The 576,716-nt window shown below is 35.3% G+C and overlaps 1 protein-coding gene and 1 pseudogene across 1 annotated transcript; both read right to left on the minus strand.

The window, feature by feature from the left end:
• Window positions 1-206,652: 206,652 nt before the first annotated feature.
• Window positions 206,653-359,636, minus strand: LOC129509737 (uncharacterized). Its single transcript, XM_055325575.1, has 4 exons — window positions 359,553-359,636; window positions 331,170-331,317; window positions 207,852-208,391; window positions 206,653-206,867 (listed from the first exon to the last, which is right to left on the minus strand). Exons 2-4 carry the CDS (start codon window positions 331,192-331,194, stop codon window positions 206,653-206,655), a joined length of 780 nt encoding a protein of 259 aa, XP_055181550.1. The 5' UTR covers window positions 331,195-331,317; window positions 359,553-359,636.
• Window positions 359,637-368,954: 9,318 nt separating this feature from the next.
• LOC129509738 (transmembrane protein 125-like) lies at window positions 368,955-449,844 on the minus strand (annotated as a pseudogene).
• Window positions 449,845-576,716: the final 126,872 nt, after the last annotated feature.

Here is a 576,716-nt window from a genome sequence, read left to right on the forward strand (position 1 = left end):
GAATTTTGAAAAACTTGTGGAAGAATTCTAGAAACCATTAAGAACATTTGTGATCCTGCTTCTCCCTCTGCCTGTGTCTCTGCCTCTCTCTCTTTCTCTCTCTCTCTCTCTCTCTCAATAAATAAATAAATAAAAATCTTAAAAAGAACATTTGTGATTCATGGGAAAAGGTCAAAATACCAATATCAACAGGAGTTTGGAAGAAGTTAATTCCAGCCTTCACGGATGACTTGGAGGGTTCAAGACTTCAGTGGAGAGGTAAGTGCAGATGTGGAGGAAATAGCAAGAGAACTACAGTTAGAAGTGGAGCCTGAAGATGGCATTGAATTGCTGCAATCTCATGATAAAACTTGAATGGATAGGGAGTTGCTTCTTATGGAGTAGTAAAGAAAGTGGAGGGGTTTTTTTTTGTTTGTTTTTGAGATGAAATCTACTATGAAATCATTTGTGTGTGGATGAGTCAATCGATGCTGCAAACTTCATTGTCGTCTCATTCTAAGAAATTGCCCCGGCCACCCCAGCTTTCAGCAACCACCATTCTGATCAGTCAGCAACCACCAACTTTGAGACAAGACTCTCTACCCATGAAAAGATGACAACTCACCGAAAGCTTGGATGATTTCTTAGCAATCAAGTATTTTTAATTATGGGATGTACATTTCTTAAACATACTGCTATTGCACACTTACTAGACTATAGCATAGTGAAGGCATAACTTTTATATGCACTGGGAAACCGAAATATGTATTTGACTTACCTCCTTACAATATATGTTTTATTGTAGTCTGAAATTGAACCCGCAATATCTCTGAGATAGGCCTATAGATGCATTCTCAAATAATATAAATATTCAACAGGAATCAACAAAAACTAAATGATCATAGGGTTTTATCTGCAGAGCAATATGTAGCTATTGTGTATTTTGAGAATTGCATTTCAGCTAATAGAAAGAGGGAAACCAGTCTAAAATCCTCAGATTTCAAGGAAATTGTCTTGTCTAACTAGATCTATTAACAATCCTGCGTCTTTCCCTATCATGCAAGTTATTACTTCTCTCTTCCAGAATGAAAGTATCTTGCTAACATTTTAGTAAGTTTGAAAATTCTCTTCTATATAGCCACAGTGTATTGAAATGGCAGGTTGTTTTATTAAAGAACAACTTCATTTGATTACATTTTTTTCCAATTTGGTACTCCATTATCAGTTTTTTGTTCAGAGAAAAGATTTTTGTTTTCTCTAAATGACAAGAAGGCAGTGGAGGGAGGGTGGGAGGGAAAGAGAGAAGAACATAGGCAGGTTCATTCATGATAACAATTTTTAGATCCATTATTCAGAATTCTTTTCTTGTCTGGATATTGACTAATGAATGAAGTAAGTATATCTTAATTTTCAAGGCAGAAATGTCTCCTCAAACAAATTTCTTGCTTTTCCCTGGAAAAAATGGATTACATTGGCAAATATCTTTTTTATAAAAAAAAAAAAAACTTGGAAAGTATGACCATTGTAATATTAAGACCATGCAAAATAATATTAATCAATCCCATCTAACTATAAAATTCACATGAATAATATTCTATATTTGGCAATAAAGAAAAATTAGAGTTTTCACAATGGTTGCATGGGCCAAATTAGGGTTTTCAATTCTCAGTGTAAGGTTCCTTCTCCTCTGAAAAATAATAGCCTTAAAAAGTCCCTGACCACTGATTTTTAAGTATTTCACAAATAATTCATTGATAACAACAATTGTAGTAACAAAAAGAGGCAGCTGTGGAACACCTGGGTGTCTCAGTGGTTTAGCACATGCTTTTGGCCCAGGGCATGATCCTGGAGTCCCAGGATCAAGTCCCACATGAGGCTTCCTGCATGGAGCCTGCTTCTCCCTCTGTGTCTCTCATGAATAAATAAATAAAATCTTTAAAAAAAGAGGCAATTGTTATTTCTTTTAGTGCATAACAGAGAGCTACGAAAATAAAAATCTTTAACAGAAGAGTTATTAAAATCAAAACTTAATGATTCATTGAAATTCCCTAATATTTTAGCTCAAAATTTATTAACAGTTTCTAAAATAGAGCAAATATTTGAGAGGATTTTGAAAGTATTCTGGTGTTTGAAATAGCAACTCTCAAAGAAATCTCCTATGCCTTTGGGATAATTAGCAGCTTATCTCCATTTTATCTTCATTCTCCTCTCTTTTAGGCTCCAAGTTCACACTTTAATATATTCTAAAAACTTGGGGTTTCACTTCTGGTCCAGAGAAAAAGGTTTGGAAAGGTCTCAGATAAAGTAGTCTTACAATAAAGTGAAAGCCAGCAGTAATAAAAATGTCATCTGTGGTGGCTCCCACAAGGTTCATCCATTGATTCCTAACACAACAGGACCTTCCAGTATTTGGAGGCACTAGCTTTGACTTTGTGGATATTAGAAAATGAATACATCACAGAATCTTCTCTCAATAAGTTTATATTTATTAAGTATGGAAGATATAACTAATTCTGTCAATTTTAAGAAGTTGATAAACCTTCATAGTCTGATATTTTAGAAATTTGCTTAGTTCCTCTTAATTTCAGAAAAGTTGCTGATGTCAAAAGCTGGAGTTTTTTACATGGTTCATCTGTAGCCCTTTGAAATGTCTTTATCATCTTTCACTGAGTGGTTTGTAAGAGTTACATTAATTTACCTTTACTTTCATGAATACACATAAAGTCAAAGAGATGGTATTTTAGGGTTATGGGGGTCTAATATTCTTTATTGCCTTTTATGAAATAAATGAAGTTGTATTAGATTCCTGTGGCTGCCATAATAAATTACCACAAACTTGATAACTTAAAACATGAGAACTTTATTCTCTCAGTTCTGGAAGTCAGAAGTCCAAATTCAAGGTGTTGAGAGAACTCTGTTCCTTCCAAAGATTCTAGGGAAGAAGCCATTTTCTTCCAGCATCTGGTGGCTATTCCTAGTCTTTGGCTTGTGGCTGTACCACTCCCTCAGCCTCCATTTTCACACTGTCTTCTGTCAGAAGACTTGTAAAGAGATTCATTATTGGATATAAGGGCCACTTGTATAATTCAGGGTCATCTCTTCATATCAAGATTCTTAACTTCCAAATAATTTTACATTTACAGGCTTCAGGAATTAGAATGTGGAGATATCTTTTTGGGTGCTACCATTCAATCTACCACATAGGTAAAAAAAAAAAGAGAGAGAGAGAGAGAGAGAGAGAGAGAGAGGCCTTGTTTACAGTATCCATTAGGAAGACAGACATAACAAATGGGTAACTTATGAAATATGACTGTTCTTTCTGAAAATTCTAACAAATTATTTCCTTCAGAAGAAATTTTGACTTGGTGGTGATGAGCATGCATTCTTTTCTCATATGGTAGACTAAGGTGGTTTGTAATAGTTGTCAGAAAGTGAGGAGTAAATGTCCATATTTGATAAACTTACATAGAAAGCCATGCATCATGGGTACACATGTGAGAAAGCAGCAGTCTCAGGTTCAGGCCTAGACTGTATCATCAACAGATTTTTGAAATAATCAATACTTAATCTTATGTGCCTTTTATCCACATTGTAGGATGACTCATTGGTTCGGGTCTTTAGTCAGGGTTTGGCCAAATCCAGCCCCCATGCCAAATCCAGCATATACTCCCCTTTGTATATATACTGCACATGAACAAAGAATGTTCATTCTTACATTTTTAAATCATTAAAAAGAATCAAAAGAAGGATAATCAAATTTGCATTGTCATTAAAACAAAATCTCATTAGAACATAGCCATACTCATTCTTTTACATATTTTCTGTGTCTTCACACTTCAATGGAAGAGCTGAGTAGTTGCAACAGAGATCTACATAACATCATCAATTTTGCCTCTTGGCCTGCAGAGCCTAAAATATTCAGTATCTGGACCTTTGTTTGCTGAAAAAGTTTGCTGAGGCCTGTCCTAGATTTTGAACTATTAGATTATTCTGTGGCAGAATGTAAAGTTTTGAGATTCTTTGCATTTCATGTAATTTATATCAATAAAATAGAACTATCTTCTCTTTCGAATATCAAGCATTATAAATAGTCAGGTTATATCACTTGACTTATAGAAAAGTTCTGACTCTTTCTTTAGAAAAATGCTGGCTAGCTTGCCCCAATTTTTAGAAATGCTGTCATACCTACCATTCAGATTCAAAAACAAATTACAAAATTCTATTCCAACATTTTTGTCAGGTATTTATTTCCACATTTTGGATTCAATGACTAAGAATATTAATCTCAGGACTTCAAAATTGCTTCAGTAAATAATTTGAGTCTCTATGGGTATGTGCACACATGTGTGTGCATGTGCTCCAATTTTTTAAATCCTTAATTTTCTCTGTACCTTTTCTCTTGTTTTTTTTTTTTTTTCCTTTAGGAAGTGATTTTTATTTTTCTGTTTCTGGAATAATTAGAGCTATCAAAAAAAAAAGTGTATTCTGAACCTAGATGTATTTCTCTTCTTCAGTTTGCAAATACAAATCAAGATAGTGTAAAAAATAAGTTTCTCACATCAATAATTTATTTAGCGGTATAGATACCGAATACCATGCTATAAATACAATGTATTAATTTAAAATATTTGGTAATTTTTTTACCAAAGTTTAATTTTAATAACTGTAGACATTTCTAAGACAAAAAAGGAGACAAAACATTTTCAAAATTGTTTTCTGGAATAATTTGCAAAAAGAATTAAGTAGCAAGGTCACACTATAATTGTATAATTTATTAATAATAATTAAGGGCTGCTAGAACAAGTTTAGTATTGAGTTGCTTTGTGCAAATAAGTACATACACACACACACACACACACACACACACACACAATCCAAAGGACAATTTGGACCTCATCTGGCAAAATATAATATAAAATAGTACTACTATAGTGACTTCTATACTTTTTCTTTTTTTTAATTCACATATAAATAGTAAAAAATGTGCAAGTGTACTAAGACGTTTATTTTTTGTACTAAGAGATTTAGTAAGAATATTCATTATTTCATTATTTTAAAAAGGAAAGCAAAAACAAAAAAGTCTTCATCAATAGAGAAACAGATAAATAACTAGAGGCATATTCATACAATGATAAAACATACAGGTGTTAAAATTGAATGAACTCGAGCTGGAGTGGGCAAATGTTTTCTTGAGAACTAAATAATAAATATTTTAGGTTTTGCAGCCCAAGAGACAAAATCAACAGTGCTAGTAGGCATTTACATAAAACAGAAGAAATTTCCACAATATTTTAATTAACAAAATATAAACCAGAGTGATAGTACTTGGGTACAATCATGTGGTAGAGTTGGGCTAGGTGAGGGAGGAAGTGGAGGGCAGATGGCCCACGTGCCACCAACAGAACAACAGTGAAGCAGACGTGACTCTTGGAGAAGAGAAAGGAGAATAAAGCCAGAACAGCTCCCCTCAGGGCTCCATTCCCTGGGGACTTCCAAGGGTGTTTGGACATGGAAGATAAATTGCAAAATGTCAGTAGCCAGCAGGCATGGTAAGGAAGGTCTAGTTAAAGGTAAAACAAATATATTGGAGGCTGGGTTGGCATGGCAGGAAGACGCGTCCTAGCCTTTACTCCTGCAACTATTCTACTCCTTCACTGTAGCATGAAAAGCATCTATAGATAATGCATAATGAGTGTGGCTGGATTCCAGTAAAACTATGATGAACACTTAAATGTGAACTTCACATAATTTTCACATGCCACAAGACATCATTTTCTTTTTGTCCCCAAATACTTAAAAAAAATTTAAAAAGACTGTACAAAAACCTGTAGAGATCAGATTTATATGTGGGGTCTTCATTTGGCAGCCCCTGAACCAAAGCTCTCTGTAGCAACATCAACTGTGGAGTGAAAAGGATGAGTGTATTAGACACCTTCCCCACAGTATGCTGACATAACGAGCTACTGTCACTGTAACAACACAGTTTATTTTTCATGCACATCACGCAAAAGGTGCAGGTCAGCCGCAGCCCCATGGGACATGCCCTCCATCCTGAGATGCTCGCTGAAGGATCAGCCCTTACCTTGATTTGTGACTGAGCAAGAAAAGGAACATGCCATGCCACCTGAAGTTTCAGTATGGAGACAGCAGGTCACATGGCCACATCTGACTTTGGGGTAGTAGAAGAGCGAGGGACATCACCGAAGTCACATGGAGACAGAAGGGGATGCATGATTCAATGAAAGGAAGCACCATGGATCATTAGGAACAATAGTACAATCTTCCACAATTAATATAGTAGACCATTTAAGACAAATAAAAAGAATATATTGAGTTATATATGTATTTAGTGAACAGTATAAAAATATTAACTATAATACAACATGATAAACCGCAGTTTCAGGGGTGGGAAGCAAGGAAATGGACCTGGGAAGAACAACAGAGTAAATCAGTGTTAATAATCACCTAATGCAAGGGTTCCTGGCTGGCTGAGTTGGAAGAGCAGGTGACTCTTGATCTCAGGGTTGTGAGTTTGAGCCCCATACTGGGTAAAGAGATTACTAAAAAATATTAAATAAATGTATAAAGATAATCATCTGATACAAACTTTTTAATACTCATTTGTGGCAAGAGTTCAGAGACATTTGTTAAATCCTTTTCTATTTTCAATATTGATAAATATAGAGTGAGAAAATGTTACTATGGGAATAGAAAAAGCAATAAATGTTTTCTTTAGTTCCACATGGTTTCCTATTAAACCAGTTGCTATATTTACTGATTTTTACTTCTATATTTTCCACAAGTTAAAAAAAATGATCATTTGTATGTCAAAAAAGGAATAATTTACAATGCTCCATAATCATAACTAACTAAATGTTGTGTAGGTGAACTTAAAATATACTGGAATTGAATTACCTTTACTAAATTTTCTGAATAGAAGGATCTCTGAGTTTTATCACCATTACATCCAAGACCAGTTTACAATTTCTAAGGATTAGATATAGAAAAAAAAATAATAGGAGGTATCTTTTGTGATTAGCAAAGAAGATTTCATGACTTCTCATTTGTATTCCCTTTCCATAGCATCCTATCCTCTATGCCATTTCTCTTAACTGGCCATAAAGAGAGCGTGAGTGGACTCTTCCCTATTACCTTGAAATATGTGTCAACAAAGTTGTGATGTCCTACCAATGCTGAGTGTGCATTTCTCTTTTAATAGACAATTTAAAATTCATGATAAAAGCTTGAGGGTTATTATTAGCTATACTACAGCTTAATATTTAAAATATGTAGTATGTTCTATAATCATCGTTCAAAGCAGTATATTCTTCAAAGTTCCTTGAGAAAACTGATTATCCTAGGAGCAAGAAAAAATATGTTTTTAAGATCTTGGAAGGAAATTATCCCTTCTACGATTAAGTCTAGAAATGGCAGTCTGTGGCACTTTCTTCCTCAAAACATTAAATCTGTTTCATAAGGTATCTTGAAAATAAGGATGCTAAGTGTGAATGGGAAGTGGAGGTCTAAAAGCAGACATTTTTTACACTGGTCCAGTTTCACTGCATTCTATACCAACCATTACACTTCTGTCTTATAGCTTTTATATATTGTTTTAAAACTCCTGGGTAATAAGATGCTTTCTTTTTGCTGCTTTCCGATGGAGTACCCAATCCTCCTCCCCGAACTCATCCTATAGGGCAGCTCCTCTATTTCCCTTTAGGAGCACTGGTCTCTTAGGAAGAACCAATCCATAAATCCCACAACATGAATGGTGGGAATCTAGGCCAGGTCTTACATCTCCCAAAGATTCACTCAGGCCTGGCACTCTCTATACCTTGCTCCACTCAGAATCCATTCTTTATCGCCCTGTATGCACTTGGGCTCTTGTCTTTGCATTTGATCTAATTTCACCGCTGTGACAGAAATCAGCATCTTCACTACTGTGCCGGAACTCAGCACAGCAACTGGCATATTCAAGGCACATGGTGCACTATAAATATCTGAGAAATAAAGGTATGGCTGACCCTTCACCTGAATTTACTACTGTCGACACACCAGTGATGAGAAAATTGTTTAGTGCATGATTTCAAATCACCATTTCACTTATCACTAATATTTATTTAAAAATTAGAGTGTGGGGCATGGTTTGAATATTATTTAATTTTAAGATTGCTATCAGCTTCCTAATCACTTCATAAATAATCTTAAGATTTGGAAAGTCTTAATTCTTTTAAAAGCATCAATCAATAAACTATACACATTTTATAAAACCATTGCTTTCTGAAGCAAATATTTAAGAGAATGTTTTCCAAAGAATACTTTCCAAAATCTTATGTTTAATTTATACATAATGTGCAGGGTTCTTACTTGTGTTCAGTAGCAAGGCATTGAAAAGTATGTCTATTCTCTCACTCCAGAATGGAAACTCCCACATATTAAGTCTTTATGCTGCACGTGGAATAATTTTGTTTCTATATGAAAGGGTGTCCTTTGAAACATAACAAACAAATTTAAGATTAGTTCCCTACTTAATTTGGCATGGGATTAAAATATATCTAGAAACTTCATCTATGTATTACTCCATTGGACAAGTGAAATTAGAGTTGTAGTTACAAGAAATGCCTATTTGAAATATGAATACTTTCTTTCCAGAGCTATAATAGTTTCACTGGCAACTCTTGAGCTTAAAAACAATAGAAAGCTTTCTCATAATCTTAAGATTTCATAAACTCTAGGTTTATTGTATATTTCTGAAGCCTTCTGGATAACTTATTTAGCTGAAATATAGAGGAAAATGGTTTTTGCAGCATCAAAGTTATACCAAGAAGTAATGCAGTCTTATGCATCTAACCATTATCTTCTTAATTTTAAGGACATAAGAAATTTAAGAGCAGGTTGTGCTAAAAAACTAGGGTCCCAGGAACAATAATTAAACGATCATCATAAAAATATTCTTTAGAATATCTCCCCAACTAACGTTTCCAACTATTTACATATTTAACAAAGTTGTTCATTATTAAAATAAAATATATAGTACATCATTTGGAATTACTAAATATTCTCTGTAAGTCAATTCAATAAGCAAGCAAATAAAATTAGAAAAATAATTTTCAATGAGAGAAGGGTGTGAATACATGCATAATTCAACAATATATTGATAAATCAAATTTGTGTCTCTCAATAATGAATCGTATAATGTTTCCAATTACTGTTATGTGTTATGTTAATTGCCAAAATTTTTATAATTAGGGTGGTGTAAATGACTGTGTCTCCATTATGTCAAAACAGTTTCCGGCAAAATATTCAGTAATCAGCTTTTTTCTTTCATTATTCACCAATTTGTGTAAATAATCCCCACTCATTTGATACTTAATGAAAAATAATCCTGCTGGTTCTTTATACACTATAATTTTTTAAATATTATTAAAAAAGGAAAATAAACATCTAAATTGTTTTCTATCTTCCCAGTGATTAGTTGTGAACTTTGATGGCATCTATTGGTAGAACATGGCCTATGAATTATATAATTAATTTTACCTGGATTACCTAATAATGTCATTTTGTTTGATGGGGCACATTTTTATTTTCTCTTGTTTCCTAAATGTATTCTGCTTTGATAAATAATTTAATAACAAATAATGTTATAACAACATATTTTCTATATAGTAATATTTTCTATATGTAATATAGAGTATGCAATTATTTTAAAAAACAAAAATATACATAAGATTTATTTCATACACAGCATTTATTTCAAAATAAGACATCGGAGAATTATTGGGAAAGCGAAATAAGTTGCTAAAATAATGAATCACAGTATGAGAATTAGGCTTATTGTTGAAAGCTTAATGACACCTGTAGATTCAGATATTGTATATTTTTATATATAAATAAGGTAGCAAAACCTTGGTAAAAATAACATACGTGTGGGTATGTGTGTATATAAATACTACCATTTAATATGACAATGTGTTATTATCACCTTGGCCCAAGACAATCGGATCAAGACTAATTACACAATATAAGAATCTAGTAATATTAATCCATCATGTATGGAGGACATTAGGAGCAAGAACCTGTAGGAGAGGAAACCTAATTTTCCCTTTATCCTTTCTTGTTCTTGGCTGAGATTCCCCTTAATGAAAGAGATTAGCAGAAGAAAAGCAAAATGAAATTTAATAATCTGTATACTCTCCTGTATATACATCACAGATACCCAAAAAACTGAGTAACTTTCCAGAATGGCTCACCCCATCAATCACCTCCAAAAACCAGCCTTAGCTGACAATGAAATATTTGTGGGGGCAGTTATTGCAGCCCCCATGAAGAGCACAGTAGACAAGATTGTCCTACATTGTCTTCTTCACTGACAAGGGTTTTTAGAGTCAGTCATTTTACTCTTCCTGGCACAGAGAAGAAAACCCTTATAAATGGGGATTTTCCTTATAAATGTAGATGTCTTTTACAAAAGGGTAACTTCTCAGTTTTCAGAATTTTTTTTAAGTCAGCTGCTCCATAAAAATAACCAGCCTAAAATAATCCTTATGCCAAATTCTACTCTTCTCCATACCATTAGGAAAACATTAGAAATTCAAAAACATTTCACTAATAAAACAAAGAAATAATTGTAGTATAATTATAGAAATAATGATTTCTTTACAAATTATTGGCATATCACAAACTTCTGATAAAGTTATTAATATTTAAAAATGAGTATCTGAGAGTGTAACATGACATTAATGTTGAGTCATTTTTTTATAAGACCATTCACTATTGCCTTGATTTAATTTAAAGAATACTGTCTATATTTTTAAAGATATCCAAAGCCCATGGAAAAAATATAGTTCTGATTAAAATGAAAAGTCTTCTTGCTGGGTAGAAGAGTGTCCTCCAAAGACACATATTCACCTGGAAACTAAGATGTGACTTTATTTGGAAATAAGATACTGGCAGGCATAATTAGTTCCTTCGAGTTTATGTCAGATTAAGATGATATGACTAGTGTCCTTATAAGAAGACCACGTGAAGACATGGAGAAGTGCAAAGGTAGAAGGCTACAGTGACAGCAGAGCCAGAAATTGGAATGTTGTGCTTACAAACCAAGGGATGCCAGGAATTGCCAGAAACCACCAAAAGTTAGGAAGAAAGAAGGAATGAGTCTTTCCCAGAGTCTAAGGACTCTGCCACCACCTTGGTTTTATGTTTCTAGCCTCCAGAACTCTAAGATCATAAATTTCCATTAAAAACCACCCAATTTGTGGTCATTTGTTAAGATAACCCTAAGAAAGTAATAAAGTCTGCAAAAAAAATTAAGAAACTATGAATTATCTCTTAAATAAATTGTATTAAAATGGTAATAAAATATATCAACTTTACCACCTATAATAACAGCAATATAACATAACGATGATACTGATTAAACTTAGCAACTTGTTATTTAACAATACTACGTAGTATTGGTTTTGAAAATGAAGATTCATTGCAAAACTGTGATGTTTGTGTGCATCTTACCTCAGAATTCTATCCTGCTATTACCAGCTTGTTAAATGTTTATCATGAGCTACTGTTTGAATGTTGTCAAGTGCTTTGTCTGAATCTATTATTTTATCACCATTTGTTTATTGCCCCTTTATATTAAGGTCATGAATTGCATTGATTGACCTTTAAAATTGATAAATCTCATAAACATTATTCTAAAATAAGCCAGACTCAGTAGGATAGATAATGTTCATTGCATTTATTTATATTCCCCAAACAGGCAGAACTAATGTAAGCTATTACAAGGCCAAGAGGGACATTACCTCTGGAGACAAGGAGACAGTGATTCAGAGAATGCTGGAGAGGCTTCTAGTTCTCACTCATGATTTGTGTTCCTTCCTGTATATATGCCACATTTCAAGAAATAAAATAATGCTTAAGTAAATATGGATTAAATAATTATGGTTTGGGGAAGAGTCAATAAATTTTCACAGAAAATACATAGGTGTTATATTTTAGGATACTCTGCATACATATTTCCTTATTCATTTCCAAACTGAACAAGAAATAAATGTCCTAATTAGTATTTAATTTTTAGAACATGATGAATAAAAATAAAACTGTCACTTCCAAAAATTAAAAAAGATTATTCCTTTACATTACAGATATTACCAATATGATATCTATAGTTCCACTTTTGGGAATATTTGCATGAATTTTAAATCAAACTAAATTAATCAATAATAAGGTGTTTAACCATTCAATGAATAAATGTTCCTAAACTTTTCGAAGTAATAAAATCAATCAAAATGGTTAAAATCACATACTATTAAGAAATGTGAAGTGATTTTATCCTGGCTTCCCCCTCTCCCCCGCCCCGTTCTAGCTGTGTGACGTTAGGAATACTGCATGATTCCTCTGATCTTCTGTTTCCTCATCTTTAAAATTAGGGTAATATTAATGAATATTTCTTTCTGTTATAGTGACAACTCAATGAGATAATCCATGAAAAACAATAACAGCCAGCAGATAGCCTATCTCATCATAAATGTCAAATGGATAAGAAATAAATGGAACATTTATTTTTTGGTTGTATATTTCCTATCCAGATTGTGATATTATAACAATGATAATTTTATAAGGGACCATTGATAAATAAGTATCTCGAATAAAAATTTCTCTCAATCAGTAGTTGATTGTCTTCATCTTAGAGAATATGAAAGGATAAAGACAATCTTAATGAAGAGGAAATAAAAGAAACAGTTATCACTGATTTTTGGTCTCATTTTTATAGATTCTCTTTGATTTCTGAAAAAATCTTTCCATTCTATTAACACCATGGCACCATCAACAAATACTGAAAATACAAATTGAAGAATCATCAGAATCATCACTTTACTTTCATAAATAGGTATAAACCTAATTCTTTAAAATATGAGACTAGCTTAAAACCTTGGTTTGAATATTAGATAGATTTGCATTTTCTTATTTTAATGCCAGTCAAAGGCATCCTTCTAAATGCACATAAAGAGGAAGATAAAATACCAGAGCTTTGCAGTGCTGGTATGATAATAATAGTAAGGAATTTCTTCCAAGGAACAAGGGTCATTATTTGATATACTTTAAAAAAATGTTTCATAATCAAGGTCGCCAAAATATGTCTTAATTTGTCAGAGTAAAAGCTTGGTAGATATGGATTAATGAGCTGAATACAGCATTATTATTTTTGTGGTTGGAAGTAAAAGACTCATACCCATTTCCAAGAGTAGACATGATTCCATTAAAAACAACAATGAGGAATTCTGGTACTTTTTTCTGATGAATTTGCTATACCTATTTAAAACTATGATTTTTTTTTTATTTTAGTTCTAAGGCAAGATCTACTGACAACAATGCATTAGCTTGGATGATTATATAATTAATACTAAATTTCAATGAGTAATTTATCAAATGTGTTTACCTTTGGTCCAATTAGTCTAATTAAGCAGAAGTTGGACAGAATCTCAAAGTTACTGACTTGCTCTAAGTAAGCTAAGAAAAATATATTAAAACAAAATTCCCTTTAATTGATGAATTTGTGACAAAGATCACTAAGAAAGATACACTGACTAGAAATTTTGTTGTAAAGCTGTAAAAAATATACAAACATTTGTAAATATAATGCAAAGATTTTCTCATATCTTTTTTCACTAGTATTTCCCAATTTTTAGCATTTAATGACATTTCTTTCATATACAAACAAACACACACACACATACAATATCACCAGTTGGTCTTTTTCTGAACCATTTGAAAGCAGGCTGTTTCTCCCCAAAGCAGACACTCTCCCACTAATCCCCATATAATCTTCCAATTGGGGAAATCAGTGTTGAAACACACTACCATCCAATCCACAGACCCCATTTATATTTTTCTACTGGTCCCTACAAAGTATTTTTCCTTTATGGTTCAGTATCCCATCCAAATGCACAGGTTACATTTAATTATCTTGTCTCTCATTTTCCTCAAAATAGAATTAGTACTTGGTTTTCCTCTATTTTCACATCTTCCATTATTTTAAAGAATACAGGCTGTACTCTATATCAATTCTTTCAACCTGTGCCCAATGTTTCCTCAAGATAAGAGTCAGATAAAGCCATGATTCTTTTGCAAGAATATCACCAAAATTTTGCTCTTTTTCTTCATGCATCATGTCGGTGAGCACTGTTGACCTGTGTCCATCAGAAGTGGTGCTTACCTTGACACCTCAACATACTGGTGTTCTTCATGTATTTTCACTAAAATGTCACCATTTCTCCTTTTGAAGTTGACTATTGTTATCATGGGGAAATATTCTAATATTAAGCCAATATCCTATTCCTCAGTTCCTCATCAAACCACCACCAACCTTGACCTTTATTGACAACTACGTATAAATCAATAATCACTCTGATAATTTCCAAATATAGTTTTTCTATTTCAATCATTGTTTATACACATTTCTTTTAATTGGTATTTTGCTAAAGAATCTTCCTTTACATTTGTTATGGACTGGATTATGTTATCCTAAAATTTTATGTTGACATCTTCAGCTTCAATATCTCAGAAGGTGACTTTATTTGTAGGATATTTAAAGAAGTAGTTAAAATGAGTTCATAATAGGTGATTCCTAATCCAATGTTACCAGTACACATTAGTAGATGGACACTGCCTATCAGGAAGACCATGTGAAGACTCAAGGAGGAGACTGCCACCTACAAATCAAAGAGAGAAGCCCCAGAGGAAACCAACCCTTCTAATATCTTGATCTTGAACTTCTAGCTTCTAGAATTATGAGAAAATAAATTCATTATTTAAACCACACAGTCTGTATTACTTTATTACAGCAGCCCTGGCCAACTAAGATTTATTTATTTCAGCATGAAACCTTGATTCCTATTTTACCCAATGGAATTAAATCCACCACTATCATTATTTATTTTGATGCTTAAATTACACCAGATGTAGCCAAAGGCAGTTCCTTTTCAAATGAATTTTGACACATCGACACTCTTCTTTAAACATTTCCTTACTTTCGGTCACAATAAGATGTTCCAGATTTATTTCTACCCCAGTCCTGGAATTGGACATTTCTGCAAGAAAACGTGGTTAATTTCACTGGAGAATGGTTAAGTAGAGATTTGGGTCTGGACATTCAGTATAGTCACTTGTTCTAAGTCTTCTCAGCAGGCACAGCCAGGAAGTACAAGTACATTACACACACACACATCAAAATCATAATTACAACCACACTTATTTCTACATCTATTTATGCATGTAAGTTAAAAATAGGATTGTAGAAACTAGAGGCAAGTAGTAACAAGTATAGGCAGTGATGATTCGGAAAGGAAGAGAAAAGAAGGAAAAATAGATACGAGAGAACAACTGTTTGCTTTATTTATTTATTTATTTATTTATTTATTTATTTATTTAATATTTTATTATTTATTCATGAGAGACAGAAAGAGAGAGAGAGAGAGAGAGAGAGAGAGAGGCAGAGACATAGGCAGAGAGAGAAGCAGGCTCCTTTCAGGGAGCCCGATGTGGGAATCGATCCCAGGACTCTGGGATCATGCCCTGAGCTGAAGGCAGACGCTCAACCACTGAGCCACCCAGGTGTCCCATATTTATTTATTTTTAAAGAGAAATAAGCCCACTGAGGTGACAAGTGCATGTTTAAGTAGAGTCCTTTCTCTTCTTATCATACAAAATAGAAAAATCGGCCTGGATAATGGTAGGTTTAAATCCCTCTATGGCCATGAAGTGAAGCGCTGGCTTCCTCCTGCAGCCATCTGCTGTCCCTACTCCATTATTAACACCTTACTTATTACCACCATTAGCTAGAAGTCTAGTTTTTCTATGATTGTATTAGGCAGTCTGAGGAAAGGTTTTTGGTGTGGTAGTAAAATATTTATTTTGCTTTTTAAAAACTTTCTTGACAAGTAACTAAGTAACAATAACAGCACTCATTTAAATTTATTGAGTTTGACATATGTAGTCACTTCTTAACATCACTGCTACAATTATGACAAACTCAGAACCCTCACCATAAACTCTGTTTCCTGTCATTTCTATTTCCTGTGTACTCACTCTCTGAACTTCCGATTAATACAATTATGCCTAGACTGCCCTGTCCTTCGTACTTTCAGAGTTCCTATCCATCCTGGATAGGAATAAGGCTTTCATGAAGCCCGTCCTCAGCATCTTTCCTAACTGGAACCTGTATCTTCAGTATCTTCAACAGTGTAGTCAAAGGGCACGCCCTCCCTTCATTAGAAATATCTTATTAGTACTCTGCCAGAAATAAGAGTGTTGGTAAGCCTTTATTTCTTTACAAAATCTGAGATATAATTTTTCACCAGAGCAGAGATCATATGTACATTGGAAAATGCAACACACACACACACACATACACACACACACTTACTCACATAAACACACATAAAATATAGGCATTTACAGTAAGGATGTATGGAGTAAATTCATCATTTATTATTTTCATTTCATTCACTACAAATTATATTTATTCAAAAATCTATTTCTCATTTTCCTTCTAAAACTAAAACTTTCCCTCCAGGAAAGATGAAATCATATCAGCACCAACTAATAAGCTCCCAGGATTTAGGTATATCAGGAAAAAAAATCAATGATTTATCTATATTGCTGAAGACAAACAATGCACTAGCCTTTTTCCCAATCGGCATGTACTTTATTACCTGATCGAAGAATTTGTTTAGCCAGTGGACCACAACATCTTTTTAATTTGTCCTTTGAGAAATAGACACTATCGATGCTAAAGAGGTTTAAGTGGTATGGCCCCTTCCCTGTAGATTTATTTATAAGTCATAAGTGAGAGATGTCCTTCTTATACCCAATCTCTCAGTTACTTATCTGCTCTAATAATCATTAAACTAATGTTTATTGAGTGCCTACTATGCTAAAGAAATGATGGCAGGAAGACTGAAATATCATTACTTATCCCAAGTTGCTCACAGCTTGGGCAGGGGGGACTGAAATACAGTCCCAAGATTCATGGGAGGAAATAATTATGGGAAAATAAGCAATACTAAATGCTGCAGGGAAAACAAATGATATTAAAAACTTAGACATGTCTGTGAGGACAATTCCCATAGTCTGTCTGTGTTTTTCATATACCTGCTTTCTCCTTCTTCCTGTCCATGCCTTCAGTCTTCCATTGGATTAATCAAGTTTTCTTTGCTCTATTTTATTCCCCTTACTTTGTTTGGCATTGTGGCAAAGAGAGCTGTTGGTTCTGTGATAACCGTTCTTCTCTTCCATAGTAATATGCCCTCTGATTTTTAGTAAACCGTCACCCAAAGACCTTAGTGTACGTCTATGTTGCTGAGACATTGGGCTAGAGTCTTGCCAAGGAGACTGAGCCAAAACATCTTGTGAAAGCTTCATTAAAAGGCAACTGAAGAGTACCCTGTGCCCCACCTTTTTATTTTTCCTTCCTAATTCTTGCTAAGCTGGTTATGGTGGGTATTTGGAACTGGAACCAATACCTTAAGCCATGGGGTAGATGAGAATGTTGTATATGAAGTGAGGACAAGGAAAAAGAAAGCTCCCTTGGGAAGTAGTAGAGCAGACCCATCAAACAGCCCTGAGTTGTGTTACTGTAGATTTTCATGTGAGAAAAAGAAATATAATCCTTGCTTAAACCATTGCTATTTTGAGTTTCTTTTACTCTCAGCCAAAACTCATCATGGTAACACATCTTTAAGAACATATGAACATTATCCTCTCAAGGCAAGCACTTCATCATGATTTTACTTCCTTCTATCACCACCTCCATACTCTTTACATTTTGCTTCTAGATTAGTGTAAAAACACGTATTATTTTAAATGTTTATTTGTACAAAAATGAATTAATTTATTTGCTTAACATTGTGTGTGTGTGTGTGTGTGTGTGTGTGTGTGTGCTTTGTGTTTGGTCTATTTTCTTCTTTCTGGATTCATCTATTCAAATTCAGGGGAGTATGTTTTCTAGAACTTTTGGGGGGAATCTGGTGGAGTTAAATTTGCTAAATAATTTACTGAGTATTTTATTCATCATTCAATTTGTGGGGTACAAAATGATAATGAGACAGAATTCACAAAATCATTTTTCCTGTACTATTTTTTTTTAGACTACCCTCATTGTTTTCTTAATAAAATACTGATGACATGAATTGTGAAGTCAATCTGATTCTTACTGCTGTGTAGGTAATTGATGTCTTCACTCTGCTAGCTTTTAGGATTTTCTGTCTTGAAAAAAGTTATCACAATGTTTTAAAATGTGCAGGTGTTTTTTTAATCTGATTGGTGCTTAATGAGGTTTTGTAATCTGAGGATCCTCTCTTTCATTGTAAGAAACTCCCAGCTTTCACGTCTTCCATAACTACGGTGCTCTCTTTACCTTTATTCTCTGCTCCAAAATTCTGCCAGAGAGACGTTAGCACCTCTCTATCTATTCTTATCTCTTTTCCTGCTTACTTTTCATTTTATTCCAATGTGCTGTATGCTAAGAAAAATTCCTCCCTCTAATTTTCCACATCATTAATTTTTGTTCAGCTATATGCATTCTGCTACTTAAACCACCTATTGATTTTTTTAATTCAGTAATTATATTTTTCATTTCCAAGATCTCCAATAAATTCTTCTCTTAACTGCCAATTCTTTTACCTTGTAGATGTGGCACCCTAATTTAAATCTCCAAGCAAATTCATCAAATTTACTTTCAATATCCATTTTTCCTTGGGCCTAAAAATTTGTTGCCTCTGATGGTCCTGGCACACACCTCAATGATTTGGTAGTTATTTTTGCAGTTGAGAATACCCGCTAGAGTGTGGGCTGTCATTCCTTGTGATTTCCACTTGGTGAAGAGGAATAAATACTTCTGGTTCGTGTGTTCAGTTCTGTGAGAGTAAGAAATGGATACGATGTATGATAGGATTCAATCCCAAAAGCTATTCTTTGGTCTTAATATCTCACAGCATTTTCAACCACCCAAGGACACAGTTCTGCACATAAAACTGAAAAAAAAAAAAAAAAGCAAAACCACTCCTAATATTTGTTGACCATTTATACCCCAGGTGAAAACAGCCACCCTCTCAATCAAATGTATCTTTTTTATATATTTATAAACCACTACTTGTTGGGTAACTTTCAGAACACTCTCACTGAGACCTCACAGAAACGCATAGATTGGATTGTGTGGAGAATGACTACATTTTGAAGAAGGGATGGTTAAATTTCATGACAAATTGATTTATTTTAACAATATAGCTACTGGATGGAAATTAATGCTTTTTCTGAACATACTACATAAAAAAATCTTAGGTAGGGGATCCCTGGGTGGCTCAGTGGTTTAGTGCCTGACTTCGGCCCAGGGCATGATCCTGGAGACGCATATCAAGTCCCACGTCAGGCTCCCTGCTTCTCCCTCTGCCTGGGTCTCTGACTCTCTCTCTCTCTCTCTCTCTGTCTGTGTGTCTCTCATGAATAGATGGATAGAATCTTAAAAAAAAAAAAAGCTTAGGTAAACATTTAAAAAATATCCTAATCACCTAATATTCCCCCAAATGAAATCAAACTCCTACAACATTAGTCCACGAACACCCTGCAAGGTTTAGTCTCACATTGTGAATATGAAGAACCTCAGATGAACTAAAGATTATTTGTTAACATCAACAGCTGTTCTCAGGAAAGAAAACTATTGATACATATTTTGTTTCATCAGTATAAACACTGGCCTTCATGCCTCTGACATGTTTTCATGAGAAGGTAGAACTAGGGCCACATATCTATACAGGAATATCAGAGTTTGTAAACAGTCCTGCCTGATTGTACACAGAGACTTGACACTTCTATTTATGATTATGTCTGTTTCACCTTGTATTCTTTCTCTTTCCATTGAGGTGAAAATAATGAACTTCATTTTTTAAACATTTATGTGAATGTCCACAGAAAGTAAAATGTACAGTCTTACTTTACATATGAGTTTTCATGAATTTGACAAATATATGTCAATGCAAGCAGAACTTCAGTTAATAAATACCACATTTCCTTTACCCCCAAAAGTTCTCTTTTGTCATCAATTGGCCAAACCCCAACATAGTCGCTATTCTAGTTGCTACCACCTGAATGGGTTTGGTCTGTCATAGAACTTCATATAAATGGGATCACAAAGAATGTATTCTTCTGTTCCTAGTTCTTTTGCTAAAAATACTGATTTGAGATTAATTCACTTTTTACATAATATAGTAGTTGATTCTCATTTATTGCTTAGTGGTATAATACAACTTTTTACCCATTCATGTCTTCATGGGCATTTGTTTTGTTTTGTTTTCCCCAATTTTGTCCAATACAAATATAGACTATGAAATTCACATAAGAAAATTTGTGCAGATACATTTTCCTTTCTTTTGGGTAAATATGCAGGAGAATTGTTGAATCAAATAAGTGTATGTAACTTTATAAGAAATTGCCAAACTATTTTCCAAACTGACTATTTCACTTGATTTTTCTTCAAACACCATTTCATTTGCTTGTGGTCCATTTGGACTTCTCTTTTTCTAAGTGATCTATTCAAATATTTTGCCCATGTTTATATTTTAGGTTGTTTTGCATTTTAATTATTGATTTTTAAGAATTCCTTCTAGATTCTGGATTGAAACCCTTGATCAAGATGTATATCTTGTGATATTTCCCCTATGTATGTGGTTTACCTCTTCATATTCCTAATGTTGCCTTCAAGGTATATTTTTTGAATAATGTCTCATTTATATGCCTTTAATACATACAATGTCTGGATTCACATTACTAATATTTTGAGAGTTTTTACCTCAAGATTAGTAAGAAATTTTAGTATGTGTTAGAAAAATTAGGCTGTAACTCGCCCTGTTCTTTTCTTGTAATATTATTGTCAAGTTTTAGTATCGAAGACATGATACCCTCATAAATACTTTTTAAAAAGTGTATCTTTCTTTTCTATTCTGAGTTTATGTTAGATTAGCATTTTTTTCTCCATGAAATGTTTGATAGAGTCAACTAGTAAAATAAAATTTGCAGGTTGGAAGATTTTCGATAATATATTAAATTTCTCTAATAACTATATGGCTCTTCAAATATTATAATTATCCCATCTAAGATTTAGTAAGTTGCACCTTTCAAGTAATTAGTCTATTTTATCTAAGTTGTTGAATTTGTTGTCATTAACTGTACATAATATTTCCTTATTATGTTGCCAAAATCTAAATACTTTCTAATGGTGTCCTTAATATAATCTCTGATTTTGATAATTTGTGTTATCTATTTTATTGGTACATGGTAAAGGTCATTTATTTTTCTTACTCATTTTAAAGACCCACTTTTTACTTGTTTACATTATTTTATTTTTCAAATTATTTTATTTCCTTTTTAAAAATACAGTCTTTAATTTTTGTTGTGTCTGTCCTTTTTTAAAAATTCTATAGGAATATAAATAACCTCTTGAGGTATATAGCTTCTTTAGGTATATAATCTCTAGGTATATAAACTTCTTGAGGTAAATAACCTCAAAACATTAAGTTTTAAATACTTCCTCTTTTCTATTGTAATTATTTAAAGACATACTCTGTTTTAGATACACACCATAAATTTCAATATGTTGTATGTTCATTGTCATGTAGTTAAAAATATTCTCATTTTATCTTTGTATTTTCCACTTACACCCACAGTTCATTTAGAAATGTTTTACTTAATGTCTAAATATTTGGTTATTTTGACATGATATTCATTTCTATTTTAATTCCCTTGTAAACAGAAAATGTATTCTATATGACTTCAATTCTTTTACTTTTATTGAGATCGTTTTATGGCCCAGCACATAGTAAACACTTACAGTTAGAGTTTGCCACATTGCTCTAACTCAGTGGTATTTGAACTCTAAAATTCATTGAAGTGAGCCAGAGTTGAGATTTCTGGTCAACTCTCTCAGCTTTGCAGTGGTTCTTTCTCCCTCTGATTCTTTGAGAACTCGCTCACTCACGCACAATTCTTGGATCAGATACAGATTTGAAAGTTCATATTAAGGTTATGGAGACGGTCTTTCTATGGTTCTCTCATTTCTGGAATATATCTCCCCAATTTCTCTCTAAATTAGCACTCCTAAATACCATCTTCTGACTCCCTACACCAAAGAGATTGCAAATTTCTACCTGATTTCTAGCCACCCTGTACCACAGAAACTGTAGGGTCCCCTCCAAGCAGAGGTTTTACAAACATAAATCTCATCCCATATGATACACTTCTTTCAAGGATCTAATTCCATTCTGCTTGTTTTTAATCTGTTGTTCATTCTAATTAAAGCCTCTGCAAGTCTTTCAATCTATTGTTCATAATTTGTCTGAAGTTTAAAATCGTTATTTGAGGTAAGATTAGTGTCGTAATTGCCACTTGGCTTTTATGGAAACCAAAACTTCCAGACTGAAAGTATCTGCAACCTGTCTAAATAATAATGGATTACAAGTTTTGATCAAGTATAGCCTTCATTTTTATTCACTATAAAATGTTTTTAAACCTACTTGAAAAGTATTTGACCTTTCCAATTCTTACAAGTTTTCCTATATATCACTTCTCATGCCCTAGGTGAAATAAAAAGTCCTCTGAAGTGTGCTTTTTTTTTTAATTTTTTGTGATCCTCATATTTAGTAAGTGTGTAACACCCATGTAGAAATGTTAGTATAACCAGGGAAAATCTTATTAGGCAAATGATATAAATTACATATCCCATGGATAAATAAGGATTTGAAATCTGAAGTCTCTATGCAGTTCTTATGGTAGATGACTGAGAAAATGACAATGTTTTGACAAAACAATTTGCAGGTCAAGAACAGTATTCTACATTGGAAAACAAATAACTAAACTTCACTCATGGGATGTTAATGACATTTTCTTAGGTAAGAAATATCCAAAACAATGCCTTTAAATCAACAGTTAAAAATAACACACACACAAAAAAAAAAACAGTTAAAAATATCTATTTATTATCTATCTATCATCTATCTGATATAATACTAACTATAGTTTCCAAAATTCCTCAATAGGCTTTTAACACAGTATTTTTTAAAGATTTTTTTTTTTTTTGAGAGGAAGTGGAGAACAGGGGCAGAGAGAGAGAGAGAGAGAATCTCAAGCGGAGGCTGTGCTGAGTGCTGAGCCTAATGTGGGTCTCTATCTCACAACCCTGAGATCACTACCTGAACTGAAACCAAGAGTCTGATGCTAACCAACCACCACTCAGTCACCCCAACACAATAATTTGTTTATAGACATACCATGGTCAGTAATATCTGAACAAATGTTTCACTTAATACAAGAGGCTGCCATTGAATAGTCCCAAGATAAAGTATGAAATGGAAAATCTTAACATCTTTGACTAAATTCAATTGCTTAGTATAACGGACATTGGAATGATTTTGTTAAGAAAATTATTCAAATCTTTGCAAAGGCATATACTTTGTTAATATAAGATATAAATATACAAAGCATATGAAGTATATAATCCTTTATAAACAATAAGTGGAACAAGATTAAAAGTATTACCTCAAAGAATATTTTTAAAACAATATAACATTTATTGACATGTATTAATTATAAAATGATGATATTGATTTGCCTCAGTTTCAGAATCCGTTTCAAGGAAACAAAGAACATGAATGACCAAAAAATCAAACCATGGACCACCTAAAATTCCTTAATAGCAAGCATTATTTTCCTTGATATTGCTGTGGTTGTCTTACGCCTCCAAATTAGCAACAGATTTATGCACTTTTTAGATTGTATTAGTTGCCACTCCTACAGACTTAAAATGGAGGCTGAAATGGCTGAAAAATACTACTGATTACTAAAATACTGTTAGAAAACCTAAGATTTTTTTTTTTCAAAATGGGTCAGCAAACACAATTCACCTTTTAGTACAAATGAGTGCTGGAGCTGTTCCCACTTGAGTGACATTAGCATTATCTTTGACTGTGATGATAATTAGTTCTGTGTTCTATCCTGAGGTCCTACATCTGGTAAATTATTTTCTTGACTGAGTTAGATTCCAGTGTCAGCAAGGACAACAGAAGGCATTCCATGCCTCAGGGCATCTCATCTGGCCACTTCTCTTTGACCTGTGAACTCCAACACAGTAGTGTCTTATACTTTCACCAAGCTGCCCAACTGTGTTTTAGATCCATTTGTGACCTTTACTAAGTCATTGAATATGAATAGGCAGTTAACAGGGGCTCTCATATTTATAGATATGTTACCAGCTCATGGCATAAGTGACTGCGATCATTTATGAAAGTGTTCATTAAACCATATTTGAGAATGTCTCACTGCTTGAGGTGGAAAAGGGATAAATTTAAATATGATTATGAAGAGTAAATAATATTTAAAGAAAAATTTCTCTAACTCCACGTTATGTACATAGACTGTCCAAAGAAAATATAAGGTATTGCTATGGCTTCCCTATACCTCCAGAGGTCTGCCAATATTAAAGTGAGATCCCTGGAGAACTGGTTATTATCCTCCACGATGTTGACAACATCCTTGAGAGGGATAAATAACCATTTCCTTTGGATCTCAGTGTCATATTGAGAAACTCTTTTTTTTTTTTAACGAGAATGCATGGCAGATACCTATTTATTATCTATCTATCTATCTATCTATCTATCTATCTAATACAAACTATAGTTTCCAGAATTCCCAATAGGCTTTTAACACAATATTTTTTTAAAGAATTATTCATTTATTTAAGAGAGAGAATCTTCAGTGGACTCTGCACTGAGTGCAGAGCCCAACCCAGAGCTCTATCTCACAACCTGAGATCACAACCTGAACCAAAACCAATAGTCTGATGGTTAACTAATCATTACCCATGCACCCCATTTAATAATTTGTTTAGGGATCCCTGGGTGGCGCAGCGGTTTGGCGCCTGCCTTTGGCCCAGGGCGCGATCCTGTAGACCCGGGATCGAATCCCACGTCAGGCTCCCGGTGCATGGAGCCTGCTTCTCCCTCTGCCTGTGTCTCTGCCTCTCTCTCTCTCTGTATAACTATTGTAAAATAAATTAAAAAAACAAAAACAAAAACAAAACAAAACAAAATAATTTGTTTATAGACATGCAATGTTAAGTAATGTCTGTTAATGAACTTTGGGAATTCAGGTGGGTTGGGATGATGAACAAAATCTTACAAGTATGATTTAATGAATAATAATTTATAATTGGTTGTATCACTTTTTTAGCAATTGATAACATTGACCATAGCACTAGTATTAATATTAGATAACATCCAGAAAGCATCTTTTAACTATTGAAGTTTTTATTCTTCTAGCTTAAATCAACAAGTATAGTCTGAACATTAAATAGTTTTGTTTCTTGGAACACTAGAAGGTAAAATCATAAATATGGCTAAAATATTTTTGGAAACATGACAAGCAAATTATGTTTGGTTGATTCATGTTTTAGTTGTAATCACCAGTTGATTGGGACAGATTACAAACTAGCCAAGTACACAGAGGGATTCTATATACCTTCCACTAAGTCCTTGAATGTCCTTGTACTTTTGGTGAGGCAAACGCAGCCGATTTCTCCTTGAATGGTATTACTCACAAATAATATCTTTAGTCTTGTCTACCTGGATATGACCTTTTATTCTCTTAGAAAGAAAAAAAACATTTTTATTAATATCTTGGCTAAAGTTCACTGAAACCAGGATATATACCTGCGATATGGTAGAATCTAAGTTTGTCTTAATAGTACAGACGAATTATGGGCCACATATACCAACTGGATGGAATTCTAGGTACATAACAACCACCAAATGTGCATGTGCATTAAACTGATGGAAAAATTAGTCAAGGTGATAAGTAACTTTTGACTGGTCAATAATGGCCCTACCCAATAGTGGTATCTCCACAGTTTATCTAATTTAAATAATCCTGTCTTTGTGGCCCAAAGCATGACCCAAGGTTGGAACAAATTTGGAATGACAAGCTGTTTAACCAAGATGTACAATGGAACATACAGAAGAAAATGCTCCATCGGGTACATAACCTATATGGTTCCTCTAGTCCACCACTAAGGGTATGCAATGATTAATTTCTCTGGATTAATCTTTCTTCTATAGACATATAATAAGATCCTGCTTTCTATATAGAAAGTTATAAAATGTGATCTGACCTGAGGCCATAAGTTTCCAGTGAATATAGAACCATAACAACTAGGAATGTGATAACATTGCATTAATCTCTTCTCCCCAGCCAATATCACAAATTCATGGAGTCGGAGGTCCCCTTATACCTGCTAGGAAGAAAATACAGCCCTACTATCTATTTATAGCGCATAACAATTGATCGCTGTCCATTTATAATGGAAGCAAGATAGAAAAATTAATCTCATAAAAGTCAATAACCCTGACAAAATCATTGACATAAGGAGAGAGGATATATCCTGCCTCATGACTCTTCATATAATCTCCCTACATTGAAGATCTCCCATATGTTTGAATATCCATAAGTTGATATAGTTCAATTTACTGTTCGTCATTTACATTATAAAGCAGCATCTAATTTTCTTCTAAATAAATAGATATTCAAGTAGACATTCTGAAAGATAAATGAAATTTGCTTATGAGATGTTGAAAATCTAAACCTATGTGAGTGGTAAATTACAAGCCTTAAACCTCCTTGCTATAGAAGAAAATTATTTTCTATAATTAACCATAGCTTGTCATATACTTGCCCTGAAATGATCAGGCTACCCTGTAGCAGAGAATGAGAACCATTATATCAAAACAGAGGGATTATAGCAGCTGTTTTGTGACCTCTGGGATAATCAGATAATCTGCTCCCATTTAACTCTAGGGGACAAAGAGATGAAGTGTCCTAGAATTAAACTGAAAAGAATCTTAATATCAGGCCTGTCATCTTGGACATAAAACCCACTTTGTTATATGTGATCCTTTTCAGGAGGAAGACAAGTACCGTAAAGTTACATTATTGAAATTTGTATTAAAATAAAAATAAAGGAGAAAAAGTTCAAAATATACAATCTAGTTTTTGGATCCAATATGCTATTAATTATAAGATACAATGAGACTGCCAAGATACCAAAGCAAACCCCATGTCTCTTGAGGGCAATGAACTATGGAAGCCAGAATGACTGTGGATTGCTGGAAATTTGTGGTCGGTTATAATATTCAATTTAAACTTGTGTTCTGCATATCCCCTCTACATACACAAAGACCAAAGAGTGAAATGGTGTCTATTCCCACATTAGATCAAAAAGAGTCTTGAATATAATTATTAAAGGGACTCATTTCACCTGACATCATAGGCCTGACTTTTCTGAAGGAATCTGTTACTGTAGTCCAGTTTGGGTACCCTTTGGACATAATGACTATATCCTCAGGCAATTCTAGCAAATAATGTCTACAGATGTCAGTATATATCCATGTTACCTGAACTGGTATTTCTATTAGTTATTTTATACGCAAATAATCAAGTGAAATGAACAATGGTATTTGATCTGTAAGATAGTCACATTCTGGGCTCTTTTAAGAAACCAATGTGATAAAATGGAAAATTATGAGTAACTATTATTATTTTTTTAAGATTTTATTTATTTATTCATGAGAGACAGAGAGAGAGAGAGAGAGAGAGAGAGAGAGAGAGAGAGAGGCAGAGACATAGGCAGAGGGAGAAGCAAGGCTCCAGGCAGGGAGCCTGATGTGGGACTCGATCCTGTGTCTTCAGGATCAGGCCCTGGGCTGAAGGCGGCACTAAACCACTGAGCCACCAGGGCTGCCCCTATTATTATTTTAAAAAGAAATTATTCTGCTTTCATTCATGCTCTTACCCAACAAATTCAAAAATCTAATGTTCATAAATAACATTATATACCACGCGGTTTATGTAAATTTCCTTTTGGTTATGATAGAAAAACTACAAAGCAGTTGTCTTTTTTGTTGTTATTTTATAAATTAATAAATTAAGGCCCAATTTATCTAAAGTCACACACCAAAAAAGTGACCAATCCTGGACTTCAACACATGTAGTCTAGTTGCTTAGTCTAGATATTTAACACTATACTGTTCAATAGTGAACCTAGGAACAAAATTAACTTTAAAAAAAATGAGAACTTTTGGGATGCCTGGTAGCTCAGCGGTTGAGCATCTGCCTTTGGCTCAGGGCATGATCCTGGAGTCCCAGGATCGAGTCCCACATCGGGCTCCCTGCATGGAGCCTGCTTCTCCTCTGCCTATGTTTCTGCCTCTCTCTGTGTTGCTCATGAATAAATAAATAAAATCTTTAAAAATAAATAAATAAATAAAAATGGGACCTTTCACACGCATCAGCAATATCTAATTGAAAATTTAATAGAAATATCCTATTTGCAAATCAAAGTTATAAATATATAAGAATCAATTAATTGACTAGGCAAGACTTATGTATGAATAAAATGTAAAATGTTGCTCTAGTTCACCAGGAGCTCATTTTTAAAAAATATTTTATTTATGTGAGATAAAGAGTGAGTGAGAGAAAGTAGAGAGAGCAGGGGCGGGGTAGAGAGAGAGAGAGGGAGATGTAGGCTTTCCACTAAGCAGAGAGCCCAATGTGGGACTTGATGCCAGGACCCTATCATGACCTGAGCCAAAGGCAGATGTTTAACCAACTGAGCCATACAGGTACCCTCACCAGAAATTCTTAATCAGTACTAATTCTGTTTATGGATGGGAAATGGTAATTTAAAGTGGTGATTTTATTAATAAATATAATGCACATATATTCAAAAAAATCTGAGAATTTTTAATGAAATATGTTGGTTCTCAATCAGTTTAAAAAATGATGAGAAGAGTCAAAACAATTAACATGACAAGAAGATTAAAGAGTAGAGTAAAACTTATGGGTATTTGCCATTAAAAATGTAAGTAATCCAGAGAGTGAAATGTGGGCTCAAGAATGGACTTTCAGAAAACAATCCAGAAACAGATCCCTGCATAAGTAGCAACTGACTCATATATAAAAAGCATAACATTCAAACTATTTAAGAAAGGATATACTATTCAATAAGTGATATTGATTCTATTGCAATATTTGGAGAAAACAATAGCTCCTCATATGTAAAAATTAGATATTTACTATTGATACAAATAGGAAGCAACGTTATAGACAAAAAATATTAATATTTTTTATATTCTCTTATGGTATAAGGTATAGTACAAATTCATTTTACTATATTCTGTATTTTTTGTTTTATGTTAGTTAAAACAAATGTTTAAAGTAGCAAATTAGTCATCCTTCAGATTTCTATAGCCCCCATACAAAAAAATCATTTTTTTCTTTAATCAAATGAAGAGAAGAATGTAGGAGTATATAAAAAATCTTTTGACTTTCTACCTCTGTATAAAAAAAGATGCTTCATAGTATTTATACATCTGCATGGGTGTCTCTGAGTGAATTTCAAAGCAAAAACTAATGAGTGTTGAATTATCTGTCAGATGGAGAAGATCATACTGATTATTTCATATAACCAAAACTATCAGACTGGAGTTTTTAAAGCTGAAAATAATATAATTGTATAGTTCTCTACTGAAGACTATTCAAAACTTATTTTACATTTCAATCAATTATATGGCTTAAGGAAATCTTTCATTGTTCTTTTACAACAAATTTTTTGACTTAAAAAATAGTATTATATAAAAAAATGGAAGAGTTACTCATATGAATGGGACTCTGGATTATGGCCTATCACTTCTTAGAATGGTCAAGATCTCAATACCTTTGCTACTTATTTTTTCCAAAATACATTTCTAATTATATATTGTGATCATTCCAATTCTTGAACCATTTTTATTTTTATAATAAAAATAATTTTTATAATTAAATGATTTCTAGTAAAAGTATAAAAACAGTTGTTTCATTGATTCATTTTTAATCTAAATAAAATATAAAATACTCTAAAGAAGATGAAAAATATATTCAAAATGATATTTAATTTTCACACTTTCTTCTCTTAGTTTTCCCTAGATGGGTTATTATTTTTATACTAGAAAGGACAAGAGAAGTCTTAGTCACCAGGATATATGTTCTCTAAACTTAGATATATCTATCCCCTGCACTGCTGCAAAAAACATTACATATTTCAGCATAAGGGTGGCTCTTCTTAAAAAGCATACAATCACTCGATAATCTAGATATTAAAGTTTCTTGGAAATTTTTCAATTTAAAGATGGAAAAACATCACTATCTAAACTCCACACTATCGAAGCCTGGACCTGATTACAAATTGTATCTTGAGTCTCTGACCAGTAATTAAATTCCAAGAAGTTTAAAAAAATTACATAATGTTAGAAAAGACTTCAGTAATCAAGCTGAGCTATGTTACAGTACATTTTGAAAATGATGAGACTCCTGCGTGATTCAGTTGGACCTGCCTTCGGCTCAGGTCATGATCCCACGGTCCTGGGAGTTAGCCTTGCATGGGGATCCCTGCTCAACAGGGAACCTACCTCTCCCTTCCATCTGACTCTCCCCAAGCTCATGCTCTCTCTCTCTTTCTCTCTCCAGTAAATAATAAATAAAATCTTAAAAAAAGAAAGAAAATGACAAATTATTTTACTGTTTGCTTATGTGTTTAGAAGTCTTAGACTTCCATTTTCAGTAAAATATAGGCAACATGGCTGTTGATAGCTAATACGTCCTGGGTGCTTGCCATATAAATGATGCTGTTCAAAACTCATTATCTGTCCTCCCCCAAACCCTAGGAGATAGATATCATTATTATGCCCATTTTATCTAACAGAAATGAAGAACACCCCCAAGAGAGCACAGCTGGCTAAGAATCAGAGCCAAGGCAGGGTGGTTGCACTGTAGACACCACGCTCTTAGGCAGTGCACTATGGTGCTGATTTTCCAAGGATGACAGTGAAATAATTTAGGTGAGGCCCAGGAGAATTGGGTTATATCTTCTCTTTGCCTCTAACTGTAATGATTTAAGTTTCAATGTTAAAGAGTATTTGTTAATAAAGTTGTGTCACTTAATGTTACTTAATTCATGTCACAAAATCAGATATTTATTAAAATGTTTCATAGATCAAACTAAATGCCTTTTAAATATAAGTTCTTACGAGAGAAACATTTTGGTTGTTCAATTTACATGTTCCGTTTAGAATTAGACAATGTGTATTTCCTGAGATAAGAAAAGCTTTGTAATTCTCCACCTCAGTAATTTTCTCTTGGGCTGCAACTATGTCCAGTCTAAGAATAGAGTAGTTGAGCCAAATTAGTCATGCTAAGTGTGACTTTTTGTTTCTAGAATCTGAAAGGTGTGTAGAATTAACTGAAAAGAGAGTAATTAGGAGAATTACCAAATTCTCCATCTGCTGTGCTCCTAATGGATTCATACATCTTCTTTCTCCAATGTTCCTTTCAACTCTGACTTTATTTTTCCATATATAAATATTCAGGAACTCTCTCTGTTTAAATTGTTTGGGATAGTTGCTTAGGGGTAAATAATGTCCATACAGTATTGTTTTTTCTCTTGAAATTTTGTCACATGCTGCAGAAGTGATTCTTCCGACACATATTATATCTGAAACTGTTTAGAAGAAAATTGATGTGATGAATCAAATATAATAAGTAGCTTCACACGTTGTGTGGTATAATTATTTCAAATTAGAAGAATTGTAAGTTGGGTACATTGGTTTTCAGTTGAGCAAGAATATTCTTTTATTCTTCAGTCAACCAAGTAATACACTATAATTAAATAATGTAATAACATAAATGTTTCAATTTCCAAGCAGAGAGGAAGAGAATGTAAAATTTGCCTGAAAGCTAAATGGACATTCGGATTCCAAGCAAATGTCAAATACAACCCACTGTATGAGTGGTAGGGAATGATGTCCGGTGTCTTCCCCTCTGAGAAGTAGTTTGGAAGCAAAGAGCTACCACAATTTTGCCACATATTTCCCATCTTTCCATTTTGCTTCTTTAGCTCTTTCCTGTGGAAACCGGGGGTTATATCAATGAAGTCATTCTATTAAATCACATTAAATAGAACAGTGGTTTTACTATCAATAATAGGTACTAATATGTTTGATTCCATGGACCTCATTTCAATAAAACAATGTGTCTCCACTAAAACTAAAGGTAGTGAGTGGTCATTTAAAAATAAAAAAATATATAAATAAAAATGTATACTATATAATTGGTGCACCTGATACATTGTCATACACAAACTATAGGTCTGTTTCTCCTGACAAGACTGCAAGTCTCTTACAAAAGGAATCATGTTTGTGGTCATTACATATTCAATAAATATATTTGATAAATTAATGAATTAGTATTATTAACTTCGATCTCCCATCAGTGTGCATTCTTTCCCCAACTCCTTTTTTCTGGATGAAATACGTATTTTTAAAGGAGGCCTAATACTGAGTAAAAAGACAAGGCCCACGGCACCTGGGTGGCTCACTGGTTGAGCATCTGCCTTTGGCTCAGGTCAGATCCCAGGGTCATTGGATTGAGTCCCACATCAGGCTCCCTGCATGGAGCCTGCTTCTCCTTCCACCTATGTCTCTGCCTCTCTCTCTCTGTCTTTTATGAATAAATAAATAAAATTTTAAAAAGAAAAAAAAAAAAAAACAGGGCCCACAGCAGACAGAACAGTGCTGCTGCCTCTTCCTTGATGTGCTTGTTAAACTGAACAAGTTACTAGACCTCCCTAAGCCTCCCTTTTAATCTAAAACATGGAGAATATAATACTTATTGCATAAGATTGCAAACAGTATTAAAGTAAATAGCCCTGGAAAATCATTTAACAACATAGACATTCAGTGAATTTTAACAGTCTTTTGAAGTATTTCCTCTTTTTGTTTCATTTTTTTTAATTGCTTGAAACATTATTTTTCACCCTACCTTGGTCCCTGATAACATTCCAGATATTCTTACAGGTAGCCTCAATCTTTATAAAGTAAACATGGCCTTTGTCTAGTATTCTGGACATAGTGTGTGGGCTTCCAAAATTCATATGTGGAAATCGTCACCCACCACGTGATGATACATGGAGATAGGCCTTGCAGGACAGTGATGTCATGACGGTGGAGCCTTATGAACTGGATCCCAGCGGCTCCCTCCCCTCTGTCATGTGAAGAGAGTGAGAAGGCGGCCATTCATGAACCAGGGAATGGGCCCTCCCCTGACACAAAACTGCTGGTACCTTGTTCTTGGACTTCCCAGTCTCCAAAATGATAAGAAATAAAAATTTGGGGGCTGCCTGGGCGGCTCAGTGGTTGAGCATCTGCCTTTGGCTCAGGGTGTGATCCCAGGATCCTGGGATCGAGTCCTACATAAGGCTCCCTCTGCCTATGTCTCTGCCTCTCTCTATGTGTCTCTCATGAATGAACAAATAAAATCTTAAAAAAAAAAGAAATGTTTTGTCATAAGCCACCCAGTCCATAGCATTTTTTTTTTGTAGCAGCCCAAACATACTGAGATAATTTAGCTACTGTCCTGTCTTCCAAACAGCCTTACATTCTTTTGTTTTTTTCCAAGATAATAAGAAAATTACTTATTTATCTTAAGTGATTTTTTTTAAGTTCCAGCTAGTTAACATACAGTGCAATATCAGTTTGAGGCACAGAATTTAGTAACTCATTGCTTACATACAACACCCAGGAAACAGTATTGTCTTCCTAGTTAGGAATCATTCTTACTAAGAGACTCCAGATGCCTTTAATATTAAACACTCCCCTTACTAGGTTCATTTACTTACATTCAATATTCCTTTTACACACGCGCCAAGAATATACTGTATTCTGAAATAAACAAACCCTAAATTTAATCACTGTAACAATGTATAATTTCATATTGTTTCTAACCCATTAAGCAATACAGGTGGAATGCTGTATGGTTATGAAAGCTCACTTATACTAAACCCCCTTTGGGGAATCTGAAATGAATAAAAGAGAATGTTAGCATGATTAAAATCTCTGGGGATATACTAGAAAACTTCCTTCTATTACATTCTTTTGTACATTCACACTTACTGAAAAACAAGAATAGCTCCTTGTTGGATTTCTGGGTGTTTTTGATCACATCAGTTTTTTGGCAAAGTGATGATGATACGAAATGTTAACAGTCGCTAAAGCTCGATCATGTATTTGTAGACCTCAGGGTTGTTTGTTTGTTTGTTTGTTTTTTTCAATTTGTAAATAGTCTCTGAAATTTCCAATTTAAATTATATCCAAAGTTACTCTTTTAAACAACATAACCATTTTTGCTGATATTATTAGCAATGACATGTATCAAAAAATAGCCAATGATATCAGCAAAAATAGCTATTTTATATTTGCAGTAAAACTAGTTTTCTATATATAATATAGATGCCTCATTTTGCTATTGGGTGTTTTTTTCCTTTATTTTTTCTTAAACACCAAGAAAGTAAATTAGCAATTGGACATTTATTCTATGTATCATCTGTCTATCACCAGAATATGTAAGGTTTTATAGCAGAGGCCTTGTCTAATCAGAAGTTGATACAGTGCCTAATAATAATCCAACTGACAAGTGGAGCATAGAAGTGAATATAGAGAACCAGTAGAAAGAATAGCTTATTTTACTTCCTCAATCACCTGCTCAAGAGAAAGAACCTTGTCCCCAATCTAGAGTTAAGCCAATCAATACTTCCCATAACAATGTCAGCCAATATTGACAGTATATGGCATATCTTCAACATAGCCAATATCTCTTAAATAGTCTATGCATTAAGAGACCTGTACCTACATTACATCAATGTCTTCCTCTTCTATTCCATGCTCTTGTGGTCCATATCCCCACTAACTTGGATAAGGTTTCCTCTAGCCATTTAAATAATGAACCACTGTGGCCCCACATAAGCCACAAGAAGAAGTAAAAATACACTTTAACTCACTGAATGTATGTGGAACAGAAAATAGCAATAATGGTATGTCACAAAATATTCAGATGTGATACTATTCACAGAGCACAGAAAATTATTTGTCCATTTTAAATGGAGCTCTATTTACTCCAGCATTTTTATTGACAATTTCAAGTTTTAACTGATAAAGTAAAAAAAAAAAAAAAAACTAGCTAAAACTCAAGCCTCTCATTTCAATAAAAACATACTCATACACATTTTTTCATACATATTTTAAATGAATCCAAGTTTATTATTTAAGTTTGGAGTATCTTCTGTCATATTAAACCTTGTATTAATGTAGGAAAAATGCAAAATCCCTAAGATAGTGTAAAGCATTCTCAATGTTTTTCACCATGATGTGTATTACAATACTGACCATATTCCCTCTGCAATACTTTTCATCCTTGAGGACATTCTTAATGTAGCCTTTCTAGTATAATCGAATACATCCTTATCAAAAATAGTCTCACAGCTTAGATCCCAAATCAAGATTATCATGAAAGAGAGCTTTAAGTAGGAATGTGTCTTTTTTCAGAGGGTAGTGGATATTCTAAGAAATCACCTCAGTGGCTAACTATTCCCATGCCCACCAAAAAAAAAAAAAAAAAAAAAGTGAAGATGGGAAAAGTAGTTGACTTGGAAATATTTATCTACTCCTTTAAAAAAATGTACAGAATTTTCTCTGAGAAAATTATCTATTTCAGTGAGGGATTTTGACATAGATCCACACTCAGATTCTCAAAACAACACTTACTCTTTCTGAGTTATATGATTCAATCACTATGAAATTCTTCACCACCATAAAATGGATAAAATAATGCATTCCTTAAAAATACATTGTAGGATAAAATGAGATGGTGAGTTAAGTCCTTAGCACAGGGTCTAGTGCATACTAGAAGCATCCTATTAATATGAAAAGTCTAAAAAGAAGAGTGTTTTTGTTGTTCTTGGGAGGAAGGTTAAGAAACAAATTAACTTTTTCTACATAAATGTAGTCATATATTTTTTCCAATGATTTGAGCAGTGTCTCATGTAAAACCTAACTTAACAAATCCTTATTAATCAGAGAAAATATGAGGGAAAAAGATACAGAGAGAGAGAGAGAATGAGAGAGAAAAAGGGAAAGAGATGAGAGAGAAAAAGGGAAAGAGAAAGAACATGGAGACCAAACTAAAACTCAGTAAGCTATTAATGATAAATGGCTAACAAAAGATCTTCTTGGCTTAGAGATAAGTTCATGGATATTTTCCTGGAAAGACATTTTGTTTGCCAAATAATTATGAATTCATTCTCCCTTTGGATTACAAAATTTGTTAATTTTCTGCTTAAAAGAATCAGAATATTAATATGAAATGCATGCTTTGAGGATTAACTATCAAAGTCGCTACTAATTATTGAAATTAATCAATGGCTAAGGGACTATGAAGATTTCTGTTGCCAGAAAACATTAGCTTTAAAAGCATAAACTGCTAAGAAGTTTATGATGACGGTTATTTATTAAAGAGTGTTTGTAGCATTGTCAGAGTTCATTTTTACTTTGATTCAAAAAGCAAAGCATTTTAACATCAAAGTTATTTCATTAACATACTATCATACCAGAACTACCAGGCTTCTGAACAATTTTTAATATCTATTGACCTGCTAATTATTATATATGTATGTTATTTGCTAATTTCATAAATATATAAAATAATACCCAGGCTGTCCAGTCTCTAAAATTCATTGACTAGATGGTACTACTAGATATTAAGCTCATTTCTTGACTTAGCTAAGAAAAAATTATTCCTGGAACACCTGTTTGATGATTCCTGTTTCTGTGCATAATGTAGCTACCCATTAAAATTTTATTTCTGCTAAATAAAGGTTATTCTATGACTTTGTTTATGGTTTTATTTGAGATCTATTATCTTAACTATTGTGAAACTCTGTACTGAGGATATACACTTACAAATTATTAACATATTCTAATTTTAAATATACTTCTAAATTATTATTGACAAACTCAGTTAAACAACTTGGTAGATTGCAAATATTTTGTTTATAGAAACATTCATAAATATCTCTTTCTAATGTTCTACTTTGTTTAAAGTTGTCTTATTTATTTCAATTTTATGAAAAAATATATTTATTGTTTTCTTTCCTTTGTAGCTTTGGATTTGAATGGCAAGCATTTAAAGTTTGTTTTTATTTTCTTTTGTTTTCATTATATATTGTCTCCAAGGACTTTTAGTTTAACCTACAGAATAGTTGGGAGGGAATAAGAAGCAGAGGCAAACAAAAACAAACAAACAAAAACAAAAACAAAATCCCTTATCACATATGAAACAACAGAAATGCTACAATACCCAAACATGGACTCTGCGGGAGAATCTAGACCTAGATGACGTTGCTATTCCAAGATTGACACATTTCCCCTGAGACCATGAGAAGGCTCTATATTTTCCCCAAAGTAGGTTGCACTGATTTAAAATGTATAGCCATCTATTTTTGAATAGAACAATAAAAGATAGGGATATCAATTGAGTACATGAAAGAGTTCAAGAGCAGGAAAGATGTTAAGCATTCTAGAACAGAGGTGAAATTAGAGAAGACACAAGTAGGGACTGGCAGTACTATTATGTTATTACCAGTGATTTTCAAATTTTACTGAGCAATATTATCTCTTGTACTAATTGAAATACAGATTTTCAGGACTCAAACACAACATTTCCGATTCATTAGGTGTAATGTGGGACCCACAGATATGCATTTAGAACAAATTTCTAGGTAATAAAGATATGACTGATTTAGGGATCACAATCAATGAAATATAGATCCCTATAGCCTAACTTACTAGCATAGGAAAAATTCTACAGTTAAAGCTCAATAAAGAAAAAGGAGACATGAAGATTCTTCTGTAAAACATATGGACATGTGAATGTGAAAGCCAAGGGGAAATCCAAGTGAAAGTGGCAGGTTGAGATAGCCCACACTCTCATCACTCCATTGTCTTATCAGCCACAACACACACACACACACACACACACACACACACACACACACACACCATAATTATTTAGAAGGTAATATGGAAAACCGTTTCCCAAGGCTTGATTACAAAGAATTGAACTATAGTCTGATTCAGAAAAATAGCTAAAAATCAAAATGCTTAAACAGAAAAGAATCAACGAACTAAATTGGAAACCAGATTAATAAACACATTAGAATTGCAAATAGTTTTTCATATTCTGAAATATATTACAGAAAAGATGAACACTTAAAAGAAAAACCTGAAAGAAGAGATCAGAAGGTCTAAAACAAAAGATTTTAAGAATATATAAAAAGATGAGCTACTGGAGCTGAGAGAGCAGCTAGAAAGGAAACAAATTTAATAAAGGGAATTAAATATTAAAAACAAGAAAAACACAATGAATAACCTGAAAATACTGTGAAGTGGTAGCTATACTTGATGAAGAAAGGACAGAAAATATGAGAATAAAAGAAAGATATGAAGATAGATGTATAAGACTCAACATAGACAAAACTGGGTTTATAATAAACATATTGGAAAAAACCCATAATGTCCTGCACAAAATATATTTGGAAAGTATTAAAAACCCAAGTGTGAAAAAAATTAGAATTATTAGAAGAAAATTTATGAGAATAGACTTAGAATCTTGGATATAGAGATTTTTAAACTAGACCCAAAAGGAACAAATCACTGCTCTGAATGTGAATGTATGTAGCACTGCTCTGAATGTGAAAGTGTAAGTTTTCATGTTACGTGAGAGTCTGAATTAGTTTGAGGTCCTTTCAGGGAGGAAAAAGCTAATACACATATTTGTTGTTTCTGGAGCAGAAGATCTTGCCCTCTTGTTTCAGTATGGCTCTTATATTTTAATAAAATTTTAAAATATTTTACACATTAGTCCTTTATTTTGGGAGAAGTTTTAGGAAAATTAAACATCAGATTACTCCTGGATCTTTAATGAAAATGTACTACAATGCTGCATGCACAGAAAAATTCCAACTGTGGAACATAAAACCATGATGTAAATGTGAAAATATTAGAAGAAATTAGCTAATGTGAATATGGTAATTGCCTCTTTGGTTGAGTTATGAGTATTAGTCTTTTCTCTAATGTCTAAATTATTATAGTTCTAATCAAGGTCTGACATTACATTTTCTTCTGAGGATGTGATCCATGAACAGCTTTATGAAGATGAACTTTGCAAATGGAATATCATGCCTTGAACCATGTGAGCCTACTTTCTAGGTGTCAACTATTTGGACTGGAGAAGTCATCACTGGCCAATAAGTTTAGTTCAGTGAGCAAAGTCTCAAAACAAACAAACAAACAAACAACAACCAAAAAAAAAAAAAAAACAAAGTCTCTTTAACAACCAACTCTGTTCTGAGTAGGGTCCAGATTCTACCCTTGTATGCCGTCAATCAAAGAAATAATATACTGTGTTGGGAAAAAGAGTTGGCTAAGGTTAAGAACTAAATCCAGAATCATCAGTATATCTCTAGCAAGACCACATTTGTGATTTGTAGTGTGTTCATTATTTTTTTAAGCTTTAGTTTTCTGATTCCAAGATGCTAATGATACTGATATTCACCTTACAAGTTTGCTGTGGGAAGTAAATAAGATCATGCATGTAAATATGTTTGGTATGACATTAGCATTCATTGCATGCCATTCATTTTCTTAATAAATATAATAATGGTGAAAAAGCAAGCCCACACACCGAGGAGTGATATTTTGAGGCAGCAGGAGCCATGAGTAAGCTAAGATTTGGGTTGGAGAAAGTTATTTGTGGAATAGAAACAATGGAAGAGATGTGATTTGGGTGGGCTCCAGAATGCTGAATTTACAGAGTTAAGGGCAACTTATTTTCTGGAAAAATAAAAGACAATTCATTATTTTGCCTGATGTTTCCCATGACCTGATCTACATTCTATATTCAAGATAATTTTCTGTGTGTCTTTGGATATATTTCTATTTTCCAGTACCTTCTAGCATCCATACAAGTCCCCGATATGTAAGGCAATCAGTCACATCTCTGCCTTTAAAACATAGCCCTCAGTCCCTTCTAATAGTCATTTAGATATCGCCTCCTGTTGAACATTCTTACCACATTTTATTTCAATATTTTTCAAAGTCTTGTTCTAGGTACTTCTGCGTCAAAGCACCTGAAATACTAGTTTGAAATGGAGATTCCTGGGTTCATACCTATGTACTAAAAAACAAAAAAACAAAAAACAAAAAACAAGAAAATAAAATAAACCTCTGAGATCGCTACTCAGAATAAAGGCTCTAATTTCCTATCCACGAAAAAAATAAGTATCAAACTATATTAGATTTATATTTTTCCTTTCCTCCAACCCTTACCCAGTAATTTTCAAACAGCAATTTGGGGTTATTTGATTCAATTTCTAAGAAATCTACATTTGAATAATCATGTTAGATAAAACTATGGAGCTTTCTGTGGATCACATTTGGACGTAATTCTTTAATGTGACTTTCTGTATATTTACCATCTGATAATATCCTAACTTGAACTGTGGTATAAAAGCTTTGGATGATTTGAACATTTGGATATTTTTCACACTTTTTTTTTCCAAATAAAATGTAACCTCCTGAAATACTGGGTCCAAGTCTTAAGCCTTTTTTGTATGATCTGTAGAGATCAATAAAGTACTATTCCACACTAAGAATTGTATGAAAGCAGCAACTGATAAAGGTTTCCAAGATTGCTAGCCCTCCTAGAGAGTAGGAAAATACCCTGTTCCTATGAGTTTTATCTGACAAATTCCTGAACACTCAGCTAGTATAATGAAAATTCTCTGTGCTAAATATCCAATCTCAAACCTGCAGCAAGAAAAAAAAAAACGCAGAAGAGATACATAAGCATTTGTACACGTGCCCTACACATGTGGAAGTAATGAACTATGTGGAAAAAAAACAGAAAAATATTATAAGGTGAAAGTTATGTCAGTTCAAAAGAGGAAAAGTTTTTGGTAAGTATCCGGTGGATGACCTTGATGACGTTATCTTGCATAATAAATAACACAGATATTTGCGATTCACAGAGGGTGGTTTCGAGTACCCTCTCACCTGCCACAGAGGCTTGATACTATACCACTCATTTCGTGATTGATTAATGCACATTTGCACATATGACAAAGATTCAACCCATCTATGTAGAATGCAGTCCGAACATATTGAAAAGCATTTTAGCAAATTGCAAAGGTTCCTATCACCAGTATTTAAGGTTTGTCAAGAAAAAGAAACTACTCACTTGACATTATTTCCCTAGTATTTACTTTGTTTCATTTATTTAAAACAAAATCCTTCAACCTTGCTCATTCTGTTCATATGTAATACATTTTATATGTTTATTTGACTGAAATTAAAATAGCACATTTTATTGGAATGACAACTGAGTGACAAGTGTTAAGTGTCTTCAGGGGAAAATTGTTTAACAAAAACATATTTTGAAATTTCCTATTGAATCAATCATTATTTCTACCACTAAAATTTTCATAGAAATGAAAGATGGATGAGATGGTGATAAAGGCAAATAGTTTTTATGATATTATGGGGTTTTGCCTGGTTTTGTACCATGTTTGACAAACAGCGACATCTGTCTAAAATCTGTCAATATGATGGATGGGAAGCATAAATCACATTATCTTATGTCAACACTCCTCTCAGAACAATATTTTAACATAAATTCAGTGCTATGTCATGAATATGACCCTTGGGAATAAAGAGAGAACATATAACATTCAGCTGGATCCTATTTACATAGTTATTTTTAACCTCCTTTGACTTAGGAAATCTAAACTTTCAAACAAAATATCAAAGATATAAAATATATTCCATATGGTTTAAGAACTGTTACTGTTAATATGGTATCAAAATGAAATGTTCAGCATATATGCTATTGCTAAGTGCTATATCGACAATGGCATTTCTTATAAAATCATGTTCTGAAGGTGACAAAACTAAAGCGTTCATGGGGCAAATTTGGAGTTTTGGCTAAAATTTATTTGAATGCATTTATAAAAAGCTCATGCAATTGTTATACCTCCTTGACCCCAGTTTTAAAAATAATGATTTCTAGTGGTTTATAAAGTGTTCCAAAACATTACAAACCTCCTGATCCCTGAAGTATCACTTCACACAGTCACGTGTCTTCTCTTATTTTTAACTCTTAAACAGAAATTGATCAAGGTTTGTAAATACATTAATTATGCCCTAGATGTGCTTGGTAAAAAAATTTTCTCGTTCCCAATCAGAATGGCCTTTTCTAAATGGGTGAGACAATTAGATTTTTACTTGTTTAGACAATGTTTTTTAAAGATTTAAACATTTATCGCTGAACTTTTACAAAGTTATCCAGAATTTTGATTGGTGTATCTGAGCTTCTCTTCCTTAATCTGCCAACTTATATACATTTGCTCTGTCACTCTGTGCTAGGATGGGATGACCCTCTTCTGTTCATGACCTTAAAAGAGTTAATCCTAGACTATTTTTGTGTGAGAAGAAACACAGCCCCTTCATGCTCCTACTGAACTCAATTTTTTCACTACATTGAATAAATCAATTGAACTGTCTGCTCCCCTTACAAATAACCATTTTATCTAATGGAGTTTCTTTCTATAGCTTTTTAAGTCTCTTCCAGTTATCCTGAAGCAGAGATTAGTATGGCATGTTTCTCTAATTGTTCTGTGTAAAGGAAATTAGCCTCAATTCTCATGGCACAAAATGAAGGGATATTCTGATAGATTTCACCACAACGTGATGAAGGGAACTACCACAAACAACATAGGCACTAAAGCATCATAACTGTTATTTTTTTTTGTCTTCTTATTTTGTTTGTTCATCACTAAATCATCTGACTTGAATTACATTTGCCAGAAAGAAAAACATAAATCCATTTCATTTATCACAGAGTAGTTTAAATGGCATCCTGTCTAATTTTTCATGTAAAGATAACTTTGTTGTCAGTGGGTGTGATCACACCAAATAATTTAGACACTCCAACTGTTTTACCTCACAGTACTTGTCTATTTATTTAACCTTGATCATCACTAAAAATTTACACTGAAACTGACTACATCTGAAAACAATAATAATCTGATTTAATTCAATAATTAGGATAAGTAATATATAAATACAATTTAGATTCAACTATATAATTTAAACTTTATTTTACTTTTTTTTTCTTCTCTAATAGATATTTAATATTCTCTGTCATGATTTTCACCTCTAAAATCACAACACAAAAAGATTACAACAAGTAGGTAAAGATTAATTTTATGTTATATATCCTTCTAGGTAGATGGTAACTCTATCTGCCCTCATAGTTTTGCCTAAGAATGGCGAGTGACTCAGACAAACTACCAGGCCACTCTGAAATTCCCGGGACAAGACATATATTAGGTCAGGCAGGACAAGCCTCTATGATGGATGGTCTATTACTCCAAGATGAATGCAACTATGGTTTCAAGTGAGTCTAGATGTTCCCTTGATGTCCTTATTGAAATTCCCAATAAGGCTGCAGTCACTTACTGAACCATAAAGGTGGCAATAACCTTGTATATATAAAAAAAAAAGATACTGGGAGACATAATAATATAAATAGGGCAATCAATATATCTTTGTTAAAACCATTTCTTCTCATTTCTTCCCAAGATAAATAAGAATCAACAAGCAAATCTGTATATAATCTATAGACAAATAAAACCAGCATTTCCTTTCAATATAGTCTTCTTGAGTTCTTTTTTTAATGATAATGTGTTGCTTTATCATTGATATAGAATATTATATTAGTTTCAGGTATGCAACATCTTGATTTGATATTTTTAGACTTTAAGAAATTGTCACCTCCATAGGGCTACTTACCATCTGTCAGTAATATGGTAATATGATCGACTCTATTGCCTATGCTATGTGCTATATTCTCATGACTAATTTAGTTTGTAACTAGTAAACACCCTTTAATCCCCTTATAAATATAGAATATAGGAAATATAAATGAACAGGGCAATACTAGTTAATAATAACTATGAGAAGGAACACATGGATAGCCCATTTTACTGTATAGAAAGCAATTCAAAAGGAAAAGTAAATTATTTTTAAGTGAAAGAAATGTAAACATTACATATCTTTGACCTCCATTGCTGATCCCTCATTATTCCCTACCCCTTCCATGTCTGAAGAACATGCATTATAAGAAAATGACAAGAGGAATTACACCTTTAATTATGTGGAAATGAAGTCAGGAAAAATATAAGTCCAACAAAATGTTTAAAAAATAAGTTATTTGTTAAAGGTGATAATAGAGGAAGCTGTATTGCGAACTACTTGATATGGTGGATAGGTTTGTCCAAAGTGTTCTTTCCCTCTCTGGGTATAATCTCCAGTGACTGATTGTCATAAATAACTATGTGTCTCAACAACCACTGAACAAGTGGTGTAAGCAGCTCATCCAGTAGCCAGAAGCTTGAGCCAAGATAATGACACATTCTAAATGAATTCCATTACATCTTCTGATTTTAACTGTTGGTAAAGTACAGCAGCAATATGTTTCTCAGCGATCTAGATGGTTTCAAATAATGTCTCTAGGCTGAATTGATGCAGAATTATAATGGAAATGCTTTCTTTACTTTTCATTCTTGGTGACAAAGGAAAAATTGATTAATAGATTGACCTTATTGTCAATTGTCCAATGTTCTAATTTATTGGTACTGTTCATTGAATCTCATGGTATGTCAGTGACAGTATCTCCAGCATAAATCCTAAGGTAATAATATATGATTTGATTCATTGCCTTGGGCAGCAATACCCCTGGAGCGAAGTTTCATTGTCCTAAAATTCAAAGAACAAAAATCTCAGGAGAATGTGTTGTTTCCTTTGTGCATTCAGGATTGAGTTAAGGATAAAAAGATTTTGAAAGAAAGCTGTCAGTTCTTTCCTTTGAAAATGGGGGGCTCCTTGGATAAAAGCTGGTGATTTAATGAAGAAAATTTATCAAAATCAAGTAATTGTGGATGGCTCATTGCAGAATTCACACCATATCTAGATTTAGAATAAAGATAAGCCCTATTAGGGAGAAGTGTTTAAAGAGATAACATTTCTTAGAATTCTGCTTAATTTTACAGGAAAAACTGGATGTCAGATGAAGTCCGTGTAAAGTATTCCCTTCAGCATAAAAGCTGAAATCACAAATAAATCGCATTAAGACAAAATTCCTATGATCCGTATCACTAGAAGCCATTTTATCACCCTCTGAATGGCAAGATCATTGTTACTCCTATCAATTGCTCTCAGAGCTTACATGAACAATTTATTAAAACGTGAGCAACTTGAAAGTCTTAAACTGTTGGCAGAAGAGTTATGACATTGTCATGTTAGGGCACCGATGAAAACTAGTTACACATCAAGTGAGCAAGAAAAAAACATTCTACCTCTAGGGGCAGAGCAGGCATATGTGCTCTACTCTGAATTATTCCAGGAAGGGGCAGGAGCACTGAACAGGTGCACCACCTCAGACCAGGATCACGTTCATCTCTAAGATGAAGGTTTAATCAGAAACACAGCATAAAGTAGAGCCAAAAGCTTGTAAAGAAGAGTAGGAATAAAAGATAAGGCGGGGGCGGGGGGAAGGGCAAAGAAAGAAGAGAGGAAAGGATAGAAGAGAGGAAAAGAGAAAGAAACAAAAGAAAGAAAGAAAAAGAAAGAAAGAAAGAAGAAAGAAAGAAAGAGAAAGAAAGAAAGAAAGAAAGAAAGAAAGAAAGAAAGAAAGAAAGAAAGAACGAACGAACCTTGGCAAACCAGCCTTCACCTTAAATGTGGTATCACTGAACAACTTGACTATAGAGAATGTAGATTAATTGTATGAATCACAAATCTCAAACCTGGCCCAATTTTTAACACTTTAACTTTCCTCACCTCACATATTAAAAGCCTATCAGAAAGCTAGCCCAGTTCTAGTCATAATGTTGTTTAATTGCATCATCAAAATTCCCTCATCTTTGATAATTCTGTAATCACCGGAATAAAAAATCCCATTATATTCACAGACTCAACATTCAGAGAATTAAAGACAGGGAACTATACAAAGATATGTCATTGATGGACTCATTGGTAGAACTCTACTGGTCTATAAAGCAAAGCAATGCAATGCAAAGCACAATGCAAAGCACTTGAGTTAAAGTCCAACACATAATACACACATTATTTGGCTCCTATTCCTGTTAATGGCAGAACATAGGAAGTATAATGGAGCTTCTCTTTTATACACTATACAATTATGGTCAAGCCAAATATTAACCTAAAATAATAATCTTTGGCTCTTATGTAATTCCCTGGAACTAAATCCAGAAGGAACTTCACTAAAGAAAAGGAATTATAGTAATTTATCTTTTTTTTACAAATTTGAACAGCAGTCAGGTGATTCCTATCACTCAAGAAAAGAGTAGTTACTAAGAACTGCAAAATGAAAGAATAATCATCAGTCCAATTATCATCCAAACTCTTAATCTTAGTTGGACTAATTTCATTGTGCATTTTAAATGTGAAGCCACGGTTACTGCATATGCATTTGCAAGCTATAACTTTGTCTATATAACTGCAAATATTTAAGATCTTTCTATGTGTCAAAAGCAACCTGGAAACACTATTCCACAATAATGTTCATTCGCACCTTATTGATTAAAGTACATAGCATGCTGAAGGGAAATTACTATACCAGCTGATAAAGGATATATGATAGGGATAGAATCAGACTTCTAAATTTAATTTTATATATAAGCCTTATATGAATTTTTAAATGTAAAAGAATATAAGCAAAAATATCCAATCTATGTTCACAGAATAAAGAATAATCTTTCAGTTGGAAGTATCATGGAAAGCATCGTGGAAGTGGCATTAGTCCTATGATGGTGTGATTTGTATAATTAGACAGGGAAAAAGAACATTCCACCTGAAGGGAACAACATGGATAATCTAATAAAGAAAGAGGGCATAGACCATGATTGGAAAATAGCAATTTGACTCAGAGTAATAATAGGGAATCATTACTATGGTTTATGTGGAAGAAATTTAACCACTACTTTCCCCACAGAAAGATCTAGTAGAAAAGACCATAAATGAAAGTTCTATATACTGGTAAGGTACAGAAAGTATAGTTTGAGAGTATTTTCTCATTATCCTTTTTTATTTTTATTTTTTACATATTTTATTTACTTGAGAGAGAAAGAGAAAGAGTGTGTATGTATGGGGGAGCAGAGGGAGAGGAAAAGGGAGAATCAGACTCCTGGCTAAGCATAGAGCCCGAGGCCGGGCTCAATACCAGGATCCTGACATCATGACCTTAACCATCTGAGCCACCCAGGTGCCCCTCATTATACTTTATAATATTGGACACATTATTATTTGCAAAGCAAAATTCAACACTTTTTACTGTTTGTTAGGAAGGTGGACAGATTTGTGGGATTGAGGACAGGGTGAAATTTATAAAGTAACCATTTTTGGAATGGTTGCCATCATTTTGCAGTTAACAAAAGGATTCCTGAAAGGTAACAAGAGCCAAAATATGATAAGGGAATATATTTGTCATTGAATCTAATAAAGGCTTTACTTTTTTCTCCCTCCAATATCTAGTCACCTAAAATAAGAATGAAATAAAGCAGTTGGGTTTTACCCAAAACAAGTGATTAGCCCTCTCAAAAGTAAAAACCCCTTAAAAGGCATATAGAGTGGAAATCATGATTAAGTGCATTAATAATTGAGTATAACGAAAGGAGGTGACTAGATAATATCAAAATAATTTTAAACATTGCCATCAAAGTTGTTGATGTGAACTCCAAAAGAAGGGGTGTTTAAGTATTAAGAGGATTAATGATAATTTCAAAGAATCAATGGAAAAGCATAGAATTTATCAATTCCTATCTTTCATCTTAAGAAATGGTGAAGGAGAAGGAAAAAATAGAATATTTAATCGTGATGTGTGCTGTATGAACTACACACAATCAGTATGATAGAAATTAAATAGGGAAACAATCAGTAACCATGATTATTATCCTTTAGCAGTTAAAGACAACGAGTGTTCCCTAATCATAGAGTGTTTATATAGGAAAAATCATGCCTTACTTATGACAAATCTTTAAAGAAAAGTGTAAGGAAAAGATACAGAATAATATAACAAGAATGTCAAGTAACAGAGAAAGAGGCTTCATAAGCAAGATTAAGTAATTTGAGAGAAAGCAAGCAAAGCGCACTTTCAAAATAATCAGATTAGAGGTGCTAATAGATTGGACAGAGCAGATTGTATACTTACCTTCAAAGCTGAATTCACTCAATGATATCTACATACAGATTTTATAGTATGTTTGCCATCAAATGTCACCTGGCTCTAGAAGATCCAAAAAACTCTTGGAGAAGATTCAAGTAAGTGCACAATAAAGTGCAGAGAGCAGATAAGGTTTACTACTCTTTTCTAAGCAAATTTCTTATTTTAAAGTCATGGCTGGGGGATGCCTGGGTGGCTCAGCGGTTGATCCTGGCTCAGGGCGTGATCCTGGAGTCCTGGGATCGAGTCCCACATCAGGCTCCTTGCATGGGGCCTGCTTCTCTCTCTGCCTATGTCTCTGCCTCTCCCTCTGTGTCTCTCATGAATAAATAAATAAAAATCTTTAAAAAGAATAAAAAATTAAATCATGGTTGGAATCTGGAACTGGTGATATCTTAGATGGAATTACCAGGCAGAATGATGAAGAAAGTGTAAGTATTGGAAAAGGGATACATAAAGGTAAAACATACTCTTTTATATTTCTTAATTTTAATTGATGTGAAGGACATTTTTGTCCAAAGCAGTAATGGTAACAATGCTTATCGTTCATAGTACATGTAAAAGTTAAACAATGTCACAAGGAGGAGGAGGAAGGAAATCATACCATAAAAAACTAGTACTACTTGTGTGATTCACTTTTAAGGTCCTATAAACATGTTTTTAAAGACTCATCCATACCAACTATAGAATGACATAAAAACTGTGAACTCATATATTTCATCTTTACCACTGAAAGATCAATGCAATAGAAGAGCTCCTGATTTCAGGGTTCACAGGAATCCAAATTCTAATATGAATTTGTCTTTTAAAATATTATCTCTGCAGTTACATTTTATGTGACCAAAATGTTACTCAATTTTATGTTATATGATTGGCATGATCACTTCTTCCACTGAACTTACAGTGGTTTATTTTTCTGCTTTTCATGAAATTTTATGAACACAGAGTCACAGCAATACAGAGAATGGTCTAAAAGCAGCTCTTCTCTGAATTTTTTCATCAAATTGCAATTATTTTTAAATATTTATTTTAGAGAAAGAAAGCACAAGTGGGATGAGGCACAGAGGGAAAGGGAGAGAATCTCAAGCAAACACCTTGCTGCGTGTGGAGCCCCACAAGGGGCTTAGTCACATAACCCGTGAGATTACGATCCAAGCTGGAACCAAGAACTGGATGCTTAACTGAACTGCTCAGGTGCCACTGCAGCCCTTTAACCTACAAACATCTAATTTGAGAGTACATTTTGTAAGATACTATCAATAAAAGTCATCTATCTGTGGCATTAAGAAGTGCTATATTTTATAACAAATTGTGCAGAAAGTATGAGTACAGAGTTCTCTCTATAGAACTATAGAACTATAGTTCTCTATAGAACTAAAGGCCAATGTGTTCTTAGATAAAATTCACGAAACATGTAATTACAGAAAAAGTGAACATCAAAGATAAAGTGTCATCAGTGTTTTAAGTACCATAAGTATGTTTGTAATTACTGAAATTTCTGAAATATTATGTAGAGAGAAAGGAATATTTTTAAAGAGACACATGAAGGAATATATAAAATGTCACAATTTCTTTGAAATTATTTAAAGTCCAGTGAAAATTTTTATCCCTTTAGGAATATATAAATTAAGTTATATTACAATGTAATATATAGTAGTATAATAGCACATAATGAGATAATATATTAATAGCCTTAAAATGAAAATTTTATCATTGATTCTCTAAGTATATTTATAAATTGACTGCATCTGAGGTATTGCTTAAGAAAAAACAATTCATGTTCATCAGCACATTATATGTATGTACAATGTATACATATATTATAGATGATATAGAATTTGATCTGTTATGAAATGCAAATCCATTGATTAAATAGATAATATCGCAGTATAGAATCCATCAAGACAACACAACTGAAGCTGGCCAAAACCTGACCTTAGGATTAATCTTTGAGATCAAAGAATCTCTTAACTACTGGGGAAGACACAATCCTTCAGAATCACAAACAAATATTGTTTTTTACAATTCTTGAAGAAAATTGATAGCATTTCTAAATTCATGAAAAGTTTATGCTATTTCATTAGTAGATAACTACATTTAGTGAAGAGAGTTGAATGATATCCTTCCTTCAATTATGCATATCACTGATAAATAGCTACCAATGAATGAACATTAATTACCATATTGGCTTTTTCAATGAAGAGAAATAAATCTTTACCCATAGGGATTCAAACACACCCTTATATCAGAATCTGCAACTTTTATTTTAAATGCTATTGTCCAGAAATATGAAATCATACTTTAAGGAGAAATTCCAAACCATGATTTTTCTTGTTTTCCATGCATAATTGCAAATGTAGAGAACAGATTAGAGAATAATTGATCCTTTTACCAGTATGTGTATTTCAAAGAAAAAAGAGCCAATGAAACTGAAGTAGACAGTTTAATATCACATTTTTTGCAAAATTATTGTAGGAATAATATGAAGAAATAAAAACAAATAAACCAATTGCATACAAAATAAATATATAAATCAAGGGCATATGAAGTAAATGATAATTTTATATGTTTTTTGACACTGATATAGAAGAATGGAGACCTGTCAAATAAGACTTACAAGAAACAGATTTTACCCAGTATAAAACTGACTAATAATTTCAGAAGTAGTTCAATGTGTTATTTGAGCCATCACTTCTCCATATGTAATTTCTTCATATATTTGAATATACATAGGGCTAGTACATATGAAGCAGAAAATGCAACACTAGTCATTTTTACCTATTAGGCCATTATTTTAATTAGTAAATCATAGAATTTAAAATTAATAATAGACATTATAATCATTACTTTTTTTAACATTTTGCTTGAGTGAATTAAGTTAAATTTTTAGAACTCCAGAAGCAATAAATATACGTATTTTGTTTATGTTTGTGCATTTTAAAAATGTTAGTTATAAATATGATATTAGTTTCCGTGAATGTGAAATATAGACCTCTTACAGATGTCTATCAGTATAGTTGCACTGTAGTGATTCTGATATTTTGTATTTTCTAGGGATATATAATGAAATTTTCATTTCTGGCTTCTTGTGAACCTTTAGATGTAAGTCTAATTGTATTTTGGTTCCTACTGCTTAAACTTCCTTTTTTTTTTCTTCCTTTTAACTTCTAGAATGTCCTTTTTATATTAGAAAGAATAAAAAAAATGTTTTTTTTTTTTTAACCTGAGCTAAAGTTGGCCTTATTTCACTAATTTGGGTCATTGCATCCATTTCTGTCAGTTTAAATGGACCTTTTCTTTCCCAAGTGAAGCACTGAGCAGACCTGGGCTTATATGGACACTTTTTCAGGTCAGTCTTTTCTCAGAGACCAACTCAATAAAATGTCAAAACTCATCTCCGCTTTAAAGAGTCCATATATTGTCAGTGGCAGCATTCTATAGGAAATAGTTCACTTTCATATCCGTGTTATTTTATTTAAAATTAAATCTGTATTATGTTAATTTCTACAAAAAATATCTAAAAGAAAAAAAATATATTAGAGGTCTTATTGTGGAGTAAAATCACTTTCTTTTCCGTTCATTTGTTTATTCCACAAGCATATACTCAATATTTTCTTGACATAGTGTTATATATAGGCACAAAACGATGAATATTTGAAATGTGGTCTCTGGGATCTTGGTCCAAGAGCTAAGGTTAAATATATTCACAAACATACAATCTGGCAATTTTTACAAAATAGAATAATATATATTACCTGTGGAAACTGATCCACAAATGATAGGGATTAATACAGTTTCTATGCCTTTCAGATTTTGAGTATATTGCTCAAGCCCATGTATACTTTCTGTGGACAAACACCTCCCCTTGCAGAACTCCTTTAACATAAATTGTCAGAAACCCCAGGCTTTTCATGGTCTAATGATACTGAAGTCATTATCTGGTATGACAACACTTTTGGATTCTAAAAGTTAATTTATAAATTATAACCAAAGTATTATTTTGCGATAATATCATGTATTGGTCATAATTTAGTGGGAAGACCATAAGTATTTTAAGGAATGTGCAGTAAAATGAGTCAGGAAATCATGGCAGTAACAGTGATTAATTAATAGCCTTAAGAATGCAGGGCCAAATGTTCTAACCAATCATACACATTTCTCATATTGTTCTCTCAGTTCATAATTTTTTTGCAGATTGATTTTTTCTTATTAATCCTCAAGTGTTATTGTTCTCATGTTTCTCTAAACTCTCTTCTTTTGTACTCTGCTCTCTGTCTTATAGGGAACTTGACTACACCCATACCATGGTAAATAGAATAAAAAATGGTGCCCAAACTTCCTGCCTCCTGGTGTGTATACCCTACAGAATCCCTTCCCCTTGAGTGTAGGCCAGACCTGTTAATCATGGGATATCACTTCCCTGAATTTTGAAGATATATTTCAGGTCCCTTATCAATTGACCTCAAAATGAGAGGGATTCTCCTGCTGGCCTTGAAGAAAGAAATTGTATTGCTAGAGAGAAAACCACATAGAAGGAAATGGAGGATGACTTCTTGGAACTGAGAGCAGGCCCATTGGCAGCTGGGAAGAGAGTGGGTAACTCAGTCCTGCAACCTCCAGAGACTAAATTACGCCAACAACCAGTGAGACTATAGGACATCCCTGACACACAGAGGTGACTGCAGCCCTGGTAACCAACATCTCTTTTTCCAGTCTGGATAGAGATTTGATAGAAACCCTGAGAGAGAGCTCAGCTGAGCCTGGCACATGCTTCTGACCTACAGAACTGTGAGATTACATATGAATATTTTTCAAACACTTGCATTTTCAATGATTTGTTTTTCAGCATAGAAAACAAGTATCCATAGCTTTTATTGTAACTCCCAAACCTAATGAATCCGAAAACTAAGAGCCTAAAGATCTCTTCAGCGCTCCAAAATAATATTCAGTGTTTTTCTATCATTTCCATCCTTTGGATGCTCCAGGGATGGTCACAAACTAACATGACCTCTATTCAGTGAATAATTCCACTATCTACCATCAAGCCAGAAATATAACAAGGGAGTTATTTATTTATTTATTTATTTATTTATTTATTTATTTATTTATTTTAAGGGAGTTATTTATAATGACTCTACCTCATTCTTTATACCTATTTAAACATGGACTTCTATTCATTGTCCTATTTTAACATTTCTTAAATCTAACCACATCTTTCTAGCCCCTTGTCTTATTTTGTTCAGGCTGACATCAGGGCTCACCTTGTAGTCTTGCTATAGAGACTCCTGTCTGGTTCTCCTGACCATTTCCTGTCCCCTATCTTATGCATTCTACAACTGCTGCTAGTGTGATCTTTTTTATGATATAAATATGAATCCCTTTTTAAAACAATATGATGCTTCCCCAGTATCTTCAAGAAAAAAAATCTAAATACCTTAATATAGTTTATAAATTCTCTTGTGATCTTGCGGCTACAAATCTCTTGGTCCTCATATCTTGGCACTATTCTTCCTCATACTCCTTGCCCACAGTCTTTTAGAATGCTGTGTCTCTTTTGGTGATTGATGCCACTCCTAGTCTACTTTGGAAGCACATTTTATTTTCTAACATATATGTCTTACTTCATAGCAAAGCAGAGTATTTCTTAAATTACATTGTTAACAACTCATTCTATTATAAGAGTTTCCATGAAACGACATTGCACTGACAGTCTCTGAAAACACTGACCACGCTGATACTAATTTGCAGGGATATCTTGTTGGTCTTTCCTTTTCTCTCCCAGTTCTTATCTAATACTGGCTGACCGCTCCCCTCTTTCCCTTGGCTGGCTCTTCAATACAGGGCTGCTCTCTGATCCCCTGCTATCCCTCAGCACTACCTACACTTGCCAACATCAAGTTCACCTCCTAAGCCCTAAAGGGCTTGCTCTCAGGATGCTGTATTCTGGAAAACTACTTCTTAACCTAAACATGTCATCACAGGGCATCGGTTACAATACCACTGTAATGCCTTAAAGCTTTCAGTAGTATTTGGCTGTAAATTGAAATGTTAGCTTATAATTTTTAATACAAAGGGAAAAGCATATAGAGTAAATGATCAATTTATTTTACCCAAAGCTGAGAAGTTGTCTAATAGGTAGTAGATAGAAGCCTGGGTACACAGTGGATGAATTTGGTTACTTCGTATAATTACTGTTTCCTATAATTAATCTTTAAACTTTCTCAGTCTGCATAATTTCTTAATCTGTAATGCTAGCATCAGAATAAATAATGTCTATGTAGCTTTAGAGATGCTATTTATCTTTAAAACTACAGGTCAAACAGAGACCCTAAGCTTGAGAGACGTTTTGCTCATGGAGCTCTCCCAACAACCCACAATTCATCTCACTTAAGCCTCTTCGTCTGGTTAACCCCAAGTTTGTGTATGATTTGCTATTTATTCCATGGCGAAGATGACATCTGCTGAAAATAACAAACCACACAAAAGGAAAACTCCTGTTAAATCTACCACTTCAGTTATTTGATTCATTATATCAGATAGAAATAGAAGTCTCATGTGATCTAGGACCTATTTCCTTCCCCTTTGACTTAAAAAAGAAAGAAAGAAAAGAAATGATGAAAACTTCTCCCACCACAGAAAAACTGTTCCTCGGAATAAAAAGTAGCACAAAATGATAAACACCAGTGATCAGAAGGAGAGAATATATTTTATACTGTTTCCCACCGTATTAACTCCACGCAGCTCTTCACCGTCACATTCAGTCAATAGTCATTGAATGTTTACCATTTCTATGGCCAATGCTGTGAAAGGTGCGTCAGCCAGGAGGCACCTGTACACAGCAGTGAGTAATGGATAGCAATGAGAGGCTGCCTGGGGGTAGTAAGGGAGAAGAGAAGTACATATTTTTATACCAAAAAAAAAATTCTACCAAAAATGATTAATTCTTGAGCTTCCAAGAAATTTTATTTGGTGCTAAGCTCTATAAATCATGAATTCCTCCCAAGAAAAGTTTTCATCATTCAGTTAAATCACAGTTGAGAGATTTGCTTAGAATTTATCATTTAGATCACAGCTGAAAAAGTAAATAGATTTAAATCCTCTGAATCTGAGTGGAACTGCATATGCAAGAGTTCTTTTCTTGACATCTTGTTTGCATTGAGTGTGTAGAAATGATTTGCTATCATTGTGCTCACAGTCAGAGAGCTACAAACAGAGGTTCCTAACCAGAGGCCACAGAAAATGCCACCTGGGTACTTACATAAAAAGTAATCACTAGTATGAAGCTGGCATCAATAGATATTTTTAATTGTAGATGTTAACTGTATATAAACAATTTTGCTTTTAGTTTACCATTACCAGGTTTTTATAAGAAGGGTTTTCAGTTATATGAATTAAAAATTCCTGGGAATGTTTTCTGTTCTCTTATGCAATATTGAGTAATTCTGTTTTGCATAGATTATATCTTCACGACTCTAGTGGTCTCTTAACCAAATGGCATATATTAATGTAATCAGTTATGTCTCCCTTATGCAAATCTCATCTACCCTCATCGAATTCATTCCAAACACTGTTAGAAAAAGAAATTCTGAAAAGATAAAAAGTGTTCAGCATATACTCTGTTCTTAATCAACAAGAATGTCTTTAAAATGAAGAAAATATTTATACTTCATCAGTCGTCTTATTGCCAGGGTATGAATGAATTTTGAATATTAGTGGAAACAGGTTTTGTGGCATCTCCATGTACATTACTTTTGAATTACACAATTATAGAATTTATGTTAAGTTGAAAAACACTTCAATATACATTCACAACTATATAAACAATTATTCTATGAGTAGAGAAATAATAAAGTCAACTATTTTTGCATTAAAAGTACAGGAGAATATTTTTATAATTTTTAGTGGTAAAAAGATAAAGCTAGAAATGAAAAAGATTAATGTATTTGATGACATGTAAGTAAGAAACTCGGTTCTGGAAATACAATATATTTTAAACTTAAAAGATAGAATTTAATCTTTTTTGCTCTTTTCCTGGTGATTATAAATTAACAATGCAAAATTAGTAACAACATTCTCTATCTGCTTTTTATAAACTATAACCCACTATAAATTTTCATAGGACAAATTTAAAGTTCCACTTCTTTTCTTACCTTTTTTTTTTTGTCAGTGAAGAGGAAATTAGATACAAGTGTTTTACAAATTATTTTAATTTTGCAGTTCTTGGTACGAGGCACATATAACCTTGGAACAGATGAGGGCCTCATTACTTTTGACTTCTCCCATAGGGGCTTTCAAGGGGTTTGTAATGTCCATGAACTTGCCATATTTGCATATGCTATGAAACTAACACTGAATTCTCAAGTCATAGGTATAGAATAGAGATTCTAATAAGTGTATATTAGACTTATGAGATGACAAGTTTGAGAGTACTGCAAATTATTTTTATATAGTGGACTTATTCATAGTAAATTTGTTTGTACATAATGCTGTACTATTATGGAAGAAAAACTAAGTTAGAGATCAAGATGCACTACAGTGGTTATTGGTTTCTACGAAACTAAAATTCCATGAACAATAATTTAATTCTCTATACCGTGTTGCCTATGCATCTATGTACAAAATAACAAAAATAATAATGTCAGTGAGTTCATATGTGAAAATTAATAATCAAACCCTGTTTATACAGTCAAGTCACATTATTTTTTGCAATACTCTACATCAAATTATTAACTGCAAGGATTTTATTTATGTGTTCTTTCTAACCACTTGATAACCTGTGTCCAAAGTTACTAAAAGTATTTAAATGTGTGTGTGTGTCAAATTTTTAGGAGTCTATATTTTCCAGATAACATTGTGCAAATATTAATATACGTAAAAATAAATTGGTCATTTCAGAAATGATGGAATAGGTGGCCTGCGTCAACTTTTCACTGAGAACAACCAGAAAAGTTGGACTTAAATATAAAAATTATATTTATCTCAGGGCATAAGAAAGCTGTCACAACCTGGAAAAGAGTAACGTAGGAAGGTGAGCAGACTATGGGGAGCTGCTGGACACCAGAGGAAACTTTCTCATTCCAATGGCATGACCTGAAGGCTGAGAAGTGTGCGCATTTATAGTTAACCCACCATACTAACAAGACAAACACTGACGTTATCGGCCCAGCAAGGGGGTACCTGGCAAATACTCAAGCTTTAAATAATATTTGGAGTCAAGAACTGGCTCCCAGGTTCCCATGATCTAAATTCTCGTTTAGTTTATGGTGATGCAAAAGTACTTGTGCCACTAGCCTAGTTATCTGTTAGAAAACAAGTACATACTTTTTGGAATAAATATTATCAAAATCCACAAAGTATGTAAGCAATTTTTCAGTTAAAATGAGAAACACACAGAAACAAAACTAGATCAAAGAAAACGGCTAAAAGCCAAGAATATAGGGAAAAAATGATTAAACTTATCCAGGCTTCAGGTAATGATGATATCAGACACAGACTTTAAAGGATCTTGCTTGGGGAACCTGGGTGACTCAGTCACTTAAGGATCAGACTCTTGATTTTGTCTCAGGTCATGATCTCAGGGTTGTAAGATCTAGCCCCAGGTTGGCCATCGAACCTGCTTGAAAGTTTTTTCTCTCCCTCTACAGCTATCCCTCCACTCACAGGTGCACTCTCTCTTATTCTCTAAATAAATTTAAAAATAAATAAATAAATAAATAAATAAATAAATAAATAAATAATCATGCTTACCAAATTAAAAGACAAAAAGCTTTATATATTAAAAAATAATGAAATTCATAAACTGATAAAATGCATAGGTTAAACACATAGTTTAGAGTCAGTACTCCTGAAAAGAAAGAATTTAATAATCTTGAATATGGACCAGAAGCAAATAATAGATGTAAGCATGAAGAGAAAGCATGAAGAGAAAAATACAAAAGTAAAACCATAGCAAGTATCATATGTAAACAACATGTGAAAGGAGACTGTTTGCAGTAATTGTAGGGAATTGGAATCTTCGAAAAAAGAGGAAAAGAGGAGAAATGAGGCTATGCAGTATCTTAAAATAATGGATGACAGTTTTCCAAAAGTGATGAAAAACATCCATCTTTACTTCAACATGTCCTACTAACCCAAAGCTTCATAAATATAAATAAAGCCACACCAGGGAACATCATTATAAAACTGCTGAACACTAAAGATAAAAAGAAGGAAAGATCTTTAAATTAAGCAGGCAAAAGGATATAATCCTGCAAATTATAATAAAGAAATAAAAAGAGATTGAACTCCTATGACAATAGTATAATATATTCTATTCCATCCTTAGTGGAATTTATGTCATATTTTACATATGTATTCTTTATAAGTTTCACATAAAATTTATAACTTGGATGTAAACAGTACATTTTCATTGAAAAAAAATTAAACTTACAAAATGGTCCTCTCCCTCTAATATAGATGCATAATAATTATAACATGTATGTATAATATATATCTATATTAGAGAGAGGGAGGGAGAGGTAGAGAGGGGGAAGAGGGAGAGGCGGAGAGAGAATCTCAAGCAGGCTGCTCACCCAGCACAGAACCCAACTTGGGGCTCTATCTCACAACCCTGAGATCATGACCTGAGCCAAAATCAAGAGCCGGATGCTTAACCACCTTCACTACCCACGTGCCTCAGTTCTGTGTATTTTCTCATGCATTTACCATTTCCAGGGATCTTTATAACTTTCTAAATCTGGAGAAATCTGAGTTTAGACCAGGTATGATTGCAGCTTGAAGAACTACTTTTAGTATTCCTTATGCAATTCTGTTTGGGGTTACCTCGGTTTTCCATTGCTGCCATACAAATCACCAATTTAGTTGCTTCACACACACACTCATTTACTATCTTACACTTCTGGCTTCAGAAGGCCAAGTAAGCTTGTCTACAGTCTCTGCAAGAGTTGCACGAGGCCAAACTCCAGGTGTCAGCCAGGATGTACTCCTCTCTGGAGGCTCAACAGAAGAATCTACTTCCAGACTCAGGCTGAATCCTGTTCCCTGTGCCTAACATCCTCTTTCACCCTCAGCTACTAAAGACATCTCTCTGGTTCTCGCTTGAGACTCTCACCATCATTAAAGAAGCAATCAATCCGTCTCTTTTTGAATCTCTCTACCTTCCTTTTCTGCCTTCTTCTGTTGCTTTTAAAAGCACATGTGATTGCATTGGCTACACCCATATAACCCAAGATAACCTCCTGATTATAAAATCAGCAAAAGTCCCTTTTACCTTGTAAAGTAATATGGTCAAAATCCCCATGATTAGGGCTTGGAAGCACAGTTCTGCTTACCATAGAGTTGAATTCTATCATTTAAAAAAAATTATCTGAACATGTGTTCATGTTGCTCTCATTTTTAAATAAATTTTCACTGGGTGTAGAATTTTGGGTTGATAAAGTCTGTAAAATTGCTGTCGCCACTTTAAAAATGTTAGTCCACTGTTTCCTGGCCTCCATTGTTTACAATGAGACTTTATATATCATGTGATAATATCAATGCTTCCCTAAATGGAAGTTTTCTTTTCTCTAGATACATTCAATATTCTCTGTTTCTTTGCCTTTACCAATTTCACTAGGGTGCCCCTTGGTTTTCTTTGTATCTTCTCTGCTATTTTAAGTTTGCTGAGATCTATACCTCTATGTGTTTTGTTTTGTTTTGTTTTACTTAATTATATTTAGTGAATTGAGGTGATATTTCTGCAAAACTGTTTTCTACCTTCTCAACATTCTGCTCAGTATTGTCCCTCACTGATGCTCTGTTCCTTTTTTTAAATTATTTTTTTACTCAGTGTTCTACAGATTGAAGAATATCTATTGACCTGCTTTCACATTTGCTGAACCTTTTTTTACTATCATCAATCTGCTATTAAGACATTATAGGAACATTTCATTTCCCATACTGTACTTCTCAGTTTTTAAGTTTCTATTTTTACCTAGTATTCCTCATATAGTAATTCGTCATAATAATTACTATTTTTTTAAATAGGCTCCATGCCCAGGATGGAGCCCAGTGCAGGATTTGAACTTATGACCCTGAAATCAAGACCTGAGCTGAGATCAAAAGTCAGTCGCTTAACTGCCTGAGCCACTCAGGCTTTCTAATGTCATAATTTTTTTTTCCTTGAAGGGTTTGTGTACATTTAACATAGCTGTTTTAAGGATTTATCTGCTAATCTCAAATCTGGCTCATCTCAGTCTTTGTTACTTTAGATCATGGGACATCTTAATCTATATTTTTTTAGGTTTAATAAATTTTAATTATATATTCAATATTAGGGATAGAATGTTTTATGCAAATGGTGCTGGAAAAAAACCTGAAAAAATATGTAGAAAAACATGAACCTTTGCATCTACTTCAGAAGATGTATAAAAGTGTGTAATAGATCAGAGACATAAATGCAAATGTCAAACTGTAAAGCTTCAAGGAGCAAGCTTAAAGAAAGTATCTTCACAATCTTCACACAGGAATAATCAGTAAGAAGATAAATAACGGGAAAATAGTTGAATAAGCATTTCATAAAAGAAGATATCCAAGAGCCTGTGTTAAATGCTCCTTTCACATCATTAAATCAAGGAAATGTAATGAAAAATGGAGAGTCTAAATTTAAAAAGCTGTGATACTATATGTTGGTGAGGACATGGAACAACTGGACCTCCTACATTGTTGGTGAAATGCAAATGTGTTTAATTATTTAGAAAGAACTATTTGACATATTTTTATTTACTTACTTTGGAGAGAGGGGAGAGAGAGTGAGAGTGCAAGTGGGGGGAGTGGCAGTGGGAGAGAGAGAAGCAGACTCCCTGCTGAGTGGGGAGCCTGACATGGGGCTGATCCCACAACCCTGAGATCATGACCTAAGCAACCAAGTTGGTCACTCAACTGACTGAGCTACCCCAGGCGCCCCTGTTTGATATCCTCTTCTAAAACTAAACACATGCCTACTCTCTGACCCAGGAATTCCACTTCTAGGCATTTAAGATAATTTACTTTCTTAGTTTAAGTCACAGATATGACTGACACATCTAGTAGCAAAACTTCAAACCTCCTAAAGCTGTTTTCTAGACTTTTTTTCTATATCATTTTAATTTACAAACTCAGGAGTATAAATTTAAACAAAACAGATATTTTAAAGACTTGCCTTTGATTTGAAGCACACCACTTTTACAGATGTGGTAACTTATCTATCAAATATTTATATTTATTGCATTTATCAATCATTACTATTAAGGAAAAGCAACTGTGGGCAACAAATTGAAGGAATATTTTGTAGAGATCCAACTCAACAAAATAACAGCTCAACAAAATTTTAATGTAATTTTAAGTCTCTAAGGCACCAAAGAAATATTTATTGCAACTATAAACCACAGCCAAAAACAAATCACAGCCGCCCTCCTTACAATATTCTTTGTAATCAATTTTTCTCTTTCACACCACAGCTGCCCAATAATGTTTTTCTCCTCTTCTAAATTCCAAAAACTACTCCAATCAACTCAGCCAAAATAGAATTCCAGTTCCTTCTTTCTGTCTATATCTCTGTCTGTCTTTCTCCAGTACTCTCCCCATGTATGATTTTAATCCTTCTGATCTTTGGGCTTCTATGCATTTTCACTTCCTATACTCTTTCCTTAATGATGGGCAATAATGTCAGCCTGGAAGTTTTCACAGTGACCAGTTTTTCTCTAGTGATTAGTTGAACCCAATAACCACAATTTAAGACCTAATGACAAAGTTTGAATTAGCAATGGACTTGTAGACCAAGTATTGACACAGATAGCAGGAGTTTCTAGATGCTTCTGGGAAAAGATTTCCATCTTCTCAAAAGAGATCTAAGAAAGTGAAGGGATTTCTATGCCCGTATATACTTACAAATGCTATAGTCATCTTTCATCAGTGTGGGGAAGAAGTAAGCAGGTGATGATAGTAGGCAGTTGTGAGTCAATCAGTCTGAACATCTACCTGCCAATGGACCACCATTAATTCCTATGTTAATTAAAAAAAAAAAAGCATCCCGGGTAGCTCAGCAGTTTAGTGCCAGCTTTGGCCCAGGGTGTGATCCTGGAGACCTGAGATCAAGTCCCACATTGGGCTCCCTTCATGGAGCCTGCTTCTCCCTCTGCCTGTGTCTCTCTGTCTCTCTCTCTCTCTCTCTTTCTGTGTCTCTCATGAATAAATAAATAGAATCTTAAAAAAAATCATAAAACAAAACTATTGTTCAAACTAAAAGAAGTGAAGGTTATCGTTTATAATAGAATGTTTCCTACTTGAAATAAGAGATCCTTTTAATAAAGCTGAAGCATGATTGAACAGTAGGGTATATTTCTTAGAAGAGTGGGAGAATGTGTATGGGGTGAGACCACATGATATGAAGGGGACAAGGTATGAAGGGGAATGACCAATTCCCCCATAAAAATCTGAAGGAGTGAGGAGGGAAAGACCATAAAAGGTCCAGCACTATTTTGTGTTTCTAAAACAATAAAAGTGATTACTTCATTTAATGAAATAAAAGATAAAGATGTGTTTTCTTAATCATCAAGTGAACATCATAATTCTATAATAAGTTAATATAAAATATTACTCTTTAAACATTCCAGAGGTTTTTTTTTAAAGATTTTATTTATTTATTCATGAAAAACACACAGAGACACAGAGGGAGAGGGAGAAGCAGGTTCCACGCAGGGAGCCTGATGTAGGACTGGATCCTGGGTCTCCGGGATCAAGGTCCCTGGCTGAAGGTGGCACTAAACTGCTGAGCCACCCTGGCTGCCCCCATTTGAGAGTTTTTAAACAAAGTGTAGCTTCATTCTGTATAATCCACATAACATTTGCTTATAAAGTTTTAGTATTTTCTTTTTTTTTTATTTTATTTTTTTTTAATTTTTTTTATTTTTTTTATAAATTAATTTTTATTGGTGTTCAATTTACCAACATACAGAATAACACCCAGTGCTCATCCCGTCAAGTGTCCCCCATTTTCTTTCCAAATTGATAGATATCTAAAACAGCCTCAGTAACAAGTCTTTAATTATCACAATTATGTATTAATGAAGAAAAATTAACCTATCTAAATTAACCCATCTCTATTATTCAGTGGCTAGAGTGCAGTTTAGATGTTTGAAAATGTGCTCTCTTAGAACAAGATAAAACTAATTATGCTTGTGTGTTAATGGGCAAATTAATTTTATGTGGTCAATATTGTTTTAAACCTCACACTTAATTATTTTACAGGCATAAGAGTTTTCTGAAGGGTGTGACATGCTGCTATATCTTATTTGACAGATGAAATTTTGGTATTGTTGAATTCTCAAATGAAGCTTTTAAGAAAATACATTTTGTTTAATTTTGCTGCATTTTTGTTATAATTGAATTCTGTCTATACAATAAGACAATTGCCAGTTGGGGAATGTAGTTCTCTATGGAAAAAAATCAAACCTTCGGCTACATCTCACTATTTTTCTAATTGCCTTAGGCTGGCTTACAAATTAGAATAACGGAGTAAATCATACATCTTACAAGCATTGTTTACTTTGCTATGCTTGCATTTATCTAGTAGATGAAATATTCAGATGCATAGACATCTTAATCTTTAAATGAGTATTTGATCTCAAGAACATACATCATCAACTTATTTCCTGGAACTTATTATGACCATTTGTTTGTTATATTCATGGATTTTGTATTTTCAAACTGAAAAAGTCTGAGATTTTCAAATTATGATAGTAACTAAAAATGTTTAACTTTCTTCCTTCTCATCTTCACAATGATGGAGTAAGATGAACTGAAATTTGGCCTTCTGTCTTAAACATCTAAACAAAATGTATTTAACTGTGTTCAGACAATAGACAACAGGGAGCGTGGGGTTGTAATACTGGGAAAAGGAAAAATGAGGTGAACCTAAGATTGTCCAGGCTTCATGCCAGGAGGCATATTCTGAATCATAGGGCAGGAAAGGAGATCAATAGAGTGTGGCGGTCTTACTAAATTGAGGAGACACAGATCAGAGTTCATAGATGTAGCTGCAGGTGGTGGGATAGAGATCTAAAGAGAGGGAAATAGTCAAGAAAAAAGCTTCAAAAGTCTGCATTCCCTTAAATCTTTATTGAATATTAAGATATTCATGTATAGGATCTAACTCCACAGGGTGATGCAGTAAGAGTGACTAGCTAGAAGCTGAATTGTTCCCAGAAGTCACAAAGAGCTGGAAACTATTTCTGTCCCCACCAGATCACAAAGTCTTCAGTAATCAAATACAACATTTATTAGAAATTCCAGAGGGTCATGCTTAAATAATGAAGATAAATTACTCAGAGAGTAAATGTTATTTTAGATAATCTTAATAAAACATTAAAATAAGCCTGAAAATGATCATGCAGAACAAAAAGTAACTCAGGAGCAAACCAGAAAAAAAGAAACAAACATTTATTTAAAGCAAGTCTAAAAAGTTCAAAAGACGTTCAACAATGTTACTAGACATGCTAAGAAATGGGAAAATGTGAAAAATAACTAGAAGAGTAGAAAGAAATACAAAGATGATAGAGATAGTGGAATAAGTTTACAATACAATAAAGGTATTCAAAGTAAAACCGAGGTTTTCAAAAAATACATGAAGATAATGAGGAGGGAAATGAAAGATATAAAAAAGATCCAAATTCACTATCTAAAATGAAAAATCTTTTTTTCATTTACTATAGTCCCACTTGTTATATTTGCTTTTGTCGATTATGCTTGTGGTGTTGTATTCAAGAAACCATTGCCAACACCAATGTCAAGAAGCTTTCTCCTATGTTTTCTTCTAGGAGTTTTAGTTTCAGATCTTAAGTTTAAGTATTCAATTTTATGCTTCATTTTGCATGTGGTATAAAGGTTCAACTTTACTTTTTTTGCAAATGGATAACTAGTTCTTCCAAAATCATTTGTTGAAGAGACTATCTTTTCCACATTGTGTGTTCTTAGCAACCTTGTCAAAGATCAGTTGACCATACATATATGCATAGGTTTATTTCTGAACTCTGTATTTTTTTCTTGTGGTCTATATGTCTGTCTTAATGCCAGTTCCAGATGTAAAGAAAACATATATACACATATACTAGCAATATCATTCAGCTCTTAAAAAAAAAACAAACAAACATGGAAATCCTGTCATTTGTGACACATAGAAGAACCTGGAGGACATCCTACTAAGTCAAATAAATTCTATCACAGAAGAACAAATACTGCAAGATTCCACTTACATGAGTTCATTAAAGTAGTCGAACTCAGAAGCGAATACAATACTATCAGAGCTGGAGGGTGACGAAATGGGGAGTTGTTATTCAGTGGCTATGAAGCTTCGGTTATGCTGAGTAAGTTCTATAGATCTTCTGTTCAACATAGTATCTATAGTTAATGATACAGTATTGTGCACTTCAAAAACTGTTAAGAAGCCACTTGGACAGATCTTACATTGTTTTCATACACACACACACACACACACACACACACACACACACACACACACGGACCAAAAAATCCAAAATGAAAAGCTACAACTAACGGAAAGAAAGAATTTCTAGGAAAAGCTGGATATATCTGTTACCTTAATTGATGTGATGGTATTATAGATGTTTGCATGTCCAAATTCATCAAATGTCACACATTAAGTATATACAGTTCTTTGGATATCAACTAAAATTCAGTGAAGCTATTAAAAAATAAATGAATAAAACAAAAAAGCTACTGGGTATGATTAATAGCATAGTACACTCTGAAGAATAAATTATTAATAAACTTGAAAAGCAATGGAAATTATTCACATAGAGCATAAGTAGAGAAAAGGACAGAAAAAAATGAAAAGTTTTAGTAATCTGTGGGCCTGTAGCATGTGGTTGAACATATGTGGGATTGAAGCCCAAGAAGGCCAGGGTAGAGAGAGAATATCTTTTTTCAAATCTGATGAATAATCAAAACCATGAACTCTATGCATCAAATAAATTCAACAATATGAAAGCAAAATAAATAGAAAAACAACCATAAAAGTTAACAGAAGCTTCTGATAAAAAAAATAAAAACAAACAAACAAACACACCCCAGAAGGGATAGCAATATTATCTTCAAGGATAAAATAAAGAAATTGTCAATATAATACATTTTTATTCTTATGGATATAAAATTTGTTTTATATCCAATTAAAATATATTTTAAAATAAAGAGAAAAAAGACCTTTTTTAGATGACCAGAGCTAAGGGAAGTTTTTGCCAGCAGACTTTCACTATGAAAAATGTTGAATTTTGACAAGAAACCTTAGAGAAAAAAATGACAGCAGATTAACATATGGAATTATGCAAAAGGATAGAATATAAGTGGTAAATATTTGGGTAAATATATACAAAAGTACCTTTTCACTTATCAATGTTTAAAAGATAATTTGTTTTTAGCAATTATTTTAAACAAATAATCTAATTACAAAATGGGCGGAGGACCAGAATAGACAGATATTTTTCCAATGAAACATACAGATGGCCAGCAGACACATGAAAGGATGTTCAACATCACTAATCATCAGGGAAATGTAAATCAAACCACAATGAGATTTAATCTCACATCTGTCAAAATGCCTAGAATCAAACACAAGAAATAACTAATGTTGGTGAACATGTGAAGAAAAGGAGCCACTCGGCACTGTTGGTGGGAATGCAAGTCAGTGTAGCCATTGTGGAGAACAGCATGGAGGTTCCTTAAAAAATTAAAAATAGGGACGCCTCGGTGGCTCAGCAGTCAAGAGTCTGTGTCTACCTTTGGCTTAGGGCATGATCCTGGAGTCCCAGCATCGAGTCCCATATCAGGCTCCCTCCATGGAGCCTGCTTCTCCCTCTGCTTGTGTCTCTGCCTCTCTCTCTCTCTTTGTGTCTCTCATGAATAAATAAATAAAATCTTTTTAAAAAAATAAAAATAGAATTACCATATGATCTGATAATTCTATTACCGGTTATTTACCCAAAGAAAACAAAACACTAATTTGAAAAGATATACACACCTCTATGTTTATTATGGCATCATTTACAATAGCCAAGATACGGAGCAATCTGAGTGTCCATCAATAGATAAATGGTAAAAGAAGATGTGAAAAAATACACACATACATACAGTGGAATATTACTCAATCATAAAAAAGAATGAAATCTTGCCATTTGCAACTACATAGATGACCTAGAGGCTATAATGCTAAATGAAATAAATAAAATAGGTCAGACAGAAAAAGACACTTACCGTATGATTTCATTCATATGTAGTATATAAAAAAGGAAGCAAGCAGATGAGGGAAAAAAGACAACAAAAAAAAAACAGACTCTTATTAAACACAGAAAACAAACTGGTAGCTCCAAAGGGGAGGTGATAGGGGGATGAGTGATACTGATAAGGTTTTTAAAAAGAAGAAATAAATATTATTCCTTTTAAAAATAATTTTTAAAGATTTTATTTATTTATTCATGAAAGACACAGAGAGAAAGAGAGGCAGAGACACAGGCAGAGGGAGGAGAAGCAGGCTCCATGCAAGGAGCCTGATACAGGACTCGATCCCGGGTATCCAGAATCACACCCTAAGCCAAAGGCAGACGCTCACCTGCTGAGCTACCCAGATGTCCCTAAAAATACATTTTAAAATAACAGTGAATCTATATGGAATAGAGATGTATCATATGTGGAACTACAATCTCTATTAAACAAACAGCATGAGGAAAGGAGGAAGAAATATATTGATGTAAAATTTTTACATTCGACATAAAATGGCATAATATTATTTGAAGGAATACTGTGATAAGTTAAAGACGCATAGTTTAAAAGTTAGACTGATCACTAAAAAAATACAACTCTTATATTCGAAACACTATTGATAAGTTTTAGTGAAGATAAAGTCAAATAAAATATTTTATGAACACTTGATCAAAAAGAAAACCCTGTTAATTCAAAATATTCAATCTAAAATAAGACAGGAAAAGGAGAAATAGCTTAAAAAGAATAGAGAGAGCAAATGGAAAATAAATGGTTGGAATGATAGCATTCAGACCAACCACACTGATAATCTCACTAAGTAAAATGACCCAAAAATCCTCATTGAAAAGTAAACATTGCTTTATCGTATTAAAAAGTAAGAACTCGTTATACTCTTTCTGTAAGATAATAATGTTTAATATAAAAATAAAATAGGCTAAAAATGAACAATGGAAAATACATAACACACAAACACTATTTGTAAGAAATTGAAAGTTGCTGTGTAATATCATCCAAAGTAGACTTCACAAGAAAAACTATTACCAGGCTGTTGGTCACTGAAAAAATGTGACTGCCAGTTGACCAGGACCCAGGTGACTAGAAGAAGCTCCTTACCACCTCCCCTATCCTTGGAATGTGAGTTTCGTTTGCCTCCCCATTCCCAGCAACTGCTCCAAGGACATAAGCCTTTAGATAGTGATGTGGTATAGGGAACACCTGCACAGTATACACAACTAAACCCAGTTAGCCTCTTCATAAACCTTTAAGATTTGGCAGGCAGGTGCAGAGATACATTCATCTTCCTGCTGCCCAAGACCAGCCTCAGATGTAAGTTTCCTTTGCTTATTAAAACCGCCACCTACCAACCTGGAGGGCTCTACCTTTTTCTCTGTTCTCTCCCTATCCTCTGCATATGGAGACCAGTTTCAGATTACAGCCAGGGAAGCTCCTGAGAGGGTTTCAAACCAACACAGGCATAAAGAGGGGCATTTCACTATGATAAAAGAGTCAATTCAACAAGCAACTGTAACAATTCCAAATATATACATCCCTAATAACTGAATTTCTAAATACATAAAAGCAAAAATTCAAAGAAGTAAAAGAAGAAATAAACAATTTACAAGTATACGTGGAGATGCCAACACGTATTTCTATCATCTCATTGATACAAAAATTACTCACAAAATCAACGTGAGTATAAAAGACTTGAATAACAGTATCAAACAGCTTAACATATTGATATCCCTAGAAAATTCCACCAAATGACCAACAAGAAGATAGTCCACGTTATTTTCAGGGGCATATGGGGCATTCAACAACCTGAACACATGGATGATAATGAAACAAATCTCAATAAATTTTAAAAGATTAAAATAAAGTTAATAACTGACCAACACGGAAAAATAAATTAATAACAGGATAAAAATCAGACTCAACAAATGCTTTATAACTAAATGAAAGAGTTATAAAATAATCTGTGGTCAAGATATCTATATTTTAAACAAAGAGCAGTTGACAAAAATGGATAGAAAATAAATGAAATAGAAACTAAATGTACTAACTAAAGTAGCACCGAGCCAAGGTACCTTCCAAGTCATATGCTATTAAATCTCTTAGGAAAAATTAACTACTATTTATTTAAATCTTTGTAGAGATAATGTTCACAAAATTGGAATCATCTAATTTATTTCTAAATCTACCATCTGTTTTGTAACAACCCAATTAGTTATGCATACACACAGGTAAAATTAAAAGCTTTTTCCATTTATAAATATTAATGAATAATTCCCAATAGAATACTAACAGCTTTAATCTAACACTGTATATTTCAAAATGCATCATATAGGATTTATGCTAGAAATGTAAGTCCGGTCAAAGAAGGATAGATCCAAATGCCTTTTCAGTGAAATATTTCTTAAGAGTAAAAAAATGTCTGAAGCATATATCATCATAACTTGGATTTAATAAGCCTATTAAGACTTGATAAACTGAAATGGAGGTTGTATAGGTCTAAGGTACATCAGCACACATACTGCTCTGTATATTTGAAATAATCTAAAATACTGATTTGAGAAATTAGTATGTTTAAAAATCTATTGATATTAGTGGTTCCGTTTCTGGCAATGACATAGATGCTTCAAATGGACACGGGCAGCAGCTATAAATTCTGAATAAAACCCAAACCAAACAACCACTAGAAAATTAACGAAAGTGGGCAGGATATTGAGAAGATTCTATATTTGAAACAAAGGAATGAAGTGTCATAGACACTGGCTCGAATGCAGGCTGTGGTTAGCACCATAGAGGACAGACAGCTAGAACTACACAGAATCCTACAGGTTACTACTGTGAAGAACCAGAGGGCAGGATTTGGGGTAAACAGAGTAGCTAAAAATCAAGAGTAGAAATCCCAGAAAGGATAGAACCTGTGAAAGTGTTGGTTGTCCATGGCAGAATAATAAATATATATCTAATATCTAATTTTTTTTTAATTTTTTATTTATTTATGATAGTCACAGAGAGAGAGAGGCAGAGACACAGGCAGAGGGAGAAGCAGGCTCCATGCACCGGGAGCCCGACGCGGGATTCGATCCCAGGTCTCCAGGATCACGCCCTGGGCCAAAGGCAGGCGCCAAACCGCTGCGCCACCCAGGGATCCCTATATCTAATATCTAAAACCAACAATAATCAATGAAATTTGTCCTTTACAATTCTAGGAGTTGAATGAGTAAAGCTAAGCAACTCTCTGGACATCTCTCATATAATTGCAGTTAGATGGAGGGTGGGATAAATGTCATCTTTAAGGCTGTCACTTACACAGCTGTTGGTTGATGTTAGCTGCCAACGCCAATCTCAGCACTGTTGTCCAAATCCAACGAAAACAGTATTAACCTTTATCACTTGCTCTGGAAATTATGTTGCATCACTTCTGTGTTAGGATTGCTCAGGTGAAAGAAAATCAAATACATACACATGAAGAGATTTATTATAGGAATTGGCTCACCTGATTATGGAGGCCTAGAAGTCCCAAGATTTGCTGCGGAAAAGCTAGAGAACCACGAAAAACAATGGTGTAATTCAGTTGAAGTCCAAAGTCAGAAGAATCAGAAGTACTAGGATCTGAGTGCAGGAGAAGACAGATGTCCCAGCCGAGAGAATACATTCACCTTGCCTCTACTTTATTGGTCTATTCAGGTTCTCAACAGACTGGGTGACACCCACCGGCATTGGTGAGAGGATCTTCTATACTCAGTCTACTGATTCAAATGCTAATCTCTTCCCAGAGACACCCTCAGAGCTACACCCAGAAATAATGTTTACTAGTTATTTGCACCTTTCTTAGCCCAATCAAGTTGACATATGAAATTAACCTTCACAATTTCCATGTGAATCACAACCCTGCCCAAATTTAAGGAGATCCTTACCTCTTGATGAGTGTGTTTCTACACCATCTTGTTATAAATATCTATAGAGTAGTGTGGTGTAGTGGCCAGAATAATGACCCTTTGATAAAATGTTCAGATCCAAATCCCTGGAACCTGGGAATATGTTACCTTATATAGCAAAAGGGACTGTAGATGTGATTAAGAAGCTGGCGATGAAGATTATCCTGGATTATCCAGAAGAGCCCAAACTAATCACATGAGTCATTCAAAGTGGAGAGGCTTTCCTTGTGATGGTCAGAGAGAGAGATGGCCACAGAAGGAGGGTCAGAAAGATGTAGAAATGCTGGTTTTGAAAATGGAGGAAGGGAGACTCCGGTGGTGGAGTGTGGGGAAGACTCTAGAAACTGGACAAGAAAATGGATTCTCCTCATAAAGCCTCTGGAAAGGAAGTCAGTCCTACCAACAAGTTGATTTTACCCAGTGATACCTTATTGGATTTCTAAGAACTGTAAGATGATAAATTTGTATTGTTTTAAGCCAGTAAAATTTGTGGTAATTTGTTATAGCAGCAACAGAAAACTAAAGCAGGATATTTCCTAAGGATCATTTTGGCACATAGGAGAGCCTTGACATATAAATCCTGTTCAAATCCCAGTTGATCCCTAAACTAGGCATGCACTAGGCAGACAATAAATAGCCGCAATAAGACCAAAATAACTGAAGAGACTTTCTAGTCCCTGCCCTTTCAAGGGGCACAGAGTTTGTAGTTTGAATCCAGCCATGGTAACTTTTACAGGAGAAACTAAACGAATATTTTTCAGAGGCATGGAAGAAAATCTAGAGTCTCTATATAATGTTATTTTCAAAAGTAAGAATACAATCCAAATTTAAAGGACATGTTAAAAAATAACATGACTCCTACTAAGGGAAAATGTCATCAATGAAGACTGATCATGAGATAATCTATATGCTGAATTAGCAGACACGTGTTTTAAAGTGGCAACTATATCGAGCAAAATAAAATGTTAAGCATTGCCATAGTTAATGACTATAACGGAAATCTCAGCAGAGAAGTAAAACCTGTAAAAGTAAATAAATTGAAATTATAGAACATGCAGAAAAGAAACGTGTGGGCTTAAATAGAGATCGAACCTAAGAGAATAAAGAGTCAATAAATTTGAAAACAGATCAATAAAAACTATCCTACAGGTAGAACACAAAAATGAAAAAAAAGAAAAATAGAGTGTAAAAATAGACTTACAAGATCACTATTTGATAATAGTGTAAAAGGAATAAACAATCAGAAGAGAAGGAGAAAATGGATCTGAAAAATATTTGAAGATAAATGGTCAAAAACCTCCCAGAAATAAGGAAATAGTGAAAATCTGAAAACTCTAAGCAGACGGAGTAAATCATAAATCAAATCTAAGTAAACCAAAAATAAAGGAAAAAATATTGAAAGCAGGCAGAGAAGGCAGAGAAAAATAACACATTAAATTCAGTGGATCCAGGATACAAATGACCTTTGTCCTGTCAACAGAAACAATCAAAAGAGATGTTATTAAGAATTCTATGTCCAGTGAAAATGGCCTTCAGTAATGAAGGTAAAATAAAGATATTTTTATATAAAATAAAACTAAAAGATCATGTTTCCATCAGAGATGCACTACAAGAAATAATAAAAGAAACTCTAGGGTAAAAGGAAAGGACACTAGGTGAAAATTCAAACCTGCAGGAAGAAAAATGAACAGTAGAAATGATAAATATCTGAATAAATATAAAAATACACTCTATTTTATTCACAATTAAAAAATATATATTACTGTTAAATGCCAAAGGAAGAACATAGTTTTGTCCAGTTTGTAATGTATGTAAATGTCATACAATGACAAGTAAAGCTTATAAAAAGGGAAGTAAGTAAGGTAAGTAAATCAACCTTTTAGATGCAAGGTTCTTACATTTTTCTCTGAACGGGTGTAATATTAGTTCCACACAGAACATGAAAGTTAAAAATATATTTTGCAAACTTTACAGAAATCCCTAAAGAAGCAATACAAAGAGTTATATTACAAATGCTGTACATTAAAATGGGATTTAAAAAAGTTATTTAACCCAAGAGAAGGCAGGAAAGAGAAAAAATGGGTAAGACAAACAGAATACAGGGTACAGTGGTAGATATCGCCTATACATCTCTTCCATTTCCGGATTCATATTCTTATCTCTTATTTCTAATTCACATCTAATTGCAATTATTAATTTTTCAACCATTTTAAGTAATAGGGATTTTTTTTGTCTCCTAGTTTCAGTGAGAATATCCATAATTTTTCACATATACCAGTTACTCATTTTTGAACTCCATTTCTCCTTCAAAGTAGTTATTTGGCATATCACACCTAAAATTTACATTGTCTTTATGGAAAATCTCAATACTTGTAAATTTACTGCATGTAGCTTTTTGGAATCCTGATAAATACTGTTAAAAATCAATATACTTTGAGTACTTTAGGGAAGAATAATGTTACATGATGACCGGATAAAAAAAAGTAAACGGAAATGATAAGTGAAGACTAGATGTTAGAACCATTCTCCCCTGGCATCTGTGCGGAAGGGAGCTGCTGAGTGAACGTGAACATTCCAACTGGAGGTAGACTGAATTTGCGGGAGCAGTAGAGTGAAGGGCAGGATTCAATGTTTTCAGAGTCCAAAACAGCTAAAACCCAATATCTCAGCCAACTAAAACCTTGACTAGTTTTTCTGCAGGAACTGAAACAATATCATAAATACTAGTTTGAAAGGGGGTGGTGGTGGGAGAAGTGATGAAGTGAGGGGGAAAAAAAAGTACTACAAACACATCTCTATATATCAGGATTGTAAATGCAATATAACATAGGGTCTATTACTTCTTGAAGACCTTTAGGAAGAATTCCTTAGTATTTCTTTTAGTGTGCTGCTTGCCTGCTTGCTTCCTTCCTTTTCTCCTTCCTTCCTTCTTTTTTTTTTTAACTTAGTAAAACAAATTTGAAGCTTACTGAGGTTTTCATTGGTTACTCTTGATTTTTTTTCATTTTCTCTATGAGGCCTCAGTTACCTCCACTGTAAATTCTCCTACCGCTAGGGTACAAAGAAACATAACTTGAATCAGTCAGAGTCCTGGCAAGGAAATAAATGGCATGCTCAAGTGGGTATTATTTGAGGAGCAATCAATGAAAACATTTTTACATACAATCAAAATATAAGTAGACCTCAAAAGAGAAGGCTGCACCCGAGGTTGGAGAAAGTTGGTGACGTTGCTGCCTCTACTCTCAAAAGGTAAGGCAGGGAGCCATGTGTTTCCCAAAACCCCAAAAAGAGAGGTGACTGTGTGGAGGGAATTCCCTTTGGGGAGAGGGCACCCTCTGCAGAGAGGGTTTCCCTGAACAGAGAGGGTCACCTCCCTGAGAAGTGGCAAATACATAAGGAGGGAGGAACAAGAAAATTAAATAACTTGAACTTCCTTTCCTCCCTTCCTCAAAGCTCCTATCCAGTGCTTGGTTGGCAAAAAAAGTAAAGAAGGCTGAGGATATTTGCACACATCACCCTTGCAGGCACAAACTTGCACAGCTCTGCATACAAAAGCAGAACTCTATTCTGAGAAAGCGCTACAGAGAGCAAAACTCTCTCTCTCTCTTTAAACTTAAGTGGGCATAATCTTTTTAATATGCCAGAATGGTATCTCTATAGAGTATATCCCTTTTTATTCATTTTGACAACTTTCAAATAATATTAACTTGTCTGTCGATAAGGCTAATTCATTCATTTAGAAAAAATCCCTTTTTTACATTTATAATTGTATATGTGATACTTGAGCTCTATATTACATAGCTATATGTCTATATGGTATTAAAAATGGCAGTTTCCCATTATGATTTCTAAAATTTGTAATGTAAATTTCATGAAAACTTTATACCAGCTTTAAATGATGTATGCCACACTCATTTCCTGCCACGTGTCAATGACTTTATGTGGACTTACTATGTATGGCATTATAGGTTCTATTATATCATATATCATACTACATCATATCATGTTATATAAATTACATAAAAATTCTGCTTATCTTTATAAATTTGTTTTCTGTGTTTTCATTCTTCCCAAGTCTCTTCTTATCCATTGGAAATTTTTTTCTAATTTGCATCCTCTGAACAGACCATATGTCTTTCTAGTTGATGTTTTCATTTACATTAAAACAATTTTTTTGGGTGCATAATCCTTTCTAGTCTGTCATATGCCTTTGAAAGCTTCATTAATTCTTTTAGGCCACTAGCAAATTACTACTTCAGTGCACCAAATGGTCCTCTTGTCACCTAAAATAGTTTATGTGGCTTCAAAAATAGTCCAACTTGCTCTCAAAAACTAGCTTACCACTGAGAGGCTGACTGTGAGAAAGAAAAGCACAATCCATAGAACATTATTACTTGCCAGTGATTTAGTTCTCTCTCTCATGGGTGGGAGCTGAGGAAATGCATGCTAGGATCCATGGAAATCTCAATATAAACAGTGAATACACATGTCTGCCAAAGAAAGCAGAATTCCATTTACTTCCATGAAAATTGAGTATCCAAGTATCTACATGGAAGTAAGGACAGAAATCATATGGAGCTTCCCCTAGGCGATGCAATGACTTGCATACTATTAGACATAGAGCAACTGAAGCTTTTCCAAAAAATGATGAAAATGAAAGATATTTACATTCAATAAGGTTGAGATAGCTCCAAAGAGTCAATCTAGAAGGAATCCCCTAAGATAAAGGGAAAAAATAAATAGAATAAATTAGAATATTTCAACAATGCAAGCAACACAATTTATTTTAAACAGTTGAACAAATAAGTTGGTTGTGTATTTATATTAGGGAAGAATTTCTAAAATACAAACTAATAGCTGATCACTTGGAGAGATATTTGTCCGTTAGTTGCAAAGCGCATTATTTTTAATCATCAAAATATTCCTTCTCCAAATATTTATTGAGAGTCAATAGTGTTCGAGTTGATATAACAACTGCAAAGAAAACATGTGCATATTCTGCCCTAGAGAATCCTCCCATCTAGGAAAGAAGATAGATTTTTTATATTATAAATATGTGAGATAAAAATGCTAAATATTATTACATTATTTCCTAGATGTATGGTATATTTATTGGGCCCATGTGGGTTATCCTATACTTTTAGTCTACTCCTTTCAAAATAACATTTATTTTATTATCAAAAATCATTGACCATCTTGACTTCTAATAATAAGGAAAGCTCTTTAGCTAAACAAGGGGAAAAAAAGCTTTGTAGAAGATTCCACCACTGAGGGATCCCTGGGTGGCGCAGCGGTTTGGCGCCTGCCTTTGGCCCAGGGCGCGATCCTGAAGACCCGGGATCGAATCCCACGTCGGGCTCCTGGTGCATGGAGCCTGCTTCTCCCTCTGCCTGTGTCTCTGCCTCTCTCTCTCTCTCTCTGTGTGTGTAACTATCATAAATAAATAAAAAAATTTAAAAAAAGAAAAAAAAAAGAAGATTCCACCACTGATTAACAGAAATTACATGTGCTTAGTTGTAATAAGGCAGGTACCTTACACCAGGGTTTGAAGTAGTTCAAGACTAATTATACTTCCCAATTCCTACTATTATGTCTCTACAATTTAATTGAACAATTTGCAGATCACAGCCTAGAGTTTTCCTCCTCAGCTATGTTCTCTTTCATGGTATGTTTGTCTGTGTGTCTATCATATATTTACATAGTTATAAAAATAAATCAGATTAAACAGCATATTATATTAAATTGTGGCAGGATACAGAAGGAAGTTGAAATAGACGATAAAAACTCAGGTTTGTTAAAAAAAGTAAATAAAGCAATGTTAATAATGTGTATGCTTGCACATATATTCAGCAAATGTTTATGAGTATATTTTAGAACTAAATTAATGTGGCTGTTTTTATCAAAAGTAGAGGCAGGTACATTTTTCAGTTTGGGTAATTAATGATAAATAACTCTTAATAAACTTTAGACCATTTTACAAGTCTCCTAACATTATGTAAAAATCCCTACTTCCCCAAGACCTTGTTAATTTGATGATCACCAAAATTAATTTAGTTTGAATAGGAAAATTCCTGAGCCCATTATTATTTTCTTCTTTCCCAAGAAACTTCTGATAGTATGTCAGAAATATGTTACAAAATAAACTTTATTTTTAAATCTCTTATCTTTATAAAGGAGTGGTAACAGAAAAAGTGCAAGAAAAGAGGAACCCAGTTGAAAAGCACACAAGCTATGTAATGCACCACTATCAAGAGCCACCTGTGATCACAGCCAGATGATTTCATTGGGAGTTGGAGTTTGTAGAGCAGGTATTCATGGTTCAGTCAGTATGAAACTCAAAGGAAATAAGCTCTAGTTTTGAGAACACAGATATCAAGGGGTCAAATGTTGGAATGGCTGTCATTTATATGTCAGCCCTGACAAGCAAAGGAGAAGGGTGTCTTCCTTTCAATGCCCATCCTTCCTTTCTTCCTTCTTTTATTCCTCTAATATATACTGTGGCTTCACACACAAATACCTATTTTTTTATGCATCATCATCTCTCTTTTCTATTTTTTATTTTAATCTTATTTCATACTACTTTGATAGTATTATCCACCAACCCACCCCCTCTACACTCTTACAGAAAAGTAGATTATTGAAAGATTAGTCCCATGACAGTTCAACTGATTCAACCAATCTTTTCTTTAAAAGAAAATAATGACAACAAATAATAGTTGTCTTTTGCTCTCTACTGCCTCAGAATAGCTCTTTTTTTTTTTAGTTAGGGTGAGTTATATATTCAAACCACACTTAATTTGACAAGATCAGAACTAAATTGCTTTTCTGAGTAGTCCTGATTACAGCATATTGTGCTAAACTATTATGTCTAACTGTGTAATCAAATACACTATAAACTGTCTTTTCTCTGAAGCATGCCAAAGCCATACAAAAAGGAAGTGGATAAGAAATATGCAGGTACAAATGCAAGCAGTTTACTTGGGAAACACACACGTGATGTTATACAAGGCATTTCTTCCAGAATCTGATCAAATAAAGTTCTAAATGCAGACCTGGGCAGACAAAGCAGTGCATTATATTAGCACAGTATTACGAAACACCACCAAGACAAATAGAGAAGTCATCTCAAAACCCGACAATTTATACAATGTGTGTGCAGCTAGATAATGTAAAGTGCAATTTTTTTGACAACAGATCTAATGGAGTAATATTACAGGCACCCACAGCATATTTTAGCGTGTCAATTCTCCAGAAATAAACCAGGACCTCTTTTGAATGAGAATAGTAGGTACTTCTGTATTCACTGGAAAATAATCTAAGACTTCAATATTTTGGTTTAAGTACATTCTGAGTGCCTTTATCTCATCAAATGCTCCCATGAATTAATTTGTTTTAAGCAAATTGTACAGAATAATGAGAGCCCTCCAAGTCAAGTTTAACATATGGCAGTGTCCTCCTGAGTTGTTTTCATATATGTTAAGGAGAGCAACCATTTGTGGTCTCCAAAGATGCTAAAATAAAAGTGTATAATCACAGTGTCTATTTATTACTTCTCCTTGATTAAATGAATATCCTTGTGTTTTTAAACTAAATATGCAAATGTAAATCATGGCCTCTCTGGAACAGTCACTGGTGGTAAAAAGGCACCCAGAAATCATATAGAAAGTGTAATGATTATTTTACAGAGACTTATTCTCCAGTGGCCTAGAATGATGCTAAATCATTTTCCAAGCACAGGGACAAGAAAGTATAAAAAGCTTGAGAGTACCACTTGTTGAAAGAGAACGGGTCTAGAAGTAAAGAAAACTGATTTATACGATGTTCTCCAGCATTACTTTCTATGTGATCCTATCAAAGTCACTCCAAATTTCTAGTCTCAGTTGTGTTCTCCTAAATACTCATCATTGTTAAGGTTTACTTCTATCTCTGTGGTAATTTAATTTTATACCTAACTCTATGAATGTGGACATTTGAATAGGCATCCTTTTCTATTATCTCAGATAATAGTAAGGACCACACTTAGGAGAAATTTTATAAAATCCTTTAAAGAGCTTAATGTTTGAGACTTCACTATGATGCATTAATTTATTAAAATCTATCTTTAATATCCTACACTGTCATAAGACAAAACTGCAGTAGAACTTCTAGGTATATATAAGTAGATTTAACTTTTCACAACACAGAAATAATAAATTCAATTATAAATACAAAGATTTGAACAGATGTAGAGTTGATAAAAATGTGGGTTCAAAATATAACTCCCAATCCTTAAATTATTTACAATAAGTAAATAAACAGGCAAACTTGTCTTAAATGTCAGGCTGTTAAGACTGTATCAGTACATATAAAGATGAAAGTCTTAATGATAAATAGGTACATTTCATTGGTAACAAAAGAAAACAAATACTTAGATATGAATCTAACAAAACAAGATTTACATGAGGGAAATTACAAACTCTTAAAAAAACAAAAATAAAAAATCTAAATAAACAGATTTTGCATGCTCATGGATAGGAAGATTCAGTATTATTAAGATGTTGGTTCTTCCCAAGTTGATGCATAGGTTTAACACAATCCAAATCCAAATCTCAACAAGATGTTTGTTCATACGGACAATCTGATTCCAAAGCTTATACAGAAACTCAAAAGACACAGAATAGCCAACCATATTAAAGAAAAAGAACAAAGCCTGAGGACTGCTGCTACTCAACTTCAAAACTTAACTATGGAGCTACAATAAGCAAGACAATGTGGTATTGGTGAAAGAAAGGACAAATAGGTGAGTGGGACAGAATAGTGAGCCCAGAAATAGACCCACACATGTATAGTCAACTGACCTTCAGTAAAGGAGAAAAGACAATTCAATGAAGAAAGGATAGTCTTTTCAATATATTATGCTGAAGCACCTGGGTATCCACATGCCAATCATCATCATCTAGACACAGACCTTACACTTTTTCATAAAACTTAACTCAAAATGGGTTACAGACAATATAAATGCAAAATTATAAAAATTTCTATAAAAAGGAAGGATCCCAGGTGCTCCTGAGTTTGATGACAATTTTTTTTAATATATGGTGCTGATTCCTGAAAGAAAAAAAGGTCAAGTTGGACTTCATCAAAATAAAAACTTTTGTCCTGAAAGTGATGAAATGACACAAAAATTAAGAGAATGAAAGGACAAATCACAGATTAGGAGAAAAAAAATGTAAAGTATATATGCAGAAAATCCAAAACAGTGAGAACACCAAATGCTGACTAGGATGTGGAGGAATGAAAACCCTCATTCATTGCTGGTGGGAATGCAAATGGGATAGCCACTTCAGAAGAAAATTGGGCACTTTCTTAAAGAACTAAACATAGTCTTTCCATACAATTCAGCAACAGTGGTCCAGGATATTTACCCAAGTGAGTTGCAAACTTATGTCCCCACAAAGCCTATATACAGATTGTATAAAACAGACCTATTCAAAATTGCCCTAAATTGGTAGCTAATTGGTGACTAATGAAACAAAGCATGATGCATCCCTACAAGAGAATATTATTCAGAGGTATAAAGAAATGGGCTATCAAGATGTGAGAAGACATGGAGGCACCTTAGATAAATATTGTTAAGTGAAATAAGCCAGTGTGAAAGGCTAGATACACTGTGTGATTCCAACCATATAACTTTCTGGAAAAAGGCAAAACTATAGAGACAATAAAAAGACCAGTGGCTGCAAAGGTTTGAGGCAAGGGAAGGAGGGATGAATAAGTAGAGCACAAAGGATTATTCGGGCAGTGAAACTACTCTATATAATATTATAATGGTAGATATAAGACATTATGCATTTGACGCAATTCATAGAACTGTACGATACAAAGAGCAAATCCTCATACAAACTACAGGCTTTTGTTAAAAATAATTTATCAGTATTGGTCCATCGTAAAAAGAAGAATATCACACTAATACAAAATGTTAATAATAAGGGAAACTACGTGTGAGGGATTATAGGAACTCTCTGAACTTTCTGTTCAATTGTTCTGCAAACCTGAAACTTCTATTTAAAAAAATAATAAGACTTTTTTTAAGAATGTGTGCTTTATTAAGAATTTTAGGAAAAAAATAGCTCAAAGTATGGCATACAAGAATAAGCAACCATCTAAGGAGTATGTATCTAGTTTTTAAAAATCTAAAACAGGAAAATCAGAGAAGCTCCAAGAACGTTTACTGGATTATAGGCTTTTGGAATACAAGTGATATATAACTCTAGCTTTTCCATTTAGAATATTTTCTTTGTGAATATATAGAAGACTATCGCAAAGGGAAGAAGGGGATTTATGCTCAGAGAACAAAGCCCTGTGAGTTCATCACCTTCGTGTATATCTTCTAACAGTCGAAGAAACTAAATATGTCATGGATTATTCAGATCAACACTTTGAAAATCAATGTACTCCCAAAGCTTATGTCCCTCTTCTGAGTTTCCCTAGGGTCTGTACCAAAAGTAACATTTGATCTCTTGAATAAACAGATAGTCTTTGTTTGTGACTCCAGATCAAAGCTGGTACACAGATGGGGAATCCCATGGGAAAGGAAGTGGAAAGAATTTGTAGCTCATGCTAAGCTTGCTATATTTTCTGACTTTCAAACTGTCTGCAAAAAAACTACTAAATCACCTGGTTATCGACATGACTGTGAAAAAAATACTTTAGATATTTCTCACTGCATTCTGGTCTCAGAAAAAAAAATTTAAAACAACTTTTATGTTTTCATAAAAAAGCTTCTTTCTTGCTCTCCTCAATAAGCATAATCCTTGTTTTTTCACATTACCTTGCCCACAGGGAGGTTATATTGGTTGTATGTTATCATGATTAAAAGCATATGCTAATGCCCCTAAAAGGGTGCCATTGATTTAATAATGATAATTTAGAGTCTGCCTTTATCAAAATTGGTAAAAGACAACCCCTTTGGTGAGTGTGAATGCACACATGCGTGTCACTAAGTGTTGATTACTAAGTTGATTGCATTCTAGCTAGCTTGATACTCGCTTGCCATCGCCAAGCACAACACAACATAAAAGGCACTTCCTAAACACCACACAATACAATCAGGGGGCTACAAGGAGAAACGCACATAAATAAGACACTGTGGGCTTCCTTGAGAAGAGTGCTGCTATGGGAAAATGTGTTTTGTGCTCTTGAAAGCACACGGACAAAATGAACTTTTGGAATACAAGTCATTCTGGGCAAGGGGGACTGCCTGGAGGTAAAATTCTTACTGCGCGGTGAGAGTAAAAAATTACTCTGAAATCCCATAGCTAGTTACTGGTTATGTCTGGTGTCTAGGTCACCTGCTCTCTAGTTCACTGCTCCTTCTACTGAATTTTACTGCTTTTGTTCTTGGTTTCTCAACTACCAAATCATATTTGACAAGTACCGCAGAAGGTTACCATTGCAGATCAGTAGAGTTCATTTCCCTAGTACCTTGAGTCGAAAGGAAAATAGGATAAAGAAAGTAGAGGGAAAACAATCCTGGGGTTCAAAGGAAAGTGCAGAAGGCTGTGCCTTTCCCAGGGCTACAGAAACCATTAATGTACACAGCTCCGGGAAAAATGAGCACTCTGTGCCACTGATGTTACTACTGATGTTAGAAAATTGTGTGTGTTGATGCAACATTGCTTGCTGGGTGTGCCTTTCCCTTCTAACGTTCTGTTTCACTTTTAGATTGTCAAGGTTTTAAAGTACCTTGGTGGCAGATTAAGAAACAACTTTGAGAAAGTGCTCTCTTTTTTTCCATACAGAAGAGTAAAGAACCTTGAGTCAGAAAACTTGCTGTGACTCAGCGTGTCTCTAAGAAGTTTTTTTACTCTCTTTTCCATTCAGTTTCGTGCTATTTCTGCCCCCCACCACCTATGCAGTCTTATCCAACCTCTAATCCAAGGAAAGGATTGGTCAATGCTGTCTCATTTCTGTATCATCCTTAACTCATACGAAGGAGAGAGCAATTCTCTTAAAATAATGAACTTCATATTTTTAGGCACGAGTGCTTATGGGAGGTGATATTGTTGCTTAAATTCTGATACAAGGCAATCTATGTCTACCCTGTACGTGAAAGGAGGGTATGATCAACTCGTTTTTATTAAACTGTTACTCTTTGTCAATCAGGAATAATAACTTTAAGGAGCAAATGCTGCATGTAAATGCCCTTGAACAGTGTCTGGTACATCATAAGTGCAAAAGTAAATACAACCATTGTTGTTTTGTTGTTGCTCTTTGCAAGCTGGGCATTCACCCTGTGTCCCTCCAGATTCATCGTATGCCCTTCTCTGCCCTGTTCCATGCCCTGGAAGGTTGCTCTTGTGGAATGTCTCCTCAGGGCACCCGTGTTTCTGGCTGCCTATTGGCTGCTGCCCATGGAGACGCTGCAGGATGGCAGTGGGCAGGACAGGGCTATTGAGATATTTAGTGCTCCCGCATCCGAGCTGCCTCTATGAATGGCTGATGTCAATTGTCTTCAGTTGTGGCCCCTGTAGGTGGCTCATCATCTATGGCCTCACATCATCATCTACAACTCTCACTCCATTCTTTTAACTCATCAGCCCCAGCTCAGGGATGCTTCCAGTGTCACTAGTCTCTTCGTTATCTCTTGCTGGTTCCATTTGTTCTTTCTACGAATCTATAAATAACCCTACATTAACCTTTCTCCCATCAAGCCTTTCAAGTGTATTATGTGTTCCCAGCTAGGCACTTGGAACCTAAAATAGTAATAGCAATTACTACCTCTGCCATCACATCACCACCATCACTGCTACAAAACGCCTAGTGATGTTATTAAAACTACTGGTACTGTTACTATAGCAATTACTGTGATTACTACTATTACTACTGCTGCTGCTGTTACCATTACAGGAAGTAGAATAATACCAGCAATAATATCAATGTCACCACGTTAAGATGAGGATGAAGTGGAAGGACAAATTATACTTATTTCCTTCCATGAATTAAAGCATTCCAGCACCATATCTTTCAAATGTAGGGTTTCCTTCTCTTAGTTTCATTTATTCCTCTACACTGCCCAAAGGTCATGGTAACAATTTCCATTTTCTTTCCTCTTTAATAACTGCCTAACCTTGACTTACCTTATAAATTTCTAGCCCCGTAACCACAGCTCATTCCACAGAACAAAGAAATCATCTGACACATCAGTGTCATATTCTTATTTACCTGACAAACGAATCAAAGGAGTTACGTAATGTAACTGTAGACAGGAAATCATCATAGGCAAGAGAGTAACAAGGATATCAGGCATGCTCAATGGCAATAAAGTGTGACAGGTGAAACACGACATCACACCCATCACACATTCTTTCTGTTCAATTCAGTGTGGTTTCATCAGGACCTGTCTTATTTTATATAAAAGTAAGGACAATTTAAGAACTGGATCAACTCCTTCTAGTCATGAAATGAAAGTCATGAAATGAAAAAAAGCAGAATGAGACCTATAACTACAGAGAACAAACTGATGGTTGCCACAGAAGGTGGGGGTGAGATGATGGGCGCAATGAGTAAAGGGGAGTGGGAAATATAGGCTTCTAATTACGAAATAAATCATGGCAATTAAAGGCACAGCATAGGGAATATGGTCAATGATACTGTGATACGTTGAATGGCGACAGGAGGTAGTAGATATGCTTGTGGTGAACACAACATAATGCATAGAGAAGTTGATTCGCTATGTTGTACGCTTGAAACTAGTGTGACATTGTCAACTATACTCAAATATTTTTTTCAAAAAAAACGAAGACCATTTTTATAAATAGCAAGAAAAGGGGAAAAAACTAGTCCTGAGAAAACTCTGCATTGTGTAAATTATCACTGCCGCAGGCCTTACCTATGTGTATTTGTCAAGAACCTTATAGGTGGCTAAATGCTGGTAAACATCAGTAGGAGGACTAATGTTATAGGAATTTGATCTCTTGAGACACTGGCTAACATTTTATCACACCATGAACATTCTCTTTAAAAATAGAATGTATTATGCTCTTCAACAGCATGAATTCTTTATATTATTTTCATATTTTCTTTATCATTTAATTAACTATTGTTTCAAAATAAATCCCATCTAAAAACATCCAACTTCTAAGTACAACATCTTATTTACACATGCCTTATGCTAGTGATATTAAATTATTAACCCCATTGTCATTTCTACTAACTTTTAAAATACCTATATTGTGTTAGTTCTTTTTTAAAAAAAGATTTTATTTATTTATTCATGAGAGACAGAGAGAGAGAGAGAGAGAGAGAGAGACATAGGCAGAGGGAGAAGCAGGCTTTCTGCAGGAGCCCAATGTGGGACTCGATCCTGGGATCATGCCCTGAGTCAAAGGCAAACGCTCAACTGCTGAGCCACCCAGGTGTCCCTAATGTGTTAGTTCTAAATGGCATCAAAACATATTCCTTAACTACAAACTGACTCTCGTTCAATACTCATTATCTTCTACAGCCTAATAAAAATTAGCACTATATGCACCAAAAAAAATGAACCAAGTTTAATCCAGTCAGTTCCACAGATTCCATGGTTTGTCCTTCAAAACTAAGATAGTCATTGATACAGAAAGGAAAAAAAAAAAGTCACAGGAAGTAGTGCTTCGATTGATATGCCTGCCTCATTCTATTTGGCAAGTTTAAGTATTTTATTATGCTATACATGCTTCTTTTTATATGGTTGTAATTGTGATGGGCATGTAAATGACAGTCTCAAAATGAGTCTTGTTTTGGAGTCTTGTTAGTTTGCAGCAGCTGTCAAAACCTCCCTTCTCCAAAATTACGAATTCCATCTTAAAATCTTGCCTGCAAAAAATTTTGGCAAATTGTGTTTCCACTTACTTTTTTTTTTAATGGGCTTTGGTATTTTTTTTGGGGGGGGGCTTTGGTATTATATTTCCTCATTAATTAATTTATCTGACCCTATCCCAATATTCTCACAGAGATGCTGTCAAAATGAAACTATAAGCCCACTTATCTCAAAGTAGGTGATCCTGTAATCATGCAGTTATTTAGAACCACCTCTTTTTTTTATTTTACTCTATATCTTTACTTGTATCACCTCTCTCTCTCCAGCATCTCAAAACGTTTGTTTTTTTGAACCTGGAATAAAATGACCATCAGAACTAGATACAACCCCCCTCATTCAAGAAATTTTGTGTTTAATGAAAGTAAATCACCAAGCACATAATCTCACAAGATTATACAAAATCAGTTTAAGCAAATGTATTGAAGGCACCAGAGTGATTGAGCGTCTGCCTTTGGCTCAGGTCTGGTCCTGGGATCGAGTCCCCCATTGGGCTCCCCACAGGGAGCCTGCTTTTCCCTCTGCCTATGTCTCTTCCTCTCTCTGTCTCTCATGAATAAATAAAATCAAATAAATAAATAAATAAATAAATAAATAAATAAATAAATAAATAAAATGTAATGGAAAAAAAATATATATTGCATAATAGATGCAACTGGGTAAACTAACCTGCCCCCAAAGTTCATATTAGGCAAATGTAGACACCAAAGAGAGCTGGCTGAACCACAAAGATTTGACTCTCTTTTGCTAAGAGCACTGGAAATTCAGTAACTTTTTTTTTTTAAGATTTTATTTATTCATGAGAGACAGAGGCAGAGACACAGGCAGAGGGAGAAGCAGGCTCCTCGAATGCAGCCTGATGCAGGACTCCATCCTGGATCCCAGGATCATGCCCTGATCAGAAGACAGACGCTCAACCACTGAACCACCCAGGCTTCCCTCAATAAAATGTTTTTATTTTTTTTATTTTTTTATATTTTTTTAAATAACATGTTTTAAACAAAGTAGAAATGGAATCAGAGTCAGATTTGTCATTTTAAAATTTGACTGGAGCATCCGGGTGGCTCAGTCAGTCAGCATCTGCCTTCAGCTCAGGTCATGATCCCAAGTTCCTGGGATCAAGCCCCACATTGGCTCCCTGCTCAGAGGGGAGTCTGCTTCTCCATCCTCTTCCTTCTCCCTAGTTTCTGCTCACTCGCACGTGCACTCGCTCTATCATTCTCTCTCTCTCTCAAATAAAATCTTAAAAAAATTAAAAAATAGAATAAAATTTGACTGTTTCCATTCAGAGAAATGGCCTAACAAGAGGAAACGTGCAAGGAGGAGAACATTTAAGTGACCATTCTCAGAAGCTGGGGGTTCTGTATGTCTACTGCTTCATTACAAACCATGTCAAAATTTAGAGAAAACCATTCTGTTAAGCTCACAAACTCTGTGGGTTGGAAAAACAGCTGAGGGTGACCTGAACTGAGAACTGAACTCGTCTGGAGGCTTCTTCACCAACATCTGGAATGGGATTACTTAGAGGCTGGGTCCAGCTGGGAATTTGGCCAGAACAACTACACATGAGCCTTTCTATCTGGGTTTGCCTTCCTTATAGGATGGCGGACTCCTACCAGTTGGACTTCTAACATGGTGGCTTAGAACTCCAAGCATTACTATTTCTAATCAGCAAGAAGGAAACCTCGAGGCCTTTTATGACCTGCCCTTGGAAATAACATGGCATCACTCCTTCCCCCACCCTCCCAAAGTATTCACAAACTCAAATTGTAAGGGAAAGCACACAACTCTGCAACCCTTAATGAAAAAGCGTCAAAGAATTTGCAGCCTTGTTTTCAACTTCCGCAAACGTAATAATGTAATGTTAATTGAGACTAAAGAAGTTAATCGGATGAGAATAGGGTATATTTGAAAATCCTGGACTGCTTCTATGATGTCCTGATGTCCTTGATTCATTCCTAGCATAGATGCTGTACTTCTCTTTTTCTTTATGCAGCTTTCTTACAAGTTTAGAACTGAATTGCTCCTTTCAAAGTATCAACTTTTGTATTTGTTAGCTTTTTCTATTATATGTTTGTTTTCTATTACAGTAATTGTGATATTTATTATTTCTTTCCTTCTTCTTATAAACATAATTTGCAGTTTGTTCTTTAACTCATTAAAGTGGATGCAGAGATCCCTGACTTTCAGCATTTCTTCGTATATAAAATACGTTTTGATCTCTGTATTTCTCCTTAAGCACTTTTTCAATGGCATCTTTTAAGTTCTGATACCTAATATACTGTTTTCCATTTACTTAAAATACTTTCTCATTCCATTGTTTTTCTTTCATGCACAATTTTAAAAGTGTATTCATTTCTAAATATATGGGGATTTGTGCTTGTTTTTCGGTATTAATTTCTAGCTTGATTTTACAATGATCAGAGAACAAACTCCATATTTTATCAGTGCTTTGAAATGTATTGAGACTGGCTTGATGGCCCACCATATGGATAATTTCTGTCAGCGTTTCATGGGCACTTAAAAAGAATGTATGCTCTGCAATTGTTGAGTTTAATTGTTATATATGGCAATTAAACAATTTTGTTTATTATGCTTTTCAAATCCTCTATATCCTTACAGATTTTTTACGCTGCTGTATTAATTACTGAGAGTAGTTTTTAAAATACCCTACCAGTTTTAGATTTGTTTATTTTTCTTCTTAGTTTTACAGACTTCTGTCACAAAGATTTAAAACTCTGGTGTTAGAAAATATTCATATATTTTCATGTGACTATTGTAAGAAGCATGCAATTTCATTTTTATCCTGTATGAAAAAGTTCATATTTTAGCTGTATTTTTTGTTCTGTTACATACTGATGAGTTGGAATTTAAGCCAAGCCTTACCACTTACTTTGTGTTATTTTGTACCTCTTCTTTGTTCTTTCTCCTCTATTAAAAAAAAAAATTCTTTAAGATTCATTTAATTCCATTTTTTCTCTATTTTTAGGCTTTCGTTCCTTAGGATATATTTATCACTTCTCAAATAATGTAGCATCTTAGGCCATATAACTCAAGTTAATTTCCTCTGGCATTTTGTTAATCTATTTCAATTCTGTATGTTTAACATGTAAAAAAAAAATGTTATTGCTTTTTTTTATTTATTTTGCTTTGTTTTACACAAATAGGGAATTATTTCACACACATGCTTATCAGTTCACCCTTCTACATTTCTCCTTATATCTCTGATATGAAACCTTAGATTTTCCACCTGCCCAAAAAAGAACTCTCTCCTCTGAGGTAGCATTCTAATTTGATAGTTATTTTCTATTAAATAGAGTATCATTCCTTAGTTTCTGGCTTACCTGTGTTTCTCTTAATAAATTAGCTTTTTACCTTAGATTTAATCTTTTGATGATAATATGTTTTTATTCTTTGGATACTATCATAATTTCCTTTGACTTTTGGTTTTCAGTAGACTTGTTATAATGTACCTAGATTTTTTGCATTTTTTTCCTGGTATTTTTTCCCTTTTTTTTTTTTTCATGGTTGGGGTTCTAGACAATTCAGAAAAATTCTCAGCCATTATTTTTTCATTTGTTCCTTTGAACTCATTCTCATTCCCTTTTCCTTATGCACTCTGATTGTATACATGTTAAAGCTTTCTTTGATCCAAATGTCTCCTATGCTCTATAATGTGTTTCCTCCATTTTTTCTTTCTGCACTTTCTTTTTCTTTTTTTTTTTAAGATTGTATTTATTTATTCATGAGAGACACACAGAGAGAGAGACAGGCGCAAAGACACAGGCAGAGGGAGAAGCAAGCTCCATGCAGGGAGCCCTACGTGGGTCTCAATCCCAGGACTCCAGGATCACGTGGGCTAAAGACAGCACTAAACCACTGATCCACCCGGGCTGCCCTGCACTTTAGTGTACACATTCTCTACTGACTTACCTTCTCATTGGCTAATTCTTTATCATTCAGATAGGCTTCAATTTCAATTTTTATTTATTTAATTTCTAGATATTCCATTAGAGCTTGTTATACTTTTGGATTATTTCCTGAAATCCCCAGCCATGTCATTTAATTTATTGACAACTTAATTATATTTATCTTATTTTTATTTTCTTTTCTTTAAGAGAGGGAATGAGGTGGGTAGAGCAAACAAGGGAGCACACACACTGGTAGGGGCAGAGAAAAAAGTAGAGGGAATCTTAAGTAGGCTTCACATTCAGTGTGGAGCCTGATGCAGGGCTTGATCTCATGATCCTGAGATCATGGCCTGAGCTAAAATCAAGAGTTGGGCACTTAACTAACTAGTGAAACACCTAGGAACCCCTAATTATATTTTTGGATATACTATGGATTTATTTCTATTGTCTGCTATTGCACAAGCTTTATGATCAATTATTCTCTTTTGTATATGTGGGCTTTTTTTTTAGATAATATCATTGATGAAAGAATCTCAAGATAATATTTTCTCCAAAGAGGACATATTTTTTTTTCTATAAGGGCAGCTGGCCATGGACAAGCTTATCCATATACAGTTTGCAATAAGTTGAACTTGGCCTCAGTGTCTTTTAGGATTGTCCAATTCCTCAATAACCTTTATCTTTTTTGTAGCCCTTTATAGCCCAATTGAAATATTGGGTGATTTTCTGGATTCATCATCTTTAATAGGCCATCAACACAATTTTTCGCTTTCCAGCCCCATGATTTTGCTGAAAGCTTTATTCATTCTTTAGATTTCTAGTCTCTGATTTGGAATTATCAAATGTCTTGATGAGAAAAGCCATACTGAATATTGGGATCATGTGCTGGACTTCCATTCTCTCTGGGATCTTGGTGTCACAATCCTTACTCCCTTGGTACTTCACATAGATATTTCAAAACATTTTTTCCTGCTTTCCTAGTCAATCTCAGCAAGAGAGTTGGTTAAAAAGATGTTTTCTACCATTTCTGGAAGTAGAGCTTTCTCCCTGCTTCATTTTTCTTCATAGGTTTGCCCCTGGCAGAGTATTAGAGATTTATGCATTTACTGGCTGGCTCCTTTCACAATAACTCACAAAGACTTAATCAGCCTATGGTGTATTTTTGTCCAACGTTCTATCCACAGGTTTGAGAACAGTGGCAGTCACACATGAAGCAGGCAATACGCATTCATGAGAGCAGGATTTAGACAAGAGGTCAGAATAAAAGTTGCCAATTTTGGAAAACACTGAAGTTGTGTTTTCTTAAGAGGCTTTGTCATGCATATGCACAGTTTGTAGAACTCAGCTTGATCAAATGGACCAGCATGATGTTTGTGCTTGGAGAAGCAAAAGTAACACAAATTATGCGTCATTGAAATTTGTGATATTAGTGTGAAATCATGTAGTGTATGTATAAATATAGATCATGCAGTGAGTTCATGTATTTCAAAATATAGAATCAGAGAGATGAGTTCCCATAGGGTAGCAGGCTAGCACGTATGGTAATATTTTTAAGTATCATTTTACATTGCATTGCTTGTAGTTTTCAAATTTTAAATTACAAATACAAATAATATGCATTAAATTTCCTTTAGAAAGTATGTTTAAATAATTTACAAGTGTAGGCTTAGTCATAGCTATGTATTCTTCTATAACAAATCATTGAAGTGTTTATTTTTAATTTTAGTATCTACTACTTTCATTTTTGACTTTTAAAAATGATTTTAAATGAAAGGAAATTATAGGAACTTGAAATCATGCTAATTTTGACAGTAACAGCATTGTCCCTAAGGTTCTCAATGATGAAATGACAGTAAGATCAAAGCACTATCCAAACTATGCCCAGTGAATCTGTCTTAAGCAGCATCAATCAAATAATAAAGTACAGATTTAAAAAATGCCTCAAAATGTATCATGTATTTTATTATCATGGAGAGATACATTGGCATAAACCTTACTATTTATTCTTCCAGAAAAACTGAGCAGTAATTCACTTAAAATATTATTCAGGAATACTTAAAATCCTCTTTCATAATGCTGAATGAGGCAGTAGAATAAAATGAAAGCAGTTACATTTTAGTAAAAAAATAATAAAAATAAATGAATCCAGAATTTAAATTAGGACACCATGGAAACACAAAAGTAAACTAACATACATAGGAAAAGGGAACTTACAGAGTTGAAAGCTTAAATAGTTGAATCACCTCTTCTATATACCAAATTTGAGAAATCAAAGAACTGTGTTTAAAAAAATAAATATAATTCTTGTATGAGTCTCTAAGGAAATTTTAAAACACAATAAGAATAAGGACAACAGAAAAAATGGTACAAATGTTATGTATTTAAACATATATTTTAAAACCTATATGAAATCAATATGTTTTGATAAGTATGGATTCTTTCAAGCGTCTCAGGAAAAAATAAAAATATGGGCCAAATTTTTTTTCTTAATTAATTCACAAACAGGTACTAAATCTAGATGAATTCATGAATTCATGAAGTAGAGCATCAGCTTTGTGACCATACTGTTGGTAAAAGCCAGAAAGTTATTAAGAATAGTGTTAGTTGAAAAAAGAAAGACACTGAAAAAGATCTTATAAGAAACTAGAATAAAAATGACACGTGTAACAAAAAGTTTAATAGAGGAAAACAGAAAATTTACTTTAGATCTGGTGGATAGTTTAAGGAGATTTCCAAGCAGAATTTTAGTTATGTGTGGTAGCAAGGAATAGAGAGAGATAAGGTAATGTTTGAAATGTTTCACTGTAAGTAGAATTTAGTCAAAATATAAGGGAACCAAGACTTGTTGAACTAGAAAATAATGTTATTCACTGCATGTTTTTCCAATCAGGGAAAAAAAAAAAGTTTTAAGATGGGAAATAACATCAGAGCAAAGGTAAATTCCAGGATGCTACTACCAAAACATATCTCAGGATAATATTGACATCAAGGGCCGGGGGTTGCGGGGGGGGGGGGGGGAGGATTGTAAATCCTTTGTTAAGACATCAGAAAGATTTAAGGCACTGCCTTGTAGACCATATCATCTAGGCCAGGGGGTCAGCAAACTTTTTTTTTTCTTCTTCCCCAAACACCAGATGGTAAAATATGTTAGGCTGTTGGCCGTATGATTTCTGCAGCAACATTCAATTGTTATTGTCAAGAGAAAGCAGCCACAGACAATACATGAAAGAATGGGTATGGCTATTCTCCAATAAAAATATATACAGAAAATAGGTGGTAGGCCAAACTTCGTCCATGGACCACAGTTTCTAACCCTGAACTAGACAAAAAGATATCTAAATTTTGTAATGGAATGCCTTCTAGACCTTCTCTGATAAACCAAAAGGCCTTAAGGATCCTAAACTTAGGGGCACCTTTGTACCTCAGCAGTTGAGCATCTGCTTTTGGCTCAGGTCATGATCCCAAGGTCCTGGGATCGAGTCCCACATCGGGATCCCCACAGGGAGCCTGCTTCTCCCTCTGCCTATCTCTCTCTCTCTCTCTCTCTCTCTCTCTCTCTCATAAATGAATAAATAAAATCTTAAAAAAAAAAAAAAAAAGAATCCTAAAGTTGCTCTGTATGACCCTGACTCATTCCTTATCAGAGAGTGGCCTGTCTCACAGAAAGGTCAGGGTGTTCCTTTTGCCCAAATCCCAATATTATTCACATACAGGCAAAAACCACATGTTTTATAGAGAACTGTACTGGGACATGCATCTTTATGTTGTGATAAAAGTGACAAAAGCGGCTCAAAACGAAAGGGGTTTTCTTAAACTTTCTATGCTTAGGACACAGACGGCAAAATTTCAGCTACAAACAGAGGTTATTTCTAACATAAAAGGAGAAATGACTCAGAGTCAGAACCATGTGGCAAAAGGTAAAACCAGAACCATAGAAAACCACCCCCAAGGCAAAGGACTAGAACTTCCTAAAGGGACTGGTACATATAACTGGCTGAATGTCAGAACCATAATGAACCAGTGACTTCAGCTACCTCCTATTCTTCCTGTTTCCTAATGGGAATACCCAAATATACACCTGCCTCATCATTACATGGTGAAGGTAGGAGACACAGATAATTTGTCTCTTTAGCCTAAAGGTTTTCAGATAAAAGAGACCATAGGATTGCAGATTTGAACTGCAGGAGCCTCATCTGTGCCCGGACGCGACTGAGAACATGCGATCCTAGATTGTTAGCTGATGCCTGAACTTCAACTGCTGATGTAATGGTATCATCTTCTGGAGGATAGACTGAATGTATTTTAAATGTAGAAAAGATGTGAGTTGCTACTGTTAGAGGGAAGACTGCTTCAGATTGCATTTTGCAAAGAGGATTTAACAAGATATCCTATTATACATAATCTGCAAAATGATCCTGCGATTCTCTAAACAAGAAGAGTCTAACTCTCCATACCATTGAATCTGGGTTGGCCCTAAGACTGCTATTAGCAATAGAATGCAGCGGAAATTATGCTGTTTTACTTTCAAGGCTGTGTTTCTATCTGGGCCTTTTGGAATATTGATTTGGGGATGTTCTTTCACAATATGTTGAGAAACACAAGGCAATGCGAATACCATTAATAGGCACCTCATTTGCAAATCGAACTCAGGTCTAGGTCAACAGACAGCATCAACTGCCAGCCATGGTCTAGATGTCTAAAGCTACTGTCTGCTGGCAATTTTATGAAAATCTTAAATAAGAACTGCTTAGCTGAGCCTAGTCAATCTATAGAACTATGAGAGACAAGAGTAAACTTTTATTTAAAGTCATTAAGCATTGGGCTGCTTTGTTATGCTGAAATTGATAATCAGAACATAAGATTAATTAATTCATAGATTGCATATTATTATATAGCTCAAAAACTCCACTACAAGTTAAGGGCAGTTTAAAACCCTTGGATCAACACTTTTAATGGCTTTGCTATATGTCATCATCAAAGTCATTAAGATGAAGATTAGGAGTTGCCAGAAAAAAATAGATCATAGATACCAGTGGTCATTTGTGACAGTTTAATTACATGTGATAAAAGTAACAGTATCAGTGGTTAAATAGAAACCATCATCAGTCATCTTTTTGCAATTAAATATTACTTGACAAAGATCTCCCTAAGGGAGTCAGAGAGACTAATGGTCAGAGATTCCATCATTCTGCCATATAAAATGTTTTTGGACCTTTCATTTGGAGCTTTCACTTTTTTGGGATTCCTACTATCAGTAGCTCGATTAATTTTCAGGATACCATATCTTTGACATACTACTGAACTTTGTGTACCTGTGATAATGCTTATCAACTTGTGAAACAGTGAAAAAATAACATAAAAATAATAATCAGAGATTTAACTGAATTGTGGTTCTCAAAACATTTTAACAACACAAAGAATGTAAATAAGTGGTATATTGTACCAATCACAGTCAACTTTTTAAGTCTTATTTTCAACAGTTGATAGATTTAGAAAACTATTTGTTGCATTAACCAATGAGAAGTGTTGAGATTTTTACCTTTTTCCTGATACCAAAAAAAATTCTTATTTTAAAAATGGATATATATATATATAAGTAGACATATGTATTACATATATATGTAATGTAAATTGTAATACAAAGAACATAAGTCTTCTAAATGTTCTCATTCTCTTCAGTACAATAAGAATATGTAAAAAAAATAAAAATAAAAAAAATAAGAATATGTACTTTCTTAATTCTGTCACTGGTGGGACTTTGAAGAAAAGTTCTAGAAACATTGATATATGGAAAGGTTTGAGAATAATAAAATATTTGCTTCATTAAAATATAGTAAATGCAAGAGGGTAGTAATGATTATCTGAAAAACAAATTGAGGGTAAATTGCTGAGGCTTTTGAAAGTCCAAAATCTCAGAAATATTTTCAATGGGTAATAAAACTATCTCATAATGTATTTTGGGAAATGAATTTACAAGGCCAGAATATTATTGTAGTAAATTTAATGTGAGGAGATGATGCAAGACACATTGTTAAAGGAGGTTACAGAGGAGTATATGATCATCCAGGAAACTAGGATCTGGGTCAGTATAGACATAGTAGATGTGCATCGGTTCGTTGAAAGAAGAAAGGAAGGAGTGGTGGAAGGAAGTAAAAGGGAAAGAAAAGCAGGGGAGGGAAGATATCTATATCCAAAGATAATAGAAGAGGTGGAAAAAGAAAAGAGGAGAAACCAAAGCAAAATAGAAATTATTTATTTATTGGCATGCATACAGTTTCCAAAGTGCCTTGGGTAGCTGTAGCAAGCCCATTTTCAAAGCAGAGAGATTAGGACTGAAACTAATAGAGTCAAAAAAATCAAAACTGCCCCTGAGAAATACGCAGGAAAAGGCTTATGCGGAGTCACTAGAGTCTTCGGGAATTCCCTTCTAGTTCTCCAGCTTTCACATTTGCTGTCAGCCTACGTTAACCTGCTTGACTTCCTTGTCCACTGTAGATAAGGTCTCTCCCTTTCAGTCTGTTTTTTCTGTTTGTTTGTTTTAAAGATTTATTTATTTGAGAGAGAGAGAGAGAGAGAGAGAGAGCAAGCAGGGGTAGGAGGAGAGGCAGAGAGAGAGGGAGGGAGAGAATCTTAAGTAGACTCCACACCCAGTGTGGAGCCAGACATCAGGCTCCATCTCATCACCCTGAGATCATGATCTGAGCCAAAATCAAGATTCAGAGGTTTAACCATCAAGACCCCAGGTGCCTGGGCCCTCAGCCCCAGTTCCTAGTACAGCAGCTTACTTCACTGAACACTGCCCTTTTTTCATCAAGCGTATTTCCATGATATTTGGATATAAATATTTCTACAGACTTTGTCATGTAAGTAGGTTGTTGCTTCTACTCACCTTTCAACACATGTGTTTTCACAATTTGCAAAACTGGACTCCCGTTCCTATTCCTTCCTACCTGGGAAAATGTGCTTTGCTTGTCTCTCAAGGAGCGGACAGTGCCACCAGTCTCTCCTACATCAGAACTTGAGATCCTTCACTATGGCATTATGATTCGTTTGTTTTCTCTACTGTTTCTGAGTATCTGCAGTGGGCACTACAAGAAAATCTGGATAAATTATGCAAAATATATTGCATTCCATTGCATTTTAGAAGCTCAACATTTTTTTAGCGTATTAGTGGAACAATGTAATTATGTTAAAACTGAAGCTAGGAAAACAAATCCATGCTCTACTACTGTAGAAACCTATTAAAGTTGAGTGAGGCTGTAACTTTTGCAACTCTTAGGAAATTATTAATTGAGGATAATGAAGAAGTTGATGACAGTCTGCCTTTTCTTAGGATTATAAACCAAAAAATATGTATATTTTTTGAAGCATGAACTGCACAATATTCCAAAGATAATGCAGATCCCCTAACAATCCAAACATAGTATAATGTAGAATCTCTCAAACTTTATTTCTATGAAGCCTAGAATAGTAATGTCTACCAGATATTTGGATATAAATATTTCTACATTTTAAATTCTGATGTTTTCTTTTCTCAAAAGCAATGAGTGGTTTCACAGAGATATTGCTAAACATCTGATACTAAGTAGTTGAACCACCAAATTTCACAAAGAAACCTGAGCTTCTCATTCCAACTACTTCAAAGACATAGACTGAACTAAAATCTTCCATGATTGTATTTTTGATGCAAAATAGTCATCATTAATAAATGCATAAGCAAAGAAAAATATGGCAAGTGAGGATACTTTATGTTTCTGTAATGAAATTTAATTGATACTCATCTCATTCAAAATGGGATTTCTTGCCAAAATTTAGAAGAAACATAATAAAACCAAAATTTGTTCAACATATCAAACTAAAGCCCAGGAGGATGAGTTAGAATCGCAAAACTTATGACATTTATATCTATATAGACTTAATTTGAAAATAAGAATGTACTATTGATACTGATCCATCTTAAATTTCTCCTCTTTTTTTATACACAAGAGAAAGTAGAGTTGGGCTAAAGTTATTTCTGCCAATATAATGGGAGTCGTAGTTTTGATGTTATTGGTTCACAGGACAAGAGCAGAAATGTTTTGTCGATTGCTATGTTCATTTCCTGTAAATATTTTTTTCAAGGAATGTTGAAAAAATCTACCCTTTTAAATCACTTCTAAAGATTCAATATGCACTGATTAAAAAGTTACAAATTACAAAAATGCTCCAAATTCAGAGTATCAGTTTCCTTCTCTACTCCCCAAATAAATCATAGATCAATACAGAGGAAGAATCACTGTTTACCAGATGAGGGCAGCAGAGGGACACAATACAGGTAAAAGAAAGGTCATGTTGGGTTGTCAATAATCCTAATTTTAACAATCTGGAATTCAGAAGTCCAGGCACTGCGATTTGTGTAAATGAGAGTTTGAATCAGCAGTGAAAGTGTCACTACAGTGATATCTTGGGAAGGAAAGATTTTAGCCTTCCTTCTACCTTAATCTTTATCGTTCTATTTCCATTTTTTGATATGGGCAATTGATTGTATTAAAATTAATTTTATATAAAGTTCTATGCAAACACTTCTTTAGGTTATTTCTTACAACAAGATTGCTCTCCCTATATAGCAATTCTAAAGCTGCCACCACTATTGCTCATTTTAGGAATTGCCATATATTATTTTACAGGTGCCAAGGGAGCAGCATACAGGCAAAAAACTTAACTCAAAACATCATAAGAGTTTAGAAGAAACTCCATATAAATAAACTACAAACACACTTATATTAATTGGAGGGTCACAACTGCATTTAAATGTTTAGATTTTTGGAAAAAGGACAAATTAAAATATGTACTTCAATTAAAATCAGGTATTTATCAAACAATATTTACTTGATACATATGAATAACTTCTTCCTTCTATTTTGCCCCATTGTGTTATGTTGACTTATCTCCTATCTAATCCTATTTTAGTTTCTCTCTCCCTTTGCTTCCCCTTCCCTGAAATAAATACATAAATCTTTAAAAAATATTATGTATTTGACAGAGAGAGAGAGAGAAAGAATTAATGTGCACCAGTCAGAGGAAGTGCAGAGGGAAAGAGAGAGAGAATCTCGAGCAGACTCCCCAGTATGTGCAGAGCCTGATGCAAGACTCAACCTCATGATCCTGAGATCATGACCTGAGCCGAAATCAAGAGTCAGACACTTAACTGAGCCACCGAGGCGCCCCATATTTTATAATGCATTATAAGATTTGGTAGTATACCTGCTAAGTATTAGTAACACATTTGGGCATTTTATTTTCTATCATGTTTTTTACTCCAGATTATTTTTGAATGATTTTGTTTTAAAATGTTTCTTCTCCCTTCCCCCACAACAAGAAGATATTGAGATTTTTATTTCATTTGTACTTAACCAGAAGTTAATAGATTCTAAATATTTTCAAGTTTCTTTTAGAAATCTCCATGAAGAATGTTCATTTTTCTATATACATTACACTTTTATCATTATTCTATTTTTATTACAGGGAATGAAATTTTTATTATCTTTCAGATTCCTATAAGGATATTACTAATACATAAAAATTTTATTGGTGTTCAAATTATTAGCATATATCTTACTGCTTTAAAATATTTTAAATAATTATAATGAATTGTTGATTTTTATATGCTTTCATTTTCTGCAAAATAATAATCTCATTATTGTGATTTACACTGTAATAATTATAGTTGATACGGTATTACAAAACTATTTCATAAAAAATTTGGAAGTAATTATACTGAACCTGCTCATTGCCACCTAACAATGATTCTCTGTTTTCTTCACAAAAACAACAACAATCACTACCACCAAAACACTTGAGTTTATTCTTTGCAGTGGTGTTAAAAATAATCAATTTCCTAGGTATTTTTGCAGCTAGAAGTGGCTATGTAACTCAGTTTGAATCTGTAACATATGTATGAGAGACACTGTTGGAGACTTATAGAAAAAGTCCTCTTAAAGTAGGTAAATTTAGGTGCCATGCCTCTGGAGTCTCTTGTCCTTCCCTTCTTCCTCCTGTCTGGATTATAGAAACAGCATCTAGAGGGAGAATTGTTACATGAAGGGATTTACTGTTGTTTATAGCTAAACAGATTCTCAATTGACACATGTTATTACATGATTTCTGGGATCAATCATTTGTCTTTAGAACTGGACAGGTAAAAAAACTTGGTGGCCTAAAATATGGATTTGGGAGCCATTTACATTTATTTTTATGTATAGCCAAGGTTTTCAAATTACTGAAGTTGATAAAAAAAAGAGCAAGATGAAAACAAAGAATTATCTGGGATGTTGACATCTATGGTTTGGATCATGAAAGTGTCTTGTATTGTTCATAACTCAGCTATATTGTTCATGAACTCATTGTTATTGGTATCTATAGGGCTTAATCCTATATTTTTTTTTAAATTTTATTTTGGATAGTCATTTAAAAAATGGAAAAGTGTAAATTGGAAACTTCAGATACAGTCAACAGTTTTGAGAGGTATTGCAAAGAGAATCATAAAAATAAGTAAAAGAAATAGAGTAAGAATAAATAATTTCTATGACAAAAGAAACCACAGAATGTATGGGTGTTAATGGAAGTGGTAAAGTACAAGAATAAAAAATAATGTAAGGAAAAACAGGAGAGGATTGTAGGAAATATTCCCTGAGGATGGGACCTACTAGAAATATGTTGGGAATATCTTCAGATAGGAACATGGATAGTTGTTCTGCAGTGAGAAGATGAATCCAGAGTATATGAGTATATGTGCTGGTACGTGATGGTGGTAATCTAGGTGTCCTGGATTAAGTTCCCTAGAAGCAGAGACTAAGATGGCAATTTTTGTACAAGGGGTTTATCCAGCAAATATTCTTTGGAGAAAAACCTATGAGGAAGACAGGCAACTGAGGTTCATGCTCTTGTATTAGTGAATCATTGGCTGAGGGTCACTTGCCAATGAGGTCAGGGGGCTGGTGTAACCTCCCAAACAATTCTAGCAAAAATAACACCTGTGGCCAAGGGCAAGTCTCTAGAGAACTGCACAGTAATGAATAATTAGCAGCAATGCTCACAGCAGCTTGGGATTGGATGCATCCGCTCAGGTAAGGGGGGATCTAGGAATACACTATGAGAATAACATTCTGATTATTTCAGTTTCCCCTGAAGTAGAAGGCAGGGCTATTAAATAAAAGAAAATATAAACGAAGGTGGTAGATATTTGAGGAGAAGAGATAAGATATAAACCATTCACTAGGACACGGGGAATGTGATTGGACAAGATACATTAAGAGCCCACATGAGCTTTTTAGTCTGTCATTATGGTGCTTTTCTCCAGCTACTCACTTGAATGGCTGCAGCTGTGTGCAGAGTTTGTGTCGAGTTAGATTTAACCAAGGTTGTGAATTTTCTGAGCTAATATGAATAAGAAAACAGAGCACAAAGCGATTAAGAATATATATTCAAGGGAGTGATTATATTGATTTAATATGAAACTTAAACTGGATAAGAGGAAGAGGGAACATCAAAGGCATAGAAATAAGTCAAAGAAGAGATGATCAATACATGAGAGATCTCACTGGAGTTAAATGACTGTTAGGTAGAGCTCTGAGCGAGAGAGATAAGCTGCACCAGTCAGGATTCTCCAGAAAAGCAGAAGCAGGACCAGTTGGGAGTATGTGTAGATAGATAGATGGATATAGATATAGATATAGATATAAATATAGATATAGATAGATCTACATGTATAAACAATTGACCCTCGAACAAAATGGGTTTGAACTACACAGGTGCACTTCTATATGTTTTTTTTTAAATATACATACAGTACTGTAATTGCACTTTCTCTTCCTTATGATTTTCTTAATAACACTTTCCTTTTTGTAGGAAAGGGAATTATGTTTCTTAATAGCATTTCCTTTTCACTGTAAGAAGACAGTATATAATACATATACAAAATATTGTGAATTGACATTTAAGTTATTGGTAAGGTTGCTGGTCAACTGTGGGCTATTAGTTAATTTTGGGAGGAGTCAAAAGTTTTTCTTGGATTTTTGACTGTGGGAAAGAGTTACTGTCCCCAACTTCGGCATTGTCCAAAGGTTAACTGTGTATCTACCTCCAGCTAGATCTATCTATACATGTCTATGAATATCTATAAATCGATCTACATCTATCTGTTTAGATGTGTTATAGGTAAACAAATGAATAAATACACACTTGATAGATGAGGGGGGAGATTTATTTCGAAGAATTGGATTATGTCATTACTTTCTGAGACTGACAAGTCTGAACTTCATAGGGCAGGGCTGGCAAAATGAAAACTTTCTTGGGCAGGAGCCGACACTGAAGCCTTGTAGCAGAAATTCTTTTTCTTTAGGAAAACCACAACTTTTCCTTTAAGATTTTTCAACTGATTGGTTGAAATCCACCTACACGGGCAAGATTATCCATTGCTCAAAGTCAACTGGTGGTGAATGTTAACTAGATGTCTCACAGCAACACCTGGGTTAGTGTTCAGAATAACAGAACACTATAGCCTAGCCTAGCTGATACACAAAACTACCACACGCATGAGCTTGGAACCATCAGTTATTGCTGATAACCTTAGAGTAGGATGGTAGGTAGTGGTCAAGCTAGGACTGGATCACCAATCACCGAAGAAGATCAGTTTGAGAAACCAGGTTTCCAAAAGACAAGTGAGTGTCGAAATTTTCAACAATACTGAGCCAGAAGTCCCAAATCATCTATATGTGGGAGGAGTAATGTAGGTGCTACAGAATGTAGCACTTGAGAAAGTTTGTGAACACGTAATAATGTGATGTTTCAAGCGGGGGGGGGTCAGATAAAGTAACTCAACCCAGATCTATAAAAACTATAGAATGTAATTTGCACTCAATTGCCCATTCTGACTTCATACTTCCTGTCTAATTACTCAACTCTCTGCTTGGCAGATGTCAAGGACCTAATTCTCAGGCTGCTGCAAGTCAGGTATAGGACTCTAGAAACTTCTGACCGTGGTCAAAAATAATGAATGAGTATCTCAATCTGGATGTAACCTGAGGAGCTGATTTCCAGCTCAAAGCAGTGGTAATTAGCCCAAGAAAAAACATCAACATTCTTACTCAAAGTAGGAACCACATTCAGAAATGGACTTGTGCTCACGCCCCTTCAAAATTTCCCTATCTTACCATTAGGCAGTAATACAGCAGGAGATGCTCACATCACAAAGACTTTATGCAGAGAGCAGCATTCATTTTCACACCCCACCTGGGTACAGGTGGATTGATTTCCAAGCTCAGGTTTGTTCACCTCCCTCCATGTTTGGACAAGTACTGCGTGCCAACCAATTGCGTAACTGGGGCTCCATCTGTCTCCATCATTGTAACTGCTGTGTTAATACAACTCAACTATTTCTCGGATATACAGTAATCCTCTCGTGTGCCTTCAGACCTGCTTTATACTGACTTATTTGAAAAGCACAAGGGGGCACTGTGCTACTCTGCTGCTTAAAGCCCATCGCTATTACTTTTGTTTTTCACATTAAGTCCAATATTATAAACTTTAGGATCTGACTTCTGCCTCTGAACAAAATTCTGCTCAACAAAAACTGTGAAAGCAAAGACAACGTCATCTGAGGAGTATACAGAGGAAGAAAATGACATTTAAATCAGAAAGCCATCGTTAAGGTACAGTTGGGATCATTCACATTTGGAAGTGAAAGAAGAGAAATCAGAAGTTAGAGAGAGACAAGAGACTGTAAGAATCATGTTTGAAATGGCCTCCTAGTGCAAGCAGGGCATGAATGACATTTGCAAGCTTGGAAGAATTTATGCTATAAGGAAGTGGGTCATATACATGGTAAATACTGTAATGTGCTAATATTTCAGAAACCGATGCAGTTGTCTACCGATCAAATTTTATTTTTATCCATACATTCTTGAATCTCCTACTTGCAATCATTTGTCATGTTAACACTAAACACAAACAATGAAAACTAGAATGTATGGAATTAATGTGGGGATTTCATATTTAGTAGAAAGTTACCCTACTTAATTTTCAATTTCCATTTCAAATCATAAATATGATAGAGTCTCTCAGAAATATGACACGATTTTGTAAATGCATCACTCAGTAGACAAACTGTTTCTTTAACTTTTCTTGAGATCGATATCCATATTAAATGGACTTCCTGCAAATTATCATACACTGGTGAAAACTCTCCTTGGAAAATTAAATTATGATATTATAGCTTTTAGATATTTAATTTAGGAGAAACAATCACTAGCAAAGAATTGTCCCAAAATATCTTTATATTATTTACAATGCACTTTAAGGTCGACTCAGTCTTCTAGAAATTAAGACCAGAAACACATTTTTTTTTGTTCAGAGATATTTTTTTTTCCCAAACTCAGGTGTTTCCTTAGGTGTAAAGTTCAATTCAGTAAGTTATCATTTCAAGATTTTGCGTAAGTATTTTCTAATGAGAAAACCTAGCATTGGGTTCTAAAGTATTAGTGGCTATCTCTTCAGCTAATCTTCCCATGAGTTTAGTTACTCCACCAAATCCTTGCATCAAATGAGGTGGGATTGTAACTCCACTACATCCTTTGATTTTCAGACCTGAGGGAAATGATAGAAGAAACAAAACAAAACAGAACAAAAACCAGAGAGAAGAAACAAAACAAAACAGAAAAAAAAAAAAAACCAGAGAGATGCTAAAATAATATTAAGTCATCATGCGTTACCAAACAAAGGACGTGGATGTAAAGTGGATGAAACAATCTTTGCCTTGAAATGTATATACATACTTCCTGACTTTAGACAAATTTTGAAATGAAATAGTAGTGAGAGGACTAATAGCTGAAAATGTTGTATTATTCTGGCCATGTCAAAAGCAAGAGGATAAATTTAAAATTCTACGTATTACACAGTTTCTCAATTTTTCTTAATTGGGTAATTAAATGGAAATACAATCAAGGAAAATAGAGTAACATTTAGAATTTTAAATTCATCATTTTACTTTTTGCAAGCCTGCAGTGATACCTCTCTCTCTATCTCAGCCACACACGCATACAGACACACACACACATCATATTCTTGATTACTGATATATGCACAAAGAACTCTAGAAAATATTTACAAGACTAACGTACTTACTCCTTGTGAAAGTACCTTTATGTTTTGTTTCTAAGTCTTGGAAAATCTGTTAAAAGCAGTCAAAATTACGCTGGAATCCCAAAGGGGGGAAATTTTAAAAACACCAGAAAACCTTTTTATTTTATTTCTGTAAATTTTCCTGAATCAGCTCAAAATATTCTGCTACTAATTATTTCTATAATTTACGCAACAGAATTCTATGCTTTCAAAAGTCAACGTCAGGTCCAAGATTTTTATCCCTGCCAACGGTATCACAATCTAATATTCATGTGCTTCATGTAGAGATGTTTATCTAACCCCTGGAGTCAGCTCAATTAAGTCTTAGTGTGAGTTAATTTCTGTTTATTGTCATTTTCTCCCCTACAGTTATGATTGATTTAGTCCAGTTATATTCGGAATAGATAATTTCACTACTTTTATAATTCAATCAACACATACAAAAAATAATTGAGTAAAAATTTTCCATTGAAAATAATCTTCTCAAAGCATTTATTGCTTTAGTCCTAGCACCAAGACCTAAAACTCAATCTATAAATCATCTGAGTTTTTAAAAGAAGTTATGTTTTATGTCAAGTATATTTCAATAAAAATAAATTAAAATTGTTTTTAAATAAAGAAGGTATGCTTTTACTTGTTTTGCAAATGAGTTTGTTTTATTGATGTAGCTAAAAATGATTGCTTCTTTACTAGAATTCATGCATTTCACTGAAAATTGTATTAAACTTACCCAGAACCTATAATATTTCCTAACATTTCTGAACTTTTAACATTTCTCTAGAACAATGTGTCTTTTTAAATGTTCGTACATGCATGCTATCAAAATGTTATCATGTTTTTAAGAAAATCTCATCCCGGGTTTTAAACACTAACATTATTTTTGCTGTATGAGACATAATATATTTAAAACCTAAAGACTCAGAAAATATTTTCTCTACCTTACTTTTTCTTATTATGTAGGCAAAATTTTCAAGGACTTTATGTTTTTGGTCCAAATTTATATATCTACCAGTTAGTAAAATCTACCAACTGAGAAAATTATGTGTCAATTACCAGAATATAAATACATCAGATCTTAAAATATGCTTCTTTATAAGTGTTTCCATTTTCAAAACCACAGCTGAATATAAATTCTTTGGATTTTGAGGCCTTTTTTTTTTGTAGATTTTAAGAGTAATTACCTAGAACAATGTATCAGGTGATTTGCCTATGATTAATTCCCTGTACTTTGTGACTAATCTTCTTACAGCTAGTACATGTAATAGAACAGAGATGTCCACAGTATATTTTCTGCTGCTTTCACTTGCAAATAGTTGCTTTCTTATCAAGATATCACCATACGTTAACATTTTTATTTAGTTTTAAGATACTAGTAGCCTGAAACGTTAGGCCTGTATTTGTATGTTTTTAAATCCTTTAAAAACCTGAATTAAACTGTACAATGATGCTGTGCTAATCCATATTTGATGTTTACCCAGGATCCCACCAAATGAAATAAAACTAACTCATACTGTACCTATATGATACTTTCAGAAACAGTTTAGGCTAAGTGTTGTCCCTTTCAGTCCTCCAGAGTTAATTATAATCATTACTACATTGGTTTACAAGCCTATTTCAAGGACTAAGGGTACACATGCATCACAGCTTATTAAAAGAGTATATTACAAGCACCTCACAAAATATGAAATGTGAAATGCCAAGCCTGGAACCTTGTCTTCTTTCAGTATTTAAAGATTTCAGTTCCATAAGACTTAATTCTCATTTAAAATTACACATAATTCACTTTTAGATCCATGATACCTGTCAATAGTTTAATATTTAATAGTTTAATATTTACAAATCTTATGAGATCTCCTGGGTTTTCTAGTAATGTCTCCTTTTTTACTGATGGAGTAGAATCTAAATACATTAGAATGACCCCAAAGAAACAAAAGATTGACTTCCAATGCCTTTTAAAAATATTTTTTTGGTTGTTTTTATAAGCATAATCTTGAAAATGTTAAGCTAACGTATCAAAGGAGATTTCAAGAAAGGATTTGTGTTAGTGATTTTTCTATTTTTATGATTTATACACATGGCAACAAAGTGATTAAGAATGAAAAGAAATAAGCACTAAATAAGCTAATATACATAAATCCCAGAATTAGCATTTGTCAGGAAATTCAGCCCAAGAGAGCATAGAAACAATCGACAAAATCAATTTTTCTCAAAGACTGGAGTCAATATTCCCTATTTTAAATCAGTGCTTAGGAATCAAAAGCTAAAAGAAGGGAAGTTGGGAAATCGTCATGATACAATTCTGAGGTTTACAATTGCAAAACATGAAGTCTGAATCAGAAGAAAGGGAGTACAAGTAACAAAAATTAAAATCATATGAAAGTAGTTTTCAGAAAAAAATCAAGAAATTATATAAGAACTTTGAAAAGACATATTAAAATAAAGCATAAGGGGGAATAGTAATTTCCACTAGAGGCAATTCTCAACTAAGCAATCAGAGAAACCAGATAACAAAACAAAAAAATGATTTTAAAAGGTAATTTGAATTTTCAGGGTTTTCTTTTTCTTTTTCTTTTTTTTTTACTTTCTGGTCTCAAGTACTTAAGGATATTTTTATTTTTTTTATTTTACTGCTTTTAATTTTAATTCCTGTATAATTAACATACAGTGTTATATTAATTCTTTAGAGTGAAGTATCTGTTTGATTTGTCTCTTATTTTTTCCTGTTTGTTTTGTATCTTAAATTCCACATGTGAGTGAGATCATATGGTATTTGTCTTTTCCTGAATTGACTTATTCCTCTTAGCACTATACTCTCTAGCTCCATCCATGTCATTGCAAATGGCAAGATTTCATTTTCTTTTGTGGCTGAATCATATTCATACACACATTTTTATCCATTCATTTATCAATGGACACTTGGGCTGCTTCCAAGTCCATTTATAATTTGGCTATTATAAACAGTCCTGCTAATAAACATAGGGGTGAATATATCTTTTTGAATTAGTGTTTTCACATGATTTGGGTAAATACCCAGTAGTGGAATTACTGGATAGTAAGGCATTTCTATTTTTATCTTTTTGAGGAAACTCCATACTATTTTCCACAGTGGCATTTCCACTAGCAGTGCATGAGTATTCCTTTTTCTCCACATCCTAACAAACACTTGTTTCTTGTGGTTATGATTTTAGCCATTCTGACAGGTTTGAGGTGATGTCACATTGTGGTTTTGATTTGCATTTCCCTGATGATGAGTGATGTTGAGCATCTTTTTATTCATGTCTCTGTTGGCCATCTGGATATCTTCTTGAGAGAAATATCTCTTGTCTCTTGTTCTTGTCTTCTGTCCATTTTTTAATTGGATTATTTGGGGTGGTTTTGCTGTTGCATTGTTTAAGTTCTTTATATATCTGGATAATAACCCTTTATCAGATATGTCATTTGCAAATATTTTTTCTCACTCAATTGCTTCAATTTCTTTCACCAGTTTTAATAGTTTACAGAGTACAGGTCTTTTACCTCCTTGGTTAAGTTTATTTCTGGGTATTTTATTATTTTTATGTGATTCTATTTTTGGTGCAATTGTAAATGGGAACGATTTCTTAATTTCTCTTTCGTTTGCTTCATTATTAGTGTGTAGAAAAGCAACAGATTTCTGTACATTGATTTTGCATCCTGTGACCTTACTGAATTCATTTATCAGTTCTAGCAGTTTTTTCTGTGGAACATCTTTAGGGTTTTCTATGTAGACTATCATGTTATCTGCAATAGCAAAACTTTTACTTATTCCAAATTGGAAAGTAATAGAAAACTTGCTCTCCACATTTTACCATAATATCAACAGGGCTTCCATATAATAAAAGTGGATTATAGATTAAAGAGATCCAAGAAAAAAACTTTTTTTTTCTTTGGGATGCCTGGGTGGCTCAGTGTTTGAGTTGAGCGTCTGCCTTCAACTCAGGTCATGATCTCAGGATCCTGGGATCGAGTCCCACATCAGGTTTCCTGCAGGGAGCCTACCTCTCTCTCTGCCTATATTTCTGCTCTCTCATTCTGTGTCTCTCATAAACAAATAAATAAAGTCTTAAAAAAAAACCTTTTCTATAGAGAAGTTAAGAAGGGAGAAAAAAAACAAGGACAGTACATGTAATTGAAACTTCGTGTATCTACATCTACAGCAAACATTAAACAAAGCCCAACTCATAGCCATGTTAACATAAGTCCTCAACTACATGTACATATTCCAATTGCTGAATACAAGTCTGGATATCAACAATTTATAAGACATCTAAAAGGCAAGATAAAACAGTCTGAAGAGACAGAACAAGCATCAGAACCAAACCCAGATAGGACCTAATTTTGGAATTGTCAAAGAGGAATTTAAAAAAAAATTATGAGTAATATATTAAGAACTCTAATAGAAAAAAGTAGACAAATGCAAAAAAGGATGGGAAATAAAAGTGAAAAGATGAAAACTCCAAGAATCAATCAAAAGGAAATCCTAGATCAAAAACTCTATAACAGAAATGAAATATGACTTTGATCAACTCACCAACAGAGTCAGTGATCTTGAAGATATGTCAACAGAAGCATCATATTGTTTCAAAAAAAAAAATTTTAGAAGTACACAAGAAGAAAATATCCAAGATCCAAGAAGAAGTAAAGGAGAACACAGTAGAAGACATATTTAGAGTAATGATGGCAGAGGATTTACAAAAATTAATGGTAGACACCAAAGCATACATCCAGGAAGCTCAGAGACCACTAAGCACAATAAATACCAAAAACAGATGCAACATGTAGAAATATTTATAGAAATGTATATAAATATACATGGGTTACTATGCATACATATATCCCCTAGCAAGGATCTAGAGCACACTGCTGAAGTAACCAACAATCCCGGTGCCCAAATCTTGGTTTTTAATGCCATTCTACAAAAAATAAACCAGGTCTCCTTGGAGAAATGACAGATTCTTGCACTGTGTAGGAATATATACCATAAGCCTTGAAATAATGTCTAATTTCAAAAATCTTTAAAAGTGGTCCTCCTCCCAATATAAAACCCATAATGATATACTATTTTGAATAAATGAGTAAAGACACCAATAGAGCAGAAGAATCTCATGTTCATATGAATTATAATTTATATAGATACTTTTCTTTCTCTTATTTTTAAAGATTTTATTTATTTATTCATGAGAGACACAGAAGGAGAGGCAGAGACACAGGCAGAGGGAGAAGCAGGCTCCATACAGGGAGCCCGACGTGGGACTCAATCCCCGGTCTCCAGGATCACACCCTGGGCTACAGGCGGCACTAAACCACTGAGCCACACAGGGATCCCCTAGATACTTCTTTCTTAAGATGATGGAGCATGAATGTCCTACTCCTCACATTCCTCAAGTATAGGCTACACATAGTGACTTTTTCCTGAGCAGAGTATGGAAAGGGAAAATTTAAAAATAGCAACTTCACAGTACCTGAAAAAACTATGTCAAGCTACGTGACCAAGGTTAACATCAACAGTGATAAATCATATTTATATAGGGTATCATTGACATAATGTGATAAAAATCATACTTTATCTGTGTATTGTTCCTTCCAGCTTAATTATGAGAAAAACATCAGGCAAATCCCAGTTGAGGGGCATTCTACAAAATTCCTAACCAATGATCTTCAAAACTGTCAAGGTCAGCAAAAGTAAGAAAAGATTGAGAAAATGTTACAACCAAGGTGAGCCTAAGGACACATGGCAAATGTAATGTGATATTTTCGATTGGGTCAAGGAGCAAAGAATGGTCAGTATGGGAAAACTGAGGAAATCAGTAGAACATACAGACTCTATCTAGTTAATTAATATGCATCAATATGTATTCATCAATTGTGACAAGTGTACCATACTAATGTAAGTTGTTAATAAGGGGAATGGGATGGCTGTAGATAGGATTTCTAGTACAATCTTTGTATTAATTCTCTAGTCTAGACTTTTCTATAGGAAAAGTTATGTTTTAAAAATTATACAAAAGAAATTAAAGACTGCTAGTTTAACTCTTTTCCAATTCTTACATGATTAAGTCCTGGTTCTGAAGGCATAAAGATCACTTTTGGTTTTTTAACCGCCCCCCTGACCCCCCACTTTCATTACTGGTTTTTACTTTGTTCATCTGATCTTCCTTCAACTCTTATGTATTCTTTTCCACAGATCCGTGGTACAATTCTATTACAGGTGACCTGATTTTCAATGTGCTTTCAAAACAGTCAGTACAGACAGATTAGTATTAGATTCTCATTCTGAAAGAGCTGCAGCGTGGTGTCCTGGGATTGAATTGGAGGCAATCACTAAAGCCTTTGGGTGAACAAGAGAAAAAAGGAAAGAAAAAAAAATCTGTTTTCTGAGGATACAAGGAAGGCAGACTGAATCCTATGACTTCAGAAATTAGAGAAAAATAACTTAACAATCTAGAGGAAATTTTAACATTAGAGAAAACACTAGTTGATTAGAAAACACTAATTTTAATACCAGAAAAAAATAATTTAATAATCATAGAATTTACTTGCTTTGAGAAATCGAGCAATGTGACTTATTTTGGATATTTCCCATCATAAAATGTTTAAAAAGAGCAGTTCACATTTGTCCTCTGTAATTAAGAACACAATTCAATAGTTGCAAACAGAAAAATAACTTAGGGGCACTTGGGTGGCTCAGTGGTTGAGCATCTGCCTTTGGCTCAGGTTGTGATCCCAGGGTCCTGGGATTGAGTCCTGCACCAGGCTCCCCACAGGGAGTCTGCTTCTCCCTCTGCCTATGTCTCTGCCTCCCTCTCTACGTCTCTCATAAAAAAAAAAGAAAAAAGAAAGAAAGAAAAAGAGAAAGGAAGAAAACTTACAATGTTCAATGTCATTTCTACACATCTACTTCTTCCATAAAATAACAACAAAACTCCACTGAGCCAATAGGCCACCATTAATTTTTGAATACCAGGAGAAAACTATATAGGAAGAGTCTAGAAGTTTAGGACAGCAGAGGGAGCTGCCCTAGGGAAGGAGCCAATCATATCACCTCTAATTTCCAGGGCTGACCAATACTGAGTAATGAGGATACAGAGGCCAAACAGCATGAAGACACAAATCAAGTAACAGAGGTACTTCCAGGTACACAGGTGACTTCTTGTTACTCTGTGCAAAAGACTTGTAGACTTGAAAACTGTATTTCACAGTATTTTTAATTGGCAGCTAAATGAAACATCTATTCTTCATTTATACTATGACAACACGAACACTAAAATACCTACTGTGTGTATTTTTTAATTAAAAAAGCAAAAAGAAAAAGGTAAACAAAATATGTTACTACAATTATATATATATATATATATATATATATATATATATATATATATATATTTCCTTTCAATTGCGGATTGAAAAGAGGTGTATTAGAACAAGTTTAGCATCTTACATGGTCTACTTAATAATCCTTTTTTAAATGTGTGCCTATGCATCTCTAGTTATTGTCACTTATAAATTATATTTTTCTGGTAGAATTAGGTGGACACCTAATTGTTTTTACTTAAAGATTACTTAAGCAAAAAAAATTATTTAAGCATAATTTTCAAAGCATAATTTGAAACATCCACTCAAAAATCCTACCAGTGCCTGAAATTCCCAAATGGTTTTATGCATGAAAGGTAACGAGAGATGCCATTATTCTTCAATTATTTAAAATAAGATTCCCAGAGAAAGATATATTTTCTTATACTCTTAGGTAGAGATGATCCTCATTGGCCAACAATTACAAGTTGTTTTGCTCTTTTATTTTCTCTGCTATGCTTACCCCAGGATCTACTCCCAAAAGAACACTGACCTAAACTTTTGTTTTGTTCTTTCTTTTTTTTTTAAGATTTTATTCATTTTTTCATGAGAGAGAAAGAGAGAGAGAGAGAGGCAGAGACACAGGCAGAGGGAGAAGCAGGCTCCATGTAAGGAGCCCAACATGGGACTCGATCCCAGATCCTGGGATCATGCCCTGAGCCACAGGCAGACTCAACTGCTCAGCCACCCAGGCATCCCACGTTTTGTTCTTTCTTAACATGAGACTACGAGGATGTTTATATATATTAAATTAATGTTTGCCATTATGGGTCTATCAATCCTCCATTTTTCTTCTTTTTCTCACATATTCTCTTCTAATTTTCCTCTACCACTCACTATTTCAATAATTGTAAATGATTTATTATTCTAACCAAATTTGAAAATTCTATGAAATTTTCAATATTCAGTTAGCTTACGTATTGATAATAATATTCTTCATTAACATAGCAATCTCTTTTAAAATTTATAAGTCTATTTTTTGTCTTTTCTCCTTTGTCTTATTTATTCCTCTTAAGTTTTGTTTCTGTAAGTAAAGATGCATTAAGCTAATGGTAACCAAAGACAAACCTATCAATCTTTCCCTTTTATTCTACTGCAATAAGACACATACTTTGTGTCATGAGACTCTGTCCACTTAGTGACCAAGAAAGTTACAGCTACTTTTCAAAGAAAAAGAACTGCCTTCACAAAAAAAAAAAAAAATTAAGTATTTGACTGATTCTAATTGAATTTATTGTTATCTAACCCATCCAGAATTGTTTAACATTTAAACACCAGCCATCTCAGGCTACTATGTTATGTAAATAGTTCAGTTAAGTTTTCCTAAATAGCTCAATTAATTCAACCATAATTTTGGAAACTTCATATAGACACTAACAGAAGATTTCTCTATTGTTCATAATATCATTGTTATAGTCACCCTCCACTTATGCAGAATCTTGGTTACAGAGATTTATGTGAGCTGTGTATTTTATAAACATATGTAGCTGTAATCATGGCCAACTCTTGCTGTGAACACCACTAGAATTGAGAATTTTAGTGATCTCATCATAAATCCTTCCAACTGTTAAGCATTCAGTGATGGCAACAAAAATGAAACCTGATTCATAAGGAAAGTCTAATGAGCTCTACTTCCCACACCCAATACACATCCATTTAGAAATATAATGTGTCAACCTATCAGATTCATTGTTTCCAGAAATTTATAGAAGCTTCCATATAGATTTCAAGATCTTAAAGGCATTTATTCATTAGTCATTCTACAGTAACTGTAATATTCTTTCCATGAAAGATCTTGAGTGAAATGTTTCTTCTTGATGCATATTTCACCATTTTAAAGTAGTATTAACCATTTTTCTCCACCTTTTGGTTACATATAGTAGTCAAAACACTTCACATAACTTATCTAGAGTGATTCCTTACAGGTCTCATGAGGAAGATGGCCATATAGTTTATCATTCATTCCAAGATCTAAAAGTAATTTAAAATGTGTAATAATTTATATATTTTCACAGATATTTTAAATATTTTAAAGGCAAAATTAACTAAGTTTAAATAATTTTAATTATTATTTCAACAAATATTTTTCCAAGACAAAACTCATCAAAAGATATTATATCTACTCAGGATTCTTTTGAACATTTACATTTCTAAATGTAACATTTAGAACAAAATTATAGATATCAATTTCATTTCAGTCAGATACAAAGAATAAATATGACCTATTGAAACAAGTACCTTCCAAATGCAATTATGTATATATTTGCAAAATTTCAAGAACTTACAATGTAGGATTCTTAGGTTGATTTAAGAAGTAGTTTATCTAAGTTTTAAATTTTTAAAAATCTGATTAATGATGGTTAGCAAAAAGAAAACAATCAAACTGCTTTCAAAGTATTTTGTGTGTTTTCCAAGTCAGTCATGTTATAAATGTTGTAGGTAATTAATGCATATGTAAATAGAAATATTTATAAATTTCACAGTTTTTATATTTTTACAATTTAAAAAAATATCTGTATTTTTAGAGCAGTTTTAGATAAGGAATAATTGTGAAGATAGCCCAGAGAGATACAACATATGCCTTATCTAGTTTCCCCTATTATAACATCTTATATCACTATGGTATGTTTGCTAGTATTAGTAAATAAATATTCATACATTATGATTAACTAAGATCCATATTTTCTTCAGAGTTTTTCAAGTTTTCTTTGGTGCCCTTTTTCTGTTCCAGGATCCCTTTCAAGATGCTGTGTAACTTTTAGGTTTTGTGTCCCTTTAAGTTTCTCCTGAGTTTTAAATTTTCTCAGACTGTCTCTATTTGGGATGGCCTTGACAGTTTTGTAGAGTACTGATCAGGTATTTTTTAGAATACATTTCAGTTGGGGTTTGTCTGATATTTTCTCATGATAAATCTGTGGCTATATGTTTCTGGAAAGAAGCTCATTACCAAATTCAAGTTCACTTAGCTTTTCTTATATGCTTTCTTCAAAAGGTTTTATAGTTTGAAGTTTTACATATAGGTGTGTAGATCATTTTAAGATAATCTTTGTAAAACAATAAGATATATATTTATGGATTTATGTATTAGCAGATAAAATATGCATATGAATGACCAATTATTCTAGCACCATTCATTGAAAAAAAAAAAAAACTATCCTTTTTCCACTAAATTGCCTTAGCTCTTTAGTCAAAGATGGGCTCTCTACCCTGTTAACTCTGATGTATGTCTATTCTTTTGTCAATATCTTGCTGCCTTGATTACTGGTGCTTTATAATAAGTCTGGAAAATTGGTTGTGTGAACCCTCCAGGTCCTTCTTTATTATTATTTAAGATACTCTATGTTACTTGTCTTTTCATATAAAACTTAAGAATCAGATTTACACTATCTAAAAAATAACTTCCTGGGAAGTTAATCCCAATTCTGATTGGGATTGCATTAAATCAATAAATTAAGTTGTGAAGATCTGACACCTTAACAATGTTGAGCCTTTCAATTTATGATGTCCATTTATTAACATCGTCTTTGATGTCTTTCATCAGATTTTTATTGTTCTTTACATATGGTGCCTGATATATTTGATACATTTATACCAAATAATTTTATTTTATTGGGTGGTAGGTAAATTATTTTTTTTAACTTTCACGTTCTAATTGTACAGTACCAGCATATAAAATAGCAATTGACTTTAGTGTATTACTTCATTTTAATGCAGTGAAGAATTGGTTCAATGCTAAATAGGAGGTTCAATGCTAAATAGAAGAAATATTAAGGCAACAGGCACAAATTAAAACTGCCCTAGGCAAACCAGGAGCTAAAGGTTTGTCTTATTTGTTTGTTCTTTTTCCAAGCAAAACTCCCTTTAGTTCTTGGCATTTCTTACACAAAATGGTTCCTCTTATCATCTTATTGTTCTTCCTCTCTTGTGAAGTCCATGCATGAGTAAACTTAAAGTACAGCCTTCAAAATGAATTACTTCAGTCTAAGAGCTATAGGACCTGAAATAAGTAGAATAGGATACTCTTCCCTCCCCTCTCCATCTCTTCTCCTGTACCATCCTTGCTATAAATAAGAATATAATTTTATCAATGTAACCCTAAGTCTCAGTCAAGTTTTGGGTCATTCCAGTTATCTCTTGCTGTTGTAGAAACCATTCTTAAACTTTGTGCCCAAATACAACAATTTATTACTATTTGTCATGGTTCTGGAGATTGTCAGCTCAGCGAGACAGTTATTGGTTAGAATTTCACATAGGGCTGCAGTCAGATGGTAGCTGAGAATGAAGTCAACTGGAGACTTCTGCATTTGTATACCTGGTGCCTTGACTGGCTGGTCATCTCTTTCTCAAGGTAGCTAGTTGGATATCTCACTGCAGAGTCTTTCCAGGGCAGTCAGACTCACATGGCAGTTTGCTTCACCCAGGGTGAGCATTCCAACAGACAAAGGCAGAACCTGCAAGTCTCTTTCTGGTGAGCCTCAGAAGTCATCTCAATGTCATATCAGATACCTTCTACTAGTTTATAGAGAATCATGCAGGCCTCCCAAATTCAAGTCGAGACACAAACTCAAGTTGAGGGATCCTAAGAGTACTGGCAAGTATGGTTTGTTGGGTAGCCATCTTCAGGTGAATTTTTTCAAAACAAATTTTTTTCCATTGGTAACTTTTTTCCCCCCCATTGGCAAGTCTTAATTATAGTTTTAGTTTAGGCTAATCTGACCCCTAACTAAAATTGATATTTTTTCCATCATGCTATTAAAATCCTCTTCTCCCTTGGTCCTTTATGTTGTCCTTCTTTCCTCTTCCTCTTTTTATTTTTGTTGTTTTCGTCTGTCCATCTCTATTTTTAACTGTAAATGCTTACATTTAATTAATCTTCTTAGCCTGAAGATCTATTTTTAAATGCTGAGTTTGTCCATCCAGAATATGTTGTTGTTTCCAAGTCCATGTCTAAGCCAATTTAGTGGGGATGCTACCAAAGTTTGCCTATAATTCATAGAGATATGGTAAAGGAAACATTTACGGGAAATTCAAAGAACATGTCAAAATGTCCTGAACTTGAGCTTTGTTGATTGCTCTTTGGTTATAATCATTCACCCAACTTGCCATGCTGTGCACTATTCTCCATTTTACACAACAGGATATCATGTAAATGTCTGTCAAACAGTTTGCTGAAAATCATTTTCGCTCTGTCTGTAGCACTTTTCTGAGCTTATAGTCTCATAACCATATCAAAAAAGACAATTGAACCAGCCTAGTGTGACTTATTTAATGAGCTTATATTAGTTCCTCATCATCACCACTCTCCTTTATAGGTGTTCCAACACTGTTCTTTTATTAATAGACTCTGGAAATTATTCAAACCTGGCATCAAGATCTCTAGTTTGCAGAATATGCCTTCTATTTGGCCTCAAAACTTGTAAATGCCTTTGACTGTTTCATTTTTCCTATACTTCTCTACTAATTTTTAGTGGTGATGTTTCTGCATTTTAACTGCCATATCTTTTAGTGCTTCAGAATTTAATTCAGACAGTGCATAATATAAAAAATAATGTAATTGCTCTATTACAATCCCCCCTCTTTGTTTGGATTTGAATTTCATCCTCCCAATAGCAAGTGCTAAATTTTCTATTCCACTGTGACTCTTTTCCTTAACAAGAGAAAAAGAGGGACAACAGGAGTGGAGGAAATTGTTTTTTCCTCAGTGTCATCATTAGCATTATAACATATTTCTCAAGGAGTAAGTTGACAGCTTTCTGGCTCTTCTTCCTCTGAACATAACTGAAATCATCTTTCTTATCCTTTGTTAGTTTTCTTTTTTTCCCCATAAATGCTGGTTCATTATTTGGGATGTGACTGATTCTTAATTATATTCTTTTCAGGTTTTATACAAAAAATTCAATTTAAGCATAAGAGAGTTCTTTGTAAAATCACATCAAGCTCTTTGGGTGTTTGTTTACCATTTAAACGTTGCTTTTTCCATCAAGCAGTTAAGGTGACTATATTTCAATACCTTCCAAAATTCTTCTTCAGTGGAATCATTTGTGTATGTGCTGCCAGAAGTACTTTTTTCAAAATTTTCCAGTGCTGTTCTAGCACCTTCTTATTTAGAGACTTAGCAGGTTGATATTCTCTCCTAAAATTTGGAACTACAAGTTTGTGTGTATCCTTGTGTTTACTGACCATTCTCTGACAACATGGCCAAATTCCTCTAGGTCAACATAAATTTAATGTGACCAAGTATTTCTCCTCTCAATCCATACCTAGCATCTCAGAGAATTTTTTGACTAGTTGACAAAAAAAAAAAAACAGTACTGTTTTCTATATATTTTTCCATCATACTATTATTACATATAGAAATGGACCACTGCAGCATTCGAATATGAGTTTTGCCAGAAAGACAGTGGGGACATGAAACTCCCTATGGACAGAACTTCAAGCAGGATATCTCTTGTTCACTTCCCAGAAGAATAGATGGCCAGAAGTATGAATCTACACAGTAAAGTATATGCACTCCACAGACAGAACAAGTTTGGAGCCAAGAGATCCTACACGAAGTATGTGATTGGACATTAAAAGTGTGCCCTCAAAGAATATATGTTTTGAATATTCCCAAAGGACAACCACTGCAGAGAATGGGATTTCTCCAACATCTTTAGTGTTTGCTCATAAAACTCATGGAAAAAAGAAAGAGAGAGAGAGAGAGAGAGAGAGAGAGATCATGGTAAAAGTGATGTAAGTTAGGGATTTGCTCATAATATGGACTTTTCACCAAGGTCGTCACCTGCCAACAACAGAACCCTAAACTGGGTTTCTAACAAACAAGCCAGTGACCTGGTTTTAGGCATATTTTATTGAATGCCTTCCATTATGGAGGGGCAGAGATTTGTCTTAATAAGAAAAATATGAATTTACCTCATGTTTACCTTTGATAAGTTCATCAGTGCCACCAACAACATGAACCTTTGGAATATCTTACTAATTATTATGATATTGACTTATTGGCTATTGTCTCAGTAACACTGTGTGAGAAACACAATGGCTTAAAACCATTTTTCATTATCTTATCAGTTGAGAGCCAGCTAATATAGACTGACCTTGGTTGGGCTTGGATTCCAGCTGTATGTGGGACCAGACCTGAATCACATGTTTCTCATTGTCTTTGGATCAAACCTCCTAATGTTACAAAAATGCAAATTTTGCATATACAACAGATGTCAAACTTAATTCAGAGTCAAAGATGTGAGGCAATGGGTGCATATTCACAGGTCTTATCATGTATACCAACATTCCAGACCAGCTGAAATCTAGAATAAATAATGGATACATGAGATGTTCATTAATAAAACTAAAATCACTAGAAGAAAAAGTGATAATACAATTTATAGTAAAATGATCAGGTTAACCTCACTGATCAATCCTTCTACTTAAAATAATCATATTTTTCTGTGCCTCATAAAGTAATAGGAAATACATAGCATCATTGATGAAGTAGTAACTTTTTTAGTAGTATTTTTGCCTAAATTTTAAATGTAAATGTAATAAAACATCTGCATCTATCCACCAGTTTATAGGAAAGGAAAGAAAGAGGACCAAATCAAATGATGCCATAAGTAAAACATTAGTTGAAACCAGACTGTGGAAATACAGTAAGAAAAGTAATCTGGTTTCTTCATGAAATGAAAGGTGTTTTGAGGGAGTATGGAGAGGGAGAGGCAGATAGATAATCCCTATTTATTAAATATATATTAAAGATCCCTGTATATATTTAATCAATAGGATTATGTGTACCTGCAGGAATATTTTCCCCATGTTGATTTGAAATTTCACTGTTGTCATATGCAAGATGCCACATACTCTTGTATTCATTGTTTTCCGAGTCATTCTTGTTTATTTTTATATTCTATTTTTTTGTTTTGTTTCATCTTTTGTTTGTTTTTCAATCTACATGTTGAGGTCCAGAAAAAAATCTCTTCACTCCTTTATTGGAGATGCATTAAATTTGCTTAGTAATTCAGAGGTAACTAATATTTTTTATGAGGACCTTTGGATATTTTGCCATTTGATAAAATTTATTTCATTTTATTTATTTCATTCTCAGTAACATTTTTTGTGAATGTTTTATATATATATATATATATATATATATATATATATATATCATCTGTTTGTTAGTATACATCAGAGTTTCTCGATCTTGACATTATTGGTATTTTGGCCTGGATGCTTCTTTGTAGGGAGGGTGGGACCTGTCTTGTGCATCATAGGATGCTTAGCAACAGCATCTTTACGTGCCACTCACCAGAACTCAATGGTACCCTCAACTCTACTCCTATCCTGTGATACTCAAAAATAGGTCCAGATACTGTCAAATGTTCCACTGAGAAGTGGAGGCAAATTGCACCCCACAGTAAATCACTAGTATATATGAAGATGATGGATTTTTTAAATGTTAATTTTATATCCTGCTATCTTATTAAATCACCTCATAAGTTATCCTTTTTTATCACTGACACTCTTGGGTTTTTCAAATGCAAATAAAGTCAGTTCTTTTTTTAAAATATTTGTATTTATTCATGAGAGACACAAAGGGAAAGAGAGACAGAGACACAGGCAGAGGGAGAAGCAGGCTCCATGCAGGGAGCCCGATGTGGGACTCAATCCCGGGACTCCAGGATCAGTCCTGGGCCGAAGGCAGGTGCTAAACCTCTCAGCCACCCAGGGATCCCCAATAAAGTCAGTTCTTATGTCTCTGAGTTATTCCACCTTGTTTGAGTTAACGTTAAACAGAAATGAGGACATGAACAGTTTCCTTTCCTTCTGAATTTATCTAGAATGCTTTTATCCTTCCTTAAGGAAGATGCTGTTTTTCATATATAGGGACATATAAATAACAAGTACTCATTTACTGATTTGTACTTGATTGTTTTTTTTCATCATAAATAGTGTTTAGTTTCTTAGTTCAAGAGCAGACGCTTCTGTTGCTGCAGTAAATTACCATTTCCCTAATCTATGGTGCTTTTCTTTTTTTTGTCCCTCACCTACTGCTTCTTTTTTTCTGCCTTAATACGCTGCTTCACCATTCAGTTTTTTATTCTACCATGAGGCCCATGAGGGACATGTCACCTTCCAAAGTAACTTCTCCATGAAATATCATTCAAAGACTGTCATTTATTTGCAGCATCCTTGCTAATCACCATAGCCAATCTTTTGATCATTTGGTCACAGACATACATTCAGTATTTCCATTCACGAACGAGTCATCTTCTGAGAATAAACTTTCAGGGTTTATATTGATATATTGATATTTTTATTTTCACTTCTAGGGTTCCAATGTACTATCTTCTCCTCCCTGTTTTACTCTGACATTTTTGTCTACTGTGAGCTCTGTACCCAACTTTATAAGTCTCAGATATGTATTCCTTCATTTACATGTAAATAAAAGTGATTGTCACTGTCCCCTAGAAACATGGAATCATGGTCTATGGATGATTTTATATACTCTCCTTTTAGATGTATGCATTTTATTTTTTTTAATTTTTATTTATTTATGATAGTCACACAGATAGAGAGAGAAGCAGAGACACAGGCAGAGGGAGAAGCAGGCTCCATGCACCGGGAGCCCGACGTGGGATTCGATCCCTGGTCTCCAGGATCACGCCCTGGGCCAAAGGCAGGTGCTAAACCGCTGCGCCACCCAGGGATCCCTAGATGTATGCATTTTAAAAAGGATAATAGATAACAGTTCAGGCCAACATTGTTATCTTGAGGAAATCTGGAAAATATCTTTTTTTTTATATTTTAAAGTAATAAATCAAAACATTTTAATAAACTAAGCACATAAACTAAGTACATAAGTACTCCACCAAAATGGCAGTATACATTTTCTTTTTTTTCTTTTCTTTTTTTTTAGTATACATTTTCCAAATGACCGCAAAGGTAAGATATTAAACACAGATTATACCACACAATCTACTCAACAGTTTACCACACTCAAATATCTGAAATATTTTAAACCAGAACAAAGTCATTAACCAAATCAATGTTAATTTTGGGTCACAATATGACCTCCAGACAAATATGGATTCAGGATTAACATTTAAAACAATAAAAAAGAGATACCATAATGAACACAAACACTGTAAATATTTCTTCACCAAATAAAAAGGCATCAAATTTATAAAGCAAAAATAGAGGGAAGTACAAAAGAAATTCAGTGTAAAGTCCATAATAGGAAAATTTAACTGACTGCCATAAATTCAAGGAAGAAACACTGCTTCCAAATAATATAATGTATTATTCTAGTAAAAATATAGATCAATCTTTAAACCCTGATGACAGAGATTAAATAGTTTTGGATGACATAAAATATTTATAAAAATTGGAAGTAAACCTCAATAAATCTCTTACTAGAAATATTAGATCCACTAGTTCTTATCATTATGCTGATCTAGCAAAAACTGCTGGCATCTTCCCCAAGACCAATACGAGGGAAATTAAAGACTGAAACACTGATTGAGAAGAAATCTTTGGGGAAAATATTTGTCTTTTGAACAGGTTTGCCTTAGCAACAGTGGCTCTAGCTTATGACAAGGGGTAGATAGGCACCACTCCAACAAGATTAAAACAAAACAACAACAACAACAAAAAGGATTCTATGATATCACTTCTTATGTCTAACACTGCATTACCTTTGAACTGTCAGTGTCTGGTGCCATACTTATGGCAAATCAGACCTCTGGGGTAAGTATACTTGGAGATAAAATATAAAACTAGTTAGGTTAGTTGTTAGAAACAAAAACCATGTGAGAACTAACCAGCCAGTGAAATTTGTTTTCCAAACACTAGTTTTCTGAACACCTAAATTTGGTGACCTATAATCCAAGGAGTCCTTCCCCTCAAGTCCGCTTTTCCTTGGAGGTAGAAGACAATGTCTTGAAGTGGCAAGTTGTTTTCTTAGATGGGAAATGGATTAACTGTACTGTTCTCAAATCTATACATTTCATGGAGGATTCATTCTTAGTTTGAGTTCACTGGACCTGACTCTGATAGAGGTCTGATGTTACCACCTTTCTTCGTACATAACTGGAACAGTAACCAAATTCTTCAATAGTAATACAAGTTCACAGACCAAAATAATCTGACTCTGAGAGGTTCAACTATTTCAAAAAAAGAAAAATAGTCATGCTATCAGAGGCAGAGATAATAGCATATTAGAATAGATGGACCAAAGATGCAAAATAATTTACTAAAAGTTATGAGACAATATTAGCCAAATGAAAGAAAACTAAAATAAAAACAAATAATAAGAAAAAATTAATTGCAAGGAATATAGTGGTTGAAACTAAGAATATAACACATGATGTTGAAAGGCATTTTATCCCTGGATGATGTGTATAACTCAGCCACAGGAGCTGTTAACTCAGCAGTAAGCAAAAACTAATGTTTTTTTTTGCAAACTTCTAGGCTACTTGTATCCCAGAAAAGAATGTTTTGCACAACAGCAAGATTATAATATAAATAGTAAATTTCAGGTACTCCCAAATCTCTTGAGTGATCCCCTTTACTTACTCTTTTAGAAACAAAAGGGAGAACAGTTAAAGTTTGACTTCCTCCTTGCCAGTGGATGTCTTTTATTTCTTTTTGTTTTCTGATTGCTGAGGCTAGGTCTCCCAGTAATATTCTAAAAAAAACTATGGTGAGACTGGACATTCCTGACTGTAGGAAAAAGGCTCTATGTTTTTCCCCATTGAGGATAATATTTGCTGGGGGTCTTTCATAAATGGCCTTTATGATACTGAAGTATGTTTCATCTATTCATACTTTGTTGAGGGTTTTTATCCAGGATGGATGATGTACTTTGTCAAATGCTTTTTTTTTCTGCATCTATTGAGGGGATCATAGGGTTCTTATCTTTTCTTTTATTAATATGGTGCATTATGTTGATTGAGTTGTGAATACTGAACCATCCTTGCCGTCCAGGAATAGATCTGATTTAATTGTGGTGGATGATTCTTTTAATGTACTGTTGGATTTGATTTGATAGTATTTTGTTGAGAATTTCTACATCCATGTTCATCAGAGAGATTGGCCTGTAATTCGCTTTTTCAGTAGGCTCTTTGTCTGGTTTTGGAGTCAAGGTAATGGGGTTCCATAGCCACTCTGGAAAACAGTATGGAAATTCCTCAAAAAGTTAAAAATAGAACTACCTTACAATCCAGCAATTGCACTACTAGGTATTTACCTAAAGGACACAAAAGTACTGATTTGAAGGGATACATGCACCCCAATGCTTATAGCAGCATTATCGAAGATAGCCAAACTATGGAAAGAGCTCAAATGTCCATCGATTGATGAATGTATAAAGAAAGATATGGTATACATATTCAATGGAATATTATTCAGCCATCAAAACAAATGAAATCTTGCCATTTGCAATGATGTTGATGGACCTAGAGTGTATTATGCTAAGCAAAATTAGTCAGTAAGAGGAAGACGTATACCACATGATTTAACTTATATGTACAATTTAAGAAACAAAATTGATGAACAGAAGGAGGGAAAAAGAGACAAACCAAAAAACAGAATCTTAACTACAGAGAACACACTAAGGGTTGCTAAAGGGAGGTGGGTGGGTGGATGGGCTAAATGAGTGATAGTATTAAGGAGGGCACTCGTTGGGATAAGCACTGGATGTTATATATAAGTGATGAATCACTAAATTCTACTCCTGAAACTAATATTACACTATATGTTAACTAGAATTTAAATAAAAATTGAAACAAAAATATAAAAGTGTAATAAACATATATGTAGAAACCTATGGAGTGAGAAAAAAAAAGAAACAAAGAGGAGAAACAAAAACTTTCAGAAACAAAAGTATATAAAGTTCCCTTGGAACATAAAGGTTCATACAAAAATGGCAGGTCCAAGCATTCCTTTCTGTCTGATGGCAGGATTTGGGAGGACTATGTGCAGTTTATTAATCATCATCTTCCAAATTGCTCCAGTACACTGGCATTACATGTGCTTCTTGCATAGATCTTAATACTTGAGTTATTAACTTGTTGGGTTGACGAGTAGAGTAAATTACAGAATGAAGACATTTGAGAAATAAATTAGTCTGCTACTGGCAAAAAAGATTAAGAAGCTCACTTGAAGAAAGAAGAAAAGGATAAATGCGATAAAAACAAGAATGAGCAGAAATAGTAACCACCAAGTAATAGAAATCCCAAAAAAGAAAAAAAAATACAAATAAAATGGAAAACATTTGAAAAAAATTGACACAAATTCATCATATTACCAAATTAGACTAAGAATGCACATAGAAAACAAAGGGAAACAATAAGAGCCCATAATTTATATTAAAATTTGAACACATCAAAGACAAAGAGAAAATTCTAAAAGCTTTCAGAGAAGAAGCACAGACTGCACACAGAATGATAACGTATTCTTTCGGGATTGCTGGGTGGCTCAGCGGTTTGGCACCTGTCTTTGGCCCAGGGCGTGACCCTGGAGACCCGGGATTGAGTCCCACGTCGGGCTCCCTGCGTGGAGCCTGCTTCTCCCTCTGCCTGTGTCTCTGCCTCTCTGTGTGTGTGTGTGTGTGTCTCTCATGAATAAATAAATAAAAATCTTTAATAAAAAAAATAAAAAATAATAATGTATTAAATCATAGTAACACTGATTGCCAGAAGGAAAAAAAATAGCATTTTCAAAGTAAGGAAGGAAAAGATCTTGGAATGAGAATTTTATAACTAGCTAAACTGCAATACAAATATGAGATCATGATTAAAATGTTTTCAGAAAAAATGGAATATAGGCTTCAGAAGTTTTTGCATACAAACACCTTAATGGAAAAGAATTTTGAATTAGTACTTAAAACGAATTTAGGAAAAAATTATACTTAAAAATGATCAAATGCTTTAGGAGACTGGTTTTATCTTTAAAAAGAAAAAAATAATAATGATAACTAAGACAACCCAAAAAATAAAAGTACAAATAAAATATATCCATAATAATAACCAAAACTTTAAATTTCAGACAACCATTAAAATGGTGCCAAAGAAAAGTTGAAGCATGGGAATTAAAGAAATAAACTATTAGAATATTAAAGAAATAGAAACCTCGCCCCCACACACATTTATACACCTATGTAAATGTATAAGTAAACATTTATATATTTACATTATATTTGTTATCTTCTAAACACAAAGCCAAAATGTTTTTTCCAAGTAAGTTTTATAGAACTCACAAAATCATGTCCATTTTTTACAGTCTTCTAGAAAGTAGAAAAGAGACAACATGCCCCAACTCATTATATGAATTTCAGCCTAGTCCTGGAAATAAAACCAGAAAAATATCTGAATGAGAAGTTGCCTTGTCTACTGTGGAATGAAACACTATGAGGACCGCCACGGCAAGAAGTGAGATTTCAGGAAATTAGATTTATCACCAAGGATAGGGGACAGGGGATGAGGTACTGCTGTGTTCCAGAGGTGGGTGTGACTATGAACAAGTACAATCCTTGAAAGAGCTAATAGTTGTGCGATTATCATAAAATGAGTGGGACCTCCAGGTCCATTAGCTAAGAACACCGTCTCAATAGAAAAAGCATAGAAAATAAAGTTTGTCTCTTATCCTATAGTCTTAACCCTTCCCAGGAGAACATATAAAAGAGCCTGAGTAGAAACAAAAGAAAAGGCTAAACAACCAAGTAACACAACCTCATTTACTGTCCCAAGAGGAATTTTTAAACCAAGATTAGAACTGAAATTAGGGGAAAAAAGGCTATGCAGAACTGTATATAAAACACGTATTTTCAACTGAGTAGGATTGGGTTTTTAATGACTAAATATTAGGCAAAAATAGATTTCCTCTTGTTGACAAAAATTACTAAAACATAAGGGAAACTGGCCAAAATATTACATGGCAAGGGAAAGAACTTTCAACCTTAGCATGTTTGAAAACTAATGAGAGAAATGTTTTTTTTAGTGATTTATGCTTAGCATTATGACTTCTATGGTAAGGAGAAGCTCCCATTAAGAATTCAGGATAAGCTTTTTTCTTTATTCATAGCAAAAACTACTGGTAAATATCTTCATTTTAGTCTTTTTTTAACCAAATGTGATATTAATTTTAAACTTGATAAAGTGTATCTGTGTTGTTTTATTAGTTTAATTTCAGTGGTTACTGGTCAAATAAAATGAACAAATAAATAAATGAAAATTCATAGCATACTAACATAGCAGCAGCTTATTTTAACTCTAGGAAATATTTATAATAGCCTCATTTGGGGTAAATTATTGAAGCTTTTATTTAAATGAATGTAAGTGGGAAAACATTCAGTATCGCTTAAACTGATCTAATCTTTTAATTTCTATAAATGTGTGTTTTGGATGAATGAGAACACGAGAAGTGCTAATTTGATGAATGTTAATTTGGTGAAAAGTTTCTAATCATTAAGGCCAGTTTTCTAAAGACCAAAGAAATGGATATCTGATCCATTAATTTAATTTATCTTAATGATGCTAATTGCCATATAAGCAATTCTCTTAATGGGATCAGTATCTGTCTTGTAAAGACAGGAAACAAAATTGAATTGGCATTCCACAGTGTGACATGGAATTCATTCAATTAACCCCAGATTATTGAGCATTTATTATGTGCAAGACCCAATGCAGAATCTACAAAAGAGGAGGATATTTCTAAGTAGTTTACATGGCAACAGATTGTTAAAACAATTGTAAGAAATAAATGCTTTAAGATTCCCAAGTAGTTAGAAATTGCTATGGAATATGGAGTCCAGGAAACTTCAGAGGGCAATGGAACGTGCTTAGAATGTACATATATGTATAATGTAATGTTATATATGTGTGTGTTATATATTTAAAATGTGAAATTTGTATATATATTTCCAATACCAGGAATACAAGATTCTCATAGTTCACTTTCAGACGGAATTATAAAATGCTGATTTTGCATTTTGTATGTTAATATCTTTAGATTTCTTTAAGCATACAATTAATAAGATTACTTTCACTCTTTATTTCTTCCTTTTGGGGTAGATTCTAGGCTTAATATTAAAAAGAAAGAAACTTTTAGATACCATTTATACCCTAGACCTCCCCACAAGGAGAATTTTTCCATGATCAAATCAAGGCTGGATTCGGAAGGAGGAATATGTAGCCATGATGGGAGGTATTTCAGATAACATAAGTAAAGGAGGCAAACAATGCAGAGGTTCTTTCTGTTGAGAGTGCAACTTTAGGGAACATAGTCAAAGATAAAGTAAGAAAGGGAATTCAGACTTACATATTGGTAAGACTTGAATAATAGTTTTAACTTGTTCTACCTAAAAATATTGTTCTGAAGAAAGTTTTGCAGTAATGAAGATGGTATTCTCAGAAGATTAACATAGAATTGGGAAGTATAATGGATTTGACATGGAGGAAATTAGCATTTATTGAATACTGTTGTCCCAAGTTTAATGTTAGGTGTTTTTTTCCATATGCTTACTCTTCCATTCAATAAATATGCATGGCCCCATAAGTACCAGGCACCAGGCTCAGAACTAGCAAGGCAGTGGTAAACCACACAGGTGGGTTACTCACCCTTATGGAGTTTAGGGGCCAGTGAGAAGAGATAGGGGATGAATAAGCAAATAAGGGAATAATTATTGTGCTGAGTGCTCTGAAAAACAATTAACTGGCAATATGATAGAGTGGTGATTGGCTAGAATTTGGACTCAACGTGCAGCAGCTAGCTAAACACTTCCTCCTAGAAGGGAGCATCTCAGCTAGACATTAGAGGACGGGGTGTGGGAGCCCTTGAGAGAAGTATCTGAAGACAAAGAGTTGTGCGGGCTCATGGAGGCATGTGAGGCAGGGGAAGAGGGAGCAGTGCAATACTTATTGTCACCCAGAGCCTTTATAAGAACACGGAATCAGAACATATAATGTTTGTCCTTCTCCGATTGACTTACTTCACTCAGCATAATACCCTCCAGTTCCATCCATGTCGAAGCAAATGGTGGGTATTCGTCATTTCTAATGGCTGAGGAATATTCCATTGTATACATAGACCACATCTTCTTTATCCATTCATCTTTCGATGGACACCGAGGCTCCTTCCACAGTTTGGCTATTGTGGACATGGCTGCTAGAAACATCGGGGTGCAGGTGTCCTGGCGTTTCATTGCATCTGAATCTTTGGGGTAAATCCCTAACAGTGCAATTGCTGGGTCGTAGGGCAGGTCTATTTATAACTCTTTGAGGAACCTCTACACAGTTTTCCAGAGTGGCTGCACCATTTCATGTTCTCATTCATTTGGGGAATATGAATAATAATGAAAGGGAATATAAGGGAAGGGAGAAGAAATGTGTGGGAAATATCAGAAAGGGAGACAGAACATGAGAGATTCCTAACTCTGGGAAACGAACTAGGGGTGGTGGAAGGGGAGGAGGGCGGCGGGTGGGGTGAATGGGTGACAGGCACTGAGGGGGGCACTTGACGGGATGAGCACTGGGTGTTATTCTGTATGTTGGTAAATTGAACACCAATAAAAAATAAATTTATTATTAAAAAAAAGAACATGGAATCAATTCTAATGGTTGTCTGAGTTAACACAGCCAGTACACTTGACTAAACCCAAACCTAGCTATTTAGAAGTGTATAGTAACTAAGGGTATCATCTAGTTGCACATGACTTACTGTACATTAATGTGGAGCTGACATCCATATGCACTGGGACCATGCTATCATTTAGGAGTCGTTTTGTTTCAGTTTTCAGGTTTTTCTAATTATGAATTGGAGAATTCCTTACGTAGCATGGCTACACTCTGATAGAATCTGTATTTCCAGTATTAGTTTATACTATGAAATATATCATACCTACAAAAGAGAATGAAAGGGCGAATGTGTGTATGTGTGTGTGTTTGTGTGTGTGATGTATCTGTGCAGTTTAATAAATAACGGTAGAAACATCGTGCACCCAAAGCTTAAGAGAGAACATTAAAATCAGGTTTATAATTAGCTATTTACATGTGCTCTCCCAGTAGTCTGTAGGTTCATAAAAAGACGGAGAAGACTCATCATTCATCTTTATAATCCCTGCTTTTAAAACAGGTATGACATATCATTTGTGCTTAATAAATACTCCTTTGATTATAAGGTACATATGGATAATGCTGTTTATGATATATTTTTAATAATTCTTTTAGGTTTTCATTCAAGTGTATTCTCTTCTGCTCAAGTATCTATGTAAAAATAACTTCCGGCTGCAATACAGCAATAGAGTATTTGTGAAAATCTATATGGAGTTCCCTTTGCTTTAGATGCCAAGCATAAATGTATTTTTATGCCACAAGTTTTAAGATTTTATAATTAGAATTGCTATTCTTCTCTTTGTCATTTACGCATTAAATGATGTCTTTGAGTTTTTTGTGTAAAGATCATAATAAAATATCCCGAGGTGTTTATGCATGTCATAAGAAGTCAATGTATGCAAAGGATAGTACAGTAATAGGAGTTAACTATATATTTAATTTCCGGTATAGAAATAACAGGTGGATATTTTGGGTCCAGCTCCACAGATGTCATTTGATCTTTGTAAAATTACTAACTGACCTTTAATCTGTCTTTAGTCCTTCATCATTTCATTATTTGTCATCTACAATAATTGTGTTACTTTGTAATACATATGATTTGTGAATGTGCTCTCACATTCGTGTGCCTAGTTTCTTTAGCAGATAGGCTCCAATACCAGAGAGGCAACTAGAGACCTTAAATCTAAGGTAGGATTATGGTTCCATTTTAATGTTTGTACTCTCTGATAAAAAACATCATCCATACAACAGGAAGATAAGATGGCCAACAGTACTAAGCTGCCTTCACTAAAGAATGCTGATGGCTGCATTTTCAGCAACCTGGGGCAAGTTTCATGATTAAAAAGAAAGGAAAAAAAGCACTCATATTTCCACAGGCAATTTAAAAATATCCTTTGGAATAAATTTAATGGTATATCATCATAACATTTCACAATATATCTTAAGAGCTACCAAGATCTCTTTTTGTTCAAAATTCATCTGTGAATTAATTCCTCACGATTAATAGCTGAAAGCTATTCATAACTAAAAGGTTGGTAATGCAGAGAGTCATTGTATTATATGCATAAATCCATCACTTTGGAAAATTATCTCAAAATCCATGAATGTACATATATGGACTTTGGCAGCAGAGCATTACATAAATATTCAACACATTATGCTAGATATTTATGTTTATAAATATACATTTCATATTTAATGAAATGAGTAGAAATATCAAGGGCTCTATTAACATCTTCATTCCATCTAATAAAAAAAACAAAACACAAATGTGCTACAGTAATTAACTGACTTGTATTAATCTTATTTCTTGAGACTAAGGCTAGAAAATAAGGCTTATATTTAGATGCAACTGCACCATATTACGGAAGCTGAACAATTGCTAAAGGAAACAAGGTTCCAAGAGAAAACTAGAATTCAAGGAAACAGTCTACTGGCCGAAGTTTAATAATCTTGGCAAGAAAATGACAAAGTAGGTAGCAGTCATTTTGTAATACTGTTGATCTACTGACTCATTCTGCTGGCACACGACAGTAGCTGGGCCTTCTCAGCTATTCTCTCCCCCTTTCCCCTGGATCCTTCCTAATTTTCTCTTTTCTCTGACTCCTGGACTAGGTAACCAAAGTATATTTTCAATACTGAGAAATTAACATGAGTATATTGCTATTAACTAAATAACAGACTTTATTCAGATGTTACCAGCTTTTTTCTACTATTTTGTGTTCCAAAAGACAATCTAGGACACCACGTTACATTCAGTCACCATGCACCTTAGTCTCCTATCTCCAAAAGTTTCTTAGACTTTTGTTTTCTTTTATTTTTCCATGACCTGAGCAGTTCTGGAAAAGTCCTAGTCATGCATTTTTTCACATGTATGTCTCTAAAACAACCCACAGTCTATCTATACTCAACTGATTTTTTTTTTCATAATGAGATTGAAGCTATGGGTTGTCAAGACCTAAAATTTCCTTATCCTCCTGTCATATCAGGGGTATATGATATCAACACAACGTATTAGTTAGTTTAAGGTAGTTTTTATCAGGTGTCCTCACTCTAAAGTGACTACCTTTTTTTTTAAATATTAGGCTATAGAAAGGAAAAGTTTTTAAAAAAGTGTTCTGAGATTTTTTTTAATGTTCTAAACCTTTTTTCCTTCATGACTGAACAGAATGCTTTTTAACTTTTTCAGAATTTGATGCGATTTTAAAATAAATACATAAAATGTTGGTTCAAATAAAACTAAATTAAAAATCTAAACATACAAAAATTCCATAATGTAACCACATATCTGATCAATATTAAATGAGAGAAAGAAACCAAATAAGGATACTGCATGATTGGAAGGAAGAAGAAAGAGCAAAAAAGAGGGAAGGAAAAAAAAAAGGAAAAAAAAATTGAGGGAGGAAAATAAATGACAAAAAAAAGGCTCTTCCCAGTTTATAATAATGTATCCAGTGGTCAATATGTATTACTCTTTATTCAGACAATTAAACAATCATTTCACATTTACTTATGGCCTATTCTTTAATAGATGTATAGATAGTGAAATAAGCATTATATAAGTTATGTGCCCTCAAAAATTTCATATACTAAGAAATTTATCTGTAAACATCATCAAAAACATCCTGGAAAATGGTCAAATGACCCTCATTTTTCTGCTCTCTACATGGCATAACTCACATACAGTGCACCACACACATAATGCACACTACCATATACAATGACATGATAATACAGATGTCCTTGAAGAGGTGAGGGCAGAATCCATGTAGTGAATACTATGGTCCATCACTCAAATCCCCACTTTTGGGAACTAAGAACACATTACCCCAGCTGCCTGTTGGAAATGCTGCTCGCTGATACCTCATATGAGTCCTTCCCCAGATACTGCCTTCCCTCAGGTTACCTACCATCCTCTTTAAGGGCACTCTGCAGTCAATGATCACATATGACCAGGATGACCACTAGCTTACTATATTCCATGAGGGGGACTAGAGGAATCTTACTTTCCAATATGATAAGGAATGGCTTGGTGGGGTGGGTACCAACATCTTTGAGAAGCTCAGTGGTAGCTTGTATTTGTTGGCCAGAGTTTTTGATGAGTGATGCTATTATAAAACTGGGCTCTCCATTAGCACTAGTGATGATGGGGTCCCAAATAATAGAGGCTAGGTGGCAGGATTCCTTATTAAGGAAAAATCTAGGTAGGTTTATTTGTAGGGTAAAATCCAGTAGAATTGTGTTAATGAATGGCAAACTTGGATTGGAAGCTAGTGGAGTCTGATGGGCAGAGAAAGATGGAGATGATTACTAGAGCGTGGGACTCTAGGGAGATTTAGATGGGCAGTTTAAAAGGATATTGTTCAATCTATACAATCAAAATAAATCAAGAAAAATGATCAGAAGTGACACTATTGCTAGCTCATGATTCACAGCTCAGATCTTCCCCAGAAATTGCCATTGGTCAAAGGGAGCTACCTCAATTTCTCCTTGAGAATAGCTCACATCCAATGACTAGTGGAAACATGGAGCAAAGGCCTGATCTCTTGCCTTTTCCTTCTTTCCCTCACTCCTTTACAGGTGCTGTTTTTGTCAGGATTCCCCCAATAACCACCAGCCTGTAAATCTCCACCTCAGCTTTGGTCTGTAGGAGAACCAGATCTATGACTTCAGACCTTCTGTCTTTTTGTCTTAGGAATGCTGTCAGAGACAGGAGAGATCACAAATATTTCTGAAACAACACATAAAAGTATGCCCTGCAATTAATTCCATATTTTTTAAAGATTTATTTATTTGTTTGAGAGAGAAAGAGCATGAGCAAGCATGAGCAGAAGAGGCAGGGGGTGAGGGAGAGAGCACTTCAAGCAGATTCCACACTGAGTACAGAGCCCGATGTGGGTTTGATCTCACTATCCTGAGATCACAACCTGAACTGAAATCAAGAGTTGGCCACTTAGCTCACTGTGCCACAGGTGCCTCTATCCCATATTTTAATCATGTCTTCTTTGAGATTATCAATCCTAATTATATCTTCTTGATCATAATGTTTTTGTGGAATATATGTTTTAATTAAAAACAATTAATTTTATAATTCATTGCATTGGCATCAATTCCATTCACTATGCCTTACCTGACCACTACTGTCTAGGCCAGAACACTTTCATCATCCCAAACCAGAAACTGTACCCATTAAGTAGTCACTACCCATTCCTTACTTCCCGAGCTCCCCAAAATCACTAATCTACCACCTATCTCTGTTCATTTACCTAATCTGGAATTTTCACACAAGTGAAATCATATGACGTGTGGCATTTGTGCTGGGGCTTCTTTCACTTAGCATAAGATTTTCAAGGTTTATCCACATAGACGTATGTATCAATACCTTATTCCTTTTTAGTACTGAATAATATGCTGTCATATGAATATATCACATTTTGTTTATCCATTCATTTATCAATGGACTTTGTTTCTTTTTTAAAATAAAAAAACATATGTCTATATATACATTAGGATATACATGATATATACACACACACACACACAGTGAAATAAATGATCATTACACTCAAGTCGATTAAAATATATCTATCTTTTCATATCATTACCCTGTTTTTTTTTTTTCCTTCATGGCATAAATTAAAAAGAAAGAAGGAAAAGTCATTACTTTAGGTTTCCTCATTGAGTTTTTGGACAGGAACAAATACTCTCGGGCAAAGTGATCATACGAAGGCTCTTCCATCAAATAAATATTTTACTAGCGTATTTCCTTCATTGTTGTTTTTCAGAAATCTCCTCCTTCACTGGCAGCTTCGGGATACGGGGCAAAAGGACTTGGCTCCCTATTAAAAAATCAGTGCTTTAAAGTTCCTATTGTCCTAAGGTGTTAAAAAGAAACTTGTTTTTAAAAATCTAAATCTTTTAAGCATTTTCTGACCTAGTAGATATGGATTTCAAAATCAATTCAAAGAATGTACTTTACAAAAAAATAAAAGATTTTCATATGACCCCTTTTAACTCATCATGTTGCAACCTAGGAATGAATTATTATTTGAAAACATCACTTCTGTGGTTGTGCTTCAGGCCTGCTAATCTTCAGTTTTCCATTTGGGTTTTCATCTGCCCAATGCCATCTTTCTAGTGGCATTTTCTCTGTACTAACTTTCTAGCTTCTTTCCCCAATATTTTTTTTCTGATATTTTAAGCCATATGTCCTGAGTCTTTTGATGTTACGAGAAATAAAGGTTACATGCAAGAGGATCACTGAAGTTTTATAATGCAGACTCCAGCAAAACGGAAACCAAGATTAGGAAGGGTAAGTGCACATACACACAGAGTCGCTTGAGGCCAATAAATTATGACCAAACTGCAGCCAGTATCATTTAAGTACTCTTTAGTTTCTGATGATAAAGCACTAGCTTATCACCATGTTGACAACCACAACCCCCTGTGGCCCTTAGCTTCTGTCTTTTCTATTTGTTACCTAGTCAGCCACATGGAATTTAACAGCACGCACAGTAAAGTATCTTTCTAAGTAGATCTCAATAAAAGACATGGAACAAAGCTAGTAAGATCTTATGTCTTGTCGGGTGAAGAAATTATTTCTCCCTTCCAACTACCACCTCCCTGTTGCACAGAGAAAAAACAGACATGAAATTACTATATTGTCAGTGAATATCTGTATTTATCTTTTGTTGTAATGGAAGAGAAAGAAGAAACTCTTTGAATTTGAATATTGAAAAGTAAAAGATTCCATATTTAGATTATAATTTCAGAATGATTGCATAGTTTTGTTTTCTGGTTGTCACTTCTACTTGGGAGAAAAAAAATCTTCAAGTCTAGAGGATAAGAAGACATTTTTCAGCAAGAATTGTTTTTAAGTTAAAAAATAGGTTTTGAAATTAAATATATGTATATTCCTTCTTGATTATAGACTCTTGATACTCTAATTAAAAATTGTAGGAGAGGGACGCCTGGGTGGCTCAGCGGTTGAGTGTCTGCCTTCGGCTCAGGGTGTGATCCCAGGATCCGGGATCAAGTCCCACATTGGGTTCCCTGCGAGGAGACTGCTTCTCCCTCTACCTGGGTCTCTGTCTCTCTCTCTCTGTATCTCTCATGAATAAATAAATAAATCTTTAAAAAAAATTGTAGGAGAACCAGGATAGCAATAGATTAAAATAAAAGTCATGGTGCCCAATTAAACTGGCTCATTTTGTCAGGTTTAAGATATATATCTGCTGTTCCTACCGGTCAATAAAAGATGTGAGCTGTGAATATACCTATCATTCTAAATCAAAACATCAGCTCAAAACATCCACTTCTATTTGGAATACATCAATAATCAAAGGGACAAAGTGTTTTTTTTTAATAGATGTAAAACATTTTCTTTTTTATAGGAATGTGAGGTTTCAAAGACATATGAGCTATCACCATGGTGATGTATGACACATTCCATATACCAATCTTAAGTAAATATTACTTATATCTTCGTTCAAGGTATACTTGAGCCTCAAACTAATTTTAAATTTCTCTCCATTATTTATAAAAATAAGTAATTCACATCAAGAAGTTTTTACTTTAACAATGATTTTTTTCATCATTGTCTTTAATTCACCTCATGTATCATTATCTCAAAAACATATTTAACTACATAAAAGACCTTTTTTCTTGCAGTGGTTTCATGTCAGCAGCTTTATTTTTTAGCTCTTGCCATTGGCATCAGGCAAGGGAAATTGAGCTTAAAAGTTAAATGTATAGATTTTGATGTGCTTGCATGAAACTAGATTTTAGTAAGTTTATGAATTTGAATATACACTTATTAAAGTGATAGAATATGAGTCTAAAAATATTCAAAAAAATAAAGAATAAGTAAGACTATTTTCTCATGCCTGAGGAGGAAATAGCAGAGAAAAAGTGAAAATATGGATAGTTAAATGCTATTACATTCATCTGAAATGTTTTTTTAGAAAAAAACAAATGATGTTAATAATACTATTTTTAGTCCCTATCTGATCATTTCTTCCAGATTATGTAATTTGTTCTGTCTTAAGCATTAGCCCATATTCTTTTTTCTTTTCTTTTTTTTCCTCCTTTCCTACAGAAGAATATCCAAGAATCAGCATGGAGGCTAATTATAATACACAGTAAGAAAATTTGTTCAGAAAGAGGAGACCCGTGGAAAATAACCAATTTTATTATCTCTGTTACATGTTCAAGTTTCTATTAAAAACTTCTCACATAAAACTTGATAATCAACCTATACAAAGGTTGTCTTTAAAATTTTTTTCACTGATGAGTCTTTAAAGCATCTGGTAGAAGTTCTAGACTCTTCCTCAAGGGATCCATGTACTAAAAAGCCAATACACACCAAATAATTTGCACAGAATACAGTGGGTTCTCAGAACTTAGGAACCTATACATAGATTCACACTAATCCAAGGCCAAACAAATCCTACTTAATTAAAAAAATAACTGTGAATCTCAACACATAAGGGTATATTTTTAGCTTCTTTTTGAGGAAAGAGCAACCTAATCATGATCCACAGCATTATGTTAGTTCTAGAGTTATTAAGTAACATCCATCTTTTAATCAAAAACACCTCAAAGTAAAGGAAGATGAAGATTGACTTATAACATTATAAGAACAAACAATACAAACTGATTTAGAGATAGAAGCAGATATTGCAGTTATCAGCCATAATTTTTTAAATAATTAATTTATAGTTAATAAATTAAGATGGAAGATGAGAATGTTGACAAAGAATAGTAAAAAGTCTCATCTTCTTTTTTTTTTTTTTTTAGAGAGAGATTTTATTTATTTATTCATGAGAGACACACACACAGAGAAGCAGAGACACAGGCAGAGGGAGAAGCAGGCTCCATGCAGGGAGCCCGATGTGGTACTCGATCCCGGGTCTCCAGGATCATGCCCTGGGCTGAAGGCAGTGCTAAACTGCTGAGCCACCCGGGCTGCCCAGAAAGTCTCACTTTGATACATCATGATAAAATTGCTAAAAAACAGACAAAGGAAAATACTAAAAGAATCCAAGTGGTGTGTATGGAGGGATTATTATTGTCAAAAATAAATCATGCAAATGGAAACTAACCTCTCAAAAATAAAAATACACACCATGTAAAAGATAAAGGAATGATATCTTCAAAGTTGGTTTTTTTTTCAAAGTGGTTTTTAAAACTACTAGAATCGAGAATGCTATATTCAGTGAAAATTCTCTTTGACAATGAAAATAAAATAGAGATTTTCAGACCAACAAGTTAAATAACAGTCTGTGTTACCAACAACAGAAAGAAAGTAGTAGCCAATGGAAGTACAGAGATAGAAAGTAATGTAAAAGAAAAAAATAGAAAAGTCAAATATGCATGCAAATATAAAGAAAAGTTACTATTCAGATATATCATGAAATAAAAAATTCAATAAATTTTTTTTACCGCATAAGAGAACTCAAGGCAAAGGGGCTTAAATTGAACAAAAAAAATGAGATTAAAATTACTAATTTATAATACACCTTAATAGTCAAGGACAGATCTAATCTCTAATCTGGAAACAACTAAAATAATGCTAAAAGAACGTAGAAGCAACAAACTATAAGCAAGAGAATTAAATTTTGAAAACATATTCAAAATGTCAAAAAAGGAAGGAAAGAAAAAAACATTAAGCGGGATAAGTAGATAACAAATGTATGATTATATACATACAAACATACCTTTATGATTATATTAAACATTAATGGGAAAAATACACAAGTTTAAATATAAATGAGTGTTATGCCATTTTTAATCATAAAAACAATGTTTAAAATTAAAGAATAAATATGATACACTACACAACCTTTAGCCCAAAAAAGCTTATATGCCTTTTGTAATATTAAATAAAATATTGGACTTTAAGAAGCATTACCATCAAAATTCTAATGGCATTTTTCAAAGAAATAGAATAAATAATTCAAAATTCACGTGGAACCACAAATATCCCTGCATAGCCAAAGCAATCTTGAGAAAGACCAAAACTGGCAACATTATACTCCCTGATTTCAAACTATATTACCAAGCTGTAGTAATTATAACACTGTGGTACTGGCATCAAAACAGACATATAGATCAACGCAACACAATAGAGAGCTCTGAAATAAACCCACAAATATATGGTCAATTAATTTATGACAAAGAAGTCAAGAATGCACAATGGGAATAAGACTGTTTTTTTCAAATAATGATGTTGGGAAAACTAGACAGCCATATGGAAAACCATGAAGCTTGTATATAGTGTATACAAGTATAGTATACTTACACTATACACAAAAATTAACACAATGGCTTAAAAATCTTGAATGTAAGACTTGAAAATCAAAAACCTCCTAGAAAAACAAGCAGAAATTGTCTGACATAGGTCTTGGTGATTTTAACTTGACAACAAAAACAAAACTAAAGTAAAAATAAATGAGTGTATATCATACTAAAAAACTGCACAGCAAAAGAAATCATCAACAAAATGAAAAGGCAGCCTACTGAATGGGAGAAAATATTTGCAAATCATATATCTAATAAGGCGATAATATCCAAAACTTACAAAGAACACATACAACTCAAAAGCAAAGAAACAATATAATTTTTAAAAGATGAGGAGATCTGAACAGACATTTTTCCAAAGAAGACATGCAGATGGCCAACAGATAAATGAAAAGACTAACTGGAATTAAAATAAAAACTTTAAAAAAGATGCTCCACATCACTAATCATCAGGCAAATGCAAATCAAAACCACAATGAGATATCACCTCACCTATGTTAGAATAGCTATTACCAAAAAGACAAGAAATAACAAGTGTTTGGTGAGGAAGTGGAGAAAAGTGAACCCTTGTGTACTGTTGGTGGGAATGGAAATTGGTAGCAGCTACTCTTGAAAACAGTAGAGAGTTTCCTAAAGAAAAAAAAAATTAAAAATAAATACGATATGATTTCACTCCTACGTGGAACTTAAGAAACAGAACAGATGAACATAGGGGAAAGGGGAAAAAAAGAGAAGGCAAGCCAAAAAAGATTCTTAGCTATAGAGGACAAACTGTGGGTTGATGGAGGGGAAGTGGGTAGGGGATGGGTTAAATGAATGATGGTTATCAAGGAGGGCACTTGTTGGGATGAGCACCGGGTGTTATATGTAAGTGATGATTTGCTAAATTCTACTCCTGAAATTGATATTACACTATATGTTAACTGACTAGATTTTTTAAAGATTTTATTTTTTTATTCATGAGATACAGAGACAGGCAGAGACTTAGGCAGAGGCTCCTTGCAGGGAGCAGGCTCCTCCCAGGGAGCCCAATGTGGGCCTCGATCCTGGACCTTAGGATCACACCCTGAGCTAAAGGCAGATGCTCAATCACTGAGCCACCCAGGCATCCCAAGTGACTAGAATTTAAATAAAAATTTGACACAAAAAAATAAAAAAAATAAAACTGAAATATGATTCAGCAAATCCACTTCTGGATATTTATCTAAAGAAAATAAAACACTAACTCAAAAATATATATGCACTCCCATGTTAATTAAGTTATTATTTACATTAGCCAAGATATGGAAATAACCTCAACATACACACAAAAACATATACCACCACTACCCAACATATACACAATGGAATATTATTCAGACACAAAAAAGAATGAAATCTTGCCATTTGTGACAATATGAATGGACCTTTACAGTATTATGTGAAGGGAAGTAAGTCAGACAGAGAAAGACAAATACCATAAGATCTCTCTTATATTTGGGATGTAAAACAAAACAAAACAAAAAAAAAAAAAACAAGCTTATAGACATATTGAACAGATTGGTGGTTTCTAGAGACTGGTGGGGTTGGGAAAGGGTGGAAGAAATGGGTGAAGAGGATCAAAAGATTAACAAACAAAAAAACAAAAAAAAATGGAAGAGAGACAAGGAAAGCGCATCTCATTTGAAATCTGAAGCAGAATTAAGGGCAGCCAGTATTATCCTAAAAAAACAAACTTTATTTTAATAGAAACTAAACAAGTTTAAACATCTTAATCACTTAGCACTAGTTATTACTCACTTTCAAATACAAGTTACAACAAACTTTCTTTTTTTTTAATTTTTATTTATTTATGATAGAGAGAGAGAGAGAGAGAGGCAGAGACACAGGCAGAGGGAGAAGCAGGCTCCATGCACCAGGAGCCCAACGTGGGATTCGATCCCGGGTCTCCAGGATCACGCCCTGGGCCAAAGGCAGGCGCCAAACCGCTGTGCCACCCAGGGATCCCCTACAACAAACTTTCTGTTAAATTTGTGCAACATTATATCCTCTCTCTTAAAAAAAGGGGGGGCAAAAAAAAGAACAAAGGTGTGTTAATGGTATGAAGGATATAATAAGATCAGCAACCAGGAAGGATTCGATTTGAAGAGGACTTACCTCTAGACTAAGTAAGTGATTTTCAGCAATGTGATGTAATATTTTTAAGAATGCCAAAGAATTTGCATGAACAGAATCCTTTATATTCTCTTTCACCTCAATGAACTTAAACTGAAAATCAGATTGTGGTCTCTTTAGTTTCTTATAGCTAAATATCTACAGGAGATGCAAAGAGAAAGGAAAAATAGTAATTAAAAGAAATAGTCCAAATGTGTTTTTGGTTAGAAATCTGCTTTAGCATTATTAATCTATGAGCATGAGTCTGATACAGGAAACAACACACTGAATTGCTTTTATTGCTTACATGAATGATCCCCATATTTTTACAATTTCTAAATAAAAATTTGGAGGTAGAAAAGATTATTAAAGTACATGGCTAATGATAAAAGTGACAATTCTCTGGAATGACCAAATTAGTTTCATTTAGATAACATCACATTATATGAAGGGAAAATTAACCTGACCAAAAAAGTTTAGACAGACAAATATATAATCAGAACAACGTTTTAATATATTTTCAGCAAATGATAGAATACCAAAAATCTGCAAGTAGATAAAAGAAGTAAAAAGCAGCATGGATAGAAAACTTGCACTAATTAGTGTTTAGAAAGCACTATACCTACAAAACCCAATACTTTAATTTTTTTAATGGGAATGGAAAAATTAGCAAAGTTACCCATATGTTGGGCAGCAAGGCAAGTCTTAAGAATTTCAAAGGATGTAAATAAGGGAATGTACTCCAAAACCAATGATCTGGAATGAATATTTTAAATCAAACTAAAAATGTCAAATCAAACCAAGAAAAGTTGAAATATGATAGATATGACTAAAAGGATCCCTGGTGGCTCAGTCAGTTAAGCATCTGATTCTTGACTTCAGCTCAAGTCATGATCTCAAGTTCATGAGATTGAGCCCCAGGAGCCCAATGTGGATTCCCCTAAAGATTCTCTATCTCCCTCTCCCTCTGCCTCTTTCCTCAACACTCATTCTCTCAAAAAAAAAAAAAAAGATATGAGTAGAAACAAATTAAATAAAAATATAAAATCTAGAGGATCGATGTGAAAAGCTAGGGTTTTATAAATGAATTAAATAATTAAAAAATATTTGACAAAATTGAATTAAAAAGTAAACATCAACATCCAATAGCAAGAATGATAAAGGAGACATTACCAAAACTCCTACACAAATAGGAAAATTGTTTGTAAAATTATTTTTCAGCTAATCTGAATATTTAGATTAAGTTCCTAGGAAAGCTGAATTCATTAAAATCGACAATTAAATTTTAAAAATTGAATATTTTTCACTTAAATTAGATTTTCATTTTAAAACTACCAGAGGAATTCTTATGAAATCTTTGAATTCTCTCAAACATTTAAAGAAGATATTACACCAATTTTACAAAAAAAAAAATCTCTTCCAGAGTAAAAGATAGACTTTCACCAATTTATTTTATGATATTAATTTAACCTGATAATGAATCTGACAATTAATGCATTATGAAAAACTCAGTGTCCTAGGAAGACACATAACAGAATATGGCTCCCCAAAGACAATCACACCTGAATCCCCAGAACCTGGTTACCTTCTATGGCAAAAGCAACTTTGCAGATGTAAAAAACTGAAAGATTCTGGACAATCAGGAGATTATCCTGGATTATAGATGGGACCAATACAATCACAAGAGTCCATATAAAACAGAGGCAAGAGGACCAACATCCACAGTAGGAGATAAGATCACAGAACATGTGAATACGTTGCTTTATATGGCAAGAGGGACTTTGCAGATCTGATTATAGTTAAGGATCTTGAGATGAGGGGATTTTCCTGAAATATCTCCATGTCAGTCAATCTAATCTCATTGATCCTTTAAAGCAGAGAATAGTCCCTGGCTGGGTCAGATGTGATGTGAGAGGAACTTGACTTGCTATCGATGGCTCTGAAAATAGAAGGATCCAGGAACCAAAAGTGTAGTCCCTAGAGGTGGTATATAGCTATCCACCATCAGAAAGTTCATAAGGAAACAGGAATCTCAGTTCTACAACCACAAGGAATTGAATTTTGCCAACAATCCAAATATGCAAGGAAACATCCCCCTCTAAAGAATTCAAAACGGAATACAGCCCTATCAACACCTTTATTAGCCTACCGAGTACTGTAATGGACTTCTGACCTACAGAATAGTAGGATAATAAATTTGTATTGTTTAAGGCACAAATTTGTAGCAGCAATAGAAAAGTAATGCAGAGTGAAAATGATTTAACATTCAATAGTTTTAACTGTGTAATTCAACACACACAAAAAGAAGAAAGAAAGAAAGAAAGAAAGAAAGAAAGAAAGAAAGAAAGAAAGAAAGAAAGAAAGAAAAGCATAACCTTAACAGAATCCTGCTCCCTTGAATCTGGGTTGGTATTGTGAGTGTTTTGGCCTATAGAAGATGTCAGAAGTGATAGTGAGACAATTCCTCAGATAAGGATCAAGAAGTCTTGCACACTTCCACTCTCGTTCTTTTGGATTCTTGCTTTCACCCTGAGGGAACACCTGGTCTAGTCCACTGGATGATGAGAGATGATGATTAGCAATGCTGAGAAAATACATGATCAGCTGACACCCAATTTATACCAAGCCAGGTAAGAAAGCCCAATTAGTTTAGCATGACCACCTATGTGACCCCTAGCTGACTGCTAATGCATGTATGGACTCAAACAAGACCAAAAGAAAAATCCAGATTATCCATAGACTCATGAGCAACAATCAGTTGTTTTAAGACACTCAGTTCAGAGTGTTCTGACATTCGACAGTGTCGTGACAATGCATAACTGATGTAAAAGACCAAATGCATATTTGTAGAGGAAATATGACACAAATCTAGTCTCTAGTAAAGTAATTTATATTCAATCACTTTTGCATAGGTAACTTATATGCATATGTTTAATATGAAAACTTAGTTAATATAGTTATGAATATGTTAATAGTGTATTTATGAGATATTCTCAAAATAATCCTAAATCTGGATAGAATTTACTGACCCAAGGAAGCATTGATCCTCCCTAACAGAGTCAAACAAATTCATTTCATTAAGTGGTTATAATGGAAAGGAGAATTAACCAAGCATTAAATGACAATAATGGAGAGATGACCATGTTCAAAAAACTGATAAACTGTGTATGCTATAAACTATGCTAAAAACAATAATACAGGAATTCCTTGTTAACTGTAGGGGACACATTCCAACACGTCCAGTGGATGCTTGAACCATGGATCGTACCAAACCTTCTATATACCATGCTTTTTCCTATACATATATATCTATGATAAAGTTTAATTTATAAATGAGGCACAGTAAGAGGTTAAAAACAACAACAATAATAATAAGATGGAGTAATTATAACATATACTGTTTCAAAAGTTATGGGATTTGGTCTCTCTCAAGAGTAGCTTGTTGTGTTGTGCTCACCTTTCTCATGATGATGTGAGAGGATACAATACCTACATGATGAGATGAAGTGAGGTGAATGATGTAGGCATAGTGAGAGTGTAAGGCTACCAGTATCCTCTGCTTCCTTCCCACAACTGACAGTGGGAAACGGAAAAAAAAAAAAGACAGAAGTGAAACCCTGGATATGGAAAGACTACTATATTCTTTAGCTCAGATTGTATTTGGGGGTGCAAAACCAAAGGAGTTGAAGAAGTCTGCCTGTATGTTCTGTTAGCGAAAATCTGACAAATTCAGCTTCCTGGAAATGCTCAATGCCCATTGTTCTTTGTGCTTCTCCATTACTACATTTATCTTGAAGAAAGTAGGTCCAGGGAAAATAAGTACTCCCTACCTATCCATCTTGATAACTCCTTAATGCTTCCTTATGCCTACAGCATTGTACATTAATGTTTTGAGCACAATCTATAGGTCAATCAATCTCCTGTTTGAACCAAAGTGCCAATCTGTCATGTACTATAATGCACTCTCTCTTCTAACCAAATTTTTAGGTTCTGAATTTATTTTTTCAGATGATTCTGTCAATGTGCTGCATGATAAAAAGCAAGTCATATGTTAGCCTTGCTTGCACACAACCTGATAAGCATCACTATAAACTACTACTTGATAGATGGCCACATTAATGGAAATATATCTTCATTATAAATCTCTGGACCATAGAATCTTTCAAAAAATCCTAATGTTATGTTACCCGCAAAAGGAAAATAAATTACAGTTTTTCATGTTCTAAAACAAACAAAGATAGTATTTCTTGGCACTGCTTCACTCGAATACCACATAAAAGTAACCATATTAATTAAAGAAAATTGTTTAGCATCACTATTTAAAATTATCAATAACCAGAGGAATATATGTTCACATGAACAGTTTTATTAATAATACAACCTAGGGGAAGTTACTTAAACTCTCTGAGTTTCAATTTCTTCTCTTGTAGAATATGTAATGACCCTTGCTAAAACCAATAGAAATGTCCATAGATAAACATTTGTTCTTTTTCATGCATCAGATATTATCCATAGCACTTGGGAGATACTGGGTCAAGTAGTTTAAATTTAATCACAAATGTATCTAAATTAAGTAAAACTGTATGGAAACATCTTAGCAGAATATTAATGCAAATAGCTACATGAAAATTGCTGGACCCCATTTTATTCCATCTTTTGGTATATCTGATTTTATTGACAATTAGGTTGACACTACACTCCCAAAACTCCAAGCCATCCCAGTTACTACTAGGTGAGATTTGTTGGATTGGATTACTTTCACCTTCTATCAAACTCATTGGTACCCCTTTACAAAGGGTTCCTGAGAAAAGAAACTATATCACACAAATCAAAAGTACATGCCACATGGCCAAACAGAGAAGAGTTTAATATAAGAAACTTAGTAATTTATCTTCGTAGCCCTGTAATTGTTCTGCTCAAATAAGAATGAAATATCACCACCAAAGTTGATATAACTTTTGGCTGCCTTACAACTTTTAGATGGATACTTAGATCTCACGGTCCAATATATTGACCTGAAATATTAAATCTGTCAAAACACACTAACTGAACTCAACTGAATTGATATGCTCCTTTAGTTCATACTACCCAGTGTAACAGTAAACTTTATCATTCACCATTTTATAGTCCTGCAAGCCCCTTAATCCTCACCCCACATTTAATCTATTTTTTTAGAAAAAAAAAAACATGGTAGAAGAAAGAAAAAAGTTATTTGCAGCAGTTATTTATCTCAAATCACATCAAGATCTGAAAGCAAGTATCCATGAATTAGTAATATTTATGGAATTTCAGTGAGACAATTTGTCCAAAAGTGTGTTGACTTGCTGTGAAAGTTGCTATTAAAAAACACAGCAGGACATGTCCATTTTAATAGCCTCAAATGCAATAATGGAGCTCTGGGTGGACTTCACCATGGCGTATCATATCTGCCCTAAGAGAAATAAAAGGAGTCAGAATAAATGTCACCTTGCGGTAAATTTCTTCCACATGCATTTTGAAAAAAAAGTTTGGGTTAAGATCTGCTCAGATATATAAAACAAAAAGACAAGAGCACCTAAACTGAGAACTAAAACAATGTGGTTAATACATAAATATTATGAGATAATACTAGAGTGGTCTGCAGGCATAGCATAAATGTTCTAGAAGTTTTGCTTTATTGCTAAGCTTAAAAATGAGTACTACACAGAAAAGTGTGAACTCTAATTTTGTCCAGACCCTAACAATATCCAGTTTCTGAATGTGTCCATGCTGAGCTGCAGATTTTTTAAGGGGACATCCCTGCACTTATATACCATTATAATGGTTCTCAGTAAATCAAATGCTTCCAGCTTATTCGTACTGGACTTGGTCAATGTGAACTTAAATAATCCAATATAATTTTTCCTTGAGCAAGGGAATGACTCACACACACCCCCACACACACACAAAAGTGTGTACTGTGCTATGTATATCTTGTGCTTATTATATAATTTTACATTCATGGGAAAATCAATAAGTCTGTCTGCACCTTTATGAAAATAAAGGCCATCATTTTCAATTACTCTTCTATGTGCTCACTAAATATAGAGAAAAGTCAAAGTTTAGTTTAAATATCTTGGGGGAATGAATAAATATGATATTATGTGCCTCCAAAGAACCATTGCAATGATCCAAAAAAAAGGCATGGGGATAAACAAAAGATTTTATCCTTTATTTCCACACTGCAGTTATCAACATGGATTCTTTTGTCTATCAACACTGACACTAAGCTCTCAAGATTGTATCGTTAAGTGTTATGATCTATGGGTCTTATAAATGCCCAGTGCTGTGGGTGAGTGCAAGCACTTTGAATTTCAACCTCATGTGTTTCCTTTATAGGTCTGTGGATATTGCCTCTGAGATCTAGTTATATTTCCCAGTATGTCAGCATTCAGTGTAAATTCACTCAGTAGTCAGCAGGTTGCAATTGTTGGGAGTGGGGTTCTAAGAACCCACATAGAGAAAGATGAAGTTTCCTGTTCAGAGGGCCATGTGAGCAATAAGAAAGTCTTCTGGCTCCAGCTCAGGGTTATTGTCTTTGACCATCAACCAGTGGGCCGTGGAAACTTCAAGCAGACAGCAGTAACAAAGCAACAAAACATCTCAAAGGAGATGCGCCTTGAGTTTCGTTGAATATGACCAGACAATGTGAAAATAGAACAAACTGTCTTCCATCCCGCCATATGCCACAATATAATGTAGCAGTATTTACCAGACTAACATATACGTGCAAGTGTAATGGAAAAAGAGGTATCTTAAAAATACCTCTTTTTTTTTTTTTTTTTTTTTTTTTTTTTTTTTTTTTGGTATTTTGGTGAATTCTTGTTTGGTTAGAGCAAAGTAAAATTCTGTTTGTCTCTGTCTCTCTCTCATTCTCTCACTTTTTTTTTCCCAAGCTGAATATTTACTACCTTGTGTGTGTGTGTGTGTGTGTGTGTGTGTTTAAGATTTTATTTATTTATCCATGAGAGACACACAGAGGGAGAGAGGCAGAGACACAGGCAGAGGGAGAGGCAGCCTCCATGCAGGGAGCCCGATGTGGGGCTCGATCCCAGGACTCCAGGATAACGCCCTGGGCCACAGGGAAGGCGCTAAACCACTGAGCCATCCAGGGATCCCTATTATAGCTTGTTTTTTAAAAAACATTTAACATAAGACATGAAAGCTCACTTGCTACTTTTACTATTTTTATTTATATCATCAAAGAAAAAATTAGCATCAACCATAATAAAATCCATATCCTCTCTTTTAATCCAAATTTCATTACATATTAACCTCCATATGTAAGCAAATATATTTTACATAAATATAATAATGACAAGTAAAGAAAAAAACCAGTACCTGCTTTTAACTGCCATGCAAGATAGACAATAAGTATCTATTTTGTCCCTAAGTTCTATGTATTGCTAATATGATTTCAAAGCCATGAGAAGGCTAATTTTATAATTATTGAATTCTAAAGGCTAAAAAAGGCTCCTAAATGCACAATATAAAGTATATATGTCATTATGGCTACCGTAAAAATGTAGAAGTTTCAACTCTAAAAGAGAAGTAATTGGATTGAAAGCCCTGCCCAAACACTTCCCAGCTGAATTACACTGGGTAAATGATTCAACCTTTGTAAGCCTTAGGTCCTTTACCTGTAAAATGAGGATAATATTATTTGTTTTCATTTATAGCATTATTTATGACCACATAATGATTATTCATGTCATAGAAAATGTTGAGAAAATATTATCTGTACAGCACTTAAGAGATAAATAGAATTTAAAATAGCTGATGTGCTGTTATAATTAAAAACTGCTGTTGATATTGAGGCAGTATGAGAAGAGACATCTTGTTCCTTATCCTCACCTGTGATGATACAGCACTACTGAAATTGATAATGATTAATCCAAATAGACTTGGCTAAGTAAATTTTCAATAAAGTGTCCTTTTTGTATTTTTCATTTTTTGAAAGACAGACAGGCAGGGGGTGGCAGGCGCAGTGGTGGGGGGCATGGGGGAGCAGAGGGATGGGGAAAAAAAAAATCTTAAGAAGCAGGCTCCAGGCACAGCACAGAGCTCAATCTCACAATCCTGAGATCATGACCTTAGCCAAAATCGAGAGTTCCATGCTTGATGCTTAACTGACTGAGCCACCCAGTTGCCCCTAAAATGTCCTATTTTTATGTGCCATAATCAAACAAAAGAGTTTTTGTCAGTGATTTTGGAATTATTTTTTAAACAATTAAATGAGGGGATCCCTGGGTGGCGCAGCGGTTTGGTGCCTGCCTTTGGCCCAGGGCGCAATCCTGGAGACCCGGGATCAAATCCCACATCGGGCTCCCGGTGCATGGAGCCTGCTTCTCCCTCTGCCTGTGTCTCTGCCTCTCTCTCTCTCTGTGTGTGTGTGACTATCATAAATAAATAAAAAATAAAAAAATTAAAAAAAAAAACAATTAAATGAGACTGGTGAATAGTTTTTTTCAATTAATTTTGATTTTCCTCCATTTCTCCCTATGGACTTCTTTCCACTTATGATATGGTAAAGAGATATAGTCATTGATTTGTCTCTGCTTCCTAATATTATGTATTTTTCTTCCATGGGCACCTTCTCTATTTCTCTCCAACCCCTGAACTGTTTAAGCTGTCACAAAATGAGTACTCGGCATCGGCTCTCATGATACTCAAAATTTTATGAGCTTTACTTAAAATTACAAATTGTACGGTTCAGAGAGCTATTGGAAAGTATAATCTAAAACAAAATATCATTGAGGAGTGACATCAGCAAAACAGCAGAATAAGTTTCTTCTCCACAAAAACCATCTTCCTCATAAAAGTATCAGTTTAGACAATCACTCACCAATGAGAATGCTGCTGTGGGAGTCCAGAAGTCAGGCAGGAAAGTCCCAGCTCATCACTGAAGAAAGAACAAAAAAATCCAAGATAGGTTCCATTGGCAGTAAATGGAAGAGCTTCACTTTACCCACATCACCTGTCCTCAAAGGTGGGAAGCTCAGTGCCAAGAAACCTCCTCCTGGGCCTACATTGTCTCCCTCAGGATAAAATGAGAGCATATTGGGCAGCCCAGGTGGCTCAGCGGCGTAGCGCTGCCTTCAGCCCAGGGCGTGATCCTGGAGACCTGGGATTGAGTCCCATGTCGGGCTCCCTGAGTGGAGCCTGCTTCTTCCTCTGCCTGTGTCTCTGCCTCTCTCTCTGTCTCTCATGAATACATAAATAAAATCTTTTTTTTAAAAAAAGCATACCAATGAGCATCTGCCTTCCTCAGTTGTGTGAGGTGCTGCCAAAGAGTCCCATTTCTCCCCCACTCTCCTCCCAGAATGCTACAGTGTGCTGCATGACTGGGTAGGGCAGGGAGGGGACAGGACAGCAGTAGCCAAGGCTCTCAACTGGCATAAAAGGATAAGCAGACCCTACTACTCCCTTTAGGCATAATATTAGGAAGCCCCACCAATGAGCCTCTTGGTATGCCTCACCTGTGGATCCCCCCACCTGGCACATGGACACCCCCAACACTTCTCACACCTCACCTGCACACACCCTCACAAAGCCACTGGCTCTTTCCAAGTGCTCCTCGGTGATGAGTATGAGTATGAAACATGAGTATGTTTCTGCAGACAACTAATGAGCACAGAGAGAAAGCCTGCTTGACTCTGCAGGAGTGGAAGAAAGACCACAAACTTGAGCCTTCAGTAGCACTCTGGGAAAATTGAATGGGAGGCTGTCAACATGTGGCCTAACTTTGCATGATTGAGAGAAAGCATACAATCCTACAAGAAGTACCCCCAAGAGGAAACAAGTTTGGAGCAGGCATATTCACAGAAAAGTTTTAGAAAAACCTTGGGATCTTTAGCAGGGCCGACAAAATAGTTCTCTCCCAAAGCCAGTTAGTAAAAACTAGAGGAGGTGACTGGTCATTCATATGTGGATACAGCAATGAAAGATTTCAAGGAATATGAAAAATCAAGAAAACATGACAGCATCAAAGGAACACAATACTTTTCCAGTAACTGACCCCAAAGAAATGGGCATCTGCGATTTGCCCAATGAAGAATGCAAAATGGTTGTTTTAGGTAAGCTCAAGAAAAACAGAAAGATAATTCCATGAAGTCAGATGAATATATAAGATGATGCCAAATTTATATACGTTATGTATATAATGAAACAATACTCAGCCATGAGAGAGAGAAATCCTGCTTTTTACAATAACATGGGTGGAGCCGGAGGACATTATGTTAAGTACAATTAGAATAGTGGTTACCAGGGTTGGGAGGATATGGGAGATGGAAAGATTTGGGGGATCTAATATACAGCATGGTGACTACAGTATATCACAGTGCTGTGTGCTCGAAACTTGCTAAGAGCGTAGATCTTAAGCGTTCTCACTACAGTCATACAAAATGGTAGTTGTGTGAGGTGATGGATATGTTAATTCATCTGACTGTGGTAATCATTTCCAAAAGTATACATAGTACACCTGAAATATATTTTATTTGTATATTATACCTCAATAAAGCTGAGAAAACAGTAAAATATAATTAAATATATAATAAATATATGCAAATAATTAACTTTATAAATACTAGGCTTAAAATAAAATTATAATATATTTTCTTTATATTGGAATACATTTTAATTGTAATAAAATTAAAATCTCTTAGAGACCTCCCCCCCCCCATATCCAAGTTCATCTTATGAATTTATCAAAATACCATTTTGGAATTTTTCACTTCTACATTATTTCCCTAAGTAAAATGTTTTTCACAAGAGCTCTGTACATTAAAAAAAAAAGAGCTCTGTACATTACAAAGAGATTGTCTGAAACTTGAAGCACAGGTATTCAAAGCGCCTATTTTATTTAAGGAGATAAAATGAAACAAAATTTGGAGGACAAGTATACACTCCAACAATCAACTATACATTCTTCTTGGTTTAATAGATCATTAATTTATTTCTTTTATATAGATGAAGAGATGTTGAAATGTTAATATCAAGTAACTGAATACATCGTTTTTCAGTTTTCCTGCATCTTTAGAACAGTCTACAAAAATAAATAGTATGATTTTAAACAGTGCAATAAAGAGTAACTCAAATATTTTACATATGTAGAGGTTTCTGCTTCTTTTTGAGTCATAAACAAAACTTTAATTTTCAAAAGCTCTCATATAGAAAATAATACAATCTTAAAAATCAAGCAATAGGTTTTAATATATTTGATATGGTTTGTAATACGTAATCTGTAAGTTAAAAAATCAGGTGAAAATTATGGGGATATATACACATGGAAAGAGAGACATTTCATGCATTGATACATTAACCTAAATTAGCAAATATGCTTATAGTTTTATCCAGAACCAATATTGAATATGGATTTAGGAAGTGTGGGTCTGTAGCCTCAATTCTGTTTTTTAGCTATGATAAAATTATAGTGTTGTGATCTACTACAAACTTTTTCCACTCAGGAACACTGAAACCTATCTTTCACAGAAGACATATCTATCCTTACTTCTATGAATTTTGACAAAATAGAGTCTCTTCAAAGAAACAGATGGTGAGTGAATGGCATTACAGTTACATTCAAAATCATGTGGACTTTCATGTCTACATGAGCTCTAGCAAGAAAATAAATGACTGGTGGTATGAGATAATTACTTCAAATTGCAGACTTTAGAGCAAATCCAGAACCAGAAACTATATCACCTCACAGAAAGTTTAGTGATATACTTAAAATCCAATGTATTTTTTTAATACATTGTTATTGTGGAAATACGAATATGTTATTGTGGAAAAATATAAAAGACACCCTTTCATGAAGATCCACTATTCATCTATTTACCCAAATCAGAAGTCAGAGGTTCATATTTGGTAAATTGCTTTTCCTTATTTATATATCAATTTCTGTTGATTCTACTTCCAAAATGTTTCCCAAATCTACCCACATGTCATACCTATTGCCATCCGCCTCCTCCCCATTATCGTCCATCCCCAGAAATAACAGTAGCTATTGACCTAGTCTTTCCAGTTCCATTCTTGCTTCCTAATCAGTTACCCACAATCTGAGTCATCATTTTACAAATATGTAAATTTTGTAATTTAGGAAATTACAGAGCTCTCAGTCATTAGCTTCCTAACACACTCACTTTCTGTTACTTCTCAGGGAGCACAAAGCTCTTTGCCACATTGAGACTTCCTCTTGGTGTTTCTCTCCCTGGGTGACATCCTTCCCCTGCTGGCTCTTCACATCAATTATAACGCAACCTACACGTCTTCTCCATTTAGCCTTTAGCAGTCTGCTTTTCTCTATTTCATAAACATTTATTTCCTTCATATAAACTTGCTTAATGAATCCTTTCTTTTCCATGTATATTTTTGTCTCCCTCACGAGAGTGTAAATACCATGTAAAATTGATGAAAGAAGAAATCCTGACTAGGTTGTTCACTATGGCACTGTTATTCTATCATAACATCTGACATAAAGTAGATGATAAGTAAATGATTATTTGCCTAAAGAAGGCAAAAAAAGAATCTTCATTTTTCAAATGAAGAATTTAAACCTTAGAGAAATATTTTGTTTTAATTTTTTTTTCCTTTTTTTTTTTTAAGATTTATTTGAGAGAGAGTGTGTGTTTGTGTGCCTGAGCACATGAGTTGGGGGAGGGGCAGAGAGAATCTCAAGCAGATTCCCTGCTAAGTGTGGAGTCAGATGCAGGGCTCTATCCCACAAGTCTGAGATCATGACCTGACCTGCAATCAAGAGTCGGAAGCTTAACTGACAGAGACAACCAGGCACCCCTAAAAAATTTTTTTTCTATGCTCAGTCATTATTTTCTTACTAATGTAGAATATGTGTGTGTGTGTGTTTTAATAGTTTAGTGATTGTCGCAAGAAAAAACTGACATCCCTTAAAGTTTTAGAAGACATATTTTTCTAACCTAGGTATCATATAAGAGGCTTATCAATGGGATTTAGATATAGTCAGCCATGACTATATATCCTTTCCCATGTATGGCTGTTAAGTCATATTAATGACTTTGAGCTTCATAGTAAGGATTATAAGAAATCTTCAAGTTCTTTTGTTGGAAAGCAATTTAATTGGACTCACATATATATCTGCACCTTGTGGGAATTTGGACTCGATGACCTCTGAGATTTACTCTGAAACTATGTTCCAGGACTCTGTGACTTAACATTTTAAAGGCAACCTTTCTAATATTCACTAGGGGAAACTAGCAACAAAGGTTTCTTTGTATATATTTTGGTGTAAACCTATGTTTGTAGACAAAAAACATGAGTCCTAAAATTTTATGAAATTGCTCCATTAGAATTAATTTTAATTTTATTAATATGTCTAAACTATAGCAAGGTTCTCTCAGAGGCTGTGAAAGAATAATGTTAAGCCCTAATCTGTTGCATGTTGCACCACATGATAGAGAAATAAACCACATATTTATTCAGTTATTGGACTATATGTGTGTGAATACTCTGCCTTCATATTAGATTGTACACAAAGGGAAATATACAATTAGTATATAGAACATTTACACTTAAAAATAAACTAAACTATTTTCTCTTCTAGGTCTCGTTATAGACAGCTTTTTGTTTGTGTTCCCATTAATGGCATCTCATGTCATAGAAGTCTTTTGGAATTCTCTTATTAAAAAATAGCTCTACTGTCCATATGTCACCCTTTATCATAACATTCAGTTTTATTATCTTTGTGGAACTATTTTCTCTTTGAAGGTATTTGTTTATTATCTTTCCACCTTTGTCTGCATATAAATGCCATGAGAGTACTGACCTTATCTGTTTTGTTTTCTTCATATAATCATGCCTAAAGTAGTCATTTGCTCACAAAAAAGAAATTGTTAAATGAAAGGCTGATTGAATAAACAATTATGTTAAGTTATAAGAATCATATTTCAAATCTAAGTTTTGCTAATTATATGGCTTTACTTGCTAGTTGGGGCTTTGGCCAAATCAATTAACCACAGGGACCTTGGGTTCCCTACTTATTCAAAGGAAAAAAATCCTACATAGTACTGTTTTAGTGCTAGAATGATATGGTGAATGTGAAAATATTTGGCAAACTGTAACAAATTAAAACCTAAGAAATCACTATTGGTATCTTGCTGAAGAAAAATCATTTATAATCAGGGACATTCCTGAGATAACTTGAACTCAATTAAAAACCTAAGTGCTCTATGGGACGCCTGGGGGGCTCAGTGGTTGAGCATCTGCCTTCGGCTCATGGTGTGATCCCAGGTCCCAGGATCGAGTCCCACGTTGGGCTCCCTGCATGGAGCCTGCTTCTCCCTCTGCCTGTGTCTCTGCTTCTCTCTGTCTCTCATGAATAAATAAATAAATAAATAATCTTTTAAAACATTGAAAAAATAAAGTACTCTAATGACTTATAAACAAAGAATGTAAGAAAGGTTAATTTAAATATATTCTACCTATCAAATTTGACTGCTTCACAATGAAGCTGAACATCTCCATTGACAAAATAAATATGATTTTAAATATTAAACCTAAAATTGAAATCAGCATCTGGAGACAATGATATCATTGATATTTGTCATTCTTCTCATTATTTAAAACTATCACATTTTGAGGAAATTAATTTTGCCAAATATGTTATTAATTTATACAGATCCTTAAAAATTGACTCAGTGCATATCTTGCTTCCCCCAAATGTCTATTTGTAAATCAAAAAAATTTTATTAAGGAGAAAAGTTTTCTTGAATATACAGTCTCCTTTCATACCTGAAACCTTAAAATGCACACACTAAATCTGAAGAGATCATAGATGCTAAAATCCACACATTTTTTTGATAATTGCTACTCAATCCACATTTTAAGTATAATACATTTTGAAGATATAAAAAGTGGAATTTGTGTTTACATCTCAAAGATATTTTCTAAAAACAAATTTCATTAAATAAAAACACGAGGGTATTAATCCCAAGACCAAATGTCAGTTTCATATATTAAAATGTGTATTATATATACCTCAAATTCAGGTATATATGCATGAAGTAAGCATAGCTTGCCTCTAGAGCTACCAATAATTGATAATTCCAGCATAAGCAATCTTATTTACTCAAATTAATGCGTCTAGGGGCTTTAATTTTCCATATTTGTGCATAAAGCACGACTCTATGTGGATTTAACTGGCTTAAGTTAATATTTTTATCTTTATCCAGCTGAGGAATCTAAGAAAAGTGTTGCTTAACAATCATAAATCAATTGCAGAGAGGAGACTGTGCCAACCACTCCTTGTTCTGTGGTCAGCTTGGTTTTGTTTCCTCTAATATTTAGCAAGAGAGGCTGTGATATGGGATGGAAAGTATTCTGACTATATAAACAGACTGGGTCTGTGGTATGATCCCCCTTTTCCTAAGGCAGGCCATGAATTCCCATAGCCCTTTGTCCAAGCCACCAAGTGTTAATTATTGTAATGTTTCTTTTGTATACAAGATAACATATTAAGCATTGAAGAAGATTCAAATTTTAAGAAATACTGTCCCTGAATTTAAGTTACCTAAGTTTGATAAGTGAAATCCATACTCCCCATTAAACAAAATGTGTAAGAAGGACTTCAACAGGCCACACACACACACACACACACACACACACACACACAAATGCACTAGGAATTATAAAAAGGTCAGATGAATTCTAAAGCAGTGGTCATATTCAGTAAGAATGCCCTCTTCTAGAATTTTCCTCTTCTGTCTTGTATTCTTCCTATATTACTAATTCTACACCTAATAACAATAGCAATGCTATATCTTTATATACTATCTTACCTAATCTTTACACATCTCTGAACAAGTAAAAGATAGTAAGGTCATTTACCAATAATTGAACTCTCACTCAACATTGTTACAGTACTAATTAAGGTCACATTGCTGGTGTCAGGGTCAGAACTCTAACCCAGAACTGTGTGATTCCAAAGCAGAATCTTTTATCCACCTAGCTATAATTGTGTTCACACTTCATTCTGAAGGAAGAAGGGAAACTGTTTTGTAGGATTGGACAAAAGGCATTTGACCCTGAGGGAACACAGGGTACAAATAAAGACACTGACTTGTGAGCTTTCATGGTGTCATGAAAGGACAGATTATTTGAATGAGACTGGAGGGGTAGTACCTGGAAAGACTAGTAGAAAATGAAACTGAAAAGACTTGAAACCAGGTCATAGAGCACCTTTCTGAGGAAGTATAATTTCATTTTTAAAAAATGTGGTGTCATTATTTTTCTTCAGCAGATGATGACATTTTATACACAATATGGTAAGGATAGTTCAATGTACGACATTTAAGAGGCATCAGATACATGTCTAATAAACCAAATAATGGGACGGAGTAAAAGATCTATTACAGTCTTTAGGAAGATAGGAAGCAAGTTCATAAACTATGGCAGTAGAAGAGCATTAGATTTATTAGATTAGGAGCAAGGGGAACTTGGTTTAAATCTACCTTAGCCATTAACTAACTCAGAGATATTTAATTTTCCCTCTGCAAAGCCTCTGAGTTCTCTTTTGAACTTAGATAAATAATAGGGAAATTAACCATCTCTGAAGTTATAGGACTTTGAGTAAAATGAAAGGGTACATATTTCTTTTTAAATAAAATAATTGTGAGCACAACCATATCAGATCTGTGTTTATATGGAATGCATTTGTCACAAGAGGCAAACGGTCTCTTCGAGAGAGGCTGTAGTAATATCACTAATGTAGATGCTAAATATGAGTGAGGAATATTTCCATGAAAATAATGAGCTGAGGTTGGGGCATAATTGGCAGATTAACACAGACTCATCAAAAATGGCCTAGGAACAGCCATACTGCCAAACAGGAACACAGGCAGATAAGCCAAACCAGTGATACGGTCTAATGATAGCTAGACCCTCACACTTATGAGGAGGTTGATAAAATCAAGAGAAAATCCTTGGAATAAAAGGAAGGAATTAGTAGCATAAATAGATGCCTTTAAAATATATATATCAAAAAAAGAAAAAAAATATATATATATCAAAGAAAAAAAAGTACCAGTGGAGGGGACTGGGGAAAACAAGGTAACTGTAGAGAAACTAAGAAAGAGTGGCAAGTGCAGTAGAAACAGATACAAGAATGTGCACCTTCACAGAAATTGAGGGGGGGGGGAATAGTGCTAAATATAACCTCTGTTCTGTGGTGTCATGTGCAGTAGAAAAATATTTCACAATGATATCCAAAAAGTAGGCATTCTTTTTTTTTTTTTTTTAAGAAGGAGGTCATTATTGACTTTCAATGTAGTTTCATTTGGTGAAGGGCCTAAAGCCTAAGAATAATGAGCTAAAGAGTTTTTAGAAGAAAAACTGAACACAGTGCAAGGATTTCCATATTACTCAGAGATGTAGGAAAGAAGAAAATCTGAAAAGTGCGTGAGCCAGATCAAAGAAAGACATTTTCAAGCTAATGTAAGCTGCTTAGAAATCCTACACCACATAGCAAGTCATTTTGTATGTGCTGAGTATTTAAATATATGTCAAGCTGAACCAAATGATATCTAGCTAGACAAAAAGGCAAAAAATAAAACATTTATTCTGAAAGATTGAAAATATAAAAAGTAAGAATAAGTAATGGAGAAAGCCAAGAGGAGGGAAAAAGAGGAAGGGTATCATCAATAACATACAGGGATCCCTGGGTGGCGCAGCGGTTTGGCGCTTGCCTTTGGCCCAGGGCACGATCCTGGAGACCCGGGATCGAGTCCCACGTCGGGCTCCCGGTGCATGGAGCCTGCTTCTCCCTCTGCCTGTGTTTCTGCCTCTCTCTCTCTCTCTCTCTCTCTGTGTGTGTGACTATCATAAATAAATAAATAAAAATTTAAAAAAAAAAAAAAAACAAAAGAAAAAGGGACATAACACTAAAAAAAAAAAAGGAGGAAAAACAAAACAGGTAAATATGTTAAATTTTAGGTATGCAAGGATTGGGTGAGCATGGAGGTAAGGTGAGGTCAAAGAATATCTTCACAGATGGCCTATCATATATATATATATATATACACACACACACAAATAGTTGACCAAATGGGGTACTAAGGATGAGAATATTAAGTGGCCAGGAAGTAATGGTCTAGAAGTTTCTGAGAAAGCTTGGGCATTTACACACATCATGGAAAGCTGAGCCAAATTTGAATAGCGTAACACTCTAATGATTCAACATGGGGAGTCTTTGCATACCCTGGCCCTCTTCAGTTAGGCTTATACTAGGAAAAAGAGAATACAAAAGGAGTAATACATGGTAGACACGTGATCAATATTCAATGTCTTTCCTCTTGCTTCTGCAGGTATAATGTGCATTCAAAGCACAGAATACTAAAGTAAATCATAGACAAATGTAGTTGGGCATCCAGGAACCTGGGAGACCAGATGGCTGGAAGGCTTATCTGCATAATAGTGAGAATGGAGATTGGTGTGGAGTTTCTAGTTTTACTGCAAGCAGAATTCTTTTTTAGATTGCAGATAACTTGAACTTTAAGCTTTGTAACCATTGAAGGACCATGCTCGAAAGGGTGATCAGTGCCTATGAAGCGATGGAATACTAAAGCAGAGGAAACAAAGTTTCCAGGATGTGTCGGGGGCCTGAGGTTGATAGGTCCTCTCAGTGTTTGAGAGATAACACTGATTCCTTGGCAATACTCCCAGGAATATGAGAGATCATTCCGGGGTGTGATGGGAGATGATCCCATGGAAATGACTAGGGAACAGAGCATGCCAGAAGGGCAAAGATTATAATACCTAAATTTGACAGAAGCTGTCCTGTCATAATCCTCAGTTTAGGGATTATGTGTGTTTAGATCCTGAATCTTTCCACAGTCATTAATAGGAATTGAAACTTAGAGGTCCTGCCTCAGTTTTCAGGTACCTTATCAGTAAATACCACAAACACACTCTTCCCCTGACCTGAAAAAAAAAATTAATCTCATTACTTTGTAGTCATAACTTATCCTAAAATTTCCCAAAAAAGAGTATTTTTCACAGCTCACCTGTGGATTATACACACACACACACACACACACACACACACACACACACACACACACACACATAAGTTAAAGTTTGGTGTATTATATGCATTATATGTATGTATTATATGTCTGTATTATATGATATGGTATTATCACTGAGAAAATTCATTAATTTATTAATCCTTGGAAGACTACTCTAAAAAACAGAAGGAATAGATATTATTTACCCCAGAGAAAACAAGCACTGAGTAGATAGCTACCTATCTAAAGCCAATTAGAAAAAAAAAAAAAGCTAACGGCTATAAATTGTAGATGGTTTTATATTGTACCTGACATGGCTCAGGAAAAAAAAAAAAAGGAAAGAAAGAATCAAAAGAGGCAGATTCATGCTTTCCAGGCATGCCCCAGGAATGGAGGATTCTCCTTTTATGTTAATCCACTCCCTTTGAGCCAAAAGCTGACAGTGCACAGACAACAAAGGGCCTGCAAGGTTTGCTGTCCAAAAATACTCACCACAATTTGTCAGGCTTCACATTAAACATGGCTTTTTACACATCGCTGGCCTCTAAACATAAAAGATCCTGTTGGTTTCCCTAATTAAATACAGTGAGATCAAAGGTTCACCAATGTCTATCTGACTATCTCACAGTATTCCAGAACTGAAAGCAAATGAGAAGTGTTAGAAAAATGTGTCAGAAGTTCCAGAGATTTCACTTTCTTTTTGGTTTCTTTACCTTTTTAAAATAAATAAATAAATAAATAAAGCCAGGACAGCCTATGAATGTTGTTCATATTTCCTTTGTGTTTTCCCTTAATGAGATAATTGTCTTGATATCAGAGTTGAAAGAGACGAAAGTGAAAAATATAGAGAGACCAGGCATCTCATTTTTGTAGAAAAGATGGCATTGCACTATTGTCCAAAAATACCACAATGAATATTTTTCTAAGTAGAAAAAGATCCTGCTGGAACAATGCATTTCCATAAATCTATAACATTTTATAGAGGAAGATGCATTAAAATAAAATAGAGCTGGCCTTGGGTGACTAAACTCCCACTTTACTCATGAATCCATCCATAGATTATTCACAATGGAGGTCTTGTTTACAGGAAATTCCAGTGTTAAAGAGATGATCTAATCCTGATTCCTTAGGGGTGAGTCAATATTGATTATTCCCATTAAGGGAACAATAGATAATAGATTTGGAAAGGGTCTTCTCTTTGAGGAGCATTATGTTTTGAAATATAAAGAACTTGAAAATAATTGTTAAAGCTTTAAAGAAGATACACTCACAACCTCTATTTCTTTCTAAATGCATTTAATTACTTCAAGATTTACAAAGATATAAATAAAATAGTTTGGAAAAATTTAAAATACCTTTTATCCAACAGGTATCATATCTAATATTATGACTTATATATAATATGACCCTAAACTTTCTTAGAAGACTTTCGTATGGGTTTTGTCATGTGCATATAAAAGACTAACTAAAAATCTAAATGATAAATAATTACAACTGAAAAGTTACCATGGAAAAAGTGTATATACTTTTCTTAGCAACAAAAAATTGCTTTCTTCAATATGCTTTTTATTAAAATGTAATAAAAATCTCTTCTGAAAGCCAGATGGTAGATGACATGATAAATTAAAGCCCCACATAAGTGCGAATAGAAAAAAAATAACTTGCTGCTGACATAAATGACATTTACAATATCACATATGTTTTTTCTAATGAATATAAGATGATCTTGATATTGCAAAAGACCTTTATTCCAGAAATGAAAAGCTAGAGGAGGAAAAATGAGGCAGCAACCTGCATTTTTATAGAAATAGAAAATGCTATCTATGACCTATATTCCAATTTGAAGAAGAATATTTGAATAGTAATAAAAAATTGATACAAGTAGAAAGAATATTAATTATTTTTTAATTAGATTCTTCTTTTATTCTTTATTCCTATTTGTCATATATAAAATTTAAAAAGAACTATGTCTAATATATTCAATACCTGCCTAAAGTATATTCATTCTGGTCAAATATATTCCAAATTGTTACATTAATACATACATGATTATGTTATAATTTCACTCACTAGCATTATGGAAAGGTCCCAGGAAGTTTTATGAGAGTCTATGAGGCTTGCAGTTAACATATTCTTCATTTGAAATATGTCTTCACCACATATCAGCTGGGTGACTACAGGTATATTATTGAACTACTCTAATCTTTGATTCCTTTTTCTGTAATGGGGGATTTTATTGTTAATAGCATCAAATAGTAGGTATAAACAGGGGTAATGTAAACAACACAATATAGTACCTGGCATACACTAGGCCCTTAGTAAAGCATCAGTCATTATTATTATAGTTCATAGGTTATAATAAGTGTAGACAAAAAAAGAAATTAAATAGTTTAATATTAAATAAAGATCATTTGCTATCTCAGTTTTAAGTCTCATCTCTTAAGCTCTAACATAACCTGCTTTGGCAGACTCTTTTCAACAGTTGCTATCCGCGCCTGGCTGTGAAATCACCAATGGCTGTGCATACTGAGCAGATCTTAGCTAACTCTGTAAACAAAATGTATAAAAATTTCAGGAATTGTTCCTTGTTAGAAATGGCCAATAAACTGCTTATTGCTTTGCAAATATTGAACCTGGGAAAATAATGCTACATCTGCTAAAAACTTATGGAGAGTAGCTGATGGCCCATTAGATATATAAATATGGAGGGAACAAACCAGAATCATTATGAGACCTTAAGAAATCTGGTCTTAGAGTACACTCATGGCAAGTTGAAAAACTGTGATGAGATTCTAAAGAGAGAAAAAAAAAAAACAAGGAATAAACGATATTCTTAGATAAATTTCAGGTATATCTTACCAAAATTCGACAGTCATGAAAATGAAAATATTTCAACTGAAAAGTCTGTGTCATATGTCAAGAGCTTTCATGGTTGTCTAGTTCAAATATAGATTCAATTAGCCATGTCTCAAGGATAGGACCTTTTCTTACAGAATTGGCACACCAGCCAACTTAATCAGTAAACATTGACATAATTAATAATAGAAGAACCCTTAATCCAGCCTAAGCAACAGTGAGAATTTGAAACCTACACTTTTTACAAACTGATATCTAGTTACATTTTAATTGGTACTTAATGAACAAGGAGGTGAGGATTTAGTCTGGAGACTAATATCACATGCTATATCTAATAAACAGTTAATTTTTTCCTAGTTGGAACGCCATTTATGTCTTTTATTATATATTAAAAACACATAAAAGACGCTGATTTATAAATTTGTATGGATGATGTATCAGTTAAAGGTCCCAGCAGGAAACAGATGGTCTTCGAAGTGTTTAAATGAAGTGAGTTGCATAGACTTTACACAGAGGTGAAGGTGAAGTTAAGGACACCAAGAAGAGGTAGAGAAACACCCGGGAATTAGCAACAGCAGGAAGCCAGGACCACCTTGAGCAGAAGGGACAAAGAGAAGGTGCATGGTTTCTGAGAGCCTCCCAGAGTTCCATCTGTGGGAGAGAGACGGCCAAGAGGAAGGGTACGGATGGAGAAAGGGAGGTACTCCCAGAACTGCGAGTTCAAACATGCAGACCAGTCTTTCCTCGTAGCTTTCCTCTGCTCCAAGTGCCTCCCACTGGCTGAATCCAACATAAAGCCAGGGGAGGAGGAAACCCAGAAATGTTTCAACCCCCACAGCACAGAATAGGGAGCTGAGAATAACTAAGGAGGTCTGAAGGTAAAAAATGGGGATACTCAGAAACATAAAAGCACAGATGAATAAAATGCGATTGGATTGCAAGCTTAACTTTTAAAGTGCCTGACAGTGATACTATAAAAAAGATGATAAAACTTTTCTTTATGGTAACTGTTCCACTATATGCATGAAATTGTTTCATCCACCACATTTCAGCTTTAAGTATTTTTTAATTCATACAAATGCGTGCAATAAAATGCAATTACAGCTCAATTAAAGTTCCAGTGCAATTAAAGCACATTGAAAATAAATGGTACAAAACAAATCTTTGGAGTTGTTTTTGTTTGCATTTACTGGGATTTTGGCTCTTTTAAGTACCAATCTGTTATTAGAAATATATGGATTTACATAGATTTGCTATGTAGCTTATCCAATAAATAAATCATAATAAGCCATTTATCATATTACTGCATTTAAGTCATACATAAAAATCTGAGATCAGAAATGACAAAGAGAAGGTTAAAAATAAACATTTGTACATTCCAATTGAAGGATGCATGCACTGAAGATTTGATAGCTTTTCAAAAACATGGCAAAAATTCAGGAAGCTAAAAAAGTCTCAAAATGTTCAAAGATGTTTTGGATATCAAAATCAGTAAATGAATGCGAAAAAAAAAAAAAAACCAATGCTGAATAACACATCTGCTTTCATTTCCAACTATAACAACAAAAAGTACATGCCCATTTATCCTCTAAGTTATCATGGGCTCAAATGTTGTGGGAGGTTAGAACCAGGGCAGCCTACTAGGGAATAAACAAATATTACCTTGATTCCAATTGTATTAAGGAATTCAAAATATCAGGTTGAGTGATGTTAGCACACAAAGAAGTCTACATTATTGGTTCCAATTTCTAATACGCTTACAATTTAAATGAGGAGATGAGACTTCAGGACATAAATATTCCGTATATACACATACAACAGTATAATATAAAAGTTGAATAAGGAACCATAAATTAAATGATGAATAATCAGGAAATAATTAAAAAAGAAGTGGCATTTGAATTGAAACTTGGCAGATCTGTTATAATGCACAAGGAAAAGGAAAACATTCAAAGAATGAAAAATAGGGTAAAAATAAAATTGGTTGAAGTACCTATATATGCATATGTACATATGTATCATTTAAGAGTCACTGAATAAACATGATCTTTCTAGACTAGAGATTTTAAAGGGAAGTAATGTGTAGTATGTATAGATAATGTTGCAAAAACAGGGTAAATCTAATTGTTAGTAACCTTACAATGGGGGTCATCCTGAAGGCATATTCTGGAGTTTATTTCACAGGCATTAGGGCCCATTGAAACTATTTCTGTAGAGAAATAATCTGGTGAAAGAGTTTTAAGATTAATTGGAACAGTTAGAGAAAAGAATCAGGGAATAATATACTCCCAGAGGAATATGAGAGGCTAAAGTTAGAAACATTAATAGTAATGATATATAAGATGGATGATATATATTCTGATATATCAGAAATACTTAGAAAAAATAAGGTAGACTTTTTGCTTGTTTGGAACCAGACAACAGTGAAGGGTGAGAAATTAAAGATAACTCCACGATCTCAAGCCATAGGGATTAGAATAATGTCAGCCTTGGGAAAACCAAGATGGACAGCTGGCCATAAAGAGAGAGTGTTAGTGTCCTCAGGCCAAACACAGTTCCTAGACGAGCTTGCTCAGAGCAGTTTTGGAAACTAACTTTCTGCTTCTGTATTCATTTAAAAATCTTCAGACTGTGGAGTGACCCCAGGGAAATTTTTAATCTTCCTGCATTCAGTAGTCCCAACCTGATGCTCTAGGGCAGCTTTAGAGAAATCTCAGCCCCAGATTAAGAAAGTATTCCTTAGAACTTCTTTAGTAAGAGAGTCCTAAAATTCCCCGGGTTCTGAGAAATAGGACAGAAATAGTGGTGCTGGTGGTGATGGTGTCAGTGATGGTTTTAGTGTTGGGAGGTGGGGGGGGGGGTAATAGAGGAGAATAAACATCTCACCTTTCTCACAACCTAAACCTGAGTTGAAGATTCAGGTTTTCCCTTCCTATTTTACCAGAAAGCTTTCCAAAGTTCTAAGTTCTGGGAAGAAATATTTTGATCACATTAAACTGATTTGTAGCCAAATACTAAGTCTAATATAAAAACTTCCCACACTGGCATCAATTATATGAACCCATGTATATATATTTAAATTTTGCTTGGTGTATGACTTCAGAGGAGAAACATCTCTAAAAAAAAAAAAATTGCAGGGCAACATATACAACTCAGTTAGAAGGAGTCGAAGACATTAATCTCCTAAGAAAAGGCACTGCAATGTAGTCTCAGCTGCTGAATCAGGAACTTTTTGTTCTTGTAGTTGTTCTTACGGTGCTAATATTTTTTTGTCTTAAACTTAAGGAATATGTCACATCTCTCTGGATATCTGCCTCTCCTCACAGGATTGTTTTAAGGATAACTTATCCAAAGGAATGAGAACTGCTTTGAAAAGTGGAAAACCATACTCAATCACGATCTGCTCTACAGAGGGTATTGATAGTTCTTTCAGTCACCAATATTGGTAAAACTTTTAACAAAATTTGATCAGTGTTCAGTGAAGAAAACAGAGGTCAGGCTTGATAATTCAAAAGAGAGTAATTAATATGAGGAATGAGGTCCTAGCATCTTCAATCAACTGAAACGCCAAAATGGAGACCAGGAGGCAAACCAGAAATCATCAGCAAGTCGTACAGATTCAACTCTATAAATACAGGTGTGGAAGGAAGAAGAGCTGGTGTTACAGAGCCTGCTCTCTAAGACCACCAGATGATTGTTTGGCTGGAAGGAGAAAGGAATAAGAAGAAAGTGTTGTTGTTGTTGTTGTTGTTGTTGTTGTTGTTTGGAGTCAGAATACCTGAGGAGAGGCAGCCACTCTTGGGGATGCCTGAGGCACAGAAGTTGGGGAGAAAAGTCCTGACTTCTCTATCCTTCCTGACAATGTCTCCTATAGCGGAAGTCCCAGTCCCTGTAGATCTGCATAGAAGCTTGTTGACAAAGAGCTCTAAAAAGTAGATTTCAGGGATTAACTCACTACAAAATAGGGTAAACATGCAGGGATGAGGAAGGGACTTGAAAATGGATTATCAACAAATAGAGAAAAAAAAATCACTTAAATACTAAACAGAAATAACCATCTGGTCCAACTAAGAAACAAAAGCCTAAAGTCAGTAAAATTATACTAACCTGCCCTATTTAAGTAGATTGAGGGACTGGACCATGACCAAGACTTGTCAATACAACTTCCATATATAATTGAAACTCTTCTCCTTAATTCATACTATAATTCTCTCTTACTTAGAAGAGTTTAATAATCTCAAATCTTTTTAATATATCATCCATACTCCTGTTTGATGATTGATGATTCAAATTTAAATATAATCATTGTCAAAGATCTAATTAAAACCTTTAAATAACATATGTTGACTGTAGGATTGTGACCAAATACATGGTAAAGCATTTTTCAGTGTACACAATATAACCTTTCGTTCTGCCACGATCTGCCGTACACTCATCTGTCATATGTGCTGCTTAAAATTCAGGGCAAAGCATCTTGAGTGTTTTTAACCTAGGTGAGTGTACTCTTTTTGTTCTGCATGCCCACTTCCTGGACTGGATTCTTCATCTCGGAGCCCTACGGTGGGCCCTGTGGAGCTGGGGGGAGATGCAGGGTTGAAGACCACAAAGTGCTTATTATGAGAGACCCACACAAGTCTTGATCTGTGGGGTGGAGTAAAAGCTGGAAAGTCTAGAGGAGTTTTTTGAGTAGACATGGCATTTGAGCAGAGTCTCAAGTGTTCTAGAAATACTTCTTCTCATCAATTAATAAATGTTTACTGGAGAAAAAAAAACATTTAAAGTTTCAGCAATTCCAAATTATACACATTTCCAAAAAGTACCATACACATTTCCAAAAGTCTATCTGAGCCTATTCCCATAAGCCCACATTGCAATATCCTTTACCACATTGTCTAAACTGCCCAAGGCATATTTATATTTCAATATTTAGTTAACGTATCAGCTTCTCCATGATACGTTTCTGAAACCACCTTCCTAAGTAAAACTGATTACCACTCTTTTGTGCCTCTACTAGTCCCTGTATATCTGCAATAACAATTATAATAGTAGTTGTGGGATATCCCATCAGAAGTTAAAATAAATTTTTAAGGATTTTCTCTAGTTAAGGAAAACAGAAGCTGAGCAGTCTTTAAAGAGTGCTCTTTAGAGCACCCTTTAGAAGAGTGATAAAAATCACTTTTAGTTTCTAGAGGTAGCTTCTATCATAAGAATAAAGTAAGATCTCAGATTCAAGGGTAACCTCCCTTGGATGGTAAAAAAGTATTTCAGATTCCAAGGAAAGAAATTGCTAGGGAGGGGATGCCTGGGTGGCTCAGCAGTTGAGCGTCTTCCTTTGGCTCATGGCGTGATCCTGGGATCCAGGATCTAGTCCCACATTGGGCTCCCTGCATGGAGCCTGCTTCTCCCTCTGCCTGTGTCTCTGCTACTCTCTCTGTGTGTTTCTCATGAATAAATAAATAAAATCTAAAAAATAAAAAAAAATTGCTAGGGAGATAAGGAGAACATGACTACTAGGATTTACAGATGTTGAAACATTACTAAATTGGGGGGAAAAACATTCTTGGGGGAAGCTGGCCTTCTAACTGATACCATTGCATGGAAATTCACACATCCGTACTTTAGTCCTATAAGACCAACTATGGTCGTGACAGAAGGCTGAAATGGGATCTGTGTTCTCACTGAAGAACCACTGCAACATTGGCTAAAACATTAATTGGTGAGAAGTCACTGTGACACTAACCCAATATTTTCAGCCTCCATGTGGATGATTTCAATAGCTGTGGCAGCAGGAATCAATACAAGAAGTGGGCAATTAAGACGTTAATTGACCCTCTACTTGGTTATTACGCTCGACTGACTCCCTTTTCCAGGCTTTTAGGCAAGTTCAAGAGGAATTAGAGTAAATATAAGGGGGGTTACCAAGCTATAGTATTGCCTACCAATAGGGCCATATACAGCTGAGCATGTAAATGGAGAAAATTATTTAATTTTAATACATATATTGATAATTTTTCTGCTAAAATTCATACTAATTAAATATTGCTTAACTGTAATTCATTGTCTACCGCTTCTTCTCAACTCCCCTTTTTTTCTTTTTTCTTTTTTTTTTTTTTTTTTAAGACTAAGGCACACATTTTACTTACTTAGTGTCTCAAGTGTCATCCCTAGTTTTTGGAATCTATTACAGAATCAGTAAGATTTTCATCAAAAAAGACATTATCAATAAATAAATGAGTCATTTCATTGACTTCATTTTTTGTGACATGCACTTGAATTACAAGAAGATAATCTTACTAAAATTCTCTTTACATATATTTTCTGAAAAAATAAAAAATCAAAGCATAATTAAAGACTGTTATAAGTAAGTTCAGTGACAAATTATCAGAAGAGAGAGTTGAATTAGATCATGGACAGAAGCAAGCTACTCTTCCCCATACCATGTTAATAAGTAGTTGATAATAGGTAATTAATCTCTCTGGGCTACAGAGGCAAGGTACATCACTCATTATCCAAGTCATTTGTTTTCTAATAACACTGAAGTATGAAATGACTAACATTGTGTGTAGGAAGTTTTATAGACCTACCCAAACTTCAAGTATTTATGAACTTACAGGATCACCTCAGTTTTACGTGCCTGAAGTTGAAGACTAAATAACAACACATATAATAAAATAAAGGACAAAGGATACTCTTAAGTTTATTTAAAACATACATACTAGATATTTAGGGTCCTCTATAGGCAAACTTCAAACTTACTAGAGAACAGACCGCTAAAATAAAGTAACTATAATAAAAAGCAGGGAGAGGTAAGGGACAGGTGTTGACAAAGAGGCAAAGCTTGAAGAAAAGAGCCTACCTAAGAACACGATCTGTTCTGAAGCCAAGGAACTGTACTTCTTTTCTATAGAGCAAAGGGTTCATTAATGAGAAAAAGTAAGAGATGAAGTAGGAAAAGTAATGTGACCCAAGAGTCACTTACGTGAGAAGCTCAAGCTCTCCATTCTGCTAAGATAACTTGTCTTTAGGCTTTAAATAAAACTACTAGTACGAATGTAAAAGAAAACCCATTCTTTCCTCTGTATTTCTCCAGGGATTAAAGAGAACTTATGCTTCCCATCCTCACACCTGACTCTAATTTTCTGCTTCTACTTACTTCTTAATTTCAGCAAGTTCTATTCTTGCAGAATGGATTACCAAATTGTCCTTTCTGGGGGGCACATGCCAATCACTTACATAAGAATGAAAATGTAGGAGGCTTTTATTGAAGTGTTGGAGTAACAGGAAGAATAAATTGTAGAAAAGCATAAGAAAGGTCCTAAAATTAGATATTAGTAATACTTTTTAGTAATAGACAGAGCTACTGAAACAAAACGAACCAAGAATTCAATGGCTCAAGTAAAATAGAGCTTTATTTCAACTGCATGTAATAATAGTACAGAGATGAGAAGAATAGGGCTGGGGTGATAGTCCTATTTGGTCAAAGGGTGGCTTTTAGTGTCCATTATATCTCAGTCCATGAGAAGAGGGAAGAAAAAAAGCCCAGGGGAACTGGTGTCTTCTGTCAACAAATTTAAACTGTACACGTCTGGTAAAAACCCATTGGTCTCATACTCATCTCCTGGTGACATCTATTTGCAAGAGAATCTGGGAAATGTAGCTATTCCTATGGCAGTCAGGTGCCTAACTAAAATTTAGGATATTTTGGAGATTCAATATCAATATCTTCTTTCTAAAAGAAGGAAGCATCATCCTCCCTACAGCCCTGTTGTATAAAAATAACAAGTTTCTTGGTATTTTGCTAGGATTCTCCTACCCTCACTACCCCCAAGATCTTCTCATCCTTCCTACTTGCCTAAATAAGCTAAAATATTGTCTCACTGTGTTATGCAAAGCAATTTACTTCATTTTATCTTACTTCTGCCTTCTGGACAATGCCTTGAAGATTTACTGTCTCACAGCAAAAAAGCCCACCCTGGTATTTTTCTTAACACAGAGTATATGCCCAAGTGAATTATTTTGTTTCTTCCTTAGGAAGCAGAAATTCAGATGGTAAGTTCTACAGAGTAATTTCTTTTTCTTTACTATCACAGATAAGAAAGCTAATGTGGAAGACTGAATGCAACCATAAGAAATTTGCACATTAGACAGTAGATTAAATGGAGTCCTTAAAGATTCCCATCAAGGGAAAGAACTTCCTTCTTTAGAAGGAAAATGAATCTGGCATTATATGCAAGTTGAATTGTAACAGGAGAGGTAAAAGCTGGATCCATTCAGAAATGTGTCTGTGTTCGTAATTCTTAACATCAAATACATTTTTACCAATATTTAAAAAATTATCCCGCTCCAAATTCCTTATTAATCAGGTTAGCTTTTGCCTCGTCTGAAAGTATTGACTAAATAAATAAATAAGTGCTGCCTTTTGTGCCCCTACTGAGAAGTACCTTATGGATAGAACCTCACAATATCATGTTATCGATGAATGAACACAAGACAGTTAGTTAATAAATATTGTGCCAGGAACTTTACAAATTGCTGGAGATAATAAGCTTTAGATATAGCTCTAATCCCACTACAGATCACAACCTACTAAGCAGACAGACAGGTAAGGAGACAATTATTGCACAATATTGTAGACACCTTATAAGAGGTTAGCAGCGTATGCCATAGGCTTACCTTGAAAAGGCGCCCTTCAAAGAACAGGGAAGTCTTCTCAGGGGAGTTGACACGTGTGCTTTGTCCAGGGGTACAGAAAAGAGACTCCTCCAAAGGGATGGGTGTCTAGGCTAGAAGGAGCTTAGATATTGGTGACATTAAGAAAATTGTGTTGATTTGAATATTGTGCCAAGAGGACAATAAAGGAGATGAGAAGCTGATAGCTTTTTAGGTTTTCTTAAAAATTCTGAGTTTTCACATGACAGCAAATGGAGAGCTATTGATAGATTTTAAACAGTAGTAAACTCAACAAAGTTTTATTTTAGAAGGATCATCTTGATGGGTGCAGGAAACATGGAGGCATAGCGGCAAAATGAAGACATGATCCTGCAGCAGGTTTGTGGTTGCCTCCTCAAGATCCATATGGAGTAGCCATGGAGATTGGCTAAAACTCTCAATCCATCCCTAGAAACAACCACTGTTAAAACTCTGATATATAAATACACGCGTGCATAATTTTATATAATGGCATACCCACATTTTATAATATATAATTTGCATATACTTATGTTTATGTAAGTTTTTCAAAATAAATCAATAATAGAACTCAACCTTGAGAAACAGCGGAAGCCAAGAGAAAATTTTTCAGACCTATACCAGGTCATTTAAAATCTCTTTGCACCCCTCTACCCATGACTTTCCATCTCACACCTAATAGAAACCTCTTTGCCATTTCAACCAACCACTCATGATTTGACCAGAAGGGATTTTTCTGATATCAGTTCTTGCCACTTTTCACTCACTACGTGGATCAAGCTACTCTGGTGGCTGTGACAGTGTAGACTTTGTCTATTACTCAAGGTTAAATTTCCTTTACCTAATATAGAATCTAACACTTAATGAGGACTCAGCCAACACACATGCTGAATACATTTTCAATGCATATATGTAGTGTAAGTAGCTATCTAATAATAAATATTTACTTTGGAGTCACGATTACTGGGAGAAGTTCGTTCAATCATCCAACAGAGACTGCTCAGACAGAGGTAAATTTTCTTTCACACTCTGAGTTACTAGCATTCTTTAAACATTCTAAAGGGCAATATTGGTGCCATCCCATCTTAACATTGTTTTAAGTGGCAAAATGAGACACTAAGAAAAGTCTGGGGCAGAAATCAACCAATCAACCAATCTGCAGTGGCATAAATGGTGCTTAAAAAGAGACATTTTACTAGTTAATAGCTACATTCTCAAGGATTTTTGTTCAGTGAAACAGTGAAAAAAAGATATCAGTTACTTCTGTCCTTAAACTCATTTAAAACATCAATTTTTTAAAAAAGATTTATTTAATATTTATTCATGAGAGACACAGGGAGAGAGGCAGAGACACAGGCAGAGGGAGAAGCAGGCCCCAAGAGGGGAGCCTGATGTGGGACTCAATACTGGGTCTCCAGGACCAGACCATGGGCCAAAGGCGGCGCTAAACCACTGAGCCACCCAGGCTGCCCCTAAAACATCAAATTTTCTTGCTAGTTTCTGTCAGATAGTAAGAATAAATATGACACAAGCCACACCCTCAGGAAGGTACAATCAGCTTATCAGACTAAGCTTGGATGACAAACAGTCATCAATCGGTATAATTGTTATGTCATATGTAATTCATATGTCATAAACCAGACTTGGGGCACACACAGTGTATTGTGAAGCTGTTTAAGGGAGCAGAATAAACAAATTGAATGTCACAGTGTTTTGGTTTTTTTTCAATAGGTTTGGTTAAATGGAAGATGCAAGTGACAAGAGAGAGGACAATGTTATTAAAGTCATGGATGCCAGTGTGCATTAAAACAAGTTCTCTAAAAAAGGAGCTGGCCAGCTGACTAAAAACTTGAAAATAGTGAATTTGTGAAAAAATATTTGGAATTTGGGGCATCTGGGTGGTATAGTCATTTAAGTGTCTGACTCTTGGTTTTGACTTAGGTCATGATCTCAGGGTTGTGAGATCAAGCCCTGTGCCAGGCTCCAGGCTCAGCAAGGAGTCTGCTCGAGATTCTCTCTCCTTCCCCCTCTGCCCCTCATGGTTGTGCTCTCTCTCTTTCTCTCTCTCAAATAAATAAATAAATCTTAAAAAAAAAAACATTTGAAATTTAACAGGGTCAGAAATGAAGAGTCTTAAACAGGTCAGGATAAATGAATAAATATTTCTGGTTGATTTATGCAGATTGAGAGCTACAGGAATTTCTGTCATTATCTCATCTGTTTTAGCATTTGAATTAACCCACAACTCAAATTATATTTGATTTGCCCTAAGAATCTATGGTAATGTGCATATAGTACATAAAATTCATAATCATGGTAGATTAAACAGATTTGTACAGAATACAAAAAAAAAGAGAAAAAATGAAGGGCACCAATTGTATAACACATTTTTAATATAAGAAGTGCTAGATCCAGGGGCGCCTGGATGGTTCAGTCAGTAAAGCAGGTGACTCCTGATCTCAGGCTCATGAGTTCAAGCCTCACATTGGGCTTAGAATCACTTAAAAAAAAAGAATATATATGCTACATAAAGTTTATAGTTACAGAGTGAAATTTTACTTTTTGAGAATGTGCTAAGTTTGTTTCAGAAAGTATACTTCCCAGACTTTATAAAAGAAATGCTGTAAAAAAATATTAATTGTTTATTAACTATAAGAATTAAAGTTCTATGATCAGAGAACAGTTTAAAGTTCTCTGAATTTTTAATTCTGGTGATGGTTTTATGTCTTAATCTTACTTTATTTAAAGTTAAAATTCTATAACATTAAAATATATTAATGGATCTTTCTTCTCTTCCTTCCTTCTTCCTTCCTTCACCCTCTCCCTCCCTTCCTCCCTCCCTCCCTTCCTTCCTTCCTTCCTTCCTCTCTCTCATTCTCTTTCTATCTGATTGAATAAGAGAGACATAGCTTCCCAATAAGTGTACCACGGTGTTTCACAGTGCATTACAAATTTGTTAGAAGATTTCGATTACTTTTCACATTCATTCAAAAATTTACATTTGTAATTATAGTTGAACACTAGGTATAGCTTTTTCTGAAAACTTCTGTATTTAAAAACTATTATTTGGACGTTTAAAGCTTTATTTTTAGCATCTGCCATGAAAGAAACCTTAAAGTTTATAACAATGAACATCTCCCCTGATTAACACATTTAATCATCCCAGGTAGTCTTATTACTTCAGTCAATTTTCTTTTGTAATCATCAGTAAAATTATTTTTATGTGAATATTTAAAATACTCAGCTTTGCTTTTGATTTCATGTGCTCTTATTTTTCACATCTTTATTATACCTGTAAGATTTTACAGCTAATCCCCACTAAGAGAAAACAAGTCAGCCACAGCAATGCTATGTCAGACATCTCTCTCTGACCTTCCCATTAGAGCATTTCAATCAGTGAGGTTAGTATTCAATAATAATCTATTTATCAAAAGTACAATGCTTTATTTAGCATGGATGTTTTCATTGTACTAGATTAATCTACTGAGGTTAGGAACTGCACATAGCTAACAGCACTAGTTACAATCCTTGAAAAAAATGATAGGAAAAAATATTCTGGGGTCCTTGGGTGGCTCAGCGGTTTAGCCCCTGCCTTTGGCTCAGGGCGTGATCCTGGAGTCCTGGGATCGAGTCCCATGTCAGGCTCCCTGCATGGAGCCTGCTTCTCCCTCTGCCTGTGTCTCTGCCCCCCTCTCTCTCTCTCTCTCTGTCTCTCTTGAATAAATAAATAAAATCTTTATTAAAAAAGAAAAAGAAAAAAATATTTTTCCCACAAAGACATATCAACAAAAATCAACTTAAAATAAAACCTTAAAATGATCAGGATGAAAAAAAAATGATCAGGATGGTCAGTGAACACATAAGCTATCACAGAGACACTATCTTAGACTATTTCAGCAAAAGTAATCTTATGTTTAAGAAATATGTTGTCTTGTTTACCAAGAAGCTATCTATATGTAAAATTAAACCACAGACTTAATCACATTAAGTGGCATAAAGATAACAGTTATACACATACTTCAGTGGTTAAATCCTGAAAATACCAAATGTCAGTAAAGACACAGAGCAATAGGAATTCACAGTGCTGGTAAGAGTAAAAATTTGTATAACCACTTGGGGAAAACTAGCATTAATTCCTAATGCAAAACAAATGCCCCAAAACAAAAAATTCACTTAGGTATACAAAAATTCATACCTATGTGAAACAAAAGACGTGTACCATGATATTTATTAGAAACATTACACATAAGCATTAAAAACTAGAAACTCCTCAATGCATGTTAACAACAAAATGGATAAATTAATCATAGTATATTTATACTGTGGAATACCCTGTAATAGAAACCATGAAAATATTATCACATAAAACAACATGCATAAATCTCCCAAATATCTTATTTGGTGAAGAACTGAAAAAAAAAAAAACATATCCCATAGATTATGTACCATATAATCCCATTAATGTGAAATTCTAGGAGAATCAGCATAAAATATGATGTTAAAAGTCATTATTGTTGATTCATTTGGATTGGAGAGTTGGGATGCTGATAAAAAAGAACATGAGGGGGACACCCAGCATGCCGGATATGTCTCCTCCCTTGTGCTAGATCGAGATTTCACACGCAGATTTAGTTTGTGCTAATTCATCAAGCTATCAACTTCTGATTTGTTTATGAGGAAATTATTTTCAATATTTACCTTATATTTTGATAAAGTTTATTAAAACATTCATTTATGAATAATAGACAATATTGTGATTTGTATACTAGTGAAGAATTGTTATGACTAGTGTAGAAAAATTTGTGTGCACTCAAGCAAAATCTTTATCAGTATTTAAAAATATTTGGCATGCAAAATTGAAATGCATTTAACATTTAAATGGATCAGGAAGTTTCAACTAATAAAGTTCAATGATATATTTACATGATCAAGAAACTTCATTAACCTCGACGTGAATGGAACTTCATTCAGCTATAACGCTGAGTAAAATAAGTCAGTCGAAGAAAGACAATTATCATATGATTTCACTCATATGTGGAATATAAGAAATTGCAAAAGGGGCTATAAGGCAAAGGAGGGAAACTGAGCAGGGAAAAATTAGACAGGAAGACAAACCTTGAGAGACTCCTAACTCTGGAAAACAAAGGGTTGCAGAAGGGGAGGTGGATGGGGGAATGGGTGACTGGGTGACAGACACTAAGAAGGGCACTTGATGGGATGAGCACTGGGTGTTATACTATATGTTGACAAATTGAATTTAAATGAAATATTTTTTAAAAAGAAACTTCAATGAAAAAGCTCAATAATACATTTATTAACCAATAAAAATAGAGGGTAGTAGATTTGAGTAACAGTCACAATCCTAAAATAAAATATGAAAAGATAAGTCTATCTGAATTTTTGTTAACGCTTAAAAAAGGAAAATGTCCGCACTCTTTTGCTACTGCTTTCAGTGAAAAATTCTTCTCATTGATGGTGAGTATAAGAAATTAGAAGATAATTCTTAAGAAGTGTTGACTAATAATAGTGTTATTATTCCAAAAACCACATCTAGTTTTTTTTTTATACTGAAAGCACTGTAAAAATGCTAAAATTCAATAGTTGTTCTATAGAACTGCAAGCCAGGAAGCTGCTGTGGATTTTAACTATGAGACCCAAGGTGAAAGTAGTTTGGAAGGACCCTCCCAAAATGTTTCTCCTGGAAATAGACAGGATGCATTACTCAAAAAGATTTGTCATAGGCCTGTTTCCATTTCAATATTTTATAGAATTTGATTATTTAGATAAATGTATAAAATTTATTATGTTACATACACATACAAGCACTCTTTTTTTTGCCAAGCACTCTTTCAGTTTACCATATAAGTATTATCATTTTTTAACCATGCCAGATGTGAGTTTTGCAGAGCACTGGTATAAAGAATTTAGCTATAATTCCCTTCACATTGATGTAAACAGAGCCAACCCGTGATAGATTTCAAATGAGTTTTTCTTGCAGGATCATTTTGCATTTTGTCATCTCCATCATTTTCCCAAATTCTCCAATCTCAAAATGATCTTAATTGTAAAATATAGTTAAGTGGGATTATTGTTTTGTTCTCCGCTTTACTCCATTTCCTATAACACAGCTAGTCATTCAAAAACGAATTTAAGTTGAATACATTGTTTAATGAGTATAAAAATGATTTGCCTGATTTGATCACAGTTTTCTCAAGCTAGTAGTGTTAGGAACATTGCAGAGAATAAATGAGAATTAGACCTCCCCTATACGTCAACCATAGTTAAAAGTTAAGAGGTACTATTTCAATATTCCTATTAGTCCATTGAAGACTTTTTCTTATTCCTAAGTAAATCTAAGTGAGCTTTGACAGGTTTCCATGAACCTTATTAGTGTTCTATTTCCCTGTTTTCTTCCACATGCTTTCAACATTGAGATTATTTTGCAGTTGCTTCCCTTTCTAGTAGCTTTTAACAGGATTTCTTTCATATGTCCTTTCAGATCCAAGAGTTATGTGAAAATGGGAGACTATCACATTATTTTAAGGGTTAAAAAATGAATGAACTTTGTTCCTCATGCTTATATTCCCAGATACAAACTAGAGAAAATGCATGAAGGCAAGTAATCCAAATAGACGAAGTAGATTCTTTGCTTTTCTTTCTCTGGTTGTTTCAGCAGACAAAATATCTGATAGCATCAAGATTTATACCCTTTTCAGAAAGCTGATAGAATTAGTCATTGCTTTTCAAAAGTAATTATCAAGGACAGCTAAAATCCAGTCTCCTGCATCTTCGATCATGCCCAGAGCCTAAATCTCATGAAAGCTCTTTAAGTCAGAATGGGAAGCTTATGAGAATTTTCCTAACCAAGAGAAAAAAAGTCTTAGCCTGGGGACGATAAACAAAATGATTTTTTGCAAGCAGTCTGAAAAATATGCTTCATGCAATTATGATATGTAAAGATATTTCAAAGATTCAATTTACAGGCTTCTAATTTAACTTTAGAAAGTTCTTGTAATTCATTATCAGTTTAAACTAAATTAATTTAAACTTTTAGCCTTAAAAATAAATCTTTTCTTGTCCTTTATGTACATCCACACTGTTCTGCCCTCACTAACCTCAGACCAAAAGACAAGTTCTCTATTAAATGGAACCATGTTTTTTTTTAAAGTCATTTTAAAATCAAAGTTAGATGAATAATAGTAAACCTTATCCTGTCATTTTTACTATTGAAACTTATGGCTACAGAAGGCTGCTCAGGGATATCCTGTTTTTAGAAAGTTTAATCATGGTTGGCAGCCTGTATAGGAGTAAGCATCATAGAGTCCTGTAAAGGATCTCCTTCCCAATGGGTGGTTGCACATGAAAAATCTTTGCAAAACTAAGTTTTGTTTTCTCCCTAAGTGAGAATAGCTCATGAGAATGTCTCTGAGTTACTTAGAAGAAACCATGGCTCTTGAACAAACCAGAAAGACAAGTTATTATTTTATGTTCCCAAAACTTTACCATTTGTAATCTGTTGAGAAATAAACTTTTTTTTTTCCTAATTGACATTGATCTTTAGAAAGGGTGAATTTTAAAAATACCCAATAACTCTTGCAAAGTACATTACGGAAAGTTGCCTTTCAGTTTTCATGTTTGGGTTCAGTCCCGTCCTATCTCTGGTAAGGGTCCAAATTTAAAAAATGACAGACTTAGGACTGGATCATACCAAATAGAATTATATCATTCCAAGTCAATCTATTATTAATTTTCTTCCATAAAAAAAGATTATTTTAACTTTTGGGGAGGTATTTTTAGTGAGGATGTTTCACACACAATCCGTAGTTTATTTAATGCATCGTAAGTGTGAAAATGGATCATATCACCCAGTTTTTCAATAATCAGTCAGATCACGCATAAAGAATAAAAGAAAAGTAAAAATCCATTCTTGTTTAAAAGACCTTCGAAAGAGATTCACTGAACTTTCTCACTGTCAGAAAATATTTTACTACTAGCTAACTCAAATCCGTCATGCTTAATATTAAGCCTAGTTTCCCTTGTTCTGTCTTCAATATAAGAAAAATATTGATTACCATACTTCCACAAAGCCCTTTATATATTTGAAGATTTATTAAATCATTCCTTTTTCAATAGTTAACTTCCTAGTTTTTTTTCTTTTTATTGTTCTATACTTTATTCAATTCCTCTCTTTCCATCAAACACTTCCCTACTTTACATTCCTTACTTTGGAATTTTACTTTTTAGCTGACAAAAATTCATAATACTATGATAATGAGAAGGTTTCTGGTTTAGGACTAATATTAACTACTCTAATAATCAACAAATGGTGCATAACATTTTACTGGAAGGTATTTTAATTAATGAGTACACCCAGTGCCCTTTTTTTGTTAAGGAAAGAAACATATATTCTCAAAGCTATTTCTGAAAACTTTTCTTCTCTATGGAAATATCCTTTTTTTTTTTGGTTTTTACATATCTTACCATCTACATTTTATTACTCTTTTGGTCAAGGATGCTTTGACTAGCCCTCCCTTACATGTTATAGTCATAGTGTTTTTAGTAGTTTCCAACATTTTGTACATTTAGATCTAAGAACATTTTGTGAATGCTTCTCCTGCAATTTGGTTACATGGGTGGTAGAGCTTAAAAAGAAGAATTTTCTTTCTAAATGCAGAGGTTTCAAATATTTCTGTTTAAATGACATAGATAGAATGCCATAGCTTTAAACTATTTTTCAATGTTGTAAATCTCTATTGAATTGAACATTTAAAATAGTTGTTTAGCTATCACATCATTAAGAACACTATTTAAAATCAATGAGAACAAATGATTGTTTGCCAAAGCTAAAGAAAATTACATATAAATATATGTACACACACACACACACACACTTTCAAAGACTACTGTTTTCCCATATTCAGGGTCCCCTTTTTCTGTAGTAACAAATAGTTATTTCAATGTTGCAATATACTCAGCTCAAGGTGACATTTCCTGGTCTTCCTTGATGCTCACTGCACCAAGTGATTGTGTCATTTCCCAAAAAAATATTTAGGAGGTTCAATTTGTTAGGCAGTCAGTTGGAGCATGACCTACCCTTTGGCCCTTTCTTTCTGCTGCTTGAAGTGGAAAGGTATGGAGTCCTAACATCTACCCTGGACATAAAGTAATCTCAAGCATGGAAACCAGAGCTATGGAAGAAAGAGTTGAAAGATAGAAGGTGCCTGAATTCCTGATTACCACAGACTCAGCAGAACACCACAGGACTTCCTGCTTCTGTCTTTGTTGATGTGAGAGAAAATAAAATCTTATGTTTAAGCATTTGTTATGAGTCAAAACATGCAACCGAAAGATCAGGGTACAAAAGTAGGTGTTTCATTCCTTAGTTAGAATGACAAGTGTAGGGAGCACTGCGGTGCACTGCTCAGACTCTGCCTTAGTGTTAAAGAACTTAATCCTCTTACCGCTGGGAGCGCAGCTGGCAGGTAGTCTTCAACTGCTGCCAACTCCAAGAATGGCCCTTTGTCTAAAGAGTCACCCTTCTTAAGGTCACACCCCTTTATCGGGAGCAACTGGCATGTAGTGGCTGGTTAATGTGTGGTATAAGTCCCAAGGTCCCTACCTAGGGACAACTCAGGGTCATTCCAGTGTCACAGCTCTGCATGGTGCCTGCAAGGGCTTTTGCCAAGCTTTCATGGCAGCCTGGTTTTTTCTTCCCCCATCTTTCATCCTCCTCCCCCAAGGCTAAGATTGTCAAAGCACGCCCTAACAGACTTCCTGCACACGGATCTTCACCTCACAGTTTGCTTCCTCGAAAACCCAATCTGCAATGGTATAATAGAAGTGTTACAGATTAAAATATGGAGAATTTGATTGCAATAATGGTGAGATCAATATTAGTGTTAAAAAACACACCCCTCATCTCTCATAAATGTCTATATTATTTGGAGTTTGGTGGTAGAAACCAAAACAAATGAAGAAAAGTTAAAAGGAACAAAGGAACGTGTCACCTTTCTATATATTATCCTAGAATTTTGGAGGATATTTTCATTCCGTGCATATATTGTATTTAAAAAATTAATGGGGGGTGACTGGGTGGCCCCAGTGGTTAAGCATCTGCCTTCAGCTTGGGTCATGATCCCGGGGTCCTGGGATGGAGCCCTGCATCAGGCTCTGCAGTGGGTGGGGAGCCTGCTTCTCCCTCACCCTCTCCCTCTGCCTGCTGCTTCCCTGCTCATGTTCTCACACTCTCTCTCTCTCTGTCAAATAAATAAATAAAATCTTTAAAAAAATTCTTAAATTAATAATTAACAGAAGTCAATTAAACTCAATGAATTCTGGGGCTTGTTTTAAAACTGATAGGCACTGGTATTCACAAAGGGAAAAACATACGTTTAAAACAAGTCTTAACCCTGGAGAAGCTCTTAAGGACATAAATAGTATTTTTTCCATCAAAAGGAAAAGTGTTTACAACTGAAAACAGTCTTTCTAGCTATTATTAGGAAATGATGCTTACTCATGCAGACAATTGAAATTTGAGAATTGACAGAGTTTAATGCTGCGGTCCTTGTGGTGTATTTCCACTCCAATATAAGTGCAAATAACACTGTGATATAAAAGGGCTTGTCTTCCCCGGATGTCAATGAACATTTCTCTGGAAGTCACTGCAGTTAGGATTTGATATATATCTATGTACGGTGCCACCTAATCAAGTAAAGTTTTCCCCTGCCACAAAAGGTTTTGTGAATTTTACAGCAAAGTCATGAGCATGTTTTTTAAAATGCAAAATGACATTTTCTGTTCTTCTTGAGTGAGTACTGACATTTCCCCTTGAGCCTTCCTAAAGCTCCTTTCCTCATAAATATCCTACCCCTCCTTAAATAGAGTTCAAAGTCATTTATTTCTTATTAAAAATCACTGCAGTAAAATCAGTCTTTTTCTGAGGATGAAAATGATGCTAACCAAATGTGTACATTTCACACGCGAAAAAAGTGTTTGCAGGCAAGAGGCCTAAGGCATTATCTAATTATTCACTTGCCTTTCACGAGTCTAAAATATGCTCTGAAAAGCCCTCTGTTGTTGAAGTCATACCCATCTTTTCAGGTATAGTTTTTACCATGCTGGAAATTAGGCAATGTCGAAATATCTTATGTTGTCAAAGCACATTTTCAGATCATCCAGTGATCTTATAATCACTCAAAGCACAAATCAATCACGTTTACATGATAACAGTATTCTAAAAAGTGGAACATTCTCTTGCCGACAAGTAATTGGTTGACTAAATTAAATCAGCTTTATTCAAACTCTTTTGTTTGTGTGAACAGAGCATTTTGCAATTTACTGAAACTGGGGACAAAAATAAATTCCAACTCAAGTACAGAATATAACCTTTTACAAAAAAGGTCTGTCTTACAGGATAACTTTGTACGTGTTCTTTCTTTCCTTGTCTTTGGCTCTTTCTCATCTTCCATATCCATGTACTTATATATGTATAAATATATATATATATATAATATAAATACATGTGTACGTATGTGTATATATGTATATACAGAGAGAGAGATTTATTTAAGGAACTGGCACCTGCAATTGTGGAGTCTGGAAAGTCCAAAATCTGTAGGGTAGGCAGCAGCCTGGACACCCAGGAAAAGGTGATATCGTAGTTCAAGTTTAAAGACAGTCTGGAGGCAAAATTCCTTCTCCCTCAGAGGACTCTACTCATTTCTTTTTAAGGCCTTCCACTGAATGCTTGAAGTCCACCCACATTATGGAGAGTAACCAGCTTTACTCAGTCTACTGACTCTGATGTTAATCTCGATCTAAATATGACCTTCATGCAAACATCTAGACTGGTATTTGACCAAATATCCGGGGACCATGGCCCAGCCAAAATGACACATAAAATTAACTTCTCTTCCTCCTCCTTCTCCTTCTGGCTTTAATTTAATTTTCTCTATGAGATATTCTTCTGGTCAGTATAATGGTTTTTGACAAATTCTGCATAAGTTTATGCACATTTTCTTTTATGGGCTAGTTCTTTTCCTTTTTTTTTTTTCTTTAATCATTAAATGAGTAGGATTTTCTCAGGCCCTGTATTTGTAGAAGATTCTGTGGAAATGAAAGGATGGAGAAATGCAGAGTCATAGATTTTCTCCTCTGCTACTCCAGAGACAGACAGTATCTTTCCAATATGGCTTCTCCTGTGAACCCTGTCCTCCTCTGCTTCCCAAAACCAGAATAAGTGAAAGGATGCTCACCTCTTCCCCATTTCTCCTTCTTCCAAAAGCAGCTTTATTTCTTCTACTTTATAAATCAGAACATGCCTTGAGGCTCATCTCTGAGGTAAGTGGTCTGGCACAGACTCTGCTGCTAGCTTTGATGCTGCAACTTGGTGCTTGCCCACCTCTGACTTCTGCTTCTCCCACCATCCTTGAATTCTCTATCTCCCACAACCTTTAACATAATAGATTAGATAGATAACCTCCCACAAACATAATAGATTTTGCATTTTGGAGTGAATCTAATGCTTTGAATTTCTAATATTTACCATCACTGTCTCCCCCTCAAATTTTCGTATTCCTTTATCTTCTGCTGAAGGAAGTTCAGATGCATGTGAAATAAACAGTAATGAGATACGGGGCAATAAATGGTCTAATTATATGAACTTCCTGAAAGGACAGGAGAGGGATTTAAAGATAATCTTTCAGTATATAGATGTTGAAAATACAGAGGAATAGTCTTGGTGTGCCAATAAGAGATGATACTGAGTCAGGAAGTTCAATATTTGGGGGGTTATTGTAGATTAAGTTTCCTATCATAGGGGTCATAATCATAAGAAACCAAGGTGTTCACACATCCATTTAGCCTTACTTCTTCTCCTACCCATAAGTCATAGCCTCAGAGTCCAGCTATAGGAGACAACAGGTGTGTTTCTCATAATAGTTTGACTGAACTGGCCTGGGTTGTCACTATTTGAGAAACTTAAACAGTTTATGTTCTCCCCTGCACTGGATAAAATCATATCAACAAATGGTATCCAAAATGCCCTTTCAAGAATATTTTTTAAAGTTAAGTGGACATATGCAGGTAGAATAAAATACTTTCCAAAAATTTTACATAAATTTAGGACAAGACTTCTTTCACTTACATGTTCGCAAATAATCAGATAGCTTAATTTGGAAATAGCTTCTTTTTCAGGTTCTTACCATTTTGCTAGCTGTATCAAAATTTAAAGGAATATGGTATTTCAATCCTTTATTAAAATCTAATCCTGAGACATTCCTGGCCTACTTTTAAAATTAAAAATTTTTATAGTTTAGTAAAATTCAGCTGAATTTTTAGTGATTTCTATCTTTACAGGAAACTTCTTTTATTTACTATTGAGCCATCATACCCTAATTCATGTAGGTTAAAGAATTTTAATAATATAATCATTAAATCCTGCTGCTTTAATATCAAGAAAATCAAAGAAGACCTGAACAGCATAGATAATATATAGTAACTCATGAATATACTAACAAGAAGATCTGTTCTAATTAAAATACATTGAGCATTAATGAACTTATCCCTATCTTAGAATCAAGTACTTTCTCCTTTGCTCCTCTACTCCTGCCACCACACAAAAGCATTCAGTGGTTACACTTCAGATGACAATGCTTTCAGGTATAGACATTTGGAAATAAGGAAGAATGAAACATAAAATTGTGAAAAGAATGATTCACTGAATTTATGTAATATATATTAACTAGTTGATCCTGGTACTCACTAGTTGGTCATCTTTAGAAGTTATAAAGTTTTATAAAACCCTCAAAGCTTCTACATTTCATTTTATTTACAATACAATCAATTTTCTTGAAATAAAATCAGCTAGATCTTCTGATTACATTATTAAACAATAAGCTCAGTATAACTGTTAAAATATTAAGTTGAAATAAATTATTTATATCCATTACAATGATATAGGTAAGCATTTTTAAGTCTCTTCAAAGCCAGTATTCTCCATATATATGATGAAAGAGAGAAAAATGTTAATAAAGCAGACTTTCATCAACATTTGCATTTCCAATATTCATAAAGAGTAAGCTACGATATCTAAAATATCTAAGGTGTGGGTGTAGAGGGAATTGGACGGTTAAGATTACTAGAGTGGAAATTACCCACGCTCAGCCCAGGCCCCCCCCAGATCCCTTGTCTCCTTTCTATGCGATACTTACCCAGCTTTCTAGTGTGTTTGATTTTATAAGCAAGCGCTCAGCTGCAACTGTTCTTTGGGATACTGCCTTCCGGGTACTAGAGCAGATTTGCTTGTACAAGCAGAGACAGCAGAGGTAACTCACAGTCATCTCTTAGTCAATAAATAATGAATGCATGTGTAAGCCCAGCTCTTGCTCCCAGAGTCAGGAAAAAGAAAAAAAAAAAAAGGCTAGTGTAATTTATGGCTGAGGTTAGGACATTGCCGAAAACTGCACCCTCCTTGATTGATTCGCCTTTCCTCTTTTCCTGACTCCACTCCTTTCCCAGTTTTGCTTTCAAGTGTTTCCTTAATTTATTACGTACAAATGAATCCTCACCTAAGGATCTACCTCTGGGGAACCCCATATTACAGTGATACCTTCTTAAAATAGAGCAAGCAGGACATGGAGAAGTTTGAATGAAAATCACCACTTAAGAACTATCCATATATATATATATTTTTTTTAGAAAATCACCTAAATCTTCATTAAAGCCACCTAAATTATCAGTTGTTTATAGAAACTTAGAGTCAAATGATCATACTTCAGATGAAATTATGGAGGAAATGAAAGGCTTTGTGAAGAATTACTAGATAATTTCAACATTAATAACAGGAAAGGGTAAGTAATAACCACAAAAGAACATAAAGCTAAGGGTATTTTATAGTTATTCGTTTAAATGCAACCATTAGGGAAAAAAATATTCTTACAGAAAATAATGGAATGACACATTTCAAATTATGAATGGAAACCTTAAATATGAAGTTGGATAACTGTAAAGGGATACAAGAGAAACCATAGATTAGAAATATCAAGAATGAGGAGCACCTGGGTGGCTCAGTCAGTTGAGTAATCAACTCTTGGTTTCCACTCAGGGTCCTGAGATCAAGCTTTGTGTTGGCTCCACAGAGTCCGTTTGAGTTTCTCTCTTTCTGTCCCTCCCCTACTTGTGCATATACAGTCTCTCTCTCTCTCTCTTAAATAAAGAAATCTTTAAAACTATATAGCAGGAATGAAAAAAATGCCACCACAGATCTTTTAGACATTAAAAAGATTTTAAAAATCCCTTTTCTGGGAATGATGGATTAAAAATTTATTGGATAACTGCCCTGCAGAAAATTTTTGTTAAATTAAATGCAAAAACTATTCACATAAAGAAAAAAAAATGATGATTAGACTACATTAAAATTAAGAATGTCTGTTAACCAAAATCACCACTCTAGGAATAGTAAAAGTAAACCATAGATTAGAAGAAGAAATATGCAACATATATATTATACCAATTCAAAAAGAAACTTATATCCAAAATAATGAAGAACTTTAAAATCAATAAGAAAAAGACTGACAGCTCAATTAAAACATGCAAAAGACTTAAGAAGCTACTTCATATAAAATACATACATCTGTAAATATTCAGTGAATACTTGAAATTTTGCTGAATTGCATTAGTCAATCCAAAATGTTAATTAATACCACAGTGAGAGATCATTACACAGCCACTAAAAAGGCTAAAGTATAAAAGACTAAAAATACCAAGATTTGGTGAAGATGTTGAACAACTGCAATTCTCCTACACCAGTGGTAAATATATTCATTTTTTAAAAATACATTTACTAAAACTAAGTAAACAAATGCTCCATTATCCAACAATTCCACACCTAGATATATTCCTAATAGAAATATACTAGAATGCTCTTAGAGCTCTGTTGGTAATAGCCAATAATTAGAGACAACAGATGCTCTTCTACAGTATTCTCCTAAAATAGATACCACAGGTCGATTCTCTGGAAGAAGATTCTGAGCTAGAGCTTGAGGCGGAAGATGTTTATTAGAGATTGATACATGTGAAAAGAAGGAAAGAGAATTGCTAAATGAACACAGGGGAAAATGGAAATTTGATGCAGGACCAACAAAACCTCAGTGCGAAACAGGCAGGAATCTTGGGCATGAAGATAACCCATCAGAATAGTCTAAACTGGATTAAAATAAGGGGGTCTACATAACAGCTGCCAAACTGAGTAACCAGATGTGGACTGTTATAGGAAGTGCATAACATAAGTAAGGAAATCCTCTGCAGCTGAAACAGAACAGATAGAAGAGACAGCAGGTGGCCCTTTGCTGACAATGCTCCCAAAAGCCGGCTAAGGAAGTCCTCTTGAAGGAAGATCTGAGCAGCCCTTCTCAACATCAGCAATTAATGGAATACTATGGCAATCACAATGAACAACTTACTGCTATATGAAATAGGGGCAGGGGCACCTGGGTGGTGCAGTGGTTGGGCATCTGCCTTTGGCTCAGGTCATGATCCCTGGGTCCTGGGATTGAGTCCCACATCGGGCTCTCCACAGGGAGCCTGCTTCCTCCTCAGCCTATGTCTCTGCTTCTCTGTGTCTCTCATAAATTAAATAAATAAATAAATAAATAAATAAATAAATAAATAAATAAATAAATAAATAAATAAATAATAAATAAAATCTTTAAAAAAACAGAATCAAAAGAATGTGGTAAATATTTTACATATATATTTGAACATATATGATGAAAATATACTTTGCAGATCTTACGAAACGTTCATTCCCATACAGTAGAGCACACACAAAAAACACACCTCAATAGTTGCCAAAGAATCAAAGTAAAAGAAACAGCCTTTACTGAGCAAAATGAAACAAAACCAACATTAATAATGTATCAGAAATGAAAAGGCCCTTTCATTGGTAAACAAAAATAACCTTGAAGCAAAGGGGAAATACAAAGCAAAGGCAAATTTTAAGATTTTCTTGGAAATAGAGTGAAAGTAAAATGTATCAAAATGTATAAAATACAGCCATGGAATGCAGGTAAGAAGTTCCTAGCTTTTTTACACTTACCTACACCAAGGTTCACCAAAACTTGGTGGATTTGATCACACATACATATTTTTTCTTCCTGGAATTTTCTTCCTTTCATTTCTTCCTGTTGGAATCCTACCCTTCTTTTCAAGATCCACCTGAAATGAATTTCTTCATTGGATACCTCTCTTTGGTCTCCAAAACCAAATAGAAGCTTGCCTTGTTCAACAGAGAAGATATAAATAAATTAATGTAATTTTATTTCAAAGATTTGAGCAGGCATAGAAATGTGCTTGTACATCTTCGCGGATATTTTTATCTTCTATTGTTCTTTGTATGTTATTGATCAACTCTTATTAATCCTCAATTAGACCCAAGAACTAGGCCAAATTTTATAGATCTTTAAATATATTGACCACTCTGCTTTGTTAGTAGATGGTATTTAATAAGTATTTTGAACTAAGTTAAAACTGTCTAAAAGTTATTTGTCCATTTACCCAGCTTTTATTTTCTTCATTGTGTTTTCTTAAAGTTTTAATTATACAATTATGATTTCAGCATTCGTATTTCATACAGACCTCTGTAGACTTAAAGTCAGTGGCATGCAACTCTGCACATTCTCATTCAAGTGAAATTTTCAGTTCTGAATCAGTATTTCTTAATTAGTCATTTTGAAAAAGCTTCATATTTTGGATGGGACATATCTTTCTCCCAGGGTCTCTATACGAACAATAATCATCGGTAGCAATTAAGACTGCCTAATCTTTGATGAGCATATTTTAAGTTCACTTATGAGTTTCCCTCTTGCTTCTTTTATCTCTTAATAATAGACTGATAACTTTTAATGCTGTATCCCTTCCCTTTTCATAGTATAAGCAGAGGTCAGGTCAGGTTGAATTTTCCCAAGTGCTTTGATAATCAGAAGAATGTTTCTGGTGTATACACAAGAACTACGGGTATAAAATCTAATATACCAGCATGCCAAAAAAATAAATGGTGGCAGCATTCCAGAAAGGATTAAATTCATTGAATAGTTGTTAATAAGGTTTTTACTCAGGGGTGATTCTTCTTTCTCATTTCCTCTCTTGGTGCTAGCAAGTCCAAAAACAGTTTTTCCCTAATGAATTATTGAATCAGCCAAGATAAAATAATATAAATGAACATAGCAAAATTTCTATTAAATGATACAATCCCAAAGACTTTTACAAACTCACTTATTATGTAAAATAACTTTAGATAGCTGAAGAACACAGAACAATAAGATGAATAAATACTTCCTTGTGACACGAGAATTATAAAGATGTATTAGTTATATATAAATATGGTCTTGGCAAAGGTACATTTTAAATATCTGGTGTAGCCTGCAACTTGAAGAGGAAGGCAGAAAAAAATGGTAATTTCATGTTGTCAAATATAAAGAGTCATTCTTACAAAGAAGGGAGGTGATTTTCTTACTGAACACAAATTAGTCAAATGATTCATAAGTTAGACATTTATAAGGAACAAAGTTATATTGAGATACTAGTTTTGATAGATGCTTCCCACAGCCAAGAGAAAAAATTACATTAATGTGCTTTCTTCCTTAAAAATTCAGGCATCCCCTTTTTGTTTCTCACTGCAAATATAAACTAGAGGCAAAAAAATAAAATAAAATAAAATAGTACATTTTCAGGTAAGAAAAGTGTCATTAAAAGAAAAATAAAGATCTTAAGGTCATTAAGTTGGAGAAATAATTTTATAGACTCTTTTGTCTTTTCTATTACCAATATGTATAAAAATTGTCTCCTTCATAAAGTCCTGAGTTTTTCAAGTGCAGCTATTAGTTTCTAAGTCATGTATGCAGAAATATGCTAATATGCTGCTTACCCACTTAATAAATCTTTTTTAACCTCAAAATGATTATTTAGGCATCACTTATTCTAAGGAGCATGGGCTTTAGGGTTAGGTGCACCTGTGTTTGAATCACTCCACCAGCCTGCTGTGTTGTCTTGGAAAATTTAGGTTTATGGCTTTGAGCTTCAGTTTTAATATATAAAATAGTGAAAAAAACAACTATCTTGTATTGTTAGTCTGAGAATAAAATAAGACAATAAATATAAGGGGCCTTGCAGAATGTCTAGCATAATGCACGCTAAACAGAAAGTGTTGGTAGCATAATAATACCATCAACACTAACATCATTATAAAATATTGCACCTGTCACAATATCCCCATTAGACTTTTTTGAAATTGCCTTTCATGATATCCTAAGGTTCTTTTCTCAACGTCTATGAGCCCCAGCGTACTGAGATTATAACCTGCAACAATAATAATCTAGGGCAGAGATAGTCTCCAATCAATGCATGAAGAATAAACCTGCTCTCTTCTTTGTAATGATAAAAGAAGTATTTTTTTTAATTTTCTGAAATTTTAGTACTTTCAAAGTTCACTTAGTAGAAGGAAATAAACCCTCTGTTAAAATATCTGAAGATGTATAGATTAATGTGCAATGATGTAAAATGGCAAAGTACAAAAGATAGATTTAACAAATATGTGAAAAATGAATAAATAAATGCATGAGTGACCTGAGATATATTCCTGCAAAATTTCTTCCTCTGTGCTGCATTCGATCATAAAGTCCTCCTCAGTCTAGGGGTAAGTTTGGGACTAATATAATTAATATACTAGTTCCTTTTAGGGAGTCTTTCCCTTGCCAGTTCTCAGAGATAGGGTCCACTTCGTGCCTATTTGGTATTTTCTGTCTTTTCTCCTTAAAAATTTCTGCACTTTTGGTTACACAAACAGCTAGTGAGATTGCTATAGTCTATTGTTTATTCTACAGTGCATGTGTTGCTTTTTTATTTTTTCATAAAAACAAAGGTGTTCACTGTCAAAAAAGTATGAAAAATGCTAAATTAAGACCCATGTAGATTTGCTCAATTAGTGTTCCAATCTTATATAAATCACTTAATTCTCCTGTAATATAGTGATTTTCTTATGTTTACATCAAAATGTATGGGGCACCTGGGTGGCTCAGTTGATTAAGTGGCCATCTCTTGATTTCAGCTCAGGTCATGCTCTCAGGGTCATGATCAAGCCCCAAGTGGGGCTCCATGATCAGGCCAGAGTCTACTTTAGATTCTCTTTCCTCCTCTCCCTCTGCCCCATCCCCCTGCTCACACTCTCTCAAAAAAAATAAACAAAAGCTTTAAAAATAAATAAACAAATTGAAATGTATGACAAGATGTCACCAGTGGTAAATAATAAAATATTCAGGTATTTGAAGACTTTAAGGAAATTAGATATAGAGATATAGCAAGTGATGTATCAAAGTAAAGTGAATGTTGCATGAATGTTTTACTTTTCCCATTGGTAGCAAATGAGTAATTGCCTGAATCTTAAAATTTCATGTATTTAGAAGCAAATTATTTTCTCATATTCTTCTATTCTCTTTTCCGTAATTACCCAGATCATCTTTTTGCTGTCTTGAAAGTAGATTCCAAGTTATCTTGTGCGAGGAAGAATTCAACTGCTAGGGTTTTTTTGAAAGGTACAGAAAGCAATCTCAGAGTAGTGGAGAAGTGAGGCAGGAAAAGGCAGGAAGCCAGCAACCACAGTGATCATCTAAAATTTAACCACATGGAGAAATTATGAGAAATAATATAGCATATGTATACCAACTCGTATTCCTTGTGGGATTGATGCTATGCCCTGGGAGTGTCATTCTCTGGCTGGTCAATGTGATCCTGTAGGCAGAAAGCATTTCAAATAAACCTCCAAGATGTGCATCCTGGCAAGTGGAAGTCCACTGAAGTAGGCTGTCATGATAGGGTACAGATATTTGGGGTATAGCATCTGTATACCAGCTTCATAGCAGGTAAATTAGACACATTAACTCTGCAACTGTCACAAAAATAGCTGGGGGCGGAGAGAGAGAGAGAAGGGAGAAAGAAGGAAGAGAGGGGAAAAAGAGGAAAGAGAAGAGGGAATTCAAATGACCTTTTCTTTCCTCCTAAGGTCAATATCATATCCCATTTTATAAAGACGATGCAAACAAAATTTTAAAAAATCATTATCTTTTCATATCCCCATATTTGTTCTATCTACAAATAGGAACCCAGTTAAATATTGCAGAGCTCAACGAAATTGTCAAAAAAGAAGGAGCTTGGTTTAGAAAACAAAAAAGTAGGATTCTTATTAATTTCAATATTATTTCAACTCAGCTTCATTTTCACTTTTTTTTTTTCATTTTCACTCTTTTTAGTTGTGAAAATTTTTCCATACACAAGCAATTTGTACACGGCAAACTCCATTGTTATGGAAGAAAGACTGACATTTCTTCTCTGTGAAAACATCCATTTTACATTCCAATGGAAGATTTTCTGTTTTCTGTTTATACATTCAGAATACATTATAATTCATAATACATTATAAAATCAGAATTTATAGGAAATTATTTCCCAACAATAATTTTTTATCTGACTTTTCTTTGTCTTCTTACAATTTTTGATGAGTAAGTAGATCTGTGTTATGACCCACAGAGGTGGAGAGTAAATACATGGACAAATATGTCTAAAGACTCCAATAATCTCAGCAGCCAGAACAATTATGTAGGTTAATGAGGTATCCAAGTTCATGAAAGTCTGATGTGAAGCATTTGACACCCATCAATTTAATTCCTAGACTCATCAAATTTTAGTGGGAGATTAAACTATGGCTGAAGTAGGAGGAAGTGCTTGTAGACTCCAAAATGTGTCATGATATTAATTAAAAACAGATCTCTGATGATCAAACCCTCAATTAAACAACTAGCACTTCACTTATATTTTATCATTAATATATAAGTAAGTCTCAAAACAAACCTGAATGATAGATTTTAACAATAAGCGACCACATTATTTTCTGTTATTTGTAAGTATTTCCATTTCTAGTTATTTATATCCATACACCTGTATCTACCACGAGGTGGACTGCCTCTTCACTCAAGTTCAGATGGTGACTGACCCCCAAGTATGACTCTCTTTTCAATCATTTTATAAACTTTATATTTGAGAATAGTTTCAGATTTAGAAAAAAATTGTAAAGACATGGAGAATTTACTCCATAACCAGTTTGCCCTGTGATCAACGTATTACATTACTACGATACACGTATTATAAGTACTGAACCAACATTGCTACATTCTTAACTAAATGCCATACTTTATTTGGATTCTATGATTTTTCTTCTAATGTCCTTTCTCTGTTTCAGCATCCAATACAGGTTACCATATAACATTCAGTCATCATATGTCCTTAGCCTCTTTTAGACCAAGAGAGTTTCTCAGACTTTCCTTGCTTTCCATGACTAAGAGTTTTGATGAGTACTGCATAAATATTTTATAGAATGTTCCTTAATTTGGGTTTGTCTGATACATGTCTAGTCATTAGAAAAAATAATAATTTGTGGCTTATGGAGAATAAGAGTTGAAGTACCTATCTCTCTATCAGATCAAGTGTTCATACTTCAACATGATTTAACACGGATGATGTTAACATGACTACCTGGCTGAGATTGTGTTGGCCAACATGTCCCCACTCTGAAGTTTTTATTTGTTTTCTCCTTTCCAATTCTGATCTTTGGAAGCAAATCTCTAAACTCACCCCATACTTAAGGTATGGAGAATAAATTCTGCCTTCTTGAGGGATGGGTAATATAATATACACTTAATTTGGAATTCTCCTGTACTTGAGATTTTTAATTTTTTTTCCATTTTGAATGATCCAATCATTTATTCATATCAATAGAAACTCACACATATATTTTATATTATACCTTGGATTATAATCCAATCCTGTATTGTGTATATTGTTGCTGCTTTGGCTATTAGGAACTTTTTCAGGTTGGTCCCTTTGACATAACTTCATCATTCTGGCTTTTTTAAGCATTCCCCAATCATTTCTTAAATACCCAATTATGCTCAGCAAGTAGGATGAAAATGGACTAACCAAAACAGCTCTTGACACCAGAAAGGTTTAATTAAGCAGAAACTTCTATTCCCTAAACATTATGATTAAGTTAAATTTATATTTTATTTGTTGGTATATAGTGCATACACATCTTGATATCTGAAAGTACTGACACCTGTACTGAGATGTACTTTACTATGCTTTTTGACATTTACTTTATTTCAGAAATAATTTTATTTACAGAGCATGAACTTTATCAATTTTTGAAAAAATATATACATTTATACTATTTTCAATGCTTATTAACCATGTAAATAATATATATTATTTTATCTCAGATATTGTAATAAGATTCTGAGATATTAAGAGTTACTTTTCAGATAAAAGATTTTTGTTTCCAACATACAATTTAGTAAGCTATACTTCATGGACCCACATTCCTTATATTAAATACATTTTAAAATAAAACAAATAATAAATTTTGTTAATTTGTTAATTTTAATAATTTTAATAATTTGTTAATTTTAATAATTATTTTGTCAATAAATAATTTTGATAAGACAATAGCCATTCAGTAAAGGTGGAGCTTATTTTCCATGAATATGATAACCAAATCCAGCCTCACTCTATAAATATTATCACCATTACCAGTTTACTGTTTTATATCTAAATTGTTCAATATAATCACATACTTATATAAGAATTAAGGGAAAAAACAGTATTGCTTCTTTTTTTTTATTTTATAAGTGTTCTCTGTGACTTCCTGTTCCAATCTGTAAAATGGGTAGAACAACATTTCTGCCTCATAAATTTTGGGGAAGATTACTGCTGTTAATATTATTTCTTTTCTTAGGTCAGTGTCTGGTATATAGAAGCATACAGAATTTTTTTTAAGATTCTATTTATTTGCTTGAGAGATAGAGCATTAGAGATAGAGAGAGAGAGAGAAAAGAAGCTCATGAAGTGGGGGGAGGAGCAGAGAGAGAGGAAGAAGCAGGCTCCCCGTGGAGCAGGGAGCTCCAGGAACACTTGGTGCAGGGCTGGATCCCAGGACCCTGAGGTTACAACCTGAGCTGAAGGCAGAGGCTTAACCAACTGAGCCACTCAGGCACCAGACATAAAGAAATTTTTTAAATACACTAAAAATATCTTAATAAATATTCATAGAATTTATTTCTTACCACTGTGTTGGATTCCGTAAAATGTGTGTGGTTTATTCAAATAATCCTTATGGATGGGTTTTTGCATTTGTTTTATTTTTTATCTATCATCTATCTATCTATCATCTATCTATCTATCTATTTAAAATCTGGCATCATTCTTGTGAAAGTTGCTTTGAACATACATGTTGAAGTAGAGATACAAGTATGTGGAATTTTGATAGGTATTGTTAGATAGCCTTCTAACACATATTGGATATATTTTTTGACGTGTTGATTGGTAAGTAGGGTGTTTTTTATTTTAGTTGCGATTTCCTTGATTTGCATCAAAACTACACATTTTTATCTATTACTAACATTTAGAATGTCCTATTCAGTAAATTGTCAGTTCTTATTCTTTACTTCACTTCCTACCAGATATTTGCCTTTTTCTTTTTGAGTTGTTATAAATATTTGAAATATTCCCTATCAATCTCTTGGTTTTTCAACTCTTTTTGTTGTTACTTGTGGTTTTTCAACTCTTTAAATGATATATCTTCCTGGATCAGAAGTTAACAATCCATAAATGTAATGTATCTTTTGCTTTGCACCTCTTATTGTGTCTAAGATATTTGCTAATTAAATGTCATAAATTTATTTTCCTCTAATAAAATATTTTTATTTATTTTATCTTAAATTGATTAGGAATTTAATTTATTTTGGTAAATAGTTTTTTAAAGATTTCTGTTATTTTTCAAGTAGCCAATGATCTCAAAACAATTTATTGACCTGTTCATTCTTTCTCTAATGTCTCAAAATGCCGCTATTATAGTTAATTCCCACACTGAATTTTTTCTGGGCAAACTACTTTGTTTTACAAGTTTTACAAAATTATGTTGGCAATCTCCTATATTTTGTTTTCATTGCGTTTTACAGACAGTTCGTCAGGTTACATGAAAACACTGTACAAATTTCTTAATAGCAAAAAAAAATTTCTTAATAGCATTGCACCAAATTTATGTATGATTAAGGTAGAAATGACACATTACAATACTGAAGACTTCAGTAGAAACATGGCATGTTTCTCTATTCAATCGGAGTTTCTACTCATTAGGAAAGTTTTATATTTCCCTTTATATGGGTATTATACATTCTGATTAGTTCTATTCCAATTTATTTTATAATTTTGCTACTATTATGGATGACAACTTTCTCTTTTATTTTAAATTGGTTTTTGCTGATGCATAATAAACCTATTAATTTTTATGTTAATATTGTATCTGCTCATATTGTTAAATTCTCGTATTTTAATGTTTCTCAATCGATTTTATTGTATTTTCTAGATCGATTATCGTATTTTCTGCATATAATAAAAGACTATGTTTATATACAATCTAGTGTTTATACTTTGTTTCTCTTCTGAACTATTTTTTTACAGGAAATCTAGTGGCTTTTTGTTATTGAACAGTGCTAATGGGGGCAGTCATCCTGCTATGTTAACTTAGATTGCCTCTAACATATGTACATATTATATATGTATTTTCTACGGAGTATGAGTTTTGCTAAAAATCTCTCTTCTCTTTCTCAAGTAAATACAAACACACATCAGATGGATGTGGAATTTTGACAAATATATTTGGATTTTCATTTGAGATTAATACATATTCCCTTTAATATATTTATGATATTTATATTTAAATAATCTTCTATATTATTTTTAATGTTGAGTCTTTTTGCTATTACAAGGCATGAGTGGGAAACTCACTTGGCTCTAATACATTATTGTGTTGGTACATCAATATACTTAGTTCAATAATGTTTTATTTAAGATGTACACTTCCACATGGATATATGAGATTGACTTTGGTGCTGGATTTATTTTGTTGTTTGTTTGCTTGTTTGATTTAAAGTTAACCAACGTGTTTTCTTTTATTTTTGTATTTTATGCTGCCCTTTATGTTTTAATAGTGTGGGTATTAGTTTTATTAAGTACACTGAATAGCTTTCAAACTATTTTGTGATCTAGAATATTTTATTCAATTTGGAATTTATCTGTTCACAATATTTAGACACTAAGCTCTTTTCAAACCATTTGGGACTGGTGTTTAATGTAAGTATAAACCTGTGACTTCCTTCTTATATTGCTATGACTTCTTCAATTTTGAGGGGCAAATGTTTAGAATTTCTATAAACAAAGAATATTTTCCATTATTTGTAAAATAAGAATATATTAGAGTCAAGATTGGAACAGTAATAGCTTGTGTTTTTTTTTTCTAATTTGAGACTTTTTATTAACCCCATTGTGTGGATTTTCAAACTTGAATCCAACCAAAATTGGGTGTAAGGAGAGATATAAGGGAGAAAAGCTTTAATTTGGTGAGGCTAGACTTTTGAATATCTCTAAATTATGGCTATTTGCTAATACTTGAGAAGATCCAAACATAAACTATGGCGTCTGCGCATAATTTTATCTAATCTGGAGGTAGGAAAGAGTGATCCAAGGAAGCAAATTTGAAGGAAGTGTAAATAAAAACACATAAACAAAGTTGCTTTCTGCTCACTCCAGACTCCAGCTTGCTCCATAAACCAGTTCCACTAGTGAGCAGTATTACTAAAATCTTCAGGATACAACTTCTTTTATCACAGTAAAGAAATCTTTATAAATTATTATGAAGTTCATTTTATCTCCCCATTGCCTAGCCCTTCCCTCTTTAAGAACAATACCATTGCCTCACCATCATATCACTATTAAAGTATTTTTTCCTAAAACAAAGGAAACTTTCAAAATTAATTCAAACCTCTGTCTCTAATGAAACAGATAGTTATTTCTGATTGACACTTGAAGTCTAAAAATGGCTGCTATTCTCACCCTGAGCTCAATTTTATTCTTCAACAATTCAGAAAATACAATCACCCTGCAGTTATATTTCCAGTGTTTAGTGCTACCACCTGCTATATGGTAGGTACTCAATAATATTTAGCATATGTCTCATACACACACATACACAATGGTACACACACAAGATGTTAATGATCTATATTAACTTTTTCAGATCTCATATGCTGTTATGTCCTGTCATATCTAAGTTATAGACTAAAACTGTCTCCAATCTAAACATCCTACCCTAATTCAAACAATCTGTAAGCAGAGAACTCCCAAGTGAGCTATCTTAATTTTATTATCCATTCTTCTCAGAGAAGTAGATAATTTGGATATCTTTTCTACTTACTATCTTTGCTATACTGATTTGCAAACACTAAATGTAGCTAAACTGGGGGGAAAAACAGTTATGCAGAAGTACTGAGACACAGTATTTATTATTTTAAATAATAGAGATGAAACTTTAATACGTTATTTTCCCCCTTTAGAAACTTAGCACCTTTTTGTACATGAGAACATGAGGAAATTAGGGCAATTCAGCAACTTGGTAAGAAATATTTGTGGATTCTTGTATGACTTTATTAAAGTTCTTTTTTTAATGATTTTTTAAAATATATGTATTTATTTATTTATGAGAGAAATAGAGGAAAATACAGGCTCCCTCTGGGGAGCCTAATGCGGGACTCTATCCCAGGATCATGACCTGAGCCATAGACAGATGCTCAACCACTGAGTCATCCAGGTGCCCCTGACTTTACTAAAGTTCTACTACTAGGAACAAAACACCCAATGTGCACTAATATATTTAACTGTATTTTTTATAAATTGATTCTTTAGTCTCTACACCATATTTGACAACTCTATGGTCCTAAGGGCAACAATGACTGCTTTACATTTCAGTACACTGAATTTCTTATATTGTAGTGTTTATGGAGAACGAAAAGTAGAGGCATCCCTAGTTTTTTATACTGCTGTTGCCAGGCTTTGTCTATGTTGCTAATAAAGCTAATAGAATTCTGATGGAAGCAATAATCTCTAAAGGCATGTTTGGCATAAGGTAAAAACACTAACATAGACTCAAATTCTGAGGCATATGAATTCCACAGAAAGGATTTGAAAAATATTGAGCTACACAACTTCAAAGTCATCACCACTACCTCAGTGTGAGAAAAATGAATTGTTTCTGAATTTACAAGGGAAATCCTTTTACCAGGTCCTACTTACTCTCAAAAGCTATGTCTTCACTGTCCAGAACAAAGTGAAGAATAAAGTACTAACAATGAAACAAACAAACAAATAAACCTTGAACTGACTCTCAGTTGTCTTGAGTTTTGAAGGGAAACATGACTCCAAATGAAAACGAGCAGGCGATCTGAGATGGATAAGGATGTAGAACCTAAAAACAGCCTGGTTTCCTTTTGATTCTGGTATAATAAAGGACAGACATGCTTACCAAGGATATATTTCCAAACAAATGTTAAATTTATTTAAAAAATAAAAATAAGGGAATTTATTTAGGGGCAGAATTCAGGAGATTTCTTTTTTATGAAAAAAACGTAGTAAAAATCTCTAGTATATATGTTGTTAATGACCAAGAGAGGACTTTTATGCAGAAAAGGAGCATTATTACATAAAACCTATCCTTAAATTAAATTTTGTATGGAGACTTCTATATCCTCCAATATATCCTATGTGGTAAACTGTCTTTTATCTCAATACTAATATTATCAACCTGATCATATTCAGAAATAAATTATAGAGGCACAAAAGGATGTATTAGTTCCTATAAATTGCTTCAACTTAAAAAAAAATCACAGATGATGTCCTTTTCCTGGAACATAAAACACATTTTGAAAATTAGTTAAAATAAAGCTAGAACTAAGTTGACATTCAAAGCAAAGACATTATAATATGAATTCTGGTGACCTAAGTCTCTGTCCCTCTTCCTCTCTGTCTTTCTCTCTCTTGCACATACTTCACTAGTGGACTAAATAAAGAGATATTAATAATGTTCTCCTAACACAAGAGATAAAGTTGAAGTCGTTTGTTTTTTAATAATTTTTATTTTGTGTGACTACTTAAATCCAAGTAATTTTAAGGATATGCTATTTTGCAAATGAATGATAATTCATCTTCTAAAAACTTTCATCAGATCTATGAATTTAGGGATTGGATGTTCACTGAATACTAATCCCAGCCTTGCTGGTGATTTATGGTGTGAAACTGGGCAAACTGCCTCACATCTCAGTTTTCTCATCTACTAAAAGGAGACAATAAAGCACTTCTCCTGAAAGAATTGGGTGTGGTTCAACTAATCAAATATGTTAAAGTATTAGGTAAATACATTTTAATAAATCATGTCCATGAAAGAAAGCTATGGTTCTGGTTCAGATTTAAAAGAATGCAAGTGAGTTTTTTTAAAGCTTGCTCTTAAAAAAAAAATCAACATTTTGTTCATTTGGGATTCATCAAAAACGTACGCTTAGTAAGGTCTTAAAACACAAGCTGCTAAACCCACACAATTATGGTGAACTGATCTTTCACAAGCTGGGGGAGCAAGAATACACAAAGAAAAAGGATAGTCCCTTCAATAAATGGTATTAGGAAAATTGGATACTTATATGCCAAAGAATGAAACTGGACCTTGATTTATGCCAAACACAAAAATCAACTCAAAGAGGATTTAACAACTTAAATATATGACCTGCAGCTGTAAAGCTCCTAGAAGAAAACATAGGTAAAAACCTTCTTGGTCATGACAATGATTTCTTGTATATCAAAGCAAAAATAGACAAATAGGACTATACCAAACTAAAGTGCTTCTATACAGCAAAGCAAACTGTCAATAGAGTGTAAAGCTAACATTTGGAATAAGAGAAAATACTTGAAAATGATATATCTAAAAAGGGTTTAATAACCACATGAAAAAATGTTCAACATCATTAATCATCAGGGATATACAAATCAAAACCACAATGAGGTATCTTCTTATACCTACCAGAAAGACTAACATAAAAAAGACAGGAAATATAGTGAGGATGTGGCAAAAAAGGAGCCCTTCCTTATGTATTGTTGGTGACAATATAAACTTGAAGAGCTATCATGGAAAACAGTATGGAGGTTTCTCCAAAAATTAAAAAACAGAAATATAATATGATCTAATAATTCTAATATGTATTTATCCAAAGAAAATGAAAACACTAACTTGAAAATATATATGCATGTCTGTATTTATTACACCATTATTAACAATAGCCAAGATGTGAAGCAACCTAAGTGTCCATTGATCAGATGAATGGATAAAGAAGGGGCATATCTATACCCTATGGAATATTACGCAGCCATAAAAAGAACAAGATCTTATATTTGTGATAATATGGATGGACCTAGAAGAAATTATGCTGGGTGAAATAAGTCAGACTTAAAAAGACAAATAACATATGATTTCATATACATGAAATCTAAAAACCAAAATAAATGAATAAAGAAAGAAAGAAAAAGCAGAATCAGACCTATGAATACAGAGAACAAACTGGTAGTTAACGGAGGCGGGTGGCTGGAAGGACTCAGCAAAATGGGTGAAGGGAAGTGGTAGATATAGGCTTCCAGTTATGGAATGAGAAAATAGTTGGAATACAAGTTACAGCATAAGGAATATAGTAAATGACACTGTAATGGCGTTGTATAATGACAGATGGTAGCTACACTTGTGGTGAGCATAGTATAGAGAAGTTAAATCACTATGCTGTACATCTGATAAAACTAGAGTCCAAAAGAATTTTTAATTATATAAACAGGACCAGAGATAGAGGGTGTAAAGAGGGAAAAGATAGGAATAAATAAATTCAGGAGATGGAGAAATATGGACTAGTTCTAAGCATAACCACTGTAATTTATTAAATTTCAGTTATAGGGATTTCAAAAATCTTAGCTGATTCCCAAACACTACAGTCATTTAAATCTTATGTTTTAAGTGCTAAATAAAAATTATCTTAAAAAGGCTTAATATTCAAAATATATAAGGAAATCCTAGAACTCAATAGCAAAAACATAAAAACTTAAAGAATGGACAAAGTATCTAAATACTTATTTCTCCAAAGAAGACATACAAATGGGCAACAAGTAAGATGTTCAATTTCACTAGGCATTAGGAAAATACACAACAAAACCACGGTGAGATATAGTTGACCTAATAGTCATTAGGATGACTATTATCAAAAACACAGGAGATAACAAATGCTATCAAGGATATACAGAAAAAGAAATTCTTGATGGGAATATAAATTGATACAGCAACTATGGAAAACTAACACAGTCGAAGTTTGAGGTTCCTCAAAATATTAAAAATAGAGTATCACATAATCCAACAACCCCACTTCTGCATATTTATCCAAAAGAACTGATATCAGGATCTCAGAATTGACATCAGGATCTCAGTGATACTAACATTTGCATGTTCATTGCAGCCTTACCCGCAACAGCCAACATTTTGGGGAAAAAAACCTCAAATACCCATCAACAGATGAATGTACAAAGAAAATGTGGTATACACATACAACAGGATATTATTCAGCTTTTAAAAGAAGGAAATTTTGCCATTTGCTATCATGTGGATGAACCTAGAGGACATTACGCTAAGTGAAGTGAGACAGACATAAAAGAACAAATACTGCATGATCCCTCATAGAAACAGAATCCAGGGGTGGTTACCAGGACTCAGAGGAGGAAGAATTGGGGAGATAGTGGTTAAAAGGTATATAGTTTTAGTTATACAAGATAAATAAGTCCTAGAACTCTGCTGTACAGCATCGTGCATAGAGATAACAATACTGTATACCGCAGTCTTTGTTAAGAGAGAGATCTTTTGCTAAAGATCACACACACACACAAAAGGAGAGGAAACTTTTGTTTTATTTTTAAAGATTTTTTTAATTTATTTGAGAGAGAGAACGAGCAGGGGTCAGGGAAAGGGAGAGGAAGAGAAAGTCTCAAGCAGACTCTCACTAAGCATAGAGCTTGACATGGGGCTTGATCCCAGGACCCTGAGATTATGACCTGAGCCAAAATTAAAAGTCAGGTGTTAGCCAACTGAGTCACCTGGGTATTTCTGGAGGAGAAACTTTTAGCTGGAATGGCTGAGTTTATAGCATTGCTTATGGTAATTGTTTCACTGGTATATACTTATCTTCAGTAAGTGTACATTAAACATGGATAACTTTTTTGTATATCAGTCATGGCTTAATAATAAACAAAAGGACACAAGCTACACATTTGTCCCCCCCCCCGCCCCGTAGATATATCCATACACATATCTATGCTTGTTTGTTGAATGCCAAGCTGAGAGCTGTTATTGACACAGGATGGTTAAACTTTAGTGCAGGATGCCAAGTAATTAGATAAGTGATATTAGACCATCATTTATAGACCTGTGCAGTCATGAATGACACTGTCAGCTGAAACAAGGACAAATGACTGAAAACCAGCAGTTCATAGAAGCCCCTGAACAGCACAGCACCTGCAAAAGTTAACATAAACACCAGTCCAGCACAAAATTCCAATAGAATTTTGAAACAATTACTGGCTGTTTCTTTCTAGCAGCAGTCAGTACTAATAAGACAATTCCTGAGCCAAGTCAATAAACTCACAGAAAATGTTATTTTCCCATATGTGCCCTTTCAGGGAAGAAAATTACAGTAATAGTTATCTTTATCAGAGCAGTGCAAACATGTCCTATCAGAGAAAATGCTATCACTTAACAATGGCTTAAACTGTTCATTCAAGTAACAAGCATAATTTTCTAATTCATCGTTGAGAGTCTATGATTTTTCCTATTTTAATTTTAATTAAATGTTTTAAATAACTGAATATTTATATCTCTAATTTAAAAAATCTTGAAACACTCTGTGATCCAGACAAATGATTTGTCTTCTTTAACTTGTCTTTGCTTCATATGTAAATAAGAAATGTCTATATACTTAAGACACATCAAATTCGATTTTAAAAGGTTCTAAAAAGCACATTTCAATGAATTTTTCTATTTTAAAATAATTTTGTAGCATAAATGTTTTCTCAAGTTAAAAACACAATTTGGGAAATAATGCTTTTGGGCACATGTAAAATAAATTTTAATGTGTTCCCATTTGGCATGGTTAATTTCAAATAAAAATCAGTAAAATTAAGGTTTAGATAAACCGAAAATGTATTACCTGTATAAAATAGTTTATACAGTTTATTTAGAAAATGCAATACAATTCAAGTTATAAAATGATTTGTGGCATCAGTATATAAAATAATATTGGCCAAACATATGTGCTTGTCTTTTCATACAAATAATTACACTAGAGGTATACAAATTGTGGTAATTATTTTATATAATATAGTTTGTCAACACCGCCTAGCAAACCACTGCAAATCATAATAGCTTAAATCCAGAAGATTCATTATTGCCCATGAGACTAGAGGTCAGGGGACACCTGGGTGGCTCAGCAGTTGAGCATCTGCCTTCGGCTCAGGGTTCCGGGATCGAGTCCTACATCAAACTCCCCTCGAGGAGCCTGCCTCTTCTTCTGCCTGTGCCTCTATCTCTCTGTGTCTCTCATGAATAAATAAATAAAATCTTAAAAAAAAAAAAAACAGAAAAGAAAGAGAAAAGAGGTCAGCTTCGTGGTTCTGTTTATCTGCTCCAGGTATGGCTGATCTCAGTTGGTTTTGCTCAAGCATCTATCTGCAATCAGCCAGTGGGTCAGATGGGGTTGGCTGGTCTAGCGTGGCCTCATGTGTATAATTGAATGGCTCCATTTCACGTGATATTCCTTCTTCCAGGGGGGGCTTGGCCAGACTAATTTTCATGTAAAGGAATGAGTCTGAGAGTGAACCAAAGCACAATGTTTCAAGACCTAGTCCCAGACCTGGTGCACCATCTCCTCTGTCATGTTCTAGTGGTCAAAGTAAGTTATAAGTCAGTTAAATTTGGAGTGGGAGAAGAAACTCCACTTCTTGATGGAAAAACCTATAAAGTCACATGGCAAGAATCACATATATAGGATAAGGGAAGGAATTGAGGCCATTTTGATAATCATTTGATCACAATGTCTAAATTTCAAATAAGGGAACTGCAAGAAATACAGAAATTTGAAAATTGTCAATAGTAGAATTTTTCAACTACAATCTAAGTGTTCTGGTTTTAAGTCTAAAAATATTACATATCTGGTAAGATTGTTCAATATGTCCTCAAAAATACTTTAAACAAAATCTAATATCAATTGTCAAAACAGGAAAAAAAATAAGATCCTATATTAAATTATTGTTAGCACCACAGTGTGAGATAAGATTTTTAAAAAGAAACAAACAAGCAACTACATCAGAATATTTACCATATGGGTTGCTAGAAGAGTGGGAAGTGTACCCAACAAAAGGACTCTGGTACAAACAATCTCAGTATCAGCAGTGTCCTACTGCTAGAATACAATTATAATAATTTTTACTTCATTAATCTGCAAACCTAATTATTTTCACAAAATATCCCAGCAGTTTCAAACTACTTCTTGTAAATATTTATATCTTAAAGTAATAGTTTGTTTTTCCTTGCAACTTCATTACTCCCATAAAGTATACATTAAGTGGGGAAAAAAGTGTAAAATAAATTTAATAAAATCTAATTGGGTCTATCAAGTGAAAACAAATTATATCTCAGAGTAAATCTAGCTACTTATATAGTCAAAATCGACAAGATGGGATGGTCTCTACTACTTGACTGGAAATCACACATCCTGCAGAAAACCCAGGCATATTTCAACTAGAAGTAGTAGTGAGTCATGAGGTTTTTTTTTTTTTTTTTTTTTTGAGGGGAAAAAAAGCCTTTATTGATAAATAGTTTACAATGAAATAAATAGAGTGACAGTTTGTTGGGGAATAAAAACTCAGGCAGGACCTCAGTGTGTCCACCCCAGCTCTAGCTCTCAGTCTCTGCCTTCCTACTGGCCAGTTTGGATGAGGAGGCCTTGGTGGGCATACCAGCCCTCCTAGGGCCCCTGGGGGCCTCTGTCTTCCTGGCCAGGTATTCAGGCAGCGTCTTAGACCTGCCACCATTCGGAGGAGCAGCAACTTTGGCTTTAGGTCCCTCCTTGGCCACATGGGCAACGACTTCTTTAGGGACATGGTTTTCCTTCTTGGCTGGAGAAGCAGCACCATTCTTGCCCTTGTGGATGGTACATTTTGAATTCCGACTCCCAGCTTTTGTTTTCCTGTGGGTCTCACCACCTTGGCCTTCCTCCTGCCTTTGACCTTTGACTTCCCACTGGGCCCCGTGGCCCTGGGAAGGGCCCGCGTGGCCTTGTCTGGCTGTTGGGAGACCTTCCTGGCCTCACTCACTCTTGCCTCTTGGTTTTTGGTCTGGCTGCCTTTCTTGGGAGCCTTCTTCTTGGCTGTACCTGGTTTGGGAGGAGCAGTCCTTGCCTCTCCTAGGAAGGAAGGTAAACTAGGATATAGAACGTTATTTTGCAGAGGTTTGGCATTAACACACGCATTCCAGAAGCTGTAAAGTTAAGTGACACAATATGTTGGTTACCTACTACTGTGTTACAAAGCACTCATATGTTTACTTACTTAAAATAGCTATCGATTTGGCCTGCAATTCCGTGGTTTAGGAATTTAGCCTAAACTCAGGAGGGATGTTCTCCTGCTAAGAGTGGGATCCCTTACGATTGCAGTTAGCTAAGGGTTGCCTGTGAGTCGTCTTTTGCTATCTTGGCTGGGCTCTCTCACATGTATATGGAACCTCAGCTAGAGCTTCTGGGTAATAACTCTGGTTATGTTATCTTTCTTCCTTCAATTCTCTAGTTTGGGCTTATTCAGATGAAAGGCAGGCGTGCAAAAAACCCAAGTATAAATCCATGTGGTCTTATAAGGTCTGTGCTTGGAATCGAGACTCATAATTACTAACTCAATGGATTGGGCAAAGTCACAAAGCCAGGTGAAAGGGGTAGAAAAATACAGTCTACTTGAGAAGAGTTGTAAGCACATTACAAAATGCACTGATACAAATAGAGAAAGGTTTGTGGCCAGTTTTGCAAACAATCCTCTACAAAACAATAGTTCACATTTTCTGAGAGGATGATGAGATGGTAGATAGAGGCCAGACATCCTTCTAAGCACCTTTCAATACAAAGGACAGTCCTTCACAACAAAATAATTATCCAACCCAAAATATCAATAGTCAGAGGTTGAGAAACACTGATAGAGGGAGCATAACTCCAAATTATTCTGTTCTGGATATATAATAGATTCTATAATAAAACCTAAGAATGCATTACTTTAGGTAATTTATTTTTGGTACTCATAGACTTGAATAGCGTGTACATACTGCATTACTCTGTTTCATTGATTTAATTGTTCTGGTACTACATTATAAACCTATTTTCATTTCTTACAATTCCTTTCCAGATTTTCTTATAGGTAGGCATATTTTGATTGATTGACAATAAATTAATTCTGCATTTGTTGTTCTTTTCCCAAAATGATAATACTAAAAGGTTTCCAGGTTGCTATATAATCTTCAAAATTAAAATAGGCCTTAATAATATTCATAATATTTCCAATTTATTCCAATGATTCTAGATACTTAGTTAACTTGATCGTTCAAATAATAAGTTTATACACAAGCAAATTTACATATATAATTACGTTAATTTTTTTTGCTTAGTAAATTATATGTGGATTGTAAGTTAAAGCATAAAGAGCTTTATGATGCTTGAGTGACATTGTCAATTTGATTTCTATTGAATTAAAGACCTCACCTCCATTAACATGTATATATTTTATTATTTTTTAATATTTTATGTATTTATTCATGAGACACAGAGAGGCAGAGACACAGGCAGAGGGAGAAGCAGGCTCCATGCAGGGAGCCCGACATGGGACTCCATCCCGGGACTCCAGGGTCACGCTTTGGGCCAAAGGCAGGCACTAAACCACTGAGCCACCCAGGGATCCCCCTGTATATATATTTTATTCCAAGATTTATAGCATCGATTATTAATATATTTTTAATTTTCCCTAACCTGCAATGCAAAAATCTATCATGTGGTTGCTTAATTTGCAAGTCTCTAACCTTTAGTAAATTTAAATATATTTTCTTATATCTCTTTATAGCTAAGAGACTTTGGCAAATTACTTAATCTTGATGAGCCCATCAAATATAGATAAAAAGAATACTGGGATCCCTGGGTGGCGCAGCGGTTTGGCGCCTGCCTTTGGCCCAGGGCGCGATCCTGGAGACCCGGGATCGAATCCCACATCAGCCTCCCGGTGCAAGGAGCCTGCTTCTCCCTCTGCCTGTGTCTCTGCCTCTCCCTCTCTCTCTGTGACTATCATAAATAAATAAAAAAATTAAAAAAAAATTAAAAAAAAAAAGAATACATACTTCAGAGTATACCAGAAAGCGTATGTAGAGCACTTAGTTCAGTGCCTGAAAAATAGTGTTCAATAAATGTTGACTTTCAGTGTTTAAGTTAATAATATTTTAAAATAATTCTCTCTTGTGTATTTTTTCCTTGGTCTTTATCCATTTGTCTATAGAGGGCATAATATTCTTTCATCAATCTGTATGAATATGTCAATAAATTTAAGATATTAATTCATTTTTCATAATTACTCTAAAATACTATTTTCTCACATTTCTTTCTGTACATGAAATCTTCTGGAAAGTATAATCACGTTATTTCCATCAATGTTCTACAAAGCAGGTGTCACAGGGTAAAGTACACACGACTATAATGAAATGGTAATTTTAAAAATGCTTATGTTCATGGGACGCCTGGGTGACTCAGCAGTTTAGCACCTGCCTTTGGCCCAGGGTGTGATCCTGGGGTCCTGGGGATCGAATCCCACATTGGGCTCCCTGCATGGAGCCTGTTTCTCTCTTTCTCTCTGCCTGTCTCTCTCTCTCTCTCTCTCTCTCTCTCTCTCTCTCTCTCTCTCGAACAAATAAATAAAATATTTAAATAAATAAATAAATAAATAAATAAATAAATAAATAAATAATGCTTATGTTCCATAACGGAATCTCCAGAATTTCATCTTAATATATGGTCTTGTCTTACTCACTACTTCTATCAATGGCATAGATACCATACTGATTAACTTTGTGCTTGACACGAAACTAAGAAGTAGATCTAATTTAGACATTAGGTTTTGGATACAAAATGATCTTGACAAGCTGAAATGATACGCCAAATAAAATTCAATTCAACAAAGACTTACTGAATGTCAGGAATGTGCAAGATATTGTGTTTACTATAGAAAGCTATTTATACTGAACTCTAAGTCAGTTACACGTTGTGAAGCAAGAATACTATTCATATTTATATGAGTACCAAACATAAATTAATTACCTTAAAGTAACATTCTTTCAGGCTGTATTAAACAAACTATATTTACCTGGAGCAGAATAATCCAGAGTCCCATTCTCTACCTCAGGGTTTCTCAACCTTGAAGCTACTGACAACTTGGAGTGAATAATTCTTTGAGTGCCTTCACTGTACAGTATAAGATTTTAGCTGCATCTCTGTCTTCTAGAAACCAGTATCATCCCTCAGTGTGTGAACCTAAAATCTCTCCACACATTGCCAGATGTCCCCTGAAGAGTTAAATGACTCTGAGAACCACTGGCATATAAGTTCATCCGCCCACTTTGATACCTGTCTTAAAAACAGACATTAACAGATTAGGTAAGAATCAAAATGGCAGAGGACCTCATACACATGTCAAAACAGGAATGTCTTTTCATTGCTGCTCTCTTAATGGGTTTGTCCAGAAAGCAAAAGCTTCCCACATTGCTTACAATTTTTTAACACTTCTTGTATGAAACTACTATCCACCAGGTAGTTCATCCACATTCACCGTCTGTGTTCCTACTATGCCAGGCACAGGGCATATGGGGCTGCACACAGGAGCTTCTGTGCCTCAAGGGCATTAGATTCTAACAATTACTTGTAAATACATATCTAATCAACTTCAATTGTGCATAGTGCTCTTGATGGGAAGCATCCTGTACTATGAGAAGATATAATAAAATACTTTAGCCTAAACTGTGGATTTGGGGGAGGATTTCTAGAGAGAAAATAATGTTCAATTTGAGACTCGAAAGAATAGTCAAGTTTGAAGTCATGGAGTTAGGGACAGGACCATTCCAAGCAGAGAAAAACCCACATGTGACAATCCAAGATGGACCTCAGAAAAACCCAAGTGGCTCAAATACAGTGAGAGAGGCAAAGAGTAGGGCAAGGGGACTGCAGATCACACTGGATGTTTTGAGGGCATGTTGGGATTTCAGAGTATGAAACAATTAAAAAACATTAAAGGGTTGTAAGGAGAGAAGAGGCATGGTCGTATTTAGTTTTTCAAACAAAGACCCAGGCCGCTGTATTTTGTGAAGCCCTGGAAGGTAACTAAGAACCATGGGTGGAAAAAGAACCAGTTTCCAGCTCTCCTAAATCTTAAGTTGTTGTCACCCTGTACTTGCTAGAGTGATCAGCATACCCAGACCAAAATTCCTATATGCAGCACTTATTGATGATGTAAGTGGTTTTGAAAATGGTCAATGTTTTAAGAAGCCTTTGTGTCCTCAAGAAAAATGTTCGTTCTGACTTTCGAATGTTCTGGGGTTGTTTTTTTTCTTTATGATCATTAACCTTGTAAGAGGTTGTAAAGCCAACACTGATCTATTGTAATGGTGTTGAAATTGGTCATTCTATTCTAAAAGAATATCTGACATCATTGCTTAAAAATACCTTTCTTTGCTTAAGTTATTCTTATGCACACATTAAAATCAAAAGGGACTTTGGTTTTAAGTCCACAGAATTTTATCCATGTATAATTGCACCTGATTATGCTTTTGTCAATACAAATTTGAGAGCAAATAAGTAAACATTCAGCAATATGTGTAAATCTCCTTCCATTTCTCCTTGCTACTATGAATTAATTAAATAACAAATTTTCACACATGATTTATATATAATTTTCTGTGTTCTAGTTGAGCAAAAATTTCCCACTTTCTTTGATTCAGAATATAAAACCAAATGAATACTGCCACAAACCTCTCTAGTAAAGTTCACTCAACTTTAAATCACATTCATCTTTAAATCATAATTCATCTTTGCACAATGGCAGCATCAGGATTCCCGGGCTTAGTGTCAATCACATCTATTCCTGTTTAGAATAATCATAATTCCCCTAAAATGAAATGTTTAAACAGAGCTTTATAATCTACTATCTCACCAAAAATGCAGATGCCTTCACTAATTAGAATCATATAGGTAAATGGCAGACTACTCATTTACTTTTGAACTTTTATTTTGCTATTGGGAAGAGATCTAGGGTTTTGGCATCAAGGACAGGAGAGAGTAAATCCCCCAGTCTTACCACTTATGAATCACAGAATGGGCAAATGATCCTCAGTTTCTCACCTTTAAAATAGTCATCTTTGAATATAAAGAGTTCTCATGAGGAAGGAAAGGTTAACAAAGTGCATTTATTACACAATCAAAATTAATTTTGTTTCTCTTATAGATGGAAATTTTATTTGTAGCATCATTAGCAGTTGGCTAGCCAAACGTCTTGTCACTTATGGAATAAAATCTAAGAAGATGGAAACATGTCATTTTGAAAACTAAAAGGTACCATCTATTATATTATAATCCAACTTACTCCAATCTTTTTGTTTCCATCAATCCAGGAATAAAATACTATAGTGACATGATAGATACTTAGAGGCAAATTGTACCCACACTGTGAAGCAGTGAAAAGTTTTTCTGATATCATATCCCATTTTGAGATATATGCCCCCATCCAACCAGGAACACCATCTACACCCCTGCATTGTCACTCAGGTAATCCTGCTGGTTTCTCATACATTTCCCTCTGAATCTGTTTTTGGATCTTCATCACTTTCACCGTGACTAGGTGTCTAAACTCCTGAGGTTGCTTTACCTCTCTTCTCTGCCCCCTCAACTGGCATTCCACAAGGTAACAGCAGGTCAGCTTTGGGGGAATATAGACATACATTTCACCATTATGCTACCTAAGGACCATTATTTCTCCTATACTCCCAGCCTGCCACATGGAAGCAAAGGAGGTTTGACTACCACAGAAAAATCCTCAGGCAAAGAAAAGTGGATACTGGCAATTGGAAATTAAGTGAAAGTGTAAAAGGTCAAATGATTTGGGCCAGGTACCAAAAGAAATAGAAAAAAAGTTTCATGATATATTACAAATGCATGCAAACACACACACACACACACACACTCCCTCACACACACGTGTATACATAATATAGGGTATATGCTAGAACCTTCCATTTCTTTACATAGCAAATGAGGCAGAATTACTCCATATATAAAAAATACAGTACTGAGGAATTCAGAATTTCAGTTAAACTATTTTAACAAATGTTTTCTTTATGTTCAACTTTGCCCCCTTTCATACTTGGTTTTTATAATACAAACGTAGATGTTTTAAGGTGATTAGAATGTATACCAATCCGATCCTGAATATGCTGAAGACATTTAGATTATGCAAATGTTCTCAATATTGGTAAAGTTTAGGTCACATGATTTAATGAATTCTCATTTTGTAAACTGATTCAAAAGCTCCAGGCCAAGAAGAAAATTTCCATGGAAAGTACAAGAAGAATTTAATGAAGCAAAACAGGTAATTGCTCTAATAAAGACAAGAGAAAGGGCCTCTAAGCTCCCCGATATGATTGAACACACAGTGATATGCAACATGATTTAATTAATATTTGCTTTGGATTGAGGCAGAATCAATGATTAGATTCAACACAATAAATTTCATAATGTTTAAATTTTCTTAAATTTCTAATACATCATAATTTGGCTAAGCCATTGATGATGTTAACATTTAACCACATTTAAAGATATGTTGATTTTAAATCAATAGTGATTAGTAGCAATATATTTACTAAATTTGGGAAATAAATAATTTTTATGCATTTTAAAAGAACTAATTAGAGAACCTACAAGGGGGACGCCTGCGTGGCTCAGCGGTTGAGCGCCTGCCTTCCACCCATGGCGTGATCCTGAGATCCGGGATCGAGTCCTGCGTCTGGCTTCCTGCATGGAGCCTGCTTCACTCCCTCTGCCTGTGTCTCTGCCTCTCTCTCTTTCTCTGTGTCTCCCATGAATAAATAAATAAATCTTTAAAAAAATAAAAATAAAACCTACAAGGTAGCCCTTTTCATATTTAGTTTGTTCAAATGAAAACTGCCTACATTTTCTTTTCAACATACAGTAGTATAACAACCTACTCTTACGCCTTTTTATAGAAAAAAATAATCCAAGATGGCAGTTTTTCTTTTGTCATTGTATCTAATTGTATTAATCTGGATTTCTTTTAAAATATTCCATAATTTAGACATTACATTTACAATTAATGACAAATTTACAAATCAATTACAAGCACACTAATAAGTAGAATTTATGAACTATATGTTCACACGCACCTATTTCCATTAAAAAGTTACATACATTAATTCATTTCTTTGCTGCTTATATAACAAGATTTGCTTTGGGGTCACTAATATTTTAATGATCATAATTTTCAGGAAGCTGCACATCCTTTCTCTTTTTTTGTTTAGCAAAGTTATTCTCATTTTTATGACCATTATAATATTTTTATATGCAAGAATTCATATTATAAATTATATACACTTTTAGAATGCCTGGCATAAAACTTAATTTCAGCTGATAAGCATATTACAGATAATGTAGAAGAAAAATTAATCATTCTAAACAGTAGCTCATAATAGATAGTTCATGTTACAGTGACTCAGAAATATCAGTAAACAAAAAGCATTTTTTATTAAATAAACTAATAAAATTAACAGAGGAGGAGTTACAATGACAGAGCAGTAGGGGGACCCTAAGCTTGCCTCCTCCCTGGATTACAGCTAGATCAACATCCAACTATTTTGAACAACTAGGAATATGATCTGAGGATTATGAAAACAATCTGCACAGTTGGAGGGAGAGAAGGCAGCAGATTGGAGGCTCAGAGCTGTGAATTGGAGAGGAGAACCGAGGAACCACATGGGGAAGTGCCTTTTTTGTGGAGCAAGGTCAGGGAGAGGGAGAGAGCAGAAGAGAATGCAATAGATGAGGATTAACCAGTTGCAGTCAGGAGAGCCCCTGGGTCACAGTGGAAGAGTTGGCTCCCCTTCCCGGAGTACATTTGGAAGAGCCTATTTTGCATCTTCAAGGACAAGAGACCAGCTAGGAGCCATTGAGCAGCACTCAGCAGCAGGGACAGAGGTGTGCACAAAGGGCAGATAACCTTGTACCAGCTTTCATGTGAGCCACAATAGGCTTAAACCACCCTGTGCACACTGAGCGGCTCCTTTTCTGGGACACAGGTGAGCAGAGTGCAGACAGCAGAATGCAGGTAACCTGGTTGCTGCTTTTCTCTGTCAGCGACAATAGATTCAAGGCTCTGTGCAACTGTTTTTCTGAGACAGGATAGTGTTGGGCACGACGTAAGATTCTTTCCCAGGGCAGGGGAGTGGGTCCACACCTTGGAAGCCCTTTAAGAAACTTAAAGTTTTGAATCCCAGCCACCAGCCAGATAGAAAATACAGATCTGTGGTGCCTACAGCCTGGGAACAGATAAGTTAAGAGCAGGGATCTGATGAAAGGCTGGGGATTGTTCACTTTTCAGTCAGGGCCTCCTGAACAGTGGTGGCCAGGAGGTTCCCTCCTCAGAGAAAAGAGGACAGCCTAAAGTCATCTTCCTCCACCACCACCCTCCCCCTACCCCTCCCACCAACGCAGTAGGACTTCGGAGAAAAACACAGCACCTCCAGTGGAGGCTGGAGTCCCTTACACTAACCAACCCCCCAACTCTGTACCGGGCAAGGGCTTCTTTATAAGGATAAGATTGGGTGTCAGCCAGTGTAGCTGAAGTCTCCCTCAGAAGACCAATACAGGCTTCCTGCACGTACCAAGTCTACTGATTAAAGAGTGTTTCACAGCGTCAGCTTCTAGTGGAAATAGGACCAGGTTGGCTTTCTCTTTTTTTTTTTTTTCTGAATTTTAAAATTTCCTAATTATTTATTTATTTTATTTCTTATTATTTTTTATATTATGAGATATATTATACATAATATAATATTATATCATAATATTATATATTATATGTATAATATATAATATCATAATATAAAAAATAAATAATAAGAAATAAAATATATTTTATTTTATAATATAATAATATATTATAATATATAATTATATATAGTTATATGTTATATATAATTATAATAATATGATATATAATATTATAATATTATATATATTATATAAATATATAATAAATATATATATTCCCTTTTTTCTTTATCTTTATATGTTTTTTGGTATCAGGCTTATAATTTTTTGTTCATTTATTGGTTTGTCTGTTTCCTTCTCTTATTTTTTGGATCAGGCTTCTTTTTTCTTCTTTGCTTACTATCTTCCCTTCTATTTTCCTTATTCTTTCTAATTGGGCTTATAGTTTTTTGTTTTTCTGTTTGAATTTTTGTTCCTTTTGTCTTGGATGAAGCTTTCTTTTCTCTCTCTCTCTCTCTCTCTCTCTCTCTCTCTCTCTCTCTCTCTCCCAGGCTTATCTTAACAAACAAATCAAAACATGCCTCGTTAAAGTTCCAAACACTCCCCACTACAAGCAAAGAGGTACTCCATAGAGGACGAATTAGCGGAAAAGAGCAGCCAAAATGAGATAACAGAGTGTACACAGCATATTCCAGAAATACTTCCTGAAATTTTTATTATTGCTGTTGTTGTTGTTATTGATTTTTTTGTTTCATTTTGTTTTTTATTTTTCAATCTTGTTTTCTGGGCAAAATGACGAGAAGGAAAAATTCACCCCAAAGAAAGAACAAGAAGCAATACTCAAAGACAGTGATTTAACCAGTACAGATATAAGTAAGCTGTCTAAAACAGAATTTAAAATGACTATAAATGATTATATATGATTATAAATTTAAAACAATTATACTAGTTGGGCTTCAAAAAAGCATAGAAGACACTCTACAGTATCCATTATGTAGAGGTAATAGAACTAAAATCTAGTCAGGCCGAAATTAAAAATGCTATAACTGAAATGCAGTCCCAAGTGGAGGCCACAAAACAAGGATGAATGAAGCAGAAAAGTGAATTAGTAATATAAAAGATAAAATTATGGAAACTAATGAAGCTGAAAAGAAAAGGAAAAGAAATGAAAATAGACTTTGGAAACTCAGAGATTCCAGAAAGCAAAACAATATCCTTATTATAGGAACCCTAGAAGAAGTGCAGGAGCAAATGACAGAAGGTTTATTTGAACAAATTATAGCTGAGAACTTCCCTAATCTGGGGAAGGAAACAGATATTCAAGTCCAAGAGGCACAGAGAACTCCCTTCAAAACAAAAATAGGTAGACATCATGACATATTATGGTGAAACTTGCAAATTACAAAGATAAAAAGAAAATCCTGAAAGCAGCTCAGGACAAGAGGTCCTTAACCTACAAGGGTAGACACATAAAGCTGTCAGCAGACCAGTCCACAGAGACCTGGCAGGCTGGAAAGGATTGGCGTAATATATTCAGCATGGTAATTGGGGGGAAAATATGCTGCAAGAGAACTTTATTGAGAAAAACTGTTATTTAGAATAGAAGAAGAAATGTAGAGTTTCCAAGACAAACAAAAACTAAAGGAAGTTGTGAACACTAAGGTAGCCCTGCAAGAAATATTAAAGGGGACCCTTTGAGTATAGAGACCAAAAGTAAAAAAGACCAGAAAGAAATAGAGTCAAACTACAGAACAGTGACTTTACAAGTAATACAATGACACTAAATTGATATCTTTCAATAATCACTCTGTAAATGGAATCAATGTTTTAATCAAAGACACAGAGCATCATAATGGATAAAAAAAAAAGACCCATGAATATGCTACTTACAAGAGACTCACTTTAGATCCATAGTCATCTCCAGATTGAAAGTGAAGGGGTGGAGAAAATGTATCATGTTTATGGACATCAAAAGAAAGCTGGAGTAGCTAAAAAGAAAGCTGGAGTAGCTATTTTTATATAAGACACACTAGATTTTAAACCAAAGACTCTAATAAGAGATGAAGAAAGACACTAACTCATAAAAAGAGGGTCTACCCAACAAGAATATTTACAATTGTAAATATTTATGCCTCTAACTTGGGAGCAGCCAAATATATAAATCAATTAATAACAAAATTTTAAAAATTCATTGATAATAATATAATAAGAGTAGGGGACTTTAACTTCCCACTCCAAGAAACAGACAGATAATCTAAGCAGAAGATCAAAAGGAAACAAGGGCTTTGAATGAAACACTGGACTAGATGAACTTAACAGATATATTCAGAGCATTTTAACCTAGCTCAGCACAATAGACTTTTTTTTTGAGTGCACATAGAACATTCTCTAGAAGAGATCACATACTAAACTGTTACAAAAAATAGAAATGGAAGGACAACTTCCAAACTCATCCTATGACACCAGCATTACCTTGGTCCCAAAACAAAAGACCTCACTGAAAAGGAGATTTTCGGAGCAATATCCCTGATGAACATGGATGCAAAAATTTTCACCAAGATACTAGCTAATAGGATCCAACAGTACAAGGATTATTCACCATGATGAAGTGGGATTTATTCCTGGGCTGCAAGGGTAGTTCAACATCTGCAAATCAATCAACGTGATACACCACGTTAATAAAAGAAGGGATAAGAGCTATATAATCTCCTCAATAGATGCAAAAGTTGACTTGAGTTGTTGACCTCGGCCACAGCAACTTCTTACTCGACACATCTCCAGAGGCAAAGGAAACAAAAGCAAAAATGGACTATTGGGACTTCATCGGATAAAAAGCTTTTGAACAGCAAAGTAAACAGTCAGCAAAACCAAAAGACAACCTACAGAATGGGAGAAGATATTCACAAATGATATATCAGATAAAGGGAAAATGTCCAAAATCTTTAAAAATCTTATCAAACTCAATACCCAAAAACAAATCCAATCAAGAAATGGGCAGAAGACATGAACAGACATTTCTCCAAACAAGACATACAAATGGCTAGCAGACACATGTAAAAATGCTCAACACCACTGGGCATCAGGGAAATGCAAATGAAAACTACAACGAGATAACACCTCATACTGGTCAGAATGGCTAAAATTAACAACTCAGGAAACAATAGATGTTGGCAAGGATGTGGAGAAAGGAGAATCCTCTTGCACTGTTGGTAGGAATACAAACTGGTGCAGTCATTATGGGAAACAGTATGGAAGTTCCTCAAAAAGTAAAAATAGAACCACTCTATGAAGCAGCAATTGCACTACGAGGTATTTATCCAAAGGATATAAAAATAGTGCTTCAAAGGGACACCTGCACCCCAATGTTTATAGCAGCAATGTTCACAATAGCCAAACTATGGAAAGAGCCCAGATGTCCATCGACAGATGAATGGATAAAGAAGATGCATGTGTACACACACACACGCACACACACACACACACAGGACTAATACTGAGCCATCAAAAATAATGAAATCTTGCCATTTGAAATGATGTGGATGGAACTAAAGAGTTTAGCTAAGCGAAATAAGTCAGTCAGAGAAAGAGAAATACCATATGATTTCAATGATATATGGAATTTAAGAAACAAAACAAATGAACACGGGGGAAGGGAAGGAAAATACAATAAGATAAAACAGGAGGAAAACCATTAGAGATTCTCATTTACAGAAAACAAACTAAGAGTTGCTAGTGGGGAGGTGGGTGGGGGATGCACATTAAGGAGGGCACTTGATGTAATGATGCACTGGGCATTATATGCAACTTATGAATCACTAAACTCTACCCCCTGAAGCTAATAATACAGTGTATGTTAATAAACTGAGTTTAATAAAAAAATAAATGATACACACTTTACAAGCCTGATCAAGAAAAAAAAATAATAGACACTTTACAAGCCTGATCAAGAAAAAAATATTTTTCACAAATTAAAAATAAAATGAGTAATATGAATGGTTTTAAGCCAATAATTGTGGAAAAGACCCTGTCAAAAATAACTTAGCCGCAACTTTAAGAAGAATTGAAACTGTCAAAATTTTAACATGTATCTTTCAAAATATAAAATAAACTTCTTTATTCTCTGAATTCAATGTTCCAGGATGAACATTCTTTACAAGTCTGATTTTCTCATGCTGTTTATGAGTGAGCCAAGTGTTGAGAAGGCTAGAAGATACTTTCACAAAATAGTTTTATTAGTTTTGATTCTACATGGCCCCTGTCTAACAGAAAAAATAAATTTTCCTTTTAAAAAAGGCTCAGGAGGAGGTGGAAAATAGGACTTTAAAAGGTTGGTACCATAACTTTTCTGCCACCTCCCAATTTGAAAGGAAACAACCTCTTAAGTGATATTAAATGGATGGAATGAATAAATAAATAAATAAATAAATAAATAAATAAATAAATAAATAAATCATAGGTAATAAAAATGTATAATAATCAAACCCTTACAATGACTATTATTGAATCTCAGATACAATTTGAGTAATTCTGAATAAATGTTTCCTGACTACTTGCAGGGCATATCCCATTCCCCAAAAGAAACAGTATAGATATACCGAATAAGTGATGATATGCAAGATATGTGTGCAATTTTTAAAAATATCTCCTTGGGATAGCAGAGAAACTTTGCAGAGGTGCTATCCTACTGAAGTCTAACAAAGTGGAGACAGGAGAGCAGAAAGCTGAGGGATGAGCATGAGCACGTAGCAAAGAGTTTATTGTGCCATGTGGAGGCAGTCATCTTCTTGGCAGCTGAGGAAGGGTGATGATGGGGGTGACATGCAGAGGTGAGGTAGACCTAACATCTAAGAAAGTAGCAGTGGGAGTGTGGGACAAGGGAGCAAAAGTGATAGGGTGTCCAATAACCAAAGCTTTGGGGAGGAATTGAGCAAATAAGGAAGTAAATCAAGGGTAATGGAAACCAGGTTCTTCCATGCCAGAGAAGGATTTACAAATATGGCATGTTCACATACTGGAAAAAATCCAGAGATACTGAATTTAAAGTTTCAGTATGAACTTCAGTTAAGGTTATTAATTCATAAATAAACACATAGATAGGGAAATATAGATACGTATATCTGTATACATTTATTTCCTAAAACTCTCCTTGCTGAGATAAGCACAAGTGTTTCTAAATGCCTTTTTTTTTTATTGAAATAATCTACTGCTTATGAGAAAAATGGCTGATTTCATGGCTGAGTTAGGAAAAATACAAGATGAGCCTGCACAATTTGTGCAAACAAATAAAGTGCCCAAAAAATGATGGCAGTATATCAAAAGGATGCAGAGAGAGCTCATGTGTTAAAAATGATTTCAGCATCAAAATTAATAATGATAGGAACAAAAATGCAATTCATTGATTAAAACAAGAATCCATGAGTCCATACTGATACAAAGTCTTTAAAGAAGTTTCAAGGGAAGGGAAAGTATCTCCTTATAGAAGAAAGACAACTTATAGCTACAAAGGAAATGATGGAGATACAAATTTACAATTAGACAAGGAGCATAGTGCTGGTTGATTCACACAGGAATCATCAATGGATGTTTAGGCTGGTAGTTGAACTTTATGACGAGCAGAATATGTCTTGGCTCTTTGAATAAAATCGTTAGTAGTTACCAGTTGGAAAATGTCTTTGCAGTGGAATTTTTTTCACACACGAAAATGACCATATGAGGAAGTCACCACCACCATTTGCAGGAGAGGGCCACAGTGTGTACCTCCTGGTGTGATGCACTGGTGTCAAACACAGCACCAGTTCTGTGGGGTTCCCGTAAACAATACATGGCTTAAATTTGATCATGAGGAAAACATCGAATAAATCATCAAATAAATCCCCTTTATACTAGAAAAGAAACTGTCAAGGTCCTCAAAGAAGAGGGCACGGAAACTGTTCCACATGAAGAATACTGGAATGGCATGACAAATGCTACACACGATCCTGGATTGAACCCAGGACCAGAAAGGAAAAAGAAACATTGTCCACATGGATGTAAATAGGAACAGATAGATAAGGACTCCTGGGTGGCTCAGAGGTTGAGGGTCTGCCTTTGGCTCAGGTCGTGATCCTGGGGTTCTGGGATCAAGTCCCACATCAGGCTCCCCGCAGGGAGCCTGCTTCTCTTTCTGCCTGTGTCTCTGCCTCTCTCTGGGTCTCTCATCAATAAAATCTTAAAAAAGAAACAGAAAAGTGGATGAAGTATGTGAATTGAATGGTAATGTTGTATCAACCCTGATCATCTGATTTAAAGATAGTGTGACTACCTGTCCTAGTATGTCCAAGACTATACAGACTTTACCACAGAAGGTGTAATATTATGGGAAACTTCTCCCCAGACACAAAAGATCTGAAGTCTACTTGTTTTTGAGGACAAGTGTAGGAGGTCAGGGGAGGGGGCGAGAATTACGAAACCCATGCTACGGGCCAAAAAATGGAGGAAGAAACACTCTTTCTGTGTCCCAGGTACAGCATAGATTATCCCTCTCCCATAATGCTGGTTCTGTTTTTATACTTTGCCACTAATAATGAGAAGGATTTGTGAGTCTTGAGTCTGGAGTACCCATTGCTGTTTCACTCTGAATGATGTGACAAGTGTGCAATGTATGTGAGTTGTAATCATGATGTCAACAGTTCATCATTAACATTCCCTGTGGACTAACTGTTATGCCTTGTATCCAGAGAGCTTTAGTTTGGTTTTTAACATTGTATTAGGATTATTTTTCTAAAGGTTCCAATAAGGAATATGAGAACAATCACAGAATTTGTGCCAGCATGACAAATGTTATTTTAAGATGGACACATGCAAATGGAGTAGGGAGGTCAACGAGAAAAGGAGAGACCACTGTACAGTATGTAGAAAATAATTTGGGACTGGTTGTAGTAGAGAAAGAACTGTGAAAGCAAATACGAAGAGTGAATCTAATGAGTATGGAATGAGACAGGTCTGTTTTTCTTTTCTTTTCTTTTCTTTTCTTTTTTTTTTTTTTCAGGTCTGTTTTTCTAAATCAATCTAAAGTTTTCATCTCCCAAAACAACATGATTGCTTAACTGGAAAAAGTAGTACTGAATTAATTTGGGCGTACCACAGGAACACATTATTGTATTGTTTCTTTTTAATTGATCTGTGAAACTCAGTAAATTTACATCTCCGGTGCCAGAAGCTGCAACTAAACTGACCTGAGGGTGAACAAAAGGAGAGATTTTGATGACAGATGCATTAGCCACTTACAGTGAAGAGCTGATTCTGTAAGATCATGACAAGATCACACTTTCTATCAAGTGATGCATCGAATCATAGCAATCACAAAAAACACAAAGCTCCTGAGTTCTTAAATATTTTGATTTTTAAATGTGGAGTTTCAAATAATAGTCTTGGATTCTACAAGGATTTCCAGAAAACATAAAACAAATAATTGTTAGTATCAAACCCAAATAAAAATTAGGTTTTGTTCATGTATGTTCAGGAGACAGTGCAAATGTAAATTTTGGCAAATTCTATTCAGCCTATAACCCTCTTAACAAAGAAAATGGTATTGCTGACTAAATGTTTTGCGACTAAGACATGTGATTTTTCTGCCTGTGTTGCTGAAGATTTTACAATTTAGGGGGTCATTTTCAGTTTCCTCAAAACATGTGAAATCATTTAATGAGAATTTTGACCTTACAGAAACTGAAGGAGATAGTCTCCTCAGACATATGCCTATAAGATGGTCATCATTATTGCCAGAAATATTTTTTGACGTTAAAAAGTTGACCTGATGAGCCATGATAGTTTCAAAATGTTGAACAGTAAGAATGCCTTTCTCTAATTCATTTTTTTCATTGAAGTGTAAGTGATATACAACATTACGTTAATTTCACGTGAACATCATGATTCAATATTTGTGTACCCTGCAAAATGATCACCACAGGGAATATCATTACTATCTATCACCATACATAGTTACAATTTTTTCTCATGATGAATATTTTTAAAATTTACTCTCTTGGCAACATTCAAATAACAACTGCCCTCGCTTAATTTGGAAATATATTGTGGATGAGAATTATATTAGTTGTTCAATCTCATGTGTAGGTTATGACAAAGCTATATAGCAAAAAAGATTCAATTTCTGGAAATAAGATTGCTTCAGGAGAAAGTCAAAACAGTGCAGCCAACTTAAAGAATTTCTCAATTTCTTTACTAAAAATATAACATTTGAAATCCAGCTTCAATTTCACAAGTGCAAATTACTACTGTGCTTTAAAACAATTTTTTTCCTGAGAAAGAAAGGTTTACCTTATGTGCTTCAGATTGTAGAAATGGATAGTCTATATATGATGGATTTACGGATGCGAAAGATGTGAGAGAAAAACAGCTGGTCTACCAGAACAAGCTTGAGATGTGTAGATTGGACATTTTTTGGAGAGCTAATTCCTACAAGTCTAAAAATAGGCTGTCGTTAATAGTGAAATTTTAAGTATTACTCCTACCTCAGGTCATATACAAAAAAAATTATCACAAGATCTATCAAAGACCTAAATATAAAACTGAGAGAAAACATAATAGCATATATTCATGATCTTGAATTTGGAAGTGGACACAGATAAGACACCAAAAGCACAATAAACAAATGAAAAACAGATAAATTTGACTTCATAGCATCCAGAATTCTGTGCATCAAAAGATATTATCAAGAAAATGAAAACTCACAGAATGGAATATTTGCAAATTATATACCTATGATAAAGTCTAGTATCCAGAATATATGTCTTTTGTTCAACAAATTTGACATGTAACATTGTGTAAGTTTAAGGTGTATAGTGTGTTGCTTTGATATATTTATATATTGTCATATGATTGCTAATGTAACAATATGTATCACATTATACAACTGTAGTACAAAAATATTGTCTGTATTTGTTTTATGGTGCATTATATCTCTGTGGTTTATTTACTACTTGTTACAAGTTTGTGCTTTTAAATACCATAACTTTTATATCCCCTGGTAACCACCACTTTACCATTTTTAAAGGTTCAATGTTTTTAGGTTGCACACATAAATGATTATCATACAGAATTTAGCTTACTCTGTCCGACTTACTTTGCTTAGCATAATGAGTTAAGGTCCATCCATGTTGTTGTGAATGAGAAGATATCCTCCCTTCTTGTAGCTGAATAATATCCCATTGCATATATGTACTACATCCTTTTTTAATCCATTCATCCATTGATGGGCGTTTGAGCTATTTTCGTATTTTGACTGTTGTGAAATAATGCTGTGATAAACATGGGAGTACAGATATCTCCTCAAAAATCTGCTTTCATTTCATTTGGATATATACCCAGAAGTGGAATTGCCGGATCATATGGTAAATCTCTTTTTACGTTTTTGAGGAACCACCACTTTGTTTCCCATAAAGTTGGACCAATTTACATTCCCACCAACAATGTTAGTTTCTATTTTACTGCATCCCTTCCAATAACTGTCGTCTCTTATCTTCTTAATAATAGCCATATAAATAAGTCTATAACTGAACAACAAAAAGACAAATGATCTGATTTAGAAATGTGTAAAGGATTTAAATAGGCATTTTTGCAAAGAAGATTACAAAAATGTCCCAATAGTACATGAAAAGATGTACTACCATAGTCATTAGGAAGGTGTAAATCAAAACCACAATGAGATACCAACTTCACACCCACTATAGCTGTAGTATTTGTAGTAGTAGTAGTAGTAGTAGTAGTAGTAGTAGTAGTAGTAGTAATACAAATAATAATACTGAAAATAACAAGTGGTGGCAAAAATGTGGATATTGTATATTCTGATAGAAGTGTAAAATGTTTCAGCTATTGTGGAAAACAGTTTAATGGCTCCTCAAAACTTAAACATGGATTACCCTATGATCTAACAATTATACTTCTAGATACACATGGAAAAAATATAAATAGGTATTCAAACAAAAAGATATACATAAATATATATAGCAGTAATATTCACAACAGACCAAAAGTGGAAATTATACATATATCCATTAACATGTGAATAAATAAAATTTGATGCATATTTACAATGGAATGTTATCCAATCATAAAAAATGAATGAAGTACAGACACCTACTACAATATAGATAGGCCCTGAAACATTTTGTTAAGTAAAAGAAATTAGACAGGAAGGTCACATATTATATAACTTTATTTATATAATATAACCCTGCATAGGTAAATCCATAGGGACAAAAAAGGCAGATTAGGGATTGTGAGGGCCTGTGAGAAGAAGAAATAGTGAAGGACTACTTCATGGGGCAGGGTTTCCTTTAGAGGTGTTGAAAATCTTTTGAAACCAGATGGAGATGATCGTTATACAGCATGATGAATACATTCTTTAAAATGGTTAACAAATGTTGCCCTTTTATGTTATGGGAAATTTATCTCAATTAAAGTTGTCCTTAAAAAAATAACATAAAAAATCTTAGTATTTCATCCTAAAAAGCTTTTGTTGAGAGTATATTTAGCCTGATGTCATCACATTCAATTGGCATCAGGAATGCATGTAATACACACTTGACAAAAGCAGACCTGCAAGTCAAAGTGAATGTTATGTTTGATGGTATTGTTTTACCACTACATCAAAAAAAAAAAAGAAAGAAAAAAAAAGGATAATCTATGTCTTAAAGGCTGTGAAGGCTATAGGCAGTTCACAAGTTTAATATTTAAAAAAGAGTCAAAATATCCTACTATATCATGCAGGGAAACATATCATTGTTATGGTTTAGAATAGATAATACCTACTTAATTAGACTTATTGTTTTAACATTCTCCTTTTAAAAATACTTAAATTCATTTAAGGATACGCAATAGCATAGCCTATAAAATAAAATTATCAAACAAATAATTTTTAAAATTAATTTACATAAATTTCCACTTCATAAGACAGAAACATTATAACATATTATATTTTACATATATTATTTTAATTAGTAATATTAATTACTACTAGTTGACGCTATTAGTCTTAAGCAAGAGCATTGATTTAAGAGAAAAATAAAGACAGAATATGCTTTTTCAAAAAAACACTTATTTCCTTCTCTGATTGACTTATTTCACTCAGCATAATACCCTCCAGTTCCATCCACATTGAAGCAAACGGTGGGTATTTGTCGTTCCTAATGGCTGAGTAATATTCCATTGTATACATAAACCACATCTTCTTTATCCATTCATCTTTCGATGGGCACCGAGGCTCCTTCCACAGTTTGGCTACTGTGAACATTATATGGTCTCATTCATTTGGGGAATATAAATAATAGTGAAAGGGAATAGAGGGGAAGGGAGAAGAAATGGGTAGGACATATCAGAAAGGGCGACAGAACATGGAAGACTCCTAACTCTGGGAAACGAACTAGGGGTGGTGGAAGGGGAGGAGGGCGGCGGGTGGGGGTGACTGGGTGGCGGGCACTGAAGGGGGCACTTGACGGGATGAGCACTGGGTGTTATTCTGTATGTTAGCAAACTGAACACCAATAAAAAATAAATTTATTATTACAAAAAAATAAAATGTGGCTGCCCAAAAAAAACCCCACTTATTTCCACATATTTATGCTAAAATAACACATATATGTATATTATAGATTATTATATATATACATGTACATAAGTATAATATTAGTGTTGTATGTCTGTGTCTTCAGTTGACCTTCTAAAAAGTTGGCTATCGTATTCAGAGGGTTACAGAGAAATAGTGAAAAAATATCCTTAGTGTAGGGGAAATTCACATGAGTATTTAGAGTAAAGATGTATTATGTGTGTAGCTTGTTTTCAAATAGTTGAGACACTAATGATAATGCGTGGACACAGATAAAGATATAGACATGTTCATGTGCAGGTCTAGAGTAGATATAGATCTAGTTATAAATATAGGTATCAACCCATCTGATTGAACACTGTATTGTGTGTAAATTATGCCTCAATGAAAAAAACAAATTTACAAAATCACCCTGAAGTCACTTTGCTTGTTAGACATCATATACTCACGAAATTATTTTAATTCTATGTTCTTTGTATTCTTGTATAAGCAAGCATACAACTAAAGCTCTTTGAATTATACTCATTAGAAATAAATTATCTTACCATGTCTCTCAACAACGTTTGGTTAAACAAAAAACGATACCATTAGCTACTCTAGTGCCAAACAGAGTCACAGTATCCTCAGGTTTAGCATCCCTACTGGACCCGCACAGTGCTGCTGTGAGGGCAGGTGGCAAAAAGCAGCTCTGGAACTGCATGTGGAGAAGAGGTCAAGGAACCGAAGGATTCGTGGAAGACCACCAGAGCTGGTTGGCTTCTCCAGCGTGTGCCACTAAGCTCATTTCTGAGCTACCATTTATTCTCCACAAACCAGCAGAATCAGAATCTTTGACCCTGCCCAGCTTCAAACAGTTACTTTTCTAACTCCATGAATAAGAAACACAAATACGATTATTTGTCTCAGTGAGAGATGTTAAAGTTAAAACCTAAGTAACAGGGCAATGTTTTCTTTATGATTTACATCACCATATTCTGACATACTCACAAAAGGACCAAGTGTGTGAAGGAAGAAACTACAGATGTTTGGATGTTCACATTGGCTTATTATCAAGATGCTGAGCCTGACTGCTTTGAAGTGAAAAGCAAACAGAAAATCTCTGGAGGATGAGTCTTCCCTTGAGATTTCTCAAATGTACTTGGTTCTGGCAGGGACACTCAGCCTTCCAGAGCATCCTTTTACAATGAAAACAATTGCCCACATTTTGAAGTGAAAATTCTGAAACATTTTTTTTATAAATTTTAATCTTTGAAAGAGCTCAACATCTTTTAGTTTAAATGTCCTTTAATAAAACTTGTCATGTTCTTAATTTCTCCCGAAAATGTTATAGTTAGAATGACAGCTATAGATTAAGATATGCATAGATACATGATTTTCTTAGAGGAAATATGTACTTATTTCAAAACATTTTTGTTACCCTTACTTTTATTTATATATTCGTGGAGAATATATAACTTTAAAAAGATGTAATTGGCATAGTTCAAATTAGCTCTCATTTTCATTAGAGCATAATTCAACCAACAGACAAATCTATTTTGAGTACTTAGTCAACTTTGTAAAACTGATTTGATTGACTCGTAATGTAATTCCACTTGAATTCGTTCATAGGAATGGGGAAAGATAAATGTAAAACTACTCTGATATTCGTGTTAGATATTTTATTAACAAATTGATATCTATCTTCATTCAAATATGGCTCATGACTCAACAGGATCTCCAAGTAGGTGCAAAATCCCCTCCAGTGCTAGGAGTATAAAGAGGCAGAGGAGATATAGAAAGGATTTACCCAAAGGGGCTTTATATATACATATTTTATCAATTATGTCCCATAGAAGAATAATTCTATAAGAGATTAATAGGAATTCAGAAAACAAAATCGTTTTGTGGTCAAGCAGCGAGTATAGCATCCTAGATTCCCTTTCTAGAAATTCCCAGTACCTATCTGCATTTTAAAGTTCTAAGAAGTCCCTAAGTGAAATAAACCAATAATAAAAATGACCTGAGTCAGCTTTTTAAGTTTATCTGACTTTGTTCTGTCTGCCAGCCCCACCTTCACTTACTGCTTGGAATTTCCTATATTCCAAACCCAGTTTTGTTCTCATCTATCTTGAATATCTTAATGGTCCTGGGTTGCCCAGACTTTTTTCCTAGACTCTCATAATCTATGGACTGTAAGCTCTATGATGTTTCCTTAAAAAAAAAAAAACTATGACAATAATTTAATTACTAGAATAAATCATCATTGATTTCCTCCAGCCTTTAAAGAGATTCTTAGTCCATTCCTTACTCAATCTTCCCCTGTTGGAAACCCAATGGGGGCTGCCTTAAAATTTCATTAACTCTTAATACCAAATAATAACTAGTTGAGGGGAGAGGAGACTTTTTCCCCCCTTAGATTGAGAGAGAGAGAGAGAGAGAGATGTATAAATATATAATTGGGGGAGTGGGGGAAAGGAAGAAGGAGAAAGAATCTTAAGTAGGCTCCATCTCACGACCCTGAGATCATACCTGAGTCCAAATCGAGTCCCACGCTAACCTGGCTGAGCCACTCAGGGGCCCTGGAAAGGAGATTCTTAAAATCTGAGAACTCCTTTGGAGTGAAGATACATTCTAGCATTGACATCACTCAGGTTCAGTCTGATTGATGCTTCTTCTAGCAATGTCTTACCTTGAATTTAACTTTCCCTTTCCCTACTTGTTTTCATGTAAAATGTAAGTACATTAATGCAAGTGTTTCGAGCAGGACAAAGTCCAGTTATATCTCCTTTGGATTCCTCTGCCTGCCTTTTGGCAACAAGTACCTCCATAGGCTTTAATCACTCACCATGTCAATTTTTTTCCTTTTTTGTTTTTGTTTCTTGCCATAGTGTGCATGTTGAGTGATGAAGTCAGCATTAAAAAATATATGAACCCCAGTATTTCAAGGATAGAGTATAATAGCAAAGTTGGAGTAAGGTTCCCTGTGCTTGTCTCCCAGGAACCAGCGACATGTTTTCTCATTTAACACTCAGCAGCTCTATGAGGTAGGTATTACGATATCTATGTTGAAGATGAGAGTTTAAGCTCAAGTATATTTTCTTTTACAAAAAAAGAAGACTAATGATTATGCTCTCTAAATTTCCCCCAAAATAGCCACAGGCTACATGGCAGCTTGGTGGACTATAATATTTAGATATTTAAGTAATAGATACTAATAAAATAGTTATTTAGAGATAGTCCATTTGGCTAGTTTATTGTATAATTTTGATCATTCCTCTTGTCCTTTGATATTCTATTTACATCAGGTTTCAAATCTGAAACAGCATCTTAATCATGATTTCCATAAGACTTACTTACTCCTCATTCAGGACTGATCAATAAGTTTGGTAAAGACTACCTAGACTTTGATAGAGGAAGTTCTGGTAATTTCCTCTCACCATTCTATTTATTTAAGTAGAGTACTACCACTCAAAAAAGGAAGCAAAATAATCCCAGACATTCATGTGCTGTGCACAGTGATGAATGATCTAGCACCAAGCAGTGCTGGGTGTGAGATGAGTTATTTTCAGACGGTTCATACCAGTCACCCAACTGACTTGATCGATACCATTCAATATGATACAGTACAATTCCAGCTGGAAACACACAAACAAATAAATGGTTGTTGAAATCAAAGCCTGCCAAATTCTTGCCAACCAGTTAATTGTATTTAAATGCTCAACGCTTAAACACTCACACAGATTTACAGGCTTACAGAATTAAATGTAAGCTCTCTAGTTCTAAATTCATTGATCAAGGAAGGCACCGAAGAAAGTAAATTACCACTAACCCCATCAATAAAGTCAAGTTCCAGACACCCTATGCTATATGTCAAAATGATATCAAAATTAATAGTAATTATAGCAATTTAACAAATGTTCTGCTGTGGTCTTTAAAGAATTATTTCAATAAAGCTCCAACTACTTTTAATGGATTAGAATTGGTGCATTCCTTTGCTAAAATTTTAGCAATCTTCTCTTCCATTTAGAAAAATAAGTAATTTAAAACTAATTGTGGACTGCATTTTGAGCAAAAGAAGTAAACAAAAATTGTCCATTTGTCTGAAAGTTTTTTTTTAAAGACCAATGAAAGGAATCTGTTGATTGATTCTCCATATAGACTACAGATAGGATACGTCTCTTTTCTGAAAAATGAAGAATGCAAATGAATGGAAGCTGGTTTTACAAAGGAAGGGAATAGGTGTTCCAATATCTTATAAATTTCTTATTTTGAGCACGCATAACCAGGTTTTATGCTATGTGAAACTTGGTCACACTTATGTAATACGTCAATAAGAGCTATTAATTATGGAGAGGCAAATTACCTGAGATGTTTACAGCCATTGAAAAAAACTTTTTAAACAACATAAAGAAATGCCCATGAGGGAGCTCTTGCTAACCCCATTTTACAGATTATGGAAATTAGATTTTAAATGCTTAGTGAATTGCCCACAATAAAAGTGCTGAATAATGACTGGCCCAAGGATAATCCGCTATAACCACTGTGTGGAACCACTGCACTCTACTGCCTTTCTGATTCTCCTAATTACGAAGCATAAATCATCTGCATGACTGGCAGCACTGTTTCTCATGCTGCTGTGTAGTGTAGACTCGGTGTTCTAAAGAAACAGTGTGAGTACAGCTGTATGAGAGGCAAGATGCTTTAGAAACACCCAGCCACCTGGAAAGCCATAACAAATATGACTTGGTAATCAGCTCTTTCCCAGAGCTGTGATGTCTCACATGTCAAAAGTGGTAAGCACTTCCCAGAGCTCTGACAAAATTACACCCAAATGAAATTTCTTCCTCACCAGGGAAACTCCAGAACAATGAGTTACACTGGTACAGCATTTACAAGCCACAATCCTGAATGCATAGGGATTTTTTTTCCTCTGTAAATAATCATCAATAAACAAATCCATAGACTTGCCTAAGGGGAGTGATGTAAAGGCAAGCCTTGCAGCAAATGCTATGTTCACAATAGTAATTATAGGAAAAAAATCGACTTGATACTTTGACCCAAGAAATCAGACACCAGACTAACTTTAATCTTGGGATGAAACCTTGGTGCAGGTTTATGTGTCTGTGCAGAAATGACTTTCCTTAGCTCTCTTTTGAACCCCTCTGCCACAGTGTTGAGTAGAGACTTCTCCAGGGAGTGGAGAAATCACTTCTAAGCTCCCCCTCCCCCTGGTATGTCACTTCTCTGCACGGCTTTTTGGACACGCACCAAAGTATTGCAGATGCCAGCTGTGCCCAAGGCTGCAGGATGCTGATCAGCAATTCTTTCCTCCACTAAAGAATAAACCTGAATTGAGCAGAGTCTTGAGGAGGGAAAGAGGAAAAATGTCCCTACTCAGTCAGGATTTTAGCTGTGGTCATAGGCTTCAACAGCAAAAGCATGGGAAAATCAAGCTAAATTATAGTGGAATATATGTAGTTTTCACCCTGTGCTTAATTTAGTCATCAGGCTCAGCAAATGATACACATCTTACAGGGTAGATATCTGGCACTATGTGGCATAAGAACTATGGTTCATTTAACTACATTTGATCATGTAATTCATTTTCTTAAAATACGTTTCTATACATTGAAATCCAGCTTCCTCAGCATGTAATTCCAGGTCCTTTATGACCCGAAATATTTTCATCATACTAACAGGTTTTTTTTTTCTAGTTTCTCTGAATCGAATGTTCTTCTCCCACACTATCCTCTGCTTCTCAAATCACATAGATCACTTTTTATTTCCTCTTTAAAACTGCACATCACCACCTCCTCCACTCCCTCTCCATTTATTTCTTATTGAAGTATAAGTGACATACAACATTATATTAGACTCAGATATATAACATAATGATTCCACATTTGTATACATTGTGAAATCATCGCCACAATAAGTCTAGTTACCATCTGTCACCCTACAAAGTTACAAAAAATATATTTTTCTTGTGATGGGAACTTTTAAGATTTACTTTCTTGCATCTTTAAAATTTGCTATGCAATGCTATTCACTATAATCACCATGCTATACATTACAGCGATGTAATGTATAAGTCCATGACTTATTTATTTTATAACCGGAAGTTTGTACTTCTTGATCCCTTCCCACCAATTTTGCCTACTCCCCAACTGCCCTCCTTTCTGGTAACCCCCACTCTGTTCTCTATATCTATGAGCTTTGTTCATTTGTTTCAGATTTCAGATTCAATCAAACAGCACCTGTCATTCTCTCTCTGACTTATTTCATCATACTACCTTCAAGGTCTATCCATGATATCACAAATCTCAAGATAATCCATATATATATATATATATATATATATATATATATACACACACACACACACATATATACACATATATATGGCACATTTTCTTTATCTGTTCTTCCATCAGTGGACACTTGGGTTGTTTCCATGTCTTGGCTACTGTAAATAATGCTACAATGAACGTTGGGGTGCATATATCTTTTCAAATTAGCGTTTGTACTTTCTCTGGTAAATACCTAGTACTGGAATGCTGAGTCACATGGCAGTTCAACTTTTAATTTTTTGAGGAAGCTCCATACTGTTTTCCATAATGGCTGCACCAGTTTACATTCCCACCAAAAGTGCACAAGGATCCACTTTTCTCTCCATCCTCACCAACACTTGTTATTAATTTACAACAAAGGGGGCAAGTATATACAATGGGGGGAAGACTAGTCCCTTTAATAAACGGAGTTGAGAAAGTGAACAGCTACTGCAAAAGAATTAAACTTGACGACAATCTTATACTATACACACACACACAAAAATAACGTAACATAGATTAAAGACTTGAATGTAAGGCCAGAAACAAAGAACTCCAAGAAGAAAACATAGGTGATAAGCTCCTTGACATCGGTTTTCACAATGTTTTTTGTTTGTTTGTTTGTTTGTCTTGAATCAACTCTAAGGCAATGGCAACAAAGCAAAAATAAATACATCAAACTATAAATCTTTTGCACAGTGAAGGAAACCATCAACAAAATAAAAAGGCAAACTACTGAATGGGAGAAGATATATGCAAATCATGTATATATGATAGGAGGTTAATATCCAAAATATGAAAAGAACTCATGGAACTCAGTTACAACAGCAACCATAAAAATCAGATTAAAAAATGGAAGAGGAAGGGAGCCTGGGTGGCTCAGTTGGTTAAGCCTAGGACTCTTGGTTTCAGCTCCAGTCTCAGGGTCTTGAAATCCAGCCCTGCATCAAGCCTCCTGTCAAGCCCTACCTCAGACTGCTCTCAGCAGGGAGTCTGCTTCTTTCCCTCTCCCACTTGCATTCTCTCTCTCTCTCTCTCTTTCTCTCTCTCTCTTTGAAATAAATAAGTAAATCTTTTTAAAAAATGGATAGAAGTTCTGAACAGACATGTTTCCAAAGAAGACACAAAGATGGCCAAGAGACACATGAAAAGACGCTCAACATCATGCACATCAGGGAAATGTAAATCAAAACTACAATGAGATACCACCTCACAACTGTCAGAATGGCTAAAATTGGGACACCTCGGTGTCTCAGTGGATGAGCGTCTGCCTTTGGCTCAGGTTGTGATCCCAGGGTCCCGGGATGGAGTCCTACATCAGGTTCCCCTTGAGGAGCCTGCTTCTCCCTCTGCCTATGCGTCTGCCTCTCTCTCTCTGTGTCTCTCATGAATAAATAAATAAAATCTTTATTTAAAAAATGGCTAAAATCACTCCCTCTCCATTTTAAAATTAATGGTTCTCTTAGCCTTTTTTGTGGTCCCATAGAAGGGTGCCCCTCTCTTTAATACAGCACCTACCTGGTTCTGTTATTCTTGATTCCATTGTTCTATCAGAGCCTTCTTCAATCCTGTGTCCTAGTGTTTGCCAAGGGAAACAATGAGTAAATATGCTCTTTAAGATTATATAGCCATTTTTTTAATTTTATTTATTTCCTGAGAGACACAGAGTGAGAGGCAGAGACTCAGGCAGAGGGAGGAGCAGGCTCACTGTTGGAAGCCAGATGTGAGACTCAGTCCTCTGACCCTGGGATCACACGCTGGGCCGAAGGCAGATGCTCAACCACTGAGCTACTCAGGCATCCCAAGACTATATATCTGTTATATTTTATAATACATGAAACATAACAAGGTCTGATAAACATTTTTGGAATAAATGAATGAATCACTGATATTTACTAACCATGTACTTTGCAAATTGAAGTAACATCTTTCTTTTATGCCATAATTACTAGAATACAAATTAGAAAATAAATACTTGTATTTTCATAAGTATTTGGCTTATGATCAGTCTTTTCACTTCGACCTCTTGATCCCACCCAAGTGAGATGACTTCACCGATTCCTAGGAAGTAAGTAGGATGCCTTTAAGTTAAGTGAACTTTTCCTCTTCCTGGAATTCTAGAGGCTTGAGATTGGAGAGGGAATGAGACTTCTCTTCCTTGTTAAAATGACGCATCGCACAGCAATGAGAAATAAATATTCAAATATAAACGAGAAAGAAAGAAAGATATCGAGTATAATTAACTGTAAAATTACTAGGCAAGAAGTAAAGAATAAATTTCAAGGGCATATAAATTTTGAAAAATGTCTTCTCAAAATATTTGCAAGATGTGTATATAAAAACATAGGTAAATAAATCCTTCTACAAAATATCACATTTGGCTTAGTGATGTTATCAAGACACCTAGATTTCTTTCTCAATTAAAGGGATGTATAGGGTGAGATGCCTGGGTGGCTCAGTTCATTAAGCATCTGCTTTTGGTTCAGATCATGATCTTGGTGTCCTAGGATCAAGCCCCAAGTCGAGCTCCAGCTCAGCAGAGTCTGCTTCTCCCTCTCCCACTGTCCCTCGTCACACACACTTGTGCTCTCTCTCACTTTCTTCTCTCAAATATATGAATAAAATATTTTTTTAAAAAAATGAATGGTATAGGGAAAGCTAGAGGGGACAAATAAATCACTGTTGACAAAATATTATGATTTTGTTCTGACTCATGGGGGGTCTATTGTATTATGTTCTGTGCATGGGGTAGTCTTACAAGAAAACAAACTCAGAGTATATTCACACTATAGGTAAATGTCTTTTTTATCTTTCCTAATGATTTTGTATTCCTATTTTCTGTCATTCTTTAGGTTTGTTTTATTTTAAAGATTCATATTGTACTTCTAAAAATTACTAAGTTGTGTAATTTGAAATAATATCAAAGTACTAGTAGATTGTAAATAACAAGTATGCCTAACAAAAATAACAAGTATGCCTAGAACTTTGTAGTTGAGAAATATCTGATTTATATTATTTGCATTAATAAATTCAATAATAATTTAAAGGATTTTTAAAGAAGATATGAATGGGACATTTTCATAATAAAATTTTTTCCCAAGTTCCCAAAAGTAATGGGTATCATGGTATAAAAACTCATATTAATTTACCCCTACCATATCAAAGGTTGCATCCAGATTCCCATAGTGTGTAACAAAAATTAACTGTGGAAGCCACCGAATAATCAAGATAGTTTTATTTAATGTGCAAATAGCTAAAAATTCTGTTTTATTTTAATGGTGTTTGGATTCACCTAAAGGTTAGATCTCTTTATCACTCTTTCTCAATTATTTAGGAAATAAGGAGGAAACATTTGTCATGATTTATACAAACTACAGAAATTTGGCAGAATATGAAAATCATAGAATAATTCAAGGCATTTATTAAAATTTATTCATAACACTAAGTTGGTTACATTAGGAAATGGGTAATTTAACTCTTGTATAAATTATGCAGTTGAGTATAAAATTGCAATGTTTCTAAAGGAGAAACATACCTGAGACATAAAACTGATCACTCGCATTGTTCCCTATGCATTAAAAAATATGCCTACACAAAGACAGATTTATAATAGTTCATTTTACCTATGTGATTTCAGAATAAGTTCTTTAACTGAGAGATCCCAGGATGGTAAGAACAAGGTAAACATACTTAAAGTTACTATTCAAAAAAGGAGATGCATTAAAGGCCCTCAGTGACAACTGGTCACTGGTGAAGAAAAGTTCTGGTGGACTATAATGGCCAAACTCCTTTCCTGGAATTGAAGTGGGCTCTTCACTTCAGTATTCTGGGAGTGCCCTCACTCTGCCTCAGTATTCTGGGAGTGTCCCATTTCCAGTATCTTCTGTTGCCCTTTTAGGGTTTTGCTCTCTTAGAGGTCATTTCTTCTCCATTATCTCTAGTGGCCAAAAATGAAATGGATGTTAGAGAGTTGACTCCCCTTAGAGGCTGTTCATTTCATGGCCTGTACGTTTTCTGCTTGTTCATGAATGGAAATTTGAGGGTTACTTTTGAGATTGAAAAAAAAAAAAAACACAGAGTTTTTTCAGCCCAGAATTGTGACTTTTTCAGTAACATAATTACCTCAGAATATATTAGGCATTTGGTATATTTGCTTACAGCTGATTCCATATGCCAATAATCACATCCAAACTTCTTTTCTGAGTGTGGTGATTATATTAACTCTATCTTATTTACTGGCTTCCTTCCTTGGCCTTAATATCTGCTTCTTGGGGGACGCCTGGGTGGCTCAGCAGTTGAGCGTCTGCCTTTGGCTCAGGGCGTGATCCCGGAGTTCGGGATTGAGTCCCACATTAGGCTCCCTGCATGGAGCCTGCTTCTCCCTCTGCCTGTGTCTCTGCTTCCCTCTCTCTGTCTCTCATGAATAATTAAATAAAATATTTTTAAAAAACTGGTTTTGGGGACAAAGAGGTAGTCATAGATTTTTTTTAGTCTTATGAAGCCCCAAATTTCTAGATCTTTTCATATCCTTGTATCTCTGCCCACCCACCTGAAAATTCTTGCCCATGACAGAACATCTGTTCTATATAATACTTTGTTAAAAACAGTCAGGAGCAGATATGATCTACCAATGTTATTTTTCTATAGATCTATTTCCCTCAAAGCCATAGGCACTACAGAACATTTTCCTCCCAGGTTACTATTTATGACAATTTTAACAAATGTCTGGCCATAGACTCACAAGGTCCTAACCTATAGCATCAGATTCTCTATACCTGTTACCTGACCATTAATACAAAGCCACATATTTTAAGGATTTCTTATGATGCACTTATTCCCAGAATCAAATACTGTGTCAGGCAGGGTTCAGTAGAGGAACCATAAATTGTTGCTATGCATTTAAGCACAAAGAATACAAGAGAAAGGCTCTTACAAAAGCCAATGATATATATATATATATATATATATATATATATATATATATATATATATACTCTAGCCTGAGCCTATTGGAAAGACTCCATGAACAAAGAAACAGCTCAGCAGAGTAGCTACTTTCTTTGGGACCAGCCCTGGGATGACCACTGGGTCTCCTACTGCCATGGCATCCTGGACAAGATGAGCTCAAGACTGGCCAACTGAAACCAAAACTCAGGGAATATAGAGTCAAATCAAGAAGCCAATGCAATCCCTGCTATTTCTTGATACCCAGGAAGCCAGAAATGAATATTAGAAACTGCTTCAGGTAAATGACTACCTCCCTAGATGATGTGCAAGGGGCTATGGGAGGGTGGCCTTTTTCTAACTTGTACTTTTCAAATCGGCATGAAAGATTTCTTTCGCACAATTTAATTCACACCAAGAATACTAATTTCAAAGGAGCATGGAGAGCCAACTCAAAAAGATACTACCATGGCTGAAGTAAGGTAATAAAGGAGAGAGGCCAACCGTGTGATAATGTCTGTGGTAGGCAGGATTCTAACGATGCTCCCCAATGTGCCTATTCTTGAGTCTTTCCATTAGATGCTAATCAAGGTACTACTTGCTGAAATGGAATTTGGCAGATGTAATTAAGATTATGATCTTCAAAAAATTATTTCTTGAATATATTTGACAAGTAACTTTATGTAAATTTAAGGTATACAACATGTTAATCTGGTGCATTTATATATTGTAATATGATTGCTTTTTTAAAAAATTTTTTAAATTATTTATGATAGTCACAGAGAGAGAGAGAGAGAGAGAGAGGCAGAGACACAGGCAGAGGGAGAAGCAGGCTCCATGCAGGGAGCCCGACGTGGGATTCGATCCCGGGTCTCCAGGATCGCGCCCTGGGCCAAAGGCAGGCGCCAAACCGCTGCGCCACCCAGGGATCCCTATGATTGCTCTTATAGTGATAATTAGCACCTTTATCATGTTATATAATTACCCTTTCTTTCCAGTGGTTGGAATAATTAAGTTCTAGTTTCTTCACAAGTTTGATGATTATAGTAAAATATTTTTGTCTATATTCATTATGCCATACATTAGATCTCTAGGGCTTAGTTACTACTCAGTGCAAGTTTTTACCTTGAACAACATCTGTTCTATCCCTCCACTCCCTCCTGGTAACCACTGTTTTACACTCTGTTTTTATGACCAGCTGTTTTAGATTCTACCTATAAGTGATAGCATATAGTATTTATCTTTCTCTGACTTATCTCACTTAGCATAATGTGCTCAAGGTCTATTCATGTTGTCACAAATGAAAGGATATCCTCCTTTCTTATGACTGAATAAATTCCATTATGTGTATGTATGTATATGTGTGTGTCGATCTATATGTAGAGATATAGATATATACCACATTTTCTTTATTCATGCACTGATATGGATCCAACCACTATAAAAAATAATATGGAGGTTCTTAAAAAATTAAAAATAGATCTACCATATGATCTAGCAATTCCACTTCTGGATATATACCCACCCTTCAAAAAACTGAAAACAAGATTTCAAAGAGATATAGGCACTCTCGCATTTATTACAGCATTATTCACAATAGCCAAGATATGGAAGCAAGATTATGGTCCTTAAAATGTATTATCCTGAATTATTCAGGTGAACACAATAAAATCATATAAACCCTAAAAAGCAGAGCAAATTCTCTGGCTAAAGGGAGAAGAGATTCTGCAGAAGGGGAAGGGGAGGTAAAAAAAAAAAAAGATTCAAAGCATAAGGATTCAACCTGCTGGTGTGGTTTTAAGATGGAGGAATGAAGCAACCCGCTAGGGAATGCAGGGGCCCCTAGAAGCTGAGAAAGAACCTCAGGCCATCAACCAGAAAGGAAATAAAGACCTTGGTCCTATGACAATCTCATGTACCTGAATTACATGAACAACTTTCATAAACTTGGAAATATCATTCTCAGAGCTTCCCAGAAGGGAATGCAACCCTGCTGACACCTTGATATTAGCCTTGGGAGACTTGAAGTAGAGAACCAGCTAAGTCATTCTGTGCCTAAACTTATTTAAAAGACAAACAACAACAACAACACTTTATTGAGGCCTGACATGTAGGAAGCTGTACATATTAAATGTATATGATTCGATGATTTGGAGAAAAGTATGCACCACCCAACTATCACCACCACCATGTATATTAAATTCTGACTACTGAATTAAACAATGATAAATAAGTGCTGTTTTAAGCTGATAAATCCATGTTACATTGATATGACAGCAAGAGATAACTAATATAACAACATGCCATCAACACACTACAGATACACACAGTACAACAACATAAAGGTGGGGGGAGAGAATTCAGAGAATGAATAAATCAATTCTATCCAGACTTCTCAAAAAATATATATTATATAAATAAATAAATAAATATATATATATATATATATATATATATATATATATACACACACACACACACATATATATATATCCCTTGAAGGAGTTAGGGTAGTGGCCATGTACAGTTTTAAAAAGTATAGAGGGGTAGGGAAGCAAGGACATTTTATGGCTGAGAAAAACGGCCTAAGTTAGATGTGATTCAAGAGACTAAGAATTGAACTCATTTTTAAGGAGAAGGGGATGTCAGAGAAGATGTTGGACAAAGTTGGGAGGAAATTTTGAGACCAGAGTGCAAAAAAGCTAAAATAAGTGCCTAGCAAGTTTCAGGACAAAAGACATATATAACAAAAATCACCATTGAGCAAAATGAGACCTATGAGTCTATTCCTATAAAATAAAGTACTACCAAAGTTTTTATCAAGATGTTTCTGCCTTTAGGATGGTCCATCCAGTTTGCCCTGTGGTTTCTGAAGTGCCTTTCCAACTATGGAAATCTCCAGACAAGTCTCCTAACTTCTCTATATACAGATTTACTGCTGATGTATGTCTATCTATGTATTATAGTTGCTTAGTATTATTTATGACCATCTCCAGACAATGACATAAATGAACCAAAAGAAATCAAGGGAGAAAATTCACTATGCTGTGCATGCCTGCCAGAGATCAGGAGAGAAAAACCATGTTCACTTTCATTTGCATATTGACATTTTTAACATGTGAACATTATTTTTCCCATAACAAATTGCTTATGTATTATATGTCTCCATCACTCGAGTTATTTCAGTTACCTATTAGACAGTAGCCAGGTTTAATGTAAGCTTATCTGACTAATCTTTCTTCTTTTAAAATCCCCAGATAGTCCCACCCCACTTTCATCAACAAATAGTTTTTAGTTTCCCAATGAAGTATGTCAATATGAGTAGAACACACACACATTTGAAGTACATTCATTTTTGCTTGCCAGTGTAGAAAGCTGGTTCTGGATAAGCATCCTTAAACTGAGAAAAACAATCCCCAAAATAAACAAACACATGCAAAGCCTTTTAGCAGGTTGGTGGATTCCTGTGGAGCTGCCATCCTCAGATGATGCATCCAGCTCATTTCATGCCTCCAACTGGAACAGCATTAAACAAAAATGCAAGGAAATTAGGTCTCAATTTTGGTAAATGCTAGCAACAAATTCCATATATTTCCTTCTTTCCTCTGTTGAATGGCAGCATTTTATGCTAACACAAAAACATCAAATTTCCCATTCAAAGTTAGATCTTCAAACACTGTATCTCAAACAATTGGCTTTCTATAACTTCAAATACATTCAAATTGGTAAAATTAGCTGCACACATGTAAATATGCATCCTTAGATTTTAAAGCCAACATTTGGCCATTTTAATTATTTTAATTATCATTTTAATGTGGTCTGAATAAATCAACTACCTCATATTTGGATTATGTTTATAAAGTTTTTTTTTAATTGAAACTTTTTTTAGAAGGAAATTTTCTATGATCACATTAAGTTTTAGAACATTGAAGGTACAGATAATAGACCTAAAAAATAGCCAACAATAATATTCATCCAAAATTTCAAAAGTTGTACATATTTTAGTTTGGGTAAATTTATAAAGGTATCATCAGAGATTTCTTTTCTTCTCTAGAAAATAAGCCTAGTATCTGAGACAGGATGGAAGGAACCCTCAAAGGTTTCATATAAAATATCAATTCCCCTTGCCTCTTTTAAGCTCTGAGATAAGAAAATCTGGACTAAATTTTCTAATCAATCTCTCTGTTCCCACTTGGAAACTTTCCTATCTTACCTAAAACCCTTAGCAATGATTTAAACAAAGGAAAACAAAAACAAGACAAAAATAAAACAAGCAAAGAAAAAGTTTTATTTTTATTTGGCTTATGATACCATAGAGAGTTGGTTAGTTTTCTATTTCGTTTTCCCAATTCAAGAAGAATGTGCTGATATTTGAAGTTGTCCTGTGCAGATGACATAAATCACAGTATAAACACATATGGCTAGTTATTATCTGACAGTCCTCTCAGTTAGCTTCCTTATGGTACTTTTGTGAGAATTTCTATATACTGACCTATGTTTAAAATGCGCTTACAGAGTAAACCTTTTTTTTTTCCCCCTTCTAACATCTGGAGGTCAGTCAACTAGGATTTCCAAAGCAAATTAATATATTACTAAAGGGCCAAACCAATACCAAATCAATATATAAAGAAGCAAATCTATGAAACAGAAACCTAAAGCACACTGTCATAGAGAAGGACTCCCATGGAAGACGGCAGAGTAGGAGAACCCTAAGGTCACCTCATCCCACGGATACAACTGGGTAACACCCCCATCAGGCAAATAATCCAGAAAATGACCTGAAGACCCATGAAATGGACTCTCACAGCTGAATGTATAGACAGAGCCACATCAAAGAGGGTAGGAAGGACAGAAACACAGTTGGAGCTAAATGGACTCAAAGTAGATACGAGAGAGAAGTAACGTGACACCACAGAAATACAAAGGATGATAAAAGACTATTTTTAAAATTATATACTAGCACACTGGACAAGCTAGAAGAAATAGGTAAATTGCTAGAAACATAAACTCCCAAAACTGAATAAGGAAGAAATAGAAAATTTGAATATACCAATTACCAGCAATGAAATTGAATCAGTAATCAAAACACTCCCAATGAACAAAAGTCCAGTATTAGATGGCTTCACAGTGAATTCTGTCAAACATTTAAAGAAAAACTAATACCTGTTCTCAAGCTACTCCAAAGATAGAGGAGGAAAGAAAACTTTCAAACTCATTCTACGTATCAAACGTCATCCTAATACCAAAACCTGATAAAGACATCACAAAGAAAGAGAACTACAGGGCAATATCTCTGATGAATATAGATGAAAAAAATCCTCTACAAAACATTAGCAAACTGAATTCAACAACACATTAAAAAAATCATTCACCACAATCAAGTGATATTTTTCCTGGGATCCAAGAGAGGTACAACATTTGCAAATCAATCAACATCATACAACACATTAAAAAGAGAAAGGATAAAAACCATATGACCATTTCAATAGATGTAGAAAAAGTACTTGATATCTATTCATAAAACCCTCAACAAATTAGGTTTATAAGGAACATACTGCAACATAATAAAGACCGTATATAAAAACACACACTAACATCATACTCAATGGAGAAAGTCTGAGAACTCTCCTTCTAAGGTCAGGAACAAGACAAGGGTGTCTGTTCTTACCACTTTTATTCAACATGGTACTGAAAGTCCTGGCCACAGCAATCAGATGAGAAAAAGAAATAAGAGGCATCCAAATTGGTAAGGAATAAGTGAAACTTTCACTATTCACAGATTACATGATATTACATATAGAAAATCCAAAAGACTCCTTCAAAAAACTATCAGAACTGATAAATGAATCCAGTAAGGCCACGGGATACAAAATCAATAAAGAGGAAACCTTCCCAGCAAAGGGAACAATCAACAAAAATAAAAGGCCACCTACTGAATGGGAGAAGATATTTACAAATGATATATCCAATAAAGGATTAGTATCAAAAATATATAAAGAACTTAAACAATTCAACACCAACCCTGCCCCTCACATAATCCAATTAAAAAATAGGCAGAGGAAGACATGCAGGTGTACAATAGACACATGAAAAGATGCTCAACATCATTCATTATCAGGGAAATGCAAATCAAAACCACAATGAGATATCACCTCACACCTGTCAGAGCAGCTAACATCAAAAATACAAGAAACAATAAGTGTTGGTGAGGCTGTGGTGAAAAAGGAACCCTCCATATACTGCAGGTGAGAATGAAAACTAGTACAGCCACTGTGGAAAATGGTATAGAGGTTCCTCAAAAAGTTAAAAATGGAAGAACCATAGGATCCAGTAATTCCACTGCTGGGTATTTACCCAAAGCATATGAAAACACTAATTTGAAAAGATATATGCACCCCTATGTATACTGCAGCATTATTTACAATAATCAAATTATGGAAACCACCTATAGATCCATCAATAGATGAATGGATAAAGAAGTGGTATGAATGGATAAAGAAGTGGTGTGTATATATACACACACACATATATACATATGTGTACACACACACACATGTATATATATTTGAAACAACATGGATGGATCTAGAGAGTGTAATACTAAGTGAAGTCAGAAAAAGACAAATACCATGTAATTTCACTTATATGGAATTTAAGAAACAAAACAAAGAAGCAAAAGGGAATACAAAGAGAGAGAGGGGCAAACCAAGAAATAGACTCTTAACTATAGAGAACTAACTGATGGTTACCAGAATGGAGGTGGATGGGGGATGGGTTAAATAGGTGTTAGGGATAAAGGAAGGCACTTATGATGAGCACTGAGTGTCGTATGGAAGAGTTGCATCTCTGTATCGTATACCTGAAACTAATATTAAACTGTATGTTAATTAACTAGAATTTAAATAAAAACTTTAAAAAAGAGTACATTTATCATGATGAGCACTGGGTACTGTACAGAATTGTTGAATCACTATATTGTACAGAAGAAACTTATAACACTATATGTAAACTCTACTGGAATTAAAATTTAAAAATAGTTAAATAGATGGATAAATACATAAATAAAAATTGTCATGTAAGCAAAAGCTACAAAATGAGTAGATTTCTTCTGTTAGACCCAGGATCATAAAATCCAGTACAACTTCAAAAAGTATTAGCACAGTTGAGATTAGAGATGATCTTTGGCTGAAAAATATTTACCTGTAAATCTACACAATTGAAACCTGATGATTAAGCCCATCTCTAGAATTTTTTTTCGTTATAATTTATTCAAAGTATGTCTTCACCCGAAAATTTTTAAAAAGGAACTTTTTCAAGAACTTACCTACAACTTGATTAGTTTTGTCACAATGGATAGTTTTCAAGGTTTGAAGATGGCAACATGTGCTCCAAATAAAAATCTTAAGAATTTGGTGGATTTTCTGGAAAGTTTTTGTACTCTTTGTTCACTTATAATAACTTTATGCTAAATAGGTTATCAAAGTTAATTACCTTGAAATGGCTTCTGTTGTGAGTTTGAAAGAGGATAAAATAGATACACTTTGGAGAACTTCAAATACTTGGAGGTACAATTTAAAAGAAATGGGGTCGATATGAATTAAGAAAGTAGATATGTTTAGAAACTGAAAATACTCAGGTGTATTGACTTACAGAAATATCTAGGTATGAGATCTATTTAATCACATAAGTCCCAGACCATTAATTACTGTTATATGTAATTATTACAAAGAAGAGATTCTCACTTTTCCTAATACTTTGGAAATTTGCCAATAACTCTGTTTCTCCTATAATGAGAAGCCTTAGCATGTATTTATCATCAAATCTCAAAGGAAACTAAAACTAAAAATGGTTCTAATCTAAAAGAAAGATTACACACTCTGTTTTGTGATATAAGTATGGTTTTCTTAAGTTTGTTATCAAAGCCCATTAGAAGTCATTCAGACACTGGTGAGCGATTTCCCTAGAACACAAGAGGAACAAGGCACTCATTCCGTTATCTCACCCTCCATCACCCACAGAAATTTCTAAGTGGGCAGATCAGATGCGCCAGTTAATAAAGATGTTACAGAAAAGATTTTCAACATGAAATTTTCAGATGGTTATATGAACCCTGCTGCTCTGAGGTCTGAGAGGTGGGTCATATGTTCTTGCTTTAAGTTCACCAGATCAGTAGAATTTGAGCAGAATAAACTACCTGTCAGGTGGGAAATACATCCCAGTGGGAGGTCCGCACTGGTACCAGAATGTGATCATGAAACTCATCCTTCGTTTGCCCTCTTTCTATGTTTTGTTAGCGGTGGGAATGTCGGAAGATGGTAGAAAGGAAACATATAAGCATTTTTCTTCTTGAGCAAGCATTTTAGTTTGGGAGTCCTCGTTTCTTCTCACAGAGGTGACTGTGAACTGTCAGGAACTAGCTTTCCAGCACAGCAGGAACTTTAATGAACAGTGGGAATAATATCTTCTTACGCAACTATGAAGACTGACAATAAAAGAAAGATAATAGCAAATGAAGAATATTATTGAAAACATGGTTTAAGGTGGAACGTTTGAATGTTTTCCTCTTTGGGGAGGTGGTAACAATTTGTCACAGCATGGGCACAAGTAAGTGTTGTTTTTATTGTGTTCTTATGAATTTGTGATAAGGTGCCAGGGTCCGAACATATGAAAAAGCAAAGATGATAAATAGAAAGATTAATGTCCTGAGGAAAATGAAGTAGTAGGTGTTTAGATGCACATGAAAGCTTTTCAATAATTTTTTTTGTATCCGAAGCCTGTGATCTTTTATTTGATGAATAAAAAGCAAGACACTGAATAATTTGATTAGACTTTGCAATATATTTACCTTATTAACAATAACCTATCGGAATTCAAAAGCTATCTAGACAGGAACAAAAGGTGTCCAGCTGGTGCTTATGGGAGGGTAGAAGCTAAAATTTCACCAAAAAAGCAGATGTCTGAAAGAACGGTATAGAGTTTTAAATTTTTGATTTAAAATGCACTTCCTTTGGGCTTCTCAAATTAAACTTCTTATGCTTTCTTATTCTTCCCTACTCGAATTACTTCAAGAATCAAGGGTCTGCACCTCAATGGCTTTTTATACTTCTTTGAAATGCTTATTTCTTGGAGGATAAAGCATTTGATTCTCCCACCTGTCTTACCTGTGATTTCAGGAAGCAAACCCTGAGAACTGGAGGTGTGTGTTAGTGATTTATTAAGGGTGGGCTCCCAGGGAAAACTGAAAAAGATAAAGTGGAAGTAGAACAGCGAATGGGAAGAAGCCAACCTAGGGCACAATTTTAGAAAAACATTCAACATAGCACAACCAGATTTCTCAACAGCAATACTTAGCGCTAAAACAACAGAATAGGAGCAACTGGGTGGCCCAGTGGTTGAGCATCTGCCTTTGGCTCAGATCATAATCCCAGGGTCCTGGGATTGAGTCTCACATCAGGATCCCCACAGGGAGCCTGTTTCTCCCTCTGCCTATGTCTCTGTCTCTTTCTCTCTCGGTGTCTCTCATGAATAAATAAATAAAATCTTAAAAAAAAAAAAAGAAATGGCCCCACATCTAGTTAAGAAACATCCCCATAGATGATGCAGAAGAGGTACAGTCACAACAGTTACACACCAGCTGCCTGAATCTGAAGTTGACAGTGAAGTCGCCATGGAAGCCGGTAAGCTTTCCACATTTAACCAGAGGCTGATGCTGAAATGCAGCCTAAGAGGGCAATGTCATGAAACTGGAAGAAAATATTGCTGAGGAAACACTAACTCAAGACAAAGAGGAAGGTGTATCTGATGTGGAGTGAGGGTAGCCAAGAAGAACCAGAAGTGATAGAAGTGATTTGGCCACTGAGCTCCTGGACAGTTGGAAAGACCTAAAGGAGGTATACTCAATTCCAAAGAAAAGGCAAACTGAGAAGGAGAACAGAATAAATGGAAAAGGAGGGGATGCTGTTGGCTTCAGAGATCGAACGGCCGCCGCAAAGACTCCTAACAGGTCAAGAGAAATAGACCCAGATAAGCAAACTCTAAAAAGAGGAAAGGAGACAAAGGGGCTCCCTCTAACCACCTTCTTCTGCCCCCAGGTGGGAACAAACCCAGATGGCAGAGATGATACAGCTAACTTCTAAAAAACAAAGTATGAATTAAAGACCACAATAAACTTTCTAGAGAGGAACACTGGAGTTGGTTGAGCAAGAGTTGGCTTGACAGGAGGCTCAGAAACACAGCAGACCCTGGGAATGATGTCTCCACAACCCCCTGACTCTCTTGCCTACAATGCCCTTATCATCCCTTTGCTGGCTACTCCCCAGGTTACCCCATGCAGGCCTGCATGGATCCCAGCAACCCTAATGCTGCAAAGGCGCTCCTCCCCACACACAGACGGACCCTGTGTGTGCTCCTGCTCTTTACGATCATTCTCAGTCCTTGATGGAACATTGTATAGAACCCCTCATTGCCCCTCCACATGTGCCAGTGGTACCACATGTGGTAGCCCTTGGGAAGTTTTCAGTTCATAGTATGTGCCCCAAGGGATTGTGTGGTTTACCAAGACTGCAGCGTCACCATCTTGCCAGTACCAGTCCCAGGCCCAGTTCAGGGACAGAATTATACTTGGAATGCAAACCAATAGTCCATCAATGTTCAGTAGCAGAGCTCTCCTGCAGTCTCAAACAACCGCATATTATCAAGGACAGAGCTGTCCAACCATCTATGGTGGGACATCACCCTATTCCCTATAGTCAGCTCCACCAATTGTACAGTTATGCCCAGTCAAGTCTTCAGTACATCCAGAGACAACAGATTTTCACAGCTCACACCCAAGGAGGGATGGTACAGCCAACTGCAGCCATGACTACAATAGTTGCAACAGGGTAGCCTCAGCCCGAACAGCCACCTTGAAATAGTAATAAAAGTTATCTTCTGGATCTGCTACCCCACCTCACCTCTCAAACCAAAAACTGCTGTCTTACCTCCCAACTGTAAGACAGCCCAGGTTAGAGAGGGAAGATTTATTACTACCCTGACATCACAAAACAGGCTCAGTGGAGTCTGAGAAGGCCCAGGAGATGATGCCAGCCTTGAGCATGAATCTGAGATGGACCTAGGAGCCCAAAAATATGATGAAAACCCCATGAAGACCTCAAAAGAGCCTAAGGCACCAGAACCAGGGCAGTGAGTTGGCTAAGAAAAACAAAGAAGTATTCAGAGATGCCCTAGTTCATTGTCTGGGGCTTGAACCTTACCAGAAACCTGACTGTGGAGTGGAAAGAATTTCAACAGGTCTTCAAACACCTTGCTCACGAGCTGACTCACGGCGTCATGACTAAGGGGCTGAGGTACTGTAAGAACCCTGAGGACCTGGAGTGCAATGAGAATGAGAAACACAAGACCACAGAGTACGTTAAGAAGCACAGGCGTAAGACTGAGCTGTTTACAAACCCAAAGTAGACGCTGAATTAGAGTGATTTGTGGGGGCCAGGGTGAGAGGACAGGTGAGCAAGTGGGATAGACTCAGGAGAAGAAACCCCATGGGCCCATTGTCCCACCCCTCCATCAGGGCTGTGCTACCAGTGACACATCACCCTGGGGAATTGAGACCTGCAGATTTCAATCGAAAGCCATGAAAATGAGCTCCACGTACAACGAGTGATCCCTCGTCATGAGCTGTTGAGGTGAGGCTGGAGGCCATCAGAGGGAAGGGCTTGGGAGCCTTGCTGAGATCCCTAGCCCCACTCCCAAACCTGGGTCTCCTCCTCGGAGACGTGTCAGCTCACAGACCCATGTGCATCCCCAGCCATGACCCCTCACTCTGACGACCTAGATTGTATTTGAATGTACATGTGAATATATTGAAAATAATTGGTTTGTTTTCTTCCTAGTTTTGTTTGTTTTCTGGTTTTGCTTTTAGCCTCTAAGTGCTAGATCACAGGAAGACTTTATAATGATGGTTTAAGTTCTCCTACAAGGTTTAATTTACTAGCATATAAATATTCCAAAGCACTCTGCCTTGTGGTTTCGGTCAGCCTGGTGCTATCTTGGTAAGATCGATTTACTGCTTAAAATCACTTTACATTATCCATTTTTTACTGAACTTCTTATGTAAAAAAATAAAATCAATTAAAGAAAAAAAAAGAAATAGCACCATATATATTCCCCCGGAGTACCTCAAAGACACGGTTATAAAATTCCCCAAGAAGGACACATCCTTACTTTAGGCATAAAGGGTTTTTACAAAAACTCTTTGACAGGCAAGCTTGGCTAAATTTACAATGCACAAATACCAATCACAACTTAGTGGCTTAAAAAATAATTTTATTATGATTATGATCCTCTGTGTTAAGAATTTCAGCATGAGTAGTAGCAATGGCTCCTCTTTAAATACAATGATGAGAGTCTCAGAGAGACTGAGCAGCGGGGAGTAACTGATGGCTGGGAGTTGGAATCATGTAGCTCCACCTTCTCACACATGTCTAGGGACTGATCCTAGATGTCAGCTAAGATTTCTCCTGGGCAGCCAACAAATAACCTTCGAGTTGCCTCTCCATGTTTTGTTTTGTTTTGTTTTCTGTTACCCACCAGACCAGTGTGAGGATAGTAGCACCTCTCACATGGTAGATCAGAGCTCCAAAAGAGGGCCCCAGTTCACAAGGAGAGAACTACACTGCCTTTCCTGACCCAGTGTTAGTTTGCAACTTTTAAGGAGCAGACATCATGATGGGGATCCGATGTGCAAGAGACTTATTGGGTGATACCTCTGCTGGGGGCAGGAGGGATCGGAGGAAGCCAGAGGAGACAGTGAGTTTCAGATGGCAGTGTACATCTGGAGAAGAAGAGAAGAAAGGAAGTTTGGATAGGCTGACCCTCTGATGGCAGGACCCTTTTAAGAAGGTTTCAGACAAGCTGACGAGAAGTCATTTAGCCAAAATTACCATCAAAGGAGCCCCACATCTGATAAGAAGCAGCTAGCCTTATTATCTCTACTGCATTCAATCACTGGCCTAGAGCAGTGTATGGGAAGCACCATCTCTGTGAGAACACTGAGGTGGACCAGCACAGGCTGAGTCTGTCTTTCCATTACGCTCCCCATAGCAAGAGGTCTGAGATACACATTTTCAAGTGGCCACACGTAGCCTCTTAATCCATGCACATTCTGCTATATTGATTGATTACAAGCAAGCTAAAAGTTTGCCCAGATTTAATGGGGGAATATAGACTCCATCTTCCAGTGGGAAGAATGTCAAAGATTTTCCAGCCATTTTTAAGAATAATTGCTACATCTAGCTACATAAAAGTAATAATAATAATTTAAAATGTATGAATAGAAAGCATTTTGAACAAACATTTAAGAAATATGGAAGATATATGATGGAATATGTAACATAAATCATTAAACTTCTTTGTCACTGGGGAACAGGACCTATGTTTGGGAAAGGGTATAGTAGGGTACCATTCTTTTTCATTATAAGATTTTTAGGACCATTTAATTTTTTAAATTATTTGCCTTTTATATTTCAATATAATTCAACAAGATCGAGCAAGTAAACTAAAGAAAAGTGAAGCTTACCCTTCCCACCTTAAAACCTTTCTGTGCTTTCCTGCTTTCCAGTAAATTCAAATTTAACTATTTAGTTTGTAAAACCCTCCATGATCTGATCTAGCTTTCCAGACCCTTCATAAGACACAGTATCAGTTATCTTTTGGTAAGTCAGGCTGTGGTAACCAAGTCCTAAGTCTCAGTGTCTTCCAGCACAGCTCAGCAACGATGAGTTAGTTGTGGCTCTTATATATAGCTTCTTGCTTCAGGATCCAGGCTGAAAAACAGCCTTACTCAGGACATGCCATCCTCTTGCCATAGAGAAATAAATGAGAAAATTGGCAAAGCCAACAGTGGCTATTAAAATTTCTGCTAAAAACTGCACGCTGGTACTTCTGCTCATGTTTTACCAATCACGTGAATGACAGAGGTTGACAATAAGAGGGGACAGGGAGGTGGGATATGCTTCTCAGAGCAAGTCCCAGCAGTAAGTGGGAATGTATAATGCAATGTACCACACACGATTCCTGTCACAATATGGGCTGTGCCCATCTTAGATTTCTTTCAGTTTCTAGAACCCACCCACACTCTATTTCTTTCCCAGCACTGAAATCCTATGACCCAATACACAGAAAAATACTGAGAAGTTTCATGGAGTCAGGTAAGTTCAGCCAAGAAGTAAACACTGCGGTGAAAATTCTAAGAGTTCACATGGTGATTGAGATTTTTGCTTTTAATTAGCAATTTTCCAGAATAACGCAATCTCTGATTTTAAAAATGGCCATAGCTGGGGTTGAGGATATGGTGGGGAAGGAATACGTGTGACTGACACAGTGTCCTCATCTGCTCCAACTGCCATAAATGTATCACAGACAGTGGCTTAAACAATAGACATTTATTGTCTCATAATTCTGGAGACTGGAAAGTCTAAGATCAAGATTCTGGCAGGGATCAGCTCCTGGTAAGAACTCTTTTCCTGGCTTGTCGATGACCCTTCTATCCCTACATGGCTTTTCTTCTGAGGATGCACCTGTCCTATTGAATTAGGACCCCACCCTCATGGCCGCATCCTTAGATCCAAATAGTCAATATGGGGCTTAGGGCTGCAACAGCAACAAGGTAAGTAAGAAGTAAGAAGACTATTAAGGTCTCAGATCAGTGCTGTAGTACAAAGACAAGAAGCTGGGAGATGAGACTGTGTCTTGAAGGTACACCTGAGAAAGTAAAGAATTTTGTAGTAGAAAATGACTCTCAATGCAGAGTAGAAAGGTGCCTAGGCCTATCCTAGGGTTCTTGATGTACCACTGCCACTTGCCAGTCAATTCCTTTCTTGCTTCCATTGCTTCTTTATGAATGAAATGGAAATAAAGCATAAGACTGTATCAGTGCCATCATTTTTCACTCAGTACCTGTGAACTCATGCTAAGCTGCCATATCAAAGAGCTGAGAAAGGAGACATTAATATGTAAAAATAAATGTTAAAATGGAAAAATGCTACGAAAATATTAACAATAAATATTAACAATAAAACTGCCTTTGGGATTATGGTCTACATGAAAGTATTTCTTTGTAGCCTTACCCTTTTCCTTGACTCTTTCATATGTATCTTCTTCAGCTCCAAAATATAAAGTGAACTTATCTATCCTGTCTCCTGAGTAATTAGCCTTTAAAATATATGCAGTTAGTTGGAAATATGTGTGGTTCATTTGAAGTGGTTAGTACTCCAGAATTCTATCCGTCATCCTACATTATATTATTTTTATCTGGGTAATACTTCACTTTGTAAAATTTAAGCCAAAGTTCATATTCTGTTCTGAGCTTTCTAACAAAAGAATAAAATAGAAAAAGTGCTTATGTAAAGATCTTTTCTCTAGGTCACTCCACCCTATGATTGTATTGTCATCTAGATGAGGGCCATTTCACTGCAAGAAATAAAATCCCCACTCCCACTTTATAGCTTTCCCCAGCGACCAGTTGCCCCTGTGGTGTCCTTCACACGTAAGCCTTAGCACTGACAATCTGGTCACTTCTTGGGGAGTCCAGAATGCCCCCAGGACAGAGACAGAGGCCTGGCACTATTCCAGTTCACATAATTGCACTCTTCTTACTTAACATTCTCTTATATTTTCAATTAAATGTAACACTTCAGTCTATCAAATCCCTGTGTGCCAGCATACAGTTGCTATGTCTCAGGTTTGTTCTTCACCTTCATGACAGGCAAAGTTTGCAAAGTCTGTGAATTTATAGCCTTGAAGATCCTATGTAAATGCAAACTATAATCAATTCCATCACACATCTGACTTTGGCCATTTATGAAGGATCTACAGAGCCCCAGTACCTCACCCATAATGTTGGTAATTTGCCCAGAATTGTATTTGGGCATTGTCCAAAATTTTGTTGTCAGGTGACCTTTGCTGTTTAATGGAAAAGATAAAAATTTTTATACCAAAGAAACAGAATCTGAATGGATTGGTGGCAACAGGCGGTGAATGATGAAAGCACATCGCATAACACTGGAAGAAACCATAAAGCTCCATAAAGGCCACCTGCTTTCTAGGCGATTATATCAGATAACAAAAGTCAGACTAACACTTTGGTGAATTTACTCTTATATGGTTTCAATTCAAAGGAAATAACTGTGGATCTGACATAAAAATCTCAGCATTAGATTTCTGGGTTCATAGAATTACAGCATTTAATCATGTAACTACTTTTATAAAGGTTTCTTGTGCTTCATTTTGAACATCTTCACTTTAGAATCCATAGGAACCCCTTTGTTCAACTTAATTCTGCCAACAACCTTTTGTAGTGATATGTGGGTCGTCACTGACTATGGCTGCCAGTCATGATTTTGCTCTCTTCGCAGATTTTCAATAATACTTAGTCTGTAACCAACTAAGTAGAATGAAAATATACCATTTTAGTTTGTCCTTTGTCATGTCTGACGTTCTCCTTCCAGTTAAATCATGAAGTCCTTAAGCTTGTACCTACACTTTTTGGTGTTTAATGGTATTCAGGGCACAAGGCAGGCATTACATGAATGCTTACAGATGAGAACTGTCTGGCCTTGGGAGTTAACTGATTCAAGTCATCACAGCCAGGTAATGTACATACCAAATCTAATTGTAAGGTTTCTGACTCAGTGTATAGTCAGCTTTTCCCTTCATTGCAGAATTACTCCCTAGATAGAAGATTTGCCTTTAGCATCCTCAGCTGTCCTTTGGCCCACCTTTCTGCACAGTATACATCATGAAGTAAAACATGCCATTTCAACTCATAACAGCTTTATTGATCTGAGAATGAATCAGTTGTGGGCTTTTTGTTTTGTTTTGTTTTGTTTTTAAATTTGGGGTAAGTGGTAAATCCTATTAGTACATAAATCCACAGCATTAGTAAGGGTTTTTCTGGCTGGTTAGGAAATCCACTTAAATCTAGACACTGAATAAAAGCATATTTCGGTTTTAGGCAGAATGTAATCAGTAATACTACAACCACCAGCTGCATCAGAGCACTGACTGTTTACTGCACTTTGGCCCCTGGACCAATTTCTAAACGTCTCTTTACCTAGAACTGTGCCTAGAAAAAGAGTAAGCAGTTAATAAATGTTTAGTGGATTCAGTTTCACTGTTATATAAACTTTCTAATATGCTTATACATTTATTCAAGGAGATGTAACATAAAAATAATAGAGATGTGGAAACTGCAGTATCCCAGTGGTTTTCCTGGGGAAGGCCACAGGGATACTGCAATTTCAGAGAAGAATATGATTTAGTGGTCACTGGGACTATGAAGAGCCGATGGTGGAAAAAAGGATAGAGAAGTTAGTTTACAAGGACCTTCTTGGGGATGCATTCTTGGGTTGCATGAGTGTGCAGCAGATTAGAAAGGACATAGCTTTTGGGTATCAAAGCTTAAACTAAGCATCCACATATATTACTTTGTGTCATCCTTGAAGTAATCCCAGGACATAGGTACTGCTTTCTCTTCTACAAAGCTAGAAAGCACATTTCAGAAAAAAAAAAAAATTACAAACAGGTCTTTCTTACCTGAAAGCACTTGGCCTTACAGTTTATCCTGGTGATAATGAAATGCAAGTCAATGTGAAGATAAGAGTGTAAGAGAACATTGTTGAATGGAGGACCCTGACATATAATTTGTAAGGGAGATAACTGAGATGGAATGCCACCCAGGATTAAATACATTTCAAGCTTCAAATGGCCCAGCTCAAAGCTTCAGGTGTGCTAAGACTGAAACTCTGGAACATTTGTCCAGGGATTCCTTTGAATATTGGTGAATTTCTCTGGTTTTCATTAACACACCCTTTCCCAGCTGGAAGGGGATGGGGAAAAACTAACTTGAAGTCCAAGCTTTGGGTTTTGTGTCTTGTATTGTGAGAAGCTTGAAAAGACCAAAACTCTGAAGATTCCTCATTGGTGACAGGGAAAGGAATGTTAATCTCTGGCTGTAACCTCCCAGTCAATGGTTTTAACCCTGGCTGTGCTTAAAACTTGAGTCACCTAGGGATCCCTGGGTGGCGCAGCAGTTTGGTGCCTGCCTTTGGCCCAGGGCACGATCCTGGAGACCCGGGATTGAATCCCACGTCGGGCTCCTGGTGCATGGAGCCTGCTTCTCCCTTTGCCTGTGTCTCTGCCTCTCTCTCTCTGTGTGTGTGACTACCATAAATAAATAAAAATTAAAAAAAAAAAAAACTTGAGTCACCTACAGGCTTCAAAATAAATGTCGTTATCTGGGCTTCAGTCTAAAAGATTCCAAATTTCACTGTCCAAAGTCTACTACTATTTATCTAGAGTTCAATAGTTCAATTTTAGATAGTTTGTTGTTGTTATTGTTGTTGTTTTAAATTCCCCTTGGTGATTAACATCAGAATCTAAGTCTGAGAACAACTGATAATCCTTCTCCTCGTCATGAAAGGAGGAGGGAAATTCATATCTCATAAGCAAAAACAAAACAAAAAAAGAGCATGAAGATCGTCATTAAAGTCTAAAATATGAAACTTTGATCATTTTAAATAGACTCAAAGCACATGAAAAACTAAAAAGCCAGAAGAAACAATTCCATATTGCAAAGACCCACAAGAAAATAAGCATCACAATCTAGAAAAGGAAATAGATCTATATGGTGTATTTAAGCTGAGAATTCTAATTCGGAACAAAAGACAAGCAGTTTCCTTAACCTGTAAAGTCTAGAAGAATTAGTTAAAGTTAAAAGTGAAGGCACATAAGCAAAGGAAGAAAATCTATTCTTCTAAAATGTTTTTCTCCCTTTTTTTTCTTGTATTTTTGAATTAGGAAAAATGTAAACTATTAAGTATTATGATAACAGAAATTGAAAAAAACTGTTAAATGAGTACTTGTCACTAAAAAGACAGAGAGACTTAGCAACTAGTTTGATAGAAGCAAATTAATTTTCAAAACATAAACTTATTTTTATTGTATGTTGAACCATTAAAAGTTTAAGATTGTACTGTTAAATAAGACATAGAAGGCACATTCTGGTCATTCAACCACTACATGTTTCAGCAAGGTTTGTATGGCTTTTGTTGTTGTTTGTTTGTTGCATTGCAATAATAAATAATTAGATTTTGCATTCTGCAAAGATTATCACAGTTTACCTGTTTGATTTTTGAAAGTTCAGTTTTGGGAAGTCACTGATGGCACAAGAAATATGGAGGACTCAGTAATAAATACTTATATTTCCAACTATATTAAAGTCAGTGCAGCCCTGGAAATTAATATGCTCTGCCTGACGAGAGAAAGCTCAACCAAGATGTGTGCAGACACTTGGCTTTGTTCACTGTGAGAAGCTCTACTAACCAAGCATTTGCCAGCTTTATTAATTTTCCCTGACTGTTGGGTCTTCCTGATTGTTTATTTGTTTATTACCATTAGCAGAGTTATTTTATAAATTCTCTCAATGTTGCCATATGCTGCTGCCTACCACCAGCCAGGAGTGGACTGGAGCAGCCAGCAGAGGAAATTGCATTATGACAGAATTGAGGAAGAGTGTAGCTATTTCCTTCTTACTGAAATGCAATTTGTTCTTTTCAGCTGGTGATACAGAATTAGGAAGAATTGGCCAATGAAATAATTGTGGTACCATCCAAACGGACAGAACTTCACTACTAACTCTGTGTAGAAGTTAAAGAATAAAACATCTCATAGCTTTTGTGCCAAAATTATACTAGTCATGTTGAACGTGTTTCTTTATAATTCAATTTCATGTGGCAAATCATCTACACATATTTTCTTTTTGAGTAGTTTTCTAGGTAAGACTTTAGACAGCCAGATTGTTTTATTGCTGCTGATTATTTTAATAAGACACTTAGCACAATTAAAATTTCTCCCTACAATCAAGAGAAATCTATTGAAAGATCTTCCATAGCATCCATGATTATATAAGAAACTTTTTTGAAAATACTAAAATTCTATAGATAGTATTTGAAAATAAATAGATTGCAAGGTAGGATTAATCAAAAAGTCAAAAAATAAACCCCATGTTTGCCTCAATATGTAACATTTATATTTGAAAATACATTCATTGTTAGAATTTTAAGTTTTAGGTATCTAGAGAAAAAAACTATAGACAGAGATTAGGTTTTTGTCCTATTCTGCCTTAAATTGGGGGTATTTTAGTAACCAAGTCACATAATCCATCTACCTCAGTTTCTTCTTTCAATTAGTCAATATTTACTTTGTGCCTCATAAGGCCAGCAGAGAGAAAATCAGGTGCACTGAAGGTAGTGTGTATTTGATAGACACAAAGGAGGTGAGCTTTTGGATAGAGAGGAGCAATTGAAAAGCAGTGACAAGAGAAAAGAACAAGAGGTAAGAAGTATACCAAATTGGGCTTTTACTCTGAATAAGAATGAAAGATATTGGACTGACACAGCAGAAAGATGACTTCATTTATAAGGTGCATCTCTGGTTGCAATGTGGAAAATAGGAGAAAAAAGGAGTAAGACAAAGGGGCATGGAAATAAGTTAGCCTCTATTTCAATGGAATAGAAGAATACTATTGTGCTACCAATACTATTGATCCAGAGTAGTAGTAGCACAAGCAAAAGAAAAGAGATAGACTTGAGGTGTATTCTGAAGGCAGAACCATCAGTACTTGTACCTGGATTGCTTAGGTAGTGAGGAAGAGGAAAGCCAAGGCTGCTTCCTTAGGCTTCCAGTCTCAAGAGCTGGGAGTATTGAGCTACCATTTTTGAGATGATAAGATGAGAGGAGGTGGTCTGGGAGCAACATCAAGACTTTGATTTTAAAAATATTAATTATGAGGTGTTCATTATACATCAATATACATTATGAATCTTTTTGATAGTCACCTTCGATAAGCCTGGAATTTAAGACAGTTGTCTGGCTTTGAGATATAAATTTGAGAGCCACCAGCTTGTAAATAGACTCTATAGCCTTGAAATAGGATGATACAACTTAAAGAGTAAATATAGAGAAGAAGTTCAAGAAATAAGCCATGGAGTATTCTAAGAGTGAAAGTTTGAAGAGGAGAGATCAGTAAAGTGGACCCAGTAGGAATAGATAGTAAGGTGGGGGTGAAAGCCTATAGAATAATGCCTTGTGGGCCAAGTAAATAAAGTATATCAAGAAAAAGAGGCTGATCAATTACTGCAAATTCTGATGAATGATGAGTACCATGGGGTCAGGGATTAGGCTACACTAGCCTGGATTAGATTTGTTGTGGCGATTTTGAGATTACTGGTGACTTGGAAAAAAACTGTTTCAACAGAATGATAAAGACAAAAGTTTGATTGGACTAAATTCAAAGGAAAATGAGAGAGGAAGTAGTAGAGGAGAGTACAGATTAACTTTTGAGGAATCTACCTCCACAGAGAAGCAGAGAAATGAGAGCAATTGATGGAGATCATTTTGGGCTAATGAGAGGGGCATGAGTTGCTTTTTCTTAAAGTACAGATTATTTGTATGCTATATAGGAAAAGGTACTGTTGAATCAAGAGCAAGATGGAAGAATTATGAAGTGATGTCCTTGAGTTGGTGAGAGTAGATGACTCCTACTATACATGTGCAGGCATAAGTCATGGTGAATAGCATCAACCATTTGTTCAAGGTAATAATAGAGAAGACAGTGTGTATGTGCTCAGATGGCTCAGAACAGACAATTGTGTTGATAATAGGTTACCAAAGTTATCTTCTTATTGTTTGACTTTTCTCGATAATCCAGAAAACAAAGCCATCAGCTGGTAATGAAGAGAAGATAATTGGCAGAAGGTATGGGGAAAAAAGGAAAATATTTATGGTCACCTAAGACCATAATACTCAAAGTGTAGAATTTATAGGGCTGCATGCTACAAAGGAAGAGCTTTCAAGGAAAGACCTCTATGACATAAAATTCCATTATGCTGAATGAAGAACAACTTTCAAGGAAAGAATAAATGTAGGAGATCTATAAGTTGAATAAGTAGCAGAACACATTAAAAGCCAATGAGTCTTAATTCTCACTAGCCAGCAGGGAGCAACTTTGTTGAATACTAGATGGCTGCAGCTGAATCTGCAGAAAGGCCATGCCTTAGTTGTGGGGCTAAATTAACTCAGTGGAAAAGTTATAACAAACCATTTTTAATAGCTTAAAAAATGTTAAGAAGATCAAACTTAACCCACAAATAACCTAACCAAATGCAAAAATAAAATCTAAGACTCTTTAAAGGAAAACAACAAACTGCACACTCAACTATATAAAGTACACAATGGGGATCCCTGGGTGGCGCAGCAGTTTGGCGCCTGCCTTTGGCCCAGGGCGCGATCCTGGAGACCTGGGATCGAATCCCATGTCGGGCTCCCTGCATGGAGCCTGCTTCTCCCTCTGCCTATGTCTCTGCCTCTCTCTTTCTCTCTCTCTGTGTAACTATCATGAATGAATGCATAAAATCTTAAAAAAAATAAATAAAGTACACAATGGTAATACACCAGTAAAAAATACCAGATGTGAAAAAACAAACAAATAAACAAACATTACCCATAACCATCAGGGTGGGGTGAGGGGATCCAGAAATGACAGAAATAATGAATGAAGGCAAAGAGAAACAAGAACTAAATAACAAATGAGACAAATAGAAAACAAAGACTAAGATGGTAGACAGAAACCATATCAAAATATCAATAATTACATTTTAAGCAAATAATCTAAATATATCATTAGAAAGCAGATCTTGTAAGATTGGATAGAGATAAAACACAACCATTTGCCATTTAAAAAGAGATACATCTTAAATGAGATAAACAGAAATTAAAAGTAAAATAATAGAAAAAGAGATCTCACGCACATACTTATCAAAAGAAATATGAGTGGTGAGATAAATATCAGAAAGTAGACGTTAAGACAAAGAATAATACCAGGAAGAGAGGGGGGTATTCCATGAGGAAAATAGGAATAGGAAAATCCAATGACACCATCCTTATAAAGACACTAAGGAGAAGACACAGAGAATAAGATGATGTAAAGATAGCGGCATAAGGTGGAAATACGCTTCTATAAACCAAAGAATACCAAAGATTGTTGGCAACCACCAAAAACTAGAAGAGAGGCATGGAATGGATTCCCCCACAGAGCCTCCAAAAGGAACAAATCCTGTGAACACTTGGTTTTAGACTTCTGATCTCCTGAATGGTGAGAAAATAAATTTCTGTTGCTTTAAGGAACCCAGTTTGTGGTAATTTATTACAACAGCCCTAAGAAACTAATATACCCATCAATGACAATGTAATACATATTCTTTCCAAGTACACGTCGACCTTTTAACAAAATTGAAAAGTCTTGATAATTCAAAAAAAAAATCACTTGTATAGAGAATCTGCTCAGACTACAAGATTAAATCAGAAATTAGTTACTCCTATCAAAATAAGAAAGATTTAAAATCAATAATTTAATAATCTATTGCTTTTCTAGCTTTTTGCTAGATGACTATGAGCAAATTAAATCCAAATAAGTAGAAACGAAAAGAAAAAGTAAGAGAAGCTAATGAAAGAGAAAACAGAAAACATAAAGAAAAACTAGGGGAAAAATTAATAAAACAAAAATGTAGTTCTCTAAAAAGATTAAAAACATTTATACATCTGCAGTTAGAATCATCAAGGAAAAAACTAAAAGATACAACTTACTAATATCAAAAATAGAAGGAGAGATTCACAGATCCAATAGACATTGCCAGGATAATGAAAGAATATAAAAAACAATTAATGTCAATAAATTCAACTATCTACAGGAAACTGACAAACTACTTGGAAGACATAAATTACCAAAACTGACTCAAAAATAAAATAAAAAATCTAAATGGCTGAATAATTTATCACCAAAATTGATTTTGTAATGAAACACTGCATGCAAAGAAAACAAAAATCCCACACCTTCATGAGTTCTGTAAAACATTATTAGGAATAAATAACATAAATCCCACACAACCTCTTCTAAGTATCCACATGTAATGGACATAGTATACTTCAGTCAAAATATAGAAAACTACTCAGCAATAAAAATGAACAATCTACTAATCATGCAAAAAGATGGATGCATCTACAAGTATTATACTGAGTGAAAGAAGTCAGATCCAAAGGAGAATATACTAAGATTTTACATATGAAACTTTAGAAATGAGACAGAAAACAGAACTTAAAAATTAGCAATTCACTTAAAATTTTAAAAAGTCTGTGAACAGATAGAAATCATATTAATTTTCCATCTCTTATTTCTGGCTAAGATCTATTTCTTTACATTGAAATATCCCTACTATTCTTATGACATTCCACTCCCCATTAGTGATTGTCTTTTTTTTTCTCTTTCTATATAAAGTTCTTTTTTTTATTTTTTTTTAATTTTTTTATTCATTTATGATAGTCACACACACAGAGAGAGAGAGAGAGGCGCAGAAACACAGGCAGAGGGAGAAGCAGGCTCCATGTACCGGGAGCCCGACGTGGGATTCGATCCTGGGTCTCAGGATCGCGCCCTGGGCCAAAGGCAGGCGCAAAACCGCTGCACCACCCAGGGATCCCTATATAAAGTTCTAACTACAGAAACTGATCTATTTTTAATAAGTTAATTCATTGTCACATGAATGGAAAAAATATGTCAAATGATGAGAAATTTTGTATTTTAAGGAATAACTAGATTACTCAGCTTTAATTAAGCATTAATTGAGATTTTAATCCCATGTCTTTATATTGTGTATATAGCTCTATGTGTGTGATAAGGATATAATTACTTTAAAGATTTAAGTGAAGCTTTTTCCATTGATATTATTTTTCTGCCCATTTACTATTATTCTCAGATTTCATATTTGCTGACATGAAATCTACATTTAAGAAATGACATATGAACTCTATATCATAATAAAATAACCTTTTTTTAACCTTTGGACATATTTTTCTAATAGTAGCTAAGTAAGAATAGATGTGAATATTTCAACTCAACTTAAGTTTGCTTAGTAAACAGAAATTTAAAAGAGTGTAATATCTCTTCAATAGATTTTGGGATTGAAAGGAAAAGTTGGCATTATGTTCTCAGTTATTTAGGTCTCTTATTAAATACGGAAGAGATTGGAAGAATCTTATCTAATCTAAAGAAGAGTTCAGCCACTGTTCATGTATTCATTCTTACACCTAGAAAGGCTAAAAACTTCTCCTAAAATAGGTTTTCTACTCATTTTTCACATTGATTGTCTCCAGACCCCGACAGAATTAAAAGTTATGGAGTTTCACCTATACACACACTTTTAAACAATGTATCCAAGTTTTGCTGAGCTTTGGAAAGTATGCTGGAGGTTTATTTTGTGTTCAGGGCAAAGGTTGACTTCTTTCTTATTACAAACTATTTTGCTACCTCAATCTTTCCATGAAACAAGAGACAGAAATTCCCTTCAGAAAGTCATAGTCTTGCAGGGATACAGAATTATAAGTCAAGTAAGCAGGCCTCAGGAAAAATAAAACTTAATAGCAAGTGACCTTATTTGCATGTTCATCCTATCAAACAATAGTCTCCTGGATTTGATGGCTTAGTGAGAAAATGATTTTTTTCCCTTAAATCTTGACAGTATGTTCTTGCTGCTTTCCTAATCTCACATGTTAAAACACCTTCTATTGATGGGATTCTGAGCAAATACAGTAATTACATTAAAAGACAGAAGTATCTATGATGCATTTCACATATGCAAATCTACTTAATATCATAATAAAGGATATCTTAAAATTTGGTAAACCCTGACCTGTAACAGCAGCTAATATAAAGAAAATAGTCCAGGTACACTACGATGATTTCTCTTCAGGATTCACAAGTAAAAAAAAAAAAAGGAGTCACAAGTAAGACAATAAGTGATCAGCATTAATTGTGAGTAATATAAGTATTTCCAAAAAAGATAGGACAAGATAAAAGAAATAAGCATATGTTAACACTTACTTAAACTTGCAAAAAAAAATCTGACTGATATGCATTATTAAGCATGCAGAAAATAAAAATAACTACATTTTCTGAGAGGATCCAGGTTTTATTTAAGAATTCTTATTTGGAATCATTATTGATACACTCATCTGTCTCTACCTTACATAAGAGACGAATGCTCATAATTGATTTAGGTACGCTTCAGATAATATTTTTACCTTGCATGAATGAGAGCTCATAAAATCCCACGTATTTTCTAATAAAGCTCAATTATCTTCTTTTGAACTTTAAAAAAATTATCAATGACTGACTTTAATACATAAAGAAAATATATAAGACTTGAATCTATATCCATAATATATATTTGTGAATATATGTGTCTATTGTGCATATGCCTGTTTGCAAGGAAAGAACTTCACAGAGAAGACTGAAGTACATCCTTTTGTCATCTATTCTCCAGTTATTTTATTATCAATTCAGTAAATAGATTTAATGAATATTAATATGGTGTCAATTAATCTTCCTAATGCATTACCAACATCTGAGTTCTTGTTTCTATGGAAAGTACCAACATTTGAGTACCTGTTCTACAGAAAGTACTTACTAGAAGCTGAGGATACAAAGATAGGGAATATGTCTGCACTCAAAATCCATAGTATAATGAACCTTACTAAATTTGAAATATTAAAAAGATGAAGCAAAAATTTCAATCTCCAAAAGGAAAATATATTAAGACTTCTTATTTATCTTTCCAAAGTCTTTTGAGAGATAATCATATTTTAATCTATTTACTCAATGTTATTTTAAGTTTGAAATACTATTCTTATTAAAGCAATACATCCTCCTAATTTAAAATCCCATGGGCTCAAAAGCCAGTGTTTTCCTTCCCCACTGCTCAACCCTCTGCTACTCTCATTTGAAGAACTACTGTTAACTGTTCACGTGTTCTCATTTTTCTGATGGCTATTTTCAAATCTAAATAATATGCTGACATACCTCTGTCTGGACGTTCCATTGCTACAGACTCTTGATAAAATTAAGCTGCTAGGTTATAGATGTTTTCTGTCATCATTTTACATCAGGGACAGAACTTATTCTCTGCTGCCTAATCATAATTAGAACTTCTCTTCGTTCTTTAGTGAGTTTTAAATATTGAAAATGCAGTAAACCAGATTATGCATTCCTGTGACTTTATAATTATGGTTTAATATACTGTCAAGCCATGTGCTATATGATTGCATTTCCTTTCTTGAACAACTCTTATAGTAGTTTGTATTTCTGGTCTTATATATAACAACTTAAATAACTTAGCTCTACTATATTTTATCTGGATTACTTTTAATATTTGTTTTTTTTTTCCAAAAATAGCATCTAAAATTTTGCTGATCATGAGATTTTTTTTTTCCTTAAAGTTTATTTCTGCTTTAATTATCTCTGTCTGCACTAGGGCTGGTTTCAGATTATTTTTTTCTTTTATTTTTTCTTAAAATATTTCATAGATTTTTAAAATTCATCCATATTTAAGAATGAGGCAATAGAAAGGTTGCTGGGATCTCTCAGTATCTCAGTGGGTGTTACTGACTGGTAGGAAAGTCTTAGGAACAGGTGTTGGGCAGATGATCCCAAATAGAATACAGAGGCTCTAATTTATAGCACAAATACCCACACTGGCTGAAGTGTCATGTCATGATTACTATTTTTTTAATTTATTTTTTATTTATTTTTAAACTTCTTTAAAAGATTTTATTTATTTGTTAATGAGAGACAGAGAGAGAGAGAGGCAGAGACACAGGCAGAGGGAGAAGCAGGTTCCATGCAAGAAGCCTGACGTAGGACTCGATCCCAGGTCTCCAGGATCAGGCCCTGGGCTGAAGGCGGTGCTAAACTGCTGAGCCACCTGGGCTGCCCTTTTTTAAATTTAAATTCCAGTTAGTTAACACACAATGTAAGATTAGTTTCAGTTGAGTGCTTATATTTTTGTCAGAAATATTATTTTTCAAATATGTGTATATTTGAATTATTATTAATTATTTGCCTGTAAATTCTTTTCATATGCAGTGTTTGGAGAGTCAATTATTATGTGCTGGTATCCTGAGTGAGTCTTCTGTTTCTTGCCTAACTTCTTACTGCTGCCTTCCATTATCCATCTGAATCAGGAGCCCATGCTGATTTTGCTAACAGATTGCATATTCTGACGGCAATTCCTCTCTTCCATTTCCTGAATCACTCCTCTTCCATATGCTTTCTGTTGTTCTACTGCTACACTTTAAAACCTCCTTTATTTTCATCATAATGTAGTTTCACATAGGAGACACTATAAATGTTTCCTGTTGCCAGTGACCACATGGGTGATCTAAAACAAGGCATATAACTCACTTGGGTTTCTAATTTTCCATCTATAAAATGGAAGGGGATTCAGGCATTTGGCTTAAATTAGCATTCTCCTCACTATGTTCCACAGAATATTTGTTCCATTAAGTATTAATAGATATTTTATGATTAAATAATAGATGCAGCATAATATATCTATCACTAGCAATTCACATACACTTTAGTATAATAAAATCTGGGAAAATCCAGCAAAGGAACCTATTTAACATTTAGTAACCCAGCATTATTCACCATGGAAATCTATAATTAATGGAAAACCTATAGTATCTCTGAGAATTAGTGGTCTTTACTAATTTCATATATAATGATTCTATGAAATTTTAGGAAACATATATGTGACAAGAATCTCAGAAGGAAAAGTGGAAAATCTTCACAGCATATTTGATCAATTGTTTAGAAATTCCTGTAAAACAACCTGCAAAAAGAATCGATTGACAGAAGTACTAAAAAAGGAAAGACATCATGATGGAGTCAATTCTCTGTTGACATTTGTAAAACAACAAGACTTCTTCTTACAAATAAAGTCAAAAGTTTAGGCCCTGGTAAACATTCTCGGCCATTGTGCAAATCTGTACTTTATAAGACTTTAATAAGATGACCTAACTGTTCTGATGCTTAAAGGAAAGTAAGGCAATCAAAACTCTCCAAAAAACACTGTATGAAAAGTTTAAATAATAACAGAATACCGATTTTCTTGGCATTTTCAACTTGCAGTATGATTCTGACTCCTAAAATATTGTATATTCAACTATGAAATTCAATGCTGGGCTTTAAAACCTGAAATGAAAATCTTGAATAAAAGATAGCTTTCTAAGTCTGGGAGACATAGAGTTAATTCTAGGCATGTCTCCTTATTTCAGTTTCCTGTGTAGACTTGCGCTTGATGTCACTTCATCTCCCCTATTCTCTGAAACCCTTCTCAACTTGTGCACATTGACAGAGAAATCACTTCTCTAAACTCTTGAAGTATCTGTAACTTTTGCCACGCAATTTAGCACTTGATTTTGGTGATTTTTGTGCTTTATTATTTATTGATTTGATCTTTATATTCTTATCCTTCCTATTGAAAGTGTGATTTCTTAAAAGCATGGCACCTACAGAGTGAACAACCCATTAAAATCACCCAAGATGTTTGTTGGTTGATATGAACGTAAAAGTGAGAATCAAGAGTTGTTTGTAAGCCAAAATATTAATCATAGGAAATAAAAACCTGAATTGTTACAATGGAACTTTTAGAGAATACAGAAATTGATCAATAACCTTGACCTGTCTTTGTTAATAATTCAATGAACATATAATAAAAGCCCAGCTTTCTACCCAACTAACTGTACTGATACATTTACACCCTGAGCATATACTTTGGCAGTATTCACAGAACCTTGAAACATAACCTTGCAATCCCCACTTTAAGATCCATGGCTACACAAATGAATAAAAACAATAAGAATATAAGTTCTCAACAATTTTTCAAGATCAGATAAAGCCAGTAACTACCCAAATGAAACAATATAAACAGAAATATAACACTGCTATAAGTAGAATACTTTTCATGCTTTGGGAATTTGCTTTCATTACTTGTCAAATATTCATACAACTATGTATCGATATTTTCAGCCATTTGACATATGTAATTGACATAATTCTTTATAGTATGTTCAATGTAATTATATGTATCCACACTTTTTTGTGTAGCTGAAAATATCTCTCTTGATTAAGTGAAAAAATTAATAAAGACAATTCAAATACAATGACAATGATACAAGGTTTGCCAGATATATAAACAACTATCCTATAACATACCTAACTACACATTGTGTGGGATTAAAATTTAATAACCTTACCTATCTAATCTACCCTCAAAAATAGAGTAGAATAAATAAAGAGTATAAATAAATGTACTATATTAATTTTAATTTATCACCATTTTTAACATAAAAATAATAGAAGAAAACCAATGAGAAAGATGATGGGTAATGCCTTGTAAAGAGATAACAATTAAACTGGATACACTAGGCTTTGAAGAGGCATAAAGAATCTGGAGTATATTCTTCAGGATACATTTATTCAACAAATACTTAACAGATGCCTACTATGAACCAGAGGTGTTTTTAATAGTAACAAATCTTCAACTTTGAAGACTAGCTATGGTTCATTAAACTTTGCAAAATCACTAAATTCTACATAGTGATGAGTTTAGGTAATACTATGCTTGATCTAACAGTATATGTGAATTTAAAGTGATAAAATAGAGTTTTGATTATAGCTTGTAAAATAACTCCAAAGAAAATTTTTTTAAAGTGCTACATTATCTTGCTTGGTTGCAGTAGTTTTTGGAAGAAAAGGATAATTTATATTGAAAAACACATTCCTGGATGAAAAAAAAAATTTCTTTACAAATCCACAGGCTGAAAACAGTATGAACCAAGGTCTAAAATAAGCCAAGGTCAAGACTGAAAATGTCACAGATCATTTAGATACAGCTTGTTTCTTTTACTTCATTGATTAAGTTAATTATCAATATTCCATACCTCATACATCTAGTATGATGCTTAAGTAGATCAGACCTATTAAATAATTTGTGTTTTGAAGATAAATTTGCTCAACTCAGTAAGTATGAAATATATGTACTGCCAGGAATTAATTAGCTTGATTACTGTTTTCTAAAGTATATTCCTAGGAATCTTAGTCCAAAAAAATGTTCCTACAGTCAAAATAAATTTCAAGCCACAGACTTAGATATGCAAAGAATGCAATTTTCTATACTTTTCTTCTACTAAGCATAATTTCTAACTTGAGTCTCCATTCCAGCTGGTTGTAGAAATACAATTTCAATCACTCAAGGCCCTTGGGGGACAGGAGAAATCCTGTCTAGGTTGTCATTGCCTACCCTAGGTGGCATCTTCTTCTGAGGTGTTCCTTTCTGTTTCTAATGTTCAATGATTAGGCCATGCAGACCACCTCCACACTGCCTCATTATGTCCTGCTCGGGGATCTCAGTACTGGGTCCATGCTGGTACACAGTCATGTAAGAAACATTGTTCTGCTGAACTTTCAAGGAGCTAGGACACAGATTCACTTTGCTCTTACTTCTTAGCTCTGTTTCCCCTACAGCACTCTCTCCTCTCTATCTAGTTCAAAAAAATAAACTCTAATGAGTTTCTGAAGAGGATATATAATCACAATAGCAATCTAAACATTATGAATCCAAGCCCTTTTCAATTTGGCATTCTTCAAACTTATTACAGGGTGCTTTAAAACAAACAAACAATTAACATTTACCTGAGCCAATGTTCCCTGGAACATAGCTTGAGAAACACCTGCATTCATCCTTGAAATAAACTGGTGGCAGTAAAAATGCTATTAAGACTTTTTGTCATTGTTTGGAAATAAGGAAGAAAACTTATTTTGGTTTAAACAAAGTTACCAAATTGTTTTGACATGCAATCACATCTATTTTAAAATTCTGTTCGGTTATTTTATAAATGTTTTGTTTTTGAAAGAAATATTTAAAATAGGTACTCAGTGAACAGCATAGGACATTTTATTCTAAATCTAAGTTATGTAATTTTGAAATAGTTTCCTTGTTTCAGGGAAATATCTACAGTCTTCACCATGAATCTGACACCATTAATAGATAATGAATGTCCTTTGTAACATTCCCTAGAGAAAGAGCAGTCTGCCTGCCATGTAGTGTCATGTTTAGGAGTTTCATTAGGCTTATATAATGCCTCACTAGGTAGATCTCCAAAGCCTAAGACCTTTTCAAGATTTCTCCTTTTCAGGGCTAGTCCACAGTTAGACAACTACTTTAACGTACAATTTTGAGCTATTACTAACGCATTTATAAATTTTCTAACAAAAATTGAAAAACAGACAAGTATATGCTTATCATTAAAAAGCATTCCTACATGTTATGAAATCAGCATCTTGCTTAATTTTATGTTGTAATGAATGTTCTTTGGGAAATAGAATATAAACTTATGATTGATGAAATCATAATTACCTTATGAATTTTGCTCTGCATTTATGAGGAAAATAAGTTATGTATATTAAAATTTCAGTTTCATCTATCAACTTGAAATTTTCCTGATTTACTAAAAGCCTTTTAGAAAAGGTCTATATTAAAAAAAAAAGAAAAAAGAAAAGGTCTATATTATAAATATGGTAAAGGTATGTCATGAATGAGGGAGTGAGGATGCCTTTATTTGTCTTCTGATAGTCAATCTTTGTGTTAAAATTTGATTCTTTAGGACTGAGAATCTCTGCAACAAGAAAAAATAAAGACTAGTACAAATAATATGAGAAACAAATACTGGGATTATGCAGATCTAGACAAATCATTGGATGATATAGAAGAATGAGTATTTTTTCATGTAATGAAAATTATGGAAACTTCAAACTTCACTTTTACACAATTGATGTATCTGAAATCTTTTGATTCTTGCTACTAAACAATATGCGGCTTTTTTGAACAATATGTTTTTAAAGCTAGGATTTCAACATACAAACATCATTTTTTTAATTAAATAAACTGGTTTCAAATACAGGAAAACTGGAATCTATATCTTTGTGATTTAGTTGTTCCCAAATATAATGCTGATAAAATGGGTAATTGTGAGACTCACAATCAGCTGGGAAGTCATTCTCATTGGTGACTAAGTAGAAAAGGTCAGAAATCATTCTCTACCTCTCATTGGCTATTTGCCATTTGGTAAGGAACTTAATTATGTGCCTCAAATTAATCCATTTATAATAAATGCCTGTCTTCTAAAGAAATTTTATGACTCTATTAATATAAAACTGCTGTAACCTGTTGCATTCAAGGTCCCCCTAAAGTGTCGATCATTCAATTATATATTCATGTCAAGTTTTGCTTTATCATTGAACTCTCTGTCCACCATGTGCTGAAGTCTGTTGGAGGGACCAAAAATTGAGATATATCTATGTTTGATGAACTTCAACTCTATAATTAACAGAGGGGTTTTTTGGACAATGATCTTGGGTAGTATTTGGTTTACCACCAGTATAACCCACTGGGTAATTTTCAAAACAGCCTAGGAAAAGAGAAACAAACACAAACTCTATTATTCTAAAATGACAAGATCAATAACAATTTGAATAATCGTGCAAAAATCTTCTTTGGGCAGCTGTCCATCTCTGCAGTGAGATCAAGCAAAGTAACTCAGAAGTAATGTAGAATATAATTTTCATACCATAAAAGCTCTCAGAATGCAAATGAGTACCTTAAACTCCGTCAATGTTGGAAACAAACCTGGGCATGCAGATGCAAAGAAAAACAGAGTTCTCAGTAGGCCAGTGAATGCCAAGTCCCAAATGTCACCTAATCAAATTATAAGAAATCTCATTGGTGCAGTGTAGGTTTCCCTACACCAAATGTTATTTTGGTGGCAAAGTTCTATCAGCATGGTAACATACTCTGCAAAAGTCAAAAGTAAAGTTAAGGATAGTCTTTACCACTAAGATAAAAAACTTGGGGGCTTAAAACTGGGAAAATATTATTATACATAAGATTTATCATTTATTCATTGTACCTATAGTTGCTATTATAATATAAATTTTATTAAAAATGACATTATTTTCAGATCTTTAGTTCTATATTTTAAGGTGGCTTCTGATCATTATTTTCATAAAAATTTGGATGCTCTTAATTAGATTCACATCAAATGGGCTTTTTCATGGATCAGTTTGTTTGGGATAATGAGGAACATCCTCTATGTAGCAAGACCAGAACTCAAAATCATCGCACTTTTAATACTTAATCCAATGATCACATTATACCAGAAATCATTTAAACGCATTTCAACAAGGGATGCCTGGGTGACTCAGCAGTTGAGCTCAGAGGGATATCCCAGGTCCCACGATAGAGTCTCGCAGCGGGCTCCCTGTGAGGAGCCCACTTCTCCCTCTGTGTCTCTGTCTCTCTCTCTGTGTGTCTCTTATGAATAAATATATAAAATCTTTTTTAAAAATTAAACGAATAAATAAATTTCAACTATATCACACATTTAAGTAGTTACCCAGATCCTAATCTTTACAATCTCTCTTGAGCAAATGATATCCATAGTAAAATAAGAAAATACTGGGAGAGCAAAATATTGTGTTCACATTATTTTGATGTGCACATATACCCACAGAATTAGAAAACTGAAATAATAACCATATATAAGTACAAAATAAAAATTCTCCCTTTCACCTGAACATGGATATATTGCATTCTTTCTAATAAAATTTATTGTGCTATTTTTAGTTATAATCTATTCTCTAATATAGTGTATTTGGAAAACATAAAAATTTTTAAAAATAACATAAAATCACTCATCATCACAATACCCAGAGATGACAACTTTGAACTCTTGATTGAGATGGCTGGCTATTCACCAGACCCTTTGAAGCTCCAAGACTGAGAAGATAAATACTAATTATTTGGGCAGCCCCAGGGAAGTCAGGATGTAGGACACATGGATCAATTATTTTCTTCTCCAGAGTAGGGGGAAGGACCTATGGCATCTACCAGCCCAAGGTGCCCTCCCGTTTTTCCTCCAGGAAGCTGTAATGTGTCAGTCTTCTGAGAAGCCTCCTCAGAAAAGTTGGGGTGCTGGATGCATAAAGCAACGCCTTCCCATCCCAGGAAGAAGCTAGAAACTAGTGGGTCTCTTTGATTGTATGATTCAATATCAAGCATAGAGGTTCATCAGAATGTCCTGAATCCTCTACTGGCTTCAGTGAGTCTGGATTCACATTCTCCCAGAATGCAGGAGCCTTACAATTCATTTCTCACAAAAAGAATTTATCAGTGAATTTTTGCTGACTCTTTCTGTTTATGGGAAGAAAAAGAGTCTAGAGCTTCCCACACTGCCATCTTGCTGAAGCCACTTTCTACTTTCTCTATTACTGCACATTGAGCTATTAGTAACATGGATGTCTTTAAGAAAAGTAATTTGAGTTTAAATCTTCTATCTTTTAAGGTATATCCATTTAAATAAACAGGAATCACAAGACCACAGCAAGAAAAGTGAGTAAAATCATAAGATTCTCCACTATGGCAGAAATACCTCTTCTCAACTATTTCCTTATATCTAAAAATGCCACTTTTCCCTATCATTTGTTCCTGGATTTGTGTGAACATATAAATAACAAAAATAATACTGATAATAATGACTGTAATAGGTAAATAGCATGTTTACTGTGGGCAGTTACACTATTAATCAGCTTTAAGTTGCCTCTCCTACCTATTTGAGAACACCTTTGGAATACATACAAATTGTAATAGAAGCAACTGTTAAGCAGAATTTGAATGAATGCTATTTACAACTCATGAAATTGTCCTTTCACCTAGTTCAAAATTATATATATATATAACTTTTCCTGTTTTATAGTGTTATAATTATTAAACAATGATGGTCAGAGTAAAAGCAATACTGTGTTATTTATAAGATGAATTTTGCTAGTTCTCCAAAGGGAAGCTCTTCCAAATAATAACCAGACCTATGTACCTTTACCTTGGAGAAGGCATGGATCATACAAATTGTAATAATATCATAATTTCTCATTTCTAATATTTTTTGTTTTTATAAATACGGTTTTATCAGTAACCCATTTGTTTGCATATTGCTTATGTCTGTTTTCATGTTCTAAAAACAAAATTGAACATCTGTAACAAGACATTGGCCTGCAAAGCCTACAGTATTTAATAATTGGCCCCTTACAGAAAAAGTTAGCTGACCTCTTTTTAGATGATGTAAACAATCTAGATCTAGATGAAAGAAAGTATACCAGCAAGAACCACGAAAACATAAGATATATAAAAATATATTATTGGTAGAAATTAATGACAACTGGAAGAGGTGTAGTAAGAAAACAAAATTTTTAGAATGACTTTTAAAGATATCCAGTTGTGATGTGTGAGTAAATCCTGTGTTAACTGAAGGAAGTAACATGAAGCCAGAAAGTTCGAATGAGGACTTGATACAGAGAGAGAATATGATCAGGATTTTACTCAGAGCTTTTCACATTTGAGTGTTCTTCCATCCAAATAAGGATAATACAGATGGCAACAGTGTCCAGGAGGAAAATTGGGGCTAAAGAGAAAAAAACTGGGAATGTTCTTGTATCAAGAAAAGAAAATATAGAACCTGAAAAGAAAATGCTCACAATTAAAAAGTTACCACACAATTTATCCTTCCTACAGACTCAATGTTTTTTTTCAGTATTCCAAGCTATAGGTTTTAAGTTTTTATTTAAATTCCAGTTAGTTAACACATAATGTAAGTTTCAGAAGTAGAGTTTAGTGATTCATCACTTACATATAATACCCAGTGCTCATCAAAAGTGCCCTCCTTAACTCCATCACCCATCTAGCCCATCTCCCACAGACCTCCCCCTTCAGCAACCCTGTTTCTTCTCTATAGTTAAGAGTCTGTTTTATGGATTGCCTCTCACTCTCTCCCCCAACCATGTTCATCTGTTTTGTTTCTTAAATTCCACATATGAATGAAATCATAGGGTATTTATCTTTCTCTGACTTACTTCACTTAGTATGATACACTTTAGCTCTGTCCATGTCCTTGCAAATGGAAGGATTTCATTCTTTTTGATGGATGAGTAATATTCACATCTATATATATGAATATATATTATAATATATAATAATATATATTATATGTGAATATACTACATGTTCGTGGTATTTCTATGTTCATATTATATATATATATAGGCATATATATAGGCATATATATATAGGCAATTGAGTTTTGTATTCTAATTCTCAGAGTTAACAACTCACTTCTTGATTCATTCAGGCTGTATATATATACACACACAGAGACATAATTTCTCTCACAACTTCTTTATCCATTCATCAGTTCATGGACGTTTGGGTTGTTTCCATGATTTGCCTATTGTTAATAATGCTGCTATAAACATCAGGATGCATGTGTCCCTTCAAATCATTATTTTGTACTCTTTGGGTAAATACCTAGTAGTGCAATTGCTGGATCATAGGGTAGTTCTATTTTTAACTTTTTGAGGAACCTCACAGTTTTCCAGAGTGGCTGCACCAGTTTGCATTCCCCTCAACAGTGCAAGAGGGGTCCCCTTTCTCTGCATCCTCACCAACATCTTTGGTTCCTGTGTTGTTCATTTTACCATCCTGACAGGTGTGAGGTGGTGTATCATTGTATTTTTGATTTGTATTTCCCTGATGATGAATGACATGGAGAATCTTTTCACGTGTCTGTTAGCTATCTGGATGTCTTCTTTGGAAAAACATCTATTCATGTCTCCTCCCCATTTCTTAACTGGCTTATTTGTCTTTGAGTGTTGAGTTTGGTAAGTTCTTTAAAAAAAAGATTTTATTTATTTATTCATGAGAGACAGAGAGAGAGAGAGAGAGAAGGAGGGGAGAGGGAGAGGCAGAGACACAGGCAGAGGGAGAAGCAGGCTCCATGCAGGGAGCCCGACGTGGGACTGAATCCAGGGTCTCCAGGATCACACCCTGGGCTGAAGGTGGCACTAAACCGCTGAGCCACTGGGGCTGCCCTGATCAGTTCTTTATAGATTTTGGATGCAAATCCTTTATGGGCTATATCATTTGGAAATAACTTCTCCCATTCCTAAGGGATGCCTTTTAGTTTGTTGAATATTTCCTTTGCTGTGTAGGTTTTTATCTTGTTGAAATTTCAATAGTTCATTTCATTTCTAGTAATTTTGAACTGTATATTTCCTATATATAAATGATGAATCACTAAATTCTACTCCTGAAACCAATATTACTATATATTAGCTAACTAGAATTTTAAATAAAAATTTGAAAAAGATACAAATATAATTGAACCGAATAAAGTATATATATAGAATATATATATTTCACATCCACACAAAAAAAAAACGCAAAAAACATATTTCTGTGTAATATACAAAGGTATTCCCATGCATTTTCCCATTTGATCATCACAAAATTAAAACCAGCACTTATCTATAACCAATGTATGGAGCTGCTTGAAATGGACAATTATTTTCCTTTCTGCCAAGGGACCACTTCTTTTTTATAGGAATAGTTTGAGTCTGACTCTTCACTTTACTATGAATTTCTATAATCATAACACCATGTTGTGGTCTTATAGTTAAAACTTGTCTGTAATAATTCTAATATTTAGACTTTCTTCCAGTTTCCAGAATTCTGCTAATAATTCTTTAAGAATAGCAGATGTATGTTAGGATAGGACATATGGTTTCAAAGGGACCACATAGGGATAATGCCTTCAAAATTCTTTGCACAATTATGTGTTAAAATTCATTTCCTTTGCTTTTTGCACCATGCTCTGTCAGTGATAAAGGCAGATTGAGTTTTGGATTCTAATTCACACTCAGAGTTAACAACTCACTTCTTGGCAATTGATTCATTCAGGCTTACCTCTCAACTTTATTGTCCCTCTAAGATGATGAGACCCCTCCCTCTGGGTTCTTCATGTTCCCTCCATGATCTCATGCTGGCTGTGTGTACATTTAAGAACCTAAGTCAAGTGCATTTCACATGGCTTCAGAAGCACATATCTTGTCAACACCTAAAAATTAGCATATCTAAATTTAAAATTTCAAAATGTGCCTTCCTTCACTCCATTTCTTTCAAGCCTTCAATTCTCCATAGTGACACAGTCCAGCCAACAGAACTCAAAACCTAACTTCTCCTACATTCCCCAGCTAGCAGTTTTCAGTTCCCCTCAGGTTTTTGTTGTTGTTGTTGTTTTATTTGTGTGTTTTTTAAGAGAGAGAGAGAGAGAGGAAGAGAGAGAATCCTAAGTAGGCTCCACGCCCAGCACAGAGCTTGACACAGAGCTCAATCTCATGATCCTGAGATCATGACCTGAGCCAAAATCAAGAGTTAGAAGCTTGACCAATTGAGCCACTCAGGTGCCCTCAGGTCTCAATTTTTCTACAAAATTTCTTTCTATTCATTCTCCCTGAAAGACGTCCACACACATAGTCCTGCCCACATTCCCGCATTCCTATACCCATTGAGACACCTAGGTAACCTCTAGCAACTAGACCTTCTTCAATCTAACTCTTCTATACCCTCTGCCAAAATACGTACGAGCCATAGTAAAATGTAATTATAAAGCTTCAAGGGGTCTAAGATATTTAATCTTAAATTAATATTTAAGATTCTTCTGCATTTTCCTAAATCCAAGCTCAGATTGTGCCTGGCTTCATCCCTGGTTCAAAATTCTCACTGTCTTTCCTTAAATTAAGTTCAAACGTGACTTAATAGTGGAAACTCGTAACTATCTGCAGTCCATTCATGTTTCCAGTTTTATCTCTTTCTATTCCCCACCATGATTTTTACATGTCAAACTCCCAATCTCATCCCTTTCTAGACATGAACTAATACACTATTATTTTCCATCTCCCATCTATTAAGATTTAATTTTTATCTATCCTCAGGTACCAGTCTATACTTATCTCATTTCTATAGCTAACAAGATTTTCAGGCTTTGAGTTAACTATATCTATGAACATAAAACATAGCGGATCAGCATCTTGTGTACAATTTACTCAGATAGGTACCACTTAGTCTTTCTTCCCTATCAAGATAGCAATCTCATCTGAGGAGGAACTGAACTATCTGTATGAGGCTCACTTTTTTTTTTTCCTTTTTATAGGGCATCTCCCACTGAGCTTTGCATGTAATAAGTTTTCAATAAATCTTTGATGAGTGAGTGAATCAAATGAAGAGATAGATTTTATTCACTCCCCAAATCATCCTTTGGAATCTTTTGGGATATACGAGATGAGCTCAAAAATTTTCCAGACTCAGGAAAAAAATATTAATGACATTTTTTTCTTGGATTTCTGTGTTTCAATAATCATAAATCAAAGATCTTTATTTTATTTGTCCTGTGCTATTCTGTACAGTTCTAGCTACATTATTTTCCTTCTCTGATTGGATGTTCTGTGCTTACAAGTCATAATATCTTTATGGGTTCAGTGGCTTTCTATAGTATATAAATAAGATGATTATGGCTTCAGTTAATATGGTAACTATACTGTGATAAAGGCATTTTACAGAATGCACTCTCAAAAACAAACAAAAAATGATGAAGTACTTACTATTTTGCCTTTTAATCCTCTTGTCTTTTTCACAGAAAACTCCCACCTCATATTTTTTGCATTTACTATAAACATTATGAACTTTTGGGAGGAAAAAAAACCCACCAACTTATTTTTATCACGTTTCATATTTTTAAAGAAAAGGGCACATTATTTACAATATCACTGAGTGAATTATTTTATGGGTGAATATATAGTTTTGTCAGTCATTCTAAAGATTTGTTTATTAACTATTTAGTCTTACATTAAAGTAAGAGAAATCCTTTTGTACTAAAGCTTTATATTTTCTTTTCATCTTTAGCTACAGTATGATATTTAAATTTTACCCACATGACAATAAGTTTCAAACTCCTGGATGACCAAGAGAAGCCTATTTCATCTTTTTTTGTATAAAGAATGAAAAATTGTGTGAAAGAGTTCAAAAATTAAAATTAAAAATCTGGAAGTACTCAGTAATAATCGTTGTGCAGTATGATATATATAACATATATAAGTTTAGAGTCATTCCAGTCTCAATGCCTACATCGTTTCAAAACTTCCTTGAGTACACAGCACAAATCTATAGACTAAAAACCACCTTTGTAGCTTAACTATTAGCGTATTCATAGTTCTGAATTTGAGCCTTCTAACATGAAAAATATATTATTTTGAAATATGTTTTTATTGAATGCTTTTTGCTTATGTAACATTATCTAATTTGATCATTTAAGTTGTAATGCGAAATTATTTTTCCTCCCTTCATTCATCCAATAAACATTTATTATGTTCCAATTTTGACCAGATTCTGTGCTTGGTACCAGTGATACAAAATTAAGTGAGGCACATTCCAGACATCAAAGCTCTTACAGCTTAGCAGAGGGAGATATATGTACATAGGTGAGGACAATCTTATCTTACACTTTACCAACCCTTACTAGTGTATGTATATGAGGGGAAAATGTCAAGCTGAACCATACATATGACACAGCGGTTTTGTAATTCAAGAGTAGTTGAATAGCAGCAATTTCACATGGTTCTATTTATAGAAAGGAAAGGCAAGTCTAAAAGAAGAGAATGATGATGAGAAATAAAACAGGTCTTGAATAACAAGTCCATGTTCTCTAGAGCAGGTTAAATGCGGACAGCATCAGTCCTTAGCTTGTTCATCCTCTTATCCATTTCATCCTTCCTCCGTGCTGTGTCATCACAGGGCTGACCCAGTTAAGTTGCAGTTTGGCCAGTTGAGACTATAGCTGGGATTGGAAGGTAGCCCTTTTCTGTCCCTGCAAGTACCTTTGGCAGTGTCTGTGTCTTCTTCGTGGCTTCAACTTCCACTGAGAAAGTTCACCACTATTTCTGCTTCTTCTGAATGAACGAAGCCCTAAGGCTCTGGTCCTATCATCTCCCTCCTTTGTTTCTCTGAGAGTCTAGGATTTGCACTGTCCTTCCATTGCTGTGAATCTCTTAGTTGTCCTATTGTCCTGTCCCACTTCTCAGTTTTTTAAAAAAATTATTTGTATGATTTATATATGTAGAATATTTTCTATTTTATGAATAGACCTGACTGATACAAAATTAAAGGGCGAATGTGCTCATAACACTCTTATTCCTGCCTGCTATGCAGATATATATATTTTTCCTTCTGAAATAGCATGTAAGCCACCTCCATCCTAGTGAAGATAAAGGCTGTGAACAGCCTCCTCTCTTATTTCAGAGACAAACATGATTACGCCTATTGATCAGCCGATGAACTGCCCTCATACCACCAACTCTTAAACCTTTCCAGTAATTGGGAATCCTTAACCTAAGCTGAAATACCCTATGCCAAGTAAACCTTTAACCTTTGTGGTTCTGTTTACCTAGGGTTAAGAGGTTAGCAAAATCTTTTATAGCCACCAAACTATAAAATTATCATGATTGCTTGTTAGAAAACACAGATACAAATATATCCACCCAGAGATTCTGACTCAGAGGGTCTGAATATGGCTAAGGAATTTACATTTCAGCAAGTACCCAAGAATATTCAGGTGGAGATTTTCCACGTGCCATGCTAAGACAAATTGCACCAAGGAAAATAAATAACCAGATATGCTTGGATTTTGGGTTGTCTTCTTATTCAATGCAAGTGTAACAGTTATCCTGAGCTATTCTTTTTCCAAAAACAAGCAAACAATAATTAAAAAAAAAACATGTAGGCCTGGAAACTTTGAAGTTATCACATTTCCTAAAGAACTCTACAGGAATTTTGTTTTTCAGGACCAAAATCCTTTTGACATAGGAGCACAAATATGGCTATAGAATAGGGGCAAGCATGGTAGATAGGTGATAGATGATAGATAGACAGAATAGACAGGAACCTAAATATCACTATATACACCACATATCTATATAATAAATGCAATATATACTTAACTGCTGAAATGAGATTCAGGTGGTATCAATTCACAGATGGCTAATATGAGAGACAGAGTGGAAAACATGAGTCCATGTATGTTTATTTCTTTTTCTTTAAAGACAATGAGTAAGTGACCTGTATGCCTCTGTTCAGGAGTTTGTATGGGGTATAAACATAATATGATTTCACTGAATCACGATGCTCAAGCTCACTAAATGTAAACATTCTTTACTGTATTTCTTAAGCTATAAAGAATCAGTCTGAATCATGCAACATTCAAAGACAAAATAAATCAAAATTTGTATTTCTTAGTGATTGTCCTTTCAGTAATTACTCACTGATTAGGAATAAAGACTAAATTAAGCATAATTTCTCTGTCATCATTGGATAATATAAATAACCTTATATGGCCAGATTTATCAGTGAAAAAAGGTCAGATATTATTTAGCTGAAAACTCAGGTTTTTCATTGCAGAGGAAAAAGGCAATGATCCCTCAAATCATAGAAAGAAGATGAAAGTATTTTCAAGTATCAGCTTTGGGCTTAGCTCTCATTCCCCAGGTCTCATGATTGGTAAAAGTGTCTTTCGCGCAGAGAGTTTGGGGCATCATAGAGAAATGAGAGTCTGAGAGCTCAAACTTCAGCAGAAAGTTGACCAAGAGATCTTTAAAACATTGTTGATAGAATTGGCATGCTATACTAAAAAAAGTTATTTTTTACATATAAATTTACATTGTTCTTTGTGTTCAAAGTATTTGCATGGTACTGGAAGCTGTGTGCAGTTATTTAAGTTATTGCACAAAGGAAATAAGGTGTTGAGCTAGAGAAGACTACCAAAATAATGGACAAAGAATGGTCTTTCCCTCACATTGCAGTACTGTCATAAAAGAAAGTCTCTTGGCTTGGCATGGAACCACCTGGTCTGTACCACTGATGCTATATGTGACAAATTATGAATAAATAAACCAGATTCCAGTAAATTCTTATCAATGAAGGAGCTGCTCTTTTATTACAAAATTTATAAGGAAGAAATGTAAGAAAATAACCCTACCTCTTCTACCTGTATATATACCTGTATATATATTTAATTTTAAATTAAACAACTGTATCTGAAATTAAACAACTGTGATCTGAAATGATTGTTTTATTGGAATTAACAAGCAGACAGTATCCTTATGGCTAGATGTAGAGGAATCCTTTAAGGGAAGTATAGTCTTGCTGTCAATTATCTGGAAAAAAATATAAGATATAGGGGGGAAAGGGCCACAAAATCTGATTCATTGCAGAATAGACTGAGACTGGGGAAAGAGAGAAAGTCCCTATTCTCTCTGGGTTTTGCTATCTTGGACTAGAACTCTGAGGATTCTAGTTTTTATTAATGAGTACTGTCAGCAAGTGGAAAGAAAGCAGTCTCTGGAACAGAAAGAAAGGTTATAAGACCTACCTAGGGAGAAAGTCTCAACTCTGGTACATGGCAGCCATGCCAATAGGAGGGTAGATATTGAGAAGATACCTTAAAGCTTGCTCAACAGTCTTGCTCAATGACACCAGCACTTTTAAAAAGTCCTATACCCAATATTGCTTCAGCTGTTAACAAGTCTGGTCCTAGGTGGTTCTCTCTCTCTCTCTCTCTCTCTCTCTCTCTCTCTCTCTCTCTAAAATGTTGAGTTAACTTAGTCTTCCTTGTGAGAGATAAATTACTCTGTAGGAGTAACTCCTTTATTTAATCCTCCATGTTTTTAAAGGGTTCTAATCATGAATTCTTTCCTGAAACAACAGGATAACTGTATGCCAAAAGAAAAGAGGAAAAAAAAAAGAATGTCGACCCCTTTACCTCATACACAAAATTAACTTGAAATAGATCATAGACCTAACTATAGAAACTAAAGCTGTAAGAATTTAAGGACAGAATATTTAAAAAAATCTTTACTTTAAAATAGTCAAAAAAATAGATTAAATACAAACAGCATAGATCACAAAAGAAAAAAATCATATATTGAACTCCATCTAAAGTAAAATCTAGAGGAAAGAGGAAAAGACAGACAAATCACAAACAGAAAGAAAACATCTGACAAGGGCTGCTAGGAGAAGCAAAGGGTATAAATCAATAATAAAGACACACAACCAATTTTTTTTCAAATGGGGAAAAACACTTTGAACTGACATTTAAAAGAATACGATGTGCAGTTGTCCAATAATCACATGAAAAAGTGTCCAGTGTCACTGTCATCAGGGAAAAGCAAAATAAAATGACAGAGAGATACCATTCCACATGCCTCAGAATAGCTACAAATAAAAAGACTGACAACATCAAATGTTAGCAAGGATGTGGAGCAACTGGAGCTCTTATACATTGTTAGTGGAAGTGGAAAGTGGTACAATACAACTGGAAAATTTTATGACAGTTTCTTATAAAGCTAAACATAAACATACCCTATATTCCAACAATCCCACTCATAGAAATTTACTCTAGAAAAATGCCAACATATGCTCACAAAAAGCATTGTACAAGTATGTTTATATACTTTTACTCCTAAAAGACTCAAACAGGGAAAAGAAATCCATCAATAGGAGAATGGATAGATAAATATCCAATGGAATGTTACTCAGTAATAGAAAAGGAACTAAAATAACAACATGAATAAATCTCAAAAAATTATGCTGAACCAAAAAAAATATATAAAATTGTAAATTTTCTATAATTTATAAATCATATTCCAGAACAGAAAAAACTAACCAATGGCAAAAAAATAAAATAAAAAATAAAAATAAAAATAAAAAAGTGACTTCAGTTGGGATTGACTGGAAAATAGCATGAGGAAATATTCTGGGGTGAAGGCAACATTCTATGTATCAGTATGGGTACAATACACATGTATATGCATTTTTCTTACAAAAGTCACATCAAAACTGTGAGCATAGTACAATCCAGCTAATCGATTTTATATTCATGTATTAGAGGGGAAAGCAATTTACTCTAAATTTTAAAAAAAAATAAGACTAATTTGTGGATAGAAAGAAGGATAAATAGATGAATATGATTTTTTTAAACCTTGCTATGAAATGTAATGATTGGGTATAGGTGGCAGATGGACACATGTTAATTGCAAAGCTCTTTAAAATTTGCTGTATTTTTGGAATTTTTATAATGATTTTAGAAAAATGAGTAAAGATTTCAAATAGGTTTTTGCAAGAGAATATAAACAAAATAAGCATATGTAAAGATGTTCAGCATCATTAATTGTCAGAAAAAGGTTAATTAAAACACAGCGAAAAAAAAACCACAGCGAGATACCACTACACAGCTACAAGGATGGCTAAAATTAAAGACTGATGATAGAAAGTGTTGATGAGGTCTTGGAATAACAGAGACTTTCATACTAGAATGGTGGGAATATAAAATTGTCAACCACTTTGGATAACAATATAGCAGTTTCTTAAACTATAAAACTCCAAAACTCCTTTTCAAAGTCTTTAACCATATCCTTATAAAGGCCCGGACATGAATCTTAATAATGACTTTATTCATGATATCCAAAAACTAGAAACAAATCAAATGCCTAACACCCAGTGATAAATATTGTGATGAATACTGTGATATATTCATATGATTGAATATTATTACTGAGCAATAATATGGAATGAATTACTGATACATCAACATCATGGATGAATTCAAAATCATTTAGTTGAACAACAGAAGTCAAAATCAAAAGAATACATTTATATGAAAGTATAGGATAGCCAGCTAATGTAGTGTTGACTATTGGAAAATGTGGGGGTTAGCAGCACCAACCCCTGCCCCATGCAGCTGAAAATCCACCCATAACTTTTGACTCTGCACTTACCAATAATATAAACAGACAACAAATGTTTTGTGTGTTATATGTATTAATTACTATATTCTAATAATCTAGAGAAAAGAAAATGTTATTAAGAAAATCATAAGAAAGAGAAAATACATTTATAGTACTGTACTATATTTATTGAAAAAAAATCTGTGGATAAGTGGACCTGCATGGTTCAACCCCATGCTGTTTAAGGGTCAACTGTATAATTTCAGAAAACAGGACAGGGCTGGTAACGATGAGTGAAGTTTTTGAGGTGTTGGAAATATTATACATCTTCTTTAGAGTGATGTGTATATACGTTGGTGTGTTTATCAAGACTCACAGAACTCTGAACTTAAAATGACTGTATTTAATTGTAAGTAAATTATACCTTGATATAGTTAATTTTATATAAAAACATGCATCGCTATTATTAGCTCTGCTGTGGAAAATTTGGAGAATCCCATGCTTGAAGAAAGAGTAGAAAAGCTGAGGGCAGTGTCTCCTAAATTGTGAAGGAGACCAGCAAGCTGCTGAAGGTCTAGCTCAGTGTTCTCTGACTTCACAGGGTGTGCTTGATGCAGAAATGACCTCTATCATCACTGAAGGGAGGCAAAAAGGAGAATAGGAAAAGGAGATAGAAAAACCTATGTCATGGTCCTAAAATTGTAGTTATTTAGAGTGAGCTTATGTCCCTATTTGCCCAGGGTCATTTCCTGTTTATTATTCTCATCTCATGTAATTACCAATAGTGTACCCTCTTACTCTGGAAGGGTATTTTCCAGTTTAGTATCTAAATATTACAATCACCCAAACTTTGCCACATTGGAAACACTTTTACAGACGATCCCTAGAATTTTACAACTTGTTTGTATCTTTAGTCAAACCTACCTGTCAAGTTTAAACCCCAGAACTCTACACTTAAAGCAGGTCAAGACCCATGTCTTTGGTCCTGATCCCTGACTCAGTCCTTGTGACTCACACTTGCATCTTGGCTTGTTTTCATCCGCTCTGATTGACCACTACACTTTATAGCAGAGTAGAAAGTTAGTTTTTTAATGCCCTCTAACATTTTTTAGACATACCTGTTAATTTTTGGTGTTGTTTAGCAAGGACTTTGATTATAATACTAGAGTTTAATTTGAAAACACCTGTTAAGATACTCACATGAATTTAGTCTGAAGACGAGTTCATCCTGTCCTTTCTGGACCCCAACAGAACCATATATTCCTCAACTATCAGGACATCCCCTTCTCTGATTGTCTCATGGCTGTTCACATGTTTGTTTCCCTATTGTTATCAATTATCTTCAGTCTCCAATTCCATGCCTGGCAGAGGGACAGTTTTATAATAATGATTTTCAGGCTGAAATAAATTTTACTTATATGTGATTTCATAAAATGAAAGTGAGAGAGACAAAGAGACGGAAACTGTAAGAAATTTTACTGCCTGAGGAAGAAGTCCACAAAGCTAGGAATCTCATATGGTATAGTGGGTGCACTGAAGAAAACCTTCATCGAGTCACCACAGAGGCAGGGCAGCCCTGTTATTGGCTGGTATGATCCTCACTTACAAGGGATGACTACTTTGGAGTTTAGTGAGCTTCCATAGCATATAGGTAATCAAAGTTATTAAGAGAATTGCTTTACCTTAAAAAGCCATGTAAACAAAATGGCAACACACACAAGGAGATAAATGAAAATGTTAAGTATAGAAAGATACACTTTTTGACCTTTCATCAAAAAGTTGCAAACACATTAGCATCGTTTTCCTCTTCTTCTGCTCCAAGTACCACTTTTCTTGGAATATCAAGCATAACAGCATGTTTATCCATCTTTTGAAAGAAAAACATGAGTAATCATCGAAACAATCATACTATTTTGACATTGTATTATTATTATTACAACTAGTTACCAGCACTGGTTGCTAAGGGGTGTGGGTGTCTTGTTCGTAGTGCATTTTCATAAGTCACTTTTTAATTACAAAAGTGCAAGCATATACAATATTAAATTGCTGGAGGAAAAGGGAAAGCAAGGAAGAAGCCTTATCTAATCTGCAAAATACAATGATTAAGTGTACTGTCTTCAGTAGGGTGTTATAGAAAGTCAAACAATGAAATTCCCCGTCATGATTCTGCATTTTGCAGGGGGGGAAGCATTCAATAGCAACATTAACAGCCACACGAGTTTCAGGGAGGCAGAAGGAAATTGTAAAATGCTGGCTGCACTTTACAAGGGCTTCTTTCTTTCTCTGACATAAGGAAACATTGATTGGAGTGATTAAAAAAAAACTTTATATAATTCATGAATAGTTTAGAGGAAAAATCGCACTAAATTATACTCCTTATTTATAACTTCGGGTAATATATCAGTTGTAAGACTTATTGTTTGAGTAGCTGATTCAGAAAATAATAAATACACACACACACACAAATCCTTAAATTAAAACTCGATTGAGAATGAAAAATGATCCCATAACCCTGAAGGTTTTTTCCTATAATGTATTATTGCTTTAATAAAAAATCTATGTTCTCCAACTGACCCACTTTTCCTTTGGTGGAGATTTTAACTACTACATAAGAAAAATAAAATTAAAATATGAAAAAAGGACCTTTTACAGTTGGTCTTACTTTTCAAATTTTCACTTTAAGACCACGGTTTGATTATGTTTCAGATTTTCACTTTAAGACCACGGTTTGATTTTGTAAACAACAACAACAAAATAAACAAACTGGTATGCAGAAACAGTAACAAAACATTTTTAAATATTATTTTTAAAAATTCTTAAAATAGATTTTAAAATATTTTAAGGTATCTTAAAAATAATTCCCAATTTATGTAGCATTTTCACAAATATTCCCGCACAACTCCATTCTAATATAGGCAATGTTATTCCCAACTTATGGACGAAGCAATTGAACAGTGGAGAGTTCAAGTGGGTGCCTACAGTCACTAGCTAGTAAAGAATAGAGGAGTCAACCCCTGTTTTCTTTCTCTAAAACTACATGGCTGCAACCCTTGTTATAATCCCACCTATTTGTCTGGGTTCAAACTTTCCATTGTTAGTCTGGAAGCTGAGGCAAAACTACAACTGTTAATACAAATCATCCATAGCTTCAGCACAGCTCAGCTTTTGATAATACCATGAGTATTTGGAATATCACTGAAACTTTTAGATTTATCATAGTCTTAAAACTCTTGTGTGTGTATCTATCTTGTTTTTTACTAGAGTACACATTCAAGGACTGACCATTTTATAAATAAGCTTGCTAGGTAAAGCTAAGTCATTTTTGGAGAAATTATTTAGAATCTTAAGTTTCTTTCTGGAAAAATGACAAAACAACCTACTTAAGTTGAAAAATGCTCATCATTGTTTCTCTGCTTTTTAAATGTCATATAGCTGAGATTTCAATACGACAGTGCCCATACTGTTTCGTAGTGCTTTTTTTTTTTTTTTCTAGTTTGTTCTATGAGGAAAATTTAAAATTGGCATCTGTTTTTACCAAGAACTGCCTTTGGAGGAGTCAATACCTCAACAGGTTTCTGATGATCCTATGAAAACACTTAAGGCCTTTTGGGAAGGGCTGCTTTCATGGTCATCATTTTAATATAACTCTTCTCACTTCACCCATATCTTGACCTTTCTGTGATTATTCATTCACTTCAATCAAGTGGAGTGGAGCTTCTCTTGTTCCTTCCATGAAATGATGAACCAAATGTTCTTTTCTCATTTTTCCAATGAGTTCTTTAGCCTTAAGTTGCCTCCTCTCTATCCCATCTGAAGCCCTACAACCAAATCTGTTTATGAGAATTTCCATGTTCTTGCCTTTTTCCTTTATCTTGCTAAATGATTTGCTTTGAGAAGCAAACAGCAGCAGCAAAGAGCATTTCAAGTCTCAGGCTTGAATATATTCAATCTCCAGTCCGCCACCTGCTAACTGAGTAAATTTTAACGAGTTATTTATGTTTTGTGAGCACCACTTCCACCTCTATAAATGGGGCAGGGATGCAAATGATAATATGTGTTTCCAAGAGTTGTGAGAATTAGTAAAATAACATGTGAAGCACTAAGCAAAGTGGAGCATAATTAAGATTTAATAAATGGCGGTTAATTTTATCATAAATGATGATCTGATTACTTCCCATTGCTTTTGATCCTGGGTACTGTGTACATGATTTCCAAATCCATATCCTTCATAATTCCCAATATTTCTATTAGAGATCTTTTTTTTTACAACAAAGCTGGTCAAAAACTTTGGAGTCTTATTTCATTCACCTCTCCCATTTGATTCATTTTAGGCTATGGATATATTTTACGTTTCTGAAGAATACCTCTGAACATGTCTTTGCCTCAGCATCCCATACCCATTCTTAGTTTCTCCTTACTTAAACATGTTCAGTGGTGTTGACTTTCTTTTTTAAAAAGGTGTTATTTATTTATTTGACAGAGAGAGCAAGTAAGCACAAGCAGGAGGAGTGGCAGAGGGAGAGGGAGAGGGAGAAGCAGGTTCCCTGCTGAACAGGGAGCCCAACATGGGGCTCTATCCCAGGACTCTGGGATCATGACCTGAGCTGAAGGCAGACACTTAACTGATTGAACCACCCAAGTGACATTGACTTTCCATAAATAAAGTTGAAATTTCCCATACATCCATTTTCTACTGTCTTTGTTTATTCTATTCCTTTGCCTAGAATTCTTTGGCCAGTATTGGTATTTAGCTAAATGTCCTTCACTGTTGTTGTTGTTGTTTTTAAAGATTGACTTATTTATTTTAGAGTGAAAGGAGAAAACGCAGAGGAGAGGGTCAGAAGAAGAAGGAGAGAAAGTCTCAGCCAGACTGCTGTGCTGAGTAACAAGCCAGATGTAGGGCTGGACCTCAGGACCCTGAGATGATGACCTGAGCCACAAACAGGAGACAGATGCTTAACCAACTGTGCCACCCACCCACCCCAAAATGTTCTTCACTGTTAAGTTTAACTCAAAAACCTTTACTAACCCTACCTCCTTCAAGTAATTATAAAGTTTCTTATGTTATCTACATTTTACATTATATCCTAGGTACTTGCATTTGTGCCAAATCTCCTCTTTTAGGTGTTGGATCTTGTTACACTTATATTCTCATGTTTTGTTATTCTTAAGAATATAATACTTGTACCTAAAAAGCTCTGGTATATATGAGGCTATTGAATTTACATATATACATATATAAACTATATATATATATAAATACATCGACTGCATATACTAATATAAATACCCATTCCATCTCTCCTGATTCATATTTATAAAAAATGATTATTGTACAGTTGTTTAGATGATTAATTATAAGGGGTTGGATCCTTCTCAGTGCTTCTCCAAAAGTATTTTGCAACCGGCTTACATCAGAAGTTTCTTGTCTATATGCCTCAGACTGTACACATTTTCCTTTTGCCAATTAGAAAGGGATGGAGTATTAGGACATACATGGAAAAAGAATTATTAAAGGAAGACAGAGAAACCCTGCTTTTTCTTCATCTATCTTCATGGATACTATTTCCACTCCCCATTCTATTCCACTGTCATTATTACGTATGTTTCTTTACTGAAGCACACCTGTAAAATCAGGCCATTTTGTAAGTAAGTCTGCCTGTGTGGAGTCAGCCATGTTTACGTAAGTTATTTAGGGTCTTGGGTTGCTTTCACAAGAACAAAACAATCTGTTCAAGTTGAAAAATGGGAGTATAAACATTTATATGCTTTTACCAAAATAGATAAGAAACATGCTTAGGTATATACGATTCTTAATTGCTGTTGAGTTCTGTACATCCCCAAACTTTAGGCATAATAGCCTTTCTACACCACATTGGATTCTACTGCATAGAAGGTACTTCCATGGACTGCTAACATGTCTAGGACCTCAGGGTAGATGGCAGAGAAAGTTTATTCTCTGAACTTTCACGTCGTAGCATTATCACTGATGACTGCTTCTATCTCTTCAACTTGTTTAGTGGTTGAGAGGTAATTTAAAGGTCAGCATATATGCCTTATAGACCTTAGTCCAATTATAAGCTATGTGTCATCTCTCCCTCCAAATTACTTTTCACACACTCCCCCATATAGCTAAATCAACTTCAAAGAAATGCTTTGCTAAGCAACATGAAGCTTCTGAGAGTAACTTTTGGCTTTCCTTTGCAGTTCTACAAAGTTTGTCCACCCTCCTCCTTGTCCTTTACATTTTTCTTCTTCTTTGTAAGAAAATTCTCATTTTTCTCCTTTATCTCAAATATCTCTAGCCACTGATGTAGGTTAGGTAGTACTTGAAATTTAAATATACTAAAAATACCATCAATCACAGACTAAAGGTTTTAAGATAAACTGACTCAATTGGACAACTCATCAAAGACTGATAATCAACTTTTTAAAACTCTATTTTTAACAATCATAGAAAAAATATTTCCAAGATTTTCTATAACTAGACTCAACTGACTTTCCTCAGTCTACTTCTGGAATCAGGATTTTAGTCAAATATTAGGGTCTCTGTGGCTATGGATTATGAAGCTCAACCTTCTGATGCCCAAAGAAAATGACTCAAAGTCATTTTGGTACATTTCAAATATTTTGGAATGGTTCTTCAGAAAACATCTATTTTATTAACAAATCAAGAGTGGGAGCACTGTTGGATGAGGTGGCATGGAAAAAGTGTATTTAAGAGAATAGCAGAAGATGAGGACATCTGAAAATAGCATCAATATTAAAAGAGGAAGCAGAAGAAACCAAAAGAGAGAAATAAAAAATAACCAGCAACGTAGACTTGTAAGGAGAACAAGGAGTGACATCTCAGAGAGAAAGAAAAATTTACTAAGTCATATGCCTCCCCTTTTCAAAAATAGCTTTCTTGAAATATATTTTAGTGTCATATGGATTTGACTATATTTCCTGCCAAAGTGGGAAACCAGTCTCTAAAAGAAGTAACAGGACAAGTCACTCTGGGTGCTATGTGCTTTTGGATGGAAATTGGCGACATCCTGGCAAAACAAAGACCAACACAGTAAACAGTGTCATTTAATGAAAGGCGTGTTATAAATAAGAAATTGAACATCCATGAAGGTCTGTGTCTTATTAAACCAATTTATAGCATGACACAATGTTTTCAGTCATGATATAATCAAAATAGATATAAGAAGTCTACAAAAAATACTTTAAAAACTATTTAGGTTTCTACAGCTTTTTCATGTTATTTTAGTTTTGCAGTTGTTAAAATAAACACTGCCGTTGATAATTTTCCTCATTCTATGTGCTATTTAATTTTCATTTTAATGGATGCGACTCATACATATATACTCTAATAATATCCAGCTTCACTTGGACTTTTTACATTTTTGTCTCCAGGATGTCCAAGACCTGAGATGTCTCCCTGAGTCCTTTATCTAATTCCCTTTTCTGAAGGAGAGCTAAATAGCACACATGTTTGCTTTCTGCCTTCACCTAGTTGCTAGAAAAGCTCAGTCCAAGAGCAGTTGCTGACAGAAAGTGAAGACGGCCAATCTGAGGTGACAATATTTTCATCACAACTAAGAATGGAGATTAAAGCCAAAACCAAGAAAGACTACAGGGGAAAACCTAGAGGAAAATATCATTAAGATAGTGGTAACTCACATGTGTATAGTGCTTGGTATGTGCTGGGCACTTTTCTAGGTTGTTTGCATAGTTAGTTAGGTCTTCCCCAAACACTATGAAATAGAAGATAATACAGTATTTTCCATTTTACAGATACGGAAACTGAGGTACAGAACATGTAAGTAGCTTGGCAAGGTCGTACAGACTGGCAGATTTAAATCCAGGCATCTTAATTTTCACAGATCATTGTCATAACCACGAAAATGTTTTGCTTCCCAGGAAAGGAAAACACTTTGACTTCAGCAGGAAGGTCTTAGGTTTTGGCTCTTACTCAGGAAGTTGCCAACTCCTCCTCTTACTGATGTTCTTCTGGCCTCTGAGATTCCTGAGGATGGGCCACTAGATGAACTAGACCCAGTTCAGGTGTAGAGTTACACTAACATATAAATGACTCATTTTATACTACTCTCTACTTGTTCTTATTTTAACTCAGCAGGGAAAGTGGGCTGATGAGAATGGACACAGACATTTTTACTTTGGAATTGTAAGAAGAAAACATTAAAACCAAATGATATGAGAACTTGTGGCCATATTGATGAACTCCCCCAGCTTCTCAGTAGGCCAGTTTCCAACTCAGAGGTCTTATTGACAAGTTCAGAACTCATTTTCTACTGATAAGTGCTGATATAGGTCTTAGCGTTAATTTGTGCATCATCCCATTTTGACCGGTCACTGCTCATTCCATGCCAGTTAAAACTTTCACCCCTTGTCACCATGCTGGTGTTCTTCAACCTATTCCTTCATTTCTCACCTTCCACACCCCACACTTATAGGTGGGACAGCAGATTACAGTCAGAGCAGAGGTTGAGAGAATTGCAATATGTTATTTTACCTCAAAATGGATAAGGCCAAATGGACTTTAGTGTCTAGGCAGGAAAAAAAATATGGAATACGAAGGCACAATATGAGTGTGCCTGATTTCAGTTATTCAGAGACACCTCTGAACATGGTCATCAGAAATTTTGTCTTTCTTATCCAAGGTACAGATGACTACAAGCTCCTCTCTAGAACCTACCTTGAATTCCTAACACTGGAAAGCATAATTTGAAGATTTCAGGGAACACAGACTCATTCAAAGATTTTGCATCACCTTCAAACTCTTTCAAAGACCATGACTTGAAAGGAAAGACCTAAATGGGGGAGAGGGAGTTGTGGTTTCTTGGTTTTCTCTTTTTCTTAATTGTGTCCATTTTCATATAGATATGTTTAATTTGAATATCCGTGAGCTTCTTTTCTTTATGTCCTCAGAATTATGCATCTGTCTAACTTCTGGTCATTGTTTCAAGATCATACCACTAGAAAATTCTAATGGCTAAAATCATCTCATTTTTCTTTTTTGCAAAGTTCTTCTTCTTTCCTTCTTGTTTCTTTGGTTTTACATTCTCTTTCAGTTCTCGTTTCTCATTCTGTCTAACATAACTGATTCTAATTCTTCCTCACAGCAGACTTTCTTCATTTTTATTTCACTTTGGAGCAACATAATTTAGATGCTAGGAATGTCTTTACTTTAATATAGTATATCCTATAAATAAGAGCCAAAACTTTAAGCAAATATATCAAATAAATATACATATATTAGAAATAATTGAAAATTCAAAGCAGTCAGGAAGGCATGGGAGGCAACTCCATCCTTTAATAAATACAAAATGCTTGCTCTGTATCCAAATGTCCCCATCCTTGACCATATTTTAACACCTGCCTTAAGGCAGTGCTATGCTCTTTGGCTAGTGGACAGTAATGACCTCGGTAGAGAGATTAGTACTAGTCATGCAGTAGTTGCACCGAAAGTAATACACACGGGAAACACTATTATTTACGAGGTAAAGTAGAAATTTTGTTCTGCCAAATTTTCGATGGAAAGTTACTCTGGACTAGGATACTTCCATTTCCATGACAGAGGAAAAGATATGGAAGATCGCTGGGGGTTCTTAAACTTTTTACTTGTAAGGAACATGCATCACTGTTTCTCGCAACTCATTGTTTAAACCAAGTCACATGACAAAGTTTCTATCAACGGGTGGAGAAGAAATCTTTTCATAAGGAAGACTAATAAAAACCACATGATCAAACCTGAATATGAAGGGGGAGGGTGTTTTCACAAGTGAAGCAAGGAAACACTTGGAAATTGGAATTTAATCTAGACAAACACCTGTACAATTAAAAGCAAGACCACAGTTTACAATCAAGAACAACTCTTAGCATTTTTTCATTTTTTAATGAAGGGTCAAAATTGAAATCTGCCACAGAATTAGCTTTTTTGTTTTGTTTTGTTTTACATCACTGCCTGTAGATATTCAATTAGAAATTTGAAATTTAAATATTTTAAAAAGAATGGAGCTGTGTGGTGGATTTTTTTTTCTCCAGAACATTTAAATTCCTCCACATCAAAAACTATTTCTTTTGATATCTCTAAAAGCAACCACATGACTTTCTATATGGAATTCACTTTCAAACAAGAATATTTATTCTCCCCAGTTGCTGGCACCATAAGGTGAAAAGTGCTTCTCAGAAGTTGTCTCACCACTAATGGGAATTTTTAATCAGGAAATGTTGTCGGACTAATCTAATAGACTTTAAGTTAAGACCTCAGTGTCACTGAAGCCTAAAATATCCCTGTAGTTCCACATATAGAAATCTCTGAATGATGTAGTCCATCCCTAAAGAGGTATTATGCAAATGAATGCATTTAGTTAATATGTACTGTAAACAGATCACTACTTCTTTATTCCTTTCTAAATCACAGCAGAGATTAAAACTGTAATACTCTTATTACCTAACAAAATAGCTAAATATTTAAAGTAGATTTGCAAAGAGCTTCAAGCCCAAGATAACACCCCCTTAAATTTGAATTGGGTTTTTCCTCCAAAGGTCATAACATCTTCTTACGTGCTTTGTCCCAAACTCCCAGGAAAAAACAAACAAACAAACAAAAAAAAAAAAAAAACCACCACATTTATCCTAGAAGTAAAATATCAAGTCATAGCAGCTTTCTCTGGCCACTGAGAGATTACTGAATCTTTTATATTCTCATCTTACTAAATTCCAACCCAGTACTCACTGACAAAGGAAAGAGTGACGATCAGATGTAACATATAAGTCGGAAAAATCAGACTCGAGATGCAGAACACAATTGATTGGTTCCTTCTGATTTAGTGGCCTCACAGTTAACGGCAGTCTCCATTAGAACTCATCCCTGTCACATTGACCGGTTTTACCACTAGCAAATGATTTCAGGTGAGAATGAAAACTGAATAATGATCTTTTCATTTGTCTTTTAAACCTTTATTGAATACAGACAATGAAGTAGGATGCTATGGCTTTGGCTATATCATTTTAAAAGGTTCATTTTTATGAAGATATTTTTGAGCCATCATAAAAGCTGGATGCAACTGACAGCAAGGCTTTTCCTCTCAATTATGCAGAAGCCAATTGATCAAACAGTACTGGTTTTATTAAACATGCCCAACATCCCCTTGGGATCACCTATATTCTGCCAGAGAACTTTCCTTCTCTTTTGAAAGACATAAAAAAAGAACACGGATAAATGATGACTTTCAAATCAGCAAATTTGCTTTTGCTTTTCTGTTTTTAATCTGTTGCTGAACCGAGGTAATATATTTCTTTATTGTTCAAGAATAGAAAGAACCAAAGGACCCAAGTGCCATTTTGCGGTTGGAGCAGAAAAGTTGTGTGACCTTAGGCAGGAGAAAGAAGAGAGGAAACAGATAAATCTACACTGGTCACTCTCAGAGAAAGAGAGACTCAATCAAATGCATTACAGCTTCCTTAGAGAGGAAAATGGGCCTCAGTGCAGCACTGAAAGGCAAGTTTTAAGAGTGAAGGAAGTGATCAGCTCAGAACACTGTAGCAGCCGGTAAGTAAATGTTGTCAGAGGGTCTTCTGTATTCTTACTAATGGCCATTGTGACTTGCCATTGGCACATACTAGATCATTGTCCTGGAGATGTGAAGAGGTCTGAAATGTCCAGAGTGGTAAAAGAGTTTTCCAACACCCAGCATTCTCTGAGGCAGCGAGGCCGGATACACAAATGTCAGGGGAGAAGCAGAAAATACCAGAAAATCTGAAATACAACCTATACATTCATCAGGTTTTCAAATACCTATTTCACTTGTGCCTTAACCCTTTTGAAAGTCATGTTTTTGTTTTATTTCTGCTGGTTTGCGTAAATGCTTCCTTTTTATTTTATTAAAATTCTTTCTTTTTTTGCAATCCTATTTTCCTGTATCAGTGCTTCAATGTGTCTGGACCTTCTCTATTATTTTTTTGTCCTTTGTCACAAAAAAAGAAAAAAGGTATCACTTTGACCTTTTACTTCTTACTGGTATTTTATATAACATTTAATTTTATGCAGAAACAGAAGGTTGTCTAAGTAACTAAGGGGATTCATGGCAGGAGTGAAGAAAATCAAGTCGATTATATGTTTCTGTTTTCATCAAAATTAACCAATTATTTCCCCATGAAAATATAAAGTTCAGTCAATACTTTCAGATGGGTACATGTTACAATTTATAAAATTGCACTGTTATTCTGTATTTTAGTTTCTAAAATATTTTCATTGCATATATTGATAGGACATAATTAGGAACCATGGCAAAGATTTTAAGTTATAAAGCCATTGGAATAAAAATACAATTACCAAAATAAAAATCAAAGCCCCTGTAGTGTATTGAATGGTAGACCCCAAAAGGATATATATGTTCAAGTGCTAATCACAGAATTTATTATCGTTAGCACTTTACTTTTGAAAAAGAATCTTTTCAGATGTAATAAAATTAAGGACCTTTATGAAAAGATCTTCGTGGATTATCTCTGTAGGTCTAATAGAATAGGCAGTTAGTTGGCCCTGAGCTGGAGGCAAGGGTAGCAATAAATAAGTCACACATTAGAAGCCTGAGGGTACAACATCCTGACTGCCTGACTTTCAACATCCTAGCCTTGTGGCTTCCAACACTCTTGGCTGACAAAGATCCACAGGTGCGAAACATGTACTCTTCTCTTCAACTTCTGCCCCAAGATGACCCCCTATGTTCATTATGATGTACTTGCTTTGCAGTTGCAGTGCCACCCCACCATGGGGGAAGGCTGCCAAGTCAGTTCAGGTATAAACCTGGTAGGATCAAAACCTCCCCCTTCCTGACCGGTGGGAGGAGTCCCCCAAATGACTGGAAGCAGTCTGCATTAGAGACCACACCTCCATGTCCATGACCTAAGACTCCACTTACATAAAAAGGAAAAACCTTTGTAGCCTCAGGCCAGTTACCATCTCTATGCCTTCCTACTCTCCCACCTGGAGAGTATACTGTCTTAATAACCTGCTTGTGCTTGCTACCTGCTTTCTGGTTGTCTTTACTGGAACATGGATCCTCACATAGGTCTTCTTCTGTGGGGAATCCAAGAACCAGCACCTCCATTCTCACAACGCAGACCCTCCTATCAGTAAGGCCCTAAATACAATGACAAGTGTTTTTATAAGGAACACACAGAGACAGAAGAGGGAAAGACACACAAAGTAGAAAGGCAATGTGAAGACAGAGGCAGAGGTTGGAGTGATGTAGTCACAAACCAAGGAAGCCAAGGAATACTGACAGCCATGAAAACCTGGAAGAGACAAGGAAGGATTATCCCCTAGAAATTTAAGAGGGAGTGTGGCCCCACTAACACCTTAATTTTGGATATATGGCACCCAGAATTCAGAATTGTGAGAAAATAAATTTTGTTTTATGTGACCTAGTTTGTGTGATTTGTTATGGCAATCATAGGACAATAATACATCTTCCGAATGTGCATGTGTGTGTGTGTGTGTGTGTGTGTGCACATGCATGTGTAGTTGCCCCTTGAACAGCATGGGTTTGAACTTTGTGGGTCTACTTATATGCGGATTGTTTTTGGTAAATATAGAACTGTAAATGTATTTTATTTTCCTTATGGTTTTCTTAACTACATATTCTTTTATTTAGCTTACTGTATTATGAGAATACAGTGTATAATACATATACAACATATGTGTTAATCAACTGTTTATGTTATTGGTAAGGCTTCTGGTCAGCAGTAGGCTATTAAAGGTTAAGTTTGGGGGTAAATGGGGCAAGGTTACTTGTTTCTGTCCTTAGGCATTTCCACACCTGATGAGTATGAGCTTTGGATTTCATGGCCTTGGTTCATGCCCAAAGAATACATTGGGAAATAATCCTTTCAATAATCTAAGATTCATTCTCTCAGGGTGGATTCATATCAAATCTGCATCCTGTCCTTGCAGAGGAGTCCAGTGAAAATAGCTAGGCTGACTCAAAGCAGTAGAGCATGAGTAAGGAATATTGTCAAAGGTTTGAAACCGCATGTGACCCCATGAGGATCTGCTGCTTCAATTCACACGCTAGTCCTAAAAAGTAAAACCATATTGTCTCTGGAAAATTCTCCTTTTATTGCAATCTTTTCCCCTGTATCTACATTTCTCTCTCTCTCTCTCTCTCTCTCTCTCTCTCTCTCTCTCTCCCTCTCTCTCTCTCTCTTTGTCTTAGAAAGAGGAGTAGCAAAAATAACTAAGGATAGAAGGAAATAAGACACCATGAACAAAAGCCAGCAAGTGACAAAAGAAACTTATCTAGAAAATTTTAAATATTTGAATTACACACAGCGATTTTAAAAAACTAGTGATTATGCTTACAGACATAAAACCTAAGCTTGAGAGATACATAGCAAGCAAGAAACAATAAAGAATAATCAAAGATATTTGAAAAATAGCTCAAGAGAACTGTTAGAAATTAAAACCTGAATAACTGGAATAAGAACCCAGTCGACGTTTTTTACACAGATTAAGAATGGAATTATTAAATCAGGCTGCCGCTTTTAGGAAAGAGTACAACAAAAAGATACAAAAAAAGATAAAAAAGAAAGATGTTGATATATGAAGAATAAAATAAGAAAGTTTAATAAGCATGTAATTAAAAAAAATAAATAAGCATGTAATTTTGGTTCCAGAAGTGAAGAAGAAAGAGATCATGTCAGAAAATATAATGTAAAAAAAAAAAATTCAGAACTGATAAAATTAGAAAACCATCGAAGTGCAACAAAGCTCAAGCAAGGTAAACAAAAAATACCCATCCCCATATACACACAGCTAAATAAAACATCTCAAAAAAGAGATCGTAGGAGCAGGCACAAAGAAGCAGATTCGTACTAATGGTGCAATGATTATAGTGACAGCTGCCTTCGCTTATATGAGAGTGACAACCAGAAGATGGTGGCATCACATCTTGAATGTGCTAAAAGAAAATATCTCTCAAATCAGTATACTGTAAGCAGTGTAAACTTATTTCAAGAACAAGAGCAGGCAAATAAAAACTAAGAGTTTGTCATTAGCACATTCATAACAAAATAAATTTTCAAGTATATGCTTCAGAAAGAAGGAAAGTGATCTTGGAAAGAAGATTAGATATTCAAGAAATAATAAAGAACACAGAAAATGATAAATACGTGAATAGATTTTAAAACAACAATTGACTTCAGAAACAATGTCTGGGGGGCTATTATTTGTATTTTACAGATGTGGAAAGAGAGTGACAGAGAGCTTGAGTAATTTTCTCAATATCATATAACTATTAAGTGGCAGACCTAAATTTGAACCCAAGAATACTGATTCCCAAACTCTATGATTAAATCCTCTGTTTGATTACTTTTCTGAAAAAAAAGAATACAGGATGAATGAAAGGACAGAACCCATCTTACAGAATTAATAAGTTATGAGACAGATCTGAAAAAAGAATACAGGAAGACAGAGATAAAAAGTCAGGATTCACGATCTGTGGCCCCTCCACTGAATCTCCTAGCCATCTAAACTTGTATAAGTTCCTTAATATAGCTCAGCTCAGCTCCAGGGGAATAAAATGTGCTGTCCCCTCTGCTAAACTTTTACAAGGACAAACTGCAGAAAAGCTTTAGGAATAGAATGAGAAAGTAAGGACCAGTTTCTGCATCTTTATATTTCACTTACCACTCAACTCAAGGGAGCCCTATAAAAAAGGGAGAGAGTGCTGTGGGGGCCGGGGGAGGGTGCTGCTGAGACCTCAGTGACAAGAGGCAAAGCTACAAAATTATGCACTCCCCTTTCCTGTTTCTGTGTTTTTGTTTTTGTTTTTGTTTTTTTCTAAGATTCTTGTTAAGGATGGATGTGGATGATTTTGAATTCAAGGTTCCTAACCCTTTTGGGGTCATAATTTACTCCATCCCCTAATATTTTAATGTTCTGCTTATTCTTAAGGGCTGTCATAATAACAGAATCACTTAATTAGAAGTGGGAATTTCCAAAATCACCGACTGTGATGTTGCCTCAAGTTTTGATTTCTTCCTCCTCCATCCTCTCACGTGTTCTTGAGCTTCAGAACCAGAGGTTCTCGTTTTCCCAAATCTCCAAGTACATTGGTTGGGGCTTATTTCATTTAGACCTTGCCAAAGAGGAATGGAAATAATCATTCATTTATTCAGTACACATCGAGTACTGACCATGAATTGTTCCATGTGGGAATAGAACATACCAAGATCTCTAGCCTCTTAGAGCTTGTATTAGAGCAAGGCTGGCAGACAATCAACAAAATAAATAAGGATTCACAATGTTAATAGATACCTATGAGTAACAGTAGATTATAAATGGACCCTCTTCCAAAAACAAACAAAAAAACAAGATGGAAGGGAGGAAGGAAGGAAGGAAGGAAGGAAGGAAGGAAGGAAGGAAGGGAGGCAGGAAGGCAGGCAGGCAGTAAAGCAGTAAGAAGTCAGGAATGCTGAGGTTGGATTAGACCTCAAGAATAAAACTGAAATGTTTTATTTTACTTATGAGACCAATTTTTAGAAAATAATTAGTGGTACAAAATTATATACTACCTCAAAATTAAAAGATTAATTCCTTTCTGACTCATCCAAAATTTTTAAACTGTAGCAAACTCAAAATGAACACAAATATCTTCAATATGATTTCATTCCTATTTTCTGAGGAGAGATAAGCATAACAGTTTTCTGTTGAAAATTTCTCACTCACAGAGATCTGCTTCTCTATTTTACTCATTGCCACAAGTCTAGATAATCACAAATAGGACTTGAAGAAAATCTGTATATAAGCATGAAAGAAAATGATGTGGGTTCAAATGTACTTCAAGAAAAAGCTGTAAATAACTATAAAGTGAAAAAACTTATTTCAGTCTATAAAAGGATCTCCATATATATGTATCTTTTAAAAACTCATTCAGAAGGCTTTGATATACAGCTGACCCTTGAACAATACTGGGGGAGGTAGTTAGGGACAGTGACCTTCTGCAAGGTCAAAAATCGCATATAACTTTTGACTCCCCCAAAACGTAACTATAAACAGCCTACCATTAGCTGGAAGTCTTGCAATAACATAAACAACTGATTGACACATTTTTGTATGTTATATATATTATATACTGTATTATTATAATAAAGTAAACCAAAGAATATGTTATTAAGGAAATCATACGGAAGATAAAAAATATTTATGGTACTGTACTACTATATATATGTCGGTTGGTCGGTTTCTGATGAGTGCTCTCTGCCTGACTTGCAGGTGGCCATCTTCTCTCCATTTCCTCACATGACAGAGGAAAAGAGGGTAGGGAGAGAAATATTCCTGTTATTATAAGACTATGGTCTTGTCAGATGAGGGCGAGACCTATTTATTTACTAAAGACTATGTCTAGGTATAGACATATTGGGTATTAGGGCTTCAACATAAGAATTCCGAGAAAACAATTCAGTCCATAAAACCCAGCTTCTTTGTGCAAAGTATGAAGTCATTCAGACTGCAATAAATTCCCTCACAATCCATTAATGTGTAAGACATGAGTAAGCATCACTGGACATCAATTTGACACACCCATCTACTTGACACAATATATTAAGCAGATGTGTATCTTTAAACTATTAAGTTAAATATTCCATAATTCTTAGCTCACTCCTTTTCCAGGCCTGTGCGTCAGTGATATGTGGTCACATGAGTTCCTTAATGAAGTTATAGGGAAAGAACTGAAAATGGAAACATAAATGTTGATATAAAAAGCAGGCCCTCCTTGAAAGAAACAGAAAGTCAGTGATAGCAGATAGAGAAATGTATTTTTAGAAAAGATTAGAATTAAGCTATTTACATGTGTGGAATATATAATGATAGTAGGATGTCCATGTAAATGTGACGAATGTCTATCCAGAAAAGTAGGATGGCTATTCCAGAGACATTTCATAAGTGGAGGTATATGACAGAGTAATCATTTCAAAGCAAAACATTATAAAGGACAGAACATAAACTTAGGATTTGGGTATTCTTGAATTTGTATTATGGACCTACTATAAAATTTGACTATGAAACAGTGGATAGCTCACTCCTCATCTTTTGTCTGAAAAACTGCAAACCAACCACTAGAAATTGTATTACTAAGTCTGAGATTACTGAATAATTTCAATTAAGTAAAAAAGAATACAAAGGTAGGTATATAAGAAGTGCTTTCTAAAATATGTTTACGTCATATTCGACCTTCATTTTTTACCTGTAAAATGCTGATAAACAATATCCCTGTTTTTTTTTCACAGAATAAATTAAATTATTTATGTAACATCTCCAATCTAGTGGCTGGTACATAATAAGTACACAAATGCTATATTGTTACCTTTTTTTTTCTTCCTTGCTCAACTGAACTAGTTACTTAAATTGATCACTAATAAAGAGATTACAGAAAGAAAAGAAGATCAACAGCAAAACATTGGTTCAACCTTACCCTAAAATTTGAAAAATGAAGAGAACAAGCAACAGAGTTAAAGAATTCACAAAGGCAGGGAGAGAAAATCAGGTGAGAAAAAAATGTATGGGAAGTGAAAGGTACATAGAGTTTATAAATAAGCGGCAGTCAACAATGTTAAAGCCAACAGAGAAATACAAATTTTGAGTGCTAAGAAAAAGGTATTGATTTTGCAATTTGCAATTTGTTGGTTTCTTCAAAGAATAGTTTAAACAGAATGGCAGGAGAGGAAATCATATTGTGTGGAATTGATGAAAAAATTGGAAGGACATAGTGATAAAAGAATAGGGGGGAAAGTGGGTAATTGCCTGGGGGCTGGAGAAATCAATGTGAAATGGACTTTTTTTCCCTTAATAAGAAAAAAAATATTTTACATGTTTATGGAATATAATTAGTGAAAGTGATTATTTTGAGAGAAGACAATAAAGAAGGAGAGATTGAGAGCATAGATGAAGGCAGCCATTTGGGAAAGATGGCACATACCTTTCTTCAAAACAGCCAGAAATAAGGGGGGAAAAGATGGCAGAATGATGTGGTGGTTTCGAAGAGTAAAGGATATAGTCACAAGAATATATTTTCACAAGGAAGAGACAGGCTATAGAAATACACCCCAGGTGACTGATCTTTTTCAGTGAAGTAGCCTGTAAATTCATCTCCAAAAGGGTATAAAGAGTGATGCTTTCTGTGGAAGCTCATGGAAAGTAGAACAATACCTAATTGATCTCAGTATTTCAGCACATAGGGAAGTAGTTGGATACTTGGCATTCAAAAATAATTGCTGGGCTGAAATGTGTGTTTGGTCTTGAAGAGGATGGAAATGGATTGGAAGAGCCAAATGAAAAAACAAAAACAAAATAGGAATGAATTGAAGACATATGCACACACAATTGAAGAGTTGCAGTGACAGCTCAACTGAAGTTAGAGAACATAAATTTGAAATGAACCCAGTCTTGGAAGATAAGTCCTATTTTAAATCCTAAGGGAAGCTTGGTAATGAAATCCATTAAGAATACACTACCCAATTGAAAGTTGAAAAGGAGATTAGGGAAGACAAATGTAATTACCCGAATTGTAATTTGGTCAAGACACCAAGGTTAATAACATTCCTCCTTTTTCAAAAGTTGCCATGAATTTTTTAATACCTTATAATGGCCAGTGTCACAATTCTTATTTCTTATACAAGAGATGAACCCTTTGATATGCATTTTTAAATGTTAAGCATGTATATTAGGGATATGTACTCACCATTACACAGACACATATAGTTGTACCTATACAAATACTAGAGAATACATTTGTTTCAATTCGGTAAAGTGTTTAGATGGAAAATAGCTGTTTCTTTCTATTGCAAATTTGACAAAAAGTTGAGATTAAAACTGGGTTCTATCGTGATAGCTAAAGGTAAAAATAATGTTTGGGCTACAATGATGTTTAGAAGTTAAGGGCATGGTCATTAGACCTCAGTGCAAATCAGATTCCGCCACTATCAAGTTACATATACTCTAAAAAGTAATTTTTTAACTGGAAAGCAAAGAAGAAACTATGTCATATTATAGGGAGTTTGAACAATAAATAAGATAAAGCATGTAGGATGCTTACCACATTTCTATTTCTCCGTAAATATAAATTATTATATTTCCTATTAACAGTTTTAATTTAATGCTCTTTGATCCCAACTATTGATATATGGACCAACAGTAATGGAAAGCATTGTTCAGAAAATACCATCATCCTATAGTAATTTCAGAATATGAAACAACTGTCTGAATCTTACATATTTATTATGCTAATTTTTTCTGGTACATATGTATATTTCTTGATGTAAATTTTGACCTATTTGCATTTGTAAAATGAGCCATTTTATATAAAGGGATTCTATCATTTGTTTAAACTTAAAGACAATGTTAAGATGGTATTAAGCATTAAGCATATATAAAAGTTCTGTGAATCTTTAATACCCCTTCAGAAATTGTCTTATCTTTTGAGTAAAGTAGATTTGTATTTGGCTAATACACATTCCTAAAAATATATGGTAGCTTAAAAATAAACTAAATTATATATATATGTATATATATATATATTTATATTTAGATAACATATTACTTGAATAAATTTCATGTATATGTTATACTTAACTATTGTCTCCTATGATAACAATATGATAATTCAATTCAATAATCACACATGACTCTTGACTTTAATATTAAATAAAATGCATTAAAGAAAACTAACTTTTGAAAAACTCCCTGGATGAAACAGGTAAGGGAGGTTTGAAAGCAATACTACACAATAAACTTAACATTGTCATTGCCCTTTCCTCCTACAATGCCACTAAAGGAAAAGTAATAGAAAATGTTTAAGAAATAAACAAAATGCGTAACTCTATGTCTTTATCGATTTAAAGCCCATATCCAAATATGTCAGTCATAAGTCAGTTTTCTAATCAGTTTAAACAAAAAAAAACATTTCATTAACCCCAAAAATGGGAAACCCAGGAGATGGAATTATTTTAGAGATTATTGAATGTGTGTGTGTGTGTGCGTGTGCGTGTGCACCCACATGTGCAGATGTATTTCTTTTATCTGCTTAGTTTCTCCTCATTTTCTGCACTGTTATCTTATGTGTTATCTGTGTATTAATAGTATTGTTTCTTATTGAAGAACTGAAGAAAATGGCTGAAAACAACTTTAAACTTATGTGAATTCAGCTGGAGAACTTCTGAATAAAGAGAGAAACTGGAGTTCCCAGTGCCTTTGTGGATGGATCTTTGTGGAAACCCTTGGGATTCACTTGTGTTGGGGTTTGTGTCCATTTCTGGGTTAACTACTCTGACCGGAATAGTGGAGATCTGGCTGCTAGGTATGTGTCACATGCCCACCTGTATGTTGGGCAGGAGCAAGAAAACTAATGAGTAACCACGTAAACTAGTACCTATTAACAGCAAAGAGACAAGTTTCAAAGCAAAAGGAGTACTGTGGCCAGAAGAATGGAAAGAGGAACAGTGTGCAGATCAAAAGAGAAGCTAAGTCAACTTTCTGACGAGATTCCATTAAATACTGATGGGCCCCAACTTATAATGGTTCAACCTCTGATTTTTTTTTTCTTTTACTTCATGATGATACAAAAGTGACATATATTCAATAGAAACTGTACTTTTAATTTTGAATTTGGATCTTTCCCTGGCCTAGCATGTGTGGTACAATTCTCCCTTAAGATGAGGCCCGGTCAGCAAGCTGCAGCTGGCAGTCTGCCATGTGATCACGAGGGTAAACAAGTGGTACACTTATAACCTTTCCGGTCCCAAACAAGCTTTCTGATTTTCACTTTCAGTATATTATTCAACAAATTACATGGGATATTTAACACTTTTTTATAAAATGGGTTGGATTTGGGTTGAATTATTTTGCCCAATTGTAGGCTAATGTGAGTGTTCTTAGCATGTTTTATGTAGGCTAGGCTAAGCTATGATGTTCAGTGAAGATTAGTTGTATTAAATGCATTTTCAACTTACATGTATTTATTGGGACATATCCCTATTGTAAGTCAAGGAAGATCTGTAAAGAAGACATGGAATTACAGAAAATATTACTTGAAAATAAATAGTTTTGCACGACATGCTATGCACTGGAGTCTAAGCCCTTTGCTAACTTAATGTAGGACTTTGTTCAAATCACTGATACTCTTTATAACTTAGTATCCTCATTTCTAAAACTAGGAGACTGAATCTATCTTTATGATGCCCACTAGATTCAAAACATTTTAGCTTTTAATAAGTTAACAAGTATGTTTCCTGGATATTATCGATTTAAAGAGAAGCAGCAAAAGAAAGTGGACAGGTAATTGGCTTTGGGGTCACATAGATCTATATCTTAGATCTATCATTCAGAAGCTATATAAACTTGTACAAAGAAGCAGTTTCCTCTTCTATACAATGGTGATGGGCAGACAGAAATATTTACCCCAGCAAAGTGGTTGCAATAAATACAGGGGATGACTATAGAGCCTGCCGTAGATATACTACTTAATAAATGTCAAGTTTTTTTTTATTCCTGCCATTATTATTTGTTATTTTTATATTCCTCAGAAAATATTTTGCACATTTCTCATTGGGCACATGTCTAAATACTTGACATTTTTGTTTGAATATAGAAAATAAAAAGTCATCCTTCAACCAATTTCTGAGTTCAGTTGGTTATGAGTCAAAAGTGAAATGTTTTTAAATAACCTGCAGCAGTATTTGGAATTTATAAAAAGGCAAGGTTCAATTCTATCTAGAGTATTTGGAATACAATTTTTCTATTCAGACTAATTTTGGGGTCACAGAAACTATGTATGTTGCTGCTTCTCTCTGTTCCCTTGTCCCTATAGATATGGACATGGGGAAAGTGGAACAGTCATTATAGGCACTTCTTCATAGAATGATGCCATTAAAAAAATTCTCATCAGAAAATGACACTTAACTGACATGAGAAGTTAAATGCTGTTTTATGTTGAGTGGCTATCACCAGCATTTTCAATACTTAATTAAAGAAAAGCACATTTCTTTTGAATAAGCACTTATTAAACACACTACATTCAAAATGATCTTTAGGTAATTGCAGAAAGAGGGATGGAGAACTGTCTGCAATTTGTATTATATCTCCTGATGCAATGTTTTATTTTGTTGGTTATCATAATGGGATATGAATGTCATTAAATTCAAAAGAGAAACCAACGGGAAAAAATAAATGAACAAATGGATGAATAACACATCACAATTGTCTATTTTTAATTCTCAGAGAATAGGATTGATAGCTCCCTTTAGGATCTATTTCAATATACATATTTACGTTTAAAGATATTAATTTAAGCCAATACACACATGTATCAACAGATAAACCACATATATATTTTAGTTGACTATCTAAGGGGCTAAATGTTGAAATCAACATTTATCCAAACCAACACAAAAGTCAACTATCTCCATCATAGAACAAATTGTATGAACTCTGTGGTATAAGAGTAAATCTAAAATGAAAATCAAAGAAACAGGGAAGCAAGGATAATTCAAAACATCTAAACATATCCATATGATGGATTAATTCACAGCTATAAAACATATTGGCAAATCTCAGAAATATTATATTGAGTGAAAACTAAGCATAATGTTAAATTATATAATGATATTTACACATATTTTATGAAACACAAGAAATACATATAGTTCATGAAGTTGTATGTAGTCAGATTAATTATAAATATAGTCACCTCTGGGGGGTGAAAGAGGCTAACAGAGACTAGGAAAGGATTGAAAATCTAACTTTACTTTTAATACTTATTGTATACAAAATTGAAACAAAAATGGCAAGGTGATGGGTAAAGAGGTATACAAACAGGTATACAGATATGTCTTATTATCTTTATTATTTTCTATGTGTTTTAAATCTTCAAGTAAAACCCAAGGGACTGATTCAGAGTAAGTTCATCTCTCTAGTTTTATATTTTAGAAAAGATAATATAACTATTTGAAGATTCTCTACTAATCTATACTTCTGTTATTGACAAATTTCAGAGTCTCCAAATTAAACAAGAATAATATATAGCAATTATAAACAAATGACGTTGCTGTTTCTTTCCACCAGGTTCAAGAAAAAAATACTAATTTAAAAATGAAGTTAAACTTCCCATGACTCATAAGGCTCAGAGGCAACTGAGACTACATCTGTGTATGTGTGATTAAGGAAAAATAGAAACTAAAGCTGTAGAAACAGTGAAGGAATGACTAAAATTTTTGACTATCAAAACCACTAATCTTTAAAAATTAAAATGCTTTTAGATGATAATGTGTGTACTGCATGCGTTTTTATTTTTCTGAACGATGAACATATTGAGAGTTGTAAACATTTTGCTTAATAATACTGACTGGTGTTGCGATGCTATACAGACATTCTATTCTGTATGTATTGAGATTTTTTCTTTGTCATTCAGCTGTATATAATTCCTTTGATGACTCTCTAGCTCTATGCATTACATAGCTAGCCAGTCAGACAAACACAAAGGTCAGATTAGCTTGGGATTCCTAAATGCTCCTAGAATCATTTTTACATTTTGTTCATGTATAGTCAAAAGAGAACCTAAGGTTTATAAGAAGTTTTTAATTCCTTCTTAACTGTGTTACATTATGAAAATTTTCACATTCAGTCACTATGAAGTCACTTTGAAGACTAACCTAGAAAGCATGAAATGTGATCCTGAACATCATGTTCCATATCAACTACCGAATAAACAGAGACACACTCCACATATGTGTATGTAGCTATCCTTAACAATAGTGCCATTCCAAAATCATCCTCATAATAATAATATACCCCCAAATACTTCACATAGTGGTAAATGCAACTTAGACAACATTATTGTTGACCCCACAACCAGTATAATTCAAAATTCTTAATTTTGAATCTTAAGACCTAGAAAACTTCAGATACTGGAATCTGAGGCAGAAAAAAAGGCAGGAGATTTTAACATTACAAACTCACTTAATATATTCATGGTTATAAAAACAGACATGCTTAGCTCTATTGCGGATTTATTACTTCCTAATCAATGACTCCCAGCTTGCTTAATAATGCTTTGGATTCTTTATTAAACAATAACCCTTCTCCATTGTTTTAAATGTTTAGTAAACCTGCTGCCCTTAGAGACAGTTCTTCTCAGGTGTGATTGGGTAGTATCCAGCAGGGTGACCTACTGTGGAAATGGAATAGCATATACATCGGTGACATACACTCTGGAGATCAGTTTGGTAGGAAGAGGTTGTTGGGACCAAGGAAGTCCAGGTGAAATTTAAGCTCCCACCAAAAATCCCTGGAGATACTCGAAACTAAGCTGGGTTCCACCTTTGGAGAAAAGGGTATGCAAGGCAATTTGATGCAGATCTTATAAGTTCTATCTAATCAAGTGAGCCAAGGACTTGGAGGATATCTGGGTGCCTCATTTCTCGAGTATAGTATTTCTTACATTAAATATGTCTTGGTCTTAAAATTATATTTATTTATTTATTTATTTATTTATTTATATTATGTCTTTTCTAAATGCTTTATATATGGGAGATTTTGCCTGAATCCTCACTATTTTACAATGATCCAGCAACATTTTAGAAGGATATTACCAGTTTTTAAAAGCTTATATGCTTCCTATCTATGCACCCACATCATCTTTTATTAACACAAACTCTGAGGAAAGCCATGTTTATACATAGACAAGAAGAGATTTCCTGTTGTGTTGATTGGAATCTTCCAAGGAAAATCCCCCTCAGAAAATACAATTTTCTCCATCTACATGTGAAAGTGCTTAAGAATAGAGTTACGTTATTTGGATTCATCATAGTCCTCTGTGAGGAATCTCTGTTAAACTTCAAATACCCTAAGAAAAAAGAAAAGACACAACAGAGAAACTGTCAAGTTATTGCCCTACACCATAAAGAGCAGACGCTGGCTGGCCACATGAAGGATTTAACATAATGACAAAATCCAGATATGGATAATGTGTGAAAAAAAATCAATTTGAATGGAACTGATAATTACTCAAAGACAGAGATTAAGATGACTTAGACAACAGAAAGAGTGGGATAGGATGGCTGTGAACTTTGATATGAAGACAAAACAAATAACTGAATTTGTCAGTTCTGAAAAATGAAGAGGGACCATGCTGGATACTGTATACATTTGTGTATTACTGTTTAAAGGAATTATGTTTCCCTTCATCAAACACCAAAATACAAATAGAAGACAGAGCTTCTTACAATTAGAATGCAGGAGAATTAAGATAACAAAAGGATTTATTATCACAAGAAAGAAGTGTTATAGTCAGAAATACGAATGAAGACCATATAATTTGGGCAAATTTATGAATGCTTAAATGATAAATTGCTAGTAAATATACAGAACCTTGAGACAACTCCAGGCCCCCTAGGCAGGGCAGGACCAGGGGTGATTTATAAATCATATTTGACAAGAAAACTATGGAGAGGATTAATGTTAACACAGATAGCAATTCCCGTGCCTCTATAAAAAGGTGACGAATGAGGATTCTTCCTTTCAGGATGAAAAAAAAAAAAAAAGGTTCTTCTTTTTAAAGACTGAGCTTTATAAAAAGGAACAAAATCATGCTGAAATTTCCCATAGGGTCCACCCTGATGACCTCAGGGATTCCCAATACTGTTAAGGCAGTCAATATTTTCCAATTCTCAAAATCTTTATTGAGTATACGAAATACATTATTTCTGTATCAGGTACAGTAAGCAAGACACACATGATTTCTGTACTCACTGATGTTACTGTATATAAGAAAGATAATCAAGAAGAAATTGCAATGCCCGTTTTTGTTATATTGCTCCTATAGCAATACTGACTTAAAAGAAAGGCAGATTATTCTATAGAACTGAAGAACAGGAGTAAACAGCATAGAAGAGGTGGGCAGTGGGGGCTATTGATCAGGGTTGACTTCCTGGTCCAAGTGAAATTTGACTGAAACATGACAATAATAAAAAATAATCCAATAGATTGAAATAGTACATGTATGTTACAAAAAGATATGAGATTTGAAGGAGTAAACAAAGTTTACTGTGATTGAAATTTATTATTGCAATGGGGACTAGAAGGAGTGAAGGTGAGAAAGGTGTTAGTGGAGGCCTTTGAAATCATCCTAACAAATTAGGCTTTTTTTTTTTTTTTTTTTTTTTTTTTTTTTGCCCTCGAAGAGCAGTAAAAAGAAATTAAAAGTATTTCACTAGTGGAGTTTGCCTCGATTTTGGAAAAAAAAAATTTACCCAGAGGAAAAAAAATACCTTGGATCCAAACTGGAGATTGGAAAAGCAGTTGACAGGCTATAGAAGGACTCTAAATCTAAAATAATAATTGTTCCTTGATACATGACGGTAATGGCGAGGACGGAGATATGGCCGCATTAGAAAGATAGGATATTGTGCCTCAGTGGCAAATAAAGGAGGGAAAGAAAAGAGTTAAGAAGGACTCCCAGGGTACTCACTTAGACTACGAGGTTGCTGCTGCCCACTGAAGACACAGGGTCTGCCTTCCAGCCCCTGAAAACCTAAGATGGGGGTAGGAGTAGTTTGTGGAGATGATATGTTTAATTTAGGAAATTCTGAGTTCCAGGTAACAAAGATACCTCCAATTAAAAATGGGGCACTTGGGTGGCTCAGTTGGCCGAATTTCCCTCCGACTACTGGTTTTGACTCAGATGATGATCTCAGGGGGTGGTGAGATGGAGCCCAGAGTCTGCTTGTCTCTCTCTGCCAGCTCGCTCTCTCTCTCTCTCTCTCTATCTCTCTCTCTCTCTCTCTCAAATAAATAAATTAAAATCTTAAAAAAAAATGTTCTCTAGGCAGTTTGCTGTATGGGCTTAGTGAACAGAAAGAAGATGTGTCAGCCAGCCAGGAAATGGATGTTCACTGACAGCCTACTGTCTGCCAGGAACTGTTTGGCATTGGTGGACACAGCCCAGGGTCATGTTCTCCTGAGTTTACAGTCCGGCTCTAGGTACGTATTTTGGGGTCAGTCACTAAGCAGGACAGGGAGTGAGTCGCCTAGAAATCAGTCTCCAGTTCAGAAGAGAATCCAACTTAGGAAAGAACCCTGACAAGCCTACATATTTGTGAGCAACGTGCAAAAATAATTTTAAAAGGAAGGGGTTTTTTTTTTTGTTTGTTTGTTTTTTCTTTGCCAAATACAGTGATCTGGTAGCAACTAATAAAAGGAAGACAGTGATGGAAAGTTCAAATGTGATTTAAATGTCAGTTACTAGCGACCTTGCTGTGAGCTGAGAGGAAGAGAAGGTCAGTGAGGAAGCTATGTGACAGTCCGCTGGGGACAGGGTCGCGGGTGAAGAGATGCAGAGAACCTTTCCCTATTTGTGAAGAGGATGAGACAAGGTGCAAGAGCACCTAGAGTAGTAACTGGGGGACGATGAAGCATCCATAGGGGAATTTTTTTTTTTTTTAAGAGAGAGACTGTTGAAGCGTTACTGGGAAGGAGCCCACTGAGAGAATATCAGAAAAATTGCCATTTGTCCACAGTCTGAAACAAGATAGGATACTATTCCCTCAAACAAGATGCTCAGGGTCATACCTCCTTAGTTGAGGAATATATATTAGTAAAGGAGAATGTCCTCATGATCCCCATTCAGTGCACAGCCTCTCAGATACCAAATATAATTTAATGAAGGCCATTAAAGGCTAATAAAGTTCAGCCACTGTCAAATGCAAACTGAGCATGTGAAAGGTCTTAACAATGACTTAAATCACCTCATGTAACTTTGGTATTAGTCCTGTCGTTTTGTCCTCTAAACTTTAGGCTTTTCTTGTTTATATTTTATCGCAATACCTTATCCCCCTAAAACTTATTTTCTCCAGTTATATTAATTACTTGAGTTTCAAACGAAGTCCAAAAAGTCACTTAATGGCACTAAAGTTAAGGGAAAAAAGGAGAAGATTAAACTGTTTTGGCACTCTGTCTTTCTTTAAAGCCTGGCTTTGGGCCTCGTTTTAAAAGATACCACTGAAGGTCTTCTCGTATTTCTTCCTGTATTCAATAAACGGTTAAGTGGTCATGCATTCATTATGCCATAAGCTGCACACAGATGCAAATGGATACCATTTATAATATTTTACAGTGTTTTGAAGTTCCAAGCCCATCTAGAATGATAAAGACCTGGAAAATGTTAACCCACCTCAAAGTCTTTTTTTTATTGCATTCTTTAATAGATTGGTGCAATTTCTTTGCATGCTATAAAAGTCAGGAAAGTATTTCCATGGTATTAAATGGTAACACATGGAGACCATTTCGTTTTTAAGAAGAATGTTCTCCACTTTGTGATTTGTGTTTTTTAATGCCCTTTTCCTTCCTCTTGTTCTTTCAGGGACAGTTTGATTCAGAGTAATGGACCGGTGGAAATTAAATGAGTGTGCATGAAGTCCAATGAACTCAGTATACTGCTTATCTTGTAACTATACTTAATCTAAATAACCTTTTTTATGCTCTGCTGGAATGGCATTTTCAAAAGGCTATATAGTAGTAAATGAGAGTATATGTCAGTAAGGATTTGCTAGACAAATCAGATCTCACAGAGAAGTATATCTATCCATTACTATTTAATACACACTTCAGTTTGAAGGACAATTTTTGCGTGTGTGATCAGACCATTAACATTTACTGTCATTTGGGCTATGTTTTCTAACTTTTCTACTTTCCCTTTTTATTTTAATTTCATTTACTTTTTATTTATTTTTTTCCAAGGGAGGTCTTCAGACCGAAATTGCCTCTGAAAGGAAGAATGAAGTGATTTATATCTGCACAAGTCATTGACTCAGTTTTTCTTACCAGATGTACATTTTTTGGAAGTAAAAGATTTCTAAGGGATAATGTCAACTCAAATGGCAGTATGCTGGAGAGAATTTCATGCACGTACATAAAACACGTGGCAGGCACATCCTTTGATAACAACATTTACCTTCCTTTCATTGATATAGTTTTCCTTTACTATTATGTTGGAAGGAATGATTTACTAAACAGTATTTAGAAAACAGCTTTTCAGTCTTCGCTACTGCCCCTCCCTTTGGTCTTTAGTGGAAAATGGTTAAGTGTGTGCTCCAGGAGCCACACACGTGTAAGTAAATGATCCTGTATTATGTCTTCCCATAAAGCAAACCTTATGGTGCACTTGGGCATTTAGGCTGTGGCCTATGTCTCCATCCCATCCTACCACAGCAGGCATGGCTCTCTCTCTGCCAGATCCCTTCCTATGGACCAACATTTTGCCTGAGATACAACAGTGAGGCCATCTCTCAGGCTACCTGATTGGTGTGAAGCTAACTTCCTCTCATCTGCCACCATGTGTGCCTGCTTTCCCCAGGGGCCCACTGTTTGAGGGTGCCCTAAGAGTGGAGCCAGTAAATTGGATTTTAATACGCTCCCCCATAACTTTGATATTCAATAAAGTTTGGGAACCATTAGTTACTTTTCCCATCTATTTGTTTCTTAGTGAATATCATATGAATGATTTTTTTTTCAAACTAATTACATAAAACTACATCCTCTGCCTACAACTAATAGTATTGAGTGAAATAAAGTTTTACACAACTTAAAAACCAAATCACTTGATAATTCAAATGTATCATGTAAATTTTGTAGAAGAAGACAAAGTTGCAATTGGAGTCTCTAATAGGAACTATGCTGTATATCCAAATTTATGGAATGTGAACAAAACCATACTTAAATTAATAGTTATATCTATCAACATTGTAGTTATTAGACTAGAAAGAAATCAATAATTGAACTAAACTTTAAACTCAAGAACTTAGAATAAGAACAACAAAATAATTCGAAGAATAGCATGAATTAAAAGTAGAATTAATGAATTAGAAAACAATTAAAAATACAATTATAGAAGAGAACAATAAAATAGAGTTCCCTTTGGAAAATCTAATAAAGAAAGGCAATATAAACACACAGAGAAATTAAACTAAACTTTCTGACAGAAAGAAGAGAATACTACACTAACAGATTGAAAAAAACATGAAATGATTTTTTAAATATAAATAACTAGCAGTAACTTAATAAGAAGACAAAAATCTGAAAAACATTAAGAAAATTTTGACCAATGATTTTGCTCCAAAACGATTGCTACAAACAAAAACTTTTATCAACGACTTCTTTCGAAATCTTCAAAGAACTGTATTCCAAGAGTTCCAGAACTTCTAAGAATGTAAGCTTTGAGATTTACTTCACTAGTGTAACTTCTGACACCGTCCAACAAGAGAACTCAATGACAGGAAATCTCAGGTCTAGACAGTCCACTCAACTAATACATTAAATTAATAAACACCATGGCTAAGTTGACTTTATTTCAAGATTATCTGAAACCTGAAACACAATATACTTACTATTATTAACTATCTCAGCAGGTAAGGAAAGAAAAAAAACATAATCATCTTGTTAATTATCAAAAAGCCCTATAGTAAAAGTAAATATCTTTTTTAAATAAAAAAGATTCCAGCATCACAGGATTTGTTATTAAATGTACACAGACTGCTTATCATACAGATCTTAAATGAAAAACTAACAGTATGCTCAGCTCTTAACATAAATATACACCTAAAAAAGAATGCTTACCAATACTTTTATTATTCGATACAGCTTTAGAAGTTATAGCCAGTTTACTGAGACAAAAATGAATAAAGTGTCCATCGAAAGATGAATGGAAAAAGATGTGGTGTATGTATACAATGGAGTATTACTCAGCCATTAGAAACGACAAATATCCACCATTTGCTTCGACGTGGATGAAACTGGAGGGTATTATGCTGAGTGAAATAAGTCATCAGAGAAGGACAAACATATGGTCTCATTCATTTGGGGAATATAAAAATAGTGAAAAGGAATAAAGGGGAAAGGAGAAAAAATGAGTGGGAAATATCAAAAAGGGAGACAGAACATGAGAGACTCCTAACTCTGGGAAACGAACAAGGGGTGGTGGAAAGGGAGGTTGGGCAGGGGGTGGGGGTGACTGGGTGATGGGCACTGAGGGGGGCACTTGATGGGATGAGCAATGGTTGTTATGCTATATGTTGGCAAATTGAACTCCAATTAAAAAAATATATGTAAAAATTTTAAAAAATAAAAATAAAAATAAATAATAAAAAAGTCAAAAAAATGAATAAAGTTTACATTTTGCAAAGGGAGATATTACTTTATCATTATTTGTAAAAGATAGATTTGCCACTTTGAAAACTCAAGAAAATCAACTAGAAATTATCATAATTACTAGGAAAGTTTTGTGAGCTGACTAGAGACCGTATAATACTTCAATAAGTGAACAGATTTTCAATTTATGGTTATGACAGATTTTCCATTTATGATTATGAAATATTTTAAATCACATTTTCTGTTATGATTTAGAAATCATCATAATCAATTTTAATAAATTTAAGATAGTAAGTGAATATACAAACAGAACAGAGATATTAATCACAGAAAAAAGATGAAAAGTAAAGTTCATAAACTAGAAATAAAGGAAGAAAAAAAGAAAAGTTCACAAATTAACCTTGCTGTAGAACATTAATCGATATATGTTCGCAATAATATTTTAAATCAAAGATAATGAATGAATTATATAATATGTATTGCTGAGACAATTTACTAGCCTCTTTAACAAAAGATGAACAGTAGGTAGTATCTTTTTAAAATTGAGAGAAAAGGGTGCCTGGGTGACTTAGGCAACTGACTCCTTGTTTTGGCTCAGGTCATGATCTCAGGGTCCTGAGATTGAGTCTGGCGTCCAGCTCTTCATCCAGCCCTGCACTGGGCTCCATCCTCAATGGGGAGTCTAATTAAGATTCTCTCCCTCCATCCTTCCTCCCACTCATGTTCTCCCTCACTTTTGCTCTCTCAAACAAATAAATCTTTAAAAAAATAAAATAAAATTGAGAGAAAATATTCATGTTTGATTTATTAAAACACTGTTTTTAATTTAGATAATGAATATAAAGGATTTAAGAGAGTAGCTATCTCATAATAATAATAGCAAATATCCCATAATAGTAATTAGGCAATTCCTAAATCCTCATAACTCCTAAGCCTCTTTGCTATCAACGATACTTGCTTTTCAAATGTTGAGGAAAAGTCAACTCTTCCTTTCTGTTTTTCACCACTGTTTATATCTTCATATTTAGAATTACCCTAATGAGACCATGGTTCATCTGAGATCCATTAGATTCTGAACTTTTCAATTATCTCTATCACCACCCCAATGAAAGCCCTTCTATGAGTATGACATCTTTGTTTTATTTTGTTTTGTTTTTAATTTTTTCTTAAGATTTAATTTATTTATTTGAGAGAGAGAGAGAGAGAGGCAGAGGGAGAGGGAGATGCAGACTCCCCACTAAGCAGGGAGCCTGAGGTGGGGCTTGATTCTGGGACCCAGAGATCATGACCTGAGCTGAAAAGCAAATGCTTAACTGACTGAGCCACCCAGGTGCCCAGAGTGACATATTTAAACTATAATCCCAACTAGCCTTCTTAAATTCATTCTCCATTTTCTATCTAAATCATTTGAAAAGTATTCCAGATTTTCATAATTTTATTCCACTACTTCTTTATCATCTACCTCTTCTTACCTCTAATTCAGCCTCAAGCTGAAACTCTGCAGCCTAAAATTAAAACAATTGACCACACATAAAATAGCATTTCTTGTCATTCACTTGAAAGGCTCATTTTTTTTTTTTTTTTAGTTAAAACAAATCTCACCAAGCTTCTCAACATGCCAGCCCCTCAAACTGGCTTTTTTTATGTCAGTTCTTTTTACAGCTTTCCCATTCCACCCCATTATTTTCCCTTCTACTCACTTAAAATGGTCACTTCCTTTCAACCATTCTAAATACACTTCATTCCTTAGGCTGTTCCATACCATAGTGACAGCTTCCATCTCTGAAATTTACACCTTACAATGTAACTACTCCTCTTTATAAATGTAATTGTTTGCTCAACTACATTATAAATTCCCTCTAAAATGCCCAACACAATATGTGCAAATAATACTCATTAATATTTGCTCAATAATTATATAATTGAAAGGATAAATCCAATCCAATGCCTAAGAAAGTGAAATCTTTTCCTAGAGAAAAAAAAAGGAGTAAGTGCATATCTAATTACAAAAGTGTTAATGAAAAGAAATAATTTATTTCCTCTTCAAGGTATTGAATTTGGGAGATTCACTTCTAATAATTCAGAACAACAACAAAAAGCAAGAAGCATAACTGAAATATCCTCTCATTCCAAACACAAAAACTATTTTAATGACATAATAACTAGAAATTATTTTAAATATAAAACATAACCAGAAACTCATTCATGAACAGACCTATGCTAAAATACATTTTAAGAACACTTTAAAATATGAGTATTTCACAGGGATTTGAAATATAAACCCTGCAAATATTTATTTCCACTTCTCTTCCCTGTTATTATCATTTCTTTTTTAGAAGATCTCTGGCTGAGTTATTTTATTCTTTTTTTTTTATAAATTAATTTTTATTGGTGTTCAATTTACCAACATACAGAATAACACCCAGTGCTCATCCCGTCAAGTGTCCCCCTCCGTGCCCGTCACCCATTCACCCCCACCCCCCGCCCTCCTCCCCTTCCACCACCCCTAGTTCATTTCCCAGAGTTAGAAGTCTTTATGTTCTGTGTCCCTTTCTGATATCTCCCACACATTTCTTCTCCCTTCCCTTATATTCCCCTTCACTATTATTCATATTCCCCAAATGAGTGAGAACATACACTGTTTGTCCTTCTCCGATTGACTTACTTCACTCAGCATAATACCCTCCAGTTCCATCCACGTTGAAGCAAATGGTGGGTATTTGTTGTTTCTAATGGCTGAGTAATATTCCATTGTATACATAAACCACATCTTCTTTATCCATTCATCTTTCGATGGGCACCGAGGCTCCTTCCACAGTTTGGCTATTGTGGACATGGCTGCTAGAAACATCGGGGTGCAGGTGCCCCGGCGTTTCATTGCATCTGAATCTTCGGGGTAAATCCCTAACAGTGCAATTGCTGGGTCGTAGGGCAGGTCTATTTTTAATTCTTTGAGGAACCTCCACACAGTTTTCCAGAGTGGCTGCACCAGTTCACATTCCCACCAACAGTGTAAGAGGGTTCCCTTTTCTCCGCATCCTCTCCAACATTTGTTGTTTCCTGCCTTATTAATGTTCCCCATTCTCACTGGTGTGAGGTGGTATCTCATTGTGGTTTTGATTTGTATTTCCCTGATGGCAAGTGATGCAGAGCATTTTCTCATGTGCATGTTGGCCATGTCTATGTCTTCCTCAGTGAGATTTCTCTTCATGTCTTTTGCCCATTTCATGATTGGATTGTTTGTTTCTTTGGTGTTAAGTTTAATAAGTTCTTTATAGATTTTGGAAACTAGCCCTTTATCTGATATGTTATTTGCAAATATCTTCTCCCATTCTGTAGGTTGTCTTTGAGTTTTGTTGACTGTATCCTTTGCTGTGCAAAAGCTTCTTATCTTGATGAAGTCCCAATAGTTCATTTTTGCTTTTGATTCTTTTGCTTTCGTGGATGTATCTTGCAAGAAGTTACTGTGGCCAAGTTCAAAAAGGGTGTTGCCTGTGTTCTCCTCTAGGATTTTGATGGAGTCTTGTCTCACATTTAAATCTTTCATCCATTTTGAGTTTATCTTTGTGTATGGTGCAAGAGAGTGGTCTAGTTTCATTCTTCTGCATGTGGATGACCAATTTTCCCAGCACCATTTATTGAAGAGACTGTCTTTCTTCCAGTGGATCGTCTTTCCTCCTTTGTCGAATATTAGTTGACCATAAAGTTCAGGGTCCATTTCTGGATTCTCTATTCTGTTCCATTGGTCTATGTGTCTGTTTTTGTGCCAGTACCACACTGTCTTGATGACCACAGCTTTGTAGTACAACCTGAAATCTGGCATTGTGATGCCCCCAGCTATGGTTTTCTTTTTTAAAATTCCCCTGGCTATTCGGGGTCTTTTCTGATTCCACACAAATCTTAAAATAATTTGTTCTAAGTCTCTGAAAAAAGTCCATGGTATTTTGATAGGGATTGCATTGAACGTGTAAATTGCCCTGGGTAGCATTGACATTTTCACAATATTAATTCTGCCAATCCATGAGCATGGAATATTTTTCCATCTCTTTGTGTCTTCCTCAATTTCTTTCAGAAGTGTTCTATAGTTTTTAGGGTATAGATCCTTTACCTCTTTGGTTAGGTTTATTCCTAGGTATCTTATGCTTTTGGGTGCAATTGTAAATGGGATTGACTCCTTAATTTCTCTTTCTTCAGTCTCATTGTTAGTGTATAGGAATGCCATTGATTTCTGGGCATTGACTTTGTATCCTGCCACGCTACCAAATTGCTGTATGAGTTCTAGCAATCTTGGGGTGGAGGCTTTTGGGTTTTCTATGTAGAGTATCATGTCATCGGCGAAGAGGGAGAGTTTGACTTCTTCTTTGCCAATTTGAATGCCTTTAATGTCTTTTTGTTGTCTGATTGCTGAGGCTAGGACTTCCAATACTATGTTGAATAGCAGTGGTGAGAGTGGACATCCCTGTCTGGACGCATTCCTGGAAAGCCACAAACTACCAAAACTGGAGCAGGAAGAAATAGAAAACCTGAACAGGCCAATAACCAGGGAGGAAATTGAAGCAGTCATCAAAAACCTCCCAAGACACAAGAGTCCAGGGCCAGATGGCTTCCCAGGGGAATTCTATCAAACGTTTAAAGAAGAAATCATACCTATTCTACTAAAGCTGTTTGGAAAGATAGAAAGAGATGGAGTACTTCCAAACTCATTCTATGAGGCCAGCATCACCTTAATTCCAAAACCAGACAAAGACCCCACCAAAAAGGAGAATTACAGACCAATATCCCTGATGAACATGGATGCAAAAATTCTCAACAAGATACTAGCCAATAGGATCCAACAACACATTAAGAAAATTATTCACCATGACCAAGTAGGATTTATCCCCGGGATGCAAGGCTGGTTCAACACTCGTAAAACAATCAATGTGATTCATCATATCAGCAAGAGAAAAACCAAGAACCATATGATCCTCTCATTAGATGCAGAGAAAGCATTTGACAAAATACAGCATCCATTCCTGATCAAAACTCTTCAGAGTGTAGGGATAGAGGGAACTTTCCTCGATATCTTAAAAGCCATCTACGAAAAGCCCACAGCAAATATCATTCTCAATGGGGAAGCACTGGGAGCCTTTCCCCTAAGATCAGGAGTTATTTTATTCTTGATGGCAGCATTGAATGAATTGGCACCCAAAACAACAACAAGGAATTCTAAGCCAAGGTACATCAGCTTTCAAAAGCAGAGAAAACCCTCAAAAGATGCAGGTCCATGAAGAGATAGAAAACAAATCAACAGCCCCTCGAATTCATTCTCATCTATTTCATTGACTTGGTACAGATTCTTCCCTCTGACAACTTTTTAATTAATTGGATGATCCATTGTTTGTATAAAAACTCACATAAAAGGAAAATTCATTTTGAAAAATGCCATGTGTTACATATATAAGTTATTATATAATCTAATTCAATGTTGGCAGCCTGATTCTGCTTGCTTGATTGATTGATCAAATATGTGATGTTTGTATTTTAACATCAAAAGAAATTTAGCTTTTTTCTCTTTTGCCCTCCTCTGGAACACATGCTTTCTTAGAAGCCTCATTATATAGAGAAATCAAAAGAATAGGTCTATTTTTAAAAACACATGTTTCAGTACATTCAACTTAAGCTTTAAATTGCTCAAAACGTAATGGCTATTTCTTAAGCCCAGATTTTTAGGTAAAGATAGAAAGGTAATGCTGAAACAAATAATTTCCCTTCTTCAATTGTTATCAAGTAAGAACAGAAACAGTAAAAGGGAAAAAAAAACGTAATTCGACATTAACAACCACACAACCATTTAAGCTCATGCCATAAACCTTAGAAACTATTAGAAAGTTATGGCATACTGGTGCTTATATACTAACTCTAGCCCAACCAACAAGCAGTACTGAGGATTGAACAGGAAGTGAAAATAACCTGAGAATTGTTATTAACACCCCCATCACGGCCTCATAATCATATACATACACACACACATACACCACCACCACCACCACCACCACCACGACCACAGTAAATTGGAGAAAAAAAGAGATCAAATGTAACAAGTAAGAGAAACATTAGGGTGAAAAGAGCAAGCACAGAGGCAGTAGCTTAGTAAGTCAGGGAAAGTGGCCGTGATAAGCTGCTCTTCTATGTTTTCTGCTGAAAAAACAGGAAATGTATGAACAAAGAAAAAGATTATGTGGACTTAGGAACACTGGAAACTAATTGTGTTATGTGTTTAAAGATCCATTTCTTAATATTTTTGTTTTAACTTGGAATTATCCATTTTTATTTATATATGGAATGTATATTCCTTATATTTACAATGTTCTAAAAGAAAATGTCTCCTTTTTTGGAGTGAAATATCTGATATTTTTATCTTGAACTCCTAGCAGCAATTTGTCTTTTATATTTATTCCAAACAGCTATCAAAAGATAAATACATTTTTATTTTGATAAACAAGTCTAAGAAAAAATTTAAGGATATCTAAAGATGACTACCTTGGACAAAATAGCATTACTTTTAGGTTTTCATCTTGCACTTAGAACAAAATTTTAATTATCAATAATCTTGTTCGGCTTGACCATTCTAAGACAAAAGCTAACGGCCAGGTCTGACTCTGGACTTCTTAAGCATTTCCACTGGAACCTTAAATCTCTGAAGCAAGTCCTGCGGATTATCAACATGCTCCAAACCCAGACGGTGAGGACCTGAGGAACATTGGTGAATAGGAAGAACAAATGATGTAAATCAGATCTCTAGGACTTGCTTTCTCTCTCTGGGTAGAAATTAAAAGCCTCATTTCAGTATAAAAAAACTGATCAAGTAAACCAGCTACAAAAGTTCAAAAGTTTTCAAAACCTAAGAATAAAATTGTATAATAAATTGTTTGAGAATGTATAAATAACACCAGTGTTTGGAGGGTCTTGGGATTATTTCACTCATCATAATTATTTATGAAAAGTTATGATTGTTAATAACAAAATCTTACCAATGTTAAGGAAACAACTATAATTTTAGAGTACAGCATGAATTAAAATTATTACCATAGCTGTTTAGAGGAATAATTTTGTATGAAGTTATTATCTTTCAAATTATTAGAAATTGCATTACTTGAGTGATAGTCTAAAAGAGATGCACTGCAATTTCAAATCACCAACTACATGTTAGAATAGTAATAGTTATTACATACATAAAATGTGTGTATTTCAATATGGCAATTATAAGTAGCCATAAATTGAAAACATTTATGAGAATCTTTAGAAAATCAAAAAAGTAAAGAATCAAACATTATCTTCAGAAATATGCTATCATCCACCATATAATTCCACAGCTTTTAATCAAATGCTCTTCTCTGATAATTTAGAACATAAAAATAAATAAGATATTCATAGATTTTATTGCAGGAGATGAAGAGAACAGAGAATATCAGCTTAATATGTGTGTACATACGCATTCATGTGTACATATATGAATACATGTTCATATTTTCATATTATTCATATATTATTTATTAATGTATTCTTAATATTTCATATTATTTTCATAATATTTCAATCTTATTTTAAACAAGTTGAGGGGGTAAGATGGTACTACTAAGGTCCATCACTTATCTGTGTGGGGAAGAGGTAAAATGAAAAAGTTCTACCAGATAATCTCTAATATTTTTTTATAGTAGCCAGGTATAGCACAGTTTTGAAATACATACTTTGAAAGGTATTAAATGGAAAGAAAAACTTAATTACAAGATCAAGCCCTTCTGCTGCTCAGATTATATAAATCATACTTTTCCTTTCTGAATGAGTTTCTATTGCATGGCCTATTAAAGTTTCCTCCAACAATATAATTAATTCCCTGCTTAATGCTAATCTGGACTATTCAATATATTATCCCAGATAGATTTTAGTTATAAGTTCTATTGATATATGCATTTTTCTTTCTTTTTTTTTTCCTTTTTTTTCCTTTTATTTTTTTTCTTGATATATGCATTTTTCTATGCAATAGCCTCCAACTTTGTCTTCTTGCCTCTGTTTCTTGCTTATCAACACACTCACTATTCTACTGTCTATTAGATACAAACAGTCCATCCTAATTTAGGATTCAAGTTGATTCTCTTTGGCTTCCACAATACAGGCCAAACACATCATACTATCAAGATCCTTAACAATGCAGCACCTATTTTCTTTCCAATCTTATTTACTACTCCTTCTTTCCCCCCTTCTTCCATGCTGCAAAATCCCTTTGTGCATTCATGCACACACACACACACACACACACACAGCACACATACACATACTCTAACATACACACATATACACAGCATCTCTACTCTGTTCACTCTGAAGTGCTCAGTGTTTCTCAATGAATCACTCTCTTTGTATCTTCTAAGGTTTTGTTAAAAAGCACTTTCAACTATTTTCCTTCTGGAGAAGTTCTACTCATCTCTCAGGTCTCATTTCAAAAGATACTTTCTCCATGTTTTTTCTAACTTCCCAGACTGGTGTCCTTATCTTCACTAGATACCCAATGGATATCTATCTCATTCATTGATTCAACACTAAATTAAGGTTTCTGCACTCAAACACATAATAAACATCAATTGTTAAGAATCAAAAAGAAATTAATACAAGCACTTATCCCCTTGGTGTGTAATTACATATTTGCCTTGAGTACCTAATGGGTTCCGGACGCTGTGCTGGTTACTAGAATTTAACACTGAATAAGACAGCCCCTGCCCTCGAATACATTAAATAAAAACAAATCATAAGAATCATGAAGGAATCAAAGTAAGTACTTAACACTTTGTGATTTTTATTTTTATTTTTTTGCCTTTTTCTAATCTAAGCCAGAGGAGACGCAGAGAAGTCATTCCTACGTCTGTAACTCCAGCTTTTAGCATAGCACGGTTATAGAATAAATGTAGAAATATATTATCCAAAAGCAGCTGAGACTATATGATGGATGAAAAAAAAAATCTAAGGAAAAATAAAACAAAGGCAAATACAAAGCCTACCACAAAGAAAGAAAAATAATACATAAAAATAGAGAAATCAATAGGCATACAATAAATGTTACTGTCATAAATAAAAATGAAAGTGTTAATGAGATATTAGTATCAAGTCAGATGGAGTAATAGGGACTAGATTTACCCTCCCACCTAGCACAAACAAAAATTGCAAAATATTTGAAAACAATTTTCAAGACATTGGACATTACACAATAAAGGGCAATGATCTCTTACCAATAGAACATAAATGAAGTGACCCTACATTTGCCCCACTTACTTCCTTGAAAGACTTTTCAGGCCACATTTCAGAAAATAGAACTTAAATGGATGGAACCCAATAGATTCCCCAAGTTAGAGAGGAATTGCAAGTCTGAGGATATAGCATTAGCTAAAATCTGCCAGACAGAGTGCCAGAGAAAAGGGACTTGCACAAAGAGAATGCCAGAGATGTGTAGAAGATTCCCCTTAATTATTCGGCAGAGTACAGTTTGTCATGTAAGGAAGCTCCCTGAGGCTCTAGGAAAAAAAAACACCCTAAAGGATTAGAGGTACCAGTGTCTCATACTGTGGACATGCCTGAATGCCCAGATGGTGAGGACCTGGAGAACACTTGAATAAATAGAAAGAAAAAGGAAGCAAGGCCAGGTTTCTACCTTAAGTCTCTGGCTAGAAAAACCAGGTATATGAAATTTAAAATTCAAAATTTAAAATTAAACAAAATCCTCATTTCATTATAAGAAAAATTATCAAGTAAACCATATATATATTCTAAATATATAAAGAACTCTCAAAACTTAAGAAAACAACACAATAAAACAATGGACAGATATTTGAACGAATACTTCAACAAGAAAGATACATGGATGGCAAATAAGCATGTGAAAAGATGCCCAACATCATTAGTCAAAATGCAAATTAAAACCACAATGAAATTATAGTAGAGATTTACTAGACTATCAAAATTTAAAAGCTAGACCACACCAAACACCGGCAAGGATGTGTAAAAAGAATTCTCATGGGTTAGAAGGATTAAACTCATTTTGAAAATAGTGTACAGTTTCTTAAAAAACTATGATGAGTTTATGTGGAATATTACACAGCAATGAAAAGTAATGGACTATAATACATGTAACGGTGTGAGTGAATTTCAAAATAATTATGCCGAATGAAAGAAGATAAACAAAGAAATACATAATGATGGTGTATAATTCTATTTAAGATTCTATAATATGCAAACTGGCCTAGAGTGGTAGCTGATCAGTGGGTGCCCCAGTACTTTGGAAATGGGGAGAGGTAGCAGAGAGGAATTGCAAAAGAACATAAGCGAATTTCTGAGGTGATATATACTCATTATCCTTATTATGATGATAGTTTTGTGGATATAAGCACATCCCAAAATTTATTAAGGGGTAAACTAAATATGTGTGGTTTATTGCATGTCACAGTTACGTTTACAAAGCTGTTAAAAAATTGCGGGTTACGTATTATAGGACACTTCAACTAGTGCTCACATCTGCCAAAATATTGCATATACAATATCTCTTTTCTGTCTTTGCAAATGTTCACTTCTGTGTCCAAAGTATACTCACAATAATAATCATCACAACATAGTCAACCTAAGTATGTGTTTAGACTTCATATCAAAACCGCAATTTCTAAATAAAAAAAAAATCACAAAGAAAGAAATTCTAAACTTTGGGAAAACAACCCATTCCAGGGGAGTCAAAGCATTTGATATTTTCAACATTTAACACGAGCTCCTTAACTTCAATGTCTATGTTCAGTGAAGACTAAAACTCTGCTGAGTTTCAAAATGGTCTTCAGATATGCTTTCTTTCCATCAGCTTCACTAACCCACTTACCTATTGATTCTGGATGCATGTGTTTCTTAGTTCTCTAACAGTGAGTACAGTCCTCTCAGTAGAGAGTGCGGTTGATCTGTGTTCCTCTAAAACCCAGAGGCATACCTGCTGGTTAATGGTGTCCAGTCATCAAATGAGCAGATGCTGGCATAAAGTAGAACTCTATGAATCTTAGTTTTGTCTCTTTTAAAGAAGTTGATTTGTGGCATGGCCATAGTTCTCTAAGCTTCAATTTCATCATTTTTAAACATAGTATAACTGTAATTCCGACAACATAGACAACATATGCAAAGCAATTCACATAGTACCTGACATATGGTAAGTTTTTTGACAGGTGAATGCTTATAAAAGTTATTATCATTATTTTGACCAATAATTAAAAACAAACGTTAAAACATGTGACATCACATTATAGAAACTTAGAACCAAAAAAATAATAATGATCATGAATATAATGGCATCATTTTTCACTAGGTTATGTTTTTGGAGTTCTTTGTTGTTGTTGTTGTTTTCAATCAAGTAAGTATGAACATTAAAACACTGGTAAAAAGGTTAGCTTCATAGAGAAGATTTTAAAACTTTACAAAAGGAAGTAAAAATTACACACTCTACAAACCATGAACTCAGCATTCCCCAAAGTGTACTTGGTGAAAATATAATCCTACAAAATACCCTGTGAAAAAAGGAGTCCTATGGTCAAATAAACTCCGAGAATATTGCATGCTTTATGTTCCTTTGGGGGATTCACAATACAAATGGTACAGTAAAGAGTCTGGGAAGTCCTGCAGTTAAAAAAAAAAATGTGTTTCACTTTGTTTGACCCAGTGTTTTCCAAAGTTTCCTGACCACAGAGCTCTGTTTTCATATAAAACCTATGATTATTCCTCTTTGGGAAAAGTTACCTTAAATATTAAAACTTTTGATTCTTCTCTCTTTTTCTATTATGATAAAAATAATGAAAACATTTCTCTCAACTGTCAACAGTCCCTGATCTTGTAAACAGATTTTCAGGGTCTGGTTAAGTCCCCATGGCTTCCATCACAGTGGCAGCTGTCTGCTACCTCAGTGTCTTCCTTGCTTGGCTACCAAAGTAATTCCCCAGAGGTACCTACCTCTCTTATGTTCTTCTCACTTCCAAGTGACTTGTCAGAATTCAGAATAGAAAGAAAATTCAGTGTCACCTGCATCTATACAACAGCATTGGGGATCCCATTAATTGTCTTTCTACTTCTAAGAAGAGCAATTCTTTCTTTTTTTTTAAAAAAGGAATTCATCTAATTTCCAGTCACTCCATTAATGATCAGGAACTTGAAATTTGCAATACATGATTCAAGGACATTCACTGGGAATTACCACAGCCGGCTATGTCAGTTATCTATTGTTATGTTAATGTTGTGTATCAAACCACCCTACTATTCAGAACCTTAAAACAGTAAGTATATTACTACTCACAGATCTGTCGATCAGCTGGACAGTTGTGACTTCTGCTAGGTTCACTCACAGACCTACCATTAGCTGTGTTGGGGAGGGTCATTCTTCTAATATTGGCTGATCAAGTGTTCGGTCGCTGCCAGGAATTGGCGGGTGTAGCTCTTTATGTATTTGTCACATCCTTCCAGCAAATCAGCCCAGGATGTTCATATGGTGAGACAGAGGTCTAAGAAAAAGAAAGTAGAAGTGTGTAAGCCCCTTGAAGGGTAGGCTAGGAACTAATAATTATTTATGCTGTATTTGATTTGTAAAACAAAGTTACAAAGCCTATCAACATTCAAGCAATTGTGACATCAACTCCACCTTTTGATGAGAGGATCTCAAGGTCATATTGAAAAGGTGCAGTTTTAATGAGGGGTGAAGAATTGGGGCCATGTTTACTATCAGTCTACAACTATTCCACTCTGTTCTCAATTTCATATGCTTCTCAAATGCAAATTACACTCCCTCCCCTCCCTACGAAGGCTCCCCAAAGTTTCTTCCCATTATCATATTGTCATAGGTTATCATACGTTTTAAGATACCTACATCAAGTCTAGATAAGGCTCTTCAGATGTGGCACGTTTCAATTAGATACTTATAGACCAAAACACAAGTTATCTGTACTTAAACATTTGCATTCAGCATACAACGGTGAGAACAGGAAAATTACAATGGTGACAAGGACAGGAACACTGCATTAAACAGCACTGTCATTCAAGAGACAAGGATAGGAGGCATCCAGAGCTCTCTGTACCTTAAAACTTCTGAAATCTAACTGGGTAAATGTTGAAGGTGCTCTAACACCGGAAGAAGAGAATGTCCCCAGATTTGGCATCCATTCTGCCCCTAGGACAGGATTCCTAGTCCATCCTTTCCAGTTCCTGAGGCCTCCTTCCTTTTCCATCTCTCACTTTACCCATTCTGAATAGATCAGGGGAACTTATATCCTACTGAATATCTTTTTTAGTGGACTTTCCTTTCTGAGGAGGATGGGGACTGAAGTGTTTGTACATCTTGAATAATCTCAGTATCTTTGGAGCCAGGATGATGAAGCCACTATTGCCTGTACAACTCCTGAAAACACTTTTGTGGGCTTTCAAATAATGTAATTTGCATCTGTTCCATTCAACAAATTCTTTCTAATCACACTCACTGGGGGCATATTAGATAATTGTGGGAGACACTCTTTGTTCCTACCAGCCCTTTCGTCTACCTGAGGGGACCAGTTAAGCACTTTCTTAATTCCTTCAGAGGTCTTAACAAAGTGTCTTAAGCCATATTGATGATTTGATCTAGGCCTGGAGGCTATATTTTACTTTGATAATCTCTTCCTGACTGGAGGGACCACAGATGAGAAACTGTTCTATTTGCAACCCATAAGTCTCTCTCTCTCATATTACTTCTAAATTCTACTTTGGAGATGGCCAGGCTTTTCTTAGTTCATCACTTTCTTGTTGTACTATACACAATTAAGAAAACCCAACTGACACTCTCAACATTCTGCCTGGGGATCTCCTTAGGCAAATCCAAAAGTTCATTAGATACGCTTTCCATCTTCCAAGTCACTGCAGGAAACAGTTTTGTCAAGTCTTTTGTGATGGCATTACACGGATCATCATTTTTTCAGACTCCAATTACAATTCCTTACCATGTTCCCCATCCTTGTTCACAATTTGCTTAGCATTTCCTGCCCCCACCTACAACCTGTCTGAACGCTAACACCTTTCAAGTTTCTGTTACCATAGCACCCTCTGTCAAGTATGAATGTCTATCTCAGTTATCTGTGGCCACAATAAATTATATAATAAACTACCCCCAAACTCAATGTCTTAAAATTTATTATTGCTCACAAAGCTACGGATAGGTTTTGCGGTCCTTTTGGCCTTGACTAATAGGTCTGCACTGAGCTATGGGTTGGATTGTTGGTTCTGCTGATCTTGACTGGGGCCTCTCAAATCTATGTAATTGGCTGATTCTTGGCTACTCTTCTCCATGTGCCTCTCACGTCCCACCAATGTGCTAGCTCAAGTGTGTTCTCAGGGTAAAGCCAGGTCAAGAAAAGAAAAACAAAAGAGCAGAAACATTCAAGACTTTTTGAGTCCCACTTCAGCTTGTTAAAATTAGTCAAAGGACAGCCTCAATTTAAGGTGAGGAGACACCATTTCTTAATGAGAAGAGACTCAAACACAGATTGTAAAGCATGCTGATAAAGAGAAGTGTGAGAATTGGATTCATTTTCACAATCGATCTACTGTACAGGTAAACAAAACTTTGGTATCTTTATCCTGATGTCTATGTTTATTAAAAGAACTAACTATTATGATCCTTCCTATTAAAAAAAGATAACCTAGTATTTACTCTGATCATGACTGTCATTTATTATACCACAGTAAGTACAAAAAAAAAAAAGAAAGAAAATACAAAATCACCCAAACTCCAACCAAAAAAATGCCATAGTAGTTTGATACTGTTTCCTTTAAAATATTTACATTTGATATAGATCCACATATATGTGCATACTTAAGTTGACATTATATGTATAGTTTTGTGTTCTGCTTTTTTCACTTAATATCATGAACACTGAATCATCATTAAAAAGCATTAAAACATTTAATGTCTTGTTCATAGCTTATGCTGGTTTAAGCCTTCATTACATTCTCCTCTTATTGTATGTTTACAGGTTTTGTCAACTCGATTTTTTAGGTCTAAGAGATAATTTCAAATCTTTCAATATTTCAAATCTTTCAATATTTTTTATAATTCCTACAATTCAAAAAATGATTTTGAAATTATGCTCTGTTAAGTATAGAGAATCACAGCAGATCTTTACTGTGAAATGTAACATCTTTCATAAAAAAAATTCTTCTCTGTCATTCTCAATTTTTTTTATTTCAACTCGAAATTGGGAATATTTTATGTTCTTTTTTTTAAAGTATGTTGACTCCAGCACTCTGATCTTTATTCTAAATTATCCCCTGCTACTCTTTCTCCTAACACCCTGTTCTTTTCTTTTATAAACCCATCACAATTTTAATTACATATTACTCTGGTAAACTGCCTCAAATATAATGTATTGCTATCTCTGAAAGAAACAAGTGATAAACCAACTCTTTTTCCCTGACCCATTCCAAGCACAAGATAATTAATACCTCCCTTCAGGATAGAACATAGGCTGGTGATAAAATGAAGTAAGTTAGGGTCTAAGCAGCTAGAGACCACTAACACCATCCAGTCTCTGATGATGGTGGGAAGAGTCCTGAAATCTATAACACTTGAAGTTACTAGAGCTACCAGTGTTCAGAAGGAAAAGTAGTAAATTAATAATGCATGAAATGTATGCAGCAAATATAGACCAAATTGCACTGTTGTATAGTTCATAAAGAATATTTCAACCCCCCCGTTATACTTTTCATATATTAGATAGTGTAAATCTAAAACTATCTACAATTACTTTTTTATTCCCACATTTTCAATGAAAAAAAATTCATTTGCAATGAAATTGAATGAACTCTAATGACACTGGGCAGCAATGAACTCTAAGAAAACAAAAATACAAGTTAATAAAGAATTAAATAACAATTTTCCATTTCTCATGAAATATCATTTTGAACATGTAACATGCACAAGATGTTTACCTACACTCTCCTCTTACAGCTGTAGTGATATAAGGATATAAAAACCAGAAGGCACAAATATGTTAAAGGATGATCCATCTGTTATTTCAAAAGATAGTAATAACTATTTTATTTAAGAACTCTAGGATGAAAAAATAACAATTTAACATACATAGTTTCAAAAGGTATGTTTACTTATCACTCTATAAAGCATAACTTTTCATTTATATCAAACAATTTTTACATTAATTTTTGGTTTTTCTGTTTGACATTGTCATATATAGACAAAAAGTAAAACTATAACTATTAATAGGTTATCAGCATTAGAATTCTACAAAGGGTTGAAGAATACTAGATTTTTATCAAAGTCATAGATGTTTTAAATAAAAAATAAGTTCATTCCTATAGTGTTCTGATATCTTTTATATAATACAAAGATTTGTAATCACATTCAGTTGAAGAAAAACATTTGACATTATTATGAATGCTACTATAAATTTGGTTCAAAAGTTAAACATTAAAGTTAAAATTATTTTTATTATTAAAGTTAAAATTATTTTTATTATATTTTTCTGAAATAAAAATCCAAATTTTGATGGAACACATTGTCATATCAGTGCTCTTTGTAAATTAAAAAAAGCTTTGTAGTAGGATGCTCTTGGAATTAGTTATAGTAATTAGATAGAATTCATAATTCTTCCCGTAAAGCTACAACATCCTACCAATATAAATGGGCCCTATAGTTATCAAAATTCCCTCTCTGTCTCCTCCTCTCTTTCTCTCTCCCTCACTATTTTTAAGTGGATAATTTGATCATCTATATAAAAATTGAACGAAAATCAGAAAGCCCTATGATTTTATAGCAATGTAGTTTGACAACAGTTAAGAATCATAAACGAACTTATTTAAAAACTTATTTGTCTTAACTGCCAAAGAAAATTCTCTAAATAAAGAAAAAAAAGTACATGGGAACTTATTTCAGATGGAATATTTACACATTTAAATAAAAAGGTAGTATTTATAATAATCTCCATTTAACAGCATGGTTTCTGAATTTACCAGGTACTTTAACTATAGTGTATTTTTTAATTAAAATATTATAATCTGCAAAGATGACTATTTTGCAAAGATGACTATTAACATTTTAAATATATTACTCAAAAAATTTAACTTTCAAGATTGCTGATTTTACAAAAAACACTAAGACTTATTACAGATTATATTCTTTATAATATAAATATGTCAATTCTTTGACAGAGGTGCCTTGGTGGATCAATTCATTAAGCAGCTGCCTTCAGCTCAAGTCATGATCTCAGGGTCCTGGAATCAAGCCCCAAATCTGGAGCCCTAGCAGGGAGTCTGCTTCTCCCTCTCTCTCTGCCCCTCCTCCTGCCTGTGCTGTCTCTCTCTCTCTCTCTCTCTCTCTCTCAAATAAATAAATCTTTTTTAAAAAAGAAGTATACTTGACATAAAATATTATATTAGTTTTAAGTATACAACACAGAGATTCAATATTTATATACATCATGAAATGATCACCATGAAACGTCTAGCTACTCTCTATCACCATACAAATTTATTACAATACTATTGACTATATTCCATATGCTGTACAGATTAAATTATTTATCAGAAAAGGTGGCATTGTATTAGAGACAGGAATAACTGAAAAACTGAGAAAAGTATAAATATGCACCAAGTAAAGTTATTTTGCTCATGATAGTTTTTAATGTTTGCATACTCAATCTGAAGGGTTTTTTTTTAATCATGCTTTAATGTACAAAAATATGTTACTTTTGATTTTTTTAGAAATAACTTAAAATATTTGGAAAAAAAATTTGCTTTTACAATACAATAAAATCAATTCCCTGATCAAGAAATATTTTAAAAATTGCATAATCATTTTTAGCATGCCTTTCACTCAGTAGTGTTCTGGTTTGGATGATTAATTAAATGGTCTCCTTACCTATGCATCACTAAAATAAGTCCTCCAGCTTCCACTTATTTATTCCAATTGGGTTTAATCAATAAAATGAACTTGATTTTTGTGGCTGGGTTCTGAGAAGAATTATCAAGCCAAAAACTTATTTGAGAAATCTCGTCCCTGTGTGTCATACTTTCATTGGTCTGGACTTTAAGGGTGTTGCTTTGGAATCACTGCATCTCATCATATCCTAAGTAATTTCCTTCAAAGGAAGGAATTTCCTTAAATTCACATTTTCTGACACCTGCACACTTCAAAAACACTGGATAAAATAGTCTTTTTACACAAAGACCCTAAAATGGGAGGCTTTATTTCATTATACAGGCAATCCTCACTTTGCACAGTAGTGTGAGACCATAAAAATGAACATATACACTAAAGCCATGCAAAGTGATCTTAAATAATTAATGGGGAAAATTATGATTGTGCTGTGACCTATAAAACTTGTTTTCAAAACCTTAAAAACTCTTATTGTCAGTTATAAATGCATAGGGATAAGAAAATATATATAAATAATATTTATTTTGCATACTCTAACTTACAGCATTGAGACTTAAAATGTTTTATGCCTTTGTAAGAAAAAATTATCAGGAGTAGTTTGAACAGTGTTTGCCTTTTCTTTTCAACTTACAATTTACCATGTGGAATCAGCATCTTTTCCACATCTAGCTGGATTTGCATAATTCTAAATTTGGATTAGCTCCCAACATTTTATTCTTTGCACTTTCAGTGTTGTGAGAGATTTCAGATAGCTCCTTTTAATATGAGGATTTTGCTAGTGTCACCTTCCTCTAGGACATCTTCACCCTGTTTGTCACAATCACTTTCTTCTTTGGGGTTAATATGTTTGTCTTCACTAAGTTCTTCTGCATGCATATTTAGAATCTCTACAACAGTGGCAGGGTCAACATTCCCATAGATAGCTATTTCTTTTAGACCTCCATTGACATTCAATTCAAATTTCATTTCCAGAATTAAAACATTTCAACTTTTATGCTGCACTTTTCTTTGTGGTCCATCCCTAAAAGACTTCAAAACAAGAGCCATTTATAGATTGTAGATAGTTTCACATTACCTGGTGAAATGCAAAAGGTGGGCCTTGTCGATTTCCTAAACATTATTCTACTTCAACGACAAAAGATTCACAGAATTGTATGAAAAATGAGAATTTCTACATCAGAGAAAAAAAAAAAAAAGACAACGTGGAAAAGACAGAAGGAAGCTCCAGAAAAGTAATGTTTCATTCATTTGAACTATGTATATCCAGTTGTTGAGCTGATTCTGGAAAGCATGCCACCTTTGTGTGATTTTTTCACAAATCCAAACTAGGTAAAGTACAAGTGCTGGAGGCAACTCACCTATGGTTTAATTACAATGAATGATTAGCTTCTCAGAAGGCGAATTTTTATCCCAGGGCAATCTGTCAATCAACTCAAGTTTTCTTGTTGCTTTCTTTTCCCATCTTCTTTCTTTCCCCAAAGAAGTAATTCATTGACAACTCAAGTTGCTGAAGTCAGCAGTTAACATTTTGAAGAACATCCAGATCTAGCATTTTATATATGTCTAGGCTTTATAGCCAGTCTCTAACATTGGGGAGGAGGGGGAGGTGGAAAATGAATGAAGAGGAGCTATATAAATAGCAAAAAGAGTAACATCTTCCAAGAAAACTGCCAAAGATAGCGTATCAAATTCATCTCTCTGGACATTCTGTTCATTCTCTTTCATTTCCACCAAGGCATCTCCTCCCTACAATCATTCGATAGAAAAGGAAACACAGCCATGAAAATGAAAGAATTGTGATCCCATTCAATATCATTGTCCAGGCAGATAAAGTACTGCTGGAAAAAAAGAACTCGAAGAGTTTTTCCATGATTTACAAGGTTTAATTTGTAATCGATGTTTCTTTCCTCCTTACCACGGCCTGATCTACTTTTTTTTTTCCCCAGCATAACATCTTTTGAAATCCCTAGCTCATTATCAGTTATATATTTTCCAATTAATCTACAACTAGATGTTTTATGTTCACTTCTAATAAAATGTTTCACAATCCTTGCTGCGATATTGTTTCTTGCCCACAGTTATATGATAAAATAAGCCTTTGATAATATTTACCAAGTATGTTAATAAATCAAATAATTGGTGAAAATAGTCTTTTCATAAATTCCTTGATTTAAGGAAAATACTAAGAGAAAAATTAATGTTTCTTCCTTAATTCAGCAACTTCCACCTTGCCAACATTACAATTTTGTCCCATGGCTACTTTAACTGGTGTTTCACTTGCAATCCCATGATGGAAATCTGCCTTATACAACCTGCATCCTATAAACTAATCCCTGGTAAAAATGGAAGTCCATTTCTATCAAAAGCTTCAGCTTCCTCTCATGCTCTGGAGCCCTTTCTCTCTTGCCTTCTGAAAGACTTCACTTCAGCAATTATCTCTTAACAGCCTGGCTCACCAATTTCTACTTCTCTGGTTGGGCATTCCATTAGCATAAAAGTCTATACTGTCTTCCAATCTAAAGAAACACCTTCCTTAACACCACACTATCTTTAAACTACTGGCTTCTGTTCCTGTTCTCCACGGCGCATTAAAATGACACAGAAGAGCGTTCCACATGGAAGTCCACTTTCTTATGCTCTCTTTTTCCTAAATTAAAGGCCTTATTGTTTTATTTAGCCAGGAAAAAAGGAATGGGTGAGGAAATTTTAGATTTGTTAGCCGAGCAACCAGAATTGTCTTCTACATACTCTAATGCATAATAACTGTTTCTGAATATACCATGTTTGTTTGAAAAGAAATGTGTATTATCTTTTCCGAGGATACGTCTATATATCTACGCATACACACATATGATATACACATACACACAGAAGCTTGGCTTTAGGTATTTTGTAACTATGATTGTATAAAAGTTCATGACTGTCACATCACCTTGGTGTACTGCTATTTTTGCCACTATGAAATATTTCCCTTTGCCCCACATAAATCATTCACTTTGAAATTCTATTTTGTCTGATAATAACATTTCTTCAACTCCTTGCTTTTGATTAATATTTGCTGGCAATACATAATTCTACCCTTTTGCATTCAATCTTTTTTATGTATTTTAATTTCAAGCATGGCTCTTATATAGCTAGTGAATTTGGGTTTGGGAATTTTTAACATATTCTAAGAATATCTGTATATTAAGAATATCTGTATATTAATAGTGGAATTCATTCACTAACACTTTTACAATTAATGAATGTTTATATGTATTCTGCCATTTTACTTTATATATTCTTTTCATTATTTTTTTAAATCCATTTCCTTTCTCTCTCACTCTTTATTCGACTGATCCAGTAGTTTCTATTATTATGTGTTAATATTTTTCCTTTTATTCGGGAGTTACACATCTTTTTTCTTTTCTGTTACAGGCAACCCTTAATATTTAACACATATAATTAAATCTCTTGAATACATTAGAAGCTGCTACGTAGCACACTGGAACATCTGATATTTCAGTATAATTTTTACATTATCATTAAAAAATCATTTAGTCTCAATTATAAGTTTACTTGTTTCTTTACATACCACTGTTTCTTGATACCAAAATCTTGCCTATTGTAGATTTCTTAAATTAAAATTTACTTAGGACACCTTCAACTAAAACACAAAAAAAGGTCCATGTGCACTAAACTTTATTATGCCCTTTCTGTTCCAAAATATGCCTATTACTCGCTCCCTCTTGAAAGAACTTTAAATTTTAATTTTACTTAAGATAGTTGAAGATTCTTATTTTGCTGATGCCAATTTTATTTCCTTCTTGAAACTATTTTTAAAATAATTTTCAAACTCATTTTAGATCTACATAAAAATTGTGAAGACAATACAAGGAGTTCCAAATATACCAGCCCCCGCTTCCCTTATGTCAAGAGGTTAGCTAAGCTACTACATGGGACTGATGCTCTGTGTCCATTTTGTTTGGCCAAGCAATCTGCAGTGATCCTAAACAGACACTAACCTCCTCATATAAGCACATGCCCTGGATAGCAGCCCAGAGAGTCACAAGCAATGTAAGTTTGTGGTATGATTTCTCCAACAGTTCTTGTAATCAAGTCTCCCCTTCCTCCCAGCATCTTCCCTTTATGGCCCTTAGATAAGATCCCCACATGTCTTATCATAACTGGTTCTTTTAGTTTGAATTGAGCAATCTGGCCCTAGCCTGAGAACCCCAAGGCACTACAGCCACAGATGCCAATAAAGGCATGTGCCCCAGATCCAGCCTGTCTGCACTCTGCCTTGGTCTCTCCATGCAGCCCCTCAAGAGATACTGTGTATTTCTTCCAGGACCTGTGAATAATAACCTCTATTTCAGTTTCCTTTGTGACCTGTTATTGAACTGCTCAACATCCAATATCCTGCATTTCACATAACAGGTATTAAAATGACAAATTCATAACAAATTATTACCATCTTATACCAGTATTGGACTGTTATCACAATTAATGAGCAAATATTGATACATTTTTATTAACTAAAGTCTGTATTTTATTTGGATTGTCTTAATTTTTACCTAATGTCCCTTTTCTGTTCCAAAGTCCTACATGATACTAGTTTTCGTGTTTCCTTAGGGTCTTCTTGGCTGTGATAATTTCCCGGACTTCCCTTGTTTTTGATACCCTTCAGTGTTGAGGAGAGGCAGTTAGGTATTTTTTAGAACATCTCTCAGTAAAGGTTTGTCTGATATTTTTGTCATGATCAGTCTGGGGAATGGGAGTTTGGGGGAGGAAGACCATAGAAATGTAATGCTATGCTCATCACATCATGGTAAGGATATACATGATCTGTCAATGTGACTGATCACTGCTGATGTTGGCCTTCAACTCCTGGCTGAATTAGAGTCTGCCAGATTTCTCCACTGTAAACCTACTCTTATATATTTCCCATGTTTATTGTACTTCTTAGAAGGAAATCATTATCTCTAGCCCATTCTTAGGGAATGGGGAGCTATGCTCCACTTCCTAGAGTTTGGAATATATACATTCATTATTTGGAATTCTTCTGGGAAGGAAAATGGTCTACTCATTCCCATTTATTTATTTTCTTATTTAATTGCTTATTTATATCAATATGGACTCCTGAATATTTATTTTTTGCTTTGGATTATAATCCAAAACTAATTTAATGGCATTCCTCACAGATAGTATAGGTTTGGTTCCAGACCACTGCAATGAATCATACGTTGCAAAAAAAGTAAGTCAAATGACCTTTTTAGTTTTCCAGTGCATATAAAAGTAATGTTTACACTATACTATAGTCTTTTACATGTACAATAGCCTTATGTCTAAAAACATGTATACCTGAATTTAAAAAAAAATACATCATTGCCAAAAATGATACCATCATCTGAGTTTTCAGCAAATCATAATCACTGATCACAGATCACTGTAACAAATGTGATAATAATGAAAAAGTTTGAAATACTGCAAGAATTATCAAAATGTGACAGAGACATGAAGTGAGCAAATGCTATTGGAAAAGAAATAATGCCGACAGACTTGTTTGACACAGGATTTCCACAAACCTTCAATTTGTTAAAAAAAAAAAAGGAAGAAAAAAAAGAAAGAAAGAAAGAAAGAAAGAAAGAAAGAAAGAAGAAGAAAGAAAAGAAAAAAGAAAGAGGGAAAAAAAGATCAATATCTGAAAAGCACAATAAAACAAAGCATGATGAAATGAGATCAGCTTGTATTCATTTTATTGCTCAATTTTTTTTTTCCCCAGCTTTGGACTCTGGGAGCTCTTTCAGTTAGTACCTGCGTCCCTTTGACATGTCCCCATCATTTGTGGGTTTTGTTGTTAATTTGTTTTAAGTGTGCACTCTTCCATACTTTCTGGTGTTACAAAATACCAGACTCATATCTTTCCTGCTTCAGTCCTAGAATCAATCATTGCTCCAAGGATAGTTGGTTCCTTTTTATTGGGGATTGACATTAGAAATCAAGATCTGTATGCTAAATACAGAGTACAGTTACTCCTGGAGTTGATTGCTTCTAGGCCCTTTCATTGGCATAGCAAAGAAATATGCATGTGCATATTAACCCATGTATAGACATAAATCTATACATATGTAACTATCTTCACGTATCTTAAGCTAAACCAAACCTGAGTTCATACAGGTGTATTCAACTCTAATTCATATCCTGTGAATGTTAAACTCCTTTAACAGCAAGAAATTTGCCCCCATCATCCACCCTCCACTTCCTTAATTGTTTAATTCCATTACATATGGATAACAGTATCAGAATTGTTAACCCAGATTCTGATGGAAAACTATCAACCACGGTACAATGTTACACATTACACACAGCTTTTTTTTTTTGTTTTTAGTTTAATTTTACGGATTCCACTCATTTTTAAAGTTAATTAGGATTGGGATGCCTGAGTGGCTCAGTGGTTGAGTGTCTGCTTTCGGCCCAGGGCGTGATCCTCGAGTCCTGAGATCAAGTCCCACACTGGGCTCCCTGCATGGAGCCTGTTTCACCCACTGCCTGTGTCTTGGCCTCTCTCTCTCTGTGTGTCTCTCATGAATAAATAAATAAATAATCTAAATAAAATAAAGTTAATTAGGATAAAATTTACCCACCACATTCTTCAGTGAGGTTGTTTCATACATTTATATTACAGTTATTTTGTCACATTCTGCATACTATTCTGGGAGCCTCCATTTTTTAAAAAATCTGCATATACTTAAGTTCGCTCTTAGTGCTGAAAAGTTCTATAGATCTTGATAAATGCATAGTCATTATCTACCCTTGCAGTCAGATACACAATGTTTTACTTCTCTACAACTGCCCTGTGTTTCAGCTAACCAACCAACTCCCTAACCCCATGGGAACTGCGGCAGGAAGCATGAATTACATAGCCTTCTAACAACCTTCAGACTGTTTTCACTTGGCACTAACGTGTTTGAGATTCATCCACTTACTTTAATAGCCTGATTGCTCGTTTCTTTTTACTTCTGGTTAATAATATTCCACTGCATGGATGTACCACAGTTTGCTTATCCAGTCATCAACAAAAGGACAGCTTGGTTGTTTCCAGGTCTTGATGATTACGAATAAAGCTGCTATAAACATTCATGTGTAGGTTTTGGGATGGATATGTTTTCGAGTCAGTTCAGTAAATATCTAGTGGTGTGATTCCTGGATTGCATGATAATTCTATGCTTAGATCTATAAACTGCCAGAATATATTCTAACATGAATTTTTAGTTTTATCAGAAATTCTCAAACTCCTTCCTCCCTTCCTTCCTTCCTTCTTTCCTTCTTCCCTTCCTTCCCTCCTTCCTTCCTTCCTTCCTTCCTTTCTTCTCGCCAAATTATTTTCAAAAGTAGTTTTCCAGTGTTGCATTCCCACAAACAAGGAATGAAAATATTTGTTGGTCTGCATCACTGCCAGTAGTTGTCAGGTTTTTGCACTTCAGCCATTCCAACAGGTGTATAGTGGTATCTAACTATTGATTTAATTTACAATTATCTACATATAAACAAAGTTGAGTACCTTTTTATATGTTTATTTGTTATCTGGTGTAATGTCTGGTCAGATCCTTAGCTCATTTTTAATTGGTTGTTTGTTTTCCTCATGTTAAGTTTTAACATCAATTTTTCTTTTGTGGATTGTGTTTTTGATGCTATATCCAAAAATTCATCACCAAACTCCAGTCATGTAGATTTTTCTCCTATAATTTCTTCTATATGTATTGTAGGTTTGTGTTACATGTAGAAGTCTATGTTCTATTTTGATTTAATTTTTGTGAAAAATGTAAGGTCTATATGTAGATTTTTTTAACATATAAATAGGTTTTTTCAGCACCATTTGTTGAAGAGACTATCCTTTCTCCATTAAATTACCTTTCCTCCATTTTCATGGATTGGTTGCTTATACATGTGTGAGTATATTTCTGGGTTCTAAATCCCATTCCATTGGCCTATGTGTCCATTCTATTGCCAGTACTGCTCTGCCTTGACTACTATAGCTTTATAGAAACTTGGAAATTTGGAAACTTTTCCAATTTGTTCTTCTGCAGAACTGGGTTGCCTATTCTTGGTACTTTACCTTGCCATATAAACTTTAGAATTAGCTTGTCAATATGTACAAAACAGCTTGCTGGGATTCTGACTTGGAATATTTTGACACTCTAACAATTCATGTGTACTTCAAGTATCTTATAAGAAAGTATCCCCAAATCTGCCATCTTGTCTCTTATGACATTTCTGTTATTCTTTCCCTTATCTACAACCTATAATCACCTAATACATTGTTATTACAACTACCTTAAAGAAATGTCTTTTAGATCAATTAAAAAAAATAAAAGCTTTTGTTTTACCACCATTTATTATCTTCTGATACTCTTATATAATTTTCCTCCTCCCTGAACAATTTCTTTATGCTTCTTTGCAGAGTGGTCCTGCTGGCAATAAATTCTTTAAGTTTTTATTTGAGAAAAATCTTTATTTCACCACTTCTAAGAGATAACTTCATTAGACATAGAATTCTAGTTTTGGTAGATATTTTCTTTCAACATTTTAAATATTCCATTCCATTGTCTTTTTGTCTGCATGTTTTCTTGTTAGAAATATTTTGAATTTCTTATTCTGACTTTTCTATAGATATTTTTTTTCACCTGACTTCTTTCAAGATTTTTAATAAGTACTTTTTTTTTTTCTTCACTTTGGCTGTAGTATGCCTGGGTTTAGAAAATTTTCAGCCTTGCTGGTGTTCTTGGTCTTTCTGTATCTATGTTTTGGTGTCTATCATTAATTTTATAAAATTGTCAGCCATTACTACTTGAAATATTGTTTCTGCTCCATTCTCTATGTCTTCCTCCTGTGGTATTTAAATTGTGTGTGTGACACATTTTAAAAATTTTCTGCAGTTGTTGGATATTCTGTCTTGCCACCTGGATTTTTTAGTTCAGTTATTGGGAGCTTATAGTGATCCTTTGGTGATGTCATTTTTCTTGATTATTCATGTCCCCTGGAGTTTTGTATCTATCTTTATGCATGTGAAGTCGCCATCACCTCCTCCAATCTTTATTATCTGCCTTCAGGTGAGAGGAAGTTTTTATTGGTCCTGCTTATATTCTGGAGCTTTCTCTGACCTTGTATGGATACAACAGTTCGACATTTCTTGTTCCCACTTGTGGTAGAATTCTTAAGCTTGTATGTCTTACTTCAATCTTACAATGCATCAGGCTAGTTGTGGGTAACCTCTCCTTACTCCCTCCCATGCCCCCATCAAAGGTGGTGCTACAGCTCAAGGCTATGGGTTTTCCCTTCCCCTATAGACCCTGTCTTGTTTTCTACATATATTCCCTGTCTACTGAGTCTATTCTCACTGTCACCCTGGAGAAAGTACGCATAAGGAGCTTGCCACAGAGAAGAGGGAGGTATGGGTTTGGCGCCTGGGGCATTAGGAATGCCTGGGGCCAGTTGGAGAGATGTTCTGATGAAGTTTTGCCAGCCACTTATAGGTGCTCTTCTTGCTGAAGTCTAGAACGCGGTCAGCAGGAACTGTCATTTTAATGCCCTCTAAAACTCTTATCTGCCTCTTTCTTAACCTCCTCCCTGTCCCATCCTTCTCCCCTCCCTCCCATCATACAGCTCTTGCTTTAATATTCTGGGAGACGAATAGGTTTCTTTAGCAGTGTCATGAACAACTGGGGAAACCGAATGGTCACTCATCACTCTTCCTTTCTCCCTGCAGGAGGGATCCCCAGCTTCCTCTTTTTGTAAGCTGTGCCACCTTCCAGAGAGGAGAGATGCTGGCAAAGTTCCTCTTGCCCAGTCCAGTATGTCCAAACTTTTTTTCTTCAGTGGAGTGTTAGAATTTCTCCTTTAGAAACTGAACTTATACAAAGGATCTCATATCTGTGGGCATCCACTGAAGTCAGCATTTGCCAGGTGCCATGGTCAAGGGAGGAATACATTTCTGGTGGTTCCATAGTCCACACCAGGATATGTCTTCCTATAATCCAATGCACAAGTGGGTGATACTCCTCATATGTCTCTTGGCACACAGTGCTGGTCCAACTCCCACAAAGGAATTTTTCTTCCTGGATTGATGAGTTTTAGATGTTAAGGAGGAATAGAAGCAAGGCACAACTTATACTGCCATGATATTGGTATCACTCCTACAACCAGTTTTGTTGATCATATATTATCTGTAATTATTTACTATAATGTAAATATCTCTAACTTGAGGCACAAGGATCTTTTTTAAGATTTATTTATTTACTTGAGAAAGAGAGAGCATGCAGGCATGCAAGTGGGGGGAGTGAGAGAGAGACAATCTCAAGTAGACTCCCCACTGAGCATGGAGTCTGATGCAGCTCAGGGTTCCATCCCATCACCCATGAGATCGAGATCATGAGCCAGACACTTAAACAACTGAGCCACCCAGGTGTTCTGAGGTACGAGGATTTTTAAACTCAAAAGTAACTGCCCCAAGCTTTCTAAAGAAATATTATCTGCTAACTGTGACCCTATATATAGGATCCTCCCTACAAACTCAGGGAGAGTGGTCATTGATTGTAGCACTTCTAGAATCAAAACCCTTTTACATTTATCTGTTAGCCAGATTATCATTGCCCACAATTCTGAAACTCAGCTATCATGTTACAGACACTGATACTACTTCCATCTATAGCTGTGAATCCTGACAGACTATCCAATTTTCGCCTACTATTCCCCTGGATATAGTCATTGGATCAGTGCCAACTTAATAGCAAAATTCTATTTTAATATACCGGTAATTAAGAAGGAAACTTGCAACTCAGATTTCTACTGGAAACTTCTCTAACCACCAGGTTAAGTAGATTTAATATGAACCTGTCACTGTAGAAAGCAGAGCACTGAGAATCTAAGAAACTGATCCTTCAGAATTTTGGAGCTACTGAATCAACAACCCTAAACCCGCCTTAACTATGGACTTCTCAGTACTTGAGTGTGTTTTATATATACATTATAAAATGAAGAATTGGCTCACAGAATTATGAAGGCCAAGAAATCTCCCCAAGAGCTATAAACTGGAGATGCAGGAGACCTGATGGTACAACCCAGTATGATCCAGTATGATCCACAGGCCTGAGAAGCAGAGATGCTGATGGACTAAACCCCAGTTCAATTCCAAAGACCTGGGAACTGGGAGAACCAATGGTATAAGTTCCAAACTGAGTTCAAGTATGACAGCAGGAGAAGACTGATGTCCCAGCTCAGAGACCATCAGGCCCACCCATTTTGGGGAGTGAAAGAACAATTTACTTTACTCATTCTACCAATTCAAATGTCAACCTCAATCAGAAACACCTTTACAAACATACTCAGAATAATGCTGACCCAAATATCTTGGTGTCCCTTAGCCCAGTTAAGTCAATACATGAAATTAACGTCACAGCCAGGTTAGTTTGAATTTTCACTATTTGCAGCAAAAGGCATTTTAACTAATATACCAGGATTGTCATCTCTGAAGGATGTAGCATTTTTTAACCAGTGGATGTTTTAAGCCCAGTATTTTTGCTATTTTATTTATCATTTACTAAAACTTTTTTAAAATTTAAATTCAATAAGCAAACATTAGTATATCATCCGTTTCAGAAGTAGTGTTCAATAATTTATCAGTTGTGTATAATACCCAGTGCTCTTCACATCATGTGCCCTACTTACGCCCATCACTTAATTACCCATCCTCCCACCCACCTCCCCTCCAGCAACCCTCCCTTTGTTTCCTGTTGTTACGAGTTGCTCTTGGTTTTTCTGTCTCTCTGATGACTCTCCATTCAGTTTTCCCTCTTCTATGCTGTTTCTTACATCCCACATATGAGTGAAACCACATGATAATTATTATTTCTGACTGACTTATTTCACTTAGCATAATACCCTTCAGTTCCATCTACATCGATGTAAATGGTAGGTATTCATCTAATCTAATCTGTTTCACTTTGTCTTGAATGTGATAGCTATAAAAGTACCTCTTTCATTTTGCAACCAATAATTAATTACTAGAGGAGTTTAATAATAGTGAAAAACATTTTTGTAAAAATTATTAAAGAAGAAACTGAAAGAGAGTGAACCAGAGTGTTCTGACACCCTAGGAAAATACATAAATATAGGAGAAACAGGAAAACTCAAAATCAAGTCATTCGTCTTTCTACATTTCTCTGTGTGTGGTGGTGGTGGTGATGGAGTGTTATGTATGTGTGTGTGTGTGTGTGCATCTATGTTTGTGTGTGTTTCTGTGTGTGTATGTATGTATAGACACTGGTGTTGTAAGTCAATCATTCTAAAACTACAATTCACATCAACTGGTGTCTTGCACAGCCAATACTCTACATGGATTTTCTAACATGGTTAGACACAATATTTACATTATAGGACTGGGGGCATTCCTATGATGTTATAATCACAATTAATCACAAGCTTCTCGTCTATAGTTATTCACAGCCCAGTTTACATTTTACTTTTTCAAATTCTAATTAAATGAATGGTTTAAAACTGTATTAATATCTGGCAAAGTTTTTGAGAATGAATATAAGTCAATTTGAACTCTATTGCTACTTTATGAATGATTAAGCCATGTTCTATCAAGGCCTCACATCGAGAAATGAGTGGAGGCAAAGGGTAGTTACCAACTTATTAAAATGAGATTATTTCAATTAATTAGATGTTTATAAGAATTTGTGTAGACAGCGAGCATATTGATTCATGTTTTCTTACATTAGATAGTATCCACCGGAGCCAGGCCCTTGCTACCAGTAGACAGAATATAAGTGCAGTCAGAGGTATGATCTCAGCAGTTTTGAAAAGTAACTCACCCTGAAATGACTTATTAGCTCATTAACACTTCAAGGTGGAAGAGTTTTCAGATTAACTAGCTTCATCGAGCACAGAATGGGTGAAGGCACAAATGCATCTGTTCTAAAACAAAATTTCCTCCTTATTGCAAAGCTGATACATGTTCATTTGAGGATAGTAGAGAACATACAAAAATTAAAGAAACAGAAGTCATCCATAAGCTCACCACATAATATTACTACTCTTAACATTTGAGTGACTATACTCACTTTTTGTTTATTTATGTGCATAAAAATAGAGGTAGTTTAAAATTTAATGTCACTACTTAGAGGTGCAGGCATTTGATTTTATTTCTTTATAACTAGATTTGTTCACAAATCTTCCTTTTCACATTTGCAGTAGAAAATAAACTTGAATTTTCCATATTAAAATGATGTAGACACTTTTTGTTTAGCTTAATCATTTCTGCATTAGATCATTCTCATTATTTCAAAATTTCAACCTCTCCCTCCTTTTTCTTTTCCTTTCTCTCCAAAATATGACGGTGTTTTGAGCTAGATGTTTGTCCCCCTAGAAATTCACATGTTAAAACTTAGTCCCTAGTGTGATAGCATTAGAAGAGGGCAGGGAGGGGGTGATTTGGTAAGGTGGTTAGATCATGAAGGCAGAGCCCATAGAAGAGTCCCCACAGCGTTCCTGAGCCTCTACCACCTACCACTAGAAGTCTGTAATCCTGACCATGCTGGTACCCTGAGAGAAGACTTGCAGCCTCCAGAGCTGTGAGAAATAAATTTCTGCTGTTTATAAACCACTTGTTTTGTGGTATTTTGTTAGAACAACCTGAGAAGACTAAGACAGATGGCATGGTGGGAAGGCCCCACCTTGCACAGAGACACGGTCCTTGGCTGAGCGGTCTCCACAGACACGGATTTGAATGTGTGTGTGCTCCTGATGCATCTGCTGCTGATGTTCCCTTGTCACAGGCAACACATGGCAGTTTCTCTTGCAGAGCTCCCTGGTATTATGTCCAGTTGCTGACTAGGTTGTCACCTTGGCCCGTGCTTGAACTCCCATTCAGGTCCTAGTTGGAGCAATCTCTCTGCTCAAAGATATAGATGATTACCCTGACAAATGGGACACCCAACTATTTTCTGCACCCTCCTCCCTCCCACAACGGGGTACATGATAACTACTTAACTCCTCCATTCCAAAAGTTTTTAAATTCTTCCTTTCTCTCTAGTAATATACACCCTAACTTTGTGAACCTTTCCATACTGATTCTGGGATCAATGATGTGACTTCCTTTGGCCATTGGGATGTTAGCAAATTTAGCTCAAGCAGAGGTTGGAAATACATTTAGGGGTTGGAGCATGTCCTCTCTCTTGCTGCACTTACTAAGGCCATTATGTGAGTAAGTCTCAGCTATTCTGCTGGAAGACGTGGAGCCACATTGAAGGACCAGAGCTGTCACAGACAACAGCCAGTCAAATGTCAGACATGTTAAGTGAGGCCACCTGAGACAGCAAGCATCCAGCAGTCATCTGCCAACTAATCGCAAAACTGGCAGATGCTTACAGAAGAAAGAGCAAATCTGGTTGAGACCAGACCAAACTGTGACTCACAGGATCAACAGCTAAACAAATGACTGTTGTTTTCAGCCATTTATTGGGGGACAGTTTGTTATATAGCAACAGCTAACTGACACAGTCAGAGTGATGGCTATCACAAGTCGTCTCTCTGCCTGGACCTTCAATGCCACCATTTCTATGTTCTACTCTGCTGGTGTTGGAGAAGGACACTCTGTGGGTCACCTTCCTACCTGAGTCCCAGATGGTAACATATGGAACAATATATTCCCTAAGCTGGGTTGCTTTTGAGAGGGAAAAGAGGTGTTATTGATAATTACTCTAGTATAATAATAGGTGAAATTGGGACTGTCCAGGGAAATGGAGATATATGGTTTTATAGGTATAAGTAAATTTGTTCCTTGGGTTTCCTTCTAGAATTTCTTTAGTAGAAAAAAAGATTTCTATGCCCCACTGCTACCCATGCCCTTAGGGTTTGTTTTTGTCAGTTTGGGCTGCCATAACGAATCACCATAGATTGAATGGTTTAAATAGAAACATTCCTCAAAGTTCTGAGGAGAACTCTGAGACTCTGAGATCCTGGACTCAGGATCAAGGTGTTGGCATGGTACGGGTCTGTTGATGGTCCTCTTGCTGATTTGCAGATGGCTGCCTTCTTGCTGCATACACATGGCATAAAGCAGACAAAGAGGAAGCAAGCTCTCTCTGGTATCTTTTCATAAGAGTATTCATTCCATTGTTAAGGCCCTATCTTCATAATATAATTACCTCCCAACACCATCGCTTTGGGGATTAGGGTTTCATAACATGAATTATGAAAAGACACAAACATTAACTCGATAGCACAGTTCAAACCCAGAAGGCAGAACTGAGATTCAATCATGTGTATGCATCTACACTGTCTCTCTTGATCTCCTTTTTGATTCTGATTCTTTTTCTCTTTCTAGCCATTAAGTGGCTGAATCATGTTTATTTTTGTAGCCAAAGAAATACTATATCTTGGACGGGCTGCATTGCATAGAGGTGAATGGCATGTACTCTGGAGCCAAACCACTTGAATTAAAATACCAGCTCTACTACCATTTGTGTACAACCTTGTATAAGTTAACTAATCTGCTTGTGCCTCAGTTTTCTTACCTAGAAAATAGCAGTAATAATATAACATCAACTTCACAGGAATTCAACAGCTTAAAATATGAAAAATACTTGCAGCAGTTAATTTCGCCCAGTGCGGAGCATTATAATTTTATGTCCTCCCATGCATTCATCCCTATTCAGTGATTTTTCTCAGGTCTGAGTCCTCAAGGCTCTGGCTTATGATCTTCCATATCAACTTATAGGAAAACTCAGAGAAAAACTTTCTATCTTAACCCTCTAGTTCTTCCATATCAAATGTGCTTCAGTTTGCAGATTATTTCTTTGGTAATTGAATTTAAAAACCCTATCTTGAAAGTTAAGGGAAGAACTGAACACTTTTGTAAGATGCATTCACTCTTCTCCCTAGAGCAAGAAGTTCTCTACCTTGTAGCCTGCTGCTAATGGTGGGAGGGGGTAGGGATTAAAACATAGTTATCAAGGATGGAAAATGACATCAATTATATTTCACAATACTTTTTATATTTCACAATATTACTCAAAAGATAATTTTTGAAAAATGTGAACTGTGACCATCCTCTACACACTCATAGTAAACTACTTTGCCATTTTACACAATATGTAATTTATAATAATTACAACATAATGGTCATAGAATTTATTCACCAATCTTTGAACCCTAAGAATTGTTTTTATTTCTCTGATGCAAACATTATATCAATGAAAAACCTCTTAGCAAAATTGTACACAAATATGTCTTCAGCATACATTTGCAGAGATGAATGTGCTAGAACAAAAGCCATTTTACATAGTTTGCCTATATACATGCATATGTATAGGCATCCTCAATTTTATGATTAGATATTTTGTTGATCTTTAATTAAGATGACCTTGTATAAATAGTTAGAGTCAGGGGGTAGACTGTGAAAATGAGTTTTCTGGGTGGCTGGAAACCTGGAACACTTGACCTATCCTCAACAGGGATAAGGTTTTGCTAATGCTTTTAGCTTGAAACCCAGAAATGCTTCAGATGTCTATGAATGCTCTTTGTAAGGGCATTTTATTTGTGACTATATAGTCTTCATGAATTTTAATATAAATCAATAATACAAAACAGCATTGGTAAACTTTTACTGTGAAGGGTCAAACAGTAAATACTGTAGGCTTTATAGGTTGTATGGTTTTTGTTGCAATTACTCAGCTCTGGAAAGTAGCCTTTGACAATATGTCAATGAATCAGAGTGGCTGTGCTCCAATAAAACTTTATTTATAATATAGTGGTCCAGAGTTAGCCTTTAGCCATAATTTCCTTACACCTGGTATAAAGGAACTGTGCATTAAATAAATGGGCTTTCCCAACCTGGAAAGGCCCAACTCTTTATATACTTCACTGCGAGGGAATATATATTCTTTTTTTTTTTTTTATAAATTAATTTTTATTGGTGTTCAATTTACCAACATACAGAATAACACCCAGTGCTCATCCCGTCAAGTGTCCCCCTCCGTGCCCGTCACCCAGGGAATATATATTCTCATTAGGAATTTGGGAACCAAGAACAACTGAACTAATTAATGTATACTATATTTTTCCCACATCATGTGGCTACTCTCTTCTGAGAAATATGAGACTTAATCTAAGTCACAATTATTGTTTTGCTGTGTGTATGACTATATGTTTGTGTGAGAGAAAGAATACATGTTATTGTGTAGCAATAAAAAATATTTTAAAAGTGAAATACAGTTCTATAGGTCAAATCAACTAATATAATCATTAGCTTTATAGGAAAATGCATCCTTCTTATATAACAAAAATATGGTGCATCAATATGATGTTTTTATCTTAACCAATTTGATAGATATTTTAAAAGATAACTTTATCTTTTTGGTTTAATTTATATTTTATAGATTTCTAATACAGTTGAGATTTCTGTTTCTTACAATTTAAACAATTTAATAGGTTGCAATAAGACCTAGACAAATTTATGGTCCTCTTGAAATGACTGGGCCATAGTTTTGACTCAGTATTACTGAGGCCACCTTCCCCCACCCCCAATTAAGATTACCTGACATCTGTCACATGCCTGTAGGCCATGGAGAAGATGGGATTTTAGTGGCAGGAAATTCATTGAGGTCCAATTCTATCTGGTTTATTTTATGCTCCATCTGTTCAGTAGGCCAGAAATGAGATAGTGGATGAGCCCAGGTTCTCTTATTCCTCATGGGCACACTCAGACACTTCCTGGGACACAACTCTAACCTCCTACCTCAAACGTTCCCTCTTGCCACTGAAAGATGAGAGTCCAGGTTCCACTCAACACAGACCCAAGGTGACTGGATCATCTGGCCTGCCCCATGAGGTTGCAAACTGTAGGTGAGCAGATATGGAACGACATGAATAGTAAAGCACTCCAGGTCCCAGGTGCCATTGGTGCTGTCTTGGCATCTGGAATTTCAGATGGCCAAACCCAGAAGAGCTCCATGGGAACAGCAATGGGAGACGGGAGACACCAAATAAATTCTATTTAATTCCTCTTCATGCATCACCTCAATAGACTTTGAGGGTATTCAGAAATTCATAGGAATTCTCTTATGATGTGCCTTGAAGCCATGGAGCAACCAGGCGTGCCTAAGATACTGTAGCCAATTTAGAATTGCACTTCTTCCTTCCTTCTCTACCTAATAAAATTAGGAATTTCCCTCCTAATTAGGGAATTAGGTATTTCCCTCCCTAATAAAATGTTAACACATAAGTTTTTGTCTTTAAACCTGTTTTCTAGAGCAACTGTGCCACGAACGGGTGCATTTGTTTGTATGTGTGAAAGGGAGGATAATACAATATCTTTTTTTAAAAAACTTTCAAAACTTACATTGTTATTTTGGAGAGTGGATTTACCCTAGACTTTGCATATGTTAAATCCCAAATTAATTTGTGTTACACTGCACTCACGTGACCCTACCAAAAAAACACCCCATTTCACTCATTTTCTTGTATTACTAATTTTTGTGTGCATGTCAAAGTGGAGGAAGGGTGCACCTGTTTTAACATTTTTATTTGAAATATAAAACCATGGGTGAGAAAAAAGTTTTAAATGGCAAACTCACTTGGCTGAGTTTTTTTTAAATCAAATATTGATAAGGTAAACACATGGCTCTGATTAACTAATAAAAGACCATTCATTCAAGAATGAACATTTTCTTTAAATTAGCATTTCAGTAAGCAACTTGGCCCTTACTCACTGCTTAGGCCACGGTCTCCTTCAAGTTAATTCAATAAATGACTCATATTTAAGGCATCTTCTTTCTCTTATTTTACTTTATAGCACTTATCACCAATTAACATTATAAATTTCACTTATTATTGCTATTTTAATTCACTGAATTTTCGGTTCTTTGAATTAGAATTATTAGAATTGCCCTGTTTTGTTTACTGCTATCTCCCCAATGCCTAGAACAGTACACACTTGAAAAATAGTAGGCACCTATTAATCTTTGAAAAATAAATGAAAGCTGATTTAGGAAAGAAGAAGCCATGGTCAATATTTGGATGATTATTAATAATGCCTTAGATTTGTAAAACACATCTAAGAAATTTCAGAGGGGTTTTACCTATATCAACTCAAATATACCTAATAATAACCTGTAAATAGAAATAACAGCTATTTTTGTGCCTACTTCACAGATAAGGAATCTACAATTTTTAGTTTATGTGACTTCTCTAAGTTAACCTTCTCAGTTATAGGAGGAAGCTTGATCTTTCCTGCTTTTTTCAGACTTAAAGATTGATTTTGGTGTTATTACTTTTTTAAGAATACGTCATTTCTGGTTATAATATAGCAACTAGTTGGTTATATCATAACTACGTAATTATCATACCTTGAGACCACTGATACTACATAAACCGATAAATTTCCTTGGCTACTCAAACAGGTTGGCAGAAGTTAGACAACAGTGAAATGGGGCAAGTGTCAAATGCAACTCCGTAGTATTACACACACACACACACACACACACACACACCATGCACACAGAAGCTATGCCATTAGACAGTATTTAAAAGGAACACATATCTAGGTAATAATTCATGACCTGCTATTCTGCAATCAACTCTGGTGAAAGCCTGATGATAAACCTAGCATTTTCATCACCCTAAAATTTATTTTTTTTTCTCTTTACCTCAATTTATCACCTCATATCTTACACTGAAAACAGCTCTTCTATTTTGTGTGATTCAAGAACTAATCTCCTGACCTCCTATTCCTGCCAATCAAATTAGTCAGAACTAATTAGCATGAAAACAAATTCGATCACCTAAGGAGATGTTTGTTTCCTGCCTTTATTGGGAAACAAAGGCGTAGTGGTTGGATTACTTCAGTAAGTAGCAAAACAGGTAATTTCCCTTTTTAAAGCTACTTAAAAGCCAAAGGTGATTTCAATTATTCACCAAATATGTACATCGTATGTGTTAACCAGTGACTGTACAAAACGACAGAATAATAGCATTCCTCATTCAACGCAGCTCTATTATATACGATGCAGAGATGTGCTCTTCACACTAAAGCAGACAATGAATACACATTGTGTGACACACAAAGCTTAAAAATAGAGATGTGTGGGTAGCCAAGTATCTGCTGTGACAAAGATCTGATCTACTAATTATCTGCAACACATTTTGGGTCCCATGGCTGCTACCCCAATCTTTTTACAATTCACCTGAGGGTGATTTTGGCAGGCTGTCAACAGGCAAACAGGGAAATAAGTTGGGAAACATTAATAAAGGTTGAGAACAACAGCTTTTCATGCTTTGAGCTCATCATTCAAGTATAACAAAAACTGTAAGATGAAGAATGGGGACAATGTGCTGAGAAGACAAGAAAGAGAGAAGCAAACATTTAAATGGCTGTAAAGTTACATTTGTGAACCTCTTGTCAAAACATGTTTGTTGTAGTTTTTTTTTTTTTTTAAGTTGTCTTATACTTTTCCTTTTTTCAGAAAAATCAACCAAGAGAGTTACACCCTCCATAACAGCGAAACACTTCTGTTCCTTAGTACAGCAAGATCTTTGTCCATTTTAACATAAAAAAATGACCACATACTATTAAGTCTCCAAAAAAGAGAACAGAACTGTAATAGCTACGTTCAGAAAAATAAAACCAAGGCATAACACGGAAATTAGCTTTTCTATGATTAAAAAAAATGGAATAGCTAATATTATTTTCCTTCACTTACTAATGTGTATTTCTAAAATTTTTATAGCACTTATATGCAAAATACGTGAGCATTGTGTTCAATATATTTAAACTACCTATTAACTGAATGAAACACCAACTTTAAGGAGTTATGAAAATTAGGTATAAGTGGAAGTTATACTATGATTTCTCTAATCTTAGGAAATTAATGGTGTGGTATTAAAATATACAATATACCAAAATGAGACTTTTATTTTCCATGATAAAAATGAAAATAATCTATTTAAACTCATAAAATTAATTTAATTTAAATATACAAAGAATAACATAACAAATGTTTTAAACACTGTTATATACAGTTTAAATATCAGTTTATATAAAACATGAACTCGAAAAGCTTTCTTTATAGCCTGTCCCCAGTCTGGTTTCCTTCTCCAGCCCAATAATTAATCAGAATTCCTTCCTTCCTAGCTACTTCTAGCTTTTTTACATACACGTCCTTCTATAAAAGGTAAATGATTACAAGTATCATTCTAAGACCTACTCCTTTTTTGCATTCAACATTCTGTATTTGTGATTTTATATAGAGAGATATAGATACAGGTCATTTTTTAAAACGCTAAATAGCATTGTGTCATATAAACATAGTATATATTATTTATTTTTGTTGGTGCCTGCTTAAGTTCCTTTATACTTGCTGTTTTAGACAATGTTTTTAGTGCAGATCCTTATACATGTCCCCTTGTGCAAATATACAAGAATATTATTAGGCCATGTACCCAGAAGAGCAATTACTGGGGAGACATCAAATTTTAAAATTAATAGGCACCTTAGAAATTATCTGACACCATTAACTCCTTTTTCCGAGGCACAATTAACAAACAGTGGCAAGACTTAAAGTAGATTCCAAGTGGGGATCTAATTTCTGTGCTCTTGACATTGTGTCATTACTTTCCGTCCATTTTGGCCTTTTTATGTACCACACAGGTGCTTGTGCATTTATTCTCAATACAACCCATGAAAGTAGCCCCTTACAATCTAGTTCCTATAATACTATAAAGTCACTGACTGCACATTTGCAGGTTGCAAGGACACAGGACCAGGAATGAGAAGACTTCAACCACGCTATTCATGTTTGATACACTGTGGTCACCATGCACCTCACTTAACTTCAATTTCCCCCAATTCTTCTTAGACCTTTCTTTGGCTGGACAAACTACATCTATATTATTCTGCTGCCACAAACCTATTTCAAAGCTGAGCATCTGGTCTGATGCTGTCATTTTCTAATACATTCTCCACTTCCCCTTCTGTACTATACACAGTAGTTAGAATTTATTAAAAAAATGTAAATTGGGGGCACCTGGGTGGTTAAGCTTCTGCCTTCAGCTCAGGTCATGATCTCAGGGTCCTGGGATCAAGCCCCAAGTTAGGCTCTCTGCTCAGCAAGGAGCCTGCTTCTCCCTCTCCCTCTGTGATCTCTCTCTCTCTCTCTCTCCCTCAAATAAATAAATAAAATCTCTCAAAAATTATGTAAATGGAATCATGTCACCACCTACATAAAGCCTGTGACAGTCTCCTTATTGCTATTAGAATAAAATTCTAATTCCTTACCAAGGTCTATCTAGTCTCATCTGTGCCACTATCACCTTCATTGGCTATGCTCCTGGCACACTGGTCTTGCTTGTCCCAAGTACTTTTCTTTGCGTATCATCTTTCTTCTGCCCAGATTGCTCTTCCCACATTACTTCACATGGCTGATTCACTCCCCCTCTTCAGGTATAGTCTAAAGATAACTTCTTGAAAGAGGCCTCCATTGTCCATCAAATCCAAAGTAAGCCTCTATTCCCTTACTCACCCCCAGTGTCACCAATCATTCTCCTTTGCAAACTGTATTGTTTTGTGAGGGTTACCATAACAAGATATCACCACCTGGGTGACTTACACAACAGAAATGCATTGTTTCACAGTTCTGGATCCAAGACCCAAGTGTCAGCAGAGTTGATTCTTTCTGAGGGCTGGGAGGAAGAATCTTTCTAGGTCTTTCTTTTCTAGTTTTTGGCAGTTTGCTAGCAATCTTTGGCATTCCTGGCTTATAGAAACATCACCCTGACACCTACCTTCATCTTCACATGGTGTTCTCCCTATGTTCATGTCTGTATCCAAATTTCCCCTTTTATGAAGACATCATCTTGTATTAGGGGCCCACACAATTCCAGCATAACCTCCTCTGAAGGTAATTACATCTGCAACAAACCTATTACAAAAAAAAAAAAAAAAAGGTCATATCCTGAGGTCCTGGGAATTAAAACTTAAATATATGACTTTTGGGAGGGGACACAATTCAACTCATAAGATGCACTTTTCAAAATGTATGATTATGTATGTGTTCATTCATTTGTTTAATGATCATTTCCTTTACCAGACTGTAGAGGGGCTTTTGTTTTGTTTTGTTTTCTTTCTTTTTTTTCTACATATGTATACTCAGTGTCCTCAATAGGCTTGGCACCTGATGGATAGTCAATAAATATTTGTTGTTTTTCTACACATGTCATTACATGATTTATAAAGTCTATTACTGGTTTGAATTTTGTGATTTTTGTTTTCACTATGCCCAATTTTATCATCATAATTTTATCCAATGCCATCCCAGGGCAAAGTTTTAAAAATGTAAACCATATGTCAAAATAAAGCAAACATAAATCCTGTTTTGCTGCATAACTTCCTAAATAATTCAACCCAAAATATGTACACTTTCAGAAAGGAGATGGAGGTATCGCCATAGTTCACTTAGTAATTTTTCAACCAACTTTCAATTTACTTTCACTCTGAGGAATGAGGACTAAGAGTAATAATATAAAATGTAACCCCACTATATTTTATGCTGGACATAAAACTTCATAGAAACTTCAGAAAACTCATCTCTACAGTTCAAAATATCACTGCCTTCTGCTGTACTGTCAGTTTGTCTTTTGTTCTTTTTATGTCCACCCCCCTCTACAACCAGAGCCCTGAATCCTATTACAGCCTACTTTCTGAATATACTTAATCATGCATTTATTCTCTTTTTCCTTAGCCTTCTCTTACAGTCCCTTTTTTACCAGTTCTATCTCCTATGCTGTCAAAAAAGCATGAGTCTCCCATTTTAAGAAGGCCTGTTTTAGATCCTCCAAATCTATTATTGGATCTGGTCCCTCAACTCAACCTTCTTGATATTTTCCTTCAGCCTCTTTAAATCAATCCCGTCACCTCTGCTAGAGGAATCTTCCAAAATGCCATTTTCATTATACCACTTCACTGATTTAAAACTATATTGGTGCCATATCACCTATTGGATCAAGTTTAAGATTCTAAGTCTCCATTAACTAGCCTTAGATTGCTCACCCTTTTTTAACTTCCACTGTAATTTCTCAAATTTATACCATCTGCTTTATTCTACCAACAGCCCTTGCCAATGTCAACTCTCTTACTTTATTTATGTTGCTTTTCTAAGTGAGAAAGACCTGCCTACATCTTCCTGAAAAATCCAGCTCTACCCAGTCATTAAGTTTCAGCTAAGGGAAACTTCTCTCATGGAATTGACTCTTCCAGTCCATACTATCTTCTCTGTCTGACATTCTATAGTAATTTTAGTTAGGAAGCAATAAGGGAAAAGATGTATTTTTAGTTATATGCGTGAACATTACACTTCTAGTTCATCTGTGCTTTCTGGCATTCTTCAAATCTCAGTAAATACATAACCATCCTCAGCACTGTCGTCCGTAATTAAGCCTGAGCTACATAGAATCTATTAAGGCAAGTCTTTAAGCAACACTGAGTTTATGTCATGTATACACAATTCTCTGTATATTTTTAATTGTTTTATATCCTTATTATTTTAATGCCTAAGTTCTTCATATCAGTTTTCATGTACAAATTAGGTATAGTTGCAGATTTCACGTGGAATAAACTACTTCTATAATAAACCTAGAGAAGATCTGTAGACTTACTAGTAAAAAGACTTTGCAAACATATGTCAGCAGAAATCACAAAAACTGTAAAGCTAGGGAAGGGCATGAAAAAAATATTGAATTTCTAGTCATAAATGAAGTTCTTTCTGATAGTTTATCTTTATTTTATACCTAGCTACTCTATTTTTTAACCATATATAATGAGTAAAGGATTATTATACTCCTGGCTCATGATTCTTTAACTTCGAAAGTAATAGTGCAACACTGATGGAGGAAAAATGGGATGTTTGAATATAAAATGATATTAATGGCCTACAAATGAGTGTTAATTTGGAATGCATTTCTTTAAAAATGACAAGAATGATCTCACCCATATAGGGAACACATTATCTATAATACATAAAGTGAAAATATATTAAATACCTGTTTTAACAATATTAATTTTATGTAATCCTTTTTAGAAACTGTAAAAAGTATAAAATTTTACATTTTGACTTATTGTTCAGAGTCTGTTTTCCATATCAGACTATAAACTCTCTGTAAGGAGTCGCCATGCCTCTGTTGTTTATTATTGTATCCCACTCTCTAGACCCAGGCTGCCAATCCTATAGTCACCAGCTACACACAGTTTTCATAAACTTGAAATGTGGCTAGTCCAAAATGACTTGTGCTATAAGCCAAATACACACTGAATTTTGAAGCCTTCATAAAAAAATTACAGGAGCTCAATAATTTTCATGTTGAGATACAATATTTACATATATTGTATTAAACTTTACCCCCCAAAAATGAAATTTACCCATGTCTTTCTACATCTCTGAGTATGGAAACTACAAAATTTAAAATTGTACATGGGACTTGCATTATACTTCTATTGGACAGTGCTGGCCCAAACTGTGCATAATATATTGTACACTATCACAAAAGTCCTTCATATGCATAAGTGAACCCATTCCAAAATATGTTAAAATAGATGTTTCTGCCACAATTATTTATTGACAGTTTATAATGTCAGCTATTTAAAACCATATTTTTTATAAGTCTAGAAAGTTTCTTGGAGAAGTGATTTTCTCTTTTATGCTCAACAAAGCTGACCTTTTATTCCATATACAACATCATTTGCATTATTTATAGCATGCAGGATGAATAAATTTTAGTTTTCTCATAGGCTGTCAACACGACACATTAACACATGCCAGTTCAAAAAAAATTAAATTTCCGATCTTGCACTCACACAAATGACAAATTTCATACTTTATTTAAAATTGGGTTACTATTTTCTCTGAATTGACTGGATGTTTTGACATTGTCAATCCCTTTGGTAATACACAGTATCATATTTACAAATATTTTGCCAATATGCTTTGAAATAGAAGTGTATGGTAATACACCCCCAGCACGTGTGCTCAGTTCTGCTTTACAGATGCCTTGCTCATTGACACACAAGTTCTATTACCAAGAACCAGCCTATTCATTTAAGTTCGTACTTACAGGCAAGACTAAAGCTCTCTGGAGTTGAGTATTAAAATTTAATAGAGCTTGGGAATGTCCAGTCTAAATATGATTACATTAAGAATTACAGTCAGAACAGCTTTTGAGAGCACTGTATTACCATTTGTTCCTCCTCTATGGGCAGCATCCATGGTCTATGAAATTGAGATATTGATCTTAATGACACAAAATGGTTGTGGATCCAGATAGATACAAAAGCCAGATGAGCTCCCTAGCAACACAAGGAAATATAGAACTTTGAAGCAGCACTTCTCTCCAGAAAATTTTAGAACTGACCTGTGAAATTTAGCCCAACTCATTTATTTTACAAATGAACACACAGATGCCCTCAGAGATTGACTGCCCATCGCTCAGAGAGATATCAATGTGATCTTTATTTGATTCTCTTCCCTTTGCAGCACCTGATTCTGAATTTATTTCATAGACACATTCATATTTCATATTAACTAACTGAACTGGGTTTCAAACAAGCCATCAACATTTCTCAAACTTAGCAAATGAAAGAAATAATAAGACAGAGCAAAATTGCTTAAATTCAATGAGAATAGTGAAAAATATGATGGCAGCCATAGCTATTAATGAACCATTTTTTTAGCATAGTAACTGCCAAACATATAATTTTATTTTTTATACTTCTGAGTGTGTATGCATTTTTCTTTCAATATTTGTGTACTATTTTTCCTAATTATAAATTAAAACAGTATGTAAAAGAGTCACCTTGAACCCTCATACCTTTGTCTTCTAAACTTCTAACCATTATTTCTATCAATTGTCATCTATGTCCCTTTAACATGATTATTAACACTGCAGAATTACCTCCTTTATAACTAGATTATGATTACAAACATTTTGAGAACAGCAACTCTGCCTTATAAATTGTTATTGTTCTAATAGACTCTCATTAAAGAAAGGTCTAATACTTAGTAGAATGCATTTGCCATATTAGACAATCAATAGATGTAAGTTGATTGGCTGTTATGGGTTGTTTCCCTTCACTGACTTTGTGAGAGGAAGGTTAATATGTTCCAGATGCTGAAAGAAAGCTGTGTGTTGAAGAAATTAGAAACTGGCAAAAACTCACTGTCAACTGTGTCATAGGGACCCCTGACTAAACACAGAACCAAGGGGCAAGCTAGACAGGTCTCCATGCAAGGATGTTATAATGTCTACAAACTCTGTGGCCTTACATGTCTGCACTATTTTTCTGGATTACAGGTCATAGCACTTTACAGACAATGTCATATTTACCTTGATGGTGTTCTCGGATTGTTAAGAAGGGGCTAATGCTTTGCCCATTTCCCTCTATTGCCACAGGGAAAAATATAAGCAAAGAAAGTCTGAATCATTTATACAGTGTTGCACCATAAGGCATCGAAAGAGGCAGGTGCAGGTCTCAGATGGTTGTCTAAGTCCAAATTCCACGCTCTATCTGCTAGATAATCCTGTTTTCCCTCTCCCTCTCAATAGAATATTTCCCTAGATAGTTCCTGAAACATTTATAGCAGAAGCCTGCAGAGTGACTGTTATAGAAGTTTGTGGAAAACTTCCAGGCATCTAAAAATGTAGGAAACGGCCACATTTCACTTTGGGTATTCACATTTGAGAAGTGATGTGTTTTTTTTTCTCCCCCTCAAATATTCAAAAGTTTGATCTAAGGCAAAAGTTTTACTATTCCTCCCTAAACTAGAGGAATGAAAACACCCATGAATTTTCATCAGTTTGCTGTAGGCAGAAATTTGCCAGTTTGCAGGAAAATGGCTTAAAAATCGAAGCTGAGATGAAATACTTGAACTTCTTGTGTGAACCTATGAAAGTAATATTTTTCTTTATCAGCTGATATGAAGGTTTGCACAAACCCTACATTACTTCAGTATAAAAATGACTTTTTCTGTCTAAAATGTCACAAAACTGTTTGGATTCTTCAAAACACATCCATAAAAGGATTCTCGTCCCCTTAATTTTGGCATATGCCATCATTTCCCTTTTATTCTTTATCTATTACCATATTTAACAGAAATTCCCTATAACTAACTTCCTTTAACCTCCACTATGAGATACAGTTGTGGGAAAAGTGGTAAATGGGATGAAACTAGAGAACTTTTTCTTTCTCCAGATGTCAAAAATCTGCAAAGGCCAGAAACTTGCCTCCTACCTTCTGAGGAATCATGATTATACTGAACACCGTAGAGTCTTCTGACCGAGTTCTACACTGAAGCATACACATTGAATTTGCCTTTCTCCAAATTATCAACTGCTTTGTGACAACAACACGATGATCATTTAGGCTGTTCGGATGGGAGCTGTAATCATCATAGGCTAAGCTGCTCATGCAGTGGTGTGCTTCTACCACACATGGTATTAGAAGGATCCATTTGATGACACCTCACTCTCCTTATTTCTTTGTCACACCAGCTCATGAGTTTTACCCCCTACAGTCTGCATCTAATCAAACCCATTTCTCAAAGATACTTTTCATTTCAGATCAATAAATATTTCTGGAGGCATCAGTCGCCTGAAAGCATCTGTATTATTAGATGCCATAAAATATTTACGCTGATCATAACATTAGTAATGTAAATATGAATTTAGAAATTCATCCAATCACAGGCCTCTGTTTAATTCAAGAAGCTGATTAGCACTGTAAAAATGTGTGATTCCTGATCAATAGACTATGGGTGAATTATGTGATAAGACTTTCACTAATATTCTCTTTCTGCAAACCATTTTGTGAGCTTCCTTAATTACCAGAATCCAAAGCCAAAGAAAAGACTACACAAAGCAGATGTATCAGATAGTTGAAGCAAGTGGAGGTCTTGACTTTCATTATTTTTGCCTCCTCCATATTCCTACTTCACTTTTTAATATAGATCCTCTCTGAGAAGTAGTCTATTGTCAGAAGGACCCATGTTTTGAGATGCTTTTCTAGTAATTGTGAGCAAACTGTACATATTCTCACTGTCTTGTTGACTGATCCTTCCTGACTTACATTAAGTGAGAAAGAATTGAAAGGCTGCTCAATGGAGTAAGAGCACAAGTTATCCTTAGTGAACAAATGAAAGCTACTTGGTATACACAAGCAGCAAGAAATACTCAGGGCCTTCTTAGTGTTACAAAACAATCTAGATATAGGATACAGTTTAATTAAATGCCACAGGCTGTCTCGTGTTTTCACTCAATGGTGATGCATGCTATAGGTTCTCTTAAAAGGAGATGTTAGGACAGAATTAAAACAGGCTGCGAGATTTATTAGTCACAATGCCTATGAGAGAAGATTGGGAGGGAACTAAGAAGGTCTTGGAGAGACCTCGCCAAAGACGTTTATTTGTTTGACTCTGGAGAAGGAGAGGAGTGAAGGTTGATTAGAAGAAGGCAGTTCTAAGAGAGTTTGGCAAGGTTAATGGCCAACAGGAAAGATGAAGCTAAAGCAGACCATCAGAGGAGTTCCCCATCTCCCAGGAATGCCCTACCCTGTTGGTGAACTCACCACAAACTGGGAAAAGTGACTGGGAAGGGCAGCTTTGGTGCCATAGTGGTAATGGATTTCTAAATGCAGCAGCTGGAGACATTGCTCAGTTATGCTCCCCTCACAGACTGGGGAGTGGCTTAGCCATGGTCCCCATGGTCCCCTCTTCCTGAGAAGATCAGAAGAGGTAGTTTTGATGCAGTTGATCTCAAGACCACAAATGATACCCAAACTATCCCTCTTCTACTTTCCATTCAGAATCCCCTCACACTCAGTGATCTCCTCAGCCAAGTTGCTGGTAGTGTATCTTGTTCAGTCCTGGGATGTCTGTCTGTTTGCTTGGCAATCATACGCTCCTCAGGTGGGGCTGCTGTATATATCCATTCATAGCTATGGTGGGGCACATGGGTACTAGGAGGGTCCCTTGTAAATTATCTGGGGTCTTCACATATCCTTCCCCACAGCTATTGTACAAAAAGTAGCCCCATGTCCTCTTGCAGTAAGGGCCAAGTGCTTCTGGCAGTATGATGACTTCTCTTCTACTCTTAGGTCTTGGGTACAAGCGGTTCAAAGTGCTCAGGGAGCTGGTGTAATATAGTTTGCCTGTGAAATAATTGACTCCTTCATTTTTTAAGGTCAACAGGAGTACGGAGGAATAAAATCCCTAGCTGGCTATTGAAAGTGATGTCAAGTACAGATGCACCTACTTTTACTCATGGTTCAGAGATCTATATATTCTTCCCCTCAGGGACACAGTCTTATATAGATGTTGCTTATTTAATGCATACACCACATCCTGAGGATGGCTCCCGTAATTCCAGAGTATTGCTCTAGGCTGGCTCTTCAGTTGAATTTTTAGAAGCTATTTCAGGGTTCTGTGAAGCTGGTTGATTCTAGGTGATGCACAGTATTACATAACCAGTGGATCCCATAGCCTATTGTTTACTTCTTTCATTGTAAGTCGCATCCACTGGATGTTCTCATGTGAAAATTGCCTCAAATGTGGGAAATGAGCCAGAGACTGTTATTATTTATAGGAGCAATCATCCTCCACTTCCATCCCTGCGCTTGCATTGCTATTGTTGTTACAACTACTGACCAGCACTCCTGCTCCCAGAGACACCATGTTCTCTTAGTCATATTCACATCTACCCCTAGGTCAAGCTAATTTGCCTGGCCCTTTGACCTTGCCAATCTTTAGGGTAATTGTGGCCTCCTGGCATCTGGCTCTGCTGCTTGGCTTCTGAAGACTGTATCTGTTTCTTGTACTATCATCCCTGACCTACACGAGGAGGCCACCACTGAAATTCTGATGCTGGTATCTCTGTCACTAGCACATTGATGATGGCCTTGGGGAAAATGTGGCCTCTGGGTCATCCTGCAGAACATAATTGTCTGCTGGATCTTCTGGAGTTACATAAATCATGGACTCTAGCATGGCTTCTTTGTTCCTTCCTTTAACACTTGATATGGCAACCCAGGCATTTCTGCTTCCTTTAGTGCTGGCCATCACTTCTCTATGGCCTCCAAGAGTCACCAGAGCAGCAAGTTTGCTCCATCTCCTAGAGTCTTTGCTAGGATATGCTTTGTCCCAAGAAAATCAACTGCCCCACATCAACAGTACTTGCTTACATAGGATTACATTCTGGCCTCTTTGATGAAGCACATTCAAAGTCCCATCACAAAGGTATTCTTCTGACTTAACCAAGATATACTATCTAATTATTTGAACCCATTCAATGTATAAAGTCTACTTCCTTCTTTATCAGGCCCAATATGGCTATTCTAGGACTTATCAGCCTATGGCCAGAAGTGAAGAAAAGGGCAACTCCTGAGGGAATCACCTGTTTCCTTGGGAGGAGAGTTTTTCTCTTTATTTTGTTTCAGCAGCCACCATTTTTATTGCACATCTGCCATGTGCCCAGTCCTTCCATACTAGATGTCATTGCATCCTTACCAATCAATTACCATGACCATGACTACAACCATGACCTTCAAGAAACTGAGGCTCAGAAAGCTTAAATCACTTGCCCAAGCTCCCCAGCTGGTAAGTAATAGAGGGGGAATCCAAATCCAGAACTGTCACACTCCAGAGCCCATGTTCTTTCCACTTTGCAACCAGTTATTCTCCTCAATGAAGGGTCTCTGTGGTGGCCATGAATCATTCTCGTGGAAATCCCTAACAGGTGTCATAGGGTGAGTTTAGACTCAAAGAATTATGGCAATAGGGGTCAAGAATCTTCAGAGATCCTAGACACTTCTTGGCCTAGAGAGCCCAGATATAGACAGGAAGATTCTGATAGTTCTGTGAGCAAAAAAAACACAAAGTTCCAAGGAAACATACATTTACCTCCCCATGGTATGATTGTGTGGGTTCACATAGGCTCTTAGTCACACATCACTCAATCCCACTTCTGTGGGCTATATTGTTCTGGGAATGTGTACACACTCACATATATTCACTATTCCCTTCTTGCTCATGCATGAGCATACATGCACACACATTCACACACACAAACACACACACATACACATTCATGCCCTGGCACAGATATGCGAACACTGAGGCAGGTGGTAGGAAAGAGGTTCTTGCTGTGTCAGATGAGGATGATGATGCTAGATGTGGTCTCATGACACTAATGAGCAGACAACCATCCTGAGATGCTGAAGACTCTGTCATTGCCAACATGGTCACTGTGGGTGGAGGCAGTGTCCACTCACACTCACATGATACAGCAGCAAACCCAGCAGCAAGAACAAAGGCAGAGAAAGCTAGGCCCATGAACAGCATGGCAGCCAATGGCTGAGCAGGGGCAGTGACCAGGCCAGCCAGCATTAGGCCAGTGACCACCAGCAGCAGCACAGGGCCACTGAGCAGCACCCTGAGGACACTGACAGCTCCACAACTGCATATTAGGGAAACATAGTGGGACTGGTATGTGTAATCCATGTCCTGAGTGGTTGAGCTTATCATTTGCTTAACCAGAACCAGCAGGGGCAGCAGGCAGAAGTAGTGCCTTCCACCAGCCACCATTTAACCAAGCAGCTGCTGGTGGAGGACAGCAGTGCTGTGCCACTATGCCACAGCCCACTACAAGTCCTACAGCAGAAATGATAGGTCTTTGTCAGGAAAGGTAGTCTATCTCTGAATCCCATAATGCTCATAGGCAAATGTAGATACATCCTCAGAGTCCTGTGCCAAGGTATTTCCATCTCATGTTTCAGGGCCCCCAATTTTTCCAACCAGCACCTTGGCCTTGGTATAACAAAGCAGACCACTGAGTGATCATTCAACTATCTCTGGAATTTTGCAGATCCTCAGCCCACTGCACAGCTCTGTCTGTGCTTTCACTACCAGAGATAAGCTCTTCATAAGATACCAAAGCTTGTGGACAGCCTTCAGTCCCTTATTATCCCTCTGAAGGGTATTAATATAACTTGGAAGTAACCAGCCAATTCCACTATCTTTGTAGGCACTGTTAACCCAAAACTTTCAAAAGTCTGAATCCTTAAATTTTTGCCACAGCATTGACCTCCACCTTGACATTTTCCTGTCACCACTAATGAAATTCACCATCACTGTAACCTTGAGCAATTGTAATACTGATTGTACAAAGAATTAGTGTTGCTCCATCTGCCAAACAGGACAACATCCTCTTCCCCACCAGGCAATGAGTAAGCCAGTCCAAAGTCCCTGTCTTATTGCTTGTTTTGTTGGATAACTCCCAATATCACTTGTGTTATTTGGATACTCTGAGAAGCACATGATACCAAGATAGAATTAGCTATGCAAAGATTTATTAAGGAAAACATATGTGATGGAAACTTGAAAAGAAGCCCTTATGAGGGAAGAGGAAAAACAGAAAAGCTGGGTACAAGGGTAGTAGACAGCATGAGGGTTTTAAGAAAGTTTGACAAAATTGCCGGCACAACCTGAACCCACCAGAGGAGTCCTGTGTCTCCAATATTGGGCCTGCCTTAGTAACCTTCAGTCTCTATAGCACATTTCTGACTCATGAGGCAAATATGCTTTCTTTGATTGTTAAGTAAGTTACTGGGCTAAAGTGTTTAGTTTCATTGAAACTTAAAAGTAAGCAAAAGAATATAGAGACTTTATATGTATCTTAAATTTATAACTCCCTTCATTTTGCTATGCATATGTCATTGCCACAATTGCTATATTCTCTTGTTCTATAATTTTAGTCTTTGAAGTCCTCAGAGGTAAGACATTATATAAATGATCTATAATTAAATTATCACCCACAAATTGTTTTGTTGAAAATACTAGATGAATCAATGTGGGGTGGAGATTGTAAGTGATTTTTTAAAAATAATCTGTTTTCAGCTATAAGTTAAACATGATTAAAACACAAAAATTTTGTGGCAAAATAATTAATCACTCTTCCTATGGTAGTACATCAATGCAGATATCATTTGGGTTTTTAATTTTTTTTAAGTAATCTCTACATACAATGTGGGGCTTGAACTCACAACCCCAAGATCAAGAGGTACATACTCTACTGACTGAGACAGCCAGGCATCCCTCCTTTCTTTTAATATAATGACTCAATAGTTCCATATATTACTCAGTACTCACCAAGATAAGTGTGCTCTCAAGTTAGAGGCTGGGAAGATGGCAGAGTAAAAGAAACCTAAGCTCACTTCATCCCATGGCTTCAACTAGATAACACTCACATCAGCATAAATAACCCAGAAAATGACCCAAAGATTGGCAGAACAAACTCCACAACTAAAGATAGAGAAGAGGCCATATACAAGAGGGTAGGAAGAGAGTTTACTCCTCACAGGAGGGGGAGTAGATGGTCTATGGCTATCCGTGGAGTGCAGAGATGGGAGAGGGCCACAGGTGTGGAAAAAGGCAAGAAACATACTATCACACAGAGGGACTTAAAGCCTGGATTTTTACAAATCGGTGGGCTCTGTTTTAGGACAAGGCAGAGAGCAATAGGAAGCCAAGTCCCACCCTTAAAGAGATAGCGCAAAAAACAGCCCTAGGAGATAGAGTGTAGAAGCAGCAGTTTGAAAAACACCTGCAGCATAAGGGAGGGAGAGCAGTTTATTCATTCCAAAGAATGTCCTAGAGAGAGACTTTTCCAGAAGCAAAGGAGCTGGCAGGTGCCATCTCCCTCCCCTTTCCCCCCAGCACAAACACATAGCCACCTGAGAGAAGCAGCACAGTTCCAACGCTACCAACTAACTTGCTTACACCAAGCCCTGCCCCACTGCACTTGGGTGGATCTGCCCTTTGCAGTTATGAATGCCTCAGTTCCAGCTGAGTCCCCTCACCCAGAAGACTGGCCCAAAGCTTGCCAACACTGCATTTCCCCACCTGTGTGTTTTGCAGGGCCTCAGTCCTACCAGCAGTGGTGGTGGTCCCTGCAGAAGGATGAGGTCTACCTTGTTAAAATTGCACACCCTGCCTACACAACGCAGATGCCAGAAGTGGCTTTGGCACATCTCATTTCACAAGCAGACCTACTCATACCTTGTTAAAACTGCAAGACCCACACTGGCGAGGGACCACATTGCCCATGACAGGTAAAGAGACCTTCTACAGATGACTGAACTAAAGGAAAAAGTGGACATGACAAAACAGCAGGGTTCATCCAAGACACATAGGAGACACCCCCTGAAATTCCACATTCTGGGGAACAGGGAATCCTATAATTCAGGGCACTACAGGACTTATCCTTCATAAGACCATTACTTTCAAGAACAGGAGATATCACTGACTTTCCTGACACAAAGAGGCATGCACAGACACTTAAACAAAATGAGATGGCATAGTAATTTGTCTCAAATGAAACAACAGGGTAAGGCCACAGACAGAGATCTAAGTGAAACAGGTATAAGTAACATGCCTGATAGAGAATTTAAAGTAGGAATCATGAAGATACTCATCGGACTTGAAAAAAAGAGTGGAGGACATCAATAAAACCCATAACAAAACAAAGCAATAAAAAAGAGCCAATCAGAGATGAAAAATACAATAAATGGAAGTAAAAATATGCTGGAATAAACAGCAGGCTAAAGGAAGTAGAGGAATAAATCAGTGACCTCGAAGACAGAGTAATGGAAAGGAATCAGGCTGAGCAGGTGAGAAAAAAATATTATATAAAAGGAGACTAGACTTAAGGAAGTCAGCAACTCTGTCAAGTATAACAACATTTGCATTATTATAAGGATCCAAGAAGGAGAAGAGAGAGAAAAGGAGGCAGAAAATTCATTTGAATAATAGCTGAAAACCTCCCTAATCTGGGAAAGAAAACATATCCAGATCCAGGAGGCACAAATATCCCCCAACAAAATCAACCCAAGGAGGTCCACACTAAGACACAAGGTATGTAAAATGGCAAAAAGTAGTGATAAAAAGATAACTTTAAAAAATTTTTAAAGTGGTTATATGTTAACTATACTGGAATAAAGAAAAGAAAATAAGAAAAGAAAGAAAGAAAAGAAAAGAAAGAAAAGAAAAGGAAAGGAAAAAGAAAGAGAAAAGAAAAGAAAAGTAGCAAGAGAAAATAAGACAGTTATATACAGAGGAGAGCCTATAAAGGTATCAGTAGGTTTTTCAGCAGAAACTTTGCAGGCCAGAAAGAAGTGGCACAATACATTCAAAGTGATGAATGGGAAAATCCTGCAGCCAAGAATACTCTATCAGTCAGAATAGAAGAAGAGATAAAGGGTTTCTCACACTAAAACTAAATGGGTTCATGACCACTCAACCAGCCCTACAAGAAATGTTAAAGCAAACCCAAAAAAAAAAAAGATCCTAAGTAAGAGTATGAAAAGTAGGAAATACAAAAGCAGCAAGTATATATGTAGAAATCAGTCAAGGGTTCACAAAATAAGAGGATGTAAAATATGACACCATTTACCTAAGACATGGAGGGGAGAGGAGAAAAGAATTGGTTCAAATTTAAGTGATTATCAACTTAGTACAGACTGCTAAGTGCAGAAGAGGCTATACACAAACTTAGTGGTAACCATAAATCAAAACCCAGTAATAGATATGCAAAGAATAAAGAGAAAGGAATCCAAGTATATCACAAAAGAAAGCTAGTGACAAATGAAAGAGGGCAAGGATCAGAGAAAAACAACAAAAACAGCCACAAGATGAGCAATAAAATGGCAATAAAAACCTATATATCAATACCTACTTTGGATGTAAATGGACTAAATGCTCCAATCAAAAAGACATAAGATGACAGTATGAATTTAAAACAAACAAACAAGCAAACAGGGACGCCTGGGTGGCTCAGCAGTTTAGCATCTGCCTTTGGCCCAGGGGGCATGATCCTGGGGTTCTGGGATCAAGTTCCACATCAGGCTCCCTGCATGGAGCCTGCTTCTCCCTCTGTCTCTGTCTCTGCCTCTCTCTCTCTCTCTCTGTGTGTGTGTCTCTCATGAATAAATAAATAAAATAATAAATAATAAATAAATAAACCAAACAAACCAAAAACAAGACCTATTCTTTTGCTCCCCATAAGAAACTCATTTCAGACATAAAGACACATGCAGATCAAAAGTGAGGGAATAGAGAAACATTTATCATGCAAATGGATGTCATTAAAATGATACTTATAATGGACAAAATTGACTTTAAAATGAAGACTGTGGGATGCCTGGTGGCTCAGTGGCTGGGTGCCTGCCTTTGGCTTAAGGCATAATCCTGGGATCTGGGATCAAGTCCCACATCAGGCTCCCTGTATGGAGCCTGCTTCTCCCTCTGCCTGAGTCTCTGCTTCTCTCTCTGTGTGTCTCTCATGAATAAATAAAATCTTTAAAAAAAAATGAAGACTGTAACAAGAGACAAAGAAGGATGTGCTATATTAATAAAGGGGATAATCCAACAAGAAGATATATCAATTGTAAATATCAAAGATAAAATAAAAAAAATGAGGTAGGCCTGTATTGCTATACACTTTCCTTTTATAATCTCTTTCACTGCATCCCAAAGATTTTGGACTATTGTGTTTCATTTTCATTTATCTTCATGTAATTTTTTATTTCTTGAGTTTCTTGGTTGACCCATTCATTGTTTATTAGCATGTTATTTAGCCTCCATATTTTTGTGCTCTTTCCAGATTTTTTCCTGTGGTTGATTTCTAGTTTCATAGTGTGGTCAGAAAAGCTGCATGGGATGACTGCAATCTTTTTGAGTTTGTTGGAACTTATTTTGTGGCTGACTATGTGATCTATTCTGGAGAATACTCTGTGTATACTTGAACGTGTATTCTACTGTTTTAGGATAGAATGTTCTGAATATATCTGTTAAATCCATCTGGCCCAGCGTGTTATTCAAAGCCACTGTTTTCTCATTGATTTTGATTTTCTGTTTAGACTATCTGCCCATTGATGTGAGTGGTGTGTTCAAGTTCCCTACTGTTATTGCATTACTATTGAGTTCCTGAAACTATCGGTTAGTTTCTTGATTAACTGTCTTATATATTTAGGTGCTCTTGTGTTGGGTGCATAAATATTTAAAATTATTTTATCTTCTTATTGGATCATCCCCCAGATACCATTTCTATAGACTTACTGCAAGCTTCAATCATTCCATCAATTTTTCTGTACTTTTTTTTTTCCTATTGTCATATTCATCTCTGCATAGGGGCTTGGAACAGGTGACTTTACCTGCATTTGCATCTTAAATGGAATTTCATTTGGTTGTGTTAGTTTCTGTCAAAGTGCCATGCTCACATGATTCAGCACTAAACATCTAGAGACCAAAATGTGTCTCAACACTCAAAATTATCTGTTATTACTTTTGCAAGATTATCATTTCATATTTGTTTTCTTTTTGTTACTCTTACTATATCAAATATTTCCACTTTTACTTGGATTTCTACATTATATGCACAACATATGTAACATCCTAGTCACATTATACCTAAGATGTGTCCTTAATGATACAAATGTTTCTGGCGGGTGACTCAAAGAGGATAAGAACTTGTATAACCAAAATCAGTTTTCTCCTGAGTGAAATTCACATGTCTGTCTTTTCAAATGATTTCTGAGAAGATAATAAACCTTGTCAATACACTACCATTGATTCCACTTGTCTGGTAACATTTTATAAGAATGGCCCATCTCTAAAGAAATGATCAAATCAACCATGAAAAACTCCACACAGACATTAACATTGGCATTAGTATAGCAGAAAATGATGTAGTCTGCTCTTTTTCTGTCAGAGAGACGTGACCTTAAATAAGACACATTTTCAGTAAGTACCATGATTAGTTAATTTCCTTTCAATTCTTTAAGAAGAGAAGGGATTTATTACAAATGGAATTCCCATTATGAGTCATGTACTTTACCAATTCTCAATGCAAACTTCACAGATTGAAGTACGTATATATGAGTCACATGTACTCCCTTTATTGGTTGCAGTATATCTGCTTGTGCTCCTGTTATAGGAACATGAGTGGGATCATGGATGGAACTCAACAACCCCTTTTTTAGACTTTTAGTTTTAGGTCTGAGGTAGAAGCCACTCTGGAAAAAAAAAATGATTCCATCTCTCATCTTCGTAGGGTCCTACCTAGTTCATGCTTAACCTTTAAGGGAAAAAGCAATTACAGTCAAGGGAACATACTTACATCCCTTAGGAGTTTAGATATGAAGGAAGACAGAGGAGGCTCACCCAAAAAGGAGTCTGAGCAGCAGCAGCAGAACAAAGTAATAATCAAAGAATGTAAATGAGTCTCTATGTCTTTCCATTTATTCTCATTTTTAAAAACTACTTAAGCCTACATGCCACAATGGTGACATTATCGTGTTTCTGAAAATTCCATTTTCCATCTCGATATAGGCAGCCCAAGGTTGGGAACAGTCTTAGGGAGAAAGTCTTATATATCACCTTAATGAGTAACCGCCTTTAAAAAATATCCCCTTACTGAGTAAAGATCCTTAATTCATTGTAGGAGAATATCTCACTAGCTAAAATTCTTTGTAAAATACTATGAACATGCATTTATCTGATAAAAAGGATTCACAGCTTTTATTAAATCCTTGTCAGAACTATAAAAACAACCACATTAAGTAAATTAAGGATTATCCTTGTACTTTCTTTGTGTTTGCTCCCCATCCCCACCTTGTTTCCTGTCATATTTTACTTTGTAAAATTTACTGTTGTAGAATTTCCGTAGCACTGTGGAAGTATTTACTTTTGAATTTCTTGACCTGAAAGTCTAGTGCAACTTTTACTTTTCCTCAAATCCACATCTTTGCTTTACAAAGATTCTTTCACCTCTGCTTCACTGAGAAGATGTCATATGAGGTGATCATTCCAATTTAAAAGTGCTTTTTCCCTAAAAAAAAGATAATTTCCTGTTTCTCAGATGACAAGTTCCTCATGTTCTCCAATATTTATTTACCCATTCAGAACATCCATCACATTTCTTCATGTTCCTGAGGATGCCAGCTATCACACTTAACTACATTCCCTCCAGTCTCATCAATTCTACGTATATCTTAATGCAACTTGTTACTTTCTTGTGAAATTCACCCTTTCCTTTCTCCTATACCAATACATACTTCAGAATTTACACCAATCAGAAAACCAAATAGAATGAGTCTAACTCTTTCAACAGCGAAGAAGGCGTAATTAAGTCTCATGTTAGCATAATATGTTATACTATACCACAATAGGGATCAGAGAAGTATAATTAAAGTAGCAGTGCTGCTCAGTTATTCATTTAAAAATTAGCAAAAACTTTTTAAAATATGTTTATACCAGTGTAGGTGTGGGTAGGTGCAGATTGGTACTTAATCTGTTGGTGACACCATACTTAAAAATAAACTAAAAATGGATAAAAGACCTGAATGTGAGACCTGAAACCTGAAAAATCTGAGAAGAGAACACAGGCAATAATTTCTCTGACATCAGCCATACAACATTTTTCTAGATATGTCTTCCAAGGCAAGGGAAACAAAAAGTAAAAATTAACTAACTGATGGGACTACATCAAACTATGATTTTTGCACAGTGAAGGAAAACATCAACAAAATTAAAAGGCAACCTATATAATGGGAGAAGATATTTGGAAATTGCATATCAAATAAGGGGTTAATATCCAAAATATGTAAAAAAAAGAACAAAAAAAAACCTCTACAACTCAACACCAGAAAAGCAATATATATATATATATATATATATATATATATATATATATATATATATATATAAAAGTGGGCAAATGAATTAAATAGACATTTTTTTTCAAAGAAGACATACAAATGGCCAACAGACACATGAAAGGATGCTCAACATCACTCATCTCAGGGAAATGCAAATCAAAAATCACAATGAAATATCACCTGACACCTGTCAGAATGGTTAAAATAAAAAAGACAAGAAATAACAAGTGTTAGCAAGAATGTGGAGAAAAATAAACCCTCATGTACTGTTGTTGACACAGCCACTGTGGAAAACAATATAGAGGTTTCTCAAAAAATTAAAAATAGAAATACCACACAATCCAATAATTCCACTACCGGGTATTTACCTGAAGAAAATGAAAACACTAATTTGAAAAGATATATGCACACCTATGTTTAGTGCAGTATTAGTTAAGATAGCCAAGAGATGGAAGCAACTTAGATGTCTATCAAAAGACAAATAGATAAGGATGATGTGGTGTACACACACATGCTCACTCACTCACAGAGAGGAATATTATGCATCCATAAAAAAGATGTGATCTCACCATTTGCAACAACATAGATGGACCTAGAGGATATTATGCTAAGTGAAGTAAGTTAGACTGAAAAACACAAATACTATATGATTTCACTTATGTATGGAATCTAAAAAACAAAACAAATGAATATACAAATGAAAAGCAGAATCAGAGCTGTAAATATGGAAACAGAGTGTTAACTATCAGAGGGGGGAGGAATGGGGGAGATGGGCAATATGGGTGAAGGGGAGTCGGAAATACAGGCTTTTAGTTATGGAATGAGTAAGTACGGATTAAAAGGCACAGCATAGGCAATAGAGTCAATGATACTATAATAGTATTATAGGGTAGCAGATGGTAGCTATACTTGTGGTGAGCACAGCTTACCTAAGAGTTGAACCACTACGTTGTACACCTGAAATTAATGTAACATTGTCAACTATACTCAAATTAAAACAAATTTTTCAAAGAAATCTGCTGGTGACAATGCAAATTAGTAGTCTTTCCGGGGAAACAAAATGGCCATATGCTGAGTGTGCCTTTTCAGGATATAAGACTTTATTTCAAAATGTCACTTTTTCAGATTCATCTTGTAGAAAAACATATTAGACAAGTGCGAAAAGATGAATGCATGAAGATGTTTATTTTAGCACTAATTTTAAAAGCAAAAGTAGTAAGCAATCTAAATGATAAGGAATAGGGAGTAAATAAAATAACTTTGATACAAGCATACGAGAAAATATCATGAAATTTTAAAGTTATATTTTAAAATGCATTTACTTGACCTACAAAATGCTTAAAATATATTATTTTAAAACATGGGTCATAAAACACTCTGCATAGCACCTGTGTTTTAAGACTGTATCTCTAATGCAAATCTGGAAATCCGTAAGCCAAAATATTAACTTTTCTTTTTATTCTAGATGGTAGAACTCTGACTTATTTTCTCTTGCATTGTATCATTCTATAATTTCTAAATCTTCTAAGAAAAAAAGCTAGGTTTGTATTTATGACAGAAAAAAATCAGAAAAAAAATAGGTGCTATTTTAAAATAAATTCCAAAAAGAGGACTGAAAATCTACAATAAAAAAAAATTGACCAAAAAAAAGAGAAAGATTTTGAAAAATTCATAATTGAAAAAGATTTTAAATGGAAGGTCATCTTGTTATATAATTTGCAAAATCTACAGCTAGTGATAGAAGAACATTAAGGTAAACCTTCCGGTTCTAAAGCTACTGTTTTTGCAGGTCTATGTAAACTAAAATGTTTCTGTTCAAAGTAGCGCCAGTATAAGGAAAGCAATGGTTTATTTTTTCTTTGTTTGTTTCAAGTTCTTATTTAAATTTCAGTTAGTTAACATACAGTGTGATGTTAGTTTCAGAAGTAGAATTTAGTGATCATCACTTACATATAGCACCCAGCACTCATCACAAGTGCCCCCCTTGATACCTATCACCCTTCCAGCCCATTCCCTCCATCCACTTCCCCTCCAGCAACCCCCAAATTGTCTTCTAGAGTTCAGAGCCTCTTTTATGGTTTGCCTTACCTCTCTCTCTCCCATTCTCTCTCTCTCTCTTTTTTACTTCATGTTCATCTGTTTTGTTTCTTAAATTCTACATATGACTGAAATCCTATGTTTTCCTCTTCTGGCTGACTTATGTGGCTTAGTTAGCATAACACACTCTAGCTCCATTCACATCACAATGAATATCAGGTTTTCATTCTTTTTTATGGCTGAGAAATATATATAGATAGATAGATAGATAGATAGATAGATAGATAGATAGATAGATATAGATGATATAGATATAGATATAGATATAGATATAGATATAGATATAGATATAGATATAGATATAGATATAGATAGATATAGATATTTACCACAAGTTCTTTATCCATCCATCAGTTGACGCACATTTGGGCTGTTTCCATAAGTTGGCTATGGTTGATAATGCTGCTATAAATATTGGGGTGCATGTGTCCCAAATCATTATTTTTGTATTCTTTAGGTAAATACCTAGAAGTGCAATTGCTGGATCATTCTATTTTTAACTTTTTGAGGAACATGTATATACTGTTTTCCAAACCGGCTGCACCGCTTTGCATTCCCACCAACAGTGCAAGAATGGGTCCCGTTCCTCTGCATCCTCACCAATATCTGTTGTTTCCTAAGTTATTGTAGCCATTCTAACAGGTGTGATGTGGTATCTCATTGTAGTTTTGATTTGTATTTCCCTCACGACGAGTGAAGTTGAGTAATTTTTCATGTGTGTGTTGGCCATTTGTGTCTTTTTTGGAGAAATATTGTTGATGTCTTCTTTCCCTTTCTTAACTGCATTATTTGTCTTTTTGATATTAAGTTTGGTAAGTTCTTTATAGATTTTGGATACTAACCCTTTATTGGCTATGTCATTTGCAAATATCTTCTCCTATTATGAAGGTTGCCCTTTTGTTTTGTTGATTGCTTCCTTCATTGTGCAGAAGCTTTTTATCTTGAAGTCCCAATAGTTCATTTTTGCTTTTGTTTCCCTTGCTTCAAGAGACATGCCTTAAAAAAGAGAGAGAGAGAGAGAGAGACATGCCTAGTAAGAAGTTGCTATGGCCAGGGTCAAAGGTTACTGTCTGTGCTCCTCTAGGATTTTGATGGTTTCCTGTCTCACATTTAAGTCTCTCATTCATTTTGAATTTATTTTCATGTATGGTGTAAGAAAGTGGCCCATTTCATTCTTCTGCATGTCCCTGTCCAGTTTTCCCAACCACCATTTATTGAAGAGACTTTTCTGCCATTGAATATTCTTCCCTGTTTGTCGAAGATTAGTTGACCATATAGTTGTGGGTCCATTTCTAGGTTTTCTATTCTGTTCCATTGATCTATGGGTCTGTTTTTGAGCCAATACCCATAGTAGTGGCTTGATCACTACAGCTTTTACTATATCTTGAATTCCAGAATTGTGCGTCTCCAGCTTTGTTTTTCTTTTTCAAAATTTCTTTAGCTACTCAGGGTCTTTTTGGTTCCATACAAATTTTAGGATTGATTGTTCTAGTTCTGTGAAAAATATTGGTGGTATTTTTATAGGGATTGTATTATGTGTTGATTGCTTTGGATAGCACAGACATTTTAACAATATTTGTTCTTCTAATCCATGAGCATGGGATGTTTTTCCATTTCTTTGTGTCATCTTCAATTTTTTCATCAGTATTCTATTGTTTACCAAGCACAGATCTTTCACCTTTTTGGTTAGGTTTATTCCTAGGTACGTTATGGTGCAGTTGTAAATGGATCAATTCCTTGATTTCTCTTTCTGCTACTTCACTGTTGATGTATAGAAATGCAACAGATTTCTATACACTATTTGTATCCTGCAACTTTATTGAATTCATGTAGCAGTTCTAGAAATATTTTGGTGGAGTCTTTCAGGCTTTCTACTTAGAGTATTGTGGCATCTGCAATAGTGAAAGTTTGTCTTCTTCCTTGCTGATTTGGATGTCTTTTATTTCTTTTTGTTGTCTGATTGCTGAGGCCAAAACTTCCAGTACTATGTTAAATATCAATGGTGAGAGTAGATATCCTATCTTGTTCCTAACCACAGGGGAAAAGCTCTCAGCCTTTCCCCACTGGGGATTATATTCTCTGTGGGTCTTTTATATATGGTTTTTATGATGTTGAGGTATATTCCTTTTAACCCTACTTGTTGGAAAGCTTTTATCAAAAATGGATGCTATACTTTGTCCAATGTTTTTTCTGCATCTATTGAGAGGATCATATGGTTCTTATCCTTTCTTTTATTAATGTGGTGTATCATATTGATTTGTGAATACTGAACCACCCATGAAGCCCAGAAATAAATCCCACTTGATCATGGTGAATTATTCTTTTAATGTTGGATTGACTTGCTAATATTTTGTTTAGAGTTTTTGCCATGTTCATCAGGGATACTGGCCTCTAATTCTCTTTTTTTAGTGGGGTCTTTGGTTTTGGAATCAAGGTAAGGCTGGCCTTGTAAAATGAGTTTGAAAGTTTTCACTCCATTTCTATTCTTTGGAATAGTTTGAGAAGAATAGGTACTAACTTCTTTAAATGTTTGTTTGGTAGAATTTACCTGGGAAGTCATCTAGCCCTAGACATTTGTTTGGTGGGAGATTTTTGATTACTGATTCCATTTCTTTGCTGGTTATTGGTCTGTTCACGTTTTCTATTTCCCCTTTTTTCAGTTTTGGTAGTTTATATGTTTCTAGAAACTTACTCATTTCATCCAGATTACTCAAATTGTTGGCATACAATTTTTTATAATATTTTCATAATTTTTTGTATCTCTGTAGTGTTGGTTATGATCTCTCCTCTTTCATTTGTCATTTTATGTATCTGGGTCCTTTCTCTTTTCTTTCTGATAAGTCTGGCTAAGGGTTTATCAATTTTATTAATTCTTTCAAGAACCAGCTCCTGGTTGCATTGATTGGTTCTACTGTTTTTCTGTTTGTTTCTATATCATTTACTTTTGCTCTAATCATTATTATTTCCCTTCTTCTGCTGGATTTAGGCTTCATTTGTTGTTCTTTCTCTAGCTCTTCTAGGTGTAGAGTTAGGTTGTGTATTCAAGATTTTTCTTGCTTCTTGAGCTAGGCCTGAATTGCTATAGACTTCCGTCTTATGACTGCTTTTGCTGCATCCCCAAGGTTTTGGACCAGTATGTTTTCCTTTGTTTCCATATGTTTTAAAATTTCTTCTTTAATTTCCTGGTTGACCCATTCATTCTTTAGTAGGATGTTCTTTATCCTCCAGGTAGTTGTGGTCTTTCCAAATTTTTTCTTGTGGTTGACTTCAAGTTTCATAGAGTCGTGGGTGGAAAATATGCATGTTATGATCTCAATCTTCTTTGTATTTGTTAAGGCTTGATTTGTGACCCAGTATATGATCTATTCTGGAAAGTGTACCATGTGCACTCAAAAAGAATGTGTATTCTGCTGCTTTAGGATGAAATGTTCTGAAGGTATCTGTTAAGTCCAACTGGTCCAGTGTGTCATTCAGAGCCACTGTTTCCTTGTTGATTTTCTGCCAGCAGTGACTTAATTTTAGAAGTTTTCTTCACTTATCAAAAATATTAGAGTCTTGGGGGAAGGGATGACATGTGATTTTAAAAGTTTAGTTATCTTTAGGAAAAGATAATCAGTTTTCTTTAATAAGATAAAAAGAATTGAATGATTTTACAAATAGATGAAAACACAAAATTAATGGGAGTCTGTAAATTTCAAAATCAGTACATACTTATTAATTATATTAAAATATTTAAGTAGAATATTTTCTCATTTTGTTACCCAGGACCTCAATTAGTTAATAACACTCAAATAATGTAATGTCCTAAATAGAGATTAACTGCATACTTTCTGGTTGGGAGGTCCTCTTAAAAAAAAAAATAAAATTTATTCCACTTTAAAAATAAATTGTCAACTTCTAAGATTAAAAGGAATGTTTTCCTGGCCTTTAAAAAAAAGTCATCTTTGGTACTCTGATAGACAGATAGACATACATTAATTCATATATATATTCTCTATCAAAATAATTTTTGAAATCCAGAAAGTAGGTAATTGAAAATAGAATGTTGTATTCCTTAACCAAAAAGTAATGGATTTATCATCAAGACACGGATGTTCATTTGTTTGAGCTTCTAAAGGTTTAGATAATACCAGAGTTTCTTTGTTTTCCCAAAAATCTTCTTCTAATGACATCCCAGGAATTTGGTCATTCCCCATACTTCTAGAGAGCCTATGCTTTTCATAAACCCTGCTGAGACTCCTCTAGTCTAAGTGAAATGATTGGCATGGCTGGAGAGAGTGCACTAGAATCAATGGTGCTAAGCTGGTTCTGCCTTGCTACAAGAGCAATCAAAACATGCCTAAGAAGGGTATACAAAACATGCATTCTGGCAAAGGGCAAATGATAGTTAACAATTATACCCACACAGATGAAGGAATTTAAAGAAGCAGTCCTATTCCTCAAAAATACCCATCCAAATCATGACTGCTAAGAAATTCCAAGGAACTTAAGAAAATCTAAACATCTCCCAAAGAGGCACATAGTTTTAGTGATAGGAAAACATTTATACTTCATTACTTTTTTAAAGAATCCTGCTAGCAAAAGACATCAATATTTGTTTGAAAATAGGATGAAAGCCATATTTGGCAGAAACACATTTGAAATCTTTCCAGAATGTATTTTTGTTCTCAATGGAACAACAGAACTTGGCCTTTCTCCAATTTTAGAAAGGCACACACATATTCATATATGTACATGTTTATATAAAAAAAACGAAAAGTGTAACTTTAACGGATATTCCTCCTCCTTACCTCACCCAAGTCATTTTTTCCCCCGATAGATGCATAGACACAATTAATTATTACCAAATAGTTATGAGAGCTGTATTGATGCTTTGAAGGGCTGTTTTGGGGTGAGATGGAGATTTTGTCAAGTGTCCTTTGCTAAATGTGCTTTTATGCATAATATGTATTTATGCAAATATATAGTTTATAAATATCATGTTGTGTCAACTGTCTGAAACTTATTTATTTATGTTTAGAAATATGTCTTTGAGAACTTTCTTTCCATTTTGAGAACTTATATCTGTTCTTCATAACTATGAAGGCCCATCACATAATATTAGCTGTTATTCTTTGAACACTTATGTGCAAGACATTTTTGTTGCTTTACTGTGTTGTTTCCTTTAATTGTCACATATAGGTGAGATCCTTTTATCCTTGCCATTTTACGGATGAGAAAATAAAGTCACAGAAAAGTTTAGCTACCTCCCCAAGGTCACACTGTAAGGAGACAAAACAGCTGGGTTATAAATCCAAATGACCTGATTCTTCTCTACAATATTTCAGAGGATTCTTTATAAATATCTAACATTCCTTAACAATATTCCCTCATCAGTTTATTATGTTTTTTTTTAAATTAACATTGCTGCAGTAAACATCCTTATCTTAAACTCTTTATGTATATAAGTGAGCACCTCCTAATGTACACACCTAGAATTGCAATTCCTAGTGGAAAATCATTGGCCATCCTTCAGTATTTACTTTTTTTTCCCCTCACAATGCAAAATGTGCTTTTATTATTTCTATACACACCTGCAAAACTACCTGGAAGGTACCTAGTATTATTTATGTTTTAGGAATAAACAAATAATGGAGGTGCAGAAAACAGATCCCAAAGTGCTGTAACTCTTCCATATCTTTCTGATCCTCTCATCTAAGAATCTCTGAACATATTAATTTCTTTACATTCCCTCCATTCAAACATATCCAATTTCCTTTATCACATTATTTTCTGAATCAGCATATTTTTAAAAAAAGATGAAAAACAGATAACTGATTTTAAAAAACCTAAAATCTCTCTAAAATATATAATTGGGCCAAAACAAAAGCAACCAAAAAATTTTGACTCTTAGTGCTCTGATCTGATCAAGATGCAACTGTGCAGGTTCTTCCGGCTACAAAGTAAAAGTGTGGCTCCAGCTCTCTCATTTAGTTATGCACATTGACCAAAATAAGTGGCGAGCGAGAAATTTCCATTCATTCTCTGTTCTATAGACACAGCATGAAGTTGTTGCAGTTTGTTTTATTGTCTGCCTGGAGGAAAAGTCATTCTGTGGTTTTAATAATACATTGAGATGGTTTAATGATGAATGGGGTTTCAGAGCTCTTAATAAGCTTACCACAATGACTACCATAAGCTGAACCTGTAGCTGTAACAAGTTCAGAGATGAGAAGAGGCAAAGATGAGAAGAAATGCCAGCTAATTTACAATGAACATGCTAACATCACTTAGGACTTTATCATGTGTTTTCACATTTTGTTTCATTAATTTTGTAGGAGTTTTTTCTGTCCTCTTCTCTTGTCTACTTTTTATTCTCATTTTGTTCATCTCATTATACTTTGTGTGTTCATAACTGACTCCAACCCCTATATTTGGAAATTCTGCTGTCATTTGAATAAAACTTCGGGATTCATTCTTATTAAGGTTAAAGGAAAAAAATATTTGAAGCTGAATGTGTGTGCTTGCTGAAGTACAAAAGTGAAATGAAATGTAGGAAAAGTACCAAAAAATGAGAATAAAAAAAAAAATACGTGAGTGCAGGGAATTGGAAGTGGTCTGGGTTCCATTTGCCTGATATGCATAACTCCTCCCTTTTACCACAGGTGTTACCATTCTGCATTCAGATGTCACATAACTGGTTAAAAGAAAATTGTGAGAGAATGAAAGGATGCAATAGAGAGTTAGAGACTAGGTTCAATCTCGACATTCATTTTCAATATTGGGCACTAAAGGGGTTAGCTCACAGAACCTAGAGAAAGCATTTATCCAGAGTGCAATAATAGGGCACAAAGAGACAAGGCATAAAAAACAACAAGAAGCAGAGTCCTGTCCGTGATCAGGTGCAAACCTGGAAAGGAGCTCTGGCAGCTTCTGCCAAAAAAGCAATACCGTATGGCAGAGGCAGATGTCCAAATGGCCCAAATAATCAGCCCCAATCCTACCATCACGAACCCAAAACACCCATTACGGGTTGGTGCACAGCAACCTTGATCCGGTGCCCACTGTGATGTGCTCCAACTCTACTTTCAAAGAACGTGGTTATTTCTGACTTCTCTCCTACTAACCACTACACTAATGAATTGTTCCTTTAACTGTCACGCAAGATCTTGAAAGAAATAATTACTTTAGTAAAGAGAAATATTAAAATTGCATTTTTGATATCATAAAAAACCTCCCATTGTCATATATCAAAGTTCCAAAACAAAAGTATAATTAGTTGGAGCTCTGGTGGAAAACACGTGTAGTGAAGTCCTTACATTAAGGGTAGGGCCTTAGTTCTGCAGAATCGGTACACCTCTCAGCGTAGGATATGCCCCTATCTTGCTTTCCTCAAGATGCTTGTCTCATGTAAGGTTCCCAGTTTTTTTGCATCACTATATAGCTATTTTCTATGACCAATACCAAACCACAGCATGCCATGCATTTCCTTATATTCATATTGATAAATATTTTCATAGGAGTCTTGGTATGTCTGACAGCATTTTTCAATTTTACAGACCTTGTGTAGAATCTATATTCATTAAACCTCTCTGGCTCTAAGCATAGTTACTCCTACTTGGACACACTCAAAGCCAAAACATATGGTGATTCATTAATTTCCAGTTGGTGTTGTGTACATGCTCTCAGTTAACTTATGGCTTGGACAGGTTTGCTTTCTAAGTTGCTTTCCAACCACCAAAGAGTTAACTGATTATACTGAGTTCTTGGACAGTGCTCTAAAGTAGCTTCCCGAGTTGCCACTAAGTTATATACACATTTCCAGGTCAGTAAAGTATGGTTTACTAAAGCTTTTATTCATCCATTTACACATTAGTTCCTGAACCCACATTTATGGTGAGGCAGTGTAATAAGCCCGAGGTTGTGAAGACAGCTTAATCACATTACAATCTGGGGAAGAGAAATACATACATAAATTCATGGGTACACACTGTAAAAAGGATACCATGGAAGAACAAAGGAATGGTCAGTTCTACTTGGGGAGATGGAGTGGCCATTCCTATAGCTCAAGGATTCCTGGAGTACCATTAAAAGAATTTCAGATGCAGCTGGAGTGCATATGATTAAACTGAACCTCTGAAGATACAGAGTAATGTCCAAAATAGAATATTCAATGAGCTCTCCAGAACTTTGTCCTCATCCCTATCCAGGTGGATTCATAGCTTGCAAAATGTTGATCTCAATCAGGAAAATAAAGACAAATATGTTTCCTACTGTCTCTTCCAGACACTCCCCTAGTCTCCTCACCACTGTGTTTTACCTCCCTGTCAGAATGCAGTAAATTCAATCTTTCCAGTGAATAGTTAATAGCTATGCTCACTTTAGAAGAAAGTCAATGAAATATGTGCATTTTGTACATTCTCACCTGCTAGAATTATACTTAGGAGATAAATTTTTGTATATTTATTCTTCTTTAAAGTTATTCTCTTTTAAAAAGCATATTCTCAAATCATTTCATCAATATAAAATTTAAAATATTACATATTAAATATTCTCTGTGAAACACATCTTGGTACTATAGCTCCTCATCTTTAATCCTTCAAACAAATTCAGGATAAAATTGTAGCACTATGGTAAGAATTGCTAATGCTTTCTATTAAAAAGTTTTTGATGATTTTCATTTTCTCAGAAATGCAAATTCCATTTTGTGGTGACTTTTTTGTTTTTAAAGTAATCATCAGTAGAATTAAGTCATTTCTAGTTGTCAGACACCGAAAGACTAGTAACAGAACATTTGTTAGCTGTTTCATAGGATTCTCAGGTTAAGATTGATATAATTATTTATAGTATAAAATCTCTAAAAAGCATGAAATTCTATTTTATATCCTTATCTTCCTGGAAAATTGGTCAGTTGAGATAGTTCATATTCTATTTCCTTTAAGAAATAAAGTCAGTAAATAAGTATTAGATAGAAATTTTCCTCATGACAAACATCATAAAATCCAACCCTAAGAATAAGAATTTTGATCTACATATGATCATACCCAATGCATGGTCATAAATTTAATAACAGAAGGAAGACAAGACTTATTTAACCTATATGGTCAGATGAAGTTTTGTAATCATTAAATAATGCCTGTACTTTAGTAGAAAAGACAGAAATACATTTGAAATAATATACTCAGTCATCACACTTTCCCCCAGAAAAACTAATATTTTCTTGCTTAAAAAAATGAACAAAAGCATTAATAAACTATATAAACTACTGACCATCAAAAAATGAAAATTTCAGTTAAAATCGTTTTTTTTTTGTTTTTTTTTTTTGTTTTTTTTTTTTTTGAGAGAGAGAGAGTGATTGGGGGAGGAGCAGAGGAAGAGGGAGAGAGAAAAATCTTAATCAGGCTCCACACTCAGCGAGCTTAGAGTTGGTCATGGGCAGAGCTCCACCTCAGGACCCTGAAATCATGACCTGAGATGACATCAAGAATCAGACACTTAATCTACCGAGCCACCCAGGCACCCCTCAATTAAAATCGCTTTCATAGCAATGGAAACTATGATACAATGCCCAATTATAATAATGAACAAACCACAATGCACAGAAATGCTCACATTTTTGCAAAATTCTTTCCTTCATTAAATATATTAATAAATAATTGTTTTCATAGTAATAGATATTACAAAAGTTAAAATTCCCATCAAAAAGAAACATTACCACTGAAACATGGATGTTTAGTACAATTTTCGTATATTGCCTAGGCTGAGATAATGGCATCAAGGCTGCTGGGAGAATAGGGTGACATTGCGAATGATCAAATGAAAACAAAAACAGAAACAAACAAGTAAACCTTGTTAGTCACAAAGGCAGTGGGAGGAGCAGGGCTGGGCAGGGGGCAGGGGTGGGGGGAAGAAAAGAAAGAAAAAGAAAAAGAAAAGAGGGCAGCCTCGATGGCCCAGGGGTTCAACGCTGCCTTCGGCCCAGGTCATGACCCTGGAGACCTGGGATTGAGTCCCACGATGGGCTCCCTGCATGGAGCCTGCTTCTCCCTCTGCCTGTGTCTCTGCCTCTCTCTCTCTCTCCATGTCTCTCATGAATAAATAAATAAAAATTTTAAAAAACTTTAATAAGAAAAGAAATGTGCTTTTTAATCCTACCTCCTACTGTCTCATAGGAAATACGTTGATTCTTTGTGCAATTAGCTCCCACAAGAACCTACCTAGGGAGCCCTGGCTATTTCTTTACTTTCCAGGAACTATATAAATAGTATCTTTAATTATGATGAAGCTTCCACCAAGACGCTCAGGACCTACATAGCATCCGTACACAATTAAGGCATTATCATCGTAAATAATAATAATTAAAACCACATAAAGTTCACAGCACAGAACACCGCAGAACACTGAGCACAATGGCCTGGTGAATGAAAAGGGTCCTTTCGCATTTTTCCCAGCAATGTGATATTACAGAGTCATTTTCTGACATTCAAAACCAGTATAAAAAGCATCATCAAGTTACCAACTGCAAAATGCCTACAGGTTGATCTATGGAAATTTGCTCTCCTATTTGGGAGAATTATCTAGTACCATTGTCTCCTCTAAAATCAGAACTTTCAAAAAATAGTGTAATGCCAATTAAAGGAGGAAAGAACCTGCCAACAGAGTTTCTGACTGAACAGAGAATACTTGTAGGATTTTAATAATTCTGTCTCCTTTTTGCATATTCCCCTGCTTGTAATGATTAGTAAGTTGTGTAACCCATTTATAGTTTTATTTTAGCATCTGTGAACAAGGAGCAAAATTGTTTCTGACACTGGAGAAATTATTCTAAGTTGTACAAACTACAGATTCTATTTATCTACCAAGTAATTCACATAACCTTTCCCTCAAATCCAGTGTTTACCCAAGGATACCACCTCTTCAGTCTGAAGTACATTTTTTTCTTTTATATACTTTAAGGAAATAATTCAGTGACTTCTTCTTTATAGAAATGCCGAATATCTTTTCTTTTTTTAATAAACATCTTATTGAAGTCTATTCCAGACACCAGAAGGTGAGCAGAGTATACATGCGCAGCCTGATGAATTATCACAAAGTGAGCACACCCATGTAATCCCACTCTGATAAATAAAATGAGCAGTTCCAGCATCACAGAAGCCTCCTTCCTGTTTGCTCAAGTTATTACACTACTTTCAAAAAAATATCCGATATGCTGGTTTCTATGGCCATCTCTGATTAACTGGTTTTGACCCGTATGGAAATAGGTCTATACTATGGCTTGTCTTTTTATGATTCTTTTTTTGGTCTATATTGTGTTTGCAAAACTCATCCATTATTCTGTGTGTAGACATAGTGCCTCTTCTGACTTACTTTATGGCATCACTTTATGTGAATATGCCAGTTTATTTGCTCATACAAGACTGTAGGCTGCTGTTACGAACATATCTATACAAGTCATTTGATGCACACAGGTTTTCATTTCTGGTAGGTATATGCCCATGGTAGAACACCAGGTCATAGAATTTGTGCATATCCAGCTTCAGTAGGTATTTCCATACAATTTTCCAAAGTGGCTGACTCATTTTTACATAATCACCATCTGAATGCAAGAGTTCCAGTGGCTCAATATCCTCATCAAAACTTTTCATCTTTTAAAATTTTAATTTTCATTTTTAAGTTAATTCATTCTTTTTCATTTTTAATATCATCTCATTTGGATTTTGTTTTGAATTTCTCTAATAAAAAAACAACGTTAAGCAACTCTGTATACGCATATTGGACATCTGAATATCTCCTTTTGTGAAATGCCTCTTTCATACTTTTGCCCCTCATTTTTAAATTGAGTTGTCTGCATTTTTTAATGACTCAAAGGAGCTCTTTGCATACTCCTGATGTGAGTCCTTTTTCGGATATATATATTGCCAACATCTTCTTCCACTCTGGTTTGTCTTTTCTTTTTCTTATTGAAGACTTTTAATGAATCTTTTAGAAGATGTATTATTTTACCTTTAGTTCTACAGCCCACTGAGACATAATTTCTTTTTTAATCATTTGAAGTAGGGCTAAAGATTGTTTTGGGTTTTGTTGGGGGGTTTTTTGTTTGTTTTGTTTGTGGATACCCAGTTGACCTAGAACCATTTATTGAAAAGAACATCTTTTCCCTATTGCACTGAAGGGGAACTTTATCATAATTCAAGTGACTATCCTTAGTGCTGTGTGTTGCTTTATTTATCTAGTCTCCATTATGCACTGAATAATTACTGAATTTCTCAAGATTTATAAATCTAGATATTTCATAAAGTAAGATTCCTCACTTTATTCTTTTTCAAAAATATCATTTTAATTCTTCGTCCTTTCTTCCCCATTTATAATGTAGATTCAGCTTCTCAATTTCTACCAAATAAATATAAAATTTTTACTGGAATTCCATTAAACATATAGATCAGTTAGTGTACATTTTATATTGTTACAATATTGGATCTTTCCAGTCCATGAATATGGAACCTCTTTCCATTTATTTATTCTTCTTTAATTTCTCTCATACCTAGTAGTTTTGTTGAAGGGAGTTTGCAAATCTTATGTTAGATTTATTCTTGGTTATTTGATGTACTTTAAAACTATTCTTAAAGTTATCATTACATAATTTTTCTAAATTGCCCTTATCATTAGAAATAATTTTTTGTTTATAGTTAATATCTTATATAGAAACTTTATATTCAGAAGCTGAATCTACATTCATTTTTATTAGTTTTTTTAAATTATCTCCAAATAATGACAATTTTTTCTTCTCTTTCAATAACTTTTCCTTTTTATTTATTTAGTTCCATTGCACTGGACAAGATCTTCAGAAAAATGATGAATAGAAGAGATAATGGCATTTTTATCCCATTGACTCAAGGGGCAGCCTTCAATATTTAACCACTCAATGAGATATGTTTGCTGTACATTTTGGTTAATACCTTTTATGAAAAGGAGGAAGTTTCCTTTTATTCCTACTTTGTTAAAATTTTTTATCCTGAAAAGGTGTTGGATTTTATCAAATATCTGTTCTGCATATATTATAATTATTATGTGATATATTTATCCTTAATTCTGCTAACATGGTAAATTACACTCATTGATTTTTGGATGCTAATCTCATGTTGAATTCCCAGAATAAATAGGCCAAATGAATTTCTTTGCATTTTCTACAAGATTTTCAAATATGAGAAAAATGTTTCATTGTAGAATTAATAGAACTCTTTACAAATGATTTATTTATTTGAGAAAGACACAGTGAGCGCAAGCAGGGGGAGGGGCAGAGAGAGAGTGAGAAGTAGGCTCCCTAGTGAGCACCGAGCCTGTTGTAGGTCTTGATCCCAGGATCCTGAGATCAAGACCTGAGCCAAAATCAAGAGTTAGGCACTCAACCAAACAAGCCACCTGAGGTGCCCTAAATTAATAGGTCGTTCTAAAAATCTATCTTATTTTCAAATTTTTCTGACACTTTTTCATAAGGCACACAAAGTTACTTGCTCTAGATATTATCACTGGTTTCCCTTTATCTTCAGATATGTTTTTACAATCACCTGAACAATTCACATTTTCTTTGTCCATGATAGTTCATATAATCTAGAAACTGGTCTCTGAATGTCTTAATATAGGAATTAACCCGAAATGTTGTCTATTTATCTTATTATTGGAAAATAGCTTACTCTTAAATCAATGGTTTAAAAAATATATTGACCTAATAATCAATTCTGGTGTCCAGTTTAAAACATTGGTAAAATATAGGATAATAAGCAAAATTTTCTGAGCTTCCTCAGGTCACAGAGCAGTAATCAACCTTTAAGCACCTTCTTCTATCCATCTTCCACTTCTAGATGACAAAGTTTATGCAAACAGGAAGATAACGTCTATGAAGAGTCCACATATAACACAGAAAAAAAAAAACACCACACAGGTATGTATAGGCTCAATCACTTTAAAAACATGTTTTTTCCTTCTTCCATACCTCTACCGTTTGGAAATGGAAATGCTATGTACATGTACAAAGTGCTGTAGTATAGAAGTACTTAAATAGGAACAGACTTGCCTTTTTAAGAAGTATTTGAAAAAATCGTTTAAGTTACATAAAAGGAACACTTACTAATCAAATGAAGTGAGTGAAAGAATTTAAAAGCAAGCCATTCAGAATTTTAGAATTGCCACATATTTAGGCAAGAGGATTAATAGCCAGTATTTGGGACGCTAATACAGTTTCATGTTCAAATAGAAAAATGTGGAAACCAAGCCAAGATGTTAGTTTGAGAAGCAGCTGCAGCCCATTCTAGAAGCATACACGGACATTCCTTTAATGCTGTCACTAAGATACCAAATTTAGCATAAAACAATAAGGCTTGGAAAAATCAAACAGTGAGGCCCTGGAAGCTCATTTTCACCAAGAAAGTAAAGTTTGTGATAGGTTTGCTGTATTAAATTCATATGATTTAGTTCAGCTAATTTTTTTTGTCCTTTTGTAGTAAAATATAAGTATTCCTCTCACTCTCTAAAACCTGCTAGCAATGAAAGTCCATCTTTTCTAATTTGTGAGAATGTTTAATCAAATAGGAATTTGAACTTTCATTATATCCTTCCAATAATGTCTAGGGATCATCTCCTAAGATTCTGAATTCCTAGCAAGTAGCACTGTGCCTGCCATTTACTAAATCATCAAATTATTTAATAAATAAGAAACCCCTGTTATGTTATTTTAAAAAAAATTGATTAAGGAATGAAACAATTTAACTTTCAAACTTTATCTTTCAAAGTTCTGATTGTGAGCATCCTGTGGATCAAATTTATTAATTAATGTGGAAAAAAAAAAAGCTAATGTCCTTACTCCTATCTCTTGTTACTATTAACTTTTAGACAAATTGGATCTTGGGATTCATATTTGAAACTACTGTGTTATTTTAATATTGGAAGTAAAACCTTCTCAGATACTTCTAAGATATAGCATCATTAAGTTGCAAAAATAAAAACCTTTTCTAAAAGAGAAATCACAACTTTGAGGGGAGATTATTTTGCTCCAGTTGGCCTTACTTTCCGCCCAGATTTTATTCTTTGTGTTATTTATTATTCTGTCCGTACAATCTCTAATGAGCTACTTTGAGAAAATAATTTTCCCAAAAGTTGCAGTACTTTTTTTTACTTTTTATATGAACATTTCCTGTAATAGTTTTATATTGTACTTTCAGAATATCCTGACAAATAAAAAAAATTAGTTCATGTCTTATTTATTGAATAAAGCTAGGTATCCTTCTATCTTCATGTTGTATTATTCATTGATAGCAAATTGCTCCTTTCAGAGTGTATGGGACAAAAATGGCCAGTGTTCAAGCATTTTGGTTGCACAAAGTTTAAAGGAATATAACATCACCCTATGAGAGCAAATGTGGTCCACACCATCTAACAGGGCAGATTATCACTGTCATATTCACATTCCAATTGCTCCCTTGTCAACCCTTCAAATATGTCAACACTTGTTTTCTTTAATTATTCATTTAAATAATGAAATAGGGGAGAAACTTCATCCACTTCTACCAAAAAAAAAAAAAAACTTCTAGACTGGATTTTATTGTTCTCTACACATTTCTATCAACTTGGTTAATACTTTGATTATGGAATGAGAATGGAGAATCTTACTGGGAATTCTAAGTTCTTTCAACACCAAGCTGAAAACTTTATAAAATTCCTTATTAACTAACCAGAAGCATCTGAAAATCACCATTTCACATTCATAATTCAGTTCAGAAATTTAGAGGTAGGTTTAGGGAACACGATTACTTGGCAATACACATAAATAACTTCATTAGTCATTCACTCTATTTGTTCACAAGAACGAAGGGGATACCTTTGAGGAAAAAAAGAGAAAAATGTTTGTTAATTCACTCCCTGAAAGTTCTGAATCATATCAATTATGTTTGAAAAACATGTGCCATGTTGTTGCATTTGAAATGTAGTTTTTACAGTTTTATGCTGGTGACATTTTTAGTGCTGGAATGTATTTTTCTAGAAAGTTATCTGTCCAGAAACAAATATGAAACATCATGGACTTTCTAACAAAAGAGAGGTTATGAATATTGAATTCAAAGAATTACAATCAGGGGTCCCTGGGTGGCTCAGTTAGTTAAGTGTCTGCCTTTGGCTCAGGTCATGATCTCAGGGTCCTAGGATCAAGACCCACATGGAGCTCCCTACTCAGAGGGGAGTCTGCTTCTCCCTCTCGCTTTGCCTACTGCTACCCCTGCTTGTGCTCTCTCTCTGTCAAATAAATAAATAAAATCTTTATTTAAAAAAACAACAACAGGGATCCCTGGGTGGCTCAGCAGTTTAGCGCCTGCCTTCGGCCCAGGGCGTGATCATGGAGTCCCCGGATCAAGTCCCACATCAGGCTCCCTGCATGAAGCTTGCTTCTCCCTCTGCCTGTGTCTCTGCTTCTCTCTCTCTCTCTCTCTCTCTCTCTCTCTCTGTATTCTCATGAATAAATAAGTAAAATATTTAAAACAACAACAACAACAACAAAGAATTACAATCCCATTTTGTTTGAATTCACAGTTGAATTCATTAAATGTTCATTGAATAAAATTCTAAATTGAGTTAAATCCAAAAATAAATTTATATATTAACTCTTCCAATGACAACTCCTTCTCTACATATTAACAGGCCTAATATGCAATATAGATGTTATTTTGTTGTAGATATTATATACTATATAAGGCATCTATATTTCTATGTATAAGAACAATATTTATATATATAATGTACATACTCCAAAGTATCAAAGATCAAAATTTTGAATTCACAGAATCTGAAGATACACTATTATTAAAATATTAAAATAAAGCTATTTATATAATTTATTCAAGGTTATGCTTATTTATATAATGTACATTATATAAATATTATATGTAGGTATTATATAACATGTATTATATAAATATTATATATAACTATGCAAATATTAATGTATATAGACATATAAAATATATTCCTAAATAGATTAGGATTTCTTCTAGATTCCATTATAGAAATTAAAACCAAATTTCCCCTTCTCAAATAATTTACAAATGGCTAACAAACTGCCTTTCATAGTACCTGGAAATAATCATGCACATATATGTCTAATTATATAAACAGAATTACTTTACAGTATTTTCTTGTAATGACTTTGTTATGAGAAAAACTGTATATTGTAAGACAGTAGATATTTCCTACTATGCACCCTTGAACAAGTTCAAGATTCAATGTTCAGCTGAGGTCAAGTCTATTAAAACCAGCTGTCCCTTATGACTTACCTATTACTCTTAATCTCATAGTAAATCATCTCTTATGTTCCTGTACCTTTCCCACATTGTTCATTACTCTGTTCCCTTTTGTTCACCTAGCACCTAGTAGGTATTCAGTCTATGTTTTTTTATGTAGCATTTAATAAATTATTCCATTTCCAGAGACTCATAGAAGTTGACTTCCTGATATGACTTCTAAATGAGTCCTTCATCCACCCATTCCTTAAAATTCTTCTGACTTTATCTCATGCTTAAAGGTCTCCTAACTTAGTTTTGCCCATGCTGAATAATGCCATGAGATTAATCACTATGAAGGAATCCTGTCATCATGCCATGCTTCTACACTAACAACACTCCCTACTGCCTACACGATAAATTAATTAATTAAATCTAAAAAACATCTATTGAGTGTTTCCTATGTGCCAAGATATTATTTAAACTTCATGAACTTAAAGTAATATCTCTCTAAATTTGGATGTGATCAACATTTTCTACAATATCTCTAAACTCTGACCTTCTTGGATCTTATACTCTAGCTAAATTTTATTTTTGGCTCCTTGACATGTATCCTGTGCCTTCTCACTTTCTGCATTTTTCACATTAATACTGCTCTCTTCTTTACAGACTAACTTAATTTTTAAGATATAATAAAACTTCTCCTCTTTTATGAAAATTTCACAAGCTACTCTGAATATGGCTAGTTTATTTTCTATTTCAATTGTCTTTTAATTACAGGCTACCTTCCAATATATTTCATTTTATTGTATCAGTTATTATTCTGTAAGTCAGTATTATATGCTGAAAAGAATAGGGATTTAGAATTGGTCATATTTGTGTTCAAATTTCCAGTAAGTTACACACTAGCCATGTGACTTTGGTTAAATTAACTTCTGAATGTTTCCTTACCTCTAAAGTGAAATTAGTAATAACTATTTTCTAGTGTGATGGTAAGAATTCAGTAAAATAGCATTGGTACTTATTGACTATGATTTTGCTATAATACTACATTTTTCCTATGTTTCTGTTTACCATTTAGTTTGCAAACCCTTAAGAACCAAAGAGTTTTATTATATTTTATTTTATATACTATTACTAAACATTGAATTATGAGAAACATTTAATAATGGATTGTTTACTTCATTTTCCTATAATACACTTAGGGAAAGAATAAGCCAAATAGGGATCCCTGGGTGGCGCAGCGGTTTGGCGCCTGCCTTTGGCCCAGGGCGCGATCCTGGAGACCCGGGATCGAATCCCACGTCGGGTTCCCGGTGCATGGAGCCTGCTTCTCCCTCTGCCTGTGTCTCTGCCTCTCTCTCTCTCTCTCTGTGTGTGTGACTATCATAAATAAATTAAAAAAAAAAGAATAAGCCAAATAAATAAGAACATGATAGAAAGATAATTTCCTATCATTAAATAATTTATGCTAAATTCATGTGTATGTGTATGCATGTATGTATATTTGTATGTTTATTTATAAATATATTTGTATGTTTATCGTATCTGTTTATTTAAGTTTATAGATAATTTATACATAAGTGTACATGTATATGTGTATGTATAGGTTTATATAAACAAAAATATACTCTCAAACATCTGTATATGCACACATGCAAAAATAAGTAAGCCAGATTAGAAATTAATTATCTTGGGTAGATATTTCTGGACAGCATAGTTCTGTTGGATGTGCATTTGGAGGTAATGATACAATTCCTCAGAGGGCAATATATCAACATTTTAAGGCAGATTTTTTAAGATTTCATTTTAAAAAGAGCTCAAAAGTGTGTATTTTGAACTTATCAGTTTCAATTATATTAAAGGAAAATCAGTAAGTCAGTAAAATACACAAAAAAATCATTTGTAAGATCATACTAATTGCAAACATATCTCTTTAAAAATTTGCTTTTAAGTAGCATTTCTGGATTTAGGAGGAATTTTAAACTTAATTTTACATTGCATTATTGATCAACTGGATTAAAAGAGCACTCCCATTTTTCCACATTTTATTTTTCGCATTAAAATCCAAGTACAAAGTAATATGGCATTGCCCTTCATTTGTTCTTCCCAGTTGGAATGCATGGCTAATCTCTCCAGGGAATGTTCTTGCTATTTATTATTGATTTTATAGCTCAAAAATGTAAGTGGGCAGTGAATGGGCTGGATTTCAGATTAGGAAATAACCACTTGGAAGAAGAAACCAGCTGGACACTTGTGATAAATTGCTATTTTCTGTCTGAATTTTACACCTAGTTATAGGTAGTTTACAGAATTAAGCTCCATATGGACAAAATGCCACTGAGGGGACTGCGCCATAACCTGTGCATACTTACAGATGCCTCATTCACTCTTTGGGGACACATCTTAGGAGAAACATGTCATAATCAGGGATTTAGGAATAATGAAAGATTTGGCTTTCATCTGTTTTTCATGGATTTACCAGAGCTGAGATAAAGAAAACAAACATACACAAATGTTAGCTGTGATAGCATTAAAGCCCACTAAATAAATGTTCCCAGAACGTGATCACACACATCCACAGGCACACACACACACATACACACATAAACACACAAAACTCTCACACAACCAGCACCAGTAGCATCGTAATTCCTAGTACAGAAATAGTTTCAATGCTTTATAGTAATGGAGAAGCAAATAACAGGTTATAAAAGAAAATGATATTAATGAATTTCCCAATTGTTTTCTTGGTTTTATATTATCTAAACTAACCCTATGCAGACTCCTGAAGTATTGATCTACCAGAAATCTTCCAATTTATAAAACCAATTTTGAGTAACAAAAAAAAAAAAAAAAGATTTGAGACTATAAAATTAGTATTCTTTAGAACATGTTATCAATAATGTTTAGCCAGGAAACTGAAATCACTAAGCATTTGAATCTGATAAAATTTAATGCAGGGAATTGGTTAAGCATATGATGAAATTGCTGAATGATCAGAAAGGAGGGAGGAAGCAACACAGAGATTAGCAAAAGCATGAAACCACTTTTACCCATAGACTAGAGAGATAACAGGAAGCAGTGGTGATGTTATCTGGGCCCAGGGCCCTTGATTACCAGGAGACTGGGGCCAAGGTGGACCCATGGAAGAGATAAACCTATAGCTTAAGAAACTCTGAGGTAGAGCAAACAGGAGAAATAATCCTTTCCAAGGCCCTCCAGTTGCCAACTGATAGCTCTCATTGGATAAACTGCACCAAAGACAGATACACAGAAGAAACACCTCCTATTGGGGCAATCCCCCTTTGATTTTCCTTTCTGGGAAAAAAAGCGAGAACTGACCTGAAGGACAACAGGCCCAGGACCAGAACAGATATATATCATTTTATATCACAACTTGTCAAACTTTGAACTATTTAAAACTCAACAGACTCTCTTGAAATTCCAGATTCATATAAGATTCCATTGCTACACTATAAAAAATAGAAACAAAAGAATTTTGAGATTAAAGAAAAATTGTTCGCACAACTGAAAATTTTAGATATTTCCAATGTAAATGCCAACATAACAGCCCATTTTTGTTATAATTTTTTTAATTTTTTTTTATTTATTTATGATAGTCAGAGAGAGAGAGAGAGAGGCAGAGACACAGGCAGAGGGAGAAGCAGGCTCCATGCACCAGGAGCCCAACGTGGGACTCGATCCCGGGTCTCCAGGATCGCGCCCCGGGCCAAAGGCAGGCGCCAAACCGCTGCGCCACCCAGGGATCCCGCCATTTTTGTTATAATTTATCAAGCAAAGATAATGACTGCACTAAATTATTTGGATAAATATCACAATTATATACTTTACATATACTCATCAATGTATTTAATGTCTTTGTGATCACCTTTTCCTAAAATCAACATCATTAAATATGGAAAGATAGTAGTGGATTTTTCAAACTGTTTTATACAATTTAATAATTTTGTAAATTAAGAATCAATATACTTGGTTTGAGAAAAAGCATCAGCTCTATAGCCTGTTCTTTAAGTGTTATTATCACTTACATAGGAAATAACTGACCAATCATGTCAAGGGCAGATCACAGACTGAATTTTTCTAACTCTTCACAAAAATGTGTTACTCTAGCTATAAGTTTAAAGGGTCAAAATATGATCTGATTTTTAAAAATAAATAGAAAAGGGTATTTTTGGTAACAACTCTAATTAAAAATTACATTTAAACTCATGGAAATATGATCAATAAAAATAAGCTGGTGGCATTTTTCTCAATGAATTGACATGACTCCCTAGTGTTTCACTAAAGGCCTATTTCTTTACAAAAAAACATTTCTTGGAAAATAGTCTTAAAACTTCAAGAAGTATATTTTTAAGGAGGAACCAGAATTTCTTACATAGTTCTGGTACAGTCATCTCCATTATATAATGAACTTTCCCTTTGCTGTATGATGCCACAGGGTATCTTACACAGGCAGATCAAAACTGTATCTCAGACACCATGCTTTAGCACCTAAGTCAGTCCTACATTACTTGAAATATACCCTCATCCTTTCAGACTGCCAGGTTAACCTTGAAGACCCTAAATTCCTGACCCATCTTGGAATATGCTACAAGTCAACAAAGCAAGATAGACTACTATAATAAACCAATTGAAACCAAGAAAGATAAACTTTTCTAAAATGATAAAACCACAAAAAATGACCTCTGTCAAATGCCAGTGTAAATACAGCTCTTAACTACTAGACTTCCTGATAAAATACTAGCAGAAATATAATGGGCGCTGCTAACTTATCTATGAAATACTTTTAGAAAGATACACTTGATTTTCTAGGTTACTTATTAAAGAAAAACATGGAATGCATGGATTTAGTGGGGAGCAACTGGCTTTGACAATGAGATGAAGGACATTTTCAGAGCTGAGTTGATGGAGATAAACTTCCCCAAAGAAAGAAGCAATTGCCTGTGTCCTATGATTGCTCCCGGTTTAAGCTACAATTTGATCCTTTGTATTGTTTCATCATCCCTTAAAGACCTCTCATTAAATAATGAATCTAAGAACAAAAGATGAGAAAAGATTCAAATAAAGAACTGCCAGTATTAAAACTACTTACCATGTAACCTCAACAACCCTAATGCTCACATCACAATAAAGTTGAAGCCAGTTCCCTTTGAATGATTCCTACCCCTACCCTACTGAAAATCATCTCCAAAATATGTTGATATTAGGGGGAAAATTAACATCCTGCAGAGATGGAAAAACTCTAACACAAAACATCAAACTATTCACATGCAGTCATTTCATCTCCATGTAAAGTAAAATGCAAAAATGCAATTAGAATTTTAAGTCATATGGGATCCAGACCCTTGGAGCTTCTCTCCATTAAAGGATTATTACCAAGCCTGGAATAGGGACCCTGCAAGAAGCTTGGTGAATCTTGAGTTTCACATCTGTACATTTTAAAAACACCCCTTCCTCTCAGGAAAACATCCACTCATATTCATAACGACATATTCATAATTATTTAGAAATGTTTTAAGTTTCTGCTTTAGAAGTACAAATTTAGACTAATCTATTAACTCTTCATAATTTCCAGTTTATGAAAAATAAACAGAAATTAGAGCTCCAAATATCATTCAATAATCAGCAAACTCTGAATATTCTGTTTTTAAAACAGTCTATGATATTAAAGAAAGGTTAATCAAAGTAGCATTAGTAAAAATGGCTACAATCCTTTAATATGAAAGAATATAACAAAAGGAAATGGAAACCTCAAAATTAGACATTATTTAACACTTTCATCTCTCAAGTGTAAGAAACTCTAAATAGAAACATCTTTCTCATAAGATGCCTACTTTGACCAATGAACCAGAACAAATGTGGCTAATGTAGGAGGAGAAAGAAGAAGATGCAAACAATAAGTAGCTAAGAAATACATTGATTTTTTTTGTTGTTTTTTGTTGTTTCTTAGTCAGAACTTTTAAAAAAAATAGATTGATCTTTAAATTAATAAAAACAACATATAGACACAAAATAGAGTAATAAAATCCCTCCAATCTGAAAAAGATAAAAGAGGGCATAATGACTTTTAATCTATAATGAGAACTGTAATAAATGGTAAGTTACACTAAAATCACATATTGTTCAAAATACATCTATTTGCACATGTATAACCCATACTAATTTGAAACATATGTCTTTCCAAATTTCTATGTACAGATACACACATATCTGATGCTGAGAAAAACATACAAAAAGTAATAATCTATATGTAATTCCAGGTCGATAAACAACACACATTTACAGATACAATTCACAGACACCCAACTGATATATTTCCTTTGTGTCTGCTATAATTAACACAATACATACTCATATGTACATGCATATGTGCAATCTAGTCCTGCCCACACACACTCACACACTTTCAGAAGATCTAAATGATGCCTGAGAGTACATGAATTGGCAACTGCAAGAGATGTAACTTTCTCAATAGATTACCCCATATATACTCAAAGGACAGCTGGGCAACCATACTTCAGTGGAATAGGCTAACTTAGAATCAGCAACCTGTAGATTTTTTCCTCTTGAGTTTTGTCATTAATAGAACTGAGCCACCAATTCTCAGTTCCATGTTTCTCAGTTGTAATTTTAAAGTGAGAGAATTTGAGGAGTCCAGCCTGAGTTATGCACTCAATCATTCGTTTATGTACTAACTCAAAAGAACTGAGCATCTACCATGTGCAATGATAATACTAAGTATTGGATATATTGAGGTTTAACATAGCAGGTAGGCATGTCATGGCCGTGAAGGTGGGTGTATAGGACCACACAACAGAAATATGGCTGTCTAGGGCCTACTCTTGGAGAGCAGAAAAGATATGCTCTGCTGATGATATCTGAATAGATGTCTACTACAAGGATATGATGACTCAGGTAATCAGAGATTGGTTAACGGGTAATAGTTAGTGTGTGGTTACTTATCTGGACAAAGGAAAGCATTTGAGGAGACAAGTGAGTGAACTGCCTGCCGAATGATCTTAAGAAGCCGCTTCATGGCTAGATATTAGAATTCAATGTCTTAATATTTTTTCATGCATCTATAAGTTGCTATTGGTAAGTGAATTCAGGGTCAATGAATATAAATCCATCTTCCTGAAGTATATAAAGTTGAAAAGAAACGTAAGCATCCTCTTTCATGTTCTTGTGGATTATGAAATTTCACTAATAAAACCCTAAAAAAAATTGTGACCATAAATTGTTGTCTTTAGTGCTGTGTAATTTAAATTTACTTCTCTTCTCCCTCAGACTGGTAGTTCCGAGTCTAGAAAAACTTGTATTTGAGGAGGCAATTATTTAATCTCATTTTCCCATCATATAAAATATTCTCTATTAGATTAGAGAGTTAGTAATCATTTCATGTCCTGACAAAGCACCAGTTACTAATTTTCTAAACCTCTTTGTGCAAAGCTTTATCTGCAAAATAGCATGTCATATAGCTTTTTACCTTATTTTCACTCCATAATAGAGGGATCTTAATACAATTAAAGGGATATTACATTTTACTAAGGAAAACTGAACCAATTATTAATTAATAGAAATAGCAAGTAATTTAAAAACTTCTCTATACCTCCCCTTGGCCCAACAGCATCACATTAGCAGAATTAGAAACCACACAATTGGACTTTTCCAATTAAGTAAATCTAAGCCCTTATGAGTTATGCATAATAAAGTAACAATTTAAGGTCTCACAGTCAGTGCACATACAAATCAAACAGTGACTCATTTTTCTCAAGAAAGACAATTTGAAAGATAGTGATCACAAAGTTGTGGAGTTTGAAATACTAAAAGAGGTCTGAGAAAGATTTAAAAATATAGACTTCAAATTCATATTTTTAGAAAGCTCATAACATTGATAGAAAAAAATATATAGCATTTTATTTCCTTAAAGGAATAGTTTCTCTCTTAGAGATGTCCCCAAGAGAAGAGAGGAAACAATCAAAACCATTCAGGAAGTAATTTTTATGAATTAATTTATTTCATAAGTAACAATTATGTGCTCTGAATCAGGGGCAAGGCAGGAAAAATATATAGATAGTCTCACAGAATTTCCAGTAAGGTGGAAGGCACAAGGGACCATAAAAGTTCAGTAGTCTAAGAGAGAGGAGAAGGAGAGTAGGGGACTTGAAGGGAAAACACTGAACCTCCTATTTGGAAGGAAAGGGTGGGCTTCAAAGGCTTTTTGAAGTTGAGACCTGAGGACAAGTTAGCCTTGGGAAGAAACAGAAAGTGGGTGGGGCAGTGAGGTTAGGGAGGAGAGTTTTTCAGCCAAAAGAATGAGTATGTGCCAAAGGTCAGAGATCAGGAAGGCAAAAGAATAAGATTCAATGGAAGATCACTTGGAAGGAGATATGACAGGATGGGAAAGAAGGAATGGTAGGCGGTTTTCTCGCTAAACTAGAGAAATGACAAAAGCCCAGTGGGACAGTAGCAGTGGGGAGGAGAGAGAGCACATGGAGAGGATTTTGAGACTTATTTCATATGGAGAGTTAGTAAAAGGTAAGAGTAAAAAAAAAAAAAAATGCTTTCCAACTATTGCTTAAGCAACACAGTGGTGTCTGGTGCTCTTTGTTAGCAAAGAAGTGCTGGGGATTAAGGAGTTATATACGGTCACATATCATCAAATATTCTCTAAAAACATGAGAAGAAAAAGAAGTGAGTAGGCCAATGAGTTTCAATTTTGAATTTTCTAAGAGCTGTATAATTGAAGACTCACGGTTGTGTAAGATGTTCTAAAAAAAGAATATGAATGGGGACACCTGGGTGGCTCAGTGGTTGAGCGTCTGTCTCAGGCCCAGGGCGTGATCCCGGATTGAGTTCCACATCGGGCTCCTTGCATGGACCCTGCGTCTCCCTCTGCCTTTGTCTATGCCTCTCTCTCTGTGTGTCTCTCATGAATAAATAAATAATTTTAAAAAAATAAATAATATGAATAAAAGAATAATGTCAGAGGTGCCACATCACAAAATAAAACACAAAAAGAAAATGAAAATAATTGTGTAAATGAACTGAAAGATATGAGATTAACAAAGGAAAATGTACATCAATCAGCCAATTTGGAAGGTAAAGAAAGGAGATTTGAGTTTTAGAATATTGATTTGGCTATTAGTTAATGTTATCCGAATCTTACAAAAATCTTGCAAAAGAAAACCCAACGAGTTTCAAATTAGGTTTAAACAACCTCACTGTTAGAGGTTTTAGAATCACCTATAGTATATACTGTGAAATCCGTCCCAGAAACATTTATACTTAAGAATATGTATTCTTTTGAGATACTAGGTGATAAAACAAAACAAAACAAAACAAAATTGGAAAGAGTAACACACTTTGTTAAAATGGAGATATATATCCAGTGAGACATAATTCTCCCCCTCAGGAACCTAACGAAAAATGTTTTCACATATTAAGGTAGGCTACACATATTTGTCAAAAATAAATCATGTCAAGCATAGTATCTTTCTTTGATCTTTTAGGTAGGAAAATGCAGTCTATGCTGCGTCAAAATTATTCCAACTTTGAACATTCACACTTGGCAAACAAGGATTTGGGAAATGAGGAGACTGATAACTCTCTGGCATATAAAGTATGTCAAAGAAAAAAATGGAAAATTAGATAGGCATCTGTATTAAATATAAAAAAGTAAAAGAAAGGATTATTCTTTCTGTCATGATGGCAAAAGTAAAATCACACAAGTAAATCTAATGATGTAGACTTGCTACTTTCAACTAAGTAAAGACTTTAAAGCAAATGTAAGAATTATAAAAGGTTGATTGAATTAATTCTGTCAGTTATTCCACAAGTTTTAAGTACCCGCTATGTACCAGGCAAGGCTCTAAGAATACAAATGTGAAAGGTGTTAACTTTATCTTCATAGAATTTAGACTTTATCAAGTAATTGACAAGTAAACAAGCAACTGTGAGTCATGATAAAGGAAAGTCAAGGCCCTATGGAAACAAATGGAAAAAGAAGTTAGCCTTAAATATCAGGGAAATCTTTCCAGAGGAAGTGAGCCTTAACTGAGATTTGTAGGATGAATATTAGCTAAGTAAAGAAAAAGGAAAATACATTGCAGGCAAAGGAAACTGGACCAAGCAAGTGTCTGGTAAGAAACTCTACATGCCCTGAGCTAAAGTGTGGACAGGAAAAGGGTAAGGGAAAGAGATGTAACCAACTGCGGAAAAGGGTAATGGAAAGAGATGTAACCAACTGCAATGAATGCATCATCTATGTTTTTCAGAACATCCGCTCCCAGGGGGGCCTGGGTGGCTTGGTCAGATAAGCATCTGCCTTTGGCTCAGATCATGATCTCCATCTGCCATGGAGCCCCACGTTGGCCTCCCTGCTCAACAAGGAGTCTGCTTCTCCCTCTCCTTCTCCCTGCTTGTGCGCGTTTGCTCTCTGTCAAATGAAGAAAATAAAATCTTTAAAAAAAAAAAATAAAGAACATACACTTATCTGCAAATAAGTGCTTCCTCTTGGTTGTTTTACAGACATTAATACTTTGAGTACAACAGCATGGTTTATCGAATGCACCAGAGTGAATCCATGGTTGATTGTGTGCTTTCTTAAAACAACAACAACAAAATACTTCCAAATATCTTTCCCAATCTCATGGCTCATTTATGGCCAATTTATGACCAGTGTAGTAAATAATTAATTAATCATTAAACAGTTAATAAACCAAATATTCATATTGAGTAAATGAGACAAGAAAATAAACAGTACTTCTGTAACTTGTTAGCCAATTAGAGTATGTCTAGGTTCAGTACTTTATCATTCCCATTGCTTTGTTTTTGTTTCTTTTCCTAAAAATGAAAGGTCAATAGTAAAATCTCTTAACAATATTCATCAAACTCCTCTAAAATAGCTTTATTTCTTCTTTAGTATCATTCACACTTTTCAATATTCATATATTCATCACATGTGGAAAGAAAGGGAAGGGAAGGGAGGGAAGGGAGGAAGGAAGAGAGAGAAGGAGGAGGACAGGCAGACGGGTAATTTTAGCTAAAAAATGTGTTCTGCTTTTGGTAACAATACCCAACCATTATCAGTTTAAACCAAGAAGACTGTATTTGTTTAACACATGTGGACATTTTCACTACATTCATAGCAGAAAGAAATGCAAAGGACAGTATCAGCTTCATCCTTCCTCTTTAACAAAGGATAAATATTGCCAGAATCTTCCTAGAAGACTTACATTTATGTCTTAATGGCCAAAAATATCTCACACGATAGCACTTAGCTACAGGGAAAGCTGGAAAAATAAGTACAACGTTTCTAGATACTATATTAGTATAAAACAAGTGGAAAGATGTTGAGAATGACTGTTGGATCTACTATTGATTTTGAAGACTGCACAGAAAAGAATCAGAAATTTGATAAATAAATGAGCATTTCTGAACTTACAAAAAGTGGATACCTATATCCTCACCCCCTTACTGGAAAAATCTTTTAATCCCTCTGAGCTCCAAAATATTCATGAGAAAGCAGAAATAATATATATGAGGTAACCCAGCTTGTATTATAAAGATCAAATGAGATATTTTATGTAAAAACACTATATGAGCTAAAGAGAACTATAAAATCTTATTTATTATTATGCTAGAACTATGACAGGGTAGAGATATGAATATGAATAACCAAGTAATATACATTATGAATGATTTTGATTCAAATTTATTTCTGTTGGCTGATCTGAAGATAAAAGAGTGAAATGGATGGCTAGCTAAACCATTCAACCCAATCTAATGAGACCAACCAAGAATGGTATATTGCTTTTAGCTACTTTTTCGACCTATTTCAGTCACCACATTCAATCCCTAAGACCAAGAACAAAACCAAAAGATTTTTAACCCATATTTTTCTATAGAAAAACTGAAGCATCTACAAATATTTATTCAGAGAAACACTCACTAAAATCACATTAACAATCTTCTGACTTTTGAAAGCCTATCCTATGAAAAGAGGGTTTGAGGGTTTAAACTTTTCTATATGGCTTTAAACATTTGAGAAGAAAGATAATACATAAGCGAGTTTCATCTCAAATATAAAAGAAAAAGTTATGATAGTCAATGCAGCGAATGAAACTTTCCAAAGTCTTTGCACTTTACAGTCTTTGTTATCTACCCTTCTGAATCTAGGCAAGCTCTGTGACTGCTTCGGCCAACAGGATATAGGAGAGTCGTGCCATGGAACTTCTGAGGCCAGGTCATAACACCCTTGTTGCTTCTAGTTGGGTTTCCCCCAATGCTTGCTCTTATAACCCAGCCACCAAGCTATAAGAAGCTCAAATCATCTGGCAAGGCTAAAAGTAGATACTCTAGTGTTGAGTCAGCTGAGCTCTCAGACAACAGGCAGCTCCAACTCCCAGTCTTGGCATGTGCCTTCTCAGACATCCAACTCGCAAATATTCAGATGTCTCTGGATTCCTACATGCACATGTGAGGAGCCCGAGTGACAATCACACATGTGAGCTCATTCAACATGAGAAAAACAAAAGACAATGATGCAGTTATGCAACAAGAGAGAATCAGAACAAAGATGAATACATGTAGAAAATGCTTTTTCATAAGGCATCAGTTTTTTAATGTATCCTGAGTGCTTACTATAGGTCAGACACTGTTCTGAAGAACTTTATATGCAAGATGGCATTGGGTTTTCACATAATCATCTCAGATAGATGCAATTATTATCTTCATTTTACAGATGGAAAAATTGAGATGTGCAGAACTTGAGTAGAATGGTCACCTGGCTAGAAAAACCTTAACTTACATTAAATGAGGCCTCCTTCAATTGCAAGAATGGTAAGAAGTTACTTTGAGTATACAAAGAACTAAGTGTTAGATTCTCATTTCCAGCGTGGGTGATTTCTATGCCCGCCACAAGGAGGAGGAAGGGGTGAAGAGATGGAGAGAGAAGGATTACAAAGAGGGTAGGTCATATATATGTTTTACATCATAATTAGTATGCAGTTACGTCAAGAGTAGTTTGAAGTGGTCCTTCATTCATTAATTTATTCAACAAAACTTTAGTGAGCTTTTAATAAGTACCAGTCATTATTTAGATTCAGAAGCTAGTGAGGCAGAAAAAAACAAAACAAAACAAACAAACAAACAAACAAAAAAAAACCTCAGTGCCCACGCCCTCAAAGAGCTCACAATCTTGAGTATGGGGTTTCCTTTCAGGGAATATAACTAGAAAGACAAGAGAACCAAACCACATGGAGAAGCTATTGAAGACAGATTCAAGAATTAGAAGAGTTGAAATAGAAAGCTGTTAAGCTTCTTCTTAGTCCCCCAAATTTACGATCGTACTTTGCAAAGGATGCATATTCACTTTTAATGGTCTGATAATCTAGGTCACGTGGACACAGGTCTCTTTATGGGGAAAAAATGTGGGCGATGTCTTTGAATCCCAGTGAACTTCCTGTGAATTGAATCAGAGATATTAGTTTGTAGGGTGTTTCACTACCAGATTGCTCTTTCCTCCCCAGACTAGGCTGACCTCAGAACCAAATGACATATTTCTTCTTCGTCTCTGCACTGCCACATAAGTCCCTAATGACACCACAGCTAAAGAACAAGGAGACTCAAATAATGTCTATTTTTGGAGGAAACTCGGGCTTTATCACTTTGTTGAAGGTGACATGGGAAAGTAGGGCAGGACTAATCACAGGTAAGATTGGATTTAAAAAAGAAAAAAAAAAAACCTTTTCATAAAACAGAGAATGTTATAACAGAAATGAATCACAGAATTTGTAGGCAAGGGTAAGAAATCATTACTAACAGAACCAAATCTTCAATAAGAGCAGTAAGAGATCTTTCTACAATGAAATAAGATATTTTTAAGAAATAGCTTTGAACGGTTTTAGTTCTTTTTAAAGTAATTCCTAAACCCTCCCCACCCACTCAATGAATAAAATATTGTATTTCAGCTCATCTGAAGTGCATGAACTGTGTTTCATAGGCAAAATACTGTTTTCCATGACCTAAAGTTAATTTCATTTGAAGGGGCTTTCCTAATAACTCAGAAAGTTTAAAAAAATGTTAACTTCCGTTTTCACAAGACCCTTTGATTCAAGTTACGGCAGCTTTTAAAAAGCCAAGTTTCAGAAAGGAAATGTTACCATGAATGCTGCCGACACAGGCTGAGCTCCCCAAGGAGCCGAGACAATCCTTGTCAATGCTCTAAGGTAAAATTTCTTTTACTTAATCTGTATTTTTTTTTTTATCATTTTTGGTGAACCTGATTCTCATTCCATTCCACATCCTTTGAGGCATTTTTATTCAGAGGGCTCTCACTGACTTCATTAAGAGGAACTGTGAAGTGCAGCTCCACTTGGCCCTGAAAGCTTCTACTGCCTTAAGAAGCACAGGAGCACGCTGTAGGCAGTTAATGTAGCATCCATAAGCACAATGCTTTGACAGCCACTATAGATAGAGAAATATTTTTATCTCCCTTGATTTTTTTTCCCTTAACTCTGTCTGATGAGTCTTCTCCAATTTGCAAAAATAAGAGACTTTATTACTTTGTCACATTTTTTGAACTTTTTCCACATGTAGGTAGTATTTGCATGCCATATGTACTAGGTAGGCATTTTTTTTTTCTCCTTTTCTTTTTTGCAGATTACCTCAGTGTGTTAGTCAGCTGGTACTCTGTGTTTGAGAGGAGCTAAAGAAATACCAGAGAGTAATCCAAGCCCAGGCTTGATCCTTACCCTCCGGAAATAAAGACACAGTCCCTGAGATCTATCTCAGTGTGAGCTCTGAACAAACAGGGTAAGAGAGCAACTGTTTATGCTTAAGAATGCTTAGGGAACACCTTGCAGGATCCTCTGCTCTGGAGAATTCCAAATGCCTAGAACTATTCCCAACATGCAAAGACCACAATGAAGACAATTCAAACATGATCCAACACAGTCAGATTCCGCAAATGTCAGGCTACGTTGGATAAGAATCTACCAGGGTTGGACCATCCAAGGCCAACATTACAGGACCTCATTTCTAGGTCTGCCTTGGATTTCTGTCATTCTTTAAGGAATAGCTTAGTAGCAAAATTTCTCTGTTAGGTGTTTCTTTTCCCCCTGTGCAGCTAGCTAGGAGCCATATACTGTTTACTGATATCCACAATATGGCAGTAATTTGCTTGTTCTAATGGAAGCACAGTATGGCGCTAAGAGAGTATATTGTATACTCAGTTGTTATTAGTCTATGAAAGCAGAATGATCATCACCCAGGCTACTAATACCTGGCATTTTGCTACACACTTTATGTGTCTTAGCTCATTTATCCTTGCAAAACACAGATGACCAGGCATTCTCAGCTCCGTGGTTCATGCACACAGATGCACCCATACACGCGGATATGCACATACACAGAAGAGCCTCAGGAAGAATAAATGCTTGCCATATTTTAACCATAATAATTGCAGAGTGAGCATTTAAGTTTGTCTAGCAGACTTTTGAGCCCTTTCTTTTCTGGGATTCTGTCCTACTTTAAATGTTAGATTTTCTGAAGGTAACTCAACCTCTTTAGAACCTAGCTTATTCATCCATAAAATGAAGATAAAATATATTTCCCTATGCAATTGCTGTAACTGGAATAACACATACATAAGCCAGTCCTCACCAGTCCTAGGACATAGTCCTCAACAAATATTAGCTCACTTCTCTTTATTTCCTTTTACCGAATGGCTATAGTATTTCCTAGTATACTCACACTGAGGCTCTTCCAACAATTTTAAAGTAAGACCAAGAGCAGAAGCCATTCACAGAGAGTATCTATACATGGAAGATACATATTTCAGGATATGTACTTTCATTATTTCAAAGGCCCATCATTTTCATTCAGTCAGTCAGTTTTCAGCTAGACAAGCCTTCATTGGTTCCAGACTCCTTGTTGCTGGCAATGGAGCCAGAAAGATTAAAACATAGGCCCCCCATCTAAAAAGCCAGTGATTGCTGACATTTAGAGTTCAAGGCAGAGACTTCTGTAACACAACTGGGAATTCCCAGAGAAGAAACCTAAGTCTGTCTGGAACCTAAACCTAATCTGTCTGGAAAGGTTTGGGGGGAAGACATGCATGAGCTGACAGTAGGAATAGGAATTAGCCAGATAACCCAGAGGAAAGGTCCTGCTGGCATGAACATGAGCAAGACTGGGAATCTGGGAGCTCCAGGTAATCCATCTGTAAGGAGAGCTCAGTACTCATCTCTGAAGATATGGTCATTAATTAAAAATGCAGTGTCCAAAATGCCATGTGGCCCCATATTGATTTGGGCTGGCTTCTTCCTAACCAAGTCAACAGCAAGAGTTCAGACAGTGAGGAATGCCTCAAGTTGTGTAGAGTAGCAATACTTGGTAATCAGCCCATTAGAAGGAATGTAGTCATTCATCTAAATGGGACTTTTAGTCACCTTACTACTTGGAAAAGATTCCCATCTTTACCTTGTTTGGCAAGGAGAAGTAAAAGAGGTAAGAGAATCAAGGGCAAAATTACTCTCCTTCAGGGAAGTTAAATAGCAGAGGAAATGTAATCAAAAGCCTAATGACAAGGCTCATCTGCAGAAGGCACTGGTTCCACTAGACTGCCAGACCCATCCCATGCATCGGTGGTGCAGGCTAGACGCCTAAGTCCTCACTTAGCTAGCTTGCTGGCCTGCGTCATCTGTTATGCTGCCTTGAAAAGTAAAGGATACAGTATTTGAAGCAAAAACAAACCAGAAAGTCTTGGGCTTTAGATTCAGACACAGACACAAATCCCAATGTGGCCAGCTTCTCTGTGTGCTCTTGAGTATGCTACTAAACCACCATCTTCGAGCCTCATCTATAAAATAAGCTTCAGGGTCTATATCACAGGGATGTTGGGAGTACAGACATAGATAGAAAAGAGCATTGCAAACTAAAAAGCATTGCATATTAACATAAAATATATCATTCAGGGGTACCTGGGTGGCTTGGTTAAACATCTGTCTTTGGGTCAGGTCATGATCCTAGGTTCCTGGGATCGAGCCCCCATACCAGGCTCCCTGCTCAGTGGGGAGTCTATTTTTCCCTCTCCCTCTGCCACTTTGTCTGCTTGTGTGCTCTCTCTCTCAAATAAATAAAATCTTTAAATATATATATATATATATATATATATATATATATATATATATATACATATATATATAATTCAAATTTGACTACTTTATATACAGGTATTGCAATTTGTACATTTTAAATAAAAAAATAGTATACCTACAAAATACTTATTTTGAGAATTTGGATAGAAAAAATTGACTACGGATATACCAAATGTTTAAACAACACTTATGGTTTACTTGATTTTTTAATAAAGTCATCTACTCTGAGCATTAGAACAAATTCAGTTTCCATTGTAGTTCTTCACTGCAAAGTTAGCTCTTCTATTTCCTAACTTTAGTTATTTCTACTGATTTGGTTTTCAGCAGTTGTAATGCTTTTTGTTTGCTAACTTAGCTTTTTTAATATAACTGGAATGTCTAAGATCAAATCGATATATTCATAACAATGTCTCCATGCTGTTTTATAATATCATAAATGACAAGAAAAACTTGCAGTTTAAAAAAATTGATTTTTAAGAGTTAGATTTAGACCTTCAAATTTTCCTATTATTGGCTTGATGCTTCTGAATGTAATACATCAGTAATGATATTTAAAAATCATTTCAAAAAAAATTAAAATTTAAAAAATAAAACTCATTCCAAGTTTATATACTTCCTTAACACAGGCCAGCCCTAGACAAACTTAACCATATCAAATGTCTCCTTAAATGCCTTTAAAGGGTCTCCATTGTCTTCATGATCAAATCCAAGCTCTTTAACCTGGAAATCAATGTCCTCCCCATCATCAGTCCCTTACTGCCTTTCAGCTCATCTCTGCCACTAAAGAGCCAACATCCTGGAACCCCATCCTGAAGTCCCAGAAGTGCTGTGCTCCATTTTTCCTCCTTGAATTTGTTTTGATTGCTCTCTCTCCTATAAAGTCATCCTTTCCATCACCCATTTCATATATATCTGGAAAATGCCTTCCATGTATAAACCTGCAACAATGCCATCAATGGCATCAACCCACTTAATCTCCTTTCTTGCTCTCATTCAACTCAACCTGCCTCTGTGTAGCATTTTTTCTGACAAACTCTTACTAGGGTAGCAAGGTAACCACAGTCAGTCCCAGTCCTACATGCTTTATTGCCATGCCTCTCCTGAAAGCTCAACACAAATCCCAAGGAAAACTTGGCACATGATTGGCACATGTTAGCTCAGGAGCACATTCCGGAACCAGTCGTTTGGCCATGGGAAGGGAGAACTTTCATTCTTACTTGTCTCAGTCACAACACTCACAGCCACTTAGGTAGGAGGGAAAACATCAATACCACCTAAAATCTGTAAAACATTGTGAAAGAAAGGGAGTGGTTGTAGTCCTCCAAAAGAAGGTACAATAACATGACAAAAATCACATGTAAGTCATATGTACTCACACATACACATAAAGATACAGAATCACTTCTTTTCTGAGTTCTCTCATGTGTCTGCCCCAAGGAATTAAGTACTTCCTACTTTCTGTTATAGGTATCTCTCAAATTTTGTTTTTTTTTTTCTTTCTACTGCATCTGCTTATTGGACGAAGGGTCCAACATTTAAAAAATAGTTTAGGAGCACCTGGGTGGTTCAGTCGGTTGAGCATCTAATTCTTGGTTTTGGCTCAGCTCATGATCTCAGGCTCATGACATGGAGGCCCTCATTGGACTCTACACTCAGCAGGGAGCCTGTTTGAGATTCTCTCCCCCTGTCTCCCTACCCCTCCCTTGTTCTCTCTCTCTCTCTCACTCTCTCTCTTGTTCTCTCTCTCTCACATAAATAAATACATCTTTTAAAAATGAAATTAAAAATAGTTTAATACCTAAAATTAGAAATCCAATGGTAGTAGATAGCTACAATTTGGAAAAACTTTAAAATAAAGCACTTTTTTTCTGAAAGTAATAGTTTCACAGTGTGAAAATGAGTGATTCTAGCATGAAAATTAACAAAATCAAAGTTACAACACACAGCAAGCACAGGTCATAAATATTCCTAAAAGAAAACTTCAGGGATCCCTGGGTGGCGCAGCGGTTTGGCGCCTGCCTTTGGCCCAGGGCGCGATCCTGGAGACCTGGGATCGAATCCCACATCGGGCTCCCGGTGCATGGAGCCTGCTTCTCCCTCTGCCTGTGTCTCTGCCTCTCTCTCTCACTGTGTGCCTATCATAAATAAATAATAAAAAAAAAGAAAACTTCATTATTGGAGAAAGAAAGGCAGAAGAAGGAGAGGAGGAAGGGGAGAAAAGGGGGGAGGAAATTAGGAAAGGAAAGCAGAAAGAGGCAGGAAACAACAGAACAATTAGAGAAAAGCAAAAGAAGTTTTTGAGGACTAGATTTTGTTCTCTCCTTATACCACATACCAAACCTAAAACCTCGTGGTGCTATATTCATGGCTGTTTTAAATATCTTCGAGACCAAGGTTATAGGAATCTGTTTCTTGGGTACTGGAAATAAGAAAAATAAATCCTTCCCCATGTACAAAGATTAATTACATAGTTTAGCATGGTTTTCTAAGGCAGCAGGATTTTGCTGGTATGCAAATGGAAATCTTCTTTTTTGCATGAATCACCCCAAAAGTACTCAATACAACTTAAAATTCTTCTTTGTAAATCATATGAATCTTATGAAATATGCTTCTGACTTAGAGAACCATTTCCTAAGGGCTACCATATGACCAGAGTGTGGAGCAGATGTTATCAAACAGATGAAGACAACATTTTAAGGCTCAGAACAGGCTGTGATAGTTAGAGTAGCAAAGCCCTATTGGATTTCTGTAAGTAAGCACCAGGAAAGGAAAATGCTTTCTGCTAAGTGGTCCACTAGGCTTTTTAGTTAGGTGAGCATTTATACTCCTAGGGCATAGTCTCTGGAAGTAAATAAGTTAAAATCCCTGATTCAGTTAGGAAGATGCAAAAGTGATCCACTTATAATTTAGGGGAAACAATTAGAAGCCAGGCCTGAGATTCGATTGGAACGCGGTCTTTATTGATCTGTATGTAAACTCTATGCTGAGCGTGGTCAGCCAAGCTGTGTGTGTAAGGGTCTCTTCAAATACAGCTTGTTATGCTTTACTCTGGGAAGCCATGTGGCGAGCCTGTAACCGTGTAATCACACTGTAAAAAGGCTTTGACTGCTGAATATATTTAAGATACTTGCTGAGAATGCCTCTAAGAGGAGCTCCCTACCTAACCTTGCTAAAGATTTCCTTAGCTGATGCTGTCCATTGTCCTGATTTATAGGTGGTGCCTTGATATCTTTCACGTGTAGCTGTGAAGTCTGAGCATCTCCAAGCTCAACAGTTACAATGTGGAACACATCTTGAAATGTGGGCCATGACAGCGTTTTTGTCCATGAGGTAAATTCCTCATCTTAAATCAAATTGAAGGAGAATCAAAACATAAATGTCAGGGGTGTATTCTCCAACTTCTATTAACTTTTGTTTGAACTTGAGTCCCCTACATTCTCTTATATTTTCCTTTTCTTTATCACTCATAACACCAAAATGGATCTGAACTTAAGCCCTGCCGCATGTTCTCTCCTGTTATGTGACATAAAAATCACGTGACATCAACGTTGCTGCCAACCACCGAGCTTCTCAGTTTGATACCTAGGTAGAATCTCAAAGCGCACAAGATAACAACCACAATGGCAATAGCCCTGCCTTCCCTTCTGCAGCTTTCCCAGCAGGGTCCCACCACGTATCAAAAATTGATATTTAACACAGGCAACTTCAGTCTTTCCCATCTCACCTGTTTCTTCTCCTTTTCAGGTGTTAGACTCTCGTTTTTTCCTTGGTCTTTTAGCTTCCAAGATTTTATTTAAATTCAACTTAGTTAACATATAGTGTAGTATTGGTTTCAAGAGTGGAATTTAGTAATGTATTGTTTATATAAAGTACCCTGTGCTCATCACAACAGGTGCCCTCCTTAATACCCATCCCCCCACCCCTCTCCCCTCCAATGACCCTCTGTTCTCTATGGTTAAGAGCTTTCCTTCTCTCTTCTCTCTCTCTATTTTGTTTCTCAAATTCCACATATGACTGAAATAATACAGTATTTGTCTTTCTTTGACTGACATATTTCACTTAGCATAATACACTCTAGTTCTATCCACATTGTTGCAAATGGCAACATTTCATTCTTTTTGGTGGCTGAGTAATATTTCATTGAGGATATATATCACTTCATTTTTTAAAAAGATCTCATTTATTTATGAGCAATGGGAGGAGGAGAGGAAGGAGCAGAGGGGTAGTGAGAAGCAGACCCCTTGCTGACCAGGGAACCTAAAGTAGGGCTCAATCCCAGGACCCCAGGATCATGTCCAGAGTCAAAGGCAAAAACTTAATGAACAGAGCCACCGAGGTGCCCATACCACTTCTTCTTTATCCATGCATCAACTGATGGACATGTGAGCTCTTTCCATAATTTGACTATCATTGATAGCATTGCTATAAACATTGGGGTGTGTGTGCCCCTTTGAATCAGCACTTTTCTATCCTCTAGATAAATACCTAGTAGTGCACCTGCTGGGCTATAGGACAGTTCTATTCTTAACGTTTTTTTAAAAAAATATTTTATTTATTTATTTGAGAGAGGGAGCACAAGCAGGCAAATATTTTATTTATTTATTTGACAGAGGGAGAGGGAGAAGCAGGCTCCCTGCTGAGCAGAGAGCCCAACATAGAGCTTGATTCTAGGACCCCAGGATCATAACCTGAGGTAAAGGCAGACGCTTAATCAATTAAGCCACCCAGGTGCCCCTATGCAGAAGCTTTATCTTGATGAAGTCTCAATAGTTCATTTTTGCTTTTGTTTCCCCTGCTTCCAGAGAAGTGTCTCGTAAGAAGTTGCTATGGCCAAGGTCAAAGAGGTTGCTGCCTGTGTTCTCCACTAGGATTTTAGTGGATTCCTGTCTCACATTTAGGTCTTTCATCCATTTTGAATTGATTGTAGTGTATGGTGTAAGAAAGTGACCCCATTTCATTCTTCTGCAAGTCTCTGTCCAAAAGGATTGTCTTTTTTCCATTGGATATTTTTTCCTGAATTGTTGAAGATTAGTTGACCATATAGTTGTGGGTCCATTTCTAGGTTTTCTATTCTGTTCCATTGATCTATGGGCCTCTTTTTGTGCCAGTACCATATTATTTTGATGACTACCACTTAGTAATACAGCTTGAAGTCCAGAATTGTGATGCCTCCAGCTATGGTTTTCTTTTCCAACATTACTTTTTCTATCTGGGGTCTTTTCTGTCAGGTGTTTAACTCATTTTTGCTGTGGATTCTATCTTAGTATTATTTATTCTCAGTATAGTTTTGTTGAAAGAGATTTTAGCCACCAAAAAGCTGGTTTGTAAGTCATGTAGGAAATTGAAGCTTATTCTATCCAGCTCTTTAAGAATCTCACTGCTTGCCCTATTGTTTAAGATTCTCCAAAGTTCAAAAATGAAAGGAAAAATATGTAAAAATACACAGTTTAAGCCTAGCTCATATATTTTCCTACTTGGTTCCACTATCTATGTAAGATTGTCCTTAACTCACCAAAAAGCTGTGTACATGTTCAGAGTTTTAAGTGGAATTATCAGCACATTACGAAACAATGTATTTGCATTGTCAAAGACACAGCTCCCCTTGCTCCATACTTTATTATGTAACCAGATTTTGTTCTATGCTCTCTCAAGTTTAAAGCAAAAAAATGAAAAAACTGTTATCTTATTAGGAAATATATGTCCCACCACAGCAAAGTGGAAATTGCTCTTACCTTAATAACTCCATTTACCCTTTTAGAGAGAGAATAGATTTTTTTTGTGGAGGAATCTTGTAAGCCACTTGGTCTGGAATGTATGACCCTGAGAATATGTGTGCCAGCAGGACAAGCTGCAACAAAGCTGAGGGTTGAATAAACCTCCTTGGGACAAGGGAAATATTTTGATTCTCTCTTCTATAGAAGGATGAAAACATGGGGGGAGGGGGGAGGGAATAGAGAAAGAAGGAAGCCGACAAGAGGGCAAGAAATAAGCTGAGATGGAGAAGTACTTAGATGGGGAGGGTCACTAGAAATTTCTGGGAAATAAAGAGACCAAAAGAATATTTTAAGGTGCTGAGTCTCAATCTGAAATTATTTCCATTATAAATACCCTTTATATCTTCCCACACCTCCCCAACTCTACAATTCTTGCAGATACTTTTGTGTGAGGGGTGTATAATGGGAAAATTTGGGCAAAGGTCTGCTTCCTGTCTGCTGAAATGCCATTAAAATGAATGCATACAGCAGAGTGCCTGGGTGGCTCAGTGAGTTAAGCATCTGGCTCTTGATTTCAGCTCAGCTCATGATCTCACAGTTGTGAGATCAAGACCCACTCAGGCTCCATGTTCTGAGGAGAATTGGCTGGAAACTCTTTCTCTCTCTCTCCACCCCTCTACCGGCATGTGCGCTCATGCTGTTTCTATGTCTTTCTCTCAATCTCTCTCTCAAATAAATAAATAAACAAATCTTATAAAAAAGAAGTGAATGCTTACAGGAAAAGGGAAGGAAAAGTAGATAGAGTGGGAAAACATGGGCACCACACTTCCCTCGACTTGCAGAAGCCCTGAGCACTGCCTTGGCTTCCATTAGGTATGAACAGATGTCCAAACAAGTTTAAAGAAGTCAGAAAATCCCAGTTAACATCTAGGGTATCTCATTCCTAGCTGGAAACTTCCATCCATTAGTTTCAAGAAAACAAAACCAATAAACAGCAACAATACAACACTATGGTGCCTTGCCTGGCTGAGAAGGGCACTTGCTTACACTTGTTGGTGTTTATGACAATTCTAACAGAGGCTAAATAAGCAATGGCCTGAAAAATGTCACAATGACTTTATGAACCTATAAAAATTAATCCCAGCAGATACAGTATATACCTAAGCAGCCAGGTCTTTTTTTAAAGATTTATTTATTTATTTATTTGAGAGAAAGAGAGAGAGAGAGATTGAGAGAGAGAGAGAGAGAGAGAGAGAGAGTTTGAGAGAGAGAGAGAGAATGAACAGGAGGGGCAGAGGGAAAGGGAGAGAAAATCTCAAGCTGATTCCACACTGAGCATGGAGCCTGATGTGGGGCTTGATCCCATGACCCTGAGAATAGGAACAGAGCCAAACCAAGCGTCAGACACTTAACTGATTGTACCACACAGGTACCCCAACAGACAGGTATTTCTAAGCAATTGAGATTATACTAAGAAAACAATCAATTATTAAGTGGGTCATTTTTATCACCATCAACTATGTCACACTCAGTCTAGATATGCATCATAAAACGTTTTATCAGGTACAGAAACAAACAGAAGTTCATGGAAAAATTAAGGAGAATTTTTTTTTGTCAGAAGTATAGAGTTTACTTAATATTCTTTGAATTAATTAAAAAATTTACTATTTGAGGATTTGTGATCTCCAGCAACTATGACATAATGCAGGGAGAGAAAAGCTACCCCTTAGTCACTCCATAAAATAGGAAAATTAGAGATGCAAAACACTGACTCACTAGTAAAGGATTCAAGGTACGGAAAAAAAAAGAAAACATACCCACCCCATTGACACACTTATTCCATTCTTTCTAATGCAGAGGAGTTATAAGGCTTCTTAGACAAGGGCTATAAAATACTGAGAGCTCCCCAGAGGAGGGAGTAGCCTAGGAACAAGGTTTTATTAATTGCAGGGTTTATTAAGCATGAATCAATTCTCTGTGCCCCCTCATATAACTTAGGCCCACTATTCATTTATAGGAATTTTAGGTCCAGAATAATTTTTATAAGACTTTATCTTTCAGGGCAGATGGAGACTGGGATGGGGAGTAGTTCTCTATATTTTTTCCTATGAATGAATATTTTATGCTTCATAATATCTTTTCCTTCACAGTGAATTTTTTCCTACTTTTGTTTTCCTTAGTCCTTTTTTAATGTGTTAAGTTTCAAGAAAAGAAAAGAGAAAAAAAAAAAAAAGAAAAGAAAAACAAGCCCAGGTTGTTTTCCATTGCAAGAATTATGTTCTGTTCATATTTGCATCCTCAGTGCCTAGCACAGTAACATAGTATATAATAGATGTTTAATAAACATTTTCTGAGTGAATTCCTAAATTATCCACTGGGCCCATATGCTGGCTGTGTTCTGTTTTTCTCCCAGATTTAATTTAAATCCTCCTCCATTGAGCTCAGCGTCTTGGGAATGGAGCTGACTAATATGAAATATATCAATGGAGTCCTTTGCCTGGTGACTTATTTATGATTTTGGTCAATGGAAAGCACCAGGGAAGACCAAAGGGTGGGGATAGCCTGAATATGTACTTTCCATGCTCAGACCCTGACAGGTTACCATCAAAGACCACAGCGCCCTCTTCCTTGGTCTGAGTTCTAGAAAATACTTCCTCTCATATCCTTTCAAGCCTTGGGGTAAATAGGACTCCAAACTGCTGCTAGCCTCAGGGGATTTTGGATTACCTTACAGAAATCCTAAACCTTGTCCAGACTTAGACAGTGGTTCCTTAATTAAACTCTCCTCAATTACCGAATTGATTGCTGTTTCCTGCTGGGACCCTAATACAGCCTTATAACTTATAAAATACTATCAAAGTTCAAATGGTAATGAAATGAAAACTTCAACTCTGAATATTTTTTTAAAAAATGATAGCTGAGTCTGTTGATCATCTGCATACCTCAGGCTCTTTTTTTTTTTTTAATTGAGGACAGAATCAGTTTTCATTTCTTTTCCTGAGTAAATGTTTAACCAGTTTTATTGAGCTAGTAACCACGTGGAAACTTTGTTCTGATAAAGGTACTCAGAGGTGTTTTGCAGCTAGTAGCTACGATAGCTATGAAAATATCTTTCTTTTTAAAATATGCATTAAATGATACTTCTGTGAAATTCTGGATTAAAGTAAAAGGAATAAGAAAAAAATTATATTAAATATACGGTTAAGCAGAGTTATTTAGATCATTTTACTTTACAGCAAAATTTTACTAACTGCCCATTTATATTGCAAATAAGGAAATTAAATGAAACATAGAGCTCTAAATCTCCTTAAATCACTGTAAACTATGTTTTATTACACATGATTGAATCAATGTGATAATGTTTGTATTTTAAGTGTCTATAACACAATAAAATATACATGTAATAAAGAGAGTAACATTCTTTCTAAATACCTAATGCCCTGAATTTTTCTTTTAAGTAATTCATTACTTGAGTGGAATTTATCCTTTTTTATTTTTTTTTTAAGATTTTATTTATTTATTCATGAGAGACACAGAGAGAGAGGCAGAGCCATAGGCAGAGGGAGAAGCAGGCTCCCCAGAGGGAGCCTGACACAGGACTCATCCTAGGCCCAAGACCCGAGCCAAAGGAAGATGCTCAACCACTGAGCCACCCAGGTGCCCCTTGAGTGGAATTTATTCTGTACGCCATATCTTCAATGTATGGTAAGATAACAAATTAAAATTCATATTGCTTTTATGTTAAATAAAAGTTATTATCTTTTAAAAATATTTTCCAAGATCTTTATTTTTTTAATATATCATAATAAAAAGAGAATAATTGCATTTTTCCATTCACCTTCATTCTAGTTTTCCCAACTCAAATATGAAAATAAATAATGAGTTATGTATGTGTGTGTGGGGGGTGGATGTAAGGAAGAAAAAAATTAGGGAACAAAGCTGCCAAAGTATTATTTCCCTCCTTTCCTCCTTGGATATCAACATTGGTATTCTCCATGCCAAATGGAAGTTTCTTAAATGGAGGATTATAGCTGGATTGGATTAAATTCAAAATGCCCTTCAGCATAACACTCTGGTTTTTATGTGGATGAAAGAACAGATCCCTCTTCCTGGATTATCATTTTTTTCCCACTTGCTAGTGCGTTTTGGCAGAGTGAGAAGTGGAGTGGTAAGCATGGTGGTACTCATAGCATCATCAATGATAAAATGGCTCCTTAACTCAGTTTTTCTTTCTTTTTCCTTTCTTTCTGAGTTCCTCTCTTTTCCACTTGCTTTTGCACACTGTTCTGTGAACTTCTTGTTCTCACTAAATCTCTTAGCCCAGATAGAAATACTTATTAGGGTGACTTTAGAACATCAACCTGGAAGCAAACACCAGAACACTGGTATCTCATACAGGTGCATACTATCATTAAAACACCCACTACATGACTCTCTGGAATTTTTCTAGTGCCAATTACTTATCATCTCATAAATATTCTAAGTTCTATCTCTTCTTCTGGAAATGTCTTGTATACAGTTGCCAAACCGAGTTTCCTAAGAGCCCAATTTTATAATATGAGAAAACAAAGTGGTTCTCCATTGTTCACTGCTTCTAACCCTAACTTTTCTATCTAAATCTTCCCAAAGCTGTTGGATTTTATTGTTTTTTCAATGCTCAAGTAGTCAATACTCTTGCTCTAGTTATATCAGACCCAAGAATACTATCTAACTCTTGATGTCGACCAAAGCTATATTCATCCCTGCTTATACTGGTCTAGTGTCTTTTCTATCAGTCTGTATCTATTTTCCTTTTATATTTGCTGTTTATTTTGGGAATCTTTCAGGATATTGGGGATGTTTGAGGAGGATGGCAAAGCAAGTGGGTGATGTATCATCATGCACTAGGTTCTTAAAGCCATTGGCTTTTGACTTCAATAGCAGTGGCTCAGAGCTTAAAAAGTCACACAAAGCCAGAGAGCCCTCATGTTTGGAAAAAGGATTTAAAAGCCTCCAAATCTATTGCTTATTTTTATTTTTATTGCATTTTGACTAGAGAAGGTTTTCCACCAACTACCAGTTCTTTAGTATTCCTTAAAGCATTCCTTGTGGAATATGGGGTCAAATTTTATAAATGTTCTACATGTCTAAAAACTATGAGTTTGCTCTGTTTATTGGGAGAAGCTACACACAAATGTGATGAAGACAGTTTTCGTGTTGTTCAAATCCTCTATGTATTCTCAACATTTTTGCCTGCTTAATCCATGATTTTCTATTAAAATCTCCAACAGGTGTCGATTTTTCATTCTCCTTTTATATCTGTTAGATATCTATTTAAGTATTTGAAGGTTATATTGGAATTGGATTATCCCCTGGGTTTATTATCATATTTGTCAGTGAATCTCATTTCACCAATTGAGAAGCTTGGTATAGCACTATGACTGCAGGACTGTTTCATAAACCCCAGACACACTGCACTGGAAACATGCTTGAGAACTATTAGTATGGTCGATACTTGGCAATATATTGGAGATAAACATGCATTAAATGATGGTAAAACAATGCCTAATTCTTTTCTGTGCTCACGTTGCCCAGCTTACTCCCCAGAACATAGGGTTGTCAATAAATGATTGCAGGAGGTAGCAGATTTTTTTTCTCAAAATACAATGATAATTAAGCAAAGTCAGGACAGTGGTTTTACACTTGACCAGTTCATTGCAAAAATTCTGATTTCAAATTAAACTTTATAAAAGAAGGTTTCTTAAACTATTTTTTAAATCATATGAGTTACAAAACATAGATCAAACAATTGAGAAGACATGACTGTGGGAAAATCAGAAAGAGAAGGAAGAAAATATAAAAAATATGAAATGGGAAAAGTTATATTTAATACTTATGTTATAGCACCATTAGGGTATTTTATATTGTTTATCTTAACTAATACCTTAATAGTCTTATGGTGAATAAGAATATCTCCATTTTATAGAGAAGAAACAAAGACCAGAGTGCCTAAATAATGTTTGATTTCAAGTTACTAGTAAGAAGCTGAGACAAAGATAATATATATATCTCCATGTTCTGCAGCCAAAGACCACCAGGAATATATCTCTAGTTGGAGCAGGTTTGGTTGAACATATAATGCACTGGGAATCACAGGGTATCTCAATAAAATATGCTTAAAAAGAACCTATCATAGGGGTGCCTGGGTGGCTCAGTGGGTTAACCATTTGACTTCAACTCAGGTTGTGATCTCTGAGGTGGGGAGGTCCTGGGATCTAGCCTTGCCTCTTGTTCCCTGCTGAGCGAGGAGTTTGCTTTTCCATCTCCCCCTGCCCCTCCCCACTCATGCTCTCTCTCTGTCAAATAAAATAAAATCTTTAAAAAAAGAGAGAGAGAGAGAGAATCTATCATAGGATTTTTGTCTTGATTGGGTGATTTGGGGGAGGATCTAGAGAGGCAGGGATTTGCTCAACATTAAATGCTGTCAGAAAGCAGGGGAATATCCATGATTGGGTATCTCAATAAACCTTATTGAAAAGAAGGTGAGGGTGCCTGCATGGCTCAGTCAGTTAAGTGTCGGCCTTCAGCTCAGGTCATGATCTCAGGGTCCTGGAATCAAGCCCCACTTCGGGCTCCCTGCTAGCAGAGAGCCTGCCTCTCCCTCTCTATCTGCCTCCCCTGGCTCATGTGTGCTTTCTCTCTCTCTCCCTCTCCCTCTCTCTCTCTCTGATAAATAAATAAATAAAATCTTAAAACAAAAAGAAAAAAAGAAGGTGAGACTAGAATGAAGATAAAGCTGTAACCGATTTTTAAAAAGGTAGCAGTCATACATTTTGGATGAATAAGGGGGTGTTTGATATTTTGTGGGTTGCATTGTGACTCTTTTTGTGTTTAGACAGAATTATGACATGGCTTTGCTTTATCTCCTTTTATCAAGATCTCAGAGTAACTCTGTCTGAGGTTGGTATTCTGTGAGATGGTTTATGTCTAGTTGGAGAATAATACGACCTAGCTGTGAGTGCCAGGCAGGCTTCTGAATGGCAGGGGCTGCTCTCTTTGTCTTTCCCAATCAGAACTCAGAAGATCACATTTCTTCCAACTACACCATTTAATTAAAATGGAGGGAAAAGCTGAAGAATGATTTTTGCATGTCCGTTTTCCATTTTACCAACCATTTGATAGTAACACATTGAATTAATATCAGAGATTAAAATGTTCTACTCCTGTTCCCAAAAGGGAAAAATATACTCTGAACAAAACTTAAGAGTTCTATCAGAAACACAGAAGTCTACACCAAAAGGAGATATTTATAAATTACTTTTACAGTGAAAGGCACTGCCATTTACCACAGAACAAAAGGAATCTTGTAAAACAATGTAGGAGTTAGATTTGACAAAAGCTGTCTACTTAGGTGCTGAACTTTTCTGTCTTCTCTCCTTTTAAAATTCTAGAACACAAACTAAAAGAATAAAAGTTGACTTGGATGGCTGTAAAATTAAATAGTTCAAAGGATGAGGGTGAAAAGCGATGATCTGGTCCTCCTTCTGATGGAAAACAGCCTTCGTGCTTCATTAATGCACAGACAGCTGTCACTTATCCCTGATGGAAGCCAGAGGACACAATCCTTGAAACAATACATCTAGTTAAACACAGAGAAATAAATCTTGAGGATACAGTTTAGCGGAAAAACAAGTTACTGCACAAAATACCACGTGAAATATCTACCAAGTTATTTGGCAAACCTTGATGAAATCTCCAGGGATGTATTCCTTTCTAAAATAGTCCATCAATTAATAGCATTTATAGACAATACTGCTGGAGGTTTGGAGAAAATGAATGTAATGGTATTTATTACCATTATGTGATTCTGTGTTCTATCAAATCCTGGTTCTGTTACCTAGCTGTGTGAAATGATCAAATAACCCTTCTGAGACTCAATTTCTTTTTAGATAATAAAAATGCCTGCTTAGCCATCCCCACAGGGCTTACTGGAGATCATATAAGAAAATGTACATAGAAGTACTTTGTAAACTGCAAAGCACCACACATGTAAATTATCATTATCTAAGATACAGCATACCCAATATGTGCCAAAAGTAATGTGTATTAATTCATTCACAAATAAGGACTTATTTTATACTTTTAGGTTTTTTTTTCCTTCAGTGAGAGCTTATATATTTAATTCAGTATGTTCAGTATTGGATTATTTTTAGTGAGTATGAGTTCACATGCCAAGAAGATGAATCATAAATATTACTGTTTCTTTTCTAGCACAAATGAGCATACTAAAGGTGAGCATCTTAAATTTTGAAATTAATAGGATTGATGAAAGATACCATTTATTTCATACTTTGAACTTTGTATATTTTGGATGATTGAATTGGGTTTCCAAGGGCTCAGTTTATATCTTCAGAGAGAGATTAAAATGATAAAACCATGGTACAGTTCACTGTACTTTGTTACCTTTGCAAAATTTTCCCTGGACCCTGAGGATCAGCAGCAAATCAATTCCACTGTATTTAAATGCTAAGAAAGTTATATAAGTATATAATAAAAACTTGACTTTTCACATTTTATTATTCCTCATTAAAATTGTAACACTATTGCATATACTTTAATTTTTAGTATTTCTGAAGACAAAAGACATGCATCAGTGAAAGAAAAATAATTAGATCCTGGGATGCCTGTGATAAATGTACACATACTTGGGAACAGCTAGAGATTTTGTCACAGCATGTCTCTAGTTTTAGCAACTGACCCTGGTACCCATTTTAAGGTATGGATAAGCTCTGCTATGGCAAAAATTTTAACAGTAATGTATTAGGACCCAGTAGACACAGACTTTCATCTGTTCCTTTTACAAGTCAGTTCTTTTTATCAAGTCAGAGCCAAGTTCAGATTGGAACAGGTAGTTAGAAAACAATTTCCTGAGATACCTGAGTGGCTCAGTTGTTGAGCATCTGCCTTCAGCTCCGGGTGTGATCCTTGAGTCCTGGGATCAAGTCCCACATTGGGCTCCTTGCATGGAGCCTACTTCTCCCTCTGACTCTCTCTCTCTTTCTCTCATGAATAAATTAATAAAACATTTAATTAAAAAATCCCTATAGAAAGATGTTTCCAAACTTAGTGAGATACTCTCTGTACCTACTTAATAAAGTAGATCCCTGGCTTTAAATTTATAACCATGGGCTCTTTTGATAATTTTCTTTGCCATTAAACTGTTAAGACCTTTTGTAACTGATTCCCTATGAGCTTCTTTTCTGGTAGGAACTCTTTAAGACAATGACTCCATTTCTGAAATTAACAGTTTAATTTTGGATATAATTCCCCACTTACTTGAGTTATCTAAATAATCGAAGTCAAGATTACTTAATTAATCCGAGTATTGTATTAGCTATCATTAAACTACTCTACTATTTGAGCTAAGAAAATATAGCTGTTGAGTCAAGCTACAGGTGTAACCTTGCTCTTTTCTCTCTGATTTATGTAACAGCTGTGCCTTCTAGTTCAACTCCACACAGTTCAAAGGCGAGTCTTCTACAGAGTCCGCTCTTGCTGGAGGCCATTACCTAATTGGCTACCCTCTCGTCCAGATCCATCAATTCTCAGACAGGTTCTTCACAGTGAAACGAAGTGGAGGCATGTCACTATTAACAGAAAGACTTGGGCAAATATTATTGAGGTTGTGATCAAAAGATAAAGAAATATGCACACTGTGTTCTCTGATGTTATTCTCTGACAGTCTAGAGAAGACAGGAACAGTGCAAGTGATTTCAAATGATGTCTAATGTTGGATTTGCTGCTAGTGTGACTGCTATTAGTGGTAACAGCAGTGGCTGTGGTGGTGCCACGAAACCTCTTACCCTAAGTCACATACTAGAAAATGTTTATTTATTCAACAAATATTAGGTAGACCAGAGTCTGAGATTACTGCCTGCAACATAACACAAAGACTATCACTGGACCTCCCAAAACACAACTACCCCAAAACACAGTAACCAGTTGATAGATATGGAGTGTGAAGCAAAGTTCATTGTTTATTGTGAAGCTGAGCTATAGACAGAAGACTAATGAGGTGAGGTAATATCTGGAGGCTGGTGAAGGATATTGCCCTATAATATCCTCATTTTGAATCAGAGCTTTATCCTGATTATGTGAATTTACATGTGTGTGAAATTACTTATCACTGGCTTAACTTGATAATTGTGATCTCAAATGGCATTTATAAATAGCATAAATAAAGTGATGGACGATGCAATTTTCTGACTATTAGACATTAATTATTGGGTGCTAAAGTAATTGTGGGAATTAAAAATTAGTAGATTCTACTTTTAAAATCAGGACATATATATATCAAAATGTGAGCAACAATTTAAAACAAAATATAAGCCCTCAACAAGCATTATGGAGAATGAAAGCTATAGGAACTGGGAGGAGGAGAAATGAGTATAGATGAAGCCGGTCAAAAAGTTTTCAAGAGGGAATACACATTTGGCATTAAAGAACAAGTAGAGTTACAATAAAAGAGGGAATTTGCATCTACAATCTTTGCTTTCAGGTCAACACTAGCAGGATGAATTTTTTCTAGACAAGACACCTAAAATTTAAAGTAAATCATAATACTTAAAAGTAAGTGCCCTAAAGTCTGTGAAGCCCCAATAGCAATCATCTGTGTCTTACCACTTACTTACTTTTCTATAAAAACACACACATTCATTCTGTGATTCAAAAATGTTGATTAACAAATATTGAATGTCAAACACTATGTTTAAGAACCAACATGCCATGGTTAGTAAAATACATGATCCTGTCTTCATAGATATTTTTCAACACAATGAGGAAAGCATGTAATAATAATAACCAACATATAAATAATAAATAAATCATTGAAAACATGTATAAGCACAAGGAAAGAAGTGAGCAAGTTTTCATGATAATAACATCAACAGAGGCACCTGGGTAGCTCAGTTGCTTGAGCAACTGACTCTTGATTTCAGCTCAAGTCATGATCTTGGGGTCGTGGCATTGAGCCCTGCATCAGACTCTGTGCTCAGCAGGAGTCTGCTGTGGATTCTTTCCCTTTCCCTTTCCCTCTGACCTTCCCCCTGTTCATGCTCTCTTTTCTCTCTCAAATAATATTTAAAATAATAATAATAATAACAAATAAATTATTTAAAACATATATACATGCTATAAAAGAAATGAGCTGGTTTTGTGATAAAAAGATAAGCAGGTTTGGGTAGCCCCGGTGGCCCAGTGGTTTAGCGCCACCTTCGGCCTGGGGTGTGATCCTGGAGACCCAGGATGGAGCCCCACGTCAGGCTTCGTGCATGGAGCCCGCTTCTCCCTCTGCCTGTGTCTCTGCCTCTCTCTCTCTCTTTCTCTCTCTCTGTGTCTGTCATGAATAAATAAATAAAAACTCTAAAAAAAAAAAAAGATGAGCAGGTTTCAAGTGGGAGCCGTGCTTCCTAAGACATAATAGAAAGACCTATCTTCAAAAGAGCTATTTAGTCAAGATGCAACAGATGAGAAGGAGATAACTTTGAAAAAGAGAGAACAGATTGTGAACACAAAGGTCTTAAATGGGGAATTGTGCAAAGGCCCTACAGGAAGAATTGGTTTTGCAAAGCCCTGAAGCCATATACACATTGATGTATTTACAGAACAGAAATACCAGTGTAGGTTAAAGTGGAAAAGAGCAGGAGGTGAGGGTGTTGAGATTAGCAGGACTCTCAATTTCAGTAACTGAAGGTCCAAGAACCACTAGAGATGCTTTGAATAATGGAAAGTGGCAATATAAGATACATATCATAAAACGATTGCTCTGGTTGATAGAGCAACAAAAGAAAGAAGGCAAGTCAGAGGCTGCCACAGTCATCTAAGCAAGAGGAGATGAGAGCTGGGATAAATATCTTATAAGGTATATAATAAAAGTAAAGTCAATGGGCCTGGCACCTGGACTGTATGTGGGGGATGAGAAAGAGAAAGGAACCAAGAACTGAACAAGTGAGAAGACACTAGCGCCACTTGCTAAGATGAGGAATACTTAGGAAAGATTCAATTTGGGAGAAATCAGAGTTAGCTTACACAATTAAGTAAAGTCATTATATACCTTAAACTTGTACAGTACTATATGTCAATTATATCTCAATAAAACTGAAAAAAAAAAGAAAAGAAAAGAAGAGGGTTAGCTTTTGGCCATATAAGCTTGGCAGGTCTATGAGACACATGTGATGATGTCAATAAGAACTGCCTAAGCTTGGAAGAGGGCATATAATTGGAATTTTTAAAAAAATATTTCCTTTATTTATACTTATTTATTTAAGAAAGAGACAAAGACCAGAGGGAGAGATAGAGAGAGAGAGATTCTCAAGCAGACCTCGTATTGAGCGGGGAACCTGTCTCAGGGCTGGATCTCCTGATCCTGAGATCATGACTTGAGCCAAAATTAAGAGATGGATGGTTAACCAACTGAGCCACCCTAGCACTCCTGGAATCTTTTTTGTGTTGTAGATAGTGTACTGACATTTTGGGAACTAGATGACGTCATCTAGGTCGAGAGTTTATTTAAAAAATAAAAGACCTGGAACAAATTCCTGAAAAAAAAATACTAATTTGTAGATGTATTGTGAACAAGAAGTAGCCGATAATTATGACTAAAATAAAGTGGCCAGGTAGGTAAGAGAATACTAGGAGATTATGGTTTCTTAAAATCAAGAAAGAGGAGTACTTCAAGGTGAGGAAGTGGTCAATGAAGTCAAATGTTTGTAACAATTAATTTCAAGTGAAGGGAATGTTCTGGTGGACATGCAGCTTCACGCAGGGGCCTGTGTGCAGGCACTGAGAAGATGAATGACTGAATTCACCCATGGCTGGTACTTTATGGAGGAATTAAAAAAGTGTCAAGGTCATTGGGATATGTTTCAAGAAAGTAATAGAATAATGGGCCATGGACTTCAGAGTGGAAATAAAAACATTAATAGTGAGAAGACAATGCAAAGTGAGCAATTATAATAATGTTTTGAAACATAAGCTGTGCCAAGAAAGAAGAGAGAATGAGGTATGACTACAGAATAATGAGAAACTTGTAGGATCACTGGATATGAGATCAGGATGTTACTGAGAAAGGAATATGGCAGAGAGAAGATGGTGATCACATAGTGTGGTGTTGGCACCTGAGATTTTGGAGGTCAGAATTGAAGATATAGAGATGAGTGACTAAAAATTAACAAATGGTCACAAGAGAGGCAGACGTCCTGAAATGTGGTGATGCACAGGAATTTAGAAGCGAACAAAAATGATGACAGCTGTTAGGCTGAAGTAGAAAGAGGTGATTCAGAGCTTAAGGTCTTCAAGGAATAATGGGAATTTCTAGAACTTTTGGGGGTGAAAGCAGTAAGGGATAGAATGATGGCAGAAGCCTCAATTGTACAGGATTTTTGCAAGAGAAGAAATGGAGAGCTAAAAAGACACATCCACTACCTCATAGCTACCAGGTCACATGAGATATGAGAGAAAATACAACTTCCACTAGAGATGGATGCTCGGGAAGCAGTTTCCTCCTGGGACTGCCTACTTTCTTTTAGAGCCAAGATACAATAAAACTTCTGAAACAAGGTTAAAGTTATAGGAGTCTTTCCTTTTTTTTTTATTTTTATAAATTAATTTTTATTGGTGTTCAATTTACCAACATACAGAATAACACCCAGTGCTCATCCCGTCAAGTGTCCCCCTCCGTGCCCGTCACCCATTCACCCCCACCCCCCGCCCTCCTCCCCTTCCACCACCCCTAGTTCATTTCCCAGAGTTAGAAGTCTTTATGTTCTGTCTCCCTTTCTGATATCTCCCACACATTTCTTCTCCCTTCCCTTATATTCCCCTTCACTATTATTCATATTCCCCAAATGAGTGAGAACATACACTGTTTGTCCTTCTCCGATTGACTTACTTCACTCAGCATAATACCCTCCAGTTCCATCCACGTTGAAGCAAATGGTGGGTATTTGTTGTTTCTAATGGCTGAGTAATATTCCATTGTATACATAGACCACATCTTCTTTATCCATTCATCTTTCGATGGGCACCGAGGCTCCTTCCACAGTTTGGCTATTGTGGACATGGCTGCTAGAAACATCGGGGTGCAGGTGCCCCGGCGTTTCATTGCATCTGAATCTTCGGGGTAAATCCCTAACAGTGCAATTGCTGGGTCGTAGGGCAGGTCTATTTTTCCTGATTATAGAAAGAGACAGCCAAATACCATAAATGATTTAACTAGGCATCGCTAATTATAAATACATTGAAGAAAAGATGAAATTGAGTGACTTATTTTTTTTGAAAAATTAACACTTAAGAAGCAAATGAGGTGTTTAATAACTGAATTATCTAATCCTACATATATAAAGTTTAGCTTTCCTTTTCATGCTTAAGAAAACTCTGCTAGCTCTCTTCTAGTCCACTTCTAAATTTGAAAAACCTGTATACATATTGAAAAAATTCTGGTTGGAACTTTTAAGAAATTATGTGACAATTAGATATTAAAATCTTTTAGAAAATTTTTTTTTAAAAAAAAGCTTTTAGGGATGCCTCGGGGATCAGTGATTGAGCATCTGCCTTTGGACCAGGGCGTGATCCTGGAGTCTCAGGATCGAGTCTCACATTGGGCTCCCTGCATGGAGCCTGCTTCTCCCTCTGTCTGTGTCTCTGCCTCTCTCTCTGTGTGTCTCTCATGAATAAATAAATAAAATATTTTTTAAAAAGCTTTTAGATTTTTTCATTTACTCAAAAAATGAATTCAAAGTACATCAATAGTCGACTATGTTCCAGGCACTTTTTGAGATGCTTGAAATATATAAGTAAATCAAACAGCAAATATCCTCATGTTCATGGTGCTTACATTATAGTGAGGAGAAACAAACTGTAATAACATAACCATAAATAAATACATTATATTTCTATATTAACATACAATATACAACATATTGTATGTTAAAAGAGGATGAGTTCTATGGAAAAATAAAAAGGAAAGCAAGCAATGGGGATCCAGATCACTGCGATAAAAGGTTACAGCTCAGGGGTAGACCATATGACTACAGCTTACTGGAGTAAAGAATTGCAAATTTAAAGACAGTGTCCTCAATAGGCTTCAATAAAGAGGTAACATTTGAGCAAAAACCCAAAAATAAAATGAGAACAGTGGACGTAAGACTGTGAAGCAGTCCAGGTAGAAGAAAGAGCCAGGGAGAAGGGAGTGGGACTGATGTGCTGGAAAGTAGGGGTCAGTGCAAATGGACAGAGGGAGGGAAGGTCAACAGAAGATGCCACAAGAGAGGTAACAGGAACCACATTACACTGGGACCTACAGACCCTTAGAATGACTTTGGATTTCACTCTGAATAGAGTGGAAGGTTTTAAGGACACAAGTGAAATGAGTTGGCTGGGTGTTTTGTTGAAATTAGATGATGGAGAGTCCAGGTAAAAACAAGTAGGCAATAATGGCAAGTCAATGGAGAAGTAATGATGGTTTTAGTGAGGACAACGGTATCAAATGGGGTGAGAAGGGCTCAGATTCTGCATTTGTTTGAAAGGTACTGGCAAGATTTTCCCAATGGACTGAATATGAATTTAAGAAAGAAAACGGAGTAAAGGATGACTCCAAAGTTTTTCACCTTAGCAATGAAAAGAATGGACACGGCATCAAGTGCGGATGGAAAAGGTTTTCACATGGAGAAAATCAGTCATTTTGTTTTACACATGTTGAGTCTGAGGTGTCTATTAGACACCTAAGTGTAGGCAATCTGCTTTTACTCTAAAAAAAATTGATTGAACCTGTACTCATATTAATCACAGAAAATACAAAGACCAGAGAGACACAAAGCTTAACGAAGTCACTCTCTTTTTTAATGCAGGAGTCAACAAACTTCTTCTGTAAAGGGTTGAATATTTTAACAGGTCTTAGTTTCCCTCAGAACTATGCCAGAAAAGTGCAAAAGGAACCATAGATAATGCATTAAAAATAGCCAAGGTTGTATTCCCATAAAACTATATTTACCAAAACAGGCAGCTGGTCAGATTTGACCTACAGGCTGCAGTCTGCTGTTCCCTCCTTAATGGAAATTTAAGGAAAAAATGAATAAATAAAATGTGAATATATAATCCTAACCGTGCCCAAAACTATCTTAGGTGGGGTGCATACATGGAGATCATTAATAACTCTGAATAATAAGGTGTTCTATTTATTTACCAATATTATTTATTTGTAATTCTCTATCAACTCATTATAATATCATTTAAAATGGCTCAGTTTGGGGCAGATATTTACCAACAGCCTGATACTTGATAATCTCCCTTTATAATATACACAAAACATCTTTAAATTCAAACATGTTTTCAAGCTAGAAATATAGCTAGGGTCTAATAATACTATATTTTTATCAAAAGCTTTTTGCCATGCTTTCAGTATCAATATTTTTTTCTAGTATTCATAGTGATATGACATATCTACTTTAAATCAATTTAAGTAAATATTATGAATGATTTTATAAAACTATAAAGTGTAGTACAGGTAGTGTTCTAACATGGTAAATACCTTAAAACTACTCAGCGAAGCACTACTGGAAGGTAACGTTTTCACATAAAATGGAAAAAAAAAACGTCAGATTGGTTGGTTGGTCTGTCTTTTGTTCCCAGAGCTAGCAAATGACAGAACTAAAATTAGAGCCCTTGAATCTCACCCAAGTGCTTTATCCACATCACCAAAATGGCCTGGTTTCCTTGTGCTAGAATGGAATTGTACAATTATTTATTAGGTGCTTGCCTAGAAAAACCACTATGTTAACCTCAAACTGCCATTTCCTTATTAGGACATAAACAGAAGAAACAATAGAAAAAGTAATGATTTCTTTTCTTCAAAGATGCATAGCATGTCCAGAGGTAGAGGTGCCATGAAGCTAATAAAAAGCTGAAGTTTTCAGATCTCACTTTCCAAAGCCCTGGCAATATTCACTTGGTCATATATTTTGTAGAATTCATGAAAACAGAACGTTTACTCTTACTCTTCCAAAACCATATAAGCTTTGGGCTACATGAAACCTAGATCTGACCCCATATGGATCCAATCCTATGCCGATTTCATTCCAATTTCAAAGAAAACATAATCTTATCTGCCAAACAACAAAGTTGCTCTTCAAGCTTCTTTGTGAATTGTTTTGGAAAGTGTAAAAGGATCGTGATCCCTAAGAGATACCCTGATTTCCTTAAGCAAAGAATTAACTCAGTTTAACAGTTACTCTTGGCCTGGAATCTCTTCTCCCATGTATACTATCTTGCTCCCTCCCTTCATGCCACCTTCTGCTCAAATATCATTTCATGGAGAAAATACTCTAACCACCGTTTCTAACGTAACTTTCTCCAACCCACCCCCTGACTCGGTTTGGTTTTTTGTCATCACATTTATGACCACTGACATATTTCATATTATTTTTTATATGTGTATGATTTGTGTCCCTCCTGCTACTAATGGAAACTCCATCATGAGAGAGGTCTCCATCTATTTGATTAGTGTAACACTGATGTCTAGAATAGTGTCTTTTATGCTGTGGACAACCAATAGCAAACTGTGGGGTGAATAAATATTTACAGAACACCCATTCTATGTCAGGACTATGCTAAGCTCTGGGGATTCAGTAGTACATGAGGCAGATAACTTCTTATAAATGTTAATAAATAACCGCCCGTGCAGGGGTGCCTGGGTAGCTCAGTGGGTTAAGTGTATGCCTTTGGCTCAGGTCATGATCCTGGGGTCCTGGGACTGAGACCCTCGTCGAGCTCTCTGCTCAGTAAGGAGTCTGCTTCCCCTTCTTCCCTCTATGCTCTCTCTCACTCTGCTGTCTCTCTTAGATAGATGATAGATAGATAGATAGATAGATAGATAGATAGATAGATAGATATAGATAGACAGATAGATAGATAGATAGATAGATAGATAGATAGATATTGGGAAAGTAATTGACCATGCAAGGAGTCCTTCAAACAAAATGTTACAGGTGCTAGCGGAATGTATAATAACAGCTTGGGTGTACCCTTTGGGGGTAAGATCTCTCTGAGGCAGTGATATTGATTTGATATGACTTCAGAGGTCTATGACTAATGTGTGGTCATCACATACAAAGGAAAGAAGACAAGGACACTGAATTCCTCTTTCAGCTCATTATAAACACAAACCTTCCTAGAATTGGAAAATGCCACCAAACCAAATAAGACATGTTGCTTCAATAATACTGATTTTCTGTATGACAAGAAATAGGCAAGGCAGTCTCTCCTTTTCTGTCTGCCTGCTGCTCCCTTGCAATGTATTCAATAAATTTCTATCTCCTTTGTTCTGTGTTGGGTGAATTCTTTTGCCACCTGTACAGATAGTCTCCCCTCAATCAGGTCACCCCATATTTGGTGGCCCTCACAGGGAACCCATGCCTTACAGGTCCAGGGCTCTCCCCGGGTTCACCAGGAATTTCTTGGGACTTCCCCTTGGTGGACCAGCTCTAGTACTTCTTGGGAAAATGAAGACCTCTGGGTGAGGGGACTTCTTGAGGATCTGAAGGCCCAGAGGGGAATCCACCAGATGGCCCTTGCCCAAAAGGATGAGAGAATTCCCCTCCCACCTTTGTAAAGGATCTTTCCCTCCCTCTCCTCTCTTTTTGTCCCTTCATCAGCCTAACCCTAGTACTCCTGAGACAAGTGAAGACATCTGGCCAGGGTGGCTAACTGTGCCTGTGAGGACAAAGAACCCCTTTCCCCTCCTTGCCTTCTTTGCCCCCTTGAGGCCTCCCTTCCCAACATTCAGTGCAATTGGCTCATCCAGGGCAAATCTACAAATCATTAAGGACTTGGTTGGGACCCTTTCCTGTTGCTGGCTGAGTCTTAGCCACCTAATTTCTTTCAGACCCCCCTTTTTTCCTTTGTTCCTGGGTATCCAACTGCCATTTTGATCTACAGACAAAATATGTCCCTACATGTCTTAATTAATCCAATAAATCCATATACAATAGTGATTCAACAAGGATTCCAGCCCATACCATCAGAGGGTCCCCCCACTAAATGCCAAGGACCTGGCTGGCCTTCAAGGAATTTCACTCAAACTGCTTATCAGCATACTAATATAATACCATGCTCTGATCTATAATTGCATAGGACCCCTGATGGATCAACAAGGTTAGGTAGGGATAGTTGCAGCCCCCCCAAACCCCCCCCCAATCCAGCAGGAAGCAGCTACTAAAGATGAGACCTCCAACCAAATGCCAAAAATTTGTCACTGTCTGTCGGGGGCGGGGGGTGGAATGTAGAGGCTGGTTTTAGGCAACAGGCTTGAGTAATGGATCTACAGTAAGGTAAAGGGGTCCACGGTGACCACTGGGCTGAATGCAAACAGGCTTACTGAGAAATCCACCTTAAAATATCCACAGGCCCTAGCTGACCAATGGCTACTTACAACCGGGCACTGGTACCAAAAAAGGAAAATTCTTTAAGTTCCCGTACTCCCTCACTGCTCCCCTAACTATAGCCTCCCACCACTGCCTCCTGGCAGACAGGCTCCCCTTTGCTGCCTGCCTGCTGCTCCCCTGCAGGGGATTCAATAAATTCCTTTGGGAAAAAAAAGGGGAGGAAGGGGGAGGCAGATAGTTAGATTAGCTTTCAGATCAGTTAATACAACAAACAAAGGGTTAGATTAGTTGAACTTGAATTTATCTACTAATTCTATAATTAATTACTTTATTCTTTCATTACATAAATATTTATTAAGTACCTACTTAATGTCAGGCACTGAAAAAGCTAAAACTCATATTGTTGTCTCAGTGAATAAAGAGTATACTAATTGGGCTCTTCTCTTGTTCTCTTGATATATTTCAGCTCACAGACAACTGCCAGCTTATCTTTACACACATCAGTACTCAAAATATTCAGTAATTCTCCTGCCCGAAAAGCAATCCAAACCCCTTTCCTGCCATTAAAGGCCTGCTATTCCTGGCCCTAATCTTATCTGCTAGTACTAGTCAACTCGACCCTATGCTGTGATTCCCTATTTATTTTTCACAAGTACACAGGCAGGAATATGCCTCCACATTTTTGTTTATTAACCCTCCACAGCCTCTACTTCTAGGCTTTTTTGGGTTTACAGAAAAGTGCTTCAGGCTGGGAGCTCAGTTCTTCCTAAGGCCTTAACTAAAAATGGATAGTCACTTTATATGATGTGGAAGTTAGAATCCCTCCTTGTAAAATGAAAATCTATTATGAGCTCCAAAAGCACAGCCTTCCTGAGCCCTTTGACATGTTGACCCCGTGGCAGAGAGCTTCCACCTCAAAGCTTTCGTTTGAACTCCCCTTTCCTGTTAATATTGAAGTTCTGTTCTGAGCTCTGGCTTTCTTAATCCCCTGCCTGGCTCTTGTCAGCTTCCATCTAAGGCAGGCTGGTTCATGGGTCCTGGTTCTCTAACCCACAGCTACTGGATTTTGATTCCATCTATGGAGAGGGGGGGCAGATAGACACCTGTGGAGTGGGGTCCTAAAGACCAGAGCTGAATGACCAGAGTTGTTTCCTGGAAAGAATAAACATAAATCATACCAAACAAAGTGGTAAAGGTAAAGAAGGAGGCCATGAAGCTGATGATAAATAGGGTGAAAAACTGCAAACAAAATAGAGGCATCCAACTCATTAAGTACCAGGACATCATCTAGGAGGTAGTCTTATGAGGAAACAGAACAAGAGGGAACAAGACCCTGGCCATCGGAGGGACTGGCATACACAGTTTGACTGCTGGTGAGTGCCAGCTTCACAGCTCACTGGTAACTCACCAGAGGGTGTGAGGTGAACAACTGCCAGAGGTCTTCCATAATATACTCATGACCCAAAAATAAAAACTGACATCTGTGATCTGATCAGTGAACATCACAACTTCCTGGAAAGCGCAGTTACCTTTCCCTGGTGATACCAAAATTCAACTCCAAAGGTGTCCATATTCACCATGCCATATCCCTTCGCCATTTGAGTTTGATTGGTGGTGATTCCACTCAGAGACTAATCTTGTTGCTAGGCCAGTTTGTGCAGCTTCCATCCCAGCATCCTCCATCTCCTTCCCTTTATGTTTGCTGCTTGAAAACCAATTTGTCTTGGGACCAAGCCTGCACTGGTAGGACACATTCCATCCTATCCATTTGAATGTCCTCCTGTATCTTTTCGCTTCTCTTCTGCCTTTGATATGTAACTCAAGTTTTGTCTCTTCGTGTATCATTCGTCATTGGAACCATCTCAAAGTGCCAAAGAGATCTCTCCACCTACTAAAATCCATAATCTTACTTTAAAACATTTATTGAACGTTTTATTTTATTTGTTTAATATTTATATAGCACTTTGTGCTAGGCACTAAGTAGCTTCTTGGGGTTGAGGATTGTGTATGTAGCTTTTTGGTGTTGGGGCTTTATGTACATTATACACATGTCTATCTCCACAAGCATATGCTCTTTATACACACAAACACCTGATTTATACATATAAGACATCAAGAAACGTTTATTATCTATAGTGAAACTGGAAAATAGCATGGGGTCACCTGGGTGGCCCAGTTGTTTAAGCATCCGACTCTTGATTTCGGCTCAGGTCATTATCGCAGGGCCATGAGATCAAGTTCCAAGAAGGGTTCTGCACTGAGCATGGAGTCTGCTTAAGATTCTCTCTGTCTCCCTCTGCCCCACCCCACCCCCTAAAAAATAGTATCAATTAAATTAAAGATAGTTTAGATATTACCAAAGGATGAATTATCTCTTAACACTGTATGCAATCAAAGGTAGGATATACATGAGTAATTCCACTAACCTATTTATTTTTCCTTGAAACATCCAAATGATTTGCACAAGTCCCCTTCTACTTGTACGGGATCTTATAAATCAATTTACTCATACTTTGAGATGACTTATCCATGAAAAGTGCTCTAGAGAATAGAATTCCATATCTTTCCCACTTGACAGATAAGCTTATAAATAAACCGTAATTCCTCCTAAAGGACAAAAGTCCTATCTTTGATTGCACCATAAATTATGCGATATGCATTTTACTTCCATTGTCAGTTACCACTCTTAGGATTTCTAGAAGCTCTCCCATCCCTCTTGATGGCATGGTGATTCTAAAGCAAGTAGTGAAAAAGGCAAAAATGTAAAATAACTCGACAATGAAGGGTAAAATCTCTCCTAACAAAGTGCCAAAGAATAGATTAGCAGCTTTTCTTCTTGAAAATTGTAAGATGAAATTATAAGCAATAGGCAATTTTCAGGTTGTCAAATATCCATAATCACTATGATTTCTGAATTTAATACAATGTAGCTGTGATTATTGTTGCTTTTCTGCCTGCAAACATTATACATTTTTGCTTAAACATACATTTTACATTTATGAAAACCCACTAAAAATGATACAGTCAAATTTCAAAATTAGGTTTTTTTAACTTCTAATATGTGGTTTCCATTCCATTCAAGAAGGCTATTATAAGGCTATTATAAGGATTTTTTTCCCTATTACCAATGCTGAAATATTTAAACATCTGAAAGAAATACGCAAATGTTTCCATGTGAAAAGAAACCGCGTTCTTTGGAAAACATGAATTATATAAACTATAATTAGAGCTTCAAATTGAAAGTGTTTAAACTAAGATCACAAATTGCTGTGTTAAAAAGATACTGAGACATTCAGGAGGAAAAAAAATTAAATGCCGACTAACTAAATTAATTCTCCCACGTCCCAAGCTGTTCTATCTCCTTCATGCCTTCCCTTCTGCCATCATTGATGATACCTAAACACGGTTCTACTACAATGAATTCAGGCGTGATTTGCTTGCTTCTCCCGCCACCACAGTTGGCAGTCTCTACTTGAAAGTATAAATTCCTATTAATAATCTGCAATGAAACTTGGTCTATTGAAGAAAGTAAACTGATACAGGTAAAAAATACCAATTGAATCCTGCATTTTCAAGCTAAATTGGAAATAGCTTAATTTTTAACAAAATGAGTTTTGTGCATTTTTAAGAACACACAGTAGAGATCTAAAAATTAATTGAATAACATATCAAGGCACCAGAAAGCAAAATATGAGAGAATTGGACAAGAACCAGTGAGTGTTGGCCTGAATGAAAATAAAGAAGCACTAGATTAAAAGAAGTTGTTCTAGTTTTAATAAGCTATTTTATGATATTTGAAAGGATGAGTCCAAATCACACATACTATTTTGTTCTCAGATGCCATTACCCTTGTAACCAGGGGTAGTTCTTTGTCCATTACAATTCTAACTTCATGAAAAAAAAAAAAGAGGATTCATAGCTTTCTTTACACTCTCCTCAGTATTCACTATAGAGGTTCAGCTACACTAGATGCCCAATTAGAGAGGCTCATTGCCTGCGATTACTTGCTAAAGGGAAATAATAGAATTCTTCCATTTGTAAATCATCCTGACATGTTTGCCACTAACATAATACTGAGCGCTGGAAAATGCCAGGAAAAAGATTGTGGGAAGAATTTGATTGATCCCTTATAGATTAATGAAATTTGCATTATATCTGATGAAATGGAATAATAAAAACTCATTAAACCAAACACTTCTTGCAAGTATTACCCATGTGACAGTAGACATATATACTCTAGCACACAAGATACACAGACGTGCAAATTTTCCTGTGAAGTATTACTACCTCAAATCAAAGCTAAATAGCAGCAGTCAAGAATCAGTTCTCCAGGTTTAACAAATGTCCATGATGTTGACTGTCACTCTGAATTTATATTCACTATTCAGTAGTGTTAGCGATGGAATCTGGCATAGAGAGCACTGCACCAAAATATAACGGACAATTTTGTGGAAACCCAGTAATTAAATCAGATTTATTAAAAGTGTACATACAAGGAAAAGCGTATAATGATTACAGAAAAATCTTAATCCATTTGTATTACTAATTGGTTTCAGGTAGCAGTTCAGCAATCTTTAGAGGTGCCCTAGGTTAATAAAGACATTTTAAGTCTACATTTAAAAATACTAGAACTTTCACAAGTTAAAAAACAATGGTCTACATGAAATTTAATTTATCTCAGGGCAGAGAGAGGAAAATATACGGAGAGATGCTTCTTTCATATCATCATCAATTGATCTCTGACATTCATTTTTTTTTTACTTAAATCTCTATAGGCTAAAAGACAATCTGAACTCTTTTCTCACTTTCCCTCCAAGGTGTGCAGAAACTCACAGCCTTGATAGGACCTCATTGAATCTGTTTGTTCCCTTCAGCTAAATAGTCATTATGCCTATTTTTGTGAACACTGACTGAATTGCTACAATCCAGTGTACATGATTTGGTTACCTGACACACAGCTATCCTCCTACCCCAGTGAACTAGCTTTCAAGAACCATCTTTTTTTTTTCTTTGTAATATCTATGTACTTGAGGCAATGACTTTTTAAATTTGTTTTCTAAGCTTTCTCCCAAGTCTTAATCTTATCATATCAAAGAAAAGGAATGAGACTGTCTTTTTTCACTGGAGGCTTTCTCAGTAAATACCCAGAAATTTATGATTCCATAATCAATCAATGGGGACTCAACTGTATAGTACCAAAAACTAATAAAATAACAGTGTCCAAATTTATACAGTGTTTGATAGTTTGCAAAGCATTTCTACAAACTTTATTTGATCATCACAAAAGCCTTTGAGGTGGGCAGGGCTGATATGATCACCATATTATAAATAAGTAGAGTAAAATCACTACGTTACCATGGCTGATGCAATAGCAGATTTGGAATTGGAAGTCAGTTCTCAAATCCCTGCCTCTAATCCTCTCTTCCCTAACACATAGCTTCTGTTGTATGTGGAGAACTGTATATCTCTCATGTCTTATTTTTATATGTTTATACATTCTGGTGCCAAGAATAAGGATTCTCAGTGTTACTCAAATGAATTGGTAAATAAAGATTTTATGTCTTCTGAAGTTAGTGATATATAAGGAATGAAAACCAATTCATCCTTCCCCAATATAATTAATGTTTCAAACAGCAAAACTAATGAGAATATTTATTTTCCGACTATAAATATTTAGTATAAGGTCTTGTTCTCTTAAGTTCCAGTTTTGCATTTACTTTCAATACGATAAATCTATGTTATAAAAACTTCACATTACCAAGAAAATATATCCACCGAGTAATTTCAATGAAGGAAGATTTCCATGCAACTTTTTAGCTTTTGATACTTTAAATATTTAAACATTATCCACAACTACATTACATATGTTATTCATCCCTGTTACCTTGTCATTAATGTTGGGTATTAATATTATGAAAAAAATTATACTTGGGTAGAAATATCATAGAAAAACTGTAAACTGAATACAAATCAGAAATCAATAATAGAGCACTGTACAGCTTTTTCATTAAAAGAGTAGTCCAGGAATGATGCATAATGCAGTGATGCATCAGCTAACAACAGATCCATGGAAATCATTCCAGCCAGGGTTGAACAAGACTCAAAAAAATTTCTCTGGTGAACAAAACCCAATAGTTTTCAGCCATCTTATAAGTCCAGATAGGCATTGTTTGAAACCAAGTGTTCATATTTATTTAAATCTAAGATCAAGGCACAGAAACCCCCCAAAAAATAAGTTTAATTTCTCTCTCCCTTCCCAACTCAATGGGAGTTTATCAGGCCAAAAGGATGGAGAACTGCACAATTATCCAGTGAATTGGTCTTCATCAGGAGAATCAATCTGGATAATTGAAGCTTTGTGATTCACTTCCACTTGAACTGTCCTGAGCTCATTCAATATAATATGTAATTATGCATCTCACTGCTTTAACTCTAGTCAGGAATTCCTTGCTAAATGTGCAGTAGGGGTGTGGGATTATATTAATATAAGATGATTATAGGGATCCTGAAAGTTAACTTCTTTGTGATCTTTTTTTTTTTCTTTCCAAGCTTATGGTTTCACACTGTGTCTTGTCTGTCTCTATATTAAGGAAGAAACTCAAATGTTAATCAAGGACTTAAAATTGAATCAAACCATTCTCCCTACCAAGTATATCCAGCTTGATTTTATACTGCTTTGATGCATCTAATTAGTCATATTTCAAATATAGAAATGAAAAGATATTTTAATTCAATAGACATCATAGACCCTCAAAAACTGAGTTTAAAAATGATTTATTGACCTTGTATATATGTGGCTTTTATCACATTTACTTGGCATGTTCTTAAAAATTTCCCCCAAAATAGCCTAGCATTTTTCCTCAGGAAAAGAAGTAAGCAAAAGAGGAATAAAAGTCTAGTCTATTCATTTTGAATGAGTCAGAAGTCAACACTCCACAATAAAGACTACTTTATGTTATCTCTCACTGGAACAGAAGAAGTGTTCAGAAGATATCCCAATGAGAATCCATCTCTGCAGGTTTCACAAAAACACTATAAATTTTATTATTTCTTCAGGCTTTCTTCTATATATAAGTATTAAATATCTCAAAACTTGGACTTGAACCATTTAATTATTAAGGTCACAGATATTAGCTTTTATTATTATTGTTATTGTAATAAACTCCTGGAGGGTATAATAAAAAACTTTTAGAAGAATTTTAATTAATTTAATTGAATCAATTATTTGTTTATAATTTATTTTCTTGTTATGGTTCAATAAACATTGAACACATGATATGCATTAGGACTCCTCATTGGTGTTCTGGATATAAAAATGAGTAAAACGTGGTCCCTTACCTCAAGGAATGATAACACAAAACAACACACATACACATACACTTTTTCAATACACTACAACAGTGATTTGTTTGCACAAGATACAATCAGAGGGCATATGAGGGGCAATAACCTAGTATGAGGTAAGTATAGGGAGAGACTACAGAGTATATGAAGCCTCCTTAGGATAAGATAAAGCTTGAGGTTTGTCCTGAAGCACAAGTCAGTATTCTCCAACAAACATAAGTGCACAGTTGGCACTTGCATGTGTCTGAAAGTGAATGTCTTCAATTTTGCACCCTAACCACCCTCCTTGTCTCACCCTGCTACAGAGGCTCAGAAAGAAGACACTCTATATCACTATCTTGGCTTTTCTGTTAAAACAGATTTCGTAGAAATTATAGAAATTGGCTAATTCCCAAATGACTTGGATTGTTTTATGTGTGCTATGTTAGTTAAACTCATAGGAAAACAGAGACACATAATGCTGGATTTCTTTTTGTTCCATTCACAGTCTTAAATAAACATATATGCCAGGGGTCCTATTCCCAATCTGGTCTATGGAGACCCACTCATTCAACATTCATCAGATTGACAGAAAAAGGGACTTGTGTATATTGTTTATTAATATCGCAGATGGTATTTCCAGATTTCAAAACTGGTAATTCCTAGAGAGACCATAAAATTGACCAGGCAAACCACAACATTTCTGAGAATGAAAGAAAGCACTATCAGTAACTGGGCTGCAACACCAGGCATAACCAAAGACTGTCACAGGCAAACCAGGACACACAGCTACCCTAGTCATTCTCATATTTCTCCTAAATTTGAGAATTATGAGAAGCTCAGCAGCATCTTTAAAAATTAAGGAAACATCCTCCTAAAAATTAGCACTCTAGGAGGCCTAGAACCAAGAGGAGATTTCCTTTTGCCTTGTCTTTAAAGTAAGAGCTCATATTTAAATCCCAGGCCAAGGAACAAACAGCCACCAAAATAAAATAAAATAAAGTTCAATTTGGCTCTCCCTCCCCTACCTCAATGCAGTTTATCAGAGCCAAAGGATGAATAAGTGCACAATTACTGGTTTTTCTTTTGCTTTGGCCTCAAACAGCATGGAATCTCAGTAGTGTCTGTCCATATGCTGTTTTCCCAAATAAGAGAGTCATGACCACAAAGTTGGATGCATTGTGACTGTCCCCACTAAACCGCTCATGTGAATCAACAAAAGGTACTCTGGGGGAATTAGCCCCACAGACACAGACATATCTGAGTAGGTATCATATGAAACCATGCTGTGGAGGACTGCTTTTGCTCAAACTGTTGGATAATATTGACTCTGAGCTATTCACTTCCTTCACAAAAATTTTTCTTTCGTCTGTCACTCTAACCCATCTCAGTTGGGTCACTTTTTTTTTAAAGATGTTCAAGTTCGGAAGAAAGTCTTGTTGCTTGTATAAGAGAAAACAAAGGGCAGGGGAAGAAAAACAAATCCAAAACAAAAAATAAATGAATTATTTGAAGTATCTTTTCTTTATCCTCCTTCAGTATCTTGAGATATTTAAAGGGCAAAATGGGGTCAAAGATGAGTACAGTGTAAAGGAAAGAAACAATTTAGAATGTACTTTAAGAGTACTTCTTGCAGCTTGCCTCTTTTTTACCCATTGACCACATATTTGATATCTGTCTTCAGTCTTCAATCCCTCCCTCTTGACCGTTAAGGCAACTCTACCCGACACAGCGAGCTCTAATATTGACTGAGTCATTTTCCTCCTTTATTTCCAGAAGAACATGGAAGTAATGTACCCAAAGTTCCTCATAAGTCACTAGGACTTCTCCACTGCCTTCCAAAAAACTGATGAGCCTGGTTTTACCCTGTGGTTGAATTACTGCCCAGGACACCACATTTCACTATAGTCATTCAGCATCAATTCAGAACCTGAGATTTTTTTACATACTAGGGAAATAAGAATGAATTAGGTATATTTTGTGTCATCAAAGAAGTTTAATATAATCACTTCAGGAAATAAAATATCAAGATCAGTAGTTCTTATTTTCTGAACTTCCACAGTCACAAAGCAAGAAAATTCCATCACATAATGCCTTAGCTAATATCAAAATAGGAGTCTAAGAGTTCTCAGCATTGCCCTAGGGAGACAATCCACCAAAGACCAGACTATGGAAGCAAGTCACCATCTGCTGTGCCAAATATTGGTTACCAGCATTTCGCCGTGTGAAAATCAACTCTGCTTAAAAATTTCCATGTGAATTGTCTCACAGCTACAGTATCTATGCTATTTATAACAACAGTACCTCATTAGCTGATTGTTTGGAAGGCACCTAGTGAAAAATGTTTCCTCCTCAAAATCTGTTATGGAAAGTAACCCTAGAACCTAAGTTTGCAAATTCAGTTTTGCTTAATTAATAATTTTTCCCTTTATTTCCTTTTAGTTTATATTAATGTTATTTAAAAAAATAAGTGGTATATTAGCATGGCTGAAAAATGAAAATAATATAAAAATACAGTAGGAAGACTCCCTACCACCTTGTCCCCTCACTCCATCCCCATCCTTTCAAATACACACAGCAACCACTGTCATTAGTTTTGCATTTATCCTTCCAGCATTGCTGTATTTTATACAAGTAATGCAAACATATATCCTTCATTATTCACTCTTTTTAAAATAAATGGTAGCAGAACAAACAACATTCCTTACTTCAGAGGTATGTTAACTAGTTCTAGAACTGTTTTCTCTTCAAATTCATAAATTGCCGATTTTCATCTTTCTGTATTCTCTCCTTTTAATTTTCCTTACTTTGCTATCCCTTTCCTTACTTTTTGAGTTGAAGACTATGGCAGAGAGTAAATAATGGTCACCAAATCCTGCTTCCTCTACTTCCTGAGTACCTAGTTCAACTTTATATACTTCCCAGGCTCCCTTGCAAGGAAGCAAGCCCAATGGGGTGACTTCAAGCCAAGAGAATACGAAAGAACATGTGATCTTCCTCCAGGTTAGGCTTTGAAAAAGAGTTTGCATCTCCTGCGCTGTCCTTCACTATTCGCTGGCTGCTGGCAGGTGATGATGGAGCTTGAAGAGATGACGGAACCATACAATTAAAGGAGTCAAAGTGCCTGAATTACTGTATTTAGGAGAGCCCTTGATGACCAACAACACGTACCTTGGTCGATTACACAAGAAAGAAATAAACCTCGCTGCTATTTAATTCATTTTACATTTTGTGTATGTTACTATAGTAACATATGGTATGTTTAGCTCTTCTGATATTTAGAAAGTGTAGTAGTTTTGATAGAGTGGTCGTCTTTGTAATTATTTACAATTTATGTATACATACCCATGGTCCCTTAGTGCTCTATTTAAATATTTAGTATTTGTATTATGGGCAATGAAGAAATTAGCATTTTTTTCCTTCTATCGTGTAATTTTCAATAGTACAATGTATTTCCTTTGGCTATTACATATACTTTATTCTCTTCTTACCTCACTTTACAGAATAGAAGAAGCCCATTCTTTCACATATTAATGTATCTAAAGTTGAAATGTGCCTTATAATCAAGGATAAGTTACAACTCTAATTGGAGGTGTATTTTTTCTTACTCAGTGGTAGATCTCAAAATAGAGCATTTCACAATTAAGAGCGCCTTAGATATGATTTGAACTATATGAGATTTCTGATATTCAATTGTTTGGGGATTACAAAATACTAATTCCATATAGTTCAACCTAATACATTTTCCAACTTTCAATAAAAGTTTGACTCTCAGTTATTAGAAATGAAGCCATTATCAAACATAGTTCCCCCACTGTCTTCACCCTTCCTCTCCCAATGCTTTTAAGTGAAATAATTCTTCCTCTGTGATAACAAATGAGATTTAGATTCTATACCATCCTTCTCATCCCCACATTTATTATAATCTTTGTCCCAGAGCCAAATATATTCAGTACTCACTTCCAGTCTTTTCACTGAAATTGCCCCAGATGACTCCTGACGACCTACCAGACAATTCTACTACTATTCCCTCCTCTGTTGTCCCAAACACAGATCTACTGCTTCCCATAAGCTTTGCAGCTCTCTGCGTAGGCCCACCTCTCTCCTCCAGGACAGACGGAGTCCAGAAATGTTTCTGCCTCTAGCCTGGCTCACCCTAGGTTCACTAACGTTGTTGAAATAGAAGAAAAGCTTTCCCCACTTAAGGAAGTTTTTGTTTGCTTTCCTTAGTCCTCTCCCCCTGGTGGTGGTAGGTGTGGTGGTGCGGTGGTTGGGGCAGGGAGAGCTTCTTCCCTTTCATCCCTCCTTCATGGCATCCATCCCATCTCAGGTGCTTGTGGCAGTTCCTACATATATTTTGGAGTATGTGTGTTATTTCTGTCTCCTGGTTTAATTGAAGATGAAACTTGCAGGGCTGTGTTTCTTTGTTTTCCATTCTTCTTATTGCTCTGTTTACGATTTGCAGGAAAGGAATGAAAATGCTGACTTCTGCAGCCACGTTCACACAAGAAGCCAACTTTATTTATTTCAGAGCAGTTCTCTATCTGCAGATGTGATGATCCAAATGTAAAAGAAATCTTTATGATTTAGAAGTATTGAATTCGCTTGACCATAATAAATGTAGTTTGAAACAGCAATTCACTTCTAATCAATTTCAAATCCTCATATGTTAAAAGACAATTCTGTGGGATATGCACATGTATAACTTGATGCAACATTTGGAAATAAAAATAGTTGGTTATTTTCCTTGGACTTAGTGCTTAAGTAAGCAAATCCAAGATGCTGTTACTTAAAAAAAAAGCATAAAAAAGGCACGTGTATTTGCTCAAATGTTCAATAAGTCTCTAAATTGAAGTGCCATCTTAGCTCATGAAAAAGAGGGTGCATGCACACCTGCTTTTACTGATTTCTTTCTTCAATACATCATTTAACACCTGAAACAATACACTTGCAGTTGATATAAAGGTCATTATCTGTAGCTTTGCTTTATTCCATTGCTAATACTCAACTTGAGTATTCTGAGAAAGAATATACTCACTTCTCTATTAAATATGGATCAATATCATTCAAGATTAAGAGCATATCAGTCAATGCAGAAATAAAATCCTCAAAAACTCTCCACAGCATTAATCTTTCCATCATTTAATACATTCCTGGGAAATGATCCATGAACAATGAGAATCAAAATAAAACACACATATTTGAGAGACCTTGATTGCAAAAATTAGTTTTGTATAATTCTATATTCAAAGGATGATTTTGTCTAATAGAATGGAGAAATACTGGCTCTTCCTTCAAACCCATGGTCTAAACTATTAAAATGTTCCTTGTTGTTATGTTTTCATAATTTACTAAGTATGTGATATTTATACTGGTAATACATAGTGGATTCTAACAGAAATTCCCAACACCCTCAAAACAGATTAAAATAAATACACTAATGTGTGGGTGTTTCTTCCCAGAAGCTAGGTTTTGTTGCCTTTGGCAGAATAATGTAGCTACTTGACCAAAGGATAGTTATCATTTCAAGAGAGCGTACATCTTCAGGAGGAGTACATAAAGATCAGTGAGGAAAGAAGGTTCACCTGAACAGTGAGGAGAATTTGTAAAATTAGTTCACGGATGATAAAAGCCACATTCAAACTGACTGCATATTCTATTGCTGCTTCTAGCCCAGAGAGGGCTAAGAAGTAGTTTACATGATACCAATTTCCATTTTCATGGTCCTGGCAAACATTTCTATTGATGTCCTCCTATGTTTGAACACAGCCTCAAAATCTTTTTCATCATGGCATTGCAAGTAGCCACCTCCAAACAATCAGGTTTGAGTGTACTTGGAAACTCTTCCCAGTTCCATTTAGTATAGGACTACCTGTGTTTTTCTTCAAATAACCAAGCCATATTCTCCTTTTGCAAAACATACTATACAGAGCCACATAAGACTTATTTAGATCTAAGAACTTTAAAATAAATGATGAGCCTTGGAAACACTAGCCCGTGGGCTCTGAAGTCTGGGGGTTGACTTCAACTCACCAAAACTACTGTCAGATACAAGACAGACTGTAGAGCACTGTTGCAGTAGAGGTTTGCCAAGAATTCAGATAGGGTCTGGGACCTTAAAAGGGAGAAAGACTGCGTAGGAAGCAATTCTGTTTAAGTCACATCTATCAATTTCATCTCTGGGGTATCTTTGGATTATTGCAGCCAGGGGCTATCCCTGTTGGAGTGGCTCTGTGACTAGAAGAACACTTCTAGAAAGACTTGACATTCTGAGATCATAGTGCATTGTGGAAAGTGTGCGCTGGTAATGAAGTGGAAAAAAACCTTTCTCAGGATACTTGGATTCAACTCCTTCTGCTACTATGTGTGAGTTTTAATAACTTAAAGCTTTTCTCACTTTGAGTCTTCGCATCTATACCTGGGAGATAAAATCTTCCTTAGACCATTTATGAAAGGATTAAATGAAATAATACATGTCCAAATGTCTGGTGAATAGCAAACCCTCAATACATCTTCGTTTTCTCTATTTTCATCTTGATTCAAGAGTCTGGAGGAATCACAACCTTCCTTATGTTTCTACCCAGAATTTAAAATCTAGCTCTCTTTAAATTTGTGACCAAATGACATAATAATGACAAATAATAATATTTAGCTCCTATTGAGCATTTAGTATATACCAGGGTGGGTGGGGGGAAAATACATATTTAAGGCTCATAATAACCCCAAAAGCTGAGTGGAACATTATCTTCATTTTACAGACAAGAACAAAAAGGAGACCGAAAAGAGAAGAAAAAAATAACCCATGATCTTAGAACTTATAAGCAGCAAAGTCATCATTTGAATCCAGAAAATCTGTCTCTTTAACTTTAATCACTATAATTCTTAATCACCACACACAGCCAGTTTCACTCCTTACTTCCCAGACTAAAAAGCTTTCATTTCACTGTTTCTATAAATGTCTTGATTTTATTTGGAAGAATAATTAATAATGTGAAAATCTGTAGTCTGTAAAAGAAAAGATTTCCCCATGACTATGACTATTGCTGTTACTTATACCATTAGAATAAACTCAAGGCCGATAAGATTTGCACCAGAATGTATTACCAGAGAACAGGGTCATTTCTGCTTCCAGATCCAAGGCAGGTGTTGTGGAAGGCCTACTGGTTTGAGCTGAACCTCAGAATTAATTTTGCTTTATATATTTGAATTGGAAAAAGGGATATAGTTGATTACAAAAATCTGTCCGATATTTGGATCAAAGATTGATAAACCTCATGCTTACAAAAAATAAACTCTTTGTCATAGTTCAGTGGCTTGTAGGCTGCATGTTTCTGCTTTCTCTCCAATTATAGCCAGTGAAAGACAAAGACAAAATTTTCCTTGTCTAAGAGTCATTGAAAATAAAATATCACAATCACATGAGCCTTTTTCCTATCCTTCTTTCTCTACAATACTAACTAGAGTATGGTCCTCACAAAGCCCCAACAGTTGGATTCTTTCTGTGTTTTATTCGTAGTGAAAAGAAATGTAAAAATAAGTTCTATAAATGTTTTAAGATTTCTTCCATAAATCTGGAAAAGGATTTTTATGGAATCCTACCCATGCTTCTCTCCTTGCAATACCTCAAATTATAGTAAGAATCTTTCATAATCCTATTTTTTCCATTTCCTGAAATAAAGGGCTTGAACTTTGTTTGCTTGTTTATGGATTTTGTTTTAAAGCTAGTTACAGCTTGCTTATAGTACAGCACCGAAAAAAAAAAGAAAAAAAAAAGACAAGTCTCTCTGTTACTCTACAAATAATATGACACAGCTGAGTTTACCAGGAACAGGTTCTACTACATTTAATATTCTGAATGTAAATTTGAGCCTTGCAATAACTACATTTTGTCACTCCCATTTCATGCAGTATTTGTACCTTACCCAGCCTCTCCAGCATGAAAGATCTCATGGTCTACTGTACATGAACCTATTGTTCATTTGGTTTTTCATTTTTCTTGAAAGGCAAAAATTGTTGAACATCACAGTGCATTCAGATGTTGAGACACCTGTTATAGTCTGATGTTTTGACATGAACAATCTGTAGAAATCTATTTTTTTTCATTGCACAGTGAATAAATCAGCCCTTTCAGAAAATTATTGTTCTAGTCAATCTAACCCCTTCAGAGCCGATTCATTTTATACAGTAGTTAATTTCCCTTAATAATTCTACTCAGGCCTACACTGGTGCTTTTGATATTACTACTGCTGCTGCTCCAGCACTATAAATATAATCAATAGCTGAATGGACCAAAAATTAAATCTTTCAATGGATTTCTGGTTGAGTTCATTTAGGTTACTAGGTTTCCACTCCTGCTGGCAGCCAGCATGATTTTATATCTCTCTATTGTCATAACAATACATGTTTCCACTTGGCTGCTATCCTATGTCAAGGCATGTCATACCAGCAGCCAGTTTAGTCTGAGCTGTGTTTCCTAGAACTATGTAAAGAAGTTAGATATCAGTTATGGTCAAAGATACCTGGAAAAGTGCTGGTGAAGAACGTAATTGTTTTCTTCCTCCAGACAGAGATATTCTGAGAAACCATCCTTCACCTTCAGGCATTTACATTGTCTTCTTCAATGTAACCCTTACATAAAGAATATAAATGTATAAAGCATAGGAACCATAAAGACTTGCAGCCTCAATCGAGTACTGCATCACCCTTAATGTTGTACAGCTGACGTCTGCTGATACGTTCGGCATTTAAGGCTAGCCAGCCTAGAAATATGTCAGATAATATTACCAGTCACATACATAAGCAAATTCAAACTGAAGGTTCATAACTACTTTTTATTTGGTCATTAAATTGTATATTTTCAAAGGAAACTTCATGCTCGTGAAATGGCAGTTTCACTCTCTTATTCCTCAGACTGTTCTTTGTAAGCCATTTGACCTAAAGAGAAAGGAGTCCATTAAATGGCAACTTTTAACCTCTAGAGTCGACCTCTGACCTATCTGCTAAGATATCTCACAAGGGTTCCACTGTCATCTTGTGAAAACCTTCTTTCATAAAGCATAGAGGAAATAAAATAGGCATGCATGTGTGCCTCAATTGAACCCTGGCTGCCTAACAGACAATCCATAGCCTTGAACCCTGGCTCACAACCCCTCACTAAATGTTCCGTCAGCACCTGACTTGCCCTGCGATCTCTGCCTCTTACAACAGGGTGACCAACAGGCTTTTCCTCCCCTACTGTCCAGAGATTAAGACTCTTCCACCCTCCCAGATATAGGTGAAAAGGACCAGAAGGACTCAGAATAGCCCAGTCAGAAAGAAAAGGTTTCAGGGATCCCTGGGTGGCTCAGTGGTTTGGCGCCTGCCTTTGGCCCAGGGAGTGATCCTGGAGTCCTGGGATCGAGTCCCGTGTAGGGATCCCTGCATGGAGCCTGCTTCTCCCTTTGCCTGTCTCCCTGTCTCTCTCTCTCTCTCTCTCTCTCTCTGTCTACCATGAATAAATAAATAAATCTTTAAAAAAAGAAAAACGGAAAGGTTTCTCATTAAATAAATCAGTGGTTCGCAACTAGAGCTATTTCTGATCATCCCCCAGTCACACACACCCCACCACCCCAAGCCCAAGAAGACATTTGGCAATATCTGGAGGCATTTTTGGTTGTCATTACTAGGGTCGGGGTGTCATTGGCATCTAAAGGCAAATGAGTTGGTGATGCTGCTAAACATCCTACACAGCACAGGACAGCACACAATAAAAGGATTTCCAGCCAATATGTCAATACTGCCAGGGTTGAGAAAGGCTTGCAGTAAAGCTTGCCCAGTACCTGTCATCATTTGTGCCAGGCACTAGAAAGTGTAGGATTAACCTCAGACATAACTGTGAAGCTGTCAGTGTTTTTTAGCAACCTGCAGAGTCATATGATAAATTCATTCCACAGATACCAACCATTATGGAATCTCTTCCATAATAACCCAAGAAATAGCATATTTTATCCTATGGCTCCTTTTCTCAGGATTCATTTTTCTAGTTCTGAAGGCCGTTAGAAAATCGAATCTTGTTAAGTACGTGTATATCGTGGCATTAAACTGTATTTATAAAACTGTGAGATTTTAATGGATAGAAGCTAAAAACAAAGTAGTATAAATATATATTCAGATGTTGAATACTCAGTTTAACTCACAGACACACGCACATCTTTCTACACCAATAATCCATGCTTTACCATAAGCCCTTGAGGGTGTCAGATTCTGATTATAGGGAGGAAAATAAGATATGTATCTTTCTAATGGCTTAAATAAAATCTACTCCCAAATTTCTTAGTGGAAATCCCAACGACTCTGCTTAGGCCACTTAGCCCACTAAACAATCTTGATAAATTATCAGAGAGACCAAAAGAGCTGTTGTATTTACTCTCAGGTAAAAGTATATTTCATTAGCTGATTTCAGACAGAGCCAACTTGAACCAAGAAAAATAAAGACAATTCTCTGAATAAATATCCTGCAGGGCCCTCCTTGACAATCTCTTCCACACTTAGCCTTCAGTGCCATCTAAATTCCTCTAACCTCCTAATGTAAACTGGCCAGGCCATTTCCCTGATCTCCAGAACAATCTACATGCTGTCAACTCAACCTCACCTTAAGTCAGTTCAGACTCAGCAAATCCAAAGCTAAATGCACAAACTCTACACTCTGTTCCTGTCTATCCAAAAGGAAAAAGATATTGTCCATTTGGCATGTCTTAGAGTTGCTCCTGTCTCAATAAATTAATTAGCCATTTATTTAGTTGTAAAAAAAACAAAAACCTAGAAGCCAATACTTGGGATTTCCCTCTTCCTCTCTCCATATTCCAAATCTTTGTCAACAAATTCTACAAAGTCTCCTCTCAAGATCAACCCCCCCCCCCTCATTATCTCACATGACACTACCCAATGACAAGCACCATCATCTCTTTTGACTATGCTTGTCTCCCCAGTCCCCAGGGCTCCTAGAGAACAGCCATATTGCTGTCTACATCTCCAACCTTGTCAGATGCCACACTTTCTCACTTTTTGGGCACCAACAGTTCAGATTGGATTTTTCTTCTCAACCTGACCATACTATCCCCTACCATATGGACACTGTATGTAATTCCACTTCTCTTGTTGCTTGTTCTTCTCCTCTATCCAACCCTTTAACTAGTGATTCATATCCATAATTCAGACTCAACTAAAATGTCCTTTTCTTATGTGAGGCTTCCATGACTCTTGCCTATCACTCACCCCTAATGCCTACAAATTACTTAGGCTACTAATAACATGTTCTTAAAACTTCTGCTTTTTTTTCATATCATTTTATTACAAAGATAAATTACTATTTGATGGAAGTTTGGTTTCTCACACTAGATGTCAAACGCAGCATTCCTTCCTTTGTTCTAGTTGCACAGTACATATTAATAGCTATTTGTTGAAAAATACAAATGTATGTAATACAGGTATATAACACACTTATCACAAAGTTAAACTATTTTGTGAAAAAATGTAAATGCAAGCTCAGAAATCCCACTCACTCTTTTTCTCCCTCAAGATTCCATTTTAATTTTCATGTTACACAGTTGACTGGCATCATTTATCCATGGGATATGATAACTCAGGGATTCAAAAATCAGAATACATAGGCTGTGGATGTTAACAAATAATTTTAGAATGATAATAAAAATTTTTGTGTAATGTGCATTTTTCTGTAAATAGAGTTCAGAGTTTACATCAGATTGCCACTTCGATACAAGAAAGGTTAAAAAAAATATTAGCATTTTAACATTTACTGTTGAACGTTTTAACATTTACTGTTGCTAGAGTAATAAATGTCGCTGATGATGTTAAAGATAGATATTGTCTCTTTAAAACATGTTTTCTATAAAGATTTTATTTATTTATTTATTTATTTATTTATTTATTTATTTATTTATTTATAAGAAACACAGAGAGAGGGGGGCAGAGACACAGGTAGAGGGAGATGCAGGCTCCACGCAGGGAGCCCGACGCAGGATGCAGGACTCGATCCCTGGTCCCCAGGATCACGCCCTGGGCTGAAGGCAGCACTAAATCGCTGAGCCACCCAGGCCGCCCTCTTTAAGACAGGTTCCTGACAGTATTTGAAAAATATAAACACCTGTTTGTTAAAAAGGGACACCACTGATCGGTGGAGTAGGATGGTCTTTTCGCAAATGGTATAAAGTAAATAAGATAAGATGTATATTATATATGTGTGTGTGTATAATAAAAAGTCAAAAGTAAATCTTAATCATATCTAAAAATCAATTCAGGGGAATCCCTGGGTGGCTCAGCGGTTTAGCACCGCCTTCAGCCCAGGGCGTGATCCTGGAGACCCTGGATCGAGTCCCACGTCGGGCTCCCTACATGGAGCCTGCTTCTCCCTCTGCCTGTGTCTCTGCTTCTCTCTCTGTGTGTGTCTCTCATGAATAAATAAATAAAATATTAAAAAAATAAAAATCAATTCAGGTGAATTACAAATCTAAATCTAAAAGATAGCAGAATTCTATATGATAGAGAGGAGTATCTTCACAACTTTGAGATAGTCAAAAAAATTTAAATAGAACATAAAAAGTATCAAATAAAAATAGAAAGATTGATAAACTGGACTACATTGACAGAACTTCCTCTTAATAAAAGAGCATATCAAGAGTCAAAAAGCAAACTAGAGAGCAAGGAATATGTATAATGCATTTTTAGTTCATAAAAGATTTATATGCAGAATATACAAAGAATTTCTAAAATGTCAACAAGAAAAAGACAGAAAACCCCATTAGAAAAATGAGCGAAAGATTTGGGGAAGCACTTCCCAAGACCATATCCAAATGGTCAAAGAATATGTACAAAGGCACTGAACCTCATTAGCTATCAGAAAAATCATAAAATCACTATGACATTTCACAACCACAAGAAAATATCCAGAAAGACCACAAACATATGGAGGTTGATTAACATGCCACTAAACAATGAATAGGTCAACCAGGAAATATAAAGAAATTTAAGAGTACATGAAACAAATAAAAATGATAACACAATGGTTCAAAACCTTTGGGATGTAGCAAAGGCAACTCTAAAAGGGAAGTTTATAGCAATACAGTCCCACCTCAAGCAGCAAGAAAAATATCAAATAAATAAACTAACCTTAAACCTAAAGGATCTAGAAAAAGAACAAACATAACCTAAAACCAGCAGAGGGAAGGAAATAATAAAGATTACAGCAGAAATAAATGACATAGAAACCAAAACCAAACCAAAAAAAAAAAAAAAACAGATAAATGATACCTGGAGCTGGTTCTTTGAAAAAATAAATACAATTGATAAACCTCCAGCCAGATTTAATGAGAAAAAAACAGAAAGGACTCAAATAAATAAAATTACAATGATAGAGAAGTAACTACCAATACCACAGAAATACACACAATTAAACAATATTATGCAAAACTGTATGCCAACAAATTGGTCAACCTAGAAGAAATGGATAAATTCCCAGAAACATATAACCTACTAAAACTGAAACAGGAAGAATTAGAATTCTATTTTGAACAGACTGACTACCAGCAAGGAAATTGACTCAGTAATCAAAAGCCTTCCAACAAGCAAAAGTCCAAGACCAGATGACTTCACAGGTGAATTCTACCAAACACTTAAAGAAGAGTTAATATATTTCTTCTCAAACTGTTCCCAAAAATTGAAAAGGAAGGAAAAGTCATTCTATGAAGCCAGCATTGCCCTAATACCAAAACGAGATAAAGGCACTACAAAAAAAAAAAAGAGAACTATAAACCAGTATCTCTGATAACCATAGATGCAAAAATCCTGAATAAAATACTAGCAAAGTGATTCCAACAATACATTAAAAAATCCTTCACTGCAATCGAATGGGCTTTATTCTTGGGTTGCAAGGATGGCTCAATAGTCACAAATCAATCAATATGATAAATCACATCAGTAAAAAACCATAAGACCCATATGATCATTTTAATAGATGCAGTAAAAGCATTTGACAAAATGCCATATCTATTCATGATAAAAACCTCAACCAAGTAGGGTTGGAGGGAACAAACCTCAACATAGTGAAGACCATATATGAAAACCCACAGCTAACCTCATCCTTAATGGGAAAAACTGAGAGCTTTTCCCCTAAATTCAGGAAGAAGATGGAGTTGTCCACTCTTACCACTTTTAAATATCCATCTATTTATTTATTTGAGAAAGAAAGAAAGAGCAGGGGAAGGGACAGAGGGAGAAGCAGAGAAAATCTCAAGCAGACTCCCCACAGAACATAGAACCCAACTCAGGGCTTGATTTCATGATACTGAGATCATGACCTGAGCCAAAATCAAGAGTCAGATAAGATGCTTAATCAACTAAGCCACCCAGATGGCTCTCACCACTTTTATCCAATATAATATTGGAAGTCCTAGCCATAGCTTTCAGACAAGAAAAAGGAATAAAAGGTATCCTACCCAGCAAGGAAGAAGTAAAAGTTTCACTATTTGCAGATGACATGATACTGGACATAGAAAGTCCAGAAGACTCCACCAAAAAATTGCTAGAACTTATCAATAAATTCTGTACAGTTTCATATATTAAACCAAAGGACAGAAATCCATTACATTTCTATATACTAATAATGAAGCAGCATAAAGAAAAATTAAGGAATCAATCCCATTTACAATTGCACCAAAAACAATCACATACCTAAGAATAAAATTAACCTAAGAGGTGAAAAACTTGTGCTCTCAAAACTATAAAACATTGATGAAAGAAATTGAAGACGGCACAAAGAAATGGAAAGACAGTCTATGCTCATGGGTTGGAAGAACTAATACTGTTAAAATGTCTATACTACCCAAGCAATCTACACATTTCATGCAAACCCTATCAAAATACCACCAGCATTTTTCACAGAGCTATAATAAACAATCCCAATATTTATATGGAACCACAATAGACCCTAAATAGCCAAAGAAATCTTGAAAAAGAAAAGCAGAGCTAGAAGCATCACAATTCTGGACTTCAAGTTATATTATAAAGTTGCAGTCATCAAAACAGTATGGTACTGGCACCAAAAAAGACACAGAGATCAACAGAACAGAATAGAAAACTCTGAAATAAATTCACAATTATATGGTCAATTAATCTTTGACAAAGCAGGAAAGAATATCCAATGGGAAAAAGACTGTTTCTTCAACAAATGGTGTTGGGAAAACTGGACAGCAACATGCAAAAGAATGAAACTGGACCACTTTCTGACATTATACACAACAATAAATTCAAAATGGATTAAAGGCCTAAAAGTGAGACTTGAAACCGTAAAAATCCTAGGAGAGAACATGAGCAATAACTTTTTTGACATCAGCCATAGCAACTTCTTTCTAGATATATCTCCTGAGACAAGGCAAACAAAAGCAAAAATAAACTATTGGGAGTACATCAAAATAAAAGGCTTCAACAATAGGAAAAGAAGTGATCAATAAAATTAAAAGACAACCTTTGGAATGGAAGAAGTGCAAGTGACATATCTGATAAAGGGTTAGTATCCAAAATATAGAAAGAACTGACAAAACTCAACACACAAAAAAACAATTAAGTTAAAAAAAATGGGCAGAAGACATGAATAGACATTTTTCCAAGAGGACATATAGATTGTCAAAAGATACATGAAAATATTCTTACCATCACATATTATCAGCGAAATACAAATCAAAACTTCATTGGGTATCATCACCCCATACCTGTCATAATCAACAACACAAGAAACAACAGATGTTGGCAAGGATACGAAGAAAGGGAAACCCTCTTGCACTATTAGTGGGAATGCAAACTGATGCAGCCCCTGTGGAAAACAGTATGGAGTTTTCTCAAAAAGCTAAAAACAGAATTAGCCTACTAGATAGTAATCTCCCTACTGGGTATTTACCCAAGGAATACAAAAACACTAATTCAGAGGGATATATGCACTCCTATGTTTATAGCAGTATTATTTGCAATAGTCAAGACATGAAAGTAGCCCAAGTATCCACCGATTGATGAGTGGATAAAGAAGATGTGATGTATATATACAATGAAATATTATTCATCCATAAAAAAAAGAATGAAATCTTGTCATTTGCAACAAGGATGGAGCTAGAGAGTATAAAAGAAATAAGTCAGTCAGAGAAAGACAAATCTCATAAGATTTCATTCAGATGTGGAATTTAAGAAACAAAACAAGCAAGCAAGTGGAAAAAGAGAGAGTGAGAGAGGGAGAGAGAGCAAGAAATAGACTCGTAACTGTAGAGAATAAACTGATGGCTGCCAGAGGGGAGGTGGGGAGATGGATGAATTAGGTGATGGGGATTAAGAAGTGCACGTGTCATGATGAGCACCGGGTGTTGTATGGAAGTGTTGAATCCCTATATTGTACACCTGAAACAAATATAACACTGTACATTAACTAACTAGAATTAAAATACAAACTTTAACAAAATAAAACATAAGATGACATAAAAGCACAATAACAATTCAGTACACTTCCACTTGAATGAACAATATCAAAAACACAATACTGAGTATTGGTGAAGAACTCCCAACTTACGTACCAATGTATACTTCAACATTGCTGATAGAAGTTCAAATTAGTATAATGACTTTGGAAATCTCTTTGCCAATATCTTCTAAATTGTATCCCATGAGACAACATTTCTATTACTGGCATATATGCAGAAAAGAGTACCTACGTGCCCTGAAACACATGAACATAGATGCTTGTAGCATCATTGTTAATAGTAACCAAAAACTGAAAGGAATTTCCCATTAATAGTAAAATAGATAAATTATGATATCTCCATAAAATCTCTGAGATAATCTCCAATATACATGATGCCTATAAAATATACATCAGTGTAAATAACTACTGCTTGGTGGGAATGCAAGCTGGTATAGCCACTCTGGAAAACAGTATGGAGGTTCCTCAAAAAGTTGAAAATAGAGCTACCCTATGACCCAGCAACTGCACTGGTAGATATTTACCCCAAAGATACAAATGTAGTGATCCAAAGGGGCACCTGCACCCCAGTGTTGATAGCAGCAATGTCCACAATAGCCAAACTATGGAAAGAGCCTAGATGTCCATTTACAGATGAATGGATAAAGAAGTGGTGTATATATATATATATATATATATATATATATATATATATATAATGGAATACTACTCAGCCATCAAAAAAATGAAATCTAGCCATTTGCAACAATGTGGATGGAACTAGAAGATACTATGCTAAGCAAAATAAGTCAACCAGAGAAAGACAATTATCATATGATCTCACTCATATGTGAAATTTAAGAAACAAAACAGGATCATACGGGAAGAGAGGAAAAAATAAAACAGGATGAAATCAGAGGGAAAACAAACTATAAGAGACTCTTAATCATAGGAAATGAACTGAAGGTCTCTGGAGGAGAGGGGATAGAGGGATAGAGTAACTGTGTGATGAACATTAAGGAGGGCATGTGATGTAATGAGCACTGGGTGTTACAGAAGACTGATGAATCACTGACCTTTAACTCTGAAACCAGTAACACATTATATGTTAATTGATTAAATTTAAATTTAAATAAATAAATAAATAAAGAGGACCTACAAGACAAAAAAAGAAAGAAAAGAAAAAGAAAAAAACTATTCCTACTATCAACAGTATGGATTAATCTCATGAATAAAATAGAGTAAAAGAGGCCAGACACAAAAAAAGCACATAGTGTATGATTCCACTTATATAAAATTCAAAAATAGAGCAAACTTTTCTGATTTCAGAATTCAGGATTGTGCTTACTTATGGGGAGTGGGGAGTATGATTGAGACAAAAGGAGAGAGGTGGGACTGCAATGCTTGTAATATTGTACTATTTAATCTGGATGATAGTTTCATAGATGTATTCACTTTGAGAAACTTTACCAAGAAGTATATTTAATATTTGTGAACTTCTCTTTATGTATGTTATATTTATATGAATAAATTTACTTTTTAAAAGTGAGTATACTTGGGGATCCCTGGGTGGCGCAGCGGTTTGGCGCCTGCCTTTGGCCCAGGGCACGGTCCTGGAGACCTGGGATCGAATCCCACGTCGGGCTCCCGGTGCATGGAGCCTGCTTCTCCCTCTGCCTATGTCTCTGCCTCTCTCTCTCTCTCTCTCTCTCTTTGTGACTATCATAAAAAAATTTTTAAAAAAGTGAGTATACTTAAGTGAAATTTTCTGTATTATATTAGCGGGATAAATACATGGTGTGTTCTTATATGGGGTTGACTATCATTTTTTACTTGAGTCATTAAAAATGGCAATTAATTACCAATTCCTACAGAAAGTAACTGAATCAGAAAACCCTTTCTCTTGGTTCAGATACATATACCTAAAACCAGGGCATCTGTTTTAAAAAACAAACAGGAAAATCTTCAGGAAATGGACTTTCTTCACTCGATTTATTTAAGTTGCTCCATATACAACTCTATTATTGCACAATGAATGAGTTTAGAAAATTGTTTAATTATATTTTGCAATTTAAGAGGGAAGCTGAGAACTAATTATCTAATGAAAATACATACTCTGGGGGATCCCTGGGTGGCTCAGCGGGATTAGCGCCTACCTTCGGCCCAGGGTGTGATCCTGGAGCTCCAGGATTGAGTCCCACATCAGGCTCCCTGCATGGAGCCTGCTTCTCCCTCTGCTGTGCCTCTGTCTCTCTCTCTCTCCCTGTGTGTGTCTCTCATGAGTAAATAAATAAAATATTTTTAAAAAAAGAAAATACATACTCATATATAGGAGAATCATAAAACTAAATATAAGTCATATAAATTTATGTAGAAGTATGTAGACTAACATCCTTATTGTACTGATATAAACACTAAGGTGACTCCATTGTAACTCGGTAGAAATCAAGAGGTTCTTGAATCACAGGTTCTTTCAAATTAAGTGCTTAGAGAACGTGCCTTTCTTTTCTCATCTCCACCCTCGTGTTGCATCTGTCACTAAGAGAAGGTGATAAATATATACAAGTAACTAACATTATGACTGAGATGTGGGTATGAATTCTCAGCTGCTAGAATTTCATTCATTGATTCATTCAGAAAAATACTTACTAAACACCTGTCTATCACGTGCCAGGTGCTGAGTTAGCTGCATGATCCTTGCCTTCCAAGAACTTGCATTCTAGCAACCAAAAAGCAGGAAGATAGAGGCACAGAAGAAAGCAACCAAGTAAATAAAATAAATGGACAGTATTATTAAAAGTCCTATAATGGACACGAATGAGAAAATGAAATATAGAAATATTTTTAAAAGGACTAGTTTCAGCTGAGGTGTTCAAAACCTCCTTGAGGCAGTTGATGTTTAAATGTGAGAGCTGAAGGATAAGAAGAGGTGGAAGTGAGTGCTGGGCAACACTACAGTACGGTACGTATAGTAAACAGCTATGCCTGGATTTTCTGGGCACTCTTCTGAATATTTTACGTCCAATTTTCAGAACAACTCTGTGACACTGACACTATTATTTTCCTCGCTTTCCATATGAATGAGGAAAGAATATAATCACAGAGAGCTTAAGTGATTTGTCCAAAGCCACCCAGCTGGCAAGTGGTATGATCAGAAGGCAAATCCTGGCTGCAAAGTATAGGTACATAAACATCACACTATATTCCCTCTATGGCAAGGAGACCATGATATTGGAAAGAAGCTGATGTATTATAAGGAATCTGATGATCTGTATATGGGGAATAGAGTCAAAACCTAAAACTAGACGAATAAATTGAGACCAGATTTTGTATGGTTTTATAGACTGGGCAACAAATTTGGAGTTTTTCTAGGTGTACTGGAAAATCATTGGGGGATTTTATTTATTTATTTTTAATTCTAGAGTATTTAACATACAGTGTTATATTAGTTTCAGGTACACAAGATAGTGATTCAATAGTTCCACATATTACTCATTGCTCATCAAGGTAAATGTGCTCTTAATCCCCTTCACCAATTTCCCTCATTCCCCCCCCCCACCCACCTCACTGGGGAATTTTAAATGATATGATATAGTTTTATAATTTATGCTTTAAAAATCTCATTCTTCATGCTGCTGTGTGGAGAACAGATTTAAAGGGGAAACAGAAGGGAAAAAGACCAAGTGGGGAACATGGCTATATAATCCAGAAAATAGATGATTACAACAAGGTGGAAACAGATGAAAAATGTAAAGAAGTAGATGATTTCAAGGTATATTTTGAAAGTAGAATTTATAGGATATGATGACAAATTGAAAGAATAGGAAGAAAGAAGAGTCCATAATGACTTACATGAATCTAGTTTGAATAAGAGGGTAAATAGCTTCCATTTACTAGAGTAGACAGATAAGGACTATCAGACTACTTTTGGCTGACAAAAATCAAGACTCTCTTTTGCAATCCTTGTTACTTTGAGATGTCTGTGAGACATCTAAAAAGAGATGTCAAGTAGGCAACTACATATGCAAGTCCAGAGCTCAAGGGAGAGCTCTGGGCTAGAGATGCAAAGTGAGAAATTATCAGTCTGTGTGAGGAATGCAAAGCCAGAGATTTCTGCAATTTTTTGAAGAGAGGAGAGAAAGAAGAAAGGGCCCAGATGGGCCATAAGAAGATTTTTATGTGGATTGTCAGAGAGGGACCAAAATGAAGACAAAGTGTACCATGGGTTGTAGAAAAAGAGAGTGTTTAAGCAAGGAGGAAGTAACCAATTGCATCAATATTAAGCCAGTTCAAGTAAAATGAGAGATAAATGTCTATTGGATTTGACCCCATTTTGTGGAATGTTATGGCCAGAAGCAGATTAGAGAGGGCTGGAAAATGAATGTGAGCCAAGGAAGTAGAGACAAGAGGTACAGACAACTGTTCCACGTTGTACAACAATTGTCACTGTTCCTGGTGTAGATTTTTCCACTGCCTACAGGCTCTAGAAACTATTTTTCTGAGAAACAAATGCAGAGAGTTGTTTCACACTAGAAAAGTGGAAAGCATTAGCCAAATAACAAACACCACCAATGTGGTTACTTTGTAGTAAGGATTGAATAAGAAAAGCTATTTGAAATAAATTACCAAAAACCAAGAAAAATTTGTTCTTTTTTTGATCATCTTGAGTGGTCTTGTATTTCATGCAGTACAAAACAGGACATATATCAACCAAGGCTAGTAGTGGCATATATAGGCATTCAATCAGCCTATCAATGGTTATTACTTACCAGGATCTGGGGATTGGGGTGAACATTAGGATCCAAAGACACAGAGGTGAACAAAAAGCAAAACTTGTTCACAAGGAGCTAACAGTTTGCAGGGGGGAAGAAAAATATCATCCATTATGGGAAATTTAATTTCACATCAGAATCTGAATATAAAATTGGATACAGCAAATGACAAGCTAAAAATGTGTTATGGCATGCCTTTAATTTGATATTTGGGCCCATCCCTTGAGACTTTCAAAGCAGTTGTCAGTCATCTGAAGTAGGACCATTTCTTTGGCTATTTTGAACAATGAGGTAAATTATGCTAACAGTGTGCCCACTGTATTCTAAATAATTACAGTCTTTTGGACAGAGGTATTGCTCTGTGCATAATTATGGGATTTTAGAACATGCATTTTCTTGATAGCTAAAAATACATGCACACAAATCTGTATCTTTGCATACCCTGTTTTACTTAAACTTCTAGAACAAAGAAAGATTAAAGCACATCAATAAATGGAAAAATTTTAATTTTATTAAGTATAATAGAGACATTTTGTTCCATGGAATAGGTGTTTTTGAAAGTATTATCCAAATACCCATCATTTGTATAAACTACAACATCTTATAAATTCTTTTTACAGTTTTTCATATATACCTGTATTTACATTCTAAATAACAATCCTAATGAATTATGTTTCTTTTTAGAAAAGTACAATCTGTTCTAAGACATTAACAGCCATAGCTAAATTCTTCAACAATTACAAACATGTTTCTTCCATCACTCATTTAAAATTACCCACCCTCTTCAGAACAATGAAGAAACAGCGTTAGCCTCGCAGGCAGTAAGACAGCAAAGTAAAGAGGCTGGGCATTTCTAAAAAGAAAAGTACTAATTTCTGAAAGTTTAAGACAACTACAAACAACCAAAAAGTTCATCAACAGGAAAAGAGAAAAACAAATTGTATTATATCCACACAATGGAATAATAATCAGAAAAAAAAAAGGAGCAAACTACCAATCCAGACCATATATCTACTGCCTTAATGAATCTCAGAAACATTGGAAGAGTACATATGGTGTGATTCCATTTGTATAAAGTTCTAGGTGACGTAAACGGAATATACGATGATAAAAATAAGTGGTTGCACCTCACTATAGGGTTAATAGAAAGGTCATGAAAAAACTTTCTGAAATGGTATAATATTCTCTTCCTTTTATATAAGTGTAAGCAATCATCAAAACTCATCAAACTAGACCACTTAAAATCTATACATCTTATTGTGTATAAATTATTCATAATTTTTAAAGCAATGACAAGTTACTTTTTTTAGTAACCTAAAAAGGAGCCTTTGGGACAGATTGATAAAAGGCAAAAGAGTCTATACTTATTAAATTCCTCTTTAGAATTTGTAAATAACTATTCTTCTGAAATTCTCTTGTTGTATTATTATTATTATTATCTTTTTTAAATTAAAAAGAACAAGAATTACTGAAAATCCAATAGATATCACATCATGTTTTAGCTTTTCTATTGAAGGAGGTATTTAATATTCTTTCAGGAGGCCGAGTAACACTTTGATAGTTCTAGAGTTGCAAGATTCCCCCACTTGAAAAAAAAAATGTGGAAATAATGAAAGCCCCTGTTTCTCATTCTGACTTTTTCAATTCTTTTCATGGAACACTTAACTCAATTAAAGTTGTTGACATGCTACAGTCCAATTTTTAATGTCATGATGCAGAAATTGACCTCTTTTACTCCAGGGTGTTCTTTTATTAATCATGTTTATATGGTGCATGCTGGCTTGACTCCGAATGACAGGCCCCTCGTCATGATTGGCTGTTAATTAAGTGATTTTACCAGAAACATCCCTTCAATAGGGCAGGACATGAAACATTAAAACAACACTAAGATTTAATGTTTTGAAATTCAGATATGCTATGTTCATTAAAAATTAAGTAAAGTGAGCCCTCTTATTAAATTACTTCCTATTGGATATGAGATTAATATGAAAGAGATGAAGGCAGCTAGGGACCCATGTCTGACAAGGGTCCTGTCTGAATGGAGAGTTCCAGAACAACATTCTTTCCCTTGGAAGTACCTCTCAAATTGGAGGCAGAAGGCCATTGGTAAGTAGTACCCTGATAAAATTGCCAGTTCAATTTCACTTAAAATACTTAAAATATCTTCAAAGAATTTGCACAAGTGTTTTTATTTAAAAAAAGAGAGAGATATGCATACAGTGTGGTATATCCAGGAGGGTTATTATAATTTTTTCATCTACAAAGACATTAGCACACCATGAATGCAGATTGACCTTTTGCCCCATACCAATTTGCTCTTCTTCTCACCAGGACAGCAAGTCAATTGCACAAGTCCCCTGATGAGAAGAGCAGACTTTAGTATGCCTGATATATGCTGTTTAAGTTATAGGTTGTAGAGCCCTGAGAAAAAGCTGAAAAAAAATGGAGTTGGAGCTATATAGGAGATAAAAGAAGGATCACTGTCATAGCCCAATTGACTCTGTAAATAATGTTGGACTCCCTGGGGGGATTTATTGTTACCACTAAATTTACATTTTAAAAATCTCTAGAATTTGCTTGCTTGTGAAGCTTTAACCTGAAACATAAATCCTACCCAATTATAACATGTGAAAAAGTAGTTGTAGATCTCATTACACAGAACATGGTACTTTATCTTTGTATTATTATCATTGTTTTCCCCAACTGTGTTCAATTTAAAATTTGCTTTATTTTTTTAAGGCAAAGACCTAGTCTCCATGATATAAGCACTCATTATTTCTACATAATACTGCTGATGTGTGTGAAAATAAAAAGGAATCCATGGTAGGCAACCAAGGAAGGTAAGCCTGTTTCCCAACATCCTTTCTTCCAAATAATTATGTTTCTATCACCTCACTGAAATAGATTAAAAACCAAAAACAACTCACCTTATCCTTTACTTCAGTCTAGTTTATTAGCCTGTCGTTATGTTGATACAGTGTATTATATCACAGATTATTATTTGTGCATGGAATAGCAGTCTTACTGATTGCAGAGCAAAATCTCATTTTGGGAGCCAGGTCAAGATCAATGTCATGATACAGAAAAAATCTTTTTTTTCTGATCGTTTGAAGGACTGTCCAAAAATACTACAAGATACTACAAGAAAAGAAACTTAAGGATACATCAACTATCTTCCAGGAATGAATTTAAGTATGAGAAGAAAATAAATTTACTTCACAGAAGGAGAAGAAAATCTTAGTAAATGCCACCCACAGAGGTAATCTATTCTGTTCCAAGGACTATGTATGAAAATATAGAGAGAAAAAGAAGTTTTAGTCTTTACCTTTGAGAAACTCTGATGCTAGTTAGAAAGATACAATATGCAGCTTTAAGCATTAGGAAAACTTGAGAGATACTTAGAATGGGAAAAACCATATGGAAAAAAGCATAACTATTTTTATTAGAAAGGTACAAATTGAGAAAAAGACTGCAAAATTTTCTTGTGGATATCAGAGGAGTGATAATTGTGAGTTGAACCTTCAAGCAAATAGAATTTCAATTAGGATTCAGAGAAGGCAAAAGCAGAGCAAAAATTAGGGAATGAACACACATTATGTAAGTTCATTTTAAATGCTAAAAGTTTACTTAAAGTTGAAAGTTTATGAGGATGGAACTGAGTGATGATAGCAAAGGAGAGCAGTGTGAGTTAAGAAAAGATAATTGAAAAGCAGCAGTTAATGTATTTGAATGGATAAAGTAGGATCAGTCACATGAGGAAAGAGTGATAAATTTGATCATAAATCTTCATAAATTCGATCATAAATCTTCATCTCCATCAGGAAGCTTTTGTAGATCTTAAGTAGAAAGGAAAATTACTAAGAGCAGTGCTTTATTTATAATCACGTATCAACTGTGTGTAAGGTGGATTGTAGCGAGAATGTGTTGGAGGCAAGCATACTGCTTATAAAGCTACTGCAGCATTTGTTTGACATCATAAGAACCTGGAATATCCTGGCTCAGTTCACCAAGTTTGGTCTAGGCACTACACTGGGCTCTGGGAGTGGAAGGATGGCAGTACTGAGGACTTCATCGGATAAGGAACATAATTCTCCTGCAACTTCACAAGTGCAAAGAGAATGTTGTAGATATGCCGCTGTGGAGGAAAGAGAAGAGGCATTTAGCCCACATCTTAAGTGAGAAAAAGGAAAGTCTCTTGAGTACGTTATACTTGAACTGCAATCTTAAAGGTTGAGGGAGAATTACAATGGCTGGAGGGAGGAATCAGTCTGGAGGAGGAAGACCATAATATAATACAGAGAACAAAGGCAGTCTTTTGGGTCATATTTGGGGGCATGATATTAATTTTATAGATAAAACGATACCACTCTAATTTAAGAGTGTTATGGTCAGATTTGTGTCTTAGAAGTTTCCATTTAAGGCAAAAATTAGGACAAGGTGAGGCTGAAAAGAAGAAACCTGGTTAAGATACTGTTAGCATAATCCTGATGTGAAAGGGCATTAACCCGTGCAGAATAACAGTGATGAAAAACTAAGGAGAGACTCTAAAAATATTTCAGAGATTAAATGAAAAGGATTGCAGGGTTTATTGGATAAGAAAAGTAAAGAAGGAAATATCTAAGATGATTGCTGACTTTCTGTCTCTGTCAGCTAATTCAGGGGGCGGTGTAAGTTATTATTCTAAATTCAAGAGGATGATTCAAAGAGGAGAAGGACAACGGATTCAGTTTTGAACATGTCTCATATGAGCTACCACTCAATTCAAATGGATGGATAGAGCAGGCTGTAACAAATCTGAACATCAGTGGATTGGTCAAGACAAGATATGTTCAGGAATCATTAACATTTAAGCAATTATAAAGTGATGAGTGAGGATTAGATTTCTCAGGAAAGGAATACAGCCTGAAGAGAGCAGAGGGAAGAAGGCAACAGAGCCATGAAGGGATACAGAAAGGAAATTAAATGAAGAAGGAGGCAGAGAAGAAACTGGCAAAGTTGTAGGACAAAATATTGGTTGGAAGTGATAGTATAGGAGCCAGAGGAGGAGAGAACAAGAGAAGACCAACAAAGAGAAACCTCATGCACAAGACATAAGAAAAAGTAGTGACTGATGTGATTCGGAGGTGATCTTGAAAAATTGAGTTGTAATTCCTCACAAGGACTTGAGTCCAGAGAGCTGGGACAAATATGCTAACACTGATAGAAAAAGCATTTGAGGTAGATGAGCCTAAGAGACGTTTTATGGGTGTGAGTTTTTTGCCAGTCCTCATTTTCAAGCCTGCCAATCGATGTGAGTCTACAAAATACTGTATAGTTTGCGATTCAATTGCATTAAAACTCAACTCCATCCTTATGTTCAAGGACTGTTAGGCTCAATCAAGGAGCTCTTAACACTTGGTAGACCTCACAAATCAGAAGGAACAAGACAATTTCCACGAAGGACTGTGATTCTTATAGTTGTTTCCTTTCCTCACTTTATAATGGTACCATTAGTTAGACTTCCAGACACTACATAAAGTGAAACCACTCACTCAAACTGACATTTATACAGGCTAATCAAATGGCTGTGAGGTATAGCAAATAACTAACCGTAGTACCTGAAACTAGTGGGGGGAAAAATCATAAAATATACTCACGGGTGTATCCTAAAAAGCCAACAAGTAAGGTTTTTCTCAACAACAAGAGATACAGAGAAAGGTAATTATGCAGGCAATTCAACGTCTACTGAAGTGTATGTGCCAAAACCCCTTATATCTTGCGGCGATGTGTAAAACATTCTATAGCAAAAGTGAGCTTCAATCAGTGACGAGTTCAACACATGTCCTCCCTCTGTTCTTGCTGCTAGGTGAAAGCCACTTGGTCACACTTTCTCATATTTTTGCAGAGTTGAAGGGATGCGGGTATCTTTGAAAGAGTCGTATTCAAGGGGAACCTGGAAGGCAGAGTGTGCAATACCACTGAAGATGCTGCCCTCAGCATCACCCTTCTCTTCAGCTTGCTTCAAATGCAAGGGAAAGACAGGCCGCTCTGATTGATATGGGAATCTCCTGGTGGCCTCACACAGCTACTAAGTTATTCTGACAATATCTCTAGGGTATCAACCTTTTTTTCTTTAATTGTAGCTATAGCTAGAGATTCATAAAACTAAACAGATTCATAAAAAGTGAGGAAACACTGAAGAATACAAAGAGGCATATCCTCAAATTAGGTGTGAAATCTGCTAGGCGGTACAGATTCTTTAAAACTGGAAGATGAAAACTTTGTTTGGAATCTCTCTCTTTTTATTTGTTTATTTTTTTTTTATTTTCTAAGTTTTTATTTAAGTTCCAGTTAGTTAACATACAGTGTGATTAAAATCTCAGGTGTACAATACAGTGATTCAACACTTCCATACATCACCCGGTGCTCATCATGACAAATGCTCTCCTTAATCCCCATTACCTATTTTATCCATCCCCCCCACCTACCTCCCTTCTGGTAACCATCAATTTGTTCTCTACAGTTAAGAGTCTGTTTCTTGGTTTGCCTCTCTCTCTGTCTTGTCTTTCCCTGTGCTCATTGGTTTTGGATCTTCTCTATTTCTTTCCTGCCCAGCAATCAGTAAAACCAAACACAAGAAGTGTTAAGTTAACTACTCAAACCACTTTTTTCTGTAGAGTTCATAGGTTCCAGATGTTCAGTCATTTGAAAGTAATACTTTGCACCTCAATAGCATCATTAGGTCAGGGTTCTTGGAGTATTTACAAACATGAATTACCCCTACAAAACCCTGTGAATCTTCCCATGTTGTTGACTGGCAATCTTTGGAGAGGTTTAGCAGAACAGTGCCCTACTGCACTACAAGTCACTTGTGGACGCAGAAATAAATCCCAAGACCTTCTGCTGCCTGTACTCTGTTCAAAACATGATTTGACATTTCTGCCCTCATTTTGAATCACTGGTTCTTCAAATATTAGGAGACAATATAACCTCAAAGATAGAAAATATGTCAAAGTAAAATACTGAAGCTGAACACCAAAAAATACTGCAACTATTTAAGGAGGCCCAAAATACTACTTCAGGATTCATGCATTCTCAAAGCCAAAATGTGAGCATTTTTTCCTAATTTATGTATGAAATTCACTTGTTATTACTTTCTCTGTCTCTGTCTCTCTCTCTTATGTTTCAAGTTTTTAATAAAGTGGAAAAAAAAAGCCTCTAATGATCCCCTGGGATATTTCTTCTCCAGAAACACAGTGAAGAGACTTCAAGAAAATAAAATGGCACCTAGGTACCAAAATAAATGACATGAAGTTTGGGAGTCAAATCATGCATCCTCTCTCACAAAGCATTTTTATTTTATTTTTTAAGAGTTTTAAACTCTCACTATTCACAACTTATTTAATATTAATGCTAAAATGTCTAGCTATCAATGTCATGTTTTACAGCAGATTGGAAGTGCAAATTTGAAGGAAAGGAAATAGGTGACTAGTGGCAGGTAAACAAATTATGAGAAAACTTTTTTTTTTCCAAATACAATAAAGTCAAGCTCTTTTCCAGATGTTTTCATTTTGCTAACAAATTTTTTTTAACAAGACTATATTGGTCACCTATTATTGCATAGCAAATTATCCCAAAATTTAGCAGCTTAAGGCAGCACACATCATTGGACTGAATCTGTCTTCAGTTCCTTGCCATGTAGATCTCTCTGTATTAGTCAGGATTCTCCAAAAAGCATAACATACAGGATTTATATAAATATAGAGAGTTCTATTTTAAGGAATTGTCTCATGTCATCATGCGGACTGGCAAATCCAAAATCTGCGGAACAGACTAGGCTAACTGGAAACCAAAAGAAGAGTTGATGTTTCAGCTCCAGTCTGAAGACCATCTGCTGGAAAAACTTTGTTTTCCACAGGGAACTTCTGTCTTTTCCCTTAAGGCCTTCAGTTGATTGGACAGGGCCCACCCACATTATCGACTTTATTTAATCTGCTTTACTCAAAGCCTAATGATTTAAATGCTAATCACATCCAAAAAATACATTCAGAGCAATATCTAGACTCATGATAATCCAAACAACTGGGCACTATAGCCTACCAAAGTTGACACATAAAATTAACCACCACAATTTCCACCATAACAGTTCACTTTATGAAAGCCTAAAAACCAAGAAGTCAATAAAGAATCTGCCAGAAAACTGGGAGTTAGAGTTTTCATAATCTAACTGCAGAAATTTTGCCTTATTCTATTGCTTGGAAGCAAGTCACTAGGGCCAACCCATGCTTGAAGGGAAGAGAATATACAAACCCATGAATACCAGGAGGAAGGTATAATAGGAGGCCATCTCAGAGGTCTGCCCACCACACTAGCCCAATTCAGAAATTCTTATTTATAAACTTTGTGTTAATAGCTTTTATTCTACTTAAAAATCAGTTTACTTAAGATTTAGAAAACACAGGGAGCTAACAAAATTCCACAATTTACAGAAAACACTTTTAATATTCCTTATTACTTTTTAGTGAGTTGGGACTGTACTATAAAATATAATATTAGCCACAGACTTTATCATAATTGAACAGTAGTTCTCCTTGATCTTTAAATATAATCTGCTATAGGCAAAAATCCTTGGCATATTATTAAGCAAGGGCAAGTTAAAAATGAAATACTAGAAAGGCATAAAAATTGAAAGGCCCTGTGGTCTAGGAGTTTCTGGTCTTTTATTATTGTGGTAAAATACACATAAGATTACATTTGTCATTTTAACTATTTGTAAGGATAAAATTCAGTGGCATTAAATATACTCGCAATGTTGTGCAACTTTCACTATAATTTATACCCACAACTTTTCATCATCCCCAACAAAAGCTTTATACCCATTAAACAAAAACTCTCCCTACCCCACTTCTTCCTAGCTCCAGGTCACTTCTTTCTGTCACTATGAATTTGACTACTCTAGGTACCTCATATAAGTGGAATCATACAATATTTTTCCCTGTGAGTCTGACTTATTTCACTAAACATAACATTTTCAGGTCCAACCATATTGTATCTATATCAAAATTCCATTCCTTTTTATGGCCGAATAATAATCCATTATATGTATATCGCATTTTGTTTATTCATTCATTGATGGAAACTCAGATTGTTTCCATCTTTTTGCTATTGTAAAGAATGTTGCTATGAAATGGGTCTACAAATATCTGTTCGGGTCTCTGTTTTCCATTGCTTTATATATATAGAAGTGGAATAGCTGGGTCTTACAGTAATTCTATGTTTAGCCTACCAAAGTGTTTTCCACAGTATTCCCAAACTCTTGAGTTTCAGTAAACAGGAAATAAACACACACACACACACACACACACACACACACACACAAACCAGCATAGCGTTTTTCCTAAATTTGCCAAGAAATAGAAACATTAAAAATGTATAAATAATTTTTTTTCTCTTATTACATATAAAACAAAGTGCTACCACCAAAAAGGCAGGAAAAACATAATCTCAGAATAAAGAATCAAGAGTTTAAACTTTCTCTTTGTTGTTCTTTTACATACATATTTTAAATGTTATTATTTTATATTTTTTGACTTTGTTTTAGGTTATTGAAAATCTTGTCGGGGCAAGGCATTAGGCTATGAGGTAACACTTCTAAACCACTGACCCAATAGAACACACTCATGTTTTAGATTTGAAGCAAAGGCCAGAGAGGATTAACACATTTCTGAGAGATCACAAGGCTACTTAGAGTTATGTAACCAGGACTGTAACTTGTTGCAAACTCAGTTGGGTTCATCATACCTTCATTTCAACCAAATAGCCAGAGACTTAGAATAAGAATAATCAAAACAGTAGTAGTAGCAGCAGCAACAGCAATAGTAGTAGTAGTAGTAGTAGTAGTAGTAGTAGTAGTATACCCAGTAGCTGCCAAAAGGGATTACATTGAAAATTAGAATCTAGAAATGTCCAGTATTTAATCTTCTGAAACTTGGCACTCTTCTTCAAAAGCTTGCCAAAATACTAAATTTCTGTTCCATCTTCCTCTTGTTTATTTTGCATGGTTAGTCCCTTTTAGCAAAACCCTCAGCACAACCTCTAGTCACCCTGGCCAGAAGATGCTATAATGGCACCCTTCTGCCACTGTGCTCCCACCACAATCCTCTCCAAACCCACAGCTCTGTGCTGATCGAAATGTGGGTAATTCCAGCCTTTTAAAATTACCAGCTCTTTCACACTTTTTGATTTGTTCCAACAGTCCTTGAACTGGAAACTTTTCCTCAGAGCACCAAAGGTGCTCAAAGTATAAAATAATTTATTCCCATATTTTTTCAAAAGATATGTTTTCCCAATTAAAATTACACGGTTGTGATTAGAATATTCCTCAGCTCCTTACATTTTATTTTATTTTTTGCTCCTTACATTTTAGATTTTAAATGTTTTCCTCTTGTCATAAATAGAAGTGTTAATAACTGTGAAATTATAGTTAAAATCTGCAAGTGCCCACACCAAGTTACCCTTAAAATCACCCAGAAAGTTTTCTAAATTAGGTATTCCAAGAATACATGCCAGACAGACATCTTCAGCATGAATCTCTAAGAGAGTGGCCAGGGCATCTGACTATTATAAAAGATCTCAAAAGATTTTGATACATAAGAAGATTTGGGAATCAACAGTCTAATAAAAGTGGCCCAAAAAGAAGGTAAATAGAGGAGTCTGCATGAAATGACAGATGTAATTTATTATTAAATTTCTTCTCTTGGCTGGAAACACAATAAAATATCCCCCTGCAATTTCTAGTATATACATAAAATGGATTAAATTGGTTAATGAATTTATCTGATATGCCACCTTTGCAAAGTTTCCCATTGAGTGATTGATGGCTGAGCGGAACTGAATTTCTGAGGAGAAAATAGTCACTTACACAGGCATCAGAAAATGAGACCTTTGGTTAACTGTTTAAAGTCATTTACCCAAAATATTTTATATCATGCAGAGCACTTTATTAGAATACAGATATGTATAAAAGCATAACCAGTGGAGAGGCACTGTTCCCAAGGAAGTGTAGAATATTGGCACCTAAGGACACTGGAGAGCCAGCTCAGGGTCTCATGAGACTTTGGGGAAGCAACTGTCCATTGGTCTTTCACATTTCTGCATGTCTTCTGTGCAAAGGCACTGATAGCTTTTGTTCTCGACTATTTTTTCCAGGATGTTTTCACAGCAAAGAGCCCTGGATGGTGAAGGATCTCCATCTGGGGCAAAAGGCAGTTTTGTTCTTGACCAGACTAAGAAAGAGAGTATCTCTCCCTAGTTCAAAAGTTGGACAACTTGGCTTGTTCTACTTCCTAATAACTGTGTTTCTTTGAACTCAGGATTCCTCAGCTCTGACACACACCCACTGAGTTCAGAGCATCCCCACACACCACCCCCCCAGGAGTGACAGACAAGAGAACTAATGCAAACATGAACCTCGGGCCACCTGCTCTGCTGGGAGTTGTAAAGTCCCTTGTCTCCAGCGGAAAAGTCTGTATCTTCTGCCAGCATCCATGAAGGTGTGGCAGACTAAGTTTTTAACTTGCAATTAGAATAAAGTCTCTAACTCTTCACCATTCTTGACAGATTCTTACATTTCTAAGTTTTGCTTTATATCTGATTTCATATCTCTATACACTCCTTGCCATTTCTGGTTTCTGTTGCCACCTTCCAATAAAGAATTATTAATCGACCCGAACTGGAACACCAGCACTTTGCTATGCATTGTGAGAGCAGAAACTTCATGTGGAATGACTGAACCACTGAACCAGTTTCTGCCTGAACACAGGCATGTTCCACAGGAGTGGACTCCGCATCACTAACTCGAAGAAAATTCTACTGTTGTCCTTAACTGCACAAAAGCGAGATGGTTGGTTTTTCTGGCCCTCTGTATAACATTTATGGTTCTCTACTGAAGGTAGACAGCCAAAGGTGTTTCGTGTGGTTACACAGAAATTCTCTGTCCCTAGATAGTGGTCATTTTAAACATAAAAGCTCTGACCAGCACTCTACACTCCCAGCAGAACCAGGGTGGCTTTTTAAAGTCTAAAGGACATTAGGTAGCTAAGGACCAGGCTGAAGTATTTTGAGCTTAAAATAGCTCCACATGGAGCTAAATCATCATGGCAGCTTGGCTTCACAAGCGATGAAATCCATGACCAGTGTTTCCCCTTTAATCTCCCCATCATCCCTATGAAAAGTAAAGGAGCAAATATCATTATTTTCATGCTATGGAAACTGATTGACAAAGTAGTAAAGTAATCCACCTGCTGTTACATTAATCACCGGCTAAGCTGAATTTTTTTTCAATTGACTTCTTTTTCCAATAGTTTGAAACCTACTCATTTTAATGCTAAAGAAAAAGGAATATATATAGTTTCCAAATCTTTAGCCTAGAGACAAGACTTGCAAAAACTGACAGGTGGGAGTTCTACATGCCATAGAAAAATAAAGATCGCTTTCTCATCACATGTCTATAGGGCAAATTGCTTTTAAAGCTGGAAGTGGAAAATCCATGAAGAATAGATTGGTCAAAAGTTAATTTTGATTCCTTGGGGGACCATTTAATTAACAGAACAATTCACCATTCAATCAACAAATATTTGCAAAGTGTCTGCAATGAACCCAGCACTATTAGATACTGGGGATTCAGTGCTGGATAAGACACTCAGTGATAACAATCTGGGCAGCCTGGTAAAGAGATGATGAAGTTTGGTGCAGGAATTAGCCAGGAATGTGATGGATGTGTAAGGCATCATTCATAGGAGAAAACAGTAGTTTTCAAAAATTATAACCCTGAGAATCTAAATAGATGATGATGTTAGTTTTGAAATGATAGAGAAATTCATCTTCACTATTTAGCTTATGAAGTTATTCTTATATATTTAAAGACACATATATTTAGTTTATCAAGCTAGAGTCTTGAATGTGTATAATACATACTTAAAAACCAATTTTGATGTAGTTATAATACCAGTGACAGAAGTATTAACAAATATCTTCTATTTTTTTAAAGACAGGTTATCTTATACTGATCATTAGAAAATGTCAAAGATACTAATTTCATCCTATACTATACATATTTAATGGACCAGGTGGATAAAAATGTTATTTTGACAGACTCTTAACATGTTTTGCTGATAGGACAGTATAAAAATTGTGTCTGATTTGTCAATAAATGAACAAACCCTACAGCTCCAGGAAGGTACCACACCAACATGTCAAATTACTGTGATTAAATATATGAAGTAGGATTCAAATCAGATATAATTTATGCATATAGATTATATTGTGAAGGGGAAAATCACCTTTATCCCATTCGAAAATATTTTGCTTGAACTGGGAAAAAAAAAACAGAATGGTCTGTCCAAAACTCTTATTCTATGAGCAAATAATCACTATTCAGAGATATATAAATCCTTGATTCAGAGAGAATCTATGACTATAGCTCATTCCTGGGAATTACAGTGAGAAAGGTGAAATCTGAAAGCTGACCTCCCACCTTCTTTCACTTTCCCATCTCTGGAACTAAAAATTCAAAGGCATGTCCTCCCCCCTCCCCACCCTACCGTCACATACGGCCCCAAGACACACAGGCATGCCACCCAGGCAGTACCCTTCATTCTGAACACACCCTTCCTCAGCCTAATTCACATAACACTGATTATTCCCATGGAGTATAAATCATACCTCATTGCTTTGTGAGGGAAGTGAGACTTCAAACTCGGGCATAATTTATTCAGTAGTTAAAGGCTGCTCCAAAGAATATCAGCTTACACACACATCCACCTCCATACTTGCTATGGACTAAAATATGCCCCCCCAAATCCATATTCTTATTGAAGCCCTAATCCCTAATGTGAAAGTATTTGGAGACAGGGCCTTTAGGAGATAATTAGGTTTGGATGAAACCATATGGGGCCCTCATGATCAGATTAATACTCTTAGAAGAAACCAGAAGGCTTGCTCTCCTCTACCTCTCCTTTATACTTTGTGAAGACGCAGAGAGAAGGCAGATGCCTACAAGAAAAAAAAGAAAGCTCTCACGAGAAAACAATCATGCTAAAAGCTTGATCTTGGACTTCTAGCCTCCAGAACTTTGAGAAAATAAATTTCTGTTGTTTTAGCCACCCAGTTTATGGTATTTCGCTATGGCAGCCTGAGCTGACTATGAAAGTGCTACACACCAGCAAAGTGGTGCCAGTACCCATAGGTAGTTGTGTGCCAGTGGAGTTACACACACAGGCCATAAGAAGCAAGAGACTCAGAATCTGAGGGGTTATAAGAAACAGTAAAACAGATCCAAGGGGATCTGAGCAGAACTCCAACCAAATCCTCCTGCAAGAGTTAAGAAGCAAGAAGAATTAAGTAGAAAGCAAATGACTCCGATTGATTATCCAGGATACCTAGCTTATATTTGCCTTTCAATTCAGGAGGAAGGCGGAGTAGTCACTACCCTTATTTTATAGAAGCAATGGGGTATGGACTACTAGTAAAATGATCATGGGTATCTCAAATATAACGTAATATAATGATTTCATAGCTCACAAAGTTGTAGCAGACTCTTCATGGTATGGGCACTAGCCAAAATATCAAGATTTTCCAACAAATTCATTGAACCATAAAGAACTTCCTGGCCTGGAATCAGGATCCAAGGTCAAAATAATTCTTGAAATACAGGATTAAGCAAATTTGTATAACTTTTATTGCTATTGGGCTTCCCAGAGCCCACACTCCTTTGTGCTGTGCATTGTGAATTTCCAAAAGGAGCTACTTTGCTATGCAGTGCTCTCCAGATATATAGGACCACAGAACTTTTCATTGTTTTCATAAAATACCTATTAACATCTCTCTTGCAAAATGAGAATTTGGCAGAACTCTGTTGAGAAATAGCACACTAGTGAGTAATGGCTCTCGGTGTACACATCTCAGCCACCTCCTGGGCTGTCAGCAATTTGAGGGGAGAGACTGCCTCTCTGCTGTCACCCTACATCCTACAGTTCCTTCTATATGAAGGAAGTCCTCTTGTGATTCTCTAGCACAGCCTCCACTTACTCATTCTTAGCACTCATCATCCCTTTCCACAATATTATTTGTTTGTATCTATTTCTCTTGTCCCACATCCCCCGGCTAGTCTTATGTAAACAAACAGGAAGAAACTTCATCTGTCTTGTACTCTGCTGTACAGTGCCTGGCATTCAGTAAATATTCAAAAGAATGAATGACTCATATAGAAGACATGGTCAATATTTTGTCAGTTTGGTACAATTCAACACATGTGTATACGTAGGGTGACTCACTCGAATCACCAGACAGCCTACTAGTCACAGGGTGGAATTGCTCTGCTTAATGTATGGGAGGTTATGCAATCATGCTGATGAAGTTTTGCTTTTTGGCTCTCATTATATTTACAAACATGAATATTTTAATTATGCATTATATCCACTATACCATGTATGATATTTTCAGACAAAGTAGAGTAGTGAACATATCTATAAACTGAATACAACTACTGTTACTATTTCCTCTGTAGCCTGGCTCTTTTACATTATATACTGTTCACGCACGCTTCACATACATTGGTGACAAGGTAGATTAAAAGAAGCTAAATCAAAAGATGAGCTTCGGAGAAGAAAAAAAATTTGTATTAATATTATTTTTTCTTCTAAACATGCCTCTGCTGAGTATTTCTTCGTAAAGACATGCACGGCAATAACTGGTTACGTTGGATGATGTAGGAGAAATGAAGGATGTTAGGTATAGTATGGCCTGCCCATCGTGGTATTTCACAGCAAATGGCAGTCCTAGGTACTGATTCAATTGAGCAATATAGTGGGGTTTATATGTTAGCCAACACCTAACAAACTCAAACAAAACAAATGAACTTGCCTGAAAGCATGTATTTAAAAATGTGGCCCTGTTACTAAACCCACTTAATCTAACTAAGGCTTCTATAGGCATACCCAAAACAGAGGAGAGTAGCCAGTAGATTTCCCATTCAAAGAGAAATATAGATCAGTGCTAATCTGATGCATATCTGTAAAGATATTTTATACATTGCACTTATGACACTATAAAATATGTTTCACTCTAAGGGATTTATATATATGAAAGAAGCTTCTGAGATTTTTTTTTAACTCTATCTTGTATCTTTCCTCTTTTGCCTCCGTTTCTCATTCCTTGAAAATGGGATACCTAATGTTTAATTCGATGAAAATAAACTGCAAGGAAGTATTGTTTCTAAGACATTGTTTCTCTATAGGTACTTCACTGAAAATTGTCAAGGTCACTATGTCAGGCATTTCACATAGGTAATGAAATTCTAAGAGAATAAGTATCTGCATTGACCAGGTCAGTATTTTTTTTTAATAATTTCACTGGTTGAGTGGTAATTCTAGGAACTTCTGAATAAGCAGATAGCAGCAAACAGACTCTGAAGAGTGGTGAGCCATAAACAAACCAAGGAGGCAATCTAGAAGCTCACAGCATCAGTTGTCCTTTGAGGAGCAGCTGTTCCAGAGTTTGGGCTTGAATTTTCTGGTCTCATCAAGCTGCTCAGGCACAGTCCTTAAGACCCTTCATGCCATGTGTTCACTTAAAACTGAAGGAGACCACTATTGGCCAGGGTTCTTGGCAAATGTCCCACAGCTATATAATCAATGCTTCCAGAGAAAGGTGAGATCAGAAAAGTGGTGCTAAGGAAGGGAACACCTTATTCTGTTGGCCACAGAATTCATCCATCAGTAGAGAAGGAGCATATACAAAAGAGGAATATATTGTTTCTTTCCCCATAGTTTCCACTATATTGATTTTTGCCACATTGAAGAAACAAGCCAGGCTTAACATATATCCTCTTCCTGGACCTACCTGATCAAACCCTGGACCCCCTGGACCTTTTTCTCTTTAAATTAGCTTGTCGAACATAGGCTTACTTAGTGCTAACACTATGCCCCTAAGGCCATGTCTTTCCCACACCACTGAAATAGACCTCCAACATAATTACATGTTACTTAAACTTAAAAATCAAGATCATCAATAAATGTGTAGGATTCAAAAGGATTAAAAAGGGGAAGCTTATGAAAAAGGTGTAACTTGTGAAAAATAAGATGTCATTACTAATTTTCAAAAAACACTGTCACTAACATGTAACTGCATACATTATAAAATGTTATAGATGAGTAAGCCCTTGAAAAAATGTTTGTGTTATAAAGGAACTATTTTCATATTTTAATCAATGACTCAACAGCCTACGTGAATTTCACCATGGCTGATGTAGATTTTGTGAATTCTGGTGGAAAGAGAAATTCTGTGTGTCAGATGCAATCATGTGTCCCCATCCATTTAAAATCCAATTTAATGAGGCTCTCTTCCATATGTAAAGTTACTATTTGAATTATCTGTACAAGGTTATATATTCTGAATAAATTTTGACATTTAAAAAAGGATTTCTTGATTATTTTAAGACATTTCAAAATAAAAAAAAATAAATGTTTTGTAGCCTGCTTCCTTTTCATATCACTGAAACAAATGTGAATTATTTTATAAGGAGAGAAAAGTAGCAATAGGCATCACTAGTATCTAAATAAGGATTCTAGATGCCCTGGTTTTTTAACAGAGTGTAGTATTGTCTAGGATTTGGTTATTCTCAACCTCAAATATTTTCTCTACAGACACAGGCAATGGATTGAAAGGGCATTATCCCAAGTGGAGATTCTCTTCCAAGAGCAATATTTTAAAGATCCATAGATAGCTTTGTAAATGCCATATTAAGAATTTAGCATATAAGGAATACAGTAATTCACAAGCCACTGACATCATCTCATTTTTTTTCTAAAATTATATATAACCCAAGCCCTCATAGAAACCAATAATAATATATTGTTTCAGTGTAAAAAAAAGTCAAAATATAGTAATCTGCTGGAATCAATATATTTTGAGGAATTATGACTAATTTTATTAATAATCTGAAAACATTTCAGCACTATACAAATATAAATGCTGAACACAACCATGACATTTATGATCTGGACCTACATTCTCACAACTTCTATGCCAGACTTCTATCATTTGTTAATGTAATATATGAATGCCCAAAAAATTACTAAGAAACTAAACACCAAAATAAACACAGTACATTTCCTTCAATCCATAGTTTATAGCCCCTATTTACATAGGTTTGGGTATTAATTGAATAGATTTCACTTTTTTAAAAAAACAAGGGGGTTGTACTTTTCTGCTAAGTAAATGAGTCCCTCAAGCTTAGTTAAATTTGTGTAGTTTCACTGGAAACTTCAAAGAACTGCAGAAAACCAAGTTGCCAACACTTTGTGTTGATACGAAAGTTGTTCCTGCTCAACATCAAAAAAAGAGAGAGAGACAGGAAAATCCTGGCAGAAAGTCTCCACACAGTTGAAACTTCATTGTTGCCCTTTTCTCCACAACCTTACTACACACGGACTCTTTTATTACCTCCCTTTGTACCATCTGTACCCGTTCATGTTATAGCAAGTTCACTGTCTATTCTGTTGTCCTTCTTGTCTAATAATTGTTTCTAAGGGCCCCATAAACACTCTTTGGCTCCCAGAATAACCTTTAATATTAAAGAACTTACTGAACATGATCAGAAGGATCTTCAATGTTCAGAAGTGTTGAATATAAAGCAAGAGGACTCAGCTTTACTTTTAGCAATAATAATAACTAATATTCACTTACAGTTTCTTCTGCCCTGGTATGCCAAACTTCCCTTAAAGACCTCATAATGATTTAAGAGGTAGAAACTACTGATGCATTCATTTATTCCTCCAAATGAATGAAGTCAAGTATCCCTGACTTAGCAGTTTCATGCCAGGTGCAGCATATACTACGATAACCAAAAGATATATGATCACTGTCTTTACAGAGCTCGTAGAGCACGAGTTTCACATATAAAGCCGTAGAGTTGTGACTTTAACCTTACATCCTCTCACCCACAAAGATGTATGGGCTTAACCACTTATCCCATTAGGGAACATACAAAGACTTTCACATCCCTTTCTATTTAAATAATTGATCAGATGTTGAAACTTCAAGTCAAACATGCTTATTCAAAGCTGTCCATTGGGCAAGTATGAATTTTGTTCCTGATAGTAACCTTGGGGAAAGTACTTATTCTTGCAGAGACCCAATTTTCCAATTTTAAGATGACCGAATATGATTAGCTGATCTTTGAGATCCTTCCAGCTGTAGAATTTTAGATTTCCTGATGGAAATTGGTTCTACATAACAGATGGGCCCAGCAAGATTTTTATGTTAAGCAACCTATGAAATATGGCCTGTCCATTTACAGCTAAGAATATAGATAAAGCAGAGTAGTTTACCAGGGTAATGGGGTCAGTGAAAAAAAAAGAACTGATTCTATGACACAATTTTCTTTTATAGTACAATTCTGCCCTTAATACTGAGCATGCACTTTTATGACCATGGCCTGCTACCTTCTCAGGTGATCAGAATCCTCTGCTCATTTAATAGTAGGGAAAGAGGAAAAATTAGGAAAGTGGTAGAGGGTGTAAAGAAAACAGAGGTGGGCCAAGGGACCCAAATACTGAACTATAAAATAAACAGAGGAATGTGGCAGTACAGAGAATAGATAAAGGGAGAGGTAGGAACTGAAGAGTCACCAACATAAAAAAAGTTCTTCCTTAATTCTTCATACTATGTAGGATTTCTGGGCTGAAGGGCATGCGGAAGATTAGTCAGTATAATGGAAAATGCATACACTTTGAATACAGATAAGACCTAGGTTTAGGACCAAGCTATTTAAACTTGAAGTTGTGATTTAATTTAACCAAGCTTCCATATTCTTATCTAGAAAATGAAAATAATAATATACATTTGAATTTTAAATATACAACATATAAAAAGAGGATGACATTCAGAGGCACTCACAAATTAGATTCCTAGCTGCCTTTAACTTAGAAAACTGTAAATTGGTGAGATTAAGTCATCTTCCTCAAATTCCACAGCTAGTTAGTGATAAAGTCAACCCACTGGAAGAAAGTTTCTTACCTTCCTCCATACTGCACCACTTCTTCACTTCTTTTTCCCCATCACTGAGGACCCAGAATGTCAAAGGTACTAATCTAAATATTGTACTGACACAGTCTTTCTAAATAATGGGATGATTCAGAACTTTATGCACTACTATGGCTCTCTCACATACTTGGATTTCTGTCCCTTACATCTGTTTTGTGTCCTTCATGAAGGCTGAGAAAAGACATGTAGGATCAAATAACATATAATCCAATTCACATTGTGTTGGCGCTGCCATTTTTTGGGAGATGCTTTATGACATTAGTAGAGGAAAATGCTTTAATATAACACCCTTATAAGCTTGTTTACATCCATGAATATTAAGCCTTCTCTTATGCAGTGACTCCATTATGCAATCAGTATATTCCTGTAGCGCAGTGTTTAGAAACCTCAGCCAAACACAAATCTACCACGGGATAGAGCAAATATGTTCATATGGCTAACCTTCACCAAAAGACGTTTTTCTGCACCTGAATTTACTACCGTAGTTCCTTTACACCACAGCCCTTCCCCCTCTAACAAATAAACATACGAGCTACCAGAAATGAATACCATTAACCCCAACTTCCAAACTGACAGACATATTTACACCTACCTTTTCTTCTTACCATTAAATTAATGTTGTATCTGGATATAACACGCAACCTTCCATCCATGGCCTACATGTCCTAATCTTTTGTTGTCATATGAACCTAGCTTGGCCATTGATAGCTTCCTTCTCCAGTTTAGTCAACTTCTGCTATCTTGAAATATTCTCCTTTTACCACTTTCCACCAAGTCATCACAGTCTGTAATTATGGTTGCTATTCTTTGTAGTAATATTAATAGTAATAGCAGTAGCATGTGATGACTTCCAAACCTCTCTTTCTAGCCCAAATCTTTCTCTTGAGCAAGAGTTTGGAACTCAGTTTCATATCTACCTTAAATTAATCCAGGCCAGAAGTCTACTCTCTTCTCCCCCTCAACACTTCCATTCTCCTCCTGTTATGCTCCTTAGCTCAGTGAACAGTATCCAGTCTACCCCTTTGCACAAGATGTAAACTTTGAATTGCTCTTTACCTTTTTCCTTTACTTTCCACATCTAACTGATCAAACTCTGTTGATTGTATTTCCTACATGCACTGGAAATTTATTTCTGTCTATTATCCTTCTAGTTCACTATATGATCATCCATTACCATGATATACTCAGCAGTCCCTTCTAGATTTTGTGCCTTCAGTCTTGTCCCTTTTAAACATAAATCTGACTGTCACTCCCCTACATAAAATTATCAGTGTTCATAGGTTCAAATCCAAACTACATAGTAAGTCCATCTCCCTGTAGCTTCTTAGCCTGCTATCTCCTTCTCATTCTCACAATCTTAGTTTAGATGTCACTTTCTGAAGTCTCAGTCAGGTTGTCTCTTATAGGTACCTATAGCATCCCAGGCTCTACATTTGTTCTGTGTCATGGCACATGACATTGTAACTGCCAGTTTACTTGCCTACAATGCTTATGAGAAAGCAAGATCCAGAAGGATAGAGCTGGTCTATCTTATTTCCTTCCATATTTATCATTTATCTCTGAAACAAGCACAATAAGCTCCTACCACAAATATGCCTGCTATGTTGCCCCTTCTCCCAGGTAATCAATTTTGATTTACTGAAACTGCCGAGCCTATCACCCCAACCATACTTTCCCTTGACTCACTGTTTGTTTTGCCAATACTGTATTCCCTTTACCCATGTCTGGGGCCCCTCGTCACTCTGAACTCCCTTTTTTAAACACAAATATTGGCATACAGTTATATGACACTGAGATGCGAGAGAATTACACAAGTAGTAACTCTCCTCTGAATTTCCTCTAATTCTTCCTTCCCCTAACTTTGGCATTTTTTTTAGTCCTTAAAGGAGCTCTCCTATCTTATTCAGATGTACTTATCATGGATTCTTTCTCCAGACTTCAATGACCTTTTCTTCATGAAAGATCCTACATTCATATATCAAGCTTGAACTCTATTCTACTTTTTAGGTCTGCATCTCCATCTGCTTATTGAACATTCTCACTCAGATCTCACCACCATTTCAAACTCAAATGTCTCAAATAAACTCACATTTCTCTATCCAAATCAGCATTCTGTACTAAGGTTTTCTGACTTGTTGCCTTTTTATATATAACAAGCCAAGATGTTTTTTTCTTGGCTTTTTTAAATGTTTTTGTTTCTGTTTTTGTTTTTGTTTTTGTTTTGGTGGTTGTTTTTGTTTGTTTGTTTCCCCACCTGGGAAATTCCCCTATCTTATAAACATAGTTTATATTTGTCATATGCCATTATTTTCGGCTTTTCAGTACCTATGAATACTTATATTAGTTTGCTAGGGATGCCATAGCAGAGTTCCACACACTGGGTGGCTTAAACAACAGAAATTTATTTTCTCACAATTCTGGAGACTATAAATCCTGGATCAAGATGTCAGTAGTGTTGGTTTCTTTTGAGGTTTCTCTCTTAAGCTTTATAGATGGCCATGTTTTCCTTGTATCTTCACATGGTCTTCCCTCCCTGCATCTCTTCTTTTTATAAGGACATTAGTCAAAGTGGATTAGGGTCCATCCTCAAAGATGCCATTTAACCTTAACTGCCTCTTTAAAGGTCTTCTCTTCAAATACTGTAAACTTCTGAGTACTGAGGGTCAGTACTTCAACATATGAATTTTAAGGGGACACAATTCATACAAAACAGCACTTTTCCTGTATTTGGGGAATTTCCCACATTAAGAATCTTTTCCTATTGCCATTGAAGCCAAATTCTCAGGTTCTCTTGCATATGACTTGAGCTCACAGATAACTAGGTAACACAAAGAATGAGGGACTCTGGGCAATCCAATTTCAGGAGAACAAGGCAAGTACATCTTGTTTCCAGAGGGAGCAGTATCAAGATTCTAGCTTTAAGTCTAGTGTTTAGCCATAATATTAGTAGTATCTCTGCCAGAAAGGGTCTAGGGTATAAATTGGGGCATAGAGTCTGGAGAAAAAGTCTCTACAGCTAAGGTTTTCCAACCCCTCAAAGAATCTGAGTTACCTTATCCTTCTTAAATCTGTTTCATCTAAGTTGAGTCTGTTTTTATTGTTTGTCTGAAGTTAAGGACTTTAGCCAATACCCTGAATTGTAGAGTGACTTATATGAAACTTTATCCCAATTGAGGTATAGTTACAAAAGACACTGATCAGAACCTATCAATCACTAATAATTCACTTCACAAAATTATCTTTCTTTTTCCTGCTCTCATCAAGCCTTAACTTGGGCCTTATCAAATGAATCTTTCATCCAGTCTTTCTGACTCAACCTCACACATTACTAATAAATCCTGCATATATTCACCAGGAGAATTTGTTTCAAAATCCATCCAAAACTCAAAATTTTCCAAATCCATCCATTGCCTATTGGATAAAGTTCGAATGCTTTTTGTATGTCATTTAAGTCTTCTAAAATCTAACTTAAATGTATTCCATCTTCCAATATAAATCTTCTCTTTCTTCCAAATAAATAAATTAATTAAATGGAGCAATCGAAATTTATTCAGCACCACGACATTTTGAAAAACTTGTTAATAAACATTGTTTCTGACCATACATATAACTGTGGGCTTATAACCCCAACTTGCATATGAATCTGAGACTAAAAAAATTAATTAAATTGCCTAAAGTTACACAAATAATAAATGATAGACTGGATTTTGAAATCAAATGTTTCTAGCCTCTTCTCTCACTGTGTGATTCTACTGTTTCCCATACATTTATCTAGCTTTTATGCTTTTGCTTATACTAGGCTATGGCCTGGAGTATTGAACCAATCTCTCTTTTGTCCACCCAAATCTTACGCATTCTTCAGAGCCCAGCCCAAGACCTTCAATCTCAGTGAAGTTTCTTTGAAGTCCTCACTTGACTTTTTTCTCTTTGGAATTATTATGGTATACACTATCTGTACCTTTTTGATGTCTGAACATGTATCATCTCATATTAATCACTTTATATGCATTGCTTTTCTTCCTGTTCATGAAAGTCAAATCTTATAGGTATAAGATTGTCATCCTTTGCATGTCCCCAGATACTCTGTGTGGTTTTGTGCACAGAAGGAGTGTTACTACACAAATTGAATAGTCCACATTCTTAGGCCAAGAAAAAGGGTATTAAAATCATGTTCTACATTAATTTTGATCTTCAGATGAAAATGTTTCAAATGCTTTGAGTGACTAAGCATCTCCTTGATATTAACTTCTTTAGAAAAGGGAGGAAATCCTCATACATTTTTATCATTTACTTTTAACTTGCAGGGACAATATATTCTCAAAAGTACTTTTTGTAATTCCAACAGCGTGGGTAACAAACCCTAATTCCATTGATAAACTAGGTAATTTTGGTTTAACTGAGAAAAGCAGCCTGCAATCAAGCAGGGAAGGCAAATGTGCCACAGTTTACAGTAGAAAATTTTCAAACTTTTTGGAAAGCAAATGGGATCATCATATTGTCTCTGCATCATAATCCACTAAAAGCAATGAACTTGCATAGGAATTTGAGGTGTAGTTTTTAAATGGCATTTAAAGCTAAACAAATAGGGATTTAAATTCATTAGAAATATTTTATGTTTCATGCTAATCTGCAGAACACAACCATATAGAACAAGTCACTCAACTTCTGTAATTAGACAGTACACATCAGAAGACATCAGAAATAAGATGTACAGAGATACATCTGCACATGAATATATCAAATTTGCTTTTTAAAATTTAAATGACCATATTAAATGGTCCAACTACTATTTTCATTTGTGTAGAATTCCAAGCTCTATTTTATCCCTTGTGTGGGCATAAACTATGAAAGAATGACTATGGTGACTATAATTGTGTGTTTTTATCCTCAGTAATCTGAGCATCCTCTCCATCATGGAGATAAAACTCTAAATTTTAGTTTTGTAACTATCAGCAAAAATTAAAAATTATTTTAAATCTCTGTATAAAGCTGCTGAAACTAAATGCCTTAATTGCACTAAAGTTTACTCTCTATTTTAACTGTACATCATAGCACCCCTTAAAAAGAGAGCCAACGAATTCATTCTAGCTGCCCCAGTGATTGCAGGACTGTTGCCTAGAAATGGAGACTGGGAAATTTCAACAGATTTTTTCTTTTATTTATAATGTAGTCCATGTCCACTTAAATATTTGCCTGGTGTCTTTCTGTGTCTAATTTATGTGAGTGGATTGCCTGTGAGAGAATCAAGTCATACATTCTGGAGAGTTTCTGGCCTGTAACCAACCATGGTACAATAGGATGATGATGGAAAAGCCAGAATGGCTAAATTATGCCCCAATTAGATTATTCTATCCTATTGATCTAGCCATTATTAGAGCCTGGGAGTTCAGAAGCAATCATATAGTGATCTAAATACTTTTAGAGTAATGATCACTCAAGTTATATTTTTAGTGCTTATGTTTCATCACAGGACTGGACTAATAAAAGTTGATAAAGCTGCAAACACATTACAGACAACCAGATCAGATAAGTAGGAAATGCTCCTCAAAGTCTGTGTTGGAGTTGATTCAGAATTCTGGCATATTGTCCATCATTCTTTTTTTTTAGATTCTTATTTTTATTTCTCTTATTTACCATATTTTATCCACCATTCCTTTTCTTCAAACTGGACACACAAAATCCAAAATCCAAACAGAATCAAAGAGAGAGAAAAGATGAGAGAGATAAGGTTTGAAGACATGCGTAGAATGTCTGTTTTCTGTCCACCAGGTACATCTTAAAGGACCAGAGTTACATGGAGTAATCTCACATGTTAGAAAGACTAGGCCCTGTAGTTTCCCTCTTATGCAACAAAAATGCACTGAGAGTCATTGTATGCTAGTCACTGTTCCAGTCACTGAGAATTCAGTGCTGTAGCCATAAACAGCTGATGAGAGGGTACAGCCCAAGAGAGGAAGCCTTCAATAAGCAAATTATTTCACATATTCCCAATGAAAAATATTTATGTTAGGTGCTTCAAAGGATGAAAAGGAAAAAAAAAAAGCTTTACATAGCTATAGACTTATTACATTTAGGTAGTCAGAAACTATTTTACAAGCAGGTAATATTTAAGATGACATCTGACAAATAATTACAATTTGGCTTAGCAAGATGTATGTAAACATAAGCAATTAGAGATAAGAGAAACAGAAGGGCTAACGGGTAGTCTAAGTTTCCTGTGGGAAGTGGAGGGACTAACTTTAGGTAGAAGAGACAATACCTCTGCTAGTTTGTGCCAAATAGTTTAGAATTTGAACTTCACTGTAGAATTTTGCTTCATATGTTATTACTTGATAGGATTTTAAATTATTTTAAAACATCATCTTTCATGCTTTACATTCAAGAATCACACATATGTGAATCCATCTACCAATATCTATGGATATCTATGCTGATGCAAAAGTTTAACTATATTCTATATTCTTCTTGAGATTATTCTATTGCATCAACACACTGGCAAAATTTTATAAAAGTGCCAATATTTTTATGTGTAATAAGTATCCCACTCAGTTGCTTCTGCTAATATTTATAAGCCATAGTAGCCTTAACTGTCACCTTCTATTATCTGCATAGCTGTAACTTTTCTAATTTCCACATGTCAAGATTATTTCCCTTTTTTTAGCTATATTTGAGGTATGATAGATATATTTTTAAATGCATATATTTAGGGGCACCTGCATGGCTCAGTTGGTGAGCATCTTACTCTTGGTTTTGGCTCATAGGCTATGAGATCAAGTCCTGCATCGGGCTCCACACTCAGCAAGGAGTCTGGAGATTTTCTCCTTCTGCCCCTCCCTCCATTCCTCTCCTCTCTCTCAAACAAATAAATAAATCTTCTTTTAAAAAAATGCACACATTTAACGTATACATCTTTATGAGTTTGAACATACCCCTGGACATTCATGATAATACTCTCGCTCTAACCAAGATTCTAAACATATATGTCACCTCCAAAAATTTCCTTCCATGCTTTTATAAGTTTTGCTTTGTTGTTTTGTTTTTTAAGAACACTTAACATGTGTTCTCATGAGATCTATCCTCTTAACATATTTTAAAGTGCCCAGTACTGTATCTACTTCTTTTAAGAGTGTCCTTATAGCATTTTTTTGTTCTCTTTATTGATGTTTCCACAGCCATGTTTCACTCATATTACACATATAGCTAATCCAACCAAAATAAATCAAACTTCTCTCCTTAATACCATTCCAAGAAAGACCTTTTAATGCATAGCCCAAGACCCATTTTATACACAAAGCCTGGGTACTGCAGCTTGTGCTGGAGTCCCTTCTTGTGAGCCTCTTTAACACTTCATATTCTGTTTAGAAAACTAAATTTGACTATGAACTGTCTTACGTGGTTCACTATTTCTGTCATGCAAGCAAATGTCATCTCTAAAATAATTTAATTTGTTCTTCTTTTTTATAGCTTTGATTTTTTCCCCCAAATGCCTAGCACAATCTGGGGCACAAAATAGATGCTAAATAGACACATTTTATTTCAACTTTGTCATATTCTTCCAATGCTGATGGACTAGTCAAAATCCTGGAAGTTATTGCCACTGTCTAGATAGTAAATGAGATTTGTGCACTCACAAGTAAATAAAACCTCTCAAGGAAATAAGGGCACTTATCTTTGTGGGGCCAAGTTTCGAAGTTTCACAATCACACCGAGGTTGACCCTCACTGGGAAGGTCTTTAGGTTGTCTGCATGTGATTTGAAGTCACATTTAATGCCACTGTGGATGCATCCTCCTCAAGCACAGACTGGATTTATAGATTTGTTTTCATCTTTTATCAGAGCATTGTTTTATATCACGCTGCTGAAATGGCAGAATGGTAATGGTTTCTCTTCTCTACAGTTAATGGAAAATTTTTACTGCTTTTAGATTCCTTATATAACTACATTTTATTCAGGCCTAAGTCCATTTGACTGTCCCTAGTCTGAAAAATGATCAGTAATCTCTTGTGAGTCTTTGTGTGGGAGCATTTCTAGATGACTGACTCAGGATCTTTACAATGGTTCCCTTACATATTAAGTCATAAGAGGTTTGCCAAGAGTTTGAAGTATAGCAGAACAAGAGTTGCTATTGTTCTTTGTTGCATCCTTATCGAAGGGAAGGAATATGTATATAATGAACCTGAACTTACTGCACAATGTATTTTATTTGATTTTAATTTTAAAAAATGCATAAGTAGAATATAATCACGTCTAATACAGGCTGCCACAAATTCAGGAATTCCCCATAGAAAGTCAGCGTTATTCCTATAACAACCAAAGCTACTTCTCAATAACACTTCCACATGAAGTGTTTTTGTGAAATGGATTAACGTCATATCACCATCATTGACAAACTTATATTCCCGAATCTATAACATTATTAGCTTATACTAAAAAATCTGAAATAGTCCTGTTCTCATAGTAATTATAGTCTGCTCATGGAATAAAGTCCTTGAAGCCTTTTTTCTATTAGTCCTTCCGCTAAACAAAACATTATCCAAATGAGAAAAAGGCTTAATGTGAAGATAGCACAACTAGTAGCATCACCAACTAGGATTTTTAAAGAACAGAACAAAAGCTATTGTGACACCAAATTTTGAGTCCCTGCCTTTCTTTTCAAAAGTGACAATGAGTGCTCCTTGGTACTTACCTAAGGAGTTGAAAACCCATGTCCGCACAAAAATCTGCACACAGATGTTTATAGCAGCTTTATTCATATTTTCCAAAACTTGAAAGCAACCAAGGTGTCTTTCAGAAACTGAATAGGTAAATGAACTATGGTATATCCAGACAATGGAATATTATTCGACACTAAAAGGAGGCGAGTTATATGACAACTCCTGAAAATACAAGGAGAAAACTTAGAGTGTGTCATTAAGCAAAAAAGTAAGTCAGCAAACACTGCATACTATATGGTACCAAATATATGATATTCTAGAAAAGGTAAAATTATGAAGACAATAAGAAATCAGTGGTTGCCGAGGGTTAGCAGGGAAAGGGATGAATAGGTGGAGCACAGAGGATTTTTAGGGCAATGGAACTACCCTGTATAATACTATAATGGCAGATACATGTTCATTATACATTTGTCCAAATCCATAGAATGCACAACACCAAGAATGAACCCTGCAGTAAACTATTGGCTTTGGATAATAATCATGTGTCAATGCAGATTCATCAGTTGTAACAAACGTACTGCTTGAGTCAGGATGTTAATAATGTGAGAGGCTATGACATGTGGGGATAGGGAATATTTGAGAAGTCTTGGCACCTTCCTTTCAATTTTGATGTGAACCTAAAACTGCTCTAAAAATAAAATAAAGTGAAATAAAAGTGATTCTGAAATGCTAAGCCTTTTCTCTCTCTATTATATGTGTTGATAAGCTCTCACAAACATGACTCAATTTCCACCTGGCCTTCTTAAAACTCTAAGCAAGAAAGACTTAGGTTATTCTTCCATAACCCCTGACAAAAGGAGCTTAATAAAAGAGAAATAACAATAGTAATTTTCAGAAGGATAAACATACTATTTTCAAGATTTTATTGGAACTCATGAACACCACTAACAAAAAAAGATGTTTTTTATAGAGTCTTACTGTATAAAAATTCAGATTGATTGCCGTTTTTCTTATAAAGTATGAAGACAAGATCAACGTCTAAACCAATCATAAGAGATAATTGTTAGGACCAAAATAGAAATTAAAAAATGTATATTCTTTGATGTTCCTAGAGCTCAGGTCATGACAATAGTAGAAAATTCAGTGAAGAAAAAGAGTACTCATCCTAAGCCAACAAAAAGAAATATTCTAGTAAATATAACCAGAATGATGCACCTTTACCCTGGTCAGTAGCAAAAAAAAAAAAAAAAAAAAAGAAGTGTTTACTAAGAACTATTACACTTTTTGTTACTTGCAAGTAACTATTCTCATACTGTTAGTACTTCAAAACAAAGATTCTATAGATCAGAACCATGATATCACAAAATATCTTCTCAAACAACTTCCTGCTGAAGCTCTTCTTAAAGAAGGAAAACGTAAAAGAATGTCCTTTGTGGCACGTTGGTTTCCTCAATTAGTAATGGCCAATATCATCTCCAAAATCATTTTGGAGATAGTGTTTTTATAGTGCTAAGTGTGTGTGTTCCTGTTGACATTTAGTCTCTGGGATGAGTAGGAATAGTGAAAATGACAGTCCTTGACACTCTGTTTCATTAACCTTGTAGAGTGCTGTGCCATGCCATGCTCAGATGGACTGTTTAAAAACTGCTGTTTGATGATGTTGATGATGATGATAATGATGATGATGATGACAATGACCACTGGTAGGTTATTTGGGGACCTTCTGCTGTCCCCTAAATATGATTTTCTCCAGTTGGTCAATAATTTGCCTTGCCCTACTAATGGTAAAGGGTAATTAAAGTGTATACTAAAGATTTTGATACCTTTTTAAAATATTAGTCATTACAAAACTGGTAAGTTACATAGTAACTAAGGTTAGAGAACCTCACATAGGTTAGTATTTACCAAAAAAAAAAGCTGCTATTTACCAAAAGGGGGGGGGATGTGTACTTAGGAAAATATTTTTTTAGAAAATAGAGATAATATTTTTGTTGTAACAAAACATTTTTAAAAATTTAAAGTACATAGAGCAAAAATGCATCTTTCCTCCTCCTCAAGATCTCTCCTCAATTACTTCTCCCCTCTCCAGATGCTTTTGCCATAAACAGAGTAATAGTTTAAGTATTCCTGGAAACATTTTTCTGTACATTTCAATCATGTGTGGTTGCTCATATAAACTCTAGTTTGTAGTCACACATTAGATTCCATTTGGAAGAGGTGTAGATATTCTTGAGCTATCATGTTCTTCTTGTTTTTAAATGCTTGATCTCTAGGCACAAAAGGCACACTAGAGAGACTGACTCTCCAATCCTCTCTCTAATCCCTCATCCTACCAAAGACCCTACCAACTCACAGCACCAGTCCTGTTGCTTTCACTTGAAATTAGGGAATGAGCCTTCCTGGTTATCAAATACCTCCTCTTGTCAGTTTGCAATGTTTTTATCAATAAAAGTCGCACTGCTAGAGCATTCAGTCCATTCAGTCAAGATAGTCTGAGGCTCAGCAAGAAGGAACAGGCAACCTGTAGGGAGCAATTGAACCATTCATAAAATGCCCAGGCTGTCGCAGCCCCAGGGAGGCTCAATCCACTGCTAGTTCTAAAATAATTTAGAGGCCAGACTGAAGCAAGGGCACATTGGCACTTGGCTTGTCAGCCAATAGAAATAATTAAAATAAGACTATTCAAGTATTGGGAAAGATTTTTTTCTTCCTCTTAAAGTCGTGTTTTATTAGCATACTGGTTCTGAAACAGATGTACGTAAAATTGTCTTTTTTCCCTTGTCTTTATTAGAGATTCCATTTCTTTTACAAGTACAAACCTGAAAGATGGGAGTTTTGCACTTTACAACATGTATTGAGGTCTTTGATAGTTCATCATCCTTATTTAAAAGGAAATATGGTTGAATTTTTCCCATCCATCAGCAGAATGTCACCTGACACTCAATTTAACAATAAATGGCATTAAGAAGTGACGTGACTGAAAAAAACAACTCTTGAGTACCTATACCTGAAATGGGCTTATTTGAGTTTTATGACTCCCTGGAGGGTCAGGAGACCGGAGACCTCAGAGGGTTTGATATATGAGACAGAGAAGAGGAAACTTACTAACGAGTACCACACCATGATGTGATGCAGAGTTTTTTCATTACAATCAGAAGCAAAAATGTTTGATTTTATTTCTGACGTCTTGGAAAACAGGAACAGAATTTATGAGTACTCAAAAAAATAAAATCAACATCCAACTGAAAGGAGCTGAGGATCAATCATGCATTTTTATCATAGAAAAAAAAATCAGTGGGTAATGAAGACCAATCACTAAATATGAAAGATAAGGATTTAAAGTAATAATGAATATAATATTGAACAAAGGATTAAAGGAAATAATTCTCATATTTTAAAATCTGACAAGAAGCTGAGATATTCAGAATTATGACTACCAAAATCTAAGGAACACTATTTCTACATAGATGATTCCCTCCAGTTTGAATGAATTTTAATAAACCTGCAAAAAAATAAAAACATGAATGTTGAGAAAAAAGCAATAAAATAATTATCAATAAAACTATCCAAAAATGTTGAGTTATTAACTTTATAAAGACAAGTCTACAAAGTGATACATTATTAATAAACCTTGGAATATTAGAATAAAACTGGGAGGTTAGAGACCAACTTCTCTGACTCCCACCTAAAGCACTAGAAAACATAAGCTAAGCCTTGAACATACTAATTTGGATTTCACATTCATTCATTCATTCATTCCATATTCACGAATTGCCTACCATGTGCTGGGCACTGTGCTGGAGACCAAGAAGATACATGATAAGAATGCAACCCCTGTTCTTCAGGACTGGCAATGTCAAGGGGAAACAGTCTTATGGGTTAATGATTACAGAAATCTGTTAAATGGTATAATAGAGGTATGCATGTAATAAAGTTCCTCAGTCTTTCTGAAAAGATTAAAAAATGACTAAGCATTCAACATTTCAGCCAAATCTTGAAGATTGAGTTGGAATTTGCCTAATGAACAAAAGCTAAAAAGGAAAAGGGGAAGAGAGGCTTTTTAAACATGGACACGGCTGAGGTAAAGACATGACACCAAATGAAAAAAAGTTAGAAAGCACTATGAATTTTAGAAACTCTACATGGGTCTTAAATGTCAAATGCAGGATTTTGTCTTGCCGATAGCTGGAAAAAAATAGGCAGATCTTGAGTGATTTTCATATCATCACAAGGTGTTTAGATTTCATGTTATATACAATGAAGAGCCAGGTCAGGTTTCAATAAGAATATGTGGGATAAGATTTATGTTTTACAGATTAATCCTTTGGTATGAATGACTAAATCAAAGTCCAAAATTCAGAGTTTAAGAGACTCACTTGCAATACCTGACTATGTGCACAAAGTATGGTTTATGATAAAGCCTCCTTCAGGATTGGCTTCACATAGAAATAAAATTATGAATTCACCTCCATACTATAGATTACTCAAGATGGATGAGATTTTATAGATCATTTACCCTATCTCAACTCTTCTATTACTAATTTATTCATCTATTAGTTCTCACATATTTACTGAGCATCTACAATGTGCTAGACAAACTCTCTGCTTTAATAAAACATATAACCTATACTATCGAGACAATAAAATACAATAATGAAAGTAAGTTCACATTTCTAAATAATAATTCCGGTGGTTGGTCATAACAGGATGCTATGAACATATTATACAAGAGCTCCAAAGAAATGGTGGGCTTGAAAATTACTTGAGAAAGTGATTATGAATTAAGACCCAAAGTATGATTAGGAGATGATCAGCTAAAACATGAAGAAGAGAAATAACATACAAAGTCAGTGAGGCAGAAAAGATCTTGGTACAGTCCAGGAAAGAAAGAAGCTGGCAAGTTTGGGGATGGGTGAGGAAGCAAGATGGTGACAAGGAAGACAGTGGGGGGTTTGGTGGCAGTGAATGAAGGAACAGCAGCAGTATTGAAGAAATACAACCAAGGATAAGTTGTTGATATAAGATCAGAGCTAAACCTATGTCTCCTCATGATTTCTAGTCAATGTTCTTTCCTTTAGAGCCTAAAAACAAAACGATGTGAAATACATAAACGTAATTTTGCTACAATTCAGTATCTTTTCATGTCATCTACTTTAGAAAAAAAAAAAGACTTTTTGCTTCTAAGTATCCTACATTACATTTTTTAGTACTTTTTTCTTTTAGAAAATGGATTACACAATCTGATGGTGACCTGGAACAAGGACTCCATCTACCCTGGCTGGCCATATCATTTTCCAGAACTTTCTAGTAAGAATTCAAATAATGAAGCAACGAAGACTATGATCTAAATACCAGAGGCTCATCAGGACTATGAGAGCAGAAAAAAAAAAAACAGAATATGAGTGACTAATAAGTTATTCATGAATTTTCACTATCTAGAATAATTAAAATACCCACTTTCAGCTAATAAGCCATTAACTGCAATTTTACTATTTTTTAATGATCTGATTCACAGTGTTGCAGGAAGCTTCCCTTAATATATGTATATGATTATGTAGATCAATGTTTACATTTTTGCATTCTTATAGACATGCAGTGGAAATAAAGTGCATAAATAAAGTGCTCCCTGGTTACAAGAAAATGTTCATACGTATGAACAATATATGGAATGCAATAACATAGATAAAGGTTTGGGGGATGAATAGGGCAAATGATCCTTATTCCCAATGTTCTCTATGATTTGTGGGTGTGGTGGGATTAATATCCCAAATATCCTACTCTTTATAATGAATTTCCCAAGCTTCTTCTCAAATAAGTACAGTATGGTAGAAGTGGTAAGTTTCCATTATGTGAAGAGAAATGTGTGATTTTTGTACAGGCAGCTTTTTACTCAAGTAACTCAGAGAAGGAATTTATTTTTCACCACTTCAAGCTTGTCATTTATTTAGTCCTCAGTGGGGAATAGTGTCTTTGCTTTGGTGGAACTGAGCAATTTGTAGAGAAAAGGATAAAGTCCCTATAGTAAGTTCTGAGGCCAATCTTTTATAGATCTCCGGCACATGCAATGATTGATTACCTCCAAATATAAATACACTCAGTTTGTAATCCTATGTCTAAGTTAACTTAATTTTTTAATCTGTCATTACCCTTTTTTCTAAAGTGATGTTAATCCTGTTATCGAAGAATATGAATTCTGATGGCAAGCACTGTACAGTATCCAATACTGATAGCATGTACAAATTTCTTCATGTTTTTGAACTTTGGATTTGGGGCATTTAATGAAAAGTAAATTAAATTTAAGTGCTTTGATTGCATCTTGTATCTGTGGTCATGAATACTGCATACTCTATATACATCAGAATAGGATAGAAATATTCTAATAGGGATATGTCTTCTATTCAACAAATATTTGGAGTCCAACTATTTGCCTCAAATCAAAGAAAGAAAGAAAGAAAGAAAGAAGCAAGGAAGGAAGGAAGAAAGGGATTTTAGCACCCTGTAGTCATATACAGATAGGCGGATAGTTGATACCTATATGTTATACATTGTGAGATACTATACAGCAAGATAAATAGTATTTTATGCATGGAATACTCGTGTCTAACACACGAATTCAAAATTATTTCTATCGTTTATTAGTTGTCTTAAGGCTGTTATTTATACATTCATGGTCTCAATTTACCTATTTTGTAGGGTGTGTGAATGAATGAACTATTGTACACATAAATGCCAGCATCAATAAAAATTCTCTCTTTCACAGGATATGAAGAAAGAAGAAAATAGAGAATAATAAAAAGTAAGGAAAATATAAGGTTTTAGATCAGAAAGACAGAAAATAAAGTCAAAGGAAGAAATAGGAATTTAAAAGAAGGAGAAGCAAACGAGTTGCATTGTGTGGTAGGTAGTGGAATACAACCACAATTTTCTTAGGAAAATTTCTCCATTCACACGGATGCTTCATCAAAGTAACTGTTGTTTCTGGTTTCTAGTAACAGATTTATTACATTAACTAATGAGTCTTATTGAACATGACAACCATTAGAATCCTCAGAGCTTTTAGCCATCTTTTTTTCCCAGAAATTCAAATGACATCCTAAACTCGGGAGAGTAGGTTGAGCTCAATGGTGTAAAGAGAAAGGAAAACATATTTCTTGGATCTATATAGGTTGAGACTCTTAAATCAATATCTAAGAATCTTCTAAACCTACTCTGAATGTAAGCAATCAATCCACAAACTCTTAAAAATAAAAAGTAAGCCACTGTGTGATTCTGTGATGAAAAATCACTTCAAACAATTTTAATCTCTCACAATAGAGGAAGGCATACCATTTTTCACTACTGGGAATCAGAGACACAAATATTTTTCTCTAAGGGATAAGGTAACAGACAATAAAATGATCTTTAATTCAAATTCAGGAAGTAATTGATATAAGGAAGCTTGACTTCAATCTGATCACCCCATTGGTAGGATTTAAATGTCCATTTGCCTCAAATCAGGAGTCATCCAGATGCTAATTATCCAGTACAATCTACTTCCACTACCCTTTGCTAGAATTCCATTCTCCCACTTCTTTTTGCACTGTAAATTTTTAAGAAGATTTGTTTGTATAGTGCAAATAGTGTTTGACCTTTTTTTTGAAGAATCCCATCATTAATGAGCCAGTGACAATTAAAGTAATAATATTTGATACCAAAAACAACAAAAACATAAATTCAGGCTTTAAATTAGAAGAACGTACTCATTTATAACATAGTTATTCAGATGATCCAGAATATGCATATATTATCATTATATTATTAAAATTAAATTCTTCTAGAGAATTTCCAGATGTTGAAATTATAACTGCATCTTGTTTAATGATATCCTTTTGGTAAACATTGGCATAATGTGTTATCCCAGATAGATGTACTACATTCTAAGGAATTTTTTAAGTGGAAAATATTTTAAAATTTTTTTTTAATTTTTATTTATTTACGATAGTCACAGAGAGAGGAGAGAGAGAGAGAGAGAGAAAGAGAGAGAGAGAGAGAGAGAGAGAGGCAGAGGGAGAAGCAGGCCCCATGCATGGGAGCCCGACGTCGGACTCGATCCCAGGTCTCCAGGATCGCGCCCTGGGCCAAAGGCAGGCGCTAAACCGCTGCGCCACCCAGGGATCCCTGGAAAAGATTTTAAAACTCAAAGAAATTTGTCTCAAAGGTTGAATTACAGACAGATGGTGAGAAAAATTTTTGAGGCCTATCTTTCCCAAAACTTTCTGAATCCCATCCTGGAGGCAGCCATTGAATATTTTCTTCCCATAAGACATAGTCTGAGAAAAGGTGCCTCCATATGTAAGAGTTCTTAGACAAAATTCCTGAAGCAAAATATAAGTATAGTGTCCCATTATTAATATCTCACTAAATCTTAATTATCATTTCCAAAAATGTAATCTTCACAGATCTCTGTTCTAAGGCATATATGTCCTTTTCTTTTGAAAAGAAATCTTGTATCTATGGCTTTGTGATGTACAGAGGGATTTCCTCCATCCAACTCTAAATTCATTTCCAGTTAAGAGAAATAAGGCTACTGCTTGAAAGTTTAATTTAAAAATCAACACTAAGTGGATTAAAACACATATGTGTAAAGCCACACTAAGTTCTACAAGTTCTCCCTGGAATCAGCAAAATTTGAGTTATGAGTCAATCAGAAGTTGAACTGTCAGAAACACAAGCATGTATGAGACAAGGTTGGATAGATAGATGGGTAAGTGGATGGATGGGGGGGGGAGAGAGAGAGAGAGAGAGAGAGAGAAAGATAAAAACAGTATTGACAGTGTCCACTGCCCAAGGACTTGACTCTATTCATCGGTTTTTCATGTATGTATTTTGGATGTGAATACTCTATATTAACTTACCAGATGCCATCAACACTCATTGAATCACTAATTCTTTCTGTTCTAATGACTCAGTAGTCACCAACAATTTTGTGATTATAATGTGGCTTTTTAAGACATGTATCTGCAAAGAATGAACATATTAGCCAGGGGATGTAAGAGTTCAGGATCTTGGCCAGATTACCATTGTAAATGAAATCAACTGATATTTTGGCTTCAAACATCAACATGTATGGATTTAGTTAACATGGAAACAGTCACTCTCAATACTTCTAAACCAAGTTTCTGACCTGCAAAACTGAGAGTTAGATTAGGGAGTAAGTCAATCATCAGGGCAGACGCACCCTGAGGTCTCCTCTAGACAGCCTGCTCACATTCAGTGCTGGCACACTTCCTTCAAATTCTGACTTATACAGGCTAAAAGTGAGAGGATTGGTGGGAAAAGAGTGCAGTCTAATGGTCTGAAACTAGAAGTTACGTCAACAAGGGGGAACTAGAATAGGAAGATCCTAGGCAAGGTCTGATATAGTGGGAAGAAAACAGACTGTGAGTAACCTGTTCATTGCCCAGTTTTTCTGAGCCTGATCTCTTACCCCTAAAGTAAAAAATAATTATGTCTAAGTTGAAGTCCTGTTTTTCTTTGGGGGGCAGGGGATAGAGAGAGGGAATTAAATGAAATGGTATATATCAATTTCAGAGCCTGAGGTAGGTATTTGATATATAATTTGTTTTTTTCCTCTTATCATAATTTTATTTATATGTATTCATAGTAGAGATGCCTGCTCCGGTCCTATAGAGAATTTGAAAACAGGGAACTCTAGCCTCCATATAGTCCTTTTCTGCTAAAGTCCTTGGTTTTCTCATATTTTCCTTCCACTATGAATGGAGGACAACAAAACATTCTCAGGTGTTGGAGCCCCCTTTATTATTAATGAGTGTTTTATAGAATCAAAGGATCTTTGAAATCTTTTTGTCTAACATATCACTCAGCTTGATCATCAGGCTTAATCCAGTGACAGTATAGCTGGTTTACCATTTTAAAAGTCATTTTAAAACACTCAGCTGGAAGAGAGCATTGTTTAACCCCAGGCCACGAATGACTACTTTGGAAATCCAAGCATTTTATAAAGAACATATAAACCCAGAGGTCCCACTCTTTTTTTTTAAGATTTTTATTTATTTATTTATTCATCAGAGACACAGAGAGAGGCAGAGACATAGGCAGAGGGAGAAGCAGACTTCCCACGGGAAACCTGATGTGGGACTCGATCCCAGGACCTCAGGATCACGATCTGAGCCAAAGGCAAACTCTCAACCACTGAGCTACCCAGGTGCCCCAAGATCCCACTCTTAAAGCAAACTCCCAAACAGCAAGTATCCAATTTTCCCAAAGATTCCCCCAAAATACAAATATTGCTAGAGATACTAAAAGGCTTTTGTCCTTGTTCTAATCTTTGGTTTCATCGGCTTTTTCCTAGGGGGAAAAAAGTATCCTTTAATTCTGTATCACTTAATTTTGGACATCTGTTTTGCAGTTTTAGCTGTATTTATGATAGATCATTTTATTGATATTACATCTTGTTTCTATTATACTGCAACAATTTCACATATAAAGGAAGTGGTATAACAGGTCATAATTTATCAAGAAAAAGAGTAAAAGAAAATGCCAAGTAGGAGCGGTAAGTGTGTGATGAACTCTACTGTATGGAGTACAAGTAACTAGAGGAAATCAGTTTTAAAGTTATAATTTAAGTCACAGTCTAGTGACTCTAGCCAGACAAAATTTTAAAACAGTTTGTAGCAATAATGAGTACAAATTCAAAAGCGGACTAGTTCCTAAAATGCCTACCAAGAACTATGAGTCAAGCCTTAAAGAAATTTCTATGTTGAGGTCCCAGTTATGAAACCATGCCAAGTCTTCACATAGCAGGGCGAACTCTCTCTCATGTGGTTTAGCTGGGGAAAGAGCTGCTTTATTCCATAACAACAATTAGCATCAGTGGACTGCCTACTATATGCCTGGCCCGCTTCTAAGCTCTTTACTACATCAACTCATGTGTTACACAATAGCCCAATGAGACAGATCCTAGTATCTTCCCCAACTTACCACTGTAGATACCAAAGTACAGAATATTAAGTGCCATGGTCAAATATACTCAGCTCAGAATTGGCCAAGTTGAAACTTAAATCTAACCAATTTGATTCTAGAGATGAATTCCTAACCAAGTTACTCTATTGCTTTTCTTTTAAATATAAGCATTCTTGCTATCACGCTATATATATTTATATGTGTGTTTTAGACATTGGGAGAAGACATGCTTTCTGTAAAATCACGTGGTAAAAATAACATTGGCTCTGGGAAAAAACAGGGTTGGAACCGATCACTGAAAAGTACTATATCCAGAATATCAAAACCAATGTCAATCCTAATAAAAACACAAATACATCTAAAATATGCTGTCATTGGCATCAAGTATCACAGTTAGCTCTTTGCAACATGAACTCTGGCACTTAAACATTTTGCTTTGAGATGCACTTCTTGGAGGGCATTTGTTTCAATAGAGACATAGTCATCAAAATCAAAAATCTTATCCAGACTAGGCTGTTGTGTTAATCCACTGTTTTAAATAAGGGAGGAAATGTCAGCACCATGCCCTTCACATGCACTTACATATCACTGTAGCATAACATAGTGGAGGCCAAGCCCAGTTTGCACTAAAACAAGGCACTTCTGTAGAGTTTCAGATCTTTTCATAAGGACTTTACACATTGCTAAAGCATTTAATTATGAGAGAGCTCAGCCCAATCACTTAAAAAGAATTAACACCGTGAGAAAAATCATGTATACGTCAACACCTCCTTAATACTATACCAACATCACTCCCCTATTTACTCATCACATAAAAAGTAATCAGTGTTAAAGAAATACAGATCATAGAAGAATAGACACAATTGTGACTAGTTGTGATTAATGCATTATTCTACATATAAAAATGGTCAGAATACTAGAATAGAGTCACATTTTCTCATCATTAAAACTCTCCTGCTCGTAATGTCCTTCTTTTTTTCAATTAATATTTATTGAGCATCGACCATGTATGAAGCATTGTACTGAGTAATATAGTGAGGGACAGCATGGACCTGAAGGCTCCCACCACGGAGACCAGAATCTGTTTTTTCAGAAGATACATACAAATCCTGCTGGGACTCCAAACTACCATGATTGAACAGAAAAGTGTGAATTGGGGGTGGTTGGTTATACATTGGATGAATGAAATTTTCATATTCTGAGTTTTGCTCTCAGTCCATAACAAATCTCCAACATCACACATCTACATATATCTAAACACATAGAAAAACAATACGCTCAATCCAAATATGCATTCTTCGACCTACCAGGCTATTATTATTATTATTATTATTATTATTATTATTATTAAATACCTCATCCATTTGACATAATATGCAAACATAGTGTTCTGAGTGACTTAATTGTCCTAGAAATGGAAAAACATTCCAAATTTTAAAATCCTATTTTGAACAAAGAATTCTCCTAATATGGTAATATACTGCTCTGATTTCTTAAATAAAATGCAGTACTCAAAATGTAACTCCACTTTGATCCAACTGAGGAATCTAAGTCTATCAATGCCATCCACAACCTTGTCACTACGCCAACTTCTACAGGCTGATTTCAGAAACTGTGGATGCTCTTAAAAATAGTGTATGGCATAATCATCACTTATGATGGTGAACTTACTACCTGGGGCAGTTCAGGTCCTTCAACACATTGACACCAAGATGGCATTAAACATGCTTAAGAGATTTAACAGCTCAAGTCACCTATGAAGGGCAGAAAAGGGAGAAGCAGAAATAGTTGGAAGAGTTTTCAGATAGTGACGCAGGTCTGACACCTATGAAAGGAAATAGAAAAGGAGGCATTGAGTGAGAAGATCCTTACACCACAGCACAAGACTAAGAAAGTCTTAACCAGGCCAAAGGGGAGTCCTTTTGCCTATTAGAAGAGCCCAGGATTGGAGAGGAAGGCCCTACCTACTCAAGTACCTTTGCCGTGCTCCGCCATCAGCTGGTATCAGCCTAAGGGAACCATGGTCCCCACGTGCAGGCTGTCAGTCAACTATACTCTGTACAGCAGGCCCTTTTGAGCAGGACTCCTTCTTTACTACCATGCCAACTGAATTTTTGGAATTACTATCTTCCTAGGATTTAATGAGAATGAACAAGGGGAGACATGGGGCACTTATCATTTGGAAAAGTATGTCTAATTCCATTTTTGGAAAGTAGCATCAACTGTCATGGTTACTGAATGTTACTCTGTCCATTAACAGAGTCAAATAGTCAGCTCTCCTGTGGGTCCAAAGGCAAAGGAGATCATCCTGATGCAATCGGGTGACCACACCACCACTAAGTTCTGCCTGTTCTTATTGGAAGGTGTCACCGTTCTCAAAGTGTCAACTACTACATACTCATTCATCAATCATACTAAAGGCATTTATTGCTACCAATTGCATTCTTACATTTTTGGCATAAAGAAAGTAAAGAAAGCTGCTGGAATCAACTCTGAATAACACTAATATTTAAAAAAAAAAGATGGACAGCAGGTATCTCACCTTATGTTCCTTACTCATGATACTTCCCAACATGATCCTTCTATTTCCACATTACTCTTCATGACATCATTGTATATGCTGTCAGATTTTATGGATAAAAGAGAACTTGTCATCTCCTATCTGCCCATAGTCAAACTTATTCTCATCATATTTCAAATAATTATTTCATAAATGACCCAGTCTCTCAAGCTAGAACATTTTGTACAGACTCCTCTTCTATCAGCCTTCATAATTGTTTACTCACCATGGTTATTTTAGCAATGTATAACTTATACCTGAGAAACTGCCGAACACAATGCCTGGCACACAGAGAATACTCAATATGCCTCAGTTGATTTTAAATATTTTTGTTACTATAAGTATATTAATAATCCAGTTTTTGTAATAAAACATTTTTCTGATCCAATCAATCATAGTGCTTACAGTTTCAGAGTTAGTGCTGGATCAGTGGAGAACTTCTGACATTCTACATTAGACCTTAAGCCGAGATGAACTATAAAATAACTTAGAGGCTTTGTACAACTCAAGTGCGGACTCTGATGCAAAGTCTTATAAAACTCCCTCCTAACTCTTTGGCAACCTTTAGAACTTTTTTATGTATTATAACTTCAAAAGAGTTGTCAGGGAAGGCAAAGTGGAAAGTTATGGCAGTGCTCTAGATAATCCAGTTACTAGAGTATGTTAGAATTAAAGGTCCAAGTGCCCCATGGGACCTAAGTAATAATGATTCAGACCTTTATCAACACCATGCAGGGATCCCTGGGTGGCGCAGCGGTTTGGCGCCTGCCTTTGGCCCAGGGCGTGATCCTGGAGACCCGGGATCGAATCCCACGTCGGGCTCCCGGTACATGGAGCCTGCTTCTCCCTCTGCCTGTGTCTCTGTGCCCCTCTCTCTCTCTGTGTGTGTGACTATCATAAATAAATAAAAATTAAAAAAAAAAACCAAAACACCATGCAAATGGCTGTCCCAAATTTTCTTCATATTTTCAGGGAATATATGTTTCCACAATTATGTCTGTTTCAGCTGTCTGTTCCTACTGAATTGTGTCACTTTAAACGTAAATTTTAGTCTTCCTAAATGCACACATACACCTACAAACACACATACTCCTAACCAAAACATCAAAAAACATACTGTGGTAGGTGACTTCTGAGTTGGCCCATAATGACTCCTTATACAATAGCTGCCCACCCCCTTTAAATCTGACCTAAACCTAGTGACTTGCTTGTGACTAACTAAATATTGAAAAGTTAATGGAATATGACTTCTGTTGGAAGGTAACAAAAGGCTGTCATTTTTATCTTTTTAGCAGATTTTCTCTATTGCCTTCTGGACTACATAATTTTATGAAGCAAGCTGCCATACTGGAGAGACCTTTATGGCAAAGAATCAAAGATGGACTTTGTCTAACAACCCCTAAGACTGATGCCCTCAGTCCAACACTTGGAAAGCCCCAGTCCAGCCTTCAGATGAGACTCCAGCCCTGGCTAATATTTTGACTGCAGCCTTGTGACAGATCGTGAAATAAAAGACCCAGCTAAACCATTCTCAGGTTCCTGAGCCATAAAAACTGAAATAATGTATATTAAGATGCTGATTTGTGTGATAATTTGCTATGCAAAAGTAGATCACTGACATACCTAAAACAGAAGCCCTGACATACATCAGGCTTCGTGTTTAGCATACTTTTCTGGTAACTTGGGAAAGCTAAGTTTACATCAACGGCATGTAAAAAAATTGCAAATAGAGAAACTCAGTGTTATACTCAGTCCCTCAACAAAACACATTAGAGTATTTTTTTATGTTGTTTTGTTTTTATTCATCTGTCTAGCAGCTATTCTCTCTCTCCATTTCTCTTCCTTGACTCTTCACTCTCAGATGTAATTTCAGTTCTTCCCATCTTGTACTATGAGCTTATTTCCAAGCTTTTTTTTTTTTGATATACAAGCTAATTAGGAGCTTTCTACAAATGGATATCCCCAAAACAGGATCCACCTTTTCTACTGTTCATTTATTTATTCAACAATCATCCATTAAATCCCAAGTAATTGTCAAGGCAGTATTCTCTGCACTGAGTACACAGTGATAAGTTAAAAAACTTGGTCAGTGCTCACATTGAGCTCATGATCAGGTTGGTGGTAACAAACATTAAACAGTGCTTGGAAGTGCTGAGATTTCCTTTTTTTTAACCCCAGAAAATTGCTAACTTTTAAAATAGCATTTTAGTTGAGATTCAAATAATATCAAGGAGTGAGGGAAGGACACATTGTAAAAAGGTTCTACAGGGGAAAAATTGTGCACAGATGCTCCGAGGTAGGTTGGAGCTTGGAGTATTCTAAGAACTAAAGGGTGTACTTGAGCAACAGTGAGAAAGTGCAACTGGTTTAAAATGAAGCTGGAGAAGTAAGCAGAGTTCAACATATCGATGCTTCTATAACTGAAAGTAAGGAAACTCATTGGGAACCCACTGAAGGAGGTAAGGGGAGAAAGACGATATTTGATTTACATTTTTAAAGAATCACTCTGGCTACTGTGTGAAGAATGGGTTGGAAGAGATATAATAAGGGAGTACATGGACCAGTTAAAGGGTAACTAAAATAGACAATGGAAAGAATTTGGTGTGATAGATAAGAGAGTGGAAGTAGAATTGGGAAAAGATAGACAAGTTCAAAGATACCAGTAGGATCAACTGGTTTGGTGGGGGAGACTGAAGAAATCAAAGGTAACTCCCAGATTTCCCAACAATCCAGAAGGCAGCTGTGATTATATATAGCACATGCTTTGATAGGCAGGGACATGGAGCTCTTTCAAAGGAAAGAAAGTTCCCAGTGGCACCCCATGTTGCTATTTGGTCTTTTTTCAAACTTTTCCTTTAAAATACTTGATTTCTTATTGCATCAAATACCGTGGAGCTACATCATTGCTGTTCTTTATTCCTATGTTACATAAATAGATGATAAGAATTTTGGCTTTAATTATTTACATTATATCTTGTTGCTCTCTCATGTGCAGTGAAGCAATATGACATAATTTGTCAAGAAAAGAGAATCACAGAAAGGGTCAAGTACCACAGATGTTCCAAAGAGAGTTTCTGCCCAGCACATCACATAGCTATTATTTGGCACTTTTTATGTGCTAAGCAGTTGACTAACATCACTGCTGAATGTTCAGAAAGGTTCTTTCAGGCCAGGTACATTTGACATTTATAGAAAAAGAGAGGTTAAATGACAAACATCCAAAGAGAGGGAGGAATCGACCTCAAAGGTAGAGAAAGCCCTCAGAGTATCTTAATCTTAATTACATGTTCAGCATTTCTTAAGAAGAATCTAAATATGACTAATTGATGCCTGTGAAGTGGTTTAAATTCAGGGAGGGGTTTGGAGACAATGAAATAGGAGGATGCTGCGGGAGGAAACTTATCTCTATTTAGTAGTAATTGTTCACCAGGCCTTGTGCTGTGCAGCCTCGTTTCTTATTAGCCAACTGTAAGATCTTTCAGGTAAAAGTAGAGAACTGAATCACCTTGACAAAACAGATGATGCTCTGCTTATTAATCAAGAGGAAAAGGAGGAATTATTCTACTGACAGAGCAGTATGGATGCTTTGAAAGTAGGGCTATGAAGAAATTTCATTGCTGAAACAACAACAACAACAAAAAAAACTGGAGTATAAAGGGCTATGTACAAGTATGCAGGAAATCTGACATCAGAATTCATCCACGCTGAAATACAGAGAAAGCCTACTTTTCCTTCCTGTATCCTGAGTGCATTATTATTCTTACTACAGTGAGTATCAATACCTGGTGTGCTTATTAAAAATGCTTATTTCACTGTGCTATGCCCAGAGATGACATTCTGCCAGGTCATATCTGGGTCAATACTCAGGATTCTGCGTTTACATAAACCCTGGGGGGATTTCAGTGTAGACAGAAGTGCTAGGTTGCTGTTGACCATAATGCCAGGTACATAGCCCAAGAACTGCAGCTGCCTGCCTACGTGATGCCTGCCCTCACTCCTTCCCTCTGTCAGCCACATCCTTGTTGAGGGCATCTGGGTGGATGGGTTCCAAGCCTCACATGTAATCATTTTAAAAAGTCATCCGTGTTGCTTCCCTTGTGAAGCATCTCTTGAGTTCCTCCAATACATGAGCTTCTTCATGCTTCCAAAGTGCTTTAATACTTTTATTACAGCATTTATCAAATTATATTATTAGTATCTTCTTATATGTATGGGTCATCCCCCTATCAAAATGTGAGCAAATTGAATATGGCTTGTTCATTTTTGTATCTCTAGCACCTGACGCCCCTTCTTAGCACAAAGCAGGTACTAATGAAAATGCTTTTGCATGAAAGAATGAAAGTACAAAATAATGATGAAATTGTAGCACACCAGGTCTTGGTTAGCACTTAATGTCACAAGGGTACCTAACCAATGAGCTAAACCATATAGCTAGATGAAAGGAATGTCTCAGGCTGCTCAGGCTGCCATAACAAAATACCATAGACTGGGTACCTAAGCACCAGACATTTATCCCTCACAGTCTGGAGGCTGGTGTTTCAAGAGCAAGGTGCCTGAGAGGGAAGTTTCATTCGGAGTCCTCTGCTCTTGATCTAGATTGCTGCCGGCTCCTGGTGTGCTCACATGACCTCCTCCTTGTATGTGTTCAGAATGAGAGAGTGAGAGAGAGAAAGCAAGTTCTCTGGTGTCTCTTCTGATAAGGGAGCTAATCTCATGGTGAGGGCCCCGCCCTGGTGATCTCATCTAACCCTAATTACCTCCCAAAGACCCATCTCCAAATACCACCATATAGAGGTTTAGGGCTCCAACATATGATTTTTAGGAACACACAGCATTCAGTCCAAAACAAATAGTAGTAAACTGATTGTCTGAGGCTCACCTTCTAGCTCAAGGCTTCTCTTCTCTTAGTATTAAACCCCATGGACTCCCAGGTTCTGCATCTGTAAAATGAGGAGTTACTCTCCCCATCACAGTTACTGCTGAAGAAATATACTGAAAGTGCTCTGAAAATGGTAAATCATTATACACAGTGTGCTTACTACAAGGTACTCTTTAATGTGGAGGCTGCTGCGGTCTGTAAGGAACTCCTAAATTGCTGGCGGTCCCACACAGAAACTCAGCAGGACTAGCGATCGCTAAAGCCCGCATTCTCTCTCTCTGGCTGCTTAGAAATTTTTGCCACGGTGTAATTTTTATTAATTTATTAGGATAATTTGATAAACATTATTTAATCTGTTTATCAAATAATTGCCATTAGCTTTGTTTGTAGGCAAACCCTTTAATGAGAATGCTGAGGGACATTCTGTGCATTGCATTAGCTTTTATTTGTATTTTTTGGCAGTCGCAACACATGGTTTGTTCCTTATAGTGGGGCTTATACTGAGCTAAAATCCCATCCATCACTCCATTGGTATGCCAAAAACCACATTCTTTTTTGTTTTCTGGAAGGAAATTTATACCGTAGTGTCATCCTCAGCTTTATGCAATATAAGGGATGACATAAAGGGCATATATTCCTGGAGGATGAAAGGAGGAGGATGGAAAAGGATTGGCTCCTCGTCACCCTGCATTAGCTTATTAGCCAAATAAGGAACTTGTCACCTTGGAAAACACTGAAGAAGGAAAGGAGGACATATCACATCATTAAGTTGCAATGAGGTCACCTATGGCAGCCATCATGTTTGGATGCATTGGTGGAGTGGAGGGGACAAGGGAAAAAAACGAGAAGACTCGAGGTGATTACAGGAAGGGGCTCTGCAAGAAAATCTCAGTTGTTTATGACTGATAAGGTATAACGGGCCACTTCCTTGAAATGTCAGGGCCTTTTTCTCTTGCTTTCTCATGACTTCTCTCATGTACTGCTTGCTTTCTTACAAGCTTACATTCTTTTTCTTCGCCCACTATCTGTTGTAAGTGGTGCATAGAGAAAGAGAAATGATATGTTGGGGAAAAGTTACACAAAATATCTTCAATTTTATCATTTCAGCACATAGCATATCCAGTCATTCTTGCTCTGAATTGCTCATTCATGATATAACATTTTGAACTCAAGTGACAGGGGGAAAGCCAGTACAACAAACTGCATCTAAAGAATAAAAACAATTATGACCACTGACCCACAGGCCCAGCCACAAGAAAGTGTCACATACACAGAAGGAAGCAAACGCCCCCTAAAGACTTCTTGTTGACTGCTTCATTTGCTATTTTCATTTTTATCCAAAGTCATTTCATGATCTATATTTTTGCCTGCTCTCAGACAAACAAAATGGCAGTGACAGGAATGGGGAACAAAGGGAACAAAAGCTTTTTCAAAGCAAGATCCCAGGTAAAATGTTAAGGCAAAAGACATAATTACAGGTTTGGGATTTTTAACTATTTTCATAACTTTCACGTCCCCATGAAACACTGGAAAAGCAAGATGTCCTAATTTGGGAAAAATCTATTCCAAATTTAACCTGCCCTTGCTTGGTATTCTATGCCTCAGGTTTTTTTAAAAAACAATTAAAAATTAGAAAGAAGATGGCATTATTATCCTGATTAGAACTATTGCCATTTAAAAATAATTTCATAATTTCAAGAGGTTGTGAGATTATTTCTATCTTCTTTCTTTTCTTCTGTCTCTAGTCTACACTTTCATACCTGCATACGTCTCGGAGCATTTATTTTCCAGAATAACTAAGCACTGTAATTATCCACTGGAGTACTCCTAAAGCCACTCTGTGACTTGCTTCTCTTTGTCCTCATCTTGAACTCTTCTTCTGGTCTCTGAGGTTCCTGCTCTTAGAGACAAATCCTCTTCTTTTCAGTTGTTATCCTGCTGAGTTCTGTGGTCTTTGCAATATTGAAATACAGAACACTATATACCTCAGCTTTGTTAAAGAAAAAATTACTCAGACACTTGTTCCAACAGTGAGGCAGACTTTATTCAGGGAAACTGTCATAACAGATAAAGGACTATCACAGGGGGTTTTACAGTAGGGGAGGGATGCTGGGTGCAACTTCAAATACAAGAAAGAAAAGGGAAATTTGTAGCCAAGGAGCAGAGTGGAGGGGGTCAGTAGATGGAAAATTAAGAGGATAAGATAATTCTTTGCTAAATTAATCTAATAGGATTCTTCTGGCTGAAGCCAGGCTAAGATAATTAGACATTACCCGGTGGTTGGAGGGGTGGGGGGAGCAGGGTGGAAGATGAGGAACCCAATCAGTTATAAAGGATGATCAGACATCTAGGGTAGGGTGATTCTGCTTAAACCGACTTGACAAGATTCTTGCTAAAACTGGACTCCACAAGGATGGAGACAGAAGCTGAAGGTCCAGCTGAACAGAGGGCTATGAGGAGCCTAACTAAAGTTTGATTAAAGTGTGAATATTTGTCAACTTCTAGAATTTAGAGAGGATACTTAGTAAAACGGCAAGCAGAGGGGCAAAGAAGAGCAACTTCAATTTCCGAACGAGTGTTTGACATTTCTCACACCGCAATGATGTAACAAGCTGATACATGAAAGGGTCAATGGAAGCACACTGACAAGTCTCCATGTGCTTCTGCTGACCGACTGCCACTTATGCTGGGGGTGCATTAGATCAGTGCGAGCTGGTAATATCCTGACCACCACCTGCACTGAAATAAGTGAACTTATTTTACTAAATAAGTCAAGTCATGTTTTAACTACACTGTTTATTTTCCATGATTTTCTTTATTCTTTAAATTATTCATCCAACAAAAGTACCTAAAGCATCACACATATTTTTACAATTTAGAAAAATAAATATTAATGGTCTACAGTTTCAAGAAACTCACATAAATTGGTCTAACCAGTTCAGAGAAATTGTATGCATAGAGGTTATTATAAAGACATCATGGGGGATCCCTGGGTGGCGCAGCGGTTTGGCGCCTGCCTTTGGCCCAGGACGCGATCCTGGAGACCCGGGATCGAATCCCACGTCGGGCTCCCAGTGTATGGAGCCTGCTTCTCCCTCTGCCTATGTCTCTGCCTCTCTCTCTCTGTGACTATCATAAATAAATTTAAAAAAAATAGAAAAAGAAAGAAAGAAAGAAAGAAAGAAAGAAAGAAAGAAAGAAAGAAAGAAAGAAAGAAAGAAAGACATCATGGAATTACCTTTAGAAACTTAGCACAGGGGACACCTGGGGGGCTCAGTGGTTGAGGGTCTGCCTTTGGCTCAGGTCGTGATCCCGGGGTCCTGGGATCGAGTCCCACATCAGGCTCTCTGCAGGGAGCCTGCTTCTCCCTCTGCCTGTGTCTCTAACTCTATCTCTCTGTCTCTGTCTCTCTCTCTCTCATGAATAAATGAATAAAATCTTAAAAAAAAGAAACTTAGCACAGTGTCTTCTAATATATAGGGATAAGATTAGTTTTAACTGGGACAAATAAAAATGAGATCACTAGTCTATCTATTACTAATATAGAAACAAGTTCATCTGTCTTTTGGGTTCATATAACAAGTACATACCTTCATTTGTTAAAACTCTACTTTTGAACTAGGCATTAAGTGTTTTGGGGTTTGTTAAAGATTTTATTTATTTATTTATTTATTTATTTATTTATTTATTTGAGACAGAGATAGCATGAGTAGGGAGAAAGGCAGAGGGAGAGAGAGAAGCAGACTCCCCACCGAGTAAAGAGCCCTATGTGGAGCTCAATTCCAGGACCCTGGGATCATGACCTGAGCTGAAAGCAGACACTTAACTGACTGAGCCACCCAGGTGCCCCCAGGTGGGGGTTTTATTGTTTTAATTTTAAGCTTTTGGGAAATACCACCTACACTCTCTAACACAAATATTTCTTCATCTTTAAGCCAGTCTTCTAACATTTCTCTAGGTAGACCATCTATAATCATTCCATGATCCATTTAATATGTTTTTCTTTTTTAAAAAGATTTTATTTATTTATTCATGAGAGACACAGAGCTAGTGGCAGAGGGAGAAGCAGGCTCTCTGTGGGGAGCCCAATGTGGAACTCAATCCCAGGGCCCTGGGATCATGACTTAAGTCAAAGGCAGACACTCAACCGCTGAGCCACCCAGGAGTCCCTTAATATATATTTCTTGAGTACTCATAATATGCCAGATTCTATGTGGAAAGACAGAAAGTGTGAGCAGGAATGACGTAAAAGGAAGAGTGAGCGGTGAGATGAATATGTCATATAAAGTGAAGAGTAGAATCCTAGGACTGAAATATAGCACATAGTTCATCTGAAGAACTGCCCTTGCAGTTCCGCATTACAGGTAGCAGAGATTGTCAAGGAGTAAGAGTTGAATCCTAAAGGGATTCAAGGGCCACATAATAGAGCATGTTGTATGTCATGCTAAAAATCCAGGCAGTGGATGGGAGGGCCAGAGATACAGAGAATTGTCTACCACAAATAGCCAACGTTAAAAATGAACTACTTAAATTGTGGAGATGAAGAGAAGTGAAAGGATTTGAGAAATATTAAGGACGTAGAAAAGATGTATCATGAGGAAAGATCTGATTGGGGGTAAAAGGTATTGTGAAGCAAGCAGGGAAAATGAAGAAAGAAACCCCAGTATCAGGCCTAGAAAAGCCATGATAATGGTGCCATTCTCTGAAATACAATCCATAAAAGGAGCCACTTAGGAGAGGGGCATGGGAAGATGAAGGAATTCAATCCAGGCCATGCTGGATTTTGAGGCTTCTATAAGACATCATATGAAAAGGATGACCTGAAACATGAATATTGAACTCAAAAGTGCACAAAAAAACTGAATAAAATAAATCTCCCAATCAGATACTTAGTGTGAAAGAGAATATGAAGCAATATTCCTTAAATACTATCTGAATGTGTACTATTCAATTATTCAAAATCATACTTTCCAGAAATTTGTAAACCATGATCCACATATAATAACTGCAGTTTTAGTTGCTCACATCCATTCATTTAGGTTTAGATGCTAGACTTGGAACGCTGAACAAGATGTAATCCTATTAAGTCTGTGCTCTCAAACTCAAGAAGCACAGAAATGCCTTGGGAAATGCTACTGCTGGCACAGGAACAGGGCAGGCCTTCCCTTACTCTCACAGGATATACATTAGACTTTACAGAAACACTCCTAGAACCAGATTAGTCAGTGCTGGAGACTGAATATTTGTGTTCTTTCAAAATTCGTACGTTGAAATTTAATCCCCACTGTGATAGTATTTGAGATGGGGCTTTGGGGATCACTGCACTTATAAAAGAAACTCCAGAGAAGATCCCTCAATCTTTCTGCCAACAGAACAATATGGCCATCTATGAACCAGGAAGAGGCTCTCACCCAACACTAAAGAACCGGCACCCTGATTTTGAACTCTCCACTCTCCAGAACAGTGAGTAATATTCTGTTGTTTATGAGTCACCCAGTCTGTGATATTTTGTTATAGCAGCTAGAAGAGACTAGGGCAGTTAGGTTCAAATTTCAGCTTCACCACTTATCAGCTGGATATGATTGGAAAGTTTTTTAAACTTTCTGTGTGACCTCTTCCCCCCCCCTTTTTATTATTTTGTTTGTGTTTCTCATAGGGCTGTTATGAAGGTTAAAACAACTTACAATAGTCCCTGGCACACAGTAAATTAAATAAAAGTGTCAGCTTTTACTGGTGCTACCCAGAGGCCAACAAGCCAGAGAAATTAGAGCCTTATTTGTCTGCTAGTTGTTGTTTTTCACCTGTGTTTTTACTTATGTGGGGAAGTCGAGAAAGACTGGTTACGTTAGCAAAAGTCAAAGATAAGTAGTAATAAACAAGACCGTTGACATATCTATGTTTTTATCTTTGACACCTCACATGGCTAACATTAAGTTCCCATGGTATACAACTGTGGACTCAATGTGAGTTAATAGAAGACACTCAGAAATATCTGTTAAATAAATACAAGAATGAATGGCAGACTCAGAGAACCAGGTAGGAAGATCAGAATAAGCACAGCACCGTCAATTGGTCTAACATAAGAAAGAGACTAAGGGCAGAGTTATAGAAATGAGGACTGGAAATTCCAGGGACAAAGGCACTAAAAGATATAAGGTTCAGGAAAAAAAAAAGCAGATGAGTAGAGAGCAATATTGTACACACTTGAGAAAAGTGCTTATGGTTCAAGAAGCAAACTTAACCCCAATATACATTCTACCTATGACTTAGGAGGCAGAGAGAAAGGGTAAGGGGGAAAAATATCTCCTGAGAAAAGCACATGAAGAAGAAACTTAACACATATCCTTTGCTGACTTTGTATAATTGCCTGCCAGGAGGTGCCAGGCTAGTAGACTGTGAATCATAATTGAAACTGAAAAAAATTAATTATAAAATTTTGAGCAATTTAATTTCTCTAATACTATACCATGAAACATGAAGCATTATGAAAGACTCCTGAAAAGGGAATAAAAGAGAAGAATAAATGCTGCATAATCATTTGATTCACACTGGAGTCAGGTTCTACAGCTATACACTAAACATGGAGCCTCTCAACACATCACAGTTTTTATAAAAATCAATATTGCTTGCAGAAAAGAACAAAGAAAACACCAAAATGAGAAGATGAACACTGTCCAAACCAATGGAAAGTGCTCAACTCCTGTGCGTGAGGAAAGAAGTCAATAAATCTGGAGTCCTTGAAATGATAAGGACATTACAATCCCATAGTGATTCCAAGGTGGAATTGATCTGGAAAGATTGCTCTTATTTATTTAGATTCTTCTTAGTTATCATGTTTTAAAAATGCATTGAATAGGTAGGTATATTGGATATTTGTTTCATAAAGGACACAGAATATACAATGTAAACTACTAATTATGGGGGCCACTATTGAAAAATGTAGACTTTACTATTCTGTAAACCACGCTGATCCAAAGGCAGATGAACTATATCATTTCAAGGACTCCAGATTTATTGACTTCTTTCCTCACACACAGGAGTTGAGCACTTTCTATTGGTTTGGACAGTGTTCATCTTCTCATTTTGGTGTCTTCTTTGTTCTTTTCTGCAAATAGTGGTGAAGTATGAATAATTCTATTCCAAAAGGACCCCTTCAGTGACAGCCCAGGTCCAGCATGCAAGTATGGCATTGGGTCTGGAAAATGAGCTTGCTGTGGTCTAGCATGAGCTAATGCTACCTATATCATTCAAAATGACTGGCTCACAGTCATGGATGTGGTGGCTCCAATTAACCTGTTCCATAAATACATTTTAGTGAAGTCAGACCAAAGAGATTAATGGATTTCAATTTGGAAATATTATTTGAAATTGACCGGCCCTGGAACAGATTAGAAATACTGCAATTGACCACAAGCACAGAGTCATGAACTAATTATTAAACTGGCAATGTAATAAACGAGAAACTATTCCTACTTTCCATTCCATCATCTATTGAGAGTCACAGCAGAAACATAATAAGCTATGTGTGTATTGAAAAAAAATAGGAGACAAGATATATATATATATATTTTTTTTTGTAAAAGATTTATATGCATTACAGTCCCATAGTGATTCCAGGTGGAATTGACCTGGAAAGATTCCCTTATTTATTTAGATTCTTCTAGTTATCATGTTTTTAAAATGCATTGAATAGGTAGGTATATTGGATATTTGTTTCATAAATGACACAGAATATTCAAGAAGCGTGAAAACTGATTTCAGTTTACTAATGTTCTGTCCATATAACCATGGAATGGCTAGATATCATTAAATGATCTTGTATCAACAAAAATCTATACTTATGAAACCTAACAACTGTCCTGGTGCATATGAGAGAGTCTTAATGAACTAGAGTAAATTAAATTGACCAAGTATTTCAGCAGATTTAGTCACAGAGTCCAAAATCAAGTAAAATCATACTTCATGGAGTCTAGTGATCAACTAGAAAAGTACTGTTTGTAATGATTTTATGTTAATGTATTTAAAAAGAGTAACTTGTCCTTGTGTAACATTTCTGTTCATCTGATCACAATGAGCCTGACCTCTCCTATAGTTACGTGAGATCTCTGTATGCTGCCCTCAAAGGGAACTCCCTCTGTGATTTTCACTTGGCGACACTCTTAAATAAAAATTATTCTTATTTGATTTTTATTTGACTTCATAAACTCAATTCTTCCCTTCACAGTCTTAAAATAATTATAGTACTGAACTCTATCGGACTACAAATTATTGGGAAGGTCATAGAATACCTAGGTTTGTCAGCCAGCTCATGCTACCTGCAAGTAATTCACTTTACTAATTTTTAATTCATACTGGAAAAAAACTATATAAACTATTTAAAGTTCTAAACCTATAAGCTATTGATGATATTAAAGTATAAAAGTGCTTCACAGTGCCCCCACCCATTGTAAATTTCAATTTAGAAGATTGAAGATCCCTAAAATTAAGAAACATCCAAAAAATTAAATCAATCTGCATTGTACATTCCCCTGAATTTATGCCATTTCTGATGTGATGAAGCTATTAATACAAGAAACTGAAGACACTTTGATAAAATCAAATCACTTCTGCTGTATAAAGCAATGGAAAAATCACAGTGAAAAGTCAAAGAAAAAAAACACTAGTACATGCCAATTGTGACAATCTGTTACAATCTGTAATATTAACCATTTCTAGTTTTTGAGTTTATCTAAAGTTGTTATTCTAAACATATTTTTTCCTGACATACTGGTTTGATTCACAGTATGAGGCACTTTCATATAAAATTACATCTACACTGTACTGTAATACTACCTGTTCTCATTGTCTCCTAGCCATTATCAAGAAAAATATTTCATATCTCACCTTTAGAAATACATCTAAAATAGTTCAAATACTAAACAGAAATATTAAATGCAAAACCCAAAAGAAAAAAATACATGCCAATATGACATTTTAAATTGCCTTTCTATTATGGGTTGAATTATGTCCCCCCCCCAAAAAAAATGATATGTTTAATTCCCAACCCCTGCTGCCTCAGAATGCTACCTTATTTGGAAAGGTTACTACAGGAGAAATCAAGTTAAATGGAGATCATTAGAGTGGGCCAATATGACTGGAACCTCATAAAAAGGGAAAATTCAGCACAGAAGCAAACATGCACTATATGCAGGGACATACAGAGAATGCCATGTGAAGACGGGATTAGAGTGATGCACTGACCAGCCGTGGAATGTCAAAGATGGCAACACAGCAATCAGAAGCTAGCAAGAGACAAGGAAGGATTATCCTATAAGTTTCAGAGGGAGTATGGTTCTACTAACACCTCAATTTCAAACTTCTCATCTCCAAAGCTACCAGAACAATAAACATATCTTGTTCTAACTTCCAGCTTAAGGCATTTTGTTAAAGCAGCCCTAGGAAATGTACACACTTTCCATTATAAAGCAAGGGTCCTAATGCCACTAATTTCCTATAAAGAAGTGTTGTGCTTTTAGGGAATTACATTTTATCATTTTCCTATAGGAAAATGGTAAGATGGAGGCAGGGAGACGAAGAGGCAGAAATATCACAACACCTACAAATCATATGAAAACTAGGGCACCTGGGTGGCACAGTTGATTAAAGCATCCAACTTTTGGTTTCAGCTCAGATCATGATCTCAGGGTCGTGAAATGGAGCCCCACGTCGGGCTCCATGCTTAGTTCTGAGTCTACTTAAAACTCTCTCTCTCCCTCTATGCCTCCCCACCATGCTCTCACTCTCTCACTCTCTCTAAAATAAATAAGTTTTTTTAAAAAAATTAAAGTCATATGAAAAGTATAAATTAATTTTGTATTTCAGTGTAATAATAGGATGCTTAAGATAAACACATCCTAAAACAAACCTATCATAGGGATGCCTGGGTGGTTTAGTGGTTGAGCATCTGTCTTTGGCTCAGGTCATGATCCCAGGATCCCAGGGTCCCAGGATTGAGTCCCATATTGGGCTCCCCACAGGGGTCTGCTTCTCCTTCTGCTTATGTCTCTGCCTCTGTATATATCTCTCATGATAAATAAATAAAATCTTTTTTAAAAAAAGCTATCATATTTTAAAAGTTTAGATAGACCCAAATTCTCTTTTTTTTTTTTTTTAAGATTTTACTTATTTATTCATGAGGGACACAGAGAGAGAGGCAGAGACATAGGCAGAGAGAGAAGCAAGCTTCCCACGGAAATCCTGAGGTGGAACTCAATCCCAGGACCCCAGGATCACAACCTGAGCCAAAGGCAGACGCTCAACCACTGCCCAGGTGCCCCAGATAGATCCAAATTCTAAAATGATTACCAAGATGTGGTAAAGACTTTAAACCTTAAACTTTCACAAGCTCAAGTTGCCAAGAGAGATGAAGAACTAGGTCATTCATAGGTAGAAAGAATTTTTTTCCTCCTTGTTTGAATCATAATCATAGATATATTTAAAAATAGGAAATCCTAATAAATAGACATGTATATGAAATGTTCTGCAGAGGCCTAACAAAACTGCCTGCATGAACTTTATCACTTTTAATAGACCTCTACAAGTAATTTCACAGAGGAGGAGAATTGCCTATTCTTTTCTATCAAAATAAATTTCACATGTTAGCATAACCCTCCTCCCACTTCCTTATAATTTTCATGTTTGTAATAATTATAAGGATGTTCAAGGAGTCTGCTTGCATGCCAAATGATCAAAACAAAGCTGGGGTGGAAACTATCATACAAGGATTTAATTCAGACTATCACAAGTCAAGGTCACGCTTGATCCCAGCTCCCAGAGGTGCTAACAGGCAACTTTCAATGGATTCAAATTATGGGCCAGATCATTAAATGAGCTGACTGACTCACTCATTCTTGCTATTAATAAAGAACTCATCTTGGAGATTTTCCGCACGGCTGTATGGATAACCTGAATTTATGTGGACCTCAGCAGTTCAAAGCCTGAATTCATTTTCTTGAAACAAGCAGAATCTGAAGTTTATTAGCATGGAAAAGAGTTCTCTTTTCATTAGATTATTCTGAAGTGCTGTCCATTACATAATATGCCACGCATGTGGAACCTTTAGAATAAAAATTGTGATTGCCACTCAATGGGGGAGTATTTCTAAGATGTGACAGATTTTATAACTGTGAAGAAGGAAATATCTGCCTGTCTGGGTCTCTTAGCCTTTCAAACATGCTCTTTAAATTAAAATTATAGCACATAGAAAACTTCATTACCTGTTTCACTTGCAGATAATTGTTTCTCCTCTTTGAATATGTGCCCTTTTCAGGATAAGTGTTCTGGATTATACAGAGCTGAGCAAGTGGTAAATGAAATTCTTTTGCTCTCCTGTTGGATGTCCCAAGGCAATTACCTACTGTATTTATAAATTAGGTACAAGAAACGTTGACCTACATTTTAATTGTTTTAAGTAAATTTTTAATTAGGTTTTTAATGAATACAAAGGGTTAACTAAAAAAGGGGGGGGGTTTAACTGATTTGAAGTTTCTACCTGCCAATTTTTATTTAAAAGACGTACAATAATCGGTGGCATGGAATGAAATGAAATCAAAAGAAAATGCTAAGTTTAAAAAGAAATAATAAAAAATTGGTTCATGGTCCTTAAAACTCTTTAAAAATTGAAAGATGACTCAAGATTTCATGGTCTTTTTTTATACTCTCATTACTCTTTTTTTTTTAATTTACTCATTTGTAATCCATGTAGTAAGCAGTTCTTCTTGAGTATTAGTGATTAATTGAGTATTAGTGATACCTAAGCCAGTAGGGTGCAAAGATAATCAGCTTCCATCCTCAATAGTACAATAGTACAAACAAATATAGAGAAATAATTTAATACCTAGCCATAATGTTGTAAAGGACATACAGAAATGCACATTGGTGGTGCCAAAGAATGGGTCTCAGTATATCAAAGGCAAGATGGCAAGAGAAAAGCATTGCAAGAATAGGTGGTTAGCACCTTGAATGATGGGTAAATCTTCAACAAGTAGGCACAGGTAGGGAGAGACTGACACATCAGCAAAAATGTAAGAACAGAGACAGGAGGAAAAACATCAAGAGACCATTTTTTACAGATAGATATGTTAGTTTGCTAGTATTGCCACAACATAATACCATGGGCTGAGTGGCTTAAACAACAGAAATTTATTTTCTCACAGTTCTGGAGCCTGGAAAGATCAAGATCAAGGTGTCAGCAGGTTTAGTTCTCCTGAGATTTCTTTCTTTAGCTTGCAGATGGCTGCCTTCTCTCTGTGTCCTATCATGACCTTTCTTCTGAGTGCCTGTTTCTGGCATTTCTTCTTCTCCATATAAGGACAATGGTCATACTGGATTAGGGCACACCGTCATGACCTTGTTTAACTTTGCCCCTCTGAAAGGTCCTATCTCCAAATAAGTTATGTGGTAAGATGCTGGGGTTTAGGACTTCAACATGTGTACTTGGGGAACACAAGTCAGGCCATAACATAAAATAGCACAAGGACTACTAAAGCCCCACTAAGAGTCAGCAGGTATAAGAAAAAGAGCTAGAGTTTGTCTAGAGGACTATACTTCCTTTCCTCTCTGCAATCAGTTTGCCCAGTGCGCTACTAAGCAGCTGCAAAAAAAAAGCTAATGGAGGAATAAAAGTGCTAAGATCAAAAAGGCCATGATATGACGACTATTAACTCCAAGACTTGTAGGGAAGCCCCATTCCCAGAAACCAAGCTTGTAATGATCAGGGAAATAGCAAAATATACACAGCTAAAGACTAAATTAATGCACAAAGATATTAAGTCAATAAATTCTTCCAGGAGTCATTGCAAACAAACTTAGAGGTGGAATGTATGAAAGGACAAAAATGTATCATGGAAGTTATATTCAGAAGGTTCAACACCTGTCCAACAGGAGAACAATCAGAACAAGAATTTAAAAAAAAAATCCCAGAAATGAAGACAAAATGGAAAGCTTAAGTTTAAAAGAGACTACTGAGTCTGAAGAAGAAAATGCAGATAAACAGATGCACAACCAGATACACCATGATGATGTTTTAGAATTCCAAAAATAAACATATTTCTTAAAATCTTCTGGACATGCTTTTATTAAGACCTTCTAGAGAAACAGAAAAAGAATAATCAGATTACATTAGATTTAGTAACTGCCCAGTTACTCTATACATTTCAGATAAACGATGGATAGTTTTTTTTAGTATAAGTATGGCCCACATTGCATATTTCAATGGAACATAATTATAACTTAAAAAGTACTTGGTGTTTATCTGAAATTAACATTGAACTGGGCGTTCTACGTATTCATTTGTTAAATCTGGTAACCTCATTAGCTTCCCCACCCAGAAGGTAACACTGAATTGATGTGGTCAATGTTCTAAATAAGGAATCTCATGTCCAGCCAATTATCATTAAGAAAGGCAAATCCTACAAAACTCTCCAAAAACCATTAAAAAATTTTTTTTGTACCAGAAGAGTTACATATAAATGTTAGTAACTTTAGGAAAATACTAACTTGAAGCTAAAATCACAAAGTTATCAATTTGGGAGGTATATGAAGATTTGGGGAAGGAAATAGGGACAAAAAAAGCTTGTTAAGTTCCTGTCTTATTGATGGGGAGGGTATAAAAGATTCTAGACATGGACAAAAATATTTTTAAAAACACAATAAATAATAAAATTTACAAAAATATTAATTGGATCATAAGTACTGTTCTCCCCCACAAATGAGTCACACTAGCTACCTTATTGTTCCTTCAATGGTCAAACAACCTGCCACAGCAGGACCGAAGCCTTGATTTGCTGTGTTGGCTTGGGATGTTCTCACCAGATAGTTAAACTTTTGAACTCCTTCAGGTCTTTCATAATATATTACCTCCTCGATGGATCTTTCTGACCACCTCAAATAAAATGGCAACACCCACTGGCTCTCCTCATCTTCCCCTTTCCCAAATTTAAATCTTTCCATATCACTTATCATCAGCCAGCAGAGTATACAGTACATAATTTAAGCCCCGTGGAGGCCAGCACATAGTAAGCACTGGGTAAATACTTGTTTAATTGAGTTGATGACATAAATCAGTAGAATTTAATAAACCACTAAATGGAGTATAATGGTTAAAGGGTTGGAGGTGATGAGAGAAAACGATGAGCCAAAAATAACTGGCTACATAATTAGATATTTTGAGGAGAATCAGGTGTTGGAAAAATAATACATTCAGTCTCCAGGTTAAGATTTCCAGTATACAGATGGAGATACAAGTCTAATGAAAATATGTAATGCTAGAAATTTAGATTTTGGTGTCAAATACAGGTGGACAAATAAAAATGTCATTGGGATAACATTGCCAAGTAAGTTTTGTAGACTAAAAAGAGATCCAAAGATAGAAACCCTGGAACCAACAGTCTTTATCAGTTATGGTACATAATCGAGGATTATCAAAAGTGATCAGAGAGTTGGACAATTAAAGATAATGGTGTTATAGGAGACATGGGAGTAAAGTTTCTAGAAGGAAGGAGTATTCACTGTCAAAGGCTGCCATAAAATCAAGGAAAGAGTGAAATTAGAGTTGATTTTGAATATTAAATCATCGGTAATTTTAATACAATTGGGAAACTGCTTGCAAAAATGGCTCTGATTCTCTACCCCTTATTGTATCTGAGACTTTCTCCTCCTCCCATCAAGATAGGGAGTCTATTCTCTTACCTCTTAAGTTTGGCCAGCCTCTGACATGTGCTGGAAGCAGAACTGCACCCATTCCAACCCTAGGCCCCAAGAAGCCTCCACCTTCACTCAATCTCTTAAAATCCTGCATACCAGACATGTAACTGACTACATTCATGAGCTCAGCTGAAACTGGAAGAATCATCCAGATGTCCCATAGATTTGTAAACTAAGCAAACTAAGCTACTGAATTCTGGGGTGGTTTGTTACCCAGCAATAACTAATTGACAGAAACACTGAAAATAGGATCAGTTGCTGAAAAAGAGTGCAATGGACTAATGGGATATACATTTGGGGAATTAGAGACAGCAGCTATAAAACACTCTTGGAAAACTGTGAAGGAAAGAGGAAAGCTGAAGTCAAAGGATTTATATTTAATTGATGAATCTTGAATCTATGGAGAATGAAAGGTTTTAGATAAAAGAGAAGGGTAAGGAGATGAATGATGAAGAAATACCTACGAGGAGACGGAAGATGAAATCTAGAACACAAATGAATCAATTAGCCTTATAAAGCAAAAAGGGCTTCTTTTTCAGGGCTAGAAGGATGGCAGTAAACTTTAAAAGGAAGGACTTTAAGTGCAAACACGTTTGTGGGTGAATGGGAAGAGATAAGAGGTCATGGTTGCCAGCTTTTATTCTGTAAAATAAGAGCCAAGTGGCAAGATCATTTTCTTCAAGAAAAAGCAGTGGTGGAACAGGGATGGTGGGGGCAGTTACTGGACAGGAATACTTGCAAATTGTGCTTAAGGCACCGTCTCTCAACCTTGGCACTACTGACACTTTGGACCAAATATTTTGTTGAGAGACGCTGTCCTAAACAACAGACTATTTAGCAACCACTCTGGCCTTTATAAAGTCCATACCAGTAGTACTGGCCCCTGCCCTGTAGTGACAGCTAAAAATGTCTCCAGACATTGCCAAGTGTGCCCTGAAAGTAAAATCACCCCCAGCTGAGAACTGGCTTAAGGGAATGAGAGCGAGCTAATGAAGGAATAACTTGCAAATGTCTGTCACAATAGTTCCTAATTGATCCATGTAAACAGATTATAAATACATTCTGCAACATTTTCAAAAATGCCTACCTGATGTCACATGAAAACCCTCAAGCTTTAGTACTATCTCCATGGTCAACAAAGATGTTTCTACTGAATTTTCTCCTGTGTTCAAGGACTGAACCATCAATGTTCTAAAGAGAAAATCTTATAGCAAATACTTGGAATAAAATTCAATCTTCTCCAAAAATAAAATGTAATTTTTTTTCTATTTTACCTTCTCCCTTCATTTTACCTGTCAGTTCCCCAAATCTTTGTTCTTTATATGCAATAAAGAATCAAGCTTTTGTGTCTCAGGCTTATTAAGACTCTTCTTTGCTCAACCCCAAGAAAGTCCTCCAGAGCAGTACAATCGGGTGTGATTTGTTAGAGGTATAAGTGTGGCTTCTGGAGCCTTTTCTAACAGCTTGTGTGCAAGGTGACAGGTCTGAATATTAAACAAGAGAAGGGGAGGTGATACTTACACACAATACTATAAATTGTGCCTTCATTCATAAAACCACTTTACTTAGCTGTAATTACTCTGCTACCCATTCATGCAAGTGAGGCATCCAGGAAACAAACTTGATTGGTGAATAAATGCAAATTAAATGACAGGGACAGAGGCAGACATGAAAACGGAGAGGAGGTATTCAGTATACTAATTCCTGAGTCTGTGTATACATCCATTTACAACTCCTGCCTTGGAATAAATTGTAGAGCAGTAAAAGCTACTACTTTCTCTTCTGTTCTGATTTTGAAAGCCTGGGTGGCAGAAGGATGGGAGTTGGTTCCCAGCAGAATTACAGAGCTCAATAGTATAACTGTCAAAATCTCTGTTAAAGGAAGGCGAGCTATCTGCACTATCTGTGTTAGGGAAAGTCTTCCCTTTGTTGATAGTGTCTATTCGAAGAATTGGCATTTAACAAATATGTTAATTAAAGCTCCAGACTACAAGCTATAATGTTTGCCATGCATTTTGTGACAAGTTCTATTGTGTTTTTATGTTAATATTATTCTTCAGTAGATTATATCGTTCCTCATTCAGTCAAATCAACATGTTGAATCTGGGCATAGCATCTAAGTGAAAGAAAACCAGGGCTTTTTCCTGCCGAAAAACTTTTGTTTGATTCTGAGAAGGACAACAACCAGAAAAGCAAAAGTATTTATTTCATGTGAAGCAAGCATGATCTCTGGTTGAGTACTCTTTACTGAGAGAAGAGAAAAAAAAATAAGAGAAAAGAAGAATAAAAGGTAAGAATAAAAAAGAAAAGGGGAAAATATGTACTAGTTTCATTTTTCTGGGGAGGAGGAGAGAGGAACGGATCTCTTCGCTACATTTACAGTTTGCAATAACACCCTGAATTGACATTCTAGTCAAGGAGCAATTTCCATTTGTTATGTATATGTATGCATTTTTCATCTAGCATAACACAGGCTCATACAACATAAGATTAAGATAAATTGAGGTCTTTCTCTTTCCTTCTTAATTTACTTCCTCATTCCATATACAAAGAACCTGCATGAGTCTGAGAGATTTGACCTAAATTCTATTTTATCAAGAAAGTTGCCTAAAATTTACAATGTGAAAATAAAGGGGGGGGGTGCATTTGATTTCCCAAAGTTCAAACCTGGGAAATATTAGCATAAGTACTTTGATGATCATGACAGTAAGTCTAGAGAATTAATCTCTAAAGCAATCAGAATTCAGATCTTCTACAGCTTTATAGATCAGAATGACCTATTTTAATTAATTATTCCAGATACAAAGAGACAGCTGCTTTACATAGAAGATTGGAGCTGTTATCTGCTTTCAGGACTATGTTACCCTGAGTAAATTGCTCTCAAAACCTGACTTCATATGTGATTTTTTGAGTGATCTTTAAATTGGAGAAAAGCCATGTGGCCCTGCTGGGAGAAAGCATAGCAACCTAGGTAAGAATCACCCTGCCTGGGTCTCAATTCTATCTCCTTTGCTTAGCAGCTGCTTGATATTAGACAAGTTATTTGCCTCTTTGTGGCTCAGTTTTTCAAGTATAAAATGTGGACAATCAGACTACATTCATAAATATTCCATAAGAACCCATTATTACTTGTATAGCTATTATTATTGTATATCTATTATTATTTTTAATAAGGTATGAGGACTTATATTTCACAAAGTGAGACAAAAAGACATCATACTGTGGAAACTCAGCATTTTAATTCCTAAAGAAGAAATTATAATCCTTCTCATCTTATATTGTTTACCTGTTTCATTCCAAGTATTTGATTGGTATGCTCATGTCTATAAAGATTAAATGCAATAATTAAAATAATAAATTATAAATGTTAATACTTATTGATCATTTACCATGAAACTTGCACTGTTCAAGAAGGTTTTTCAGATGTTATCTTATTGAATTTCCACAATAAACCTATGGAATGGGTGTTGTTATTGTACATCCAATTTACAGATAAGAAAACTGATAAACCAGTAACTTGCCTAAGGTCACACAATCAATAAGCTGCAGAGTAAGGATTCCAGCCCAGGATGTAGGGGCTTACTGTCTTGCCTTTAATCAGTACCCTCCAGTCCAAGTTTCCCAACCTAAGAAATATTACTTATTATTGTTGTTATCTATTAACAACAATATTATATTTTTCATTAACTGGTTTGATCTGTGGTAGAAATATAAATATTTGTTAAGAATTAGATAAATAAATGATTAATAAGTGCTGAATCAAATAAGGAAATACCTTTTGCTTTTCTCCAAATATAAGAAGACTGGATAAAGAATCATTTTCATTGATACTCTAGATATTTTCATAGATATTCTAATCATTAGTTTTTATTTGCCCCTAAAGTCAAATTAGTATAGTTACCAATGGTGCATTCTTTTAGAAAGACACCACTTTGCATATTAATTGACCTCCATTGTCCTAAAAGCCATCACTGGCAAACTATTTTTTTCCAGACTTTGAGCATCAGAAATATTTTTAAAAACTTAACTAAGCCAATAGACTAATAATTCTAAATGAAAATTGGCATTTAGTAACTTCCCTGGATCATTTTTTAGAAATGTATTAGAAACTAAAATCATTATCAAGTTACAAAACATGGTTAAAAAAAAAAACCCTATGTCTAAGAATGTTGTTTTATCCAGCAGTTTCAGCCATCATTAGCCAAACTGTCTTCATACTTTCTGAAGCTAAACCATGTCTAATGGTATCCTCACTAATAGCAGAAAGACATTTGAGTAAATTCATTTTTTAAAGGATCATTGAGTGCCTTTGCTAGTTAAACCGGAAGCCCACAGGAATCAGGGAGAGGCACTGCTTGCCTTCTCCTATGGCTTCTTCATTAGCAGTGGTAATATGACAATAGTTAGTTCGTAACTAGTACATTGTTAAGGCGATCCCTGGGGTGCCCTTATACACTCTATTTAATTTTGGCTTCCGGTTTGGTCAGTTTATTTTGCAAGCCAATTGCCTCCCTGCCATTCCCAGCTCTCTAGAGTTTGCCTAACTTATGGAAATCAAGCTGTTTTCTTTCTGCTTCATGCATCAGTGCTAACAACAGCCAAATAGCTGAACACAGAATTCAGTCTTCAGTGCTTAGGCAATGTGAGCATCTGAAAATATACAACTTTATTTTTAAAATCAGAACTCGGGTCTCTCAGTTTAAAAAGTTAAGGGAACAGTCAGACCCACTTCTACCCCATACCAACGTATGTGGATTTTAAACCGTGCATTTGACTCTGTTGCTTTGCTCCTAAATAATTGTTTCTATGACATGCTAAAAGCCTGTGATGAAGGAATACAGTTGTTTTCCTTCAGTATTTCATGACTGTCTTAAATGTCTTTTTTTTCCTTTTTTTTAATAAACTATTTGAGAGAAAGAGAGAGAACTGGTGTGCAAGAGAGGCAGGAGACAGAGAGAATCTGGAGCAGACTCCGCAATGAGCCTGAGATCATGACCTGAGCCAAAATCAGAGTCCAACAATCAACCAACCAAGCCATGCAGCTGCCCCTTTCTTACGTGTCCTTTACACCCTCCATACCATCACACATAGCACCTAAATTATTGCTTCATACACAGTAGGAATCAGAAAGGGCTCATTAATTAGCAGGTAAACAACCCAGTACATGGCTAATACCGCTTAACAAACGTGGATACTGAGAAAAGTGCCAATAACTGTATCATTTTTCATGTTCTAAATTACCATTCCTAAACAATGGCACCAGATAGTCCTATTCTTATGGTTCTTGGGCAGTACAAATTAGTTCAGGTTTCCAATGATTTCATTTTCAGACTAGACACAACAGATTACAGTACTACAATTTCTCCAGCAATTCTTTCCTCATGACAATTTTTCATATCTCCGTAAATCTATGCATCTTCCATGTATATCCTTCCAAGTAGGGTTGCTAAAAAAAAAATGAAATGGAAAGAAGAGGTAAATCTTTTGAATAATTACAGAATAAAATGGAGTATTATTTTTATCCTTGACTGGTCCAAATTAGTTGTATACATTGATTTATAGCATTGATAACCGATACAAACTCTATTTAATTTCTGCCCAGGGAACAAATACTGGGAAATAGTCTAATCCCTGCACTACTGCAACTGATGTCAAAATTTTAGAACAAAAAAGTTTTCTACCTAAAACTTTTGAATGATTATAAAATTATTCGAAGGGAAATCAAAATCCCTACCCAGAGAGCCCAGTGATTTTCCAATATGCCACTATCAAAATGAAAAGAAGTAAATGTTATTTTGGCATTTGTTTTCATGAAGTTTTATAATGCTACTCTCTCCACTTAGAGCATTAAATGATTTCAGACTTTACCTAGGAGACTATGGAAGCCACAGACTCTTCTGCATTTTTTAAGCAATTTAATTTCCTCCTGTCCTGATTCTATTACAGTAACATAAATTATAGCCAAAATTTAATAAAGTGGACAGTTAAGTGGATTTAATCTATTCTCTTCAGAATAAATAAGATTAACCAGATAAGATGCAGATTTGAAAAATATTTTAACTGATAAGGTAAATCAGAAATCAAAAACATCCCTGAAACTATGCAGTCAGGTAATTAAGGAAAATAATTTTAAGATTAAAATAAAGGGTAACAAGCAATATAGTACTGATTTCTTTCTTTGTAAAATAATTAACCTTTGGAAAGGCTTTCTGTCAATGCAGTCTTTGTCAGTCAAGAGTCAGACACATTCCTGAAAAGCAAATAATAGAAAGCAAATCTTGGTTATATTCAGTTTCTAGGAAAGTACAACTTCCCAACTTTTTCCTCCTATTTTTGAAATCTGCAATTTCTCTTTTTCGGTTATTATTTCTTTTCTACAGATTCATGACACATTAAAATCATCAAATAAACTTAGAACACCCTAGAGAATTTACAGCTGTGTTAACATATAGACAGTAAGAGTTTCCATTACATAACTGTGTGAGAGTAGATTTTAAGTATAGAGAATTAAAAAACAAAAAAACTTTATGGATCTTGAGAAACTTTTTCAACCCTTCCTCAACCTAGTCTAACAGAGACTGAAGCTGATTTGTCTCTGGCTGTTAAATCAATAGATTCATATATTTTTTGGAAAAGAGTAAATATCCAGCAGATAGTTGATGAATAAAATAGTTGAAAGAATAGAGTATAATTTACAATAAAAATTCAGCCCTCTGAAACAAACCTGGCATGAATAAATTATTCCAAAGCACCCAACTTTTTTTCCAATTTAAGATAAAATTCCTTTTCATTAATGGATATGCTAATTATTTTGCTTACCCTGGTTAAGATTAAATTGAAATTCAAACTAAAATAATCACCATTTTTCAGGAAAAACACTGAGCCAATTTTGAACATTATTATCAATGAATAAGCCAATATTATTATCCATAATAGTGTATCTCTTTTATGGAAAGAAAAGTGATGAGCCTACACTGCTAAAAAAAAAAAAATGGATGGTGTAGCCTTAGAATCCCAAATACACTACTTCATGCATTCAAGGAGAATAAGTGAAAATTGGGGACTGTGGGAATCATATTTTCAATAGGAGGGACTTTTAGATTCAGTGATTATATATAGTTTATCAAAATCAAGACAGCACTCAAAGTTCTTGATAACCAATGAAGCTGCCTTCCAAGAGGTCACAAGCTGGGGGGACAGGGACATTTAAAACTTTGGGAAATTCACTGAGTAATCATTCTAGAACTGGTTAGTCCTTATACTGAGTAAACTTCAGTATCAGGAAACAATAGTAAAAATATAGCTGAATGATTCAATTTCAAATGAGTTGCCAAATGCTTCATGGGAAAAGAAACTAGGAAAAGATTTCTCTAGTGTTAAACATTTAAAGTTCCATGTAGAGTATATATTCAACCTGAATAAAAAATAATGAAAACAGTTATAAAATGCAAGTCATTGAGCAAGTCATTTTAGTTCTAGAGAAATTTAGGAAATGAATATGCTTATTAATTTATCTAAAATCAAACTGAGTATGTACACTTATTCTCTCATTGATTGGTCATATGCAAACTAAAATAATCTCATTTCTCCATGATGAAATTCTCTATTTTCTAATTTCATAGTTATCTCATATGGACTGCAAGGGGGAACAGAACTCATGACTCCAAAATATGCCACTTTGGTATGTGGATTATGTTGAGCTGAAGAGATAATCAAGGCCTCACAGACTCAGGAAGATTTTTTATTTATTTTTTTTAACCTCTCCCTTAATTGCCTAAAAGAATTTAAACAGGGAGCCTGTATCAGGAAGACAGCAGTTACAAGACATAACTTATTTTTTTTTAAGAGTTATCCATTTATTCATGACAGACGGGGGGGGGGGGAGAGAGAGGCAGAGCATAGGCAGAGGGAGAAGCAGGCTCCATGCAGGGAGCCCGATGTGGGACTCGATCCCAGGACCCCAAGATCATGCCCCGGGCTGAAGGCTGAAGGCAGGCGCTAAACCATCAGTCACCCAGGGATCCTACAAGAGATAACTTTTTACATCAGAAAGGCTTCTCTACACAATGGCAGACATTGCTTTTCCAAACTTTGCTCTTCCCATACCCCGTGAATTGTCCTCCTCCCCTCTGATGTCTCAGGCCCCTACTCCCTTCTCCTTAGCTCAGGATGACATACACATGTCACCCATCTCAGTGTCAGGGGGCCTTATATCTTTGGGGTTCCCATATGTACAAAATCAGTTTTTTCTCATGTTAGTCTGTCTATGTCAATTTAATTATTAGACCATCCAAATTAGGAGAAGAGAGAAAAAGTGTTCCTCTTCTACAACTTAAATAAACTTGGTAAACAGGAAACCTCCTGTACCATCTATATGTTTTCCAAACAATTCTATATAATTTAAAGGTTTTTTTTTTAAGATTTTATTTATTTATTCATGAGAGACACACACAGAGAGGCAGAGACATAGGCAGAGGGCAAAGCAGGCTCCCTGAGGGGAGTCTGATGCAGTATTCAATCCCAGGACCCTGGGATCACACCCTGAGCCAAAGGCAGACACTCAACCACTGAGCCACCCAGGTACCCCATACGATTTAAAGTTTTAATTACCATTTGAATTTCCTAAAATATGGAATTTATAATGAGCCATATTCCAGAAATACAAAAAAAAAGTAATTATCTACTTTGGATTTAGTGCCTCCAAAGAATGCAATTTTTGAAATATAAATTTTCCTTTATTATAACATCTCTCAATTAAATGTGAAGTATCCCTGTTTTCATTTTTAATTTACAAAAAAAGAAAAGTACCGGGCCTAAAATCTATTCCTCCAAGTAGGTATCATTATCCACTCAAGACTCCTGCCATTATATAGTATTAACTTATTTTACATCAGGTTCTGTTACCCTGGTCAAAACAGACTTTGTGAAACCCAGTAAGCAGATGTACAGACCTGAGGTCCAGGATAATTGTTCCTGTAGCTTGCCCCACCTTTGCTGTTATATAAAGATTAGTACATAGAATCTCCCTGAAGACTTCAAATTTTGAAACCCTCCTTTCTATATTGTTTTAAACACAAACACACTTAAGAATGCTCTGAAACACCCCCACTTTCTTCCCCACTCCACACACACCAACCCCATATCACAGAAGGAGATGGCAGTCTTGGCAGATTAAAGCAACAGGATGTCTTTGACACTGAAGGGAGTTCTTTTTCCACCTGCTTTTAGTCAATATCTCCCTAGAGTTTCAAAAAAGAGAGATAGATGATAAATATTATATATATACATGCATATTTATATATATTTATGTATATCTATATATGGGTAGATATACATATGCATATGTATATCTTGCAGAATCGCAAAACACAGTCTTATTTGCAAGTGGCCCATGAAAATGGTCTTATCAGTCAGATAAGACAGACATTTCAGGAGGACAATGTGGACTTGGGATCTGTTCCAATTTTTCCCTCACAGTAGGCAAACAGAGAGTTAAAGAGTATACAATTTGCTTTACCATTATAGTGAGGTTGGAAAGCAGTGGATGCTGAAACCCATACATTTTTCTTTTTGATGGACATTCGATGGTCCTGCTTCTTCCTGAGGCGCACTAGGCTGACACACAGTGTTTTATGCACACGATTCCACAGCAATTCTGCCTAGGGTATGAATCTGTTAGGTAACAATGACTCTCAGATTCACAACAAAAGCATCGGCTTCAAAGACTCCTCAGCAGTCGTTTCCTCCAGAAGAAAATCATTTGCAATTTTTTTTTTGTATACAGATACTTTAATAACATGCCGCTGAAGTTTTGAAAGAATTTCAATTTATGCAAAATGAAGAAAGGGAGGAGAAAAAAATAATACTGATAATGATACTAATATAGACCCACACTCTAAAGGCGTGTGGTGGCATATTTATTGCAATGTAGACATCTTATCAGTTATCCCTCTAAAGGGGTTTAAAAATGGGCTTGGGAGGTTTGAACTCAACTCTGTTAACAGTTAATCAGCCACACTTTAGAATATACTGGCATATTTTTCTAGAGGAAAAAGAAGAAATTTAAAGTGGAGATTTTCCTTAATGATAGTTTTACTGACCCTGTGGAAAGAGATTTATTTTTAGAGAAAGGTAGTGTCTGACCTTTCATGTTTCAAGATACCCTGGCAAAGTGTGGGCCTTCCTGTTATCTTTTGCTTCTGCATGTCCCCTACAGGCAAGTCCCTCCTATCGAGAGCCAGATTAAGGGGAATTCTGGAAAGAAGAGAGAGGCAGGAATAAACTGGAACTAAAGCTCTTAATATCCATGAAGTGATTAAAATGCAGCCATGCCCAACCAGACCACACTGCTGTTATCAAAGACGCTGACAACTTCTTTGAATTCAACTCAATGGTGTAGGGGGGAAACAGAGAAACTTTTAAGTTTGGGTGTTTCCAGGAAATACACTCATTTCTCAACACACACTGGCAGCGTTCACACTACCCAGAGCTAACAGGAATCCCACACTTCACTCGTCCTCTGCCAAATCAAGTCCAAGAAAGCAGCACATCACCCAGGTGTATAGGACGACGGGTTAGTTTATCGATTTGTGATGATTCAAAACTTGGCAAATCAAAAAACACACTGTACCACAGAGTACACACATTTTGAAGGACTGCCCTTACTGATCAAATACACTGTTTCACAAACTAGATTGTTTCCTTAATCTTGTTTTCAAAGAAACAAGTGGAGGAAATTCTCTTCCATTTTACCTTCCGCCATTACATTTGAAGAAATGTGTGTGTGCGTTTGAGTTTTTTCGCAGGTCGAGGGGAGGTCAGGAAAGGAATATCCATGCAAAGTAAACGTAACACCTCACTGTCATGTCTACTTTAAAAGAAAAAAAAAGGAAATGAAAAAACAGATGAGTCAGGAGGAAAGGGGAATGAGAAGATAGAGGAGGATTGGCCTCTAACTCTCTTTGGTTTTCTCTTTGCTAATTACGAAAGGAACAACCAACATCACCAGGCTCAACACAGAACTAGTAACTGCAACTAAATATATGAATACTTATATTTTAAAAGATTTCCATTTGAACTCCACCTCTGTGTTAGCTGAGATTCCTTTCACATGTTCCTGTGCAGACCTACCTCACTAAGCCAGCAATAATCTTAGCAGCTTATTCAGCTGTTAAAGCATCAGTGAAATGCTTGACAGGGCATCCTGGGGCCATAGAGAAGCAGGGATGGGTGGCATCACAAAGCATGATGTGTGATGCCCTTGGATCTAACACAGTGAGAGCTAGACTGCGGTGTGCTGTCTCCAGCACAAAATCCAAAAGGTATAAGCACATGCCACTTAGGATCATGATTTGGTATTAATGAAAACATTTAAAAGGCTGTCCATGAGAAAGGTTATTTGCTATGTCAAATAGCATGAATTTTGTGTCACGAATAGTGTTTGGCACAGTGCTTGTTGGCAGTCTGTCATATATGAAACTAGAGAATAGAGAAACGGTTGGGGGCTCTCAGATTATAGTCATCATCACCAGAGCACTCAGAGGGGGGTCCTTTGGGCCCTCACATTTCCAGCACCCCTGATTTCTAAGTGTCAGTATAATGCCTCAAAATCCAATCTTAAGAGGTACCTGGGTGGCTCAGCAGGTGGGCGTCTGCCTTTGGCTCAGTTCAGAATCCTGATGTCCTGGGATCCAATCCCACATTGGGCTCCCCGCGGGGAGCCTGCTTCTCCCTCTGCCTATGTTTTTGCCTCTCTCTGTGTGTATCTCATAAATAAATTCTTTTTAAAAAATCCAGTCTTTGAATATTCTTGCTTATGTGAAAACTATTTAAATAGTGGACAAGTTTTTCAAAGGACTGAACTAAAATGTTCCATTTTTCATTATCATATCAGGCATGAAATAAAATGACTCTTTTAATGTTTACATTATTTACATTTATCTGTTTTACAGCAAATACATATAATTCCCATAGGTCAAGAGTTCATTGCCACCACTGTCTCAGATACACAAAGGAGGATTGGTGAAGAATGCTTGTTTTGTACAATTCTAGAACTGAATTAAGAAAGATAACAGGCTGATGAATCCTCACTGTAATTTATGTATAATAACTGAATCTTCAGTGTCTTTGAGATATACCATATTTCATAATTATAAAGTATTCTAACAAATAAAAATATATCTGTATAATTCACATTCTGTCTTCTTTTATCTCTAGTTTTCAAAAAAGAACCCCAGAAGATAAACTAAAAACATTCTTTCCTACTCAAAGCCATTTCAGCTATGGACAAAATGTAACATATAAAGGTCAACAAAATGTCTTTATCTTTTCTAATAATCAGGAGAGTCATATATGGGATAAATTTTCCTATGTGTTCATTATTTATATCATTCCCATTTCAAAATATACCAGTCCTTTGCTTCCTTTCTGGTTTCTACTGTACATTTCCAATCTGTTGAAGGCTGAGAAATCAGAAAAACCATCTTATTTGTAAACATGGGCAAAGGGTCCCTAAGTGAAATTCTAAGGGTTTAGTTAGAAGCACAGCCACTAAGCCCCCAGCCCACAGATTTATCTGGGAAATATGTCGTAAGCAACGGCTATAACTCAAGAGGCCTTTGCCTGCATTTATTGAAGCTTCTGATGGTTCAAACTGTCAGGTAAGTACTCCACAATGAGTAAGTAGTTGTGTGTGTTTCTGCTTTAACCTGTATATTTCTTCATTTTAAATGAGCATTTGGCATAAGTGCTTCTTAAGCTATGTAGCATTCTTAAAGAAAAAGAAAAGGTCAGTGCTAACCCAACATGATTAAAAAGAAATATTCCATAATGAGAAGTTATATTGCTACTTTACAAAGCATTAGAAAGCTGCATTTGGGATATTAAAACAGTTCAGGCATCACCCCGTTGAAAAACTATGGAAAAATACAGAGAAGAGCTTCTAAAAATAAGGTAGGGCCTTGGCATTGTGAACTCTGAAGAGAGATTAAGTGAACAGATAATGTTTAGCTCCTCAATACTCACTTATGTAGGTGGAGAAGAACAACTTAATAGAAAATAAATAATCCATCTGAAGGGGAAACACATAAGAGGGAAAACAACTGGAGACGCTACCAGCCAGTGACAAAACCAAAAATAATAAACTCAACATCTTTAACCAAAAAAGTGTCAGATGAAGCAATATTTCTTAGGAAATAAGTGCAAAAAAAGTAATGCTACAATGCATCTAATAAGGTCATTCTTTCTTCCCTCTCCATCAGTAATCTTGGAAAGTGTTTATCTTGCCCTCCGTCAAGATCAGTTAAATACCAATTCATTGGTTCAGAAGATGGTCCTACGAACCAAGATATCTGGTGTATCTTCAATTCAGAATAGTTAAAAATTGCTCACTCTTCTAAATTAAAATAACCTGCATGTATTCTTTGAAATTTTCCCTGTTTTGAAAGCAAAAGTGGCAGATTAAATAGAGGAAGAAATAAAAGATGCATAGACCAGTGAGCTTGATCACTGACTGAGAGTGTATTTATCAAATGCTCATCATGCATCCTGTCTAAAGATAGAATCCATTAAACATTATTTCAAAAACCCTGACCCTCATATGAGTCTGTGACTGAGCAAAGGTCCAAATTTTAGAACCAAAGGATGTCACCTATGAATGTCCATACAGGGAAAGCCACTTAGAGTCTTTCCAAATATTAGGGTAGTGGCAATTACTTAAGCTAAATGATCTAAATAAAGCACAGTTCATTGTGGAATCTGGTCCAAGTGCCTTTGTTGTTATTGTTGTTGTTGTTGCTGTTATTTTTGTCTCCTAGAACCACCACTGCAAAGCTTTAATCCACTTAATATTAGAAAGAGAAATCACCAGTGTGTATCCAGATGATGCATAGCCCAACGTTTAATAATTTGTTAGATACTTAAAAACATAACACATATTTCCAATTCTCAAGAATGTGAGAGAGAAAAAATGATAAGAGTTGAGGAGAAAATAACAATACTACATAATTCAATATAATAAGAAAATTAGCATCATCAATAAAAGGTATTTCATTAAAACCTTCTACTTGCCCTTCAGAATTTCACTCACATGTTTCTTCCAGGAAGCCCTCCCTCAGCTTCCCCTCTCTCCTCGCTTGCCTTAACAGAAATTGAGTTAGAGACATTTAATCTATTGCCTCATCATCCTCTCTGCTTACTTCTAACAAAGTACTTGTACTTATCATGCTGGATTTGAAACTTCTGGTCCAGACTGTTTGCTCCTGGAAATCAGAGACTGTGTCATTTTCTTAGATAAATTTCTGACAAAAATACGACTTTATAGCTGGCAAGTAAGAGGTAACCAATAATTATTAGCCAAATTAATAAATGACACGTAGTATCTGCTTGATAAGTGTTCCGTTCATTAATTTTGTTGAATTTCCAAAGGCAAAGATAGTTAAGTGTTACGGTTTCAGATAAATATAACAAGTTATAAGGGATGTTGGGAAAAAATCATCTGAACTTGGTAACCACATCACTTTAACCATTTTTCTTATTTCTCTTGGATACCATGCTATACAATAGACTCTACTCCAAATGACATTTGGATCTCTCCAAACTCAAATCCATATATAGAAGGTCTGATTTTTTTTCACCATTTTAATAGTACTCTGACTTCTAAATTCAAAGATCATACACTTATAGGTTCCAACTTTATTAAGAGAAAACCTGTCATTGTATTTAGAAGTTCTGTAACTTAAAATCTCATACATATAGCATATAAAAAGACACATGGGGATTATTTTTCAGGGAATTACCAATAAAAGGAAAAAGTTCTAACTGATTTTCTAAAGCAGAGAACCCAAAGAGAGCTCAGTCAGTTAAGTGTCCAACTCTTGATTTCGGCTCAGACCTGGGTCTTAAGATCAAGCAGCAGCAGGGGGTTCCCTTGCTCAGCAGGAAGTCTGCTTCTCTCTCCTCTCCCTCTGCCCCTCGCCAAGAGTGTTCTCTCTCTCTCTCTCAAGTAAGTAAATAAATAAATAAATAAATAAATAAATAAATAAAATCTTTAAAACAGAGGACCCAAAACCACCTATTCTATAGCCACATCAACTAAACTCAGAAATTGACAAACTTAAATCATGCAGAGATCAGATAACACCATAAATACTATTTATTCATTCACTTATTGATACAGTCAACACATGTACATTGAGCACTTACTATGTGCCAAGTATCACATAAGCATTTTGAACACAAGATAAATTTAAAAGATAAATAGGTATAGTCCAGTGCCCATGAAGTTCACCATCTATCCAGTGGAGAGAACTGGATACTAATGGATACCAAGCACACAACCACAAAAATAATTCTGAAATTACAGAGTCATATAAATGATACGCAGGAGGTGTGCTAAGAGAAGAAAGTCTCTCAGGGTCACAGGTTTTCGTGAGACACTGCAGCATAGCCTAAATCCACAGAATAAAGGGTAGCGTGTGGAAGAGAGGCAAGTGAGAAGTACAACGAAACTGCAGGTGGAGGCAGCGGTACATACAAACACAATCGGTGACAGGAAGGAACTGAGAGCATCCGAGGGACTGAATGGACCACTAATATGGGAGTTCAGAAAACAGAGTGTCCTACGGATGGAGCTGGAGAGATAAGGGTGAGTCAGGCCCAAGGTAATCAAAATTTTTCTTTCTCTTCTAAGAGCAATGTCCCCTACTAAACTTTTCTAAACAGAGTCAACCACTGACTGCAGGGTGGGGGTACAGTGTCCATGGGAGGACCATTTAGGAGGCTTGTGAAGTGGCTCAGCCAGGGTCTGTGGTGTGGAAAGAAGAGAAAGTCACTTAGGCAAAAATGTCCATGTCCGTGGTACTCAATGATAGACTGAGTTTACTCATGGTGAGAGCAAAGACTTATGGGTAAGTACAAGCTTTCTTACTTCATGCCTTAAAAATAAAGGTTATATTTGGAGGAAAACATCATAACAGTTTTTTAACCCATTACCCTCAACATGGACTACCTGAACAAACTTTTCCTTTCATGTCACATCCACTATCTATGGTGAGGAACAGACAGGTTTTACATCACACACACACACACACACAATGTGGACACTATTGGACAGCCCACACCTAATAGATTCTATTTAATATAAACCAAAATATATTGTATTTAAGTCAATTTAATCAAAATAAAATATCAAAATAGTCAAGGATTCTTGGTAGATGAACATGAGATTATCTGACAAAAGCTGTTGTTTCTCTTTTCCTTCTGCCCTGCTGGGGAAGCTGCTGTGTGAATACCTGAGGCCAGAGGCATAGCAGCATCTTGCAACCATGCGGTGATATACCAGAGGAGGAAAAGTCAACACACTGAGGAATGACAGAAATCCTGGATTATTGATGTCATTGTTGAGCCATCCCTGAAGCCACAGACCTCAAGGTCACTTGTTATGTGAAATAATTAAGTATCATTATTTTTTATAGCAACCGTTAACTTTAAACAGACAAGGCACACTTCTGAGGCTGAAGAACAAGCAACATGTGACTCAAATCATCCAAATCAAGAGAGAAATCCATATGGGAAGCAGCGCATACTATATGCTAAAATTCTAGATAAATATTTGAATTTCTAGATAATAAATATTGTCTGTGCTCAATTAAAATATTTTCTTTTATCAGCTTACTTTTATGAAAATATGACTATAGAGTAAGAATTCTATAAATAAGCAACTCTTCTGAGAGTTTCTAGAATGTCTCTGCTAATACTATATAGGAAAAAACCTTTGAGAAATAGGAGTTTTCGGGGTGCCTGGGTGGCTCAGTTTGTTAAGCATCTCCTTTGGCTCAGGTCATGATCCCAGGGTCCTGAGATTGAGTCCTGCATTGGCTACCTGCCCAGTAAGGAGTCTGTTTCTCCCTCTGACGCTCACTCTGCTTGTGCTATCTCTCTCTCTCTCTAATAAATAAGATTTTTTTAAAAAGAAATAAGAGCTTTCTGAAACCTCTCGATTTACTTAAGAACACATGAGAGGCATTCTTTTGTTTAGAGACTCTCTGGGCATATATCTATCATACTTACTTGCACACCTTTTGTTAAACTGTAAGTCTTTTGAAAGGATAAGAGTTTTATTCTTGCTTTTCCTATCCAATGCTACTAGAAATCCTATCAAAAACTATTGATTGAGCTTTAAAAAAGAAAACATTAGGATCTGGATCCTGAATTCAGTTGGCCATGAAGCAGATTCATGTCTTGGGCAAGCTACTTAGTTTCTCTGGAACCAAATTTTCTCATCTGAAATGTAGGGGAACTGGTAGCAGCAGAATTACATATCACAAGAACCTCCAATAAATATCATATGATCGGAATTCCACCTGAGGTAGGAATGCAGAGCTGTATGTGCTTTTCCTTACACTCATTCCTACTAATCACCTTGTTACCTACCCCATTTATTACCCCTAAACCTCACTGTTGGGGGAAAATGAGAATCACTGGATGTGACCATATTGAATGTACCTTCCAGCTTTTAACAATGAATGAATACAGGAGCAAGGGGGTGGGCATCTTCAGTTAGATTCATTGCAAGATCAAAGTCCCTCCAAAAAGCAGGCTGAACTAATAACTTCATTATAGTACATGAAAACTTAGTGATTGTTGGACCATACCCTCCTCTGGCTTTACACTCCAGTTGAGTAAAATATCAGTTACTTCATAGGCTTTGAGATAAGAAACTCAGAACTCTCTGCACTGGAGATATCCTAATCCACATATAAAGTGAGAACAACAGATTTTCCGAAGTAACAGAGAGCTGAGCCCCAAGAAAAATGGACTTAAACATTAAAATTCTGGTCCAATTTAGATACTCAATTTAGATTTAGGTTTACTCAAGTAGATCTGGTCTGAAATGGCCAAATACCATACCTTTCAAGTGGAATAGTAAAGGAAGAATGTAATTTTATTTTGTTTAATAAGTACAGACATGTGCAGTTATTTTTTGTTTCTAACTCTCAAAGTTTAATCTAATTATTATTGTTAATTATGATTCTGCTCAAATAGAGTGACACTTGAGTGTCAGAGGCGCTAGTGATTTCCATATAGAACATTGCCCCTGAAACACAAAATCCCAGGCAATTGTAATTACTCTGGTTAATCCTCACATCAGCAAAGTTACTTAGTAGTCACTGTTCCATTTCCTGGGAAACATTCACCACAGTAACCTAAACCTTTCAGACAGAGCCAGAACTCACCAGAGACCTAAAGCATTAAGCATTCCAGCTATCATATACACAAAAGAAAATGAACACAAATGAGAAGATAAATGTTACAAATACCTTTAAAACAAAAGGTGCTCTGTTATAAGGCATATGCTATATTATATTCCCAAGTATGAATCTTTATTTCAAAGATGATTTTTTTTAAAATTTTGGTCTGTTGAAGTGCCAGCAGCAAGCAGAATAATTCCGAAACCATCATTTGGCTACCTGGATTTTGCACCCTTTATTGAACGACTTACACAATCTTTACTGTGGTTTTAAAGCTTAGTTGCCCATTCATTAGGTTGACAAACTTGTCAAAAGCCTCCAGGACTATGTCAGTTATGTCAGAAACACTTACAGAAGTCACAGCACATGCCAGGACTCCACTGAGTCCTGTCAACCATTGCCAAAATGACAAGAAACCCTTCTGGGGACAAAGGGCTGTAGAAAGATATGAGCTTCCAACTCAGATTCTGTTGACTTGCCAACCCCATTACGGTGAAGCTCTGAGCAGTTCGATCTCTGCCACTTGAACACCTTAGTCTTTCTGGGTGCATTTTATGATGCATTTCAAGAATCCCTAATCTTCCAAATGTTTTTGGCACTCGAGATGAAAGCTGATCAGCCACAGTTTTTGATGTAGGAGCTGAATAGTTAAACCCATACTTTGACAGAGGACATTGAAAATCATGCATGTTTATGAAAATCAAGAAACCACAATGAAGATCAAATACAAATAAATAAATTGAAAAATATCCATATATAAGAGTTAAAGTATTTTAACCCCTATAACAAGAACAGAATTCAAGTAGCTAAAAGAATAGAGAGGTACATTAAGTATTTTCTCTCATCAAAAAATTTATAATTTAAGGATTGGCAAAAACCATATAACTGTTAATAAAAGAACTTAAAATATTTCCCGTTAGACTGCTGGAAGTGGCTCCTGTAAGTGTTTCTGACATAATTGACACTGTCCTGGAGTTAGAGATATTTCCTATGGTTCAAATGCTTTAAAATTAGAATTCTTAGGGATCCCTGGGTGGCGCAGCAGTTTGGCGCCTGCCTTTGGCCCAGGGCGCGATCCTGGAGACCCGGGATCGAATCCCACATCAGGCTTCCGGTGCATGGAGCCTGCTTCTCCCTCTGCCTATGTCTCTGCCTCTCTCTCTCTCTCTCTCTCTCTCTCTCTCTCTCTCTCTATGACTATCATAAATAAATAATAAAAAAATTAAATTAGAATTCTTACATGAATACAACATATGAAAGCAACAGAGCAGCAAGTACATGCAGGAAAATATGTTCTATGCTCACCTCAGATTGCCAGAAGGAGGTCTGAAACCCCACGTCCCAGAACCCCTTGCCAGTTTGTATTCCAGTTAAGTTTTGCCAACGGGAGGAGCTTGCATGAGATTTGAAGAGAAGGAAGGAAGGAATGCAGTATAAGCATTAGTGAGAGGATAGGCTCCTCAGGTCTCACTCAAAACAAGGGCTTTAGCCATGTTGGTGGTGAGTGTGATTCATAAGGCCCTGGACAACAGCACCTCTCTCCCTTTTGCTTACTGCCCATCCTTCACTTTGGTAACCAAATCCCCATCTTAAACCCCAATAGAGTGGTTTCTGTTTCACTGATTTAAAATGGCTGATAAGATCCTAAAATTGTCTCATTCATTTACCATCAAATTAGAAAGGAGAGAAATAAGGCCCTGCCTTCTCTACTAACCTTAGGGCGGATAATCATAAAATTTTCTCATACTCATTGTATCAAATGATAATAGTAAAATTCTCCAAGCATTCTATTAAGTCTCTTGGGAGTAAATGTTAGGAGGCTGACCATTTCCAAATAGCTTTATTTATATGGGTGGAATAGCCTACTTTACACAAGACATATAGAATATGTAGCTGCTTATAATACTGCATCCACCATAGCAAATTTAAATATACAAACAATTCCCTTTGGTCATCTAAAAAAAGGCCAGCTGGGCATAGGATACTGAGATGTTAGGTTTAAAGACAAGCTAAAAATCAATTTGCAGCAATGCAATATATTTGAAGACATCTGGGAAATAACATGACTGCAGGAACTTGCTTGAGTGCCGCTATCGAAGATGACTGGATCAGTTTATCCCTAAAGCTAAAAGACAGAGCTGAAAATAAATGGAAGCTCAGAATGTCAGCAGAAAAACAAACTTCACATGAAATTCATGTTGGAAAATAATTAGTTTTACTGGTCATATTGTCCATTAGGAAAGCTCATATATGTTTGCATTTGGTTTATTTTTAGGGCCTTTTATTTATTGTTTCAAAAGAGAATTAAGATGACTTGCAAAGATGCACATTGTAGAGCAAAGATTAGAAAAATCAAGATTAAGAATTATACAGACGACAATGAACAGTAAGAAAATAAGATATAGGCAGAACAAAACATGTATGGTGATATATTTACCAAACAGATGTATCAAATTTCACATAAAACTTTCTAGCAGCCAATAAGGAACCACAAACATGACTCATTAAAAGTTTTAGATTCTAAAAAAAAAAAAAAAGTTTTAGATTCTCTCTAAAATAGAAGTACATAATAGTAGGTGCAACTATTCTTAATTCTGAGGGAAAAGTGAATAATATTAGTAATACTAATTAGTAATATTAGTATCACTTAGGAAACATTTGTCAATGTCAATGCTTAGAACTGTCCTAAACACACTGCACTAATAGATTTGATGTTAACAAAAATCCTAAGTAAGTGGTACTTCTCCATTTTACAGAAGGGGAACTTGAATCAAAGTAAGATAAAATGCCAAGCCACAGATTTCCAGCTCGAAAATTCAGAAGCTGAAATTGGGTTCCCTGCAGTCTGGCTCCAGAGTCTGTCCTTTTAGTCACTATATTTATAAAATGCCCAAAATAATGAAAAAATATTTTTATGTTAAATTTGGACTGGGTCATTTCCATATGTCACAAGACCCAGGGCATCAGGCTAAATGATCCAAAAAATTGCTTCTAGAATGTAAAATGATGTGGCCCAGGTACCCAGCTCTTTTTTCCTTTGCCTTAATGTAGGGTTAACCTGTTGGTCAAAGGCTGTAAACCCTGGCACCCACATGGACCACTCTGGTAATCTAAATCAGTGGTGTGAGCCAGGAGTAAGCAAAAAAGGAAGGTGGCAGCCCGGGTAACCCAGCGGTTTAGCACCTCCTTCAGCCCAGGGCGTGATCCTGAAGGCCAGGGATCGAGTCCCACGTCGGGCTCCCTGCATAGAGCCTGCTTCTCCCTCTGCCTGTGTCTCTGCCTCTCTCTCTCTCTCTCTCTCTGTCTCTCATTAATAAATTTAAAAAAAAAAAGGAAGGAAGGAAGGAAAAGGACAGTAACCAAAGAAGGAACTATTTCTTGGTTCCCTGAATTTGTTGCCAGCAGGAATATGTGCCCAGTATGGTCAGATCTTTTCTATTGTTTCCAGGGAAATCTAGGTGTGATGCAAATTTTATATTCCTTGTTACTATGTGTCTGTGTTTATATAAAGTGAAGAGAACATGTCTACAAGCTGGATTTGACTAAGAGATCTCTAGCTTGTCACCCTACTTTAGCATTCTCAAGCAGTGGTTTTCAAATTTTATCCACATCAACATCTGAGGGGAGCGGTGGCTATCAGTTATGTCCCCATCTTGGGACCTGGACCTTCTAAGGAGAGGACATTAAGACTCCCCCTCCTTTCCTTCTCTCCTCTTCCTCCACTTCCCCACATTCCACTGAGAATCACTGATTCACAGAAATGAATTAGTGCTTTTCTCTCAGACAATTCTCCATAAGCATTTGTTTTTCTCTGCTGAGTTTTTGAGCAATATTGAGGTTGAGAGTTTAGAATTACACTTCCAATTAAGTACCTCCCATATCTAGAATGCAGCTATTTTAGGCTGCCAGGTAAGTGCAGAGCCAGTGTGGGTGAAGCCTCTCTTCATATTCTCTAGTGAATTAGAGTTGCCTAACCAACCTCAGAGGCAAATGAAGGTTTTCTTCACAATGTGACTCTAATTCTATTCAAACAGTGTTGAGAGAGAAAGGGGGCAGAGCTGGATATGAATACGAGCTCCTGTGGTTTTATATCATAAATCTGAAAAAAAAGTCAGTCTGGAAGTCCTTCCATATTTGTTTTACTTTTCCAAGTCACTATTTTCCTAAATAACCATACGGCAGTTTGACTCAGGGGAAACTTGAATAAAATGTAAAACAATGACAGGAGTCAGGGGGGTATATGATTCTTACTACATTCTTAATGTCCCAACAACTATGCTAAAGAGACTGGAGGGTAACTAATAGCCATGATATGATTAAAATATGATGTGGTTAAAATACGCCTCTGCTCTCTTCATGTTAGCAGTCAACACCACCATTTCTTATCTAAGAAAGTTTTGCTAAATTTCCTCATTTGGAGTTCATGAGAACACACAAAAGATACGCATCATCATCAGTACCATGGCTTTCATGCCGTATTGCTTTCTGCAGAGTGCCCAACATGGCATGGATCAAGGAAAACAATCTGGTGAACATCAGAGAGCCACGCAATATGGTGGACACAAGGAGAACACTGGAGTCTTCGATAACAGAAAGCCTAATCAAGCAATAAACTACAGAAACTAAAATTATTACCAGTCAGGGTGTGGAGTTACAAGGGATAACTACATCCCGTTCTGAGCATGCTCTGCAGCAAAGCCGCCCTCTCTATTTTAATACATGATGATCCCTATAAAACATAAGGACCTCAAAACATGGGAGAGCAGAATGGAAAGAGCAGTTGCTCTCTCAAAGCTCTGTCTGCTTTCATTATGCTCTTCTCATGGAGGAAAGAAAGAAACTGTTCATCACAGCATTATTTATAATTCTAGAAACCTAAAAAAAATGCAAAAACAATAAGGCAAGGATGGAATACATTATATTACAGAAAACATTATGCAGCCTTTAAATATTATGCTTCCAAAAGGTTTTCAATGATTAGAAAGAAATGCTTATGTCACAACAGTAGGTGAGAATGACAGATGATAAAACTGATTACACAGAAATATCTCTCATATGCCAACCCGACATGAAAGAAATAATGAAGAGTGATTGCTTCTAGGTGATACAGTGAAAGGTGTGATTTTCTTCTTCATATATATATATATATATGTAATACATGTATTATATCCATATATATATTCTGTTTGATCCAAATGTTCTACAAGAAGCACACGATTATTTTTATAATCAGAACCCCCAAATTCAAAGTTCTTAAAGAACAATTGGCTCTAAAAACATAGGTAATGAATGGACTGAAGTTCTTCCTGCCAAGAAAGTGTGCCTCCCACAGTTTAAAAGCAAAAGTACAGTCTTAGAGGGTAAGAGGCATCAAAGTCCATCGCCTCTGTCTACATTCATCTGTTTCAGCCACACAAAGCACTATCTATAATGACCCAGACCAGAAACACTAAGTGACCGCAAACACCATGAAAAAATAGCCTTCATCTCTCACTGGCTGTGTTTCCTCCATTTACTATCGGATAAAGATAATGTCTATTCAATTTGTCAAGGCAATTTTGTGATGACAATCTGATGAAGTTAAAGTCATTAGCATTTCTGCAGAAATATTATAAATGTAACCCCCATATTTTGTACTCTCCACCAAAATCAAGGTCATGATTGAAATATAAAAAAGATACGAGAGGATTCAGAAGAGAATTGAATTTCTTTTTGAATCAATGTTATAGAAATGAATTGTGTCATTTTTAACTCTTCTTTTCCTATAATATTAAAAAAGAGAAAAATCTTATACCGCAATAAATATTAGGTTAGCAATCTACAATTATTAGTCATTGATTTGTGCAAGCACTGTCTATTTCAGAATGCTTCTGTGGGGATAAGATATATTCAAATATTGGGACTGAAGCTGGCTAAGCCTACATTTCTCTGATTAAATAATACATCAATTTCAACCATGTTTTCTATTCCCAGCAACCACGAACTGCTGTTCACTAAAACTAGGATGATATAGAAAATCACCTTTTTAAAGTCATCTACAAAGAAAACAAAAAACTAATTTAGGGGTAAGATTAGCTTTATCATTAAGTCCATCTGATACAAGTTACAGAATAACAGATGCCAAGTGTGTACACCTAAACTATTTAGGTTGGCACCATTAACCCATTTCATAGAAAAAGTAAATGTAGCCCAGAAAGTTTAAATAACACGTTCAGGATCACACAGGTACCAAAAATTGCAAATCACCAACACTGTCCATCCTGGATGGATATCCAAAGAACCTTAGAAAGTGAAGGATCAGATGTTCCTTTACTCTGATTTCCCGATTGTGTTTTCAAGCCTTTCCTTGTCTCTTACCTCTACTTACTTGCCTTTGTGTGTTGTCTTTATTCTCTCTCATCACAAATTGTTTTCTTATGCATAATCCTCACATATCAAATATCTTCTATATTTTTTCTTTTGAAAAAAATCCCTGCAAAGCCTCTGACTAATCCTTAATAAGTAAGATTCCCCCTAACATAACCAATCACACGTGGCCAGTGGATAAAGTCTTGTAAGAAAATGGAAGCTCTATTGAACCCATATTGCTTGAGTACAGAAAGAAATTGCTTTTGGAGGAAAGAAAGTCTTCTAGGGAGCAAAACAACTGGTATCATTGTTACATTTACAATTATATGTAAATGTAATAGAGTAAGGTTTGTGATCTAAACTCTTAAAAGTTATCACTACACTCTTTATCATTTAATAGCAGAGGCCTTCTACCATTATATGGATAGGAATAATATAGTAAGAACAAAGGACAAATTCTTGGGTTTTGAGATTATGAGTCAATTTTGGCAAATAGGCAAGATAATAGTATTGACACCATGGGTTTTGACTGGCAGAGGTACATGACTGAATTAAAAAAAAATTGTTCTTATAAATTCCAATGACTTTGCTTAAAATATCAAGACCAAATCCCAGAAAAAAATCAGAACATAAAGTAACGTCATAACACTAAAGATGGAAGAATCATTATGATTTCCCTTTGCGGGGGCGGGGGGGGGATAAAAAGATCAACACTGGGTTGGTATGAAAGGAGAAACAACAGTAAATTTCACAGGGTTTTAGATACTGAGAAGTTCCAGGAAGTCTTTGGGCCTAAGTAAGTCCTTGGGAGAGAAGAAAAGGTTGACAGAAACTGTGATGGAGTACATGAGAGGCAGAAGGGACTGGTGCTTGGCCTTCCCAGGTTAAACTGAGAAGGTGCAAACTTTTTAGGAAAGTCAGAGAGCTAAAATGAATCCCCAGTGGCTCATGCCTGAATCTAGGAGAATGTTCCTGAAGCAGCAGCTACAAGGAATACCTTCTACCCCTGTGGGTGCAGGAAAATTGCTGAGTCTCTTGAGGAAAATGGAAGAGGCTAGTAAATACTTCTCAGTCTCAGAGAAGAGAAGAATATTCTATGGAGCTGACTACTGCATACTAATGTGGAAGCACTGACCTTCACAGCAGATACAGCTGGGTTACAAAGGTTATTCCCAAAAGTATGAGGGACAAATACACCTCAGTGGAGACCAATAAATACCAAAGGCCATTGTGGATTAAAGATGCACCTCACACCACACCCCTAGTATAAAGAGTTAAGTGAAACTCCAAAATGTAGTTACCAAGAAGGAAAAAGGAATGCATCAATGGGTAGTAATGGCGGTAAATTCTGAAATGAGAGGATATTTACCCTAAAAGTTACTGAGTTTAAAATTGGATATGATGGGCCTAAGACTTTAATAGGTACCTCACCAAATAAGATATACAGAGGGCAAGTAAGCATATGAAAAGATGGTCCATGTTACATGTCAACAAGGAAATATAAATTGAAACAACAATGAGATATCACTACTATCTATTAGGATAGCCAAAATTCGATGACATCGAACCCTGGCCAGGACATGGAACAATAGGAACTCTCATTCATTGCTGGTAGGGATGCAAAATGGCACAGCCACCTTGGAAGGCAGTTTGACAGTCTCTTATAAAACTAAACAATCTTGCCATAAGTTCTAGCAGCCATGCTCCTTCATATCTTCCCAAAGGAATGGGAAACTTATGCCCACACAAAAACTTGCATGATACTTTTATAGCAGTTTTATTCATAACTGCCAAAACTTGAAAACCATCAAATTGGTGATGAATAGACCGGTATATGCAGTTGGTGGAATATTATTCAGTACTAAAAGAAATAAACTATCAATTCATGAAAAAGACATGGAGAAACTTAAATGTGTATTACTATGTGAAGAAAGCAAATCTGAAAAATCTATACACTGTATGATCCCAACTATATGACATTCCACTGGAAAAGCAAAATTATGGAGACAGTGAAACGTTCAATGGTTACCAGGGGTTAGGGGGAAGGGAGGGATGGATACATGCAGCACAGAAGATTTTTAAGACAGTGAAACTACTCCGTTTGGTACTATAATGGTGGATACATGTCATCACACATTTTTCCAAACCTACAAAATGTATAACACCAAGAGTGAACTCTAATGTAAACTATGAAATTTGAGTGGAAAATGATGTGTCAGCATAGGCTCATCAATTATAATGGTCTACAACCATGGTGGAGAATGTTGATAACAGGGAAGCTATGCATGTGTGGGGACAGAGAGCATATGGGAAGTCTCTATATCTTCTGCTCAATTTTCTATAAACCTAAAACTGCTCTAAAAAATATATTAAAAATATATTTTAAAATTCGGATGTGACTGGGTTACCTTAAAATGGCTAGTATAAAGGTGCTACGACCAAGCAGAAAAAAAGCTCATGAGTTGGATTTTAAAAAAATAAGCACATTACATTTTGATACAACCAAGATTTGTGACTAGATGCATTTAATAACTAATATAAATTCAAAATTTATGCATACATATGCATTCATATATATTATATGCATATGTGCATATATGAAAATCAAATATGGGGTATTTGACTTAGGGGATTCAATTAATATAATTTTAACTATAAAAATACTTAAATGAATTAAATTACTTCTTTCTCAACTAAGCACTGCCTATCCATGAAATGTTTTTGAATTATGTCATAATTGGCTGAATAATAATCTTTTTTTTACATTTCTTGAACAAAGGCTGAGATTCAGCATGTTACTGAATAATGAGATACTAAATGTATGACTATATACGATGTGCAGCAGAGCATTCTTCAAATGAAGAAAAGTATTTTGGCAAGCTGAATTCCAGGTATTTTTTCTGGCTGAATTTTTCACTGCAGTTGGCAATAGTTTTTGTATTAATACAAACAACTCTTTAATTGATTCTCTCTTTACTATTTTACACATAGAATACTTATTTCTGCCCCATTTTCTGACTGCCTCCCTTAGCTGGCTCTTATCTTTCCCCTTCTGTCATCATTCTTCAAAGGGCTGTCTCAGAGACAGCGGTCAGTGTTGACTACAGACCATATAATGTAGATTGGACCCTTCTTTCTTTCCAATGAAACCAAATTCACAGCTAATACAGATTTCATGTTTTCCTATTGACTAATTAATAATAAAATAATGAAACACATTGATATAACACATTACGTACTTATAAAATTCCATTCTTATTTAACTGGAAATATAAGGCATTTTTATTTTGCAGAATATTGTTTATGCAAACACAGCTATTAGCATAGTGATAGAACACACATAAAAGTAAAAAAGTAACGATAAGATAAATCAGTCTCTAAGCACTTTAAAAATTAAAATAATATGTCAAATAAAATGTCAGAAGGAAATATCTTGCTAATTTTATAAGATATTTTATGAGATAAGACCAATGTGACCCTGGATTCCACTATAATCTAAAATACAATTAGACACTTTGCAATGGACTGATTAAAATAATTGCCCCATAGACACTAATCATTTATATGAGTTATTACAACAAAAATCTGTATCATGTAAGGAAAGTAAAATTCTGTTGAGAACTGGATTTCTTTAAACAGTGATTAACATACCAAAAGGTCAGGCCTTTTTTTAAAAGTCAGAAAAAGAAAAACGTTCCAATTTGTTTTAATGATAGCATCTCTACAGTATGTATCTATGTTCAAGCTGCCATGTGTAGTCAACAGAAAAGAAGCAGCAAGATATCCAGAAGGAAAAGTGACATCGCCATATAATAATAGAGTTTGAACTTTTTCATTTATATTCCTTAATGTCCTCCTTTAATTATCTCATAAAGACAGACTTACAAGGAGGAGGCCTGAAACCAGAGTGAAAACATCCTTATAGTTTTATCCCCTGCCTTGTGATTAAAAAATATCCCAGAGAATCTCATCCAACCAATCAGTGCCATTTGCCTCAACAGGTGACCAGATATATGACTATTTAAAACATACCATACTGCTTGCTTAATTAAAAGTTACACTTAGAATTTTGGGTGTTTTTTTTTTCTATTACTGTGCAAACAGAGCAGACGTTAAGTGGGATATTTTATTTTCACAAGTTAATTCCTTATAAACAGTTCCAGCATATTACTCTCTTTCTCATTAAAGCTGAAACTTCACTACAATGAAATTGAGATACCAGAAGCTTTTTAGTAACAGGTAGTTGAAAAAGGCATTGTATCATTAGAGAGCAGACCTACTGTATAATACCCTACTTTTCTTTAGAGACTAGTGTGGTTCCTCCTTCCTCTAAATTTCTGACTCTATTATTTTCTGGAAGTAATAAGTTACTAATTGAGGACAGTGTAATTAATTTATTTCTATTTTGCAAACACATTCTACTTATATAGTAGGCAATGCTTTAAATAATTTATAGATGTGAATCACTTTAATCTTCATAATAATACAATGAGATAGGTACTCTTAAGGTCTCATTAAAAAGACGAAAATCTGAGGCAGAGAGTGGTTAAGCGACCTGACCAAGGACACACAGCTAATAAGTGGCATAGCTAGTGTTCACTTTGTAGTCACGGAAATGTGGATGTCTTAATTCTCTCTGAGTAGCCAATCTATTCAATCAAATCCTAAGCTTTAAATTAACTTCATGGCTTTCCACCAAAATTTTTCTAAGGGTCACAGTTAGCAAGATAAATTAGTGTGAAGATATTTATAATGTTTCTAGATGCCATGCAATCTGTTTTCCTATAACTTGAGTGATTGACAAAAACAAAAAGTGGAAGAAGGTGAATTTCTAAATTGAAAAGTGCTATATGTTTAACCCTTTACATGATATCCCTCGATGCACAGGACCATGTTTTTCTTGCTAAATGTAAGTCTGCACGTTTGAGTCTCCATACTCTTCCAACACATGTCTCAGAGTCAAGTATCTCAGGGTGAGATTTTGTGTATTTGTACAGCTGAATACGTATGATACAGAGATTTCAGAAGCACTTATGTCCTGCTTCTGTCTTAGGGAGTATGGCTTACATTCATCATGCTGACTTTCTTTATTGACAACAATGTCAATAAAAAGAACAGTAAGTAGGAAAGTCATTCATGGAACTCCCTTTGCATTAAACAGACTCAAAATCTTCAATTCCTTGAGAGTCTACAATCATTTCCTTTTTCTGCTCTAAGGAATCATACTGTCCTGTTTTTTCTGTTCTCCAAGTCAAATGTCAGCTGCTGTCAACTGCAGACCATGGAGAGGCTGCTTTGTTTGCCTTTGCTGGCAGAAACACTGTATTCAGAGTCAAAAACTGGAACTGAGTCTTAATTCTGTCCTGTACTGGCTGTAAGGTCTTGAGCCAAGCACTCACCATCTCTGATTTGGGGAATCCTCATCCCTAAGAAGGGAGTGATGCTGGCAACAGCATCACTGTTGATAATTAAATAAATTCCAGTACAGTGTGGGACAGTTTAACTGTTAATATCTGATATTAGTTTTGCTAGGAACTAGAATAAAAGTGACTAATAGCCAAAAGTTCTAAGCATCTGAAACTTATTTCCTAATTGCCTGATATAGGGAACAGTCATGATTTATATACGGAATAAGTTCTGTTTGTGATGTGCAACTGGTTACAAGTAGCTTTCAACCATCACTATTTTATCCAAATAAATTTAAGTGATATTCCACAAGATTAGACAATTGATTCATAGAATGTTTATTTAAAAAGGCCTTCCTTACATTATTTTGAGACAATCAAAACCCAGAAATATTGTAGTAGAAATGTCATGATTATCAACCCAATTTCTTTAGCTCAGAGATTTAGGGACCAACTAAACTAAATGCTTTCTGAAAATCCATACTATATTTGGCATATGTAAGAGTCACATTCATAAGACTAAATTGTGCTCTTCCACAATGCAAGGGAAGAATTTGGCCTTCATTAACTTTCCATAAATCTGAGGGAAGGGAAATAAATTACATTTTTAGGCAACCCAGACATGTTACTTACATGAGCACGCCAAGAAATTCTGTTTGAATGAACTTAGCTGAAAAACAGACTCTAACAGAAATGAAAACCCTTTGATGTGTCTCTTGGAAGGTCCATTTATAGCACTTCCACATGAAAAAGCCCAGTGTCAAATGGTTTCTGAAGACGAGGGTGCTTTTGGCCACATGCAAAATGAAGAAGCAAACAAAAGTTTTTATGATAATCCCCTAGCTCCACTTACTGGGGAGTATGCCCACTTTTTAGGAAACGCTTTCTTCACCCCTAATCAGTGAGGATTTACTTCTGATAAGTTGATTTCTAAAAGGAAACAGTCACGGGGAAGCCTGGTGGCTCAACGGTTTAGCGCCTGCCTTTGGCCCAGGGCGTGATCCTGGGGTCCCAGGATCAAGTCCCACATCGAGCTCCCTGCATGGAGCCTGCTTCTCTGTCTGCCTGTGTATCTCATGAATAAATAAATAAAATATTTTTTAAAAATAAAATAAAAGGAAACAGTCACTTAATATGTTGCCCCTCAAAGACATTTATATTTAAGGAATAAAGGCAGTACCCATCCCAGAGCAAGATAGTTGAATCAATGAAACACTGGTGTCTAGAACATAACATTGAATAAAAACACAAATGGTCTCTTAAGATTTGATCTAGATCTTAACATCTTGAGATCCTTTTGAGAAGGACCTACCTATTCCCAATGTCAGAGTGTCTTAAAAACATCCAGAAAACAGAACATAAGAGCAAACTTTTGGGGCACCTGGGTGGCTAAGTGGTTGAGCGCCTGACTTCAGCTCAGGTCATGATCTCACGGTTCTGGAATCAAGTCCCACATCAGGAGCCTGCTTTTCCCTCTGCCTATGTCTCTGCATCTCTCTGTGTGTCTCTCATTAATAAATAAAATATTAAAAAAAAAAGACCAAACTTTTTACCAAACTGAAAGCAGGTAGGCTCAGAGTCATATTTAAATAATTATTCTTTTCCCATAATAAATTTTTGCCAGAAGGAAATATTCAGTTCCTTACCAAAATACATGTTTATGGATATAGATAAAAGATTACTTTTTGTTTCATTTAAATATATCTTGGCTTAGCATTCTGGCCAGGAAATGACTGGATAATAATAACTAAATTTTAATTGGTATATATGTAAGCAACTCCTACTGGCATGCTCTGTGTAAAAATACCTTAATTTTTCTAGTATTTCATTCAATTCTAAAAGTAACATTTTTTTTTTAGGGTAAAAAATGTTGATTTTTTTTCTCATCCTCGGTGTTGCAATTATATGTTTGGGAATTGAATTTCTTCCCAAATGTCATTGAGATATTCTATTAATAAGTCTTATTATAAGAAAATGCTCCTTTCCTAGGGAGAGACAAGAAGTTGAAATGAACCCTTTATACCATATAAGAATCTAAAATCTTTCACTTTCTTATGAATGTTATGCTATTTTATCCTCTATTCCTTTTGCTTTCATTTGCTTTATTTTTGTTGTTGTTGTTTAAAACTAAAATTGACCCTTGAACAATGCAGGGGGTTAGGGTGTCAACACCCATGCAGTCAGAAATCTGCATATAACTTTTGATTCACCCCAAAACTTAACTACTAATAGCCTACTATTGACCAGAAGGCTTTACTGATAACCTAACAGTCAGTTAAAACATATGATGTACAACATACATATTATGTACTGTATTCTTACAACAATAGAAGCTAGAAAAAAGTATTAAGAAAATCATAAGAGAAAATACATTTACAGTATTGTACATTATTTATCCAAATAACAATCCACACGTAAGTGGATTGTTCAAATCCATGTTGTCAGGGGTCAACTATATTTAATTTGATATATATAGCGAGAGAGAGAGAGAGAGATTAGATAAATATACTGGTGTAATACATAGATTTGTATGTTTTATGTTCACAAATATACAGTTTTAAAAATACAAGTCTAATTTAATCTGCAAACTCTTTTCTTTTCAAAAACAGTGAGTTTCTGAGGAAGAAAGCATGGCAATTTGTAGATAGTTATCACACCAAAAGGAACATCAATTGCAAATGCCATGTTAAACAAATGAAATACAGTAAATTAAATGAAACTACTTTCTGTAACACTTTATGCCTCTATCTGTTAATTTTGAAGAAGGCACCATAGTGAGGTTCATTTTAGTACAAAGTCATACTGCAGATGTACTACATTTATTTATTTTTCTTTATGAAAAAAATATATAAAACTTTACAGCCTGCCCCAGTTCTACATTAGGAAATAGCATGAAAAGCTTCTCTATGTCTAACTTCCCCAACCCCTCAGATGTCTCTTCACATTTCCTCTCCTTCACACTACCCGTGTTTCAAACCTGTGTCTGAACCCTGGAAACCAGGGTCAAGGAACGAGGTGTCCTTCCTTCTGCCCTACTTTATACCTTTGACCCGTCTCCTCCAACATCCTCTAAGACATTCTCTCAATTATGCTCCTCTTCACCATCTTCAGTGGCTCCTTCCCCTCAGCCTTTCTATATAAACAAAATGATGAATCTCTTTTCTATCTTAAGAAAAAAATGAAATGTCTCTAATCTCTTTGTCTTCTGGTTATCGACCTGTGCATCTCCTCCTCATCACTGATTTCCTCAGTATCTCCTCCCTTCAGGCGGCTACGAACTAGTTCCACTCAATTCACTCCTCATCCTTTGTCCTCAGTTTGCTACCCCACCACCCTGCTAACAGTGCATAGAACAAGCTTCTAAAGGCCAAATTCAAGGCTCCTTTCATCCTCAAATAACCTGACCTCTCACAGTCTGGGGCACTGCCTTGCAAGCCATTCTTTTTTTTTTTTTCCCCATAACTCTTTCCTGTTTTCTCCCCATTCTCCTTCTAGATGTCTGAGAACTTCTTATAAGTCCTCTGCTAGGCCCCTCTTCATGCCCACCCCCACAAATGCTGTTGTTTATCCCAGGATTCTGTCCTGAGCCTCTTTTTCTTCCCAAAGATTCTCTCCTTAATTTTACCCATTCTCTTATCCCTCTTCCCATACCCACCTCAGAAAATGTGTTCCTTCTCAAGATTCCTTGCATGGACCTCCCTTGTTTCCTCAACTACAAAACAGCATTAATAAGAACAACTATTCATCAAGTTGTTAACTTATCAAGTTGTTAGATGATTAGATTAGATGGTGCAAGTAAGGCACTGAGTGTGATGCATGCCACAATGCCAATAATCATTGGCTATTTTTTTTTATTTCAAGGTAAAAATCTGGCAATCATCCTCTGCTCTTTGCTAATATGGGAATAAGAAAAGTGGTCAATAAATGGGACAGAAAAGAAATCAAGGCCTGAGATACTGCTTTTTAATAACTCTTGAAACCCATCCATTCTTCTTTGGTACTGCTTTGACTGCTTTATATCAGCAACCCCTCTTCTATTTGTCCATTGTGTCATTTTCTAACATACAAATCTAATCCATTTTCTCCCTTACTTAATGTTGTTCAGTAGATCCCTATCAGCCACATTTTAAAAAAAATAATCTGTAGATGGCAGAGAAGAACTAATTTCGTATTTCCAGTTTCATCTGACCCACATATGTTTTATGCTCCATACAAAAAAAAAATCCATTCCTTGGAAACACCAACAACTCATCACTTCTCAGTGCCCTTCTAGATACTCTGGTAAATCTTTCTTTTCTCAGGAGGAGTAGGAGTGGTCTGCCCTTTATGCCAGGCAAATCACTACTAGCAGTGGTTTGGTGTTTAGAGAATCAAAAAAGGATTTCAGAGAGAACAGCAAGCCAGAACAGGGTCTACATAGACAACACCAAGTCTGACACAAAATCCGGAATAAGTTGATGAGGATATTGTAGCCTGACAATGATAAAGTTCACAAGTGGTGATGGATTTCAGGGTAGGGTAACTAACAAGATGCTTGTGGGTATTTATAATGCATCTTTTTTTTTAATTAGCTAGTATCTGACATGTGGATGGATTAGGTGGTTTTATGAAAGAAGCAGCATAGCATTCACACTTACCTTATGTCTAGGAAAATATTACTGGTCTTTTATACATCTTCTTATCCATCCCTTTTTTTTTAATACATCCTTAAATTTTCCTCATTCTTCTAGACAAGAGTTCGTTCTGTCATAGGTGCTTCAGGCTCTACAAAGTTTTTAGTTCTTATCCAATTGTATGTATGATTGTTCATTAGTTTCATGTTCATCTTCCCAGTTTGACTATACATTTATAATAGTAGACACACCACATTGTTCATAATACACATCCCATAAATCTTCATTGAAGGGATAAATTAATAAGTACATAAACAAATACTGTTCTCTCTCTGTGGAAAGGGTTAATGTTGAGTAGAGTATTGCAGTAGATCATCCATGAACATCCTTTCTGCACTTGAGAGAACTGAGATATAAGTGCATGCCTACTTTGGGGACCGGATGTTTGACAATAAGCCTACCTCCATGACTTGTCATACCAGCTATATGCCTTAAGAGTGGCAACATGTCTTCCTTCTCAGCCTAACATAAACAGGACTTCTGAGGTGAGCAGTTCCCTTAATTAAAAACTGTAAAGCTTTGTAGTACAACCTGAAATCTGGCATTGTGATGCCCCCAGCTATGGTTTTCTTTTTTAAAATTCCCCTGGCTATTCGGGGTCTTTTCTGATTCCACACAAATCTTACAATAATTTGTTCTAAGTCTCTGAAAAAAGTCCATGGTATTTTGATAGGGATTGCATTGAACGTGTAAATTGCCCTGGGTAGCATTGACATTTTCACAATATTACAAAGCTGTGGTCATCAAGACAGTGTGGTACTGGCACAAAAACAGACACATAGACCAATGGAACAGTATAGAGAATCCAGAAATGGACCCTGAACTTTATGGTCAACTAATATTCGACAAAGGAGGAAAGACGATCCACTGGAAGAAAGACAGTCTCTTCAATAAATGGTGCTGGGAAAATTGGACATCCACATGCAGAAGAATGAAACTAGACCACTCTCTTGCACCATACACAAAGATAAACTCAAAATGGATGAAAGATTTAAATGTGAGACAAGACTCCATCAAAATCCTAGAGGAGAACACAGGCAACACCCTTTTTGAACTTGGCCACAGTAACTTCTTGCAAGATACATCCACGAAAACAAAAGAAACAAAAGCAAAAATGAACTATTGGGACTTCATCAAGATAAGAAGCTTTTGCACAGCAAAGGATACAGTCAACAAAACTCAAAGACAACCTACAGAATGGGAGAAGATATTTTCAAATAACATATCAGATAAAGGGCTAGTTTCCAAAATCTATAAAGAACTTATTAAACTCAACACCAAAGAAACAAACAATCCAATCATGAAATGGGCAAAAGACATGAAGAGAAATCTCACAGAGGAAGACATAGACATGGCCAACATGCACATGAGAAAATGCTCTGCATCACTTGCCATCAGGGAAATACAAATCAAAACCACAATGAGATACCACCTCACACCAGTGAGAATGGGGAAAATTAACAAGGCAGGAAACAACAAATGTTGGAGAGGATGTGGAGAAAAGGGAACCCTCTTACACTGTTGGTGGGAATGTGAACTGGTGCAGCCACTCTGGAAAACTGTGTGGAGGTTCCTCAAAGAATTAAAAATAGACCTGCCCTACGACCCAGCAATTGCACTGTTAGGGATTTACCCCGAAGATTCAGATGCAATGAAACGCCGGGGCACCTGCACCCCGATGTTTCTAGCAGCCATGTCCACAATAGCCAAACTGTGGAAGGAGCCTCGGTGTCCATCGAAAGATGAATGGATAAAGAAGATGTGGTTTATGTATACAATGGAATATTACTCAGCCATTAGAAACAACAAATACCCACCATTTGCTTCAACGTGGATGGAACTGGAGGGGATTATGCTGAGTGAAGTAAGTCAATCGGAGAAGGACAAACAGTGTATGTTCTCACTCATTTGGGGAATATGAATAATAGTGAAGGGGAATATAAGGGAAGGGAGAAGAAATGTGTGGGAGATATCAGAAAGGGACACAGAACATAAAGACTCCTAACTCTGGGAAACGAACTAGGGGTGGTGGAAGGGGAGGAGGGCGGGGGGTGGGGGTGAATGGGTGACGGGCACGGAGGGGGACACTTGACGGGATGAGCACTGGGTGTTATTCTGTATGTTGGTAAATTGAACACCAATAAAAATTAATTTATAAAAAAAAAACTGTAAAGCTTTCTGGTTTCATCATTATAAATAAAAATGTAAAGAAAATGCATTTTGAATTTGAAGGTAAATGTCTAAAAGTTAACTAACTGTTGTGTGAGTTTTGTTGTTGTACATAATTTCTTTTCCCCTTCTCACAAATTTATGAACCTCCAAAGAATAGTTAGCTCTTGGTTACAAAACTGCAATCACTTCTCAGCCTTTCACACATGCTTTGGGTATTCATTTACTGATCTTGATGATATCGTGTGAAACAACTGTGCTAAATTAGACTCGATTCTTCCACAGAACTTCAGTAGGGAATTGTAACGCATCTGCATAATATAATGTTGGGACTGAATTGGGCCATCCTGCAATACCTTTTTTAAAATTATAAGCAACAGGAACAAACTGTTAGGGAAATGTCCTCTCAATTCCCTCAACTACGCATTTAGCAGATTTCCACTATATGGCCTTATGTTCATTAACATTCATGCCATTGTCTGTAACCTCATTTGTTTCAGTGTTTGCTTTGAATTTTCTTTGCTGAAATATTTGCCTTTGTTCTTTTTTCTTACTGATTCTTCTGGAGCTTTGACTATTCCTTTTGGTTTTAGCAGAATATTCTAGGAGGATAATTACTAAAAATTTACAAATACAATTTACAGATTTTTTTTTTCTAAAAAGAGATATACATAGAAGGCCACTTTTCACTGTTTAGGAAAATTTTGTGAAAAATACACCTATTCCCCACCAAATTACCTAGATAACCTTCAAACCATCCTGAAAATTTACGAATTCGGCCTGAGATGTAAAGAGAGACCAGCTGGAATGCTACAGTGAGAAGAGTTCACGCTTCTATCAAGGTAGGAAGACGGGGGAAAAAGAAATAAAGGAACAAAAGGCCTCCGAGGGGGAGGGGCCCGCGAGGAGCCGGGCTGAGGCCGGGGCGAGTGTCCCCAGGACAGGAGAGCCCCGTCCCCGTCCCGGAGGAGCAGGAGCTGCACCAACCTTCCCGGGCGGGCGGAAAGGGGCTCGCAGGGAGTTGGAGCAGGACCCAGGAGAGCGGGGATGCCCTCGGGCTCCCGGGGACACTAACAGACACCTGCGAGCGCAGGAGAGTGCCCCGAGCTCCCTAAGGGCTGCAGCGCGCACGGCGGGGCCGGAGCAGCTCGGAGGGGCTCGGGCGGCGGCTCCGCGGAGGGGGCTGCGGGGCGGGAGCGCGAATCCAGCAGCGCAGGCCCCGGAGCACAGGGCGCCGGGACCCAGCCCAGGATCCGGCCTCCCCCGGGACAGGCAGAGGCCGGAAGGGCCCAGGACAGCAAGGACGCTCCTGCCCGGAGCTGAGCACATCAGCGGCCCCGCCCCGGAGCCTCCAGGCCCTGCGGACGGAGAACCGAGAGCCCCGAGCCCCATAGCTCCTGCGGAGGCTGAATCCAGGCTTCCAGAGTTGCCATAGCAACTGCGGCTGTTCCTCCTGAGACCTCACGGGGTAAACAACCCCCGCTGAGCCCTGCAGCAGGCAGGGGCAGAGCAGCTCCCCCAAGTGCTAACACCTGAAAATCAGCGCAACAGGCCCCTCCCCCAGAAGACCAGCTGGACGGACCAGTGATACTCCCCCGTGTTCCAATACAACTTGTTTTTGGCCACTCTGCACTGAGCAAAATGACTAGAAGGAAAACCTCACTTCAAAAGAAAGAATCAGAAACAGCCCTCTCTCCCACAGAGTTACAAAATCTGGATTACACTTCAATGTCAGAAAGCCAATTCAGAAGCACCATTATACAGCTACTGGTGGCTCTAGAAAAAAGCATTAAGGCCTCACGAGACTTCATGACTGCAGAATTTAGATCCAATCAGGCAGAAATTAAAAATCAATTGAATGAGATGCAATCCAAACTAGAAGTCCTAACGACGAGGGTTAACGAGGTGGAAGAACGAGTGAGTGACATAGAAGACAAGTTAATGGCAAAGAGGGAAACTGAGGAAAAAAGAGACAATCAATTAAGGGACCATGAAGACAGATTAAGGCAAATAAATGACAGTCTAAGGAAGAAAAACCTACGTTTAATTGGGGTTCCCGAGGGCGCCGAAAGGGACAGAGGGCCAGAATATGTATTTGAACAAATCCTAGCTGAAAACTTTCCCAATCTGGGAAGGGAAACAGGCATTCAGATCCAGGAAATAGAGAGATCCCCCCCTAAAATCAATAAAAACCGTTCAACACCTCGACATCTAATAGTGAAGCTTGCAAATTCCAAAGATAAAGAGAAGATCCTTAAAGCAGCAAGAGACAAGAAGTCCCTGACTTTCATGGGGAGGAATATTAGGGTAACAGCAGACCTCTCCACAGAGACCTGGCAGGCCAGAAAGGGCTGGCAGGATATATTCAGGGTCCTAAATGAGAAGAACATGCAACCAAGAATACTTTATCCAGCAAGGCTCTCATTCAAAATGGAAGGAGAGATAAAGAGCTTCCAAGACAGGCAGGAACTGAAAGAATATGTGACCTCCAAACCAGCTCTGCAAGAAATTTTAAGGGGGACTCTTAAAACTCCCCTTTAAGAAGAAGTTCAAGTAACTCTGAACGTGAATGGGCTTAATGACCCCATCAAAAGGCGCAGAGTTTCAGACTGGATAAAAAAACAGGACCCATCTATTTGCTGTCTACAAGAGACTCATTTTAGACAGAAGGACACCTACAACCTGAAAATAAAAGGTTGGAGAACCATTTACCATTCAAATGGTTCTCAAAATATACCCTAAAAACTACAGAACACTTCTGAAAGAAATTGAGGAAGACACAAAGAGATGGAAAAATATTCCATGCTCATGGATTGGCAGAATTAATATTGTGAAAATGTCAATGTTACCCAGGGCAATTTACACGTTTAATGCAATCCCTATCAAAATACCATGGACTTTCTTCAGAGACTTAGAACAAGTCATTTTAAGATTTGTGTGGAATCAGAAAGACCCCAAACAGCCAGGGGAATTTTAAAGAAAGAAAACCATATCTGGGGGCATCACAATGCCAGATTTCAGGTTGTACTACAAAGCTGTGTTCATCAAGACAGTGTGGTACTGGCACAAAAACAGACATATAGATCAATGGAACAGAACAGAGAACCCAGAAGTGGACCCTGAACTTTATGCTCAACTAATATACGATAAAGGAGGAAAGACGATCCACTGGAAGACAGTCTCTTCCATAAATGGTGCTGGGAAAATTGGACATCCACATGCAGAAGAATGAAACTGGACCACTCTCTTGCACCATACACAAAGATAAACTCAAAATAGATGAAAGATCTAAATGTGAGACAAGATTCCATCAAAATCCCAGAGAAGAACTCAGGCAACACCCTTTTTGAACTTGGCCACAGTAACCGGAGAAGGACAAACAGTGTATGTTCTCATTCATTTGGGGAATATGAATAATAGCGAAAGGGAATATAAGGGAAGGGAGAAGAAATGTGTGAGAAATATCAGAAAGGGAGACAGAACATAAAGACTTCTAACTCTGGGAAATGAACTAGGGGTGGTGGAGGGGGAGGAGGGTGGGGGGTGGGGGTGAATGGGTGACGGGCACTGAGGGGTACACTTGACGGGATGAGCACTGGGTGTTATTCTGTATGTTGGTAAATTGAACACCAATAAAAATTAATTTATAAAAAAAAAAAAAAAAAAAAAATACACCTATTGAATTCAGAGCCCCTCCCCCAATCTCCCAAGTAGAGAATCTACTGTCAATATCTGTATTTCCTGTTGGAATTATTTCCTAATTAAAAGTCTTCTTTTTCAGTCTAAGTATAATCTCAGTGATTAGTCAGTAGGACATGGACTATAGGGTTGGACTTTTTCTATTAAAGATGATTGATTTGCACAGAAATATCTATAATCTTATTTGGTTCTCCCTTGTTATTAAATTGTACAAATTTCTGAGAGCTCACATATATTGGCTGTGGAGATATGAGGCAAAGTGTTTCTGTCTTTTCTTGAGCAGATTTGTTTGACCCATAGATATATGTTATTCATACACTTGGTTTCACCACTATCATGTTGTAAATAGATGAACAGATACCATAAAGTATCATTTTTATTCCATTTTGACGTTTTGGTGTTTTCATCTATACAGATCGCCTAACCCGTAAGAGATGCACAACTGTTTTGATTGAAAGGACAAAGACAGGATGGATAGATGAATGGAAGGAAGAGAGGGAGGAAAGGGGGGAGGAGGGAGGAAGGACAGACTTCGATGAAATGAGGGGAAGGAGGAAAGAAGAATCTCTCATCTTCCTTCTACTTCTTACTATTTTTAAAAGTCACCAGAGACTGCTCCACTGATACCTCCATATAAGTAATGTCCCAGATTTCTTCCAGACTCTTCTAAAAGAAGATAAAGATGCATCAGGTGGTTTACCATGACTATTACTGCTAGGATCTTATGGATTATAGTGCTTCTGGTTACTAATTATGAATTTATGCGGTGTTAAACAACATTTGCTAAAGTCTATATGATGACAGGATGAGGACCTAGTCCTCTGTATCAGGGTTTCTCAATAGTGGCACTATTGACATTTTGAAACATATCATTTTTTGTTGGCTGGGGGGTTGTGGATCCTGTCTCGTGAATTGTCAAATGTTTAGCAGCATCCCTGAACTCTACTTTCTAGATCCCAGTAGTACCTCCTCTCGCCAGTCATGACAATTAAAAATGTCTCCAGACACTGCCAGATGCTACCCAGGGGCGAGGTGAAATTGCCCCCAGTTGAAAACCACTACCCTGTATATATACTTATCTTATACAACAGCCATAATAGGTCACAGATTTTCTAGTAGACTAAGGAACCACTCTTTAAATTTCTCCCCAAGGGTCAATCATAGATCTCTCTGAACCTGCTGAGGAATCACCCTTAAGGCAGATTCTGTGATAAAACCCATTTCTACCCCTCCTCAATTCCCAGATTCCTTCACATACATAGCTCTGGGCAGCTCTCCCTTCTCTAGTCATCTACTTCCCATGCAGTGACCTCTCATCAACCACTCACTCACCCACAGTTGAATTTAATTTTGAAAATGTCAATAAACAGGCAAAGTGTATTGGCCAAGCATATATTATTTCCCTGATAAAAGAGTTATATTCTAGACTCTGTTGTTGATGATTCTTCCTGACTGGCTCATAGCATTGCTATTATCAAGGATCATGATGAAATTCTCATGAGGTACAAGAGAAGCATGTTGAGGCTGACTTTAGGCTCTAAATTGGGACATCCTGGATCAGAATCCTAGCTTTGCAGCTTATTAGATATTTGTAACGCTGGGCAAATAACTGCTCTTTGCCTTAGTCATGGCTGTTTGTAAAATGGGCATAATAATAGTACCTCCAGCATGAAATTATTAGAAAGTTTAAATAAGAGTCTATCTGGGAAATCATTTAGAAGAATATTTAATATAGGTTAGCTCATTTTCTTATACCCATAATAGTATATCGTACCGTAGTATCTACCCCACACGAGCAGACATACAACACAACACGACACACATAAGACAATTAAAAACTATCAACAGATTGTAGTCATTAAGTTTGTTATTAAATAACATGTCATATTACATACTGCTTGTCTTACATTGGTGAATGTTTATACTAGCATTCTTGATTTGCTCTAATTTCCATGTCAATTAGTAAATACTTCAGCAGAATGCTACTACTCTTTTCCAAATCTGTTCTTCAAATCTGTTTTTAAAAATAAAATACTTATTCTTTTTGTTATGATTAGCACTGACTTTAGGCTATACTATCGATGGTCATTTCAGTCGCTTTGATTCTCCCGCTCCATAGCATCTTACCCAAGACACATTACTCCTCATATCCATTCAAATTTTTGAAAAGAAATATATATGCAATATATATGTGTAAGTAATAAGAGAACGAAGAAACCAATGGTTTTTAAAGGTTTATAGATTATAAGCAAAGAGGAAGAAAGAATAAGCTCACAGGAAGAATTTCATGATGACTCTGGTTTCCACCCTATAATGAGTATGAAACAGGAACTTCTGAAGAAGGAAGGAAGCATTTTTGGAGGAAAGATGGCAAATCCAATTTAGACATGTGTAGAGGGAGAAGAGTAGTTGAGTAGGAAGGAGCTCGATGCTATTTTGACCTCGGCTCACAATAAACACTATGAGCGTTCTCTACATGATTTCAAAAGGCTTTGAAGAAAATCTGTGGAGTCCAAACTCAACTAAAGCTTTTAGAGAAAGCCCAGAAAAAAAGTATTTGGATATTTTTGTTATAGCACAAATAAGTTCCCTTTGATAATTCCGGGTTTCCTAAGGAAAGGTGCAGAGGCAACTTTCTACAACATTGTTTAAATTAAAAAGACTAACAGCCTCATTGCTCATGCAAAACCAGAACAGGTTACCATCACCCCTTTATCTAGTTTCACGCCTAAATATCACCATCAATTTGTTGATAAAAATCAATAAGACAAATAGCATCTATAGTTTTCAAAAGCAGATGAGATAGTAGTAGCTTCATTTAATAGATGAGGAAACAAAATCTCAGTTACTTTAAATAATGTATCACAGGGCAGAGGCCTATAAATGGTAAAGCAGGAAGTAAAAGTCAGGGTTTTAAAATTCTACTTCAATGTTCACCCATTTTCCTTCCTATCATTCATTGCAGTACTGAATAAATATTTCCATAAAAAATAAAGAAGTTAACCTCTATGCCCATTACATCAAAACAAGTATAATCTCAAGGAGCAACTTTCTATCATCAGAAAAGTGTTAAAATCCTGCTTTTATCAAAGGCTTTGGTAATAGGACATTTGACAAACTGCGCGAGGGCTCTTGTCCATCAAAATCACAAAATGTCACTTAGGCAAGAATAGTGGATAATATTACAAGTAGTCTAACATAAGCTGAAAAGAGAAGAAAAGAAAAGGGAGCACACAGCTGTGCCTCTTCTCCTCATGAGCGAGAGCTGTTTGGAGGTTTTATCATAGACTATTCCTAAGAGATAGGTAGGGAAAGAAAAGCAGCATTATTCCTGTTTCACTGAAAAGAAAACAAAAATCAGAAAAAAATCAGAAAACTATAAAGGGATTTACCTAAAGTCACACAGCCTGTTGAGGAACAAATAGAACTCAATTGCTTTTGGCTCTCCTTTCCAATAGGTTATGCTACCACCTATTATATAAATGTGAACAATTAAATTGGGGAATGGCTCAAAACCAAATGAAATCTCCTTTAATTTGCTACTCTAACTATAAAAAGGACCCATGTTGGGGCTTCACTATAATGGGCTCACTGTGGTGCAGAATTTAATACACTAAGTTCATCTTCAGAATTAACTTCGTTCGGGAGTTTGTCCATTAGAATTCTTGAAGAAGCTGCTTCTAACACAGATTTGACTCACCACTGAGATTAAGTCTAAGAGAACTGCCACAGAGAGAAATAACAGCTCTTCAAAAGAAGCTGGTGATCAACATTTTACTTCTGTTATTTTTCAAAACCCATATACAGAATTTGAACATTTTATCATTTCCCATATAATGATATTATTTAATATCTAATAATGGCTGCAGATGTAGTCACATCTATAAAACAGGATAATAATAGAATTCGGCCTCACAGTCTTATTATAAGGATTAAATAAGTGCCTAATATTTTAAGGCACTTAACATACAAGTGTTTGTTGAATTTAAAAAATAAAACAAATAGTTTATTTTCATCCATACTGTGCTTTTAGTGTACCTCACTATAAAATTTGCCTCTCTTCAGACAGTTTTTTTTTTTATCAACAGAAAAGTAAAAGAAAACATCAAGATAGAAAAGTATTTTTAACAAAGGTCAGTTAAGGATCTGATTGTATGAAAAAGAAAAGCTTTCCTGTGCTGAAGGGATTTTTTTTTTTTTTACACAAAGGGGGAAGATTTTCACTATAAATTTCCAGAAATGTAAAGAGACATAATGAGTAATTAACTAGAATTCCTAATTAAGTGTATACAGAGCAGAGGATGTTTCTTGCTTTACTTTATCATCCAGTAGCATTTCCAAGAAGTGACATCCTCTTATACAAGGGTCTAAAATGCAAATTTAATTGTAATTATGATGGCCTTGAATCTGAGCAGAGAATGATACAAAAGTGTGAAGTTTCCTTGAATGTCCCTGAGGGCTTAAAGGTGTAGAAGTATTGAATGTGTATAAATAGTACAAGGAAGTTACTGCATCCCATTTTCCTAAATTAGAAATTGACAGGACAAACCCAAGAAGTAGCCCTTGGCGCTAGTTGATATTCAGGGTATATGGTGAGCTAAGGAGGCATGACTCAGAGCTGAAAAATACTAGACCTACTGAAATGCATTCAGGTAAGGAGATAAGAGGAAAAAGCAGGTCTTCATGCTTGGAAACTTTTGAGATTTCAGGGTCTCAGTCCATTTGGGCTGCAACTGCAAAATACCACAGACTGAGAAGTTTATAAAACAACAGAAATTTGGAATCTCACAGTTCTGGAGGCTGGAAGTCTGAGATCATGGTGCCAGCATGGTCAGGTGAGCTCCCTTTTCCTGATGGAGGATTTCTCACAGTGTCCTCACATGGAGGCCAGGGAATCTCTGGGATCTTTTTATAAGGACATTAATCCAATTCATGAAAGGGTCTACTTCCGTAGCTAAGAACCTCCCAGAGGATTCACTTCCTCATACTTTTTCTTTGGATGTTAGGATTTCAACATATTCATTTTGAGGGGACACACAAACTCAGACCATAGACCTCAGTCTAAAGTAAAGTATTTATTTAAACTATGGTACTAAGCTTCATTTGAATTCTAAATGGCTGAACCATGCTACATAAAGATTGTCCTAAATATAAGGGGCAATTCACAATTATACTACTTTGTGAACAGAAGCAAGAGTAGTATAAGGAAAGGAAGATGACTAAGTTACTCAGACTAAAAAGCAAGTAGAACTCTTTCAATTCATGGTTTTGCTTCATTTCTAACTGACAGTTACATTCACCAAATTAGGGATCTGAAAAAGTCACCTGAAGTTTACAGACTAAACCTTTCTTAATTCAGTTTGCATCAAGATATTATGCCTGTGAACCTCACAAATTCAGTATTAAAAGATCCCGATTAATAAGATATTGCTGAAGATGCAGCCAAAACCAATGCCAATGTAGATTTCAGGTACACTTTAAAATACCATCCCACAGAAGATCCTAAGATAATGCATCACAGTAATAGTTCAAATTTTGAATTCATACTAACCTGGATCCAAACACTAACTCATTTAACTGCTTATAATTTGGGAAACGTGTTTGAACATGTTTAGCCACAGCTTCCTCACCTGCAAAATGAATGTAATTATATCAAACCATAACCTTGGGGGAAAAATAAGATAATTTACGCAAAGCATTTATAAACATTCAATAAATTGAAGCTATTTTTATTGACCTAATACAGGGAAAACCCACTTTCCATTAATCATGTTAGGCTCATCACAATGTGTATGAAATGATGAAAGCATTTCACAGGTTCTGTTAAAATTAAATGAAAGTATTCATCCTCTTTAATTAAAGAAAGATGACATAAAGCCCTAGCTTAGGGACTCCTACCTCCAGATAGCTGTGTTTAATGCCCATAAATACTTCTGGTAGGATTTTCTCTATTATCATCCCTACTGAATATTACACAGTGTTGACTTCACTATAGTATAAAAGCCCTTTTGAGTTGCTTTTGTCTTACCATTTTCATAACAGGCATTTCCTTTCTTATTTGAATATAGTTAGTTTTAAGTTCAGGAAGCAATGATTTGCCCTTGACCTTTTATCACCTGAGCTATCAAGTTAAGGACAGGTTATCCAGTTTTCTGAAAAGACCAGAAGGCTGGGATGGTCGTAGTGAATCAGGGTCTTCTTCTACTTGGCCAAAGTAATATTCTCAGTATATACACTGAAAGTACCTCCCATTGGTAAATTAACATATACCTCCAATGGCCTAACTAAGTGTCTCAAAGTACAGTTGGCACAATGAAAGAAAACTCGTTTCATTTTGGTGTTTTGGTGTTTTACAGGTAACTATGCTACAGATTTTTGTATTGGGAACTGAATTAGGGACCTAATTCTTACGTATGATGTTGGCTTAATTAGAGCATTGTCCATTACAGTTTGACATATAGAGACTATTGATATAGCTTCTGAAACACAAGCACACAATTTCTTCAAGACAAATGTGGATGCTGCAATAAACTATA

This window comes from Nyctereutes procyonoides, unplaced genomic scaffold (assembly GCF_905146905.1).
Source record: "Nyctereutes procyonoides isolate TBG_1078 unplaced genomic scaffold, NYPRO_anot_genome, whole genome shotgun sequence".
In the NCBI taxonomy this organism is placed as follows: domain Eukaryota; kingdom Metazoa; phylum Chordata; class Mammalia; order Carnivora; family Canidae; genus Nyctereutes; species Nyctereutes procyonoides.

Bases quoted from the DNA above. Each gene is read 5' to 3' on its own strand.
- LOC129509737 (XM_055325575.1), bottom strand. From the start codon at position 331,194: ATGACCCTCCCCAACACAGCTAATG. The intron at 208,392-331,169 runs GTAGGTCTGTGA...CTTCCTTCCTAG, and splicing joins CCTCCCCAACACAGCTAATG to GAGAGGCAAGGACTGCTCCT. The intron at 206,868-207,851 runs GTTTTTATTCCC...TTTGACCACTAG, and splicing joins CACACTGAGGTCCTGCCTGA to AACATGACAGAGGAGATGGT.